At 40.5% G+C, this 576,716-nt stretch overlaps 13 protein-coding genes across 30 annotated transcripts in view; 6 read left to right on the top strand and 7 right to left on the bottom strand.

Moving 5' to 3' along the window:
* Window positions 1–2,895, top strand: part of ELOVL1 (ELOVL fatty acid elongase 1) — a 14,521-nt gene extending 11,626 nt beyond the window's left edge. The window contains exons 4-8 of the mRNA XM_054834121.1: window positions 1–36; window positions 245–301; window positions 636–741; window positions 901–1,037; window positions 1,429–2,895. The exon at window positions 1–36 is cut by the window's left edge and continues 45 nt beyond it. Of these exons, the coding sequence (XP_054690096.1) occupies window positions 1–36; window positions 245–301; window positions 636–741; window positions 901–1,037; window positions 1,429–1,683 (591 nt within the window). The 3' untranslated portion in view covers window positions 1,684–2,895. The remainder of the gene's footprint in view (window positions 37–244; window positions 302–635; window positions 742–900; window positions 1,038–1,428) is intronic.
* Window positions 2,896–6,042: 3,147 nt separating this feature from the next.
* CDC20 (cell division cycle 20) lies at window positions 6,043–11,550 on the bottom strand. Its single transcript, XM_054834410.1, has 11 exons — window positions 11,484–11,550; window positions 10,944–11,146; window positions 10,216–10,361; window positions 9,387–9,483; window positions 8,775–8,903; window positions 8,239–8,435; window positions 7,790–7,884; window positions 7,206–7,437; window positions 6,974–7,099; window positions 6,682–6,799; window positions 6,043–6,366 (listed from the first exon to the last, which is right to left on the bottom strand). Exons 1-11 carry the CDS (start codon window positions 11,528–11,530, stop codon window positions 6,188–6,190), a joined length of 1,569 nt encoding a protein of 522 aa, XP_054690385.1. The 5' UTR covers window positions 11,531–11,550; the 3' UTR covers window positions 6,043–6,187.
* Window positions 11,551–11,800: 250 nt separating this feature from the next.
* Window positions 11,801–18,502, bottom strand: MPL (MPL proto-oncogene, thrombopoietin receptor). 4 transcript variants are annotated; one of them, XM_054833959.1, is made up of 12 exons: window positions 17,415–18,502; window positions 15,146–15,278; window positions 14,630–14,805; window positions 14,178–14,443; window positions 13,945–14,101; window positions 13,649–13,778; window positions 13,157–13,329; window positions 12,922–13,064; window positions 12,608–12,767; window positions 12,342–12,429; window positions 12,131–12,218; window positions 11,801–12,039 (listed from the first exon to the last, which is right to left on the bottom strand). In XM_054833959.1, the coding sequence occupies exons 1-12, from the start codon at window positions 17,665–17,667 to the stop codon at window positions 11,845–11,847; spliced, it is 1,962 nt and encodes a 653-aa protein (XP_054689934.1). In that variant the 5' UTR covers window positions 17,668–18,502; the 3' UTR covers window positions 11,801–11,844. The 4 variants fall into 4 exon arrangements, with proteins under 4 accessions (XP_054689934.1, XP_054689936.1, XP_054689937.1 ...); XM_054833961.1 differs by having other exon boundaries at window positions 14,634–14,805; XM_054833962.1 differs by lacking the exon at window positions 17,415–18,502 and adding an exon at window positions 16,386–16,425 and having other exon boundaries at window positions 14,634–14,805.
* A 1,058-nt stretch (window positions 18,503–19,560) lies between these two features.
* On the bottom strand, window positions 19,561–33,032 carry TIE1 (tyrosine kinase with immunoglobulin like and EGF like domains 1). 2 transcript variants are annotated; one of them, XM_054833956.1, is made up of 23 exons: window positions 32,453–33,032; window positions 31,675–31,962; window positions 28,046–28,160; window positions 27,785–27,936; window positions 27,556–27,687; window positions 27,116–27,256; window positions 26,779–26,907; window positions 26,264–26,409; window positions 25,927–26,071; window positions 25,527–25,685; window positions 25,197–25,334; window positions 24,812–25,102; window positions 23,544–23,834; window positions 22,723–23,036; window positions 22,411–22,621; window positions 22,145–22,255; window positions 21,848–22,038; window positions 21,607–21,720; window positions 21,372–21,442; window positions 21,089–21,129; window positions 20,881–20,977; window positions 20,536–20,635; window positions 19,561–20,233 (listed from the first exon to the last, which is right to left on the bottom strand). In XM_054833956.1, exons 1-23 carry the CDS (start codon window positions 32,496–32,498, stop codon window positions 20,162–20,164), a joined length of 3,495 nt encoding a protein of 1,164 aa, XP_054689931.1. In that variant the 5' UTR covers window positions 32,499–33,032; the 3' UTR covers window positions 19,561–20,161. The 2 variants fall into 2 exon arrangements, with proteins under 2 accessions (XP_054689931.1, XP_054689933.1); XM_054833958.1 differs by having other exon boundaries at window positions 22,843–23,036; window positions 32,453–33,021.
* Window positions 33,033–36,478: 3,446 nt separating this feature from the next.
* C8H1orf210 (chromosome 8 C1orf210 homolog) lies at window positions 36,479–41,327 on the top strand. Of its 3 annotated transcripts, XM_054834438.1 has the most exons (5): window positions 36,479–36,522; window positions 36,669–36,768; window positions 38,728–39,235; window positions 39,874–40,020; window positions 40,514–41,327. In XM_054834438.1, exons 2-5 carry the CDS (start codon window positions 36,682–36,684, stop codon window positions 40,867–40,869), a joined length of 1,098 nt encoding a protein of 365 aa, XP_054690413.1. In that variant the 5' UTR covers window positions 36,479–36,522; window positions 36,669–36,681; the 3' UTR covers window positions 40,870–41,327. The 3 variants fall into 3 exon arrangements, with proteins under 3 accessions (XP_054690413.1, XP_054690414.1, XP_054690416.1); XM_054834439.1 differs by having other exon boundaries at window positions 36,485–36,768; window positions 38,672–39,235; XM_054834441.1 differs by having other exon boundaries at window positions 36,485–36,768; window positions 38,666–39,235.
* A 2,174-nt stretch (window positions 41,328–43,501) lies between these two features.
* Window positions 43,502–52,516, bottom strand: TMEM125 (transmembrane protein 125). Of its 3 annotated transcripts, XM_054833666.1 has the most exons (3): window positions 52,268–52,516; window positions 50,493–50,622; window positions 43,508–46,643 (listed from the first exon to the last, which is right to left on the bottom strand). In XM_054833666.1, exon 3 carries the CDS (start codon window positions 46,329–46,331, stop codon window positions 45,669–45,671), a length of 663 nt encoding a protein of 220 aa, XP_054689641.1. In that variant the 5' UTR covers window positions 46,332–46,643; window positions 50,493–50,622; window positions 52,268–52,516; the 3' UTR covers window positions 43,508–45,668. The 3 variants fall into 3 exon arrangements, with proteins under 3 accessions (XP_054689643.1, XP_054689641.1, XP_054689642.1); XM_054833668.1 differs by lacking the exons at window positions 50,493–50,622; window positions 52,268–52,516 and adding an exon at window positions 46,822–47,003 and having other exon boundaries at window positions 43,502–46,643; XM_054833667.1 differs by lacking the exons at window positions 50,493–50,622; window positions 52,268–52,516 and adding an exon at window positions 46,769–46,971.
* Window positions 52,517–54,340: 1,824 nt separating this feature from the next.
* CFAP57 (cilia and flagella associated protein 57) lies at window positions 54,341–77,935 on the bottom strand. 2 transcript variants are annotated; one of them, XM_054833088.1, is made up of 22 exons: window positions 77,745–77,935; window positions 77,344–77,660; window positions 75,570–75,856; window positions 75,200–75,383; window positions 74,111–74,263; window positions 72,886–73,025; window positions 72,025–72,190; window positions 71,518–71,631; window positions 70,813–71,025; window positions 70,024–70,197; window positions 68,755–68,916; window positions 68,133–68,288; window positions 65,957–66,050; window positions 64,889–65,079; window positions 63,703–63,876; window positions 62,526–62,684; window positions 61,965–62,108; window positions 60,674–60,790; window positions 59,576–59,710; window positions 59,348–59,491; window positions 56,185–56,311; window positions 54,341–55,896 (listed from the first exon to the last, which is right to left on the bottom strand). In XM_054833088.1, exons 1-22 carry the CDS (start codon window positions 77,899–77,901, stop codon window positions 55,685–55,687), a joined length of 3,720 nt encoding a protein of 1,239 aa, XP_054689063.1. In that variant the 5' UTR covers window positions 77,902–77,935; the 3' UTR covers window positions 54,341–55,684. The 2 variants fall into 2 exon arrangements, with proteins under 2 accessions (XP_054689063.1, XP_054689064.1); XM_054833089.1 differs by lacking the exons at window positions 59,348–59,491; window positions 59,576–59,710 and having other exon boundaries at window positions 77,745–77,912.
* Window positions 77,936–77,974: 39 nt separating this feature from the next.
* On the top strand, window positions 77,975–84,137 carry EBNA1BP2 (EBNA1 binding protein 2). The gene is made up of 9 exons (XM_054833101.1): window positions 77,975–78,091; window positions 78,213–78,296; window positions 78,601–78,758; window positions 79,371–79,494; window positions 80,806–80,895; window positions 81,133–81,208; window positions 81,479–81,569; window positions 81,889–82,060; window positions 82,408–84,137. The coding sequence occupies exons 1-9, from the start codon at window positions 78,017–78,019 to the stop codon at window positions 82,456–82,458; spliced, it is 921 nt and encodes a 306-aa protein (XP_054689076.1). The 5' UTR covers window positions 77,975–78,016; the 3' UTR covers window positions 82,459–84,137.
* CFAP144 (cilia and flagella associated protein 144) lies at window positions 83,082–86,275 on the bottom strand. Its single transcript, XM_054833104.1, has 4 exons — window positions 86,141–86,275; window positions 85,260–85,319; window positions 84,272–84,375; window positions 83,082–83,215 (listed from the first exon to the last, which is right to left on the bottom strand). Exons 1-4 carry the CDS (start codon window positions 86,271–86,273, stop codon window positions 83,150–83,152), a joined length of 363 nt encoding a protein of 120 aa, XP_054689079.1. The 5' UTR covers window positions 86,274–86,275; the 3' UTR covers window positions 83,082–83,149.
* Window positions 86,276–86,483: 208 nt separating this feature from the next.
* On the top strand, window positions 86,484–93,871 carry PIF1 (PIF1 5'-to-3' DNA helicase). Its single transcript, XM_054833090.1, has 12 exons — window positions 86,484–86,960; window positions 87,048–87,153; window positions 87,231–87,356; window positions 87,453–87,606; window positions 88,155–88,269; window positions 88,343–88,449; window positions 88,867–89,006; window positions 89,683–89,789; window positions 90,597–90,684; window positions 91,325–91,470; window positions 92,331–92,522; window positions 92,843–93,871. Exons 1-12 carry the CDS (start codon window positions 86,484–86,486, stop codon window positions 92,897–92,899), a joined length of 1,815 nt encoding a protein of 604 aa, XP_054689065.1. The 3' UTR covers window positions 92,900–93,871.
* A 37,774-nt stretch (window positions 93,872–131,645) lies between these two features.
* On the top strand, window positions 131,646–358,236 carry ST6GALNAC3 (ST6 N-acetylgalactosaminide alpha-2,6-sialyltransferase 3). 2 transcript variants are annotated; one of them, XR_008577999.1, is made up of 6 exons: window positions 131,646–131,827; window positions 233,089–233,283; window positions 277,966–278,375; window positions 348,885–348,992; window positions 350,591–355,149; window positions 355,646–358,236. XR_008577999.1 is itself a non-coding variant. In XM_054833102.1 (5 exons), the coding sequence occupies exons 1-5, from the start codon at window positions 131,810–131,812 to the stop codon at window positions 350,775–350,777; spliced, it is 918 nt and encodes a 305-aa protein (XP_054689077.1). In that variant the 5' UTR covers window positions 131,646–131,809; the 3' UTR covers window positions 350,778–358,236. The 2 variants fall into 2 exon arrangements, 1 of the variants encoding a protein (XP_054689077.1); XM_054833102.1 differs by having other exon boundaries at window positions 350,591–358,236.
* On the bottom strand, window positions 332,886–570,447 carry PIGK (phosphatidylinositol glycan anchor biosynthesis class K). Of its 7 annotated transcripts, XM_054833091.1 has the most exons (12): window positions 570,311–570,447; window positions 568,545–568,598; window positions 566,195–566,286; window positions 562,443–562,578; window positions 561,033–561,144; window positions 560,567–560,663; window positions 560,104–560,221; window positions 559,251–559,361; window positions 554,298–554,470; window positions 523,567–523,642; window positions 510,767–511,060; window positions 332,886–333,218 (listed from the first exon to the last, which is right to left on the bottom strand). In XM_054833091.1, exons 1-12 carry the CDS (start codon window positions 570,401–570,403, stop codon window positions 332,922–332,924), a joined length of 1,653 nt encoding a protein of 550 aa, XP_054689066.1. In that variant the 5' UTR covers window positions 570,404–570,447; the 3' UTR covers window positions 332,886–332,921. The 7 variants fall into 7 exon arrangements, with proteins under 7 accessions (XP_054689066.1, XP_054689068.1, XP_054689073.1 ...); XM_054833093.1 differs by lacking the exons at window positions 332,886–333,218; window positions 510,767–511,060 and adding an exon at window positions 475,089–476,977; XM_054833098.1 differs by lacking the exons at window positions 332,886–333,218; window positions 510,767–511,060 and adding an exon at window positions 491,359–491,388.
* ST6GALNAC5 (ST6 N-acetylgalactosaminide alpha-2,6-sialyltransferase 5) lies at window positions 419,207–489,063 on the top strand. 2 transcript variants are annotated; one of them, XM_054833099.1, is made up of 5 exons: window positions 419,207–419,706; window positions 420,369–420,590; window positions 474,477–474,886; window positions 480,013–480,120; window positions 487,549–489,063. In XM_054833099.1, exons 1-5 carry the CDS (start codon window positions 419,641–419,643, stop codon window positions 487,778–487,780), a joined length of 1,038 nt encoding a protein of 345 aa, XP_054689074.1. In that variant the 5' UTR covers window positions 419,207–419,640; the 3' UTR covers window positions 487,781–489,063. The 2 variants fall into 2 exon arrangements, with proteins under 2 accessions (XP_054689074.1, XP_054689075.1); XM_054833100.1 differs by lacking the exon at window positions 419,207–419,706 and adding an exon at window positions 419,946–419,985 and having other exon boundaries at window positions 420,416–420,590.
* Window positions 570,448–576,716: the final 6,269 nt, after the last annotated feature.

The raw sequence follows: 576,716 nt of genomic DNA, 5'->3' as shown, positions 1-576,716 counted from the left end.
CCTGTGGACTTCTCGCAGGACCCTAAGGCCCTCAGGGTGAGTTCTAGTCCCTCTCCTGATAAGCAGGCATGGCCTTTAGTGCTTCTGTTTAGACAGCAAGGTCACAGCTACCTACCTCTCCTGAGGCAGAGGACTTACAGTCCCTTGCTTTTGGTTTCACCTCAAGGTTACTGTATGAAGACCCTTGGTCACTGGCCATGCTCAGGCTGAGGTGGGTCTCTAATGTTAACCTGTTCTGTTACAGATGGTCAGTGTCGCTTGGCTTTTTGTCTTCTCCAAGTTCATCGAACTGACGGACACGGTAAGTGAGTTACTGAGGAGGCCTTGTCACTGCTTGCTGGGCAGAGAGTTGGGGCCCAGTGTACTTGGGGTAGATGCTTTCTTCAGCCTTTCCAGTCTGAGCTGGTAGTGCTTCTGTCTGGCCTCATTGCCAAGGAGGCTGCTCTGGGCTATTGCAGAGGCTGCTGTTGGTGTGTTACAGCTCTGGAAGCTGTGAGGTGACCTAATGTGTGGTGGCTGTGAGCTTGGAGGAAGGGGAAAGATCACAGAGATCAGACACTATGAATTAGTGGCCTAGCCTTCTCTAGCTGCTCCCAGGGCTGCAGATCCTTGATGCTGTTGGGCTCTCATTGCAGGTGATCTTTGTTCTGCGGAAGAAGAATGAACAGGTCACATTCTTGCATCTCTTCCACCACTCTGTTTTGCCTTGGAGCTGGTGGTGGGGAGCAAAGTTTGGTCCAGGTAAGCTGGAAACTGTCTGGGTGCACAGCTTGGGGAAAGGGTGGGGTTAGCCCCAGCATGCTGAGAAGGGTTTTTTCATCCTGCTGGGCTCCTAGGAGCTCACTGTAGCACTGATTGCTGTGGAGGATTGACTTATGCTATGAAAATCTCTCTTAACAGGGGGAATGGGCTCATTCCATGCCATGATCAATTCCATGGTGCATGTTGTTATGTACTTTTACTATGGGCTCTCAGCAGCGGGACCTGCCTTTCAGAAGTACCTGTGGTGGAAGAAGCACATCACAGCCATCCAGCTGGTGAGTCTGTGCTGTGGAGGAGAACATGTGTCCTCAGTCTCTGCTGTGAGGGGCAGGCCAGCCTTTGTACCTATGAAAGGTGCAGGCAGCAGCTGTAGTTGTCTTCTGTAGCTTTTTCACTCTGGGTTTCCAACAGCCCTGCCAGCCTAGTTGAGGTGTGGGTGCTGCTCAGCCTGCTGCCCCTGGGCTGCAGCTGCATTGGGAGGGTGAGAGGCATGTGCTGCCTTGAGACCTGTGCCTGCCTCTTCCAGCTGCTGCTGGCTGTGCCTCACCATAAGGCCTTCCACCTTTGGGAAAGGAGCCCATTGGTTTCATTTAGAAAGAAAGTCTCTAGTGGGATACCTGACCCTGCTCCCATGAATAACTTGTCCCTGCTCTGCCTTGCTCCCAGGCACAGTTCGTGATTGTCTCCGTCCACATCTCCCAGTATTACTTCATGCCCAGCTGCCAGTACCAGTTCCCCATCTTCATCCACCTCATCTGGATTTATGGGACCATCTTCTTCATCCTCTTCTCCAACTTTTGGTACCAGTCCTACACCAAGGGCAAACGGTTGCCCAGGGTGGCTCAGCAAGCAGCCCAGCACAATGGTAGCAGCATCCATGAGAATGGCACTGTCACCAATGGCAAGGTCAAAGCCAACTAGAGGGCAAGGCCCTCCCAGAGCCAATGAGAGCCCCGGGGCAGAGGCAGCTGGGACCTGTTCCCCTGCTCCTGGGTGCCACTAGTCAAGTCAAGTGCCTACAGACTGTTGTACCCCTGTGCCCAGCCCTGCTGTCCTCTGTCTGCATGCCTAGCCCCTCTGCTCTGAGCAGCCATGGGCAACTTCTCCTGCTCCTGGGAGGGCTTGTGCTGTTTCTTAGTGTTGCTGAGCAGAGAGGCAGCTGCCTGCATCACAGCTGTGGGGCTGTAGTCCCATTCCAGTGTTTCCAAAGGAACTTCCCCCAAGTGCCTACATCTGGCCCTTCTGCCTGGGGGCCATTTCCTTCTGAGTAGGACCAAAAGAAGAGACTGGTCCCTGTCCTGGTGCCCTCTCCTCTTCCCTGTCTCATCAGAGCCTGTGTGGATGAGCAGACTTGTCCCTGGCTGCTTGCTGCTGCCAGCTCAAGTGTGAGTGCTCCTGCTCTACCATGCCTTGTGCCACTTTGTTCCATGCCACAGCGCTGCATGTCCTTTCTGGTCCCTGTGTGCCCAGGTGGGGGATCCTGCCCTGGTGTATCTGTGCTCAGGTGTGGGTGTGGAGAATGTAGGGGCAGTGTGTGTGGGACTCGAGGGCCCAGACCTGCCCAGTACAGTACACATGCCCTGTGCCTAACACGTAGCAGGGGTTGTGACAGCCTGAAATGCTTCCCCCACACAGTAAGCCTGGGTTGCCTTGCCTTTTTGTGCCTGGACTGGGTGCTTGGTGTGTGCTTTAGCCACACTTACCTGATCCTGTATGGCAGCTGGTGGCTTGCTCCAGAGTGGGGGAGGCCAAGCTCAGCCTTGTCTTGGACCACTTCCATTCCTGCAAACTCAAGACTTGAGCAATAATTGCCCCTAGAGTCAGCTCCTGGGCTCTGCTGCTTGGGACCAGCCCTGCTCTGGCCCAGTGTGAGCACAGCAGAGGATAGTTGTAGTGTGCCCTGCTGTGGTGTAACAGCAAACACCTCTTGCCTTTGTGGATCTGTCTGGGCCTGGGTGAAGGTGTACTCTGCCCTACAGCAGGGCAGTGCAGCAGCTCTCCTGGGCCTGGTGCTCATCTCCTGCTCTGGCTGTAACCAAAACCATGCTGATGGCCATGAGGATGAGGTGAAGGAGCCAGGCCCTGTCAGATTGGGCTGCTCTTCTATCACAAATAAACAGACAGAAGGAGAAATGGCTCTGCCCTCTTGTTTTCCTGGCTTGCTGTGCTCAGAAGCTGTTCCAGGTGCTTTGTTCCTGACCAGTATGGTTGGAGGCAGAGCTGGGAGAAGCAGCTGGTGTAGCAGGTTTGTGTGTTGGGGGGAGAGGATGATAGCAGAGTGCTGATGGGGCAGATGGCAGATTGTTTCTAAGTGCTTTGGTAGAGCAGTGCTCAGGGCAGGAAATGTGTCAAGGCTCCTGTTGTGAAAGTGGTTCCACCCTGTGAAAGAATGGCTGGGGTGGAGTGTGGCTGCAGGCTCGGACCTGGGCCAGCAGCTCAGGAAGAGCTGCTGCTTTTCAGAAACCCAGAGGAGCTGAGGTGTGGCTGAGCAGGGAATAGAGACCCTGGAAACCCAGATGATGGGGAAACAGTAGCCTGCTTTCAGCATGTGCTGAAGTCAAAACTGCCCCTGCAGCATGTAGCTCAGGTTGGTCAGTGAGGTTTACGTTGCTGCTGCCTCACTCTTGCTACAGAAGTGCATCTTGCCTGGCTGGGCTCTATAGTGCCTGCCACCTGGGACACTAGCTTCCCTTCAGCACTGGCCAGCCTAGGTGCTCACTCAAGCCTGGGAAGAGGGGTGGGTAGCTGGCTGGGCTGCTTGTGGCTGGGATGAGTGCATTAGATTAGCAGGCCTCCAGAAGATGAGTTTCACTGTGGGTTTGGCTGGGGTGTGGGAGGCTTTAGTGGATGTCCAGCCAAAAGCTGTAGAGCAGGGCTTGGTGTGAGGAAAATCTCTGCTGACCCTGCCTGAGCTGCTGTACACCTCAAGGCCATGCTCTGAAATGTAGGAAAACCTTTTCAAGTGACCTGAATTGCTGCTTTTCTGTGGGCAAGGACTGGCAGAAGAGCTGCTTCCTGTTCCCTGCTGAAGGGGTGTGTAACATTAGTTCAGTGCTCAGAAATCACTGTCTCAGGAGCTGTAGGTGACAGTCCAGCTGAGGTGGAGCTTCTTCCCATCTAGCATCTTTCTTTCTCCCACCCCCCCTCCAGGCTGGCTCTTGGTAAAGACAGGACTGTCTTTGCTTTTGCCCAAAATAGTAACACTACTTATGCTTGGCATTTTAAAACAGGCTGTTCCCTATGTGTGCTCTGCTTTCCCTTCCTCCAATTGTTCCTGTTAGCTGTGATCTTTCCATGGGCTGGCCATGGCTCTTGGTAATTTATATGCTGTCAGGGTCAGTCTGGGCTGCTGCTCCAAACTGTATTCACACCTTATATGGCAGTGTTTCCTGGGCCTGCTGGATCAGTGCCTGGCTCCTTCCTTGCTCCAGGGCTGTAGGACCAGTATGGGGCTAAAGGAAGACACTGTAATACCATCACCTTCTAGTAATGCTGAGAGGATTTTCAAGGGGTGTGTAACACACAGGTTCTGGGGGTGGTGGGTATGTGCTAAGGAGAGAGGCAAGACAGGCTGGCTGAGAGAGAGATAAACTGCTATTACATGGGAGTGAAGAAATTACAGCAGCTTTCAGGCATATAAAGCCTTCCTTGCAGGGTCAGGAACCACTGGAAACCTTAATCTGCTCTGGAGCCACAGGGCAAGTCTGTGCTAACTTCCAGTGTCAAACTGCAGGTGTGTGGGGCAGGTACCTACACCAGAAGCACAGCTCTGGAGAAGAGTCAGCCTTCCATATGGGTTCCCACCTCCTTCCCCATTAGATCCAGCTGCTTCTTTCTAAAGAGGAAGGAAAACTGCCTCTTCTTCCCTTGGACTTCTGCTGTTCTTCCCCAGGTGGTCAAATGGGGATGTACCAACAGCTGCTGGGAAGGTGCTGGGCTCAGCTGCTGCAATTTTTTTTTTTTGAGACTGTGTGCCCCCCCAATCAGCAATAGGTATGGGGCTGCTCTGGTGGTTTGGGCTGCATGGTGGGTGGCCTTAGCACCAGCACAAGTTGGCTTAAAGCTCAGGAGGCAGAGCAGGAGCTTGGCACCAGGTACAGCGTGGTACTGCACTGAGGGGAAGGTGAAAACAGTTAATAATCCATGCTCAGGTATCACAGGCTGATGGGAAAGCTGCTTTGTACAGGCCAAGGTACTAATCAGCTGTGTGGTGTCCCTGGCAGTGCTGGTACAGCCCCACAACCTCAGACACTACAGAACAGCATGGCCACTGAGGCTGCACTGGCTCTTGCTTAGGTAAAGGCTCAAGTATGCTCCCTGCAACTTGCACCAGCATAACTAAGCCTGGAAAAAATGCATTTTTCCAAGTGCTGGGGAGTCAAGCTCTACCAAATGTCAGCTGATTACCTGTGTGCAACCTGCTTCCCCTCCACAGGAGCAAAGGACAGATCAGGGCTGCTGGAAAACTATATCCCTAAAGGCAATACACTGGCTAGACAGTGCTTTGGTAGTCTCTTGTGTGACATCCAAGCTGGCTGTGGCAACATAAACTAACCTTTTGTTTTGGATCAGGCTTCACACCCTTGCCAGCCCCTTTCTCACTTTTGGGGTGATTATAACTGTTGCTCTTTATTTTTAGCCCCTACTTCCTTTTTTTTTCCCAATAGTATTTGGCTCCTAAATTCAGCCCTAAACTCACTGCAAAAGTAGCTATTCTACCCTAGCACCATAAGAGCAGACAGCATGTAGCAGAACAAGACTAACTGCTGTGTGCAGGTGACATGAGAACAAGTTCCCCAGACTGCTCTGGCACAGGTGATCACTGCTGGTGGGTAGTTGCCTGTGGAGGCACAGCAAGGCCCCACCTGGCCAAGAGGCAGGACACAGCAGAAGCCAGGGACACAGACATACTAGGCTTTCAGTTAAGCCTTGCTCCTCCCCACCACAGCTGGCACTAAAGCAGGGCCCTCCTTGCTCTGCAGAAGCTGAGGCAAGTCAGGGGGTATTTCCTCCTCACCCTGCTGCAGGGCTGGAGCCCTGCAAAGTGTCAGTTTTCACAGGAGGGCTAGGAAGTCACCAAGGCTACAACTTCCCCCTGTGGTGGAACTGCTGCATCTGTGGTCAGCATGAAGATGCAGCAGATGACATACCTGCCTTAGCTGGGACATGCACAGCATCCTTCTCCTAGGACTTCAGGGCTGTGTGAGGCTCAGGCTACCAGCAACCTGGTCCTAAAGAGCAACAGCTCCATCACTTGCCCAGATCTCAAACTTCAGGGAAGAACAGCTTGGTTCTGTGAGCCATGGCCTTTTTTTCCAGTCACACTCAATTAAAAAAAGTCAAATTGAAGCAATTTATTAACATTTAAAATACTGTACAGTATATAAGCCAAATTCCCCCCCCTCCCCACAACAGCCCTGCACACTCATCGGATGCCCTGGTGAATGATGCTGCTTTTGGCACTGTTTGCCTTCTCTTTCTCCTTCTTCTTTATGGGGTCCATCTCAAAACAGCGCCAGAGCCGCAGTGTTTCATCAGCAGCTGCTGAGGCCACTGTTGCACCATCAGGGCTCATAGTCAGGTTTAAGACCCTGGCAGTGTGACCTGAGGAGGAAGAGGAGTACAGTCAGGGCTGGACATGTGCTGGTCCTACCACAATGATCACATTTACTCCCATATGCCCCATCAGCTTGCAGATCTGTCCTTACACCATGCTGCAGCAGCATGAATTCACACCCCAGGCATGCTTTTGGAGCAATAGTGTTTCTTCAGCAGCACCTCCCCCTAGCAGCATGCCCGTGGATACCATTCTGCATCAGTGATGCTCCAGGCTAGACCACCAATCTACTCAAACCAAGGATTACATCTGCCTTCAGCCTCTAGCAGCCCTCCCTTCCCCAGGGAGAGGGCCCAGCCTACCTCGCAGCTCAGTGACCTTGGCCATCGTTGGATACTTCCATATGACCAGCTGATTCTGTGCAAAGCCATGGCCTGAAATGAACTCTTTGTAGTTTGTTGACCATAGGATAGAACAGACCTGGGAAGAGGCAATAATACAGGTAAGACAAGCTGGTTTGTGCTGATGCTCACCACCCAGACATGAGCATGGTCCCCTCTCTGTTCCTGTGCCTCTGGGCCTCAGGAGCCAGCATCTCTGTATAGGTGTCCTGGTAGAAGGTGTCTAATCTCTGAGCTGATGTTCAGATCTCACCTGGGAATGGGCATCAACAGCACTGAGGCAAGTGCCAGAACACACATTCCAGATGCGGATATGTCTGTCACTAGTCCCACCTCCAGTGGCTAGAACATTTGACTGCCACGGACACCATGCCACAGCCTGAGAGAAAAGGGTTAAAATTAAGACATGCAAGAGGCAACCTGTGCACAGCCAGTGTTGCATGTCTGCCTTATACACAGACATGCCCACAGTAGCCCTGACTCACCTTGACAGCACCCTGGTGTTGAGTGAAGGTCTGTACAGGAGCAAAGTCTCCACTGTCCCCCTGGGTGCATGGCCAGATGTTCACCAGGTTGTCATTGCCACCACTGGCCAGGTAGCGGCCATCTAGAGACCACTTGAGTCCACACACTTCCTGTGTGTGGCCAGCAAGTGTGGCCACATGATGCTCAGCCACTCTGACATCGTGGTGGTGGATGTGGCCAGTCCGTGCCCCACTGCAGAGAGAAGGCTGACAGGGTCAGGCTGACACATTTTCACCAAAATCCATTTTTGTGCTGTTGCAAGACTGCTGTACCTGTCACTGGGTTTCAACCAGTGTTACCAGCATCACCAGCCTCTTGGCACGAGCAAAGCAGCCACAGCAGCTCTTCACAACTTCAGCACAAAGGTCAAGAGAGAAAAGAGGCCTTCTCCCCACAGTACCAACAGAACAGGCTGAGTAAGAATCCCAAGCCAGGACAGAAACTCCTTTCTGCCATCTGTAATGTGCACCACTCACAGACCTAGTATAGGAATCTGCAACAGCTGGACACTGCCCTTCACCCACCCCCACCCACTTTGCTTTACCTGGAGAGGATGTAGCTGTTCCAGCTGAGGGACCCCACACGGGAAGAATGGCTGGTCATATTTCGGAGACGTTTCTGCTGCTGTATGTCCCATAGCTAGAGAGGCAGAGCAGTAAGTTCTCCAGAGGATGAGGAAACCCAGCCCTGTTGCTTTGCCCCAGGAACCTCACTACACAGGCTCTGGCATTCAGCTTTGTCAGTAAGGGAGCAGAGATCAATTTGTATCTCATGCCTATAGAGCAGGAGGTAACTGCAGGTGTCAGAAAACCCCAAAACCAAACTCTGCCTTGCATGCTGCAGTTGGTCACTGACTGTGGATGTTCCCACCCACACCAATCAAGACAAGTCAGGGTGCATTGCATCCTTTTGTGCTAGCCAAGCCTTTGTCCCAAGGCCCCACAGCTCCAGCAATCCCTAGACAACACCTCTAAGTTTTACTCCTGCACTCACCTGGACCTCAGCATTACTTGTGCCAACAGCAAGGTAGTTTCCTTCTTTGATCCATGACACAGAGGAAACATAATCATCTGGATGCTCCATCTGCAGCAGCTGGATTATCTCCCCAGAGGTGTGATTCCATAGATAGACAGAGTTGTCCAGAGCCACTGCCAGGAAGTTCTGAGAGCTCCAGTCAATGAGATTCAAATCTACAATTTGGAAGAGCAATGCAGGTCACAGTGTGCTTACCTTGAGAGCCCTGCCCTTCACCAGCACTGATGCCAGATCTTCCACCTGCACCAGGTGTGCATGCATACACACACAGGTAAGGGGCAGGCTTCTGGGTGTCACCTTGTCCAGCTAGTGGGGTCAGGTAGCCCTGATCACCTACACAGCACTCTGGACCACTGTTCCTGTAAGGCTACACAGGGACATTCCAGAAGTGGTCTGTGCCAGCCTGGGTGGGTTAGATAGTGAAACAGCCCAGTTACACTGTCCTAGGAACTGCACTCCAGTGCAGAGTTATCTCCATGCCCAGCACTACTTACAATAGTCATTGCGGATTTCCGGTGCATCCAGGATCCGGTCTGGCATTGAGGGAATGTATCTGCCATTCTTCCTGCTGGATCCAGGTGTCATTTTCTGACTGTAGAGCACTTTCAGGTTATTCTGATAGCCTGTGCAGAGGAACAGATTTGTTAGCCTGAGTTACTGTTTCCTCCCAGCTGGACACTCTTCACCCAACTAGAAATCACTTCCAGTGAAAATGAAGTCACTGACAGTATGAGCTGCTGAACCAGGGTGAGCCAATTAATTCATAGGAATGAGTTTAACTGACAAGCACTTGGTTTTCTGTATCCCATTATGTTTAGTGATGTTAGCTAAGCTACAAGATGCACAGCAGAGAGTTTGAAGCTTTTGCAGACTTCAGGAAGGTTTGCCACCTGCAGTACAAGCAAGCAACTGGAAGTCATTTCAACTTTTGTAAATAAATTCACTTAGCTGTTACACAGCTCAACCTCCCTAAGAAGGGAGACTTCAGTGAGCAGAGGAGCTCTGAGAAGAAGCCAGTTGATCTCTCCCACACAGAGGGCCTCTGTGTTGCTGTTCCTCTGCCCAGATCTCCAGCTGAGTCAACTCACACAGACCCTGTATCATACCTTCTGGAGCATTCTGTGGCTTTCCACTGAGGCGGAGTATCTTTGCCTCTTCTATATCAAAGCCATTCAGATTCACTGCCCAGGCTTTCTGTTGCTCCTACAGAGACAAACAACCCTCAGTGAGATATGCATTTGAAACGCAAAGCCCATGCTGCACTTTAAACTGCAGCTGGCAGAACATATACCTCAGCCCCCTTCTCCTAGAATCAGGTGTACAGCTTGCTGTGGGAGTCAGCTACAGGCAGGCAGGTCTAAGTAGTTTTTCCTCAGATGTTGGCACACTGTCCTGCTCACATTCTCATCCAGAAGAGTGGCAAGTTCAGCATCTCATTGCCAGTGGGGAAAGCCACAGCCACAAGGGACCAAATGTTTTATAAACAGATTTCTGAACACAGCATACACATTCCAGAATAGCTCCCCATGTAGACATTGTCCTAGAATAGCTACCACCAGCAGTTTCAATGTGCACAGGCTCACAGCTTTGTGCATCTGTAGCCTGCTATATTTTAAAGCCTCACTAGCCTAAAGCTGAGTTTTGCTACCAGGAGTGGCACAGGCTAGAGTGAGTAGAAGCAGAGGTGTAAGGCTCTATGCTCTTCCCTGTGCCTAGGTAAACAGGCCTACAGAGCAGCTGTGTGCCATCTGCAGGCTCTGCAGCTTCCACCTCATTCCAGGCTCCTGAAGCCCAGAGCTGGAAGCAGTGATAGCTGGGGCTGTGAGCCCCATGTGTCCACTTGATAGACATAGTTTGCTTCTCTGTAAAAGACCAGGAAGGAGTAGGTGTTTGGTAATGATCATTATAGTAATCATAACTTAGCAACATGCTCACCTTCTTGGTAGGGGACTCCTCAGCAGGGTCATTCTCTTTGGTTAGGAGGAAATTTGCCACCTCCATCTGCATAGTGCTCCGGTTGGGAATGTAGCGATCCCCCCCAGCCTTTGTTGGAGTGCTCTGGATTTTGGATCCAGATTTACCTGCATTCACATGCATAAAAAGTGTCTTACAGCTATTGAACAGCCTGTATTAGAACTTTCAAGACACAGCAAACCCAGCACTCTTCCACATCACACCTACCAGACAAGTTCCAGACAAGATAGCTCATGCCATCCAGTCACAACTAACTCATATTTTTGCTCCCCCTGTATAATTGCACTAAGCTCTGCTTAAGGACTGCCAGGAGACAACTCCTTGGGTCTAGTGCAACAATTCCAGAGTTCACAGATAATGGGAGGATGCAAAAATACTGTTACAGCATGTGAAGCTGTCAGCAGACAGTTCCACCCCCACCTGTCCCCCAACACACGGCTGTGCCAGCAAGGCTCAACTGGGGAATCAGCAGTTCACCCAGCCCCAGCACGCAGACCTCTGCCCACCTCATGCTGGGGAGGAGAAGGCAGGTGACTCCCAGGAGTCAGGCGGTGTAGCCCACCTCCTCCTGCCTGACCAGCATGCCGGCTAAGGCAGCCTGGCATGGAACCCAGAGCCCCACGGCTACAGGCAAGCAGCCCAGGCGACGCTCCCCCACCCAACCTATGCCGCTGGTCGCCGCCGCTCACCAGGTGTCCTGGACGGCGTCTTGCTGGAGCTGTGGGAGCGATTGGCCGGCTTCATGGGTGACATGCCGGCGGCAGGGCTGGGCCCGGGTGCGCCACTCTCCTTGGCCTTGCGCTGCCACCGCGCGGGCGGCGCGTTAGGGATCGGCGTGTCCAGCTTCAGCAGCCCGTGCAGGTCCGCCTCAAACACGAACTGCGCCATGGCGCTGCGGGCGGACAGCGTCAGCGGGGCCCCGAGCAGGGATGCCGGCCGGGCTGCAGCTCCCCCATGACGCGTTCCCCCTCCGGCTGCGCCTCAGGGCCCTCCCCACTACAGCACGCCCTCCCCTCAGGGCCCTCTCCACCACAGAACAACCCCCCCGCCCCAGGCCTCTCCTCAGGGGCCGCTTCACAACAGTGACCACCGCCACTACCTCCTCCTCCTTCCCCCTCGCCGCCGCCCAAGACCGCGCCTCAAGACCCCCTTAGCCACCAGGCTCTCTCGCCAGCCGGTCGCCGCCGCTCAGGCCTCCCTCAGAGCCCCTGCCACCGACCGCCCCTCACCTCCACCCTGCAGTTGAAACTCGCGCAGCCCTACTCCGTGGCAGCATTTAAACCCCGCGCGGCCGCTCCTCCCATTGGCTGCTTCAAACCCAACCGCCGCGCGTTGCCATGGCGACCACCGCGCCGCGCCGCTATTGGCTGGGCCGCGCGGAGGGGCGGGGCTCTCCCCGCCGGGTGGCTGCGCGTGCCGTTAGCGGGTGATTAGGTGGGTGGATGGCGGGGAGCGGGGCTGGGACCGGGGCCGTAGTGTCGCGCCGCTTCCCTGCGGGCTCGGGGGGCCGGGGCCCGGGGCGCCGCGAAGGAGAGAGGAGGCTGGGTGATTGCGCGTGTCGTTTATGCTGGGCGGGGGCGCGGCCGCGGCTCAGGGCGGCCCGCGCGGCTCCCAGCCGCTCATGAGTAGGTAGGACTGGTTGGCGATGTCGGTGCTGGGCAGCCGGCCGGCAGCGTGCTCCGGCGGCGGGGGCGGCGCGCCCGCCTCCCCCCGGGGGCCGGGCAGCACCTCCAGCAGGCAGGGCAGGACGGCCTCCTCCGGCGGCTGCTTGTAGAAGGCGTTGGCCTGGGGGGAGAGAGGGGGCGCGGTGGGGACGGCCATTCGAGCTGCCCCCGCGGAGGCTCAGCTGCGGTGGGCTCTGCCCCGGTCCCCTCACCTGGCCGTGCTTGCTGCTGTCGTGGAGGAAGCTGCCCAGGGCGCGGTGCAGGTCGGGGACGGGGGGCCAGAGCTTCTGCTTCACGTTGCTGGGTGCAGGGAAGGGGGGGCGTTGAAGGCAAAGCCCAGTCCTGGGGTGCCGTGACACCCCCGGGCAGGATGCCCAGGCCTGGTGCTGGAACCCCCCCACCTGCCCCAGGCACAGCCCTTACCTGTAGAGGGAGGGGAAGGTGCACCGCAGCCCCAGGAGCACTCCTGTGAAGAGCAGCGGCACCACCGTAACACTCGGGATGATCCAGCCTGCGTTGGAGGAGGAATGCTGGGACTGTTGCCCTCCCCAGACCTGCCACCACTGAGCCCTTACGGCCCTGTCACCCTCTGCCTGGCGCTCCCCATCCCATTTCCAGCACTCTCTGTCTCCTGCCCTTGGCCATGTGGCTCCTCTGGCTGTAGCCACCGTTTCAGCCCTGTCCCTTACCCGCGTCGGCCATGGCGTCAACCATGACAGGTTTGGACCAGGCGCTCCAGCTGCCCTGGTACCATGGCCCGCTGGGCTGGGCCCGCACCTGGGCACGGTAGCGGACGCCTGTCCGTAGGTCCAGGACTTCTTTCCGGGCTGCCCGTGGGACCTGCAGGACCTGCAGGGCAGAGCTGAGCTGGAGATGACGGCTGCTATGAGGTGGCCGAGGGGCAGCGCTGGGGTGCAGGTCCATCCTACCTGACCCCACGCGGGCCATGTGCTGGCAGCAGAGGTGAGCAGGGCTGCTCGAGGGAGCCCCGGCCATGCCCTACCTTCCAGTCATGGCTGTTCTCCACAGCGTAGCGGACCTGGTAGTCCAGCTGCTCCGCAAGTGCCTCCAGGGGCGGCAGCCACTGCAGGCTCAGCCGGCCCTGCAGCACTGTCGCCTGCACGACCTGTGGGGCGTCTGTGAGCACTGTTGGGGATGGGGACACGTCACTGCCATGGGACATGGGATGCTGTGTCCCCCACCAGCTGGGCAGGGGCTGCTGTGGCGCTGGGACTCACCAGCCTGGTGCAGCCAGAAGGGCTCCTTGAAGTAGCTGAGCGTGGGTGGCATGTGGGGCCGGGTGACATTCACCAGGACAGAGATAGCGCTGCCAGCCCTGGGCTGGAAGGTGCAAGCGTAGGTGCCCTGCACCCCCACGTTCTCCTCCTCGCACTGCTGCCATGCATCTTCCCTGCGCAAGGAGCAGGGAGCCAGTCAGCCCCACCACAGCAGCCCTGCTCCCCTCGCCTGCTGCAGCCCTGCTCTGGGGCCACCCTGTCCCCACAGCTGGCCCTGCTTCACTCCTGCCCTTGCCCAGGAAAGCCAGTGCTGCCCATAGTCAGAGGGGCAGCGTGGCCAGGAGCGGTGGTGGGGAGGTGTGAGGTGGTAGGGTAGGGCAGGGCACAGAGCCAGGTGGCACAGTGTGGGATGTGGGACACCGAGCAGGGTTGGTGGTTCCTGGGAAGTGCTGCCCCTCCACCTGAGCGCCATGTCCCCACCATGCCCCTTACCTTGTGCCAGCCCTGCTTGGAGGTGCCCGGTAGAAGAGCTGGTGGGAGCTGCTGAGCTCTGTGGGGTCCCAGCTCCACTCACAGTGCACATGCCGCAGGTCAGGGGTGCTGCAGCACAGCCCAATGTCTCCTGGGCAGGTGAGAGCCAGGGCAGGGAGGGGGCTGCTTACCCCCAGCCCCCCAAAACCTGGGTGCTGCACCTTGTCTACCCCAGGACCCCCACCCCTCGCAGCCCCAGGGATGGGTGCCTCCCCACCATGCCACCCAGCGCCCTGGTGGTGGGGATGGCCGCTCACCGGAGGAGTGGGGTGTCTCCGCAGCCACTGCCTGTGACCAGGGCCCCCAGACGCCATCCATGGAGGTGCCGTCGGGCTTGCTGCGCACCTGGATGTGGTACCTCATCCCCGGCCGCAGGTCCCGCAGGACCACCCACGTGGTGGACTGGACCAGCCCCTGCAGGAGAGGGGCCAGGCTGGGGAGCGGCTGCGGCCCCCAGATCCCCCTGCCCAACCCTGGCCTCTCTATGTACCTGCCCTGTTCCTGGGGAAGCTGCGGCTGCCCCAGCCGTGGATGTGTGGGGGCTGCTGGCTGGCCGGATGGAGGGGTCCCCAGGGTGCTGCCCAGCAGGGTCCAACACGGTGCTGCAGGGTGTCTCTGGGGAGCTGGCAGGGCAGCACCGCACCTCGTAGAGGAAGAAGTTCACGTAGTCGGCGAGTGGTGGCTGCCATGACACACAGAGCTGCCCTGCAGCCCCGGCCCAGTGGGCTGTGATGTTCACTGGGGGGGCGATGAGACCTGTGGGGAACATGCCGAGGCATTTGCCCTCCTGCGGCAGCCCCTGTCTGGGAACCCAGTGGTGCCCCCAGGGCTGCATGTGTGCCCGGCATGCTGCCAACCCCCGCAACGGGCAGAAAGGCAGGGGACCCAGGTCTGGGGACTGTCCTGGTGTCATACGGGTATTGCCCAGTGGGAGGGACTCACCCACCGCATCCACACTGAGGTCCCGCTGGTACTTGGTCTGGTTGGTGGTGGCATCCAGGACGCGGAGGTGGAGCCGGATGAAGAGCCGCACGTCCTGGCTGGGGAAGACGCAGACGTGCCGCATCCTGCCGGCCCCGCAGTGCCACGTGGAGACCGTGCATGCCGTGGGCATGTCTCTGAGGAATGGAGAGCAGGGCCCTGCAGCACCTCATGCCTCCTGCCCAGAGCCAGGCTGGAGGACACCTGGGGCACTTCACCAAGACGTTGGTGTCACCAGCTCCTTCCCTGTGCCCCCATCCACTGCAGGGCACCATCCCCATGGGACTGAGGGACAACCACCATCCCATCCCTGCTGGAGGGTGTGTGGTGGCTGCTGTGTAGCTTCCATGGGCTCTCCACCATCTCTCCTTGCAGCTGGGAGCCACCAGGATGGCATGGAGAGCTGTGGCACCTGGACCCTGCTGCTCTCTGTGTGGGCAAAGGGGAGGCTGGGTTGTGTCCCCCACCATCTCCTACCTGCTGTACCAGTAGTAGAAGTGGCATGTCTCACTTGCCACATCCTCCTCCTCATCCCAGAAGCAGGTGAGGTCCTCAAAGGAGCGGGAGAAGCAGAGGATGTCCTCGGGCACCCCTGCCAGCAGCGCAGCGTCTGGGAGGAGCATGGGTGTGAAGGAGCCCCTGGGCACAAACCTGTCCCCATCCCACCTGTGTCCCCCCACCCCATGCCTGCTGACTGGCTTGTCTCTGAGGCCAGACAGGCACCTGGGGCAGCGTGGGCATGGCCATGGCCATGGCTGTGGTACAGATGCCCTCCACCAGCTTGGCATGGCAGGGAAGGACACGGCACATGTGCTGGCTGCTGGCTCGCACCAGGGTCCTGGCAGGTGGCAGTACTCCCCGCCAGTCGGCCCCACCGCTCCCCCCTCCTCAGCATGCGGGGTCCTTTGGGACAGACAAACATCCCGAAATAGCCCTGTGGTTGGAGCGAGGCTCCGGGCCCGGCAATCGGGGGGAAGCACCCCTGCCCTGCTCACGCCGGAAGGCGCGTGGAAGTGAGATAAGGAGGAGCAGCGTCCTGGGGAGAGGGAAAGGGCCTGGGGGCTGGTGTGGGGGTGTACGATCCTGAGCAGGGGGATGCTCAAACCCCGGCTCAGGCACTGCTTGGGGGGCTGTGAGTTTCTCTGCCCCACTCAGCAAGCTGCCTTCCCTGTCATTGCAGGGATGAACCGGAGCATCAAACCCTGCAGGATCTCTGTCCAAAGCACCGGTGAATTTGCTGGCACATGGGTGCCTGTCCCCTTTGTCAGGGAAAAGGGGACAGCACCAAGATGCAGATTTGTGAAGTGCAGGGGTGACCTCACTGCCCCAGCATTGCTCCTATCCCCTTCTCCCCTACTGCCTCTGCCCCAAGACCTGCCCCATCCCTCCTCCTCCTCCTGGGATGTGCCTCCTTTCCCTGGGGCTGCCCCAGCTGAAAGACCCCAAAACAAGCCCCCTTCCAGCACCCAGCCCTGCTTCATGTGCCGAGCGCATCGGTTTTCTGTTCAGCACCCCCTGCACTGCCAGCTGAGCCCACCCCAGGTGAAGAATAAGGGACAGTCCTCAAATGTCCTTGCCACCCTCCCAGTATCCCCCTGTTCTCTCCCTGTCCCTTCCCTTGACCTGACCCCCAGCCTTGTTCCTCCTTTTCCAGCCCCATGTAACCTTCCTCCCCCAGCTCACGTCCCCTCCCCACAGACCACAGTCTCCCTCCTACCTGCTTTTCCCTTTTTGCACCCACCCCAGGCTTTGTGCAGGTTCCGTGACCCCCCCAGCTCCCAGCACCAGGGGATGGGGTGGCCAGGTCCCAGCAGCTGGATGGCATGGGGGCCCACGGCAATGGTGGGAGGCCACGCTGGTCCTGTGGGTTACCAGAGCATCTTTGCTGGGTGCAGGCCGTTTCCTAGGAATAGCGGCTGCACAACTCTGCAGCTCACATCAGCTGCACTTGGTCAACGGCTCAGGGCACAGCGATGCCGCAGTGGCTGTGGGCAGAGGGAGGACAAGCCCAACCCCGTCCTTCCTCCCACTGCCCCTATGAGGGTGACTCAAAACGTGCTCCTGAGCCTGCCACGGCCAGAGACCTGGGGTGGGGCTGGATAGACAAGCAGGAGATCGACAGGGTTTTGTTCAGTTAATGCTTTTTATGGTGTTATAGAAAGTGTTAAAAGGGCTAAGGAGAGGCTCAAAGAAAGCATGGACAGGCCTGAAATGGGAGAAAGCTGGGAAGTGGCTCTGTGAGGCGCAGCCAGCCAGGCTGGGGCCAGCTACCGGCTGAGCCGAGGATGCTCGGTGGGGCAGTAAGATCGTGGCAAGGCCAGCACGGGAGCATTGAGATTAGCCCAGCAGTGCCACAGCATTATCCATGGTGCAGAGCCATGCCATCAGCTTTTAGCCTGAATTTTGCTCAGACCCTCGTCATTGTAACTCCAAGAGCTTTTGATGAGCAGGGAGACCCTCTGCCACCTGCATGGGGCTGGAGCCACAGGCTGCCATCCTGAAGGGACACCTGGGGCAGCCAGGTCTTGCCTGCAGACAGCAGGGACGTCCCCTTGCTCCAGGCACCCCACAGTGTCCCACGGGTGAGAAGGGGGCTCCATCACCCACCTTGACACCACCCCCCCAACGCACTCCTGGGGTGCCCCCTCCCCAACCCTGCAGGTTCTGGCTGCCATAGGGTGCTCGGTGCCTGCGCCCTGCATGCCAGCTCCTCTCTGGACATCCTTTAGGGGAGAAAAGGACCTACCTTGGGATGTCACTGGCTCGGGGGCTGACAGTGAGCTGCGGAGGCTGAGCAGGACGGCAGGGAGCAGCGAGAGCAGCCAGCCCTGGCACAGGCAGGCTGCCATCCTGCGCCCCGTGTGCCAGGGCCGTATGTACCGTGCTCGGCCCTTCCCAGCACCCTGGGAGTTGCTGCAGCTCCTCCGGGCGATATCTTTATCTGGGAAGTGGCGGCTCTGCAGCTCAGGAAGCCTGGCTGGAGGCTCCCCCCACCCCATCACCAGCACTTCCCCGTGCCCAAAACCACCGTGTTGCGGCCCCTCTGCCACCAGCCGCAGTGCCAAGAGAGACTGCTCCTATCAGATAGGCGGCACGTCCTGCCCTTGTGGCTACCAGCAGGCTGGGAGGCTGGAGTAGGAAGAAAAACAACCCCTGAGAAATCAGGGAGGCCCCGACATGGGGCAAGGCAGGGCAGGCAGGGCAGGCAGGGCAGGCTGTTGGGGGCTGCAGGCACATGGGAGCATGGGGCATGGGGCGGCTGCTCCGGCTCCATCCCACCCTGTGCCACCTGGCACTGGTGTGCGCTGGGGCTGCTCCGCACGGCCCAGCGGCACCATCCCTGTGGCTGTGCTGGCAGGAGGGCTGCAGCTGTGGGGGCACCAGCAGGGTCCGCACAGATGCTAGTGGTGCAGGAGCAGGGCCACTGTGGTGGGGTCCCATAGGCATGTTCAGCCTCGTGCCAATCCACCACCACCACTCTGCGTGGGCGGCAGGATGGGTGTCCCACCCTACCAGGGTGCAGCACCGTGGCACAGCCTGGGGAGCACCAGCCAGGGTGCGGGGAGCCACTCGCACACACGTCCCCACCATGCCAAGGGCAGGTTGGTGTCTCCTCATCCTGCAGCAGATGAGGACAGCACCGGGGGTGGGGGGCTTATGCGGGGGGGCACTGAGGGGAGACAGGAAAAGCCAACACCAATTTGTCACAGTCAAATTTTGTCAAACCAGTCCCACTTCCTTCTCCATCTGGCTACTGGGCTTTGCTGTCAGGCAGCAAAAAGCAGAAAGCTCTTGGTTTGAGCAGGGCTGATGACACTGCCTCAAGTGCCGTTCCCAGCTGGCAGCGGAGGAGGTGCAGAGGCAGTGGCATGGTCAGGCTGCCTGCGGGGGCCGGTCCCCTTCCCCGTTTTGCTGGGGACCTCAGTGATGGGGCAGAGGCTGCTTACTATGGGCTGCGGTTGACACCAAAGAGCACTGGAGGCCAGAGTGGGAAATCAAAATGGTATTGAGAAGGTTGAAACGGAAATCAAAATGGTATTGAGAGGGTTGAAACACCTGGGGAAAAAAGACTCTTGTCCAGAAGGGCAAATGCCAAACACATCTGCCTTGGGGTGGGATAACGGGCTCTGCAGGAGCAGCCCTTGCTTCTCATGGACCATAGCAGATGATTAGATGGGGAGCTGGATGGCAAAGCTAGGGCTTAGCAAGCTGAAGCCAACGGAGATGAAGCCCATCCGCTGTCAATACAACAAACCGCAGCAGCACAGGACAAGGGACCACAGCCTGGGGCAGGAGCTCCCACAGGAGGGTCAGCATAGAGCCCAAGTGAACCTTGAGGGAGCAGCATGTGCAAGAAATGCCCCAGCAGCACGCGTTCAAGCAGGCTGGTGGAACCCGATGGTCCCTTTGCAAGATGCGGGAAGTTACCCTGCGACTTGGCACAGTGCCGGGCGGGTGCCGGCTGGCTGGGGTGGGAAGGGTATGGAGCTGCACAACCTCACAGGGACCAGCTGGAGGAGCAGGGCCATGCCTGTGAAGAGCGACAGGCCGAGGGGAAGCTGCAGGAACAGTTTTCAAGCATGCGAGAGACGGCTGTACAGAGGAAGGACGTAGTCTGGTCTCCATATCCCTTGGGGATAGGACAAAGTCTAAAATTTCAGGGGGGGAGATCCCCATTGGATACTAAGAAAACCCATCCCCACAGCATGATGAGACCTGGGGCTTGTCTGGGGTGCTGGGGCATCCCTGGGGCTCATCAGAGGACGCCAATGGGGACAGGATCCTGAGGAGTGCCCATCACGGCAGCAGACCATCGAGGCCCCACATCCTGTTACCTGGTGCTGTGAGGGGGGGCAGATCTGGGACGCCACCTCCCCTCTTCTGGACCCGGCTGCCTGTTGCACTATGTTTATTGTCCGTAGGGCAGAGCTGGCACCTCCGAAGGGTTACAGCAGAGCTGGAGGCTGTGCACAGCAAATACTGTCCCTTGTTCCTTTGCACCCACCAGCGTGGCCCTGTCCCACGTCGGTAGCGATGCTCGCAGCCCCGCTGGCACCACTTCAGGCCCAGAGCACGCCGAGAGCTGTGGGGCAGGCAGCTGCTGGGTCGCTGCTTCCCCTCTCACCCCAAAACTTGGGCATTTTGTGTCCGTGGCCACAGGCAGCAGCACCCCAGCTCCTGGCAGAGCCGCTCTCCTGCCTGCTCTGCTGCAAACACCCTGTTGGCACTTGTCCTTGGGGGCCATCCCAGCATGTCCCCCAGAAGTGTGGGGCTATGTTGGTGGCTGGCGGTGTGCCAGCGTGGCCAGCACACACTGGGTGGGTAGCCAGGGTGGGGACGGCACAGTCCTGCTGCGGGGAAGGCGCTCTCAGGAAGGGGCACAGGCGTTTGGGTGCTCAGCGCCAGGGGAGGGATGGGCAGCCCCTCGTCCCCACAGCACTGTCCCAGCAGGCTGGGGCCAGCGTTGCCCCTCTGCGCTGGGCCAGCGCAGCCTCACGCCTCCTCGGCGGTGGCATCAATCCCCGCGTAGGTGAAGTTCTCGAACAGAGCCATGTTCACGTAGGCCTGTGGGGGAACCTCAGTCAGGAGCCAGTTTTGACAGCGTCCCCGCTCTACCTCCCGTCCCTGCTGGCATGCTCACGTGCACTGTGCCCTGGGGGGGCAATGGGGATCCCCATAGCCAAAAAGTGGTGCTAGGGTTAACCCCACATGTGGTGGGGCCACACAGGTTCTGCTGCTGGATTCCCCCCCCGAGCCCAAGGGATGCTCCAGCACTTGGATAAGCCCCACACAGGGTGGGCATCCCTCCTGCTGAGCTGGGGTGATGCGGGCGCCCTGCGCCCAGCTCTGACACCCCTGCCACTCACCTTCCTGGCCTCCAGCATGCGGATGAGCTGCATGGAGATCTGGGCGAAGGGTGGGCGCTCGTAGGGGCGGTCACGCCAGCACTGCCTCATCAGCTCGTACCTGGGGGCAGAAAGCCAGCAGTGGCTCAGTGTGCACGGGGGAAAAGGCAGCAGAAAAGCTGTTTGTGGGAGACGGGGGGAAGCAGACGGGAAACTGAAGCCCAGGGAGGGCGTCTGGGGTGGGACCCTCATCCCCCAGCCACAGTCCAGAGGGGAACCAGGCAGGAGCTACCACAAGTTCACGGGAGCTCTGTGGGGCAGTGGGGTCAGCAGGACACCATCAGCCGGGGTGCTCTGCCCACTTACACCTCGTCATCACAGTTGCGCGGCTTCTCCATGCGGTAGCCCTGGGGCAGCTTCTCGTAGAGCTCGGCACACGTCATCCCGCAGTACGGTGTGCCCCCTGCGGCCAGAAACACACAGCTGGCTGCAGCGGGGATGGTCCCCGGGTGTCCCCTCCGGAGCTGCAGGAGGACCAGACCAAGTGGAGGCAGGGGACAAAGAAGAGCCTTACCCAAGCTGACGATCTCCCAGAGCAGGACACCAAACGACCACCTAAAAGGGCAGGAGCCAAGGCTGTGACAGAGCCTCCAGCTGTGCTCTGCTGACGGGCACAGGGCCAAGCCCATGGTGGAGCGGCCAGCCAGGGCTCGGGCCAAGCCAGCAGCTCCCCAGGGAGATGCACCAGCATCATCTCCTGCCCTTGCAGCACCCAGAGCAAAACTGACCACCCTGGAAAGGGATGGAGGTGGCCATGGCCATGCCCAGGCCCCAGTGTCCCTGCCTGTGGGACTTACACATCACTCTTGGTGGTGTACACGCTGTAGTTCAGGGACTCGATGGCCATCCAGCGAACTGGCAAGCGGCCCTGGGGAAACAGAGAGTGACCGTCAGGGGAGGGGGGACACCCTGCAGATGGAGGGCAGCCATGACCCAGCTGGTCCTGGCAGGGTGTGTGGTTCTCGCTGGTGGCAGGGGTCCTGCCCACCACATCGGTGCAGGCCCTATGGAGATGCTTCTCTTCTGCCTCACCATTGTCTTCTTCACGTAAACCTCCTCCCCTCTTGAGAGGCCAAAGTCAGCAATCTTGGAGGCCAGGTTTTCTCCCACCAGGATATTCCTCGCTGCCAGGTCCCTGTGAATGAACTGAAAGTGGCCAGCAGTCAGCAGGAGCCACATGCTACGTCCTGCTGGCCCCAGGGGTCTTGTGCCCTGCTTGAGTCCCCAGGCCCCTGGGGAAAGGATGCTCTGGGGGGCTTTGCTGGGGATGTACCTGCTTCTCACTCAGGTACTGCATCCCCTTGGCCACATCTGAAGCAAACTGGAGCAGCTGCTGGGAGGTGAGTGTGGAGGCAGTACCGTGCTCCTTTGCAAAGGCTGGGTCTGTCTCCAGGACTCGACTTTTGCGGAGGAAGTCGAGGAGGTTTCCATAGGGAGCATACTCAATGGCGATGTACAGGTAGCCTGGGGGGCAGGAGGAGGTTTGGCTCATGGGGCTCTTGCCAGCAAAAAGGATACACAGCCAGGCAGGGGCCGTGGGACTGGGGAGAGGAAAGGGGACAGCTCTCACCCTTATTCTCGCAGGCTCCCAGCAAGTTGATGATGTTGGGGTGATGGCCCAGTTTGCACAGCACCTCCAGCTCCCCGGCAAAGTCCCGATGGTCATTCTCCGAAGCAAATTCTGGAAGCAAATCAGGGATGGACACCTAAGTCCTACAACAAGGGTCCTTCCTCTGCTCCTCCACTAATGGCTCCTGTCCCTCCTCAGCCCTGAGCATGGCCCAGGATGCAGCTGCAACCCCCAACCCACCCTGCCCGCCTCCCTGCACCACTCACCTTTCAGCATCTTGATGGCCGCGTTCATTTTCAGGCCGTCCTTTTTGATCATGGCCCTGATGACCTGCCCGAAGTTGCCCTCCCCAATCATGTCCTCAAACTTGATGTCTTCCCACTCCAGGATGGGGTAGCTGAGGGGCTCGGGCTGTGGCTTGGGCCGGCGTGTCAGGGTCAAGGTCCCTGAGTTGAACTGCAGGATGGTCTCTTCCCCCTGGCAGATGGGAGCGGGTGAGGTTAGAGGCACCGGGCACCCCTCTGCCCACACGGCAGTCCCGGCAGGGCAGGTGTCATGGGCAAGGGTGGGCTCCGCACCCTCTCCATGTGGAAGTGAGGTCTGGCTGTGTCCGGACTGGAGGCTACGGAGCGTGACCTGGATCGGGCTGGGATGTGGGGAGCTGGGGACACGGTCCTGGAGGGGCAGGCAGCACTCACCGAGCCAGACTGGTACGTAAAGGTGCGGCGCCGGTGGAAAAAATTCTTCTTGATGAGGAAAAGTGCCAGAAGGGCAAAGAGGATGGTGAGGCAGGTGACGGACACGGAGCCAACGATAGCCAGGAGCAGCTGCTGGTCTATTCCCGCCTGCTCGGTGCTCTGGCTGCCCAGGCTGGGTGGCACGCTCAGTGCTCCTGATGAAAGGAGGGATGGAGGGTCGTGGTCCATGGCCGAGCCCTGGCCAGGCTACACAGGTGGCCAAACACCAAGACAGCAGTCCTCTCCCAGCATCCCGTGATCCCATGAAGACACCACAGCTGCATCCCAAGCTCCCAGGGCCATGGTAGCACAGGCATGAGGGTGTCACTGCCCAGGCCCTGCCACGAACCCGCCAGTTTCTGGACCCTCCAACCAGCTCTGGGTACAGCCACCATCTCCTCCCATGCTGGCTGTGCCCTGCTCCTTTAGCCCCTTGCACACCCTCTGGCCAAGGCAGAGTCACTCTGCAGGTGCCATGCCACCCTTGCCCCATCAGGTCTAGGAGGAGCAGGATTTCTGAAGATGCTCACAAGTGTTCTGGGTTTGGGCTGCTGCTTCAGAGCTGTTCTCTGAGGTTACCACGAGCACCCTGGTCACTCTTTGCCAACCCAGATGCTGAGACCAAGCCATGAGCCTCCTGCCTGCTTGGACCCCCTACTCACCATCCCCCAGAGTCTTGGCTTTCACAGGCTGGCTCCACTCCCCCGGGACGTGAGAGTTGGCCCGGACACGAAACTGGTAGCTGGTGCTGGCATTGAGGCCCCCGACGATCTTGGTGGTCTCGGCGCCGCTGTCGGTGTCGATCCACTGGGGCTCGCTGGTGCCTCCCACCTGCTGCAGCTCCACGATGTACTTGGTGATGCCCCCATTGGGGTACTCAGGGACCTGCCAGGAGAGCCTGACCGCGGTGTCGGACACAGACTCTGCCAAGAGTGACCGTGGGGAGGAGGGCCCTGGAACAAGGAGAGGAGAGCATCAGCCCCAGGATGGGGCTCCCAGTGCTGCAGGAGCTGAGCCTGGTGTGAGGACCAGACCCTGTGGACAGCAACGGCAACCAAAGCTGTGCCAGATTTGAGGGACCTCCAGGGATCCCCGGCCTCTGCTTGGGTAGAGCTGCTCTCCAGCAGCAGTGCAGGACTGCACCTACAAACACTCCCAGCCTCAGGGACTGTCAAGCTAGATGTCTCTGTATTGACTGACTCCTGGGATATTTTCTTTCTTCAACCCTTCCTCACACATGGCAGGCTTTGAGCATCTTATCATTCCCACTGCCTCCTCTGAGCCTTCTCCAGCCTGCCCACATCCCTAACCCCAAATCACACAAAGCTCTTAAAATTACTGAGTGGAGAAAACCTCACATTTGTCAGGCCTGATGCCCACCAGCCCTCCCAACGTGTACTGGCTGGCAGCGAGCCTCACTGAAGGCCTCATGCACTGCTTCCCCCTTGCCTGCCAGAAAGTTTGGTCAGGCTGATGCTGCACTTCCCCATGGTCTCCCACCCACATGTGTGTACATGTGTCCCCAGAAGGGGCTGCAGATCTCAAGCCCTAGTGACCATCCAGCAAAATTACCAGGCTGCAGGATTAAAGTGAACCAAAGGGAAATAATTTTTCATGCAGCATGTAATTATATTGAGGAACTTGATGCTACAGGGTGTTGTAAAGGCTTCAAGTATAGACTGGTCCATCAGGGTTTGGGCAAGGGCACGGAGAACAGATCTGTTTGCGAGCATCACTCATGATGACCTGAATGTCATGTTCAGCTTAGGATCTTTCTCAGCTGCTTGGTGTTGGAGGCTGCAGGGTCTAGCAGGGAAAGGAGGAGCCACTTTCCTCCAGCAGCCGGACTTGGGGATGGTCATTGCTACATTTATAACTGATTTATCATTGTAGTTCCCTGTAATAATTCCCTGTGCGCTGCCAGACCCACCTTTGCTGTTGATCATGACCTTGTAGAGGTCAGATGGGGGCCCCAGGCTGGCACAGTGGTAGACCAGCACCTCCAGCCCGTACTCCTTGTTGAACTCCAGGTCCCCGATGCGGGCAGAGAGCACAGAGATGGACGTGATGTTTTTCTCACAGACCAGCCGCCTTGCAGAGTCGAAGAGGTGGACGATGAACCCATGTGCCGGCTCGTGGTTACTTGGCAATTTCCAGTTGACATGAAGTGTGTTTTTCTCCTCTATGGACCAGCCTTCGATCACAGGCTTGACTGTGGGCTCTGCAAACAAAAAGGCAGCAAAACCTCATGTACAAGTTTAGGGGTAGGGTCAGTGTTAGGGTCAGGGTGAGGGTGAGGGAGATGGGGGGCTCACCAAGGCATTCGGTCACCATGATGGCCTCGGGCCCCTTGCTGCCCTCCCCACCATCCCCTGGCCGGCTCAGCTGCACCTTGACGACGTAGGCGGTCACCGGACGGAGGTTCATGAGGGTGATGTTCTCGCTGTTGTCGACTGTTGGCCAAGAGGACATGTCAAAGCCATGCCCCTGACCCACACTCTGCCCCGCCACTGGCGTCCTCCCCAGCGTCGCTGCAGGGGTCCCAGGATGGAGACCTCTGCCCACCCCAGACCCCCACTGGCTGGGGCAGCTGTCCCCTCCTGCCTAGTCCTACCTGTGTCCCCCCTCCCCCAGCAAACACATACCCACAATGGATGACCATGCTGAGGTGTCATCCTTGGGCTTGTAGAGCAGCTTGGTGGATACAATGGGTCCATCACCAGAGAAGCAGTCCACGGGTGACACCACGAGCTGGCGGCTCTGCTTGGCCAGCAGCCGTGGGGGGCTCAGGGGTGCTGGCGGCTCTGGGGATGAAGGAGGGAATGACAGTAGTGGGACCGGGAGCAATGAGGAGCAGAGGGTGGGGACATCCACCACCTCTTGGCTTCTTCCAGCTTTGTCATCCAAACCTGTCTCCTGCAGCACTGCAGCACATGACAGGTGCCACCCAGTCCAGTTGCTGGGGGGTTGGCATTGCCACACCATACCGTCAGTGTCCCCCAGCAGCCTGGGCTTGTCCCACTCATGCTACTGCCCTTTCCTTACCTCGGATGTTGACCTTGACTTTCCGGATGTCCTGGCCCCCAGTCGTGGAGACCCGGCACTCCCAGAGCCCTGTGTCTTCCTTTGTCAGGTGCTGCACCTGAAACTCACAGGTGATCTGCCCCGGCTCGATGATGGCTTTGATGAGCTGCAAGCGCACAGGGTGCCGTCAGCCCTCCGGCTTAGCCCGTCTGGCTCCCTGTGCTGGCCTGGAGCTGCACAGCAAACTGGTGGGGAGACGGGTGCTTTTGGGGGAGCCAGCAATGCGGGTGGGGGCTGATGTGCGGGGATGGTGGTGGGACAAGGGCATGGGGCGGTGGGGCCAGGCAAGCAGCAGTACCTTGAGCACGGTGCCGTCAGCCTTGCGCAGCTCCATGCTGTCGCTAGCAGGCAGCGGGTTGCCGGTGGCCACACAGCTGACGATGGGCTCTGAGCCCAGGTTGAACTCCAGCTCTGAGGCCAGTTGGATGATCTGGGGGAACCGGTCTGGCATGGAGAAGTCAGTGTTAGGGCTGGCCCTGCACCTCCCCAGGCACGAGAGAGGCTGGCACCCAGCTGCAGCTGGGCCCTGGTGCTGGGTGGCCAGTGCCGGGTGCTGTGGTCCATCCCCGACCCCTACCCCACATGCTCGGCTCAGCAACGCTCTCAGCACAGCTAATCCCGGGGGGCCAGACTAGATGCTCCCCTTGCAGCGCCCTGCTTTCCTTAGGGTTAGGGGCTATTTCTACAGGCAAGGGGAGCTGCTGAGCCAGCTGGTGAGACAGTAGCTGGCCCCCCCAGTCACTGGTGAGGAAGGAGCTGGAGCCCACCCGATGGTGGGGACAGAAATCCGTTGTGGCCCCCCACCAGCCTCACCTGACTTCTCGCAGTGCTGCCCATGCCAGCCCGCAGGGCAGATGCAGCCGCTGAAGCGGTTACAGCTGCCTCCATTTCGGCAGGCACACCTCAGGGCACAGTCGGGGCCGTAGTATCCTGGGGGACAGGCTGTGGGAAGAGGAGAGCTCACTGCAACCCCTAGCCACAGCGTGGGGCTGGCACGGCGCAGGACCGTGAAGGCCGCGACTGCAGGCAGCTGGTGCAGGCAGCAGCACTGCTCAGCCCATGCCGAATCTCAGGCCAGAAGAGGTTTGCGTGGGACACAGAGGAAGCCCAGGTTGCATGGGTGATGCAATGGATGCCCACATTCCCATACCTTGGCTGCAGCGGGAGCCACTCCAGCCTGAGGCGCAGGAGCAGCCGTAGGGGTCCGGCAGGCAGAAGCTCAGTCCCCTGCAGCCCTGGGCTCTCTGGCACACCTCCTGGCAGTTGCGGCCAAACTGGCCTTCCCGGCAGGCTGGAAAAACAAGCGTGGTCTGCCCTCACCCACCATTCGCCCATGCACTATTTGTGCAGGGCATGGAACCGGCTTGGGCGCCCCAAGCCCCGTGTCACCACCCAGAGCAGGTACAGAAGCCGTGTCCTGCTGAGAAGGTGGATGGTGCAGCCCTGCTCCAGAAACAGGGGGCACTGTGGGTGGGGAGGCACTGGGGATGCATGTGGCATTTCTGGAACAGCACCCGGGTCTGGGGGTGCAGCAGGGCCCCCGTGCGTGTCCTGGGCACAGGTCCTGCTGTCAGGCAGCCCAGCACCTACCTCGTTCACAGCGGGTGCCCATGAACCCGGGAGGGCAGATACATTCGCCAACATGGTCATGGCAGATGCCGCCGTTCAGACAGTCGGGACAGTCCTTCTCACAGGATGGTCCCCATTTCTTTGCAGGGCAGGCTGCAGAGAGAGCGGAGGGGGCACAAGGTTGCACCAGACCAGGGGGCAGGGTATGGCTGCCTGGCCCTGCGTCCTGGGGAGCTGGGTCCCCGCTCACCTCTCACGATAAGGCGGTAGAAGGCACTCCAGAGAGGGCTGTCCCCCATGAATGTGGCACTGTAGACACCATTTTCGCTCACGCTGACATTGGGGAGCGTCAGGGTGACAAGGTCGTCCCTCACCTCGCCTCGGTCCGTGGTCTGGTAATAGCTGCCTGCAAGGGGGCAGAGGGTGACCCGGGGCCCCCCTGTGCCCCCTGGGGCTGGTGCCAGGCACCAGCTGGGTGCAGCTCCAGCCCCACGCCTGCTCTCAGGGCCACTTGCCATTTCTTTTCCACATAACGTCCATTTCCTTCTTCTTGAGGACCCTCGCAGAGAAGGTGGCTGGCTCAGCAATGTTCACGGACTGCGTGGCCTTCACCGGGAAGAGGTGGGCTGTGGAGGAGTAGGATGAGAAGCAGGCTGAGCAGCAGTCACCCCCCCAGGACACCAGCACCCCTAGACTACCAACCCCAAAACACAGCCCTGGTGCAGCCCAGCACCCACCACACATGTTTCTGCTGGGATGTCACAACGTGCCTTCCAGTGGCTGCCCGTGGAAGCCGGGACCCCTCGACCCTCCGCCGGGACAGGCGCTCCCTTCCTGGCCCACACCTTGGCAGACACCAAAGAATGGGATGGGGCACCCTGCCCCCCAGCCAGCCCACCAGCCCCAGCCCAGCACGGGATGCCAGTGGCAGCAGCCTGAAGAGGTGACAGCTGGGACAAATCTGCACGGTGCACCCTGCTTGCTGTCAGCCCGGGGAGGTGCAGAACAGCAGCAGCACGGGCAGGCGAGGAGCGGTGACGGGAAGCAGGCATGCGGAGGGCTGCACACCAACCCACAGGACCCGTGGTCCTGTCATGGCTGTTCTCCCAGGTGATGGGGTGTGCAGCAGCAATGAACTCTCAGAGTATTAGTGTGAGTCAGCCAGAGCCCAGCTTTGAGCATAAACGGGACTATAAATACATTAAGGCCTGGGAAACCAAGCCCTGGGTGTGCCAGGACAGAAACAAAAGAGGACGCGGGCAGGCAGTGGCTCTTGGAGCCTGCCTGCACACCAGCTTTGCATACACTCAAAGCAGCCATGCCAGGTCGGAGGCGTGCAGAGCCGGAGCTAAGGCACATCCAGCCCTGCGTCCTGCCCTGGTGAGGCCGGGTCCAGGAGGAAGTGGCACACGCTGCAGATGCCCAGGGAAGGGCACCGCAGGTCACGCGTCCCAGTAATTCCCCAGAATCGCCTCCCTGCCTTCAGCAGTTTGCAAGCCAGGAGCTTTCCAAGTCAGGTATCATCCCTCTAGTTGAGAGCTTTCTACCCTGGACTTTGCAGTCCCTTGTAAAGGGCACGTACATGTGGCCCCTGTCCTGTCTCATCTCACTCGCTGGAGTGAGAGCCCAACTCATCCCCTGGGGATCACACGCAGTGCTTTGCATTTACCTATGCTGAATTTTATCTGCTGCTCCACTGCTGGTCAGCAGTGCCTGCAGCCCCCCACAGAGTGCATCCATCCCCGGGCAGGTGAGGGAAAGCAGCTGGCACGGCCGCTTGTTCAGCTATTTATTACCACAACGGGTGGCACAGGTCCCTGCAGAGACCCCGTGCCACGCTGGTGGGGACTTCCCCACATGACAAGAACCACAAATTAACTCCTATTCTCGTTCTCTTCCTTTTAGTCAATTATTCACCCATGAAGAGATCTCCCCTGCCACCCCCTGGGTGCAGAGTTGCTCCCAAAGAGCCTTTGAAAGGGAATTTTCCTAACTCTCTCTGGAAATCCAAGCAGACGGCATCAGCCAGGTTGCCCACAGCATCCTCACTGCTTCTGCCCCAGAGACCTGCCCACTGCAAACTCACGCTGCCTCTTCCTCGGGTATCACATAACCACAAATTCTGCTCAGTAGTAGTTTCCACTAACTTGCCTGCTTACAATTTGGGTTTACAGGCCTGTAACTCCCAACGCAGAAAGCTTTTAGGAAAGGCTGGCATCCCACGAGCAGCCTTGCCGCCCACCCTCCGTTCACGCCCCACAGGCAATGGCACAGCCCTGCTCACAGCAAGCCTGGCCCGGCACTGCCGCACTGCTCCGTTCATGTGTTTATCACCTGTCTCCTGCTATCAGCACTGCCATTTTACACAGATCCCCCAAGAAGCTTCCCCAGCTTCTCTGTGGTGCACATGGATGCAAAAATAAAATAATTTTGTTTTCCTGCAATTGTTTTTCTGGGCATCTTTCTGGATATTTTGAAAAATAGGTTACCTTCAGTTTAAACCCTTCCGAAACTGCTCCTCAGGATCTCTTTGGTCTGCTTTACTTTGTTTTTACAGTAAAACTTCCAAAGCTTATCATCTTTCCTATGTTCTTCGTGCATGACCTTTTGGGAGGTACTTTCCTCTAACACCATTCCCCACCCGCTGGCTTCATCACCCTAGACTGCTTCGGTGCGCTCTTGGGCTTAACAGGATCCCTGACACACACCGAGCCTCCCCAGCAGGCTCTGTACACAGCCCTCCCTCCCCCTGCAAAGACGTAATTTTTTTGGTTACTTTTTCCTTTGATTTATCTTCCTCATTTATTTTTTTACTTCTCCTTCTCTAAACTAAACAAAGCAACAGCAGCTTGTTTGGTACTTGGAAAAAAGCCATTTTTGGGCATCCAGACACTGACTGGCTTGTTCACAGCACTATCTATGTCAACCCATAGGAGCTGGGGGCCGGCTGGGAGCTGCCCCTCTGTGGGACACCCTGTCACGCCAATGGAGCCCCAGAGCTGTCACCTCCCTCTGTGACTTATATACGGGACATCTCGGGGTGCAGAGCCCCTGCTGCACTCCTCGCCCCCCACGGCCCTGCTGCTGGCCATGCCCCCCCCATCATCTCCTGCTTTCCTTTCTCATTGCCCCTGTGCTACTCTCCTTCCCAGACTGGCTGGCTCCATTTCCGATAGGATCACTACCATTTTTGGGTCGAGCCTCTGGCCGAGGATGCAGGCTGGTCCCTGCTCCTTGGGGGATGCTTGGACCCCACCAGCAGCCTCTGTTCCCCAGCTTGGAGATACTAGAGCTGGTCAAAACAGCTTGCTGAAGCTGTATTTTAACACAGGCAGGGAAACTTGTATCCCCTCCATCTCATTCTTAGCAAAAGGTCAACTGTTTTAGCCAAAATTTTATAAAAAAGAGCTAGAAAGCATCCTGAAGCAAACAACTATCACAGAAAATTTCAGTTCTAATAGTTTGGCAAAGTCCCAATCATGGAGGCAAGCAGAGGGAGAGCATAGGCAGTGTGGGAGAGCACTGCCCTGGGTGGTATCCCTGCCACTGACCAGCCCGGGGAGGCCCTTTTGGATTTATGGCCCAGAACGGGAGCAGGAGATAAAAGCCCAGTGCTGCCCTTGGCTGCAGCATGCCTTGACAGTGCTTCTTAGCAAGACCCTGCCACCGGAGCAGTGACGTGCTGCTGCAGCATAGTGCTCACCAAGCAAGCACCCAGGGAGGCTGCTTGAGACGCGCCTCGGTGCTGCCCCACGCCCCCCTGCCCACAGCAGGGGCACAAGACTGGCACAGCTCCCATGGGCTGCCTCCCGCCCTGGTTAATGATTTCCAGACCCCACCGCCTCCTCCAAGGGCACCCAACTTCCTCTTGGACCTTGCCCTTCTGCCGGGCACCATTCCCAGGCCAGCAGCTGCCTGCACTGCTGCCCATCCCTGCACACCTCCATGGCGCTCAGCCACACTCCTCCAGCGAAACATCCCTCCCCTCTCCACCCCACCGGTGCCAGCGGATCCCAGACCTAGCCTGTGCATCACCGCCATCCTGCCGCCACGCTGGCTGGCGCCAGGATTGCAAAGCGCAGGGCAGGCAGCTCCCGGATGGCAGGCAAGGGGCCGCCCACTGCCCCCCCAGCTGCTCACCGTTGTGGCTGTTGTGCACATAGACCACCTGGGCCTGCTCGGTTGGGGTGCGCCCCAGGCAGTAGAGGATCCCCACCAGGTCGGCCATCGAGAAGCCCCTAGCCTGGACCTGGTTGCTGCGGTTGCGGTAGTTTTGGAAGCCCATCTTGGGGTGCGTCATCACGATCTTGTTCTCCCGCTCAATCTGCAGGTAGCTCACGTCGCGGTCCCCCATGACGCAGGAGAGGAAGAAGTCGGAGTGGGACAGGCTCTGCACGTTGGCGATCAGGGTGATGTCCAGGATGGCCCCTGGGGTGGGGGAGCACAAGGGCACATCACGACTGGACAAGGGCACAGCCATCTGCCTCAGGGCCAGACCCCATCATCCAGATGTCACCCCCTTTTCAGGACATTTTTGCCACCCCCAGCCCAGGAGGCACAACCAGGGCACAGCCAGATCGGGTGCAGACCCATCGGGATGACATGGTGGGCATTTCCACCGTCCTTTTGGAGATCCCCATGGGCTCAGCCCCCCAACATGAGCCAAGCGTGCAATAGGATGGGGGTCCCGGGCCCCTCTCCTGCGAGCTGCCGGCACCCCAGCCCCATGCCGGGGAGTGGCAGGCAGGGGAGGGCACTGCTGGCCTCTGAGGTCTCCAAATGGCCGATCACAAAGAGATGTTTCCTCCCTCCAAACCCTGCTCTGATGGCGCCACCGAGCTCCCACAGCCACCTCATCCCACCAAGCGTCTCTGGGGCCAGGGCTGCTCCCTGGAGCAGAGGGAAAGGGGCAATTTACCTGCCAGCTGCGGGAGGAGAAGCAGAAGATAAACCTGGAGTCCCATGTCCTTGGAGCGTGTCCCAAATCTGGCACAAGTCAGAAAATCCCCAGCATGTCCCAGCCACGGGGGTTGGAGCCGGAGGCCGTGGCTGCCTAGGGGCTCCACGTGAGCGGCGGCTCAGGACCCCTGCTCCCTGCCTGCGCCCCCCATCTTGCCTCTGCCCTGCTGCTCAGTGTCCGGGGCAGCTGGGACCACCTCCTCTGGCGCATAGCCTGGGCACGGTGAGGAAGATGCTCCTGTCTCCGCTTGCTTGGTGGCCACCCAGCTGCTTAGGAGCAGGGCTTGGTGGCAAAGAGGCCACTGAGGTCCCCAGCCCAGTGGCAGCTCTCCTGGGGAGCAGGCGCCCACCCCTTCAGGGCTAGGGCTGCGTGCTCAGGGCTCCCCAAGCCATGCTGAGCCCCCAGCCCGGCTGGAAGATGTCCTGACCCCCCTCGTCGCCCACCATGCAGAGGGTCTCATGCCCCAGCCTGCCCAGGCGGCAGCATCCTTGTCCCCTCAGCGCAGCCCCGTGGCCGACGGCTGTGGGAAGGGCTCTCTGGAGCAGGGAAAGGAAAGGGGCCAAGGGGCCGTGGCTGGCGGCGGTGGCGGAGCCAAATCCTGTTTCCCATGCGGCGTTTCCTGCTCTCCACCCATTGTTTGGAGACGGCCCTGACTCCAGGAGGTGGCGGGAGCTGCCCTGCACAGGCTCTCCCCCCGGCAAGCGGCGTGCGGCAATGCTGAGGCCGTACACGCCTCGTGACACCTCAGCCTCCCACTGCCACGAGCCGAGGTGCCGAGGCACGGCCCCACCTGGGCTCTGTGTTGCGCCGGGGCCCAACTCACTCCTGCAGCAGGACTGCTGTCTGGGTTGAAAGGGGCTGAGCAGGAGCACAGGCAGGGCGACGAAAAGCTGGCCAGCCCGCACTGGAGGGCGGCCGCTGCCAGGGAAGAAAACCTTCTGCGTTGCAGTAAACATGTCTGGGAGGAAGCGGAAAGCAGCAGAAAGCTCAGCTTTCCCTGAGCGTTTTTTCCCATGCACAGCGCTGGCACAGGCACTGGCACGGGTGCGACATGGCACGGCCCCGCTGCCCCCCAGCCCCAGGGGGTCCCCCATGTAGCCCTGCAAGGCTTTCTCGGGCTCCAGCGGGCTCTGGGCTCTTTGCCTGGCAAACAAAAGGCATTCCCCAGGAAATCACCGTAAGCTTCACCCACCAAACCTCATACTGCTTCACAAACCAAGCTGTTCCCACGTGAAAGCCAGGGCTGCTGGGGAGCGAGCCTCATGTTTTGGTGTGTCCTGAGTCCATGCTGTATCCGGCCAAAAATCTAAAGCACACATGGAGAGGAAGGGGAAATCCATTCATCGCTTCCGACTATTTACAGCGTGCTCCAGGGCTGCGTGGTGCCCGTGGCATGCTGAGGGAGGGATGGCAGCAGGCAGGGGCTCCCCCAGTGCAGCCACCCGGCCACCCCACGACAGGAGGGATGGAGAGGATCTGAAAAAGATGTGACACTGGATGCAGCTGCCCAGTTTGCCTGGAAAACTAAGCCCGGTGTTTTGCCATGGGCTGTGTGTAGGCAAGGGGATCTGGTTTTGGGAGACCACTGGGGCACTTGAGGCACAACCATAACATAAATGCCAAGCACGTGGCCGTCCCACTGCGCGACGCGCAGAGGCTGGGCAGCTGAGGCTGGTCCCTGCTGCCGACGGTGCCTTGCCAGGGTCCCCCGTGTCAACCCCAAGCTCATTTGCAAGAGAGTCAGGGACTCATCCGCACACTCCGTTCAGCTGCAGAACGAGGGAAGGTACATGACCAGATAAATAAAAGGCATCTAGTTCACTGGCTGTAGAGGTCAGTGTCACTCAGAACCGTAAATGTCATCGTGCCACCGTGTGCTTACACATTCTGCACCTGGGGCAGCAACAAGAGCACACAAATGCTGTGCTCCCCTGGCAGCATGCACACAGCTGTGAGTTATGATGCACTCTGTGAAATGTCCTCTGACACGAGGCATCACTTTGAGGACAGGATTATTTACAGACCAAACACACTTTACGGGAAGGCTTTGCACCCGCGGGCCCTGCAGCAAGTTCCTCCAGGGAGCACAGCATGGCTCGTCTTACTGCCCGAGAGGAACCGGTGCACTGCTTTGCTCCTTTGGGGAATGGGAACCATCTGGGGTCAGCTCTCCACACCAGGTGGTGTCCAGAAAATCTCAGGGATCCATCAAGGGATCTGACCTGAGATGATTTGTTCCCTTGCTTTTTTTCTAGGAACATCTGGATAAGAGGTTTCTATCTGTGCAGATCCCTTGGCTGGAAGGTGGGGTAGGAAACCTCTCTGGGAGGTTTTGTGGGGAGACCCAACCAGGACCCTGGAGCTCCAGTTTAACCTTACGCAGCTCCAGAGGAGGAAGCAGGGAGGTGGGTGCAGCCGAGCCCAGCCAAAGCAGCTTGCCACACTTGCTCTCCTGTAATACGGAAATCTCCAGCTGCCCAACCCACAGCACACTGAAAGCACCTGAATTTCTGCTGAATTCACAGACCTCAACTTTTTTGCTGAATCACGATGGACTAAAAAAAAAGTGACAAAAATACCCCTTTTTGTTATCATTTGCACAGTCTAATGCATGGCACCGCATGCCAGAAACCATAACGCACCGATACGTTTCCTGATAGGAAACGCAAACACCCTGAGAATGCACCGATGGGCTGGGCTGCCTCAGCAACAATTTTCTAGCCCTGCTTTTCTGGCCGTTTGCTTTGTTTTACGTGCACGGTAGGTCTCAGGGAGGCCCTGCAAGGCTGGATGAAGGGCTGCTGCTGCAAGGCTTAAGAGCAGCCCGGGAGTGAGGTGGCTGAGCATTCCCAGCCCAACCTGTGCATCAGAAGGGCAGCTTGGGGCGCAGGCAGCTGCCTGGCTGTGCTTGCATTCGCCGTACACTCACGGGATCAAGGATGGGCTGCTGGGAAACCCTTTCCCTGAGGAAAGGGTGGATCGTACAGCCGTGGAGGAGCCCCTTGGCAGCTGGGGGAAGTGGGGCCGCCCTGTCCTGGTCGCCGCCGGGGTGGAAACTGCAGAGCTGCAGCGTTCTTGTTGGCAGGCGGCTTCCTGCTGCTGAGCAGGAGTGGGAAAGGGGAACCGGGAACAGAGGGCAGGGAACGGGGAGCGAGGAAAAGAGCTGGGATCTCCCTCTGGCTGCAGAGGCAAAGCCGGGAGACGGCACTGCCAGCACCTCCCCTGCCCCGGCTGTGGCTCAGCCAGCCCTTGCTCGTTCACCCACCCCGGCACCCATGGGCATGAGAGCACATCCCATTTTGTGCCAGCAAACACCCACAAGATACTGCTTTGACAAGATTTCCCTGATTTCCTGTGACTCCACAGCAGGGCTGGCAGGGAGCTCTACTGATGAGCGGTGGGTCTGCGCAGGGGGTGCCAGAGGTGATGGGGCACCCACGTGCTCTGGGACCCTCACAGGAGATCTGGGTGCTGCTCAGGGAAGTCACATTTTTATTAGCGATTCCCTGATGCTGGAAAGCCAACACTGCTGAGCGACTGCCAGGCCCAGGGACCTGCCCATTTGCCGCACGTTTTAAACACCTTTCCGCTTTAATCCCGATGAGACTTTTATTTTCCTGTAGGAAACATTCTTGCTGCCTCAGCCCCAGCTTCTTCAGCTGAGGCTTGCTGCATATCCCTGTCCTGGGTGTGTGGAGCTGGGGCACAGCGGCTGGCACAGCACCGGGGCTGGGCACAGGCTGCTTTCCTCGAGCCCGGTGGTCTCAGGGCAGATGCCGCAGAGGTGCCCCCCTCCTCCACCGGTGCCCCAGCACCTCCCGGTGCTCCGCTCCCACCGAGGCAGCCCCCACGGCACCCCACGGTCCATCAGGCAGATGCTAGTGGTCCCCTGGTCTCCGGTCACAGGAGGCAGCGGGTGGGAGGTGACGGGGCGCGGCGGTTAATGTGTAACCGGTGCCGCCACCTTTCACCCGCACGCAGCCATCAGGAGGGAGCGGGGCCGCGGCGGCAGCCGGGCTGTCTCCCAGGTGCTGGTGGTCTGCGGAGCCGTGCGGCCAGGGCACGGGGGGTCGGTGGGGGCCCCGGGCCCTGCGGCCGTGGCCACACCTCGCCCGGCAGGGCCGGCTCTGCCGGCTTCCCAGCTTTCTCTGAGACTTGTTTTTCTGCCCGGCAGTTTCCTGGAGCCAATGGCTCCTGCCTGCTTGCTCAGGGTCTGCAGCCTCCTCTGCGCCTGGTCATTGGTGACGGGACATCCCTGCAGCCTTGACCACCAGGTAGGGGGGCCGAGGGGGCTCTGGCATGGGCAGCAGCTGGGGGTGGGCAGGGGCACCCCACTCGCTGTCGGGCCAGCACAGCTGGGGTGGCGGCACTGTGTGCCTGCGGGGCGGCAGGCCCTGGCAGGCAGCTACTGTTCTGCATGGCTCGAGACACGATGAGCAATGAAAACCCACGGTAGCAAGCGGAGTTAACTGGGAGACGTGCTGTGCCAGTGGCACCAGCCACAGGGGTGCTTCACCCACACCTGGAGCCGGGCTGTCCTGCTCCCAGCCCTGCAGCACCCCTGCTCCCAGCCTTGGGCTGAACATGTCACGTTGTCCAGCCCATTCACCGGAGCACAGTGGGGCTGGGAAAGGCTCCTCTGAGCCATGGCACTTCTGACTCTGTGGGTTTCTTGGCTGCTGCCATAGCACAGCTGCCCATAAGGGGTGCATGGCGAGCAGCAGCGAGGCACATCCCTGAGGGGCTCCCAGCCCCTCACTCCCTTCCCCAGCGCCCAGTGATGCAGTGACCGACGCCAGGGTCAGGGCAACCGTGGAGTCAGGATCCCTGAGCCCTGGCGAGGAGCAGGAAATATAACTAACTCATCCTGCCGGGGCAAGCACCACAGCCAGCAGCTCGGCTGCACTGGGTGGGAGGCAGGAGAAGGCAGGAAAAGCAGCTGTTGCGGGCCGATGGCACAGGGCAGCGCTGCCCACTGAGCTTTCACATCCTCCGTCAGAAGGCTTGCACTGTTTTCCCCAGCCTTCCCAAGCCCAGCTCGGTTTGAGCTTGAGACGGGACCTGTGCGATGCCCCCATGGCTCAGCTCGTTGTAACCCAGTCTTCGGCAGCCCAGACTTACAAGTGCACATCTGTTCCTCTGGCAAGCAGGGACAGCAGGGCCTGATAGGAGATTTAGGTGAACAGGAGGATGAAAGGAGGGGTGATCACGTGAGAGGCAAAGAAACAGAAAGGCCGGCTAGCTGGAAAGCAGATGGACCTGGAAACCTGGGACTATGGACTGCGGCAAACTTCCAGCATGGCATCTCTGCCTGCGGGCCCCAAACTCGGCATCGAGCAGGAGCCCCGTGCCTGTCCAACCAAACTTAAATTGCTGACCTGCTCCCTGGCAGCTTGAGTTTGGGCAGCTGGCCCTCTCCCACATAAAGCCCAGGCAGGAGTAACACATGCTGGGGAGTGCTCCCCAAAACCAGCTTGAATTTGGCCACCTTGTTTTTTGGGGGGGGGAAAAATCCATCCATGTGGGTTGATCTATCCCTCCAGCATGCACTGCTGGCTTTTTGGGAGAGCAAATGGTCCCTGCTCTGTTTTATTTACTAGTACAGACAGAGCCAGCCTGCACTAAGCTGCTGCCACTCGCAGTGTATCCTCAGAAACACGGGAGGGCTGGGGGTGGGGGTACAACAACCTGCACAGGCCCTGAGGAGCAGCTCTTGACGTGGGTGCTGGTGCAGGTGCCCTGGCCAGCTGCCGCTGCCTGCCCGCCCTCACAGTGGGCAGGGGTCTCGCCCGCCTCCCTGCCCCAGCTGGAGGATGCCCTTGTGTCACACAAGAGCTCCCTGGGGGCTGGAGGTGGGGATCTGGGGGAGGAAGAGGAAGGTGTCCTGCAGGCTGAATCCAGATGGCAACTGCCCTGGAAATGGGGACAGGAGGGTGACATCCCGGTCCCTCCACATCTACCCCCTCTGTCTGGGTTTCCTCCCAGCTCTCTGTGCTCTTCCTTTACTTCTTCAGTTAGCTGCTCTCAGTCCTGGGCTGTCCTGCTCATCTTTCTCCATTTATCTGGGCTCACACCAAACTGGCAGCTCATGGTTTTTTTATGCCTGTTTGTGTCTTTGCTTTTTTAAACTCTGCAAGGGTAATTAATTAAGACATTTGAACTTCTGGGGAGTCTCAGTCTAGGGATCCTCACCAGCATGGAGAACCCATTTCGGACAGCAGCTTTTTTCTCAGGGATGGGCAGACTGCAACGGGAAGAGCCTCCTGCACGCTCCAAGTTCCCTTCCAAGCAACATCACCGGTTTGGACCTCTCCTTCAACTCCTTGGTCATGCCCCGTCACGGGACTCTCTTGATGCCTTTCCCTTCCCTGCGCTCCCTCAACCTCTCTAGCAATGCCCTGCTGGCGCTGAGCCCAGCAGTCTTCTCCAACCTCGGGGCACTACGTCTGCTGGACCTGAGCAGCTGCAGCATTGCCTACCTCCACACAGACGCTTTCAAGGGCTTGGGAAACTTGCACACACTGCTCCTAAGAAATAACAATCTGCAAGAGCTTGAGGTCCCTTTCTTCCTGCCGCTGAAGGCTCTTTTCCACCTGGACCTGCAGCACAACGCACTGGTCTCTGTGAACGCTTTGAGCCTGGAGCTGATGGAGGCAGTCCCGCAGGTCCGGCTGGAAGGGAACCCCTGGGTCTGTGACTGCACCGCGCACCCTCTGCAGCAGTGGCTGCAGCGCAGGCAAGGTGAGCACATGGGGGCGGGTGGCAGGAGAGGTGTCGGCCAGGAGGAACCCTGGGTGCAGGGGTTCACTTGATCCTTTTGCTCCAACTCCGGGCAGGATCTGTGATGGCTCCCCAGGGACCTCTCCCACCCTATTGAGGGACACAGAACTGAAACTTGTCAGTTCCCCGTTTGCAGTTACACATGACACCAAAGATTTCTAGGAACAAGAGACAGGATAATTCAGTCACTCTTCTGGGAGAGGGGCTGCATGTACAGTTCAGCCCCTAAATCCACCTTTATGTATCTACATGGAGTGATCACATTTTCAAGAGCTGCTGAGCACTTAGCAGCTCCTCCTGTGGAGCAGGATCAGGCTCCAACCCTCTGAGCTCAGCTCCCAGGTGAAAGCAACCCTGCGATAGTGGGTTTTCCATCTGTATTCATGATTTTGGCATTATCCAGTTAGAAGGAGCCTCCTAATCATGGTCATACACTTGCACGGTTCCTTGGTCAGGGAACCGGCAAGGCTGGAGGGCAGAGCCAGGAGCACCTTGTGATGCATCCCATCAACCCAGGAGCAAGCAAGGAGCCCCTTCTCTAAACTGGGGAGGGGATGGGCGAAGACCCTCTGTCTCACCTTAGCCCGTGTCTCTCCCAGCTGTGCAGGTGACCTGTGCATCACCCCCGGAGCTGCAGGGCCGGGAGGTTGCAGCTCTGGATTCCCAGGACCTGGGCTGCCAGATGAAGCAGCGGTTTCCTCGGGAGGTCAGCACGGTGCAGCAGACCACAGTGGCCCACAGCAACAGTAAGTTGTGCAGCTATGGGGGCATCCATAAGGTCTAGCTCCCTCCTGCCTTCCGTCACCCCAGAGGAGACTACAGGCAGAGATCCCCTGCTCTGCCCCGCGGTCCCAGGGGCTCAGGCTGTGCAGCCACTGCTGGTGCAGTGCCTTGGTGGGGAGGGTGGCCTCCAGCGGTGCCTTGGTGGGGAGGGTGGCCACCACCTGGAGGTGTTTGCTGGCTTTGCAGCTGAGAAGTTAGCAGATGCCACAGAGCCACACAGAACACAGACTCCACGGTGATGGGCACCAGTATCAGACAGATGACCAGCAGTTTTCCCCGCAGTGTTCATGCACCCTTGGTGGCTAGCCCTTGGTGAAGAGCATTTATATCGCTCCTAATGAAAGCAATCCAGTGCTGGCTGCATGCTGCAGGCATGCACAGGGCTGACTGCTGAGGAGCACTGGGTATGCCGCAGGCTGACCTGCCATGCCCTGATGTGCCTTCCCTGCACTGCAGCCACCACACCGCCCTCCAGGAAGGGAGGAAGGAGCTGGCCGTACCTGGTGGGCTTCCTGGTGGCAGCAATCAGCATCTCCATCCTGATTGCGCTGGCTGCCAAGTGCAAGCTCTTCCACAAGAACTTCGCCAGCTACCGTCACCGGCCGCTGCCCGAGACCAGCTCCACTGGAGGCAGTCCCATGGAGGACGGCAGCAGCTGGGACAGGGGCTGGGGGGCCAGCAAGAACCATCCCATGCCCAGTGCTGCCAGTCTGCAAGCTGAGGATGATGATGGCTTCATTGAGGACAACTACATCCAGCCAAGTGAGCAGCAGCGGGAGGAAGAGGAGTGGGAGTCGCACCTCTCCATCTGAGCCCAGCCCAGCCACCAGCACTGTGGCCTCTCGCTGTCCCCCCACCTCCATCCCCTTCCTGCCCTTTCCCACCTGCCCTCGGCTTTTGGGCCCACGCGGCTGGGGGCAGGAGGAAAGGAGTGGAGAGGACGGGGTAGAAGGGGTGGACTGGGAATGGTGATGGAGGCTGAAGGCAGCCGGCCCCAAAGTGCCCCAGTGAGATGCCAGTGGGGCTGCACCGGCACAGGGGACACTGGACCCACTGCTGCTCTCCCGGCCCTGCTTGGATACTGAGGATGAAGGAGATGGTGCCTGTCGTGCCCAGGCAGCCTGGTCGGGTGGGAAGAGGAGCCTGCCCTGGTGCTCCCTGGGGAGTCTCGGGCACTGGCCCCGCTGCCCCCTGGGTGCCAGACCCTGCCCTGCTCTGTCCCTCAATGTGTTGGCATTCCAGGGTGTGATTAAAGCATGATTTTACGCTGCCTCTGCCTGCAGTGGTTTGTTGGGACTTTCCCAGTGGCAGTGCCGGGAGGAGACCCCCAGCCCCACAGCTGGGGTGTGGCTTTTTTTGCCTGTGCTTTCAAGGACCATAAATACATTCCTCGTTAACTGCACCGGTGAGGGAACAGCTCTGTGGCACAACAAGTGCTCTTGTGCAAACAAATCTGTTACCTGATCTGGCACGGGCAGCCCTGGTGCGTCGTCGCAGGGTTTCTGTGCACGTCTCTCCAGCGTTGCTACCCGCTGTGCTCCTTCCCACTTTTCTCTCTTCCCTCTCCAGCGAGACACCTACCTTTCCCATGCCAGCTCTGCAGAGCTGAGCAAACCTGTTGGCGGTGCCGGTTGCGGCATCAGGCAGGCACGTGCACCGGGGCGAGACAGCCCTGTCCCCCCCGCACACATTACAGAGTCCTGTCTGTATCTCTAACCATGGAGTTATACAAACATTATAATTTTTGCATTCCTGTCATCTTTGTGGGACAATAAACAGCACATGAGACATAAGTAACTCCACATTGTTTCTGCTGTAGCTGGTCGTGCCCGTGTGGGTCACGCTGGAGGTAGAAGCAGGGAGCAGGAGCAGCATTCACCTTTAGTAAATGATTCAGAAGGCTGGTACCATCCGGCTGGGAAGATCTCCCAGGGCACAGCCCAGTCGTTACCATCCCTGATAGCCCAGGAATCTCTCCATCACGCTCCGGAGCATGAAGCATCATCACAGGGATGGCATTTCCTGCAGCCCTGCCACACGGCTAACTCCCCCGTCTCCTTCAAACCTCCATTCGACTGTAAACTGCCTTTCTATTTCTCTACTTACTAAGATATTTACAGAGCACAGTGTATGCAAAAGTAAATAATACACGTCAGAGAATGTAATCCAAAGGGGATGACTGGCTCAGGCGTTGGATGTGTGATACAGGCCAGTGACTTAAAGCGCCTTCCAGAGAGGGAAAGTGCCATTTGAAGCCATGAGGAGCAGAAAACCTGCTGCCTTGTTTCAGTGCTCAGGCAGTTTTTGCTCTTAAACGACATATTCTAAACTGAGCTTTACTTTTGCAGTCGCTGCCTCATGTTTTGCCTCCTGGGCTCATCTTAACAGCTACTTGTGAAAATACAATATATGCTGTAATTTTTGGAAAATTCTAACATCTTTCAGGTAAGATAGGAGACTTAAATCTGAGGGCTGGGAAAATGCATTTCAGTTACCTTTCAGAGGGTATCTTCTGGGCTTGTCTATATGCTTTTCCATCACATGAACTCGTGCTAGATGCATTATTTTACTTTTGGTCTCAGCGATGTCTTAAAAGAGATTAAAAATACAACTTTCCAGGCTTATTTTTCCAGCATCTTGCTCACTCCCGTCCCTCAGTACCTAGTGGTGGGTTGCTTGCCTAATTTGACCCTGCTGGGAGGCCCACCCGTTTATTCTTTAATGAAGCAGATGTTTTTCGGGTGCGCAGGCGGCCCCGGTCCTGTGGCAGCCCCTCTCCCCCCTCTCCAAGCAGCTCCAGTGCAAGCGGGCAGCAGCCTGGCAGGTCGCGTGGGGAGTAAATGCATCTGGCAGGCAGAGCTGGGATTACAAGGGGGCCAGAGCAGGACAGGAGGAGCCTTCTCCAAAGAGGTCCCCCCAGGAAGCTGCCAGAGGGACCGAGGGAGGCTGGCGGATGGGAGCAGTAGCAGGTATGCAGGCAGACTGGTTCCAGGCTCCTCGCAGGCAGCAGCTGCTGCCGTGCGGCTCGAGGCTTGGCCGTACCGCAGGGGGAAACAGCTTCTCTGTAAACAAACCAGCCCTCACCGACACATTCAGGAGGCTTTGTGTGCTCCACGTGAGCATCTTTCAGGGGCACAGCAAGGTCTTAGGTTCACAGAGCGGTGGTAAGGGGGACCGGCTATGTCTCTGTCCTTAAGCAGAGGGAGATGCACATGGATCTGGAGGTGGGAGTCACATACCCGGCAGTAAGTACGTGCATTTGGGGGGCTGTGGTGGCATTGCCACGCTAGCTGATGAGCCAAAACCACAGCCGCAGGAGGGACCCTGAGCTGTCATGATTTCAGCCCTGGGCTCAGCCTGAGCAGAGGCCGGCTCTGCACAGCCCTGCCTCCTCCTGCTCCGCAGAGAGGCTGTCACTCAAGCATCAGCCTTCAACACAGCTGACTTCTACAACACTTTATTAATGTATTTCCACGCACAACACAGGAACCGAGAAAGGAACAAACCAGCACTGCTGCTGCAGGAGGTGAGTCAGTGACGGGGGCAGCGCAGGCTGTCCACCTGGGCAGCCAGACCCCAAACCGCCATCCTCAGAGACAGCTTGTTCTCAGCCATTACTCCTCAGGTTGCTGACGTGGCCCACGAGCATCCCTTTCTGGCACAATTCATGGGCACTTGGGGCACATTTTGAAGGGGCTATGGAGGGGAGGATTCACATTGATATGCAGGCAGCGTGAAACTGCGAGCTGGGCACAGTCACGCATCTTCACAGAAATGCCCAGATGTGCAAAACAGCTGGTGTGCAGGCAGCTGTGGCCTTTCTACATCTGCAGGTTGGGGGACCTTGGAGTAACTGCTGAAGCGCTGATGCAGGCAGAGACGGTGCATCTTGGCATAACTGCACATGCACCAACACACGTGCAGAGCAGCAGCAATGGTGATGGTGCAAAATTGTCCGTCTCTGGCCTGCCCCTCCCTGTGGATGCACAGGGGTCCCTGGTGGACCTGGGGTCAAACAGCCCGGAGGGGAAGGACGGCTCTTTGCATGACAGAGGATTTAGCACAGGAGGGCCTGAGCTCAGTAACACCCTCTGAATTCTTGGGCAGATTAAGAGAAGTGATGCAGAGAGAGGAGGAAACAGCCGTTTAATAAAATCTGTGGATGATCTGAAAGTGGCAGAGGAAAATGTAGAAATAACAGAGATCCAGAAAAGTCAGAATGATGTTCTCATACTTTGGGAAAATAATCCAAGGCTTTGGGGGAAGGAAAGCCAGCAGGAGCAGGGTAAGAGCAAATGAATACAGAAGTGCCCTCAGGCGATCTGAGTGCATTGGCGATAGTGTGGTCTGGAGCTGTGAAGGGATGAAGTCCTCATTGTCCAGTGTATACCTGGCGGGGTTCACTGATGCTGAACTCTACCTCCAGGTGTAACATGGACAGTGATTTGTGCTGTTACTAAGGGAATGAGCTACTGTCCTTTTCCAAATCAATTTGCTACCAGGCACCAAAACCCAATAGCTCAGTCTTGTTCCATTACAGAGGGAACCTGGGAAATAATGAGCAAAAATAATGACGGGGCAGAGCAGCTCAAGTGAGGGGGAGATAGGAGCAGACAGGAAGATGAGGAGAAGGTTGCGCAGGAGCAGCTTCACTAGGAGGTTAGGATCTGTGTCTATGGAAAGGGCAGTGAAATGTTTTACGGGACTGTGGGGGGAAATGAGAATTTTGGCGGGTAAATTAGCCTCAAGTCACAGGAAAAGCTCCCAGGGGGGTGAATTGTTAGTCTGCCTCTGGGAAAGACACCTCAGTGATAGACACCTTGTAGAGATAAACCAGAGCCGCAACACACAGTCCAGCACTGATAACCCTTCAGCGCCCTGACACCGACACCCTTTGATCACCCCTTTGATAAACCACGGAAGATGGTGGGCTGCAGAAAGGTCATATTGGAACAGATCCTGGCATTGCCAACACAAACGGCATTTCATGTGAGGTCTGGCCATACTGGGGCTCTGGCACACAGAATCCCATGCAAATCCCACTCTCACTCCCACAGACACACAGGTGCTTTCTCGGGAGCAGCCCCTGCAGCCGTACCTCCCACTGAGCTCCCTTCACTCGCACTGCATGCCTGCTGATGTGCGGAATATTTCCTGCCATTCATCAGCTGCTAGAGGCTCTACTTTGCTCAGGAGCTGGCGGCTCCGCACAGAGCACAGGGTGGCTTTATACCGCCTGCAATCACAGCCTCTCCTGCCAGGAGAGTACACGACACAGCTCCGGGAACCGCAGGAACCAAGCAAGTACTGGAGTCCCCAGGGGTACAGGACAGGCTCACCTTAACTCTGTGACGGGGTCAGCAGCTGTCGCAGGAGGCTTTGCAGAGATAAAACGCCAACCAGACTGGTGCTGCACTCCTAATGTGCCAGGTCACAGGGCCCGTCCAGGCACCCCAAGTCCCTGCTGTGCTGTCAGCCTGGGGCAAAGCAAATGCCAATCATCTCCGAAAGAAGCGCAAGGCACACCGCAATGCTTGCCCTTCCTTCGGGAAAGGCCGGCACAAGCCCTGCTGACGGGTCATATTGGAGGCTCACGCAGGGGTGTGCTGGGTCAGATCAGGTTGGCCATGCTGGAGGTGGGAGGAAGCCGCCTGTTAGCGGCGAGGCGGCCGGAGATGGTGAAGACACGGATCTCGCCGGTCTCCAGGCTCCGAGGAGCAGCCTGGTGGCAGGAGGTGCAGAGCAGGTAGAGCAGCAGGCAGAGGAGGATGGCACTGCCAGCAGTCAGGAGGACAACCCCGCTGGTGAACATGCTGGCCAGTGGCCGTGCAGGGCTGAGCTGCATGGTTGTGGTGGAGAGGATGGTGAGCACGACCCCGCAGACCACCAGCACCAGGGCACTGAGCAGCAGCACCAGGCAGTCTGAGAAGCCCCCACTCTTCAGGAGCTCAATCTGATCCCGGCTGCGGATGCAGTTCATGTCCTGGATTGCAGAGCTCAGCAGCTGCTTCAGCAGCACGAGCAGGGCCAGGAGGCAGAGTGTGGTGCCCACGGCCAGCCGCCACTCCCCAGACCGGCTGCTCGTGCTATACAGCAGGATGATGCCCCCGATCCCGCAGGCCAGGATCAGCACCACAGCCATCCCATAGCACAGGATGGACTTCTTGGGGTCCTGGAACCACCAGAGTTCCACGTGCTCCTCCAGGATGTTCCTCTGGATGTGGTCCGCGTCTGCAGGGGTGCGGGGGGTGCTCAGCTCTGCCAGCTCCGGCATGGTGGGCGGCTAGGTGGAGAGGGCACGGCAGGGCAGTTGCACAGATGAACCTAGATCCTTACAGCAAAGTGGAGGGTCAAGGCAGCAATGGTTGCGAAGGCAGGTGCATTTCTCAAGCGGGAGTGCCTCCGTCTCATTCTTTGGAGCCTGGTGGAGCTCCCTTCTGCAGCAGTGCCACCTGGAGAGTTACAGTCCGTGTGCTGGGGCTGAGCCCGCTCTCCAGGCAGGGCTGCAGGACATGGTGGAGCATCCCCAGAGCAGCATCGTAATGGAATGACCAAGGCTGTGTCCTTCCTTTCCCGTGTGTTTCATCTGAAAGAGTCAAGAAGAGAAGATAGCATTGAACAGAGACTAACCCTGCTTCCCTGTACCAAACAATCCCCTGCCAAACCCCGGGCCTCGGTTGCTCAGGGCTGGCCTGCAGACTTTCCCCTCACAAAAGCCCCGGGCGTTGGAGCACAGGTCAGCCACAAACATCTTCACCAGAGACCTCCATGCACTGCGGGGTATCTCAGCCTGCCCCAGGGGCAAGTATCCTGCCTCTCCAGCCCTGCATGCCCTGCTTAGAGGCTACCAGCACATCACTGCCCGCAGGACTCTGCCTGCAGCTGGTGCTGGCAGCAGGGCAGGGACGGAGCAGAGGCAGGTCCCTCCTGGGATAAAGCCCCATTCACAGCTCCGGCTTCACATGCTCCCTCATCAGCATCAGCCTCTTGTCACCAACTGGCTCTGCTGCCCAGAACTACAGCGGGAGGTGGGGGTCAGGACCGGGGCTTAACCCTTCCAGTCCAGTTGCTGAAGAGCGAGAGCTGCCCTCGCTGCATGTCCTCAGCCCTGTCCCTACCCCTGCACCACTGGTGGTCCCCCCTCGCAAGTCCCCTACACAAATGTGATGGTTATATCTCCAGTGGTCTCAGCACTTCCCTGGAAAGAGCCCCCAGACAGCTGTGACCTGGCACCCTGCAATTTTGCTCTGCTCTCTGCTGGTCCCTGAAGCACTTCACCACTGGAGGGGAGCAGGGGAAGGGTACTGACGGGTGTAGGGCAGAGGTGGGCTCCATGGTGCTGTGCTCAGCTGGGCTCCCCTTGGCACAGCGCCTTGTCTCAACCTGCTTCCTGGGCTCATCACCTCCCCGGCGTCCTGGCCCCCCTCAATGCTTTTCTGGGTACAGTTTCACACCAAGAGCAGAAGACACTTGCATTTCTCTCACATGCACGTCCCACTACAGCATGTGCATGCTCAGGCTGGTCCCACAGCACCAGAGGGACCCTGCAGCACAGCTAGTACCCAAAGCAAGGAGAGGTGCTGGGGAGGACAGTGCGGGAGCATCTCAGGTATGGCTGAGCCCTTGAGACATGAGGCAGACCCTGGAGACCCACGAAGTCCCTCCCTGCTCACCTGCCGACGCACCCTTGACAATCATGGGCACGCACACACAAACTGCTCTGAGTCCCACAGGAGCCCATGGCGGGGACAGGAACTGATGCAGATCCCCTGTGTCAGAGCTGTGTCACTTCTCCCGGGCTGGGGGGGCGGCCATGCAGCACACTGCCTGCTACAAACGGCTCTCCAGGAGCCCATCGGCCCACACCACACACACTGTTTGTCTTTGTGCCCTGCTCTGCACGGTGCTGGAACTCTGGGCTCATGATGGACGGGTGGGGACGATTTGTGACTTCCACGCATGGCAGCTCTGCACACACCAGAGATCTTTCCTCCCACAGCTCTCCCTGTCCTCAGACAGTCTCCACAGACCACATTCCCTTGTGGCAATGCCTTTGCTACCAGCAAATACCTCAAAATCTCCCTCCATTGGGGACAAGCCAACATGGGGTGGGGGGAGAGGGAGGACAATAGTGTGTGGGGGGGTGCTCGAACCAGACACCGCCTGACAGTGTCAGGCCAAGCTCCTCCTGAGTCACTCCCCGGCTGTGATGGAGCATGAGGTCACTTTGGACGTGGCTCAGGGCACGCTGCCAGCTGGGAGCACGTGTCCAGGAAGTCTCTAACCACCGCGGGTTTGCAGGCCTGGGACCCGTCGCGCCGTGGGAGCTCCCCTGCATGGCTGCTGGTGCTTGGATTGCCCGGGCAGGGAGTGTGCTGGGACACAGAAACCCAGGCTCCAGAGGGCACACGTGCCTGGAGGCCCGTGGGAGATCTGCAGCTCCTGGCTAGAGCCAGAACAGTCAGAAAGCACCAATTAGAGAGGAAAAAAAGCTGTGGTTGAGTATGCTGATTTGTGACTGCTGGGACCCACTTCGATTTTGCATGAGACAGCAGATACCTTGCGCTGCCCGCATGTGCTCAGGACACAGGTCCCTGAGAAGGTGAGGATGTCATGGGGCACTTTCAAAGTAGAGGGGTGAGAAGACATTGAGCCTGGAGACATTTCCCCAGCCCATGCAAACCAGCTTGGTGCTAATCACTACTTCCTCCTGCCTTTCCTTCTCCAAGCACAGAGGTGCCTTATCTCCTCCTTACCAGCAAACTGGTGAGTCTAGTAGATAGCAGGTTTGTAGATTAGATTGAGATTTTGGACTAAGAAAACATAAAGCTTGGAGAAGTGCAAAGTCTGTGACCTTCTGCTGCTTGACCAAAGTTACACACACAAGTTATGAGTCAAACAGTAAGCAAGAAAAACACAACAGCACAAACCACAGTGAGGGAAAATACGACCAAAAATCAAGCTATGGTACTGCATTCTCACGTTACTTTTTAAAATTTAACCATTTTAAATTTTATTTGCTCAGAAGAAGGTCAGGGAGCAAGATAAAACTCTTAGAGCATCTGACTGCAAAACAAAATAATGTGTGACTTCTACGAGCACGTGTTTCCTGGTGTTATATTAACCTCTATGAAATAAATGATTTGGAGAGGCAAAGGCTTCCACTGAAGTGTGCCTCCATGTTTCCTTGTGTCTGTTTGAAAATGTTCTCAGAATATAAACTTTTGCTCTGTAAGCATCCACACTTGCTTGGGCTTCTCTAGACTGTGAGGGTTTGTGCCACTAATAACAGTATTTTTACTTTTGGAAGCACAGGTGGGATGGGACCTTGCAAAGTCACCTGGTCCACCCACCTGCTTAAAGCAGAGTTAACCTCAAAGTCGGACTGAGTATTTCAGGGCTGGATACTGCCAAGGATGGAGGATCCACAGCCCTTCTGGGATCATTCCAGTGTTTAACCATCCTCACCAGGAATATTATTTTCCTTAAATCTAACTACAGTTTCCCATTCCTCAGCATGGGTACATTGCCTCCCATCCTTTTAAGAAAAATCTGACTGTCTTTATATGTTAAACCAGAGCAGCTTTATCCTGGGCTGTCACCCACCACTTCTTGGAGGAGGGATGAAACTAGATCTCACAGCAATTTTGCTGATCTGGTTTCTTGGCATTATGCAACGCATCAGTTTTCCCAGATCAGAATGAGAAGAAGGAAGGGATGTGGATCCCTGCTCTGCCATGAGGGAGGAGGACAACCTTTCCACAGCAGTTGTCCCTTCTGCAGCTGTTCTTTGGGCTACCTGGTCTCCCTGGTCTGTGATCGATCATAACACAGACCCTTAGAAGCTTAAGCCAGTTAGCCCATCAGATTAGCCAGTTTGATAACGTGTATCACAGGTCATTCATCTCTACCACTTACTTACTACTGAACCCCGGTACTTTCTGTGCTCCCAACATTGTGCCCAAGAGAAAAAGGAGGAGAGGACCAGCCTAGCCATGCAATGCTTTCTGCCTGAAGGTCGCATTTCAGGAAAAAATTGACAGGCTGTCCTTCCCCACTGCTGGCTGGCAGCTGGGGAGGAAGAACAGGAAAGCACTGGTAATGCAGGAAAACAAAAATGTTCATGTTTTTCTTTTTTTTTTCTTTTTTTTTTTTCTCCTTCCCTACTCTGACAGCATTTAACTGGGAATTGAGGGTCATCATCAACAGGCCACTCCTGGCTGCAGGTGTGGGAGATGCATGTCTGCAGACCACCTGGGAATGGTACATGTATTTATTTACTTATAGACTTTTTATGTCTGACTGTCTGATATCTGACATACACGCCATGTTAATTAACACTTTCATTTCAGAGCCACATACCACTCAGCTGTTGAAATACTCCTCACTTCCCTCCTCTCCCTAAACCCAAGGTACACCATGAGACATTCCTTACCCACAGCGTTCAGGAGGGGAAGCCTGGGGGTGGGACAGGCTCCTGCAGTGCTTCCAGCTTTGGAAGGGTTTTATGGAGCTATGTGGACCTTGTGAGCATCATGGAGACCAGGATAGTCCAGCAAAATTTGCTGTAAAATAACAATACATAAAGTGATTTGCATGAGAAATCTAGATGAGAGCCAACAAAGCCTCACAATCTCAAAGACATACAAGCCATCTCCTTCCCCTGCTTCTCCAGTCCATCACAGCTTATTTGCTTCTTGGCCAGGTCTGGCCATAACCTGTTTGGGATGGACTTGCCACCACTCACAGAAACCTCCAGCCCAGAATAAGCATAAATATTTTCCCATCCTTTCATGTAATTTTTCCAACTTCCCATGCTTTAGGAAGCATTTCTTTACTGAGAGGGTGGTCAAACACTGGAACAGGCTTCCTAGAATGGTGGTCAATGCCCCAAGCCTGTCGGTGTTTCAGAGGCATTTGGACAATGCCCTTAATGACATGCTTTAACTTGGTCAGCCCTGAATTGTTGTAGGTCCCTTCCAACTGAAATTATTCTATTCTATCCCATCCCATCCCATCCCATTTCAGTTGGAAGGGACCTACAACAATCATCTAGTCCAACTGCCTGACCACTGCAGGGCTGACCAAGTCACAGCATGTAATTAAGGGCATTGTCCAAATGCCTCTGAAACACTGATAGGCTTGTGGCATTGACCACCTCTCTAGGAAGCCTGTTCCAGTGTTTGACCACCCTCTCAGTAAAGAAATGCTTCCTAAGCATATTCTATTCCATTCTGTTCTAACTCCCTAGTAGGTTCAAAGAGAGTGAAGCTCATGTATCTTGTTTTGTGCCAATACACAATATATTTTATGCCTGAATACACAATATATCTTGTTTTATGCCAATACACAAATCAGAAGCTCTGAATGTTGCAGTGTTCAAGGCCCATCTGTGGCTCTGGAAGCATGGACACTGCTGCCCTGGGACGTGTGGGAAGGTCCCCCCTCTTCTGAGGACTCAGGAGTGGGGATAGAGGAACCCACAGGGAATAGGAGTAATGAGGTTTTTATGTGGCATCTGTCTGTCTCACCCAAAATCCTAGCAAGAGATCCACACTCCTTTGGTTGCTACATCAACCACCAATTCCCAACATTCCTTCTTCCCGGAGCTGCTCAAAATCCAGGCAAACCCATGCTGTCTAATCTGTATCTCTGTGGAGAGCCCACCCTCTCTACCCTGCCAGAGGGATAATGCTTTCCCAGAAGTGAGCATCTGTCCCAGTAGCGCTCCTGCCACCAGACATCATTTAGGAAGCCTCGGGGAAGCTCTGGGTGATGGTGGACCATCCCTTCCCTTCACCAAGCCTAGGGGCTCTGGGGGTAAGGATGGTGGAGGGCTTGTTGTAACAGGATCAGTGTGCAGCTACTTTTTACAGAAATCTAGATAGCTTTGGCATCATACATTATAAAGGTTTGCGTTCCCCTTCCTCTCTGTATGTGTAACAGGCATCCATCATCCTGACCCCAGAGAGCCTGAGCCTGTCCTGATGCACCTCTGCTGAAGGAAGCACGGGAGTCCCGAAAGAACAAGAAACTCCTGAGCTTTACGCGCCGAGAGGAAACATGATGGCACAAGGAAGAAATGATGTGGAGGCAAGAGGCATGATCCCTTAAGTATGTCTGAAGCAGCCCCCAAAGCTGCTGGCAGCTACTGATGAAGTAGGGCCCTTCCCGCACACGCACGGCTCCCGGGGAGGAGGGCTCACTCACCTGCAGCAGACGCTGCCCACACGCCACAGCCCTGCACTGTTCTCTGCTCCTGGCTGGCAGCAATGGTTTTTCCTGGCTTTCCTTCCACTGGATTGAGCTAACGAGGGAGCTCATGGGGAAAAATCTCTTCCCTTCCTGTGGCAAATGTCTGCCAAGAAACAGGTGCTCCTGATGGCTCCCCTTCCTGGTGCGGCGCAGGCAGCACCGACGATAGGCTGCAAGCCCTCACCTCTCGCCCGGGCAGGTGCATTCCCCAGCAGGGTGGCGTCTCAGCAAACCTGCTGCTGGCCTTGGAGAGGCTCCAGAGCCACGCCGGTGTGCAGGCATTGCCCCTCCCTCCCTCCCCAGGCAGGATCTGGCCGCACACCGATCCTGGAAGGTGGCTCATTTCCTCCCAGCTGGAGATGAAGGGGTGCCAGAGCCAGGGAGCAGCTCCCAGGCAGCAGGTGAGAGGAAGCCTGCAGCCATGTTGGCAGAGCTAGGGAAGATTTGACACATTCAGCAAGTATTTGCTATTATGTGGTATTAAATAAAATAGCTCCTGCAGTTCTGAAGAAGCTATGGTCATCTGGTCGCATCAGGACTGGATCTTTGTATGGCATTAGTCCAGGCAGGCACTTAAGTCAGCCAAGATGCCATTGCAGTGCCATCTCCCCATCCCCAGGCAGCCGCAGTACCCCCCTCCCTGGGAGACAGCGGCGTCAGCAGATCCCACCATACTGCAGAAGAGCTGACTTTCTGGTGATCTAGTGGAAAAAAAAGGGTGACCATTTTGAGAAGAATTAGGGAAACAGAAAAGGAGTCATTTGAGAGAGGAAGAGAAAAAACCAGGAGTACCAGGAATGTTGAAGCGAGCAGGGGAATGGGAGTCCTAGACTGAGTCTATGCCCCCTCCTTTGCGGCTGGGCTTAATGACAGCAGAAGGGATCACTACTGTGAGTCTGAGCAGCTGGATAATCTCCTGGGAGATGTAGGAAGAAGAGAATGGGGCTGAACAACAGCTCTTGCCTGACTAATGGAAAGGGAGGCTCAGTTACTAAGTCATGTGCTAGTTTTTTTAGCAGGCTATGAGAAGGGAAGCTTAGGATATGCTAATGCAACAAACACCAATTAGTGTGACACCTTCAGGAATCTGTCTGAGTAAAATCTGACAGATCTTTTAAGAGTTGTGAAATATCATCTGTCCAGTGGTTGTTGTCCTAAACATAAAACAACAAATGGAATGTGGTGGATTTCCCTATACAAACGCCCTTGAACAATGAGCTTCCCCCTACCTAGAAAAACCTTGTCCTTTAGTTGGGCCAGTTAACAAACATGTCATCCAAGGGGAAACCTTAGTCAGCTTTAAAGATAGCCATATATTCACTTTAAAAAGTGGGCTGCAACTTTATAAGAGCATGAGATGCTTACCAGCTCCTTTAGAGAGGTACCAAGAGGAGAAACAGACAATGCAGACCAAGAGGGGATGAAAGCGGAAAGTGTCTTTGCACCTTGACAGAATTCAGAAGACCATTAGCATACAAAACCATAATCCAGTTAGAACTTAATTCTGAAAACATTTCTAGAGCACATGCATGGGAGATTGACCTTGGTCTAGTTTTCCCAGTATAGAAGGGGCTTGTACATTTATTTTGCTTCCTACAGGTCTCTAATAGACCTCAGTTGTAACACTCTGCTGTGCCTGACTTTTAATGTTCTCCCTTACAAACAGGTTTTTTTGGCTGTCTCTTAGCCACGGAGATCAAGTTCAAAATCCTCTTGAATCTACTTAGCCTGCTGTCTACCTAGGCTTCATCCAACAGGCCTTCTATTGCTTTTAAAATCTTTCTAATGAGGGTGACACACAGGCATACTTTTAAGCATATTAATCACCATTTAGAAATCATTCTTCACCTGTATATGCTTCTTCCTTTTATTAGGACAAGGTTCTTCTTTTTCAGAAAGATTGATTCCATTTCTCTAAACCACATCTATTAAAGCAGTGGCTCCTACCCCTCAATTTATTCTGACAGAGAGAGGGGAAAATTATACCACATGGGAATCTAGCAAATTAAAATGGGTGTGTTCTGAAAATTTAAGAGGGAACTAGTTTCTAAAATATTTGCTAATTACATTAATTACATCCTCTTTCTGCCCAGGAAGTATCAAGATGATTAAATGGGGAGGGGGGAGGAAGAAAGGGTGTTAAGCTAGCACATTAACAGACCGATTCCATCGTAACTTCTTCCTTTTATTCCTGTGAAACCTATGCTTCATATAGGTTAAAGCTGCAAAATGAAAACAAAATCAGACTAAAGAAACTTAATTCCACGTTCATGGACAAAGCACTCAGCTGAAGTCTCCCAGGTCATAGCAGCTCGTGGAACCATCTGTTTTGCCATGGTGTTAGCCTGGAAATTAGTCTAGTTTCCCTAATGCTAATATAGCTTACATGTTATCCAGCCTTGGCACCACCATCTTCTGTATAATATTAGTAGTAGCAGTATGTAGAAAACACTTGTCAGCTCTATAATCAGGATAGGAAATGGAATCAGTAATGTACTGGCTGTTATAATACCATATAGTTCCATGCTCAATCAGTAGCTTAAACTTCTGATGTATGTGAAGTATTCCTCAGTGAGACAGTGTGTCATACACACAAAATTACTTTTTTCCTCCTCTTTATTAAAGAAATTACTCCCTGTCATTTTCTATACATGAGTACTTTGCAGAGTGACTTTTTAGGAGAATTTCACTGAAAAACTGAACTAAAGGGATTGCAGATGTTGGAAAAAAGACAAGCAAAGATTAATTTATCAAAGTAGAGCTGTGACATAAGCTTTGGACTTTATTCCAGATTTTGGAGTCTGAAACTGGGCTGCCTTTTTGTCCTGCTGAAATGATTGTAACAGATGAGACAACAGGGCAAGCTCAGGTGTGCTTGACCATTCGTCTTTAGTCTGTGACTTGATACCTGCTTGAAATAACACTAACATCTGTCTTAAGTGCGGGCAATCCTTTGTATGGACCTAGGCAATTCAATACTAGAAAATAAAAGGCTGATGTTGATTTTTTGCAGCACAATGACATCAAATTAAAATTCTAGCAGAAAAGGCTTACAGAGTTTGAGCAGCTCTTCTGAAGTGGGACACATTATTTTTCAAGAGAAAGGGGCGTACCTGCCCTAGCATGAAGGCACAAAGATCAGTCTTGCACTAACACAAATTTATTCTTTTTCTCTTGGCTCCTAGGCCTCATGGAAAGGGCAGATTCCAGGAAAGTAGAAGGAAGTGAAGGTTGGTGCCTTGTGTTCAGAGCGGTGAGTGCTGCACAAATGCTTCTATTGGAAGAGTATAGGATCATGGAAGTCTAATCTATGCTGTTACATTTCTGATCTTGCCAGGAGAATATAATAATGTAAGGCATCCTTGAACCAGGTCACTGTTGCTGTGTCTTGTGGCTCCTTTCCAAATTCAGCTTAGGAAGATTTCCACCTAAGAGAGGCTGAACTGCAAGGACTTGCCCCTTCTCCTGGATTTGGTCTCGCAGGTATTGAATTTCTAGCTGCTGCATTTCTATGATTTTCTCACTTTCCTTCTCTGCATTCAATCTCAGGACAGCTGGGCTGGATTGCACTTCACTGCAGGGAGCTAGAAGATAAAATCAGAGAGGATAGAGCAGAGTAACAAAGGTCCAGCTCACAGAGTTCTTCGGCATGAACAAGGAAAGGCATCTTTCAGGGCTGAAGGCGCAGATCTAAATAGTAAGATTCTGCAGTATTTAGCAGCTTCTACAACTAACATTACAAGATAACAGGTACCACCAGGCACACAAGCTGAAATGATATGGAGACAGTAACAGAATTGTTCACCAAGGACAAAAAGGACTTCTGGAATGAGTACTGACAATATAGAAAACACACAAGAAGCACTATTCACCTGTGTCTTGAATTGCTTGCTTTTTCTTGGTTAACCTTAGTGTTGACCGGAGATCATGTACCTGGGTGTGGGCCACCTTCAGTTCTTGCCGCAAGTCATTAATTTCCTTAATCAGACTCACATTTTCCTGCAAAAACAATATGGCCTATGAGGAAAAGCACAGGTACTATATGGCCCAGCAATATGTATCTTCATATCCTTGAGAAGGACACTGGACAGTACAGAATCAGTATCACAGGCAGAAGATACAGGGCAATCAGTACAGTACACAATATTTCAGATAAGGCCACAGTAGAGTCAAACCATGTTAGTTCAATAAGCTAATATTTGTTTCGCTTCTCTGACTGCAGCTGCACTCTGAGGTATCATCTTCCTTGCCAATTCCACAGGGAAGCTCAGGTCCCTTCCTGGATTGATCCAATTAATTCAGAATTAATGTGAAGAATTCCCATTTCTCCCTCCTTGTGTATTATTTTGCTTTTCACTGGCCACCATGTGTCTGTTCACTTAAATTATCTGTATCTCCTTGCAGATCTACAAAGCCCTCTTCAGTGGTTCTGACAGACATCACTTTCCAACACCCCTTCCAAATTACTAAGAAATGTATAAAGCATATGGACACTTGAGATACCTACTGCTAACATGCTGTTATGAGGAAAAGTTCTTTTTTAGTCAGTTTCCAACCCATAAAAGTTGAATCCACTGATTTTTTAATAGCCTACCACAAAGCATCTTGCTAAAGGAGTTGTGAAAGTACAAGTGAATGTACTATAGCCATTGTTTTGACAGATTCAAAGACTTCAGGAAAAACAGTATGGGTTTTTCTAGTGAAGTATAGTTCATTAGTTTCACTAGGTTTTCATTAGTCAACCAGTCAAGAAAATTTTCTTTTGACCAGCTTTCAGGGTTAGGTCACAGCATATCTGTTTAGGTGTACTTTAGTCATAAACATCTTCACAAGTTCACTCCAAATGGTTGAATGCTGCTATCAAATGAAGATCTTGCTTTTGGCCTGTTAGAGAATATAATGTATAGTATCTTGTATGAGGCAATCTGGGCTACATAGAAATATCTTGTTTGGTTTGCTGGGTGTTAAAAGGCTGCTGGTTGACACTGATAATATTTTTCTGAAGAGGCATGCTATCCAGAGAGATTAGCCTTTAATTCAATCTTTGCATTCTGACAGAAAGCTTGCACTGCAATGTGATGATTGTGCAATGGATTAAAATAAATGTTCATGGTAAAACTCATTGTCACGGGATGTTGTGGCAAAGTACCAATTGTTTCAGAAGAGGGATTGATCAAATGCATGGAGGATGAGGCCATCAGGTACAACTGCTCATGATGTCTGGATGTGATCTACAGCCTCAGAAGTCCCTACAGGGCTGACTATCAGAGACAGGTAGGACATATTATAGAAAAAGTCATCCTATACATGCTTCAGTTCAAGCAGCTTTACTTCAAGATTATTCAGTGTGTCTGTTCTTATGTATCCAAGTGACCAAACAAGCCTTACAAATACAGAAGGCTGGAGGTAAAACTAATAGTCTAACAACAAGCAACTTGCCAATTGGTAAGAAAATTAGAATTATCTTGACAGTTCCAATCATCTGTTGTAGCACTCACTGGAGGAATGTACCTATGAATAGTCACTCAAAGAGGAATGCACAGCTCTGAAAATGTAAGTACTACTGAGGAATAATAGAAATACAGAGACAGAAGGCTGTGAACATGTCATTTACTTTTTCAAAACAAGCCCTGACAGAAGTTTGTCTAAACTGGTCTTAAAAGCCCCCTGTGAAGGACTGGAAGACCATGATGATTCCTCCTGACTGAAGTCTCAATAATCTACTAGACTTCAGAGAGCTGCTTTTTCCTTTGAAGAAATCAGGCTGGTTAGAACCTTTGATATCTTCATCTTCCAGATGTTTTATTAATTCGGTTTTAATCATCATTTCATGTTAAGCTTACTGATCCAAGACATCAAGTATTATTATGAGCAACATCTGCCACCCCATTCCAGCCAGGAAATTCTTCAGGTTATTTTCATAAGCCATCTCCTTTTGTGGCAAAAGGAAATATCTAGCACACAGAAGGAGTAAAAAAGTTAAATCAGGGCCAGGGAAGGTGATCTCTGCTGCCTGGGCCTGAAGAAGCACTACGAATAAATAGCAAAGAATGGATGAGTTAGGAAGAGACTGAGGTGTAACAATCCTGAGGAAGCATAATGAAGTAACAATGAAGAAAGGGATAGTGAGGGGAAAAGGAAATGCTGACTGAGCAGAAGGAGATCATGATTAAGAAGAGACTGTAAAACAGCTGTCCTCCCAGGATGTTTGTTGTGGGGCTTTAGATCTTCTCACTCCAGAAGAAAACAAACTGGATCTCTGGCCCCAGCAGTCACAAGTTTACCTTGCCTTGTAAATAACATCTGAGCAAGAGATCTTGGTATGAATATATTCATCATGTGCTTCTGAACTTCCTCGAAAAACCTGGATGTGAAAAGCAGAAAGTTCTTCTGAATTCAGACCAGTAGGTGTTGGACTATGTGGCCAAAGAAAGAAATATTTTTTTCTTTTCTTTGAGGTTTTTCTTTGATGAGGCTTTGGGCAACATGGTCTAGTGGAGGGTGTCCCTGCCCGCAGCAGGGGGGTTGGAACTAGATGATCTTTGAGGTCCCTTCCAACCCAAACCATTCTATGATTCTATGATTCTATGATTCTTCCTCCAAAATGACTTCTTAAAGTCACACAGCAAGTACAGCTTGCCACTCAGACAGGCAAATTGACTATGATGGCAATTATAAATACTGTTTGAAATAAAAAATAAGTACATTAATTGCTTAAAAAAAATCCAGACAGCAGAGATTCCCTATATCCTTTTACATCAGGGAGCGGGAGATAAATGAAAGTAGCCACAAAACAGCGGCAATTTCTGACTTCAGAGATCTTGTACTTTTTGTCCAGAAAATTATAGAACTTCAGTAGCTCAATAGATATTATCCTTGAATGGAAGCACTTGAAAAACTTAGGAATTTCTGGCAAGGAAGCAAACCAAAACTGTTTCAAAGTCCTAAGAAATTATAGCAGTAAGGCTACTAAAGTCTCCTTTGTGCAGCTGTTTCCTTCTTCTCTCTCCGTACCACAAGGAAAACACTTATTACCTGCATGATGCGCATGTAAGCAGCTCGGTGGATTTCCTGATCCTTTACCACCTTCTTTTTTAAAGCTGCCAAATTCCTCTCAAGATACTCTCGCTGTCTCAGGTACTCCTGCTGCAAATCTGTGTCTACTGCTTCAGTTTCCACCTGAGGGGGGCACAGCATGCTGCCTCAGTAATTACATTACCAGAGAAATTGATCTGCAAGGAGAAGGCAAAGGCCCTGACTCACCATGTCTGATTGCTGCACGTACTTGGCATAGAGCTCATGGATCCCATCCTTCATTTTTTTTGAATCCTGAATGAAGCCCACACAATTATGAAGATCTGTTTTAAATCGTTTGATGACAGCTGCCATATTTTGCTTCTGCAAGAATGATGTGAGTACATTCTTATTTGGCTGATCAGAACACTCTATATGTGCAATTTTCTAGAAAGCCTAGCAGAACTGGTGAAAGCTCTCATATACTTTACTTCCACTGAACTTTTAAAAAATGTCATAAAAAACCCTACTGGGGATGTGAGCACTGTGCATGTCAAATAGCAGTGATAAGTATTTAGTAATATTAATCCAAGATACTTGCATTAGATAATGTGAATGCCAGCATCCAGAGGTTTCATCTGAAAACCAGTGGCCTATTATCATGAATGCTATCCCCCACTGTCCTTTCCCAAACAACCTACATTCTTATTTAGAAACAACACACAAACAGTTAATGAGACATGGCAAGGGACAAAACACATATCAGACACATGTACAACTTGATGATTTCACATCAAAATTGCCTTCTCATTCTCACTTGGTTTCTACTGGGCCCCTCTGCTCCCTCAGTCCTCCGCTGCCTGCTAAGCTCTTTCACCTTCACTTGCAGTCCCTTCTCCTCCCTCATGTCTGATGTGCTGCTTGTCTAACACAAGGGGTTCTTGTCTCCTCCATTAATAAGGCCACCCCTCATTTCATCCTACTAATGCCTACATATCATCATAGGCCTATGTGCCGTTCCTGTTTAGGCCAAGTGTCCCCAGATTTCAAGCTTGGGCAGGGAAGGTTAGTCAGTTAAGCATTTACCCCACTGCTCTGTTAAAGCCAGGAGAATATGTGTTGATTGAACAAACTGACACACAAATAACTGGATTTTTTTTAATATCAACTCTCTAACTTGGTTGCAGGCTTGGAAGTTTTCTGTCTTCATCCCCAGTGACCAGAGACTCTCCTGGTCCTTCAACACAGTATTCCTGAAGTACCCGTTTGCTCAGATTAATGCTTCTGCAGTGTTGTGTCCCCACAAACTTCAGTATGTAGGACCTGCACAGTGGTTGTACCCCATACCTTCTGCCTCTCTCTATGCATCTCGCAATCAGTTGCCTTTAGTTTCTGTTGCAGTTGTGTGATGTTCAGCTTCAACTGTGTGCTCTCCTTGTGGAATCGTTCCAGCTCTCCCTCCCTCTGAAAGGAAGCAGGAGGAGGAAATCAGGACTAAAAGGAGACATGAAAAAACAACACATAACAGGAAAACCAGAGACTGGAAATACAGACTTGAGGGAGTAGATCCCCCCTCAGGTTGAATTACAACACAAAAAAAGTCAATTTTGGAACAACACTGCCCTCTGTCAGAATATACAGAAAACGCAAAAATGGATATTCCAACTCCCTTTTGAGTTACAGGTATTTAAGTGATGTGATGCCCCTTCATTTCCTTAAGCTGCACTGGAGCTTTACCGTCCCATCTAAATAAAAATGGATATGGAAATTTACAGTCAGTACTGGAGGGAGTAAGTGCAACAATAAGAAGAACTTGATGCTGAAAAGAAACAAATGCATCGAAAAGCTGTGGGTACATATGTAGAACCCAGGTAAAAAAAAACCAATAAGGATACTACAGCATTTAGTGGCATAAGATGGTGACCAGAAGAGAGAACAGGGCTTTCATCATGCTAGTCTGACATACATACAAATTGTTCATTAGTTTGCATTTTATTTAGGAGGCTTTTGTTCTGAATAAACAGACTTAGGAAAACTCATAGGTGGCTGATTAGCTATGTCACCATAGTCCTAATTTGGCTGAGCTAAAGGCACATCTATGGAGAGATCACAGTAAGTTTCTATCATTAATAAGTTGCCTCAATGAATTTGCTGCAAGTTAAGTATGAATACATGGAAATTTTCCATGGATCAGCTGATGAATATTTGTCCGTGTACCTAACCCCTAAACAGAGTTAGGCTTGCATAAATCTGCAACTTTTCGGAGAGAAGTTTACTCTCTCTTCCTCCAGATCAGTAAAGGCAGTGTCTTGCAAACTCTGCAGGGTACATGGAGGGCAACCACAAAAGGACAAGATCTATTTTTAAGCAAAACTGGTATTACTCAGAGTCTAGAATTAAATACTGAAACAGGAGCTTAAATAACTGTGTCGATCACTGGTAGCATGTGATAGAAAATTAAATAGCAGCTATTGTGCACAAATATTTTTATTAGCTGTAAAGATGTTGAATCAGTGCTGTGTATCCTTGAAAGAAGTCAAGGAACAAACAGGGTGGAGTCTTCCATGGGACTTGCTGGGTCATCTTTGTATTCAGACAAAGGGCTTAATAGCAGAGGCCAAATAAGAGTGTTACTCACCTCATGGATCTGCTCCTTCATTGTTTTAATATCATTTTCACGTGACTCTATTTGCTTCCTCAACTCCTCTATTCTGTAATCCAGTACAAACTTGAACTTTTCCAGTTCCTGATTTTTCTTTTTTAGATCATATATATGCTTCTCCTGGGAGAATTAGGTACAGAGATCTGAATCAGACACAATACTCTCAAACAGATCCCTGGGACAAGGCACAAATATGGTAGAGGCAAAATCAGCAGTCACAGATCTAGTGGAAGACTGAACTTCAGTTGCACATCTACACAGATTGAATGGAAAGGGCGGGGGCAAATGGTGCAGAGAGCCATCTACAAATCCCAGAATAGGGGACAAGAAACTTAACATCCTGAACTTGAGCTCTCCAAGAAAAGATTAGAATGTCAACTAAAAACTAAAATCCCAAACTAAAGATCACAAATTCTTTAAGTTAAAACTGAGTTTCCAGTCATGTGATACTATCACAACACAATACTATTAAAATAAATATCTGTATTAAATTAAGTGAGAGTGACTTTGATCTCAGCCAATTGCCCAGCTTCTCACCTTGTCTTGGATAGTGTCAGCTCTCTCTTGAATCTCTGTCTTCAGTGCTAAGATGTCCTTCTCCAGTGACTTAATGATGCCATGCAGCTTCTGCTGTTCCAGTTTCATTTCCTCAATGTCCCTGTTTCGCTCCTTGAGCTCTTTCTGTAGGCTGTTCAACTAGAGAGGCAAACAAGTAAGAACTTAAGTCTCCAAAAGCTGTGCACAACATAGCCATCCTACTCAGTAAGGTACCTTGTAGACAGTGTGGATAAAGGATATCAAACTAAGATATGATGAAGGAGCATCACATCACTTAAAACTCAAAAGGGGGTTGAATATCCATTTTAGCATTTTCTGTATATTCTGACAGAATACTTACTGCACTACAAGGAATCAAGGAATTTCCATTCAGAAGCAAGTAGGGTATGGATATTATACCCAAGCATCAGCTTCAAATAACACTCAAGCCACGGAAAATTATTTTACGGTGATCACTTGTCGTACATCTTTAAAAATGTCAAAAGTAGACTCGAAGGGTGCATAGTTCATAACTCTTGGGTACCCTCAAAATCACTGCCTCAGCAGGGAACTGAAGACAATACCATGATAATAGAGGGTGTGAAGAAAGAGAATTTCTCTGTCTCCAGAGATACTGAAGAAACTGAGAAGAAAAAATGTCCATCTGACATCCTTAGGCAAATGTAATACCCAGCCAGTAAAAGAGCTAAAAGGTTTTATGCCTCCTTAAAAATCCTAGTAAAACCAATAAAAATGATGATGCATACAAAACACAAAGTGTTTATTGCATGGAATGAAGCAGTAGAAGTATTTTTCTAACAAAGCAACGCATTAGATCTTGGAAAAATGAAAAGGTTAATTTCTTTCCCATGATAGGATGAAGAATACTATTATTTATAATTTAAAACTACGTAAGATAAAAGAAAGTGTACTAATAAAAATACACCTCCTCTATCCCTTAATCATATCAGCGATACAATCAGCACACAGCTGCTTCTTTTGCCCAAATATTCTAAAACATTCAAACTGATATAAGAAGGGGCTATTGTTCTTATATGAAATGCCACATATTTACAGACTAAATTAACAGACTAAATTGACATGCCATTAATCACATTCAATTCTTGGCTATAGGTCTCCATGTGCAGGTCTGATCCTACCACAGAATAAAAGATACCCTTTTATTCATGACTCCTATTTCTCCTTTCAGTTGCAGGTTTGATTCCTTTTGTTCCACGAGCCGTCTCTCATACTTGATTTTCATTTCCAGGATTTCTCGGTCTTCATCTTCTTCAATCTGTTTCTTAATTTCTTCATGTGCTTGAAGCTGCTGCCTCATATCCTCCTGTGCCTGCAGTTAAGGAAAGCAAACCTTAGAGAAGACAACAGTAAGAGACCAATAAAGAAGACAAGAATTCTTTATTTGTAACTGTGTTTCTCCTGGGAGGATCTATATTTAGTGAACTCTTCAATTGCAGCAATATCATTTAAGGTAACTTAACTTCTTAGGGGATTAAAGTAACTTTAAAAACTGTTAAGACAAACATAAAAAATTCTTAAAAAAAATTCTTCTTAAAAACATTTCTTCTTAAGGCTTCAATGCTTCAAGTTAGGAACCTGGCCCAAATGCTAACATCAGCAAACTTCTCCTGGCTGCAGAAAACAGAGACATGAGTAACACTTCAGAAGTTATTTTGAAATTGCTGTTTCTGATGCATTAGGACCAATAACCGCTCAGGTTTGCATCAGTCTCTGTTTCTCACATTCATTCCTCACATTCTTTCCAAATTGGTATTGCAACAGAGGGCTGCAAACAGTAATGCTGATAGAATTTATTGACTTTAGATATATACGTATCAGTTATCTGGCTGCCCTTTGTTAAGCCAAGTCTTTGACCTCAATGTGCAGCAGTTTTTTAAGTACTCAGGGTACTTCTCTTTGTTCCCCAAATTACGCAGGCAGGAACCTCAGGGACTCAGGAATGGAATTCACCATTTTAGAAATGTTATCTCTTCACTAGAACAAGGTGATTGAATCTTTCTTTCTTCATTACAGTAAATGTATCATCTAACCCACATTAGTAAACAGGAATTCTTGGATCTAGGAGAAAGAGAGGCGAAGCTGAGAATGCCCAAGGATATTAATCTTAGTAGGTTACTTAGTCAAGGTATGAAGCCCAGAAAAATTGGTAACTCAGCTAGGTTTTCCTCATTACTATTCTACCTGTCAAAATATTTCCACAAGGTTACAGGAAGATTAGGATTTGCATGGAGGGAGCCAACCTCTCCTGTCCTAGGGAACACTTTATCACAGTTGGAGATAAACTTAAGTCAATAATTCAAACTGCAAATCAAGTTTCCTACCTCTTCCAGCAGAACAGATTTCTCATTAAGTTTTTCCTCATAATATTCTGTTAGCTCCTTCACAGCCTTGCTTTTGCTTTCCTCCAAATTGTGCAATTGTTTCTCGTATTCCTCCTGCATCCTCTGGGATTTCACTTGCAGCTCCTGGTATTTCTCATTTTCCATTAAGAGCTTCTGATTACTGTCAGATTCTGGTAACAGGAAACATATGGAGCGGATAAAACTAACAGAAAAGAGAGGTGTATCCTATCCTTCTACACTCATCAATGTCTTATTCTCTACTGTCTTTTTGGCAGCTGGTTGCACTAAATTACACTAGAAGCACTTCAACACTTTGTTCACCAGATATACAGGGGTTTTAGACTCTGTGGCCATACAAAATTTTATATCAGAAAATCATCTCTGGAGTTTCCTGCTCTTACTTTTACTTACCACTTCATTAATAATGCCTGTTCCAAAGCTGTCATTCACCTTTCTCAGTTGTGTCTCTGAATACTCTGCTATACCCCTGCTTGCTGCATCAGGACAGGATGTTGTTCTGTTTCAGCTTGAGTAAGTCTAAAACTTACACCAAAATCTCCTACTCTGCCATTACAACAAATTAATAACTGCTAATTTAGGCATTCCTTTGAGATGACAACCATGACAGAGCTGTATAAGCACAACTGTTACAAACTCTGAGTAGGCAATGGATTCATTTATAGGTGGACTTGCTTTTTGCTACTAATTTACAGTATTTCTGTTTAATCTTGATTACAAATCTGGGGTCCAGATACTTCCATGTTGTGTGCATTGTACATTTGTCTCCTTGCTGAACTGTATGACTTCACTATTCTTGTGCAGTGAGCTATAAGATAAATGAAGAAATTACAAATCTCAAAATCCAAACATCTAAGATACAGTGCCCATGTGTGTGTTCTCATCATGGTTGTGTGTGTGGTGCAGTTTAGACAAACATGCATTTCTCCTTGTCCTTGTACTCTACTAATCCCTCCCTGTCACATTACTGGTTATAAATCTAACGCACTTCCTCCAGATTCTAGTTAGAAACACTTGTTACAGTCTAACCTAGCTGTTGCACCTCCCTGGCCTGTTTATTCATCAGCTCAGACAGTTGAAACTGGTGTTGTAGCTCCTGTTTTTCTTTCTCTGCCTGTAAAATCTGGGGAAAAAAACAAGAAAAAACCATTTTAATGTGAAACTAGGCAAAGCAGTGTCCAAATTGTGCTCTTGCCCACAGTGGGGAACACATACACAACAGAATTTATGCTTGAAGTCTCTCACCAAAATTCAGATGCCATGTGTCACTGCCAAGTTTTCCCACAGATTAGTTTGTTATGACAAGTTACAAAACTATGGAAAGTTAAGGGAAAGTGGCAAATGGAGTTCATATGATACAGGGTACTGCATAATCCTAATCTAACAAGAAAAGTTTGTGAGCTACAAAAGCCTCCACTTCTTTGCGTGTGCCTGCTTGAGGAGAATTTGCAGTTCCACAAATTGTTGTCCAGATATTAAGGTTCAAGCTGCTTCCTGTCTTACTTGAAGCAACCGTGAGATCCTAAACCACTGACATTTGCACAGAATGACATAAACCTAACCTGAGTTTTGAATGTCATTTGCTTTACAAATCACTTAATCTTCTTAAAAAGCACAAAGAACTGGAACAAGAAAATGGGTGAGAAATTTCCCAGAAAAGTTGGGAATTGTACCATAGGTACATTTTTTCCCTTTCTTCTCATAACAACTGTATGGGTTACATACTCCATTTAAATACTCCATTTGCTTGCTGGAGATAACAACTAGAAAGGTTAGCCCCAAGCCTGTTCAAATCTGTCATTCAGTTTATCTTAACACATACTGATACTTGGACAGAAAGTACAACTTGCCTGCCTAGAAACCTTTTATTCACCTTCAAAGGCATTTGCTTGCTAGCCTATAATCAACAAGCCTAAAGAGGTTTCAGTGTAGCTGAAATTATTATAACTCTATAGCCAAGTGCTACCTATGAAAAGACCTGAAGAATTGCAGAAGAAAACCAGCACAGATAAAACACAGGTAGAGGAATCTGTAAGAAGTGAAGTGGCTTTCTTGTAAAAGGTCAAGCTGTACAAAAATGAGGAAAAATAGAAAGGTTAAAACTCAGGTTACTTAAATACAAAAAACCACAATAAGAAAAGCCAAAGAGCCTGAGGAACTACTTGAAGAAAACATTAAAATGAATAATTAAACTTCCTCAAAAAAAAAAAAAAAAATCAAAATCAGAAACCTGCCAGAACATTTATAGGGCCAAAAGACTAGAAAGGTATAAAAGGAGCACTTGAAAATGACAAGACTATAAAATAATAAAACTAGTAACTGGAATCCTTTATGTGGAGTCAAACTGAAATATTGCTCGAACAGACTATGTAAGATTCAACAAAATAAGCAGTAACAAATCACCAGGACAGCATAATATTCATCCAAAAGCTCGAAAAGAACATGAAGTTGACAGAATTGAAGCCTGTGATATGTAATCTCTCACTTCAAGCCATCTTACTGCCACAGAAATTGCTATTGGATCACTTGCCTTCTAAGTCTAACAAGGGTCCAGAAATATAGCAAATTACAGGTCAGAAATCCAGTGTGTGAACCAGACAGATGGACAGAATAGAATTAACAAACACAGATAAATAAGACACAGGCAAGAACTGTCACGGGTTTTGCCTTTCAGGGAAGTCCTGCTTCATGACCGTAGAGAAATCAATAAACATATGAACAGAAGAAATCCAGGGAACATATTTTACTTCTATTTTCAAAAAGCATATAAGACACCTCAGCAGACGTTCTTAAAAAAGCTAAGCAGCCAGGGCATAAAGAAGGCGGCATTAAGAAGAAAAATTGTTGGATCCTGCAGCAGCTGCAGCCTTGTATGTGACAGAGCTTTTAAGGCATGGTCCCATTTCTACTGAAGGGTGATATAGCTTACTGATCCTTGGTCCCAGGCAGCATTTATTGCTGGAACTGGTTTTTTATGTGAAGATACTTATAGGCTACCTAGGAGAACTCTTGCATCCCCTTGTACTTACTAAATACTTGACTCAAAAGTAGCTTCATACTTTACAAATATCAAGAACATCTTTATTGGAAAGGAATGCTTCATTTTTCAGATGCTTTATGGCATTCATACATATATAATGCAAGTTTGAATTCAACTCTTCAGTGAAAGATTTCTTGGTATTTGGTTCTGCAATATGAATCATACCTGGTGTTTGGTTTGAAGGGAGCCTATTTCCTGAGTGAAATTCTCTTCTAATTCCTTTATTTTTTCATTACAGTACATGTCCTTGAGACGTAGCTGATAATAATTTTCTGTCTGTAGCTCTTTCACACGAATCTGCAGGTCTAGCATTGCCTGACTCTGGTAGGACATGGATGAGAAGATAGTTTTAACAGAGAGACTATTTGCCATTACCAACAGCTTGTTAAGGATGTTTTATTTACATGCACATATTTATGAAAGACAGTCTTTGCAGAGAATTTTCAGACAGAAGTTCCAGAAGTAAGGTTCCTTTATTATCTTACAAGATGATTTATAGAAATGCAGCTGCTGACATCTCTGCTCCATTAAAACTGCTTTCAAGACATTGGGGAAAGTATTAGACAAAAGTCTAAGCTTTTTTCCACGCTCACTGTTCATACAATACAGTTTGCATATTAGCAAGCAGCTGCAGCTACTTGCTGTAACCTCTTTTTATGATGAAAGCCATGCAAGCCCTCTTAAGGAGGCCATATAGGAACAGCTAGTCACAAACATCATGTGAATGTAATTCATAAGTTGTACACAAGGAATCCTATGGTTCATGCTCACAAGTTGCTCCTCCTACCTTTTCTTCTATATCTGATCTCATGATCAGCACTTCTTCAGCGTACTCAACTTCCTTTTCCCATTTCAGTATCCGACCTCCTTTATCACACACTTTCCAGATAAATATAGAGCCATCCTCTGAGGCAGTCAGCAGAAATAGGTCATCAGTTGTTATGGACATCTTAGAAGGAAGAGACAACAAAATAATAGTAGAAACAAGGAAGAATGGAGACACAGTTTGATTTTTCTCCCCACCCACATACTCCCTGTCATTTCCACCACAGAAAGTCACAGTGGAAATATTAACATAGCCCCACTACCAACATTTTGATTATGTCCTCTACTCCTGCTCCACCCTGGTCCAGACAACAGGGGAAGGGAAAGAAAAGAACATGTGAGGACACTGGATCCACTTCTGCTCTCAAAGCTGTAGGAAGATTTTTAAAAACCTGGAACAGAAAAGACCTTCCAGACAGTTACAGCACAGACAGTCAATTTATACAACAATTCCAAAGGTCTCTAGCTTTTTTCTTTGAGAAGTTGTTTGAGCAACAGGTGACTAAACGCTTTCTTTTGAATCTGCAAATAAGCCCATCAAGAACTATCTAGTAATAACAGCTGTCACCTGTGACTGCGCGACCTGGCATAGAGTACCTGGGAGCTGACACGGCCTATGAGCGAGGTGAAGTTCATAGCCTGATATTGGACTGTGCAGCTCTAAGTCAATGTTCTGTATTTGACAGTGATACTTAAAATTGCAAAATTACGAACGGTTTTAACAAGATAGAACATGTGGCTTCCCGGAGAAAGCGCACTGAAATGTTCCATGGTCTCAGGCTCTACTCACAATATCCCCACCTTTCAGATGCTGTTCATTAGCCTTTCAGAAATACACTCTGGTTAGCAGACCTGCACTGCAATCTGTTCTGCTCTTTACCCTGGGAGCAAGTTGCTTAATACATTTGTCTCATTCCTCCTTCCATTCTCACAAGAGGTTTTCAAGCCTGCATAACTTTACCTTCCTCTTTCCAGAAAGAGCTATATCAAAGTTCTCCGTTAAAGATACGTCATGTTACGTACCATGGTGCAAGCCACTTTTTAGCCAACACAGCTTATCCAGTGGCATCTATTCCTAGAGACAGGACTTCTATGAATGCTGCAATATTCATTCTCCACGTGCCCGTTCAACCTTAGTTTTAACATATTATGCTATGAAATGGGAAGGAGAGTCAGCGCTAAAGGAGATGCGTGCAGCTGGTATCGCAGGGAAAAGAAAGTACTCTGTTACCTTTGTGACAGCACCTGCATGGGCCTGATACTCATTGAAATCCTTCGTCACAGGTAATGGGTATTTCATAGCTCGAATTGTCCCCAGAGATGTACCAACAAATACCATGTGCCCGGAATGAGAAACAGCTACTGCAGTATAAACAACACCAAAAGCAGGCATTTCATGCTGGATCTAAAAAAACAAACCAAACCAAAACAAAAACACCACAGAAAACCCTCACATTACATTGTTTCCCAATACTATTTGAGTACTTATTGCATGAGCAATTGTCATATTTCTGCCTGCAGCAAATAATGCAGTTAAAAGAATCTACATGCCTATAGGAGTAAAGCCATGAATCATAATTAGTATTAAGCTTTATAGATAAGCACTTTCAAAATTTCAAGCTGAGTTCCACAAGTTGAACACTTCTGAAAGATGTAATGGTTATCACATACAATTCACTACTTCTCTGGTTAAAAAAAATAATAAATGCATGTAGTCTACAATGGTAGATGCAATACACTTGTATTTCAGCAAAACTGTTGATACAATATTGCCAAGTTAGTTTGTTAACTGGATTAGAAGATTTCTAGGTAAATCCAAGTAAAGTTATAAAAATACAAAACTACAACAAAATCTTAGGTGTCATGCTAAATGACATAAGAACACAAGAAAAGCGTCAATAAATACTGCAGCTTTCAAAACCAGACTGATTCCTACCTTCCAAATAGATGATAAGGAAACCAAATCACTACTACCCTCCCCAGAGAACTTAGCAAAATCCCAGAGTGCTAGTTAGCTCACCGAAGACTCTGAAATTTCTTTGAGAGTTTGGTCAGATCCAACAGCAAAGATGATTTTGGCATCAGAAGACAGGGCAATGCTGCTGTAGATGCAGGACTTGAGCACACATTCTGACTCCCTTTTACCTGTCAACAAGTTCCACTCATACACAGCACCATGGGTGTCACAGGAGAAAAATTTAGCATCATCTGCGCTCCATTTAACTGCATGTATCTGACAAAAGCAAAACACACCAAGGAGCCCGATGTGTAAGTTATAGACATACAGCATGTAGTCATTTTACTGGTACATCCATGACAACTTTGGAATCATACTTCTAAGTCTTACTCAAAACCCCCTAGATGTTTCTCAACTAATTCCATTTTAGCATTAAAAAAAATTTAAATCAGTAAGAACTACTTTATGAACATGTCAGGAAAAAGCTCATTTCAACAATGAGTAGCATATTTTATTTTTATAATTTATTACTGAGATACTTTTCCTGGTTCAGCTACCTGACAATCATGGACCTTCAATTTAAGGACAGACTCTTTAGATGTATCTAGTGCATGCATATTCTGACCAAAGAAAACTGACTTTTGTATTTCTATTTTTAATTTTTGGGCCTATTTCTAATCCAAAATTGTACTTTACCTTTTTGAAGTGGGCATCTTACCAACTGTTCATACTTTCATGAATTGTATTGTATAGAATTTGTTTACTAACCTTCCCACTATGTCCTTTCAGATTATTAATACTCTCAAAGGTGATGCTGGAATAAATTTGAATCACATTTCCACTAACTGCAGCAAAAAGATGTCCTCTGTTACTGAATGAGCACTACAAAAAGAACATAACCACCCATTACTGTAGATGCAGTGGATAAAAAAAATTCATGCATTGAATTCCAATGACATCATCTCATATCGGAATGTTACAGAAAAAGAAAACTCCATGACATAATTAGCCTCTTACTACTTTCTTAATTGGTATTTTCCCCTGCAAAATTCAGTCTGTGACTATTTCTGAGAAAACTACCCCTTCTGCTGCTTCCCAGGTCCACAGTTATGCATCAGCCCTCAGGCTTATTTTCCAATAGTTGGAATCCTTTTCTCTGTGCTTTGATATCCTAAATCCTACTCGGATCTATTGGAGAGGTTTCTATCTTCTGTCATGTTCTTCACCACTCTGCTCCCTCTAACTCCCCAATTTCATTTTTGTATCACTCCTTACCTCTCTACACTTTCTCACAGCAAACTCCTTGAAAACATGCATGTCCTCATACAGTAGACTTATAAATCGTAGTTTGTCAGAAAACCCAACCAAACAGAAAAGGCCAGTGGGATGAAGTGATACTGTGTATGCTTCCTCCCGATATTCCTTACACAGCTCCAAAGTGCTGAAAGAGAAAATCATTGTGCAGGAACAGTACAAACTCCCTCTGCATGCCTGACAGGTCAGTATCTGCAGTCCCTGGCAGGGACACCTGCAGCTCCAGTCTGACTCTGCCTTGTCCTTGAGGAAATGTGTTGTTATTCAGTTAAGTAATGATCACACAGATGTTACAGGAAACAAAGGCAAATCTGAACTTTCTGGTTCACAGAGAAGGTGTGGAAGGTACAAGAACAAATCCTAGTTTGCTGTGATATAAAGAAGAAGGTAAATGAACCGCTGATTGCAAACCTACACAAACATCTCTTCAGAGGTTTGTTTTTCTCCCCCTATCCCTCCATAGAACCTTAAAAGCTGGAGTCATTTTGCTTAAGAACTACGGCTATGAAGCAGGAGATGGGACAACAGTATCTTAAGACAAAGCTGAATGAAACACTCCTCAAGGCTTTTTTTTTCCAAAACACATGAGAAGTCTGACACAAAAATGGCTTAACAGAAAAGGCTTTGGATTCTTTTGGCACTGGTTTTAAAGGCACTGCATATTCACACTCCCAAATCATGTCAGTAAGACCATTTACATCCCACACCACACAAGAATTTTACCAGAACAACAGTCTCATTCATATGAGATTGCTGCTGTTGCCTGCTAAATACAATATACAAAAAATCAAGAGGTAATAACAAACACAAACAACTCTTTACTTCGTCTTGTAATTCCAGATGCGGACAGATCTATCCAGGGAACAAGTAGCAAGAATGGGTTTCCAAATACAGACGTCTAGACCAGTGATTGAAGCAGAATGCAATGGGAAATTCAGATACGCAAAATAAGCTGCCTTCTCCTGAGGAGCAATGAGAACATAGAAAAATCACAAATATTTCATTGCAGACAGTAAGTCAGGTAAGAGATCTATCATAGCTCTTTGCATATAGTAATCAAATAGATTTGAGGAAACCACTTAATCCTTTCACTGCACCAGTCTGAACACAACAATGTTAAACACATAACAATGTTAGAATCAGTTTTAACTTTAAAATTAATAATAAAGTGATGCAAGGAAGTTGTAGGCTGCATAGTTCTCATACACTAGTGAGAGCAGAACATAATTGTAGGTGTCCAAAGAAATGCAAGTTAGATAAATAAATAAAACCGGACCAGCAAGAATTCAGGTAAGACCTTCTGGTCAGACAGATAATTTAAAAATATGCAAGTGCTGAGTGATAAGCAACTTAACCAGGATGTTTAGCTATAACATGCTGGAAGTGAAGCACCAATAAAATTTTAGGCTGCATGCGGAAAAAGGACCCGTAACTACAAACCCCCTTCCTGTAAAGATCTTTCCATATGCCTGTACACAGGTTAGGTATTTAACACCATGCAAGTCTATTTCATGATAATACATTTATCTCTTGCCTTTGTATTATTTAATTCCTTCAGAGTAGGGAATGTTTTTCATTGTTTGTCCTTCACAAAGAGGTTTCACTTCTAACTAGGACTTCCACAACTGTTATTTCAGAGTAACATGAGATTCCTGTGGCTGTTTCAGCTTTATCATTGCACTAAAGTTTCTGCATATTACAGTGGAGCATTAACTACTACAGTTATGTTAAAAATATCTCTGTTAAAGACTTAGTTAAGCGATTCAACAGTGACACACACCCTTAAGTGGTCTTAACACTGTCCTCTATCATTCTGCTGAATAACATCAGGTATTCATATGAAGAGATGCTTGAGCGAGGGGCTACTGAAATACAGCCCCCAGAGAAGCATGCAGAGCACTTCATATCGTCAGCTTTAAGGGTTCAGATGCTATTTGATGGATTTTATGAGAATGCATCATAGAAAGCGACACTGAATAGCCTGTGCCATTGCAATACACCCCTTTCTGGACAGGATGGCTGGGGAATGTGGTAAGGTTGCACTCACCTTCATAAGATCGGCGGTGAGCATGGTAAACATGTAAAGCTGATTTTTACTTGTGTTAATGACCATCGTTTCCTCGGAGGGGCTGAAGCATATACATATAATGTCCTGTCTGCCTGACTGTTTTGGCTCACTGCTGAACAGGTCCTGAGGAAGCTGCACAAGAAATTCATCCCATGGGATATTCCAGGTCTCCATGTCTTAGTAGTAGGCATGCACACACACACACAAACTTTTGCTGTAATGCTACTCTAATAAGCATATACATAATGTCAGTAAGACAACCTGGATATTCAGTAGTACATAACTACTGCAACGCAGGCAACAGGGGACAAGATAACCTAACCGTATCTATTACATTACAGCTGACAAAGCTATCGGAGGACATTTCAGCAGTATCTTAAGTACTGCATTAAACAAAAATGAACATGGTAGCAGAAAAACATTGAGAAAAAAACCCAGCAAGTGTCAGAGTGAAAACTGCCTGAAAATTGTGATCTCAGAATAACAGTTCTTTGCAGTGTATCAGTCAGGTTGAATGCTGATCTTATTATAGGGTGTCATGCATAGGGAAGATCTGACCTTTTAGGCCCAGGGTATGAAGGCTTGACCAGGTCATCAGAGTCAAATGTTCTTATCCAAAGATTGCAGTAAGTCAATGCATACAGCTTGCTATAGAACCGAAATCTTACTAGATTACTTAAGAGGGCATAAGTCTCATGACAGCTATAATAAATATCTGAGGGTAGAAAAGCTTTGCCTTGAAAAAAAAAAGCAGCCTGGTTCTTCAAAACTGATATAGACTACTTTTTAACACCAAAAGTCTCCATAAATACAAGTTTTTTACAGGTTTCCTGATGTTTAGCAGCCTCAAAGCACATTTTACATGTTGGAACGCACAGAGCTTCCAAAAGTACATCTGTCACTGACTTTCAGTGTGACCGCTGGCAACTCCCTTTCTTTCAACATCACCAGGCCAGTTAGCTAATGCTTACAGTGTAATTTAGAGATAATAACTGAATTGGAAGCACCCCTACCCCCTCAAACAGATCTCTGCTGCATAATTGCTTGCAAAAGCTTTTTCCTCCCTACCCAGATTTCTTGACTCTCCTTGTAGACTTCCTTTTCCTTGGTCTTCTCAAACAGAAGAACAACTCCTGGGCTAGATGAACATGCAAAGCCTTTGGAATAAGCTGCAACTGCAGATATTTGAGGCAAAGAATCCTGTTGTGAACCATTATCTTCATTGGCCAGTCCACAAGAGACATCAGAAGAGCTGCAAGCAGGAAATGCATAAAGACTTAAGAATAAAGAAGGACAAAACAAAAAATGCTCATCAGCAGCAATCAAAATATTATAACCCATTCATAAACTGGACAAGAAGTAAATAAGTGAATGGCCTGTAATTAATCTGCATGCACAAGCATGAAACTATTAGTAACAGTATTTAACAGAAATTTACCTGTCATGTTCTTTTGTTGTTGCATATTCTTCTAGTTCCCTGGGTGGTTTTTTGTACTCTACACTTGTCTCCCACTGCAGCTCTCCAGTTTCAAACAAGGTAAGTTTGCCTGTGTCAGTGCCACATATAACTTCCTCCTCGGACAGCCAGGCATGGCACAAGTAGTTTTGCGGCTCTCCCTTTTGCAAATTCATCTGCTTCAAAGTTCCTTCACTGTACTTAAAAAGTTTAAAAAAGCCATTTCCAGTGATACAAACCTGTGCATTGTCTTGAGGACTAAAGCTCACCTATGGAACAAAAGAGAGAGAAATTATTTTACACAACTATGTCCACAAATAAGCAAATATTATACCTGTTCGGAAGATTTTCAATACCAGATACAGGACAACAAACAAGGGAAGAAGGTTCATAGAAACATAAAGGAATACAGAAGAGACTAAGAAATAACCATCTTACCTACATACTGTAATTTTCCCCCTTTCAAAACTGTGTATATCAATTTTACACAATGCTACAAATACATTAACTCTATTAAGCTAAGACGCTATCTGAATCACAGTGCAATAGCGAAGAGAAAGTTGTTTCTGCCCTTCAGGATTAAATGAGAAAAGTAAGGCCAAAATACATCTTTACTGCTGATTAGCAAGTTTTTCAGGTAGCAAGCTTCCTGAAAAATGGGACCATTCATTCTTAAAGGCCAGGAATAAATTCTGTATTTCTGTATTTCAGGCAAACCTTGCCCATTATGCATATTAATTCACAGAATTAGGTGTTTATTTGTGAAAATAGTGGAATAGTAATCTCAATACCGAACATGAAGGATAGCAGGGGTAGTTAGACCTCACTTTTCATGCTCAGTGGGACTTTAGAGAGCAGTTGTCTTTACAGTCATCCTCCTCTCTTTAGGAATTGAGCTCATGAAGTCAGTAGTTCCCCAAACCTCTGCTTGTAGCTGTACTCCAGAGAAAATGGCAGCCAGGGTCCAGCCAGCCCATGTACTGAAAGCCTCCTACCTCCCTGCAAGGAAGATACTAAAAAAAGGCACCCAAAGCAGCATGCAGGAATTGAGTGCCCTCAGTCCGCTCCTAGCCATTCTTCCCACGCTACTCCTCTGATCTGCATATAGAACAGACTGCAGGAAGGAAAAGGTGCACGAGCGTGCCGAGAGCTTCCAAGGTGTGTTACGCCTGCCGAGCACAGCCAATATATTCAATGAGTGTTTCTGCGGGGACGCAAGGGACACGTTGCATATGCACTGGCCAACCAAATTGGCCACACACCACAAATCTCATATGATGTAATAGAATCTCATGTGATATGGACAGGAGAACGGACCCATAATAAGTCTGAGCAAAAATTCATTCAGTCCAGTGTCCTATTGCAGCTGATGCCAAGAAAGGCCACAGAAACTGTATATAATCTACAGTGTGGAGCCCTCTCCTCCCTCTCTTGCCCTGGATAGAAGCCATGTGGCCACAGGAAAACGTAATTGTCAACATATCCTGCAGATTGAACTTACATGCTACCTGGCACCCAGTACTTGGTGAACTATGTTTGGTCCTTTTATCGGTCTTTTTGAAATAGTGCAATAAGCTCCCAAAGACACGGTCAGTTGTGAATCAAAATGTTAAAAACGAGGCGCAGAGACGCTGGCCCAGCTCAGTTTTGGAGGCAGATGTGTGCAGCCCCGTACCCTGGCAAGGCCCGGGGGGGAGCCGAACGGGCCCGGGGCTGGCAGGGTAGACGCGGAGCCCCGGAGGCCCGCGGCCATTACCTGGCAGACGCCGCTGCCCGGGGACTCGACGCGAACCGCTGCCACCAGCCGCTGCTTCTCCCAGAGCCAGTAGGTGAGGTGCCCCTCGGGAGGGGCCGTGGCGGCCGCCAGGTACCGGCAGTCGGGGGAGAAGGCCAGGGACACCGCCTCCCGCGCCGGCAGCTCGGCGGCGGCCAGCGTCCTCCGCCGCCGCGCCGGCACCGATGACAGCTCGTAGACCGTCAGGACCGGCTGCTCCGCCACCCTCTCCGAGACCGCCAGGTACCGCCGGTCGGGGCTGACGGCCAGCGCCTGCACGCCCCGGCTCTTCTCGGTGCCTGCGGGGAGGAGAGGGGTCAGGGTCGGCCGGGGTTGGGGTCAGAGAGGGCCAGGGTCGGGGTCGGGGTCGGGGCCGGGGCCACCTGGGATGAACTTGTGCCATTTCTGCTCGAGGTGGAACCGGAGGCAGCCCGCTCCCGCTGCGTGCAGCACGACCTGGTCCTCCAAGAAGCAGACACCGCCGGCGACCCGCGGCCGGCAGCCGAAGACGGCCACGGGCTGTGCCACCACTGCCGACATGCTGCTGCTGCTGCTGCTGCCGCCGTCGCCGTGGCAACCGCGGCCCCGGCACCTCCGGAAGCGACGGCGGAGGCGCGCACACGCGGCCGGAAGCGGCGGTGGCAGCATCGGCAGCATGGCGTGGCGCGGGTCCCTCTCCGACTCCGGCTCGGACTCCGGCTCGGAGGACTCCTCTCTCTCGGACTCGGAGGTGAGCCCGCGGTGGCGGGGCCGAGGCACGGGCTCGGCGGTGAGGCCTTCCCCGACAGCCGCGGGGTAGGTCCGCCCGGTGCCCTCGCCGGCGGCGCGGCCTGACCGTGCCCTCTCCGCAGCTCCAGGAGGCCTTCTCGAGGGGCGCGCTGAAGCCGGGGCTCAACGTGGTGCTAGAGGAGCGGCCGAAGCGGCGCAACGACGTGGTGAGCGGGGTCTGCGGGGCCGGACGGCGCCTTCCTGGGGCAAGGGCGGAAACCCCGGGTCGGGGCCCGCGTCCCCCAGCGCCGGGTGCGGGGCAGAGGAGCCCCCCGCTGGGGTTAGGGCCCCGGGGGTCAGGGCAGGGCAGGGCAGGGCAGGCCTCCTGGGTTCCTGCGCTGCTGTGGTGATTTGGGGTATCACCCAGCGGCCTCGGAGGAGCAGCCCACGGGGTGACCTGGACGTTCAGCCGGGCCGGCCTGGGGGAGGTGGTTCTGTGCGGTGGTGTGCAGAGCTGTGCTTCCTTCGCAGGACGGCCTGAAGCAGTGCCTGTCCGAATTCAAGCAGCAGCTAGCTTGGGTGGAAAGGCTGGATATGACTTCTGGCCAGGTCGTGGACCCTGTCTTGCAGAGTGCTTCTGACAAAGATGCTGTTGATCCTGAGAATGATTTCCAGAGAGAGATGAGCTTGTAAGTGTCAAAGAGAGATTTCTTGCAGGGAGAGATTTCTGGCATCCTGCTGCATGCTTGGAGTCGTGTTTTGCAGGTGTGCTGCAGGCTGCCATGCTGGCTGTCACTCATGGGCCGTGTCTTTTACATTTGATGGCTCTGAATGTTTTCCACAACAACTACAAATTAATGCTAGTATATTTAACTTATCCTGTTTAATAATGGAAATAATTTCCCTCCTTGCAGCAGACTTCCATCCTTTGCTGAAAAGGTTATTTAAAAAGTTCCTTGGTTGCAGCACTATGGTTTTAACACAGGATATGGATTTTTCTTTGTGGATTTGTTTTGGTGTTATTACAGTTCTCTTGTTCTGCCTTGCCTTTTATAATCAAACATATGAAACTGTAACTGGAAACTAGATAAATGCATATGCACAATGTATAGGCATTAATATTGTATTGGTACCTAAATTGCTTTTAGTAGCACTGAATGCTGTAGGGTGCAGCATGTCGATATAACTCTAGATCAGTTGTTAAATCCCGGTATCAGCTAGCTTATGTGAGCAGAGTTTCTGTTGGTGCTGTGAGATGCCCCATACCCAGTGACAGAGCTGGTGCTGTGCTGTCTCCCTAGTTACCGGCAGGCTCAGGCAGCCGTCCTGGAAGCCCTACCTAGGTTGCGTAAACTCCAAGTTCCTACTAGAAGGCCAGATGATTACTTTGCAGAGATGGCCAAATCAGACCAACAGATGCAGAAGGTATGTGCAGTGAATAATGGCTTTCTTTTCTGTGTTATTTGTTGGTTTTAGCCTGTGTTAGGAATTAACTTTAAGGTGTGATGTGTGAATACTTACCTTCATCTCTCTGACAAATGCCTGTGACAATGTTTGTGTTTGAAACTTTGTTTGTGGCAGGAGATTTCTTCCTGTTTAGGTATTTCAGCAATGTGGGGATTTCTATAACAGGTTGGAACATAAAGTAGAAAAACACGGTTTATATGCTGTCCTGAATGTATTTAATATTAAAAATGGAGAGTTTTTCTCCATATATGTGACAGTGGTTGTAAAGTTGGCTGTGTTTATGCTCTCTGTCCTAAGACTTGCAGTCAACTGTGGCATTCATGTGATCCTTTTTCCCTATGTAAGTATACTTGTTTATACTTAGTGTGTTTTGGTTCTTTGTGATTTTAAACTGTGTGTTATTGAATTAATCTATCATGGGTAGTAAGTCAGATTTGTGTAGGAAATAAGAATTTCTCAAACTTGCTTCTTGATTGTGGTCTTTGTTCAAAACAGAACCTTGATTTTTGGTTTAGTTTCAGAAAAAAGAATACATTGTATAAGTTAAACAAATATGGGCTGGAGTCTAATTTGGAGGTTCATGTATGGCTTGATCACTGTTTTGATGGCTGATAGAATCTTCCTAGAGAAGATGAAGATTAATAATTAGCTTGTGATGAGGCTTAAGTCAATTCTGCACATTACTATTACCTTCTTTGCTGGCTTCTGTTTGAAGAACAGAGTTTTTATCTCCTAGTGGAGTCACAGACCAAATCCAGAAGATCTGTGTTGCAGTCTTTGTAATCCCTTGTAATATGGCATCCTTATAGAAATGTTTGTGAACAAGGAGAGAATGAAAAAGATACTTTCTGTGGCATGGAAGGATTGTTGACTCGTTTTTAGTGCTTTACTTTTAATAATGACAAGAAAGAAATGATCAAGTCTTCTGCATACACCTGAGTAGACTGACAAGATGTGACAAGATACTCTTGTTTAGCCGTTCCATTAGAGCCCATTACAAGGCTTTGTCTTGTTTCTGTATGAGTTTTGGGGTTTTTTAACAAGATTTTGGCTACAGATCAGTTCAGGAGTTTCTGTAATAACTGTTCCAGCCTTGAGTTGAAAGAACATTATGCCTTATAAAGCATTATCTGATTGAGACATATTTTCGTTTTTACACTCATTGATAGTTCACATAACTATTGCTTTCAGGACTGCACAACAATCATAAAATTCTCACATTTTCTTTTATGTTACTGATAAATTTTTTTTTTTCTATTCCCTAATAAGATTCGACAGAAGCTTAAGAGTAAACAGGAAGCAATGGAGAGGTCTGAGAAAGCGAAACAGCTTCGTGCAATGAGAAAATATGGCAAGAAGGTGAGGGGGAGCTACAAAGAGGACCTATCTATGACAAGAATCTAGAGCCTGAGTGAGGAGCTTAGAAAGTGGGAGCACAGGAGGCTGGCTAAAGCATATGGAATGTGTCTAGTCTTCTGTCTAGCTGCTTTGAAGGAAGCCAGAGCAAAAGATGGGATACCTTAAAAAAAAAAAAAAAATATATATATATATATGGGACATTACGAGGAACAACACTAATTCTGCTTCTAATCTCAGGTGCAAACTGAGATTCTGCAGAGGAGACAAAAGGAGAAAAAAAATATGTTGAATGCAGTCAAGAAATACCAGAAAGGTAAAGTTAACTTGTCTAAGAGAACAAATGTGTAATGGAATAGTGATGTGTGAGCAGTGTAGAGGAGTGTGATGTGTGGTGTCAATCTGTAGTGCTGGGCAGTGAGCTTGAAAGGCTGCTGCTGAGCAGAATCATATGCCAGTGGCAGTGAAAATCCTCCCAAGTAGCTGGTCTTCAGTGAGGGTGATGTGTTGCTGTTACTTGCTTAAACTGAAAATTTGTATTTTCTGTGGTGGTAGCTGAGCAACTGTTACGTCTTTGCTCTTGCAGGTCTCTCTGACAAGCTGGATTTTCTAGATGAAGAGCAGACGTCGTCTCAGGGGAATAAAAAAGGCAGTGCAAGTCAACGGATAAAGAAGGGGTGAGACCAGAAAAGAAAGATATTTAAATGCAGAGTCTCTGATTTTTTTTCAGTCTTTTAGGGAATAATTTTATGAAACAAGAAAGCTGTTCCGATTAATATTTGTTAAAATAAATCTGAGGTCGCTTTCTGTCCCTAGAGAGGAGGAAAACTGTGGCCAGAATGGAATGGAGACTGAAATGTGCTAATTTCTGTCTCTTCAATAAGAGGGAAAACTTTTATGAAGGCTGATGGGAGTCCATCAGCAGATACGTGTGCCTTCTTGAGAGCTTCGTGAGGACAGGAACATAGGCAACCAAGCTATTCGATTATTTTTCAGACCAAATGCCAAAAGACGATACAAGAATCAGAAGTTTGGTTTTGGTGGGAAGAAGAAGGGCTCAAAGTGGAACACAAAGGAGAGTTTTAATGATGTATCCAGCTTCCAGTCAAAAGTGGCTCACAACAAAGGCCCAGGAAAAGCAGGAAAAGGAGGGAAAAAAGCCCTCAATGTAAGTAAAATGTTGCATGCAAATGGCCCTTGTTGGCTAGGAAACCAGCCCTGGTCTGGGAGGGAGAGCTGAGTACATGAAGTGACAGTGTCTGTCTTTGGGAGCGGAGCATAATTCAGTTGCAGACAGAGTTGAGGATGGTGGTTCAGTGTCCGAGCAGGTACGTGAGTGGGGCAGTTAGCAAGTACTGTTTGTTGCTACCTGTGTCCCAAAACCTCCCTCTCCTGAGGTACTGACAAATATCCTCTTGGTATCCTCCCCAAGCTATAGAGCTAGAACAAAGATTGAGAACGTGAAAATAAAGGTCTGAATCTGTCTTATTTTTTTCTTTTTTTTTTTTTTTTCAGAAGAGACCTGGAAAGAGAGCAAGGCAGAAAATGAAGAGTCGTGCGCGATGAGAGGACTGTGCTCCCCAGCGGGGTTCCTGTGTGTGTTTGTTGCAAGATGTGTTTCTGCTGTTAGCAAGCAGCTAACCGTGGAGCAAGCTGGATGTTTCCAAATGGCAAGAACAAAAGTCAGTGGAAACTAGTGCCTTATCACTAATTTCTTCTTACTGTCTGTTTTGTTGAAGGATTGTTTTCTACTTAAAGCTTTGGCGTGTGAACGCATTAAATGGTTTGCACAGAACTATGTCTAATTCATGTTTACTTGTGTCATGAACGGTAGCTGAAGCCTGCCCTTTGTTCCCGTCATTCTGACAGTTTTTCCCACAGCTACTGTTGACGTGTACTTGGTGAACTTGAGTTCTGGGTCATGCTGCCGATGTCAAAATAAGAAGTTTGAAGCCTGTCAAGATGTTAAAGTGTTTTTTAGACTATTCATATAGATGAGTTTGGAAACAGCACTGAGTCAAATGCAGCAATCTTATAAATAGGTTTATTTCTGTAACTACTGTCAGGCTGCAAATCTGGACAGACTGAGGTTTTCTCTTCCTTTTTCTTGCTATCTTCTCTTGCCAGAAATCTACCAGACTCACCTAATAACAAGCAGGGCCTAACACATTAGATGTCATTAACTGCTTCTAAGTTATGTGGCTTTGCCACTCTACTGCTGCAGGTTCTCAGACTCCCCATGCCCCGTGGCAGCCATTTATTTAGTGATCTCAGTCCTCCGGCGCGGGAAGTAGAGTCTGCAATCAGTGCGGTCCACGTGAATCTAGGAAAGAAAAATTATGAATAGTCATGTGCTCTTACTAGAATTAGTAGTAGTAATCCCTCCTGAGAAGAGGGATGCATGGTGTTCTTGCTGCTGAGAAATGCCAAAATGACAAACGAGTAGGGTACCACTTATTTGAGAACATACTGTTCACTGCTTTGTTATGGTAGAACCTGGTGAAAAAGGAAAACTTAACATATGAAACAGCATCATGAGTCCTGACTGTATAAATTTAACTCACTTCCCTACACACGAATTTAGTTGCCTGTTCCTGCCAGCCTAATCCTTCCACCAGTATCTAACAGCGTAAAGCCCTGCTGGGATGTCTGTCTCTAGCTTTGTCATGAGGAACTAGTTTACCTGAAGTGTAATATGAAAAGTTGCAGAAGACTATCTTATTTATCTTAATTTTCTTTGTAACAAGCCAAAATTAATGAGGCCCTCATTTGCCTTTCTTGAAACACTAATCTACAAAGTCAGTCATCGTCACAGTTATTTGTTTGTCAGATGTGATTGATGTTTCAGCTTGTTAATAAGATTTCTTCTCCTCCTGTTTATTCACACTTCCCCAAATGAATCTTTGTTGGTGTATTCTGCCTCGGGTTTACTCAGCTGATTATTAATTTTATGGCTCTGCTTGCAATTTGTTTGAAAGATACTGTACAGCAGCACATTTCTTTTCACAGTACTTATGTATGTCACTTCACATTGCTCACTTTGCCATTTCTCATGGCTGAATGCTTTAATAAACAGCTGTGACTACATATGTGGCATTTGGCAATATGCTTGGGGTTGACTGTCACTGTAGGTATTTTGCATGCAAGTTTCTCAGGGGAAGTCTACTGTTTCTGTGTTCACAAGCCTATGCCAATGTAAAGAGTCCTCTTACCTGTAAATTTAAAAAAATTGCTGTTCATGAACAGCTCCGCTCATTTCTAGTCATTCCTGTTTTCCATATTTGTCACAAATTATTTTCTTGCATGAATATATTTCAGTGGGATGGGCTGAACCTCTCTGAATCCTGCAAAGAGCTGAGTCCTTAAGCACTCTACTCACCAAAGGTGTTGTGTTCCAGCCAATTTCTTGGCTTTCAGTTTGTGGCTCTGAATATTTCTTGGTTGGCTCCAGTGCTGCATGGTGAATAAGATTCAGAAACTTGGCTGTTGGTTTAAGAGACACAAATACAAATGAAAGAAAGTATGTTTAAAAAACAGTCATCCATGAATGTATGTTAGAATGAGGCATCCTAACACTGTCCAAGCAATAGCAAGAAAGCCAAGGTTGGAGGCAGCTTCTGCTTCTGTGAATGATCTTGTAAGAGAATGGAGGGTGACGTTTCTACTCAAATCTATCCTGATGAAGTTTCAAGATTTTCCTGTCTATACTGTCCTGTTAATTCTATCATCCTTGTCTACTGTATTGCAGCACCTTACTTTTTTTATACCATATCTAGTATCAACCAGCGCTCCACGTTAGCTGTCATCTTTCTCAGTTGCCTGAGACCTGTTGCCTTTCCCGCTTTTGGGTGTCCCATCCCACCCATCCCCTCTCCCCCCCAATCCTTGACTAGAGCAGGCCAACCTTAACTGACCATTAAGGCTTTTAGACAGAATTGGCGTGTTAGAAATACGGGAGTGGTTGCTCTAAGGGTTCCTGTTACTAGTGCTCTAAAGCAAGACTCAGCAGCCATTTCATCATTTACCATATGCAGTGACTAGGTAGAATTTGCAGTGAACAGACAATGTCTGTATAAAACATGTTTCTGGATTTTTTTTGGTTTTGCCTGAAAGAGGTTTAGATTCTTAAGCAGAATTTTATACTATAACTAAAAGCAAAAGTAAAAGCATAATTGCATGAATACAATCTTGTACTGATAATCAAAAGTAGTGGGAAAGGGCCTTAAAGAGAACCCCCCCCACCTTATGTTTAACAAAAATCACAAATGAGTTTAACTTTCTTATATTGTCACAGGGGTGTTTCTATGTATGTCCTCTTTTAGACTGATTGGAATTTTTTTAATCTTATTTATTAGTCATTTTCTTACCATCTGCTGGTTCTTCTATATTATCATGCCAAGACATAGGCTTCTTGGTGATGGTGTGAACTGGAAAGAAATAATGCAGGTGAATGACTTTAATGTGAATTTAGCATCACGGCCAGGTATAGGATATCCATCATTGCAAATGTTCCTTTTGGTTATCCCCCAGTCTGGGCCCAGGTATTTCACTGAAGTTGTAAAGGAAGAGCAGCATGTGAACGGAACAAAATGAGTTAGAGTGCTAAGGGAAAGGTGATACACATGCTAAAGGCCCTTCTCTGGGATGCTGCCTGCATTCACCACGGCAAAGTTCCACCCCACCCACGTGGCCTGCAGGGTGCCAGGTTTCAAACAATTTTCCTTTGGTTCATTTTTGTTTCACAGTGAAACCTACACCTGAGTGAATCTATTCATATCACCCATCCATGCCAGCATCGGCGATGACATTCTATGACTGTGAATTGGCAGGTAGAAACCGGCCCGGGGCTGAGGAAACATGGTGTAGTGTTTGGGCTCTGTACCCCATCTTAGCTCTGGGTTTTTTTTGCTCAAGGTCCTTGGATTCCAGATCCTAAATGGTTGCCTCACTTCTACGTATTTCCTAAGGCACCGTCTGTTTGGGCACATTGGTCGTGTCTCAATTCCGTCTTTTGAGTGTGCAGACTGGTTTCTCTGGCACAACAAAAAGCCCACCACTTGCTCCTTCCAGATCTACCCCTCTCACTGGCCGTTGCTGGCGTTCCTGGGTGCAGCTGCTGAGTGCTGCGGGTCTGCCCCTGCCTCCGGCAGGCCCCACGAGCCTTCCCTCTGCCCCGCAAGGTTTGTCTTGCGCTCGGCGGTTCACGCCGGTTCTCTGTGACCGCGGGGCCGCCCGCGCGCCGCCTCACCGCGGTGGAGGGGGTTCACGCCGTACTGCGTGTGCAGCCTCTGGTACTGCAGCTCCTTCCGCACCCGCTCGCACAGGAGCTGGTTCTGCCGCACCGGGTTCAGTGGCTCCTTCTCCCCGCTGCGGGCGGCCATGACTGCGCGGTGCTACGCGGCCTCCCGTGGCCTAGCAACGCCTCACGTGGTCCCTCGCGAGAGTGCTGATTGGCCCGGCTGGGGCTCCGCCCCCTCCTCGGGCCGACTCCCTTCCCGCCTTCTATTGGCTGCCGAGTTAAAGCTCCTGGCTCTAATTGGCGGCGGCTGCACGCGGCGGGTTTGAACGGCCGGTGGGGCTGCAGTGGCAGGATGGAGGATGCGGAGCTGCGTTGCACGGTGGCCGTGGAGCAGCCGCTGCCGGGGGGACAGGGCCCGCGGCGCCGCGTCATGCGGGGCGCGCTGGTGCTGCTGGGCCGTAACGAGCTGCGGCAGCCGGTGCTGCGGGTGGTCGGCAGCGGCGGGGCGGCGGCGATGAGCTTCGTGCTGGCCGGTGATGTCGTGCGACTCTTCATGCGGTTCGCGGGCGACGGGCGGGCGGCGGTGCGAGTGGGGCCGGGCGGCGCCCAGGTCCTGCTCTCCGACTGCCCCCCGGACGCGCTGCGCCGCTTCCTCCGTCTCCTGCGGCTCAAGATCGCCGCCGGGCCGCGGGGCGCGCAGCGCGGTCCCCGCCTGCTGGACCGGCCGCCGCCGGCCTTCGCCGTCATCAGCCCGCTGCAGGAGCGAGACCTGCTGCGCGTCCCCGGCCGCCTCCGCGGCGGCGAGGCGCGGGGGGAGCGCCCGGCCCAGGTGAGTCCTGAGGCGAGGGAGGCAGCCGCGGTTATCGGCCCCAGTTACCGGCCCTGCCCTCGCAATGCGCCGCCGCTCGTCCCGCAGGTACCCCACGCGGAGAGGCGGCCCCCGGCGAGGCTCTCGGCGGAGCAGGAGGCGGTGCTGAGCGCCGTGCGGAGCGGGAAGAGCATCTTCTTCACCGGCTGTGCAGGTGAAGGGCTGGGGCAGCTGTCACCGGGTAAGATCCTTGGATCTCGCTGCTGACCTGCTGCTTCTTCCTTCTCCAAGGGACCGGAAAGTCGTTCCTGCTGAAGAAGATCGTGGGCTCCCTCCCTCCAAAGAGCACCTACGCTACAGCCAGCACGGGAGTGGCCGCTTGCCACATCGGTGGCACCACCCTCCATGCCTTTGCAGGTAACGGTCTGCCCGACAGTGAGGGGCTGGGAGCTCTCACTCCCTTCCCAAAGAGTCAGGAGCTTCCCAAAGCTTTGCTTTCTTCTCCCCTGCCAGGGATCGGCTCTGGGAAGGCACCACTGGAACAGTGTATTCAGCTGGCAGAGAGGCCTGGGGTGCGCCAGCACTGGCTGGCCTGCCAGCACTTAATTATCGATGAGATCTCCATGGTGGATGGCAAGTTCTTTGACAAGCTGGAGGCAGTGGCGAGGTGAGTGATTGTCAGGTCAAACAACTAACAGAAACTAGTTTCCCTAAATCTCCAGAGTGTTTCCTTCCTCTGGTTATGTGAATGGATACAAGACAACTATTAGCATAGGGCTGGAAGGAAGCATGAAATCATAGCCAGCTTTTGGGCTGGCCTTTATCTTGAGATGGGTTTTGAACATGTCCCCAGCTGTGGCTGTTCTGGTTGCTGTTTCCATCTCTGGAGCCAAGTGTTGTCCATAGAGCTGAGCCCAGAATACATGCTGCGCCCAGCAGTTCTCTCCTGCAAAGAGACGTAGCTGTAGTATAACAGCCACCAAGGAACAAAGACTAGTAAAGACATCTGGGGTGGGTAGGCAAAGGAAAATGAATGTCTGGAAATAGTATTGTTTAATTGTTCGAGTTCTTCTGACACAGCTTAAGATAATCACCTTTTACTGCAGGCAGCGTATGTTTGAATATACTGACAGACTAAGAAGTAACTTCTGAGACCTGACTATGACCAGGTCCTGGAGGGCATTCAAAGCTTTGCTGCTTCTCTTTCCTCTTCAGGGCAGTCAGAAAACGGGATGAGCCTTTTGGAGGAATTCAGCTAGTCATCTGTGGGGACTTCTTGCAACTACCCCCAGTCTGCAACGCTAATGAAGAAACCAAGTTCTGCTTCCAGGTACAAAACTGCCCCTAAACTCATTCTTGTACTTCAAGTCTGCCTCTTTTTTAACAAGAGAATGATTTTCTAGGCAAAAAGCTGGAGGAAATGCATCCACATAAACATGGAGCTTACTGAAGTGCGAAGACAGACTGACAAGACCTTTGTCTCACTCCTGAGTGCAGTCCGTTTAGGCAGGTGAGGAGAAACTCTGCTTTTTGTAATCCCTGCTCCCTACTGATAGAGCAGAGGAAAGAGCAGTTTGTCAGTTCTTCCCTGTGCTCTATCAGTAATGTGTAGCTGGGGGCAATAGCTATAAATGCCTTAGTTAATGTAAGCAGGTTTCATGTATGCTGCTCTGGTAAGGAAGGACCCTTTCTAGGGTCCCTCTTTGCAATTTCTGCTAGGGAATGCAATGGATCCTGAGCTGGCAATGGCCAGGGCAGGGCTGGGGCAGACACTTGCACTGCTCTCCAACTTTGTGCAGTTATCTTTCTCTGTCCCTCTCTAGAGGCCTGGGGCTTGCACAGCCTGATCCAGCTGTGTAGAGGTTACTGCTGCTCAAGACCTGTTCCTGATCACTTTAAATAATAATCCCCTTTATCTGCTTACCAGGTGCACAGAGGAGGTTACCAGACTGCTGATGCAGACTGCTTCTAACAGGTCTGAGCATGATGGGATCCTGGCTACGCGGCTTTGCACCCATAAAGATGATGTAGAAGTAACTAATGAGAGACGCTTGCAACAGCTATCAGGTGAACACCTTGGAGAAAGCTTCTGGCTTCAGGGTTGAGTTCTGAGTGGATGCGATGGGGATACTGCGGTATCAGGAGGAACTGGTGTTCTGTCATGCACAGCAGCACCAGTCCAAGCTGTGTGTGTTGGAGTTGAGCTGCCTATGGAAAAACTTCACAGCTTTTTGCTTAAAAATCCACACTGTTACTTCTTGGTGTATAATAGACAGCAAGCTTATTGCTTGCTGCGAGGTAGGTCATTATTGCTTCCATACCACCACTTTTTATTTCTATAGTATCTCAGAAGGGCCATGCTCTATCCAGCCATGATTAAGAGCTATTTAATTTCTGCCTCCCTGTCTGGCCCTAGGACTCTTCCTTAGTCCTCTTTGGAGATCTGGTGTTGGCAGCAAGTGAAACTGGTCATATGCTCAAAATGATAACTGCTCAGTTCTTATTTACTGCTGCCCTTTGATTCCTGAGCCTTCTTGTGCTCTAGGAGTTATATTGGGAAGAGAGGCAATATTGAGCTTTCTGCTAATAGGTGCAACAAGGTTTGTGTGAAGATCTTCTGCCAGCAGAGCAGAATGGATATTGAAACAGGAATTGCTGTTGGAAATAAAGGCTGAGCCTCCTGCAATGCTACGTAGAATATGTTCAATGGTTGCAATATGTTATGTCTTTTTTTCCTTAATAGGAAAAGTGCACACCTTTGAGGCTTTGGACAGTGACCCAATGCTAGTGAAGTTAATTGATGCTCAGTGTCCTGTGGGTGGTAGAGTTGAGCTAAAGCTTGGAGCTCAGGTGAGTGTGTGTATACACATTTCTGAAAGACCAGTGGATCAAACTGCTTAAGAAAAATAAAGGAATAGCAGATAAATGTATGGAGTAAATTAATGTGTAGAATGCAGATTATGTGTAGAATAGCTATGCCAGGCCAACAGAAGACTCTATCCCACTATTTGTATCCTTTCTGCTTGGAATCTTATCCAGACAGAGAATTAGTTTCATTTGAGTGCAGGACCATGTCTTGTGGATGGTGGTGACTGCTATGACTTTGACACGCATTTCCAATCAGGTTTAGAAGCTTCCAGGTAGCAGAGAGCACAGGCAATCCTTGCCTACAGTCTCAGCTCCAGGTACAGCAGCCCTCCTGACCCGTAAAGGTAGGGCACAGCTTGCCACATTTGCAGGACTAGGCACCTTGCTGTGAGCTAGGGCTGTCAGAGTGTAAAGAATGCAGGATTGTGCTTAGCAGCAGCACTGTTTGCCTTGGGAAGTTGTTCCTTAGGTGTTTCCAGAATCTATATATGTCTAGGCTGGTTGGTGTTTGGGGAAGGGGAATCTGTTCCGTGGATCCGAACTCACAGCTGTGGGCAAAAGCAGCTCAAGTGAAGTGTTCAGTGCTGCAGAATGATGTAGTTGGGAATCCTGGGAAGGAAAGGCTGTGAAACAATTTCAATCAAATTGGAGATGATGCTCTATCCTGCAGTAGGATAATGTGGCCATATCAGCCTGCTGTGCTTATGCTTCCAGGCTTGAAGCTTACCTGCAGGTAGCTGAACAGGCTGTAAAGCCTGTGCACTAAGGGATTTTTCCCTTTCTCTGTAGGTGATGCTAGCTAAGAATCTGGATGTGTCTCAAGGGCTGGTGAATGGGGCACGAGGAGTTGTTGTAGGATTTGAAAGTGAACAGAAGGGTAAGTAAGCTTTTTGATCTTTTGTTGAAGGAAGTGGAAAGAACGAAAACAATTTATCAATGACAGCTGAGGGCTTGTTAATTTTGTTTGCTGCTTGGTAAGAATAATTTGAGGGAAAGCAGGGAGGAGGTTTTCTCTACAGAGGGAGGCTTGGGGCTCTCATGAGCTGTGATGTCATGCACTGCATCAGCTGTTGCTATCTGTAGGGCCTCTCATGTTTGCTTTTTTTTATTGTCTAGATGTGTATGCTCATTTGCATTTCCTGTCTGTTGTGTTGAAGCAAGTCTTGGTGGGTTTTTTGTCTTTCTCAGAGAATAAAGTTCTGTTACCTGTAATGTGTATTTTTCTCTGCATCTCAACTGATAAGCAGGAGAATTAAAGTCAGGTAATTTAAGCAGATCCCAAACATCACTTCAGGACATCCTATTTACTGACTGTGGGTTTAGGGTTTTGTGTTTTGTTTGGTAATTTGGGGGGTTTTATGTAGTATTTTCTCTTTTTAATGCAGCCCTAAAATTAATGAAAGACTGACATGAGGAAAAAGTGGGGAGTAAAAAAAAAGTGTTCTCAGGCTGCTGCCTTCCTGGCTGTTGAGTGCCAGGAATACATCTCTGTTTCTCTGCTGTTCCCACTCTTACAGGGCTGCCTAAGGTTAGGTTTCTCTGTGGGGTCACACAGGTCATCAAAATGGAGAAATGGATATTCAAAGGACCATCAGGAGTTCATCTGAGTCGTCAACAGTTGCCTTTAAAATTGGCATGGGCCATTTCCATTCACAAGAGTCAGGTGGGTGTTCTTATACAGCTATCTGTAGACTTTTACACCATTATAAGCCTTATTTCCTGGATGGGGGACCTCTGGAATATGTGTGGCTAGCTGCAGAGAAGGCAGTACCTCTTCTGCTTGTGGTACTCATCTATAGGGTTGATGGGCTAGCAATACTGCTAGAGTTTCTGTAGGGGCGCTGCCATCTGCATAGTTGTTCTTAGACTATAAAGCAGCATTAATTACCACTGTGGACTGATCAAGGTAGTGTTTCCCTGATAGTCATCAGCATTAGTGACCCTGAGGCTTGCAGTGTAGGAATCACAGCTGTACTCTTTGGGCTGGTTTCCCCCTTTCATGATGTGTTGAGTTCCTACCGTTCCAGAAGACTTCATACACATAGATAAATACTTGTCTTGGTGTTAGACCTGTGAGTTTGTTCCCATGCCATACTGTAAATTCTGCTGCCTCCTGGGACGTCTCTTGGTGCAGACAGGGCTGGCCAGGCCTAACCCAGATGGTCTGCCTGAGGACTGCTTGAGACTGATGGCTGCTCAAGTTAATTACTAGGAGTGAAAACAACAGGATTTCTTTCCCTGCTGTGTTGATTATATGGGATTTGGGGAGTTTCACACAAGAGGCTCACTGGAGTTAGTGGACTCTACTGTCTGCTAGCAATTTCCTGACAGTGGAAAACTGTCCTTTTCTTTCTACCAATTCCCATTTTTTTAATCAGTTACATAGTCAAACAGGAAACTTCCTTTTTTTATCAAGCCTGTACACCAAGGATGGTACCTTTGATAGACTCACAGGACAGGTTAGTGTTGATACAGCACAGTGTTCCTGTTTGTTTGTAACAAACTTCTCCCTCTCTTTGATAGGGCATGTCTTTAGATTGTGTGGAAATCTCCCTGTCTCGTGTCTTTGAAAGTGGGCAGGCTTATGTAGCCCTCTCCCGAGCCCGTAGCCTTGCAGGTCTCCGCGTTTTGGATTTTGATCCGAAAGTAGTGAGAGCTGATCCTTCTGTGCTGCAGTTCTACAGACAGCTGAGACGTCATCAGCTTCTAACCCAGGTAATGAAAAATCCCATGCTAGCAAAGCCTGCCTTGTGCAACCAGGGTGGAAGATGTTTGCACTGAGATACTACTTTTCTTCCGAAGCCAGATCATTCAAATTAACACTTGTACTGGCAGGAGAGATGAAACTGCAGAGAAGAAATGTGGTGGGGCAGCTCTTGGTGGCAAAGTTCTACTGTGGTGTGGGTCCTGTGGGTGAAAGCATGGGTTGGGATTCTTTGATCCCCTTCTTGCAGTAAGGACTGAAGGGGAAGTAGGGACACAAGAAATCTCTTCTATTTCTTTTTTTTCTCGCCTCCCCCCCCCCCCCCCCCCAGGATTCACTACACACCCATTCAGGTGCTGATGAGAAGGAGAACTGGAAATGCAGCTGAGAATGTGCTGATGCGTCAGAGAGGTCAGAAGAGCAGACTGAGTTGCAGCAATCTTGCTTTTGAGTATATTTGATAACATAAAGTCAAAGGAATTTTTGTAGATATTTGCTACTCTAGATGAGTAGCAGTATCCTGTCTTGTGCCTCTGAAATCTGGAAGGCTTCTGTAGCCCCCTTCTGGGCCCACAGCCTTGAGTCCTTCTGTCACAGATGCAACTCTAGCAAACAAAATGACTGAACAAGCACGTGCCTGAGGGACATCTATCCTGTCTGCCTGGTTGCATTTCATTCTCCACATATGTAGACTGACGCTTGTGTGCCTTTCTTCAAGTATACCATGGTTGAAAGATGGAAGGTGTGTGTCCTCTTTGCCTGGATGGATCGGACCTGTTCAGAAGAGCTGCTGACACAAAGAAAGCAGTGCTAAGTAGCTGGAATACCTGCTTGATTCTCCTGCAAGTGAGGAGCTGGGCTATCACTTTATAGCATGCTGGGGTGTTCTTGCCTTTCCCATGCTTAACACCAGGAGGCTTTGCATAACTTCCTCCACAAGCAGAACTGTAAGAGTTATACATTGCCTGTTATGCTGATGCATAGCCTTTTTATTAGTCTGTTGCATACAATAAGATGTGATTTTTATTTTTTTAACCTTCTGAGGTGAGCTGGTACTTCTTAAAATAGGAAGAAGTCCTACATCTTATACCCATAATTATGGAACTACAAGAATCATGAAGATCTGTTACCCCATTAGCAAGATGGATGCTGGTGGGAGCTCCTCTTATTTTAAACACATGAGGCTTGCTCAAGTGGGAGAGAGTTTCTGCTGGAAACAATGTGTCTGACTAAAAGGTGGAAGTTGAATGTGCAATAGGGAATAATGGCCAAGGACATGTGAAGTGACCTGTAACTTCACCTGTTTCAGCAAAAGCAGAGATGAGCAGAACTAATATACTGTCTTTTTGAAGTCTTAATAAAGGAGAAACTTTTGGTCTTTGTATTTTAGCACATTGCTTAAAGTTTAAGTAACTTGTACATTTTAAAACATTTCATATGCAGGAATAATGTGAAATATCAATATCCAGCTGGAACTTGTCTCTTGCAGGGGAGTGTCTCAGTAACAAAGCCTCTGCAGTCTGAGTGAGTTGAAGGCCAGTTCTTGGCAGCTGCTCTTCTTAAAGCCAGCGGAGGATGTTGACTAGCCAGTGGTTAACATAACAGAAAACAGATTTTGGTAGGATTTCAAAATGTTTCTTAAATGTTTTTTTTTTTTTTTTTTTCTGGGCTTGAGGGGTAGAGTTTTGGAGGAAGCAGTAGTAGAAAACAGAAGAGTGAGAATTATTCAAAGGTCTTTACTCTAAGAATGGGTTATTAATGTATCGGCACATCGCTTCTTCAAAGAAGTCTGGTGGGCAGTAGATGGAAGTACCTGAACCTGGGGCTGGAGTCCATGGAAGGTGAGACCCTGCCCCTTCCACTGCAGCTGTTCCTGGTACTACCCCATGTCTTTCAGACTCTCCGTATGTGTGAATTTAATATTTTTTTTTTAAACAACACCTTCCAATCATTTTGAGCTGGACTTAAGCTGTTTGTCCACCTTGGAGGAACTGGAAAAAATGATCTTCCTGTGCCCACACCCCTAGGAAGGAGGGTACTGGCATGCTAAACCATCCCTGCTGGGGCAGATGAGTATTGAGGTGTGATTCCTTGGCCTGCAGCTCCCAAAGCTCCCACCAGACCTGGGTGAGGGCCTGACTCCACTGCAGCCCTGCACCCACAGGGAGGCTGCTGCAGGTGTTCCTACCCAGCCCACAGGCTGCGTCCTCCAGCCAACTGGGTGGCAGTACCCAGTTGGGGTGACTGAGCATGGGGGTGCTCAAGTTCAGCCCTTTCCTCCTGTGGCACACATGGAGAGCAGGTGTGGCAGGCTGGCCCCAGCCTTTCCTTGGACACCTCTTTGCTTGGCTGCACATCAGCCTTACCCTGCTGTGCGTCCCCATCTTGCAGCACTGTTGTCCTTTCCTCACACTACTGTTCTACAGCAGGTGCCCTCGCTGAGCCTCTAGGCTGTGCCACTTGTGCTTCCCGCATTGTTCCAGATGTGCCTCAACACGCATCCTCCACTTTTTGTTGTGGGTTGAGTTTTTGCTTTCATTTACTTGTTCTACAGACCTTCTGTTCACATTGTATCTATCTTTCCCTCATGCCCTTTGTGCAGGTGGCCAGAAGCTGTGGGTGCCCTAATTGTCGGGGCAAGGCTGCCTGTGCAGGCAGGGAAGCACGGTGGGTAACCTAAAAGCCCATATGGTTGGCCAGTGGGCTGGGGCCAGTTTGCACTCTTGTGGGTTTTCAGAGATGGGATGCCGCAGCAGGAGGGCTTTGTGTTGCATTGGAGGCTGAGGTGTGGGATCTGAAATGCTCAGGGATGTTACAGTGAGTTCTACTGTTGGGGTAGACAGTTAGGAAGAATATGCCAGGCACTTCCAGTCATATGCAATACACTGATTTATTGACAGCCTGTGTAAGAGTAATGAGATAATGCAGGTTCAAATCCTTTAATATATCTTTAAAAGTTCCTGTAGCACTATAATGACATGATAATTTAGAGCATAAGAGGGTTGATTATGTACAATGCAAATAAACTTTTGTGATCTTGTGAAGCAACTCATTTAGCTGCAGCTTTCATGGATTTAGGGACTGAAATCTTCCAGTCGTACGGGGTTTTTTGGTGCAGTTTGAGGTAAAACACTAAACAGAACTTAAAGCTGGAAAGGGTAATAAATATTTCATGTTAGTATTAAATGTACATGAAATTTTGTGGTTGCCTTCTTGGAGGTGGAACAGCGGGAACAGGATAGCAGTGGCTTTTGAAGGGCTGGCAGCTGTCCTGAGGTCAAAAGGGGTGGGTTTGTGTAAATTTTGGATGTTCTCGCTCACTTCCAGCTAAAGCAGATGTAGGGATGCGGGCTGAGGCTGAAGGCTGACCTTTAAATCCTAAAAGGAGCAGTCAGGACAGATCTGAGCTGTCAGACTCTGTCATGGCTCCCCTGCAGTCAAGATTGTGACAAGGCTGCTTTTTTTTTTTTTTTAACAGAATAATGCTTCCAGATATATGAGGTAAACATCTTGTAATACAGTAGAAATCCCTTCTTCCAAATACTCCTTAAAATGTTAACTTTTCTTGCAGAGGTTTATTAATTAGTCTGTAGCTAGCACCCAGTACACCAACATGGATTTTTTTTTTAATGGAAGAACAGAACTGCTCATCCTCTCTTCATTAGTAAATAAAAAGAAGATTCTTTTTACAAGGGCACCACAAGGCATTTTCAAAATGTCCAGTGATGCTGTTGCTTGCACCTGCTGAGGCAAGGTGGTCTTAGCAGGTTGGATTTTTTCAAGGACAATTTACCTGGCTTGTGACAGAGCAAGTACACATGCTATTCTCGGCTTACACAACCTAGAGCACTGCCCCAGTGTGGGTCGTCTTCACAGGCTGCAGTTCTTCAGGAAAAAATCTGCTCCACCATGGTCTCTCTAGGAGCTGCAGGGAGTCTCTGCCCAGGCACCCAGATGTCCTCCCTCTGTGACCTGGGTGCTCACAGGGCTCATTTATCACACTCTTTACCTCACTCCTCACATCCATGTAGTGTTCTCCCCTTCTTAAATGTGTTACCACAGAGGTGCCACCAGCGTTGGTGGTGGTCTCTGCTGTGCTCTGTGGTGGGGCTGCTGTGGAACTGGCTGGAGCCGGTTGGGACCAGTTCTGTCAGGCAGGGGGCAGCCTTGACCTCACCTCACAGAGATTCCCGCCAACACCTGGGCACAGGCACCCGATACACCAGGTATCAAATGTGTTACCTTCCTTCAAACCTGTGCCTCTACCCTTTCCTGGAGATGCTTGTAACATTTGCATGGTTGCGTATCTTGGGATACAGAGGTAAAGCTGGAGGCACTGTGGTAGGTAAAAAGGGAAATGGCCAGTGAGGGAGGAACCGCCATTTCCGCGTGGTGGATGGCAGGAGGCAGAAGGAGGAGGTGGCCTGCAGAATGGCTGGAGTCCAGCTAAAACAAGAGGCATGCCAAGAGGGTGCATGGTACTGCAGCGAATGGCTCGGTTTCATTACTGTACTCCAATAAATATGAGGAACTGAGTATTGTCTTTCCACTTTCACAAACTGAAGAAAAAGTATTTAAACATGGCTTTTACCTTAACTGCAGCTATAATTAAGTGAATTAAACTATGAGTTTGATTCATAATTGGTATTTCTGTTACCACAAAGTACAGCCGTTCTCTTTTCAAATACATTAAGATGTAAGAAACTGCTTTATACCAGCTAAAGCTTCATAATACATTTATGTGTTATTGGAAGCATAATTCACATGCAGAGTGTTACTAAAACCTTACTAGCTTCCAGTTTAAATCTTTGTACAGTGATTTAACTCCCTTCTCATTCTTTATGTGACATTTTCATAACAATTAAACAAGAATGTGTCCTTACAGTCTGTACCCAGAAGTCCTGTGGTGCGCACCAAAGGCAGCAATAGTCCTGTTGATCTCAGATGCTGTAATAAGATTATGCCCATGAATTAGATCTTCCTATCCAGAATTACTCTGAATAGATCAAACAAATGCTAGTCTTAAGTAATGGAAATACAGTATGTTATAGGCTATGCTATGAATGCTAATAATGTCATTTTTTCTCATAGATATTAAAAGTTTCTCATTTTATATTATGCCATTCTGTGACATGCAATTGTCTTCTGCTGCTAAATCTAAGAAGTTCTATTATTAGCATGAGAAAAGACTTGAATTACTGGAGATCGTGTTTAAATGTGTAAAATCTCTATCTCACTATTTCCTGTATGATAATTTTATGCTTGTTTCTATGACAGATTATAAGGATGTTGGATGGAATATTTAGCTAAGCTACTGATGAGTATATAGTTTATGAAATCTGGTTATATACGCAAAATAAGTTGATAACTAAGAGTAAACTTCACTTATTGAATACTGTACTGTCTTTTTTTAAAATCTGTTATGTTGTTGATACAGGAGGCTGTCAGATGTGACACAGAACCTACGAAAGGCCTTCTGGGATGGCAGCTGGAGGCTAGGTAGGCACCAAGAGCATCTTAAGTGGTACCATGTGCCTCCTTGCGGGTAACAGAATTAAGCCTGTAATGTTCCAAATGTAACCGTAACATGTTTTTACTAAACTTGTTTATTACAATCTTTTTGCAAGAAGGTAGAGCTATGATAAAGATGCCTCTGACAGAAATTTGATTATGTTTTTATTATTTTTTTTAATCATATGAAATTTGGCATTTTAGGAATTTTTCTCTTATTTCTTACAATATATGGGGATTTTATCAACAGGTAGGTGAATATGTATATGAATCACACCTCTCATCTACTCTTAAGTCACTAGGCTGTATCAGTTTTCTGTAGGTACATAATATTAATTTTTTTGAAATTATTATTAACACCCTGAGAATTATAGGGGGGTTTGCCCAGACATTCAGCTGTGGGTTGGGAGTTAGTCCAGGTCTTCAAAGATTCTGCGTCCTGCTTTGCTTATTGAAAGATCTGTGATTCTCTATCATCAAATATAATCTTTGAGAAGATATGTATTTTCAGATGATGGTAGACATTAAAGTAAAAACATAAGTAAAGCTTCTTAAGATTGTTCCAGTAGCTAATAATTCACAAAAGTGAGGTGACACGTATCTTTTAATATCTTTGGCTGAAACTTGGACAGCCTTATTGAATATAATAAATCAAATATGAATGTGGATTAATATAAGAATGACTTGGTTTTTAAAAAATAGAGTTTAAAATTTGTAATTTATCTTGGAAGTCATATGTAATGACCATCTTGGTCTTTAAGCTGTTCTGTGAAAACATTCCAGGTAAGCTACCTTCATGTTTGTGTTGAATTAGTGGGACATGTTGTAATAAAATATTTGACCATAATAACACCAAGTACTTTCAACTGACACTTTGCAATACAAAGTAAACTTTAAAAACAGATCTTGAATCTTGAACAATGATCTAGTATTTAATTGCCAGAATTTCAATGCATAATATATTAGGCAGAGGGATGTTATCAGAATGAGTTTAATAATAAAGGAAATTTTGAAATAGTTTGGTTTTTACATGTCTTCTCTCCAGATGAAAGAGACCTTACAATAACCTTAACCATTTAACTTGTGATAGTAACAAGCTATGGCTATTTTAACATAAAATCCATGCTGAAAACAGAAAACATCAAATGATTCAGTCAGGTCAAAATGACAAACTTTCATAAAATGTTGTCCCTTTGTCTTCATTAGCCATAATTATTGCTGTCAGCTAAACTTTTGGACAAATATTCTACGTCTTCCTTTTGTTTTAAAAATAAAGGATGAAAATTACTCAGTGTACAAACAATTTCAAGTTCATGTTAGAGATAGAATATTACTTTTGACAGATTGCTGCATAGTCTTGTGTGCTCTTAGATCTCAAAGAAGTACAAGGTCAAAAATATTATTTCTGATTACCTATGTATTTTACTAGATATAGTCAAAAGAAATCATAATCAGACTTTGAAATTTGTCCTGAGAGTGTCATCAAGGACCTCCATAAAATATAACACATCAGAAACATCACGTAAGAAAGTCATAAGTGTAATACTCATTCAATACTTCCGTAAGGTATTGATCATCTTACAGCGCTGAATTTTGGGATCAGGACACTAATATGAAAAAGGAGTTTCAGCCCCTTGACAACCTTTGCTATGGGTTTCAGGAGATGTTCTTTAAAAAAATAAAAAAAGGCAAACAAAAACCTCAACTGAACAAAAATCCAAACAGAAGCATTTCTGGCTATCAGTGTGACTCAAGAGGCATTTCACTGTCAATGGAAACTAGGGTTAGAGGGAACCTCAAGCATGAAGACTACCTTTGATATTGCTTTTCCTGTAGCAGAAGGAGGCCTCAATGAAGAAAGAATTCAGCACTGTACCAAGTTGTAACAACTCCATGTAGGGTGCTGGGAGCAGGGTATCAAGTGAAGGTGACAGCTATGTCAAAAACTGAAGAGCATGTGACATCTGAAGGACTCTGGAACCAGAGAAACTGAATCATTTGGAATATGTCTAGCTCAAGGCATGCAGAGGAAATAGATTTAAAAGAATTACGAAGTATGTTTCCAGATTCGATATACCTAAGAGCCTTTGTGATAGTTAAGAGATCAGTATGGTTGAAAAGTATCTGAAAGAGCAGGGGAAGTCACAAGACCAGTACCATCCTTTATCACCTTCAGTCTTACTGTGAAATGGCTAGAAGTGTAACCATAGAGGTCATGATGCCTAGGAAGGAGGGCTAGGAGCAGCACTGAGGAAAGCCAGTTCAGTAGAGCCTGCAATGTTTTGACGGGCACAGAAGGGAGATAAGCTCAAATTAAAAAGGAGCTGCTGGCTGTGTTCTCTGCCGCAGAATGAGTTTGTCAGCTTACCTTGAGGCACCAGATGAATGTGAAGCCATTCTGTTCGGAAGCCATGAGGAAGCATTATGGTGAAGCTAGTGCTGAAGGCAGCCAAATGACTATAACCCTTGTTAGATGCATACCAGTCCAATGAGGTAATAAGGTACTCCCCAGAAAAGTCATCACTGGGGCGGATGCACTGCACATGTTGTCCAGACTACAGTGTAGACAACTTTTTGCAACAGAAGAAAACCTAGCAATGTGCTTCAGCATTCATGAAGTATGTTTTGCTATAATGAACTCTGAAAGGGGTGGTGGTGGTATTTCCAGGACATTTAATAAGTGACAAGAGATAGCATCTAGGTGTAGGTATATAGAATACATGATATGATGATGATGATATGTCCACAGGCTGGTTATGTATTAATAGATTTCAGCCCAAACAACTGGTAAAAGATACAAAACTTGATAAAACTTACCAAAAGGGAAAAGGTAACAATTAGTATGGAGCCTAAAAGGTAGAAAGGATATTGCAAAGGAAATGAGTTCAGATTCTGCAATGCTTCCTTTTCTTCAAAAGGATCTAGTTTACTTTTACAAGTATGGAGCCCTTACATTTTATTTCCAGAGCACAGTTGATGGAGTATATTTTGTCTTACCTCTCAGTTGATAAAGACCTCACCTTGCTCTTGCTGCAATATTTGCTGGAAATCAAGGGTGAATTCTTTGCTTAGCATGCTGACAGGGGAGATAACTGCCTTATATGTTTGATTTTTTTTTTTTTTTCCTTTCTCTGGGATTTGGCTGGGGCTTCCTTGTTTATTTTGGAATTCCAATCAGAGACATCTCCATATTTCAAAGAGTTTAGTTGTGCTAAAACTCCAAATCAGTATGGTCTCAATAATGAAAAAAGCCCTAAATTTTTTTCCAATATTTGTTTTGCATATTTTCCAACAACTGAGGGGGAAAAAAAAGCTACATAATAACTATTTTGATAGAAAATGCTGCTTGGGGAATAGACTTTAAAACCCAGCTCTTCTTTTGGAGGGAAGAAAAGTTGATCTGATGTTATTGAATACACTAAAGTAAACAGCTGCAGTTCTGTTCACTTTTTTAAAAGAGTAGGATTGTTTTCTGTCTCTAAAACATGCGGTTTCATTAAAGAGAGGATAATTGATGATAAAAGCAGGAGGAGAGTGCACATTTTGATCTTAAATGCTATGTAAGTGACATTCTGTCAGAAGAAAACTGCATTGCCTACTTTAGCTGCATAAGCCTTGATAGCAGGCTGGAAACTGCTGTTATTTTCTATCAAATAAGATTTTCAAAAATTAGTTCTACAGTTTATAAGCAGTAGGAAGGCTTAATTGCTTCCTTATGCTCCATTCTACAAATACATTAACAATCAATTAGCTACCAGCGTGCCAGACTGTTCCTTAATATGGAATGTCTGCTGTGTCTTAATTTTTGCCTTGAACAAGTATTTTCAGAGCTAACTTGTAATATCTCACAGTCTCAGTGCAATTCCAGCTAATCATATTGATACTTTAGTCCCTTGACTGCTTCTTGGAGCTCCTTTGCCAAGGGCTTCCTTCATAACCTCTCAGGGAATATGACATGCACCTGGACCTGTACAGATGCCAGTGTGAGACAAGTCACTGAAATGCCTGAAGGATGTAATAAATATTGCATGCAATGCAAATTCTGTTGACAGAGATATCTGAGGGAGAGTGGAATTCTTATCTAGCTGTTTGAAGGACTTTGTATGGAAATGAACTACTAGTAGTGCTGTAGGAATTGCCATATTGCATCAGACCATCAAGTTTGATTTCTTGCCCTTAGCAATGCCTGCTGTTTTATAATCTGGTTATTCAGAGAATGAAGGACTACCTTTCTATGAATATGCCCATCTAAGTCACTCAGAGAAGGGATACTTGTTCAGGGAAGAGAGGTAGATTTCTTGTTGAATTTTTTTTTTTTTCAAGCCATAACCTCCTTCCCTGAAAGATGAGATTATGGCATCCTTGAAACACATACATCAACACAGCTATAACAGGTCTAATTATTGTAGTTCTCTTTTATCCTAAAGCTGCTCATTCTAGTTATCTTTACTTCTGTTTGTTTTCTAATGATTACTTTTCCTTCAATATCTTACAAGGAACATTCAGGACATGTAGGACCTATAGTCCATTTCATCCAAATTTATGTCAAAGCATGTGAGAAGCTTTATATAAGAATTAGACTTTCAGAATATAGTTTAATCTTGCAATTGTCACTAACAGCTGTTTGAAAACAGTAAAAGCCAGTGAAAATACAGAAAGACATGTGGAACTTAAGGTCCACTAAATACGATGTTGATTAAATTCATAACAAGATCACCTCCTGTTCAGGAAAGCTTGCTCAGCCAGCCGCAGAAAAGAGGGAAAGACATAGATATCCACCCTGGCTTTATTTTCAGTACTCAAATCTTGTGCATTTCATCCTCAAGGTTCAGCAGTGTGTTTACACTAAAGCTTTATTGGGATCTGTATTATTGAAAGCCTGTCCTGGAGAGCAGCTCACAACACATTACTGCAGAAATCACCCCTGGCAGTGGAAACTTAAATGCAGCTTAATTGCATAAATATAGGCAAAACTCAAGGCATCGACATGCTGCTGCAGGGGTAGCTTAAAATAACATATTCACAAACTGCTCAGTTCTCGTAATAACTGATACCCGGCATTAATGCACAACACAGCAAAGCAATTATATACATTTATATACATCCCCTCTCTACAAGGAACCAAAATTGTTGTTCTTCCAAAATGTTCTACTGCAGTATGAGAGACTTGACTAGACATTGGCATGATGAGATAAACTATTTAATTGGGGCTTTACACACTAGCAACTTATCACAATTTAGGGATTTGGTGAACAGGGAGCCATTAAAGATTATCTTTCCTGAAGAATTTGAAAATGGCATGTCCTTTCCACTTGCTTTCCTCTGAGCCTCTTCTTCTGAATATCCTATTTACCTTTTGGAATCTCCTTGTTTTTCTCTGTGTCCAGTCTCCAAGGGGAAGCTTATCTTGGAGTTGTTCTCCCAGGTTAAATACATTGCCTCCATCTATTTCTCTAGCCAAATGAAAGCCTCTACTTATCTAAAGGGGTTTCAGGCTCTATTAACGTGTGCTTTTTCTCCCTCTACAATACACTGCTTGCATTCAGAAGGCAGCTACAATCAAGGAGGCATTGGCAGTTTACTGTTTGAAAGGTCTACAGTGTGGGTCATACTGCGAGAGAAAAAAAAAAGTTTCACATGGATGTCCAGTGATTCCCACAGGTTCTGGGCGCATCCCACTTTCCAGATGTGTACATTCCACCTTTTCACCATTAGGTGATAGGAAAGGTGGAGACACTCTTATCTTAAAATCAGAAGAGCTACAAACCAGTTTTCTCTCCCAATTTTAAGTTCCGCATCTGATAGAACAGGGCACTTTGTTACTGCTGCATACTGGTTATGGTCCAGTTCCCTCAGACTATCTCTGCATTTCCAGAAGCAGAAAAAAAAAAAGATTACAATAGAGGAACAGCAGCAGGATACAGCTGAGGGCAATGCCTGCTGTTATATTGTTTTGAGGATGAGGAGGGGTAAAGGAAAGGTTAAAAAAAGAGGCTAAGCACTGAATCTCTCCAGTCTGACAAAATAATCTGAAATACACTGCTTCATTCTCACATGTTTGTGGAGATTGTTGATCCAGTCCCGAGTCTGCTGTTTGACACAACTGGGAATGTGCTAATTTACAAACTGAAAGCACTTGTAATTTTTTGCTGGTGTTTGATATACATGTATTCAATTCCTTCTTCGTGGTTACCAAAAATTCCAAGCTTTATTCACATTTCCTTTTTGGTTGGTAAGGGGAGAGAGTAGAGGGTGACATGATTTTGGTATTTAGTAAGCATGTAGTATTTTAATACCGTATATGCTGCATGATGAATATCACTAGGATCATCTTAATAGAGCTGTAGCTGTCAGTGGCTGAGGCAATTACTAAGTGAATGCGTAGAAATACTCTTGAATCAAGACTCTGCAATAAGCTGTCATATTTATATGTATTACAGAGAATATATTTCATAGTAAAATATAATTTGTTATATTTATGCAGATTTGGAAATTGCTGAACAACTGGGCAGCCATATTACAGGGCTGTTTATGTGGGTATCTGCTTCTGCTTTATCTTCTGCAGGAGCAGAAAGATTCCTACACCATTCATTTGCAGAGATGGGTTCTACCAGTTGGAGAAAATAATAGTTTTCCCTTAGGTACTCCCATCAAGGATCTGTTCAGCAGTCACCCTAAAAACCCAGCTCTGACAGCCTACTGCACCACTTACCACTTTTTCCCTCTCCACAAATATTTCTCACCCCTATATTCTTAGAGTGCTGAGTTTTATGCCTTTCTGAGAAGTGGGACACAGAGGAGATTATTTTGTTGGCATCAATGTGTTTTCCCAGAACGTGCTTGACTTTTACTGACAGTCATTGTCTTCCATTCTTTCATCCCACTGGCAGGCTTTCTGTGCCTCAGGATAGTCTTTAAATCAAAGAGCCTGATCTTCTGATGTGCTGATCTCCTACCATTCCACCTGGCTTCAGCTGGCATTGTGAGTGCTCGGCACTACTGAAAATTAGCCTCCAAGTGTGTAACTGGCAGCGAGTGTTCTTTGTTAGCACTGGCTCTGGCTCTCTTGTGCTGATTTGCTGCTTTAGTAGCTTTGAAATTTCTTAGGTCACTGAGTCACAATTAATTTCCTATTGGAGTTCATGATTGTACGGGAAAAGCTTTGCCTTGTGAGAGGCAAAGGGAAAGGATTTGAGTTCCTATTTGTTTTATCCTTTCCTTCCTGTCACCCTCTAAGTTAGTGACCTGAAGGGTAAAAAAAAAAAAGCAGCTTTACACAAAAGCAGCAAAATATTTTCTTTTAAACTGTTTCCATGATGTGATGAGTTGCTCACCACTAATATTTGTACAGGCTGATTGAATTTGAATTCAGAAGACCAAGTGGGGTTGAAATTTTTGTCCTGTTTTTTTCCTAACATAATTTTCCTAACATGTGTCTAGTTAGTGAGATCACCACCACATATGACCTATAACCTAAGGCTGACCAGGACACTTTCTAAATCATATTGGCTTAAATGTGTAACTGCTTATATGAACAAAGACCAACGACATTCTACAGCGGATAGGCCTAGCATGTCAAGACCACCTCTGCAGTTCTGTGGTCACACAGTGAGGTTAAATAAGCTGAAAACTATGTCTAGGTCTAAGCTTCCTGAGCCAGATATGCAAGTTACCAGCTCGCTTTGAGAAATCTCTTCTTTGCCATTTAAGACACTGAAGTTCTGTCTCTAATTAGGCTGGCAACTGGAGGTAGCCGAGGGTGCTGGCTGCAGCTATCTGTGTTTGTTCCTAGAGGCCAGCATATCTCAGAAAGCGGGAAATTCAATGCAGTGACAAGTGCTAAGGGATAAAAGGGGATTCTACCAAATGTCCAAAGATGATGCTGATGAGAGCAGAAGGGCACTCAGGCATTATTTTACGAGGATTTTTGGAATGCTGTAAATTCATCACGAGGAGGAATGTTAATGTGTACAGCTTACCACAACATCCTTCTGAGACACATGAGAGACGCCCTTGAAATTGACCCAGGAGAGACCAACTTGATGGTCTCCGAATAGATGTTTTTAATACAGCACCAAGACAGTTGTCTAGCAGATTATTTCCATTGGAGAGCAACCTGTACACCCAATGGTAGAATTGGCATGGTAAAAATTCCCCCTCATCTGTGCTTTCAGGTAATCATTAAGTTGACAAGAACAGAAAAGGCAAGAATACAGCAGTGTGTTGCTAGCCTTCCTAAGGTTCTTGTGAGCAAAGGCTTCTCATGAGGTATGCCAGCTAAGTATGTTTGTCTGCTTGTCTCAGCTATATGCCCTTGTACTCCAGCACCATTGTTTCTGCCGGAGTTAGTTGTTTTGGCATGCTCTATAACTGCAGTATTTCAATCACATAGCATAAGGGATGTAAACTAGTGGGATTTTACATTCTTTCAATAATGTGTTACTGAAACTGAAAGACCACAGCAAAATGGCAGTGGGGCAACTGTCTGTAGCTATATAAGAGATGGTAGGATGCACAATATCTGTAATGATTGCCTGCTTAGTATACACCAACATAATTCATCCTCACAACAACTTTGTCCTATAATGAAGGCAGGTAAATGATGTTGCAAACATTGCTCAGAGAGAGAGATGGCACTGTAGTCCTCTAACTGACTGCCAGTAAGGACAAACCATATGTGTAGAAGCTGGGAAAAAAGCAACCTTTAATTGCTATCTTATCCTTTGTATTAACCTATTTCAACTGAGAGCAGTGCCTTCTAACTGAACCAAGATCATTTCAGAATGGAATAAAACCAGCATGAACTCAAGTGAATACATAAAAGGTGGGTTGAGGTTCCTACACCATAGAAACACATTAGAAAAAAAAAGCTCCATTTCTGCCCCCTCTTAATCCCCCCCCGAACATCTTTTATCTGCACCAGAAGGGCTTTCTGTTGTAGTATCATGTGGTCTGTGATTATCCATGGAAAGAAAAAGCTACAGAACACTCAAGTCACAATCTAAAACCAATGCATCCAGTACAGTGGTAAGACTATTTCTTGTCCTCCGTGACTGTTTGTGGTGGTAATGATAAAAAAACTTGGCACTTCCAAAGCAATTAATGCCATTAATATGCTATAAAAACAATTAATTAAGCTTCTCCAGGAAACACATCTTTTGCTTCCCACATCTTTGCCTTTTGCAGTCAAGTTTTCAGCCCTGCAGATCTGGGAGACAGTTTGTATGAAAGAAGTTGGGAAAGATTCTCTTATGTAATAGGTACAACTCGGCAAGGAGGGTGAAAAAAGTCTTTATGTTATTTTTTCCACTTATATTTTGGCTATTGAATGGACCAAAATAAAGTAAGTTAGGGGGTAGTTTGGTGTATGGCTGACTCCACAGTGATTTTCTGTGGGTGGCTTTGTGGTTAAGAGCAGCATTCGGCACTGCAAATACAGCCCCAGATGTGCCAATACCTGACCCTTCCTGTCTGTAGCAGGAACTGGGTAGGCTGGTTTAATCTGTCCTAAATGACTCATTTATACAGGACATTTTCCTCCTATGTGGTTGAAGCTCCTCCAGCATGCTGTTATCTTTCCAGAGCGGCATGTGAGGGAAGAAGATGGCCTTGCTACATACAGCAAAGTTGTCTTTGCTAAACTTGGGCAATTTCTGAGCTTGAATTTGAAATAAGAGTTTCTCACAGTATCTATAGGAAAGTGGTCAGCTAATGGCATTGTCAGCATAGTTTGGTTACCTAAATTAGATTCAAATTGTCCACCTTGGTTTTCTAGCATCTACTTTAAAATGAAATCAAAGGTGAAATGAGATATTGAATGGACTCCCAGCAGTAAGCAATAAACGGGGATGGATTTGAACTAAGTAAATCTAACATGAAGAAAAGAAGCAGCCAATACATACAGACAGCCAGGGAAGGAAAAGAGATCCTGGTCTGAGGAAGTGACACAAGTGAGCTGTTTGTGCCAAATTCTCAGATTAACCCTAAGTGGAACTGGGCAATGATTGATTGCACAGAATTAAGGCCTGGAGCCATAGAGATAGTTAGATGTCTAACTGGTTGTAGTAAAAGAGTTATATGTCTAAATACCTTTGAAAACCTGGTTCTTAAAAGGCTTAAATGTGTACAGCTGTTGTAGAATTTGTAAACCTCCCATAGCTACTCAAGAAGTGAACAGGTAAGACATAACAAATACATTGGCTTTGGCAAAATAGCTGCAGAACAAAAGCTTCTGGCCAAGTTAGTCACAGCTGCCTTCTGATGGCCCAGGAAAGGGTGGGGTAGTTTCTTTACTACTAAATGCTTAACGAGCAGGTTGACCTCCATGGCCAATATAGCTTCAACCCAGGTGAGGAGCTGCTTTCTAAATGGACAGCTTTTCAGGCAGAGCTCACACTAAGGAGAGCAAGTTGAGAGTTCATCTGATGTTGAGAAAGCATGGAAGGATTTGGATGTGTTCATTAAGGTTGGTTCACAAATGAAGCTGTATTGATGGGTGTTTCTGTTCTCAAAACATAGTGTGTGCAGTGCTGACTTTCTAACGCTAACACATTTCAAAATATCTTCACTTGTGTGGGCTTTGCTGTCTCTAAAGCGGGCTTAGTGCTTCATGATATCTGCATATTCAGGATAGTGAATGCATGCTGTATTTGTTTCCTTTTTTTGGAATGATTGTTTTTCTTCGTACTCAGTAGAAATCCTTTCTCTTTGTTTTAAATTATTGAACTAATGTGGACCTTGAAGTGTTATGAGGATTAGTTTAAATATTTGTACAGTGCTTGCTTTGAAGATGTAGAATACTATTTAAGTGGTAAGATTTTAATATGGGCTGTGAAGAAAGTGCTGCTGATTGAATTTTCAGAGGCAGCATGTTAGATAATACTGAGTTTTTTATTTAAAGGTAAAATGAAAGCAATGGAAAACTTTTCCAAAGTATGAACAGTAGAGAAAACTTGTTAATGTCTTTGTAGAAAATAATATGCCTCTGTTTGTTTTATGGATACTCAGAAAGCTTTAGGGCTCGATATGGATTAGTAGACTTATAAATAACATTTAACGGTTTGTGATGGGAATGGCAGTCAAAGCCCATCATTTGGCCTGAGACTCTCTCTTCTGTCACTACTGATGCCATGAATAATTGACGCTTCATAGTTTTTTTGTCATTTTTAATTTTGATCCACATATGCCAAACAAACAGAACAAAACCTTTACTATGTACACTACAGCCCAGAGGACAAGGAAATACAGATGGGCAGGCCTTAGATGGAAAGGTTATAATTTTTTCTCTGGATGAAATACTGTTTTGTAGAACTCTATAGCATAGATATGAATGGGTTAAGGTATTCTGCTAGATATATTGTCAAGGCTCCAGGAAAAACATCACAATTCAAATTTTCTTTAGGGAGGAATGCAAGTATGTGGATTTTGATATTGTATTCTATGCAGCAGGCATAAAACCTATCTTGCAAATTTCCTTTCATTAATAAATAATCATAATGGTAACTTAATAGTATATGCCCATAAGGATTGATGTGTTTCTAGTTTTTCCTCTTTAAACAGTGACCATTTCAAAGTCTGTCTGAAAAATAGCATTGGTTATTCTTTTGCAGAATGTGCAATAAACATTTAAAATGTTTCCTCTGTTAGCTTCTTATGCAGACACATTTCAGAATGTTAAAAACTTTAAGTACGAAATGCTTTCTTCTGACTTGAGTGGGTTGGGTATTTTTGTTTTCTCCTTCAAGAACTGAGAATACTTCAGACTAAACTGAAATGTGGATTTTGTGTTCCCCAAGAAAACTGCAAAATCAATTATTTGCATAGGCCTGGTCTTAATGTGTATCATCTGCTATTGCGTATTATCAGAAAGATAGTACTCCTCTGTTGTGCTGCCATGTTTTCAAACAGTGATAGCTTATATTAGTTTGATTCTGTGGTTTACTATTTCAACATAAAGATGGAAGCAAATCTGTTTCCCGTTTGTTTCAGCAAGAACCTTTGTTTCGTATAACAGTATTTTACTACACTTCATCTGACATAAAATAATCCTTGTAACACATTCTGAGTTGGATGCTGTAAGGATGTTTTAGAAGAAAGGAAAAAATATGTTCTCAAAGGGACCAGCACTTCTAAAGAGAATGAAAGGCCAATGAATAGTTGATTAGGATTTCTGTCTCCTTCTCCTTTACCTTTCCCAAGAGATTTTACAAACATATTTTGATGGAATATAGTTATCAGCACTTTGAAACACAGAATGCCTGTATATTGCTAAAAATGTGATGTTATAGTGCAGAAGCTGTCAATAACAAGATGTATTTTCTATTCTGGAGGACTCCTTAAATCATGAAATGGAATAACAATTTAAATTTTTGATTCCATGTAGGTCTAGGCATAATTTAAGCACTATTTTTGCTGATTAGCTAGAGAAACAGATGCATCATGTGAGAGTACTGGATTTGGAGAACTTGTAACTAAGAGTGTTGCTGCATGAAAACATCTAGGGATATCTAACACTTGGTAGAAAGCATTATATTGGCTAGCAAAGCCAGGTATCAAAATAAGGAGAACTACATACAATTTGTATATATTTTGTCCTTGGTAAGCTAATCTTTGATCCTTATGATATGACGGATGTTCTTCCTACAAATTTGGAATTCAGGCTTCCCCTTAGTTTCACTGCAAGGCTTCAGTTTGAAGTTACGAGTCAACATCAATGATCTAACTTGCTGTGCTCTGCACCTAGTAGGTAGGTGCGCCCTTTATACGGCTTTGGCATGGGGTATCTGGAAAAGGCGGTCAGTGTTAGAAGTCCATTTTATGGACTGCCAAGAAACTTATTTGGAAACTGGATGAAACAGGCTGCTCCATGGCCTGGAGTAGTGATAGGAGAGTACCATTGTGGTAGATGGGGAAACAGTGCAATTGTTTGGTTGTTTTTTTTTTCCCAGGGTCTTGCCTGGCACTGATTACCTTAGTATTTGAATGCTTCCCAAACATTGTGGCTTGTATGCAACATGCATTGCTTTGCCAGCTGGAGCTAACACTAAAAGCTCCTATTGGAAGCACTTGGAGAGGAGGAGGACAATGTTGTCCAAGCTTCACTGAAGCATGTGGGCGACTTTTAGAGATATCCTAGTTTAGCTTTTCAGAGTGAAGCAGGTAAGCTTTGAACTCACTTGGTAATTCAAAAAAGTCTGCAGAAACACCTAACTACCTTAAGATGGTACAAAGAAGCACAGTAGATGTGAAGAGGGTGTGAATTTTGATTTCTTCTGTTCATCTGCTTATTCCAATGCAAGCCATTGTTATTTACTTTCCAGCACCATGTTGCATGATGACCAGTAGGCAACACTGTACCATTAAATTGCTGCACATGAATCCTAGCTATCTGTATTCACATTAATATGTTTAGATAATTACTTAGCCCTGTATGCAGTCACATCAGAGTTTGTAGCCTCACTTGTACAAATATTTATGTTCTGGTACATATCAGAAAAATAATGCATCAAGATTTGTATAGTGAAGACCTTTGAGAGTTAAATGTGTGTAACAGAAGAGTTGTTGTTTAATGGCAAGACTGAGAAAGGAGGTAAGATGATTTATTGTGAAATCCTAGGCTATACAGGGAAGAGGGAACTGATAAATAGTGACAACCAGGAGCCAGCCTTGGTTTGATTTGAAACTGAGAGACTTTAGTATAAAGGAGAATGTTACAGGTGTACACCCATATGGAATACAATGCAATTGTTTGTAATCCTGAGTATGAAATACTCTATAAATTGCTTTAGTGATGGATGTCCCTAAGTTAAAAAGAAGGTATTAAGGTAAAAGTCAAATCAAGTTGGCAATATCTTGTATAGACTACAGAGATGATCAGCCTTCTACTCCAGAGGTTTGGCTGAAAGTGCTGGTACAGAGTCACGGGGAGCTTGAGGGTACTCTGAGTGGCTGTTAGTCCAGGCAGACAGACTGCTCAGGCTGTACACCAGGCAGTTCACATAACCGAATGGATTTTTATAGGAAAATTTGTAAGTATCTACTCTTGGTAGAGGGATGCTGGATTTGGAGTGGTGGAGAGATGTTCTGTGACTACACAAAATGCTTGTATGAGATCTTCAAAGACACGGCTAGTTTTGTAGCTAACTAAAGGCATTATTTTAGCTGGGAGGAGGGGACTCATTTAGGAAGTACAACGGAAGCACGTTGATTCAGTTATCACTGTCCCCTTCTGCCTTCATTCTGGAGACTAACATCAGTCAATTCAAGGCTGCTCGACCTCTCAAAATAGAAGGAAAACATGTAACTGATATAAAATATTACCACAAAATTCAGTAGTAGTAGAAGAGAAAGTACTAGGATTCAGTGTGAGGCTTTGCTTTCAAGCAAGGCTCCCTTGATTACTGAGGAGCATAAGAGCAATAATAGGTGAAGGCAGTCATCTTTCCAAAGAAATAAATTGTATCAAACACTTTCCTATGAGGTTATCAGTGTTAAGCTAGGGGAAAGGAATTCTGGAAGTAATTCAATTAGTTATAAAAGCTTATGTGACTATTCTTTTCCTACAGGGAGTATGCTGTAAATGGGGTCCATCCAGCATGGCTCAAAGGCTTGTTTGTTTGTTTTGCTTTCATTAGCTTGTAAGGGTCACTTGTGCTGGATGGGAAATCATAGCTTCCAAGACCAATCACATGGAGGGTCTCTGGCCAGCAATGGGAAAACACAGATCACAATCTGAAAATGCTCATTGACAACAGTCTATTTCTGATCTGTTTCTTAAGAGGACAGGAATTTCCAACTGATTGCAAGTTTCATTCACCAGAGTGTGCAAGGGACAGGAATGGGGGAAACAAAGACACAGTATTCTTCTCAAAAAGCATTCCCAGGAAAGATGACAAAAAGATGATTAGTTCCAAAGAACAATTCCAGTGAAGTAATTAACTCTTCTCCAAGGGATTACCTACATGTACATTATGACCTGCTGCCATACCAGAACTGTGGGTGATGGTATGTATATAGTCCACGTGACAATAGATCAACTTAAGGGAATTTCGAAAAATGACATGGAAAACATATGGAAATAATATGAACGTCTCTTTAGTGTGAGGAGCCAGACCATTACAAAGGGGTGGTATCTCCTTCCTGCTCATCTTCCATCATGTTGGCTCGTCACAGGCAATAGTATTGCCATGTTTTGTATCTCCCCCCCCGCCCCAACTTTGCAAAAAAAAGTTTGTATCCCAAACTCTGCAGTTTTCTACAGAAACTGAAGGATCCCATTTGAAGCATGAGTCTGACCATTGAAGATTTATTTATTTATTTATTTAAAGCACATCCATTTTTCTGTAGTTTATCTCCTAATAACTCTGAATAGTCTAGTGGATGACATCAGCTGCTTCCAACTGTTAGAACGTAAGTGGGAAATTCAGATAGGCACGTCCATTTCATTATTTCATTCCAACAAGAAATAGTAGACTGATTCTTGGTCCATGTTTAATGTGCTACTGGTATTTGCTCTGGGATGCCTGATATCTGTTTTTCCCTTTATTCCTTCTCCCCTTGAGACTGATTTCAAACTAAGACAACATCGGCCTAGGTGATCCTGCTCGCCTCAGTGTGTCCTAGACAGTTTTTGCTTTATGATCTTCTAGCTAGATAACATAACCTGGTCCATACCACTGAATGACTATAATTTTATTTTTTTTAATAAAAATAAATTGGTTGGGCCACAGGTAATATAGGAACACAAATGCAATGTCTGATTTAATTATAATTCTCTAGATTTGTGGAACTATTGGAAAATATATAGTGTTTGGATAAATCAGGCTGAGTTCACATCTTCTGTGCTATCAGAATGCTGCGCTTGAGACTAGTAGAAAGGAAAGGAGAGCAGCAAGGTTACAAAGGGCAAGTTAGAAAGCTCTGACTCAGAAAAGTAATTCAATCTTCTCACCTGGAGTGTCTCTGTTAAGTACAAGCTATGAATTGCACTGCTGTAGTTCTGAATAGTATTTAAGAACTGCAGTGAGCTGTTGTACCCAACCAAATACCATGAAGGGGAAGGGAGGTCAGCGTATGTGCTTGGGTGCCTCTTGAATTTGTCACTTGAAAAGTGTACATTCTCTGAGTACTGCTGCATGCGTGCTTCTAAGCAGAAGTCTTCAGTGGGAATTGGAGGGCTTGATGCTAACAAGTTTATTCTCCAATGTTATTTTATGTTTCATTGCCCTCTGCTGAAATATTGACCAAAATGTACTACTTTTTTTCCGTGGCAGTGGTTTGTCTTTGAACACACAAGAGGAAGGCCGTGGCTATAGGAATTTGGGTTAGAGCACTCTGTTTAAAAGCGCAGCATAACCCCATTGGAAACAATCTGCCTTGGAGGTCATTAATACCAGACTCTAGTATTGTTCTTGTGCTCTGTTATTGCTAGAGTGCTGGTTGGCTACAAATTCTGTTTATTCTACTTTCAGGAAGATTTCTTCTCTCATACTTCCCAAACCAAACAAATCTAAGTGTTCACTATTTAGGTTCTTACTTCATTAGATAACTAAATCACTAAAGTCCATGAGACAAATACTGTAAAATAATTTTGAAGGCTAATGTAAGCGTTGTGGTTTAACCTCAGATGGCAGCTAAGCACCACCCAGCTGCTTGCTCACTCCCCCCTGCGGTGGGATGTGGAAGAGAATTGCAAGTGTAAAAGTGAGAAAACTTGTGGATTGAGATAAAGATAGTTTAATAGGTAAAGCAAAAGCTGTGCATGCAAGCAAAGCAAGGAATTCATTCACCACTTCCCATTGGCAGGCAGGTGTTCAGCCATATCCAGGACAGCAGGGCTCCATCACGTGTAACGGTTACTTGGCAAGTCAAATGCCATCGCTCCAAACATCCCCCCCTACCTCTACCTTCCCCCAGTTTTATATGCTGAGCGTGACATCATATAGTATGGACTATCCCTTTGGTCAGTTGGGGTCAGCTGTCCTGTCTGTGTCCCCTCCCTACTCCTTGTGTACCCCCAGCCTACTTGCTGGTGGGGCAGTGTGTCCTGGCAGAAAGGGCCTTGACTCTGTGTAAGCACTGCTCAACAATAATGAAAACTCCTCTATATTATCAAGGCTGTTTTCAGCACAAATCCAAAACATAGCCTCATACTAGCTATTACGAAGAAAATTAACTCTATCCCAGCCAAAACCAGCATAATAAGGAAATTGTAACATGTTCACAGCCACAGAAAATAAGCTAATAATAGGAGGACTTTATATACGTACACCCACAGGTGCACATGTGTGCACACAGACACACATACATGTACCCACACTGCTGGCAAATTATGTTGTAGATCATTTAATAAGCTCAACACTTTTGGATTCTGCTCTACTTCTGGGTTGCAATATCCATATGAGAATATCTGATGTGAAATTTGCCAATCCAAGTTGAGGAAAGAAACCTTTTTAGCTTGTCATGACATGCACCTAGGAATATTTCTCTTATGTGATTGTCTGACCTGTATTTCAAGTTTCAAGATATTTTTCATTTAAAAAAAAATAATAAAAGGTTTATAGCATCTTTTCTCCCAGAATTCTCTTACTGTTTGCAGAACAACACTGGTTGCAGTGTTGTGTAAATGCAGATGTCAATCCTTCAGAGATTTGTTCAGTGTATCTGCCACGTACCGTGTTGCACCACATAGCCATGGCAGCCTGTTCAGCCTCTGGTAAGGAGCCCCTGCACTGTGCCCCAAGTATTTCATAGCAGATCAAAAACCTATTATAATGCTGCTTCATTTTTATTTTGCAATTATTTTCCTGGCTCTTTCCAGATGACAGATGGGATTTTAACTGTGATTGTGTTACGGTTTCTTTCTTGCTCTCTTAAACCCATACACCAAAATTTTATTTTGCATGGTACTGAGTCTCATGAGGCAGATCACCATCTTAGTCATGTTGCTGTGATCCCACTATAAGCTTAATAGTAAAATTTGTTCTGCTTATTTTTGAAAGTGGACGAGGAGACACCAATGTTATTCAGCAGTGTTGGCTGATAGCAGTCTACTAGAACCGAGAATAACTGACATTCAGGCCAGTATAATTTTTTTCTTTATAATTTACACTGTCCCAGTGGTTTAACAATTGTGCCAGTATTTATCTTGGTTGGATGACTTTTCTTCCTTCTTTTGCATGATGCTGGGAAAGTCTTTGTAGTAGTTATATTGCATTCCCTGATGCCTTCAGGTCTATTTTACATCCAGTTTTCTATCTGTCTGCCAAGGTCATGTCCCAGTCCTAATCTGAGCATTAAATATATTTTGCTCTTCTCTTACACACAGAATGTCATCTACTGAATTATTGTGCTACCCTTACGGCACTCTTGCTCCCCTTATCACACGTAGCTCAGATGACCCTGTATTTAGAACCCTTTCCATGTGCATACTCAGTCACTCTTACTTTTTCCTTAACTAGCAGTAGCGCTCATGCAACCAGTTGCCAGCTCCTGGAGTTGATCTTGCTGAAAATTAATCCTGAAGAGGAAAGAGCTTAGACTAGTTCAAGCTGTAACACAGCCACAGTTTGATACAGCCACAGTTCATGATACCAAATTGAGTGGTCAAGTAGACACTTTGGAAGGGAGAGCTGCCCTGCTGGAAGACCTGGATAGGCTGGAAGAGTGGGCTAACAAGAACTGTACGAAGTTCAAAAAGGACAAGTGTAAGGGCTTGCACCTGGGAAAACATAATCCAGGAGTGCAGCACAGACTGGGATCTGCTTGGCTGGGGAGCAGCTCTGTGGAGAGGGACCTGGAGGTCCTGGTGGACAACAAGCTCAGTATGAGTGAACAGTGTGCTGCTGCAGCAAAGCAAGCCAACAAGATGCTAGGTTGTGTCAACAAGGGCATCACCAGCAGAGATAAAGAAGTCATTATTGACTCAGTGCTTGTCAGGCCACACCTGGAATACTGTGCTCAGTTCTGGTCCCCACTATAAAAAGAGACATGGACAGGCTGGAGAGGGTCCAGAGAAGGGCCACCAGGATGATCCAAGGACTGGGAAGCCTGCCATATGAGGAAAGGCTGAGAGAACTGGGTTTGTTCAGCCTTAAGAAAAGAAGGCTTAGGGGAGACCTTATCACCATGTTCCGGTACTTAAAGGGTGGCTACAAAGAAGATGGAGACTCCCTTTTTACAAGGAGTCACATGGAAAAGATGAGGGGTAACGAGTGCAAGTTACCCCTGGGGAGATTCTGATTGGACTCTAGAGGACAATTTTTCACAATGGGAACAACCAGCCATTGGAATAATCTCCTTAGGGAAGTGGTGGATTCCCCAACATTGGACACACTTCAGATTTGGATGGATGGGGTGCTGGGCCATCTTGTCTAGACAGAGCTTTTGCCAAGTAAGGTTGAACCGGATGATCCTTGAGGTCCCTTCCAACCTGGTATTCTATGATTCTCTTATTGTCCCTATATAAAGCTGTAATGAAGTTGGTTCATCTTGGATGTATGGGAAGATAATTTCATGCGGTTTGCCAGTCTACCATCTCTGTGACTGAAGAGAGCTTTTTACAGTAAATACAACTTTTGGATAGAAAATGGATTTTTTTTTAAATTCTTTTTTTCCTCATAGATCTTCCTGCTCTACTGTTCAAATGTGCCAGACTTGGTACATGGTGCAGCTGCTCTTTCTTGTCTCTCGCCTTTCTTCAATTCTGTGTTCTTTAACCTCCAAAGGCTTTCCAGTACCTCTTTTGTGTCCGTAGGCCTGGAACAGGACTCTAATCTATACTTGTTCTTAATTAAAAAAAAAATATTCTCAGTTTCTGATTTGTATACATGCAGGAACAGTTTCCTTCTGACACCTCTTGAAAACAGAGGAGAGTTTGCACCTTCACTGCCTACCTTGCACTGTTGTTCCCCCCCAAGCACTGTCTAGCAACAGAGTTGCATACCTCACCACTGAGGTTACCAAACAGCACGGTACAGTGTGAATGCCTCTTAAAGAGCTGAGCAGACAGGAGCTGTTGCTGCTCTTACTGATGGCATTATCCGAGTTCAGGAGTCATCCCTGTCCTAGAAGTGTATTGAAACATCTCCTATTGCAAAGGTGTCTACCAGAACAGAAAGGACAATTCTTCTACTCTCTGGGAGACCGGGCAGCTATGCATTGGTCATCCCAGCCCAGGGCATCCCTGGATCCCAGAGCAGGCTACAACCAGCTCAAAGTTGCAGAGGAAGACAATGAACAATGCAGTTCTTTGCTTTCACTGTTCATCTCTGCAGCTCTTGGCATAATGACAAGCAGGGATGGCTTGAATCAGCAGCATGTTTTCCTAGGTGGTTTTTGTTTTTAAAAATACCCCTATCTTTCTTTAAAATTAAAGTTTCTATTTATAACTAATTGTTGGCAGTACCATGTGCAAGAAACAGGAAACAAGGATCCTGTTATTTCTGGGTATCTTCCCAAAGAAGAATATTGCATGGAAACTAGAGTACACTGAAGCTAAACCAGAATAATCTCTTAATGGGGATATTTGTTGAAGACAAGTGGCTCTCATTATACTATAATTAAGAGCTTTTCGTAGTAACCAACCCTGCCAGCTATATACTTAGTAAAACTACTGGCCCTTACACAAAGTATACTCTGACGTCTGTGAAAGTAGTTGCCACCATTGCTTGAATTGCCTCATGGTGCTGTGCAGTTAACTAGTTTGCACCACAAGCGATACTGCTCTTCAGCCATGCCTTGAATAGTCAGTCATGAGTAATAGGCAACAGCATGTTTGGCATAGAAGATGGTTAAATAACTTTTTCTTATGAGAGAATTCTGTTCTAGCAGTGCTAATAGATTAATTTGTCATTTACCTCACTAAAAATGCATGTGCCTATTGTGAAAGGGGTGGGTGACATGACCACCTGGTGGGGCTTATTTTTTCAATGTGTAGATAATTTGTCTTTGCTTTTGGAATAAAATGTTCCAACACTGACGCTGCAGCCTGAAACAAGAACTGAAAGAGCCAATATAAACCTGAGCTCTGAGAGATTTCTTTTTTTTGTGACTTCATCACATGCAGTATAATCAGCCACTAAATTTAGTGTCCTATGTTCCCAAACTGTTTGAGAACAGATCCTGAGTTCTGTGAGAAGTCATATCACTTCATAGCATATTTAGCAACTTCCTGAGCAGTTTTTGGTGTCTGCTTTCTCAGTGGAAATAATCATGATAGTGTTTACTTGCATTTCAGCCACAATTAGGAAACTTTCTGACTAATCTTGTCTTCTCTCTCAGGTTCTTCCTTTCAGACTTGCAGAGTTCTGATCTAGTTTCATTTTGCCTCCTGAAAGTTTCTTCACTATTTTTGTGAACTGTAGCATGCAGACAGTAATGTTGGCTTTTGGAGATTGCTTTCCAGTTGACATAATTTCTTCTGACAAGTCATCTCCCCTTGCTGTATCAAAATTACTGTTTTCCAGTATGTACTTATTTACCTGAGCACATTAATGTGATAACACGTGGGCAATCTCCGATGCTATTCTAGCTTGGTTGTGGTCAGTCATCCTTGCTACTGATTTGAGCTGGTTTGGAAAGAGGGAAGTGTGGGTGAAGGAGAGCAGGAGTGGGGGGAAGAATCCCACATTGCTCTTTGCAGCTATTTTCAAGGAGAGACAGAATAGAATCATGAAACTTCAAAAGCTTTGTTCAGAGCACAGCTACTGTCTGAAATGCATTCAAAGCTAAATTCTCCTGCCCCTCTGCTGAACTTATTTTGTATAAGAGTGTTTGTTCTGACTGTGCATAAGAAAAGCTTCAAGCAATGCAAATAATGGCTGCCTTCTGAAACCCAGATAGAAATAAACTGGACATGCTATAGAAATGTAAATGTCACTAAAATCTCAAGTGGGTTTAAGATACTGCTTAGAAAATTCATAAATTTGCTCTCACTTACCTAGGGCTTATGTTTGGGAGGCTATGTTAAAGGAAGAGAATTTTACTTTAGAAAAACAGTTTCCATTTCTGCTTGTGAAAATAGAATTAAACACAAATCTGTCAGCTCTTTACCCAGCCCTGATGCCAGTCTTTAACTATGCCAGTCAGTGGCCTCGTGCCTTTACTTTTCTAATACAGAGCTGCTGTCCCCTTGGAGGAATTGCCGATGCTTTGCTTTGTGGGATTTAAAAATAGTAACCGAAGGAAGGAAGGAAATGCTCTCAAAATTGCAATATGGGTAATTTCCCGTCTGACCTCTGTTTTTTTTCTGTATTTTCCCCTCACCTTCTGTCCCATATTATCCCACGACCTTCTAGTCCTGACTGAAACCTAATTAAGGTTACAGCCCTTAGACTACAGCAACAACAGCAACTGGGTGCTTCACAGAAGAGAAATGTGACTAAAAAGCCTGACATCCTTGATTTTTCCAGAAGGGCAACTCTTTACTGGTTGCTATTACATTAGGCTAAGGTTTTTACAGGAACACAGCAATGTGCAGTTCTCTTTATTCTTATCAGGAAAAGGTAGATAAATGTTGACTTGCAATGCAAATTGTCCAGGAATGCAAAGGATGTGACAGAGCCATGACTTAAAAAGCTATCTTTCCTGACACTTTAGAACCAGTTACCTCTCAGTTGTTCATGACCTCACCTAACAGTCAGGTTTATATGTTCCTTCTAAAGAAAACTAAGGGTTGTGATTTATACCAAGAAGGACATAAATATGGTCCTGGGCAAAGTCCAGTGGATCTGGCCATTTCTCCTTTGGCATCATCTTCTGGAGTGATACTTCAGTAAAGGAATTAAAGGATAGGATTAGTCCAATATAATTAAACCCCCACCTACCCCCAATTCCAAAATTATGCACTCCTACTTTAGGAGCCTTTAACAGCAAAAGATAATTTTATTTCAGATGAATAAAATGGAGGAACCCTGTGTTTGTGGATAGTTGCTGCATTTAGTCTCACATAAAAAAAGCCTAGGCTATCCATGTACTCTGACACTTTCCAGTGTGAGCAGCCATCCTGCTTGCATGTGGACTCCAGAATTTAAATTGAACCAGTCCTTAAAATCCTTAATTTACCTCATCCTGATAACTCCTTGCTTCCATGACAGCTATACAAAATGTCCAAATGGGCATAACATCAATCTTAGCTCCTAGTGTATAAATATTTTTCAGAGTCAATGAAATCCGTTGCTGCAGTTTCTCCAAATGCTGCTGTAAATTTTATTAAAATAGAAAGCCAGACACAGTAAGTTTATCTCCAACTATAAAGCATTTTCTTTATCATGTACTGCAGCATTTTAGAGACAAGTGAGCTATGGAAAGACTTCTGTCACATCTTGATAAGGAAAATCCTAGAAGGCTTTGAAAATAATAAAAATGTTATAAAACTGTGTTATGGCGTGCACAATAAATCATAGCCTATTTTTAACTTTGATACTTTCTGGCAATTAATAGAAATACTGTAGTTTTATTGAGTTTAACACTAATGTTAGTAATAAATCTCTGAGGGAAAATGAAATGAGGACCGTTATCCACCTTAGGATGATTAAAACCATTTTCTTTCCAAAATGTTTTCTATTTAAAATATGTCTCTTTATACTTAGTTTATTCCCTCCTTGGTGTTCACACACAATGTTACTTGCACTTTTGTTGCAATAGGATCAGGGTGTTACGTGATTTGCAAACACTAATGGCTACACTGTCAATAATAACAGACATAGAAAAATTATATGACAATAATCATCTTGAAAATATAGGGGCAGGAAAGCTCTTTACCTGTCTTGCACATTAATGCTAAAGATCTGCATTACAAACACGTTTCACTTAGATGTTCTCAAATGTTTTTGGCTCCAAGTTCTGATTCCTTTGCTATTGGGACATAGGCTGTGACTATAAGGCAATATTAATACATGAAACTGCTGAGAATATTTTTACAGAGGCCTTTAAGTTGTAGTGAGGGAGTAATGGTAGCTATGAAGGTTTGTAAATGATTGTGTGATTGAAGACATGGTAAATTTCTCCTGGAGATATACAACTTCCATGAAAACTTCGCAAATTGAATTATCTTTGCAAAACCTGGTATCTTACACCAAAGGCCACTGAGTCAATAAAGTCCTTGCTGACTCAGAGTGATGTATGGCAGGATTAAATTGCTCCAAAAATTGGCTTTTTAAATATAGTCAGACCACCAAGTCTTTGTGTTTTATCACTATAATGGATGTATGCATCTTCCACTTTCAGTCTGGGGAAACTGTTAACAGAAGACTTAATTCCTTTGAAAACTCTAAAATGACTTCTAACAAAACATCAGGATCACCTCAAGTCAGAAATCATCAAAATTAACAAACACACCTTTTCTAATTCTCCATGGACCATTGTATGGACTTACTCTGAGACTTCTTGTTTCTTAAGTTATTTAGAATCTTAAAATAATGTTGGGGGTTTGTTTCTTCCCAAAGTTAGCATAACAATGATATACGTTCTTTCTGTAGCTTCTAATTGAGAAAGAATACATTGATAGAGGTGACTTAATTTGTATCCTGTTAAATGGCAGAAGTGGTAGATCCAGCAGTCAGTATTAACTAGATTGGGGTTTGTCACAGGACAGGATTTTGCCTTTCTTTGCTGCTACTGCGTATCAGGGAAAGGTTGTGTCTTGTACTCTAGGTCTAGAAGTGACTGCTTTTGTGTGAGTTGTTGGCTTCTGAGGACTGGTGTCTCAGATGGTCCTGGAAGTCAGAAGACTTTACTGGCAACCCTGTTGAGTGCCACAGTAATGGCAAGACATGGAATCTGTGCCTCTGATTTCTGGGATGCTAAAATGAAAATAGTTTTAAATAACAAACTTGGGCATTAAAATGTTAAAATACCAAGCTGATTACCTCTGCAGTCTTAATTTGGTCAAATTATCTCCTAAACTTTATGCATAGTTTTAAACAATGTGATCAATAACATGGTTTTTGTTCTAATGCTCCTGACTTGTTTACATGCACGTTGGCCAGATGCAGGTGGAGAACAGCTATTTTATATTCTGTTTCCTCCTCCTTGCCCAAGTGTGGCCCTATGCCACATGTTACTTCATGACAGTGAAAGCATTTCCTGAAGACAGGATGCCTAATTTCCTAATGGACACTCTTATGCCATTCACTATAATATCTCAGATACACATTAAAAATTATTACTATTTTATAGGAGAGTGAGTCACAGGAAAAATAGTTAGTGTCCATTTATGTTGCTGTCCAATGTAGGGTGCCTAAGATTTTTTTTTTCAGAGTACTTAGCATTATATTATTATTTCAGCATATTAATACGCTCAAAATATAACTCCTATTGCCTTCAATTGCAGCTGCAAGTACCCAGTGCATCAGTGAATAAGCCATAATGGTTTCAAATTGGGAGTCCAGAAAATGAGGGAAAATAATACTAGTGCCTAGCTATTAATTCAGAGAGCGTTGCAGAGGATTTGTTAGAGACAAGTTCAGAATTCACCTCTTCACAGCTGCTTTCAATGATTTAAATCATCAGAATACTTCTGCAGTTTTTGCTTAAAGCCATTTCTCATTCACTGTATAATTTTTATTTTTTTTCCAGTAAGTGAAGCAGTGATCCTGTAGGAAACAGCATATTTGTGTAATGCTGATTGACTCTCATATTTTGCAAGTTCTATCTCTTGCAAGTTCCATCTTTTGAACTAGAAAAGGAAGGAAAAATGAAAAAACAAACACACCAACCAAAACCCCCCAAAACTTCCTTTGGGGAAAGAATTGTGTGATCATGTCATTTAAAAATTCTGAGATCTGTATACACAGGCTAAATTTAAGTTGCACAGACAAACAGAATTCCTTTATTTCTTTATTCTTGTGTTCAATTTTACAACTTTAATTGCAGGTTTTCAATAATATCATTTGCATGTAAATCAATTTTTGTGTTTGGAACCCTAAACCTTTAAAGTCAGGGCTGCTGATTGTTCCAATAAAGGCAATACCCAAAATTTCTCTAACTCGTTAAGTGCCTTAAATCCCCTGATAACTGTATCTTTTAATCTTCTTGTTCAGCGTTACAGAGTAGCATAGATAACTGTCAGAAGCAAGCTTGTCATCACTTATAAACTTGTAACATTGTCTCTGTCAATTTAAAGCATTGCATGGAATATATTTTTGTTAGAAGTCTGATACGATAGTTATCAGATGTTTTGGAAGACATAAAAGCCTTTTTCTTGAGCATATATGTTTATAGTTTGAGATGGACTCTTCAAAGTACAGCAAAGTTTTGCTACTGGCAATTTTCATGTGTGAAAGTAGCTTTAATAACAAGGTAGATATCTTCTCTTTAGAAGAAAAGTGGAACAAAGTCTGTTGACGCTAGGACACAGCATGGTGTCTGGCTAGTGTCTCCTAAAGGCTTCAAGAAGAGTGTGGATTTAATAGGGGACTATGGTATCAGTTTATTTGGATTCAGAGGAGTAAAGCTCATGATTCAAGGTCTGTAAGCAGCTTTCACTGTTTCTGTTTCTCAAGCTGTGGCTAGGTAAGACTTTAAATATGCCAAGAAGGGAATTTCGTTGAAAGAATTTTAATGGAAGGAGTAGAGTTGGATTTCAGTATGATAGCTTAATTGGTTTCATAACTTGGGGATCAAGTAAAGAATGAGGTTTAAAAATAGGAATATGTGGGTTCTGAGTTTCTGACCGTCTCTAAATCTCTCCATATGATACCTCTGTTAACAAGAAAATGTTGCTTAGTTTTCTGGTATATAAATTATATTTTTTTGCTGCATGTCTAAACATTGGGGCTATAACTGAGTAAAATACATCTAAGACAGAAAACGTGAAAAAATTTTTGGTTCCTAAAATTCCTGTCATCATGTTATAGATCCATTTATAGCATGCTAAAATAATGCTAATTCATAATTGTCAATGAAACAAGACCACAAGTTATTCTTGTTGCTACTTTATATGCTGTGCATGCTGCTAGCTCTGGTAGAGCTGGTGCAGGTGATAAATTGTTGCAGAATTGGACCATTTCTGATTACATTTGTCTGTTTTTCTGTTGAAAGCCTGTAACTACAAAGAACTCTAAAACCTGAGATTAAGATTTGAAAAAAAAATCCTTTGACTGCTTTTGTCTTGCTGTTGTGCTGGTTTTAATTAGAAATAGAAAGTTGTGGACCATAGGCCAAATCTGCCTTCAGGATCTGATTTTTCTGGACCCCAGTCATCTGCAGCCTCTGTCCTGGACTCTATCCTGGCTGTCATGCTGTTCTCTTTGTCTCTTAAGATGATGTTGGGCAGAGAATCTTTTGTCCCTGGTGGTATGGGACACCTCTGGGGGCATGGCACGTTCCTCCGGCTTTCTGTTCATGGCAGGGCAGAGCTTGTTGAGCAGTGGCTGCTGCTGTCCCCACTCAGAGCTCTGTTGCTGCCTGCCAGAGTGGGGAAGACCTCCAAGAACCCTCAGAGCATGCTGACACTGATGGGGTCTAGACAGTACCTGAAAGGGTAATGTATGGGACACTAGGCAGGCAAGGTGTCTTTCCCATATTTGCCTATTTTCCAGCCTGTGAAGTAGAGATGAGCTCCTGTTCTTCACAACCTCCCCCCTCCTGGGCAAAAATAGGACTCTCAATTTCCATAATACAGATGGATTGATTTATTTACTTATTTTCCCTGGAGGACAACTAATTGTTCAAGATCAAGATAGGGCTTTGGGATTCAGACTTTTTTGTGATGGTATGATGTGTAGCAGGTTGGTGTTGAGCAAGGTGGCTCAGATCTGACAGTGCTCGGGCTGAGCCCCTCTACGTACATTACATGACAGTGGTCAAAAAAACCCCACACTCTTCTTTTTTTCCTCCCTCATAGAACAAAATGAATTCACTCCTGCATTAAATAAATCTATCTTTACTGCTGTGCTTTTAAAGTTTTTCTTTCAAGTGCAAAGAAACATTAGATAAAGCCTCAGAAAGGGATGAGGACAGGTTTTTTCAAAAGATAGGGGGTTTGGATAATAACAGAGCTTAGCCCATAAAACCAGTGGCTGACTGGATCTTTGGAGGAAGCACGGCAGGGGATTGCCTCTGCTTCCACAGTTCAGAAGAAGGTATTCTCCTAAGTTGAAATGCTGGATTTAAATTTTCTGTTCTAATTTAGGGCCTTCAATACTGTGATTGAAGTCGTTGCTGGTTCCTTTTCCTAAGCTCCTTTTATGTGAACAGCTGTATTCTCCAAGATAAAATCTCGTTAGAAGGCAAATTGACATGGATGTATCTAAGTGTGAAACAACATTAAGGTTTTTGTGATGTTAGAATTATATGTTATAAAAATAGTGGGAGTGTAAGGCATTGATAATAGGAGCAAAGAATGTAAAAAGTTAATAGTGGAAAAACCAAGTATGTCCTTGGCTGAAGAATTTGCAAGAAATGCTCATCAACCAACCATATTCTCCAGTCAGCAACGTTACCTTTAAATGACAGTGCCTTTTCAAAAACATCATTTAGCTTTTGAATGCTCTTCAGAATATTATTAGTGGGTTTTCTTCTCCTGGAGATTGCACTAAGTTATACGTTTATCTTACTATTTTTATACAGGCAAAACAGCTGGTGACATGAGCGGACACAGCACTCTTCAGAGTTGCTTAGTCTGTTTTAATTAGAGGAAAGCTGCCTGGGAAATGGACATTGTTCTCTGAGAACGTTTTTTTTGCTGCATTTTAAATTCCATTTAAATTCCATTTGTTCTGTTAAAGCAAATTTACAAATAAGATATGACATACACTTTTTCATTAATACAAAATAGAACAGTCGGTAGTTCAGTGTAAAATGATTACTGTTTAATAAGCAACTTTGAAAGCAGAAACCTGAAGCTCTCAGATGAGTTTGGATTGAAAATAAAATGACAACATTCTGAAAAGATTACTAATTTGTAGGGTTTGCTTTGTTCTGCTTCCAGGAACTTCTACAGACCTTTGTGTTTTAACCTCTGAATATTCATGCATTTAAAAATATTGGGTTTTTTAAATTTTCTTTTAAATAATAAATATTTATTGACAGCATTGTGTACTATGTATAAAAGCCATATACTACAGATATAGGATACACTATTTCCTTTATATCCTATAGATATAAAATAGCGTGGTGTTTACCTTAATCAAAGATTTCTGTCGTGTTAGAGAATAAAGGGAAAATTTTTTTCCTAAAACTGTTAGGTCTGTCCAAGACTTGATTTTTTTTTTAAAAAGAATGTTTAGTTGTAAGAAAGTTGGGAGGCATGGATTTGAGTGTGTTTGTGTGTATTAGAAAGGGGGCGAGAGGGGGAACTCAAGAACATGCAAGGTCTGAAAGTGCTGTGTGGCTGTGCTAAATTGTTACCATGACACTGAATAATAGTGAGGTGATGAGCTGAATGTCTAATAGCTTTGATGGTGCTGAGCAATCCTTGTCTCCTGCCAGTAAAACATAGAGAAGTATTCTACAACTAAATCTTTTTTCTATTTTTCTTTTTTTTTTCTTTTTCTAAATGTGGCATCATTATCCTGCAGCTGAGTAGAGTACAGACGAATTGTGCTGAGAAGGAAGCTGGATAGGACAATATATACTTCCAATTAGGGCTGTTTCATTAATGTGTGTATGGCATGCCTGTTTTAAGATGTAAGGATTTTCTGAAAAGTAAAGGTAGAATTCAGGCTGTATCAAGCCCCACGCCTTTTCCTCAGCTTCTGGACTCCAGACAGAGTGCAGCAGGAGTTCACCTCTGCAATGAAGCACACTAGCTTGATTTAGCCTTTTTTCTTACCTGAAAAGTCAGGTTCATGAAAAGGTTTAAAGTGAAATTACATGTAACATTTGGATAACCTAGTAAGATTTCCTGTTCAAATTATAGCCTGCTGTCTGTCTGTCATCTCAGCTTCTACCTCTGTCCTGCCACTGGGCTTCTGAGTAGTCTATATGGCTTACCTCTAATGGTGAGTTACATGAGGTAAGGAAAAATTGATACAGAAGTTTGGGAAGATGAGTTGCCTGGATAACAGCAGAGCAGAACTGTTACTCCACCACTGACTCAGGTTGCACCTGAAGGGTGAGAAATGTCATCTTGTGTCATTGCTGCCTAATAAAACCTTGTAGTGGCAGCAAGTAGACAAATAGTTTCTTTCTTTTTGACACATTTTCACGAGATGAGACAGTGTCTGATCTCAACAGTTAGTGAGAAGGTGATAGTTTTCAGACTCCCTACAAGTAGGCACTTTTAAAATACAGAGTATGGGACTACCAAATTAACTTAATGTTTAAGTCTGTTACCTATTTGTAGGGTTTTGGCTTTGAAGTTCTTATAGGTGAAAGTACAGCTTCATTAGCTACGTGATGTCCGTTCACCTAACAAACCAATCAAGGAGTAATTATGGCACAGCCTAGCCTGGCATAGCTAGCCATATTGGCAGTACAGAGAAACTCTTACTTGAATGCTGGTATTGTGTAGCTGTATTAATCTTTGCAAATTAAGATTTAATCAGCCTTCTCCACAAAGGATCGATTTATTATGACAGAATTAGTTTTTAAGACCTAGAATTGAAAAGGCTTGCTGCCTAACCAACCATATTTTTCCCAAGATTGCATCTCCATAGGAATGTATTGGCAGGTTTTGAGCTAGATGGCAAATATGCAAGGTGTTAGTCCTCAGAACTAGAACTAGTGACTTTGTGTGGCCTGTCACAATGATTCAGACTTGAAAGGCAGTTTCATACCACCTTTAACATCCCTACCAGGCAACAACAACTGTGTTCATTTTGGATGGGAAGTTGCAGGCATGACTGAAATTTGAGTGAGCCATGTTTGACCTAAAGCTGATTTCAAGAGCACTCTAAGTTCAAGTAAAACACTTCATGAGGCTCATAGAAAAGACATGTTTATGATGTTTGTTTGCTTTTATTGTTTGGTGGATGCATTTCTTGATGTAGTTTCTCTGAGGTGAAATTAGCTCAGCCTAAGGCTGGGCTTTCTGCCGCTATTTACGGTGATCTCAGCTACAGTCACACCTTCAGTTCCTGTCCCCAGGAGCATATAAAGTGGAATCTTATATCCCTCCTTAAAAAAAAGTGCATGTTTGTCTGAAAGGCATGGGTTTAGGTTTTCTCCTCTCTAAATTAAGTTCTGGAAGAAAAAATTCAAACTTCGCCTGTATTTGCAGAGAACAAACACAGAGTTTCCCATGGCTTGCTCACAAGTACCAGCAGAGCATTGTCTAAAAAACCAGCCGCTGCTGCAGCAGGGATTCCTGTTGGCTGGGAATGGCAAACAGGAACTGTGGGACCCTCCACGCACTGCGAGTAGCTCATGGGCATTTAGAGCACCTTTAGTATTCCAGAAAATCTATTTGACTGTATTTCGCTAAACTAAGAAAATTTAGAGGGGTTGTAGCTGCCTGTTGGACAATCAAAGAAATTACTTTTGTTATGCCCCTAAAAAGGTGTCATACACACATCACAGCAGGTAGATGAATATGAGGTGGTTGGATTGTGGTGAGTCACAGAGGGAGGGAGGGATGGCTGTTGCTGGAGTGAAGTATCTGTAAAATAAATGTCCATGTACACAAAGCCCAAAAGTTAAAGGTCACCATATTTTGTCCGATATGGTGTTTAGAATCAAAGCATGTCAGAGAAATGCTTAAAACAAGACGCCTACCCACATCTTTGCCTTTCCTGAAGTAATGTATTTCACTGGAAATCTCTCAATGCTTTGGACAGATCTGAAATGGCTGACCTTTTCAGGACGGTTTCTCTCCAAGTCTCATTCCTTTTGTTCTTTACCGAGTTGGTAAGAGGGGGTGGGGTGGGAAGGGCATGGAATATTTTTCAGTTGTCTCAGATGGAAACTTTTCCCATGCCCACCTCACAGATGGAAGGAATAGTTTCAGTCCCAGAAAAACTAGATGCTTGACTGCTGGAGATAAAAATAGGCAATTATTTCTTTAATTGGAAAACAATGAATAATTTGTGTATCTTATTCATTAAAAAATAGAGCTTTGTTACAGAACTCCTTATGAATAACTAGTCCTTAGAGAGGCATACACTGCAATTCAGAATGATGTAACACTGATTAGTGGTAGCTTCTAATAAAAAAAGACCGCGGGTCCCACCCTTACAAGCTTCTTCCACTGATTTGTTGTTTAGGTATTTCCTTATATTAGACAACTCATAGTTAGAAAATTCATTAAGGTTTTTTTCATTAGTCTCCCCAACAGCACCGTAATTTTCAGCTCAAGAGCTTTGGCTTGTGGCTGTAGTTGAGCAAAGAGGTGGATTTCCAGTGGTGAGAGGGGCTGAGGAGTTTGCAGGACCTGGGTGACACTACGGTGCTCTGGAGGGATGGTGCAAAGGCCAGACACAAATTGGCAGCATCAGGAAGGCAGCCAAGGACTGTGAGCTGGAGAATGCCTCCCCAGTCCCTTTCTGTTCTGCTCTTGGGGATGATTTGCCCCTGCATAGAAATGAGGACAGCTAATTCTTTTAGCTTCAACCTACTTATTGTCTTGAGGGATTGCACTCGGATAGGAGAGGCTTGCCAGGCAGGGAACAGTTTTGGTTATTAAACGTGTGGCACGGTACTAACCCCTTCTGGGTTCCACATATTAAGGAGCTCTGTGGTAAGCAGTTTTATGACATTAACTGGACTGCATTGGCTGCATGTAAACAGGTACCCTGAATTGCTGCAGAGAGGATGAAGACATCCACTACAGGGAATTTATTAAGGGAGAGGGAGAGCTTTGGTGTGTATTAAAGCAGCAGGAGTGAAGCAATGTAGCACACAAGGAATACAGGGAAGGTGCCAAGTCCAGAAAATGCAAAGGGTTCCAAGATGTGGTAATGAGAAGTAATGCGAAAGTGTAAAAGGGGAAGAAAGAGACTGCAGGAGAAGCAAGAAATATGAAATGAAACCTTTATAATATATAGAGCATCATATGCTACAGAAGAATTTGAATTTAAAATGATGTAAAGTGAAAGATTTCTTCAACAGCCGAATGTATTAATCTGCAGTTAATCCCACTGCAGTGTAGGAAAGCCCAAAGAAAGTTCAGAGACCCTTTATCAGACTTGCACAAATAAAAAACCCCCACAAACACCCACACTTTCCATTCCCTGTGATATATGCCAGCCCTTTACACAAAAAAGCACACGCAGCACAATGCAAGCACCTCTGGTGGGATATTTGTGTTGGTTGCTGATAAAGATTAGCTCTCATGGGAAGCAGTTGCAGCCTTCAGACAAAGGGAAGCCTGCTGTACAATGAAAAGGGCTTAACATAAAACGATACTTCACACTAACAAGCAGTGTAAGGATTTTTAGAGCCCAAATAATAGAGAGAGTTTGGACTTTTCTGACTAACTGGCAGCAACTGTCTCCTGAGAACATTTAGAGAGTTGCACAGGGATTAATTATAAACACGCAGCTTGATTTCCAAACAGCACAAAACATCTGCAAGGTATAGATTGCCATTTGTACATATAGTATTGCATGAGAGCGTCCTGGAGCTCACAAAAATACACGCTGGAGCCATGAATCAAACTCGGTCATGTGATGGAGGGGAGGTACCGGGCTGGCTCCCAGCCAGTGGTAGGAGCTGATGGGTGGAACAGACGGGGCATAAAAAGACTAATATGACTAACGGATCCTGGATGCGTGGTACCCTTATTTGGATCTACAGGAATGTAGGCTCTAGCAGTTCTGCAGCTCTACCAGCCTTTTGCCTGACACTGGAACTGCTGCTCACAAAGTAGAATCCTGCTGCTCTATGGTAGGAAGGATAGAGAAAGAACATGGCCTGCATTTTGAAGGTAAATCTCTATCTGTTGCTTGAATGCATTGTTAGAGAGCCCCTCGCAGCTCAGAGGCATGGATTCGGTATGGTCCTATTGCATCTTCGTTGTCTTTTTGAATACTGGCTTTGTTTTGCAAATGAATACGGAGAGATTCTGCAACATACAGCTGTGCTCTGCTTCGCTCTGCCATTCTTTTCCTCTTTCCCTGCATTGTCAGAACTGCGAGCTATCGGCTAGCGGGAAGGGAACTGTGTACCGAATAATAGGAGGGGGGTGAGGGGCTCTGGTTTGTCTCAGCTGACTTGGAGCTGAATTCCTTCAGGAGCAATATCATTCGGGCAACAGACTTCCAGTACAAAGGACAAAAAGGGGGAAGTTATTTTCTTTTTTTTTGACCGTGCAGCATTTACTGCTTTTAAAGCAAAGGTTGCAGATATACACAGCTGTCCCAATTGCTCCTTAAGCACACACTCCCCTGCTGAATTTACTCAAGATCCAGATGCTCCACACAATTATACTTAGTATTTAATTGCATTTGACAATCCAGTTACCTATTTGATAGAGGGTTTTTCCCCTTCACACCAGCAAATATAAGCGTAAACTTACCGTGTGACCATATGCTTTCTCCAGCCTGCTTTCCTCACCAGCATAAAAGTATTTGCAGCCAGCATGTCATGGAGATGGAGGGAGCATCACTAGTACTAAGGATTGAATGAAAGGGGAGGAGGCGGAAGTGCAGTCAGTTGAGAACAAACAGCGTTTGTTTCCTTACAGTGTTGTCACTTGCAGGGAGTCACTCTGCTGTGCCTGGCTTGAAAGTGATTTGTTTCGTATTCATTTGCGATCTGCCTTGCTCCTTTCTGTGTATATTTTGAATACATTTGCACTCTGTTCCTTTTACTAAATAAAAGTGATCTGTGAATGCTTTGTTATTTTCAGTCTGATCTTCTAACAAAGGGTTGATTTATCCCAACCTTTGGGATGGCCTCTCATAGCAGTTGCCTTCAGCATATCAGCAAAATGGATAAATTGCAAAGCTTCAAAACAGTCCCCAAATAATAAACATTCCTTGAATTCAGTTCTTATAACTTTTTTTTTGGCATTCAACTTTAAAACCGACTTATTTTGCTGCAGTTTTCCCCTTTCATTCATTCATGAATTCTGTGGTACATGGATATTTTTTGAGTTTTCTTTCATGAGCATGTAGGTTGTGGCAGCTTCTATTAATAAATATGGCAAACTCTGCCTCAAGTGCAGAAACTTCCCTGAACTAGCAGGTTCTGTTTGGAGAGAGATGGTAACAAACTCTTTTAAGCCAACAGCACTGACGCAATCGAGAGTTAAATTGTGACTTGGGATGAGGATATATGAGCTCGGTGAATGGAGCCTGGCTTCACAAAGATAAGTACGTGCACTCCTTTTTAAACACTCCCCGGATGACTTAGCTAGGATCTGCAAGTGATCCAGAAGACAGAATTTCTTCACTTTTTTTTGACCATGTGGAGAATCACATGCAAAATCTTCCCTCTGGCCCTAACAATGAAATAAGAATATCATTTTACAAGAAAACTCCAGTGTCTCTTTCCCCCTCCCAACTGTTTCCTCAGCACAGCCTGGTGACACAGCCTGCCACAAGCATGACTTCTGCAGTGCCTTCCTTTTAGGGTTTGAATTATAACACAATAAACACCTTCCCTTTGCCCAGGCTTGGAGCTCCATTTGGTTGTAATTCTGATGATTAAATCAATAGATAAATTGGTATTCCTTGACAGACAACCCTCTGCCAGCTTAATTCTTAATCTTGTTAATACAGGCAGGTGCAAGGATAAAAAGTGAAAGAGATATGTGAAGATTAGCTTTGCCATAAGACAGACTGGGCTTTCTCAGGAGTAATTTAAATGTCTAGATCAAGATGCTTAACGGTGTATAAGTTTTTAATGTAATGCCTACACATACTCCTAAAGCTTTTACTGTAACAAGGAAGTTCAGAATAATACATATGTTTTGATGTGACACCAGGGCAATTACTTCCTGAAAATACAAACCTGTTAGCTACACCCTCCTCCTTTCTCTTGGGTTTGTCCTGACTCTCTTGTTTATTCAGTCAGTAGCCTGTGTGGAAGCATAAAAAAAAAAAAAAAACCGCATTAAAAAAACCCACATAAAAAAAAAAAATCTGTGCTATAGATATTAACTAGGTGGTGGCACAGTGGATGGGAAGCCAGAACAATGATGCATCCTTGCCACTTCAGCCCTGAGTGCCTCTGTGGCTCTGCTTTGTGGCTTGCCCTCCCTCCATTCCTAGGTTTTTAATTTCTCCCTGCACCTCTCACTCATTCCCCCACCAAAGATATTGAGACTTGTAGAATGTTGGAGTTCTGTATGTGTGAGAGTTTAATATAAATGAGATTGGATAGAGATGTCTGTAAAAGCACAAAGAACAGAGATGGCTATTAATAATTAACTGTGGTTAAGAGCATATTAGAAAAAGTGTATAACCTTTAGATACCAAGACCTACTTTTACTATGACTACTGCAAGAAGTGATCTGTGTGTGTAGCCCTTGTAGAAATGCTTGGGAAGATGATTCTTCCTAGGGTGGGGGCTGTCTGTGGTGTTTGTTGTGTACTCTCTCTAGGTAAGACTGACTGGGCTGTCGCTCATCATGGCTCCAGAAACTTTGTCTCCCCATCAGTAGTGGGACAGTCTCGTTAAAACCAGTGAAACTCTCTTTTTGTGAGGAATTCTCTCTTCTGTTGAGGAAATGCAGAGAAAGAGGCGAGTTCTAAGAAACAGGATGTGTTGTGTTTTTTTTATCATGTCTTTAAAAATCGTGGCAGAATAGCAGAGTGAAGCATAGGCATTTCCTGGAAACAAATAGTTGATCTTATGCTTGTTACTATGGTAGCTACATGCCACCTTGCTGATGACTAGATTAACAGAGTGATTACTATTTATGTAGTCGCTATTGTCCCCAAAGATGTTGAACTCCCTAACTTCCACTGTATGACCTCCTGACCCTTTAAAATGATGACAGACGTTATTTAATAAATTACTTCAAAGAAACGCTAGTTTTTGCATAATTGAAAAATGATACTTCAATATACTTGTTGTCTTACAATAAATACAACATGAATGATAACAATACTCTGTAAAATGTTGATATCCCCCACTGAGGACTGGACCATAATGTTTTAAAGGAAATAGAACAGGTAACTTAGTTCATGCATGCTGCACTTTACAGGGGATTATGCCTTCCCGTATTTACAAACTCTTCTTTTTAAATGGAGGTTTTGAAGAAGATGATGGAGGTGGATTATGTTGTCATCATAGTACAATTTTAACAGTGTAAGCTTAATGTGGTAGCATTTAATAAAAAGTCCATGTGTGATGGGCCCATACAGTGAGAACTAAGTGTGAAATCTAAAAAGAGATTTCCTTCTGTTTTGTGTGCTGTGTATTTACTGTGTGGTGAGCAAAAGAGATTTCATGTGCCTGTAGGCTGGACATGATCCTCTACTGGCAGAAATCACAAGTGAGTTGAAACCTTCAGTGAAATTCTGTGGTCTAAATAGTATTTGTATAATGTGAGGCAATGGTCTTGTTACCACAGCTGATTGCGAGTTCTTCTGTCAAAGCAAGCAGGTGGCCAACTAAAATCTGTAGTTTCTTTAATATTTTTTTTTTATCTAATCCAAAGATTGAAAGAACTGTCTTGCAAAATGTAACTTAAAAGTTTCAACCAAACAAAACCCTTCAGCACGTGCTTATAACAGTTTTCTGCAGGGTGCTGTCAAAGGTGACCATACCTTTGTGTTCACCTATGATTGTTTTGCGTGTTTCCTGTCCGTGGTTATCTCAGCTGGTTTAATTAAAACCATAGGTTGCATTTCCCCCTTAGTTCATAAGGTAAGCTGGTTTTGGCAGGAATTTTCTCTAAGAGTTTTCTCTGAGTGTTCAATGGTCTGCATCTGATTGGGGTCTTCAGACGCTGCAGTAACACAGATAATGTTACTATCTGCAGGCATATGCTCCATCTGCACTTTTGAGACTAAAATAGCAAAGCTGATCTCATTATATTAAATTTTCCACCCTGGCAAGTAGCTGTTCGGAGGGGAGAGGCAGAAGGTCTAAAAGGATCTGGTCCTGGTGTTTGGACACTTGTAATTTTTGATATTTAGTTATTAATTTGATTTTTTTAATCTCTATGTGCATGATGAAGATTGTAGGTATTTCCTCCCAAGTTTCAACATCATTAGGACCATGTTCCTTGTTTCATTTCTGCTCTGTTTTGCAGGGTAGGCTTTATGTCTTACCAGAATTCCATTTGCTGCTAGGGATTTGCAGGATGCAGGGCCTTCCATGGAGATGACCTCTATATCTTGCTTGAATCAGGTCCAAGATAATTCACATACCTCTTGACTTTGAAATTGACTGCAGTAATGTTTATGCATGGCATCCATCTGTTTTCCTATGCTGAGAATTGTACTTGGAGCCTGTTTGACTCTCATGCTGTGCTCTGTCCTGTGACATGATAAGAGATGGAGAGATCCTGGGGAAAGGAACAAAGGTGACCTCCCCTCCTCATGAGACGATGCCTGTCTGATGGGTCATTTCCCAGCAACATCTAAACTTGCTGCATGTTCACTGTAATGTGAGCTCTCTTCTCAGCCAGTCTTAACCTGATGATCAATAGTTTTGTGGGCTGCAGTATTTCTATTGTGACTGGAATCATTTCTAGGAATATGTGGTTATATCTTTAGGGATGGAAAGTGTTATGTCAATGTGAAGAGATCAGACTTCTGAGCTTCCAGTTCCTGTCCTTTTTCACACTTAATGGCTTCAGCAAGATTTCTTTTTCTTACACAATTATGGTGTAAATATGTAAAGGTGCCCCTTATGAGGTATGCACAAAGGAGTTGGAAAGTGACAAGGCAGATGCAACAAGGAGTTACAGAGAAGAATCAGGATTTTTGAGGCAGTAAACAGGTTTCTTGATGGATCAGCTATGGCTGATTTTCCCCCTGCTCCCCATCTCGCTAAACAAAACTAGCAAAACTCCAGAGTTAATTCTTTCTGATGCTCTTTTTACATTGAATATTTCTATTTTAAATACATTTCTTAAAATTATTCTGTTTCTAACTAAAAGACTTCTTTTTCAATACATTACATTGTTTACCTCTAAACTGCTCCAAAGTGAATGAAGCTGCATTAATGAATCTGGCAATGTGCAGGGCTAGGATTTGCTGTATCATGGTCCAGTGGTGCTTAATTACCATGTAAGATTTTATGGAGTGTAGTACATGGAATTTTGTAATATGTTTTTTATTATGTTGACTTCTTGAAAATTTAAGGAAAATTAAATTCTAAGAAGTATAAAACCACTTTTCATTCTCACTTGCAATGATCTTAAACTAATTATACTTTAAAGACAATGTATTAGCCTCCTCCCAAGCAGGAAGAGATGGCAGTCTAGTCCTACAAGTGAACTTGCTTTGGTTGAATAAATTTGGTCTTGATACCCATGTAGCTAAACCAAGACAATCTCCAGTGTAAGCATACTTCAGTTGGTTTAAAACTGGAGTTTCCTGTCTGAATTTATTAGAAGTGTAAAAACTAAACCCGCAAACCCAGCATGAAATTAGGAGCTGTCTCATACTTTAGAGCTTTACATTTAAGTAGTTATATGATAAAGCAGTAATGGGAGAAAGGTTTTTGTTTTGTAGTTCATCTTTAAGCAATGAAGCATGTGTCATCCAGATGTTTCAGGCTTCTCCCCCACCTGGGATACACAATTGTCATGCACATTCACAGGTATGGAATTGCATATTAAAGGTAGAGTAGTCTTTTCAAAATTCAGCCTCTTCATAGAGTTGCACATCAGCTTTAGTGGTTTATGTCTTGTCCTTTTTTTAAATTTTCATTTTGACATGTCATGAATGCCAGATAACTTGGCATGCCATAGTATGACATAAAACATCATAGGAAGCAGCAAATTCTTATACTTGTACGTAACATATCAAACCTTTTGAAATATAGGACAGATGTGCTCTTACTTATTTCTAGTGAGAAGGCAGCCAAAAGGAAAGTGGACCTTGTTTTGTGACTGTAGCTAAACATTTGTGATTAATTTAAGGGGGTCTGAAATGCAGCTTAAAAGATCCCAGGTTTTGTTTTAATTTTTAGGGTTTAGTCACAACTGTCACAGCATCTGCTCAGTTAATTTGAAAAGGCAGAGCTTTCAGCATTTTTTTCTGTTCCTTTGCCATGTTTCATTCCAGCAGTATCTGTGCACCTTCCAGAAGTGTAGTACTGGACACGGTGCTCTGTCCAGGCTTTGTTCTTTCATCTTTTCCCAAGGAAGCAATATCTACGCAGCAGGCTGACTTGTTTTAAGAGAGATTTTTTTTGTGTGTGGCTTGGGGGGGGGGGGGGAGGTTTCTGTGTATTTGTTAGGATAGGAAAGGTCAAATGCTCACACATGGAATGGAAGATGAATTTCTTTATCTTTCTGGTGGTTATTGGATGAATATAATTTTTGGACCAATCTCCTCCCCAGAGCAGCTTTTATCATAAAGAGCTATTTTGTGCAAGAAAAATGAAATTATTGATTGTAAATGTATTTAGATTTTTAGTTTAACTTTCAGATATTGTGGGCCACTTCGAAATAAATTGCTGACACTGTGAAGAGGATTGGAAATTCTGTGGGAAGCCCATGGGAAGAGTGGGAGCCCTTGGTTTGGCTACTGCTGTTTGGTCCCTTAATTGCTGCAGAAAGGTCCTGCTGAGTGGCAAGCTGGTTGCCCCCGAGAACAAAGCCAGCCTATGAACCAAACTGATAATTTATTTTGTGGTTATTATCCATGACACTTTCCCAATACTTTCTTCCGCCTATCAGTTGCTCTCCACCGTGGTCCAATATATAGCATATGAGATTAGAAGTGTGCGCATATATAACAAAGAAGAGGTAGAAGTTTATTTTATCTTGCCAGTATTTGAGACCTCTGAGACCTCTCTCCAGGAGCTAGGAAAAGTTGATCTTTCTTGGGATCTGTAAACAAGGTGGGTGATGCAGCTCTATTGGATGTATTCCCAAGAAACAAGGCAAAACTCTGCCTTAGACCCTGTCGTCTCTTAAAGCTGAGAGAGCAGTTACCTCACTGTTGTCAGCATTAAATACTCATGTGGGATGAATGTGCTATTCCTGTTGGAGGAAAAACTGCATCTACTGCATTTTGTGTGGTGGTTCTTGTGAATACCCCATGCACTGTTGAAATAAGAAAGACCAACACTTTTCCAGTGAGTTCATTGGTTTCTGCAGAATGGGCTTGGACTAAAAAAGGACAATGCATGATTGTAATGTATGTCGTGTTCCTGAGTCTGATGACAGAATAAAACGTGGCTGGATGAGGTGCGAATTGCTGTATGTCATCTCAGAAAATGTTAACTATCAAACTGAATATTGTCTGCGCTCCCCCCTTCGAGAACACCCAATGTTTCTGCAAATATTGCCTTTATATTGTTACAAATATGACTTAGATAGTAGTGTCACAAGTTTTATCGAGTAAGATATGCTGGTGCATTCATAAGCTTTTCAGGAGCTATACAGGTATACTATTTTTCTCTCTCTTTTTTAAAATCAGTCAACCAACTGAAATGATGTTATTACAAAATTTATATAAATAGGGTTTGTATTTAAAATAATGGCAGTTATTTTGCTTCTGATCATTTTAGTAGAAGCACTTGGAAAACATGATAATTCTCAGTTTATATATTTGAAATTGGATAAAATACCATGCTGGATATTCTTTTTCATCTTTACTATTGAGAAGAAGAAAGGTGAGACAGGAACTGAAATGGAAGGGTGTGGGAGATGAAATCTTCTAAGTGGTGCTGTTCAGGAGTAATGGTTTGTGTTGTCTAAAGACAGTCCTATTAAGCAGTTTTTGTATATCTGTATAGCATGTGTGACATTTTAAAATTAACATGGGAGCACCACACTTGCTAATAATTAAATGAAGTAGTAGCTTCTTATGAAAGGTACATTTTGCAGCAATTTGCATTAGCAATAGGCAGTGGAATGCTAGCCTAGGCAGGTAAGATGCAGGTGTGGAGCAGTTGGAAGTAATCAGAAAAGCATGTTTATTTCATGGGAATAGCAATTTGTACAGAAGAAATGCAGAACTAATTATAGATCCTGTCTCTTCTAATGATGCATTCTTTGAATGTTGGTTTGGTGTAGGATTAGGTATCTTCTGTCTCTTTCTAGAATTCTTTTCCTTAAAATTATATATAATCTCACTGCTAGCAAAAGTTTGCCAGGTGTTTGGCAAAGGGAATGCCCTCCTGAACATCTAACAACATGAGACATCATTCTGTGAGGTTTGGCATTTTAATTCTAAATGGGAAAAGCCAGAAACCAAATGCCACTTCTTTTCTTTCTTGCAAGTTTCACAACCTTTTGTTAATCATCAGTTTTTAGTTTCTTCCAAATCGATTGTTTCTTCAGATTTTAACATAATTTTCTTGGAATGATGGGATGATATTACATTTAAGAAATTACAATGTATATTTGTTAGTTCGTTAATATACATATTGGTATTATTACAAACCCTGAGGTCAGTAGAACACCACCTGGTGTACTTTGAATAATTATGATTACTTTACATTAGACTATGAAATTATGTGCTTGTGGTTTATGTATGTACTTCTCCAAATTCCTAAGATCTCTCCCTTCTTCATAAGTGGAAGTCACTTTATTTTTTTGATTAATCCAAAAAGGCTAGAAGGCTTTCATGTTTTAATGTGTTGTGTTCTGCTGTGAGATGCAGTTATCCTAGAATAAAGTTACTATATGATTTTGTTCTGATTTGGCAGAAGAATAAAGATTGTAATTCCAGTTTACATGTGTCCACACTGGTGCTTATGTGATTATTAAAATTCATCATACTTTTACTAAACTTTTCTAGCTTAGTCCTCTCAGCCATGTGAATAAGTTGTGAGTTACTGTGTGTCAGCTGATCTGTTGTAATTTTCCTGTGTTTGCATTTGTCTGTGGCAAGCTAGTCAGGTAATAATTAACCGTTAACAGAAGAGAGCTTTCTATTAGTGCTTCTTATGTGGAGATTAAAAAAACCCCTTTGCATTCTAAAAAACAGAATGGAGAATGAGACTGACTCATTCTCCTCTGGGATCCTTGGGAGCTGTGGAATGTGTAACATGAGGAAAAACCTTGTTGAAGATACATCTTTTGTAATTGGGATGTGGAAGTTTTGCTAAAAGAAAAACTTTTGTAACTTTTTTTCCATATGATTAATAAGAGAAATTCAGACAGCTGTCTCTGCATGGTTCTCTATCCCTCTTCTTTTTTTCCATTTCCTTCCATGGGGCATAAAAATATTTTTACAGAAAAATTAGTTTTACCCTACTAAATGTTTTTCTCAAATAGGGAAATGAGAAAAGAGCCACTGAACATTCCAAACAAGATAAAAGAAATGGCATCTTCAGGAACACATCTTGAACTGTTTCCTTACTTCAGTGTGCATGTTCACTCAGCCAGCACTAACAGCTCTGTGCCTGTTACCGAGACCTGGGAGTCTGTCTCTGCAGTTCACAACTCTTAATTATGAAATGCAATTCATACTATGTTTTTCCTTTGTGTTCACTGCCACTTGCCCACTCATCTTTCATTAAACCATTTAAGGTATGTTAGTGGTTTTACCAGGTCACTTCAGATGAAACTGGAGAAACGAGGACCTTGAAATGCCATAGAAGCTTCCCTCATCTAACCACACTTCCTCTTGAGAATACTAAATATAGAGACTTGGTCTCCTTGTCTGCAACTGCTGCCTTAACCAGGAGAACAGACCTGGATCCCAGAGTCAAATGTGTAATCCAAGAGCCAGATCATCAATGTGGGGTTGCTGTCCCAAGGAGCAGTGCCTCTCACCCTTGCCGCAGCATAGCTCTGGCTTCAGATTGGCACCTCTGATGAGCCACCTGCAGCTACTCACTTTCCCCTCTGATGTGCCGGCATGGCTGTACGTGGGTGTTATAGAAGAGTCCAAGAAGACCCTCCCACTGAGTCATGAGGTTAGACTGGACACCCTTGCTTTCTAAACCCTTTCTCAGAGAGGAGTCTAGATGCACTGGATCCAGTCTTAGCCTCCAACTCTGAAGAGGAGTTTGGACTCTACATTTGCCACAGAGTCAGTTTATTTCAGATCAAACTGGGTATCTCCAAAGAGAGATACCCTCAGTTATTTTCTTGTGCCCTTTGAGGCCTCACAATCTACTACACAAGGTGTTCTAGATGATCTTTAAGGTCCCTTCCAACTCAAACCATTCTATGATTCATGAGCTGTCCACACAACATGCATGGACTGTTTGTCCAATCAATTTGTTTAATAACTCCTTTTCCTCTATGATGATTGGAATAACATCTTCTGAATCTTATCTATGCAGTTTCACCATCCTCCTGTCTTATACACACCTGGGTCTCATCTGTCTTCTGTTGACTTGAGATAAAGCAGTTTCTCTCCCTCTTTGAAGGTATTTCCCTTGAATTATAGGCTTGGTCCAGTTTATCTCGCTGTGCATAACTCCCAGTACTTCCTCCCCCTTGACCAAGCAAAGGTCCAACTAAAATTCAGTTATGGTTTGTGGCCTAAGGCTTCTGCACTCCAATCACTCATGCCAAAGCAAGCCACTTAAGTTTCAGTTCAACCTAATTTTAAGCGATCACACAATTAATTCTAATATTCTATAAGTAAACTATTTCAATCCCCAACAGTGGGAGTGTCATACCATAAGCAGAAAATGGAACGGTATTAGAATAACTCTTTATGCTTTCCAGATAATTATTTTTATTAAGTTTCCTAAGTATTGCAGAGATTGCATTGGGCCCAGCTGAGGAGGTGGTGCAAGCATGAGAGAGCAGTCTACAAGGGGTCAGGAAATCTTTATGTGGGTACTACTACCAAAAAACTTCCTGCTTTAGTAGTAGCCATACTGTTAATTGTCTGCCCTTCAGTAGGAGACTGCTTGCCAATGCATAGACAAAATTTTCCTTTGTTGGATCCTACGAGAGCAAGAGAAAACAGTGACTGCACTGTAGTCAGCCTTTATTGAAAGAGTAATACTGAATGTCTGTCAAAGAAAGAAAGAATATTAAAATGGCTTGTGGTCTTGCATCTTGCTGGCCTTGGACAATGTTTTGTTTCCTGTTGTTCTACTAAATGCCATCGGTATTCCAAGTTTGACCACGTGTTTAGAAGAAGGCAGTGTGTTAGTTCATCTGCTGTTTTCCAGCAGTGCTTGTGCTTTTGAGGTGTGTGAGGTGAAGCTCAGCTGGAATTTTGTTAAAGCTTTGTTTGCATAGCTTGCTTTGCCTCTTGGTGTGTCTGGTATTTCAGGTGAGGGTTGGAAAATAAATGTTTCTGAAAATTCAGCTTTCAGTATTTGGTAAAACTAATGTTACGCTTGATGGCACTTCGGAATTAACCAGGAGATTGAATGTGCTTTTTTCCCCACTGAGATCTCGCATGAGACCTTATTACTACTTGCCATTCATTGATTCCAGTGGGAGAAGCTGACTTTGGTGTACTTGTTCTGAATGCAAACTGCAAGAGCTGTTAGAGCTACAGACTACTATTTTACCTTTTAGTTCTGATCATCAGTCTCAAATCTGCCTGAGGCCATTGCAATGAGGAACAATTGTACAGTGAAAAGTGCATCCCCCAAAAGGCAGATATCATGCAGGTCACAGACATGTGGAAATAGATTGTAGCTGCTTTTTAGTTTCAAAATCTCCAGGAAAACATTATTAGTGACACAGAAAAGAAAATTGAATTTGACAGACTTGCTCCTTTTTAGTTTTTTCTGTCTATTTGCAAATCTTGATCTTAAAGGGAAGTCCTCAGTCCCTTGTGAATAAAACCACAGAGTTGAATTTCCTTCCGGGCCTCAAGGCAAGGTACCATGGCTCGTCATCATTTGCTAATGGTACCATTATGCTGCTGTTCTTGTATTTGTAAAGTGTCTTGTGAAGCATTGCATGAAAGTGCTTTAAAGCAATTTATGGGAAAATGTAATCCATTTATGGAAATAAACATCCTTGTAAGAAGGAAAATGGAAAACTCATCAGTAGTTTAGATAAAACTGCAGGAAGTCTGCTTGGGGGGTGTGTGTGTGGAACTAAAATATAATAAAAACCTGAACATTCAATTGATTTAAACATTATTTACTGTGAGGAAACATATTTATTTTCTTGTACCAAATTAAAATGAGTTTTGAAATTGTTGTTCAGTCTTCAGGGTCTATGGCTTTAGCAGCCTGAGATGTGTGACGACTAGTCATATGTTTCTTCACTCAGTAGAGTTCCCTAAACTGCTGTGCACTTTATTAATTGTTATTTATATTGTTTATCAGTATTTTATTACTAACAACAAAAAATTTGCTGTTTTCATAGAATCATAGAGTGGTTTAGGTTGGAAGGGACCTTTAAAGGTTATCTCATTGCTTGGACCAAAAATGGTATGATAACATTGGTCTAGTATTTCCCTTTAGTGGACATAGGATTGTTTTAACGTTAGTTCAAAATAGTCATTAACAATTTTATATAAATGAGTTATGCTTTGTTTTTCAAGTTAAAACTTCAGAACTTCTCATCCAAACAAAATGGGAAGAATTGCTTTACTTACATAGCACCACCATTGCATTACCTCATCTTTCCTACCATCTGTGTTTGGAAAAGAAGTGAGATTATGGGATTCATATTGAATCATGGGTATGGTATTCCAGACGACTGGAAAGGATAGAGCTATTTTGCACGCTTCTGTAACTACTAGACAAGCAGAGTACAGAGGAATGTAATTGGTAACCAACTTGCTGCCTAGATGCTGCTCTTTAATATACTCTTGAGTAAAAAGTATAAACTATTTTTGTGCTTTAATAGGCTTGTTTCCTTTCAGGAATTTAAAACTGTTTATAAATTAGGTAAGAAGGGTATTAAAAACTTCAGAGAATGAGCCAGGTTTTGCTGATCGTGTGTGAAAAGTTCCTTCCTAATACTCCATTTATGTGATTGCAGACTATGATAATAAGTTAATTAGCGTGATACATGTACAGTATTGTTATGTATAGGTAATGTACTTGCTTAATAGTTTCTTTGTTTTTGTACTTTTATTAGTCATCTATTTGCCATGCAGTCCATGAGGAAAGGTAATGAAATATAATAAGGGCTGTATCCAAAGCTGGGGAAGGAAGTAATTAAACTTAATTGAAGTCATTTCTTTGAAGTATAATAGCATATGCAAAGGGCTAATTCAAAGCAGATTTAGGCAATGCATACTTTGAAATGCTAGCCTGCAAATAGATAAGTATTGCCGTTATATTTAAATAAAGTTATATGAAACTGTCTTCTGAAACCTGAGTCTGGGGATCAGGTCTAATAATAGACACTTAAGTTAAGTTTTGATAAGGGATGTTGTTTCTGTTTCCTAATTTATTACACTCTGCCAGTCAGAAATGAAATCCCAGAAGTGCTGTCTACATCTTATCAAACAACCGCAATGGACCTGGGAATTAGTTAGGGCTATCCCTGAAGGTATTCTATGATGGCAATTTCATCATCAGCTGTGATAAGCCCTCAGTTGGAAATTATAGGAAAAACTACATTAATAATTCTGAAATCAAATTACATTGTGTTTAGAAATGTTACTTGAGAAGGTGTAAGATTTCTTGATTCTTTGTACTGTAATATTCCTATGGATTTTAAAGGTTCAGTCGGTTTTACATCAGGAGCTTAAATCAGGCTTATTTCTGCAACAAACAGAAAAACATATGGGTTGCTGTTGTGTAGGGGACTGAATATGAAATTTGCATAAAGAAACAGGTAAGATAAAGTTAGTTTTTTTACAGCACACATGCTTTATTGCTTTGCAGAACTGAGGCAAACAGGAGAACCTTAAATATAAATCTTAAATTTTCTTACTCTTAAGTTTTCTTACTCTTTAGAGCTTCAGAATTGTTAATTTCTTTCCACCTGCACAATGATTCTCAATAAAAAAAGATGTCAAATATTTCAACTGACTAACTGCTCTGTCAGACTCCAAACTAGCTACGTATGAGTACATCCTTTCCTTCCCAGACCTCCAACAGGGGAAAAAATGTAGGAGTAAGAGCTGTGAAAGGCAACTGTCCCTCTCTGAATTTGGCTGATGGTTCAAGTGCTGATGGGATGAATGTGGTGGTAGGAACCAAGAAGAAAGCAGGGGCTGTCCTGGGCTGCATGCAAATGGGGAGATAGAATTTTCTAGCACTGAAGTTGTAAAATGTGGTTAGCCATATACAGACTAGAAGATGTCTGTCATTAGGAAAAAATAACAGAATGATAGTCTGGGCTTTTTTCTGTTTTAATTTCATTGTTGCTACTGAAGCCCTAAACAAGTGTGGGTAAGTACAGTAAGATTTTACTGCAGAACTGCAAGAGGGTCTGAACTTTGAATGTTTTCTTGGGGTTAATCACTGTTTTAGACTGTTGGCAATTCATGCCACAGGTGGGGATTTTATAGCAATATATGCATAATGCAATAGGCTGCATCACCGGGTGTTCTTGATCTCTTTTCCTTGTGAGAGGAGGGAAGAGTTGGCTGCTTCTTTATTCTGTGTTATAACATTAGATCGATTGTTTGTTTGTTTTATGTGCGTTGATTGAAAAAAAAAAAAAGTTACCAAACGATTGTTTTTGTTTGTTTCTTTCTTGTTCTGCTGAGAGAAACATTGTTCCATGAAAGCCAGCTGTGGGAGGGCTGGTTGTGTGACATCAAGTAATTGCGTCCCAAGCTATGCAAATACTAAGGGATCTGCTCTCCTTTGCCATGGGAGCAGGACCATGGGGGTATCACTGCCCCTCTGAAAGCCAACAGTGGATTGTACTTGGGCCGGCTGAATAAGTGAGGCACCTGAAGGCATATCTCGTAATGACAGCCTGTCATCTGGTTTAATTAAGGTGTCTCTTCAAAAGCAAGGTCTTTAACTACTGTATGGATTTTTAAAGCTTCTCTCTTCCATGGAAAATACAGGCACCCAGTGCAGACCGGGGCTTGTTCCTGTTCTTTTCCTGCCAGATGCCAAGAGTAATTCTGCAGTGTGACAAAGCAGATGGAAAGGATTTGTTGGATAAACTTCTAGGCAAGTTTGTCCCTGTCCTCATCCCCTAGAAGAAATAGCGAGTATGTTTGTGTGTGTATGGGAAGTTGATGTGTGTGTGCTTGCTTTCTGTAGGAACTAAAAAGTGAAAAATCCCAAAGTCTGAGGTTTCTCCTTTGCAAAGAATAGTGGGAGGCAGATAACCACCCACTAATGTCCTAGTTGTTAGAAAAGAAAAATCTTATAAGGAGAGTCTGAGGGAGCTGGGTTTGCTTAGCCTGGAAAAGCAAAGACCTAGGGAGTAGCTTCTAGCAGTCTTCTAGCTCCAGAAGGGTTAGAGAGGATGGAGACCGGCTTTTCTCAGAGGACCACAGTGGAAAGAGTCAGCAGCCACAAGTAGCACCAAGGAAAATTCCAACTAAATTTAAGGAGAAAAAATTTACACTAAGACTGGAATAATATTGGCACAGGGGCCTGGCATAAACAGCCTTGGAAATATTCAAAACTCAACAAGACAAGGCCCTGAGCAACCTGATGTGACTTTGAAATCAGGCCTACTTTAGGCAGAAGGTTTGACTAGGTGATCTCTAGAGGTCTCCCAGTCTTAATTATTCTGTGATTTTATGATTTCTCCAATGCTGCTGCTGCTATTCATAATGTTAATTGTATTACACCATATGCAGCAGGTTTATTGAAACATGTCTAATAGCTGTGTTAACAGAATCATCCTCACCTATGCAGGTCAAGCATTTTTGGTTCTCTCTTTAATCTTGCTGAGGTGGCATAGTGTTACCTCCAGAAGGTAAAAACATTGGAAGTTTAATTTACCCCTCTACATGTAAAATAACTAAAGAGCTGGAAATGGTAGCCCTTCAGTTATGAACTAGAGGAACAGTTTACCAATTGGCTTAGGGCATGAATAAATTACTGACTGGTTATCCTGAATGTAGCATTCTTGATCCTTTGTTAAGGTTTCTGCAATTAAGTGCAGGTTTCTCTTGAAAGGAATTACAGTTTGCAATACTCTGTTAAGAAAGCTTAAAGGATTGTATTTGGCAGCAAACTTTAATGTGGCAGGGTTTTTTTGTCCTAGAGCCTAAATTTAATTTGTTCATACATAATACATTAAGCTGAGAACTTTCTGAAGTGGCGGAGTGTAACTCTTCTTTTTCTGCCTGTGTTCAACTAGCCATGAAAATCTAGCTAAACCAGTAAGCTTCTAGTAATTTGATGGTTTGTGAGAGAGCAAGTGCAAATTTGGTCCATCTCTTTTCAGCTCTTCTTTCTGCAGTTCACTAGGTCTTCTTGCTCTGTTTTTCCCAGAGGCCCTATTTCAAACCTATATTCAGGGTTATTAACTTTTTCACCAGGAAAGTAAGCTTTATGTAATTATACAAGAGAGACTACCTGGAATGAGCTTTATAGCTTACTACTGGTATGAAAATTCCATGGGGTTTTTTTGGTGTTAAGGGTAAGTGAGGGAATGTTTGATATGTACGCCTTTAATCGAACTAAGTATGTTGAACAGGAGTGATTTATTCCAGCTGTCTGTTTCTGCTGAAATCCACACCTTTCCTTGTTTCTCAAGGGTTATAGTGCAGACGCAGTAAACTTTTGAGTTCTGTTCACTGAAACTGAGCATGGTAAGACTGTGCTATTTGCATTTCACGTTATTTTTACTGGAGTGGTAGAATGTACAATATTGTTCATGGACAATGTCTGCTACATATGCCCAAACCTAGTCTTACAGGTTTCAGAGGAGTTAGAGAAATGCTTTGCTTTATTCTCATCTTACATTTTTCTTGAGGTTATGATGCAAATGTATTTTCAAACTGTTTTTGTTCTTTTTTTTCCATTTGACACTTGTTCACCATAGCTTAAAATCAACTCTCTGCTAATACGCTTACTGGTAAAGTTATTCTAGAATGCTTGTAGGAAACAAAGGTCAATCCACTGGTGCCTGTAAAGTGAATTCATTCTAACATTAAGGTCACAATTTTTTACTTCAATGTGGTTTTGGCCTTCCTGCTAGCAGTACTTATTTGTCGTCTGGAAAGGTTCAAATGACCATCCTATGTCTAGTATGCTGCCATGTTTCATCTTTTTGGGTTCAAGGCTAAACTTAGTCCAGGTTCTCAGCCAAACTGTGCAAATGGTGGATGTCATAAGCTTTAGATCCTCTGACTCCTGAAATAAATTACATATTTTTGCTTTGGTACAAAGGCAAAAAACAAACACACTAGTCCTAGAGTTTATTGCAAGCATCCCACAGCCCTAGAATAGATTTTATTACAGGGAATATTATTGCAGGCCCACTATTGGTGGCAAATATACAAGATTTTAAATAGATTGCTGTTTGCAAGACTGGTCTAGAATGCGTGTGCTTGCGTGCAAGTCCGCATTCTGGTGGATACGGGGTAAGGGCAAATCTAACTACTGACTTTGTATCTCATATCCTCTGTCTTTCTGGGATGTAGTATCTGGCTTTTCAATACTTTCCCCAGTTCCTAAATTTTCTTTCTTAGACATTGTCTGATATAGACACAATATTTTTCATATTTTCTGAGTTTGATAGACTGGAGGCCATAAATGGATTACTATGCATGACTAGAATAAAGCTTCATTTTCAGCAGTTCAGACCTCCATATTCAAAAGCAGCAGAATATTCCAGCTTTTTCAACTGAAAGGTTGCATTCTCCCTTACAGAGGCTGTAAATAAACAGTTCTTTCTGTCCATTTGTTGGTTTAGTCGCTGTTACTGTGCTTAGCGGATCAGAATTTCTTCTGCTCTAGCTTGAGGCAAAACTCCCTGTTGGGTTCTCTCCTCTGGAAATATAGGCAGAGATTTTGATACTCTTTTTCCTCTCTCCGGAATCTTTTAATATCTCCTTTTATTAAAGAATATAAACTAGAAGACAACTGAGACAGCTCTGTTGACTTTATTAACTTACACCTGGATTGAACAATGCTGTTGTCTCCTTCAGCACCCTCTGGTATTTTAAGGAATAATTACTAAAAAAATCTAACAAAATAGTAAGCAGAGACTGGACATAAGTGAGAACAGTGTCCTGTCTTAAATCCAGCTTATTGTCTCTTGTTTGGTTTTTGTCTAAGCAAAATGACAGTTTGGTGTAATTTGCCAAGTGGGTGTATTAAGTGCAAGTCTAACTTGACTCTCAAGGACACTATCTCAGAAAGGTCTTTTTGAATAATCTGCTGCTTTCTGAGCCTTCTAGTTAAATTTAAAATCTAGGAAAATAGGAGGCTGCAGATATTTTATTTACTTTTTTTTTTCTAATGGAACAAGTTATTTTTTCAATGCAAATGATGTAACAACAGAAACTTATCAGCTGCAAGAATTTGAAGTCTTAGTCTCTTCTATTAATTTTGATTTTTTTTATTCTTGTTCAGGCTTTTGCATATTTCTATGACACTTGTGCAAAGTCAGTTCTGATGCCACTCAAATGGGATTAATTAGTCTGCTTTCTGTGAGGCTTGACCTATACTGCCCAGAAGAAAGGATCTTACTTCTTTCTTAAGCACTGCTTTTTACAAGAGTATCATAACAGAGCAGTGTTTAAAAAGAAAAAAGAAGTTTAAAAAATCGCTGCTCTGACTCTTATTCTAAATTGTTGAATCATCAGGATTGTCTTACTGTAGCAATGACTTTCCAGGGCAGGTATATGAAGGCACATATATTCTTTAGTTTCAGTAATGAGACTACTGGTGGTCCTGGTGTAAGGGAATTTGGTTTGTCTTAAGCATTTTACTAGTAATAGAGGAGGTTTTTTGTGGGTGGGTTTTGTGTGGTGTGTTGTTGGTTTTTTGGTTTGTGGTTGTTGGGGGTTTTTTTGTGTGGGTGTGAGGGTGTTTTTGTTTTGTTTCGTGGTTGGTGTTTTTCTTTTTTCTTGGTAATAGGAAAATCATAGAGAGTGAATGGTGCTGGGACAGAGAAATAAAACTGGCAGGTATTTTGAGCAGTACTGAGTCACCCTGCAGAGGTGTTGAAAACAGGCTTGGGTGCTTCTATAAGCCAGAACACATTTCCATGGTATAAATGATGCAGCACAGACCTCCTTAAAAATGTAAAGATAAACTTTGCTTTACATATTTTATCTGCTACCAACAACCAGATTTCTGGGTAAAGTGGCACAACTTCATTAACATCAGCAAAGGTTCACTGGTCTAAGAAAGAACAGAATTTAATTCTGCAGAGCTTCTACCATTATTGAAGCTGCAAAGTAAAAAGTTAATGCTCTGCACAGCACTTCCAAGAAAAAAAAAAAAAGCTTAATTGAAATAGATGTAGTGACAAGGCTGTGTCCCAAGGCCAAGGTGGGTGGTGGTCTGTAGTTGGGAAATGTAGCAGTGGTTGCACCTGTGTCTTTTATTTGGGGACATGAATGACATTTGAATAAAGAATCAAATTATTACATGCAAATAGTAGTTTTACAAAACAGAAAAAAGGTGTTTAATTCTGCCTTACTTGATGGAGAAAAATGGTTTTACTGATTAGCTTTTTAAGCCGCTTGAAAGTGCTGGGATCTTGACCTTTTAACTGTAATGTAAGTGTCCTATTTAAAGGTAGTGCACCAACTCCCATTCTCACACTGAGTCCAAAACACTGCTCACTGCTAAGGCATAAATACATTGTAGAAACAGAAGGTAAGCTTTGAAAATCTGGAAGTGAAACTAGCAAGTCTTAAGGTAGTTGCAAAAGTTCAAAGGCATGTAAGAACCAGCCCCATGTTTTAGAGGATCCTTCCAGGACCAAAGCAAGCAGGGATTTTACTCTGGAAGTCCCTAAAGGCATGGTGCTGAGGTGGTGATTCTCTGCCCTTGCTGTTCAGTTCTGGTAGATATCCAAACGCATGTCCTCTCTAATGTTTTCTGTCTTAACTCAGGATAGCCTGTAAATTGTTAATACATTCATCATAAGCTATGAAGTAGTTACTGCATAGAAGACTGGTGTTATTTCAACAGCTGTGAAAATGTGTTTGTTTTGAGGGCTGCATAACTCAGAATAAATGTTTCATTAAATGTGTTATGAATCGTGTGTTTAACAACTGGAGCAGGTCAATAATCTTTAGAATTAAATTTAGTGTTTTTTTATTTAAGGTTGCCTATTTCAGTGGTGAATAGATTAGTAAGCATGTGGTGCTATAGACAGATGCTTCATATGGTCTGTTATGAGTGCTTTATTAAATAGCTAGTCAATAGCTGCATTTACCAAATGAACTTAATTTATCGTATTTATTTTTTCTAAGGGTTTCACAGTTCATTATAAATGATTTATTGAACATATGTAAACCAGTTTAGTAAGCTATGTTCTGTCTCTTAAAATGAATGCATTGCTAGGAGGGCTTGGTATTGATAACACTTTGTGAATTGTTTGAGCGGTGTTTATAAGTTACTGAAACATCAAAAACCACTTATTTATGCACAGCTCCTTAGAATTCCTCATAGATAACTTTTAAAACATTGCATTCAATCTGTAGAGTATGGTGCTTTCTGCAGTTCACACTTACTGGTAAAAGCAGTTTGTGGGGATGTCCCACGTATTATAGTGTTTTCTTAGGCAGCAACAATAAATTCAACATTGCATGTGGAAAAGGTGACTGTAAAACCTACTTCACAGGAACCATTCATCTAGGAAAATGACACATGTGGCACTATGACATTTTGAAAGTTATCCTGCCTTATATTCCAGCCTAAGATGGGTGCCTGATATTTTTTTAAGACTGTGATTTGGAGGTGGGTTGTTACCTTTCTCTGAGGATCATTTCCTTTTCTTTTTTTGTATAGCATGCCTGTCAGCAAAGAAAACAGTTTTTCTGCTTTAGTGGCTGGAGCAATCTTTAGTTAGAGAAAGAATAAATCGGGCATATTCCTACATTAAAGTTGATCTTTATGGTTGTTGCTAATATTATCAGTAGCGGGGCTGTGAATATCTGAAAGAGCTAGTTTGTCTGGCAGAGTTACACTTGTGAAGGATGCAAGAACCTGGAGCAGAGAAACTACCTATAGACAATCAGAAACACAAGGAAAAAATGGGACTGGGAGCTGCCTGGTGATTGCTTTGGGCCCAGGTCCTTACTCCTTTTCTAGCACGCATGGCTTTTTGTTTCCTTTCCCAGCAGTGTCATGAATTAACATGTTCAATTTTTACTTTCCTTGGCTGACCCTCAAACTGTTTCGGTTCTCAGCCAATTGGTCTCATCACTGTGCCAGTGTGCCCTTATCTCACTGTGGCGGCTAACTGGGTGTGATTAAAGCTCCGTGAATGGGATTTTGTATGTGGGGCTGGCAACTGAAATAGAGCTTTTAAGCATACTGTGGATGCAAAAAGCATCTTTGTGGATATCGTAAAACCCACTGAAAGGCTTTGACTGAGGCAAGGATAAGGGTCTACAGAGCCAAGCATGGATATTTTTAGGCAGCCTATAAAATAAGAAAAAAAAAAAATCACATTTCTATTTTAATTTTTGTTCTGCAAAATGGTGGTACATCACAGATATTAATAATTAATATAATTGGAAAGCTTAGCTGAAAGTACCTTCAGAGTGGATTGTCCCTCGGTTGTTGGTGTTTGGGCTTTTTTTGTGTGAGGTTTTTTAGTTGGTTTTGGTGGTTTTTTTTAAAAAAATAAAATATGATGAAAATTCATTCAGAGTTGTAGTATGGAAACAAACAAATGTCAAAATATTTTCTCAAGAACTATATCTGGAGAGAACATACAAAATTGGAAGTGTAAGATGCTATACTGTGTGCATGACAGAAGAAATAAGAGTAAACATGAAAAACATTTTCTTTTTAACTGTGCCTTGGAAGAAGAGGGAGGCAGCAGACAGTGATACTGTTGGAAGCATCACGTGTTGCAATGTTACCATTACTGAGAAAGAGTATGGAAGAGTAGGCTCACTCCTTCACAGTTGACCAGATAAAAGTATAGATGCTTGTATTGGCAGGTTATGTTAGGATAACAAAGCACAGGTGGGCAAGATGAATCCATTTCTGAATACCATTGAGTGCTCAAAAAGTGATTTATGATCCATAAATTTAAGCTGAATAATGAGGTATTAGAGATTTTTTTTTTGCCTCCATCCTGTGGTTTCTTAAAAAGCCCCCAAAACAAACAAACCGACTGCCTCATAATTGCATCAACCAATCACTGTGTGTTCGTAGGAGCTTCTTTAGTAGCTTTTGTTCCCCTTTTAATTTCCTTCTTTTTTTGCATTTCCCACAAGTAAGCAGTTGCTGTACAGTGTTGCTAGTACAATTTTTCTGCACCCTTTGTTAAACTAATAGCTCTAGACTGTGATGTCCTGAAATCTACATACAGAAAAGTACTTTAAGTACAGTAACATTGTAAAAGACTGGATTCCTCTTCATGAGTTAGCTCAAGCATGGAGGATAAATATGGGCAGACCTCTGAATTCTTGCACTATGGTGCTTGCTCTCTTTGCAGCTCTGTAAGCACATGGGAAATGATTAGACCTGTTGTTGTTTCTATTAGTCATAATTTGAATTGGCATCCTGATCCACTCCTGGTACACTAAAACAAAATGTCCAGATTTAAAGAGAATCTGATCCCAAGTCTGGTTATGCATATACAAGACTGGCTTGTTCTGATCTGAATTCCTTCCCCCTGCCCCTCCCACTGGAACGTAAAGGCTGTGTAGGTGACTTGGGTGCATTCACAGTCTTTAGGACCCCTTATTATATTCCAACATGTCAATTACTGACTGAATAGCTCAGTAATTTGGCTTGTTCAGGTCCAAAATTAATTCTGTCTCTTCTCCTCCCAGCTATTTTCTACTGCTGTTAGCAAAATCTGCTTTCTCTCTGATTCAGCAAATGGATATACAAAACACTGAAATAATTTTCTCTTTGGACAGTGACAAGACAAATACTATAAACCGTGCGTTGGCCATGACAAGTATGGGCTTGAGCCAGAGCTCACAAAAGTCAATGGAAAGAAGCTCATTGACTGGACTGGATCTTAATCCTCTTGCTAGCAGGAAAGAGAATGAAATCAATGGGATAAGAAGTCATGCATGTTTGATATTGCATGAAAAAATATTTGTGCCTAATATATTAGGAGATTTGTTAGCTTGTGTTAGCAGCATCAACACTACTGTGTGTGCGCCATTCTTCTCAATGCATTGATGTTATTCGGGTTAGATTTAGCCTTATGTCTTTTATTCATTTCTTTGCATCCATCTCGGAAACCTCTGATCCTTATGTTATGCTCCTCCTTGCTTTCTCCCTTTTTAAGACTTTATGGTATTGACAGACGTTACAATACGATTCCTACTTGCTTACAGACCTATCTCTCTTGCAGCTATCTTCATTTTCAATTTGATTTTTCAGCCACCCTGCTTTTTTCCTTGGATCTGGTTTGTCCATTACTCCCATGTTTCTATCAAGAACAGACAAGCAAAAACCCCTGCACCCCAACTACCCCCACCTCCTGTGAATCCTGCTTTTTTACAATGTGGGAATTAACCAGGTTGGCGATGACTTGGAGAAAAGGCTATTTGATTCCTGATGGCAGAGACCACACAGGAGCATGGTCGCATCCATCGTGTGAAAGCTTTTGGGTCTCATTCCGTACAGTATAATGGTAAAATCTGCGTTGTTCCTGTCTGTCCGGTTTCTCACGGATGTGTGTCTATGTCACAACAACTTCCCTTCTGCTATGGAATGGCCCAGAAAATGGCTGGCAGTGGTGTCAGTATTTTGGGGTTACATAGGACACATCTCATAGCAACCGCAATCTCTGTTTTTGTGGCCTTTTTTTTTTTCTCCAGTAATCTGTCAGCCATTTTTGCCAGAGAATCTTGATACCAGATAATGGATGGAAGGAGTTGTGGGAAGAGCGGAGGGAACAGGTTTGGGTTTTTTCCTTCCTTGTGAACCTGCTTCTGCCAGTCATGTATCCATTGCTGTCAGAGGAAGTGGAATCCAGGCCCTGAATCTTACAAATGAAGAATATTGACCAAAAAGACTAATCAGTTCCAGAGACTGCTCTATGGATATGTTTTTTGTGGTTTGCTACTGTCCTCCCCCAGAGAGTCTGGTTAGAGGCATAAGGAGGTATCTGAGATAGTGGCTATCCAAACCCAGCAGGCGCTGTTAATCAGGCAGCTGAAGAGGAGCCACATCCAGATTGTTGCCAGATGTTTGTCTCTGCACAGATTTTCAAGCTGTGAAGCCAAGTCTCTGCCAGGACTGATAAGACTAGGCATAAAATATTGGAGATGGCATCATGTTGCCCCAAAGGGTAACATTTCAAAACCTTGTCATGCTAAGGATTTAAAAAATTCTTGCAGGATTGCTGAGACTTAGTCTTATTTTTGAAAAGCAGTTTAAGCATTTTGACACGCAATAAAAAATACGCTTGGTGCTTGATTTCTGTTTCTTTGATACCAGTGAGAACTTAGGTTGTAGGAGTCCATGTGTTATAAGGATCCCAAGGCCTCTGAGTTGCTTTTCAAGTATCTTACCTGAAGTGTGGTTTATTTTGAAGGAGATAGTTTACACGGGTACTTGTAGATATGACAAAGCATTTTACAGCTGCTGTGTGGGGTGCTCTGAGCAGTGAGATGTGGAGATCTGAGCCCTCCCATTCCCACTTCTGTGCAGGTGCTGTAGGGCTACCAGCAAAGTATTGATCCCTTTCATGTCGTAAGCAGTTCAAGTCCAGTGCTCATCCAGCAAGATGCTCCGATCCTCATGAGGACTTTTGAATGTCATTGTAATAAGAGTGTAAATTATACTAATACATATATAAGACTGGCTGTGAAAGGTGAGACCAAAGGCCTACTTGGCAGAAGTAAAAGACCAGAGCAAGTGTCAGACCATGCTCCCCTTGCTCCCACCAACTTGAGAGGGGAGGCCTCCTGAGCCAACGTTGTTTACTCCATAACCCTTAACAAACTTTCATCAACTTGTGCAGTCTTCTCATGAACCCACATAGTTTTATCATGTACTGTGGCAAGGAATGCTACAGCTTAAATAAGCTACATGCACAGAAAACATCTCTAACTTCACTTGATGCCCCCTATTTCTGTTCTTGAAAGGCACAATGAAAAATTATCCCTCCTTAGTTTCTCCATACCACTCCAAATTTTTCCCTGGCTACCTGGGGAAGGAAGATACTCAGTATAGTCTCTCAGCGCAGTCTAGTGAAGCCTGCCATTACATGAAGTGAAGCTCCTCTTTTGGTAAAAGGCATAGTTGTTTGGAAACTGTGCAAAACAGTACTGTAGCATTCTATATGATTAAATATGGCACTTAACATCTAGAGATGCTGTCCAGATATGTAGATCTGTTATGTTTAAAGAGGTTGTTGCTCTTTAAAGCCAGGTACATGGCCATTAGAGATGTGAAGCTCATGTGTTGCTGTGTTAGTAACCCATATTCTGATTACCTGAGCATTAGAGTGGGAGATGGGAATTCCTGCATTTTAATCCTTATTCAGGTTGTTTTCCCAAATGTGAGGCAATGTTCATGTACTTACTTTTCTTGCGTTTTAAAAAATTAAAATACTGTTTAAAGAATAATATTGTCTTTCACTGTGAGAATCAACCAGCCAGCATTTTGTAAACATGTAAGAGCATTCCTTAAGCAATTTTGCTATTGCTATTATTTTTGTTTATTTTTAGATGTTAGTATTTTTGATAATGCTGATGATAAACTATTAGCACATGTGTCTGCATTAAGATGACCTTGTAGTAAATAGTAAAGCACTGCAAAGGCAGTATATTACCTTTTACAGTATTCACTAACATTGAAATGTACTATTCTGTTGAATGCTTTTGCAAGTAGTGTCTGCAACCTTCAAGCTGTCTCTTCAAGTCTTGTTTTGGTTGGGAAGATAAAATTGTGATGTCTAATGGTTTAGATGCTTCAGTGCTGGACATAATAAATAGAGATAAACAGCAATATCTGTTGATTGTGAGCAGTAGTTCGTAGCCTCCTGCTGTCTAGAAAATATATTTATATTTTCTTACTCCTTAAAGTCTGACTTTCTGATCTTTTTCTAAGAATTCCAAAACCTTAGGCTTTCCAGACAGCAGACAGACATTATTGGGCATGTAAGGCAAATTAAACTCTTCTGCTGTGAAGTCAATCTTTAGTACTATACCCACTAGTATTGGATCATGCCCCTGGCAGAAGAGTTTTGTTCATGAGGAATACAGTCCAAAACCAAGGATGATGTGTGTCTCTGAAATAATGCAGAAGGGCTGTAGTTAACTGACCAGATCTATCTATACACTTCTTGAAGCTCCCTTGTCTACAACAAGTGTTCTCCATTCCAGTTCCATTACACTGTATAGCTGTGCATTTATATTAATGCCATGGCAAGTTTAGATTTATTAAAATACAGCTCTGGGCCAAGGAGAGGCATCCTCCATTCCCATCTCTGTGGATGGGGTCAAGTGACTAGACTTTTCTTGGTCTCAAAATTTTTATCTTCTATCCTCACCAGAGTACAATGCTGAGCTGAAAAAAACCAAACAACCCCCAAAAAACCCAAACTACAAAACCAGCATAAAAAACCCAAACAAAGGTCTGAGAAGTTTTGACAAAATAGCACAAAATCAGTGCAAAGTAATAGCTGCTTTCCATCTTGCCTGTGAACAGGCTGAAGATGTTTTTCACAGGAGTCCATACAGAACAGCATGGTTTAAAATAGTGTGGAGCACATGAAAGTCTATCATTTAAATGTCTGAACTTTTCATTGCAGAGTGTGACCTAGATTTCTCACTTCCTGCTTACTCCAAAGCTTTTCTCTGTGCCACATAAAATGAGGGTTCAAGAAAAGCTGCCCCTTAACCTGTTTTTGCAATGCAAGATCCCTTTTGGAGGAATTCTGGAGGTGTCACAGGTCTTCTGATGAGGAATGGTCAGCAGGATTCTGTCTTGTACTGTAAAGGAACACAAGGAGCACAACAGGCTTTATTGTCTGTGTGTCTGTTCATGTGATAAGCAGAACAAACTCCATGCTGACAATCCAGGAACCTTTGTACATCCTGTGCTTGGAGTTCAGAGCTTTTCTTTGGTCCGGTTGCAGGGAGTGCTTTTTGAGGTATCATTTTTCCACAAGAAAAATTTAAACTGTGGGTGGGTGACCCCCCTCAAAAGCACACATAAGCAATTAACTGTAATTTGTAGGTTTAACTGGGGGCTGGTGGAGTGGTGGCTGTGGCGTTGTTTCCTTGTTGTGCTTAAGAATAGTTAAAGGGCTGTAGGGACCAGTTAGGACATTTCTAAATAACAGGGATTGTCAGCTACCTCATTCAGTTCACCTTCCTGGACAGGGAATCCTTAAAGGTACTCAGAGGACTAACAAAATTCCAGTAGCTGATGTTCTGTCAAGAGTCCTATTAGCAGCTCTGTTTTCTGAAGTTGTGATCAGTGTGAGATATGCAATATCCATGTGGATTTGTAGGGCAGCTGGAGCTTTGTGTTCAGACAAGTTGAGCAGAGACTGTTCGGAGCAGTTCCACAGAGCGGTCTGTAATCCTTTATGTGAAACAGAATTGGAAGATTTTACATTCCTGCTGCAGCAGGAAGGAAAATGAAGTAATGCATGTTACTTTCATTCACTGTAATGTGTCTTAACTTGTAAGTCTTATATTGCTTGTAGCCATTTGTGAGGCCAGGGGAGACCTGTCTGTAACAGCAGCTATTTTCTGTCCTAGTAGAAATTTCATAACTCTCTAAAATACTGGATCTAATTCTATTAATCTTGAGTTGATGTCAGAGAAGGTGTTGGTGAAGCCTGTGATCACTGCAATAAATATTTACTTATAGCTCTGAGATGGCCGCATTTTTTTTCCCCTGCAAAGTCTCATTTTTGTTGTTTCAAGACAAACTAAGTAGTTTGTTGCATGTGGGATTTGGGAGGAGGTAATTTTCCAGATAACTTTTGTATTTCCACTTAGCAGTTTTAATACGACCTTTGTCCTAACCAGATCTTAAGCTTTTTCCGTAATTCTTAATAATTGAACGTTTCATTCTTTGGAGCCTTCTGACTTCCATTCAGTTTCACTGACCTAGATTTTGCTGGTTGGGATTGATTGCTGGGGTGATCTAAGCTGCTGTCTACTGAAGCCTTAAATTCCCTCCTTTTTATAAAGGGAAAATTATTTCTTAACTCCTTGTTTAGAATATTGTCAGGAGAGAGAAATTCAGGTGGTTTTTTACATCAATTTTCCTTGCTGGGGAAGTGATCCAGCTTGGATTTTGCTTAGAAAATAAACAAATAAAAGTGTAAATTGAATTTGCTGAGGCAGCAGACCTACAAGAGATGTGACAGCTCTGTGCCTTGTGCTGCAGGAGACCTGAGGCCGGGGAAATTGTTCTTCAGGCAATTGGGATGTTAACAGGTGACAGTGGTGCTGCTGGGTTTTAAAAACGTTTGACAAAAAAGCTGTGGGTGCTGCTTGCAGTGTGCTGTCTGTCAGTCCCCAAAGTCCTGGAGGAATGTTATCATGGATTTGGAGACATTCCAGAAGTGCTGTGTGTCGAAGAGGTTTTCTTTTCTTTTTTTCTTTCTCCTTTTTGTACTGCTGAAACTGCTAGGGGAATGGGAACACTCAGCAGCTGGAACTAAGTGTCACAACCTACCATATGTGGGAAACCATTGCATTTCTTTTTTTTGCCTTTTTTTTAGTGTGGTGGGGTTTTTTTGTTGTTGTCTTTTGTCTCAAGCTGTAAGCAAAAGCAGGAAGCCATTTTCAGAGGTATATTAAAATATTGGTATGGCTCTCAGGTGACGAAATACCTCTGCAAATAAAATGAGAGTTCTGAGGATGTGATTTACAGTTTGGTAAATGGATCAAATTTCTGGCTTGTGGAAAAAAGCAAGATGATAAATTAACTAATAAAAAAAATGAAGTTTCACTGTCAGAAATAATTTACCTATGCTATTATCTGTTTCTCAGTGTTCACATAGGGAACACTAAATGTAAATATTACCATGGTCTGGAGAAGCATGTAGTAAAGGAGGAATGATATGTGTATGAGAAAAAGGTAGGTAAATCCTTCAACCAATCCCAGCCCAGTTCTGGCTTACAACACTGAGGATGTGGGTACAGAGAAAAGACTGTTGATGGGTTAACAACCGCACACATGCTCCATTAGGGTTCACTCCTTTGCAGGATGAAATTAATGTCTTGGTGCCTTGGCTTATGGCCACCTTGGTGTTTACATATAGTATTTTCTCTCTGGGAATCCCAGTGGTGACAGACACACCCATATCACAACATATTCTGGGGAAGTTGTGCATTATTTTTCATTAGATCCAGTCCATGTACACTGTTGGCTATAGGTGGTCATTATTTACATGTTCATTCTGATGTAGAAAAGCCCCTATTCAGTTGCAGTTGTTTTCTGTTTAATTTTCATGGTTAGCCTTTTGCATGAAAGGGTGTCTATGCAGTAGTTTTGTTTCTTAGTCTGGTTTCACTGCTTTTTGACAAAGGTTAGTGTTGACAATCACAGAATTTACATTTTCTTTTAGCTTTTTTTAACACTTTACCAGTGTTCTGCAGCACGGCAGCCCATTTAACTCTGTTGAAGATAATTAAAGCAGAGTTAGAAGTACTGATGTTTCATATTTGGTTTTATGTACAGTTTTGCCTTCTTTAAAACTTTCTGCTGTAGAAGCCCCTTGAAGCACAAGGCAGAAGTAAAGGTAGTTGCCATTCAGTGGGACAGCTTAGCATTCTAGTTTGTGTCTTAAGAATTTTCTTTAAGATACAGGGAATGATTGTCACTCCTCTTTCACTTTTAATGGATGGTAATGTTTCTAATGACAGTAGATTCTCAATCACATCAAGGGTTTTTTTAGTTGTTTTATCAACATATATGCAGAACTAATCCCATGATTTACTTTCTGATATCCGAGAAGAGACAAAAAAGAAAGCTAGCTAAGAGACAAAAAGCATATATTTTTATAAATAATAATAAATAAGTCTGCTGGAAACATACTAACCTGACTTCAGGTCCCCTTATTATGTCTCTACATAGGGAAAGAGGTCATCAATACTGTGACGTATCTTCATTCAAACCTGAAGTCTTGTAGTGCAATTTAGTGCCTACTCTTAATAGTAGTTAATGTAATAGTGTGATGGCAGGTAAACTTTTGAATTATATCTGTTGCCAAAAATTCTATAATTTTGAAGACTTAGATGTTTGCTGGGTCCTAATTCTGCTGTGTTTTCAATTGTTTCTCTATTCATATGATAATCAGGCTGCTCACAGTTGCTAATTATTACCACTGTTGTTTAAAGAATACAGAGAGCAAAAGCATGTCTGTGGCCAGACGCTTTTAGAGATATAAGCAGTAAGATGGTAAAGCTCATAAAATTCACAGCCCATCATGTGCAGGATAATGACTAGAAAGCAGCTAAGCCTTTCTTGTCAACCTTCTAGCTAAAAGGAGAAAAAAGTCTGTGTTTGTAAGCAACATGCTAGCATTTTAACCAAGAGATGAATGTCAGCATTTCCATAAATCTCCAATTTAGAAAATTAAAATACTATGGGGACCATAAAGGGCTGAAGCTGATGTCTAGTTTCAGTTCTGTGCTGCTACAGAAGACAGACTGTCAAGGACGTTCAGTTTAATTGCTAGGGGAAGGCAAGCACAAAATTAAAAGAATGAGTAATGCAAGTGATGAGGGTTTCATGTTCTATGTGGATTCAACTTGTAAACTCCTTTCCTCTCCCTTTCTTCTTTCATCTTTCTACCTTTGCTTTAGCTCTTTCCATCTGCCTCTCTCCCTGTTTGCTTTTACCCATTCTTCCTCAGTAGCTCTGATTCTGCTCTACTTTTGGTAATTATGGCAGCTTTAACAGGCAACATGTGCATTTTCTGGCTTCACTCTGGCTGCTTGCATTTGTGGCTTTTAATGAGCACCTGTCAATATGAAATCTGTGGTGTTAGTCAATATGTTACCTTTGGGCACGTGTCTGTGATGCCTTTCAGTTTTCTTCTTCCTCTGTGCCAAACGATGCTTTTCTACTGACATTCTGGTGTAAATAGGCCATTATTTTCTGGAAATTTCCCATTGCAAACTGTGTGATTTGAAAATGGACAATGAAATGCAAGCTGAGTCCCCTGCTCACTCACCTCTTGCAGTTCTAGTTACGTTTTTTCAGTTTTCCTGTCAGCTTGGAAGTGTTAGCTGATATTTTCTTATTATTTTTATTAGGGTCTGGTATGTGTCAGTGTTGCAGCCTGGAGGAAGTATCACTCCCGCAGAGCTGAGTAGGGAAACACTAGAGGAAACTGTATTTATGAGACAAGATAAGGGATAGATTATTTTGCACTGATTTGGCTTTGACTTTGCCTGCTCAGGTGTCCATGAGAATAAAAATCCAGTGAAACAGGTTGGAAGAGAAAAAAATTACATGTCAGAAATAGGCAAAGTTACGAGGTGATAAGAGGGAATGTAATTATGTTGTTGCAGACTTTAAAACGCCGTCCTACGTGCTTCACCACCGCGTACAGCCTAACGCCTGTCAGTTCTCACACAAGAGGGCGCTCTTGGAATTTTAAAGCACAGAAGATCTATTCGGGCCCTTTTTACATGCCTGGATATTTTAATGTGCCATTTTCAAAGCTACCATGATTTACTAAGGTTCCGTCTCGGAACCCTAGAAAGTGGTATCTCCTTTCCATATTTACCTTCACAATGATTAATACAAATAACTATTCGTATTACAACTTTTAACCACTAAATCCACTCAGTGAGAAGGGCTGATTGGCAACAAATCTCAACAGCATAACCATGCAGATTTTGATAACAGCTATGAGACTCGTGGGTGATCACTCTTGTGTAAGATGTAATATTTGTATAGTGTCAGTCAGAAGTAGGACCTAGTTCTAGGTTACTGACAAAGCAAATCCCTGTATTGGGAAAGTATTATTACACTTCTAGTATCTGGAAAACAGCATCTGCTTTTAGGGTAATGTAGAAAAAAAAATATGATGAGAAACCAGAATCTCCACAGAAAATCACAGTGAGAGGGTTTTTCTGTAAGGTATTTTTTTGTTTCTTTGTTTTGTTTTTTTGTTACACACTAAAGAAGTGTGTTCAGCCGAGATGACATCTTGTGTACACTCAAAATGGGGTAGGAGATCTGGCCTGTAGTTGAAGAACTTGCAATGCACTAATAAAGTATGGTGATACATTCGTGAAAGGTGGAAATTCCAATTCCTACTGAGTTAATCTCATCTGTTGTCACTTTGGTATGATGATTTTTTGAATGCTAACCAGCCTGGTTAAGATTCAAACTGGATGACTTGAAACTGAAAGCCAGTGTAGGTCATTAGCATCACCCTCTGATATCTTGTTTCCATGGCAAGAAATGTTAAATGTGAGTGAGAGAACGCCAGCTTTCTGGGAAAACAAATGTGTTAAATCTGGTTCTGGCTTTTTGGAGCTTATGGGAGCAGGTTCTTCCACTCCTCCAGAAATGCAAACACTTTCCCATGAGTTTCTTGCCTCCTACCTATGCTATTTTTAAAGGGAGAACACTTGCTAAGCAGAGTGCAAACCATAGTAAAACAGATGTTAATGCATTCATTTTGGAAAGCAGTATTATTCTGGGCCTCTTGTGAGTATTGAGACAGGCAATTTTTTTTTTCTCTTAATCTGGGCATGCAGATTGGTGCCCTGTCTTTTAGGACAGGAAATTGTGGAGGGAATCAGTCTCATCCTCACTTACCTTCTGCGTGAACTATTCTTTGTATTGCAAAATTACCATGTAAACAGCCATAAATAATCACATTACTATTGCTATAGCTGCACAGTCCTGGTAAGTTTGAGGATATTTTTCATTGTCTATAAAAATGAATGATTGCTCTTAGTAAGGTGTTTAACATTCAACCTCTATTTTTTCCTGGTAATGAGTTCTGTGGCCTAGTAAGCTAATGCGTTAAAGAGTATTTTCTGTTAATTCACTTGTTTTGCTTCTTATCTTCTGTCTTTCAGATTCAGTGACTGCTCTTGTTCTTCTCCTGTTCATAGACTTACAGGTCTGGAAAGGACCTCCATGATCACCTCTGTGATCTTGCCTTAGGGCTGTACTGGTCCTTTTGGATGGATAATTGTCTAACTAGTTCTGAACACCTTCAGTAAGGCAGACTTCGCAGGCTAAACTACTGTATCCGTTACTGTTTGAAAATGAGGCCCTTATCGGTCTTGCTGAAACTTAATCCCTTTACTACTTGTACTGTCCAACAGGCACGAACAGTAGCCTTTTTATGTATTCGAAGCATATTGCCTTGTCATCTCTCCTTTGAATTAATCAAAGTATTTACCCCAGCCTTTCCTCATATTTTTTTAAAATCTCTGGTCTGATCATCCTCATTGCTGATCATTCTCTGGATTGTCCATTTCATTTCCATTTTTTTGATGTGTGAGGTTCAGAAGTGAGAATGATATTTTAACTGATGTTTTACAGTCTTGCAGGAGAACAAAAGTATTTTGCAGATACTTCTATAAAGAGATGCTATATGATGGTTACACACCCCCCCCCCCCCCCCCCCCCGGCAAAGAGAGGCATTTTAAATTCTAAAATAATCTCTGGATTTTTAATAGAAGTATATTTCAGTTTTGCTATTTTCATGCTCTTAATCAAACTGCTAGTCTGATGAGTCCAGTTTTAGGTTTCTTTTATAAACCAGCTGATCCCAAATTTCTGAATCGGTTATATGTGGTCCAGTCATAGAAATCCAATTCTTCTATTTGTTCTAAAATGGGGATATCAGAACTGACTTTGTACCATTTGCTGTCAGTTTAATAGCATCTTAATACTTTCAATATTTGCCACCCCTTGCACAATGTAAATTGATCATTTTATTTATCCTTAATCTTTAGTCCACTGTGAACAGGAACTGTAAAAGCCAGGATTTTGTTTTGGTTTGGTTTTTTTTTCCCTCAGTGCTTGTAAGTAAACCTGGAAGCTAACAATAATAGTTTGAATTACTCTTTTTCTACATATATTACACACCTCAAAATTTCCCCTCATCTTGATGGGGAGGGTTGAGTTTGGGATTGAAATTTCTTTAGTACCCAGCCACCTCCTTTGCTTAACCTAAATAATTAGATGCTATATTCACATATTGCTGCTCTACTCTTTACTTAGACTAGTGTTCTTCCCTTTTCAATGGAGTTGTAAACATAGCAATAAGCTAGATTTTTTTTTTTTTGAGGAGGAGACAGAAGGTTTCCCAACTTCTTGATGTGTCAGATCACTGTATCTTGTTAAAAAGCAACTCACCTTTTCCTATTTGTTTTACATTACCTGCTTTTCACCATGAATGGCACCAATTCTCTCTTATTTCACGTTTCCCAAATCTTTATTTTATATTTTCTGATCAAAGGCCCAGGCAAGCACAACACATGAGAAACAATCAAAATGTTAATGTAATTTTAAATTACTTTAAGTCCAGCCTTAGTGCTCTCTCTTCCTAGAGAATGACCTTCATTTTTGTCCCTGCTGGGAAGAAATCTTCCTGAGGCAACTATATGCCATGATATGCCACTGGTTTTTAAACAGAATTCCCCATTGATTTCTTCAGGGAGTTCCACTTAAAATGCGACATCACGGCAGAGCTCAGTCTAGTTACATTTATCAAATGAAAGGATGCAGTTCACATACGTTCTTGAATCCGGTGTCTAAGCTCCAGTGGCCACTAGAGGGAATGAGAGATCCCAGACTGTTTCCATTTAAAAAAAAAAAAAATTATTTTTCCTCATTAGTTTTAGATTTATCTCTAAGAAATATCATAAAAAGATAAGATAATATAGATTAACAGTTAAGAACATTAAGCATGTGCATAAATGTTTGTAATTTTTAACTCCACTGTGTGTTTTCTAACTCTTCAACAGAAATCAGGTTGGTCCCACAAGACTTGCAAATGGTCAGTACAAGAATAAAAAAAAGTAATTCTGATTAGAGAGGTGCAGTGGTTTTTCCCCTCTCTCACAGAGCTCTAAAGCTACTGGCAAAATATTGGATTAGTGTTGCAAACTGTCGGGGCCTTCATTTATAATACTGTCAGACTGTTTATGCCAGCCACTAATGACTACAGAACAGTAGGCATTTTATGTTACTGAAAAATCTAAATTACATTCCAGACAGGTTGACGCTGATGCTTCAAAGTGCAGGTTTGCAAGATGATAATTCCTAATCTCAATAGAAAAGAGGTGTCAAATTCAATTTTACTGAGGGACTGATTGTAATTTGCCTTTTAACTCTAGGATGCTACAGAAACAATCCACTTGACTTGGCTCTTAAAGTGTTTTCTCTTCATTTTTTTGTTCTGCCTGTACATAAGCATAGTGTACATAAGCTCATGTGTTCCTTTGAGTTTCTAGTTACCCATTCTCTGTAAGCATGACTTAATCTTACACAAGCTCAGTATTTTCTGTCTTTTAGCTGTTATTAATCCTGAAGATGCACAAGGAATTGAGCATGGAGAGGTTTGAAATAGATTGGTGCTCCAAGAAATGGGGACTTCCTTTGGGGGGCGGGGGTGGTGGAAAGAAGTATAATTTAGGCTTGCGAAAGAGTTAACAGGACAGGAAAAATAACACACTTTCTGGATTGAAATATATATTATAAGACTCAGTAAAGTATCTATGTTTCTTTGTTTGCAGAAACTGGGGGAAAAACTAGTTTTTGAAGGTTAGAGTAACTCTGGGTCCTATGTGTATTTCCATAGAAGCTAAATGAAGCACATGTGTGTGAGAGAGGCCATTCATTAGTGTGAGGTTTGTTTTCACATATCCAGAATGATATTATGCTAAGCAGTTTAGGATGCTAAAAAAAAAAAAAAAATTTAAAAAGTCTGATATTATGTTCTACAACATGTGTTGAGGTTCATACAAATTCCAGTCCCAAAGTGCTTCAAAGAATAGACGTCCCGAGTATATAATAGAGCTAACACAACAAACCAAAAGCTTGTTGTAATGCCCCTTTTGAAGAGGGAGGAGGAGTGATATTGGGGAGAAAGTCCCAACAAGAAAGCCCAATAATGAAAGTGTTTTGGGGTGTTTTGATAGCAGCTAGTGTAATCATGAAAAGTGGTGAGCATGCTGTTAAGCCTTTTCAAGATGAATAATGTTATACTTAAGAAGAGGCTTAGAATGAATTTACTGGTAAAACAAGCTTTTATATGGTTTTCAGTATATACAGTACTTACGGGTGCTGGACCAAATTATCTAAAAGAAATATGTGCATGCCCTAAAATAAATAACTTGGGGCTTATGTCTTATGACTTAAAAAATACATACTAATTTAAGAAGAATAGATCTAGATATCTTTTGTCCTGAAATAACCTAACCTCAGTATTTTTACAGTGTATATTTGGATCACTTTTGAATATTAACATGATCCAAATTGTTACCCTGTGCAAACATTTACTAAGGCTGTGTGAGGTATATTCTGTAGTTTGATGGAACTTAAAATGCCAATTAAAATGATGACTTATTTAATGCCAACGGGCTATACCCTGCAGTGCTTACTCAAGCAAAATTCTAATTGACTCCAGTGGGAGGTTTGCTGGAAGTAAGAATAGTGAAGAAAGGAAGAGGCATAAGCAGAAGCATGACCTCAAATATTACTCCAGGCATCATAAGGGGAAGCATTTTGTATTCCCTGGCACCAATGAGAAGCCTGCCTTGCTTACAGACAAAGATTGAAAGAGCAGGGATTTCTCTGCATATCCAGAACTCACTGCAATTGTAGCTCCCTTTTAGGGAATGTTTTTGTCAAAAGCTGACTTTTCATTGAAAACTACAGATTTAATGATAGTAAAATAACTCATGAGCTTGTATGTGCTTTCCTAAATGGACGTGGGATGGTGAAATGGGGATAGAAGGAGAGATGACATTTAAAAAGTACCCGCTAAAAGTCAAATTTTACAAGAATCTTTTTATTTTTGAGATGCCATAATTTTGAAATTTTATTCCAATTCTATAAAGTGAAAGCCTATAAATCTATGAGATAGAGACAAGGTATCTAAAGAAAACATGAAGTCGCAAACAAACAAAATAAAATTTCCATCTCTATTAGGCTTTATTTAGGGGCCTTCTGGTTGTCCATGTCCTGTTCCTTGCAGCCAGAAGAACCTGATCTTTTCATTGCGAGCTAGTAAGGTATAAGGAACATCATCTGAGTGACTGTTCTGTTTATTGTCCTTCCCTGTCCATTAGTTGACTACTACTTTATGTGCTTTTTTGAATTCAAAATAAACTGTGCAAGTTTTTGGTTGCTACTACTTGAGATGTATTCACTAGACAGACAAGTTGGAAGGATTTCCTCTGGCTTCATCACTGGATTTATTCCTAAATGCGTTTGACAGTACCAAAAACCCTAGAGAGCAAACCTGATTGATTACTATTGACTAATAGATTAGTTGGTTTGTTTGGTTTTTTGTAGGTAGTAAGTTACTCGGTATTCAGTGTGTACCTATAAATTACAGTGGGTTAGTTACCTTTCTTCTTAATAATTGCTTTAATTTAGTAGACTTCTTGAACAATTTTACTACTACATTTGAATCATCAGAACAACTTTATTACAGACTGATACACAGTGAGAGGCATGGTAAGATGCTAAATGAAACTAGTAGGAAATACTTCTAGAATTTTTGAAACCTAAGACAGAAATATTTAATAGACTTGACTTTTTGTATCTGCATATATGTAAATGACAAAAGCTTAAACGTGGCTGACAAATCCATTTGCAATGAGTTATATACCTCCCTAGTAACTTCTGTTCTACCTTCTCCACCTTGTTCTCAGAAAACAGAAGTGTTTTAAGAATGAGGAGAAAATGAAAGCTGAGCTTATATGGTCCTTTCAAAGAGCTTTTCCATTTATTGCCAGAAATACTCTTTCTACTAAATTATTATATCGTTGTAAGCAAGTGATGTCTTCCTCAGATTTATCATCTTTGTGACTTTATTTTTAAAAATGCCTCTTGAATTTTGCTAATTATCCTAGGAACAATTATATGATCTCTATATGGAATAAATAAAGTGCTGTTTAAGTGCAGCTATTGTTACAGCAGCAGAGATGTCAGCTGTTGTTTTGGTGGTAGAGGATTTAACCAGTGAGCACGGGCATGTCAAAGGAACAGGATTGTTAAAGGCGCACGTTCCGGGCAGGTTCATTTTTTTTTATCCTTTCTGGTCTCCATACAAGAGGAAAAATGCCAAGTCTGCATTGGAAGGCTGAGCATTAAATTTAGAGAAGGAGCAACTATAAATAACAACTCTGTTTTTATATATGACATCTCCAACTTGGTGGTATCTTTCTAGCACGAAGAGTACTGAAGCTATCTGAAGCCCATTTACCTTTGATAAATCTTGCGTCTTTTCCTCCTCTTTGTGATCTGGTTCTTTAAATGATAGATATTTAAGAGGAGTGTTCAGTTGATTTAAAGCTCTTTACTCAATAGCATCTGAGACTAAGTTTAAATCACTGCAATTTTTTGCATTAGATTTTTGACATCAACAGTGCTGTATTTTGCAAGAATTATACTCTAGTAAGACTTTATCCTCGATCACTGCTAAAAATGAGAAATGTGTAGTTACCATAAACTATGTTTTTTTTAGTGGTATGACACAACTCCATTGTGACTAGGACAATCGTCATGCTGCTGTATATCATGGTAACAGTAATAAACAAACTGGACAATAACCCTATATAGATTGTGTTTAAAATGTACTTTTCATACTGATGTGCCCCTGTGCCCAGACAGCTGCTTTCAATGATACCAAAGATTTTCTTAACATTATGCAAGTCTGTAACCTGGCTACATTTAGATTTTAGTATTTAATGTGCTTAAAAGCTAGCAATTTTTAAAAGTACCTCTAAATATTTACTGATGAATCCTGTGATTATAGAGAACTAATTTTAAATTAGTAATTTATTTTTCTGTCAGCACACTTCTTTAATAAAGGTCGTAGTTTAATTTTTTTCTTTTTTAACTTGTGATAGGAAACTTCAAGTTTTTGTGAACTATTTAGAATATTTTCCAAATCATGAAGTATACTGTTTCTGTTCTTTCATGGAGTCTCTTGCATAAGGAGAGGTGGGTTTTGAATTTCACAGTCTAATGAAATTTGGCACCGTTAATATAATGCACTAAAATGCAGTATTTTGGTGATCAGTGAAAACAAAAAAACCCACCCCACATTGAAATTTAAATTCACTTTAAAGTGTGAACAAGCTCTCACCAACAACTTGTTTGAAGTACTTATTCAGTATTTCCTTATCAAACACCTTCTACTAAATAACTGTGTGTCTTAAAAAAGCAAGAATGGCAAGGCACTAATTGCATACAGGCCTATAACTTGGATTTAATTTGGTGGTGGTGGTTTTCTTCTGTCATGAGCGTGTGTCTTTTACCATGGAGCTGTTAGAAGAGTTGACAGCTAAGTAGGTGCCTAGTAATCAGGGAATGTTTCATGTAACAGATCTGTTTTTGTAGATCAAATTTTCTATTGGATTTTTGCATTCTGTATCTGAAAATTTAATTTATTGTATTAAGAACTGATTTAAATAGACTTTCAATCCAGGGCTGACTTTGATCTGTCTCTGACTTAAAACCTAAACAGCTTTATCTTTCTATCATTTTTTTTTTCACGGATATGTAATAGTTTTAAGTGCTTATAAAAACACAGTAATTTAAATATTATCTTTCTCCTAATCTTTTTGTTGGTTCCTGTAATTCAACAATGCAGGTGAAATGATGAAAACTGTGCAGACTTTTTTTTTTTAATGTTTGACTTCAGTGTAAACTGTATGAGATATTTTTGCCTTTAGCTATAGCCTTTAGTTTCAGCTGATTTCCACTAGTCATCTTTGTGGAGATTGTGTTTGAGTGCATATTCAAAGACTGAACTATGTGCATGGATGTCTGCAGGCCAAGTGACTGCTGCAGTACTTCTGCTGACATTAGAGACCCCTATTGTTCATAAAATCAAGGCCATTCATAAGTGTGTTCCAGGTCAGGAGCAGATGTTTCTGGCGGCTAAAATATATCCAGTTAAAACATACACCTTCTGTAGGTGTATCTTATGGAAGGTCTTATGGCCTCTTGGTTAGGAAATTCTGTGTAAAAACCACTTGAAAGTTATCACGTGAGCAGTCCTGCCTAGCTCATCACTCAAGTGCAGACGGCTTTGGGCTTCCAGAATACGCTTAAAATATTAGCTAAGCTAAAACCAAAGATGGCTGGCCAATATTTTATACATACTTTTTTTCCCTGAAAGTTTGCTTTTTGGTAAATATCTTGTGTGTGGCCCTTATAAAAGATGTATTTGTTAACAAAACTGCCTTTAAATGAGTTTGCTTTCCTGAAATGCCACCTGTTTCCAAGACCTATGCCAAGTGAAACGTGTTCTACTGGTAATGACTATAGGGAGAACAAACAAATAAAAGATTGAACTGTGCTTGTGGCAGTCATTCATCACAAAGGAGGGCACACATGGAATTTATTCTCATTATTACTTTTACAGCCTGGACACTAGTGACTGTTCTCTTCCGCTCTAGTTGTGCACTCTTGCTGTTTGATCTTTCCTATTGAGCATCCTTTTATGTTTCTTAGACATTGGAAATTTTTGTATTCTAGATTTGCTCAGTTTAAAGAATAATAATTATATTTGCTTTGTAGTAACTATGCCATCTAATCCATATTAAATACTGAAACTATACATGTACACTAGTTTCCAAGGAAACAGCATCCTCTCCCCTGCCCCTGATCCCCTCCTGGAAATTTTGAAAGTGAAGTGTCTCACTTTAATCGCACCCTGTTGTTGCCACCCTAATCCTGAACTCGGATTCCCAACAAAATTATAGCTTTTTAAATGTTCGCAATGCCGTTGTGAAGTTTACCATGCATTCCAAATTATTTAAGATACTTAAATGGTATTGGAACAAATTACTGCCTTCATTATGACAGACAACAGATGAGTACATTATACTACTTAGGCTCAGCTTCTTTAACTAAAATACTGTGATTGTTTTCCATCCAGTAGTTCTGTAATTACTCTTTTTTTATGTTCACTGTAAGAACTAAGATGGCTTTTTTGGTCTCTTTAAATGGCACAGTCATTATTCTTGGGCATTGTTAGGAAGATGATCGATTATTTAATTCACTTATATATCGATGTGAGTAGAATGGTGGTTTAAGCTGGGTAAAATCTGGCAAACATACTTTGCTACCTTTATAACTACCTTCTTGGTGCCCCTCCCTCTTTTTTTTTTTTATTCTATTGAAAGATTTCTTGTAGTAAATTTCAAGAAGTTGCTGGTAGGATCTAAGCTTGTAATTCTGAGGAGTATCAAATACCTAACACTTTCATCACTAGATACCTGCTTTGGCTTACTGGGTAAGGAAATGCAAATTTGATGCCTCTATTAAAGAAAGGATCAGCTAAGGTTTTAATTAATATGCATTGGTACAAGATTCTCCCTCCAGGATTTACAAAGATCAGAAACTGTGTTGCTGCAGTTTCAAACCACCCAGAAGGGTGTCTGCATGAATCCGTCGCATTGTGTGATGTTCAACTTGCTTCCTGACTGCAGTCTTTCCAACATTGCTATTTTGCTGTATGTGCTGGGTGGATGTTCCAGTGATCAGATCTGAAGTGTGGGAGGTGGTCTGCTCCAAGCAGTTCTGCTTTCATTGGTATGTTAACCAAATTCACATTAATTTCAGATCAACTGCAAATAAACCAGAAAATGTCTTCTGTACTGTCTTTGTGAGAGCCAGCAAAGACATACATGTAGGACTAGATACCTTTGTGAAGACAGGTATTTAATGGCATACAACTGGTATTTTATCAGTGCTCTGCTTCTGAAGGAGCTCTCAATGAGGTGATGCATTCTGCATAGAGATGCAGGCACCGTGGCTGTCTGAAGCGGTTGAATCTGCCTTAAATCTGACTGAATCTGGGACTGATTGTTCCTGCCACTCGATGCATGGGCTGCGCTGGGGCTGTTTCTGCTGGAGCCAGCTTCTGAGGACATAAGCAAGGGGGAGGATGTGGGGGAGAAGGGGATGCTGTTCTCCTGGGATGCTGAAATGATCCCGTGTCATCAAAAGAGAAGTGTTATAGAAGAATTGCAAAGAAAAGAAACTGGTACTTAGTGTAAGCATGTGCTATACAGACTGCAGAAAACGTTGATAAATACCAGATCTTAGCTTACAGAAGTCTCCAGAAGTCTGATAAAGTTAAATTCACTTTCCCAAGGACTCTTTGCCATTGCTTTGAATTATTCCTACGGAAATTACTTAAAGGGCTTGGAGAACTGAGATGGTAAAGAATGTAGTGGAGAAATAATTGATCCTTCTGGTTTATTAGGTTGTGTCCCTGTTGTGGAAGCTTTGTCAATAACGCTGTAGAGATGTCTGTCTGCAGTTAGTCTGTAGCTAGATCAAACATTTCATGGAGTTCTAGCTACATGATTTCTCCTTGAAGAAGGTGATGTATTATTTAATTTGTAACTAAGTCTTGGGACATCTTGAAGCACAGCATTGTTATTTATCTTTGCTATTCCAAGCAAAAGTCCACTGGTCATGTACAGCACTAGCCTGAGTTTGTGAAAATCTGGCTTGCATATGATTGATAATGATTTTGGAATATTTTCAGGGCAGAATTAAACATGTAACTTTTTAATTTGATTTGAAAGTGTAGGGTGTTTGAGGGAAACCTTTCAACATAGTGTTTTAGAGCTCATGCTTGTAGTTCTTATATAGTAATTTCATTTGTATTTTATATTTTTTTGGTTTTAAATGCCAGTCTAGCACAAGGAAAATACTTCCTCAGTAGGTACCAAGATTACAACACTCCCTCTTGTTTCTCTAGTGATAATAAAGGTTTGTTTGCCTGGATCCAGTGCTGAGGTCCTGTGTTAGCTCACAATTAGCAAGCAGTCTTGCTCAGGGTTGGTCTTTATAATTGTTTGGGTGGTGGACAGTTAAATTGATCCTGTGTTGACATTCTGAATGTTTCAGCAACCCTATATAAAAATCTGTTGCTGCAATTGGTATGCAAGCCTTACTGCATTAGTAACATCGTGCAAAGTAGTCTCTGATGGTTTCCGTTACTAACCTTCATATGGTGAATTAAACCTTGAGTCCTAAGTATCTGATCGTGCTGACCTTGATTTCAAGGAGGCTTTTTATTGAAGCTTTTAGCCTTCTGTCGGACAGAAACATCATCAATAAAAATAAAATAAACACCTAGTCTTGCATTATCTGCTTACTTGAACAGAAGTATTCATAAATGTATAGTTTGGCAAATATAGGCATTCTGTCAACTACACTTACATTTAAAAATTTACTGCAGTCAGGGTCATTCAAATTCAAAAGAAAGTAATTGGTAGATGAGTTGGCAAGCAGAATGACTTTGTAGTGTTTAAAGGAGCTGTGCCAAGAATTGGCTGGAAAATGCTTGTTGTCTGTTTGTACCTTTTGAAATGAGAAGGTAGAGAAGAGATTTGACTTGTAGAATAAAATATATGAGACCACCTTAGTCAATGAAGGAACGGACATTTTCTGGGATGTAATTCCTTGTGGCCTCTGCCTTGAAAATGTGAATAAAGGAGGAAGAAATTTGATGATCAATGGCAATCAGTGCTAAATTGTCTAATGAAGGATGCAGCCATAAAATAAAGTTACTTTTATGAGTTTATGGAAGTTTCAAAACTCTTGTCCTGAAATACCAGTATAGTGTAGGTCACATAGCGTATTCAAAATAGACTATGAGTAGTCCAGGACAATACTAAGGAGAAAGTCATCCTGGAAGTTAGGAGATCCAAATATGGGGACAGACCTGTAAGTTTATTTCTCTCACTATTAATCATGCAATCACGGCCTGCCAGTATTTTTACCAAAGTGCTACTCTCTTCATCTTGGGTTCTTGCAAGTGGGCTCCAGCAAGCTGTGCTCAGTGCATCATATTCTCAATATAGTTGATGCTTCATTAGTGTGGTGGAGGGATGGGGCCTCTGGCCCAATATTTGTATGATACTAGTAACAGTAAAGCAAAGAAACCCTTTGAACTCTTTGCAATTTAGACCTTACTTGTAGGAACTGGAGACCAGAGGTAATTATTCATATTTGTTTCAGATTAACTGTTTCCTGTCCTTCTTAAAGGGAACAATTTTTCCCTACTCTTTCCTTTGCACAGGAATTTCCCTGCCAAAGTCCTCTGCCACTTACAGTAAAGGAAATTTGGTTCTAATTTGCCACTGTGTGAGGTTTGTTTTGGTTTTGCTCTTAATGAGATTGTAGCCTCATGTTTGAGTGTGGTTCAGAGATATTTCTGTGGTTACACTGGCAAAATACTTAGGGTAGGATTAAATTCTTAGTTGATAGGATTGCTTTTTTATTAATTAAAACAAAGTAGGACATCTCCATGAAAAGAGTTGATTAAAAAACCATGTTTACTTAGCTGTATTGTCCAGTCCTGATGATTTTTTGCTTGAAACAGTTGAGAATTAATACCTGGCAGTAAATACTAAATCTGAGTGTGGTGTCTGACAGATTAAGCACTAGGGATTCCAACGGAGATTAGACCACACATTCTGAAAGCGTAGATGTCAGTACTATTTTACGTTACTGTGCTGAGTTTAGCTGCCTTATGTTTCACATAAAAACAGGGGCTGTTTATAGCATCCTTTTTTAATTTTTTCTGGGTTTGGGGGTGGGTTTTTTTAGACCCATTTTCTCATTTTAGTTGCTTCACACTGGTGCTTTTGGCACTGTTCATCCTTGCGGAGGTCGAGTGATAACTGATGCAGCAGAAACATGAAAGACAATATAAGGCTGTGAGCCCGCTACATGAGTTAGGTAGGTGGCCTTTTGGTTGAGTCTGAGAGAGGAGAAAGAGCTGGAGGATTTGAGAGGGGGAGCTGAAGAAGGGCAATTTAGTGGCAGAATAAAAGTAGGAAAGCAGAGATGGAAAACTAAATTTAGAGACATGACTTTGGGAAAATTGTGTCATATGTATCTGATACTTGTCAGAGCTGCCACCTTTCAGTTGGGTTGTTCGTAGTTTGCTAGCGCTCACGTAGTTTACTAGATAATGCATTTATATATTCATCTCAGATGCACTCTACAAGTATGCATGTGAATTCACGTAGAACAAGTAAAAGTCATAAAAGAAATACGTCCTGCCCTGAGGCCTTAAAATCAATGTGGGGAGAAGTGAGCTACGTGCATAAACGCAGCAAAGTGAGAGAATGAATTCACTTTCACCAACTAAAAGCAAGACTGCAGCCAATTCTGAACAGAACTATCTGTACGTAACTGATCACCGCTAGTCATCAATGCAGCAGGATCTACTGAACAGTAACAAATGCTGCTAATAAGTCTAGTAATATTATCAAGAACAGACCTAGGCTTTGTAGCGAACATGTCATTAGTGACTCTTGTTAGTTTTAACTGCACTCAAGGGATGGAGTGTTGGAACAGTGCCCTAGGGAGACAGTGAACTTGCATCACCATGAGTATTTGAGGAGAAACTGGCTGCTTTTCTTGAAATCTGCTTTGCTCCAGTTTTGGGAGATGCTCTTTAATCTGTATGTACTGGAGATGTGGAATTAAAGGTTCCTTGGCCTGTTTCTTTCCTTCAGTGAACCCTGAAAGAAATTAGGGGTAGCTTTTATTACATAGAACTCTGCATTAGTATGATGATTACATTATATTTCATGCATCAGGGTTTCTGCTAATTGCCTGCCAGGAATGAATTCCTCTTCTGCACTCTGCCCGTTCCCCTTACGTATTTTGACTTTGGTGAAAGCAGGGTTCCTTGTGAACATCAAAACCAGGTCGTAGCTGGCATCTGGATAATAAGTAGGTCAGGTCAGTGTAATCTCCAGGAAGGTGGTGCAGAGAATTCCCTTGCGTGTCTCAGTAGTGATTTGCTTGCAGGCCTGTGATCATTCGGGTTTTTCCTCTGGCTTAGCCTGGCAGGAGCTCTGGGAGTGTTTCAACTTTGTGCTGCAGAGGTGTGGTTTGGCTTTTGGAATTATCCAGGCTTCCTTCTGCTCATTAGTTCCTGGCCATTGCAAAGGCTTTGTGTAACATCAGTGCTTTGGCTTTTTCTTTTCTGTAGTTACAGTAGGCTAGGTATTTCACTCCTAAATTAAAATGTGTAACTCAAGTCTTTCAGCTTGATATAAGTTATTTGGGTTGCGTATGATATGGAGGTCAGAAGGAATCTGCTGTGCCCTGGCCAACTAAGATGTGTGCTTTGCTATGCGAAAAGAATGTAACATTTTACAAGTCTGACTCTCAGTGTTCAGGTAGCTGAGATTAGAATTAGTCTCTCTCAAGTAGCCCCCTATGTCAAATTCTTATCATGATTCAAAGGACAAAGTTAATGTTTTGCCTTTCTCCAGACTGAGATGTTGTCAAAGAATTACTGTTTTCCACCTGACTGTAAAGCAGAACAACTCTTCCAGCAACTTAACAAAAATATCTGCAAACAGGGGGATTAAATTAGCAACCTAAGAGGCTAAGAAAACTAACTTTTTCAAATAGAAACCCATGTCTTACTCATTCTACCTTTCTTCGGAAGTTGGATGTTTCTGCCAGCACTGCAGAAGCAATCTTGAATGAATCAGAACCAACTTGCTTCAAAAGGAGGAGGATCCTCTAACACTGTAATAATATTTAAACGATAGGAAACATGATAGTTGCAGCTTCTGCTCTGTTAAAACTCTCAAATCTAGTCCTCTCTTGCAGTTGTGCTACTCTAGCAGAAGCTGGAGGACTTACTGGAAGCTACTTCTGCTTCAATTCATGTTTCTGCCTAAACTGTTTTATTTGGGTATGTTTGGGAAGTATGGCAAGGTGATTTTTTTTTTCTTTACTTGGCCTTCCACAGACTCAAGGTTTCTTGCATAACAAATAACATTTTAATATTATAAAAGAGCTTTGGAAAATACTTTAACTTTCTCCACTTGTGGGCTGCAGTATTTATTTAATCTAGTACTTAGAAAATGAGATTTTAAACTAGATAGCTCTAGTGCTATAAGCACATTCTTGGGACACAGCCAGACTTGGTTTCCCCACAATGTATACAAATGCACAGAGCAGATCTTTGCATGATTAATACAGTTTTTATGCAAGGCAATGAAGTCCATTTTTTTGCAGATCTTCCATATTAGTGTGCTTTAATAGTTAGAGATGTGAAGAACCCTGTAGACTGATGAGTAGCGAACCATAGCTGCTTGAAGGAAGGACACGATACGAATCAGCAGGGACTGAAGTGGGACCTCTGGCACCCAAAGCGCCATCTATGTAATTCAAACAAAAGAGGAGTTTCTCTAGCAGTCGTGAGCTGTTATCACTAACTCCTGCCAACAGCAGGGGATGGAACTGCACTTAAGACCCACACTGCAAAGACAGGTGTGGTGGCACCTGTGGTCCACAACCGACAGTGGCGATACACCAATTGGCAAAACTATATACTGGTCAGGTTCTGTGCTTTCCCATCATTGAGCCCTGTCTGGAGATGGATCCCTGTACCCTACCATGGATGTAGTCATACTATCCTACTACAATGCCCTCTCTCGGGAAACTGTCCTACCCTTCCATTTCATCTGAAATGGCAGTGCTGGAAAAAATGCGTCATTCATTTTGTCTTAATTACACTTTTAAAATTTGTACATATATTGATATCATAAATGCAAGTCAAGGAAAGGCAAAACAAATTGGTGCTTTAATGGCTGGAAACCTATCTGATTTTGAATGTGTTAATCTTTCACAGTTTAATTTGTGTTTGGAACTGCTAGTGACTCAAATGTTTATTTTTTTAACTTTTTTTTAAGCAAATCTGAATCCTTTCAGACAAGAAGAATAGGGTTTTAGGTTGATAGAATAGGATTTTAGAAAACATTGCCATTTTCTTTTGTGGTCTGCTAATCAAGTGTCAAGAGTGTATTTTATCCTCTTCAGCTTTCCTAGTTATGACTCAGTTTGTCATCAATGCATTTACTTGCCTTTTTGTGAAATATATCCCAGCCCTCTGCAATTTGTTCATGAATAAGTTAATGTCTGTTAAAAAGGTGTAGCTTTGCTGCTGTGCAGTTCGCCTTGAATGACTGACTCTGTCTTCAAAGGTAGTTGAAGTTAGGCCTCCTTTAAGGTCTGATATTCAACATGATGACTTTAAACAAAGCAGTGTAAAAAAATATGTATTTTTGTTCTAATTTTCAATTTCTAGTTTTGATTTGCTGCTTGCCCAGTATGGAGTGCTAATGTCTTTCCTTCTGCTTAGACTGAACACCATTATGAGTTATTGCTGTTCACTGGGCTCAGGTATCTTTTGTCATGCCTGAGATCAGTGTAGCATCCATTGTTCATATTACAAAATGTGTGAATTAATATTTAGAGAATTTCTTTTATCAGTTATAATTTTTCACTAAGATTCAGCTACCACCACACCTAACTGTGCCTTGTACCATTGTGCCTCAGCTCTGGTAGGCAGGGGAAGAAGATTTTCTGTTCTTGGGAACTTGTCTTACTGGAAAGGAGCATCATCCTGAAAAGATGCTGGATGTAAGACTGAGTAAACTTTTTTGTTCTTCATTATTTCTTTGATTCATTCCAGCATCTCCCTTGATATGGGCACAGAACTGTTTTAGCTGAGTCTGTCAAACCGAAGAGTTAATATTACTGTTGAGCTGCCTTATTTTGATGCTGCAAGGTTGTACTGGATAGGAAGTCAGTTATGTATATCTCAGTCTTTTTTTCTTGTCATTACTTTTTTAAAAAAAAAAAAAAAGCAGCTCTGTGGTGATTTATGATCTCTTTCCACTAGAATGGTTTCCTGTCCTTGAACCAAACTTCTCACATGCAAACACTACTGCAAGACACTTCTTTTCAATCGGGTGTATATTTTTCCTCTGATGATAGTGACCTTCACACACAAGGTACTGACTGTCCCTTTTATAGGAATGATCCTTCAAGCCCCATCTCACTGGCATCATGTTGTGTGATTGCCTTTTCATTCACGTAGTGCTTCAAGGTGGGATGATTGGTAATAAGCTTCATGCTACTTCTGATGGCTGTATCAAGTTGAGACAGACATATTCAGGCTACGTCTTTATTTTGCATCTGCTGCATCTCTCATAGAAATATTTTACTTCTTTCAGCATCGCCAGGAGCACCCATTCACTTGTTTTAACTGAAGGCAATGATTGTGTTGTCTGTACTTCCTGAAACTTCAGTGTGTATATTTATTCTTTGGTGTTTTTGTATATAAATTATAACCTGTGTACTTCCTTTGGTTTCATGATTATTTCATTTGGTTTGTCTGACAGTAGCTTTGCATTATTTTCTTGCATAATTCTGAGGAAATCTGAGTGGCGTAGGACATGAATTAATGTTCATATTGCATTTAATTGTTTGGACTTTGTGTACGTGTGTCTCTTTCCCTATATGCGGTGCTGTCTTTGCTTTGCAAACAGGGCACTGCATTAATGTTACACATGCAAAATGTTATCTTCCAAGCCACTGATCCCTGTTGCTACCTACTTCAATATGGTGCATTATTTTCTTGTCTGGAAGCTGTGGCATAATTATTCCCTTTACTGCAGTTAATGCATGTGACCACCCGTTATACAAAACATTGCTTTAGTGGCTTGGGTATTTTTTTTCCTGATTCCCACGCATCTTTGTATTAAGCTCATCTGTGTTTTGTACTTGCTTGCTTTTTGATTGCTTTCTTACCTTCCGAGGTACTGGATGAATGGACCCTAAGCCTGTACCACGCATCATCTCTATTTGGATGAGGCGTTGCTCACTAGCTTTGCATGTATCTGTAGGTCTTAATAGAGTTCCTGAGTATTCTTATGTGCTTCCTGTATTTTTATTTCCCCTTATTAATCTATTGCACATTAGTTCATCTTTTTAAGATTTCATAACAGCATGACTTGGCTGTTTCACGCAGATTGGCAACCTACCAATCTGTTTTTTCTCCAAATTAATTATTACGCTTTGTTAGCATATGACAGACATTGTGGATTGAAAATGCTTCTAAAATTTTATATAGATCCTCCCGGTTTGTGCTGAAAAATCCAAATGCTGTTTGTAGCCTGTGGCAGCCGTTGCCCATTACAGATGATAATGTGGCTGCTCTTATTCCAGTTTTCTCTGTCTAGCTTCACTGCAATTTTTCATTGTGATCAGAAGGATTTCCAATTTCTAACTAAATTCTTTTCATGTCTGTCCAGGGACAGGTCTCTGGTACATTGCCATGATCATTGTTTGCTCTTTGTGCGTGTGTGCAGGAAGGAGATTCAGTATTCTTAGCTTCTGATATCAGGTAACTGAAGGAGCTAATTCCTTTCTGTCACCAAGTTCACTGCAGAAGAATAAGAGGAAATGGAACCAAGGAGTCTTAACACTTGAGCTTTTTTCCTTTCTGTTTTTGTATTATCCCATCTCATCAAGCACTTTTTAAATGCAGAGCTCTTCTAGATGTTGCCTTACATGTGAATATGCCATAAAATCTCCTATTGGGTAGCAGTATAATTGTAAAACAGCAAGCTTGGGAAACTAGCTTTTTTTTTTTTTTTTAGTTAACTCATCTGAAAATGAGTTGGAAAGAGATTGGTTACCTCATTAATGAACATTTGTATAATCCTTGGAGACTTGTGAATGAAAAACTTGATTGAACTGCAAAATTGGTGGTAGCGATAGCTGTCTTTGTTCACACTCAGCTTTATTATTGCAGCTGCACACTGAGCCATTTCCCCTCCTCGCCTGTACTTGAGTACTTTCTTCTCTGCACACAACAGTCTCAACAGCTTGCATTTTTTTTTTTTTTAAAGAACATAAATATGTTGCTTCGTTAGGCCAATATTCCATGTAGCCCATCACTCTGTTCCAATAGCAGGAGCGCTCCCTTGTAATCCCCAGCATCCACCATTGCTGACTTAAGGATGTCAGAGGTACGTTCCTGCCTCTTTCCTTTATCATCTGTTTATGGACAGATTTCTTCTCCTTTTCCTGTAAGATATATTGGTTGAAGCTTATCAGTATTGAACTGCTTTACTATCTGTTAGCCTGTGCACTTGCTCTTAAATGATCTGCCTTCATTTGTGTTTGATATAATTTGCAATGCTCACTTATTTATGACCACTGAGTATTTTAAAAGTCAAATCTTCTTCTACTCCTACCTGTTATCTATCTAACACTGATATCCTACTTGACAGTATTGATCCTAATTCCACAGAACTGCTGGATGATGTTGTTTGTAGGTTAATCTCCAGAAAGATCTAAGGTTTCCCCAGCAATTTAACTGAGTGTACAGCTGGAGTCTGTTCCAGTGTCTGTGTCCACTTCTCTTGACTGGGCCCTAGGATCCCTAGCAGGGTCCTGCCTGTAGGCTGTCCCCTGTCCTGTCCCTTTAGCTTTTGGACACTGTGCCCTCTCTGTGCTCCACCCAGAGCTCTCACTGATTTCAGCTTTAGCTCTTCCTTGGATTGAAGGTTGAGGTGACCCTGCAGATTACAGAAGCCGTTCTCTAAGGGTCCTCGTGCCCTGCTGAATGAGGGCAAGACATCTTCCATAACAATTACAACATACAATGGAAGATAGACAGCTTTTGCTGGAGGATGTGTTCCATGTGCAGAGGCCCTGATCATAGTGCAGCAGGTGGGGAGAGGACACTGTATCTTCCTATACTAAACCTTACTTGGCTGCCTGATCCCTGTTGTTTCCCACTGAGCAGGGCTGAGTCTGTATAGGTCCTCTTCCAGTCACAGACAGAAATGGGAAAGGAAGAGATGCTGTTTTTACTGAAGGTTTGTTTACTTTGTAAGCTTTAGTTGTTCTGCAAATTTTAAAGTGAGTTAGTCCTACACATAATTCCCTATCCTTGGAATTAAGCTTTCACCTTAGAGCTCACCTCAGAAATGTGTTTCCTTTTCATTTTTTTGTTAAAAGTGAATAGGTTAAGTTATGCTGTGATTTTCATCTTGGCAATATCCTCAAAGAATCTCAACTGATCAGATACAAGGGGGTTTTTTTTCATTCTGGAAATAGATAAAATTTGTTTTAATCAAGCAAATTCAGTTTTGTTGTTCCTCTTTTTGATCTTAAGAGAGCACTTTTCCTTAATTCAAGTTTGTCTAAACTCTGCGGTTCCCTAGGGCATATACGTAAGCTTGTGTGATAGAAATACATTTGTCATTTATTCTAGGAGTGTTCCTTGGCCTGAGCCAAGGAATTCTCTTCTGAATTGTATGAGTGATCTGGGTATCATGACTTAGTGCCCTTCTAGACAGGTATCCCCCTAACTTTAAATAATACTTTCAATAGTGTGTTAGAAATAAACTGGGATTGTCTTCTTTCTCGTGGAAGACATTTGCTTTAACCTTACCTTGTTAAGTAAGTACCTGTGTTTTGTAAAGATGTCTTAGTTAAAAAAAACTAGTTGATTGCGGCCACAAAATTTGTACATAGTCACAAGCATGTAAATGTCATCCATAATTTTATGGATTTCTCCCACTACATGTACTACGTGAAGTATTATATTTAAAGATATTATCTTTATATTCTGGATTGTAGGGTGAAGGTCTTGACTAATTTAATTATGCTAAGGCTTTATCCATCTAAACTGAGGTGGTGGTAAAAATTATGTTTTACTCTAGAATCTTAAAAGCTTAATTAAGAGCAAGAACCTCTTGTTCAAGTTGGTCTTCAAATAAAGAGCAAGCAGTGCTTGTTCCAGGGAGCTTAACAGCGAACTTTATATACATATGTCCATTAAAAAATGGATGTAAACTGTAAAGTCACAATATAAATTTCTTAGCAAAGTTTTCTTCACAGGTATACAAATATTGGGCTTCTATGAAAAATATTTTCTGAAGAGGAGAAACTCTGTAATATATTTACTCTGGGTTTCTTTTGGTTGGTTGTTGATTTGGTTTTTTTTTTTTTGGCTTGATAGAGAAAAAAATCAGTTCATGCCTACTAAAGAATATTCCCTGGACTGGATCACTTATTTCTGTGCAAGAATTTAATATTGAAGACATTATTTTCAGGTTTGATTTGCAGTTTTGATCTATAACTCTTGCTTGTCAGGAGAGTTACATGCTGTCACTTTCATTCTCTGTCCGTATCATAATTTGAACATTCCAGTGTATGCATGCAAAGGCAGACTTTGGTTTGAACAAATGCCATTGTATGCAACCTTGAAAACTGCAGTTTTGGGTAATTTTTTGTTAAAATTTCTGTGAGTGGAGATAATCTCTGTAATTCTGACAGAAAGCAGAAGAGCGAAATGGAGGTCAAGTGTGGCTGAAATGATCTTACTAAAATTGAAAGCTGTGAAGATCTGGCCCAACTTAATTCCATGGGGAGGGGGAAGTTTAGAGAGGGATTTTTTCAGTATTTGACCTCTGTGTAAAGGCAGAGCAAGGAATGGCAGATTGGAAGGGAGTATTGGAAAGAGAAGGAAGATGTTTTACTTCATTTCTGTCAGGCAAAGCTTCTCAAAGCTGCATGGAGTCCTCAGGAGAATGAAGCAGTGGTCAGATGAAGTGAAAGTGGTGACAGAGTTAGCTCCCAGTGGGATTTCTGAAAGAAAAGCGGGGATGAACATTGCAAGGAGAGGATGAAGTTGAGTTCTGCAGGGTGTAACAATAGCTCCTTTTTTTTATTTGGATGGAAGGGGATCCAATGGAAATAATCAAAGTAATACAAGCTTTGGGGAAACTGGAAGGTAAATCTGGCAGCAGCTTTTTGGGGGCATTCGAAACAAGTTTTTAGCAGCTGTGGGAAGGAAAAATTGTCAAAACTGAAATAACAGGGACCCGTATTAATTTGTACTGATGTGCACACGACACAAGAACGTGCTTTGGAAATGTTGTATGGGAAGTAGCTTTGAGGCACTGAAAAGTTTTCTTGAGAGGGAAGAGCCAAAGATGACCATCTGACTATGGGCCCAAGTATTACTACTGCAGTGATTATTTGCAGAAATATTCTGCAGTATTAACCCAGATCTGTTGATTATTTCTCACACATGTACTGTGGATTCAGAGAGCGAGATGAGCAAATCCTTGTTTTTCATCTCAGCAGAAATGTCAGGGAACAAACATTGGCTACCTTTACCAGGATTTCTGCTAGCTAAAATAAAAAGCAGTGCTTTAAGGAAAGTGGAAATCTCTGTAAACTAACTCAAAGGAAATTGTTGGTTTGTGGTGGTGGTGGTGGTTTGGGTTTTGTTTTGTTTTTTTTAAATAAGGCTTGGTTTATATTTATTTTATATGCCTGTGTAGCAGTGTCATTTTTTTCTGAAATTACAAATAACAAAGTCTCAAAGTTGGAAAATGTGTTCAAACCCACATTATTCTGGTTGTACATTGTATTACCCTTCTATTTTCCTCCAGTAATATTCACATTGCAAAGAAAGATTATCTTAATTGGTTGATGGTATATAATAGAGGTATTCAGAGTATGGAAGTTAAAGGTAATCTGGAACTGGTTTGTAGTTGATCATAATAGCATTTCAAGCAAGTTGTGTACAATAAAAGTCAAAAATGCACTAGAAAATGTTTAATTTTTCTCTAAAGTTTAAAAAAAAGTATGTAGTGTTTTGTCATCAATTAGCAGCAGGAGGCCAAATTATAGTTACATTAAACTGTACTTGCTATATAAATCACAAATCTTGTTAGCAAAAAATTAACATCATAACCGGCAATTTAAAAACTGCCTTTAGCTCTGAATAAGGATTGGCTGTAGACCTATTTTAATGGTATTAAGAAGTAAAAATAGATCTCTTTCTAGAAAGAACATTTCTGGTGGTAGTGAAATTAATTATTTGCTCTTTTATGAAGTGGTAGTGTCTGTCTTAGCCTTAGTTGTGAAATGGTAATGTGCTATAGAAAAGACCCATTTTCTTTTCCTTTATCCATGGCCCTGACTCTGGATTTAAAAAAAAAAAAAAATTATTTTTTTCTAATAATGGAAAGACTCGGCTGTATCACGAAAGGACATAGTCATCTAGTTTTCTCGCCTTCATTGGCTGCTCGGGTACAGATGCATGAAAACTGCATGACTTCTCAGACGCAGATTAATAATAAGGAAGTCACGGAGAGAGGGGGTTTTTGTTGTTGTTGTGGGTTTTTTTCCTCCAGCATATCAAATATGTTTGGTATGTTTCTGAGACAACAGACAAATTGCTCAGTTGCACGCTCCAAGACTTTACTCCTGCTGGCTAATGAAGTAGAACAAGACATAGAAGAAAAATACACCTTTCTCATTGGTTTGCCGTATCACATTAATTTTCTTGTGAATTCTTTCAGTGTATTGACAACCTCAAAATGGAGCTTATGCAAACAGTAAAATGTGGTTTGCAATGTATGTTGGGTTTTGGTGTTGCGTTTTTTCTTGGGTTTTTGTGTGGGTTTTTTGTTTGTTTGGTTGGTTTTTTTTGTTGTTTTTTTTTTTTTTTTCCCCTGGGGGTGGAGGTGGGCAGGAGAGTAGTGTTATATATGTCATTACTGCAAATCAAAGGCAGCCCACTCATGCTGAAGATATTCCCCTCCTCCTATATTCCCTTTGTGGTTACGCTCATTCAGTCTCCTTTTCTTGCTGACCTCATGCCTGTCCTTCTCTTCTCGTCACAACAGATTGGGAAATGCTACATGAAGAACATCTTAATCTTCAAAAATGGTTTATTTTAGTGTGAGTTTTAGCATGTTGTATTTTCTCTTATCCTGGTACTTACCTAGGTCAATTCATGCTCTTATATACTTTGAGGTCTTCAAAAAGCAGTTAAGATTATCCTCCCTTACTACTGCTGGTAGCTTTGGTTTGAGAGAAATATGTTATGCAAGTATTTTGTTGCTCTTTTGTAATAATTCTGCTAATAAGTACTTAAAAACGCTTCTTAATTTGTTGCATTTAGGCTTGATCAAAGACTGATTTGTGGCTGGACACTTGTGTTTATGTAAACTCATAGCTTAGAGGACTCAATTAGAAGAGAAGAACACATAATGATTGTGTGCAATGCAAAAGAATAAGACAAATAATGTCCACAACCTCTTTAATTTTTTAGATACTTTCCATTTGGTTAACAGATGTGTGGCTCTGTGGTTCTTCAAGCTATTTCAAATTCTGTTTATACATTTTTAATGTTTCTGTAAGCCACAACGTGTAGGCATTAGATACAAAATTCAAATTCATATTCTTGATGTTTTAAAGGAAGAACCCATATTTTTCATGTGGTGGGGTTTTTTTTGCTTTTTTTGCTTTACCTGTTCGGTTTTTTTCATTTGGAAGGTGTTTAATGCAGCCTCTGTAAGGATGAGAGATAGCTGTGAAGAAAGATTAACCTTACAGTGACTTGGACCTGTTTTCTTTGTCAGCAATGAATAGGTGCCTAACACAGACTATTCCTGCTAGGATTTGTTGGGTTTAGTTAGAGACAATGAAAGGAAAAAAAGTCTCCTAATATTGTATCAATCCCAGACAGTCATAATGCATTGCACTGGATGTATGGTATTCCAGAGTAGAAAACTATATTCTGAGTAGATCCTTTGAGGAAAAACCCCAATACTTAAAATACTTTGTTATGTTAGGATTTGCATTTTCTTGTATATATGGCTGTGATGTATCAATTCAGCTTTTTGGTATGATCTTGGGGGATGTAATAGAGCTTTCCTGAAGCTGCATACCAGAAAGAACTGGTAGCACTGAAAAAAACCACTAGTTCTTAAATGGCTACAGTAACTGGATTTTGAATACTAGATTTGATTGGAACAGGATAACAGGATTAGCCTAAGTGAACTTTGACATATGTGGTAAAACTGTTTAAAAATCTATTTTCAGTTGTGGAAGATGTGTTTAAACTTACCCTTTTCTTATACTGAGTGTCCCAGATGGGGTAGGTTTTACCTTGGAGTTAGTGGGGTCCAAAACTTTACAAAAGTGGCAAAAATACTTCTGGAGTTTTCTGCATCAACAGTAAGATGCCATGGTGGCATAATGAAAATTAACAAGAACAGTAGCATAGCATTGAGTAAATTCCATGTAACAACTTGTTGCAATATTTAATATTCATACTGCAGATATCTCTGATGCCTTTGTGCTCCTTCTCCCTAGTCTGCAGTAGGATTTTTACATTCTGTCCCCAGGTTCCCTGGGCTGGATGTGCAGCCTTTTGGTCTGAGTATTTGAGCACCAAGAGTGGATGTGTAGGAGAAAGTTGCAACATCTTGTGCAAAATAATGGATTTTTTTGGTTTTGTTTTGCAGCATATAAATTTTTTTCTTTTCGGAGACACAAAAACCTTGAGCAGAGACTTCTTTGTGTGGCGCTTTGTGGGTTTTTTTTGTTGATTATTTTAATCTAGTCAAACTAGCTAATGGGAAAAATGAATTGGAGATGGTTGAACAAGTTGAATAAAGTGATTTGGGAGGTAGAAAACATGGAGGAAGTAGCGACTTGTGCTTCTTTGTGGATTGTTTGTTCTCCCAGGATACGTGTGTTTCTCCACATATAATACCTTTTAAACTACTTTATAGCTAAATTTACTGACAGTATTATCCACGGGAATAAGTTGACCTCATAGATCATCAGCATTATGACATTGTTATTTATGATTCCATGTTAAGAAACTGAGGCAAGGAAGTTTAAACGATACTGCCGAGGCCAGAAAAGGCATTGTGAGTTTCTGGTTACTGGTCTGCAGCTTAGGCTCATTGTCCCCTCTGAAGGACCCAGTGATCTTTTGTTTTAAAAATCCATCTTTAATTCTAGTGAAGGTTAATAAAGCCTTTTTCTATTTGTTGGGTTAAAAAAAAAGAAAAAGAGAAAAGGAAAGCATAACAGATGACTTTATTGGTGCACATATATTATGGCTGCTTTGACATTTATGTTTTCTGTGCTCATAGATGAATGATTTCTGTGAAAGTAAATCAATTGCACCAAAACTAGTAGTACAAAGCACCAGGGTCTCCCTCGTCTAAGAGAACAGAGGTTTTGAAATCCTTTGAAATATGATTTACCACATTTCTAGTAGAATTTTCTGGAGTTTTTTGGTCCTAAAACACACATGACAAATTGCGACTTGGTGTTTAGTGTAAACATACATGCAAATTTGAAGTAGCTCCTGAACTTACTTCTGAACAGGACATTAAGAAACTCTCTGACTGCTTCTTCCCAGATATTTAGTGTTCCCTTCTTTTCTAATTCACCCAGGTTTCTTCTGCCTAACTGTGAATATTGTCATCCAAACTTCGCTTAAACTTTCAGTCAGACTATTGCAACTTGTTGCAGTGTTTTCCTGCTAGCAGAAAGCAATCATTTGTTGTTCTTATTGAAGTGATTTTCTTAAGTAATGCATATTTTAAAATATTTCCTCACAATCACTTGCTTCTAAAACACAAAGGCAAATCAGGTGTAGGAAGATGGTGCTAAGCAACATACAGATTTCTGAGAAATCATTAGGTAATCCAGTGATTAATTTAATGATTGGGAGCCAGGAGAAAACATTATTATGTATTATGACAGGGTTTGTAGAAAAGGTATTTAAAGAGATTTTGAAAAATCTATATTAGCACTTTCGATGAAAAATTTTGCTTTCATGCCACAATTTGAATAGCAAAACATTTATTTGGTTTCACTGGCCCCCTGTGGATTCCCAAATGATTATTCTATCTTCCCTAACTGTGAAACAACATGAAATACTATTATTATAACCATCTACTGTTACAAAGTAGCAGTGACTAATATGCAAACCCAAGTGTACAGTGAATTTATAGGATACACCACTCTTAAATCTATGAGCTCGATATGGTCTTTGGAGAATCTGTCCTTTAAGACAACAGTGGAATTAAACTGCATACAAAATTACCTCGAGCTCTGAGGTTCCTCTTCATCTGTCCTGACCCAGGTGCTGAATTTGGAATAGGTCTTATCAGACTGATAGGATTATTTCCTGCTTTGGGAAGATCTGTACTGAACAATGGGATTCAGTTGCTTCAATGCAGGGTCTAAAGCCATTTCATGTGTTCTGGCACAACAAAAGCATGCACATTCAGCTGGTAGGTGTGTTGGGTTTGCATGGCAAGGTTTTGGTAGCAGGCGGGGGGGGGCAGGTGGCTTCTGTGAGAAGCTGCTAGAAGCTTCCCGTGTGTCTGATAGAGCCAATGCCAGCCGGCTCCAAGACGGGCCCGCCGCTGGCCAAGGCCAGGCCAATCAGCGCCTCTGTGATAACATATTTAAGAAGGAAAAAAAAAAAAAAGAGAGCTTTTGCAGCTGGAGAGAGGAGTGAGAAGATGTAAGAAACTCTGCAGACACCAAGGTCAGTGCAGAAGGAGGGGGAGGAGGTGCTCCAGGCGCCAGAGCAGAGATCCCCCTGCAGCCCGTGGTGAAGGCCATGGTGAAGCAGGCTGTCCCCCTGCAGCCCATGGAGGAAGGATGAGGGGGTGTAGAGATTCCACCTGCAGCCCGTGGAGGACCCCACGCCGGAGCAGGTGGAGGCACCTGAAGGAGGCTGCGGCCCGTGGGAAGCCCACACTGGAGCAAGCTCCTGGCAGGACCTGTGGACCCGTGGAGAGAGGAGCCCATGCCAGGGCAGGTTTGCTGGCAGGACTTGTGACCCCGTGGGGGACACACGCTGGAGCAGTTTGCTCCTGAAGGTCTGCACCCCATGGAGGAGACCACGCTTGGAGCAGTTTGTGAAGGACTGTAGCCCATGAGAGGGACTCCATATTGGAGCAGGGGAATGATTAAGAGGAGTCCTCCCCCTGAGGATGAAGAAGCGGCAGAGACAATGTGTGCTGAACTGACCGCAACCCCCATTCCCCGTCCCCCTGTGCTGCTGGGGTCGGGGGTTGAAGACAGGAGTGAAGTTGAGCCTGGGAAGATGGGAGGGGTGGGGGGAGGTGTTTTAAGATTTGATTTTATTTCTCATTCCTCTACTCTGTTTTGCTTAGTAATAAATGAGATGTATTTCTTCTCTCAGTTCAGTCTGTTTTGCTCATGACAACAATTAGTGAGTGATCTCTCCCTGTCCTTATCTCGACCCATAAGATTTTTGCTATACTTTTTCTCCCATGTCTAGTGAATGAGGGGAGTGAGAGAGCAGCTCTGGTGGGCACCTGGCCCCTAGCCAGGGTCAACCCACCACAGTAGGTATGGTGCAGCCTTCCTGGAAAGTCAGCTTGTAAAATGGTGGTAGACACGTGTGTTTAGGTAGCTGATGTCCAGCTAATTTGCCTATTTGTCAGAACAAAGATCGTAGACTTTTAATGGGAAATAGCTGACTGAAAAATCAAAGCTAATCAGTCAGCTTTGGTACAGTTGTAACAACAGGCAATGTTGATCTAAGATGAAAAACAGACTTTAATTTCTTCTGTAAAAGGGGAAAGAAAAGGGTATAAGGACAAAGAAGGGCCTTTAATAATTGTTTTCAAAAGAGACATTTTCCTCTTAGAAGCAGTTTTTTCATTCACCCTTTCTTAAGGTCTCCCCTGTTGAAACACAGCTGGGGAAGGAAAACACAGTCCCCATGGAAATCAACAGTTCACCTGCTGATTTCAAGGAAGAAAGCTTTGATCACTATATAAACTACCTACCTAGAATTAAGAAGCCTGTCCCTTGCTCTAACATGTGTGCCCTCATGGCATATTTTCATTGCATCTGTACCCATAAACATGGAGGCTTTCAGATGAGACCTTTATAAGTATATCTTTCTCTTTATAGAAATGACATCCCTATGACACCTTTTTTCAGATAATATTTGTTCTGGCACCTTTTCTGTCTGCTTTCTCCCAAAGAGTGCTGGGTTTGGGCGCTGGATGGCTAGTTTCTCTGTTACAGAGTTAGCTGGATTTCAACACGCTATAAGAATATAGTCTGTAAAGCAGTTGGGGTAAAGATAAATCATAAATTCACGTATAATATTTATGTTCTCTTGGAAGACTGCTTAATGATGCAAAATTCTACTAGTAAGAATCTTCAGTGTTGACGATTATGAAAATATCTTACACGTTTAAGTATGGGTTTTTAAATAGCTATTTTTCACACTAGCTAAATGTTACCAATCAGAGAAGTGACATAAAAGAATGATTCTTAAGGTAATGCTCTTTGCAGTTTCCCTGTGTGTTGTGTCTCACATAGATTTCTTCAAAATAAGTGCTGCAGCTTTCAGAAAATCTTGTTTACAGCCACATTATTTTCAGAATTAACTTTCTGCAAAATCTATTGTCTCCTTAGAAGTGATGGCAATGCAGCTTTCTTCTGTAGCCCTTTTGTTGTGAGCGTGGCCTCATTGGTAGCAATAAGGTAGTTTCTGAAGGGAGCTGACACCAAAAGCAATGAGCTGCCTTGTGTCGTTACTGTTATTCACAACCTTTAATTCAAAGGTGTTGCAATAAGAAAGTGATACCATCAGCTCAAACAGCATTTTGCTTATTCCGTCCTTAGAAGTGTTGTTGACCTGTGGGGAAACTATGGGATGACCAGGCAGTTGCAATACAACGTACTTAAAGGCCAGAGTAGTAAAACATATTGCTAAATGTCAATGAATACATTTAGGCATTGGGATTCAGAAAAGGTACCTTGTTTTCAAGACTCAGATTGAAGAGAACAGAAAGCAGCACACAAATCTATGGCACAGACATAGATCAATGGAGGACGCTTTTTAAAAATGTATAGGTCTAAAAATCTTTTCAAATGTCTTTTGTAGGACTAGGAGAGTTAGTAATTAATTTTGCATTGACTGGTTGTAAAATATACACAATTAAGGGAGTGTCTTCAGCCTCTAGGCGATTAAGATTCAGGAACTGGAACAGGTAGGAATACAAGGCCATTATCCCATCACTGATGGTGTGAGCAGAACAGCTATTCCTGTGCACGGTGTTCTTGTGTCAGCACAGAGCTCGTGGAAGGCAATTACCAGTTACAGAACTGGAGCACAGTTGCATTTTTACTGAAACCTCCCAGGGGATTGTATTCTGCCTCCTAAGGGATGAGCCAGGGATTATGGATATGAGACAGTTTTATTTGTTAAACAATAGCAAAAAACCCAGTCTTCCGTTCTTTTGCATTCAATAAAAGGGCTTATTTTGTGTATTATGTGATGCCCAAAACATGCTAAGTGCAACGGTAAAAATAAGTAGCAAAGAGTTTAATATGATGATAGATCTTGACACAGTTGGTAAGAATATCTCCAGCAGGAGAAGAGAGAATAAGGTTTTCAAACTATTCATTCTTGTATTTTTTTTTATTTTAGGGTAGTAGGATGAACAGTTGGTTTGTTAGGTGGTGAACTAAGCTTCAGTATTTAAATGAGGTCCAGACTTTCTCAAAATGTGACAGAAGAAGAGCAAAAGTTCTGGTTTTGGTGTTATTTCTGGATCATATATCAATGGTGCAACATCCTAGTTAAAGGTGAGACTAACTTTCAACAATGCTGCTGCTTCATTAGTAAGAGAGAGTTTGCATTTTCACAGAAGTGTATGACAGCCAAGTTTTGTTGGTCAAGGTCTTAAATGTTATCTTCTCAACTTCTAACCGTACTTCTTTCTGAGATTCGCAAATGTCATGCCAGCTTCTTTCTTAAACTCAAAAATTTTCTTCAAGGAGCACACCTGAATAGGAACAGATGGCACCTGATACTCTCAAACACAAGGGCCTTTTCCATAAGTGACTTTTAGCTGTGGCTCTTTCTGTGTTTTGGGCATATAGCTTTGCAATTTAGATATTATATAGATTATGTCTGTTACCTCACGATCCGCTGCATGACCGCACTGTCCTAACCACTGTGTGAGTTTGTGCAAAGATATGGTTGCTCTTTTGAAGTTATAAAGTTTATTGCTATGCATTGCTATCTATTTCAGCAGAATGGAAAAATCATATCATATAACACATAGCATAAATCAAAACAAATTAAATATTCACCTATTTTCTCAGCTTTTGTAATATTTTCCCAATTTAATTTTACCTTCGCTGTCTAAAGTCATGCAGCTCAGTAACAGTTGTGCCTGTACTAAATGGCTGAGTTAAAAGGCAGTATTAATGCTTGGGCAACTCACAGGGGTACATGCACATGTTCTTCTATTTGGATTGCATTAAATGAGTTTTCAGAACCATATGGCAACGTACCTTAACTGTTCTTCCTGAAATAGTCTAACTGTTGCAGCCTTCTGTTCTAATTAGTTACATCTTCTGAGCTTTACCAATTCACTGGAAAAACTGCACACTTAATATTGCTTAAATTTTACACAAATGCCTTTTGTTCTTGTGGGTGTATTTTAATACTGTGCGTGTGAAATGCAGATAGCTTCTTAGTTACTTACTTTACTTTTAATATCTCCCCAGACAATACATCACTATTTTGAACCGGTTTTCATTGTTTATTACAGTCAAAAATATTTCTGCTAAATTGTTGGGATTTGATAAGTTGCAGAAGTCATACAAATATGCTTCCTTTGAAACTGGAAGGAAATTTCATTGCAGAACTATAGTGAAGGATATTTGCTATGGCCATTCCACCCCCTTGGGGGCAAGGGGAAGTGGAACACTGTGTTTCAGATGGAAGTGTGCTAGCCCATCATTTTCAAATGTTTGAATATTCTCCTGGAATACATTCTTCTTAAAGGACTTGGTGTTACATAAAGGAATTGGCCATTTATTTAACTACTTTTTAAAGGTAGTCAAATCATTCTCACAACACAAGTAAGCAAGCATAGGGTTTTGCAAACTTTTCTCTTGCTCTTATACCTTTTCTCTTGTGATGACAAACACAGCAGCATGCTAGACCACTTAGCTGTACTACTTTATGCACTTTTCATTAGCAATTGTGATAAGAATGGTATGGTTTGTACTATTCAGTATATTAAAGGTGGAGCTGTGTCTACATCATGTGTAAATTTTAACTTGCTTCTTAAATGGGAGTATCAAATGTAGTGTTTCTATTATCCAGAAATGTTCAGAAAATGGAAGAGGCACTAAAAGTTGATTGGCATGAGCACATGAACACTGCTAACTTTTTTTAGAAATTAGTAGGCTCTTCGTGTTTGTATGTAGAAGAGAGGAAAATACCTACCATAGGACCTTTTCATCAGTAAAAAGAGAAACTCCATTCTCTTGTTCCCAAAGGCACTGTGCAAGTAGAATAATATAAGCTGTAATATCAAATCAATCACATTTACATTTCAAAAGCATCCTTCATAAAAGTGCCCCAGAGGGCTGTATCCAGCTAATAAAACCACAAATAAAATAAAATATTTAACAAACTGTATCAAGCACAGGTAGGGTGTGCATGTTTTGTAAGCCTGACCTTAAAAATGGACAGCAAATCAGAATTTTTCAAAGAAAATTTTAAAAAGAAAAAATCCAATGTCTATAGCTAGGGACCAAAGAACATAAACACACAGTGCAAGGAATCCATAATATCTGCTCATATATCAGAAAGGAAAGCCACTGAGGCTAAACAGAGATATCTGTCTGAACAACACAGAAAAATGGCTATATGGGCATGAAACACCACAACACTGCACTGAAGAGCAGTTGTTTTGCAGGAAGAACCCCCAGGACCTTCTTAATTGATTGTTTGATATAGGACTAAAGTTGTAGGATTGGACACTCAAAATTGAAACACTTTCTTAAAATTCATTTTTTTTCCCAGATTACCACAACTGTGTTGGACTTCCAGTTATGCTTTGAAAAGAAATGAACAAAGTGTGAAAATTTATTTTTAAAAAAGGCAAAGACAGGTGGCCTTGGATGGCCTTTGAGCCAAGGACATTTTAAGCTGGCCTTTTACCATAAACACATTCATGCCATCGCTTTTCTTTAGCATCAAAAAGGTTCCATTTAAAGGGTTTAAAACAGGGCAGACCCACACACTTGAGTGTAATGTTACTGTCTCTCCTTAGCTTCTTCAGAGTCCTTTGAATTGCTCTCCAGGCAATTTTATTTAAACATTTTTCTTTTTTTTTTTTTTTAGGTTGTAATGCAGTATTTTTGCCCTGTATTTTTTGCTACTAGATATTGTTCTGAATTGGACTAGAACTATTGCTACCAATGGGGAAACAATAGTTGCCCTTCATCTGGGAAAACCGTTATGAAACAGAGATGCTCTTTTACAGAACAGATGGCAGAGTGATAGCAGCTTCCACTTCAAACATGAGCAAGCACAGGGTGCATGTGGGCAGAAGGTTTCATTGCATATGATTTTATGAAGGCTTGGCTATATGGACGAGAGAAGGTAGAAAGAGTACTAGAGCAGTGAGAGAGGGCAGTATTTAAAGCATCGGATGGAGTCACAAAATCCTTGGCAGTCTAGTCCAGAGGAAAAGCCAAAAAATCCTTCTGGATTGAATGTCAGCTAGAAAGAAGTTTGGCACTGTGTGAGTAAAGAAAATACCTCTTTTAACCTTAATTTCTGTTGCATTCAAGGCAAGTCTGTTTGGGGTTTTTTGTTTGTTGTTTTTTTTCTTTTTTTTTTGTTAGCAGACAGAATTGCATGAGTTACTGGATTCTGTCATGAATTTCTCATCCAAATCAAAATAAACTGCAGGACTCCTGAGTTGGCTAATGAATTCTGTCAAAAAGGATTATCAGAAATATGAGTTCTGTGAATTTGCTCTCATGTCTTAGGGTTGCTGTAAGCAAAAATCTTACACTTTCTCCATGGAAACATTTTGTTTCCTGATAATAGGTAATGTATTTATGTAAAAGCCCTAGTAGCCTTGTCTGACTTGTGCTGGGCCGTGATAAGCGCTGAACTTGGTTGCTGGGTGCACATGATGCCACTGGAGCTTGCTTTATGGTGGCCAATGTTGAACAGCTATTGCACTGCTAATAGAAGTCCGGGTGCTTTACTTGTGACCTTATGCAGACATTGAAACACCTTTACATTGACTTATTTGTCTTATGGAGATATTGTTATCTAACCCTCTTAACAAATCTCTCTGTCCTGGAAACAATCAGAACAGACACCAACAGATTATCTAAAGCGAGTTTCTTAATGAGTAAAAAGTCACTCCATCAGTAGTGGAATTCATACAACCTGGTTGCCTTCAGATGGGGATCTTATGTCATTGTGTGCTTCCCTCCCTCCTTCCACCTCACAGTATCTGTTGTTTTTCTTGCTGCTTCCCGTCAGCCTTTATGAAATGGCATCTCCTTGCAGTACCTCTGGGTTTTTTTTGTCCTCTATGCTGTCCAACTCTTTTCCTTAGTAGCAAGGCTCTCTCAAATCAGTGCTATGATGGATCCTGAGCTACAGGAGCCCCGGGTAGCCAGCTAGTCTGTGTGTATTGGTATGGACCAGAAGTGCAGTGAGTGTGGATAACTTTTGAGTATACCCGGTGAAGCAGATTTTCACAAAACTTGTAAAGAAATACGATTATTGAATGTGGTGAATGGACAGGTACGATATAGTCATCTGTGACTTCTTTTCTTAGAACAGCAAGCTAAAAATAACAAATGAGAGTGAAGATGCTGGATAAATGATGGGATGCTGCTCACCACATCTAATAATCAGTTTCTATTTGCTTCATGCAAGTATGAAGTGCCTTCTGTATTAGTCAAGGTTGTAGTGACAGACCTGGTTTTGTAGCCGATAGTTTCATAGAAAGGGCAGGGCCGGGTAGGACTCATGAGTTTCCTTTATATTTAGGCAACCAGGTCAAGTATGAATATAATGACGCATCCACCAGTTGGCCAAGTAACGGCTGTCCTTCTCTCTGGGCATCCCGTCCTTCTCCCCTCTGCATGCATGGATTTCCTTTGCTGTTTTCTGATGGCATGCTAAATTCATACTTCAGCTTCTTTATTCCTAAAGCAAACTTCCTAGTTTGCTTTTTAACCTTTTTTTATTTGTATGCATGTGTGCAAATTCAAAATAGACATTACCAGCGAATCTGTGCCCCTCCCACTTCTGAAGATAGTGCTTCGTTTGTATCATGACTTTGCCCTCAGGAATGCTCACCCTGTATATGTATGTCACTGCTGTCAGCTCAAACACAGACCATTAGCATCAGGGAGCTTTTTACCCTGGAGTGTTCTTTTGGTGTCCTACAGTATTCTAAATAACATCAACCTGTAGTTTGTCTGTCCGTGTTTGGCTCTGTGGTATATGAAATGTTAAGGCCCATTAAGTTTTTGCAGCAATTGAAATTTTTGCTAGAAGTGGTCTTGGGTTTTTTAAGCAATGTAAGGATGGGTATAAATAGAGTGGCATTTTTAAGTTTTGATTCACTTCAACTCTCATCTCAATTGAATTACAGTGAAATTGTAGCAAAACATTTAATCTAATTGTTAAATAGTTCAGAGGCAGAGCTCAGTTTTAGATGAGATTTGCAGAATATGACAGCTCGTAAAACAGCCTTACTAGAGGAGAGGCATAGACTTCACTGGCAATCTTCCTGTGGTTTGTACAAAATTCAATCATTAGGTTTGAAACGATTGATTAAAATCAATGGATCAGAAATTATCTTCCACAAAAGACAGAGGGTTTTGTTTGAAAATAGTAAGAATATGAAAAACAGTCAGAGCATAGTATTTTCTTCGATTTATCTTGCCTTAGAGCAATAGAATAGCTTTTCTCACTTCCTTTGCAATTTCTGTCTCTTAGTATGTGTTTTCAAACTAGTGAAGTTTTGGAACATCTTTTAAAACAACAGTGATGAAAAGCAGTGTTGTGAAGTTGGAAGGGATGCCTACTGGAGTCAACTTATTTAAGGGTGATGTCTTCAGAATCAGCCTTCTGTGCTCCCCTCGTGTTTGTATAGATAAAGTGCTTCTATAGTAGAAGAATACTCAGTATCAATTAACAAAGTATTTCAGTCATGAGAGTTCCTGGTTGGGAATTAGAAGGCTACAAAATTGGCAGCAAGTTGGCCTTTGCCTTCTGAAATAGCTGAGTTTGCTTACTTGCTGGATGCCTTTTTTGCTGACAAACTCAAGCCTTTATGAGGGAGAGCTTTCCTGAAGTACGGTCTGAAATATGTAGACATTTTAATACTGTGTTTGACCCACAGGTTGCTTTCCGTTTTGCTTCCGTTCGTGGGCATTAACTTGACACTTGCATCTAAATACTTCTGAACTCTGGGGAAACTATGATCAAGTGGATGGTGAAAAATCAAGATACATAGATTTGGCCCAAACCTTTTCTTTGTTTGACACTTGCTCTCTGTATGCCATAGGCTTTTCTTGAGGACAGAATACAGGAGGGAAAATACTGGTACTATGTACATCTTTGACAAAAGTTGAAGGGAAAAAATGTAAACTGAAAATATAAATGTTTTAAAGGTATGGAAATATATCCTTGTTTTTTCGATAAGGGATGCATTTGAGGTAATTTACTCTTATCTCAAGTAATGTGAAGGAAATGAAAGGATATTCATTTCACAACTTGTTATCTTTTATCTGCTAACGATATCCAAGGATTTCTCTGAGCAGTTGAAGTGTTAAGTGGTTCAGAAGCCTTGGTAGCTCTCTACTTGCTAGGTAGATTTAATTTGAGTATTTGAGATGGGTATTATCCCGCATGATAGATTTTTGCTCTCCTTTTTACTGTTTATTTATAAGTCAATAGTGTTACTATAAAGCCAGCAATTCCTGGCCTTGGAAAATATAAACTGTATTTTAGATTTTTGTCTTTCTGCTGATAAACAACCAGGGAATAGTTCCCAGCAAATTTATAACAAGATGCTGTTTGAATTAAGTAATTTCAGACTCTGGGCCAAATTAAGTTCCACTGAAGGGGATAGAGTTTTGGCAGAAGTGTGCAGGGTCCGTGATGGCTCTGGCATGTGCAGTTACTCTGAACATGGTATAGATGGGCTCCATGCAGAAACTTAGGAGCAGTTCGTGACTCCAGATCAGCATTCAGATTCAAAACAGTCACTGCTTTGGCCTGAATTCAAGCCAGCAAAGGTTGAGAAATTGAGGACCCAGGATCCCTTATGCATCTTCCATTTAGATCATCTGGATTCTACTTGATAGAATATATAATATAATAATAATAATTGCAGTGCAGAGGCAATTTTTCATGTTTCTCGCCAGTCTCAGTTTGGAGTACAAGACTAACAGGTACAGTACAGTTTTATGGGCTGGCCTACAGAGGTCTCTAATTTCTGTGGGGTGCGGATTTGACTTTAGGAAATTTATTATTTGTCTTTTGACTGCTCCATTTCTTGACATGCTTGAAAAATGGAAGCTCTGCCATATAGTTTTAGTTTAAAAGCAGCATGTGTCTACAAATACCTGATTCTGGCTGTCCTGGGAAGGGTGCATAGGGTGCTTATTGTGACTAAATCCAGCATAGACAGTGGAGAATGCTGAAACAGGGCTTATGGTAGCTATAACTAGGCTGCAGGAGAGCCTGCGGGAATTGGACTACGTTGCTAACACGCTAGCTTTTACTAGGAGGGCAGATCATTCCCAAAGGCAGATTACGACATTGCATCTTTAAGGCATCTAAATGGCTTTGAAATTTCTAATCCCAGTCTGCTTGCCGCAGGTTAGCGCTATGTCAGGTTCAGCAGCACTCAAAGACCACTAATAGGAGATTTTACGTGTAGTGGTGAACAGTTATTGAAATGTTAGTGGGACTTCTGTATCAAGGGTGTGCAATCTAGTCCCAATTCTATTTAAATCACAAGATAGGAAACGAAGTGATGTGCAGAAGAGTAGGGTTTGCAGGAATGGAGATGGCCTTCCTTATCAGCAGATCAGATGAATCATCTTTGCTGTGGGACTTACTGTGGTAATGTGATTAATACCACTTAGTCTAAGAAATTGGTGCAGATGTGTCTGTTTAAAAAAAAAAAAAAAAAACCAAACTGCCCTACCAACACTATGTTTCTGAGCATTTTTTCATTTTTTTTCTTAAGTCTTCAGAAGCTCAAGCAGAAATCTTTCTCTTAGTAGTCTGCACTGCTGTTTGTATAGTATATTTTGATTTTTAAGTATGCAGAACTGGAAACTGTGAGAAAGTCCTGTGATCTGTCAACAAAAAAATGACCTGAAAATGTCTTTGTCAATAGAGAGGCTGTGTTCTGAAAATAACTGAGTGGAAGTATGCTCCTTGCACTTGGGCAGTAATGACCTTTAAAGGAATGCTGAGTCACTTTATAGAAATCCTCTTTATGGGCTATGAAAGTGACACAGCACTTCATCCTCCCATTGATACACCAAATTTTAATTTACCAAGGACAATTTACTATTTTGTTCACTCCCAGTGTAAACATGTATAGGAGGCACTACGCAGGAACTAGTCCCCCATTGAGGAACAAACAGCCCCAGCAAGTAACGTCACACCTGACATCACACCTTCCTTCCAAATATAAGATGCTGTGCTTTCTCTAACATAAGCGCTGTGGCATTAAAAGAGACTCTAATGCTTGTATCTTGTCTTGCAGACAGCTGATGACAGCAAAAAGCCCAAGTTTATTTAATGTGTCTCTTGACAAATAATACATCAGTTTGAGCTCTCACCCAGAAATCTAGTAAAACTCCTTTCCTTTGTGCCTTTGGAAGCAGAAATTCTCCATCCATAAGCATGGCAGTGAGGCAATATTCTCCTCCTCTGTGCAGTCAATGGCAGCAAGTTCACCCACCTGTTTTCTATTCCTATAAAAATAAATATCCCATTGATAGGTGGATTCCCAAGTATCAGTATAGGCCAAGCATCTCCTTTCAGATCAGTCTTCTGTCCCAGTAGTTCTTTCTTGGTCTTGCCTCAAATTCTGGCACCTGAAGAAAAATAGTGATGCAGATGGGAAGTGAGGTCTCCCTGGCTTTTACTGAGGGCACTGACCGCTTGGAAAGGGTCGCTCTGCTCCAGTGGGTGCTTGCTAGCCCCTAGGACGTGTCCAGTCCTGGTGGTACAGTGAGTTCTTTGAAGGATTAGGAGACCAGTTGGATGAAGCTCACCAATAGCAGCATTTCCACCTTTTCCCCAATGATGGCACACAAAAGCTCTCATTTTCCCTCTGAAATGTCTTACAGCAAGACTGCATGATGTGCACACAGAACTGTTTCCCTGGGAAGGAGCTGAGACACAAGGAGCTGCAAGTTACGTTGGTTGCGCCTTTAATGCACTTCAGGAGAGTGTTCATTTACTGCAGCGATCATGTTGGGAGAACCTGTGAGGAGCATGGTGAAGGCATGGCGTGTGTGTCACCTTTTCGCTGTACTAACTGGAGGGAACCTAGTGGCTTATGGAGAATACTGGGAGAAAGTAAGGAATTTAAAAGCAGTGTCCTTGCTCTTAACCCTGTCAGATCTAGGACATGTTGTAGCAGCTGAGAAGCAGAGCTAATGGCTATATAAATAGGATGATCCTTGTATTAGTGATTGTGCTTTTAGACCAAACAGCTGAAGGAACTAAGATTTAAACCTGGTTCCTTCTGCATGGCAATATCTAATGATAGACCAACTCCACAACATGCTGAAATCCAGTAACCTTAAACAAAAGCTAAGTATATACCTTTTGAGAGAACAGGCAGAAAGGAAAGGAGGCCTTGACAGGAGAAAAATGAGTAAAAAAGCAAAAATAAAGACACAAGAGAATAAAACCAGAAAGCATGAAACAAAAGCAAAACCAAATCCACTAATAAGAGAATTGTCAAACAGGAAAAGAAAAAGAGAACAAACAGAGAGCAAGACAGAAGTAATGAGACGGGGGGGAAATCGGATTCAAAATGAAATCTGGTAATAAAAGAACTGTCAGACATAAAACGAGCCGATGTATGACAGAGAAAAAAGGGCCAAGGAGACAGAGCAAGGCAATCTTTGAAGAATTAAACTAACCAGATGTGGCTTCCAAAGGTAATTTGAAGAAAAGTTGATACTACTCCTGATTTCTAATGAAAAGCAAACTCTAAGAAGCACATTTCTTTTATGCTGCAAGGAAAAAGGTGTGGCTTTTTTTTTTTTTTAAATAAGAAAGTATACAAGAGAAATCAGTGGTGTTGTAAAAGTAACGTAAACAAGACAGTTTTGTAGCTAAGGCCATGCTGAAAGCACTTCAACTAATAAACTGTAATGGACCTTCTGGTTTGTGTGCTGAATCTAGTGTGCTCAGACGTCCACCCTTACCTGGATTACTTAACCTATCTGCACTAATTTCCTTCATTTGAAAATATAGATTGCAATATATATATCTCACTAAGACTGGAATGGAATAGAATTAAAAATATTCATAAAGGCTTTGTGGAAGGCATTTTTTTACCTTGACAGATCTTATAAATACTTTTAAATGTAGTAAAGATCTTGACAGTGGAAACTACTGAGAGAATCTGAGCTTTCCTCTGAAGAAAAAGGTGAAAAGAAATCAGTGGAGGAAATGGACCATTTTACTCAGAATAAACTCATTGACTTCAAGGAATCTAGGATTTGAAAGAAAGACTACTGTTTGAATAGGCTAGCTCGAGACCCAGAAGTCCACTTAAAATGCTTGTAATGTTGGGATTCTCAAAACTCCTTATGTCCAAACTTTTTTATTGTATTTTTATACAATAAAAAATTAAATGCACATATTGGCAATGCAGTGTCTGGGTATGTACCACCTGCTTCACAACCACTCCTTGCGTGCTCACAGCAATGTTATTGGTGATTGCCTATGGAAACGACAGCTCAATGCCCTCTGGAAACTCACCATGTCTTTACGGGGTTTTGGATCAGATCCTAAAATGGGTTCTGCTGAGATGTTATCAGCATTTTCATTCTCAAATCTTAGAATGCTTTCTCTCTCTTTCCCCTTAAGAGATCTGAGGATATTTACAGAAGATAGTTATCCATTGCAGTTGCTTTCTTTCACTTGTTCAAAATACAAAGCTTTTTCTTCCCATTTTGGGCAAAGTGAATGCTGGTCTGTGCTGGTTTATCAGTGATACTTACCAGCAGTTTAGCCAGTCTCTGGCTTGATGTATAGCATTCCACTTGACAACTGCTTAGTTACCTTGTTTCTTTTTCTTAGCTAGATGGCTAAAACTTCTCGAGTAGAAATAAAAACTAGCATTAACAAAGAATATACATATAGATGTTTGCACAAAGTGTTACCATTTCTCAGATACAAATTTCTCACTTTACAAATCAGTAATACAGGCAAACTGAGCAGACAGTTAAGAACCGAATGCAAGGTCAGCACCACTGCAGAAAGAAATCAACCCATGGCTTCCTGTGTGCTTCAGTGACCCTTGGAGGAAGCTCTTTAGAGTTCTAGTGATGTTAAAAATAACTTTATTCATTCTATGTACTTTTAGCTTTGAGGATAACATAGAATGATGTACTGGCTCTGTGGACACAACTTGTTTTATATTTTTTTTTTCTTCTTTCCTTTTTTTTTTTTTCTTTAGAAGAAACTAATGCATTTTCTGTGTACGTGGAAACTGAACGTTTACACTGGGATATACTTGAAACAGTATTTCCAGCCCTGTGTAAGTAGCTATGTGAAAGTTAGTGGGAAGGTGACATTTGGAGAACTCTTCTGAGAACACTCAGGGTGACAGTAGGGAATGAATAATAGAACTGGTGCTTGCAGAGAGTTTTCTCTTGTGCGATTTGTCATGTCCGAAGTTATCACGTTTGCACTCAGAGTAGTAAGTTACCTCAAGGTACCTTACAATTAGCCACAATTGTTGGTTAATCTTCCTGGAGTTTCTAGTGGGGTGGAGGGGGTAGTGTTCAGAATGTTTGTCTCATCAGCTGGAGAGAACAAGTCAGAAATGTAGGTTGCAAATATGATTCTGTTAGGTAAGTGTTTGGGATTAGAGATATTTTCTTGGTCCTGCTTGCAGTGTACAAAATTGCACTTGTCTACAATATAGTCTTCAAGTGAAAGATCATTTAACAGAGCTCTTGAAAATTAGGTTGAATATAAGAAATTTGGTCTCCACACTTAAAGTTCTGGATCTCAGACAATTCCTCAGATGAAATGCACATCATATTTGGAGATGTGGTTAATAATTTATATAACTGTATTGGAATTAAGATACCTAGGGTTTCATGTGCTTATAAGGCAACTGCATGCAGAATGATGCCTTAAGGATTAAACTTTTGATGGTGGCAATAAATAATGTAGAAAATTCAAATGTTGAATGCAGAAGAGACTTCAATGAGGCACAGCCTTGCTGAGACTTCTTTTCACACTGCTCTGTTCCTATTCTTTCCACTGTTGTTCCTAAAACTAGTGGGTCTCCTCTTGAGAATTTTATCGTGAGCCATATGTACGCTTTGGCGCAGTTTAAAAACGAATGCTGAACTTGAAAGCAAAATGAAAATGCAGAACCCTACCAGGGTCATGTCCCAAGGTGAAGCTCAGTGCATGTCACTGAACAATTTCTAGCCTGAGTTATCATGTAAATGATAGTACAATAGTGAAACTCCTGTGGGATTTGAAATCAATAGGACCAGAGTAGAACTACACATTTGTTGCATTTATTTTTATTTGTTTTAAAGAGGGAGCTCGTCTATTAGATTTTTATCCAACAAATAATATAGCTGCTTTATTAGATAGTCCAGCTAGAAAGTCCTATAAAAATGTTAAAAGGAAGATGCAAAGACAAGGATTCAAAAGCCAAAGCATCAAGCAGTGACAGAGTTGGTGAGCTGTGAAACCTTTAACTCTGTATCCTTTTGGGTTTCCTTAATAACGGAGCCATTATAACCTCCATCTACCTGTCAGCCATTATTGTTAGCAACAAGAACTGGGCTCAAAGTCAGGAGCTTCTATGTAGAAATATGAAATAGAATTATTTTGTGCTCCTAATGAGTAACCTGGGAAAAACTTGAGCTTGCATGATGGGTGATGTTTCTCCACGCACACACACACAGACTTTGGTAGCACAGTTTCTGACTTTTTAATAAGTACATTTCTTAAGGACCCCTTTATATCTGCAGAGATAAAACTGTTGGCTAGGATTTATAAAACGCTATAATAAACTGGATCGTTGTATAGGTAGAATTAGGAGATAGGCACTCATAGGAAAGTAGAAGCCAGATATCCCTTTCCTAGTGTCCAGGTCTAGTCAGTGCCCTTCTCAGGGGATATAGGTTGGGTTTGTTTTTTTTTTTTTTTTCCTTTCACCATGTGGACAAGCCTCTGGAGAAACCCTGTGCTTCTCTGTAGGACTTAAGCAGGCATGCTGCAAGTGTACCCAAACCGTTTAGTTTGGGATGGGGAATGCTTGAACACGTAGTCAATTGACTACCTCCTCAGCACAGTTGCATGTGCGGTTGCTGACTTTTATGAGAAATATTTTTGTCTTGGAAGCAAAAACTCTCAACTGTAATGAGAGAAAACTTTATTAGCCAGATTGACGTTGCTGAATGGTGTCTCTTGCCTTCCCAGACTGATGACTACAACCAGGAAAGAGACCTGGTATGTGTGAGTGGTGCTCTAGTGTGGTTCTCTCTGAAAGGTCCCCAAGATACCCCATAAGACGCACTGTGGCTGTACTTGCACAGGCTTTGAGCAAGGGTCTGCCTGCTCCACAGAATGGGCAAAGTGCTTGCTAAAATCTGCAATTCACTCATTTCATGTGTACATTGCTGGCAAAGTCTGTTCTTTGAGTCTGCCTTTAATGGATGCTCTATAAGAAGGAGACAATTCTGCCATACCAGGGACCTGAGGCAGATGGATCCCTCTGGTCCTTCAGGAGTGTGCGTTTCTGTGGTTGGGTAACACACAAATGGGCAGAGAGGCAAGCCTGCGGGTCGCTTGTGTTGCTGCTCCAGTCAGGCTATACTTTTGTTGTTCACATAGAGCTACATCTAATGCAGTGAATACAATTATGGATAGATGCTGATGATGATCCAGTTAACAATTAACGTTACTTGCGTGTATATTTTATCGCATACTTTTTGATGTCAAGAAGTCAAAGTTCAACTCTTTGCTCGTGACTTTCTAAAAGTGCTCTGTATGTTTTCTGAACGGGTTCGAAGCACAGCTGGCCAATTTTCTATCAGTGTTAATCAAAATTTTTCTGTCATTGAAATTCATTGTAACTGAAACAACAGAAATGTGGGGAGTAGCCCACTGCGTGTTGCTCATTTAGATAATGTCAAGTTGGTAAGTGTCATTTCTGTTGAAATACAAAGTCATTTACCTCTGCACATTCCTTTGCAAACAGTTGTTATTGCTGTTTGGTTATTTTGGGTACTAACTTTAATATATTTCTTTTTTTGTATGGGAGTGTAACCCTTGTAACACAGTGTACCGCAGAAAAGGCTAAATGCGAAGATCTGACCTTTCCAAAAATCCACCTATAGGCTATAGTTGACTGCAACTGCCATGGAACATTCAATTTTGCAAATGCTATGGCTAGGAAAGGAGTAATGGCTTTGTTTTGGTGCGAGAAGGATTTCTGTTCTTTCTAAAGAGTGATAATGGCAGAAGAGCTGAGGGACAAATCCTAGGTACTTCACAGCAAAACAGTATTTGACTATGAAAAGAAAATAAAAAATAGAGTATTTTTCAGTGGTAGAAACTGAGGAGACTGGGTACTGTTGGAGTTTAAAACATGTATTTTGCACAAGAGTGCTAAAGTAACAAGAGTAGATTCACTTCACACAAGTAAAAACCAGACAATTCAGAAACAGTATTATGAAAAAGGTGTCTGAAATACAACTGCAGGAGAACAGAAAGGAAATTAAAAGCCAGGGTTCTGTAAAAGATTGGATATTCCGATTCCTGGGAACAGAACCTTTAAGGATTTTAAAATTATAGATTGACAATTCCTTATCCAAATAACATATTTTTAATTTGATTCATAAAATTGGAAATGAGATTTGCATAAGAAATAGTCAAGAAAGCTAGTCACTTTAGTTTGAATAGGATTCTACGCAGGAGTTAGTCATAGCAGAAACTATTTTGAACTTGCCAAAGTAGAAGCAAATTCCTAGACTGTATTACTGGGGAAAATACGTAGCTGGCATTTTATCAGCTACAATCAAAAGCAGAGAGGGCTAAAAAGATCCCTTGGTGGTTTAGTTGGTGCTCTGTATTTGAGTTGAAGCATTGTTTGTTTTTCAAGACCCAAATAGGATCTAGACTTGCAAGAAGGATGCTCTTCCATTCGGTGCAGGTGGGTTTATTGAATGACAGCACTCAGAGCAGTGCAGCCTTTTAAACAGATAATCGTGTTGCTGATGAGACCATTTTGAGAGCCTTAGAGCTGTTGCAAAACAATGGAAATTGTGCCACAGAGTTCAAGCAATATAGTCTACTCCTGTGAAATTGCTATGTATAGAGCATGAGCCGATCAATGAAGCTGCAGCATTTCTTCCCGAGGGAAAGAACTCTCCAGAGGCACACCATTGAGAACGGAACTAACTGCCAGTAAATGAAAGGTATGAGAGCTGGAATTAAAGCAGGCTTTTCAGACAGATTGCTGACTCAATGACAGAGGAAGGAGGCTTGCAGACAAGCAGCCAGTTTTCTGCATATTCCAAGAATGCTGCCAGTGGAAACGCTTTTAGGGTTCTGCGTGAAGAGAGCATGTGGGAAACCTGAAGAGTCAGTGGGGACAAACACTCCAGTGCTCCCAGGTTTTGTGCTATCCAGGGAAACTAAGATTCAAGGAAGAAAGGTTACTACAGTGTTTGAGTTATAAGGACTGAGTTACATTTATTATTTACCTCCCAGGTAACAAACCCAGACTAGCTATGCATGTTGGTATAATGTTCCCTCACCACAGTAAGTACCCAAGTCCAGTGAGATGTTAGAATCCAGGTGTGCTGTTTCTTGAGCCAGTGGCTAGATGGTGATTTCACCTGTTGATTGTTTAGAAAATGTGGAGTCCCTGGAAATAGATTGGCTTGATATAACCTTACCTTATGTGGATATTATTGATGAAACAGGAAGGGTTGCTTATTAGAGAACTATGAATAAAATTTTAAAACAGAAGGCTTATTTCTTCAGTTTGCAGAAGGCTGTCTGTGTCCAGAGTGGTACATATTTTGAAGGCCCATAATACTCAATGTTTCTAGTTAGATGTTATGGGACACTCCTGAACAAACTTACAGGCCACCATGCACCTGCAAACTGTCTTCTCTGTGCTTGTTCATTCTGTGGTCAGTGTAAAACATTAAAGGATAGCTGCAGTTGAGTAGCTTGGATCATAGAAATGCTACGCTTGATTTTTTTTTTTTTCAATTTATCTAATCCTTTGGTATAGTGAAATGACTGGTTTATTTGTAGATTGAGATGCCTCACCCCACGAATCCATTCCAAATACAATTGAGTCCAGTTATTCTAGTTAAACTTGGAGTAGCAGGATACAATGACACTGCATTACCTAGCTAGTACAGTATAATGTAAAGATACTACAAAAAGATTACTAGATTTGACCCTCAGTTCTGTAGTCTTCCAGACATCGCAGTTAAGTCACTTGTAGTTCAGTATTATTTATGCCTGTCTTTTCTCCTTTTGCTTTCCCATATTTTCACTTCTTTATCACTGTCAAAATCTGACATTAGCCTACATGTGCACTCGGAATCACCAGGGCAGAAATATTCAACATGCTGAGTGTAGAACACATTCCAACAACACAGAAGAGACATGAATGCTGAGATAATCTAAATCTGAGAAGTGCAAGTACAAAATTGTTTCTCTACCTCAAAAAAAAAAAAATCTCCTTTAGTGAATTTTATTGGAAATTATTGACTGCTATGTAGGCTGAAAGACTGATTCAGTGTTCTTTGGTGAGCAAATTACAGCAAGTTATCTCACCATCTGTGATACTCATGTGGACTCTTCAGAGGAATGGCACAATTCTTATCAATCAAATTGTGTTATCAAACAGAGCTCTGCACTACAAGGAGGGTGTTCACGGGATGAAATAGAGAAAAATTATATAATGTATTACTCTCCACTTTTCCTTCCTAAGATGCTTGGGTCCTTGATTTACTGCTGTCCAGGAAGGCAAGTTTGCTGAATTCATGTGTGTAAAACTCTTGAGATGCACATTCTGTACGATACCCTCACAAAATGCTTTCACTCAGCAATGCCCTCCAGCTGTTGTACAAATCAGAAATGTAAGTCTGCAGGTTGTAATCCTTTAAGACAGCTTTCTCAGTCTTCTGGGCTGAGGTATAATCAGACAGCATTTCTGGAACATGCCAAACCAATCAGGAGCAGACATTTTCCTACATGTTAAATGGGCTTTTTCAAGATGCTATTGTTCAGATCTTAAACCAAAGTGTTAATTTAACAATATCAGGATCTATCTCTTTTCCTTTCTTTAAATTGAGTTTAACATGGAAATGTTTCTCAAGCCAGCTAGCCAAAGCCTGGGAATTAAGAACAGTTGTCTCTAGTGAATCTTCTCTGTTTTTCTTTCGTTAATTAAATATTCAACATTGTAGCATCCTCATTTCTCACTTGTTTGAACTGGATCAGCTTCCATTCTCAGAACATTTCAATGCAACAATTCATTGTAATCACATTGCTGCCTTGAGGATGTGTTTAAGCGCATCCCTGGGAATAGAAGCTGTGTGGTTCTATCCACATGCATTGTATATCCCCAGATTTCAGGATTTTTTGTTTGTTCACCTCTACGTCATCCCTGCCTTTTTGCATGAGCCTCCCATGCACCCAAACCTCAAGCAATGTATTTTGCCCTTCATTTCTACTGAGATGCCAGAATAGCATGAGTATCTAACAATGTATTTTTGACTTTTGTTACTTTTACCATTGATAGAAAAGCTAACACAGGCCAACAAAGATCAGTGACTGACTTACAGCTCTAGTATATGCATCTTTCAGTCTCTCATTTAGACCATGGGATTTAAAAAACTTAATTGTTGCTTAATCTTGAACTGAATTCTTTTCACACTGATGAAAATCAGGAATAGTTCAATTGACATGAATTGTAATATGTCATATCAGCTGGTGTGTATGAAGAGAAAATCGGGCTCTGTCAGTGCAGTGTGATTGTGAACTATGTCTTGCATGATTTAACAAATATTTGCATTTTCCAGCTTCATTGCATTAAATCATCTTCTGATGTAAATTTGAGGTACACATGTATAATCGCATGTCGGGTTCTTCTAACTTCAGCTAGTTGTGTCTGATGAGATACTGAGAGACTTTTAGAGTTTCTTTACAAGATTGGTGATATTTGAGTAAGCAGTTTTTTCTCCATGAGCGATGATCTAACATGCCCTTTATTCTGCTTGTACACTCCTGCTCACCCGCTTCCTCTTGCTGTACTTTCGGCATGCAAGATGGCAAACGATCTGTCAAGTCTAGAGCTGTGTGCATACACTGGTCAGCCAGCAAAATGTCAAGCAAAATGTTGAATAACTGTGGTGTGCCTATCTGACCTGAAGTGTTGGTGCTGATCTGATCAGCGACTGGTTTTTGTCTTGGGAATTTAGTTACCCCGATATAAGAAACCAGCCTAGCGCTTTTTCTGATTTTGTCGAAATTTGCAAATGGGGCAGAAATGAGGGATAGCAGATGAGTCACGTTCAAGTTATTAACACAAAAAAAACCCCAAACCAAACAACCCACCTCACACAAACCCCCAATGTTAGCATGTTTTCAGCAGTGAATTCTTATATTGGAGACGTTTGCTTCCTGTAGATCTTACTTTTCCTGTAACAGTGGACTAGTTAATGCTTACATACTTCCAGCAAATGGAATTAAAATTGTGTAACGTGCACTCTTTTCTGGCGACAATTCAAGAAAAATCCTTTTTGGCTTGGAAGGATTAAATTCCATCTCAGTTGTTTGAAGGTGTTTTTCTGGCCATGCTGTTCAACTGTGAATTCCTGCATGGCTGTGGATTTGTTATAGAATTTACTAAAGCCAGCATGGATCCAGATTTAGAGTATTCCGGCCGACTTTAGTAAATAAGTCTCTAAGGGTCTTTACTGTTACATTTTACTTAAGTACTTCAAAAAAATTATTCAACACCCAGGAAGTTTGATCCTGTCTTACTGTTCCTAAGAAATGAAGACTGTCAGGGAATGCTCATGAATCCTTGTGAAGAACAGGTAGATGCTCTTTCTTGTCCTCAAGTTTGTAAATAAATGAGAAAAATCCATACTTTACAAGTTGTTCAGTCTGTCTTGTTATTTATTTTAAAATTGTGATGTGCAAGAACCAGTAAGGAAATAACTAGAAGAACAATCACCGTTTAAGTTTTATTGGAAATAAAGCTTGTATAACCATGGTGCTTATATGCCTACTCACGTGCCTGTCCAGTCCTCCAAATAACTTATACATTTCCTGATCATCTCAGAGCTGCTTGCATTCCTAAAAGTTTTCTAAACATTAGTGACCATTTAGAAGAGGAGGATCGAAAGTAAGGTCGAGGGTGAAGGAAAGGCAGGCAAAGCTGAGCTGTAACACATGCTGCTTGGCTGCAGCTGCCACATAATCAATCCATATATAATTCGTTAATAACTACAGTGTATGCTATGTTTGGGCAGGGGAGAGTGTCTTAGAGGACATAGTTTCATTATTTCCATTATTCATGGAACATCTTGTAATGCTAAATGATATACAAGCAGTGGGAAGATGGAAAACTCATCTCTGTTTGATTGTAAACTGCAGAAACCTCCAGGGACTAATGAGTAGAATATTGCTTCATGCTATTGCCTGGGTCCGATGACCAACATTAGACTAGATGCATCACAGTCAGATGCAGATTAGAAATCATACCTCTGTACTCTATCTTTGATCTGACATTACAATTAAGTAATTGGAAAGGGTGAGTGGTGTATGTGTGCATGCATGTGCACATGCATACATGGGTATTTTAGCTCCGGCACTTGTTTCTCTAATTTACAATCCACATGAAAATTGAGAGGATGTCTTACTTCCATTAGTAATGTTATCATTGCCATTATATTCTGAACAAGTGCACTGTTTGTAGTGGTACGAAATCTTTCCCATGAGATTCGCCTGTTTAAATATCCTTCTTTTGTTTGAAATAAAAGACACTTTAAGTTTCATTTTTCTTTTACTTCTGCCTCCTTCAGATGTTAAAGAATAAGGTATCCTATTAATTCTGCTTGTAGGAATTCATTCTGCTCTCATAGGACCATAACTGCATCTTAAACTGTGTGTGTGTTGGGGGGGTATCCTCCTTTGTTCTCTTTTGTCACTGTGTGCCAAACTGCTCTACTACCAGAAAATGAAACATTATGCGTACAATATTTTATCGCACTGTCTAAAAGACCAGCCAGGAAGCCAGTGCATCAGGAAGAAACAAGAGCAGAATAAGGGCCCGTTGTTTTACAACAGCAATGTGCTGCTATCCGACACCTTTTAGATCTGGTTTCCAGCTCTCCTACCACTTCTGCTTCTGTTGAAAGATGATTTAGGGAACAAATCCGTATGGTCAGGTCTGGATTATCAAAGCAGGAGAAAATCAATGGAAAAAAAATGAGGACATGAGTTTAAGAGAAAAGGATGGAAGGGGGGAGGTATGGATAATGAGTTTCTTAACCTCATCTGCAAGCCCCAGTTTCAAATTTCTTTTATATGGAACAGTCAAAATGGGCTATCAGCAATATGTGGCCTTTACTGAAACAGTCTCTAGTGAGCTAGGATGTCTCTCAGAAGTTAGGAGAAATGTTCTTTTGACAAATTTAGGGTCAGGTTTCTGTAGTGGCCACTTACTGCACCTGCAGATTTCTGGATGCACGCAGACTCCTAGAGTCACTGTGTGTGTTGCCAGTGGAGTCTGGACAAAGATTAATCTTCTGCCCATGCGGGTATGTCTTCTCAAAAAACAACCGTCCAACAAATAGAAGGCATTTTCAGATGCTTCTATCTCTTTACGTGGCTTGTTCTTCCTTCATCTCTCGGTGCCTCTTGCTTAATAGCCTCGCTAATAAAAAAAAATAAAATCAATTTCACTTCACTAGATTTCCCAGAGAGATAGCAGAAGTACAGGTGGTGTTTTTGGTGAAGCTCATTCTTGAAGCTTTGCTATAAAAGAATTCTAGGCCTTACTGAATGCCACAGCAGATACATCTGACTTTGGATCAAGGGTGACACTGAGAGGTCCTTTTTCCACTGACCCTCTGGTGCACACATTTCATTTGAATTCAGCACATTTAGCATGCTAAATAGTCTGTCAGAAAAAAGTGTTCTTGCTTGGTGCTATAAGCTGTCATAAAATTATAGCTATAGCAATTGTGTTTATCATGTTCTGTAACTCAATACATTGCACTACATAGGAGTTAAGCTAACTGGGGATTCAAGCAATGGGAAGAAGGTTCTTTGTCTTCCATACACCTTTTCCTTGTTTAGTCACAATATTGTAAATATACATCCATTCACTTTCATCTTTACTGAAGTCTTGGGATGCATGATTCTAGGCTTTTCAGTTCAGTGATCTGCTTTTGCTCTGCACAGTGTCTCTGTTAAAAGCCTGGATGTTATAAAACAGTACAGGAATCATCACGTGGGGGAATGCCATAGTAGAGTGGAACAGCGCTTTCCATCCATCCGTGCTTACAGGGTGTTCCTGGGAGTCTGCGTGTGCATAAAACCAATTCTATCCTCTCTAAAGCTCTTGAAATAGAATGTTTTGATAGTACCTCAGTATATTATAAAGAGGTTTTACAGATAAGAACTCTATCCATCACAACTGAAAACTTTTTACGATTTTTTAGATAATGCAATCTGTCAGAGCTCATCAGAAAACACAGTAACTAATTACCATTGAAAATTTACATGTGAGTACAAGATTCTAGTCTTGATTACTTCCCATTCATTGTTTAGTGGATGCTATTGCTGACATATAGACCTTACAATTAGATTTTTAAACCTAGAATCAGATACATGTTTGGGACAGGTCTAACCAGAATCTCTAGAAATTGATTTCACGTGCTGGAAAGGCTCAGAAAAATTGCAAACCTATGCTTAAGTGTTTTATTTGTCATCCTTACTGTATGTATTTACTGCCAGCTACCGCTTAGGGTTAAATACTTGCCCAAGGCCATACAGTTTGCCAGCAGAATATGTTACAAATGAAATCACTTATAAGACGTGTTCTTTTTATGGGGCTCTATTATTTGACTGGCACAGTCCTTCTCATCTTGAAGTTCTAAAATTCATTTTTATTTATATCCATTTTTTTTAATTCATGGTCGTGTTAGGCAATAATACGGACTAATATATATATATAAACAACAATCCACTTAGTGTTTTTCTTCTCCCTCTTGCAGCACTCCAGGATGTTGGAGTTTCCATAAGACGATGTATTCTTAGCTAGAATTTAAGTCTAGTGACTGGAAGTTCAAGGTTCGCATCTGCTCAGAATAATATTCCTGGACTATTGCCTATTAATTATTCTCTCACAATAGCTGTGCAAGCAAGTATCGTGGGTCAGGATGATTTACACTTCCTTGAAATTAATCTAATTAATAGATAATTTTACTATTGTACTTTCTAAAAAGATGATAAAGTTCAACAATAATGGACTCTATTATGGATTTTTCTATCTATTGATATCATTATAGATCAAATTTGGTGATCAAATTAAATCATAGATGGGTATTAAAAACCTTTGATGAAATGGTAATTTTTTTTTAATCTCATTCCAGTGCTGTTGTAATTGTGCTGCATAGGAGGAGAGAATAAAATGAATCAAACCTAATTTATTCATTACTAGACAATAGCATAATTAAAAAAATCAAATTTTGCTTTCTTGATGTGATTACCTTACCTGGTTTGAATCTTAGATAGTATGAGTAACTGACAAATTTTGAACTGCTTTGCAATTTGATCAGATTGTTTTTGAATTTGTGCCTTAGTGGACTACTATTGTATCATTTCTTTCCCTCTGATGCAATTTCTAATGGGCTTTTAGTCCAGCTTATTGACCTTGTTGATTCTTAAGAGCAGCTTTGTTTGCGCTTGTAATGGGTTTACAATGTGGTTAAAACAAGAGCAAACCATTTACCCCTATATAATAGAATAACAACATTTCACCCTAGCGTAGCCTGCTGCGGCGTGCTTTTGCTGCAGGTGGCGACGGGTGTCTTTTAAGGTCTCTATTTCTTCCGTGGTGCGGAGGAGATACTCTAACTGAGCTTGTGTACCAGGACTAGTTGTTTAATTGCCATATGGGTTTTTTGCTGCATAGCTGATTTGTCAAAACCTCTCCAATTCTCCTTTCTCCCAGGTCTCTGTGCAGTAAAATAGTCTAGTAATATACCCATGATTTTTCTATGGATAAATATCATGGAGACAATCTATCCTGTGGTCAGGGAAGACAGAAAACTCTGAGATTCTTAACCAATACAGAGCTTTGCTATAGATTTCAGTAGCCTTTGGATCACCAAAGGGAAATACTTAGGGTGTAAGAGAGGAAACTGCATTACTTCTCTATTTCTGTGAATATCCAATAACAAGAAGAAGAGACAAAAGCGAAAGATGAGTAGCAAATGTCTTTCTGCACCTCTTATTTAAACTGATTTTTATCATCCCTAGTTTTATGATGTCACAAAATGTTTTTTTTTTTTCCTTTCACTTTAAAGGGACGTGTCAGCTGCTGTCTCTTTGAGGTGACAGTATGAGGCTTTTAGGAGATGACAGCTCTGATGCTCAATAAAAAAAAAAGCAGAAGGATGAAATAAAATGTGCGTAACCATAGTAGTTTACTTCATCCTCTAATGCATTGTACACTTTTACCCTTCAGTGGACAACACATGACATTCCTTGGTACAATCTTGGTCAAAACTTGAGAGGCTAAATCATTTAGTGTGCAAAGTCCTCTTAACTGTTTAAAAGCATAGCGAATATTCTTATGTAAAGTGATGTGACTGTGGTAGGTTTTCTGTCATGGTACAGCCTGTGCACAATGTGTTTCTCTGAGATACTTCCTAAGTAACGTGAGTTAATGCTGGTCGTTGCAAACTGGTTTTGAGGTAGTGTCTAAAGACTTAAAAATAGATTGAGATGCTATTATCAAGACCCATTTCTGTAGCTTCTCTGACAGAAAGGGAAGAGCGCCTTCCAAAAACTGACCCTAAACCCAACAGCTCCTATTATTCTAGCTGCTGCAGCCTCTTCTGTCCTGCCTGGCGTTACTGAGACCTGAGCTTTTCTGAAAGTCTTTTTGTAAAAGCTTTCTGGAGGTCATTTGGCTCCTACAGTTAATACCAAATTAAACAAATGACATTAAACAAATTACATAGAATTCATTATGTGTGTGTTCCTCACAAGATGATCAGGAATCCAAGTAAAATTGAACCATGAAATACCTTAGAACAGAATATAGAAATACCTTAGATGAGGGAAGTTTTATAGCTGATACATGCACACTAGTGAGATCCCTTTTGAAAGACTAAGTGCAATATCTATAGTCAAGGAAGATGATCTGAAGGCAGAAGAATAGGGGTTGAGAAGCTGGTGTATCAGGAGAATGGAGGACCTGCTTATTGGAAGATACAAAAAGAATGTGGTTCAGTTAGCTTGCTAAAACTGGTTGAGAGGAGACACATCAAAGGTAAGTTTCTGAGAATGGATAGGACTGATTAGATATGTTAAATGCAGTCTGTTGTTTAGAAAACTACTTCTAGTCTACTGGCCTTTCATTTAGATGAATACTTTCTAGGTAAATACATTACAAAAAGGTGGTGCCCCCAGTAATCCCCCAAAGCATGTTCTTTCCCTATAGCGTTAGATACTTCCAACTGCGTACTTCTTGTTGTAGACAGCACTTTGTGGGGCGCAAGTGGAGCTGTACTTTCTTTTTTTCTTAATACAGAATCTTTTTTCTTAATACAGCACCAATTAAACATCTGGATCTCAGTAACAAATGCTTAAAAATATTAACAGGGCTGAAGTACAGCAGCAGCCCATGAGCATTACAGCAACCACATCGTAACAAAATCAAGTTAAACAACTACAGGAAAAAGGGTCACGTGTATGGGTCTGCAGAGGGAAAGTGACTCTCCTTCCAGAAAGAGAAAGGATATTTAATATGATAAAACCAAGAATTAATATGAGATGAAAGATGATGTTCTGAGAGGGAATTTAGGATTGAATTAGTCAGAGGAATATATATAAATGAAGAATAGTTAGGTTTAAGACTTAGACAGGAAGCTGGGGCATAACTGTGGAAAAAATACATGATGAAAGAATTGAAGATGTCAATTTCTTAAGGTCAATAAAAAAGGAGAATTTGAAAACAGTATCATTGGGTAGCAATAAGTTGCTGAAGCAGAGGCACTATCCAGCACAGCAAAATGGGGAGTGCTGCATGATTTTTTTGATTAGAGTATCCAAGAATGATCAGAGGGTATAAAAATAGATGTTGTGGCACTCGATGAGGTAATAAACTTTCAGGCAAGAGGAAATGGAGTAAGACCAGCTGAAACTTGACTGGCAACATTTGTGCTGAATGCTGAATAACTAAGAATGAGAAATTGAAAATATCAGGATTTAATGTCTTGGAACATTAACATCTGAAGTTGGATCTTCTAGCCAAAAAAGTTGTTGGAGTCCCAACAGACTTAGGGTTTAAACCGATTAAATCTATTTTCTAGCACTGTGGGCTTAGTTACACGTGCAGAAGCAAGGAAATTGCAGAGAAATACTCTGATTGCTCACATTCTCCATTTCTGATTTAATGAAACAAAGTATAAAAAAAGAGATCTAATGAAAAAGGAAGGGCATCGTTAATTTTGGCATCTGAAATCAAATGAAAAATGATCAGCTGATTAGTGATGTGCATTTTGTTCTTTTAACTTATTCAGTAATGTGTGAATGTCACATTTTATAACACTTACAATGAATAAACCTGGAAATGAAATAAGTTAGGATGGATCTTTGTGTTCCTCCTCTGACTAGTGGACAACTTGTCTCATTAATCTGTATAGCAGTGTTAAATTAAAAAGCATTATTTGTTGAGATTTATGGCTAAAAGACTTAGCGGTTCACTGAGAAAATCTTGTGCTGCTTTTTTCAGAGCACTGGGATAATTTTTATGACTTGTAGTCATTGGAACCAGATCATAAACTCTCATAACTTGTAATGACTGTACAAACCCAAATATTCTGAGAACGTGGGCACCATGAAAGGTGGTCGGTCACCTGTGGCCATGGGACAGTGGGGTACTCTGTCCTGTCCAGATTCATTCTTTTATTGCTAACTGCTGTTTAAGCAGCACTGGGGTAGAGCTAGAGGTAAAACCTGATAACCTAAAAATTAAGACCTTTGGGAAAAATAATGGAAAATATTGGACACAGACAAAACAATAAATGTAAGAATAACATTACTGCATTCATTATACATACTTTTTGAATATCATAGATCCTAGACACTCCAACATTAAAAATAATGCTTCTTTTATAGAAATAACCGAGTATGATTCTGGTTCTAAATAAACTTTAGGAAAACTCAGCTTTGCCTAGTACTTGCGAAGGGTCTTGGGACACATTATTTCATCTCACTGGTGTCTCTGGCAGCTTCCCTGACAGAAACAAAAACACTCTTTTGTAATCTCTGGGACATTGCAATGAGTTCATTAGGGTCTGAGTGGCCTTATTCTACTGTTTTAGACCAGAGTGGTGGTAAAGAGAATTGAAAATAAATGGCCTCTGGGCTGTTAGTGTGTGGGAGATGTATATCTTACAGAAAGCTTGTGGGCAGAACCTGCTTCCTGCATTGACAGCAAAACTGAAGACGAGAACTTGTTTTTCGTCTCTGGGTCAAGGCTCGCACAGTTGGCAATTAAGGAAGTTTCCTTATGGCTGTAAGCTACAAGGATGCAGTATTCGGTCCCACAGACCTCAACACGAGCATTCAGGGGCTGGGTTTGGTGATGCCAGACTTGACTCAAGTGGGAGTTGAGGGATCCTGAGATTGAGTAACTGACTAACTGATATGCAAACGTACTGGGAAGGAATAAAAATAAAATTTTATAATGATATTTTTCTTACTGTTTCTTTTTCAAATTTAATTGTGCTTCTGGCTTTCTCTTGTTCTCCTTTAAATCAATTAGATATGTCTTTAAATGAAGAAGGAATAGGATTCAATAGTTGGTTTGGTTCAACGCAAGTAGCTAGATACCATGGCATAGAACCGAGTACACAGGTAGTAGATTATGTCTTTTACTAAAATACTCTGTGAAAATACTTGTTTCTAACTGGGTCAAGCTTTGCTGTTGCTTGAAAACTATATGGCATGGTGGATGTTAGGGTACTTTTACAGACAGTGAAAATGAGGAACAGAGTAGCAGTGACTTGCCCAAGGGCAGGCAGCACAACAGGAGCCATCTGTGTCCATCCCATAGTAGAGGTGCATCCTTTGTATCGTGAGCCCATCTTGTCTTCTAGAGAACAGTTCGTAGACTGTACCAGGCAGCGTTGCCACTGTAATTTTCATTTACAACCATATAAAAATTAAGTTCAATTTGAATATTTTGGGATTTTCTACTACTTTTTTTTTTTGTTTCTTGCATGCAATTAAGTAAAACGTGCATGAAGGGAACAAGGGTTTGGAATAATTTCTGGTACCTGACAGTCCCCCTATATTTTATGGACTAAATGATGGAAAATTGTGCTAGGTGCACATTTGTGTCACATTTCTTCCATCAAAATTTTCTGGATCAGCTCTGGTAGAGTGGCTAGGAGTGGTTTCTTTTAAGTTTAAGCAAGCCATGAATAGGATACATTTGCCTTTTTGCATCTAGCACTTTTAGTTTTTAATATAGATTCATGTCCAAATGTATTTTTATCTGAGCTTTATTAGACAGAGACTGATAATCTTCTGTATGAATTTTCCATAGGGTTTTCTTTGTGCATGTGCTAGTTCAGTGACACATTTTCACATGAAACTTATAAAGCCTTTTTAAGCAAAATAAAAGCACAGAAAATCCAAATCAGTTCAATTACACTTGCAGATTAAAATAAAACTGTAATATATATCTATTGTATCGAAATGCTAACTCTATGAATTTTTTATCTGCTTTAAAAATGTAAATCTTGGATTTGATTAGATTAGCTCTGGAGTAATCTACACTGAATAAATCTGTCTTCCTTTCGTGCGATTTGTCAGTGTTTATAGTAGGTTTGTACACACAGCTTTCACCATTATTTTCTAGGCAATAAAAGTAGCCATGCAGAAAAGCCACCCATAAATGTCAGAAAACAGAGATATTTTGTTGCATTCCAAGGGCTTTGAAGGTCAAGTTCAATTCAGTTAGCTCACCCAGCGTGAGAGGAGTGTGATATGATGATAGAATGTGTGTTTGGGTAGGATATATACGTTACTGTCCCTGTACTATTCTATCAGGATAACAGATCAGTGAGAGATTAAACTTTACTGCTTGGAAGAATTTCTTTCGGAAAACTATCAATTTTTATGATTTCCTCTAGCTCCTATTGAGATGCTCTGCAGAAATAATGAATCCAAAGAATTTATAGCTTTTAGCACAATAGAGTTTGGCACCTGATTGTGGCTTTTGGGTGCTATTCCACTGCAGGTATGCCATTCAACTGTGTGTATTCACAAAATAGGTCTCAGATCATGGATTTTATTGTAAAAGTGAAATTGTATTTTGCTTCCTTCTGATGAAAACTAGTTCACATAAAATTATTTTCCTAATTCCTAGAAATGAGAGGTCAGCACAAAAGGCAAAGAATGTCCACTGTGGATTTGTCAGAACAGCCAAAGAGTCTGTTCTGCAGTGTCCCACTAGGCCTTGCCACAAGCTCAGTGCTTTGTGAACAATTTTTTTTTTCCTCCCTTTTTTTTTTTTTAATAATGAGAAGACATGATCAATAAAGCTTGTAATTAAATTGAGGCCACTGCCTTGATCAGTGCTTTTGAGTTTCAGTGCCCTGATTTAAAGAGCATCCTAGTCAACTGAGGGTTATATCATCAACTACTTCTGTAAATATAATGCTGGGTATTCTTTGCTATCTGGAGAGTCTCCCTTGTGGTAACTTCTGATAACCTCTTGCTCATGTTTTCCAAGGATGAATAAAGAACAGAATCCTACATGTAGAAGGAATACAATTGTACTCAACGGGCAAGAAATTTTGTTTAAGTTCCTGCTGGTTTGCAACATTTTCCTGTGATTGTATCAGCTGAAGTGAGTAAAGCAGGGTCAGATCATGCCAGTACTTGAAAGGAAAGTCTCTGCCAAATATGTTCAGGCTGTTTGTCCCTCCATGTCAGTACAGACACTGCATTGCTCAGTGCAGCCCCTCCTACAAATGAGATTTAAAATGTGGGCCTGCCTCCTGTTTTCCACTTTGGGTCATAAAATTGTTGGGTCCGCTGTTATGAGTGTACAGTGTTTAACACAGTTGATCTGCATCCTAGATGGAAAGGTCTATGCTGTAGTGCTGTGATAATAACGTGATTGTTAACGTATACTAGAAAAAGTGCCTTGCTGAGTTCTGCATAACTTTGTCCCAAAATAACACCCTGGAAATCCCACCCTAAAAATGAATTCAATGTATATTCTACAGATGGCATTTTGCTCTTGCACTGGAAAATGAACTCATCGTATAGAATGAACCCTAATGTGACCATCCCAGCAAATACCACATCCTTCACATGCTTCCATTTGCTCAAAAGTTTGCTGCCTTGAAGGTTTGTATGCCACAGAAATAATTCAATATTGACATCTTAATCTTGGCTTTGAAGATCTCTTCCACCATGCTGGTGTCTAGCTTCTTTATCAATCCTTTTTAATATGTTTTTTTCCCCAAACCCCCTTTTTCTGAGCTTCCAATAGAGAAAACAGCACAAAGAACAAGAATTAAGCAGGGAAAGTGCATTTTCCTCACTGAACGTAGTATGTTCCCAGCTATATGGCAGAAAATTTAAAATTCCCATTACAAAATAGCTGGTCTAAGCCTAGACTTCTCTGTAATTAGGTCTTGCTTTTTATCGGCTATAAATGATTATGCCTATTGAAATGTTACTCTGTGTGCCAGAAGCAGACAATGCTTGGAGGCATTGAATAATACATTTTACTTTTCTGATGACATACGTGGCATCTATGTATGGATGAGGTAGGCTAGAGCAAGTTTATCCAGACAACAGGGAGATTTCTGTGTTTGATGAAGGGAAAGGGCCTTGCCAAAACAATTTAGAACCCAGGTTTACTTGGTTTATGTACAAGGCTGTCCATGGAGATTGCTCTTGCCTTCTGCCAGCCTGGGACAACATGGCTACAGCTATGCTGGAGAGTCTCTTGGTCAAATGAAAAAAAAAAAAAAAAAGGTTGTTTCTAATTCACAGTGGTCCTCCATTTTTGGGGGGAAGACCAGTTTGACATAACTTGTCATTCTGCTTTCTGAATTTGGACCTTTGCCTGGTGGCTGTGAAGGAAGTCTCTAACCCTTATATTCGGTACTTGTATCTTCTTATATTTCAGAGCAGAGCCAACCATTCAGACAGACCTTGAAAGAGCCCATATGCCTCCTCAGACTAAACGGTGTTTGTGTCCCTGCCGCTGGAACAAGACATTAATCTGCATTGTGTTAGGGTGCACTGGCTGTCTGAGGGTGCCTAACACAAGACTAAAATGAATAATGACCACCTGCTTCTGTTTTCATGCTTCTGAATAGCAGGTGCTCTGCATACACTGTGGCAGAGAGAGCATCCAGAGCAACTTTCCAAAAGTGCTGACCTCCCAAAGAGCAGTATAGGATGAAGCTGGTGTGAAGGGCCAGAGCAAAAGTCCTGCCAAGTGACAGACTGGGCAAGATCTCTTTCGTCTTCCAGCGTTATCTGGCCTTTACAAGGAAACTGAGTCACGGGGCCAACTTTTGTTAGCTTCAAGTCCAGCATGGCTGTCAGGGATCTTTAGAGGAGAATTCAATGGAGGAAGTTTGGGCTTGTCCAGATGGTGGTAGGCAATTACATTTCACTTGTGTGAAATTGTGGTTATGCAGTTTTTGCTCTGTAGCATCAACTTTCCTCCACAGGTAGAAGTGAGCCACAGGCAAGTGAAGGTTTCCAGCAAAAGGCATTTTCTTTGCAGATGTGCAGCTTGAGAATACTGAGAATATGAGATTGTTATAACATTTTATTTACTTTCATTTCTTCTGCCCCTGGGCTGCTGTCATATGTTTAATTTTATTTGTTTGATTTTTTTTTTCTTATCTAGAAGTTAGTACTTCCGGAGGTTACATCCCAGTGTAGCGTTTGCTAAACATATAGGTATGTGATTAACATTCATTCCTCCTGCTGCGTACCAAATGCACTGAAGATTTTACTGCTAGGAGCAGAAATTGAATTTATCCCACTTCCACTGTAGAAGCCATCACATTCCCTTTCCTGTGAGTTTTTGAAACAAGAAATTGAGTATTCCTGATATTTCATATAAAATAACAAAGAAATGTAATAGGCTTTTAATAACTACACCTTTTTTCATAAATAGAGATCTGCAGACCAGAGGTCTGCTCATATTTTATTGTTTTCTAAGAATCTTTCATGATGCATCTGTGGGGCTTTTTGTTGTTGCTTTTCTTCTGGTTTATGCATTTTTTAGTCTATTTGTGGTTTAAAGAATCAACTTTTTGAAAGGGATTTTTCATTAAAATGTTGGCAGCTATAGGGTTTCTGGCAGGATGCTTGTGAAAACCGCTCAATTAGGGATTCATTCTTACGATGTTGCCTATCATGAATCTTTGTATATCTCTGTAGAGGAGAGAGAGGGGTCATCTATGTGAGGTATGTTTGGCGGAGTAAGAGTCAATACTCACATATGGATGTTTTTTTCTTTGAACTTTTTCTCAGCAGGTGAAAAATAGCTACAATCAGGTGGTCCTTCAATAAGTAGTAACAACCAACTGCCAGGTTGAAAGATCACAAATTCTTGTACCAGCAGTTCTATTATAGGGAAGTGTATGTCAGCCTGTGTGTATGTCTGAAAGCTTGCCAAGCTATTGATAAGAAGAGCTGGGCAATAATCCGGGGGGGGGGGGGGGGGTGTGGGGTAAGGCACCATTTGAGGGCTGTACTGCAGAGGGTTTTTTTTTTTTCCTTTTAATACTGTTTTATCATGCAGAGCCTACATTAGTATTTATATAATATGCATCTACAGCTACTGATGTTCACCCTAGTTATGAAGGACATCGATGAATCAGTAACAGTAGTTTTAGATTGAGTATTCTTAACAGATCTTATAGAATGAAAAATCAACAACCTTATTTAAAGTTTGCTTCTCTGCCATGGGCATTTTAATGGGCTAGATCTTTTAAGCTACTGGACAGTTGCAGTATAAAATGAAGGAGCAGACTGGCAGAAGACATGCCTTGCTCAGAAGTTCAGGTTGCCTTGGTGGTGCTGTGACTTTGTGGTTTGTGAAAATTGGAGCTGTGCTAATGATGTGTTTGCACCTTGTTGGGAGTAGAGGCTGTTTGCAAAGGGAACCCTAGGCCAGTAGTAGACTGCTGAAGGAAATACAAATTCAGCTTTGAGTAAGCAAGAAACATACACACATACAATCACTACAGGATATGGAGAAGTAAAAATGCTGGAAAGCCTGCAATTGCTTTAAGGGATAAGAATATCTCCAGACAAAAAAATGCTCCTTCTTGTCAGGCTTTGAGTTTAGGGCAAGAGGGAATAGTGATGCAGATTAATTGCTGAAATCTGGCAATGCTTTGCAATTTGAAGGGCTCAGAATCACTGAGTAGTGAGTAGTAACTTCTTATGCATGATAGCATATGGGGGACCTTCAAAATACTTCAACAGTTACTCCTTGAAACTTTGAAGTTCTTCACCTTACATAATTTCATAATATCACCCAAATACGTGTGCTATTTCTAACGGGAATGCTGTATGTAATAAAGTTATGCAGTTATCTGAGACTAAATGTCAGTAGCGATAATCCTTGTATGTGTAAGCAGTGAATGCTTTTAACGTACACCGCTGCTGCTACATCAGTTGTTTGGACAATACTGTGCTGAATCCTGCTTTTGTTCATTGCTCAGGTCTTACCCCAGTGAGCCTGAGCACTCCCTTCAGGTTTTTGGCTTTAGTGAAGGAGATGTTTGAATATGTTTTGGTTTTGCTGTGAAAAACACTGTGTTGAGCTATTATGAACTTAGATACACCACCATTGGTATGGCACTACATTGTGAATCACAGTGAAAACTGAATTATGTAACAAGTTTTGAACAAATGACAACAATAACAGAGATACAATGAGCTGTGTTCTTGAGAGCTCTTCAGCTGCCTTAGCTATAAAAAAGGCCAGGGCTCCTACACAGGAGGCATGCAAGAAGTAATGTCTTCTATTCGTGCCTTCTCAAACTTCATAAGCCCTGAACACAGTTCTGATTCAGAGTATGTTCTTAGAAGAAATGCGTTCTAGGCCGTACAGAAGGCTAAAAGTCATATGTTTCTTTCGTCGTATCTCTTCTATCTATTTTTATGTATGCTGCATTTCTTGCCTTGCTTCTCCATCACTGAACTTTATTTCTGCTTTTACTCCTCAGCTTCCTCGCTGCTTACCTTCCAGTTTAGCAAAGGTGCCCTTTTCCAGAAAAAAAAAAAAAATTGCTTTAATCTTACTTTTACTGGTTTTTGAACACAAACCAGATTTTACTTGTGATATAACCCCTTACCTGCTTTGTTCTCTTCTCCTGAGAGAGAAACATTGACAGCCATCTCCTGTGGAGCCTTTGAACTTCTTCAGGTTAACTTTCACTTCTGGAGGAGAAGAAAGTAAATCTTTAGCTACCGATTTTATGCAAATGTTGTTTGACACATGTCTGTTTCTAAAAGGATCTTTGCTATATCGTCTTGCTCCCTCTTTGAAACTTCTAGGACCCCTGCCTGAGTATCCCTCCAGCAGCCCTGTTAAAGGGAGGACAAAAGAAATAGCTGGAAGGCATATTTATTTCCAATAACAGTGAAATCAGTAAGGTATACTGAACTAGTGTGCTGAAAGAATTTCGTTTTATGCTCTGTTGTAACAGAAAGCAGCATTGGAAGAGGATGCTCAAGACTATAAAAGAGAAAATTAAATAAAACTATTTTTACATATAGTGGTCTACAAAATGAAACAAATTCAGTAAGTGTAGCCATTATTGTTTTCAACTGGTATTATACTTGAGTAAAAAACCTGAAACCCTGCACCAGTTCTATAATAAAAGTAGTATAATGTGCAGAGATATTAAAAAAATGATTGAGTTATTCAGTATGCTCATAAAGGTAGGTATTGTGAAACTAATACAATATTACTGCATATTGTGTCATCTAACAGACTCAAAGCCCTCATGTAAGTCTTTACCTTTGATTTGTCCTTCCAAGCACAGTGTTATCATGTATCCATGAAAATAACAGAAAAAATGAATACTGTAAAAAACCAATTTCTGAAAAAAAGATTTATTTTCAATTACTGTTTGGGGCATGGAACTTTACTGCTTCCAAGGGTTCTTTACTGGAGTCTCCGTAGTATCGTATTCAACTTTGGCACTTAAAAAATTCAGGCAGTTAGTTATAATAGAAACAATAAACCTGAGAAACAACATACTTCTAGAATAAAAGCTTAGGAGTAGCTTCTGTTGATTTCTTTGTGATCTTAGGCAAGCTGCTTTCAGCCTCAGTTTATGCATCTGTGAAATGGAGTTTTACTGTTAATCGCACTAGGATGGGGCTTTATTACTGCTCATAAAGTGGTTTGATAGTCTCTGCCATATAATACATTCCAAGTGGCAGGGTGTTGCTCTTGGGCTAGAAAGTAGAATAAAGATATTTAGTACATACCTCAGTAAAATTTAGAACTTATGAAATTCTCTTCTTATGCTGAAAATGTTTCCTTTCTTCCTCCCTGCCAGACAACTGTATAGAACACAAAAAATGTTTGTGTCTTATTATTCTATCAGGCATTATTGAACTATAAAAAATGGTCTTGTCATCTCACACTTAACAGATTATGAAAGAAAAATGACTAAAACTTCTTCAGACTGTCAAGTTCTTGCCAAACTGAAGCTAATGAATCACCCTGGCACTGGTAAATAGCCAAAACCAGATGATATGAAGGTTATAAATAGCGTTAGGGACCATGTTGCCAAATATATATATCTACACTCATAAAAGTACTGTTTTTATTGTTTTATTTCCATGAAGTTTTTCGTGAAATCCTAACCAGCATAGTAGTATGACAATATGACGCTCCTGTTTTTATTTCAATTCTTATTTTAACAAAGTAAATATAAATTGAAGCCTTAGAAGTGTGAATCACGCCTGCTGCTTATTGATTTTGATATACACGCTAGACAGAATGAGCCCTGATGTCTGAGAAATAACTGAAACCGAAACTGGGATTATGTTATTGTGGGGATTGAGTAAAAAGAGTTGAGAAGAAAATGCTTAGTTTTATAGTGTGTGCTTTCTGCCCAGCGGGGTCCCACGTATTGCACTACATATACTCTAGTCTGAAGTGTGTCCACTTTTATCTCTCTCTTTCTTTTTGTTTCTTCTTTCCCAAAACTGTGAATGCCAGCTACTTAGACTTAGTGTCATTAACAAATAGTAAACACCATCACTCTTCTGCTGTAAGATCCTGTATTCATAAGTATGGTAATTTTCTTCTTGCAGCTGTCATCTAGACTAGTCATGTACTATACTGAATGAAATAAAATGTTACAAAAGCTAATACACCGTGCAAGTCGTCCAGCTAAGAAACTGTTTAAAATATGTCTTATTGTTTACTCCTCACTGAATATTTATAAAAAAATGTTTATAACTGAATATGCATTTTTTAATTTAAATATCAGCAACCTCAAAATATCTACATGAAATTAGCTAGAAAAATATAAAGATTGATTGAGATTTATACAGGGGATGTTTCCATGTTAGAGAAACGTTTCTTTTGTTAAGAGACTATTTGCATTCATGAGACCTAACATTAAGAAGGAATAAGATTTGTTTCTGTGCAGACTTGCTAATTAATGTTGGTTTAGCTCTCCCAAATGGTAGGATGTGTAAGTATTTAAAATGTTGATGCAGACAAATTTTGAGACAAATGAGAGTCTGGTTTTCGTCCCTGTATATAGCTTCATACTTCTCTGCATATCCTAATGTCATGTAGAGCACCTGGAGCCTCCAATGCTAAATTTTATCAGAGGAAAGATAAGAAAAATCCATTTATCTGTAGAAAGGGAGATTTTACAAGAAGCATTTACTGACAAATAGTGCCTGTATTTTTTTTTTTTTCTTGAGTAGGTAAAGGAAGGAGGAACTTAAGGGGAACAAATTACTTTTAGGGGTGCCCTCTAGAATACTCTTGGCCACTGAGCAGACTGCCTTACTTGATGCTTAAGAAGGCTAAAATTATGATGAATAGATGCGTTGTTGTTTTTTCAATATTTTTTACAGTGAAAATGTATAGAGACACTGAAATTCCAATTTGTAATAGTCTTTCTCTCAGAAAATGCATATTGTTGGATCTCATGCCTTTAACAAAAATTACAGGAGAACTGAATCCTTAACGCAAGCTTCCTTTGTACAAGTTGATAAGTAGACATTGTGTTTGTATATGGCTAGATTTTTTTTCCAAAACAGATGCCTTAAATCCTTTCTGTTGTAAAAATTCCTTTCTCTCATTGCACTGTTCTAGTTAGTGCAGGTTCTTTCTGGCTAAGCAACACACCCAGAAAAATCTTTGCTATTTTCTTTTTCAAATGATATTTGCTTAAATAAGAAAACAAAAGGCGACTATACTTTTTTTTTTCCTCCTGTAGTACAGTGTATTTAAAAAGAATGAATATAAAAATCAGATGACATCCTAATGAAGGCCAAGAAATCTAGCTACACAATCTGAATTCTTCTTGGGGCAGAGGGTCTTTAGAACAGCTTCCTGTGAGAAGCACACAAAGTGATTGCAATGTTTTCAAGTTCAGAACATCTCTGCATAAAATAAAGGAAGTAAAAATGGTATTCAACAAACCAGGAAGATAGAATATGTGGAAATCAGGTAGTGACATCATGCAGGGCAATATTGCTGCTTCCTGCTGTGGATGTTTTGATTGAAGTATGCTCATGTAGTGGAGTGAGGCTCTAGATTCCTCTTTAAATATTTGCAATATTTTAATTCTGATTTGCAATAAATAGTATGACTAATCCACGCTCCGTCTCATTGCTTTATGATTATCACTTGCACTGCACATCTTGGCTGCTCTTAACACTTACAAGGTCCTGATATATAGCTAAACATTTCTGACTCCATCTGGTACAAAGAGAAGTGACACAGAAGTGCTCCCCAGCCAGTTTATTGCAATTTAATGTAAATCTGCTATAATGCAGCTGATGAAAAGTGCAGCGGCTTCCATGAATTCTGAAAGCTGTGATTGGGTTGCGGCTGCTGTGATTGGGTTGCGGCTGCTGCGCTGCCCTCTGAAGATTTGCTGAGTTTAATTTTACATTGCACAGCCATTAGCTGACTAAGATTCCTCACTGAATTGCATTGCCACAATACTTCATCATCATCATCTTCCCTTTCTCCTCACAGTGACCTCATTCATCCAAATTTTCCATCTCAGTATTTTGTTGCTTTTGTCTTATAAATTGCAGCCTCCTAATAAATCAAACCAGAAATAGCTGTGCAATTGATCCCCATAATGTACGATTTTGTTAACTCTGTGTGGGAATACAGTAATATCCCTTCAAATTTGCTGTGTGCTCTTTGTGATTCTCACTGTTTTCTCTGTCCAGAAACTGAACCGAAGCATGGCAGCAGTGCCTGCAGGCCTTGTGCACGGGCGCATAGCCCTTGCGTGCTTATGTTCAGTAAAACTTTGTCTGGTTCTTTCCCAGTATGTTTACTGTGTAAATATCATTGTTTCTTCTGCTCAGCATTTTGAATTTTAGTTTCTTCATTCTGTCAAATGAACCTCCAGGCAAAGAAGAGATTCGTCTTATATTGTTGCAATAAGAGCTCACCTTTCACTCCTCCATCGTCATTGCAGCATGTGCGATCTTATTGCCATCATGTACGAAACCTGTCTTAAATGTGTACTCTGCTGGTTCCTGATAACTGGTGGTATTTGTAGACCAGAATTGGGGTTGATTGGATTCTGCCATCCAGCTTTAAGTGTTACTATATACTTATGAAGGCCCATAGGCAAATAATTCCCCCCCTCCTTTTCTGTATATCTTACTGTTTAGAGAGGCAGAATTACATTCAGTAGGGTGATTAAACTGTGGCAAATTAGGTAAAGCTAGAATGTAATTAAAGTACAGTAAAAACACCTATATATGATCATTGTTCCATTCCCTCAGAGAAAATTTAAAAATAACCTTTATGATAGAATATCATACCTAAAATCTTTACATATGCCAACTAATATGTTTTGTCCTTAACTAATTTGTCTAGAAGTAGTTGACCGCAGTATTTAAAAAATAGCTAAAAATGAGGGGAACATCATATTTCTTACAATTTTTTTTCTCCTGCAGACCAGGTAGTTACCCAGGGAAAAAGTTGATATTGTTCTGTGGTTCCATTAACCAGTCCAACCAACTGGATAGGTTAGAGGTGGAAAGCAAAGGTTAATTAGATACAGGCTTCAGGTCTGTTACATTATTAACGATGGAGGTCATATTGTCCAAGATAATAATGCCTCACTTCATAAATTTGTGAACCTGGAATGAGGCAGAACATTGTGCTGACTTCACAATTATTCTAAAATATTTAAGGTTAGAGTATGAATTCTGTTGCACAGGAATGATTTAAAATTAACGCACAATAAATACAATCTGTAGAGAGCATCTTCTTTACAGTAAACTTTGTATGGTATGGCTGCAAATGGCATTTTCAGTTTGTGTATTTGCCATGTGTCTGGAGCACTCATGATTTTGAATGGAGACTTTGATGTGGATGCTTTTATAAAAATCTTCATTCCAAATACAAATAAAATTTAAATCACTTCTAAAAGACACTCTCGAAACCTCTGAAATGGAAATCTATTTGAACAAAATGATCCAGTCACCTGTCTCCTGGTGCTCCTGCAGTGAGGTGACTACCATAAAAATAATTTCACATGAAGCTTTCTAAAGTGTTTTTCCCTCATCCTACAATAGAAGAGATGTATTCTTTATTAAAACCAATTCTTAATTTTAATAATTTATTTTCTTTCTTCTTTTCATTACAGAGAAAGTCCATTGTTGCTGTGAGTTTCATTGCAGCATTCCTCTGTCTGATCATCGTTCGTCTCACAAATGAAGTAACTTTCCCTTTGATCCTAAACTGCTTTGGACGAACCAGTGTCAAATGGATACCATTTTCTAATGGCCAAAGGCAGCCTCTGAGAACTCATTATGGATATATAAATGTGAAAACACAAGAGGTAAGACCTGGTATCAAGAGCACAGCAAAATGGACCAGTAGACTTCTCTTTCTCTGATCCCACATAACTGGTTTTCTACCAACCTGTCCAGTGTAAAAACTAAAGCAAGCAATGTTTCTGAGCAAAGTGTCTTTTAGATCTGTGCTACCATTTAAATGACCATTGAATTTTTTTAATTTCTGTCATGTCTGCAGTGGAGAGAGCAGTGAGATGGCCTCAAAATTACGCTTGGTTGCAGTGAAAACTGATATTTATACAAGCAAGAGAATTTTTCATATTAATTTCAAGCCTTCAGTCCCTTTAACTCAAAAGAAAATTTCTTGTGTGGGTTTGTGATAAACTTCTAAAAATGTTTAATTTTGCCTGGGATACCCAAGGAAGTAGTAGTTGTAGTAGTAGTGCATGGAAGAGGAAAAGGCAATCATTTGTGAACTGAACATATGTGAGCGTTGAAAAGTTATAGAGCTAGATGTTGACTGGATTTTTCTGAAACTATTACATTAACACGTGGTAGCTATTTGAAATCCGGGTATGTATTTCCACTCTGTATTGTAAAATGATTTGGCCTGTACCTGCTTTGCAAAATACTTGCTGTGTGATAAAAATACTTGTGTGATAAAATTATATTTTACAGGGACTCCTGTTTTAAACTGTCTTGGCAAAATATCTAGTGACATTGTTGGGTTTTGGTGGTAGAGGTGCTTTTTCTCCAGACTCTGACGTCCCCTTCACTACCCCCCCCCGCCCTGCCCCTATTTACAGCAGATGCAAACTTGCAAAATAAGCTAACTGAAAAAAATCAACTCTTTCTAAAAGTTGTTTCTGATCAGTTATAGCACTGTCAGTCATGAGAAATACTATCAGACTTCCACTTAATGCTACTTATTTTTCTTTATAAAGTTGCAATTATTATTACTCATGAATGAAATTCATTCACATAACAGCTTTTATAGAGAATGAAAATATTTTACCACTTCATGATATTCAGTCTTATAAGTGTATTGGACAAGTTAGTTATGATTTTACCTTTAGAATGTTAAAATGAAAATCAGAATGAGAGAGGGTTATAATTTTTTAGGAGGCATTTTCTTTTAAACTTCTGTATCTTTTAATCGTTGTCCATGTAAGATGCAGCACTGAGTATGTTGGAAGCCAAAGTATATTATCTACAGAGCAGAAAAAGGACAAGCACCCAAAAGGAAATCGGTTTGAGTGAGGTTGTGAATCCTAGTCCCAGTGAAATGAATGGGAGCTGCTGTTGAGTTCAAAAGGGCTAAGGCTTCATCCAGCATATCTCAAATATAGGAGGACCAGGAACCCACTAAAAATGAGGGACAGTGTGTTCTGCATGTCCCTGGGTTATTTCCACAGCAGCAGGTGTGGAATCTGAATGAGGTAGAGCTGCCACGGTCACTTGATCACTATCAGTCTGAACTGATAACTGGAGAGGAGAGGAGCATGCTAATCCATTTTTATTCACCATTGCCTTCATCAGAGGTTAGATGTAGCTTGTGGGAGCCTTAATTGATTCTTAAATTTGATAACATGCTTGGAAGTTCTCACAGTAAATGGAAATGAATGTCCTGAAAGTAGGTGACCAGTATCGATTAGTAAGAAATTTGTCTCAATTTAGCTTAGGTCATGAAGGATTCCTTAAACTCAGTAATTTTGTTTTCCCCCTTGTATTTGCAGATTACATTAATATTTGCTAATTAAAATTATAATGAAGAAACTGAACATGCCTTGCTAATTGTGAATGCACTGTCTTCTGACTTAATTATTCCCTGTGTGAGGGAAGTTTTATTGTGCTGCCCATGTAAAAAGCTTTTACATGGCTCATGTTCCTAACTCACACTCATAGCTTTCTCATACTACAGTTTTTATAACAAAGATTGCTTTATAAAATATACATTTGTATGCTATTTGTATTAAAATGGCCAGCAATTATCAATTGTTCATAGAGATTAAAACCACAGATCTCTCACTTCTATAAGTGCCAAATACATTGAATTTCTGCTCATTTCATAGAATCAAGATATTCTTTTCTAGTTTTTTATGCTGCTATGGTATGTAAAATAAGCAGACGGTCCAGTCTGTGAGTGCAGCTAATGCCTTAAACAAATGGGGCCAAGGTTTTTGCAAAATGGGACGCATGCCATCTCATCAATGGGCAAGGACCAGGAGGTGAGGAAACTGTACCATAATGAATTGTCAGAACATTATGTGATGGAAGAGAAGATATAAAAGGCTTTTAAAGACATGATTTTGGCTTTCTCTTTTCTCTTTTGTTGAGAGAATATATGCACACCTGATGAATGTGTTCATAGGCTTGTAAGGTGACCTTTGAAGCCTGTCACCCCACTGGGTCCTACGTGTCTCCTGCTGTCCGATAGCACTCCCTTCTGTTCCTCAGCCACTTCCAACATCCTTCTCCCTCTTTTTTTCATGTTTGTTCTCTGTTCTCCTTTACCTGTTCCTCTCAGGCTCCATTCTGAGGCCTGGCTGTATGCAGTGTGCCAGGGCTCTCTAATCCCACCTTTTCAGTGTACTTAAATAGTACGCATACAAGGTCAACAAAACAGAGTAATTAGAGTAATTTGCCACCAACCCAGTCAGTCATCTGATGTGACAGGGAAGCTAGAAAATCTAGCCTTTCCTGTCCCTCCCTTGCATAGTTACTTTCTGAGGAAAAAGGGGGGGGGGGGAACCAAACCCAAGACTAATCCATTGGGAAAAAAGTTAAAGTTAGGAGGGGCTGATTTCTTTTGGGGCAAAGCTGAGTGGGATGAGACTTGAAAACCTTGTAGGATGATGGAAAATCAATTACTTGGTAATTAAGGCTGAAGTGATCAATGATTTGTGTTAAAGATGATCAGGAAATATGGTGATATGAACATCTGTGTTTATCTCAGGTAAAAAACAGTGATGTGTATATTATTAGGCATGATCAGAATAATGTAGTAAAGACATATTTCAGGGGTGATGTGTATTTGACTTACTATAATACTATGGAATTTTTATTATTAAAAAGTCTGAAAAAAATTAAGATTACTATAACTAGATTATATGTGAATATTTAGTATAAAATGCAGAGACACACATAACTTAATCCCTAATTAAGGCTGTACATAATACAGGCTTGTTGCTATAGTTTCCTTGATTTGTAGCTATAGCAACATCTTTGGAAAAACTGACTTTATGTACAGTAAACATACTATATTTGAAATATAAATAGATATGAAGCATTATACTATACTGGTCCATTATGTCTAGACACATATTAGTTTGACTTTTGAGACAGTTCTGAAGTAGATGATTCTTCACCTAGAAAATTTGTATCCAGTGCCCACACTCCCTCCCCTCAAGAGAACGGGATCCCTCTGTATTCCTCCACAGGGTGATCTCTTTTCCCTTTGCAATGTCCACATCTGAGGGGACTCCCTGAGATTTGCGAGAGACTATGGCTGCCTGTTTTGCAGTATTGCTGTCTGGCTCATGTATATGAATTTTGACCTTTCGGTGAAAAGGTGTATGGGCAAGATGACCTTTCTGTCCCTTATTTCTTCTACTTTGTACCTATGGATTTTTGGTAATAGGTCCCATGAAATCCATCTTTAAGAAATGTTAGTTACTTTTATCCTATTCCTGGTATTCTTTCATAGAAAATATTGCTTTGATACAAGTCCACAGTGGTTACCTAATTGAAACCTATTGTCATTTGAGTAAACTTCACTCCCGCCCCAAGCTGATGTAATGATTCTTCTTGTGTGTCAAAAATGGGCAAGCAGATAAAAAGAAGCAGGTACAGAAAATATAACCTTCCTCCTTCTTTCGTACCGCTGCTACTCTACAAAGAGTTCTGGCAAAATTAATGAACATCATGTATTTAAATTGCAGCATTATGACATCAATTTAAAACCCATTAGCAGATTGAAACTTTATGCTAGGCAAGTCTAATAGTGTTCTTGGATATTTGATTGTGCTTCCTGAAAGGTGAATATTGAATAGATTTTTACTACACCGTCAGTATTAAAATAATATAGCATTTTCTTACATACGTAAAATCTGAAATATAGCTGCAATAACACTTGAAACATGAATATATTTCTTATAATTAACTACTATACAAAGATTAAAACTGTTCTTGGAAAAGGGTAAGTTCTGAGATGACCTAAAATCCCTACATTAAACTGCAACTGTGAGATCTAATGGCTTTGTCTAAAATGAATTCTGAGGGAGAGAAGAGCCTTTGTGTCATGAACATTGAAGAATCTCACAGTATAGTGATGAGCACTAGATAAAAGGAACATGCGTTGTAGCAGTTAAGATTTAAAAAAAAAATCCTATCGTAACTGAAAAAGTCATCAATACTATGTTGATATTGAAGAAATAAATTTTGATCATATTATCACATACAATTTTGTCCTACAACCTGAACAAACTATACAAGCATTAATTGCTTACCAGTTGTGGCACATACAGCCACGCGTTTGTGTGAACATGCAGCCTAAGCCTAGTTTCTTTTCTTTTTGCCAGAAGTTCTGTGGTAGAACTCAACTGAAATGAGTGGAGGTTTCCTCAAATGCAATATCCTAGATATGAATAAAAATAGAAGGAGGCTACAGAGCTTATACATGTTTGTGTAGTCCTTTTTTTTTTTTTTTAACAGAATTAATTGCATTAAAAAACAATAGAACCTGAAGCATAGAGGAAAATTAACATACCTTGCAAAAATACAGGCTATGTAATGTGCTATCTGACTGTAAGGTAAGGCACATACCATTTCAACAACAGCAAAAGCATAGTTGTCAAACATGTTAGGAGTAATTATAGGAAGGACCCGTACCAATCACGAGAGACCATATTCTTATTAAACTTGAATTAAATTCAAAAATGCACAAAGAAAGCAAAAAATGTGATGGATGTTTTAATATTAGTTTCTTTCCAGATATGGGAGTAAGAAAAAATTATAAAAGGACTGAAATTTTTATATGAAATACTAAAAATAAGTAAAACTAGTGATCAACCTGGGAAGGTTTGTTTTGCCTCTGTTAGTGATGGAAGCAAAGTGACACTTACTATGAAGAGAAACTTGGACAATAGTGCTAGGCTTCATGTCAGAACAGAAGGTACCAGACTGTGAACTTGCATGATGTATTCAGCCAGCTTCAGAGATGTTTGTTTCATACTCTTGCTGGGAAGAACTGGGTCCTAAAGAGACTAAAAAGCTACATCAGCTGGAACTCACTGTGACAGAAAGTTGCTTTAGTATTTAATTTCTGACACATTCATAGCTTCTATCCTGTGTTTTCCTTTGGGATCTTATTCATTGTTACAGCTTAAGAATTCATAGGATATTTTGTTAAGAAAAGGTCATCTGTTTCATTGTCATTTATCATTTATATCCCTTCTAAGACACAATTTTATATCAGTTGCTCAGTTACATCATTTCAGCCTTAGTAATCACGTAATAATAATAGTAATCATATGGAAGTAAAATGAAACATGCCATTTATTCTTCAGGATATTTTTCTACTTCTGCCATATAAATTTTCAGGAACAACTTTTCTTGGAAATATTATGGAAGAATTGGCTACATAACATTTTTAATGATGATCATATTGCTTATTACACTTCCGAGACAGATTTGTATGGTGGGTTCTTGGATCCCATCCCCCCACCCCTTTGTGTTTGCTAACTATAGCAGAGCTCCTATTCCTGGCTCTGGGAGCCTTAGGCACACACTGGAAAATAAAATTCCTGCAGACTTTAAGCACCAAATGAGCAACTCCAGGAGCACATCTTATATTACAGAAATAGACCTCACTAAACAAATTATCACCGGAGTCCCCACTGCTTTCTTCCACTTTCCAGCCCCCTTTTTGCCTGGGAGAAGAGAGAACCATCAGAATAAGCTGCAAGGTCCACTTGAAACCACTCAGGCTGTTATGAACCTACAGGAGAGAAGGGAGCACAGATGATGTGTGTCCTCAGTAGAATAAATCCTGCCAGCTCAGCCTTTTTCCTTCTGTATGTATGGAATTAGCTTAGGTTTTTAATGCTGCCACAACTCTGATAGTGTCTCAGGAGGAAAAAGTCAAGTGCCAGGATAAATATATCGAGTATTCTATACAAAGGAATTAAATCTGCTCCACACAGAGCCTGAATGTGATGAGTCAAGCAGTGCTGCCTGTGTGGCAGCTCTGCTATTTTCTAAAAAAAAAAAAAAAAAAAAAAAAAAAAAAAAAAAAAAAAAGACTCAGGGACTTGAGAAGAGATTACTATCAGCCAGTGAGCTCTGCCAGCAAAAGTCAATCCCTAAGAATCTGTGCTGGTAGAAATAAATGTCTACGATGCACAGTCATTGGCTGGATTGATCTGTTGAGCGGAGCTTACAGGTTATACCGGAAGAGATGCCTGGTGTCATAGATTTGCCATCCACCTTGGTTATATGTAATTTCCAGAGATATCTCCCACCTTCTTGAGGATTTTTTACTGTTAGCAAAGGGGAGGCTTATATTAGATAATGTTAGACTCCCTGCGAGAAAGTGCCAGTTGTGTTTTCCACGTAAGAAGTGTGAGCAAAGCCTCTTCAAGTGAGAGACACAACGCCATGAAAATTGGCTTGGGGCTATTTGGAAAACAGAGACAAACCTAAGTTTTGCAGTTAGCCAGCTTGATAGACAAACTCCTATCAGTAAAGTTTTGGTTTAGTTAAATAGCAAACAGGACCAGACAAAGTAAATGGAGTATTCTTTGGACTGGTGAAGAAAAGAGCAGAGAGGTTTGGTGTAATAGCTTCTTGAATGAGACCACACCACTGGGGAAGATAGGAAAGGTTGGGCTCGCTAGTGTAATGAGCAGATGAGGATGAGGCTTGTGGTCAAGGAGAGGAAGGAGGAACTTATTGCTCTTACTTTGGATGAGAACTGAATTCTGTTACCATGATGTGATTTCAGCTTTTGTCAATAATAGTTGCTAAATGAAGGATGGGCTGGATTGCATTAATAGGAAACAAGGTGTCATCTTAGTGTTCCATTTCATCAGCCGGGAGAGCAGTGCCCTATCATTTACTCACTGAATATCCTCCTACTACTGCTGTTTAAAAATTAAGATGGCTCTATCATAGGAGCTTCAGTGTCACCCTCCTGAGTTTATACCTGGAGTCTATTTCAAGGTATCTTTTGCAGCAAAGTGTTCCTAGTTTTGGATGCAGTGAATGATGGCTAAGGTACACTTTGTACTGGTGTATAAAATACACCACTGAGCAAAAAGAGCCAGTGAAAATGGAATTTTACTCATATAATTGTTTCTACACAAGGGGTTTCTGCTGGCTATGACAATCAGCAATTTTAGCTCTTTGAGCTCTTGCCCAGCATAGCTATTCTGCCAGAGATGCGCAGCACTGAGCTGACCTGAAGCTATTAATACTTCCCTGCAGGGAAGCAGTGTGCCAGCCACACACACACATACGTGCATGGGCGTGCACATAAGCACAGCAGCTAGAACTTGCTCAAGAGACAGGCTCCTAACACTGACAATCATGCCAATTACTGGCTAGTTTTAAAGCCACAGCCATCTTCCTTGAAAGCCGTTGCTTTCCAAGTTTGCTCCCATGGCCATCTGTCATAGCCTGCATTTGGCAGCTTCAGGTTTTGCTGCAAGGCTCTGTGGATTGAATACATAGTTTTGTCTTTTTTATTGTTCTCTGAGTTGGTGGAAAGTTTCTACCACGTGAGCCTTTTCTCTTAGGTTTTTTGTTAGATTAAAATGTGAACCTTAAATGCGTTTTTGAGCTGTTAATCTGTGCTATCTGCTCACAGATCGGGCTGGAACAGGTGGACTGGTTTAAGTGTTGCATAGAGAGAAATGAGCTCAGAGACCCTCTTAGAGCAGATGCAGATTGCACTAGCAATAATTGCTTTTCTTGGGATAGTGTCTCTTGTCTGGCTGAATACATTAATCTGTGCGACCAAATATGTGTTATTTGGTCTGTAAGAGGTCCTATATGACTGTCGTATCAAAAACGTCATGCCCCTTACTGGCATTACTATGCTGGCAGGGTGTGCATCTTAGAGCTCTACTTGATAGAATTACACTATCTATAACAATGAGCTACATTTTCTGTGGGTGTAGCTGTAAATTTTATCTACTCATCATAAATAATTTTTGAACTAGCTCTAAACCAATGAGTGATATTACCACTAACATTGAAAAGTTCATGGTAAATTGTGTCCATGAGGCTGCACCCTAAAATGAAAATCAATTCAGTCTGGGGAGGGGTGGGGAGAAAATGAAGTTCTGTGTTATTTGCAGTATTTCCTTCCTCCATCTTTATTTTTCCTCCTCCCCATTTGATATATTTTTCATATTCAGCTAGTCAGAGATTACAGTAATCTGTTGTTTCCTGTCACTCAAGAAAAGCAGTTGGCATGCCCATTAGATGAATAAATACAGCGTTAAGTGAAATTCCCAAAATGAGTGCAGAGAAATTACTAGAGTGATTTTGGGATTGTCCACTTAATAACAACAATTCACCCTCCATTTTTATCCCCAACCCCAGGGGTGCACATTACTGCCTTTACCTTGTTCATACCAGTCAAGTCCTCTTTTCCACAAGTAATAGCATCATTTTTCGAAGTACAGCTTCTTGAATTTGTCTTTAAGAATCTCTTGTAGTTAGGACCCAGAGTTTTGGATTTGAAATTGATGGAAATGCCACAGGTCTTGGATCAATACTTCTCCAGGGGGGCAGAACCTGCTTGCTTCAGTTACAGGCTGCTAAGAATGCTCAAGGGCCTTGTATTAAAATTACACCAGCCAAAGTGCAAGTTGGTTTGGGTTGATTTCCCTGGTTCTAGTTCAGTGATGCTACCACCCTCCCTTCCTTCTGCCTTTTTGAGTCCCAGTGCCTAGGATTCCTGTTTGTAAAGAGAAAATATAATTTCTGGAGTGCATCAAGTTGAAAAAGTATTTTTCTAAGCTTTTCTTCAGATGCCTTCAGACTCCTATGAAATGCCTGACTGCATGCACAGGAGTCACCCCAAAGTAGTTCCAGGGCAGTACACTGAAAGCATAGATCAGCACTGGCAAATATTCTACAACAGAAATTAAACACCAAGGTGAAGGGTAAAGTTTGCCCTTTAGGTAAAAACAATAACCCTGTATTTGATGACATACAGTATATTATGGAATTGATCAATGACTGACAATTTTGTTCTCAGGTGTTTTTTGTGTAATTAATTTTATTGATTTATTAACATTTTCTAGCTTACAATACAGTTTCTCATGCTGTTTGATTTCTAGCATGTAAAAGATTTGTAATGTCTATCCTATTTCCTGTTAGCTTTTCCTTTTTAGATCTAGTGCATGTTGTCCAAAACTGCTGATTTCTTTCTTCAGCCCTCTGTCCTCTCTGATTTGGCTTGCCCTTTGCTGCCCAAAAGTTCTTTCACTAGATCATCAGATTACCTCTTCTCCAAAGATATACTACCATTTAGGAAAGAAGATAAGGGGTTGTTCTTAAGCCAGCTACTGCTGCATTCTGCACAAGGTTTGGTTCCTGAGTGGATCCAAGATGTAGCCCCAAGATGAAGGCATTATATTGATCCAGTCTTCAAGTGACAGGCTTTGGAAAAGCACCTGGGAATAGACTGCAAACCAGAAGAACCTATGGCAAAATTGTGTCTCAGGTCAGAGCTCACATACATTTTTAAGTTTCTTTCCGATGTCTTTACAAGCATAACTTCTTTCTCAAATGGAGTGAGTCCCTAAAAAGTTTATTTGCAGCCATGCCAGTGCCTCCCAAAGGCTGGGTACAGGCACTTTTCAGTGTTTTTGAGGCTAAACAGGCTCCCCAGTTAGAAGCCAGAGAAATTTAATTTTCTCAAACACATAGTAGATGGTGTTTCTTCATTAATTCTCTCAATGGCAGGCCTTCAGGGAGTCCCACAGGCAAGTAGTTCGGAGGCAGAGGGATTATCCTGTGGGATTCCCATTCAGGTGAGTCCACTCTGGAGCTGTCCTATTCATTTCTGTTCCAGTTAGTCCTTGGTGTTGGATGCACCTTGTCATCACCAGTATCAGTGACAACTGATGGAGCTGATAACATGACTGTAAGGCAAGTTATGATGATTGGTGTTGATCTTTTATTCAGAAGAGAATGAGCAGAGGAATAAGCTGGAACTCTTACAAACTAGCCTCAATTTCTGTCCTGCATGGACCAAAGTTCTCTTCAGTGCTTCAGGTTCATCATATTTGCAAAGGATTCATGCTTATAAAGAGCAAATAACGTTTTTGGATCAAGTCACTTCTGGTCATGTTCAAAAAGTAAAATGGGGGCAGTCAGATTGACTGTCATAAAATGATTTGGGATCTACTATCCCTGATAGATTATCACATATTAGCGTTGTATTACAACCAGAACTTCATTGTCAGAACAAAACCAAAAATAATCTTTGTACTATACTAATGCTTTATTCTGACTGACAAAGGATGAGGCAATCCAGGTACTGTGACAGGAGTGTTGGCACGTGTTATATAATGATATATAGCAACTTCTGTAGACTGCCATTCATTTTTGCATGAATTCTGTCTGTCTTTAATAAGTATGTGTAACTCCTAATAAATTTTTTTGGAGCTGAGCACAAGAATCAAGGAGAAATGGATTTTTGTAGGTATGGAGGCTGGTGATAGCCAAAAATGAGAAGGCAAAACTGACAGATAATTGTAGATGAAAAGTAATTTTCAAGCAATGGATGGCAGTGATATTGTTTCCTGTTTAAAATGAGTTGCCACCTCTGCTGGCCACATCGCGAGGTAAATTCTGTCATGAAATCTAAAACATTTGTTATGTTCAGGCTTTTGATCATCACATAGGAACCAGCATTGTGGAGGTCCCTCGACTTGCTCTTAAATGGCTTGCTGCCATTCTGGTGGGGGTTATCCACTCTTCATTTCCCGGGGAAGAAATGGCCTTTTGTGAGGTCGTTTATCTAAATAGCGCAGAAGTCATTTTCTGCAGACCTAACTATTATCATAACTGAATCCTTAAAAAAAAATTACAGTGACACTCTGAGGTTTCTGAGATTAGTGTCTTCCTTTAAGGCCTCTATTTCCTCTGGTATTACTTCCAGTCTTGTTCACTGAAACTGCAGTGCATGTCTACCATGAAGAGCATAAATAATGCATATATTTTTCTGTTAGTTTCAGTGTGCGCTAAATAGTTCATATACAAAAAAAAAAAATCTCGAGCTGAAAAAAACCCAAAACAATTGGCTGCTCATCTCCCTGCTAGTACGTGATTGAGCCATATTCCACATTAACTTAGGTTTTAACCTGTCTGCTTTTATATTTACAATTCTTGGGCCTTTGCCCACATCCCTTGGAAGATCATGTGGTGGATTAATAGTTCACCACTTCAGTTTTTCCTCAGACTGAGATATGGAAAATATTACAGCTGTTTATACCTCTTTATTTCCTGCTTCTTTAAGATCTTAAATATTTCCACTTCTCCTTCTCTTCTTTGTTCCAGTGTATGCAAACACTTGCAGTTGCACCTTTGTCACCAGGTTATCAAGCAAAACTCTTCCTTATTTTTCCTAATTCATCCATAACAAAAACCCACCCCTTCCTCACTGTCTCAGTTTCCCAGAACTCAGCATGGGATTCAGCTGTGATGTGAAAGAGGAGATGACATAACATGTTACCTCTGCTTATAGATATCTAGTTACCTGGAATTTATTTTTCCTAAGATGTCTTGGATGTTTTTTCATGAGATGAATCACTTCATGGTTTCCCAAGGTGATGCCCAGCTTGTTACTTTCCTCATGCTTTTCCACTCTTTCTGCAAATATGATTTATTTTGTCCTGAAGATTGTTTGTAAAGATAAGGCAGATTTAACGAGGAAAAGATCACAAAGATGTGTACTGTATGAGGCCAATTAAAAAAGGTTTAGAACTAAAAGGCAAAGTGATTTATTTTTTTGTTGTTGGTTTGGTTTGGGTTTTTTGTTTGTTTCAGACCAAGTGAGAAATCTTACAGTGGTTTGAGTTATTCTTGGCAATAGGATTTTTGGCCATCATTTTTTCCATTCAGTCTGCAGTAGCATTCTTGCAGTTTAAATGTGTTTGTTCATTAGAGGAACAGCTTTCATAATGGAATGTGCCAGATCTGTTAAGAAATTAGCAGTTCATTTTATGTTCAAAACACCTGATTTGTATATACATTTGTAGTTCTTGTATATTCAGATTAATTGTCCAATTATCTAGGAAGTTGTATTCTGAATTCCTGAAAATCAGTCTTTTTATCAGTCCACTAAATGCAAAAATGCTTCTAGTAATTTCCCTTCACTCACTAAGCATGTCATTTTTCTTTGAAAAATCTAGTTTGTCTGGCAAGATCTTTATAAACATAAATATAATTTTAGCAATTACATATCACTAACAGGCATTTCTATGTTAGATGTGAGTGAGTAGATATTATTGCATAATACATCTTAAAATCTGTTTGAATTTTTAAATTGCCAGAGGATTCATGAATGTAGCATTTTTGTTTCTTTCCAATATGAGAATCTCTCTATATAACCATTAGTTATTTCTGGATGCAATGAAGTATTTTTCTACCTAAGGATGTCCCAGATTTCTACTACTGTTTTGTATTTGAGATAGGATAATCTTTAAAAAGTGTTCTGCACAGAGGTAGTGTCTATTATTAAATATCTAGAGGATTTGGGAGGGCAAATGTGTTTCTAGATTGTTTGTGTTTAGGTTTGCTCCCAGTATCACTTTAAATGAAACCTCAGGTTCTTGCGCTTTGTGGAACCTCTGTGTGTGTCTGGAGCGCTGCCTTCCTGTGAAATAGATGTGGTGGGTTGACCCTGGCTGGATGCCAGTTGCTCACCAGGCCGCTCTGTCACTCCCCTCCTCAGCAGGACAGTGGGGTAGAAAATAAGAAGGGGAAAAAAACCAACACCTTGTCAGTCAAGATAAAGGCAGTTTAATAAAGCAAAAGCAAAAGGCCACGCATGGAAGCAACGGAAAATGAAAGATTTATTCTCTACTTCCCATCAGCAGGGCCACTTCCCAGGAACCAGGGCTTCAGTACGCATAGCAGTTGCTCTGGAAGACAAACATCGTAAATAATGATACGTCCCCTCTTCCTCCTCCTTTCTCTCAGCTTTTATTGCTGAGCAGACATCATATGGTATGGAATATCCCTTTGGTCAGTTTAGGTCAGCTGTCCTGGCTATGTCCCCTCCCAAGATCTTGCCCACCCCCAGCTTACTGCTGAGGGGGAATGTTGGAGAGACAGCCTTGATGCTGTGCCAGCACTGCTCAGCAGCAGCCAAAACTGTGTGTTATCAACACCTTTCTACAAAGCACAGCACTATGAGGGCTGCTATGGGGAAAATAAACCCCATCTCAGCCTGACCTAATACAATAGATTTGGTGTTTTATCAGGTTCAGCCCAAATTCTGTTGCCCTTTGCAAAGCGCAGGTCACAGCTTCTGGCATTAGTTTAAGAGCAAATGAGGCTGAATCAAGGTGAGGAAACATCCATGTATCAACAGCTGTTATACCCAGCCCTATCATCAGTGACATTTTAAAAACCCGTGTTTTGCCCCATCATAACTAAACTTTTTATGGTAATCGGTAGTATTTGTGGCTGTAATATAAATTCTACTGTGAAAGGATGCCTGGTTTCATTCTGCAGCAGAAAATGGACTTGACGTGAGCTTTGGTCCATAGGTAATAGATTCCTGAAGGCTCAGAGTGTTACTTTCAGCAAAATGCTAATCTGGCAAATTGGTACATTTAACAGTCATCCACAAATGCACCCTTTTGTGTAATATGCAGTTGATTGTAACAATTATGGATGCTATTTAATGGTGCCATCCTTAAACCTTCCAGTGTGATACTACCTAGAGAATTTGTTACTGATGAAATCATTATAGTGTTATAGAAATGAAATAGGTTGCTACTGAAATTACTCTCAAAATCTAATTGTAACTTTACTGGAATTTTTCCCATGATGGATGTTAAGTATATGCATTTTTCTTATTTTTATAGAAGCAGTGTTTTTATTTGTATGCTTAATCTTATTTCACTATCTACTATGTATGTATTAGGTTTTGCTTCTCATTTTCAGTTGTGGTCAAAGATAACTTTAGTCCAGTTCGCCTTTTATCTGATATTTTTCCATTCTTATTTCCCCTGTCACATGAATGAATAAAGCAACATATTTCCTTCCTTGAGACCTGCCTAGGATTGCTCAAATTAACACAATGAAGAGCCCTATTTTATCAATACCTGAAATGATGCAAGTCCTCTCAATTTCCTTTTGAGGGCTTCCTTGGAAAGAAAAACATGCTTTATAATTTCTTGCCTGCAAATCAATTCAGATTCCTATTATTTTATTTCATCAAATCTCTTGCTGTACCTAAAGGTTTCTTTATAGGCTTGTGATTCCCCCTCATCTTTGGTTCAGACTGTGTCTGATTAAAAAAAAAAGAGAGAAGAAATCTTCTTGATTATAGTCCATGAAGAATAGATGAAATCCTTGATCAGAATGGGAGATTCTGCGAGTGCCCGAGTTCCCTGAGCGCAGTACAGCATGCTTTCATGCCATCCTGTTACGTTCTCTCTGTATTGTTCTAGCTCTTATTAAAAGATGTGATATTTCATCACTTTCAGAGCGACAGCCTGACATCCATTGGTAGTTGTACCATTCTTTCTTTCTGGTCTTGATCTTACAATATAGATTGATCCTATGAAAGCTAAAAAACCCCCATGTCTGTTCAATGGATTCTCTCTCTGTAGTCACAAAGTCAGGGCTCAGAGGGGGTAGGTGACCACGAGCCACCACTTTTGTTACCAGCCATAGAATAAACTTGACTGCTGGGTTCAGAGGAAAAGATGCAGAAATAGCTTTTATTTCCTGTACTCTTAGATTTCTTGCATTTTTTCCCTCTTCCTAAAGCAGCAGACTGACTGAGGGATACTGACTGAATTTGATAATTATTGTTGCAAATTTGCCTTCAGGAAACTGGAAATCCATGAATCTGTGTTTCTAAAAACTTACAGGTATATACTACATCTATACAAAAATGTATTAATGTGTTCTTGGACTCAGTAGTCTCACTGTGTTTAGAAGTGGGCTACCCTTCCTCCTAAACAGAGAAAGCTTTGCAAAGTTAGGAGGGCAATATTGTTGGCGTGGTTTGGATAGTCCCGTGGATTTCTATTGTTTTGCTTAACAATTGCTTCCAGAGAATCTCAGATACCAGAAGCTATTTGTTAGGAGCAAATATTGTTAAGACCATTGTGTTTACTGTTGTGAAAATTGCCATGGGATTGTTACCTTTCACCCAGGTGGGCCCCACTGATGGGCAGAAATGACCTTGATTTAATGTCTCATCTGAAGGCAGGCAGTTCTAACTGTGCAATGACATCCCCCAAACGCTCTGTTGCAGCGTCAGCATTGGAAACAAGCCCATGTCTCAGTCAGAGATGTGCATCTCTGACCTTCTAGTGTAGAGGCAATAGTGCTGCCAGCTGTGTTATGCTGACAGGCAAAGGACTTGTTTTTGAAATCCAGGAGTAAAGAAATTGAGCTAAACACAACACAGACTTCTATTGTTGAAAAAAACGTGGCAATAAACCTCGGACAATCTTACCTTCAGTTTCCAAATTATTTTGTTTTCCAGGTTGCTGGGAATAATTCGATTCATTAATGCAGTTCTGCAGCATGATCTATTTAAATTTTATCCCAGAAAGAGTTCTTTTAGCTGAATAAAAGCCTTTTGAAAAAAACTGATTTATGTCACAGCCACAGCATTAAATATAGCAATTCTGGTTCAGTGGCAAAGTGGTGGGGGTCAGGGTCTGTGGTCTGCGTTTTCTAAGTGCTGTGAATGGATTTGCATGCACACAGCTCACATTAGCACTAACACAATTTGTACGTGTGGCCCCTGTGCAGTACTTTGGGAATGTAGCCCTCAATAGAGAAGATATTTACAGCACTGAAGCTCATGTTGGGAAATATGAACAGCTGTGCTCCAAACAGAAAACACACATCTGAAGTAAGACAAGCATACTGAAAATTATGTCCTGGCAGTTAACGTTTTTATTTGTACAGAGTGCTATGCAAAACTGAAAGGAAATATCATTCTTTCAGGATTAATATGTTTTGCAGAGCTAATAGGAGAAAAAACCTGTCATCAGAAAAGCTTTTTGCTGATTATAATTCTTTTTTTTTTGCTGCAGTTCCTGAAGTGTTGTTACAAAAGAAATATAATTAATAAGTAAAAGCTATCTCAGTCTGCTAATTATGTTTTACTAGCAGTGAGATGACCTTTTTATACTTTTGAATAGTCAGTTGAAATTGTTCCTCTAGAATGTACATCTACATAGATTTTTAGATTTTACTGTTTTAATTTTTCACTTCTAATATCTGCGCACCTGCTGTGCACAGGAAGCAAGACCTGAGAAAGGCTTTATCCACCATTCCATTGTAGGATCCTTGCATTTGCTTGCATCACGTTGAGTTGACCAGTAGCTAAATCCACATCAAGTTAAGAGGACTTTGCAAAAAGAAATTTGCAAAAAGAAATTTTAGCTAGTTTTAAATTTGATGGAACGCATGCTTTCCCCCACTGTGCTTCCCTGGAACTGATCTGTCCGTCTGTTCCCCAGTCCCTGCAGGGCGATGCCTGGGCAGTCAGAGGCGTAACTCCACTGATCTCCATGCGCAGGGAGCAAATGGGGCTTTTGCAGGATACGTGATAATTCTCTGACTAAATGGACCATGCTAAATACTTCGCCTTCACACACAGTTTTACCGGTTTGAGGTAGGGAAGCTTTTTTTCAATCATGGGAATATAACAAGTCCACACAGTTCTTTCTGAGATCAAGTATCAATGCCATTTTGCAGACTGGGAAAGTGAGACCATGAGGTTGTCATTTACCTGAGACCACAAAGCAGGGCAGTAACAGGCCAGACCACAGCTCAGGCTTCCTGAGTCCAAGGCCACTGTTCTGACCTCTAGACTTCTATTTCAATGTGCTTGTGGGATGGTGGGCTTGTATGTCCAGTGAATAATTTCTGAAAGGAGATCTTGTAGGTAAAAGACACAAAAAGCAGTTTAGAACGTAGTTTTGTTAAATACCTCTTAATTAGTTTACATAATGATTTTTGTATTACAGCTGCCTGTTAGACTCAAAATTTTGGATGCTTCTTTAATATGAATATTTTATTTCTTAATGACATATTTATTGGTCGGGGGAAAATATATTATTTTCACTAGAGCTGGTTGAAAAAATATTTTCCCAATAGGAATCATGAAGTTATAATTAAAAAAGAAAAATAGCGTCGCTACTGAAGTAGAGGGTGGTATTCTGCTGCCGCCACCGTTACTATGTTAGTTCAACTGACTGAAATCTGTGTGGTGGATAGGAAGGTTCTGGCCCTGCTGTGGGCAACATAGATGTACCTTTGAAGCTGACATAATACTAGTAGGGTTGCAAAGTCAAGGTTCGTGGACTGGGAAATGTCATAATTGAAATCACCTATCTACTTTTGATTCAGACTTTTTTGATGTATTCATGGCTCTGCATAGTGGGACAACTTCAGCCTCATTCATTGCCCAGATGTTACCATTTCTGGTGCCAGCTGGAAATGTATAAAGAAGGTTGCTAGGACTGCTGCCTCATTTTCTGAAGAAATGGGAAGGTGTGAAGGAGTCGGGACGTTATAGGAATGGAAGGCAAGGCCATCACAGTTAAGCATTAATGCTAGCTGTCAAATTCTATCCTTGCCTCTGTTACAGAATTTCTGTGTGATTCCAATCTAATCAAGCCATGTTTTCACTAATTGTGTGTTGTTTACTTTCTGAATGCTTAGTTTGAGACCCTGGGGTCTGATTTATGAAGCACTGATCTTTCACAGAGATAGCTCAAGTCAATGAAAAGTATTTGAATATACAAATTACCAAAGAATTCTACTTGCTTCAGGTTCTGTGTGTCAGCGACTGTGTACTTCTTAATTTAATTTATGACTTTTGCCTTAGTTTCTCAGACCCTTTCTGCTTAAGAGAGCTAATACAATCCTCTCCCGTCTCTCTTTAGAATGGTATTTGAGAAGTGAGGAGTTACTAGAATCTAAGTACTGTATGACAGCCCAGGCAGAAATTAATAAGTCTCAGAGCAGGGTGTGAATAGTGCTCAATAAATGAGGCATGGGGACACATTGACTAATAACAAGAAAACAAAGGCATCGAGTAGCTGCTCATTATGTCAGTCAGTGCAGGCAGGGGTCCAGTGGAAAAAATAGTAGGTGGTCGGGTAATTAAAGACAGTATCATAATGTGTGCGCACAAGGTTGCCCAATTAGGGCTGCACAGCAACCTTCATTCTGACACTTCCCTAAATTTTCAATGCTTGATTTTACACATTTAATGTTCCCTAGCATATTTTTGGTGTATTTACATATATATGCTCCCCATTGCCTCCTTCATTGCCAAACTGTTAATTAGGTAGAACTACTGAGAAATGCAGTTAGTTGGATAAACAGCGGTTTGCAACGAACCTTGGATATCAGGCTGCCGAGCAGGAAACTTCAGGCTGTCAGAGCTTTGAAGGGTTTACATCAGTGGTGATGAATTTGTTGGCTTAATTATTTTTAAGAAATTAGTTATGTTTTCAGTGCAGTCTCTTTTCTTGCACACTATGTTAAATTATTTCTAGTTCTGCTTCTACATTTATTCTTCATGGCTTATTGATGATGGTGTGGATGAAACATCTTTTTAATGAGAATTGTGTTCCTAAGACTCTTCTCCCTTGAGTGTGAACAGGCTTTAGCTATGCCCCTCATTTTAGAAGATAATTTTATTTCATCCATTTCTCCTTTTGGAAAAATATTATCTGGAGCCAGATATTTTGGTTCTAAAGTGCAGCTTTCTAATTGGCATTAACTGCTTGTGTGATTTGGAACTTTTCAGAATGTGAGTGAAGAACAATAAACATAAAATTGGAAAAATGGAGAGACTGGGACAGGAGAATGATGGACAGGAAAGTAAAGAAGGTTTATCCAGACTTTTTGTCTTGTGCATACAAATAAATTGTTTCAGTGCTTCAGTGATGCTGCTCTCCTGAGCTGTGCCTCTGCAATTGCACTGTTAGCGGTCTACTTGAAGTAGGGTGCCGTTATTCTGAAATATGCCCTCACTTGAGTACAGACATGGCTGAGGGTTGAGCAAGGGCTTTGTTCCCTGTGCTTCCTGGTTGAGGTGAGATGCCTGGATGTCTAAATTGCTGTTGTCAGAGGCCAGGTCTCCTTTACCTACCTGTCAGAGCAAAGGGGTTAAAGGGGTGATACAGGAATGTAAGGATGTCTGAGTTAGAGCCACGTTTGCTGGCTAAAGTTCCTCAAGGCACCTGCTTTGCTCCAGTACATGTCCACCTTCACAGTCTGTCCCTAGGAGCTTGCAGAGTTAAAGCAGTCTTGTTTCCTTGTAAAACTACGTTCTTATATTCTTGCTCATGCTAAATCTATCTTCATACCAAAGGGATAGCTGGTGTTGTTAGGTAATCTTCAGCATTAGTAATAGTATCAAAATACAAACCCAGGTGATAGGTTCAGGATTAGAAAGCCTGGAAAAACTCAGCCTTTATTCATCTTGCTCTCTCCACAAACTCAGAACTCAATTATTTTCCTTCCCTTTTCTAAGACTTTACCTGAAATAAAAAGCTGTTATCATGGGGACAAGACTTCATGAATGGAGGTGTCTACATTATGCATCAAGCCATGCAGACATCATCTTTAAAGCACTCTTTAAATTTTTTTTCCAGAACCAGTAGTTCTTGGACTGAGTCAAATGTGCTATAATTAAACATTGATGCACAGGAATGAAGGGATTTTTTTTTTCTCCTTTAAGGAAATTAATTTTAGTAGAGTAATGGAACAAAAGAAGCCTAGTATAACTCTTTTCTATGACAGAAAATAAGCTGCAAGTGACCTTTTACTTGCACTTAGTACTTTATTTTAGTTTTCCATTGGAATTGTCTTTAGTTGCATCTTTTGATTGTTTAGCATTCAGGAATGGTGCATTAAAAAATCTCTAAGACCATGAAAGCCTTTCACAAAATACCTAAAGTAGTAGTGAAAATAGATGGCTAACTCTGAAATTATATTGACTCTTTTATTGCAGTTTTTATATCAATTTTACCAGACTTTTAGAAAGCTTTCTCTTCTTATAATGCTCTCTCTTGTAGAAACTGTATGGAAATCATTTGGCAATGAATTACATTATAGCATAGCCTAAAATTATTGTTTTATCTCATATTATGAAGTCCTTTGGAATCTATTTTTAAGGCTTAGGTTGGCACAAGCTCTGACAGTCTTGGAATATATGTAAATTACAGAAGCTTTTCAGATCGTTTGTTATTTTGAGCTCCATGTCTGAATTTTGTGACACATGTTTCACTTTTCTAGTTAAGGATTTGTAGAGTCATGTTTTCTTGTAACACCCTGTTCATGTGAATTAAAATCAGAAACATGGAGAACATAGATGATCAAATGATAATAAATAAGGATGACCGGTCAAGCCAAAGGACATGCAAAGATCAGTACTTATTCAGAACTTAAAATATCTTCCGCTGCTACATTTAGGCTTCTTCAAGAAGCTGTTCTTGAAGTGTCCAAATGCTTTTACCAACCATTGTTTAAAATTTGGTATCTTAGATAGGCTAGTAGCATTTAAATGCTTCTATACAGACAGAAATAACCTCTGTGAGATCTTTCTTTCTGATACTTGTTTAGCAAAACATCTCAGCTCATACGTAGCACCAGATATATTTAACAGGAGCCTCATCCAAAACCAGGTAAAGACATGGACTTTTTATGTGTTTTGGAATGGATCCCAAAGATTTAAGCACATGCTAAATTCTGTAGTGGCTGAATTACCTCCAATTTGTAAAAGATGAAATTTTGAAGGGAGATAGTCAATGGGTGTACAGTGAAGGCAGTGAAGCTAAGAGACATTTATACTACATGAGGATATTCCCTCAATTCTCTTTCTTTTCCTTTTTTTTTTTTTGTTAACAACTTGCTTCTACCACAGAAACCCATGATTTTGGTTGATTACCTGCTGTATTTTTCAACCACAGTGAAGTTTCTTGTTGCAAATAACAGAGCTCAGGCTGCTTACTAAAGTATTTGTAATGTCGTCCTACTCTGACTGTTTCAGAAAGTGACATCAATTGAAAATATACTGCACAGGTGGCTTAGCGTATAATTTATCATCACCTCCAAATCCTTTCCTTGTTCTGGGTGTTGTACTGTTCATTCCTTCCTTTCATGATTTCGTCTATATGATTTTTACTACCATTCCATCTCGGGAGCTCACACTTCCCTATACTGTTCTTTCTGAACCCCTTTGTCAAACATGGGTTTAGTCTATCAAAATGAACCCTGATATGTGGGGTCTTTACATATTTTGATTCCTGGGATAGTTTCCCAGAACATGGGCTGATACCTATATGTAATTGCAAATTAAAAAAAAAAACAACAACCAACAGCTGACCAAAATGATAGAAGTCAATCTGTATAAACTGTTGCCCCTCATTCCTCATTGTTTTGGTGTAATTATATACACTGTGGATGCAGAGAAGACATTACTATTTGGGTTTTGGCACTATAGTACTTTACCAGTGTTGCCTAGTGATTGCATAGAGCTTTCTGACATTTTGTCCCAAAAATATGATTTCAGCTCTCCATAGCCTCGCATTTAAAAGCAGCCAACTCAGATCAGCTCCTGTGGACCTGAATCTTCCTCTCCAACTTTCTGCACAGACACAGCTTACTGCTGGTTCTATGCAAACAATAAAAAGCAATAAAATACATTTAGCAGAAACTGTAATATGTAGTGAAGGCTTTTTCTTCTATCTATGTGCTATTTGCATATCTAAGATATATATTGCTGATCATTGACAGAAGCTGTGTGTTAGACTGGAAATTACCTTACTATGACTAAGAAAGGCGCACTGGCTAGCATAGCACATTGGAGGTCATTTGTTTCTCCTTAGCAGAAAAATTTTACTATCCTTTTCTATTTTTATGTTTTACTTACATTAGATGCCCTGATTTATTTTCTTTGTAATGGCGACAAATGGTATAGAAAAGCATAAGTGATTCTAGTAGGTACCCGTATGGCACTACACATTCTCTACACTAAAACCTTGAAATGTTCCTTTTATAGACATTCTTGTTTTCTTCTCTGTGGAAGGATTTATAACCTGCTCTGTTTTCTGTCTTTCTCAATGCCATGCTTTCCCACTTTAGAAATCAATCTGTTGGATGAAGCAGTATCAAATAATTTTTTGAGATCCAGAAAAAATATGTCCAACCTTACACCTTTTTCTTTGCTAACAGTGAGAGGATTTCAAGCAGGTTTTTTACACGCAGCTGCTGCCTTTTTTTTTTTTTTTAAAAAAGCAGCTCTTGTGACTGATCTTTCCTGTAAACAGAGCTCAGTTGGGGTTGATAAAGATGTTTGCTTCTGGGTTTGGAAACTCTGGAGATCATCTAGTCCAACCTCCCTCCTCAAAGCAGAGTCAGCCAGAGCAGGTTGGTCAAGGCTTGGTCCTCTTGTGTTTGGATAACTCTGTGGACGGTGACTCCACAGCATCTCTGTGCAACCTGTTCCAGTGTTCAACCACCCTCACAATAGAAATGGATTTTGTATATTTGAACAGAATTTCCTGTATTTCTGTTCATGCACACCGTATCTTGTCCTGTCACTGGGCACTACTGAGAAGAGTCTGGTTCCACATTCTTAACTCTCAAGCACCCCAGTCAGTATACCAGATCCTTGAAGAGGCCAAAGTCTTCATCTTCCCATTAAAAGCTGTCAATTCAGATTTGCTCCCCTGGGCCAGGATCTACAAGGTATGTATTTTTAACTAGCTTTTAGATTTTGGCTCCAGATGGGCTCTGCTGTCCCTGCCTACCTTCTGCCTTGTTAAACTTCTGTTCCCATTTCTTCCTCCTTGCATCTGTCTGTGGAGTCTCCCCATAGGAGAGATAAAATGTTACACAGCACAAACAAAACTGCATAAAAATGAATGTTGCCTCAAACTGCAATATTCTGGGGTCTGGTGAACATAAGCAATAGCTCGCTCCAGGAATAATGCTATTGATTGTAGAAGGCCTATTCAGAAGGAAGTGCTACTTAAGGTGACATTATCGGGCTTAGAGTCCGAGGGAGGTGTGAGCTATACACCATTTGTTATGCATTTGCTCCAAGACCAGAAAAATCTATATTTCTTTGAGAAATAACTTGATATCAGAAGTAGCCCTGATGGCCACTCTACCAATTTCAAAGTTCAGAAATGGATATGGCTGCCAAAGTTCAGACTCCTAAATTTGAAAATGCATCTACAGACAGACTAACCTTTTCCACTCTGTGCTGTTTATTGCTTCTTCACGGGGGTTGTTTCATTACCCTCCTAATTACCCTTCATCTGTACTCTTACCCCTTTAACTATAGTACCTATTTATAACCAAGGTCTTTTAAACATGTTGATCTTGGTTTAAAGGATATCTGCATTCATTGTTATCTCTCATGTATCATGCTTTTGAGGAACAGAATTGGTATTTTTTGTGCTCATCAGCAAGGACAAAAGTAAAAAGTACAACTATAAACCAGAAGCAATATCTTCCGTCAGCACAGCAGTTTTCCAGCAATCTCTTTACCTTCCTTTGTTTAGATCTCTCTATAGCAGTTTACAATTCACAGGGTGGGTTTCTTATGTCCACCACTGGCATAAATGGCTTACCCAGGATTTCAGGTTTGTGTCAGTGTGAAAGGAGAATGAGGTCCTCTGTTCTTTTTCCCTGCAATGAAATTGTGTGCATTAGCAGACTTGTACAAAGTTGAGATTTATAATTTTTTTTTAATTACCAGTGGTATAAATCTAGCTCTTTCTGGCCATGTGAGTAATCCTGCTGAAGCAATAAGTAAATAAATAGAATAGTGGTCCAAAGGTTGAGTCTTAGAGAAAATCTCAGCATCGTTGTGCTGAATAGAGTGACCTTGTTGTACTAGTACATTTAATATTTACAAGTGTAAAGTCAAAGACAGCACAAAAAAATCTTAGGAATCTGGCTCTCACTTCCCAGTGCCAATAATTAAAGCACATCAGCTTTTAGTCTGTCTTTCCCAAGCTTGTAGTATTTATTTTGCCTTATGACCTTTTCTTCCTATTGTAGCAGAGCCCCTCTGCTGTGTAGCTGTGTGTAAGTGGTTCTGTTTCCAGTGAGCTCTGTGTGACTCCGGTATTTGCTTGTCATATGGGAAATGGAGTGGGTAGACTGATCTCTGCCAGAGAGCATTGTTCAGTACTTAAACTGATTTGCATGTATCGAGGCCAGTCTGAAGTTCACTGGACAAGTTCAGCTGTAGTGATGCATGTGGAAATCTACTGCAACAGAATCTCTACACATGCATTTCCACACATCTTTATATGTGCGTTTTCTTTGATGGTAAACTGAATGTCACAGATTCACAATAGTTCTCTGATGCAGGGGGCATCAGAGATTACACACAATACTCTCATGTTTATCAGGGGTTATTGCTATTGGAACCCTGCTATCTGGGGTTTTTTTGTTTGTTTGTTTTTTCAAGTGAAACAGGTACTTGGTTAGCATGTAAGCTTGGCAAAAGCTTGGAACCAAGCAACATATGAAATGCAGATTAAATCTGAATTTTGTAGGTCAGTAAGCTCTGTCACTTAGCAATGGTTTTAAAGCATTCATAGCTGTATTTTTCTTGAATAAATTATTGAATGTAGTAGCCACAAACTGGCATTTCTTTACCATAGGACATTTATGTTGCCTCTGCAGTAAACAAACATATGTTTGCCTTCACAGGAGAATCCCACCAAGGAAATTTAGAGCACAGCAGGCTTAGGCTCTGTGTTCAGAAACTTTCTGTAGAAGGTTCCTTCAAGTCTTCATTGCCCTTGAGCAATTTGTAGCGTCTGATCCATTTTCCACTGGCAGCTATATATGATGCTGACAATATGGCAAAGATTTTGGAAAAGCAGCTGTGAAGAGCTGATCAGAAACATGTGAAAATGCACATCTTCAAATTGACTTTAAAAACAACATTTTTTTTGCAGAGATAGGCATTCTTATGCTTGAAATATGCATTTAAAACCACAGTCAGTGTAGGCATATCACTATTCCAGACTGTGGTATGTACATTAGGCAGTTTTTGAAAAGTAACTCATACAAAATATTATTTATTTAAGCAACCTTGAAAGCAGGGTCTAATTGCTTATCATTTGGCAGAGCTTACAATAGAACAGAATTTGACATCCTTACTCACGATGAGTGGTACTTTATTCCACAATTACTCCCATTCTTTCGGGGGGGGGAGGAGAAGAAGATAGAAAGTCTACAGCTATCATAAACTAAGAAGAAATACAGCTTTTACTCAAAGACAGCTTTATACCTACTGTTGTCAAGAAGCAGGGGTTTGCTATGAATACTTAGGTAACGTTTGAATAGATTTAGAGGAAAGAAAGGTTGACTGCATCTCTTCTGTTGCATTTAAGCAGGATTTCAGAGAAATCTTAAAAGGTGATGGGCTAGTGAATACCTCCATTTCAGCTTCATTTTACTGTAGCTTAAACTTGAAAGTCAGAAGCACATGACAATGTTTTAAAACAATCATTAATATTTAGCAAAATATTCTTGACTTTCTAAGAAGTTGAAAGTTATTACTGCTGCTACTACGTTATGGAGAATTTGTTCTCATTTTACTGATTTCTGTATCTGGGGATTAGGGTTTGTCAAATTGCGGGTTGCTTTACTGGTACATGAGTTACACTCATACACATACGCATCTGCCCCGCTACCTTTTTGCTAAAGGGTACCAGCATAGCTACTGTTCCGTGTAGTGCAGAGCACAGTGCTGAGCTAGAGACTGTTACCATACAGCACAGAGTATCACCTTCTTTCTTTAGTGTCACCCAAGAAGGCTAAGTTGTGAAGTGTTGTATGTATATCAACCTACTAAATCTCAATGGATCACAGAAAATAGAATAAGAAAAGACCTCAGGAGTTATCTAGTTCGTACCTGTGCTCCGGCAAGATTGTTTATAACTATGTTGTAGTGTATCAATTGCTAGAAAGCTCCTTAAAGTCTAACCCAAATCTCTCTTGCTACCACTCTGCTCGTGTAGAACAGACATGGAGAATCCTTTGCAGCATGTTTTACATGTTTGGAAACATTTATCATATATCCTCCATTTTCTCTTCTCTTCTCTGCACTAACCCAGTTCTTCCATTGCTGGTTAAGTTTTCTAGGGCATGGATTATTCTTTTTGCTTTTTTTGTCCTTTCAGCAGCTGATCCAAATCTATGCTGAAGTCAAATGCCCAGACTGAATTTACTATCATTGCTGCTGAATAGAGTGACAAGATCATTTCAAAACCCTTTATGTATATCTCAGGATTGTGTTTGCTTTTTTAGTTATTAAAAACTGTATTGATGATTTTGCTGCCACTGAGCACACATTTGTGACTTGCAGCTCAGGAGATGACTGCCATTGTCAGTGAAGGTTCCCCCACTTTAGAAAGTTAATGCATCAATTAAATTAGCTAAATGTTTATATTGCTGTCATCTGGCCAGCAGAACGGATGTAACTCTTTTTGGAATAGAAATCCATAGAAATCAAAGGTCACGCTCAGAATAAGCTTATAGCATGATAATCTCATTATTTGGATTGGGGGTGGGGGGATGTTGATATTAAAAAGAGAGAGAAGCAGAATTAAGTATACACCAAACCTGATATTTGTTACAGAGCAAATGCAAAAGGAAGAAATTAGAGGAGACATGCCTGATTTGAACATCAAAACAGTGAAAATAGCATTTCATTTCTATTTTTATTTCAAAACACATCTGAGAAAAGGAATAATGTAGATGGAGACAAAAAGAGACTTCTAAGTGCTTTTCTTTTCAAAATTTATCGCAGTGAGAGATGAATGGCAGGGGATTTTATGCCCTAAACAGCACTTATAAGTGCTTTTACTTTTTCAATACCATCCTTAGACAGAGAAAGGGAGAGGAAGAAACAGACAAGGTGCCCTGACACATCACTTTTACGTGATTTCTGTCCCAAAAGTATTCAAAAGACTGATAGAAGATTTTTTTTTTGTTGGATATTTATTTTGTTCTGTGACTTGGTAGAAATGAAGTGGGAAGATGAAGGGAAGCTCTAGTGAATTTTGATTTCCCAAGGTCAGGAGAACAAAAGTCATTTTTTTTTCTCCTCTTTTTTTGTTGTTTTGTTTTTTCTTCTGATTTTATAGAGATGCAGTAAGGCTTCGTTTGAGGAGCTAAGGTAAAAGTAAAATGGAGTTATTTTCCTCATGTTTTGTAATGGTAGTGGCAGTGAAAAAGATACAAGGGTGGGCTCTTATTTTCAGCATAGAACAAAACTCTGTGAGCTTGTTATTGAAGCAAAAATAATCCGATAGTACAAGAAAAAGAACAGCTGACCTTAAGTATTTTGCAGCATCAGAACCTTAAACTAACGTGACTTGCTGTGGGATCTCTCAAAAGTATTGTATAGAGACAGAGTATCCTCAGAGCTGAACTTAAACCTGAAGGTAACTGCATATAAAAAAAATCTTCCCAACCCTGATGAACATGTTCCTTCATCTACATCTTTAAAAAGGATTGTTTACGCTGTTTTAGAAGGTGACCTAATCTCCTACCTCCTCCAAGGTGCAGGGACTGTCATTGTACAATGCAATTACACTGTAGCCATGCCTTTTAAAAAACACAAATCATTCCTTCGTGAATCTGGAAAAAAATTACTTACTATTACCAGCCTTCTCACTTCATGTTCAGGCAATAAAATTTTGGCATCCCTGTGGAATAAATGCATTACACATATATTCCTGGGCCAAGCACTCCAGACAGCCCTCATTAATTGGTTTCCCTACAAGAAATCTTCAGAAATTAAGCTTCTGTTGAGCTGTTCTGATTTCCAGATGAAGCTGGGCCATTCTTTAGCTGTAGCCAGGATTATTAGTTGGCTTCCCCTCTTTGCTTCTCCCTTCAAGGTAGCTGAAGATTTAGCTCTGTGTTCCTGACTTCTTTGTGAGAATACAAAGTTGCAGCATTTGGGCTCTGGATTCCCCTGTACCATAGCCAGTGAGCTGCCACTGGAGAAACCACAGAATACTTCATGGTAAGAAAAACATGCAGTCTGTAGTAAGGTGGGAATAGTAAAAATAAAGAAATAAAGAAGTATATCATATCCTAAAGGTGCAAGTGTACATAAATTTCTGTGTTGAGCAGTGAAGTTCCAGTGTCCACGTTAAAAATGCAACAAGACTTAAATTCAGGTTGATGTATTTACAGATATCAACATGTTTTCCCTTGACACCAGGGTCAAACTAATGTCTCATTCATCAGGTGATTTGGCAAGGAGTCCACTTTGCATCTTGAATGATTCTGTAAGACTTGGAAATGCCTGTGGAACTGTGTTCCTGAACTCCAATATCAGCAGGTCTCCTGTGTTCGCATATGTCAGCTGCTACTGTTCAGACAGTGCTGTAAATATGAATCAGTATCCACATCAGAGGCTCAGAACAGTTACAGTCTATTCTACCAGTAAAGCCCAAAAAGCCCCAACCCTCTAAAGAAAGTAGTAACAGAAGACATTTAAAACATACTGATGACTTAAAAATAAATATTCGCCACAATCATAAGATTTTTCATTTCAGAATTCTAAAGAATCTAAAGAAAACGAAATGTCTCAACATCACAGGGAATTTTATCCTGCAAGTTGGCTGGTAATGCAGTAGGAAATAAAAATTAAAGGCAAATGGTCGGTTTTTACTTGGTGGCAGGAAGGCAGAAATAAGATCCAAACGGATCTCTGACAGCCCTTCTCTGATCTCATCTGCTGGATTCAATTTTTTTACAACACAGTCTTGTTCCTGGATGTCAGTGGGATGGAGGTTTCAGATTGGTGCCACAGGAAGATCCTAGTCTGGGCGTCATGTGGAACTTCAGCTACTGAAGAAATGTTTCAGTCTAAAAAAGGAAGACACCTTGTAAGTCTAAGGCTGAATGTCTATTAAGTAGTGAGGATGGTAAGGGTTTGCAATTTTGGATTTGTCACCTAAAGATCACCTGAATTTCTTTTCGGATTTGGCATTAGATATATCAACATTTGTGAGATGATCAAGCAATGCTTATGAGATCACAGAGGCATCTACAAAGCTCATCTTGGCACACAGGGCAAACCAAAATGTTATCCAGCTCTTGCCTGACATCTGGTATTCCCTGTTCTTTGAAAAAAACACCACCAAACCCAGAAAGAATTGGCTGGTAACTAAGACCCTGAAATTTTTAGCCAGCAGTCTCGTGTTTGCGTGCTGAATACAAGCCAAAGAGTTCTTGTTTGTGGAATAGTATTAAATACCTGACTGTAGCTTTAGTTGTGAAGGTGATAGGAAGGATAACCGTCTCTATTTGGAATGGCATGCTACAGAAAATTGTTGTGTTTTATGTATTTCTCATTGTGGGGCTCCTGTTCCAAAGTATGTAGCTAATCCTAGTCAGGTAGCAAATCCCAAGTCAAATTGTCTCATGCATAAAGAAAGACAGTTTAGAAGGCAGGAGTCATTAGAGGGAAAGGATTTTTCATTTTAGTTATGAAACTTAATTTCTTTTCACCAACTTCCCTCCTTTGCCTCTGTGAAATATTGATATAGATTATAATTTCTGACTGTGATGTTGATTGTAACATGTAAGTAGTATCCAACAGCTGAAACAGATGGTATAATATTGTGATGGAGCCTATCACATAGTGACAAGGTTGGAAGGTGCAGCTGAAAGAATGTATAATTTGGTATAAATGAGAATCTTGAATCTGAACACTCCTGAAATTAGAGAAAGTTCAGATCTGAACACAAACTTCTTGATTTTTCAAGTGAGGGACACTGAGCAGCAGTGTGTGATCGTGAAGATATGGATAAGAAGGAAACCTTTCCTCAGCAATATAGCAGAGTACCAAGCAAGCACATGGATTTTAATCCTGCCAGGAGATGGTTTTGTGTCATGTTGCTTCATGGCAGATCCTGCCTTTCCTATTTTGGATTGCTTTCCATCTCTGCCACTACTGATGACTGCCATCAGACACCTGTGGTCTCACTGCAATGGCTGATTGATCATGCATGCAAGACACGAGCAGCCTTGCAAACCTTTGATCGTTGTCCTTAAGTACAGTATGTTTTAGACATTAAATTTGACTCTTGTCAAGGTTTTTAGAATCATGGATTGGGGAATTGCTTTCTCTTTAACAGAACTTTCAGAGTATTTGAACACTGAGGAAACTTTTTGTGCATGCCTATGCTTTGTTAGTTTGGTTTTTTCATAAACCTTTTTTCTAAAACAGTTGGGTTTTTTTGTTGAAGTTTTTCCAGCTGATGATGATGTTCAAAATAGCTTTGTGCTACTCCAGATCAAAACATTTTTGGCAGCAAAATAAAGCACAGCATTAACTGTTTTGTTTCACCAATAAAATGGGAAATAAATGAATAATTTTGAAAAATATGTAAATTATTGGATAGGTAGGACTCTGGAATTAATTTGTGAGGTGTATTAGTTATCTCCAAAGTTAATTACATTTTGATTTGAAATGTGTGTATGTGGAAGTAAACAGCGATGTATTTAATAGTTACTGTATCTGGGTTGCCCAAATAGCATTTAATCCACCCGACGTCAAATGGTTTGTGGGTAAAAGGATGTCCCGGGAATATCAAGGCCCAGCAAGATAACAGCCGTGCTCTTTACATTTAACTTATTAATCAACAGGTAAGAAGAAGAAATGGTTTGTGTCTGGTCAGCTATCCATGAGCAGCAGCCAGATGCTTTGCCCTTTCCAAATGTACTCTGAATAAGAATGAAACCGTGCTACTTGTTTTGCCCATTAGATAGCATTATCTCTGTGGAATGCCAATTCATATCTCCTTGTGCTGTGTGTGGTTCTCACATATGGGATTTTAATAACCTTCATGCTGTGCTATGAATTCATAAACAGGGCTGATAGAGGAAAAGCACCACAGGACTTTATTTTTTCATTATTGCTCTCTTAAAAAACAGGGTCTGCAGGATTTTTGCAAGGAACTTGTCACAGAACTAGCAATGGTTTTGCTGCTACAGTGGGGTTATTTCAATGGGAGGGAATAAATATAGTATTTACTTGTGATATACTTTTTCAGAATTGATTTTCACCCTCCTACATTTTGTAGCCACTATAATTCTGCTGTATTATAGTTGGAGCTTTGCACGGGAGTTTTCCCCATTTTTCTGGAATACAATGTGTATTTGATTTCTTGCAACATACGTGTTCTCCTCCTCACCTCTGTCCCAGCCTGGACTTTACAATCTCCACAGCCCTCTGGCTGTGAAGCTGCAGCTTACTGCTCAGTAGTCACTAGCATGTGACAGCAATCTTCTGTTTTGGAAAAGATTTATTCATTCTGGATCAGTGGGGTTTTTTTCTTTCTTTTTACCCTGCTCCTAACCCCAGATTCCATTAGACCTACCACTTCTGCATCTTGGCCACATTCCAGTACTGGTGGAGGCACCACGGTTAGTAGAACTAAAAGCAGTAACAGGAACTCACAGCATCGTTCTCTGGGTGTGATGTGATACATATCACCTTGTGTTCATTGCTAACAGGCCTTAGAAAGAAGACCTATGAGGAGGACTCAACTAAAATTTACAGTCTCTACAAATATCCTATGAAGTAATGAACGTAAACTGTTTGCAACAGCCAGTTTAGCAGTCATGGAGGTAGCTCACGTATGCCAGGAACGAAATTGTACTTTGTTGCCTGCCCGTACCCTGTGCTACACTGGCTGGAGTGCACTTGTGGTTATGATCTTAGGTCAATCTGGATTCCAGTCTTGTTACTGTGCCTAATAATGTTTTATCAGGAGTAAGATTTAGTCAGTGTAGGTTCTGTGCAGGATTGTGATACGACATGCAGATCAAATCTGATCATCCCATTTTCATTTTAGGAATATTTCTCTCTCCTGCTGTATTTTATATGTGTTTGTGTGTGACAGGCAGTAGAAAAAACCAAGAACAGAGAAGGAAAAAGAGAATAATTTTTCACTAATTATTCAACTTTCAATCTTTTGTTGTGTTTTTGTTTTGATTTGGTTTTGGGGGGTTTTTCCCAGTGATGAATAATCCTCACTACTAAAAATATGTGTCATCTTTTTCATTAAAATTCATACAGCTTCTCTTTGGCTCTTAAAGTGAAAGAATTATAGAATTATTGAAAAAAATAGGTTGGAAAGAACCTCTGGAGGCCATCTTGTCCAACATCATTTAGGATTAACATCAAGGTTAGGTCAGGTCTGTGCCTTGTCAAGCTTTGGAAATCTCTAGGGATGGAGACTCCAGAATCTTCTGTGCACCTGTTCCAAAGCTTAACTGCCCTCTGTTACAAAGGTGCACTCCCTAAAAAAAGGGATCTTTTTTTAATGGAATATATGTAGCCCATCAGTATTCCTTCCTCAGCTCATCTCCCTTGACCCTTTTTAGCCAAAAACCACTCTGCATGTCTGAGGCCATTTTTGATGGGGTAGCTGACATGCATGCGCACACATTTTTCTTCATACTGCATCTATAATTCTGCAGTAGTATGACTCAGAGAGAGGAGATGCCAAAGCTTTCACATTTGCTTTGTAAATATTTTCTTATAATGAAATTAATACATCATCTAAACTATATATACATATATACCTCTCTTGCTGCTTTTAGTTTTGTTAATATATATATGCTTTTTTTAACTCACTAAGCAGACAAGAGAACATAGAACTAACGTGACTGTAGAGAAGTTTTCCAGTATACACTGTTCATTGAAATGAAGAAACGCTATTTCTATGCAAGCCAAGGTTCATTGCTGTCCTCTGGACTTTTCCCACAACTTCAGCGGTAACATGGGTGGGCATTTCTTTTGGATGATTATTTTACAATTAGTTGATGATTTCAGTGGATTTTTTTTTTAACTTAGCTGCATATTACAGTCCCTCAGACCTTCTTTGTGGCAGTGAGGTGGAACTTAGCCTCTCCAGTTCCCACTGTGCGGTTGTGAGCTGTTGGGAGCTAGAGGTGCAACAGTACCTGTGGCTTGGAGCAAAATTGTTCTGGGAGGAGGAAAGGAGAGGCGCAGCCCATTTGCTGTAGAAGGCGGTTGTCAGTCTTCCATTATCTCTTGCCTTGCTAGGTCATCAGTTGACATGTATTTCAGCATATTCATAGTGCCAGCAAGCCAAAGCAGTCAGCAGGTGGATGCTATCAGAGGCACCAAGTTTCCCTCCTCATTGCTGTCCCAAAGAACCTGTTTTCTCAGAACCATGGTAGTCACTGCTGTATCAGTTGGAGTTACAGAGCAGCTGATGAGCTTCAATGTTGACCTTTAAGACTGCTTTTCAAGTTGTCAAACAATAAAGATCCTGCTGTCATTACAGTCCTTGGAAACATAAGGAATCACAAGCTTCATTAAAGTCAACAGGTTTTAAAAAACAAAACAAAACCCAAACCAAACAAAAAACCCCAAACAAAACCCACAAACCTACACAAACCCTGTGCTCTCACAGGCAGGGTTGAAATGTAGAATCTGGCTTAACCCATTTGATGCCAGCAAGAGCAGGAAGCTAATGTGCCCTCCTGGGTCTTCATCCCAGGAATAGACTCGGGGGGAAATAGTTTCAGTAGTCACTAGGTAAGTCCCTATAGCACAGAACATCTGTATGCATGCTTACATACGAAGAAGGAGGGCTGTCATCTGGCTTTTTGAGTGAACAGCTTACATCAAGAAAATACCCTGCATCCTTTTCACATGTTGAAGCAGAATCATAGCCAAGAGGCCTCTGCTGCTGCCCAGGCAGAGAGGCAGCACCATGATCTTTGTAATTGCATGGAACATTTTTTTTCTGAGCTATCTCACTTCACGGTCCCATGTCTAAATTTATTCTCCAGAGCAGAGTATGTCTTCTTGAGCACAGTCCTGCACAGATTCTCACCCCAAGCTGGACACATCACACGAGAAGATTCCTTGCCATTTCTCTTGCTGCTTAGCTGAGTCTGTTTACAGACAGAAAACTTTTCCATCTATGAACTGAGAATCCAAATTTCAGAAATTAAGTGAAGCCATGGCCTCAGTGATGTCAGTGAGAGTTTTGCTTTTGACTGTAATGGAGGCTATGAATATGCCATAGATTTTCCTAGAAAGTCAACTTATAGGTACATTATAGTGGCATTTTTCTCCTCAAGATGTGAAGGACTAAAAATTAATTTCTCTCTTAAAAATTTAAATTATAGGTAGAAAAGCTATATGATTATAACTACCCGTTATAGAGGTAGTATTCTTTATATCTTGCAACTATATCATTGTCAGGCCAGACTGTATAGTGGAGAAAAGATTGATAGGGTTTATTATTTTCATTTTTTAATAAGATTTTGTTTTGCAGTTGCTTCTAGCATGCTTCACCTCATAACTTACCACCTCATTTGTGTGCGTGTGTTACTTGGCACCTCCTCAGGCCTTGTTCTGAGCTCCGTAGTGATGATGCGGTGACCTGCACAAGGCTCTGTTGACTTCAGTAAGATTTGGCAGAGGCCACTCTGCTCAGAGACTTTTCTTTAGCAAAGGCTTTTAAGTGAGGGGGAAATTGGGCTGGTGTGGGATGTGGTAGTAGCAGAAGCTACACCATCAAGCTCCATGAAGAAGGAGAACCAATACAGAATGATCTGCGAGTTATTTACAAATCATTTAACCCAGTAGTTCCCACTTACAAAATTATTGCAGGTAATGTTAGTCCATGATACAAACTAGTGCCTGCAGTGAAATCTGCACTGATGAAAATTTAGTTAGTGGACATACGCACTGAGGCAACGATGTCAAAGCAATCAGAAGAGAGTATATGTAAAATGATTTTTTCATCTGAAACAGACCTTTAGCTTTAGAGTTTTTAAATATGCAGCTATGCTTCACCAGCTTCCACTAATGACTTAAAAGACCTTAAAATAAATCTTCCTAAATATTTAAGCAGAACTCTCCAATCCAGTTTAAATTTCTGTCCTAGTGCCCAGTACCATAGTGTTTGAAAGTTCAGACATCTGAAAAATGGTGATTTAACCTCGTATCTTTCTGCAACTGACGTTATTTAAATGTCTTAAAATAAAAGATATTTAAAACAATTTAATTTTTGGACGAGGACCTTGTAAGTGATGTTTTAACCTGAAATGACATTTTTACAGAAGATTTTAAACATTTGTAAAGCTGACAGTCATACAGTGGTACAGCAAATATTCCCAAAATACCAATGAGGGGAAAAGAAATGAATGTGGCCAGAAGCAAGTATATATTCTCTTTTAGATAAGGCATCCTGCAATTAAAAACACTGGACTTGGAAAGCTTCTTAAGGCTTATTTTGTCAAATGAAAAATGCTACTGGTGTTAATGCTATTGTAATAAAACTTATTGTTATTCCTGGCATGGATTTTTTTTTTTATTTCAGAAAAATGGATAATTAGCATTTTAGCTTATCACTTTCCTTCCATGCATACAAATAATTTGATAGAGAGACCACCAAGAGAGACAAAATTAAATAATAGGTCTAGACAGCATGGAACTGAAATAAATTAGAGGTTAGACTTCCAGCCTGTTAGGTGGATTTTCGGAGGGGGGGAGAGGGGAAAGAAGGGAATACGAGGTAGTTTTCCTGACAGTTTTTGCTGCTTTCCCCAATATAATTTCTCCATATCAGATCCCAAATAAATTGACCTGAAATAAGATGTGAACTTCATGTTAGAAGTCCCATAATTTATTTGTAAGTGTAATTTTTTTCAAATGTATTTAGATTAGAGGCCTAACAGGCATTCCTGCATCTGTGATTCAGCCAAGTAAGTTCCTAGATAATGGCCCATGATTAATGGTGAGTGCTGATAATAGGAGGTTATTAGAGAAAGCAGACTTGGAACATTATATACTTTACCGCCATCTGTGGGTATTTATAATAAATACAAATTAAAGTCAGCAGTTACAGAGTAACCAATGTTTTGCATATGTGACAGTTCCTTAGAAATAATCTTATAGTAGGCAACTTCATAGAGAATTCTCCTCATTAATTTTTTTTTGCACAGATTCTTATTATTATTTGTAAAGGAAAACCAGCTTTTGTGGAGAGAGTCCTTTTGGCCTTGGTTGCTTTGAAGGACATCATTCTACAGTCCACTCTGTAAGGAAGGATTTTATGTTATATGTTACCTGTGCTCTACTGCTATACATGGTATTGGATGAAAGAAATTGTTTTTGTCCTTGCGTACTGTGATTCATTCACTATTCAGTCCACGTGCTAACAGTATGTTCCCCCCTTTTATGTCTCCTTGAGTTGTAAGTGACATTTTACCTTGTGTTTTGTGTTGTTTGCCAAGCAAATATGCCTGTATAGAGAAGAAATAAATTTTATCTGCCTTATTGCTACATACAAAAACCAGAAAAGAAATGCAATATAAACAGAGAATTGCAGAAGATAAAGTAAACCTAAATATTATGATATCAATAACTTACTGGATCAAGCGATGATGTTTTTTGCTGGTAACATACTGTTGCATATACGGTTTTGCAATAACGTGACAAAAGGTGTGCCTTAGTTAAGATCGGCTGATTGTGTTGTGTTTAGACATGTCTATGAACTTTGACGCACAGTGTCTGGTTTAAATTGTGTTTCTCCAGTAACTTTTGTGCACAAAATTCAAGAGTCATCTCATGCTAACAAGGGCAAGTGAGCAATGTGGCGGATGTGAAGATAAATGACTTACTGGATTCAGCATTCAGCAAGCAGCATTTGGTTGGAAGAATTCCCGGCTTTTGAACTATTACAAAGCTACGATATTTCACAGGCTGTATGTTTGCAAATGAGTGATAGATGGAGTGTCACAAACATTCTGGTTATTTATGGTCATCAGCTAAACCACTGGGATGAAGTTAGGGGTACTCTAGAACTAATGTATTTTGTTTGGTTTTCCTTTTTGAGCAACTGGGAAAATATTTTTTTCATAGACTGTTTTTCAGAGTGAATGTTATTTCAGTGCCTACCTTGTGAATTTGTTGTATAGGGTATGCATGATGGAGTTCAGCTCCCTCCCATAACAATTAGGCATTCAATCCTCAACTATGTTTGACATGAATATTTCCACATATGTGCTTGGGCATATTTGTATTTTTATCTTGATATTTTATATGCCAAAGAAGATTTTGCTTTTCTTCCCCACTCCCCACCCCCCCAATTCAGAGGTGTTAATTAGGTGGATCTGGAACTGTAGACATCTGTATGTCTACAGATGTCAGGGTTTCTGGTCACCTACAAGCTGTAGTACTATGTGCTGGAGTGAATGTATCTGTTTCCATCCGTTTTCTGCTTGGGCAGTTGGAGTTCAAAGGATAAAAGCTATTCTCTCTGCCTAATGCTGAGTTATTTGATTGACGTGTCTGATAAAGCTTTCTTCGCAATGGTTAGTTTATACCTTAACAAATATCTTCAGGTGTTTTGGTTCTTCTCTTTTGCTAGATTTCATCCCCAAACATCATGGTTTATCTTACTGGCTATATATATATTTATATCAATATTTTACTTTTTCTCAAATTCTTTCCCCTTACATGTGTCTCTCTTAAACACTAAACTATATTCTACCTTTTCATAGCCTGCTTCAGTTCTTCTCTGAATTTTTTCCTGTCCTCTCTTCTCCTTTGATATCCAGCTTCCATTTATTTCCTTCCCCTTTTGTGACCTATTCATTCATGTTAATAGGGGCACGTCCCTTCTGCAATCATACATTGGGAGAGGAGAACTTATCAACCACCTGAGATGCAAACTAAAACGTGACTTCAACTGACCGACTGTGCACATGCAAGACAGGTCCTCACACATCCTTCAGGCAATGCCTTAGAGCAAAACTTTCTTCACCTGCCACTGCCTTGGTGCTCAAAGCCCTGCAGGGCTGTTGACCATCAGTCTTCCAGTGCTCTGCCTCTGCTGGCTCTTTCTGGTGTACCTGAAACACTGAATCTGGCAGCTTCCTTCCTTCGTTAAGCCTCTGTGTAGACACAGAACAACTTCTCCTGTTCTTTATTTACTCTCTACCACCTTTCTCTTTTTGAGTCTTTTTTTTTTACCAATAGAGCTATCAGGAATCTTTCAATAGTTTATTATTCCAGAAGAAAATACTAGTGTAGGCTTATTTAAAAGGTGTCAGTTTCAATGAAGTTTCAGCTGAAAATCAGGAAGAAAGGAAACAATGAAAGGGACTGCTCTGTTAATGTGAGCTACCATGCTTTAACCTTTTCATAATACAGACATATGTTTAATTGAAGGAGTATTTTAATTCCATTTTACAAAACTATTTAAATATTATTTTTTAAAAATTGAAAGTTAAAACATTTGCATCAAGCAGGACCTGGTTTGATCAAATTTTATTTTATGGGATTATCAAGAGGGGTATTATCTGTGACTTTTCAATTTTTGCTTTCTATTATAATAGAGGAAAATACATAAAAGACCTGTTTTTCTGTTTTCTTCTGTATAGGCTGTATACTTGACTCCATTGCTACTTAGAGTTTTCTCACATATATTTGAGGCATTTATTTTTCAGCTCTCAGTATCATGAGATGCATTTGATTCTTGCCTTTTTTCAAAGCTGCCTATATTGTTCCCAATAGCAGCAGCAAAGTCAACAACATTCTGGTGAGCATTTGCTCTGCTATATCTTGAAAGAGGTATGAGCTGGCATGGAGTAACTACAGCTGTCTTGAAAGTGAGAAAGATGACACTGCATCACTTTGCACTGTGGTTCATGTTCGGAAGGTTTGGCTTTGTGGTGTGGGTTGTTTTTTTTTTTTTTTTTTCTCCTTTCCATGAGAAAGCAAGCTAAAATGTTTCAAAAATACACTTGCCAAATAAAAGTTTAGATGGTGCTGGAGACTGGCATGCAAGTTTCAACCTCTGCCCAAAGTTCGAACTTTTTTCCCTTTCCTGTTTCTTTCCCACTGATACCAGGAATCCACAAGATACCTGTTCAAGCAAATGAGCTGCAAATCAAAGAACAGCAGTTCTGTAACAACTGGGTCAGCGTATATAGAAAGAGTTTCAGTGATGGTTATTTATTCAGTCTCTTACTGCAAGATTAGTCCCATTATGTGGCTCCTATGCATTCCCTACCAATTCATTCAATTTAAATAAAAACTTCCTGCTAGCAGTTATGTACATATCAGTGACAGTCATCTAAATAAAATATCCCAGGCACTTCAGTCTCAGGAACAGTCTTATGAAGAGGCAGATCATATTCTATTTATTTGGAAATGGGATGCATGTTGACATAGGGCTTATTTCAAAATAATGGCAAAATGTTAAAATCTTTATGAAATCTTAACATTAAATTTTATGAAGACAGAGATGTTTGCTGGGATGTGATGCCGGGGGCTAGGACCAAAATCAACTGCTGAAGATTAAAAAAACACAGCACTACCATAGGAGGGAAGGGGAAACAACCACAAACTCAGGGTAATCAGACCTGTGGTTTTTTAACATTTTTATTTTTATTGCTAGATGTTAGTTATATAATGTGATTTATATACAGTGCTTCTGAACGCTGTATTAAATTGATAGCTCTTGCTGGGTGAACACACAAGTACTATCTTTCTTTTCTTTAAATGTGCTGAATTTTGTTTTAGAGAAGCCTGTCAAGTCTTTCCTCCCAGTCAGAGGTCTGAAGAAAGTGAGTAAGTGTAGATAAAACCAGCTTGGTTAATCATCACTGAAACACAGGAAAAATTAAAATACATTTTTTGCTTGTGAAGTAGAGAAAAGCAATAAAAACAATGCCAGACGGTTAATGCCTCTCTTGTACCTTCATTTCAAAGACCTCAAAAGAACATCAAGAAGAATAAAGGCAAAATCTATTCCCTATTGGCATCATTATAAATGTTGTATCCTCTAAAACTCTAAAGACATCCAAGAAGACTAGAAGAATAAATGGCATTGAAATAAAGTAAGTCTCTCTGGAGCTTTTTTCAGTCGGCTTTGTTAGAATTCACTCAAATAGGATGATTATAAGAAAAGATCTCATTTGTTTCAACATTAAAGGAGCAAATTAATATGTGGCGAGCTGCTAATAATTGCCTCATTATGTAGTGAATGGGCATTGCGTCCAATTTACAAAATTACAATCATATTGTTAAAGTAACAATTGGGAAAGTTTAATCTGAATTTCCTAACTATCTGTGTGATTAGTTGTGGGATTCACAGAGTGAGGCAGAGTTGGTGGTTGGAGTGAGCTCTCCAGCGCACCACCAACCAGCCGATAGCGCTAAGAAGTCGCAAGAGAAGTTCAGCTTTTCATTAGTGTAAATTACATCTGCATAAGTCCTGAGCTGGATTTGGTCCAACTGAAGGTGAATCTCGCAGTCTCTGCTAAGACGGGAGCTTGGCGTGGGACTGGTCTGTCAAGACATTGCTTTGTTGGACTCCGCTGACTTGTGCTAAGTTTTGGCCAAGAGGCTGAGGCCTGGCCTGAGATTGTCTCTGCCTGGGACTTCAGCAGACCTACAGGTCCACATCTGGGAAACTTGGTGATCCAGGATCTCTGCTACTGGGAAACCCACCCATACAGACAGTTCTGTAGCTGGAATTTCAGTCTCTTGGTGGAGACATTTGAAATGATGAGGGAGTTGTTTCAAACTGGAAAGTAACCACTTTTCCAAATATCGAAATCCTCTGTGGAAGAGAATCATGTTTTGTGACCTACTTCTAGTTAGATTTGCTTGTGACCTTTTCTAATTCTGGCTGGTTTTGTTATTTAATGATTTGACCTTTGATTCTGTGAAGCCACTTCAGTGCTAAATGCAAAGATTTAATAACTAGAACTGTTTGATAAGTGACCTTTATTACACAGCTATTTCTCTTTGCTAGAGAAACGGCACTGTTTTGCAAGTTCTAATTCACAGTTTTAATTATCTTTTCTATTGTCTGTAAGCTTGCACAGGAAATGGAAAGGTCAGACATTTCATTTTCTTTACTGATTAAAATATAAGTGCTCCTCAACAGTTACAATGTATCATTCGGGGAAACGATGGGACAATTTGTCAGAATCATGCCCAGCTGCTCTGCTGAGGACTTCTACGTCCTTCTGGTCGGTGACAAAATGAATAATTTTCTAGAAGCAATAACAGCTGAGCTCCCATGGTGTGTAGAGGTGAAATATGTGTCTAAATACATGAAAAGAGAAGAAAAGATAAATGATTCTCTATGGTTTTTTTTTCTTTAGCTAGTTTATTTACAATGCAAGTGAATTAAGATCTTGTGAAAGGTACAGGTAAACCCTTAATTAACGTTCTCGGTCCAGAGAGAATAAACAGTAACAGCATAGGTTTCTATATGGTCCTGCCGATCTGTATCAACCCCACTGCTGCTGGACCCTCTCTGCAGATGAGAGGGCAGCCCAGACTGCCTGCCAGAACCATTTTTTGTTTCTCTGATAAGGCTGCTGATGAGTTAGTGCTTAATTGCTGTCTTGGTGTTTGTGATGTGGACATCTGTAAATAGTCGCTGTTACTTGCAAAACAGATCACCAAGGCAGCACATTCTCTCTAATTCTCCAGTTTTCCTCCCTCTGTATTCTGGTTTCTGTGTATGATAACTATCTCTCTGCTTCTGTCTGTCCTTAATACAAACAATACAGCAAGTTAAATGGAAAAGCGATAATTTCTCATACAGGTTAGGGCTATCACAGGCAACCTTGCAGCCAAAAATCTGCATATGGGAAAAGGGAGTGAAGAATGTAGGACCTCAGAGTATGGGGTGATGGGGGACAACAGCAGATCACTCCAACTCTTCAAGGGTCAAAGGGAGCTGTCAGCTGTGTCCTAGTTCAGTAGCAGAAGCAGCAGCCACAACTACCCAGATGCTTTCTAATTCCAGCCCCTCTGGGCACCCGCATCCCTGTGCCTGAATAGCTCCTGTGGGAGCCACCTGGCAGAGGAGCTACATCTGAGCAGCTTTTGAGTCTTAAAGTGATGGGACAGCCATACCTGAGCTAGGCTGTAATAACAAATAGGAATGCCATGTTAAAGAAGGAAAACGACAAAGCTGTTGTATGTGGATTACTGAAACTGCCCCTTTTGTCTGTGACAATTACAAACCAACACCGCAAGCTGCTGGCCTGTCTCCATTTGGAGGTTCAATGAATGAATATTGATGTGTGTTTTATCATACGTTGTGGAAGATATGATGCAAAAAGACTTAAGTCAGTAGATGATGCTGGAGTCAGTGGAATGTCTGTCGTGGGTGTCCATCAGTCTCCTAACTCTCTCTGGGATCTCTGTTGGGAAATATGCATATTATGCATATTTGTGAAATTTCTCTACATTGTAAAAATATTTGTTCTGAGATAGGGCTGGGAGGGGTTAAGCCTCTGCCTCTATTGAAGAAGAGCGGATTATATGTTGACCTAGTGCAAGCATTCAATATTATGAAAGCGCTTTATAAATTGGAACAAGATAAATGAATCACAACAAAAGAGCCAGAAAACCGGGGGACACAATTGCAGGAGTGAGTGTACTCAGTTTATTCGAGCAGAACAGTTACACTCAGTGAATAGAAAATGCGCAATGCATTTCTAACTAAGGTCAGAAAATCAAACAATTCCAAATTTAAGAGAGCAGCTCCATTTTAATGGAGAAGGAAGAATATTGTAAAAAAAAGCCCAGCGCTAAGGTGGAGACAAATTTAAATGGGACCAGATTCTTGACCAAATTGGCTTTTCCTATCTAGCAGTTTCATATTCAGCATTTGTTAGTTTGAAAGTTCACCCTGAAAGCTATAAATTAATCTATTGGGACTTTAACAATTCACTTCATGTTAGGATGTGAGTTATGCTTATGGATTTGTTTAGGTCACCCAGCCATGTCCTCATAATGTATCTTAGAGAGGATTTCTGTAACTAAGCGGTAAACAGAAAGACTGTTGTGTTCAGCTGCATCTCCTGGGATTTCATCCCTGCTGTCAGAGAGCTATACAGGACAGCTCTCTAAAACTGCAACAGCTATAAAAAAATACGTGGTGTTCTGTAAAGGAAACATTGCCAATGCTTTTGCATGCAGTCAGGGATCTTTAACTCCTGATGAAATGAGGAGTCATGAACCACTCACACAGAGAAATCACACCAATCACAATAGAGAAACCAAACCTTTGCAACTGCAAGATTTATTGCAGAAAGTCTTAGTTCAGTACAATATTTGTCACCCAAAGATGAGATATTTTAGCTGTTATAATTTGGCTCTTTTCAAATGTTTATCTTTTGTCTTTGTATTACGCACCACTGTCAAAGAAATTCGATGTTTTGTCAGCCACCATGTCCTAAGGTTATAGTGGTCAAATGTAGCCAGGATATTCATCCATAGCAGCTAAATGAGGTGTGATTTTGAAGGGAAATAACCACAAGTCTGATCAGAAAAGCACCTAGCATTCTGTCAGACTAAATGTCTGAAGAACGTGAGCGGAATTATTCCTAACAAACGTTAAACTGAAGTTACTGGCTCCCGGTTGGGAGCATGACAGAAGATCAAGTCTGTGACCATGCAAAAAATTGTAGATTATCTCTGGCCTGGACTGTCTTCTGCGGGGTTTTTTGATGATCTGAATTTCATTTGATTTAGATTTCCAACTTAAATCCAGCTTAAATACAGGGTGTGTCCTTTTACTCTGTTGGTACAAAAGAACCATAAGGCATTTACTATTTCTGCTGTGACAAATGGAACATCAGATGGGTCCCTATATCTCTGTTAGACAGATAACTGTTCCTGTTTTCAATTCATACTGGAGAAATAGTACTTAGAATGCGCTCAGGAAATACTGTCTTTGACTTCAGTTTGGCCAGGATTAAGTTCCTAGTTCACATGTCACCAGTCCCTCTGCCTCTCGTTTTTCATGGGTCATAACTGTTCTCTGGAGAGAACACCATATTCCTTTGTCTACATCTCCTTTCCAACTGCAGGATTTTCATGCTACTGGATTGCTTTATAGAGTTGCATCTCTTGTTTGACTTCTGTCACAAATTTGGGAACAATTCATTCAGACACATAAACACAGTCAGTATATAGTTAAAGTTCCCGCATTACGTTTTCTTTACTTTTTTCCTGTTGCTGACAACACCTTGTTAAAAGAGAAAAAGACATTGATCCTAAATATTGTTTGCTGCTGCTTCTTTCTTTCATTGTTTTCTAGTGGAAAGAGTAATGTTTAGAGGAAAAAAAGAAATTATTACTTTTCTAGTTGACTTTGCAAGGTGGAGAACAAAGGAAAAGATTGGAACTACCACTTATTTCACTAAAAAGGATTGCATTCAGAGCTTTGTAGTGGTAGGGTTTTCTACCAGCTCTACCACATGGGGATTGTTATTTTTTAAAAAAGAGAAGCATTGCTATCAATTTGTTGGACTGTGCCTGTCTTTCTTTTAACTGAGTTCTCAGTCTTCATGTTTTACAGAGAAAGACTTGCCATATATTTTTGTTTTCTTTTTTCCAGCCTCTACAACTTGACTGTGACCTCTGTGCCATTGTTTCAAACTCGGGACAGATGGCTGGCCAGAAGGTGGGAGCTGAGATAGACAAGTCCTCCTGCATATGGAGGATGAACAATGCTCCCACAAAGGGCTACGAGGAGGATGTTGGGAAGAGGACAACCGTAAGAGTGGTCTCTCACACGAGCGTGCCTCTCCTACTCAAGAATCCCGAGTACTTTTTCAAAGAAACCAACAACACTGTTTACGTGATCTGGGGACCTTTTAGAAACATGAGAAAGGATGGAAATGGCATTGTGTACAACATGCTGAAGAAAACTGTTGACAGCTACCCAACTGCCAAAATCTATGTGACAACAGAAAAGCGCATGAGTTACTGTGATGCGGTATTTAAGAAGGAGACAGGAAAAGACCGGTAAGTCCTACTTGTGAAGAACAATTATAATGTTTGACAAAAGATACATGAGAGAAGCCCATGCTGGATGCCAGCTACTAAATGAGTCCCCAGGTATGTTTTTAATGGATTGTTATATGGTTTTGACTGTTATAAGCACTTGATGAGGCAGCAGCTAGGCCCCGTTTACCCCACCTACGCTACCTTCTGTTCTTTCCATTTCTGTTGGCTTGAGTCCCAAAAATATTGGATGTCTTCCTGAAACGTTTTCAAAACTGTGTGTTGTTTTCAGCTCAATTTACTATTGATTAAATTGACGTTTTATTTGAAGAGGATAATCCTACACAAATATTTCCAAATGCACAACCTCAGGATAACTCTGGATATTGTATTTTATTCTCTGTTGAGATTCTCTGTATCTTTTCTTCAAACACAAACCTCAGGGTTACACATTACTTCTATTTCTTGGTGAAAATGGATTATCAATGATACTGTAATAGATTTAGTTTTTTACCAGAATTATGCTGAAATTCTGTTTTCCATGCCTGAGAATGTGTGTTTATGCTGCTCAAGTGGGGGCTGTAAGGAGATGAAAATGTCAGGGCCACTGTTTTGGCTAGCATGTTCAGAGCAGAAATTGGATTTGTGAAATTAAGACCACAAATTGCAGGATTTTGTAATGGAGCTGCAAAAATTCTGATCGTCTGTGTTTTGGCATGGAAGAGCACCTGTCACGTATACTTAATGGAGCTAACTAGGAAGGAGTTTCTAGATCACTGCTGTGCATCCTGAATTTGAAGTTGTGAAGCTATTCTGACCAAATTAAAAATACAGATATTCACAGTTTAACTTAGTCTGAACTTTTGACTTAGCTTTTGAAGTAGAAGAGCTTGTTCTCTCAAACTTCCTTGATTCACTTTGTTATTAAATTATCAAAACTTAGAGTTGATTTTTCCTTTTTTTTTTTTTTTTTTAAACTATTGAAACATAGGGAAGAAGTTGCCCCTCAGCTTGTTCACCATGTGCACGTGTTGCTGCTGCAATTCTGGAGTTGGAAGGAGCTTCTATATGTCATAAAGGTGTCAAGGTTATCATGGCTTCTTTAGTTTATCTGAACAAGGTGATGAACAGTGTCTAATAGAGAAAATACACAAGACCTGTGTGTTCATCCCTCTAATAATCTAAGTCATCTGGTTTACCTATTAATTGAGCTAAATATGATCATGGATACATTATTACATTGCTAAACATGAAATTGTTTATGACTCTTCCATATTAACAATCAGTCAGGTCACAGTGACTTGACTTTATCAAAATCCTTACTGTGAGATCAGACCTTAGTATATCCTATCAAAAAATCTCATCATCCAGTGTCAAAGTGTCCTCATGTCCAGCCTACTCCATTCTTCTTCAACAAATTAACACATCTCAAGGTTTTATTATTACACAATTAACACAATACAAATGCTTCTTTCCATGGTAAGGCAGATTGAACTTCTGTTCTCCCAGTGCTTATCAACAAAGTTCTTTAGCAGCCTAATGTCCAAGTGGCCAAATTTCTTTCTCCTTAATCCATTACAACAACTGAAAGTTTCACATTGTGAACAGAGGCAAATTGTAAAGACCCTGCCTCATGACCCACATCACATTGCGTTTGCACGTGCCTCCCTTTTACACTGTGAAAAAAACTCTACCACTTCTCACAGTGGCAATTGGACAACATCCTTGTTTATACTGCAACTTTCATTTTTAGTCCTACTTTTCACATCAAACACTAAGTGGTGTTTTTAACATCAATTTATTGCACTTGTCGGCCAGAAACAAGGGAAACAATGGACGTGTCACCAGCCAACACCTTCTGTATCACAAGAAAACATCCTGCAGTTCCCTACTAATCAGGGGACCTCAGCTTGGAAACTGTTTCATTTTCTGTAACATCTTCAATTCACAGGACCTGTCTGCTGTTTCTAGGGAGGGTCATGAGGCTGTTAGAGACATGTGACATTTGTGGAAGCAGTAAAGGGAGAGCACAAGAGATTTGTGGGTGATGAAAATAGTTTTGCACATTGTGCCAGACTATTATGATGCTGAGACAGACTCAGGTTCTCAGCCAAATATTCCTTCAGTTCCTCAGAGAAACATCAACTCTTGCTTGCAATATTAGATTGAACAGAGGTCTGTTTCAACATGTTCCCAGCAAAAATTCTGGAAGGAAACCAAGTTCAACTCATATTTTAAAATGTACTGAGTGGATTGTAACCACATCTATTTTAGTTTAATCCTAAAATACTATCCTTATGTACAGTGTATGTTACTAATGCATAGTAAGATTGCAACAGATTTCTAGTCTGTCAAGCCTTTAATGAGCTTTCTATTTCTACTCTTTGATGTACCATCTTTTTAGGTAATTAGTGGGACTTTTCAGTAGTTTAATCCTAGTGGTGCTTCAGTTTTAAAGGATGTTATGAGAAGCAGCTAACAGGTATGTGCTGCAGTCGGTTCTGTACCACAGAAAAGCTCTGGTCCTGCACCACTGATGTGGGAGCTTCATCGCTGACTTCACTGAGTGTGGGTTCAAAACCCACAGCTTTGGTATTGACAAATGGTTTATTATTGGTTCATGGAAGAAACAAGAATTGCCTTTAAATAATGTCCAACAAACAAGCTTGTTTATTTCACAATGAAGCATTTTTTAATTCTACAGCAGTACAAAATACCCTCTGCTATGGGCTATACACACTGGAGAATTAACTTCACATGCAGTGTTATGAATCTGGGGGACATATGTTCTTTCTGAGAGTCTTCATTAGTGAAGCATTTGAGTTCAAGGTGGTGAATGCTCATCCACTTTGAATAAGTGTTGTACATAAATAATATTAATTACCACACATTCACAATTTTTCATTAATGCATTTTACTTGGTACTTCCCTAGAGGGAACATAAAGCTGGCAGCTTCTTCCAGTACTTCACTAATGTTTTGGTATATTATATGTATAGAGTCAAGTGAAAGGATTTAAAGAAACATTAGGTAATTACTAAATATGACATCTTTGTAGGTACCTCAATCCAGGTAAGTGGTTCTAAAACCATCTGTATCTTTGCCATGCATTAGAAATATAATGCAACATGATATAACAACATTTAATTGGTAATAACAGAGAAAACTGTAGTCTTCATTAAAGCAGCAGAGCTAATTCTGGTCTGATAAAGTGCACTGAACAGCCCTAAATAGGTTTTAATTAGCTGGCACCAAAGCTGCACCACCCTTAGGGAGGGTAAAATTAATGAAAACTAGCAGCGAATAGATCAATGCTACTGGATGTTATTGCCTTAGGTGAAGGTGATGAGGAAAAAAGGAGTGTCTTTTAAGGATCATTTAGAACACAGTCTGCATTAAAAGTCACTTTCAAAAAGCAACGATAAAATATATCTGTGCTAATATCAGTGAAACGGTCTAATGCCATCCAGACTGCAGACTCCATTTGTGTTTATACTACAAACATCTCAGCCTAACCACTCAGCACAGTTCATCTGAGTAGTGCCTCTGATGGCACAGTGCCACGTCCCCTCTCGAGGTGGACGATGTGATCAGACTGCTCCGGCCCCACTGCATGTGGAGGACGTTGAGCCCCAGCAAACAGCCAGTAATGCATGTGCTGATACCGTCCAAAGCACAGCTTAACTTGGTGTTTCTAGTTACACTTCTTATAAATAACTACCAAAAAGAGCCTGCTGAGCTTTGCTGAAGAGATGTATTCTGAGCTCCTAAAATTCCTCTTAAGAAACATGAGATATTGTTCTGAAACCCAGCCAGTTTGGTAGACAATTGACTTTCCACACACTCCATCTTAACTCTGACAACACCCATCCCATACTCAAACATTTCAGTTCAATTCAACAACATTTTATTGAGATTATTAGCTATACAAGCATGTCTACAGGAGACAGGTTCACTGAGCCATGTTTGCAGTCAGATGGCTATTTCTGAAGGATCTTTGTTAATATCTTGGACAATTCCAAAGAAACTAAATTGCTTTTGTGCTTCTCTTCCAGAAGTTCTTAGTTTCCTCTGTTCATGCCAGATGGTGCTATGTGTTAGGTTGTGAGAAAGCTGTTTTATCATTCAAGGGAGAAAGATGGATCATTCTGATCACTGACTTCTGCAACAAGATTCAAAATTTGGGGGCGTGCTCAACCTGCTATTGTACTCAGTTCTGCTCACTAATTATTTATTACTTTGGCGATATACAAAATCTATATTATATCTCTGTCATTTAGAGCTAACAAATTATATTCATCTAAAGTTCGGATTGACACTGTTAGACAACTGCAGTCATCACAGCTTCACCTCAGCTAATATGTGGTTTTTGATGTGTCTGACTAATCTACATGAAGCTGTAGTCTAGTAAAAATGTCATTGCAGCGAATAAATGAAATTACATTCTTTGAGGTTCAGGTAGCTGCAACTTCTAGCTTTTGGCGATATTCTCTATGACTTGAGATAGTAGAGCTGTCAGTGGCCAGAATGCCAGAGTTTTATGCCATATTTCTGTTTGTTGGCTTGAATGAAATATTATAGTAATACTATTTCCACTTATGCAATTACTTACATATACATATTAGTTTCCCTATCAAGACCATTCAGAGAAAATATAAAATCTTAGCTAGTGTTAGGTAATATTTGCAGAAAGCAGTTTTTCATTTGGGAAGTTGTGGACATTGACACTGAATCTGGCTCAGAGAGTTAGATTTTGGGACTTGGGAAGTACTTCCCATCTGTGTTTTGTATTAACATGCTTTTTCTAAAAGAAATTAATTCTGGAAGATGAGTAAAAGTTCACTTCATTTTGAAAGGAAAATGAGCAGAGTTAGGGAACATCAGCATCTTTAAATTACAGAACTCTTGGAAGACAATGATGGAAAAACTGATTCAGACTAACAGAGGAAATGTGCAATGCTTGTTGAAACATTTTTAAGGACAAAAATCAATTGTAGTTTACATTTTGATATAGTCTTTATCATGATGATACCATGATGATGTTGCTGCACTGATAAAGTCAGCAAAAAGTTCTCAACTGCCTGTGAGTATCACAGCAAACCCCCAAATACGTGTTTGATATAGTGACTTTTTTCAAGGGCTTGATTGCGGATCTTTCTTGAACCATTGTTTGGCGCTCCATTTTTTCTTTTTGTAAAGTAATTCCTTCAAAAAATGCTAATGAACTTGTCCATTTTAATTCAAAGAGGTTTTAAATAGTTTCATTGTCAGTGGAGACTGCTTTATTACCTGAAAAAACAAGGGTCTAAAGCATGAAACCTTAATGAAATGAATAGATTTTTCATTATAAAACACTTAAAACCTCAACATCTATTGCTATTTGTGGTCAATCACTGGACAGCTAACAACTGTTTTGGGGTTTATATTCACTCTTCCATTTCCTGGTAAAACACCAGTTGTTCCTGAGTGTCCTAGATTTATTCCCTGCAGCCCATTAGTAACTGCATTTATATTTCTTTATGAAGATTTTCCTAATTAAGATGAACATTTTTCTCTATTAGGCAGATGGAACTCAATAGAAGTAGTCCGTTTTTTATTAACATGCCAGTAAATGCTGTAGAAAGCACCGGCACTTTTGTTAAGAAACACAGCTCCTACTACATTACACTAATTACACAGTAAAGCAAAACTTTATTAAAAAATATCAATACTAGCTAATATTTTGTGATAAAACTGTAGCTGTGTATAGACTGGTGTGGGCTCAGAGACCTATTGATTCTGTGGTGGTTGCTGACTTCAGCCATGGAGTTATTTCTTTTTCCCTAATAATTTAAGTCAAGAAATATATAATCAGGATGTACTTTATCTTTGTGTGTTTTCACATCTTCTTTGAATTAATCCAACATCTATTGCTTTTAATTTATCACATCTTCTTTAAGTGCCACTGAATCTGTTTTCTGCTCCTGACAAGCTGGATGTTAAATCTTTATAGTGTTTGGTATTCTCCTAATTACATGCACACCTTTTCCATCCTGTCCTTTAAATATTCTGCAGCTTTTATGGTCAAGAGAGTATTGCTGATATTTCTCATGAGCAACACTGGGATTGTGCACGTAGATGAGATTCTGCCTCAACTTTTCCCATGAACATACACCTTTTCAAAGGATTAGGGAAGTCAGCGATTCATGTGCTAGCAATCCTGGTTGCACTGTGGATCACAATGCTTCCAATTTTGCTGCTGGCGGTGGAGGTATTTTATGGTTGCAAAGGCAGAAGACTTGGAGGGAAAAATTAGCAGAGGCATAGATTTTGAGTGAAGCCTTTGATTTTCATAGAAGCTTCACTGGATCATCTTCCATAGTGCAATGTTTTTGATTTTTCAGATCACAATGTTTAAAGTAGACCTTGATTTTCCTAAAGGAGCTTAAAATTTTAAAGGAACAGAATTAATTTTTTAAAAATCAAGAAATTAATCTATTTTTTAACTCAACCTTGCTGCCAGCTGCAGTAGTTGTCTTTAAAAACACAGAGTGATTACCAATGAAATCTATGCTTATCACCAGTTGTCACACAGCAATATTTTTCTAAGATATATTAAATAGATTAGAAAATAAATGCAATGTGGCTATTACTTTAGTGTGTGATACCTGTTGGTTACTGATAACTGTGGGTTTTCTAATGGAAGCTCTCTAAAGTGCACTGAGCTGTATTTACAGTGTTTAGCAAAAGACAACATACTGCAGTCAAACTGCAGGAGATGCACTGGGAGGTTTTGCATTATAGAGTTCCTGCTCAAGTGAGGATAGCAACTTTAGGATGTGGGGAATAAAACACTACAGTGATTTGTTGCTTCAGACAGAGAAGAGTTTCTGTGCATCTGTCCACCCACTAGATAGTAAAACTTACTAGAAAAGACTTTTATAAGAAAAGGTGTATGAGAACTAATTTCAAATATCTCACTGAATGATGTCTAGAAAAGATTATCTTCTCAAAGCTTTGAACAAGTAGACCACATAGCAACAGAAAAACTGTTTAAAAGTAGAAGCAGTTTAGCCTGAACTGCTCTTGGAATATTTTACCTTAAAATGTAGAAAGATTAGTAAACAAATACTGCACTAAAAATTTAATTGGTGAGAAATCAACCCTGTGTGAGACCTCACACACATAGGTGGGAGGAAAACTGGGGGAAAATGGTGAAATTTTGTGTCTCATTAAATTAATTTAGAACTCAGTGTTAACTAGGTGCTTGCTTATGCACATCTTCAATGTGTATTTTTACCCAGATAAAAAAACAGATGTCCTACACTGTTTTATTCATATGTCTGTTATCATGTATCTCATATAAAGAATTCAGACTGCAATTTCAGAACAGTGAAACTGTACAGATATATATGCGCGCAACATGGATTTATAGCACACGTCTTTGAAGGTAACTCAGGATTCACAGCCATGCTTCTCAGAGAACTTGATGTGCTATTGGGATATGCTACAACCTGCGTTTAGAAAACAATCACTGACTGCATTCTATAAAGCTCCTGTGATACTCAAATTCTCTGAGCTTTTAACAGTGAGGCAGCTATGCATTTAAAGAGTAACATGCACAAGAGCAGCATATACAATTTTTCTCAGGTATTCGTATCTTCAGCAGGTTTTGGAAGCTATAACAGTTTGGAAAAACATCGCTACAACTGTGGGGATTTATTATGCATCTTGAGGAGTGTCTTCAAATAGTTTGTCTGTTGCCTTGGATATTGATCAGCATCTAGCTTAGTTTGGGTGTGAAGGGAAATACTTTTTGATGCAGATGTTCAAAGATGGAGCCATTCTATTTTCTAGGTTTTATAAGCAATTCTCGTTTATAGTAGCATTCAGTACAGTTGGAACTGCATACCAGAGACATCACTCATCTCAGAACCTGAACAACCCTATCCAGTACATTAGTATTCAGTAAACATGCAACTGCAATAAAATAAAAGGTTCCTAAATGCCCATATTTGTTCTTTGCAAGTTTGCTGTTACTGTCCCATCCTGATCTTTGGAGACTTCTTTTTCTTCATTTTTATTTTTAAAAGTCAGTCATCCCAGCAAGCGTATCCTCTCTGCTATAGTCATACTGGTTACAGAAAGGAGGCATGAACTTTCTGTCTAACAACATTCTCTACATGACTCATTAAAACTTTCAAAGCACAGGATTTGCTGCAAAACTTTAAAAATTGCTGCAGATGATGTCACTAGTGTAGAATAAGACACAAAGGAAAGAAAGCGATAGCAGATGAAATCCTAAGAAACAAACAGCATGCTTTTATCTTAACAATAAAAACAAAGATAAATGTCAGAAATATGTGCTCTGTGTTCAGTTTGCTCTCCATATGTTGATTTCTCATGAGCAACATGAAACTCATTGTTTCAGAGTTTTCCTTGAAGTACATTCATTAGAGATGCTAGTGCTCCTGTCTCCAAAGAGCATCCCAAACATTTTCCATGAGAGCATTTCCAAAAATATTGCACATATCACTTAAGCCTCAAAATGCCTTTGTGAGGCAAGGAGTATTTATCCCATTTTTACAACTTGACTTCCCTGAGAAAAGGACACTGGGGGAAAGTAGGAGCTATTGCTGTGCAGAAATTCATGCCCATAGGGCTTTTTGAATGTTGTATGCTTACTATGAAGGCATTTCAATCTCTTATGGTGCTAATTTTGGGTTGGAATGGTCTGAAACTGCAAAATAGAACCAATTTCTGCTGCTCTATAACTTGTTTTCAGCCAAACATGGTAATCATAGAATCATAGAACACCAGGTTGGAAGGGACCTCAAGGATCATCCGGTTCAACCTTACTTGGCAAAAGCTCTGTCTAGACAAGATGGCCCAGCACCCCATCCATCCAAATCTGAAGTGTGTCCAATGTTGGGGAATCCACCACTTCCCTAAGGAGATTATTCCAATGGCTGGTTGTTCCCATTGTGAAAAATTGTCCTCTAGAGTCCAATCGGAATCTCCCCAGGGGTAACTTGCACTCGTTACCCCTCGTCTTTTCCATGTGACTCCTTGTAAAAAGGGAGTCTCCATCTTCTTTGTAGCCACCCTTTAAGTACCGGAACATGGTGATAAGGTCTCCCCTAAGCCTTCTTTTCTTAAGGCTGAACAAACCCAGTTCTCTCAGCCTTTCCTCATATGGCAGGCTTCCCAGTCCTTGGATCATCCTGGTGGCCCTTCTCTGGACCCTCTCCAGCCTGTCCATGTCTCTTTTTATAGTGGGGACCAGAACTGAGCACAGTATTCCAGGTGTGGCCTGACAAGCACTGAGTCAATAATGACTTCTTTATCTCTGCTGGTGATGCCCTTGTTGACACAACCTAGCATCTTGTTGGCTTGCTTTGCTGCAGCAGCACACTGTTCACTCATACTGAGCTTGTTGTCCACCAGGACCTCCAGGTCCCTCTCCACAGAGCTGCTCCCCAGCCAAGCAGATCCCAGTCTGTGCTGCACTCCTGGATTATGTTTTCCCAGGTGCAAGCCCTTACATTTGTCCTTTTTGAACTTCGTACAGTTCTTGTTAGCCCACTCTTCCAGCCTATCCAGGTCTTCCAGCAGGGCGGCTCTCCCTTCCAAAGTGTCTACTTTCCCACTCAGTTTGGCATCATCTGCAAACTTAATCAGGGTGCACTTGATCCCATTGATCCCTGGGGGACCCCACTTGTGACAGGTTGCCAGTTTGAAAAGGAGCTGTTGACCACCACCTTCTAGGTGCAGACTGTCAGCCAGTTCTCACCCAGTGCATGGACCACTCATCTAGGCTGTAACACATCAGTTTCTTTAGGAGGAGGCTATGGGGAACCGTATTGAAAGCCTTGGAGGAATCCAGGTAGATGATGTCCACAGTTCATCCCACATCAACTGAGCAGGTTCCTTTGTCATAGAAGGCGATCAGGTTTGTCAAGCATGATTTGCCCGTGGTGAATCCGTGCTGGCTTTTCCCAATCACATGCTTCAATGTTCTGGCACTTCCTTCCATGAAATTAGCAGTAGTCTCTTGACATTTTGCAATCAATCAAAATATTAGGGAAAGAAAATAATCTGGACAGTATTTGCAAAGCAGTATGCCTCTAAAAGAAGATTTTTAGTTTCAATTTGTTTAAATATTACTTGTTTTTCTATCCTGTGTCCATCCATCTTAGTATTATCTCCACAGCTTCCTCCAGTCCATTAAGAAATGTGACTAGTGTTTGTCATGTGTAGCTTTTTCTTTTATCAAGGGAAAATTGTGTCTTGGATGGAGCTTAGTGTTGCTTTTTGGGTTGGGTTTTTTTCCTCTCTGTGCTGCTCTGATTTTATATTAGTGATGACACTGTTGAAATATGTTTTGTATTTGGAGTAGAAGAAAGCAGTGGTCCTTAACTCCTCCAGGCTTATTTCATGGTCTTAAATTGCCTTTACCTCCTCTTCCAAGATAGCACAGTGTTCAACAGAGTTGGATTTCAGCTCTGCTGCACAGATCCTGCCAAGGACTTTCAGCTGCAGTGGCATCCTAGAGGTATTTTGGGTCTCGCTCATGGATTGCCTTGCAGATACGAAACTTCATTTAACTTTATATAGATATCCTCAAACTTTATGTACTGCTTAGACATGTCTAAGAACCAGTGGCTTCTTGCCAAGCTACACTGCTTTCCTTGATTAGGAGAAGGACAATGGGTGAGTAACTGAGGCCAGTTCATTGTATATCAGTGGGAAATAGAGTATTTCAGGCAATATTTCTGGATATGGTTTAGGATGGTACTCAGGGATGATATATTCAGGGTAGGCTTATTCCAGTTTCACTTCCAAGCTTTTAATTCTGGATCACTTAAAATTTTTCCTTTGTTTTTGAAATAATAGCCACTGGTTTCGTATGTCTTTGACCAGTTTTAGGATAGCAACAACTTCTGTCTGTGTACCAAGACTGAGAATGGCATATAATATAAATATTTTCTTTGCTATTATTTTATATTTTTCCCTGAGGCTATCATATTGATTTCAAAACCATGGTCATCATTATACTAAAATGGTGGCATAAATACACTGGTCTCTGTGGGTAGATTATAATAGAAAGTTTCAAAATAATTGCCCACTAATATGAGAGGTGGAAGTATGTGTAGTATTATATTACTTGTAATGTAACCATTAAAATAACAATTATGTGATAATGAAAAGACTCATTATGCTTTAGTTTATCTTTACATAATGTTAATAGCTAATGAAAACAGGGAAGATTATATCTAATTGCATTTTACAATACCATTGCACTTCCTGTAAAGAGAACATTTTGCACAGAATTGTAGCTTTGCATGCTTCAGTATTGTCCACTCTCTATGTACGTCAAAACGTGACTCTTTTAAAACCAATGGTTACAAGTTCTTTTTTATCAAATGGTACATACAGTCTTCACAAAGAACATTTTTGAAATTAAGTTATCAGAGGTAGTGAAATCTTGCAACATGGCTGCATTGAACAAAAATTTAAAAATAATTTTAGGTCCTTCAGGTTTGATGTGTGAGAAAAATGAAGGTAGATTGACACTGAGTCAGTCAGTGTCATCTGTCTTCAGGTGAATGAGTCAGTCAGTGTCATCTGTCTTCAGGTGAATGAGAGGTGGTAAATGTATGCATTATCATCCATGGCAATTTTGTTTCAGTATTGTCTACTACTGAGTAGTATTGTCAGGCATGTGAGCACGTTCCTTTTCTATTGTATCCAGAGGTAGAACATGGAAGAACAAATAGAAGAACAGTGCTTTGACATGGATAGAAAAGCCTCTCATTTTGTGTGTTGGGATACTGAACTCAAAGTTAAAAGTGCTTAGTTCAGGAATGCATAGGGAGAGCTCCCAAATTATCTTAATGGCAAGAACATTAATTAGAGTTAAGACTACACTGTTTTTTAAAGATGCAGTAAGATTGTCTTCCAGTTTTCAATACTTTGCATATTTTCTAAACATAATGGCATGGTCGAATGTTATCTTTAAATGCCAAACTCATGGAAGTGGGAATTATATAATCTAATTCATTTCACTCCAAAACAGAATTAAGAGATATGAATTAAGCAGTTATGAAGTAGGCATTAAAAATATAATTGCATTGATTTTTCTAGGTATTGTATCAAATGACATCAATAGAAAATGTCTTTGGTCTAACAATGTGGTATTTAATTAGTTTGTTAATTGCCTATATTTCAGAAACAAATGGCTTGATTTCTTTTTTCGATGAATGACTTGGCCTTCTGCCATTCCTCCACTGCCCAGTGCCCTTTTTCCTATACACCCAGGGAGTGCTTTAGACCTGTCTGGGAGGTAAAGATGGTGATAGAAGGGGGCAAGGAGAGCCACAGATACAGCTGGCAGCCTCGCTGCTGCCAGAAGTCCATGGCATCCTGGCCAAGGTTGTAGAAAGCCTCTACCAAGGAGGTGGAGAAGCCTTTCCCGTTGAGAGGAGGGGATTGTGGACTTCTACCTTTCTACCACATTCCCTGCTGCTCTTGCCCATAGCTAATGGGAAGGCTAAGGTGTCTCCAGGGTCCTGGGCTGGGAGTGCTACAGAAGAGAGTGAGGCTGGAGGCCAGCTGAGTTATTCGGTGCATCCACCTACAGGATTGTCTCCTTGGAGGTGACAACTCTTGTGTCTCTGCAAAGGTAGGGTTTAATTTTCTGTTCCAGTGAGCTAAATGGGTGGGTTGAATTTAGAAGCACCAGCGTACATAGTTGTATGGTGGTGTTCAGATCCTGATTACTGTCTGAGTCTTTGGATGCCAGGAGAGCTTGGTACATACTAAGGCATATGTTGTCTATGAGGCCCGAGACCTGGCCCCAAGCAATACGTGAAGCATTTCAACTTTTGTGCCTTCTCCTTACGCTCATCTCAGACTTTTCCACTTGGATTAGCTATCTCAAATCACAGGCGGTAATGTTGTCACTGTACTTTGGTCACAACCTCTTCCTTGTTCATGTTTCTCTTTAATGGGATACTTGTTTCCATTTGGTGTGTTTCTTGCTTTCCTTCAAATATTTTTTCCTTCTCTATCATTACTTTACTGATATTTTCCACATTTTTTTCTCTTTGATTTCCTGCCTCATATTTTGTAACTATGTCAACTACATAGCTTTCTTCTTTCAGCCTTTTGTCCTTTTATTGTGAAACACATTGTCTCGAACACACCTCCTGTTTTCAGCACAATCTCTTTTAAAACAGCTCACAGACCTGCAAGGTATCTGATGAAGATCAGCTCTCCCCTCTGTGCCCTTGCCCTTGTGCTTGGTCTTTTACTTGAATCCTGGAGCAGAACACTGAAAGTCTGATCTGGAATCGCAGATCCCAACTCAGTACATCTAGTACTTAAAAACAAAATACCACAGTGGGATGTAGAAGCTGTGCATGATTATTTATTGATGATTGTTGGTTACAGGAATTAAAACAGCAGGGAGCTCAGATTTTGATCAGAAACCAAGTGATTTTTCTGTACACTTTTTATTGTAAAATGTGAACATAATATAAACCCATTGTGCTCGTGCTGTTAAGTGCTTAGCTCTGGCATGACCTGCTGTATGAAGAGTGCATGTTCCCTGTTACATGAGTATGTAGCTCTGTATATGCAAGCACTGATAAAGGCTTGGAGCTGTTAGACAGCAATGTATACATATGTATATATGCGAACTATCACAAATGCTTCATGTCCGTGTTCAGGTGTACCAAACACCCAGCACAAGGATTTCAGTGTGAAAAGCAAACTCCTGAGCCAGGACAGCCTTTCTGTGAGCTTCCAGCATGAGAGGTGTTCACACAGAGGCTCACTTCACATGTTCCCGTAGTGTTAGCAGTGAGCAAGGTCCGTGTGGTTTGTTTTGGCTTTTTGTAAGTACTTTTCAATTATGACAGTACAAGATCGCCAGACTGGCAGTGACTTTTAGGTCTTTATGTGCTACAGATATAATTTATTTGCTTTTAGTTTTTGTAACATCACCAACTGCTAAGGGAATTGATGTTTAATATGTTTCTAAATAAGTAAAACTAAAGTATAAATAAATAATGCCTGATTTATTAGTCCAGGTGTTTTCAGCGTTGCTGAAAGTGGTTTGATGACAGCCACCAGTACTAGCAGTGGAAAAAACTCTGATTTCTCAGTGATTATTATCATTACAATAAACCATAATTGAAAGATTACAAAATTGATTCTTTTAAAAATTAATGTTGCATGAGTGAGCAGGCTCTGTGGCATTCAGTTTTTTTCAGTGTTACTTGGAAGGAAAATGGCTTGTTTTATTTCCTGGCAGAAAACTGCTGATTTTCAAACAATCACATTAGAAAAACAGTCCCAGAGGGTTACAGGAGACAACAGACCTATGTCATTATGCTTTACCCTTTCCTGATGGGTTCGGAGAAGAGCCAGAAACAAAAGAAAGTTACATTCATTATTAAGAGAGCCTTGGGAAAATCTGTTTGGCCAAGCAATTTTGCATGAAACGAGTGAGGAAATATTTGACTGCAAAGAACATAAACTCCTTCCATCAATATGCAATTTTCTGGATCCATTTGTCCAAATGATTATTAAGAACAGTTTATAAATTTGCAGTACTTTACAACTTCAAAGGACTGTGAAAGCATTAACTAGTTAAATGGATGAAAGTGTTTTTAAATAAATAAAAAAATAGACCAAAGTCAGTTGTAAGACAGTTTAAAGTGCAAAGTATTGAAAACAGCAGGAAACCTGAGGGCCTGGAATAGCAATCATACAGTACCATCCGCCCCAATCAGGAAAGTGGAAACCACAAATTTATCTTTGATGATTTCCTGTAAATATGCCCTTTGAGGACAGACTGCCATGCCCAGTCTTGTGGAAAAAGCTCAGAGTTACATCTCTTCTCACCACAACATATGGATCTCAGCAAGCCTTGCTTCTCCATTTCCTGAGTCATTCCTCAGGTGGAAAAGTCTGAGCAAAAAAGTAGTGAAATATTGTTGCAAAAATCCTGGTTAGCATTCTTTCAAACCTGGTCAGTTTGACTGGAAAACAACTTTCCGAGGTTTTTTTTACCTGGCCGTTTTCTTCAGTAAGGTCTGCCCAGTTTTCCAGACCTTCTGCTCTCCTAGTGGAAGTGGTTTTATTGATGTTTTCATTCACTTCAGAATACCATGTCTCACTTGTCGCTGGGATGCAGCAGTATAAATAGCTTTGCTCCCCCTAAGTGTGCAGCAGTGTGTGCTAAGGGCTGGGGAAGGTACATTTGAGTCTCTCTGGGTGCCCCCAGCCACAGACTTTGAAGCACTATGTCTGCTGTGTGATATTGTTAGCAGGATGGCTGTTCTGGGTTTTGGGGGTGGCTAGTGCAGACATGGGGGTCTGGTCTTTCTTCCTCGCTACCTCTTTCTAACGCTTTGCCTCTTCTGATGTTGTGTTATTGGGTCTGAAGGTCTGGGATCTGGGCTGCAGCCAGCAGTGTTGCATCTTGGTAGCTTGCGGTTTCCAGTCAGTGCCATGTCTCACATTCATAAGACATAAACACCAAAGAAGCCCAAGAAATTGAGGTTAGCTGTGGCTTATTCTTTTCCCATGTATATCCTGAAGAGAGCCCGTGCTATTCCATTGTAAAGGTGATGTTTACGCATCATTTCACATTGTTTTCGCATAGTTTGCAGTCTCTGAAGAAGTTTTCTGTCCTTGAATTTACAGTAGACATATAATCTTCCACATTTTTATATATGCTCTTACTTGATGACAATCTCCTACTGCCCTTATGCAATGTTTAATAAAACAGAGGGACAGTTCCCAAGCCCATCTTTCCTCCCAAGATTGAAGTCGGTGTTCTTCCTCCAGTTAGATTTCATTAATAATATTTAGCATATCATAATGCATATCATCCACAGACCTTAAAGCACTGCAGGATGTTAAATCAGCTTTAATTTCCCCATTTTCCTGATTGTAAAATTCATGCAGGGAGTCATTTGTCAAGTTGTGCAAGGTATCATCCCGCAAGTCTATGGCAGAGCTAGGAAGGTACCCTTCAGTCAGGGTTCCCAAATGGCCCCTGAGGCACTAGCCTGCCATTCAGAAAGCACAAGAGTGTATGCTTGCCCGTGTAAGTTCATGCTTACCTGGGTGTGAGTCCTGGATGACCAAGTGATGATCAAATCCATATCAAGTGCATTTGTATAAAGAGGCAGCAGTGGAACTTCTAAGTGAATTCACTAGAAATTGCACGTTTCCTAAAATTCTGTATGACTAGACCCAGCTCTTGTGTCTTGGTCTCTGTGCAAAGATCGGCTTGTATTGCTCAGCTGAGCCTTGTTTAGAGAGAACACTTTGCAGGTGGGAGGGGTGATCATTAGATTTGGGAAGGAATCTTACCAGACATGTTGGAGCTCTCCACATCTGAGCAGTTGCATTCCTGCTACTTTCCAGCAGTCAGCACTGCCCATCAAAGAAAATTGCTAAATAGCTCTGCTACATCATTCTTCATTAGCATTAGAAATGGCTCTAAGCAATAACAGGATTACAGCCAAAAAGTGCCAGCACTTTATCATTCATTTATTTGATTTAATATATAGAGGTACCTATTTGAAACAGCATTTACTTTTCTTGAGCTCGTCATAAAACCCACTCTGAATGGAAGTGTTTAAGGTAATGATGACTCCAACTAATTCCCTTAGAACAGCATGACTGGAGTCAGATACACCATTTCTCTTTTCATTAGGCATTTCTGAGCAGCTATGAGTGATCTTATAGCATGAGAGGAATGAAATTAGCTGAAGAAAACCTGATAAAAATAGTCCACAATATGCTGCTATTCTTCTTACTCAGTGTGGTAAACTGTGAGCTCAGATGCCTTTACAGTGGCATCCAGATAGCGATAATCGAACCTGATGCAAACTTTCATTTCAGGAAAGGTGGAAGAGCCGTGCTTGCTACATGCTGCAGCTTTCCCTTCACCTGCACTGTGAATTGAACAGTGTTACAGCTTTCTCAGCCAGCCATTACCACCTTTTTCCCCTCTTCTCACTGCCACCAAATCCCTGTAAATCCAAGCATGGTCTGAACAGCAGATCTTTAATCTGATTTCCAACATGCACATCTCCCACCAAAGGCTGGAGATCAGATGTTGTGTTGTTCTTTTGTCACAGACAGGATTGCTACATGGGATGCTGCATCAGGAGCTGGTTTCTCTCTTCAAAGTGAGGAAGATGTTTCTATTTCTAGGAAATTTGAGAGCTGTCAGCTAAGTTTTGCTGGTGTTTTATTCCTGTTTACATTTCTTGATCATTAGTAACTACTGTTTATAACCAGTGGACATGGCACAAATATAGGCAAAAACATTTTCCAAAGCACGTCTTTGACCAAACAGCCTGTATTACATCTGAAAATGAAACAGTTCCCTGAGTAATTTAGGCATCTTTAATTTTTTTTTTTTTTTTTACTGAAGTATATGGAATTCCCATGAAATATCTAGAAAGCAGAATTGGGCACACTACTGTACAATGTTTTCATTAGTGGAAGAAGAGGAGATTTTCTGGTAACATTTGTCTAAATCTCTTGTGCTGTTTTTCCTAAACATGATTATGAAGTTCTGCATGAAGATACCTGCTGGTGTTGCAGGTATCTAAGTATTATAAAATGCTAGTAGTAGTAAATAAAAGATGGATATGCTGGGAATATACTGAAGATTGAGGTTTTTCAGTGTATCTTGTCCATGTCTAAAAGTAATACATTCCAATATTACAGCAGAATGATGCATTTAAATATCTAGATACTATATTTGAAGCAGAAAATATTGTTTCTAATGTCTTGGTCTCTCTGCCCGTACATTCCTTCTCAGGCTATCACAAATTGTACTTTGAGAGGCATGATAATTTTGTGATACGAACATTCCTGCTTTCTGCACCTACAGACAACAATTCATCTTGCATGCAATCGGCCATCTAGTAATAATGACTTTCTGTCCCTGCAAACTGGGATTAGATTCCTGATCTGCTTTAGCAAATTGTATTCTTCTTACTCTCTGAAAATCTTAGCTTGTGGGTAAATAGCTTGAATAATTTGAGTGCCCATAAAAGTGATGGACTAATATCATACACCAGAACCTGGTTAAAACCTTTCTGGTTCTGTGAATTTGCATCAGACCCAGTTCACTCTAACACTGCTGTCCCAGGCTTTGGCTTCTCTCCTGAGCAAAGATTGCTGGCCCAACTAACGTAAACTGGTCTTTTACTACGTATGTGAAGCGCTGCCACAGACTGGTGAAACTATGAGGTTACACCAGTTTGTCTAATCTAGATTTGTCCTTAAGTCTCTGGGGTAAAAAAGTGGTATAGTAAACCAACGTAGAGGTTTATTGTTTAGAAATATTTTTAAACATTTTGAAGAAATCTGCAGTAGCAATATATACACTTCAGTCATTGCTTTAAAAGTGAAAGACTCCAAATTGTAACTCAGTCTCTGATGTGCAAAAGCAATGAATTGACAGGAGTGGGTAGGAAAGCAGTGTAATACACAGAATCTCAGTTGAAAAACTTCTGAGAAAATACTGTTTAAAGTCAAAATTGCAAAGCGCATGCTTTTCTACTGAGGACCAAATCTACTGGTTTCAAATTAAAGGCTCAGACAAAAGTTATATCTGTTGTGTCTAATAGGCAGTAATTGATTCTTCTAATTCCTAGAGGAGCCTTCTTTATTTAAAGTACAATTGAACTCCAAATTACCTTACAATGTTACAGTTTAAGAAGTTGTAGCAGCCTAGCACGGAGCAGTACCGAGTGGGCTGCAGATGCATGCAGAAAGTTTAGACCCTTTTCACTTCTTTGTTTTGTGCCCTTTAGATGCTGAGTAGTCTGTGCTTAATAGATGCTTTCATTTCTTACGTTCCTGTGCACGGCAGCAGAACAGGAGAATTCAAAATGGTATGGTTTGCTTTCATTCAGACTGGCTTATGGGTTGGTTTTTCTTTTCTGCTTTCTTGTCCAGTTCCTAAAAAATCACCTGTAATTACCCCTGTAATATCAAGGCTAATACAGTACCCTGATTTTGACTGTTGTTTGAATAATTTTCAGGAAAAAGTTAGAATTCTGCTGGACCATTACCTTATCTATCAGAGGAAAATGGATTTATAAGCCTCTGTATGGAAGGATTATATGAAGATAAGTTGTATCTCGTCATGTGATCCGCACCATTATGGATTATAGAAATACTGGCCTTACAGAATCAGTTTTTAGCATTATTAGTGGCCATAACTTTAGTCGTCAGCTTTACAAAAGAGTCTGGCTGTAACTAACAAACTGTGTGTATCTCTGTTTGTAACAACTGTCTTGATAGTTTCACGTATCAGTTCAATAAAACATCTTCCACTCAGGGGACACATTTGGGCAGGAATATCTCAGTGACATCTTTGCCATTCCCATTACCATCACTACACACTCAGAGCAATATATGTTTTAAAAATTGATTGAGTGTGTATTTACAACATAGATCATGAGACATGTTTTTTTAATGGTGAGAAACTCCCAATGATGCATCCTGTGATCTGTAGCATTGATTTGGATTCTTTGATTTTAGTGCTACAGAATACAGTCATAAAACTTTTAGACCCTTAATGTCATAGGGTGCAGCTTCTTGACACAGAATGCTAATGTAAAAGGAGATAGCTACTGCAGGGAAGAGCTCCCAACCAAGTGAAAACCAAAGGCTTGCATTAAACAGAGTTAACTGACTGAATTTGTATTCTTAACATACTAAATATAAAATATAGAGTAGTTCATTGAAATGACATAAGGTTGAGATTTAATCCCTAATGCAGGTAGACTTTCAGTGGGTTGCTGTGGCAGTGTGGAGGATAGGTATTTGGTTTAGGTAGCTCTCTCACCTCCCTTCCAGCAGATTTCAGTTAGCCTCTCTGAAAAGTATTTTTCTGAAAGAGTTGTCTAAAGATTGGTAAAGCAAATTTTCTGCCCCTTCTCTGTTGACTAAAGAGAGTCTAAATACCTGACCTAGACACGTAACTCTTCATTAGCAAAGGAAGGTGAGGTAAACAGCAAAGTGTCTTCTGGTTATGTGTTATATCTTCTAATAGGTATGTGCAGTTATTTAGCATGCTGTTGTACTTAGTTCAAGGTTTTGTTAAAGGCATGACAGAGGTGGTATCTTTTCTGATCTTAATACAGCAGAAAGTTAGTCTGCTATATTATACTCTTTTCAGTCTGGTTGCCATCCTGGTTCTTAAGAATTACTTATTTCTGGCAGCATAAAACTGGGTCTGAAAATGAATTCCACCCTGGGACAGAGGAAGAAATTACATGGAAAAGTGAGTGAGGTACCAAAAAAAGAGGTAGAAGATGGCCAGATAGCCTTTTCTAAGTGTAGGAATAATAAATAAATAAATGAATAAATAAATTCATTCCTCCCATTGGCACAATAACATTTGGCACAATAACATTTGGTCTTCTCAGTTCTTAGAGCATTGGTTGGACACAGACTATTTTTCACTAAATTTGCATTTTCTTTTTTAAGAGAAGGAGGAAAAGCTAATTGTGTATGTTTGTGGGAATGCCTTTTCTTTGTAACAGGTAGACTGGAGTATATGCACTGAGAGGTGCATGTTTGTTTAGGAACTCACATTGTAAGCCTTTAGTACACCAGTAGGTTGTTAATTTGGCAACAAGTGTGGACAGAGCTTGCTTTCTCTGTAGCACATTCTCTCCTGACCTTGTAATCTTACCCCCTGGGACCTATAGAGCTGTAGCTGGGTCAGACATGTCTGTAGACTGTCGTGTGACTCTACCTCACACTTGTTGTTACCTGTTCCCCCGTGGGATGTGGGACCAAGGGCAGAGCAGTGAACCCACTGGAGGGAATGATAGAAAAGAAACTCGCTTTGCAAAGGAGTAAGATGGTTTAGGCTGATGCCTGACTGTATTTACAGTGCCTGTTCAGACCTATGTCTCTGTGACTAACCTTTTGTGGCATCTGCTGTCCAGGAGTGAATTAACTTTCCCATCTGTCATGAGCAGGTTTCAGCTCCAAATGTTACTATTCCAAATGTTTCCTGCTGCTCACCAGCACTAAAGCTGTTAACAGGAGTATGCCCACTGGCCAGGCTGGGGCCTCAGGAAAGGCTTGCAGTAAATCCTCATGACATTGCTGCCTTCTCTGTGCGTGGGCCCAGGTCCCACTACAGCCCACCCCTCACAACATAGAGCCATTGCTGGGCTGTAGCAGCCCAGCTGATGGCAGCTGCCCCACAGTAGTTGGGGATACTTGAATCTCTGTCACCTTCCCAAAGCTTTTTGGAGCATCAAGTGTTGCTTTAGTGGTAGAATAGTTGAATGGAAGGGATCCAGCTCTAGCAGGCTGTCTTTCATTGTTCCAGCTGTTCACAGCAGCTCTACAGCTGATTGAAAAGGCATTTACTCCCCTCGTGAGTAACCTTGAGGGATCAGAAAGTCAATCGTGCAAATCACATACAGTCAGAGCGAGATGTGTGTCCAGGAGCCACTGCAAGGATGCTGACATTGAAAAGAGCTTCTTGGAGGTGTTTTAAGGATTGGCAGGTAGCTGCAGCAACTCAGGAGAAGGTAGAGCTGGTGAGAGGGGTGTACAGGTTACCCAGCACACAGCTATTAGGATTTTAAAAGCTCTATTTGCACCTCCTTCCCAGAGCAATACTGAGCATACACCCCTCCCCCTAGTTTTTAGTCTGTCAGTTCATCTGTGAATGGAGCAAACATTGTTTTAATTGTAGTTCATTAGTTCCATCTGGTGCCAGGGTGCGGAATGGAGACCCTTTCTTACCTTACAAAACATTATATACCTTCCCTGCCAAGCTGCTCTACTGAATGGCAGTTAAAGCCTGAGGCTAACTCTAAATGTAAAGATCTGGAATTGGTTCTCCATTGGTCTTCCCACAGATGCATACTTGACTCCCTAGATCTGGCCACTGTCTAAAGAAATTAAGACCAACAGTATTTTATTTAAAGCAGTAGTACACCATATGCAAGGCCAGAGATGCTCTGTGTGATACCCACAAAATTGGGTATCTCTCTGCTTTTTTTCGTTCCCTTTAATCGATAAAAATATGATTTCCCCCTAGTTCAAAGGAAATTGAATTTTCACATAGCAGGGGAAAACAAATGCCTTTCAGCATTGCTATCAGTGAATTGGGGCACCAGATGTCTTTTAAACAGGTCCAGCATATTGTCTCTCCATTTCCAAGTCACTCTTTTATGCTTCTATTTATTGTAGGCAATTATGCTTTGACCCAAAGACATAATCCTAGTGGAATTAAAAATCATGTGCCCTCTTTGTATAAAAAAGCTGAGTCTGATTTTATGGAAAAAAGTGTAGTGAATGAATCTAATGGGAAATTAGGCAGTAGTATTTGACTGTAAATGTATTTATTTATAACAGCTAATCTTGGTGGAAATGAAGAAATAGGATGAAATAATTAACTTTACTATTTATAAAGGAGTCTCTTTTATCCACTGTGAAATGCAGCCACCTCTGGGATGAAATGCAATGGCTGCTAAACAGCATATAGACATTTAAGAATGAAAGGAAAGAACAAACATGCATTTGACACAGTGGGGACAATGCAGCATGGAAGGAAAACATTTTCATGAAAATGTTGCCCCTTTTTGTTGAAAACGTGTTTTTAACTGGCTCTTGTAATTATTCAAACTGGAATTTGGTCATAAAAGTAAAATGTCTCTGGCCTTGCAAGATTCACTCTGACATTTTTAATAGCTTCAATACAAAAAAAGCACGCAGTTTACGGTAAGAAAGAACACTTACTCTCTGAAAGATAAAGGGCTTCATTTTCCTCTCACAAAGACCAGTTTTACTGATGATTGCACTGGAGTTATTGCAGACTTAGTGGAAGCACAGGAGGAATCGGGGCCACTGCTCCAGCGGCACCAGGACAGAGGTAAGAGCGCTGCCTCCTGAATTAACAGCCCTTTTCATAAACCCAGGGAATGAAGGAGTAATAAAGAGGTTGGCTGGCTGTTGATGAATTCTCTGACCGTGTGCAGTGTATCCTGGAGCTCCAGTTAAACCTTTATATATCGAGAGAGAGAGAGAGAGTGAATGATATTGTAAAGAGCACTTTGCCAAATAAAATAGAAAGATCCGTGGGATTGTTGCACTATTACAAATGTCAGCACACAATTAGGAGTCAGTTTATATATATAAAATGTTTTACTGAGCTTGTTGAGTGAAGTTTACAGTTTATAACAGGAGACCTTTTGAAAGATAAACTACCCCGCCATCTGTGATACACGTAGTCAAAAATTCCTCTGCTTAAATTAGATCACTAAATTTAAATACAATATATGCTATTTCACATATAACTATTACCCTCAAATCAATCCACGTTCAACCAGTATTATTTAACTTACGTGCTAACTGAAAGTTGGAGTGAGATTGAGTCTTGATAAATTGAAAAAAGGCAGCAGAACGATTTTAGTATCTTAGCATCGTTGATTAAATGTGTGAAGCTAACTATGAAAATAATCTGCAAGGAGAGGTGTTGTGATAGCGGTCACATTGTGTCATCGATTTGTATTAAATGCTAGGGGGGGAGAGAGAGAGAACTTTGAAGATTTGCTTTTCATTATGGTACGAATTGATGTTCAGCTACTAAAATGAAATAGGTTTGCATAAGAGTTATGACTGTCAAAACTCATTTGGAATTTCATTCCGTGCAGAGAAATTAAAATTTTGAGTGATTATGTGAAAGACTTTCTCTTCTGAAGTAAGATTATAAAACCAGAGCTTTCCCTTGTCACTGGATCTTTAGATTAGGTGAAATTCTTACTGTTTTATCTCATCTCGAATGCTTTTTAAGTGACTTGCTGAATTAATACCATATTACATTCAAGAAACTATGGTGATGGAACAGTATGCTTGAGATTTTAACTGCATATAAAGATATTCAAAGTTATAGGTCATACAGCTAATGTAAGTCAACCATCTGGGTGTATACATACAAGAGATACTTAGTTTATAAAAGCAGTGTACACTGGGGAGATACACCATTAATTACATATTGCAATACAGTCTGATCTGATAGCAGCAGCAGAAGACTTGAAATTAGAGTCACAGAATCATAGAATAGTTTGGGTTGGAAGGGACCTCAAAGATCACCTAGTTCCAACCCTCCTGCCATGGGCAGGGACACCCTCCACTAGATCAGGTTGCCCAAACCCCCATCCAACCTGGCCTTGAACACTTCAGGGATGGGGCATCCACAGCTTCTCTGGACAACCTGTTCCAGTGCCTCACCACCCTCATCATAGCAAATTTCTTCCTTAGCAGAATCTCTTGACATTTTTCATTCATTTCCAGAACAATCAACCACTCAAACCACTCAGTTTTGCAGGAAATAATGAGACTGGGAAAGGACTGAGTTTTACAGCATGCTTTCAACATCCTGAATTCAATTAAAATGGAAGAATATATTCTGAAATCATAAGACTTGTCCTTTGAACTGGCATCTGCAGATGAACATGTATGATTTCCATTGACATAAATTTCCCAGATAAGCTTAACTAAATCTTGGAAAGCAGAGCAATTTTGAGGGGTCTCGAAGTTATGACTCTTAGATTTCACAGCTACAGTATTTTACAGCATTTGAATATTGCTAAGTGGTTGCTGTAGGAGTTATGGGCCTATTACTATATCTGCATTCTAGAAATAGAGAATTCGGCCATACTGCTTTATCCTCTTAGAACTGTTAGAACAATCAGACAGTTGAATTCACTGTAGGATCCTAATGAACGCTGTAACTGTGGATCTGAATGACCTGATCAGTGAAGAGCTGTCAGATAGCAATGCACCATAGAAAATGCGTAGGTAAGCTTTTGTGCATTTAAAGCTTTTAGTCTGATCTTGCACTGTTTGCAGCTATCATCTGTTTTAAAAGAAAGACTAAAACAACAAAATTACCCACTTGATGACAGAATCAAATATTGTTTTGCATGTATATAATCAGATGTTGAGATAAAAGCACAAAATGTGTGTACTCTTTTGAATGAATGCCCACTGAAATAAATGCACTTGTGTTTTCTTTTCAGAAAGGGTTTCTAGACATGTAGTAACAAGCCTTACATTTTTTCACCGGCATGCAAGGTCACAGCTTTGGTCAGCTGACTTACCTTCAAGTCCCAAAGTGTGTTGGTTTTCTTGTTTTTTTCACTTGGTGCAGTGAAACAGTACTGTTGGAAAAAAATACCAGATGCTGCAAGGTGTCTCTTTGAAAATGGCACATGTGCTCATCATCACATCTGCATTGACACATACTGTGGAGCTTCTCTGAGTCCCTGTGTAGATTCTGGGCCAGGAGCAGGAGCTTGTTTGAGGTGTCAGTAAGTGTCGTAATGCCACCATCTCCAGATGTTCAAGGCTGGACCTGAGCCTCCCAAGATGATGATATTTCAGAAGGATAAACATGGAATACTATTAATTTGTGTTCTTGTTCTTGGGCTTCCAGAACATCCTGGAAAATGGTCTCACTACATTTTTAATATAACAACCCATATTTGATTAACTTTCCTTTTTTCTCTGTAGAGTCATTTGAGTTAAGGTTACTGCTGGCTTTTCCCCTGGACTCTCAGCAAAAGCAACAAGTGAGGCAGGCACAGGCCTATTGAGAGATCCTCGAGCTGTGCCAAAGGCTCAACTCCCCACGCTCTTCAGGCATGACTATACTAATAAATTTGCATTTCCTCCCCCACGCTCACATCCCTTATATTTTAACTGTAGCCTCTTGTACGATCTGCTTTATTGACTCGCGGGCAATGTCACGTCCTGTGAGGCTGAGGAAGGTGTCGCAAAGACAATACGGCAAAGCAGAACACTTCAATCTGAACGGTGCAAACTTCCTTGGAAAAAATGGGCTTTTAATAGCTCCAACAACACGGTGCCCTCTCCACTCTGCCACATCAGTTACTAGTGATAATACATTATAGAAGGACTGATAAATTTGTTACAGAGCTCAGCCATCAATACAATTCACTAGTAGCAGCTTTTTTCCTTTTATCAGCTCAACTGTGTTTAATAGCTTAATATTCAGATGACAATTTAAGTGATAGTAGACCATTACTTTTGGATTATGATCCAGGGACCTGATGAAGGAGAAGCTAAAGTGTTAAACCTTAGGAGGGGCAAATGCATACAGGTATGCAGTCAAAAATACATTACTGCGTCACATCCTGATGACAAAAGCAACCATAAACAAACACGAAAGAGACCATATTATTTTTCGCAGACTTTGCCAAGCAAAATATAGAAGCATGTATAAGAGGTTTTTTAAAAAAATCCTATTATTTTCTGGAAATCTTCAAATGGTCACTCTGGGACTGTACTGCTGAGGTACTGAATTGGCAGCGTCACTTTGGTGTTACTGGGGAAGCTTAGGGTAATTTTCCTTTCATACTTACCTTCCAGGATGAATTGGTCCTTTCTGATGACACTGGAGACCAGCTATAGCAGAAAACCAGCCTCACATACTTTGAAAGCAGAGCCTTAGATAGACTACATCTCAGTGGCTTATGGTGCTCATATTGTCATTATGACACTTACTTGAATTTCAGCTAAGACAACCTACTGTAATTTTTATGTGTCTGTTTACAGCAAGATACCTAAAAAAGGCTGTCTGAAGTTAGCATCTTAAGTATCCATAGAGAAACCTAAAATATACCCCAGTTTTTCAAAGTACACACAGAGCAGTTCCTGTATTTTAAAAACAAGATTTTTTTTTCCTTTTAGTGTAGCTGAAAAATAAGATGAAAATTAGGATTATAATTATACAGTAGAATGCATTGATTACCAGTGCCTGGTGCTGGGTACTGAGCAGAAATACACTTTTAAACATCCAAGCAATTAATTTAGAGATAACATTTATTGATTGTGTAAAAAGTTCCTGCAAGTTGATCTAAAATGTGTCATTCAAAGATGTATTCTTATATATACAATAGTGAGCTTTGCACTGGATGTGCAGCGAATGTAATGTTTTTTGCGTGATCCCCGTTGCATTATTTATGTATCAAGTCACCTTAGATTTCACAAAGACATTTTCGCTGGCAAATAAAAGCCTGGCAAAGCTAGCCTTTGATAAGGTGACACGATGGGGAGATCGCTAGAAGTTTCTTTCCTCTCCTGTGTACCTCTTTCATCTCCAGCTACAGGTTATCTGGAGCCCTCTCCCTATGCAGGTTGGCACCATTCTCCCCTGGCTGTCCCCTCTCTAGAGTAATCTTTGCTTTCAAGCCTGTCAGACGTGCTTTAGAGAAGAGTGACTGCAACTGTGGCACAAAGAGATGGTGTGCAAATACCAGTTGAAGTCTTGAGGCACTGATTGACAATGTTGGAGAGTTGCCATTCTAAGTGTGCATTCAGTGCACCTAAAACTGAAGATTTTCTGTTATCCCCCCCGAGGCGAGGACTGTTCTGCAGCAGGCATTGCCACAGCAGAATTGTGGTTCAGGAGTTCTTCAGGAAGGTCAGGTTTAGATTTCAACCCTTTCCTCCCAAAAGTGTTCCTGAGAGTTTGAATGTGGATGTTTATTTCCCTTCCTTCTGTTATAGCTAGCTGCAGTCCTATACTGAAGAATTTCTAGTTTTGGGGAAATCCATGTTTAGTGCAGCTCTTCTTGTTAGACTCTAGATGCACAGCCGAGAGCAAAGTAACAGCATTAATCTCTGCAATGAAAATGTATTTTAGGACATTAGTGCACATATGGTGAGGATTTTTTTAACCTACATTACTGTATGTAACTTTGCGGCTTAATTAATCAATTAGGCTAGTGCAGTTTGTAATCAAGTCCAAGAGTGATTGATGCATGCCGTATTAATTGCAACATTCACATGAAGCATGTCATCTACACAGTCATTTTACAGCTGAATTTCACATTGGGTTGCTCATAAGCACTTAATGGCAGGAATATTTTAGACTTGCAATCAGGGAAATTGTATATGCTTTATATGTTGTACACCCTGCTTAGATAATAACTTCTCTATCACTGATGTATCCTCTTGCTCCTCCCTCCTGGTTCGGTAGTTGGCAAAGTAGTCCATTTTCAAAGGCTTTCCTTTGCAGTGGAACAAGAGGTATAATTAAATTGTATCCCAGTAGTGAAGGTTTCTAATGATGATGAGTCAAAACTAATTGTATTGATTTGTTTATTACTGGCTTAGGAAGCTCATCAAACAAATGGACTGAAACTATTTCCATATTCTTATCTGTTTGGTAAATGAGAAACAAATAACACTTCCATATGTTTGTTGCATGGAGTCATGGCATTAATACTAATTCTGAAGACAGACTCAAACACGGGAAGGGAGGTTGTCCCCAGTACAATGTTTCTACAGCTAAGAAATGCCACTTTTCTTTTTTGTTTTTTCCCACATTTTTGTCTTGGGATAAGCAAAATGAAGTTATTTTCTTCTTATTTTTGATATAAATGTTATTACTAATGAAGGTTTGCTGACTGCCAGCTCTGGAGAGTAGCAGGCTATGCCCAGAAAGTGTAAAAGACTGGGGCAAAAGAAAGAAAGAAGACTGGTATTATGTTCTTGCCTCCATTCACATTTGTTCCTTGGCCTATCTATTAAACAAAGCTGGATGAATAATGTGAACTAAAAACTTCTATGAATATTCATTTTAATTTTTAAATTAATTTACTTCACACTCTCGCATTAACTCTGCAAACAGTCAAGCAATCACATCTGGTATAAACGTTTGCAGAAAGTAAATTTTGATATTTCATGTATGAGTTTTTGTAGGAACAGGGTTTTAGTTTTGAATGCGCAGAAATTCATGTCAATGCTTGTCCAGTTGTGGGCCAGACACAAGTTTCTCTGACCTATATGAAAAATCACTTTTGTTACATAACAACTTAAAAATGCTGGGCTTTCTATTACTAGATATTTGTGATCAATTCTTAGAGCAAAATGCCATCCAAGATAATTTAAACGTGCTGATCTAAAACTGTTGAAGCCAGTGGTGATCATTCGTTGGTTTGGATGTGTTTTAGATCAGTCTCCTCATGGATACAGTTGAGAAAATCCAGAACTACTTAAAAAGACCAAGTTAATTGAATGAATTTTTATTTTAATTAGATTTGGGGGACTGATTGTGTTGATGCTGTGAGCGTGTGGATTCCTCCACAGTGACATGTTGACTTGGGCCATGTTTTGGTCTTACAGTAATCCAAGAAAAGTGGCTGCCCTAATCAATTTACAAGCTGAATCTGCTTCCAGTGGAAGCAAGACCAAGTCTTTTATTCTTAGGAGCTGGATAACGCTAGTGAAAACTGCTATTTATACATGTGGAACCATTGCATTCATTTTCTGAAATACATCTAGTTTCCTCTGCACTCAGCTGTGTGTTTTCAATTACAAATGTTCACCACATCTCACGTCTCTTATATGCTGTAGCACATGACACGTTGTGGCAACTTTTGTTCAACTAGCAGGTTTTGGTCCAAAGAGGATTCGATAAAGTTGGAGGGTGAATTACCCTTACATCCCTTGAGAAGCTGATCCTGTCAGCTTGGCAGAGCATTGCACGAACTGCTGCACTGCATATGATGTCTAGACTGAGGATAAGTTAATAACGCTAGAAGTAGAGCTAAAGGTAGAGGGAATTATACACCACAGTTATTAAACTTTGACCTTTACGATGCTTTAAAATCATAAAACATTTTAAAATCGCTACATTACATCCAGGATAGCACTACTGTATGGAAAACTACCTCTCAATACAATACACAGCATTTATATCAGCACGTCTCTTCATATTCCAGTTTCTGTATGTAGCAGTTAAGGACTGGTAGCGCCGCCTTCCTTCTAATTAGGTTATCTGTGGAGACCTGCTGTTAGAGATGGAATCCGGTATGCTGCAGTGTGAAGCATCACATCCTGTCTGTTCTGCCTCTTGTACTCCCATTGCACAGCCGCAGTGCTTTACAGGCTTCAACATTAGCCTCATAGCCCTGGAGCCAGTGGATGGAAGGGGCACCAGCTCTCCCATTTTGCAGATGAGAAAATTGAGGCACCTGCTTCTTATCAAGCACAGAGTCTCATGGAATAAGCAAAAACAGAACTGAAGAGATTTAAACTCCTACTCAGAAACCTACATTAGGAGATTTGGCTTTCTTGCTCCTTCTGTATTCATTGGAGAGAAAGCCTCTTTTCACAGCTATCCCAGTCCTTTCAAGAGTCATCGGAGAGAGGTGATTAAAAATAGAGGCCTACTTAGGGGCCCTGAGTTGCCTTGTGAAGTTCTCTCTCTTCAATGGCTGTAGAAAGCCTGGGGAAAAGGATCTCAATTAAGCTGTGTGAATATCGTCTTTCCCCATGCTGTGTCTTGTGCTCTAATTATAAGGCAGCCTTTCTTCCCGATTTGTTGCATTGTTATGCATAGGGAGGAAACACAGGTATCGGGGAACAAAAAAATTCAAACTCTAGACCTCTGATCTGAGCCTACCTGTTAACAAATATCTCAAAGGTAAATGTTTTCCAGGGTCAGGATTTAGATTTGGCTCATTTTAAAGATCCAAGACCCTTTGCAAAATGTGAATGTTTCCTGGTTTAGATCTCATATGTTGCTGTCTTTCCTCGTCCACACAGGGCTGAATAAGTACGTATCAGTGGCTGGTTGTCAGAATTTGCCACTGCACGTAACAAGTCGACATTCACAGAGGAAAAAAGGTGGGTTTTTTGTGGCAACAAACACAGAGTGCTTTTTTGCCCAAGCTGTCTGAAAACCTGCCCGTACATTTGCGTGCCCACAATTATTTTGTTTAATATTTACCAACGTTGTGGAAGGTTTTGCGTTTAAAATGGTAGGTGAATCAGAGGTCTTAAGAGCACTAATGAGCCAATCCTGAAGGAGCCATTTCCATATGTCATGTCATTTGACTGAAGTTTGAGTTCAAGGAAAAACAAGCTTTCAGGCACTTAGTATGCAGACATTGGCACGTGCCCTCCAGTTGCTAATCTGTGCTCCAAAAGTCAGCTCCATGGCTACTCTACGCATTAACAATACAAACTCTGAGCATTCCATTTTTTCTTTCACCTTGCAATAATAAAAGTATAAATTATAAGATTGGTCCCACAGATATGAAGCACGTGCAATGAGCTCTGAAGTTCTAAAGCAAGAGAAGCACTCAGCACCAGGAGGGATGCAGCCAGCCCTTGCAGGATCAGATTTTCTGCACACAGTTAAAAAGATCGAGTATCATTTTATTTCAGAGCTATTAGAAGAACATAAAGTAAAATCTTCAAATCTTTGAATAACACATTTGAATTTTTTGCTTTCACTATTTTTATCTCTTTGCATTGCTTTCATGTCGCACAGATGTGAGCGTTAGAGTGCAAGGCAGTTCTCAGAAGCCTGTGTGGCTATTCACTTTGCCCACTGTGCCTCAGAACAGAAGGCTGCTCCTGGCAGTGTCTCCTTGTAATACTGAGGAGCAAGAGAGAGAGAAGTTTGTCACCTGCCAAAGCTGTGTAGCAGAAACGACCCTCTCTGTGGTTCACTGGAGAGCAGCAGATATTCCAGGGAGAATCTACCCTGTAGAGCAGCCATCCCTGTAGCTAGGACATGAGCTTCTTATGGTGCTTATTCCACAAACATTCTTGGGAAGAAAAATCTTGAAGATGGGATTTACTATCAGCAAAGGCTTATCAGGGCTCCCATTAGGTAAGGGACAATTTTACCTCCTATTGCACTTGCAGCAAAGTAAACAATCACTTGAATGCTTTTGAAAATCCTATCTTTTGATGCTGGGATGTTTGTAAATATGCAAACAAAGAGGGATGAGAGTAGGAGCAGAAGTGACAAGGGATTTTATTTATGAAGCTATTGACAAATACCTTTTGCTCTGTTTACTCACCTCTTCCCTTAAGGAGAAGATAGATAATGCCAAGGATCTTTATGAAACCAACTGAAATTCTTATACAGCACCAAAGCCCGGAATTTTGTCTCTTAAAGTTCACTAAGATTAATATACTGATCATGGGATAGTGGAGGAGACATGAGAAAACAACAGAAAAAATCCTGAACAAGAGGCCAATTAGAGATGGCAGACAGTGTTTTAAAGATTAGATTGGCCTGAAAAGTAAACCACTTCGAGTTCATGGAAACCTGTGAAATGAGAGAATCAAAAGCTAATATTTTTTTCCATTCTTATTATCATAAAAATGAATCCTCAACTGCCTATATTATAGCTGTCAGTGGGAACAATTCAAATTCCTGTACCCTGCAGATGAAGAACCCAAATTTGCCTCTTCCTAAATATATCCTCATGGATAGCTCAGAAGCTGGATAGCCTCCGCAAGGCTTGCAGGTGCAGTGCACAGAGTCACAGTGACTGTACCAAGACCAGCAATGTTTCAGCATGCTAGAGCGCCCATTCCTGGGCGGATCACAGTTACCGAGTCTTCACACAAACTGGGTAGTGAGGTGCACGAGGACAAGCCTGGTTTGGAGGTGACCTGTCCTCTTGCAAACCCAGGAGGATTCACTTGCTTTCAAGACAACCTATGCAAAGTTGAAAACTTAACTTTCCTAGTGAATCAGCCAGTGATAATTCTTTCCCCACCTAGCTTTCACTGACTTTTTCTGCGAAAGATTGAACACTAATGCTCCCTTTACCTTCCTGTCACAGGGCAGAAATCTTGGCCTCAAGTCACAGCCACCTGGCTCTTTTCCTCTTTATTTTTGTTCTTAGCCTTCTCCTGACAATTATCCAGCTTTGCTGTTGTAGGTCGAATGATTCAGGTGGAATGAATTGTGAGTTGAAACAAGTAGACAGTGTTCCACCACTTGTCCACTTAAGTTACTCACAAATTGTCTTGAAATAGGACCTTTGCTCTGAGTCTTAAATCATTACAGTGTTTCAGGTAGTGTTATCACTATATAGTAAGCAGCTGTGTTCAGTTTCAAATACTTGGGCATGAAATACATTAACATTTTTTCCTTACCGTATAACTGAACGTGTGTTCTTTAAGTGCTATTTTGGCCTGACACTAATGACTCATGTCATTGCACTAGATTCTCTTAAGCTTTTCTTTTAATATTTCTTCAGCGCACTTCATATTATTAGCTGCTCCCATTAGTTCCACCTGCAGTTCCAGTCACCAAGTTCATGTTAAGCCAAGTTACGCATTTGAGTGTCATAGAGTCAATGTCTCATTTTCTAAAAATCTTAATTTCCCCCAAACTTCCATCAATAACATCTTTAAAATCCATTTGCAATGTAAATGACTCAAAGTATAATCCATCCTGCTGTGTTCCAGAACACTTCCTTCTTATTTAATTGCCATAGACACTTTAGTTACTAATTAAACTTTATTGTTTATGATGTTGCATTTCATTAATAGTTGTGATAAAAATTGCATGTTCCAGCAGATTTTTTTGCATGTTAATGCCACTAGTGGGGTAGAATTCAGAATTGATGGGAAAGAGTTCATCTCAGAGGTTTCAAGATTGCACTCTTATAACCATATAGAGAAGCTGCCCCACAAGCGTGATCTTGAAAAAAGAGGGTGCATGTTTGGAGTGTAGAGTCTTTCCCTTCTTGTGTGATGGAATAAATTAAAGCTTCTTTAATTGTAATGAAGATACTGGAAATGTCACCACAGTCATTTGCAGAAGAAATGTTTCAGATTACATACACATATATGTGTTTATATGTATTTGAATGACAAAGTGAATGATAAGAAAAGTTTGGGACATAGTTGGAACTAAGAATTTTTTGGTTCAGGAGCTACTAAGCCCATTCACCCCAAAACTGTAAAGATCAAGGAAAACATAAGCGTGAAGCTTGAGCACTACGTACAGGAAGGGAATGGGAGTTATCTTTGATGGAAGGCAGCTGAGAAGTCACGGAATAGATAATGTATAACTCAGTTCTGTGAGGAGGAATGTACCTTAATTTCTGAATAGCTGAGTTTTGCACCTCCTAGTCCCAGGGAAAGGATCATTTAGGTCCAGAAGCTCTGAAGCCACTCATTATGGGACCTCCCTGTTCCTGCTGTTTCACCTCCCTCCACAATACCAGTATGGCCCATTAGCTTTAGTTCTACCTCTAGTAGAACTGAAATAGCATCTGGCCTGTGCTGGATCACCCAGAGAAAATGGTGCAATGCAGTACTGCTGGTATTTGACAGTACAGAAAGCCACATTGATCCAAGTTATTTTTTACAGCAGAGCATGTTTATACCAGGATTTTGTCCTAGTGGAGCTAAGTTTGCTTCTCTGTACAGAACAGAGACCCTATCCCTTCTCAGACTCCTGCACGAAAATCCTCAGGGGTGAGAATCACTGGCTGTAATCTCTGCTGCTTCCCACCCTGGAAAGAGGAGCACAGGCAGAGGTTTCCCTGGAAGACCCTCCCTCAGTGTTGGATGCAACGCGTTCACTCATTTCCAGATTTCAGCTGCACTTGCACTTGAGTAAACAGGCTTGCTAATGTCAGACATTATTTCTTAATAGAAACTGATCCTTTCTTGCAAATACAACAGGTAGACTCCTCCTGTAACCTGCCAAGTAAAGGTAAAGAATACAGTCGAGTGAGACAACTAATTTTGTATCCTCGTTCATACGCTGTTGCTCCAGACCTCAAGTGCTCACTAGTGGCATATTCACCATCATTGGCAAGATGCTAAACAATTGGCACAGTCTTAACAAGTTTCTTTTTCTGGCTCCAGAGTAATTCTTTCAGATTGAAGCTGTATTGAACTGATCGTGTGAGCAGAGCAGCCCAGGGCCGGGCACTTGGCCCATCTGCAAGGTGTAGAGTCCTGCAGCTAAACAATAGCTCTCCTTCAACTCCACGTCTCTCATGATGCAGCCCTTTCAGCTGGGAATAAACTTTGGTCTCCTAATGACTTGCAAGTCTAAGTTGGCTGTGTGATTAAGAATTATTTTTCTTGTGCTGTAGCAGAAAAAGAATTGAAATAGATGTGATAATGACATTGCATTCAGCACATAAAGATCATTGAATGTAAACGTGGAATAGAATGTACTTCTGTCTCACAGAAAATTGCATTTAGAACTTGTTGCTACTTTGCAGCTTTTGTAGTAATGCTTCAACCTCAGACTCTGGATCTCAATGTAAATATGTTGGCGTTTCACACAAAGGAGTCAGAGAACATCTATTATCTCCCAAAAGCTGAGAAATTCTGGAAGGTGCATTAAGACATGATGGGATTCTTCCCCTTGTGTCTCGCAGAAAGTCGCAGAAGAGATTGTTTTGGAAGAACTTATTTTTAAAGAACACTTTATGTAACAGGATTATGTCATGATGTTTTTTGCACATACTAGCAGGGCCACAGATCTCCTACAAGAGGAAAAGAGGGAGAACTGGGGAGAGAATGAATGCTGGATTAGGAGTTCTGACTTCAGCATTGCCCAAAAGAGTTACTAAGTGTCACCACAAATTAATAATTACTTTACATTTGTCAGCCATTGTGTATAAAACACAGTGAAAATATAACTAAGATTTGCACACTTAGGTACCAAAAGTTAGATGTTCACTCCAGAGTTTGACAGTGACGAGATTTTCCAAGGTACACCTGGCATTTCTGTTCCCATAACTGCACGTTTTCCTTGTGAAAATCTTCCCTCTAATAAATAGCTTTAGTTGAAATGAATGCTGAGGTACAGCAACTTCACTGGTAGCTGCTGGGTATTCATTACTTTAGAAGGTCAGGCCACTTGGATAGACATTTCTTGCACTGTTTTATTACTATGCAGACATGAGACAGCGAACTTGTTTGCACTTCATTCCTCTAGCTAAAGTTGAATATCTATATTTTGCATTGTACTGCTTTGTGCTATGCAGGTGTATCCTTCATTCAGAAAAGTGGAGGAACACTCAGTATTAATCAGCCGTATCCGCTTTCTGAATATAGCATGATTCTTATAGGTCATATTTGCAGTACACTCAAAATAGCGCATTACAGAGATTACTGCTGGTTTACTGGAAAAATAATAAATGAAAATTCAAAGCTCATTTTGAAATGGAAATGTAAGGATCAAAAATGGCTGATGACACAGCTTGTAGAGTTCTGCTTTGGAATCTTTATTAGTTTGCAGTGAAATAGAATTCTGGACTGTCAAAAATTTCAGTAAAATGGAAATCAAGTTCTGGCGCTGTCTTTTTGTTCCAGCACATCCTCATCACTCCCAGAAAGACACCTCATGGGATATGAGCTGGCCTGATCATAGCTCTGCTCTTTCTTCTGGGAACTAAGTGTTCTACGTCACTGTTGATATTCCACAAAATTAGGGTGCTGGGCAGTTTGCCTTGTCCAGACTGCAATGTCACTCTGAAGTAGAGTTACAATCTTTGCTTGGCTTTGTAGATTTCAGCAGATTTTTAATGCACATTTAGGGGGAAAAAAACCCCAAACCTATTTTTGTCTTAATCCAGTTACAGAGTAAGATGTGTTTTAAACACACCGGGACCATATGTTATACACATATTTTATAAAGTTATTCTTTTAGGTACAAAAAGATCCAAGAAAATAGTGAGCTGAAACAGAGAGTTTAAGCTGAGATACCAGCATGGCAATGTCCTTACCCGTGTATGTACCAAATATGGTCTTTTGTCCTCGAAGATGTATGCTGGATCAGCTTAAGCTAAGGCAATTTCCTAATCTGAAATCCTGTTCTCATCAATTCAAACCTATTTCCTATGCACAAGCTAGTTCCAGCTGCCCACACGAGCCATCCTCTGCCACCTCTCCTTGCTTGTAGTCACACTTTCAGCCTATTCCAATAACTCCCAGAAGAAAATCCTGTGAGATACGGGCTGTCCTGACAGTAGCATTTCTCTTTCTTTAGGGAACAAAGTGCCTCCTCTTTTTCATGCCTCAAGCTACCAGTATCCAGAGTCCCCCGATGCCTCCCAGAGGCAGTTCAGATTGGGTTAGCAGCTGAGCCATTAGATTGACAGCGGAAAACAGACTTTTGTTTAGACAGCATGAGAAGTGTGCAGTGATACACGGTAACCTCCTGAATGCAAATATGTGTGACATTTTCATTTTTGCAGTTTTCCGAGGAAGTAGCAAGCCAGGTCATTGTAATGAATTGGTAAACATCACACTGTATTATATATGAAATTCATCTCCTAGAGCTCAGAAGCAGGGTGTTAATGCAATACTCCCCCTATGATGTTTGCTTTGTGATATTGGTATGATGCTGTGTTCTAAATATGCGTATCCCAGTCATACCATACCACTGTGTTATTAGCCTAAACCTATGAAGATAAAAAAGACCAGGAAGAAAGTTAATTTCACTTTTGGTTTTCAATTCTTATGCACTGTAACAGAATGTGAATAACCTCATTACTATACAATTTTTGTGTGTCGCATAATGACCTCTATACTAAAGACCAAAGTTTGCATAATTGAGGAGAGACTCACCTACAACAGTGTTGAAATTCATTAGCATAAGGCTGAAATAATGCTAAGAAAATAGCATTTGGTGTCACCTATTTAAACTGAAACACTAGGTGTTTTCTTTCCTTTGCACTTCTTAAAGGTATATGCTCAGGATGGGGAACATAACTTGTCTTACTGAATCTGGCAAATAGTGAGAGATGGTCCTGTATCTGTTTTTGCATAATGAATGGTGGAAAAGGCTTATTCTTATGTAGCTTTGCAGTTTCTCGTAAATATCGGTGAAGTACGTGTTAGTTAATGTATTTATTTTATAGGCGATGTATTCATACATTTATCTTGACTTTTAAGTGTTCATCCTTCATGCTAGGCTCTCTGTGGTAATTAAAATATACCATAAATCATATCCACTGTAATTACCAAAATACACTGTAATTATCTGTTTATCTTTTGCGCCTATTAAATAACTACTGAGATGTTTCAAAGTTGAGTTATTTTTGTATTCCTTGAGACAAACCTACTGCAGAATGTTGGTAATTCACTTAATTTTGCAGCACAGATCAGTTCTGGAGTGTTTCATATCTTCTCCCTCTCCCCACTGTAATGTTATGGCAATTCTTTTGACTACCGTTTTGTTCAAAATCACGTTTATGAATGACGCCTGAATCCTGAATGCTCTTCCAGCTGGCGACAACATCCTGTGGTATGCAGTTATTGAGGATCACTCCGCAGGCAACTATTCCTTTCATCCTGCACTTTGTCTTTACCATGACTGCAAACAGAAATTTTACATGAATTAAGGGAATTCAAACCTGAGTTGGAAAAAGGAACAACTCTTATCTGAAACCTGCAGGTAGTTAAACCTACTTCAGTGCATCTGCTCAGAATGAGAGAGAATTGTGAGCCCAATGGTAATAAGCACAAGTATACAGAAACAATTTGAAAAATGGCAAAATAGTTCTGCTTACTTTCATTGAAGTTACAAGTATCCATGTATGAATGTGTGTAATGTAGTTTTCATGAGCTTTGGGTCAAATTCACCTGCCATTGCTTACTGCAACATTTCCCAAGCTTTTCCCTTTTCACAAGTGTTAATTCTAACTAAAACACAGGCACCTTGCTAGATTTTTTTAATATTACCAACTCCATGGTTGTATGAGAAGTATGAGGATGCAATTTGCTGTAGTGTTATACAGAAATGGAGGTGAGCCCAAGTGGAATTATACAGGTTGCAGGGGTAATTTTCTTATTCTTCATGGAAAAACCTCACATCAGTTTCCTGCAAACTTGAATTTCCATTGGCAGTAATATCTTGTAGCCATGGTTGTATGTTATATAGCAGTAGTAAATTCTTGTTGGAGATTTATGCAAGTCACTATTTAAAAATAGAGATCTAGGAGTCACAGCTGGCTAATTAATCTGTACCAAGGAAAGCTGAGTGCCTGGCCTTTCAGGCATCCCAGTGATGGCTGAGTAAGCTTACAATCCCATCAAATTGTCACTTCTGTGTTGTTTCTTTTTTTCACCCTTTTTTTTGCTGTATAAGAAATAAGTGCGGAAACAATCAGCTTATTGCAGGCACAGTTTTCAAATAATTGCATGGATCTAGTTCAGAATTAGAAATTAATTAGAAATAACCAGTGTACCTCTCTCCAACATGGACTGAAGATTTTTTTATACATAAGCCTGTCAGGAGTGTAACCAACCAGGTATCACTTTCAGATTGTATATGATACAAATTTACCACTACAATAATTCAGCCTTATTACCCGATATTACTGTGTTTTGCTTTTGGTCTTGTCATGCCATTCCATGACATCTATCGTCATATTGCAGTTAATTTTAACAGCCCTATGGCCAAACCTGAAAGCTGCCTAATTGTTAAAATAAGACACACAAAAAAAGATACATTCTATTTATGTCAATATGATAGTAATTCATACTGTCAGGAAATAGAAAAGGTAAAATCATGTAACCATAATAGCTTGACTGGAAAAAGTCATTTTCTCATAATGACTGATAGGGTGATTAGTGGTAGTCCCCAGTTCCCTTTAAACAGAAATGGTAAGTAATCAAATGGCTCAAGTCCAACTAGCAGAATCTTACTGGTTCCAGATAATCCTTTGTAGGTTAATAAGCAATTAATTATTTTTACAGTCATAACAGCATGCACGGGAATATTACAATTTTCATTTGGTTGTAACCTGAATGACACATACTTCCTGCCATGCCAAATTGGGGATATGCAGTTCACAGGAATGGATGAATTTCGTGATATCCCTCACAGCCTGGAATACAGCCTCTTTACTCCACGTGCACTATTACCCATTATTTTTTTAGTTATCAGTAACTCTAGTGAAGAATTAAATGAATTATGTTCTTTAAAATGTATATATCTATAAATCGAGGTTATAAATCTATATGTAGGCAGGAAATACAGTCTTTAGCAAAAGATTATGTATGAGTTTTGAACATCTATGCTAAAGGTTTGAATTTCTAAAACAGCTGCAGAGAGGTTTAGATCTAATTGTAATCACATAAAGAAAATAGGTATGAAAAGGAGTTTCGTGTCAGATCATGATTCCCTTCAGTGAAAACAAGTGCCAGAACAGTAATCTTGCTGAATCCCACACAGGGCAGTGGAGCTTGCTACCCAGGCGATAGGAGCTGAACTGAAACATAGGCAGCAAAACACGGGTTTTGTGTACAACAGTAAATCTGTGTCTAAACTTAGCAAATATTTTGTTAATTTTTGAGCCTATTTCTTCCATATGTTTACACAAAGAAAGTCTCTTCTTTCCTATAACCTCTTCCTCCTCCCAGCAGAACTGCATAACCTCTGTAACAGTCTTTCATGTTTAACATATTCCAGTACATTCACCTTCCAGATGAAGGCAAATGTATTTGCTGGCCTCTATTCCCACAACTGTTTGGAAATACAATATCCTGGATCAGTAGACAAGAAACAACAGAGATCTTACACCAATCAGCTTCTATGATGCAGAAAAGAAAGATGGTGATGCTCTTAAATCAGTTCTGTGTCTAGCAAACTCAAATGACAACCCCTCAATAATTGCTAGTTTTTATTCTTTATCTGAACAGCATGTCTGTTTTATCTCACTCATTGCCAGTCTTTCCAGTATGAGACTGAGACGCTGTTATCATAGTCAATTCAAATGATTCAAATTATACAAATGGCTTGTTCTGACACAGATCCGTGTGAAGACTGCTGTCTTATACCTATGCTATATCACTGAGCAGTGCCAAGTGCAAACCATACCCAACTACCCCATGTAAAGATAATTTTGGCCATGTAATTAGATGCAATTGTTCATATGGGGTTTTTTATGCACAGTCTTAGCAATTTTTAAAGTGAAGTGTAGTGCATAGGGCTTTCCTATATTTGAAATCAAAATTATTGAGGTCTGTCTTCAGTTCTATCAGCAGGAGTTGTTATTTGATCCAGAGCAGGTTTTTTAACTTACTATTCCTTAATGTCAGATGAAAGGAAGAAAATACTTCTGTAAAGAGATTTATGGATCTATAAGGTAGAAGTGAGAATAATGCTTGCTCTTGCAGAGTCCTTTCAGGAGTATTGATAGACAGTGGGCTAATTACAGTGTGACCATAACTATCTGTAGGGAGGAAAGAACTGATGGGCAACGCTAAGAGGTGTGAATGGTTTCCTTCTCTGTCTACTTATGGTGGATTTAGTCCTATGTGTCAAAGTTGATTGAAGGAGATTCCTTAACTCATATGGGAATTGAATTAGACTGTCCTTGCAATCCAAGGCAAACTTGCCTCAAACTGTGCTTCTAGTGTCCTACATTAGTATTTGTGAAGATTTCATTCCTTCACCCTTCCATGTACTTTAATGACATTTTAGCAATGTTCTTTTCATCTAGTCTCCTGTGGGAAATTGTCTGTAGATATTGGCTAACGTTGATATCTAGGTTTATTTAATAAATTCAACTGTAATAACACATTTTCTAAAAAAACCTGTGGAGCAAACTGGGCTGCTTGTCTTTTCTAAAGTGCTAGAGGAATACTGATATGCTGCTGGCTGTCCAACATAGGCAGATATGTTGCCTTTTTTAATAGTAAATCAGATTTCTACCTTTTTATGAAATTTAGCGTTTATTTGACATAGCTGATCCTTCTGGTGGCAACCCAGTCCAGAGTTGTCTTATAGGAAGAAATGCTTAGCTCAGTAATTATGACTAAGACTGACCTACAATATATACATTCCTTCCATTCTTCTCTTTTACTTCACTCTTTGCTCTGGACCACTTGTGACAAGTCTTATGTAGCCCAATGTAAATGATTCTGAGCCCAAGAGAGCAAGAAACGCTTACAAATGGTAACCGGAAAATCTTTTACCAGAAGTAAATGTGTGTATAAATATTATTCAAATTCATAAAATAAATCATGACATGTCTTGAAATGTTAGTTTCAAATCATCTTGTGAAATTAAAACATGTAAATTCATTTTCATGGAGAGGTATGCTGCAACTCCCAGAACTTCTTCCTGCCAGTGTACAGAATGAGCTTAGAATGACCTCTGGTTACATTTGTTTACTTTTTATTTGTGAAAAATGCAGGGAGGAATGATACAAAACTCTCAGGAGTTCACTCCATGATTAACCATGATGTAATTGACAGAGGAAAACAGCAACAATTCATACAGCCAGTAATTAATCTCTACCTTTATGGCCTACATTTGCCAACTGTCTCCATATTTGACAGAGAGAGTGACTTGCTGAATGTTTAATTTCCTCAGTGACAGCTAAGGTAAGAAATCAGATTTGAAGATAAACATCTTCTGTGGCTTCTGCTTACCAAAAGAGTAGCCAATTAAGTATGCTTGCTTAGTCCTTGCAAATATTTGCCGTGGGATTGACATAGGAAATAGAACGTTTTTTCCCTTTGTAGGTAGGAGCTCCACTTCACTAGCTGCTCACCCTCTGCAATATGTGTTCAGGAGGATTCCTCATTTCATGCACATGAACCATGCAAGTATTTTATTTTAGTTTTCTTCTTCTTTTTTTGCCTCTGTGTGTGTTAAGGGCCAAATCACGTGAGATGCTGAATATCTCCCACAAGGAGCGGCATATCCTAGCAGGACGTGAGCAGTTCGACATATCCCAGGAGATGATTTGCACCTCCTGAGATTGGTATAACAAGTAACTCAGAGATCAGGCAGTGAGTGGTTGCAGAAAACCTTCCAGAGAGATTTTCTCTGTGCAGTGAGGGGAAAGATTTTTATTTCCATAGTTTTCATGAACAGGCAAACTTGCCTATCTGACCCACACTACATACTGCTGATCTGCAGGAGAAAACTTCTCCCCTCTGCACTCCCCTGAAAATTCGAGATTCTGTTCGCATTCTGCATCCTCTGGACAAGTCAAACAATCTGCAAACAAACAGAGAGCTGCAGCCCGGAAATGAGAGAGGAATTTTACTATAAAAAAGTTAAACTAGTGTCCTGCTCACCTGCATTTGATTTTTATAGTAAATACACTTGAGAAGTTTCCCATTTAGTACTATTGAAAGGATAGTTTCTTGACACTGTTTCATATAAAACAATCAGGAACATGGACTCATTCTGTGCTTGTCAGAATCTTCTTTATTAAGTTGGAGTTGGTAAAGGAAATAGATCTATTTTTTTTCTTTAAGCTTTAATGTGCTTTTGTTTTGAACTTGTCATTTTGATTTGCCTGTGAGCTTTGTTTTGATTTTCCTTGAAGATTTCTGGTAACAATAATTGTTTGCAACAGGAAGATTCATGTGAACTGACTTCCATTTTAGACTTCAATTCCTATAAAATGAAAGGGGATTGCAATGTGGATGCGAGCAGAGAGGACTGATGCTTCTGTACAATGCACTTCTGCTCCAACTGTAAATATATTTTCATGATTAATAAAAGGAGAGTAGAAGTCGTTGTACTCTGTTAGGGTTTTATTGATGGCTGCTCCCCAGAATACTGAAAAGATGCTATCAATACTCTTGACACTCTGCTTAATCAAGATGTGACCCTCCAATGCAACCAGACAGTGTGCTTGCTTCAGAGATAGAACGATGCTACTGGTTAGGGGAGAGGTGGTTCTTGTTATTTTTGGTTGAGGGTTTTTTGGTAATTTCATTAAAACGTAATCAGTGCCATTAAATAATATTTAATGCCACTAACGTGCTTTTGGACACAAATAGGAAATCAATCAGCTTGTTCTCTAGTTCAGTGGCCTTCAGCTGTGTGAACTGCATAGGTATCTCGGGGAGAAAGGCTGCACCTTGCACAGCAGACAAAACCAGATCAATAATAGTATGTTAGGTTTAGTTTTTAAAATTGCTCTTGCTTGGAATGTGCCAACAGGCACGTTCAATATCAGATATCTGAGCTTGGAACAAGAAGTTTTCAAGTGCACCCTTAATGTTTGCAGCTTGCTAAGTATTTTTGTTCTGTAGGTGCTGCACATGAAAAGCCAAAATGCTAAGAGTGGAGGTTCCCCTGGGCAAGCTGGAAAGACTGTGCTTACTGTCAAATATACAGCATGATCTTAGCCCAGTGGTGGAATTAGTTAGGCACGCTCCTTGATGTGCTTTAAAGTTTGAACAGTAGGTAATCTTCATTGGTTCAGTGCATTCGGCCTCATTTGTGTGCAAAGATGCCGCCCTAAGAAATACTGTGGCAATTGAGATAGGTTAGGAATTGAACCGCACTCTAGCCTCTGTTACAACCAGTCCCTGGTGGGTTAATGGAGTAGGACAGTTGCCTCTGAAGGATTTAAGATGATCCCATTAACTGCAGTGGATATTTGTTCACATACCCTACCTGTGGGGGCACGGAAAAAGGATTACAATCAGTAGCCACTAGCAAAGGAGAGCTCTGCTGACTGTTAGTAATGTCTTCATAGGACTGGGGAAAACTGAGCAATTCTGTTAAAATTCAAAAAATCCTCACCAGACATTTGTATCTTCCTTCAAAAAGTCCATGTGAGCTGAGTTTTCACATAAACTCAAACTATTTCAAACACTCCCGCTAGGTCTAGCCAGAATGCATTTGACGATTCCTTGCAGCTGTTTAATTCCAACATAATTGCCTTTGAGATTTCCTTCCTGATTTTTCTGTGTAAGATATACTAAGCTATGTAGATAAGAAGCAATCTATACATTCTGTGTATAGGAGTAAATCAAACATTATAACGCAGATGGACAACAGCAAGCAAAAGACTCAGCTCTTGTAATTTAAAACACATTGCAATGTGAATCCCACTGAGTTGAAATATCTAATTTCCAAGAATTTCCTGGGGCAGGAAGCATGAGGTCACTTTATTCTGCACCAGTCACATCAGTCTACAAATTAAAATCTAATGAAACATGTTTGAAACAATTACACACACCTTTTCTGAGTTCTTCACAAAATAAATTTATATAAGCCATCCAGCAACTAGCAATTCTTGCTGACAAATATGATAATAGTTAAACATGATGCTACATAATTGTGCTGAAAATGTGTTTTTCCCTTCTGATCACACAAAGATGGCTTAATCAACTTTCTGTCATCTATAGGTGACAGATGGAAGGAATTACTAAGTCTGTCCCTTTTGGATGTCATTCCTCTTGATATTGAATCCTCCCCTACTCTATGTGCACTTTAAAACCTTGCCTTTACCAACAGTAGTGATTCCAATTGTCTTTTTTCACATAGATCCTAAATCCTAAATGACACATTAAAATATTCTTGCCAGGGCCTTTGAGCAGTCACCCTGTTGGAACAGAGCCATGGTTTATACAAACCATTGCATTAGACATTTGGTCCCTGACAGGCGGATGTCAGAACTGTTGAATATGATTTAAAAGAAAGAAGAGGGAAGGAAGGAATGGTGGAAGCTCGGATCAGAAGGAGAAGGATCGTGTTAGTGATCTTCTTAGGGGAAGAACTGAATACCTCGCATCCCCAGCTCAGCCATATCTAATCTCTGCACTCCTCTGAAGAAAAGCAAGATGTGCACTGCATGCAGCTGGAAGAGCTATTCAGACCATGCAGTATGAGCACATTGCTCTGTTTTGTGAATTTAGTTCCTCACACCGTCTCCATCCCAGCATGAGAGAAGTCTGTAAGCTCAGTGCAATCGTATCATAATTTGGATCTCTACAGGAGACTGAACTCGCATCACCAGAATGCATCAAGCCAATGCATGTGTCAATGCACAGTTACATATACGCACAACAGTTCCAGGCCCATGGTGACATTTTTCAAACTAATATATTGACAGGAGTGCCAGGATATTTTTTAAGCATATCCAGGAAGAAAAAAGAGCATTACAATGAGGAAGAAAACCCAGCAGAACACTGACACCCAAGTATATTACTTAGTGTGCAGTTGCATTAATGAACCATTACTTCAAATCCCAGGTTTGCCAATAGTGTCACTGTTCGTTTATCAAGGCAGAATCATCCTGGATGTGAACAGAATGCCTGTATAATAGATAACTTCTCAATCCTCCCATACCATACATTTCCTTGAGCCCATTACAAAAGATTTATTTTTAAATTGGAATTTTTTCTTTTACAGCTGGACAGAATGAGACTGTTTGTTGAACAAATGGTGTTAAAATCCCCAAGGGTCTGACTTACTTCAATAACAACCAAGACTACTGCTTGAGCCAGCTGATGCTCTTTTAATGAGCACTGCTTGTCAGAGGATCATATCTGCAAGTTGCTGTATAAAATAACCGTTTTCCATGAGTTCATAAAGCAGTCTGTCTTTTGAAATGGATGAGGTGTTGCACCAATCTCTGCAGCACAAAACAGACACTTGTTTGAACTGAAAGGGGGGAAGAAAAACAACCCAAAGCATATGACAGGGTGGGTTTTTTCCTTCTTTTATTTTAGTTGTTTTCCCTTTCTATGACAGACAGCTTTGTGTTTGTACACAACAAGCTCAATAGAGTCAAGAAGAAAAATGCTGAAATACAAGCTTCAAAATGAATTTCAGCTTTGGCTTGAGTGAATTAATGCAAGCGTGACAGGTCGCTTATTTAGCAAACTGGGTGGACAGTAAGATAAAGCCTTTTCATGTGACAAGACATCCCCAAAAGGTCTCTCTTTGTCCCTCATAAGGTTTTTCAAGGCAAATGAAGAAGAGTCTCCCAGACAAATCAAAATGACAAGTTCAAAACAAAACATGTGAGTCCATTTTTAAAGGAAGATCATCCCCATACCAAGCCCAAGCTTATTAATGTCGCTTCCTGACAAGCACAACCATTTATGATTTTGCTGAGTCTGTGGACCTGATTGCTTTTAAATAAAACTGTACCATGTAATACTGCTACCAATGGATTCAAAGCTAAGATCACACAGTAAAAGGACAGCATTTAGTAGCCCTGTCATCAACCTGTTCTTTTTAATATATATGTTATTTATGGCTGTAGGTTAGGTTATACCCTTGAATATTACATTTCTCACCAGAAACAGCAATGAGTAATTGGGTACTGCAGGGTTTAATGTTCAATACTGAGTCATTTTGATTAGACTCATATTTTATCAGTTGTGCTATTAACATCAAAGATTTCTTAAGCTACAATACTCTATACATTTGGTTTTAATGTGAATTAAGGAAATCAGGATCTAACATACTCAAGTACCTTAGGCTTTTTGTGTGTGCATGTCAAACCAGCCTAAGTCTGATAAAATTCAGATTGCACTTGTGTACAAACTAACTCTGTCCTATGAAAATGGACCACTGAAGTTAATTCAGATTTGTTCAGAGCCTTGAACTATGTATGTAATGAATCTTTCAGACAGTTAATTCAAGCAGAACAGAAATAGAATCCACTTAAATGTTACTACTGCTTGGATTGAATCTTACCAGCCTGGATAGGTCTGAAGATCCAAGTCTCGATGGATGAGATCTGCAAATCCTGTCTTTGACCAGAGCAAAGAGAGAGGTGATGACTTGGTCTTTGTTTATTCAATGAAATGACTGCCCTAGCTTACTTTCTGACCAGAAACATAAACATACAATTCTATTTTGCTCTAAAGTAATTTTTACATTTTGTAAACCTTTCTCCATTTTGCAGATCTTACAGGCAGGCTGATAAAATCATGAAGCAGGAATAATAACGATTTCTCGCACAGAAAAGTGTGTATGTTAGAGATGTTGGTTGACAGTTTCACCTCTATTAACCTCTCGTCCAAACCAGCGGAGAAGTGGGAATATTTACTTATCATACAAATTCAAACTAAGATGCTTTTCCTGTGAGCAAAAATGCTCCCAAACTTTGTTTGCAAGGCTAAAGTCTTGTGTGGTTTGCTGCATATATTACCCTCACCGTAGTTTTTAAAATTGTTTAGTGTTCTTAATATTGGGCAGATAGAAACATTCTCCCTGGTATTTAACTTTTTACTTCAAAACTGGTTAAACTTTTATTCCTGTCTGTCTGTCTCAAGTCGTCACAGATTTTCCTATAGTATCTAAGCTGCTGTGCTATGATGCAGGTTCTATATATGATATTTAGCATGCTGCTTCTCTTTAGTGTTCGAGGCTACACAGGAAACAGCCTCTAGCATATTAACTGCCTGTTTCACCTGAAGTAAAACAGGAAAGCATTTGAAAAGATAAGTTTTCCCTTGTCACCTTTCCTGCTTGTACGGTAGATTATCAGAGCCTTTTCCCCCTCACGTGTAAGGAGAGGCAGATATAGAGAAAAATGTGTTCTTTAAACCATGGGAACATTTTTCTTTGCTGTTCTATTAATATCTGACTGAAATAAAAAGGAAAAATTCTGAATAAATGACTGCAGGCTTCTTAAAACCTGTAAAATGATTTTTTAAACAGGGCTTTGGCTAACAAAAATGGGATGTGAATGTGTGTGTAATGGAGCCAGACTCACAGAGGAAAATGATAATTTCTTATGTCTGGCACCTGTCAGGTTTCTTTAAGAGTCTAAATGCATGTGTTATCACTGATAACCAGCCTTACTCCCAAATAGACCAATCAAAGCCTAATTTTCAGAGGTAAATCTTAGAGTCCTTTCGAAGTCCAATTTCAAAACATGATCCTGTGTTATCCGACTGAGGCCATTATCAACTAGATTTGTTTGCACCAAATGTAGCTTTGAAGGATAGTAGTGGTAAGAAATCAGAGAGAGTATCTCTTCCAACACTGAACAAGGAGTGATAACAGTGTAAGAAGTAGTACTAGTTCTAAAACTTGCCTCTGTGCTCCAGTGATTTTACACCAGGGGTTTAGAGACGATACACATAGCCTCACCATTGTGATTCTGCTGAAACCTACGGTAAGATACTAGGAGCAGTGTTCAGAGCAGGTAGCAATCACATTGCTCTATATATCATGATTAGTCCAGGACAAAGAACAGATGGCATGAGAAGGAGATGGATTCCATGAATATGGAGTGGGTGGCAATTGTAGCTGGTCCAGGCTCTGAGACCTGAGAGAGAGGTATTGGTAAATAGTGATAAATGTGAAAGGGTTGTTTCCTGGGTATTACAAGCTACAGGAAGACAGAATGGAGTTGTCAGCTGACAACTAATTTTTATACATGAGGGTTTTTTTATGGCTGCTTTTATTCTGCGATGTGTTGTTTCATTTGTTTGTTGGCTGCCAGGCATTCACTGTGAGATTTTAGGATTCCCAGTTTGTGAAGAGATGGCTTTGTGTGGGAAAAGCCTGTGAGATCAACCAAGGAAGCTGTGGTTTCAAAGTTAGAGAAGATGAATTCACAACTAGTAGTGAATGTTTAAGCCCTGGTTTTCAGGTAAATGAACATAAGCAAATACATTTGACTTTCCTTTGAGTTTTATCCCACAAAGTTAATTGTTTGATGTTGAATTTTTATTGATGGTTCATTTTCCACTCTGTAGTTACTGTATCGGCAAAAGTAGTGCTCTGAAAGCCAGAAAGAAGAGGAAAATACTCCAAAGGAAGTTGAACTATTAGTCTCCTGAGACACCCAGTGTATAGATTTCTTTGGCTTATGAAAGACACATCAGTCACACCTCCTTTCACGATCAAGTCTAGCCTGTTTCCAAGACTTAGTGTCATAGGCAGCAAGTAATAACTCTACAGTGGAGAGATGACATGTTTCAATGGAGATGCCAAGGTGTAAGCACGGATTAGTTCAACTGACCTTTTCTTGGCAGATGCCTCAGAAGGTGTAAAATGGCTCAACAAAACCCATGGGAATACATCTGGGATTTTAAGGATTTTATTCCTCTGCCCTTACAAATTAATTAATGAATTGCTGGTTTTCATCCTTTTAATCACTTTGATACTAATTTTTATTCCAGAAGAAACCAGAAGGGCAATGTTGTACAGTTTCATGATTAGAAACTTTTGACTAGATTTTTTCTTACTGTTTTCTTAGGAGAGTTTATCTCTGTGCCTAATACATATTTTAGAGTGTAATAGTTACAGACTTTCAGAAGTTTTTTACTTATCTTTGCAGGAAAAGAAAACGGGTTTCACAGTTCCTCACAAGAAAGCTGTATAATTATTTCTGCTTCATACCGAAGAAATATTTGCAATATTTACAATACTTTCACTGCTTTTCTTCTAAATAATTCCTGTCTTTTGTTAGAACTTGGAAAAGAGCTACCAGTACATATTTCTTTCAGCAAGATTTTGTTTATTTCAAATGAGGCTCAAGCTCATGTGTGGACGCCATATAGGTTAAAATTAAGATTCTGTTTCTGAATGATATATGAATTCTGTAAAGAAAAATGGTTATTTTCCTTTGGCTTCGAAGCTGATTGCGTGCCCTTTCCAGAGCAGTTCATTTAAATTTTTGAAGATTTATTCGAACGTTATTGAAAAGGACATTCTGGAAAAGATGGAGAACAGGAAATACAAAACCACCAGGAACATCAGGTCAATTTATTGCAGGGAATTCTGCGTAATTTTGGGAGACTGGGTTGAAAAATATCTGTCTTTTTTCTATTTCTTGTTTGCAGGAGCCTGGATTCTGCATCATGGCAGTCATTTGGATGTTTGTTTTGTAGTATAGTTGCACTCGTTAGTGGGAGGAATGTGCAGGGTTGGCTGAGAAAACAAACCTGTGAAAATTTGAGCCATTGAAGGACAGCAGTCTGGGAAATCAGCTGCACCATATTTCAAGCCTGTGTTCAGTGAAAGGACAGTCTGCACAGCAAGGCACAATGAAAGAGGATTTACTGGGGTTGAAATTCCGTACTTTCAAAAGTTCTCCATGCACTTCAAGCCAGGATGAATCTTCTTCTGTTGCAAAAACTAGGCATACATCCCACTTAGTTATTTATGATAATCTGTGGAATATGTTTTTCCTAATAGGGAGTCATCACATTTTACAGGTCTGCTTGAGATTCGGGGGCAGAAGCAGACAGGGATTTTCACCTTTTAAATGGGACTGCAATTACTTTTCTGTCACAATTGCATGATTACTCGCACACTGGCCACCTGTAAGGGAGATATTCAGGAACTGCTGGGACAAATCGTATACAGGTAGTCATGTTGCAAATGCCTGCATACCCCTTGTGGGATGTGCCGTATTAGCTGCTGCTTTGTGCAACTTGTGTTTGCCAAGCACATTGCCTTCCTGCTGTCCTATGGTCTGCTATGCATTGTTAATGCAATTGATTGAGAATTAGATTTATCTCTTGTCGATTTGCTGCTTACTCTGGGCTTGATACTATGACTCGGAAGACAATAAGAGTACTGCTGGTGGTTTCATTGGGAGCAAGAACAAGTTGTTTGGATATCTTGGCTTCTGTTAGTAAGTCAGAATGCCTACTTAATTTACAGGTGTGCTAATAGTTTAATTCATTTTGCTTTCAGGAAGTACTTTGAATGGAAAGCAAAAGATTGCTATTTATTTTGGAGCACTCTAAAATGTGAAGGCAACTTAATAATTAAGTACAACTTTGTGCAAATGCTAATTCTTAGCACTTGGGCAGCTGAGGCCCTCTATCCACAAAGTCTTTTAGGTATGAGCACAGTACAGTATGTCAGACCAAAAACCAAAAGAGATCACAAAGGACATAAATAATTTTATACCTTCATTTTTATGGCATTTTGGAAAAAATTAATTGGAATTGAAACTTTTCTTTTTTTTAACAAATAGGAGGAAAGAAAAGGATAGATCATTTTCTATAAGGTGCATTGAACTCATCTTCTACCTGCTGCTCCTGAATTAAAATCCACAGTAAAGTAAGCCTCCACCTAATCAGTCTGTCAAATATCTTTTCTGCCTCTCCTCATGATTATTTTTGAACAAAGTTAAGCACCTAAGGCAAAGTACTGAAAAGCTCTCACCATTATTTGCTTAGGAAGGAGTGCTTCACTAGTTGTCTTGTCTCAAGTTGGCAATATTCCGTTGCATTGTATAATATTTGAATTGTGGGGGTTTATAACTACTGGTCAGGTAAATAACAATGTGATGCCAGGTAAAAGATACCAAGAGATGAATTGAATGATATTTAATTATAGCTGTGTCTGCTACTCAGGCTCCTGGAGTGGATACCTGGAGTGGCAAAGGAATTACCATTACAATGATGATCTTTATATGTGGATACTAGGCATCCTTCAATCCAGGCTTGAAAAAGAGGTGGTTCCAATAATTGTCTTTATAGGCACAAAGTCTTTTTGAAGCTATTTACTTGTTTGTAATCAAAATATCAGATATTTTGCTCTCCTCAGATGTGTTTATTTTCCCAGTTTCCTATTAATAGAAAATTCTAGGAAGCTGCTCTGTCAAGGCTCATGAATGCACATTCCCAGAGGGTCAAGATACATATTGCTGGCTGGAATGCTTTAAGACACAGTCACTTCCTAACTGTCCAGTGCAAAGTCAGCTATCTGCTGTTGTGCTTCCAATGTACATTGGTCTAGTTGGTCTAGTCTGGTTATTTTGCTTGAGGCAGGTTAGAGACCTGCATCATGTGCTGCCAGAACTGTGGGAATGTCATGGTTTAACCCAGCAGGCAGCTAAACAACCACACGGCCGTTCGCTCACTCTCCCCTCCCAGTGGAATGGAGAGAAGATCAGAAAAGAAAAAAGGTAAAACTCATGGGTTGAGATAAAGACAGCTTAATAGTACAGAAGAGGAAGATGATGATGATGATAATAATAATAATAGAAGAATATACAAAACAAGTGATGCACAGCACAATTGCTCACCACTCGAAGCAAATGCTCAGCTAGTTCCTGAGCCATGCCACCTCCTGGCAACACCCGGTTATATATTGAGCATGATGTCATGTGGTATGGAATATCCCTTTGGTCAGTTTGGGTCAGCTGTCCTGGCTGTGTCCCCTCCCAGCTTCTTGGGTGCCCCCTGCCTCCCCATTGGCAAACCAGTATGAGAAGCTGAAAAGCCCTTGACTGCTTGGCAGCAACTAAAAATATCACTGCGTTATCAACATTATTCTCATCCTAGATCCAAAACACAGCACTACACCAGCTGCTGGAAAGAAAATTAACTCTATCCCAGCCAAAAGCAGAGCAGGGATCAGTAACCTCCAGTTGTTTGGTGGTGATAAACAGTTGGAGCAGTAACATCACCTACCACACAGCTCGATTCAGGCAGTGTCTGACAGGCTGCTGAGCATGAGTGAGGATGATACATAAACTCAGCATAGATTTAACTGAGCTGTATAGACCTAGCTTTGTCCACCCGAGTCTTAGCTTTTCAGCTTCTTGGTAATATTTGTCCTTGCATGCCTTGCAGAACACTCTGAGGTCTCATTTATTTGCAGTAGTAAACTGCTTAGGAAGGAGCATGTTGGCAATGTATATTTCAGTTCTGGATTGCAGCGTAAAATGCATTTTTCCCATGGTTAATTTTCACACATTCATGCAATACAGAATTGCATTTCATGCAACTCATGCATTAGTGTAATGTTATCAAGAGGAGATAATTTTATATTTGTTACGCCTTCATCCCAGACTCTCTTCTTAAAAGGAAACTCCAGAAATCTCTAGGAAAGTAAGTTAAAAAACTCCTTCCTGGGAGAAATGAGGTTTTCTTATGTATTCATTTACTGTGGTATTTGAGGGCTGAGAGAGATAATAGCTCACATCTTTTCAAACGCTGCTCTATACAAAACACTTCAACTCCAGCTGCTTCTTACAGCCTCTATAAACTCTGTTTAAATGTTATGGAGGCTGTCTAGTCTACATTGTAGTTTGCAAGTTAGAAATGGGCAACTCATTCCAAGGTGTGTGAAAACAAGCATCATCTCGAACTAATCCTTTGCATGCACTTAAAGAAACCAAATAAAAATACAAAGGTAAAACAAGAGCAAAGCATCACTTAAGGCCCAGAAGAGAAGCAACAGTTCCCTCTTTGAAGAGCAGCTCTCTGGTTGTGCAAGTAAATGGCAAACTTGAATGATCTCAGTTGAAGATGTTCTCTCTTCCTTCACCTGTATTGTTGTTCTCAGGTACTTAGAAAAGCTTTTGCTCTTGAACAATTGCTGAAATTTATTGTCTAAGTCATTTTAAGGAACGGCCTTCATAAAATAATTTAATTTATATTCCTTCCCCCTACCAGTAAATTTTTATTTCTTACATCCTCTTAGGAAGAAATTGAAGGAAAACAAAGGTATAATATCACCACTAAAATCATTCAACATTTACAAAGAGTGATCTGCTAGTATATAAAAGATAACTCATTTGCTTCATCTTGTAAGCATAAGGAATCCCTGTGCTAGATCTAAGTGCAATGTACATCTATGGTATCAGTAAATCGGTTAGCTTAATCTGTGCATACTATATACATCTGCAGAGGTAGTGCATAACAAAGTGTGTAATAATGAATACTGCACAATGGAGGTGTGGTGGGTTGACCCTGGCTGGAGGCCAGGTGCCCACCAGAGCCGCTCTCTCACTCCCCTCATTCACTAGACAGGGGAGAAAAGGTATAACGAAACGTTTGTGGGTCGAGATAAGGACAGGGAGAGATCACTCACTAATTGTCACGAGCAAATCTAATTTATTACTAGGCAAAACAGAGTAGAGGAATGAGAAATAAAATCAAATCTTAAAACAGCTCCCCCCTACCCCTCCCATCTTCCCGGGCTCAACTTCACTCCCGGCTTCAACCTTCCCCCCCCTCAGCAGCACAGGGGGACGGGGAGTGGGGGTTATGGTCAGTTCATCACACGTTGTTTCTGCCGCTTCTTCATCCTCAGGGGGAGGACTCCTCTCATCATTCCCCTGCTCCAGCATGGAGTCCCTCTCACGGGGTGCAGACCTTCAGGAGCAAACTGCTCCAGCGTGGGATCCCCCACGGGGTCACAAGTCCTGCCAGCAAACCTGCCCTGGCGTGGGCTCCCCTCTCCACGGGTCCACAGGTCCGGCCAGGAGCTTGCTCCAGCGTGGGCTTCCCACGGGCCACAGCCTCCTTCAGGTGCCTCCACCTGCTCCGGTGTGGGGTCCTCCACGGGCTGCAGGTGGAATCTCTACACCCCCTCATCCTTCCTCCATGGGCTGCAGGGGGACAGCCTGCTTCACCATGGCCTTCACCACGGGCTGCAGGGGGATCTCTGCTCTGGCGCCTGGAGCACCTCCTCCCCCTCCTTCTGCACTGACCTTGGTGTCTGCAGAGTTTCTTACATCTTCTCACTCCTCTCTCCAGCTGCAAAAGCTCTCTCTCTCTCTGTTTTTTCTCCTTCTTAAATATGTTATCACAGAGGCGCTGATTGGCTTGGCCTTGGCCAGCGGCGGGTCCGTCTTGGAGCCGGCTGGCATTGGCTCTATCAGACACAGGGGGAGCTTCTAACAGCTTCTCACAGAAGCCACCCCTGTAGCCCCCCCGCTACCAAAACCTTGCCACACAAACCTAACACAGGAGGACAATACTACACAGCATAAAGGATAATGACATTACTCTAAAATAGCAAAGCCCTGAGCAATGCTAGTAAACCTATGAGGAGATGTAAGATGTCTGTATTGTTTCATATGGTAATAATCTGTGTATCCATGTAGTTTTCATAATGATAGATGGATATAGACTATTATATAAGCAGTTCAAAAAGAAATTACCTGTTTATATTGAATAATTTCCATATGAATGGTTTAGGGATGTGGGTTTTCTTGCTTTGCTTTTCTGAGATCTGTGGTTTATTTCTACCACTGGCTTCTTATCACAAACTGCAGCCATACAACTTGATCTCATCAGATCAAACAAGTTAAACATAGTCAGATCCAGTCAATACTTAGATGAGCGATTTCTAAGGTAATTCAAGAATGCATTAAGAAACTGCTCCATATCAGTATTCCTCTCTTGCCAGCATTGAACAAGCATCTCCCATGCTGTTGGGGAGTCCAGTTGCTTCATGGTTCTTCATCCTCAGCCTAAATTGTCCGTTATCATTGTCATGCTGTTAAACACCTTCCACATTCCCCCACAAGTGGCTGCATTTGTTGGTGTATATGTTGTCTACTGAGAACCTTTGGGGATGAAAGGTCCTACATAAGCAATGGAGCCAGCCGGCTCAGATGCTATATTTTATATTAGCTTTCTTCAGCCCTTATTTTAGTATATCTAAACACAGTGTTCATTTTGAAGCACCATTTAGGTCAGCCTTTGACTGGAGAGTACAGAGCATTATTTCCTTGTCTAAAGTTCTTATGCAGAATCAGGAGAAGCACTGGCATATACCTGTCAGAAGGGCAAGATAAACCAGTATTTCTATTATAATCTTCTGTGAGACAAACCTGAATGATCATGGCTATTTTTTATTCCTTTGAAAGCTGTGATTTAATTGGCTTATTGGACTTAACTGAGAGCTGGACTTGGACATTGCATCTTGAGGTTTCCATTTGCTTTTACTCAAAGCCAGTTGATGTAACATTTCTTGATCCAACTGAACACGTAAGGTGAAATCTCACACTGTCTAGACTTCTGTTTCTTCTCAGTTTTGTATAACAGCTACAATTCTACCCCTCATGGAGAAAATGTATGGGAAATCCATACATGGGGACTGAATATTGTAATAGCTAAGAACTATGATAAAGAATACCAACTCACTGGTAATCATCAAGCTATAAGATAGCATCAGTGCAAAATGAAATGAGAGGGTATCAAACATATTGCCAGAGGAAAATACAGATTAAATACAAATAAACACAAAATACAAGTTAAAGATATGAGTAGGCTTGTATAATGAGAAAGAGGGAGCCCAACAAGCTGAGTAGCTTCTTTACTGTTTAATGCCATACTCCAAAGACAAATATTACACTAATTTTTCAAAGAAGGAAAAGTAATGTTTTTCTACTGTATTTGTTCCTGAACAAATAGCAAAATCATGGAACAATTTCTTTAACTGAATGCACAGAACAAGACACGCGGCAAAAAAACACTATTAGTGTGATCATAATTGTGATTAGGTAATCACAATGGATTTTCTTGCTCTAAGACAATCATTTTCTCCTGTTTTGAAGGAAGACAATGTGTGGCATAGTTATACAGGAACTGTGTATATAATAAAGAAATCTGTAAGCCACAAGGCCAGAATCTACCTGTGTTCTTTCCACAGGTTTAGGGTGGGCCTCATATTAGAGCGCCTTATCTCCAAAAGGTACTCTGCCTGTATACCAGGCAATATATCACTCTTACAGAGAAATTCAGCTCTGGCAGAAGTCATTCCAGTGACTTCAGTGAAGTTCTGCCTGACCACACCAGAAGTGAGTTATATTCATGGCCATTAATTTGGGGATTCAGTCTGTATACTGTGTCAAAATGCTGACGCATGTGCTCTGAGAACTTCCAGTGAACATATCTCTTTAGAGCACATGGTAAAACGAAGTCAGGTGTCAGTCATTCATAAATCTCTTGTATTTATATATAAAGTTGGGTAGGAAATCTGATTAAATATCAAAAGTATGTACAGTTATAGAAGGAATAAAGGAGTGAAATCTCTCTTTGTTCATATGTTTTCTTTCAGTTTGGAAAAAAAATATTTTCGTAAACATTCTGGATACATTGTAATGTGTATTTTTGCACTATTTCCTTCCTCTGGTGCTAAATGAGGATGCTCATTTCCAAAACCCCTAAAGCATAGACAAGTTTGCCTATGACTTTTAAATTTGGATTTAGGTAAGGAAGTCCAATTTATACAAGCTTGGAGAGGTTTTCTTAATACCAAGCATATCTGAATATGCCTGTCTTTATACCTTTGCAGGATTTCACATTGCCTAATATAATGTTCGTCATGGTTTTAATTTTTCCTCAAAATGGATCTCTTTTATGTCTGCTATTTACCATCCTTGCCAGAGTCATTGAGCACAAGAAATGCAGTATCTACAAGATGCAGAAACTGCTTTCTTCCTCGCACTCATGTAATAGGTAATGGATGGCTTTAAGAAAGGATCCTTACTCCGTGCTTTACCTATTCATGTGTAGGTTTTTGATTTCATTTGAAATGAAAGGCGTAAACCTCAGGTCTGAAAACTAATAGAATTTCTGCATTTACCTGCTGATCCATAGCCTTTAGGTTAGATTGCGTGTCAGCCAGCAGTCGGCTTGTTGAATGAAGCAATACTTTAAAACTAAAATGAAAAGATTTCTGTTATATGTGGCCTGACACCAGATATGAAGGCAGATTTCTGGTGGCTTATTATTGGAAATATTTTCCAGTGTGTCTGATAAGCGAGACTGAACAAGCCGTAGGAAGTAGACCTAATCAGATAATGCTGACTTGTAGACCAGAAAAAAGAGAAGAAATGTATTTTGCCTAAGTGCTATTCCTTCTCTTGTCAAGACTGAGGACAAAATGGCTAGTGTAGTGGCAAAAGGCACTGTAGAGATCAGGGAGTAAACCTGCTGGTTTGTGTGTGCGGCTGTTGCATCTAAGCCTATTTACTTGTATATATTCATTGTCTGTATTACAGAAGGTTTATATCTAAGTGCTTGAGTGAATTGGAGCTCTGGAGGTGGGGCATATGAAAAGGACTGGGAGAACATCAAACTGGATCAGCTATTCATTTTTCAGTAAGTCTAGGTATTTTTTTGGAACTTCAAAGGAATTTAAGATACAGACTTGTAAGGAGGGTCCCTATGAAGGATCAAGCACTGTATTCTGCTCAGACTCTCAGTCCATGCACATGGAAATACATTTGAATGCTGGGGATATTCACAGGATGAGCAAATTCTCAGTATGATTTGTGGAGCATTCATGATGTTGCAGGATGGAGGACAAAGGAAGGTCTTGTAGAAATGCTTGGAATGAGTTCCCAAAGAACTGAAGCAAGAAGATTCCATTGTTATTTCCATGTCTAGATGTAAAGTGGTAGTTACTGCAGATTTATATTTAGCACAGAAAGATATTTAACAGAGCTTCATATTCTTTCATCTCTTCAGATTGCATGTAGATAATAGATTATATCAAATGCAAACATAGTGCTGCATTAATATTGCATGACAAACGTACATACTTTTATTTGTTGGGATGGACACTTTTTTTTAAAACTACTGTTGCAAGATCCTTTTAATTCTAAGTTTTTTTGGAAACAGCTCAGCTCTTGGCTTTGTACCTTAAATGTCTCTGCTCAGGGGACAAGGAATTTAATTGCATAAAACCTACTCTGCACAGACTTTTCCAAACAACTACTGTAAGACTAAAGTTTTAAATGGATTGAGTGTCTCTACAAGTATATTCACATTCATACATGTCTGGAGTAAACATGCCATCTGGGGCTTCTGGTTTATTTTTCTTACTGTATATTTGGAATTTAAAATCAGTTTATTTTGTGAGGAAAAATCAATAAATCATTTCAGTTGTCCCACACTTTGTATAACTAATTGTAATTAGGATAATGTCTTTGTTGGCAAGGGCTTATCAGGCAAATAGCATGAAGAGGCAAAGAAAAAGCCTCATAAAGAATGATGTTGTTTTGTAAAGCTAATTGTGACGTTATCTCTGGTATTGTGTGTGATTGAACTCTTAATTTTTAATCTAGTATTACTTCCAGCAATGTAGCTAGTTGTGTTACCTGAGGTTCTCTGTAATGTAACTATAGAACTGATTTTTGGCAGTTTTAAATTTTATGATTTGACGCCAAAGATCTAGTCTTGAGTCATCTACATTGTAACAAGTGGGCTGTAGTTTTCTAGTTGTAATGAATTAGCTCCTCTGATGTATGCTGTTGGATGTGTGGCCTTCTAAAGAGCTGCTTGCCTGCAGAGCTTCATTGGCAACACATCCAAGTCTTAACTAGCTGATACTGGGAATCATTGAAAAGATGATGTCACTAATAGCAATATAATATGGGGAGGAGAAATCAGAGTGTGTATTTATAAAGTAAAGCACAACTGTCCTGCTTCATGAATGTGTTCTAATAACTTTGGTTCACTGGAAATATCAAATCCCTGAAGCTAACTGAATTCTTTACCATACTTGGTAAATAGGCATTAGCTTACACTGACAGTGGGCTGGCTAGATGACTAGTCTGATAATTCTTGAGTTTACTATTCTCAAAAAGCTGGATTGTTAAAGATTCGGAAAAGTAACTATATGCTACTTCAGTTGATAGCAGGGAAGCCATAAATTTCTCTTTTAGAGCATTTCACTGCCATTCTAATAAGAATGGAAATTTTTCTCCCAGCTTCCATTTGTATGATCGCCCTCCTGCAGTCTGTTCAATGAATATGGGAAGAAAATAGTCTGAAATTGTCCAGTGTTGAAGGAACTATGCAGTGGGCTAGAAGGGAATCTACGCTGATCCATAGCTCCTCTTCCTATGAGCTTCTCTGTGGCAGTCTTCTGCTTTTCCAGATTGTTTGCTGCATCATGCTTTTTTCTAAAGGCTGCCATCTGAGAGAAAAAAATGCACCATTCTTTGTCTGTTCTGCCAAATATGTCTGTCTGCAATCAAGGTGCTGCCTTCAGTGTAAAAATTTGTGTCAGTAGCTGCAGATGTCTGGCCTTCAGAAGACCCTGCTGCATAAATGTAGTGACTTTTGGTGAACAGAAAGGGAAAGAGAAAAGCTAATCTTGCATGTCCTGAGGGTTTGGGACCCTATATTTCAAGTGGGGCTTTAATTAGACCTCAACCTCTTCTGTCCACAATATACATCAGCAAGAGGTGTCCATCAGAAAGCCAGCTACTGTGTAAACAGAGCAATGGAGAAGGTAGGAGAAGTTTCAGTAGCTTAGAAGCTAGGATTATTTCCTTCTTTCTAGATAGCTGGACAGAGATGAGTTAATTAAGAAAGCAGGGAAAGACTAGAGACATTTGGATGGAATATAGAGAGTAAGCAAGACCTTAATATTGATACTAAACAGTAATATGATACCTATATATGTGTGTGTGTGTTTCATTAAATTGTATGTCAAAAAAAGAAAAGGAAAGAGAAATATTTTGTTCCTTTTTTACTTGAAGGAGAAGTTAACCTGGAGAAAGTTACAGTAGTAAAAGGGAAGGCAACATCTGTGTTAATTAGCAGTTCATCTTCAAAGCTTGACTGATGGGTTACATTATGGCCTCTTGCAGTTGAATTAAAATTCAGACTCACGCAAGTTCTATTTTTACCTCCTTTTTTCCACATCAGAATAATTTGTCTGGATTTAAGATTTCATTTTTGCTAAAAATATTGATGTTCCATAATCTAAAATGAACTTTTGGTTTGCGCAAATAGGCAGTGTAGAGAAGAGCACTGTGGCTCTGGATTCAATTTCAGAGAATGTGGCTTTATAACACAATGCAGTATTATAGGAAGTTTCTATGGAGCAGTCCTAGAAGGTCTTGCATTTATTTTATTCCATTCTACCTGCTATACTTGGTGCAGAGACTTTCACGTACATGTTAAATTACTACCTCTATACATGCCCCAAGTTCAAGGGAGAAAATCTCAGTATGCATAAGTTCCCTGTGAGAACTACGGATAAGGATATGTACGTTCTTCAGAGAATCTATTTCTCTTGATTATTTGACAGTTAAGCTCTTTGGGTCAAGGACTGTTACATGTGGGTGTATAGTGCCTTGCACAGCGAGGATTCCCAGTGCTACTGTAATGTAAATAATCAGTGAGAAATTTAGCAACAAATTAGGAATTAATTTTAGAATACCTGGAAACGCTCTGATGAATACCACAGTTGGGGGGAGAGAAGCTGTGAATAGAGGGATATGCACTGATGAAGGCCTTATCTGTGGAATTTGAGTTCTCTTTTTTCAGTGAATATTTTCCTTTCAGAAATGAAACTTCCCATTAATATTATGGCTGGCCCTCCATAAGCTTTTTTTGGATGAGCATCCATCCTGGTGAAAAGCAAAGTTCTCAGATAAATGTGAAATGTAGGGAGAAAAATATAACACTGCCTTTCCTTCAGTGTTAACACCAAAGAGGTAATGACTGGACCAACACAATGACTGTAAATTGTAGAAAATTTAAAAGGATATCAGCTGAGGTACACCAGTGTGGTTTCTATCTGCTGAGTATCTGGTCCAGTGTTCTCCCCACTCAAATGAATAGACTTAGGGTACAGTCTCGTGCTAGCTGTTCTTTCATTTTCACCAGAGCAGTAAGACAAAATACCTTTATAAGAGCCTCTGCTCACATCCCAACATCACAGACATACAATGTGCACCTTTAGAAAGTTGCTTTAAACATCATAAAAAAAGCCTAATAGAAAATGTTTTTATGAAAAATTCAAGCTGCTTTCAGCCAAGGTTAGATGAACTCCCTTCAGTATCTTGTCTTGACAAGGTAAGAGCTAATCAAGAAATTTCTTCTGTATTCACCTACAATAGATTTCACTAAAGTATGCAGGCTAGGAGTAGTAAGTGCCCTTTCATACTGAAAGAAAAGGCTGGGAAAGCCTGCTTAATGAATTCTCTTCGGGATCCTGGATTAACTGCAGCTCTGTTTAGTTTACAACCTCCCTGGAGAAAAATGTGCAGACCCAAGACAGCAAGTATTGATTTAAATGTAGATGCAGGAAAAAGTCACTGTTGTCTTTTTTTCTTCCACTTGGCACACTTTTGAGTTTTGATTCATTTTTGGTTACAAAGGATGAAAATCTAAATCCTTCTCTGCTCCCTTTCACGCTATGGGAAAATGTTGAACCAGCACTCAGCAACTGGATACAGCTACTGGTGAAGAGAAGAGCACATAAAGCTGCCCTACAGAGGCCCGTGGTACAAATCATGAAACCTGTATCAAGGTTTCAGCCGTCATTCCCTTTGTCACAGACATCAAGAATTGCAGTAAATCTTTGACCTAACATAGACCAATGGAAAGTGGAGAACAGTGGGATAGGAGCACACCATGGTGCCACAACTAACTTGCAGGCTTGAGTACTGTCCAGGGAAAGCAGATTTGGCATTACCTCCCATTTGCTTCAACCACTGCAAGCATAAGTACTTGTACTGTGGAGCAAGTGCTATGCTGGCATAGACCAGAAGAGTTGCATTTCCTGATAAGCTCAGTCTTCCTAAGGGTGGAGTGAATTTTACTCAGGTGATTTTTGAAGAGAAAAATGGCTGTGTAAAGATGCCAACGGCTTAGCCCTCAAGTCTGCTTATGTCAATTTAGTTTCCCTTTGTTCCAAAAACAATTGCATGGTTGCAATGGTCCACACTTTTGTGGATCCTCTTCTGATTTAAACACCCATTTGCTCACCAATGAAATCCAAACGCAAATGGAGATGTGTGGTGCCATACACTTCTCTTTCTGCACAATACACCTCCAGTGGGTCGAGGTTATTGGTAGTCATGCATAAACTGCTTGACTTCAGATCTCAGGTGGCAACTGCAACCAGGGCACTTACAAAAGGCATCTTTTACTAATAACTTGAGTGCATGCAATAGCATGGGGTGTGCCTCAGACTTCAGTTGGTACTTAAATAAAGAATTCTTGATTCAAGAGAAATCAAGAGAATATATATTCCTGGAAACAGAAGGATTAGGGAAGAGAGTGGGGAAGAAAAAAGATTGGGATTGGGATTTACTGTTCTGTAAACAGTTTGCACCAAGAGCACAATTTGTATCTGAAGAGTCAGTGTGAGCTGCAGAAGCCCAACAGCCGTAAGAAATTTAGCTAGCAACTCTTGTTCTCTGCAGGGCATGCCATTCAACTTGAAAAGATTAGCACAGGTTTTCCTGCACGAGAATCACCTCAAAATAATACATATATATGTCGGCTGGAAGGTAGAGTTTACAATTATAATTCTTTAGTCTTGTTTCTTTTCTGTGTGCTTTGGAGCAAGCTGGGCCTCGATGATTACACTTGATAAACAGGAATTGTCCTTTTCTTCTGTGTGCTCAGCAGCGCAGGCATCTGAAGGAACCCTCTCTGCCTGGATGAAATAAATTCCTTCTCTTGTTGCCTGAGTTCACGAGAGAGCTGAGATGCATCAAAGTCAGGTCAAGGAACCAGAAATAAGGAAACTACAGAAGCCTGGGCAGCAGAAGTCAATTTCTTTAAGCTGCTTCCCCTCCTCTCCCCCGCATTGTTTCAGGTTTCCATGTGTATATTGAATAGAGCAGAGAAAGAGAGGAAAGAAATAAAAAATATGTACACAACACAAAGACTGGAACTATATGCATAAATTACATACCCAAGCAGATGCCGCATGGATTTCAGTAATTGCAGTAACAGATTCTTCCTTATTTCTAATATTGTTTTTGCCTGCCTTGCCAAAAAATGTAAATCGTAAGCCAAACAGTTGTATTTTTTTCTTAAATTAGATGCAGTTAAATACAAAGCCATCATGTCTCTGTTGTGATCATTCAAAAGTGTCCTTCCTTTCTTTTTTTCAAGGCCATTTTGACACAGGATTTATTAATTGTTATATCTCTTTTTAAATCAGATTGTGAGGGGAGATTCTCATGGGCTAGTTTGTGACCTAGGAGTAACCTTTACTGCAGGTTTGTAGCAAATTCAGCTGAAATGGGCTCTTGTTCTCTGTGTTCCATGGGTGCAATATCAACATAGATAGAAAAACCTATATTTCTGGAGAACTGGAAATTCTCCAGAATACATAATTGGACAGTATGCCACCTGACTGCAGTTTATTTTCAGGATTCACAGTAAGGATGATCTACCAAGAGTTTGGGCTGGCAGGAGTGCCTCACTTCTCCATTTCCAGGTACATCTTGTTGGGCACAGCTGCTGTCTGAATTGGGAATGTGGTCTGTGCTGTTCATAATGCATTCCACTTGTTCAAGCTTTGCATAACACCATACATGATGGATAATAAAACATCTGTCCATATATAAATGTTTCACTTTTCAGAATGACCTGAAGCACCGTGTGGGCTTTTGACTGTGTGAGAGACAGTCTGCTCACTGCTAGAGGGGCATGGGTGTTTATTATTAGATGTCCTGCATCGTTATTGAATGCAAAGCAAGCACATGTGTGCACAAACACGTACAAAAGAATGAATAATTATGATAAACAACTGCCTAACAGGTATCTTTATAATGCAGAAACAGCAACCATTTTACCAGGTGAAATCAATTCTCTGTGCTTGCATCTTCATTGCTCTTCTTGTGTTATTTTTTTCTGTAGAAAATATATAATGAAATATTAGCAACAAAGCACCAAGTCTTACAGAAAACAGAATTAAATCTAGACTAGTGCTAATATTCTTCAGCATTTAGAGTCTTACCCTTCTCCTGTACCAAATGTACTTCCTTTTTTCCTCTCAAGAAAACAGCTTTCTGGCATGAGAAGTGTATCTGTTCCTCAAAGGAGAGGTGCTAGGGAAATGAGCCTTGCCGTTCTCTCAGAGGTGGGGGCATTTTTCTGTCAGGTCATTCTGATCTGTCATTCACAAATCTACTTTTGATATGAAGAGGAAGGCATAGACCAAACCTGTGACTTGGAGAATGTGGGTGTTTAATTTGGCAAAGAAGAAGAGTTGTTCAGCAGCTATATTCAGAGATGCTTCCTCAGAAAAAAAGAGAAATCACAGCCAACATAAGTACAATGGTAGCCTTAATTTGGTTAGTATAGAATTAAGTAATGGTTCACCAGTTTGTTCTGGTAGACAAATTTTCCATATTTTCAGTCGTAAGGAAACAGCATTATTCAGCAATGCGAAAATCTGTAGTAAGCCAGGGAGAAAAAGAGCTGGTTGTCTTTAACAAGGGAGTGCAGAGGGGACACGTACCTTCTACCCTCATTCTCAAGGGTCAGTCACAGATGAGGCTAACACAGGGCAAGTGGCAGAGAGCCAGGCAAAACCAGACTATAGTGACCCCCTCCCAGACGATTAACAGGATCCTAACGCACTGCGGATACACATTCATAAGTGCCAGAGACATGTCTACCTGAAGACAGTCTAAGCTAATCTTGACACAGTTCTTGGAAATATTTCCATTTATTTGGAATCATTTTTACAAATCTTTTATCATGTTGGAAGGACATCTGACATTATGAAGCCTCCACTCTGTGGATTACAGGTCTCAGTTTGTTTAGACCAGTATCCTTATTTACACTTATTTATTAATCAAGGGGCCAGACAAGCTGCTGCGAATAAAGCTGCTGATGATTCAGTAGTTTGGAAGGAGGGTCATCTGAGGATTAGAGTCTATAAACAGCCTTTATGAAAAGATAAATTTTTTGTCAATAAATTGGCCTGGAGAATCTTGTCATTTCAATCTGTCATTGTTGAATTTTATTTTACTGCAATATTTTGAAATGAAGCAAAAAAGGAAAAGTGTCTAGTTAATGCTTTTGGCAAGCTCTCTGTTTCTTAATAACTTCTTGAAATCCTACATTTCTTTGTTTTTCATCTTAATTAACACTTTTAATTGACCTTCTGTGCTCTCTAATTTCTCCCAGTAAAGAATTAAAAAATAGGCTTCAAAATTCTTTTCTGCAATTAGATTGACATGAAATTGTTTGTCTACAGAACATCTCTGCCTTAACAAACTTTTTTTTCCCCCATTTTTATTTTTTTTGCCACTGAAGTCCCCACTGGAAATTACAGTTCATTGAACCACAGAGCTAGAATTGATTGTGTACATAAAAAATCCTGGAACAACTGAACAAAGAAAAGAACTTCCTGGAATTCTATGGTAAAATCAGAAGTCAAGTGACAACAAAACTTTTACCTGATTTGAACCCACTTGCCCTTGATCATTAAGAAAATATTTTATGTTCCTCCATTTTCCCCTGAAGAGAAAAGGAACCGGGTTTTCCTTCATTTAGCCTACATCAAAGCATGGTTATAGATGTCAAAGAAGATGAATTTCAGTTGCCAACAGTTTTTACAGGGCACTCTATTGCATCTTCTTTATATCAATTTCTTATGCTTTTTGTAGAATATTGGAAAGCTAAGGCTAAAGAACCCTGTCTAATTGCTTTTATTTTTAATTAATTTTTAATTAAAGCTTTATGTAGCACACATTACAATTCTAGCAATCCTAAACGTGTTTTTTACCATTTCCGTATAAAATATAGAAGGCAAGTCTCCTTTTTAAGGTGCTGTGAGAAACTGTAGTCAGTTCTTTCTACTGGAGTTTATGGAAAGCATTACTAAAAATGCAAATTCTATGTTTTGAGACTTGAAACTTGCAATTAACTATTAATCTTGGATCTTACTTTTATATTCTGAGATGAAATAATGACATTTTAACCACTTAAACCTTCACTAAGAGCAAGATAGGCAAGCATATACTTTATTTCAAGCATCTTAATTAAGTTGATTCCATTGGTCTTTTCGTGTGTTTATTGTTAGGCATGTGCCTATGTACTTTTCTGAAATGCTGGATGGTATTTAGCAGAATGAATTACATCCCAATAAGTAACATTTCTTTAAGAATCCTAATAATGTAGGAAGTATGCAAAATAAGTTTTCATTTTCAAGATAAACAAAGTAACTTTTTGTGAGCATTGCTTTTTTATTGCTGCATCCAGCTGTAAATCATGTCTTGAAAGCAAAACCATCTTCTTTTTAAAAGCATTTTTTCAGAAATAGTGCATTATTTTCTCCTGAGCTGTCAAGACAATTTCCTGCCTAGATCTGGTGCCCCATTAATTTTAGAGTATTAGAAAAAGTCACTGTGAGCCATAGAGAACAATTTTGGATTTGCTGCACACACATATATCACGATAGATTTGCCTATAGTAGTTCTATGGATGATGTTTAACAAACTCCTGTTCTCCCTGTTTTGGGATTAATGTCCTCCTTCCCTCAGATTTGTGCAGTAACGTAGCCTTATGCTACCCATAAATGGAGGATTCTTTTCTTTTCATTGTGTCAAATTTGAAATTTGAATGCAATTACAGTAACAAGAGGAACTCTTTCTAATGAGTCTCAAAAAGTCCTGGCCAAAAAACATGTAAAAGTCTCCTGTAGAGAAAGAAATTGAGTGCACGGTGTTAGCATAATAGCAAGGGCTGAGACATTGCTTTGCATTACAGTTTTATGGGATGATATTTTAAAAGGTATTCAGAGATTTATCACTTTTTGGGGACAGCTAAAATTGTTTTCACATTTCTAATATTGCTTTCATTAGAATGTTGAAAGTATGTTTATGGTATCAGATTGAATTCTAAGGTGTTACCAAATCATCCAGAATCCCCACTACTTAAGTATATTCCCTTGTATCCCTATGTATCTTCAGAGGAAAAAATGGGAGGAATGTAAGTGCTTTGTTTTAAAGTATATAATCTGTATTCTGTCATGTACTTCATCTCCCAGGGAAGGTATCTGGGAACTCACTCTGCTGTTTTTATTTATCCTGCCAGTGTAGTATATAGATGAGAGGACTAAAGTCCAATGGTGTTAAAACAAGACATGAAATATTGATTAATTCTTTTTTAAAATTCCCTTTTCCTCCTGAGTATAGCAAATTTCAGACGCTACTGTCAATATAGTACCCTCCAATAAACCTCCATTATTGGAAGGGTCCTGATCTTCATAGTGTTCTTACAAATGGTTATTATGATTCTAAATGGCTTTAAAGGCTCAAGGCTAGTATTCTTCTGGTGCAAGAGCAGAAAGCAAGTTAGAAGCAATGCAGCTTTTTATCATGGCAGAATGTTACTCTCAAATAACATGAATTGGATTGGGAATTCTCTTTGCTAGGCAGTAGCAGAACATTCTGTTTGAAGAAATGAAGATCCTAACGGGACAGATAAACAGATGTACAGTTTCGTGGCTATAAAGGTGTCAAGTAAAGAAGCACAATCATAGTTGGTGTCCACCTAATGAAAGGCAGGTATTTGACACCCTGCCTTTTGTTCCCACTTGCCATTCTTTGGTGCTAAGTTAACCCTTTATTTATTGTTTCCAGAATGGTCCTTTACAAAAGCAGCTAAACAAATCCTTAGGAGTTTCCCCAAGGAAAAGGATGTTTCAGGAAAGTTAGGGATAGAAGTTCACACCAGCTAACCCATGAAGGATGATAGACATGGGCAAGGAAGAGAAGATGTAGCCCAAACTACTTTGAGTGTTCTTGAGAACAATAAAACTCTCTGGGAGTTGAGGTAATTGTTTTTCACTTTAAAAAAAAAAAAAAAAAGACCAGAAAGAAAGAAAAAAGATTTGTTTAAGCTGGAGTGTACTGGAGGGTTTTTTTAGGAATGTAAAGCTCTTGGAGCTTTTCTACTATCCATAATGAAAGGTATTTATCAGAGAAGGAACGCGAATCTCAGTCCTGTATGTATCAGGTAAATGTCATTATAAAGGTTGTACAACTACTTTTTCACCCATCATCTCACTTAGTATTTAGTCAAACTTCAACACGAAAGAGCAAGGAAGTAACACAGAATGAGAGCCAAAAGCCACTGATTGGCAGATTTACCTGGGAGGCAGGAGACCGTAGTACGTTCCTGCTCTGAACCAGGAAGAGACACCTGGGGTTGGTTTTTCAGTCTCACAGGGAAGTTGGGGTTTATAGGCTGGGTAAGTTGCTATATGATTTTTTTTTTCCACGTGAAAGCTTTATTCCTACCCCAGGATGAAAATGTTTTCAGAAGATTTTGTTGATGGGGATAACTGATTTGCACATGGTCCTACTTGGGAGTTCTTTTGCAGCAAAACTTAATTGTGTGCACACCCTAGCCTACTTTAACTTATGATGGAGAACACACTGCTCCCTGCTGTACCCAAAAGCTAAGAGCTAAAAGATGTGGCATAAAGCTAAATTATCCCCTCCTCGCACTCAGACCCAACTCTCTCAAACTGAGCCAATGTTAGCGCTCTATTAAGGTGGCTTTATGACTTTGTGATATCATTCTTTGGAAACTGGACACATTGTTTATCATTTTTAGATAAATATTTTCATTAATTTCAGTCAAACTGAAAGCAGTACATGCACAAAGCTGGACTTCAACCAGTTTGTAAGCAATGAGGACTAAATGTGTTCTTATTACTTATGATGGTTTAAAGCAGTGTCTTGCTTGCCCAGGTTATATGGGTAGCTCTGTTGACTCCCAGTCCCCCATTGGTAACACTTGTGTGAGTAGACTGAACGTGATTTGGTCTGCAATTAACAATGCATACATTTGCTCACATAGCCAATGTGTGAGCCAAATCCTTACACGTCATTTGTTCTCATGCAGGTTATATTTTTGGACTGATTTAATGCAACTAGTTATTTGAGCAAAGGTTATCAATCTGGCACTGTCTTGTGTTTTTCTCTCTGCTATGTTATCTTAAAGGGATATGCACAGAATTTTGTTTTTCAAAGTCTTGTATTAGATGGTTTTATACCAAAATGTCCTTAAAAGTTTCATCACTGTGTGAATTTTCAAGCTGAGGACAGCCCACTGCAAATTACGAGGGTGGTACGTACTCACATGTACACAGCAAAAACTCTGCCAGTAGTTTGCTTTTTGGTGAACTTTATCTCATTTTACACATTCTACTAATTGCAATCTTTCAGATGTAAAAATAAATTATTTTCTGTATTACAGGAGATGCATTGTTTGACTTCAGATATTTAACATGGTATTTTTTCTGTGGACAATAGCTTGAGGCTCCAAGCTGGCAAGAATGAGAGCATATCTATAAATAATTCAAAATAATTGTATGGTTTTGACAGATTGTCAAGTTGCTTAATGCCTTTTGTCCCAGGTAATAGATTATATTTCTTTGATAAAGTGTTGATAATTTCTCATTGCAATTTGTTTTGTGTATGTTGTATTTTTACAGAGTCCAGTCAGGTTCATATCTCAGTACGGGTTGGTTTACCTTAATTTTGGCTATGGATGCCTGCTATGGAATTCACGTCTATGGGATGATAAATGACACCTACTGCAAGTAAGATCACAGGAAATTATTTTCATGCATCTACAATTCTGATGTCTTGTCAAAATTTCACAATTTATTTTAATATCATAAATCCAAAAAATGGATTGGGCAGTCATTTCCCAGTGTTTTGCATTGATGTGACACTATTGTCAGCATATTTAGTCCTGATATGGCATTTGCTGTTGATAAAAACATTTACAAAATCTAACATCATATGTCATACGGAACTATTTTTAATCAAATTCTTTTGCAGTTTCTGAATTAGCTGGAAACAAAGTATGTTCATAGTCTTCTGACAAAATGTGCTTGCTTCTACTGCTAAAACAAATCTATAGAGGAAATACTAATATATTAGTTCTCTGAATACCAAATATACCTGGAAGTGAAAGGAATTGATTAGCCCAGGATAGTTACCTTAAATTAGTTTTCACCACCATTGAGCAACCTACTTGAACTTTCTAGGTTATATATGGCTTGTTTTGAGTAGTAGGGGGTTTCTAATTAGATAATAAAACAAGTCCTGTTAGCTTTATCACAGTAAACGGACATAAATTCCCACCAACTACTGTTAGTGGCCTTACAGTGACAATGGATTAATCCTATTGTTAGAAGTATAACTCTAAACACAATTTTTAAAAGTTCAAGTTAAATGCTTTTATCTACAGTATATGGTAACAAAATATAAAATGAAGCTATTCCTCATTCAGAAAAGCAGGAAATGTCATAAACAATGTATGATACTAGTAGAAATCTATTCTGTACCTAGACTGGTTCAAGTCTTGCACGTAACCAGTCCAGTAGGTCCTCAGCTCCTACAGTAAAGTCTTTGTGCAGACCCTCACTCCACATTCTGCTATTCCAGTGTGGGACTCATTCCTGGCAGATTCTAAAAAAAACAGAAAAAAAAGGAATTTGAGTCACAGCTGTTTAATTAGGGTATCTTAACATTAGAGTCTGACTTTTTAGAACTTGCAGATCTCACTGATTGAGTGAGTCATCCAGATGGAATGAACATATGTTTTTCTTTGTTTATGAAAACACAGTAGACGCCCTGAGATGAGGGGTGACAGGACTAAAGTTGTCCTTACAGAGTTCAGCCAAGCTGGCATTGCATAGTCCTGATGTAAAACCAGTTAACAGCATGATAGCACTTCAGTCTGTTGGCAACAGAGAAGGATGGGTTTCCTTAAAGCTACAATTCTGACTACATTACCTATTTATAATGTATATTATTCTTATAACTGCCTTATTCAGACAGTTCGAGAACCAGTTTCAAGAGCTGGCACTATCCAAAGAGAATATTTTGCTTAGGGATGGAGCCTTGTGGACTGAGTTCTCCTAGGTTAAACAAAATGTGCAATACCCATAAGAACCAGCCCATCAGCTTCTTACTGACTGATAAGATCACTTTATTTTGAGAGATACACATAGCTTTGTTTGCTATAGGAAAATTCATACAAATCATGCTGTAATGAAAGCCCTTATGCAATTTAGCAAAGGAGCTCAGGTGCTGACACATAGAAAGAATTTCAGTGAATTTAGGTGCAGTATATATTAAGGTTTTTCTTGGAAATAGTACTTAAGTGTATCTTTTTTTTTTCCCCTAGGTCAGAAGGCTTTCATAAAGTTCCCTACCACTATTACGAGCCAGGAAGAGATGAGTGTGAGGAATACTTTCTGCATGAAAATGCTCCATATGGAGGCCATAGGTTTATCACGGAAAAGAAAGTATTTGCTAAGTGGGCCAAGAAGCACACAATAATATTTACACACCCCAACTGGACAGTGTCTTGATACTGGTTCTCTTAACTCTCCCTTAAACAGCATATTACAAAAATGTCTCAGTTTACAATAATTTTGCTTACATCTGGCTGGCCTTTCTCAGCCTAGGTAACACTAAACTAAAAACTAGAAGACAAAGAGGGTGATGGTTCAGCTGTTAAGCAAAATTAATCAATCTGTGGAAGGCAGACACATTGTTTGTTATTTCTTAGGGTTTTACTCCACACAATGCACTTTATACTTTAACTGGATTTTACTTCAAGGCAGTAGCGGTTAAAGTCAGATGAGATTTCCTGTATATACAGGTGCACACAGAGAACATTGTGGTCCTTTAAAACTTGTCAATCACCTTTGTTAATTAAAATTCATATTTGTAGCTCATTTGCAGTACTGCAGCACTAGTTCCATTTGTGGTATTAGTAGAAATTTTCCACAAAAGAAATATGAGGAAAAATATAGACCTCCAAGGTCTATGAGTGAATAAATTTACAAAACACCTGAATACATTGATATATGTGAGCACTTGTATATGTGGTAAAATTAGAGATGAGCTAAACATGGTTCTTGAACTGCATACAACACTCACATGAGAAAGTATTATTTACTCAAGGCTCCTGATATTAATTAATAACTTCTGATATGCAGCTTCCTCCCACCCTGGTCAGGCAGCACCATCTTGGATGATGTGGTTTGCACTTTTTGAGGCTGTAGTCCCAGAGTTTAGCTCCAGCAGCATGGCACTTAGAAAGGACTGTGTCATGCAGCCTGTGATGAACCTTAGGCTATTGTACCAAGGCCTGCTGTCAGTACCCAAGCTGGTTAGTGTAAAGTTGTCTCATGAATATCTCCATTTACTCCAGTTGTGCCTTTGAGTTGCTCCAACATCCAAATACCGGTATTTTGACAGCATTTCCCATGCAGTCATCATAATTTATTTTAAATCTCCAGTTTCTCCATCTTTAAAATCAGGGATAGTATCTATCTACTTCACAAGGGAGTTGTGAGGATTAATTTAAGTCCATAAAGCACTTTCCTGATGAAGAATGCTAGAGAGCATTTATTCTTAACACAAAAACAATGGTACCTGTCATTTATTCTTGTCTGTTGGGTATTTGAAGAAAGTGACAGCATGTCTGAATCTGATGGCGAATTGTTCTGTGCATCCATTTTCCTGCTGAGGATAATTTGTAATACTGAGTGCTCTCAGCTTGTGTTGCTTCAGATGGAGTTTAAAGAACTCACCACCTCGCAGTATTATCTGCACATCAAGAGGCAGTTCAAGAATTTTAAAACACACTCATCTCTAGTTTCCAAGCTTACTCTCATGGAAAGTTTTCAACTGCAGCAGACTCATTTGTAATATGACCATAATTCAACTACACGTGAGTTTTATTTAAACTGTATTTAAATTAATGCTTTAAGTTTAGAATGTGTCCTACAAATATTTTAACATCTGGAACGTCAGATTCAACACTGTAATAGCCAATACTGTGAACACTTGAAAGAATTATGTGTGGAACATGACACACAGGGTTTACTCACACTACTTAAACATTAACCAACAGGAAACTTTGTATGCTTTTGTAAATCATGAAAAGGGGAAAGTAAACAGCTATTTTTACATGTAAGTATTTGTATACTGACTCTTTCCTATTGTACATTTGTATATATAAATCTATATTTTATATGTTCATTGCATATATATTCTCTCATCAGCAGCTGCAACTCTTAGGATGGGGAGGAAATCTCTTCACCAGTGTTCCTCCTCCTGATGATTGGTTTCTTGTTCCTGTTGGTAGGTGATGCCAGGGTATCATCTCTCTTTCTCCTTCCATTTTCTACTGTAAATGCAGCTTTCTGATTTTATTTTTAATATAGCTCAGCTTTCACTGCTTATTTTAGTGCTATAAGTGTTCATGCTGGTTGTCAAAGGCTGGGGCCATGCTTATGGTCCTGGATAAACATCTATATTCAAATACAGGCTCTGTCCAAGATTTCTTGCATGACTTGATGTCTCACCTTCCTATTTGGAAGAGGAGAAAAATAATATTTTCCTACTCCCTGTCTTGACTGACTTTCTTGTAAGCTCTTGAGACGGATATTCTCATTTGCAATGTATTTGTATAATGCCTTGCAGAAGAGGTGCCCAGTGTCTGAAGGCTACAGGCAATGCTATAATATAAAAATAATTTAAAGTGGCTGCTTCTTGTCCCTGGAGTTTAAAATCAATTGTAGGCTAATATAGCATGGGATGAAATCAAGAGGGGAAGGGTCACAGATGGATGGATGAAGAGCTGTAGTAGCAAAAGACAGTGAGCTAGATTTATCGCCATATGCATATGCATCTTTTCAGTTCAGATGGATGGCTGTATAGATTCAAAGCTAATAAAAAAATTGTAATGCAGGATTTGAAGAATGCAGGACATGCAGAACCAGGGAGAATGTTCCACGTGTATTGTACAGGGCAGCCTGGGAAAACCTATAGCTCCCTTGTGGGAAGAGGAGCTGAAAAGGAAAACATCAGTCAAATTGCACTCGTATTTAGAAGGTCTTGGGGTTAATAGAAAGTTACTTTGAAAGTGCTGCACATGGAAGTGCAGTTGGGCCGGACAGACTTACATGAGAAGTGTCCTCATGAAGCATAGTCTTTCTCCCCAGTGAACACAGCATAAGGATTCTGCCTGAGTTGTGTTCACATGCAAGGCAGTTTTTAAGCCTGAGAAAGTTTTTAAGATAGTTAAGACTTGCCAAATAGCCATAAATCTGTCGTAAAATATGTGCTTCATACTGACGCTCTTTGTAGAGTGCTTGCATGCTGTATGAAACAATATCTCATGCAAAGGCTAGCTAAGAAAAATACAGGTCTAAGAACAGCTAAATGTACAGCAAAATTGAGAACATCATTAGAGTGCAGTTGTCACACAGCAAAGTGTTGCTCTCTGCTTGGATTTGCAGTAAGAGCAGATCCACTTTTAGAAACATTGCAGCAGGCTTCATTCACACTAGAGTAAATGAACATCAGTTCCCTTATTTAAATAAGCCTGTCTTTAGCATAAACTAAACACATATTTGCATGATTTTTATTATATGAATAAGGAACTGTGACCGCTGTGTTAAAGATGATTCTACAAAGAAATTACTTCATCAAAATCTGTTAAAAATCAGCACTGTAGTACTGAAGAAAGAATCTCAGTACTTGCCTGTGTAGTAAGAGACCTTGATGATTCACCTTCTGAGAGCAGTTAAGATATCAGCTGAGAATCATTTATTAATTCTTTAAAATAAAGCCTACTATAGTTTACCTGAATGTAATCAGATCCTAATTGCTTATTCATTCAAGCAGTCCTATTTTAATCAGCCACTCGTGTATAAAACAAGCAGGGAGTTTACCTGAGGTTTTCAAAATAGATCTTCACATTGCTGCTAATAGAGGAATACTCACAAATAATTTGGCAAATTTTTTTGCCATCAGTCAGCTAAGTAGTTGCTAAATGTTTTCTTTCATAATTTAGTTAGCTTTCTAAAATACACTTTTTGAAGGAAAAAGAAAAGGCATTTATTGTTTGGCTTGCTTGTAGCCTTGGTTTTAATGAATGTTTAAATTTTAATACACTTTATGTTTTATGTTGCATTATCTTCTAATTTAATTTTTTTTTTTCAAGGGAAAAAAAGTTTTAAATAGGAGCAGAAATTTTCCTAGGGAAAAAAAATATTTTTGAAAGATTTGGCTAATTACTAATTCACAGTTAATTAACTAAATAACATAAAAAAACTGGGGTTTGTTTTTCCAAACAGACGTGATTCCAACCTTCTCATTCTCACTAGATGTCCAGATCACATTCTTCTGCCACCAAGGCCTCTTCATAGAAAGAAAAAAGTAGTCTCTGTATCCAGCCAAATTCCCTTTCCATCTGGGCTGGGAGGCTCCATCTGCAGACTGCTTGTATCAGTTATATTAGTAAGCAGGAAGGACTGAGGAAAAGTTCTACTTAGGAGCAGATGGTGTTCCAACTTCTGAAAAATGCCCCTAAAGTGCTTTAGGAGAGGAGTACCCATTTATCTCTCCTGGAAATACTTTTCCAAAGTATTTTGTTTCTTCAAATGCTTTTAGCTCCTGTGCAGAACTATTGTCCTGCTCTCAGCAGGAATTACCAGCAATGGGAAAACATGCCCTTTACAGGAAAAAGTAGAGGTAAATTCTGTGTTGTTAAAGATTTCTGTATAAACAACACCAGGGATGAAGAAGTCAGCCTGACACAAATTATCTGAAGACTTGCTGATTTAGGAGTCTCTGAGAACTCAATTCAAAACTAATGGAAATCACTGGCAAGTTTATGAATGCAGCACCCATCCCAGTGACATCTTTGCACTCCAGGGTGCTAAGGTAAGCAGTGTTTTGTTTGAGAAATACCGTGTGCAGATAATGCATTGCATAGCTAATAAAGAGGGGCCCATCCAGCGCTTGGAGGGCTGATGCAGACAGTCTTTATTTACCTGCTCGTGGGCTGGACAAAAGTAGGACCCCACACAACAATGCTCAACCAGAGGACATGTCCAGGTAAGTAAGACTTAAATAAGTGATCACTCATGAATTATAACTGGATGGTGCCCTTATTAAGTAGAAAATCAGAAGCACTTTATATACTGATGTTTATATTTTGCTGACTTTTTTTTCCTGCATGTATCTCAGAAATAGCATATGTCTTTAGTTGGGCTCAAGCAAGTCTGGGGTTTGTTTATGATGAACCCTAGAGTACCCACAAGAGTGAAACTCCATGTTAGTGCCAAAGGATCACACAGGAGCTGTCTGTGGGCATTGTGATGTACTGTGTACAACAGTCTTATGTATTTACTAAAAAAGGCCTGTTTTTCTTGACTAGGCGTAGTTCTTTTGAGGAGAAAGTGTTTCATTTTCAGCAGATGTGTCTCATTCTGTTCCTTCTTTCCTGAGAGGATGCATAAGAATGTGACTTAGTCATGAGGGAGTGAAGAATGATATGGTAAATAGCCAACCACCAGATTCATATATATTTTTCTGGCTGTTGCTGTGATGTATAGCTAATGACACAGACAAAAGCAATCTTGTAAAAGTAAACTTTGTATTGCACCATCTACAGAAGTCTCATGTGTCTGCTCTGGATTGGAGTCTCCTAGGCAAACCCTCCAGAAAGGGGCTGAAGGAGAAAGAGAGGGTCTCTCCCCATTGAAAGACAGGGCTTCTGTGGAAGCCATAGCAGTCTGTGTGGCATCCCTGGGCTCCTCCTCCAGCTTTCGTAGGCTCCCCAGCCAGTCGCAGCTTTGGGCCCTTTCCAGCCCCATTGGATGAAGTGTGTTCTCCAGCTGACTTACACAGCCTGTGAGCTGCACAAAGTCTGCCCTGTCCTCCCCTTCTGTGGGGCCAGGGAAGTGGTGATGCTAACTTGGGGATGAGTGACGGGCGTCAGAGCAGCAACGGTCCCTCAAGTCAGCCGCACGATCTGGCTTGAGGCAAAGTCTCACCTCAGGTGCTGAACTCAGTTTCTTTGAATGTGGTGGGAAAGTTATCACTGGGTTTTGTTATTGTTTGTAAGATTAAGTCAGAAAGAGTCACCATAGTATGGGTGTCTTAAACAGCTGATTTCACGTCGTCTTTGCATTGCTTGCTGCTCTTTCTGGAAATTCCTCAAGATATGCAGCTGTCAGCACCTGCCACTGCTGTTCTGATTTATAGGCCATAAAGAGACTGTAAACTTGAACTAATGCATGTTCTTACCATGTATTATGCATGATAGCATGTTACACATTTTATTCTCACACTATAATAAATAATGTAAGTTGTGTGTAAACTTAGTTTAAGCAGCAGCAGTAGTGCTTTTTCTTTCTCTCATATCATGTGTTGCCCAGAGCACTTTGCTGGAGCTCTGTACGTGCCATTAGCAGGTGGCAGTAAATAAATTGTTGAAACCAGTCAGGAAATATTTACTAAATTCGACATTTTTCACTGGAATATCAGAAACAGTTAAACTTGCTTTTGTGAACCTACTCTACTGCTCACAGTCACGATTCTGTGTTCTGTTCTAAAAAAATCTCACATCTGAGCGTAACATTGGGAATGACTTTATTGACTATTGACATGGATAGTGTCAAGATGTTGGCAGGGCAGCGATCACAAATTTTTGACACTTATGAGAGTATCTTTTTAACAGGAATTGCACATGTAGAAGATTGGCTAAGATGCCTGTAGTTTCTTCATATTGTTGCTGCTGAAAATAGTATTTCTGAGGATGACTGAAGAACAAAAAATTGTATGCTCACTACTCTTTTGGCTGTTCATCTGTCCCCTCCTCATACACAGACACAAGCGCACACATCTGTAATCAGAGTGTCCGTAGGGAAAGTCTTTTTTTCCAGATAGTGGCAAGTAAGAACAAGTAAGAGTAATCTCTTAAGTGGTAAATATAGGTTATAGTACTTGTTGATTCATGTTTATTCTGTATATTTCCAAAGCCTGTGTCTACTTTAGAGGAATTAGCTCATCTGGATCAGATCTGTAGCCTGAAACTGTTGGTGCTAAGGACCTGATCTCACCACGCAGAGTCTCTAGTTTGGTCCCATGGGCTGAATGCCACTAGTGATTGGAGCTCATGTTTTAGTTTCATCTAAAAGGAATCTAGTTCATATCCTCAGGACCACTCCATCATGCAAACAAAAGCTTTTGAAGTGAGGCCACTATACTGGACTGCCACACAGGAAAGTGAAATTCCTGTTAGCCCATCTTTTGGCTAAATAGAAGCCCTTTGTTTTTCCCCGCCCCTCCAGACTTTGCATGGTGGTTTGTGGGGGGTTTTTTTGCATGTATATTTTTCTTTCAAATCTGAAATCTGATTCCTCCTGTTAGATCATGGGAATCAAGGGCTCCTAACTCCTCCGAAGATTAGCATCCAAATGTGCTCCATAAGTCAGGAATGTGGTATAGGACAGAGTAATCCAGCATAGGTACAGCACAGAAAGTGTTTAGTTTGATGAAGAGTTAACTGTGATTCAACTTGTGGATGTGACTTTATCATGAACATGCTGGATGCTTGTTAATTAATGCATGCATTGTTTTTATATACTGCACCAGACATAACAATTCCCTTCTTCATCTTCCCAGGGTATTTTTGTTCTTGTGGCCTTCCAGTTGTATCTGTATATGTGTGCGTATGTGCATGTATATACAGTGTACAAGCATTCTTCTGTTCTTAGACAGTTGCTACTATATGCTGCTAACATAAACTTATTCAGAAAGTTCATGTTATGCTATTTATTACATGTATTCTTTGGTTATCTTTTTGTAATGTTGATAAGTGTATTCCTAGTAAATATCACTGTAGGCTTAGAAAACTTTCACACTATTTATACTTATTTTAGATGTTCTGCCATGTGTTTTCTTGCTATGTGCTACTTAGGTTTTGCTCCCATTTGGAGACTGTGCTTCTATGTACTTGCAAAATTGTGCCTGGATTATTTTAAAATATGAATAAATGTATATGATTTTCCAATTGTCTGACATAATTTATACATGATTTTGTGCTAAACACTTTTATTCTTGTTTATGTATATGCCACTATAATAATACCTGACAGTTTGCTTAAAGAAACAAAGATCTCCGTTCTGGAAAGTATTATAATCTGCTGCACACAAACATGAACCATGCCTAAATTATTTCTTAATTGACTTTAAAGACATTTTAAGGCATCTAACCTAAACATATCCAGTCACGTTGGGTAAACTCAGCCACAAAACCTACACTTACAAGAATTCATGTGTTTATTTCTCTGTGTTAAAACAAACGTTGCGCACACATGCACACAGAAATGGAGAGCTGTAGGAAAGGTATGTTGGGCCCTATCCATAAACGGTACATCCTTCAAGGATTCTCAGAAGTCACTCGGAAGTCAAGTCATTGAAACCCCTAGGAGTGGACATTCAGCACATACTTGAGACTTGCATAAGACTGAGGGGCTGTGGGAGAGATCACATCTCATGAAAAGGTGTGAACCTCTACTTGCAGCTACAATGTTGACAAGGCTAGGAGGAGGGCCTACCTAACTTTTCTTCCATAGTGCAGTGCACCCCATGGTGCCAAGAGAGGAAAGGAACTAGAACTCCTCGAGCCTCTAACTAGCCTCTAATTTTCCCGTTTTATTGCCCAGCTAACAACACGATTAAAAAGTAGCAGGCTTCAATGTGTAAATTTTAACTTGGTCTGTATGTGCTGAATTAAACACATATAGACTAACTGGGTTTGTGAAAGGACCGGAGATTCCAGGTGTTTTTGTCAGCACTGGCATATATAACGTAGCAGCTGTTACCATCTAATTTGGGGCCACATTCTGGTACTCAGGTACTCGTGGCACAGAAATTTGTTTCCTTTGCAAACTGGGCTATTTTGTCAGCCAGCACAATGAGGGGAAGGAAAAGAGAATTTCTGTGGTAAGACTAAAACTAAATAAAGGGAAGAAATGCCATTCACATGCTCAGCTTTGAGGGTCCTTCAAATTTTATATGCTGCCAAGGGGCTTGTTAAGAATTTGTGTGTTATTTTTCAGATATATTCTCTGAATATACTGTAATGTTCCCTTCAGAACCATTACAGCGTGAGCTGTGAATGCATATTAATAGCAGGATATAATATGGATTAATTTCATCCTTTTTCCATGCAGGACAGTTGGGTTTGTATATTACTCCTGATGTACATTCATACTTAATAGTAGTGGCATGGGATGTGAATGTGAATTTATTCAATTATTTGTCATAGGACCAGATATTCAGGTAAAAAAAAGTAGTTTAATTATATCCTACTTAATTAATAATTAATATCCCACTTAGACCTTTTCAAACCCTTATAGAATAGCCAGCCTATCCCCCTGAAGTTTTTGTTCCTTTGGATCTTATTTTAGTTTGCACCAGATTACCCAGTAATCCTTGTCAACTAGTCTCAATGATCTATTTATTACCGACTTCTCCCTTAATGACTGAGTCTTCTGCAAACCTTTGAGTTTTCTTCCAAATTGCTGATAAAAATGTTAACTAGAGTATGCCCAGGAAGCTATCCCAGCAGAATACCTATTCTGTGATCATTGCCCATTTAAATTTACGTTTTGAAATGTCAGTTAACCAGTTTTTGAGTCATTTAATGTGCGACATGTCAATTTTGTATTATCATGGTTTCTTAACTCAAATGTCATGAATACCACGTCAAATGTCATATAGAATCAAAATATATCAACAGTGTTGTGTTTTGCTTGTAGTCACAATTGGAAAAAAAGCCAGCAAATGTGTTTGACAGTATCTATTTTCCATATTGCACTTAGATTGGCATTTACCATATTTCTCCTCTTTAATTAGTTAGTAATTGAGTCCCCTGTCAGCCGTTCCATTACTTTGCTCCAGATCAATTTCAGACTGACAGGAGTGTAATTATCTAGGTCATTAAGTTTATCCTTCTTAAATATTAACACAACATAAGTTTTCTTCCAGCTTTCTGGAACTTTCCCAATTGTTCTAAGACTTAGCAAAAAGCTGTAATAACAATAGAGATTCCTCTGTCAGCTCTTTAACAACTCTTGGCTACAAGCTATATGACATTTCCTATGCAAATATTTCTTACCTAAGTAGCTTCCACTTAATGTTTCTCTTTGGGGTTTTTTGCTGCCTGGTAGTTCATCATCGTCATAGAGCATCACCAATTGTCTGTCTTTTCCTTAAATACTGAACACAAATACTTATTGAACACTTCTTTCTTGTCTTCATTACTCTTAACAAATCTTCCACTTCAATCTGATAAAGAAATGGTACCATTGTCAGGATTCCTAATGTATTTGAAAAATATTGTCCTTAATTCTCTGGCCATAAATTTCCCCTTACAAGTTGGCTACACTTATTGGAGGAATTATTTATGTAATTCCTTAGTTCTACTCTATATTTATCGTTATCAATATTTGTTCTTCATTTCATTGATTTACAATTATGTAGAGGCTTTCATTAACCGTTTGAGCTAGATATTTTTTTAAACACATACAGCTTTCTGAATTTTGCAGCTATTAAATAAAATATTTGTATTTTCCAATTATGGATCGCTTCTGTCTCCTAGCTGATTGTCCTTTACAATAATTTTCAGTTTGGTAAAGAGACTGCACCATCCATATTGCTGTTTGGGCTTCATTCTCTTTACGCCTTTAAAGAGCAATCAGGCTATCGTCATAGCCACTAATATTTAGTTCTCTTATCAAGTTCTCTGATCTCTTTTCATTATTTGTGAGATGAGATCTCACATAAAATTCTAATTTTTTGAGAGTTTCCCTTTTTGGTTTAAGAAATGTTCATATATAATGTTCAGAAATTCTGCAGAGCTTCTAGTACTAGCATCATGAAACTTTAAGCATATGTCAGGGAGACTGAAATCTCAGATGATAGTGCAGCTTTTTTGCTCCTACACATTACAGAAGGTGCAAAGGCATCCAGTCATCCTGCTCTCTTCTATGATTTGGTGATTTGCAGACAGCAGCTACTATCCCATCTAGTGTTTTATCTCTTAGAGTATTGATCCACTGCATTCAAGATCATTTGCTTCTGAGCTGCCAGTGTCCTGAAAACAGACTATGTCTTTTTTTACCATAGAGTTCCACTCTTCTTCCCCTTGCCTCTACTTGATCTTTTCAAAATAGGTTATAACCATTGAATTTAATGTTTCAGTTATGCAGTTCTTCCCATCTAGTGTCAGTAATACCAGCTACACTGAATTTATAAATAGGTAACTCTGATTCCTTTCCCTTTTTTACCCAGACTCTTTAGTATTAGTTTATAGAAAATCTACTACTTTTACATCCTTGATTAATTTAATTTTGCCATCTTGGTTTCATGCTGAATGAAGACTTCTTTTTGTTTGGTTGGGTTTGGGGTTTTTTCATCAATTTCGCTTTTAGCACTCATTTTCAGTCTCTTCCCTAGCAGGCTGTTTGCCTTTCTACTGAACAGGAGACCACCCAAACTGTGCCATCCTTTCACCTGGATCGAAAGACAGATGTTCCATGTTCAGAATCATTTTCTCCTGTCTTCCTTCATTTGCCAGCCAAAGGTGGCATCCTATAGGATCATGCAAGCATTCTTTTCCTTCAGCAACATTCAGGGTTCCCTGAACTTGTCCAAGACCTGTGAGACAACTCCCTATGAAGCAGAGTCACTGATGTTTAATGTGTAATCACTGATGATCCTTGCTGTCTGACACTGGATGTCTGTTCATCTTAAAGACACATCTTGAGTCCAGGCTGTGCAGGAACACTGTACTATTATCTACTTTTCCTTTGCAAAACAGTCTTTCCGGTCATCTTTGTATCTCCAGCCTTTTCCCAGATTGGTTTGGCTACATATGATCCCTAACTGTCCTTTTTTGAAATACACTTCTGCCTCTGGAGGATTCTGAAATTTGGGTGGGGTCAGTGGGAGATGGGGGAAAGCAGTCTGTTTTCATATTAAAATGTAGGCTGTTCTAACACACCTACTTGGGCACTTCTTTTTATTGTTGCACAGAGAAACCAGAGCTCTGTGGGCAGCCCAGTCCCTGGATGAGCAGCTCCTATCTCTCCTCTGGACTGGCAGAATTTGGGAACTAAAGAGTCTAGGTACTGAGACAGTACGTAAAGTGAGCAGAGGAACTGTCAAAAAATGAAACAGATTAAGAACTGGCTTGTTTTGTCAGAAGATTAATCAAAATCTGCATCTTTCTATGGGAGATTTAAATGACAACCAGCTAGCATTCTTCACTGGAAAAAGCAAAACATTCTACCAGAGAATTTCTGATTAACTCTTCTCCTGTCCAGAGGAGAGCTATCTAAATTAATTGTCTTTGACAGGTGAGGTCTGTCCTCATCTTGGCACAGGAGATAAGGTTCTGGTTTTAACACATCTGGGTAGACTTGCACAGCTTTTTAATTACAATGAAAGCACTTATCAGAAATGTCTTGTAAACTGAGTGTCAACAGTGTTTGGATTGCAGCTGCCTGGCCATGGGGTTTGATGACTTACCTGTTTAATAGATCCAATGAAACATTATCCTGCTGTCTGTGACTAACTTTGCCTTCAACCTATTCTTATAGTGCCTATAGTTCATCAAGTACTACTGCTCAGGCCTTGAAATAAGGCTAATCAAATCCATTTTGTCTCACATTGCCTTTTTTTGTCAGCACTTCGGAAAAGATGTTTTGTTCGTTGTTCTGATGCACTACAAGTTGCATTGCTTCATCATCTCAGTGACCTGATTGATGAAAGACACGTGATGTCACCTGGCAAAAAATCTGATTTCTCCCTTGTCCTATGTATTCTGCAGAACTAGGAAGAGACTTATGCAAATGTGTCCCCTGAAGATACTGTATAGAAACTGAAAATCCTCCAGCACCTAACTTTGCAGGATATGTCCACACAGTACAGTACAAGGCCATGCAGAGATACTCTTGCTGGCTCTGAATGAACGAAACCTGTCTGCACACAAATGACATACCATTTGTTACATTTTTGCAAGGAAAAAACATGAAAAAAATTTGACAGAGCACAGCCTCACAGCTCTTCTAAAATACCTAGTTTCTATGGCCTGTGCTGTGAACAACAGGTTGTTACTTGGAATTGTGAATCACTTTTCGTATTGTGTTGATCAATTCACACACACGCGCGCACACAAAATGATGTGGTAAAAATCTCGTAAGATAAAACATCATAGATCAAGTCACTGCCACGTACCTTTTTTCTGAAAGCATTGTGGAAGGAAGGGGAGACTGCAGAATTTATACTTGCACAACTAGCTGAAAGCTGTATACAGTAAGCAACTTGAGATCATCAAGTGATTGTGGAGGGAATTACTGTGAACACTATAATGATTTTATTTTTTTGTTATTTCTTCATGCTATCTTGAAAAAATCAGTTCTTTTCATCAGTACCTCAAAGATTCTTCCCCAAAAAAAGCATGAAGCAGACTAACAAAGAGTTTCTGAAAGCAGTTTCGATTACATAAAAGGAAGCAGTGGGAATTTAAGGAAGGCAGAGAAAAGAGTGAATATTTAAGCTAAGGACATTTAGCCATAACATCTCAGCGCTTTATGTGCTGTACTTCTCATTGGCATCAATGGGAGCACCTACTTAAAACTTAGTACAGGACTTGGAGTTTGTGTTTCATATCTGCAAATGGCTATAAAGCATAGAAAATAAGAGGCTGGTCTTTTTCTGGTGCTGAAGCCTTTGTTTTATCTTTGATGATAGTTGAAATGGCAACCAGCCTTAGTGACAGTTCATGTAAGTGTCAAAATGCACTTTTTTCAGAAAAAGGAGGCGCCAGGGAGTTAAACTGCATCATTTTTCGAGAGCAGCTTTGCAATCTTTGGGAATTTTAAAATGTGGAAAGTACCATATTAATTTGAGTGCATCGGTAGTGAATGGGATAATTTAATAGCACCTTCCGCTCTCAAGTATTTCTTTCCTTGAATAGATTATTAGACAGCAAGGGTTGAGGATACAAACCTTGAATCATGAAAGCATGTGTACATGCTAAAGAGGTATTACAATGAATTATAAGCACTGGTAATAGTTTAGGATCCAAAGGGCTGGCGACCTTTGCTTTTAAAAACATGCTTTAAATGTTATCATTCTACAGCAGCGTTTTCTCAACTCTTTATCTTCTAAATGCTTTTGGACACACAGACCATGGGATTAATTATATACTGCAAGCAACAATTCATGAATATTTAACACACTCATTTATACTTAATGAATAAATTTGCATTTTGACGGTGTTATTTAATGTGGTTTAAGGAAATACTGCTCATTACCTTTCAATTTTGTAGATTAGGAGAATGTAATTGGAATGATAAGGTAGGAGAAAGACTGCACGATTTCCATGCAATTGTTCACATGGTTTGTTTCCACAGGTTTTTGATCAAAACAGCTCTGTTTGTTTTGTTTGGGGGAAGCTTCTGTCTGACTCAGTTACTCCGTCCCAGTCTTAGAGGTGAAGTTCGAAGCAGGGAGACGCATTCCCGCCAAAAGTCTGAGGTGTGAGGCAGCCACCTCAGCTCCACCCAGCCAGCGGGCCTTGGGGCAGGACAGCGCCTGCTTGACAGAGAGGTGGGCTTCCATTGGAGAAGATGAGTGTCACTCTCCAAGAAAGGCAAAGGATTGGCTGTCTGTCACCAGCCTCTCATTGGAGCAAGCGATTCTGAAGAGGGAGACAGGTCCCTTAGTGGAGGTCAGACAAGATGGAGGCTGTGGTGGTCAAGGGAAGTGCAGCTCTGATCTAGCTGTGGCAGCTGACGTGGGCCAGGTGGTGCCCAGCACCAGCAGGTGCCGTTTTGACCCCAAAGCTCCATGTGGAAATGGCTGCAGGCAAAGGGCAGCCCTGTTGCCCTTGGAGAGCTTTCCTGGGCTGGGCACAGTTGGGAAGGATGGTGCTGGGGAAATGGCAGCCTTGTAAAACTCGTTCTTCACACTTGAGTGCCAAAGTACTGCCATCTCTGCTCTCTGCTCCACATCTCCCAGCAGTAGGATCCTGCTCAAAGTTTCCAGGCCTGCCCAAGGGCCACCATTGCACACCACTCTCAGCTCTTGAAGACGTAATTATTTCACAAGATTTTCTGATTTATCTAAAGACCTTGTTCATATGAGAATGTTCTTTGAAAAGAAAAAAAAAAAGAAAGTAGTTCATCTTGCAGAAAAACCTCAGAACTGACCTGTGGACATTTCAGCGGTTTGAAAGCTAGAAAGAGGTAAAAAAAAAAACCCAAACCTTTTTTTTCTTATCGTATTCTTAATTTTTAAGCCTGTTTCCTGATTTGCAGAAAGGGGAAGCAGTGGGGAAGAGGAACAATTTTGGGGTTTTTTTCTGTCAGCAGTACTGATATGAAAACTCTCTCCCATTTAAATTAATATGATTTTTTTTTCTGTTGATTTTAATAGGACTAAGTACTCAACCTTTGTACTTGGCTGTCTTTGCTTTGCCTTTTAAGCATGTATTTAAGCAACTCAAGTGTTTCCTTAAGGCTAGAGATACCTTACAGATTTCTTCAATAGTACAAATGAAAAAATCTAAAATAATTAGAAGTAAAAAAAGAGTTGCCCAGGACTTGATGGTCTCAGATATTTCTGTACCTGAACAGCAATGCGCACAACAGAATATCCCACAGGTTTCCCGTATTTAATACCAAAGGTTGATTTTATAAAACAGTTTTTAAAACTGCTTACAAATTGCTTCTTTAACAAAGTATATGCATTCTTTCTATTTGTCATTTTGAAGTGCCATATGGTGGCAGATATTAAGCCACAATATGTTGCCATAGTTCTCTCTGATCACTCTTGAAAACAACATAATTACCCAAATGGAGACTTGACCTTTCATTCAGTTTTAATGGACTGTTTTCTGAGCACATTTCTAATCAAAAAGAATTGCATGAAATGTTACTGCCAAAGTTGGCTACATATATCTTGTCTGGGAAGGGAAAAATCTTCAGGCCAGAATCAGGCTATATACCAACTGTCTCTTCAGCACCAAGAGTAATGATGTCTTGATTCTCACAGGGGCTCTGGAAATAACTTTGATGTTAAGCAAAACAAAGATTTGAAATGTAAAAACTGTGTTGATATCCTTCTCTTCTGGGCAATGTTGCATAAGCAAAGCTGGCCTGTCTTTGACATTCTCCTCATCCTGTGGGAATATTCCCAAACAGTATTAATAGAGGTGGATGTACCAGACAAAGCTTGGATCTGTATTTCAGTATTCTTCTCCCTTAAATTTTGTGAGGCTTGAAATCTTAGATGCTGTTTTGACTGCATCTAGCAAGCTAAGAGTCCTGTGCTTTGCACTTGCATTTCAAAACTCTCTGGGTCTCAGTGATGTTACATCGCTGTACATCTCCATGTCAAGAATTATCTTTCAGTCAGTCAATGACAATGTATTTCTGGTTTTAATATATCAAAAGAATCTAAGCTGGTGGTGGAATGCATGGAGCAAATCTAGGTGGATTTTATGCACATGGTCTCCTTTTTACTTCACATAAAATGCAAAAGATTTGTCACAGGCAAAAGAAGGTCAGTTGTTTCCCAGAGAAGGCGTGTAACCATTTTGTGTGTCTGCAGTTAGTGCTGATGGACTGTGTCACAGACTTGGAGATGCTGCAAAGGACAGCTGCAAAACTGTCCGTTCCTCCTGATTGGGAAGAGGTTCTTCTAGTGCTTGGGAAGAGAGTTTTTAGCACTGGTTACAGGGTTTTGTTCCTGTTTAGTCACAAAAATGATAATTTTTGTGTAAAGAAGCTAACATTCATTCTTTTGAGTAAATTTTTTGACACATGTATTACCCTTTTGGTCTGGAATTTGATAGCCTCCCTGTTTTTCCCTCAAAACAGTTTTCTGTCTGGAACGCAGAAAAGATCTGGGCTTAGTATACTTCCTTAACCATTCTACTGGTAGCAGTAAATCCTAAAATTTCTGAGAATGGCCAGATTGAGCCCTTAGTATATTTCCCTAGATATTTGTTGCTCAAAACATATGTTGCTTGCCTCTATTTTGATAAGGCATGAAAGCAATAGAAGTCCTATCTTTAAAACTTTTCCCACTGGGAAATCTTGAATTTGTAAATATGGTGACTGATTATATGCATCACAAAACAAAAATACATAATTGAACAGCAGCAACTGTCTGAAAATAATCTACTATTTCAAACAGTAGAACGCCCCGGTGTGACAAGTCACCATGTATTTGAACTCTCTTCCTCTGATCAGTCTACATAATATCTAGATAAAAGGTATTCTCTATGAAGACATGAAAGAAGCAGTTTAATTCCTCTCATGACACACCTGTGAGTATGCCTAGAGTCACATTTCATAGCAGCATTACCAGTATGGGTGCAACAGACACTAGGATAGATGGCATCAGGCCCCAGTATGAATTGCTGAATATTCTTTTTTTCCCAATATTAAAGGTTTAAAACTCCGAGAAACAAAAAGATGTTTCAGGGTAGATTAAACTTGTCTTCTTACTTTGGTGATCTAAATTTACTTGTGTAATTTAACTCAATAATATTTTGCCTGAAAATGCATGTGAACTGGGAGATGAACAAGTAAGCAGTCTATAACTTTTCCTGAATTTTATTCCAGATTTATCTGTTTCTATTGAACAAGTTTGCAAATTGTATTCAGATACTGGAGAAGTCCACGCAACATGTTTGCTTTGGATTTTCCAAAGCAGTGGTACCCACATCCAAGTTATACAAAACCAATACATTAGTAACTTGTAATGTATAAAGAATAGTTAACATCAAACTTGTTGGCTATGGGAATCAAGCCTGGGGGCACTATTTAACTGAACTCGGAGTCAGCTGTGTTTCTTCTGTGGGCAAAGCAAGGTAACTTTTCTGAGACACAGAAGTCACTCTCATATGTATCCTGTGCCAAGGATCTTTAAGCCCCATGGAAATCTTCCCCTCTGGAGCATTCTTCCTTCCGCTACTGTATTTCCTCTTAACAAGATATTGCTCTCATGCTATTAATGTTAATGAGAGTACTAAAATCTTATAATAAGAAAATGTTTGAACTAATAAGGACATTGCCATTGCTGTCCAGGATCAGCCTGATTCCATATGCAGAGATTTCTATGGACAGTTTTACAAATGCCTTCATTAGGCCTGGGCAAGGGTCCCCTGGAAGCACTATACTTTGAGAGAACAGCACAAATACTGTAGTCAGGCTATTTGTAAAGATAACACAGTAAAAATTTTACCAGTAAGTTCTGTGTATTATCTCAACCTAAAAATGTTGACACCTGAACAGAGTAAGTGCTGATACACTCATTTATAATGAATTAACTAGACTTGCCTGAGCTTTGAAGGTTATGTGACTGCATTTATTGATCTCATTTCACTGATACCAATAAAAGCTGAAGTTTCTTGTTACCCCATAAGGGCATTCACGCCATTGTCTTCCAGATTCATTTGAAGCTGTTGACTTTGATCTAGAAAGCTAAATAATCTGAGTGAATCCTTAGAAAAAGCTCTGTTTGATGTGGTTTCTGTACTTATTGCCAGTGAAAGAACATAAGCTATAGCCCCATTTCTAGTTCTGGGAGTAATGAAGTCTGGTTAGCAATGGATTTGTCCTTAACAGTCTGCATTTCTCCATTGATTTAGCTCCAGATTCCCCAATGTCCCTTAAAAATCCTCATACTCTGATATCTCTATGTCCTCTGTCTTTTCCCACACTACCCCTGTCCCTTTCTTGTGTCCTCAAATGTGCTTTCTACAGCAGTAACTTCTGAAGCTAAGGTGCTTTCAGAGCTCCTTCCCATGTTCTCTACCAACCTCTGCCCTGTCTGGTGGTCGAAAGAAGACATACTTTTGCTGGTTTAAAATTGTGTAGACTTCTGGTCCAGTTAACACATGTACTGACTTGTTTGCTACTTCCTCCCAGTTTCTGGGCAAACTGAACAAGAGACAATTTAGACCACTCCTGCCTTTCCTTCGTTCAAAGTGCTAGCAGGGGCTCTCATTAGCTGGCTGCTGAGCTTCATGAAACTCATGCCTGTATCTGAGACTTTCATTTTTCTGTAAAATGAGTTTTAAATTATCCAGTGAAATCCAAAGTTACCAGGCAGAGGCAGACAGACTTGAAAACAAGTAGAGTGTCTGTGACCACATAAGCTGTAATTAGACTGGGACATTAGGGTTAAACAAAAATAAGTGGGAAGGCGGAGGCAGTGACTCACCATTCCTATAGACATCTTTGTTAATTTTCAGGACCAGTTGAGGCAGATTGCTTGTTTCACCTTTGGTCACAAAAGGAGGCAGCAAGAGGATTTTGGTGAAGCTGTTGGAGGCTTGCATCACATTTTGCTTTGGGCGTCTTTCTTGCTCCTCTCTGATGATATGGCAAATATTAGTCATTTGTTTTTTAAGAGGTTACCTAGGTGCCTGGAGAGCTGGAGGTGCCTAATTTTTTATATACTAATATTAGAACAATAAATCACAGGTGAGAAGTAAGGTGTGCAGGGAGACGTTGTGTAATATAAAACTATGAAAGGAGATTTGGAGAGGTCTGGACTGCCAGCTGATCTGAAGGAGAGGAACGAAAAGAGCAGCCTGACCTTTCTGTGCTGCCCTTATAAGAGGTCAAAGGAATGAAACAATAATGGCAGCCTTCAGTCTCCAAAAGGGCAGCAGGAAGAGAAGGGCAGCAGCAGAACTCAGCTACTGCTGTATATTCAATTAACATTTGCTGCCCACAGTCCCATAATTTTTCACTGAGTAGGAGCCAGGATAAAAGCCATCCTATTTAGTGTCCATTTCACAAAGTGAAATCTAATTAGTAAAATGTTTAAAAGTTAATGAAGAATACACGATGTCAGAAAATATGTTCTGATGAAGTGCAGTCCTCTCATACAAGCACTTGTGCTGTCATAAACCCTTACTACGTAAGTAATATCTCAGCGTCGATGCTAATAAAATACTGTAAGTAAAGCGCCAGGAGGAGTGCCATGCAAAATGTCTAACCATCTCTTTAGAGGTTCAACTTTAACATTAATGAAGGCTCCCTGTAGACACATGCATGAGAGGATCTTATTAATTTCTAGGGTTTGCCTGCCATTCATATCTGTTACTGCAGAATGTTGGATGATAAACCTGTGAAGATGTTTTATCTAGGCATGTGGGATGCAAGCACTGTTCTACTTTTGGACTGCTGCTTTTACATAGGCGCAGTCTGGCTTGAGATACTTCCCCAAGAAATTCTTGGAAAAAAATCAGAAGATATCGCTGAAGTTCCTGAGGGGTCCAGCTGACAGAGCATTTATTTGGCAGTTAAATACTTGACACTTGAATACAGAAGTTAGGATATTATATTTTGGGTGCTGTAATATCTCCAGATGAAAATCTCTGATTCAAGACTAAAATTCAATATTATGTAATATAATATTTTACCCTACACAGTGAAATTTCAGCACATTCATATCTGGAAGAGTTTCCAGGGAATATTATGCATCTGTGGGAGATGCATCAGAATGGAGATGGGTATTGAAGGTCTTTGAGTTTGCACATGGAAAGTCAATCAAAAATTATCAAGCCAAGAGGCCCACACAGAGTTCGCTGGCTGCATTTTTGAGCTTTTAACCGCAGAAGATTTTTTTTTAAATAAAGTTGCTTGAATATAAAAAAAAAAATCTTTGAATCACACAAAGGCAAGCCGGTTGAAAAAAAGTACTGGGTGCAATAGCACTGCAGAGAACAAGGCCAGATTGTGTGTGGGAGTACATCAGCATTGTTCCATTGAAGCCAAACGGAGGATCTGGCCCTGAATGTTGAGTCCTACAGGGATCTTAGGTAATTTCTTCCTGAGCCTCTGTTCTGCCGTCTGCAAGCTGGTCGATTGCACCTTAATAGAATCTAAATATTATAATTTCGAATGTGTCCTCTTTTTACAACAAATATTAATGAAAATTAATTTCAAGCTTTTGTTATGTCAAGACCTAAATAGAAGTAATATCCAACTAGGACACAAGAGAGGTATAGTGCAAAGCCTTTTCTTATTATATAGTTATCAGAAACACTCTAAAAAAACTACATTAGAAAAGACATTCTCTGCTATTTTGATCTATGAGTAGTTATATAAAATAGAAGGGTTTTTTAGAGGGAGCTCCAGAATGATAGTTGTGTGACTTGAAGAGGAAGGAAGAAAAGGTTGCAGTTGGAAAAATGATATTTCTCTTGAAGAAAAAAATGTGAAAGAAAAATCAACCTTCAGTAAAGGAGCTAGATGTGATTAGAAGAAAAGATCTAAAAGTAATCCCTAAAGAGTGGAAAGTAGAAGCAGCTCTTCTAACAGGTGGCTGAAAGGTAGGGAAAGAATCAGCTACCAGGCTTCTGTAGAGGAGTTATTCATAGCAAAGTACTGAAGAAAAATGAATATAGTAGAGACTTGCTGTGTAGTATGTATTCAGGCTCAGATAAATATTCACATTTCACAGCCTTTCTGAGAGCAGGTCCTATGAAGATTTTTAACCCTAACCTGGTGTTCACCTGTATCAGCTATTACTGTTATCTTATTTCATACTCCCTGAATTAGGTTGTTTGGGTTTGTTTTTTTTTTTTTTTTAAATTGGCAGCTGTGATTAGGCTGAAAACCCTGGTGGATGAATTAGGAATGCCTCCTACTTCAAATACAGTTCAGTGGATTCGCCACTGGGAGAAAATCTTATGACTGGTTTTGATTTAAATTTCATACCCTTTTACACTAAGTAGTGCATCAGAATCAGGCCATTTGCTGTGAGGTGGAGCCCAAGACGGGATCAGTGAGAATACTACATTGAGGTGTTTGCATTCCCACCAGTCCTTCACCGCAATGCAAGTTCCTGTATCTTAGCAAGGATTTCCATAGCAGCATTTTGCCAAAACAACTGTCAGTAGTGCTGGGCTAGCAGTGAGCAGGGGGTTAGGGCGTGTTGTGGAAACTTAAACCAGCACTGAACTACCCTTTACTGCTCTCAACTGAGTTAAATAGGAGAGCAGAATTCAGCCATTCAGTGTTGTATTGCTGTAGATGCTCCTTCGTATTTGAACACCTAGCAATTTTTATGCTGTCTTTACATGCCTATGTAGCAGTAATGGTAGATCTGTGATATTAGACTGAAAACCATTTTGAAAGCTTTCAGAAATCATTAAACAGTTAAAAGTTGAGACACCATTTTTTGAGGGGGTAGGATCTGGAGAAGTATGTGGTATATGAGTAATGCAATGGTCTGTGTCCCCTGCCTATGGTTAGACTGGATTTGATAAAGAACAAAATTTCAGAACCCTTTTTTAGTTTTAAAGATTATGTCAGGTTGTTGGGTTGGGTTTTTTTGAGGTTGGTTTGTTGGGGAGTTTTTTGAGTCTTAGTGGTACAGTTTACAAAGACTGATAGAACACTACTTATAAATATTTGATGTTTACAGCATTTTTAATGCTGTACCAAGAAACTCAGTGGAGTTCATGTGGGTTTTTCCCATTGGATGGTCAAATAACACTTTTATCATTTGGATGGGATATGAAATTAGGAAAGGAGAAACTGAGTGGCTGAATGTGCCTCCTTTTAATTGTTGAAACCAGCTCCCTTCCACAAATCAGGTAAGTATCTTTTGTTAGTACTTTTGTAGTTAATATATTAACACATTTTCCTGTGGCTTCCTCATGGACTTTTTACTGTGAATAATTAACATTTGAATGGTGTGAGTGGATGCCTAAATCACATGATATTGTCCCTGTTCCTTGAGTGGATGCCCACAATGCTTTTAATGAGAAAGTGAGCCTTGCTAGGGCCTGTTAGGGGGGTTATTGCCTTAAAAAGAGAGAGCTGTATAAAAGGGAAGGGCAGCTGGAGATACACGGGCAAAAGCTACAAACAAGAGCTTTCAGAGGAGCACAATATTCTGTTTGTATCCCTGAATATTAGATATGAAATAGTAAACACTGCCTACCTACCCTCATTGTTAGCAATATAATAGTTGTATTTAATTTACGCATATTTATCTTTAATTGTTCTGTCTTCAGTGCCACTCAAAGCTCCTCTTAGCCTTGCTTCTTACAGAGAACGTCATAGGTGGATATATAAGCTTTTCTAACATAATATGTATTTCTGTGTAAATACACTTAGGGAGGGTCCATGAATGTGTGAATGAGACTACATTTGTACATACACAGAAATTCTCATCAGAAGAGGAAAGCAAAAAGCCATTTTACCTTATCTCTGGCCTCTGAGGCAGGACAAGCACACTAAGAACAGCCATGACAAGTGTATTTCTAAAGACTTTTAACAACGGACAACTTGTTCATAAGGGCAGATTCTCATTTGGTGTAAACTATGTACTTCATTTATTAATCTTGCTATGCTGATTTTTCACTGAGTTTCATCTCCATAATTTTCAGAGTATCATCCTATATGTTTCTTGCCCAGAGTGCCATCTCACAGGACAGTCAGATATTATGACAATGGAAATGGTATAAAGAGACAGAGACAGATCTCTGTAGGGATCATTTTGAAAGAGCCAGATGGCAACAACCACATTTATTTTTTTCCCAGCTTCACAAATATGCTTTGCAGTAGAGCCATGCCTTTTCATTCCAAATGAACCCAAACAAAAACCCATGTATCTTTTCTACGTACATTTCAGTTCCTCCGGGAGATATCTGTGGGCCCAATTATACAAAGTCCAAGCATCATTTTACGGACTTACCATCCGGGAAATGCAATGACATAACCAGATTGCTTATAATTATGGTTTTCTAATTGGCTTCCTGAAACATTAGAAAAAAGCTGGTGAGAAGCAGAGTTACTGATACTAGGCTCCACGCATACAACTGCTTTGCATGAATAAGCCTCTGATTAATTCTGAGATCCCTTAAAACCCACCTTAGTCACCCTAAAAATGTAAACATTTCTGTATTCAAATTAACATCACTCATTTGGTAGTACTTTGCCTCCTACTTTCCTCTTTATATTCCTTCAACTTCTCTGCCAATTTTTCCATTCTATCTTGATGTCACTCATAAGTTCACACCTTCTCCTTGATATTTCTTGTGCACAGGAGACAGTAGCTTCCAAATAAATAATGTCAGTTTCTTTTCCCTTACTATGTCTATAATCAACTGAAAACATTTCTGTCTGTAGTGGAGTTAACACAATGCTATCCAGAGTATGTGTACTTTTGGCACTGAGGAGCATACGTGCATCAGTTGAGTCAAGAGACTCATTAACTGAGATGTAACTACCCTCTATAAAATTCTGGATGCCTAAACTTCATACCATACACAGGACCATACGTGTGCCTTTTCTGCTTTTGCCAAGTTTTTACTAATTATCTTTAAGAATAGCAGTACAGTTGGATCCAGCATTTTTAGGATAAGTCTTTACTGGTTTGTTTACCATTTTTTACATAACAAAATTTGCTATTTATGGTGCTACAACACAGCAGGGAGGAACTTCCCTATCCCAGATTCCCACTGAAGCACAGCTTAGTGTTTAGCTCAGAAGATGGAGGAGATAAACCCAGATTCCTCTCACCTCTCCTGCCCTGGTGGTTATTTACATAGACACTAAGGTGGGCCTATACAGCTAACTTTCAGAGTGGAGCTTAAAGGTTACTCTTATCCAGTCTCCGCTGTGGGAGCTGCCTTTCCCCTATCTGTACAGTATTTTGAAAGCTGTCATCCCATTTGGGATGTTTGTTTCTTCCTCCTCTTTGCTGTGAGTTCACTTTCCCCTTTAATGAGAAGCCGTGCAGGCAGGCAGAGAGATGCTAAATGTAGCAAGATGATAGAGAAACCTACATTTTGCCATGAAGGCTTAACACTGGCAGGTTCAATCTCAGACCCTCCCTTTCTCAGGCTCAGATTGAACATAGCTAAAGGGGGACAACCTGATCTGGGTAGCAAGTACAGGCTTTGGAGTTATCTTTGAGCCAACTCTGTCAGGTGATAATGCTGTCAGCTATCTAATCTTTCTCAATATGTGATACTGGCCTGAATATGGTATGCAGTACACTGGAAAACAAAGGAAAATCCATTTCTTTTTATTTTCAAAATTTTGTCTGAATGGGGAGGCAAGTGATTCGGGGATTTTTTTGTGTATTTTTATTTCTGCTTGCGGAAAGGTGAGAGCCATTTTTGATCCAAGTCTGTCTTATATTTGGTGACAGTAAAATAAAGGAAGCAATAAACCTCTGTAAATACAATTTTCTGGAGTACAGTGGCAATGGTACTGATTAGTGATAAGTGCACTGTTGTTCCTCAATATATCTATGAAGTGGAGGCAAAAGCATTTTATTCCCTGGTGATCACTCACTTGAGGATAACTTTTGGTAGGAATTTATGCCTAGCTGTGTTCTGCCCTATTTCCTGGTATTTCTGGTAAATCAAACTGGCACCTTCAGCACGTTTGCCTTTGTACTTTGAATGGATTGTCATTTCAGAGATGACAAATCCTTTATACAAATTTGAAGAAACTCTGTGTGGCTTTTATATTCAAATTTGTTTACAGAATGATATTTGCAAATAACTATTTAAGTCACCCTCTTTTTTTTTTTTTAATCTGATGATGCAGTCAGTAGTTTGTTCTGTGCTTGGAGGTATATTTCTTTCATTACGTTCATTATTCATGATGGTTCTGTAGTTATTCCTATGCTATGGGAATCTGCTGCATTCATTAAATATCATTTCGTAAAATTGATGGACTGTGGCTGGCACAAGTTTATCTATAACATTTTCAAAGAGAATATATCATGTAACCAGCTTGTAAGATAAGCTTATGAGTTTTACAAAGTATGCAGATTTATTATGCATTTCCTGTTTGTATTGCTCTGTCACCTCTATTACTGGAGGGAGCACATGCCTTGAAATCAACCCTAGGTGCCTAAAGACTCTTGGAGCTAATACTTGATCCTGCTACACTACTGAACAAGCCACTGACACGCAGCAAGCCCTCTTTAGGATTTCCTCTCCTATGTGACCTCATGCATAGTTTTGGAAAAATATGAAGTTTTCAATTCTTGTAATCATTGCATTCTAACCTGATTCCTTCTGCTAGTTCTAACAAGGGAAACCTCTTCATTTCCTGTATCAAATATTTGTGATGGAATTCCAGTGTTGCACACCCATGTGTCTGTTTATGGCTTAAAGGTGCATAAACACTACAGCATGCAGAAAAAATACAAATAACTTTGAGATCGCTAGGGTTTCAGTTTTGTATACGCGTATAGCAAAAAATTGTTGTTGCTAAGATGGTCTAAGAATTCAGATAAGGCAAGGTTTTAAAGAAAAAGTCACAGGCATTATTACAACAGCTATTATAATTGTTGAGGGGGAAAAACTCTCACCTGAAGAAGGCCTTGTGCATCCAAATCTAGTCTGTTTGTCCTTACTGTATTTGCTTGTATAATAAAAGATATCACCTCTCCCTAATGTGTCAAATTTACATTTTTCATAAATGCTGACTTTCCTTTTGTGTTCAGCAAGTTAAATATTCTCGTAGCCACCAGCTTTATTTGTGGAAAGTGTGACTACACTTTAATAATGAACTAAAAACTACATAGCAAGGAGATTGTTATTATAGTGGACAATACAACTGAAACATGATGGCTTCTGCACTGATCACTGTAAAAGTAAATCACACATGGTGGGAAGTGCTTATGATCATCTGATTACATGAATGTGGGAGTACGTTAGCTTAATGTATTGAAGGTCAGGAAGTTTACATGTCAGTGGGACAAACCTCGAAATCTGCAAAATGTAATATACACCAGCAACAAGTATCATAATTGATTGTCATTAAGAAAGTAATTTAGCTAAAGAGAACTATTTCTAAGCAGTAGTGAAAAGCAGAAAACTATAGACCTGTATGCAATTTTACAACCACCTTGTCTCAAGGAATGTTTTATTTGCCAAGTGCTGCTCTTCCTGCAAGACACGGTTACAATAGCTTTTACTTATGCGTGTTGGTCACAGAAGTCTATCTGTGAAGAAATCAGAAATAAAGGATCAGAGCAGATGATTGAACATTGGTGGTTAGTAATTTGGTTTTTTGTATGAATTGTCATTCCATCCAGATTATTTTGTAGGTCAGGCTTATATTTCTTATATTAATATATGCATAAATTGAGCAAACGGTGGCAGAAGAATGCTACTTAAGTTGTCAGGTATAGTACTGGAGATTTACAACTACCACGGGAGTGTGGGTTTTTTGTCTGTTTGCCTAAAGCCTATTGCTGTTGTGATCCTCCTTATTTTCCAAGCCTGGAGGAATTACGGTGTCTAGAAATACACTCTGGATTCTGTGAGCACACAAATTTACTTGACATTTCACAAATGCTAGAATTTGTTAGGCTGTTCTTTGTCGGATATGAATTGGCTTTGTTAACCTGTTCACTAACAGACATAAGAACATATAAAGCAAGGAACAGGATTTAATTTGCTTTGCACTGATCTACCAATGCTCTGGAAGACGTGACAGAACCAGAGAGCCTGGCAGCTTCAGTATGGTCATGGGTTGGTACTGAGGCAAAAATGACAAAAAAATGCTTGGCACAGCATTTCTTAATCCTTGGGTCATTTTCTCTCAAAAAGCATAGAGCACTGAAAAATCTGAAAACAAGAAAATTCTCGTTGATAGATGTTGTTTCACCTTTGATTCTCATTCTGCTTAGCACCCTTGGGCCAAGTAGATACCTCCTACCTTTTCTTCTTCCTGATAGTTCTGCTTACTAGTGGCTTTCACTTTTCAGACAGCTCCTCAAACTAAGTGTTCAGGTAGACAAACTGCCGCTTTGAGAGCAAACTACTGGGGAATTTCATTTTTACCATGCAGGTTTCTTTCCAGAGACCATTCAAAGGCCTTACTACTAGGAAACTGTGTTTCAGTGAGGAGGAGACGTATACAGTTGAGATCCCACAATGACTCTCAAGTTTGCAGTGGTTTACATGGTTCCTATCTCCTGGCACAGTACAGGTGGTTTAGTCCTAAATGGAGCTTGTAATGCAACAAGCCAACGACAAAACATTCGCCTTTTACTTTCAGTACAGAGCTATCATCCTTCAAAATGGACAAGTCAGAAATGCTGATCTCAATGTCAGAGTACTTCTGAATGTTTTTTGCAGTTAGCAGTGCTTCTACTAAATTTCATTAGTCTGCATTAGGGACCCAGCAATTAAGAGAACTTTAATTCTGTCCACTGTAATCTGAAATGTGGTTTGGCTGTCAAGAAGCCTACAGGATCGCTTAATTTATGACAGGTGGAGAATTTTACACTGTAAATACTGTGCAGTGCTTTCCCAGGATTTACAACTACATCATATGTGTATCCACATCCAGTTATCATTCTGCTGTTAATTTCTGAACCAATCCTGAGCTGAACTGAAGAAGTTGAACTTCCACCTCATTGGTCTCGGATTTTTTGTTCTTTTAGCAACCAAAATAGCAGCATGTAAAAACTAGTGGTTAGAAACATTCCAGAAGTATAACGTATTTCTGTCGTCTTAACAGTTTCCAAAACAATATTTTGGATCAATATATACCTGTTTTTCTTTCTCTTTCTTGTCTTTAGTCCAAAGAATGCTGTATTACTGGATGTTTAGTACATTACTTTTTGTGGTGTAATGCTGATTAGAAAGATCTGTAAGCAGTATAAATTCAATGGGAATATGCAAATGTCATGCAATATGACAGCCTGTGCTAGAGTAGAGGACCACAGACAGTGGATGTCAATTTTATAACATCGTGGTTTATTTTGGGTTTTTTTAATGATGCCATTGAGCAGAATAAAAAGGGTGTGCCTTTTTTTTCCTCAATGCAAATGTATCCCTCTGATCTTCCTCATTCTCTTATTTTTGGATGAGCTAGTTATAATAGGAGCCCTGAGTGCTCTGTATTTTCTCAGTCTGCGATATTTTCACATCTGTCATCCAAGAAATCATCTTTCTGTTCTTATAACAGGCCTTCTAACATAGAGCATTTATCTTCCTAGCCTGTTAAACTGCTTTTTCAGATCTACTCTCTTTGTCCACTAACCAAAAGAACTCGGTCTATCACATTTCCCAGTAACTCTCCTACAGACTGAAACGCATCCTGCTTCAGAACACTCCACTCATAACCCAGTGTGCAGACATTACCACCTGCTTCCCTATTTCTATCTTAATGAGTAGTTAATGGCAAGAGCACTGTTGATATTCCACTTAGTCCATTTAAAGCATTTCTTCACTATACACAGTTGTCTTCACAGATACACCTTTGGATGCATTTTTAGCCATGTTGACAGATGTATCTTACATTGTAGTGTTCCTATCTTACAACTTAGAAACACCTACACAGGTGTATACAAAGCAGCGTGTATCCAAAATACCTCATCCCCTCCGTATCACAGCAGGGGTTCTTAGCTTGGTCACAACACTATTCTGCTTCCAGGTCCAAGCTACTACATCTATATGGTACTGCCACCAGCTTTGGATTGCCACTAATATGGAGACCTGTCCTGTATTTCACTGCACAGATTTGACATGCCCCACTATGGTAAGCACAATTTCTGCAATTTTTTTGTGAAAAGAGGGGTTTTTTTGAGAGGAACCTCTTGGGAAAACAGGGTAAATCCTCAGCTGGCAAGCTCTCATACTCTGCTAACATATTTAATTTAAAAGGTTACTGTAGAAAGAAGACATTTGCAGACAGTCTACCGCATAATAAAACCATATTTGAAGCAGACAGATGGAGCTAAATGAACCAGGACAACCTACAGCTCATTTAAAAAGGTCTGATGTATGAGAATAAAACAAAAAAACAAACAAACAAACAAAAAACCCCCACAACAAAAAAAAAAAAAAAAGGGAGCTTTATAGAATAATCATTATCCTGAATGTCTGTCCCTAATGTATTGACTATCTGAATGGCAATTCTTAGAATTCAGGAAATCAATATCGCCACATTCAGGAAGACTCAAAATTAACCAGTCTGGCTTTATCCTTCTATATAGTACCTATATTTTTAATAGTGACTTTCTGTAATATTTGAAAGATAACCATGCTGCAAAAAAGCACATGCATTGTAAGAACTTTCAGAAAGTATAAGAGCAAGGGCTTTCTCTCTGAAGAAGACTGAGCACAGGGGTCAGTCTCCCAGATGAATATGTACAGCTTGTAGAGAAAAAGCACAAACTCCTCTCAGCAATTTCTGAGGAACAAGGAAGTTAACAAGAAAGAGAAATTTGATATAAACAGACTGTCTTACTCATACAAATGCTGAATACCAGCAATTAAAACGTTTAAAAGATGGCACTGCATGTTAATGCTTCTTCAAAGACAGTCTCTATTCTTCTCTAGTCTCATGTAATATGCTTCATCTCTGGGGAGCAGAGAAGATTGAAGGGAGGTCTTCGAAATACTGCTCCTCCCTTCTGCAATGAATCATTTCTCCCAGACATAGTTAACTAACACCATCTATTTGCCATAAACCAAATGATAGCCTAAACTTGATTATAGTAGCAATGTGCCTTTCTGTAGCATCATTTCAAAGCAGAGAACCTGAGGATGTGTTTATTTATTACATGGTGAACAAATATATTCTCAGCAGATGACAACCGGGGATAACACCCTGCTTTAATGGCAGTTTTTCATGGCGTGTTTTTTTTCGCTTCCCTTCATACTCACCTCCTTGGATTTTCTGTTTGGTACTAGTTTCTGATGCATGCATCAACACTAATCAAACAGGCTATGCCTTTAAAGCTACATTCTCTAGTCATGCTTGAGTTGAATGTGTGAAAGCACTACCTTTCCAGCCAGAGATGCCAATGATACATTGCAGTCTGAAGAGAAGTCTAATAGTTTAGACACTGATAAAACAGCCACTTGCATGTCGTTAGATGTAAGTGTAATTTGCACACTGACACAATACACTGCTAGTGTAAGTATAGTCTAAAACCACTACAGCAGTGTCTTTGGCAAAGATGAGGGAAACTAGAAGTATATGTGGGAAAAGAGACATCATTTATAGTATCATGACATTTTGTGTGGCAGGAATGCTTAAGGAGTGATGGTATAAGTGTCACTAACTTCAGGGTATACTTTAAAGTAAAAAGAGTATATTTTTCAGGGGAATTATTATACTGTATTTTCACACTATAACACCCACAAGTAATCTGTAAAAAAAAATATATATATATGTATATATAAAGAATAAATAAACAGCCTGCCTTTTGGAAGCAATGGAGTTCTGACTCTGGACAAGTAATACAAGGTTACCTCAGAACTCCTTAGCGGTCTTCTCTGCTTCTCCATAGCCTATATTGTCCCCACTCCTAAGCTTCAAGAGCCTGTTTGTTCTAGACTGATAGCCCTCCTGCTCTCACAGTGATCTGGGGACTTATTTGCAGGAACTGACACTTTCAGAGGAAAGTATGCAGAGAATATTTATACTAATGAGTTAGTTCCATAGTGTAGCCGAAGTATGTAACAAAAAGTACCACAGTGCAAGGTGGATATTTGATACACATAATTAATAGCTTGATTTTCATTTCATGTTGCTCTTAAACAGAAACCTTTTTAAGTTAGTAGGTCAAATTTCAACATCATCCCTTTCATTCTCAAAATTAATTCCCATACTAGGAAACTGATAGCCATAGCTCAAAGCCACTTTTCCATACCCATGTTCACATACTGGCCTTGGGCCTAAATGACCTATTGAATAATTTAGAGCAAACTGGAACATTTTTATGGCCCCTTATAGCAGTTTTCCAGCTGCATAAAGCAGCCAAAGCCAGTCCCAGATCCTGAACCAAATACACACAGATTGCTAGTCATGCTGTTTAAGCCAAGAGTAAACCCATTTTTGTACATATTCATTTCTGTGATGTAAGCAAGCTTAGGGTAAAGCCCTTGATGAGAATTTTGCTAGTGCATAACTTTTTGATTACGTTGGTTCCTGGCCTTATGAGGCCATACATAAGGCACTGTGTTTTGTATCTTCTAAGACTCTATTTCTCAATTAGTTGATCCTATTTTCATTTCCTTTTAAGGACAAGTCTTCATTTCTTTCTAACTGTCTGCACCAAATGATAAGCTATGGGGCCTGAGGCCTTTTCTTTAGTTGCACTCACTGCCAGACAATTTGGATCCATATTTAAGTTTTGAGCTCTTTCATGGGCACCTATAGCTGAGAGCTGCAGTATATTTAATAAATCCCTTATGAAATACTGAATGAAGTAGAAAGCTGATGAACACACATTGATTATTAGTCGGGCTTGAGACATATGTTTTAGGAACACTGCCATGAATTGGTGTGGAATATTTAACTTTCTACAATGCTTAACGTAGAGTCACCAGTTAAATCATTGACTTGGGCAAGGTTGACACAGCTATCTTCTGAATTTCTCAGATTGCTAATTATGTGGACAAGCAACATATCCTGTATCATTTACTAACACTTTCATGGACTTTCTACCCTTAGTTGTTGACTCTGGCTATCTAAAGGAAACTGAAATTTTAAAAATTATATACTGCTTTAATCAAATATTACACTTCCATACAAGATAATTGAAGCTTTCTTCTACAGTCTTCCTTGTTTCATCTGTACCATGCTTCACTTCTTTCCATTTGCTTATACCCTCACTGGGATGTGTACAGCTGGAAATTAAGCAAGCCAAATAAATCCTATCTGAATCCCACCGTGGGAATTTTGTAAGCTGCCTAATGGGTCTGGTACCTAATCTGTCTTGATAGGAGACAACTAACATTTAGCGTTTCCATTCATGAAGAGTAGCTACTTAGACTGCTTAGTGGGTACCTTAAACTTTTGCATGCTATTTCTTTTTCATTTTTGTGTGTTCTTAAACATCTTCCTCTGTCTGTTTGTTGGCTGATAAATCTAGCTGTTATAGTCTTGGTGTAGACATCATTTATACCTAGAAAAGCATATCTGAAAATACATTACCTTTAAATAGCAGGATCCATCACATCTGAGCTCCCATGTCTGATAGCCAAAAAGCTCCATTTCATTTCAGAAGAAAAATTGCTTCTGTCAAGGTAAACAGAATGCATTATCCCTCTTTAATAACCATTTTTAAGCATGCTTCTGTATTACTTTTTTCACAGCTGTATTGCAATAAGCCTTAGAGTAATTGCCAGTTCTTCTGTCTAATAGGTTCATTATTCTTTTGCCATAATTGCAGCCATTAAACGTCCAATTGTTAAATTTCCACTCCTACATTTACTTAGTGTTACATTTTATAATGGGGTATGTCATTACAGCACCCCAGTGGCTACAGCTGTTGTTCAAAGTGTTTCTAAAAGTCAATGAGATCTATTTGAGATACGTCTGTATTCTTGATTTTTCACAGATTCTCTCCACTGCACTATGCATGTCATCTTTTTTTAGCTTTTTCAAAGATAGCTGCATTTAGGTACCCTTTACTGAAAGTTTAAGAACCTGACCTATTCAGGAAGACATAAAGCTGTGACTTTAATATTTCTAAAGCACCTTTTTTCACTTTTATGAAATGATTCATATATAACAAGGTGATGGAGCAAAGATTTAACTAAGGGAAATTAACACTTATGGCTTAATAGCTTTTTGAGAGCACTGATTTATCTTTTGTCATGTTAAATTTGTTGGGCTTTTTCTTTGTTGTAAAAGAAGCCTAGCTCCAGTTAGCTACAGTTATGGTAATAAAACGATCTATTGAATGCCCCTTGCTTCATTACTTGACATTTCTAGATAAGTTAGTAAGTATGCTAGGGTTTACTTCTTATTTGTGTGAGAGGTACTTGTTGATTGGAAGTGTTACATTTGGACCTGATATGTAAGGTTTATTAAAAATAATTAAAAGCCCTTATAATTATCACTCTCTATAAACATTAGTAATCCTCTTTCTTTCATAGGACACTCATGATCTGTATAGTTTGTGTGTGCTATCTGGTCTCCATTAGTCTTTTTATAATGACACTAAAACATTATTTTGAGGCACCTATACTAACACTTGCATTAGTTTATGTTGCTGACAAGCATGGAGGTGCTGTTTTGGAAATTGGTGGTACCAACAACTGTCAACCCCAATCAATTTCCTGGGAAAGCTGACACTCTGTGCCCAATAACCCTATTTGTGAGGTTATCCAGTCTCTTTTTAAGATATAACTTCATGTCTCTTTAAAACTCTCATAGGCAGTATGTCACTTTTATTACTTAGATGTCATACTCCTCCATAAGGGGTTGATTAAAATTGCATTTGAAATGTATATCACACAAGGTTTTTTATATACCACATTTTCATTCTTAACCTCATTATCAAGCTATAATTTTTTTCAGTGATTAACCTAAAATTGCAGCATTTCACATCAGTATATGCAGTACTTCATATCTTCTACCTCATACATTATAACAAAAATAATATGGTATAGTGATAAAGATATTTGATTTAGAGAAAATAGAGATTTTTATTTAAGTACTTTTAAAGAGAAACATTTTTCTCATCCAAATTCCTTCCTGTATTGTAGAACATATACTGATGATAGAAACAGAAAGAAAAGAGGTCACAAAAAACCAAAAACCCTCAAAACCTAAGTTGTTTTTTTCTGTATGGAGGTAGACACTCTACAGAGGATGGCAAAGAAAAACCCTCATGATCTCTACTTACAGATTGTGGTTCAAATCCACATCATTATCCAAGTAGAAAGTTGTAACCACATCATGTCTGTGTACATGACATTTATCTGCTTGTTATAATCATGTTTTCAGTACTGAGGTACTGGGTAATTAATTCTTTCAGTGTCTGGCACTAGATTACAGTTATACCAGATATGCCAAGATGTTGAAGATGCAATTCAGATGTTCTGTTCTCTTGTGGGGGAGTTCTTTTTAAGCAAAGTAGATGTAGCAAATTTCTACTGTAAATGTCAGTTTTACAGCTATAGAACAGGCTTTGCTTTCCAGGATCCCTGAATTGCAAAACTCAAGGAGATACAAAAGCAGAGAGAAAATAAACCACCAGCTAGTAAAGTGGAAGAAAAAAATTATTTTACAATGTGATTAGTGTTAACATAAGCAAATAGGTAGGAGGAATTTTATTTAATTAATTTTATCCTGTTTTAAGCTCTTTGGGCATTGGGTGGAAGAAAAATGAAACTTATTCTTTATTCACAATCCAAGCCAAAACAGAGTTTCACAGTCAGCAGATTATCAGATTGTGAATTTCAGATATTTCAACCAGATGTACGATCACTCTGCAAGCCATATAACTTAGTTAATAAATATAGTTTGTCTTTCTCACAAGCTAGAAATAATTCGCATTTACATCCTTCATTACAGTAGTGTGGTGGGTTGACCCTGGCTTGATGCCAGGTGCCCACCAAAGCCACTCTCTTACTCCCCTCCTCAGCTGGACAGGGGAGAGAAAATACAAGGGAAGGCTCATGGGCTGAGGTAAGGACAGGGAGAGATCACTCACTACCATCATGGGCTAAACAGATTTGACTTGGGGAGATACGCTTAATTTATGACTAATCAAATCTGAATAGGATAATGAGAACTAAAACCAAATCTTAAAAACACCTTCCCCCCATCCCTCCCTTCTTCCTGGGCTTAACTTTACTCCCAATTTTCTCTGCCTCCTTCCCCTGAGCAGCAGAGGCGGGTGGGGAATGGGGCTTGTGGTCAGTTCACACTGTTGTCTCTGCTGCTCATTCCTCCTCAGGAGGAGGACTCCTCATACTCTTCCCCTGCTCCAGCATGGTCTCTCCCACAGGAGACAGTCCTCCACAAACTTCTCTAATGTGAGTCCTTCCCACGGGCTGCAGTTCTTCACAAACTGCTCCAGCGTGGGTCCCCCATGGGGTCACAAGTCCTGCCAGCAAACCTGCTCTGGCATGGGCTCCTTTCCCCATGGGCCACAGGTCCTGCCAGGAGCCTGCTCCAGTCTGGCCTTCCCACAGGGTCACAGCCTCCTTTGGGTATCTCCACCTGCTCCAGTGTGAGGTCCTCTTATACCCACAAACCATCATGGCTACAACAGCACTGTTGTGCAGAATTCATCTGTTCAGAGTTTGGCTGATTCTTTCAGTGATCTTTCAATGTTTGAGTGAATGCCAATCAACATTAACTGAGAAACTTATCTCTATGACTAGTTGGAGAATTACGTAGTTTCAAAGGTACCGTGAAGGTATAAAATGACTATACTTTATTTGGCAGTATGAATGAGTAAACCAAATTGCTAAAATTTTAGCACATTTTTCCCTTAACACGGGTAGTGTTGTTACTTCATAGAATCATAGAATTGGCTGGACAGTCACACTCAAGAGTTGTCATCAACTGCTCAGTGTTAGTTAATGCTTAATAAGAAGATTATTAAGGTGGAAAGATGTTGGGAACACAATAGCTGACAAAGTTGTTTGATAGGGATAGATGGCAAGGAAGCATTTTGAGTTTGGAGCAATGGAAATTCACCAAACAGAAAATTTTGATAAATTACTAATTTGGAGACTCATCTAAAAAGAAGATCCAGGAAATGGTGTCTGGAGAGATGAAGAACAGTGGTTCCACAGTAGGATCTGTTTTAGCTGCAAGACCAGCCAAGGCTGCCAAGTAAGATAGGCTGAAAAGGCTCCATGATCATAGAAAGACCATGAATTACTCCATTGGGCATTATCCCAGCCAGTGGTGAGAAAACAAAGACACCGAAGTGCATACAACATTATTTTTAAGCACAAATCTGAACATTTCTTATGCTGTTAAATTAAAGAGACAATGGTTTCAGAAGTGTTTTACAAATCTTTGTGAGTTATATTCACCATGTAAATATCCTGTAAACTGGATGAGGACATCTTGCAGTGGAAATTTCTAGAAAAGGCTGATTAAATCACAAATACTCTTGAAGGGTCATTACCAAGTCCAGTGGACAAGGAGTTCAGCTATGTATTCTGGCTGTCTGGAAAGGTTTCTTGAAATAGTAACTACCTCACCAGGGCATATCTGGGAACTCTTGAGTGCAATGCCTTCACTCTGCTTGGACTCCAGAGGTTGATGAAGTGACTAAATAAAGCCCATGAGATTGTTTTAAGTTGTATTAATGACGAAAGCTAGCTAAGGAAAAGGAGATATTTTTTCCCCTGTGAACATAAGGTTGCATAAAATGGATATAGATTAAATAACTTGGTACAGAAGGCCTACATTATTGTGTTCATTAATTGTGTAATATTAACTGCAGTCACCTGATCAATGTCTGGATTTTTTACAAGTGTAATCCATTCTGGAAAACCCAGCCTTTAAATATTGGCTTTTCTTTTGCTACGTTTCACCGTCAGACATCCTCACAAGTGCCAAGGAATGAAACTGAAATCAAGAGCTGGAGCAAAGCAGAAAAACAAACAAGCTGAGAATATGGTTCCTGATCAAGAAAGCTGGGTGCAGCCATATCTGACTCTACCTAAAGGTCAAAATTTGAGGCTTCTTTCCTCCAAATATCCACCCCAGAATGGTGCCTCCTCTTTGCTGAAAGCCCAGAAAGCTGTCTAGCTGTTAAAAGTTTAACTCTTGTTGATGTCCTTTGAGAATAGCAAACTTCCCATGTTATCCATCAGATAATGGCTATGAATACTCAAAAAAAGGGATAGCACTTTCCCAATAAAGTGTGGCATTATCTACTTTGGTTTTTTAACTCTCAACAGATTCAGATGAATGCTGAACTCAGGAGTCCTATCAAGAAGAGGCTGCACACCCTGAAACTCTTCCTGGCTGGCTGCACAGCCCATAAATCTGCCCATGCTCTTTAGGCTTTTCCTAACACCTATAAAATGTGTTAGAAAAAATGTCTAGGGTAGGCTCTATTCTGGCCAAGATCTGAGAAAGTATGAAGACTTCTGTCTGTGGAAAAGGCTTCTCCTTGACTTTGTGGAAGAGGTAAACAATGCCTATTTTCCTACCACATAGTCCTAAAGTCAGTATTGAAAGGCAGAAATAAGCTTACTTTCATGGGGGCAAATGAAGATACAGCAGTGGTCTGGGAACATGCTTCTATTACACTGATGGTTGCCCAACACCATTTTTAAGGCTTTAAGAGCCAAAGAACCCTGCAAAGGCTGTGCTTTAGCATGCTGCTGGGAAGTGGGAGAGGGGTGCGTGTGTACATAAGCATTATGTTAGTTGAATGGTAAAGTTATATAACAAGTTGTACTTGTTAATACAACTGACTTATGTATCTGTGGACTTAATAGGACCTTCCTGCTTTCTGTTCTGCATGAGCACCATCAACTACATTCCAGCTGTAAAATCATAAGTAATGGAGACAGAAAAGACAGAAGAAATGTAGTTTAACTTTCAGTTCCTGAATTATGGCTCTTGTTCATATTGTATTTATTGCAAATGTGGCCAATCCTTGCATCTTCTAGACTGTTAGTTGAAAAAAAAATCTCCTGTGACTTGGGAGTTGAATGACTTTGATATGGTATCATTGGCGTAGTCTGTGTAACCCACAGTGGATCTGCTCTTGCTTGTATTGAAGTCATCCCAAAGTCATTATTACAGCAACTTTTTCTGACTGTGACTGTGCTTTCACTCCTGCTATTGTATCCTTTACTTTTCTCCCAACATACCAGCTTGAGCTTGAAATAATAATAACATTTTAGATAGTTTATGACACAGCCTTAACCTTCTTTAATAGCGTTTTTATGTATTCAATATTCTGCTGCTCTAGTTGGCTTGCAGTCTTTCAGAAACACTGGTCACTAAATAAAATAAAGTTCATATTTATTGCTATGTGTCATCTAAAAGCAATCACTCAAAACAAGAATTATAAGATCTTCTACAGATGAAAATGTTTTTGTGATGGAAGTTGGCAAGGCCAATCTGTTATCATGAGGCATGGAGAACAAAGGCCAGTGTTCTTGACTGTTTGGTGAATGCACTTATTTTCTTTTCGCAATTTTCATTATGGCAAATTGTTTGACCTAGCAGAGAAACATCTTCTCAAGGCTGGGATCATATTGTTTTGCTAGTATAATTCCATCACAGTCAACAATGGATATAAATGGAAAAAAGAGGCAGAAAGGTACAACAGTATAGGATGGTACGTTTTCAGATCTGTAATCAGTGTCTATTTAAAATAAAATAGAAATATATTAAATGAGGTGCTTTGACTCCATTTTATTAAGGTGAAGTGAAGTTTTATTACTAGTGTTATGATCAAATGAAAGAAAATAGGGGTAGTGAGAGCTATACACAGGAGGACAAAAGCAAGCAGCTAAAAATCTGTTATATTAACCTAACAGTTCTTGAACATTCTGTAAAGTCATTGACATGTGATTTTTCATCCAAAGCTAAAAATTTTCTGTGATAGAATTAGTTAAATAAAAAGGCAAAATTGAAGTCCTATATATTGTGTATGTCTCCATTGCAGGAGACACATATGACTGATTTTCTTTAAGACAGTGTAAAAGAATAAAAATGCAAATTTTCTAATCTAAATACTAGAGAATAGATAGCAAAATAATAGCAAAAATAGCAAAATAATAGCAAAAATAGCAAAAATTACTTGCAGAATAGTAACTTCTACAAACAGAAGCACTGCTTTTTCCATTACATTGCCAAATCACTATGGTGGCATTTAACTGAGTGCACATATTCTTACTTTCTTTTTAAAATGAATTTGTTTCTTTTTTGTTAGATTTTTAATGTAATGAAAATATCATGCCTGGGGTCATTCTTTCTTGAATTTTTATAAGTTAGGAAAGATTATTTTACAGTATAAACCAGTATGTGAAGGAGCATCAGCCCTTCATTTATACTTATGCAGCCCACTACTCACATGTGGTTACACTGGGCCAAATTTAACAATACTGAAGGACGAAACCAGACACAGGTCGACCTTAGAGACTTCTAAAGATATGAGCCGCTTGTTCATGTCTGTAGTTCCACAGAAATTAAATTGAGTTATTATGCAAATAAGATCACATGTGTACAAGCTGTCATGTTCCAGTAAATAAATGGCCTTACTCCTGTGTTATTTTCATGAACTATAAAAAAGATGCTTATATAGACGCTTCTTCAAAAAATATAAATAAGGTTTTCTATGAGATTTGAAAAATAACACTCTTCTGTGAATCAAACTGCAAATACAGTGTTTCACCTTCTGAATTTCTGAACTGTTTTAATTACATTATGAATTTATTTCCATATGGATGTTGACACGCATTGAAACCATGGTTATTAGTCATCTGAATATGTACTGTCCTGTTTTTTGGTGGGGCCTGATTGTAGTTTACATGAAGTCTTGGACACCTGTTGAGCAATGAAAAGGAATCCTTAAAAAGATCTGCTTAGCTGAGATTTACCCCCCATTTACAGCCCCATAACATGGTCAAAAGCAGGAACAGTTACCTTAGTGCAAATTAGAATCAGACCCAGTACTTTCACATATCTTTATTTTAGATCCTGGTATTGCAGGTGTAAATGCATATGCATGTTATAAGAGAAAGGACAATTTATATAAATTTGTATTTTATATGCTAGTGATCTCTGGAATGAATCTCTACATATGTACACACATACGTACATACGTATAGGACTGAGCCTTCTGCAAACATGAGCGCCTTTCAGAATTTAATCAGCATAGATGCACAAGGGTTATGATAATCCTCAGCAGCTTTGCCAGCTCACTTTTGCAATGCTCCTCAAGCACATGACTCAAACACGCTCACAAACAGCCTAGATACAGTGCTTTGCCTCACATGGCCTTTTTATCATCAGTGGTTTGGCGTCTTGAGAGATGCTGAGGGAAGTTGGACTACTCTAGAAGTGAATCGAGTCTTTGGTCTTAGTTTCACCTGGATGTGCAAGGAGAGTAAGGAGATAAGATAAAAAGAGATCTGCCTTGCCATGTGTTAGGTCACATTCAGACCTAATAGTAGTTCAGACTACTGCAAGCCAGCTCAGAGAAACTGGAGGAAATACTGCCTGTACTCATTTTGTGAAATCCCTGGATTGATTTGTTTTTGACTAGTCCTGCAGTCAGAGGTGGCTGAACATAGAGTGGAAATTACTGCCTTGAAATAGCGAAGACTTAGTAAAATACATTTATTTTATTCAGTCACTGCTTGCTAAGATACTCCTTTAAAATATGAAATTTTTCTTTTTATTTTACTTATGCTTTTTAGAATGAGGTGAAGGCTTTTTGGTTTGAGACTATGACAAATTCTACTGTTTCACAATCTGTTTTTAAAAAAGTTATTTCTGACTGACTTATGAATTACAAATCAACTCAATCTTTTTTATTCTCTGTTTCATTTTTGAGATATATTGATAGTGATGAGTCATATGAAAAAGAACTCGCATATGTAAGTGGTTACTGGAATTGTTAATACATTCAGCAATGATTTGCCAGAGCATTGGATAAAAATGTATTTATGGAAAAGATTTGTAAGTTCTCTGAGTGGGAGCTCAGTTTGAATAGACAGTAAAGAGTCTCTTGCTGTGTTTATCCCATCTTTTCTTCCAAAGTTTTGGGAAGTCTGCTATAACTAATTTGTAGAACATTTAAAATGGTTGTAAAAATTACATTTAAAAAAAGGTTGGAGGGTTTTTTTTCCATTTTCTGCACACTCTGAATTTAACACACTGGCATCTGAGATTTACTAAAGAAACCCATTTAAGCTACAAGAAAATACCAGTTTGCATTTTTACTTTGGTTGCTTCAACTCTATTGACTTCAATGGAGTTAACCAATAGAAAGATGCTAATCCTGAAAACATACATACCCATGCTCTCATATCATTAGTTTATTACTGATCAGACTATCTGAAGTTCAGTTGTGTGTATGATTCCTACAGCTGTTTCCTACATCTTTTTGCTATAAGTCTGATGTAAGCAGATAACAAACTGCAGGCATTCAAATGAAGCCCTTAATTCAAAGACATTGGTTGCTTACCTGTTTAAACTATGTACTATCTAAGTACAGTGCTCAATTGACGTAAAAGTGAGAACAGAATCAAGCTTACTGGAGTGTTTTTTCAGTGCTTATTAGGCTGTAAGGACATGAATATCCTTTTCCCAAATGGTAATGAGGATTCCTTGTCATGTGCAATGGGCATAATCCAGATGAGTGTGCTGTCTGCTAATTTGCCATTATACATTCCCATCTGAAAGCAGTCAGGGGAGTGAACATTTGGCCTAGGCTCAAAGCAATGTAAACAATTAGTTATTGACAACATTTATCACATATTTTAGGAGTAAATATAGTATTAAATGGAGTAATTAAGTGTGGCTCCTCCATATCTTACAACTTGTACTTTTGCAGAAAGGTATTTATTTTAAGAATCGAAAATAAACTGAAATTACTACATACCCCTGACAATCCCAAATCCTAAGCTTTCCAAAATGGGATTCAATTTTATATTCTTTTTAGACTTTAAGCATGATATTATAGAAGCTGTTTATTTTATCTTCATGTTTGAGAGGCTTTTTTGAATCAGTGCAAATTCTTCAAGAATGCAGAGAAATAATTTTCACAACAATTCTGGTTTGAGTATATTGATAATTGTGACAGTGAGCACTTGTGATTATATAGCAGTGGATGACAAAAGAGTAGTCTGTGCTTTCTATTTAGGTTACCATTGAGAACAGCTGAACTGTCATAGCTTTAAGCGACAAAAGTCACGTCCACACTACTGAGATTCCAATTAGCCAACTTTGAACACAGTCCATTTGTCAGATTTTAGGTAGCGAGCATTGCTGTTAGCTGGAAACAAGAGACACTTCTCTACAGGGAAAGCTATTACTGGCATAACACATGGAAATATTCAATTGTTCTCTACAAGCTATAGCTTTTGTTTCATCAGCAAGTATGGCAGAAAACCTGGCCAGGCTTCCTGCCTAACAATTGTAGCACAGCTTGCTTTCATCTGATTTTCATAACTTCGTCAGAGACAGGTAGCATTCTCTGGATTTTGACATTGCCAATTTAATATAACTCAATGAAATCTCTTAAACAGATTAAAAGAGTCTGATAAGTTACGCCTTTTAACTTTTTCTTGATGCATTATGTGACTAAACCAGGGCAAAATACGAATATTAATAATAATGTGTAAGATAATACAGATCTGTCTGCCAAAACACAGCATTTCCATTCTTTATCTCTGTTTGTTTCCACTTCTTTTCTATATCAACAGTGGTTGTTGCAGTCCAGAAAGAGACCTGTACCTAATCTTTCTCTGTGTATAGATTTTTCAGGAAAAAATCCACCAGTAAGTTGTGTGAGGTTCTACAGAACTAAGATCGATGCTGGTTATTAAAAAAAAATTCACAGGATAGTTTTTAAAACATCAATAAATATATATTCAGCAAAGTACTTAAACATATACATTTTCAGCAAAGTACTTAAACATATACATTTTCATAGTCTGATTTAGGTTTTAAAAACAGTATTTTTGGAATAACACGTTGTGGTAAAAACAGTGGAAATACTGGGAAGTGATTTCTTTCATAGAAAAAAGGATTAATTTGCATTCATTGAGAGAGTAGTACTTTTCTCTTGTTTAACCATTTTAAATACATTCTCTGAGCCTCTGTTAAGTATTACATTGGTTACTTAAGTCATTGCTTCTTTTACAAAAGGCCAAATCTTGAAGGCAAGGAATACTTGCAAATGTTAATCTCAGTGAGAGTGGTCCAACAGACTGCACCCTGTTACCCAGACTAAAATGACAGTGATACCAAATATTCACATACTCATGTAGAGTCTATTCTTTCTCTTCTGAAAATCACTGTAGCAGAAACTAGGCTCTGTTGTGTTCTATCAGCTGTCGCTCTCTACTTAGCACCTCAGGCTGCTTTGCTAGGGATCATGTTAACACTTGTAACATTTTCAGATTGTCAGTTCCTCAGGCCTTGTCCCCTTGTTTGCTAACAAAGCACTTGACACTCTTAGGGGGCAATAATTAAAGATACAATGGATATCAAAATACATGGCATGCACCAGTTGATCTCCATCTCACAAGGCAGGATCACTTAGGAAGGAAGGAAGGGAGTATGATGCATAGATTTGAAAATTCCATTTCTCATTTATTTGGTAGGATATTCTTTATTTCAAGTTGAAGCAGGTGAGCTCAACTTGAGTTGAGTGAGTATGAACTTGGTTCTCTTCCAGGAAAAAGTACCATTTGCAGCTTTTGCCTCAAATGAGTGGAATATTTGACAAGCTATACATGTAATTCTGTATGTAGAAATTCCAGTAGGTTTTAGTTCCACTGACACAGGATGCTTGTTAACAGTATGAATTGTAGATCCAGATAAATAAGATATTTTGAAAATAGGAACTCTCCTGAAGAAGGATGGAGTTCAGAGAAATTCTCAGTGAAGTCTAAAAAGCAGGATCATTACTATGAATGCAGTTGTGGGAGTCATTTAAGAGAGGCGCCCTGATCTTTCTATGATTCCCAGTAATCTAACTGAAACTGATCTAATCTTGTCATCTATGTGACCAGGACACTCCTTTTTTCCTTTACTAACTTCCTCCCCTTTGTGTTCAGCTGCTCAAACAAGAATAGAACTAAACATTCCATTTGTCCTTTAACAGTAGCAAGCAAGGATTATTCATTAAGTGTGAGAGACATCTTTAATAGCAGTTTTGCCTGACTTGATCATCTTTCATGGCCTTCTAGAAAGGTTTACTAAAAGATCCTATATTTCAAACTCCATACTCCAAGTTGAATCTGGAGTCTAGTTTCTGATATGGTTATGTGAGATAGAAAGTTAAATGGAAGTTAGATAACACTCTGTCATATGGTCAAAAAGTTCATTAAGTTGACATCCATTTCCTGGCTTTCGTCGAATTTCTCAGGCAAGTTCTGCTACTGCTGACAAAGCGAGATTTAATAATTCCTGGTAGACATGTACCTTGGTCATGGAGTCAGGAAGCTTCTCCTAGTATTCTAGTTATATTTGCTTTTTGGCCTTCATTTTGTAATTCATTATTATGATCCATTGTATACCTCTGAAAAATTTCACCTCTTCCTTGTCAAATATTTGTAGATATTATAATATTCCCTATAGTCATTCCTTAGCAAATCTTAATTTAGTTATTTTAATTCTCCTTCAAAAACATCCTAATCTACACATAATTTCTTGGGGTTTTTTGGGAATTATGTTTAGTTCACTGACACCTTTCCAGTATTAGAGTGCCAAAAGCTATGTACAAAATTGTATGTGCAGTCTTACCAAAGCCGCAAGGAGAACAATAATCACCTCCTTGGGCTGTGATACAATATTCCTACAACCCAGAGTCAGTTGCTGTTTTGGCTGCTTCAGCCCTTCACTGTAAGCTTTAATTTGCCATGCTTGGCTGTCTCTTTGGACTTTCCAATATCTCCTTTCTATAGAATTGCAGTGCTTCAAAGCATAACAAAGCATGACTTTGATTTTTGGAGGAAGAAGTTAATTCTTATTATTTTTAGTCTTATTTCTAACATTTAAGAGTTTTTTGTGTGATTTCTCTGTCTTTGACTAGAATATAAAAGCACCAAATTTATTATGAAATGATATGCTGATATATGAAATACATGAAATGTGTGTTTTCTACTTCCTTTAAGTTGTCAGTGTTGTAGATAAAGCATGCTAGCCTCCTGTTCATAGCAATTTTTGCTTACATCCTGTTGCTAAGACAGTGATCATATCCAAGATAATTTCAATATATTTTAATAAGATTTTGTGAGAGGTGTTTTTCTAAGTCTGTTGGTACATCAAATCTGAAGACATAACAAGTAGAATGCCACAAGGATCTTTCCTATGTCTGGTTGTATAAGCAATTTCATTGTTGATTGAATTTGTGAAAGAGGGTTAAAAAAAAAAAAGTAAGTGAGACCAAAAGGTTGGGAGGGTCTGCAAGGGGAAGATTAGAACTGAAAATGGTGATGGTAAATTGGAAAAACATTCTGAAATCAGTAAGGCCAAGTAGTGACAGGACAAGGCGTAATGGCTTTAAAGTAAAAGAGTAGATATGAGGAAGAAGTTCTTTACTGTGAGGGTGGTGAGGCACTGGCACAGGTTGCCCAGAGAAGCTGTGGATGCCCCATCCCTCGAAGTGTTCGAGGCCAGGCTAGATGGGGCTTTGGGCAACCTGGTCTAGTGGGGGGTGTCCCTGCCCACAGCAGGGGGGTTGGAACTAGATGATCTTTAAGATCCCTTCCAACCCAAACCATTCTATGATTCTGTAAGGTGACATCCAATACAGACAGATCTCTAGATGGAAACACCAACACACTGTTCATTAGCTATGCAAAATCACTGCAAATAATTATCTGGCCATAAACTGAATAGGAGTCACTGCACAAATGTGATGCTGCATGAAAAAAGTAAATGCCATTCTGAAGTGTGGAACAGGAGTGTGATACAAATTATGCCATGATTTTTAGTGCTGCTGGGGCTCTCCATTTGCAGCCTCACAAATGTATGGACAATTCTGAGAAAGCTGAGAGAATGCCAGCAAGAACAATACAAGGTTCAGAAATGAAAGGTTGATAGAATTGATTGCTAAAGGCGGCAGCTGAATATAATAATCACCTACGAGAAATGTTGTAATGAAGAGGACAGTAATACAGGGGTTTTATTTCCCTGTGTCTACTTACAAGAAGAAGGAAAAAATGTGTCTGAAACACATAGTGTTGTTCTGATGTTAGGAAACCCTTTCAATTTATAGGATGAAAGGTTGGGAGCAGGCTACCTCTGGAAGTTTTGCAAGCTTTTCCCAGAGGATTTTGGGAAAAGGAAAATATGCTAACTATTCCTGATTCTGTTTCAGAGCAAGGAGAACTCCTCCTAAGGCCTTGTCTCGCCTCATACCTTCATATTTCTCTATGCAGAGTACTGTTTCCACCTCCCAGAATTAAAGCAATACAAACTGTCAGAGAGGTCTGACTTGATACAAAGGGGCTCAGGACCCCTCTTGCAAATGTTAGTGTAGCTTGCTGTAGAAATACAATAAGTCAAATTTCATTGCTAACAACAGTTCATTGAAACTTTTAGGGTTGAGCAAACTTTCCCTAAAGTGAAGGTAGACATCTGGGAAAAACATGCCTGCCTCCAGGTGAGTCTGCCCTAGGGAAGGGTAGCAAAAGCTTTGGGCCATATGGAGATAACAGTTTTCTTTGCTACTTAACTGTTCATACCACCTTTTCTTATTTCTCTTTTTTACAGACCAAACTTTAAAAAAACCCAAACCAAAACAAACACACAGTGTAGGCTGCTCATTTCTTGAATCATTAGTAAGGTAATCCTCCTGATCATTTATTACCTGGTCTAATTTCTCATTAGTGTATTTTTTCTTCTTGATGTCTTCAAATATTCTTTTGTTCACTGTTTCTTCTTTAACTAAAATTACGTCAGTGCACATTCAGTTGCTCTTACCTTTGTCCAGCTCTGCTCATTTATATATAATTCTTTCCATTTCCAGAACGTTCTCTCTGCCCTCCATTCTTTGAGTAGACATTTGGGAAGCTGTACTGGCTGCTTGGCATTTTCCTTTCTTTATCAGCAAGATTCTATTGTATTCTGATGCCTTTCAGGAGTCCGAGAGCTTCTTGCATTTTTGTGTCAGAAAGCATCCTTGAACTTCAATATCTACCGCTCTGTGAATCCATTCTTTAGCATGCACCAAAGGACTAATGGGCACTACCAGGGAGCATCCCTAGTATTTAGAATCAGTTCTTAGTATGAAAAATTGTATTAATGAAAGTTAGATCCATGATGAACATTCTTTGTCTACAACCTTTACTTTTATGACTCATGAAATTGTCTTTTGTATAATTTAATTTTCAGATTCAGAGTTAAACTCCATGCGGTCAGTTTTTTAATTATTTTTGCCACCCTGCAAATACAAAGGAGCCTATATAGCCTTCTATATATAGTCAGGAACTATAACCAAGCCCTAGAAAATATTAGCTGTATATCGAGAAGGTCAGGAGAGAGATATTCCAAAACCACACTGCAGCTCATTTTAGCTGCCACTATTTTGTTGACATGGGGAATAGAATTCAAGATGAAGAAATAGTCCACAGCCAGCTACCAAACAGGGAAACTGTGAACCCCTCTTTGCATTTTTCACACTCTGTTTCTCAAATGAACAGAAATCAGAGAACTAAATGGAGAACCAATGCTGGTCATTAATTTGCATTAGACATCCAGAAGTGTTTGGCCAGCTTGAAGTGTTTATGTAGTATTGTTACTATAATATAACGCTTGCTAGATCACTCCATTAATATTACAGATTTTACCTGAATTCTTCTGTGGCCACCTCTCAACAGTACTGGAGTGTCTCACAGCCACTAAATTTGTCTATCCACACACTATTCCCATGCAGCCACTGTTACTGCTTTCTAAATACGCAAATTGAGTGCCAGGTAAATGTCATGCTTAAAGTCATAAAGGTTTGTGGCAAATCCCAGGTCTATTGGAACCCTGACAGTCACAAAGCAATGACATATCCAGTATGTCTTATGTTACTTCAGATTATTGGGGGCTGAAATACCTGAAGATGGAATTAAATTAAATAACTTTTAAATACAACAAAAAGTTTTAATTGGATGTGGCCACTGTGGGTCCTAGTTCTGTCCCCACAAGAAGCAGCAGGTGGCTTCTATTGATAACTGTAATGAAACTGAAAAATGAAGGTTGATGTCCTGGTTTTGGCAGGGATAGAGTTAATTTTCATCCTAGCAGCTGGTATAGTGCTGTGTTTTAGATTTAGGATAAGAATCATGTTGATAACACACTGATGTTTTTAGTTGTTGCCGAGCACTCAAGGACTTTTCAGCTTCTCATACTTAAGGTGGGGGGCGCCCAAGGAGCTGGGATGGGACACAGGCAGGGCAGCTGACCCAAACTGACCAAAGGGATATTCCACACCATGTGACATCATGTTCTGTATATAACTGGAATATAATTTTGTTGTTGTAGTTATTATTATTATTATTTTCCTTTTCTGTCCTATTAAACCGTTTTTATCTCAACTCACAAAGGGTTTTTGAGGGGTTTTTTTGCAGGGGTTTTTTTTTTTCATTTTTTTCCATTTTCAATTTTCTTCCCATCCCACTGGGAGGGGGGAAGTGAGTGAACAGCTGTGTGGTTGTTTTAGCTGCCTGCTCAGTTAAACCACGACAGTTGAGAAAACCAACAGATTCTGAATGTCCTCCTCAATTTTATTTTGAAACACCACCTTTTTAGCACCTGCAGTCCCTTTAATGAAACAACGTTAGCCAGTTCTGCAGAAAACAGGACATAGCAGTCCCAGCTAATAAAACCTGGAATTTGTTGGGACTGTAGATACAGAAGTTCATGACTGAGTGGTTTAGAGAGTAAAGTTTTTATTTGCCATGGTCCATGAAAAGAAAGGCAGCAAAAAAGGTGAAACAGTAAGATGCAGAGGTATGTATCATCAGGTCATGGGTAAATGAAGCTTCTCTGCTTCTAATTTAGAATAATTTAACAATAGAGCTTTTTAAACACTTCTCAACAACATTTGCATTTACCATTACACCATTGTCTGCAAGCTTAACAAACACAGTACTTCTGGAAACTGGGATTTTACAGCTGTTGCAGCCTTCACTTGTAGGACAGGAGCCACATTTGGAACTTGTCAGCCTTGAAAATGCCCCTTGAACCTTTTGATGGGTTGAAAGGTAAAGGAGAGCCACTTTCCATAGAGTCTCTTAGATGCTCAAACTGCTACACAGGAATGATGGAACGTGGAGTCACATAACGTGATTGTTTCAGTGTGGTCACAGGAAGTCCTATATATCTGGGTTTAAGGAGTTCCCTTTTTCCTATTCCTGTCTTAACACTCCCCAAGCCGTAGGCTTCTGATTCTATTATAGCACTCTGTCTTGGCCATTCACTTTAGCTATTATCTTTTTTTGTGTTCTCAACCCTGATGTTGTTCAGCACACTGGACGGAGATCCCAGGCAGAAAAAAATTATTTGTGAAACCATTAACTTACATTTAGCTGGGTCATGAAATTGGGTGAAGGAGCTGACTTGGGAGGGACAATTTTCTGTCCATCCTCACAGCTATCTTTCACCTGTTTTTTCCAGATCTACAGTTTGTGAACTCTGTAGATCACCCAGCGACTTGCTTCTAAGGAGCCGGGGTAGATGTCATATTTCACAGCTGGATTTTCCTCCTGGGGCCTGATGGGAGCTCCAGATTGGGCCTCAAATTGCAGAATTGCCAAGGAAGTGGGCTAATGTAAAAGACACTGCAGTTGACTGCTTGGTCACTAGGTGAAGTTGGGACTGTGATTTATAGGAAAGTTGAAATGTGTCCTACTACAGGAATGAGCAAAGTAGAGGACTCATTTGTGTATTAAAGCAAGATAAAAACTGTGAAGATACTTTTATTTTCCAAATCTCTTGAGTAGACCCTAAATCAATCCTGCTAAGTAGACAGTAAATATTGTAAGATCTGATTAGTATGTAAGTTGATGGCTTTATAACCCTAAAAATCTTTAGGACCCATCTCTACAGGCAGGGAGGATATGTTTTGACTTTGTCCTGGATTACAGTCTGCACTTGGTAGAGAATGACTGACAGCTTAGAAAATGAAAACAGCAATTTTTTGTACACACATATGTGTTTCTGTGTATGTATTTCAATCCATAAAACTTAAGAAAATTCAAAAGCAACTTGAGCACCACGTTGATCAGCTCGTATACAGATTTTATGCCAGCAAAATTCCTATTTCATTCAGAAAAATTGGGAAAGTATGGCAAAGTCCTGCCTTAATCATCAGAATAGCATACATTGCACTGTAGCAATTTATGCCCCTGGCTGGTCCATGTGCAAAACTCTTACATATACCCTTTATCTTTCTGCCAGGATCTGAGTCCTGGGAAAACCAAGGTTAGCAAAGGAGTAAAACTAAAAGTAATTTTCAAGTGCTTTGTTTTAAAGTAATTTATCAATATTTAGGGGCCAAAAGTAGCTTCAGCTGTTACTGCAGATCTAGGTCTGCTGAAGACTTTCACCAAGCTTGACTCTAAGCACATCAGTCATCCTTTAGATACAAACATGTCTGCTGAATTACGGAAAGTAAAATATGTGTATTTGTCCTTGCAGGATGAGGGCTTTGAACCATGGGTGAAACTTCACAACTTGTTTTGTCGCTTAATTGTTTTGCAAGAGTTTATGAAACACCTTAACGTACCAAAATGAATTAATTTACAGCATATGTTAATTGCAGAAAACTTTGCTCTTTACACAGGACTATAAGGCCATCTTAAACCAACTAGATAAACAGTGTAAAAAGGATCAAAAAAAAATTGCAGCTGCATTCCATTCTGCAGTCATTTTTAACCTTATTATTATTGCTTATTTATAAATCCCTAGAAATAGGTGTTTCTAATAGATCTGCTGATAGATCCTGAACCAGAATGACACAAATGGCACACTGCAATTAGACAGGGGGAGGGGGAATGAATCTGATGTTCTGCCAAAGCTCATTAAAACAGGTTGTGCACTCCAGTGCACAGAATATCGCTCATGACTGGTAACAGAGGAGCATACTACTAGCTTGATAGGGAGGAGAACATGAAATTATTTTTCTAAAAACTGAGGGGCATCTTGGAGAAAAATGGAGAAGTAAAAAGAAGAGTGAGTCTTCTTTTCAAGGACTGAAACATTGCTGTTCCTGACAATATGTTGGTAAACCAAAATGCCATTGTGATTTCCCATTTATTAGCAGGGCAAAAGCTTACTGCTTAGAGGTGCCAAGGCCAGAGTCAGTGTCTGTACTGCCTAACCTGACTGGCGTTTATTTGGCAAGATGCACAAATTTCTTGACAGATCTGGTGGTTCCACTTGCTAATCATGTACTATACATTCCTGTGCATTTATGTTTGACAGTATAAAAAGATGTATGTGGTGCCTGGAGCTGCCATTTCTTATTAAAGCTGATGCAGTTTTAGAAAGCATTTGACTTTGAGATAGCTTGTGCATTCTTACTCACCCTTGCTTTCTAATGGCCAGTTTTTCACCCCAAAGGATGCTCTTAATATGTAGATAACACACATACTGCATACCACATCACTACTTGCTCCAACAATGCCCAATGAAACACAAATTGCTTGGCAGCCTTAGCTTTGCTGTGTTTAGTCTGGCCAGACAGAATGGCCACCCTGCATGTGGTAGAAGAAGAGAAGGGAAAAATATTGTTGAATGCAGCAACTCACCCATGAAGCTTATCCTGCAAGCAAATGTTCTGTAGTTCACAGAAAGGTAAAAAACAATGAAGCAGGGCTGTGTACAGCAAAATAGCCTTAGGTGCATTGGATACCCGCTGAAAAAACAAACAAACCAGAAAGTAAATACTGTATAAAATACTAAGAAATGGTGATAAATGAGAGCAGATGTAAACTTGAAAGGAAGGGTTAGAGTAAGCTATTTAGTAACCAATTAACAAAATTAGCATAATGAAGCTTTCTGTTAAAAAGACAAGAATATTTCCCTTCTGCTGAGCCCCACATAAGAGGAACTTTTGAAGAGTTTGAAGGTTACTTCAGTCAAAGCATGTCAGGGCAGGAGGCCAAATTTCAGCACCTCTTCTGCACAGGTCTTGAGGGAGAACATAGATCTTTAAAAGTCTAACATTATCTATAAAATACTTCTTTGGCTTTCATAAACTTTGTCTTAGCCAGTATAAGGTATTACTATTCTGTAAACCCTGTACCGAGCAAAATATCATTCCCATTTATATAGGGCAGGTGAGATGATTTGTCCCCACTCAGATACTAAATGTTTGGTTGACCTGAAGAACTGAACAGAAATCTCTTGAGTCTTAGCTTGGTTTTCCCTTAGTAAATGATACTTTCCAGCAAACTAGGTTTGGCACTCCTTGTTTGAATGCTACTCCCATATCATATGGACATATTGTGCCCATATTACATTAACAATATTAGCTCTGTTCATTAGTTATTGATCAGAGACAATAAAACTCCCTGGATCCAGGTCTGATTTCAGCTGTAATTGTATAAATCTAGTGGAACAACAAAGCTGATAACTTTTTCTCAGTAGGAATGGGGGAATCCAGACTGAACACCTGCCAGCCACTCCTAATCCAAATCATGAACAAATGACCACATACTAACATATCAGTGTAAGACTATATATGGTGAGACAAGGTGCTGACAGAAATGCTGATGTAAAACAAGCCTTCTCTATTCTGGGGAAAGCAAAGATCAGAATCCTCTCTAAGGTTCACTTTAGTAGCTGCTCTGGAGTTGATGGCCTTATATGGACTGACATTTGCTGAAAATGTGGGATACGGGTTCTCTTGTACTCAGTAATTTAGGACTGGAGGTTACAAACCAAGACCACCATGGAAATCATGGCTATTAGGAAATGAAAGTTTTCAGCATCTCTGTTTCTACTGCTGTGTTATGTTCTCAGCAACAATCATATCTGCTTTCGATCTATGCCAGTGGTTGGACGAGCCTTGAAAATGCATGAAAAAGTTTTCATTACAAGCTGGGGAATGGCAGAAGAAGGTCCTGGGAAAGCTGAATTTTCAGGTTCTGTGGCACGTATACCTGGTGAAATGAAGTAGTTAGCTGTGCTATCAGCAACTCTGAACTAAAAGATTGTGGAGCTTTCATGATGTGCAGCATCAAGAACAAGTTGTATAACTTGTTTAAGGCATTGCACAAATTACCAACTTAGAATGACTGAAACCGACAATTGTTCCTAATATTAAACATGCAAATTAATGGTAAAGCCTGGGAATATGTCCAGGCCTCTACAATAGTTCCTATATTTACATTCTTCCTCCTGCACAGATGAGAGTTTTTCTTTGTAAATGGATGCACAGGTGTTAAGATGGACCAATAAAGAGGTTACAGAACAGTAGTTGCTGCTTTGAAGTGTTATCTTTAGGGAAAGTAAATTAAAACATAAAGAAAGCAAGTAGTAAGTCTGCTCCTGAGGCAACAGATAAGACTAATTTGGAGAAGTTTCAACACCAAGTGACCCATCATTTTACTGCTGCTGAAGGAGGCAGAAAGTAAAGTACACATCCAAAGCCTGGCCTCTATCACGAGTGGCCATTCCTGAAGTCAGGGAGGTATTTAGAGTGGATACCATTTTCTTACCAGGTTTGTCTGAAGTGGGTAGTTCAGAGCTGTTACACCAGATCTTTTCCAGAGGACTGTTCTTTAATTTGCAGAATCTGCAGCTGTCTAGCTAAACAGGTGCAATAGCTATTTTGTACAGTGTATCTGGAGGACTGGCACACTCTTTGTGTGGTAAACTTTTGTCCATCTGGGTATTTGAGAGTTGCTTACCTATATAAACTCCTAGGATGCTTGGTTGCACCTCTGCCCCACCTAGGATTGCAGTTGCAACGTTGAAGTTTACATGGCAGGTGAGTGAAGTCTGGATAAAGGCAAGGAAATAAATCTTTCTCTCTGCTGAAGTCAGGAATAATTTTGCCATCAAATTCAATGGTACTGGAAAAAGATTTTATCCAGTGTGTGTAACTGATTCTTTTCTTTTGATTACAGGGCTCTCTTGAGCTTAGTTGTATGGCATGACCCATTCAGAATCAAAATGCTACTGTTATGGGCATCAGTTACTGTGATGAATTCCCAAGGTATATTCCAAGCTCTTGGATTCCCTTGTTAGCTCTTGGTCCTATTCAGTGACTTTTGTTCCAGTTCTGGGATTTGACATTTCATATTAATAAATGGTGTTTGCGAGACAGTGGGCATTAATATCAGAGTGGGTAGGAGCTTTACTGACTCTGACATTTTATGAAGACCTCATCTACCTCCATGAATCAACTTGGTTACTGGAAGGCTTTGTGATGTGTTTATTTCTGAACAATAACACAAGCCAAACAGATACATCAGTAAAGTGAAAGAAAGAAAACATATCAACAGGAGTCTGAACGGAAACCAAATACTGATGAGAATGAAACCTTATCTCAGGATGCAGGAGTTGGCATTCCCTGCTGCCAATAGCTTTCACAAACCAAAGAAGAGAGAAAAATGTTTTATAAAAATTATAAAGAAGTTGGGAGACCCCCTTAGATAACTATCCACCTACATGTAGCTGTCACTGAAAAACCAAGCAGCAGGAGTAAAAAAACAATAAATGCCTGTTCTTCGGTATGGCCAAGTGTCAGCCATGGGGCTCCAGTTAAATGAATGTGCTCTGTCTTGTGTAAATATATGTATTAATCGCTTGGAGCTGCACGATCAAAGAAAACCAGCTGAACACCAAAACAACAAAACAAAGAAGCTCTGAGGCCTTCCACTGCCTACAGCAATACGCAGTTGAAGATGAATACTCTGCTCATTTCCATTCTGAACTAAACTCCATCTTCAATGCCATCAATATCATCAGTGTCATTACTGCAACTGCTGCATGAGTTTGATGCAATAACTATTAATTAGACCATTTTGCCCTCCTTCAACAACAGCCCTAGTGCTTCGGTTTCTAATGGAGTTTATCTTATTGTATTTTGATTTCACTCAGAGCAGCCTTTCTGAATTCTAAGTTACTGTAAGGTAACTGAAAGTACAGCAAAGGTTATAGAACACCCTTCATACTTTACCAGCTCATCTGCTTCACAACATTACACATCAGCAGCATAAACAGCCAACTCAATAATGAAGAATGCTGACATAAAAAATAGCACCATACAATCACACACTCTAAGTCTTTTCACTCCTCTCTCAGTGGTCAGCAAGCTGAACAAAATTGGCAGTGTCAGATCAAAGGGAGAGAGTGCAAACCAGTTAAAACTCTTCACTTTCAGAGGCAAGAACTATTTATCCTTAAAACATCATTAGCTGTTCTATTTGTCTTACACAATGATGGTTGTTCTGTATACCTCTGACACTTTTGGATTAGTCCTAATCTAATAGTTTCTTTTCTCAGCCTATAGGTATATTTAGCATGTTAGCTAACTTGCTGGTTTAAATCTTTCCATTGGTACATGAAAGAGCAGTAAGTCAATTTGCATTGTAGGAGCGCAGGTTGCTGCATCATCACTCTGAGCCCGGAGTAATGCACATCTGCCTCTACTGACATTGCTGTGGCCTCTGCCTCCTTTAGTTATTGAGTAGAGATAGGACAAGGAATACACTTCTGTCTTTTCTTATCTAGCTCTGTCTCATCTGCTCCTTTCTGTTTTCACAGTCCCCATCACAAACAGAGCTGAGCTGCTCTGCTTCAGCAAAATGAAAAAAGAAAAACTCAGGGTATCTTCTGAAAACCCAGCTCCTTCAGTCTGTTGCAGGAACTAGCCACAAAAAAGTTGCAAAGATTTCCTGATATTCCCAACAATGTTCAGCTCCCTTTTCCTAATCTGTGGAGATGACACTTGTTCTCCAGAAATTCATGTATGTGTAAACTGATGTTTCCCTATAACCTTGGAAGGACACAATGGGTTTTATTGATCATTGCTATTGTAATCCTTGCTGCTACAGTGGGTGAGTCTCTGTTTCCTCATTCAAACAAATTATCTAAAGTTTAAGAGCTAACTTATCAACCAAGGATGTGTATACTTACGTATGTATACATATGTATATATACACACACATTAGTGTGTATGTTAGAACCAGCTATGAAATTGCTCTGTTTCCTGCCTCTGGTTTGGGGTATATTTTGAAGGAAAACACAGTCTGGTCAAATTTAATTTCAGAAATTAGTGAGGTATGTGAGGTTTGGGGTTTTTTTTTTAATGGAAAAGAAAGTTAAATGGAATCTAAGTTTTTGAAACTGCAAAATGCTATGCCTCATATTTGGTTCTAGTTTCTGCTTTTCAGTTTTATCATAATCAGTAAGCCAACATATAACTAGAGTATGAGTTCCTACAATGTGAAGCTTTAGGTCCAAATGTGCTGAGAGGCTTAAAAATATCCATGAACAAAACTACTGATAATCAGTGTTGCTGAAATGTCAGAGAAGTAACTAACTCAAAAGTGTCATGGTGCAGCTTCCTTATCACTGAAGTTATCCTTGAAATGGAAAAGAACTACAGGGGCTTTCATAATCTTTTTATAACATCATTATGGCCTCATCCCTTTAGAACACTTGATACTCTTGGCTCCCAGGAGTGGAACATGAATGAAGTGAGCACGTAGGATACTTAGCAGTATCACACACTTGCAGTCCTGAAATCTTTGATTTTGAGGTTCAGTGCAAGTTTTGCCTGAGTGATTTGTGAGGTAGATGCTAGGAAGGAGGCTTGAGGATTTAGCCCTATATGTCTCTCTGGTTTGGACTCATAGGTACTTAAAAGTCCATTATTACTTTAGTAAAGCTGTGGAAGAATTGGCTGAAAACTCTGTCTCCCTTGATTCTTAATGTCTACAGGATATTCCTTATGATAAATATTAATAATTTGCAAGGACATGGATGAATGCATTTTTATAATTATCAAAAAACAGACATACTGGTTTAGTGTTTAAAATTAATTATAGTAGGGAAACTAGCATTCCATAAGGGAATTACATTAACTCATCAGAGTGAGTTCATTTTGCCTTTCGATTTACCTTTGTTAAACTTTATTTACTGATTTTGTATTTAACTTCTAAGCATTTAGTGAAATCTCAATTTTTGTAACTAGAGGGCTTTATTCCTAGATGTTTGAATTGATGTGTACATAATTTACATCACCATATATTTAAACCTGTTACAAGTCCATAAATACAAATAATTTAAGGAGAGAATAAGAGTAATGAATTTTCAAAAAGTTCCTTAAGTTGCAACATTCTTTCTGGTGTGAGAATGTAAAATTAGTATTTAAAGATTTTAAATTGGTTCTGTAGATACCTCAGTTTATCATGTTACTGAACATGGGTGGGGGATGCCAAGAACTAGTGGTAGTTAGACATCGCTGATTTCAGAGCCAACTAAATGTCCCATCATCTTCTCTGGTTCTCCTGTGTCCTGCCATAAGGATCACATTCTACCAAAGAAATGTATTCTCTTGGCCATGCAGTGTTATCTGCAATCCTTTTCGTAGTGGGAGTGATGATCTGATTACACTGAATTGCAGAAGCCTGTGATAAATTGGAACCAGCTGTTTAGTTAGTTTCATCAGGTACCTCTCCACATTTCACCTGTACTTTGCTGATTTCTCTGTTGCCATAGGGACTAATTCTAGCTTCCTAAATCTGTAGCATTGAGACTGGTGTGGAGGTTATGGGTTAGAGCTCTGAGTGAGCTGGCAGTGGAAGGATCTTTGCCAAGACCTATCTGCAAGAAGCTCCAAGCTCATGTGGTGCATGAGAGAACAGGAACAGAAACTAGGGATGGAAGAGACTCAAGTAAGGGTTGATGTGTACTGGAGAGTACCAGTGTGGGAGGATGTTCTCTCAGCATTATTAATGTGAACATAACACAGAAAAGCAGTACAAGAAAAGTCTAAAATACCATAGAAGATGGTTCTGACATTTAATGTGAGGGAAGCAGGAAGCCAGGAAATGGAGGAAGAGCTTGTACCACAGTTGCTTACGTGATGCCTGGTTTGAGAGTATTTACTTTCTGTTTGTAGAGGCTTATTCATTCTAATACTGCTGGCATACTTCAGTCTGACTCTTTCAGAACACTGAGGAAAAGTAATAAAGAAATTGTATAGCCTTTTGAGAATTCGTAAGGGTTTTCCCTTTTTATTCATGGTGATATGCTTTACTGCAAGGGGAGGAGAAGCTTGTTCCTTACATCCCAGTGATCACGGCATGGGAGAACAGTCCATAATACTCCTAAAGAGTTCTTCCTTCATAAAATCATGTGAAAATACTTCAGGTTTGGAAAGTATTTTTTCATTTGAAGCCCCAATGTACCCCATGTAGGCCACTGTGAAGGTCCTCAGACTTGTGAGTTTTCAGTTTAATGAGTAGCAAGGGACTCACAGCAGTTCCACAGCTCTCATCACTTCAGCTCCATAATCTTTGACTGAATCCTAATCCATTGCATATCTGGGAGTTGTTTAGGAACTGTAGCTCCCTGCAGAATCTGTTTTAGACTCTCCAAAGGGTTACTAATGTATAACAAAATGGGGCACCATTTTAAGGGCAGTTCTGCAAATACAAGCTCTCAGCTCTAATGCATTCTATTTTAGAGTCTCCACCCAATCTCCCTAGTCTTTTAGTCTGCTTCCATTAGCAAAAATAGCACTGAAAGTGGGCACCCTTGACTAGTCTCCCTCGAAAGTCAAAATTGAGATAGTATTGTGACATTAGCATGCATCCTTGCTCAGAACAGTGTAACTGATGCAATACATTTACAGCAAATTTTAAAATTTCCATCACAGTAAAGAGAAACTGCCATTCAGTCCAGTGAAATGCTTTCTCAGCGTCAAAAGATGCTATTACCACAGGACTGGCATCATTTTTCATCTTAAAGAGGATATTAAATAAGCACAGCAAATTCATGCAGGTGAGCCTACGGTACTAAACATAAAATAAAACCACGCATTGTTCAGGATGAATTATTTTAATGCTTATACTTTGAGTCAATTGGCCAATAACTTTGCCAATTTGTTAATACCTGCATTTAGCAATAAAAGGGATCTATGCAACCTGTATTCCTATATGTTTTAGTCTGTTTCAATGTTGCCACAATCAGCACCTTGCAGTCTGCAAAGTATCTGCTGGTCAGCACCTGGTTTGCATAATCTAGTATTACAAAGATGCAAAACCAGCCAACATCAGCTTGCAAAAAAAAAGTAGTTCCTTTTTTGAAATGTGAAGGCTAAACTTGTCTAATGATTACAAGATTTATGAACAATTCAATAGCAATAGACTAGAAAAGTGAAAGGTCAACCCACATGTACACAAAGACTAAGCAGCTTTGAGTGAGATGAAAGATAAGACAAAGATCCAGCTTAGATCTAGAGCTGTATTTTCAAGACAGCATAGCATGCTGAGAAGTAACATCCTTATACAGAAATATTTAGGTTTGGGTTTAGGAATATAATCACCCAGATTTGAATACATAGTCTCCCTCTTCATGGATCTTGAGCTCCAAGCGGGGTGAAGCAGAGATGTTATTTCCCTTCACACCACCTCTTTATTAAGATTTAGAAATTATATTTCCCTTATATTTGCTATGGTCAGAGAGCAGCCATTGCATACCATGCTTTGTCTGTGTACCATCTTCTACTTCCTTTGCTAAATCCTAATTACTTGGCTTGAAATGTCAGCACCCTGGGGCAGCCTTTAGGCCCCAAAGCTTTCTTTTGTTTGTGTGAGTAAAACTGTACAGATCAGACTTAATGCTTTTCTTAATATCTCTTTTGACTTATTAACTGTCTGTGATGATGTCTAAGACCTTGTTTATCCCTCGCATACCCTTCAAAGTGCTTCCCACCCTGTACTGTATCCACATTTGCTGCATGTACTCTTTCTGCCCCACTCTAATCCCTTCCCCTTCTTCACACCTTCAAATATATAAAGCTGTGAATAGGGCGCTCTTTGTTCTGCATGTTAGTTAATAATACCCAGACTGTGAAACTAAAACTTACAGTGCTGCGTTTCTAATTAATCAAAAAGACATGGTGTAATAATATAGCTTGAGATAAGTAGCTGTGCTAGCAATCACCCAGCACTCTGTTGAAAAGTGACTTGCCAAACAGACCCATCATTAGCCAGTTATGTGCTAGAGCTCTGCATGGATTGGGTACATTGTGGAGTAGGTGGTAGGAAATAGCAGCCAGAGAGGACCCAGTCCAGCTACACAATGACTGGACAAGGGACAGTAAGGAGAAGGAAAAAAAGAAAAAAAAAAAAAAAAAAGAAAATGAGTGCAGGTGGTTCTAGTTGAAGATGAGGGTGGGGAATTTGAGAAAGATTTGTGTTGGGTGTTAGTTGCAGGTGTAATGTGTTGGGAGAATCAGTATAGGCTAATTTGAAAGTATTGCAGTGATGATGGGCTCCTGGACATTTCTAGTTCAGCTCTGCATAATTTCTTGTAGGTCCTTGTGCATTGCTGGCTGCAGAGGTGATGCAAAGCAAAAAGGGCTGAGCAAAACCCCTGCAGAAGCTGAGAAAAGGAAACCGAAAACCAAGCTGGACCATATGTCTAGCACATATGCTAATAGAGGCTGGTCCAGTTTCTCATGAAATGAGCTTGTGCATAGTCCATCTTTGCCTTTTGGGGAAGAGTGAAGAAAACACATTTTTTTTTTCCAATGACCCATAAGTCTCCAATGTGTCTTAGCAGCTTTTGATAAATGCTGATGGTAATTCAGGAGATACTGTGAGGTTTCATAACTTACAGTAGCTAGAAATGTGCAGAATCAGGGACTCAAGTAATGTTCCAAGCCAGCATTTGTATGACATCACTTTCTACCCAATTCTATTTGAAACTTTTTTAACTGAGATGGGAGATGTTGCTATCACAGCAATCTTCAAGTGATGCTGAGAAATAAGAACTCTTGGTTTTGAGAAGTCAAGAATGTTCAGATTTCCAAAGAGGCTTCTAATTCCCAATGCCCAACTTTAGGCTTTGTGGGCTTCAATGCCCAAGGTACTAACTATTCATAGCTGTAAGGTTACAGGTGGAGATGAGCGAGCAGCATTCCTTACCTTCACTACAAACTATCTTCTGTAAATAGGAATGAAGCCACATGGATTTTGTGAGGATTAGTTAGTGTATAGACAATGCTTGAAGATGAATAGTGCTTAGGATAAAATTTTTTGAGGATCCTAAAGAAATTGACAAGTCGGTAGATTCTTCAATTAAAATTATAAAGCCAGCTACACAAACAAGACTGGCAGAGAATTCCTTCTCTCCTCACTTAGGAAGAAAGTCCAACACTGTCCACATTTGCTCACCAGCAGGATATCAAATTATACAAATTATACAAAATACAAAAAAACTCTCTAAAATCAGTGACTGAGCAAACATTGAGAGACTATAATATTATTTTATACTAATGCATCATGCCCATTGTTTTCACTTCTCTGGTAAGCTTTTGTTCTTCTTTACTATTTGCAAGTTCTTGAACTACAGCCCACAGTGCTTCAACCTAGCAGACTGCTAGTGAGTCGGAGCTGATGTGCAGATGGACCTGAGCTCCTCTGCACAGGCTCCAAGCTGGGTGATGTGAGCCAGCTTTATGCCAGAAGGCTTTAGTCACAGTAATGCGGTTCTGTGCCTGAGTTAATGTGCCAGTATAGACATGCTTTCAGATTCCAAGCTCCACATTAGAAGCAGAGAAGTTCTCATTTATCAATGGACAGAAACTGAACTCGCCAAAATGGAGTAACCATTGTTGGAGAGTGATTCGGGATTGTGACAGAGATGAAGCAGTAGGAGACTGAGCAGAGGAAACTGATACAATGAGCAAGAACAGCTTGTGTCACGTTACCACCTGTTCCTTTGACACCTGAATTTATGGTCTAAACTATAAATGGCCTAAGGCCTCATTTATTTGAACTTGGGACAGAAAAAGCACATGCCCTACAGAGCTTAGCTTCACATTTCAGGTATTGATCACACGAAAAACTGAACAAACCTTACAGAATTTGAGGGCTTTTTGTAACAAATAAAATTAGATACCATACAAACAAAAACTATTGTAGAGAAAGAAGGCATCAAAATAATCCCTTCTAAACTGAAATAAATCATAAGCAAAAAGGAAAAATAAAGCAATTAGATAAATATGAGTGCTTGATCAGAAAGCTTTGGTCTCTGGAGAAATTCAGCAAAACAAAAGGCCGAATGCAATTCCCACCAAGGAAATCATCAGAAGGCAGTAAAAGTACTGCGGCAAAACTCGAGTCAGTATGTTCCTGGCACTGTAGTTTATGAGAGAGAATAGACATATAATCATCACCTTGAATAAAATATTTACCTTGATTGCAAAAAGTACAGGATTTTTTTAAAGTTCTGTCACTTGAATCAAAAGCATAAGGCAGGTGGTGGTGACAAAGGCTAGGGAATGTGATAATAAGTATTAATAGCAGTTCAAAGAAAGGAGGGTACAGCTGCTGCAGGAAATGTTGGATCCAGCTCTGCAGCTGAGCTGAACTTGGTCCTCTGCCCTGAAGTGTAAGAAAGAAAAATGAGTGTATATAGCCATGGATTTGCTCTAATCCAAGATTTGAGGATGCCAGTAGACACCCAAAATACTGTATGAAACAGAGAAGACTTGTTTTCTCTATTTGTTTAAGAGTGACAAATATCAATAATATGGCAGAAATGTTTAAACAAGGACACAGCACATCGTAAAAGAAGACAATCAATCTGTTTTAGCAGCTGGTTTGGAGCATTCAGTTATGTATCTATTGCAGTGAAGAAACTCTCCCACTGTTTCAGGCTAGTTCCTACAATGTTTATTCATCCTTGCTCAGAAGAGTTGTTTAGGGTGTTTTGCAGTACCAGATTTGGACATAGGAAATTATTTTTGAGCCATTCTGTACTCTCTTGTAGGTCCAGATTCCATGTTCAATTGCAATTAACTAAGCAAGCTACATAAAAGTCACTATCTCCATACCTTTAAAATGACTGCACCCTGGGCCCATGGTCTCTGGTATCTCCTAGTAGAAATCTATCCCCATCTGAATCTGCAAATGGCTAGAAGCAACACTATCTTTAACAGGCAGCTCAATTGCATGCAGAGACCCTCCTTCAATTCCAGTCAACTTCCCTGGGAAATGAGAGTACTCAGGACCTCTCAGCAGTAAGCTCAAATCCCCAAGACTTCTTTGAGGTAACTGTGTCTGGAGTATGCTGGGTAAAAGGAAGAAATTTGTACATAGCAAAGGCAGCCACTACATAATTTCAGAAGCACATGGGACACGAGCATGAAATTGCTGAGCTATGACAGGAGTCACTGGCAGCTATTCTCACACTGTACATTAACTGATTTATTGCTCTGAATTTGCATATATGCTTATGTAGTCATATACTATGTGAATAGCAAAGATGGTTTCTATAAACCTGTAGATAAGAACAGTACCTATTACCAAAACAGGATGTATATATAGCTTGGCCACTGAAGGATTTTACTTCATTCTGTGACTGTGCCTTTTCAGTTTGATGGTAATGGATCCCCTTGTTGCTATAGTTGTTGTTCAGCCTGTCATCATAAGTGATGTTTGTGTTTGTGTTAATAATAGCAGGAGAATTTTCTATCGACTCTCTAACAATACATAAAGAACTGCAAACCAATCCATAATGAGCACTTATCCTTCTTTGCTTCCTTTTTTTGCTCTAATGCTTAATGTCTGATATTTGCTGGGTAATTTTTTTTAAAGTTTAGAAATTCTGTCCCATTTAACACTTTGACTTCCTGTTGGTGTAGTTTTTCTCTGCAAAGGAACAGACATATGTACACTGAAAGCTGAGCCATTCAGGATCCTGTTGAGATCTCTTATATTACAGCAAAGGTACCCCCAGAATATTCAAGTTGTTCCAATCTCTTACCAAATTATAGTATTTATGTTCTCAATTGCTTTAGTCCATATGTTAAATCTGTGCTCTGTTTATAGAGATTATGTATGTCCTTCTTTTGTTTTGGTGATGGACAGTAAAACAAAAGGCCATGAACAGTTTCTGGTCATGTCTGTTGGCTTCCACAAGTGGTGCTGAATACCCTCCATCTGCAGCCTCCTGTGCTAGTTTCTTAACCTTCAAAGTTTCTGACTTTAGACGTGGAATTTTGAGTACGCTGTATATTCCAGGATGTGCCTTGTTTAACTTTCCCCCCTAAAAACGTGATTAGAATGAAGCACAGTGTTTCACATGTGGTCTTAAAGCAGATGAGTCCATTCAGTTGAGCTAGACAGATTGTTTCTGAAACATTCAATACCTTTATTTATACTTCCTAGATTGGGGAGAAAACTAAGAAATAGAAAAGAAAAAAACAGCAGATTCAGCAGATCTTATCTCACTATTTTCCCCCTTCTGTTTTCATTTGCACTTTTATTTCCCTGCAATATTTCATTTTTTTATGCATCTATCACTGTTTGCTTCTGTCAGAAGTTCAAAGGCAGCCTGCTTTCATAAAGAAGAGACAGTATTGACTGATCTATAATATTGTTTCTACTTTTTTTGACCAATCCTCAATGCATATTTCCAGTTTCGAAAAGCATTTCATGAATCACTGGGCAGTTTGAAAAAATCTATAGCGTAAGCTCATTACTTTGCTGGCTGCTGAATGTTTTCCATTGGTTGTGTTCGTGATGCAAAAATGCAGCCCTTTCTCTCAGGAAAAGAGGTTAAAATTTCATATATACATAAATAATAAAACAACACATGGAGGTGATATCAGTGTGATGTATTTCATTTCCTATATACCTATGACTGCCCCTCTGTCCATTAATCCACACAAACTCATATCCCAACCTCCTTAGCACCTTCAGTCTCATTTTTCTAGCTAGTCAGTCAAAAAATGCTTACTTCTTTCCCCTGAAATGTGGCACTCCCAGCCATCCTCCCAAATGTCACTGGCTAGAGGCCCAGGACAAGCAATACTCTGTTCTACGGTAGTGATCATGGTTTAAGCTCATACCTCATGAGGCTGCAGAGCTTGAAGTGGGAGCTTTATACTTGCTAGTGAGCATCTTGCCCCAGCAAGCAAAGAGGGATAAAAGATGTATAGGAGTTCATTTCAGTGGGGCCAGGATTTTACTCTTGAGGAGATAGATCCAAGGCTTCACAGACCACAGAATGTAATAGAAATGACAAAATGATGCAACTTTAACAGGAATCACTTTTAGATTATATTTTTAACAAGTATTTTCTCATGCTTAGCCATGTATAGAATCTTAGTAACTCAGATTCTTCATTTCAAAGGCATAAGGATATCAAAGTGGTCCTGATACAATTAACCTCCCCCCCTCCAATCTATTTTAAGCGTTTCTATCACCAATATTTTTCTGAAAAACTTCTTCATACACATAGTGTGATGGAAATGTATTTAAGTGTTTTCAGCACTCCTGCAGAGTAACATGCAGAACTCACCTAGAGTTTAACTACTTGTATCACACCAGATCCCTTTTCTTCTCACTTGTTTGTGAAGGATAGTAGATAAACAAAAACTTCATTTTCTTACTCTCTTTAAAACTGGGCACAGATCTAAATCAGTTCTCTAAAATGTTCTCTTTTTTGCAGCAAAGGAGCTACACTGCCATCAATGAGTCACAAAATAATTAAACATTTAAGACTGTCTGGGCTTTCATTCTGTTGATGTGACAGGGCTGAAGAGTAGCTACAGCTTCCAGTTTGGAGGCATTCCGTGTAGTAACTGCACACACAAACACCCTACCTCTGGCTATGCCAGAAAGGAGAGAGGGACAGCAAGGTTTAGAGCATGGTTTGCTGGAGTCACACAGGTAGTAGCCAGTGCATTCAGGGAAAACATCCTGGCAAACAACATCTTGGTCATCAGTAGAAATAACCAGCCATTGCCCTCATCCTAACTTGCACTGAATATTTTGGCTACCAGTTGCTGAGATGCACTGGCATAGATGAAGAGTAGGAGGCTCCTCCACTTGAGTACTCATTCCAGACCAACCATAATGTGGAAAGTATATTTATAATTCTTCATTATATTAAGATGTATGTTATGCTATGTTGTCTCTATATGAACTTCATGAGAAATCAACCATAGTTTGAAGGGTGCTTTATATCTATACAAGGAAATGTCTGGAAGACAACCTGGGTTAAAATGCATTATAAAAGACAGTTATTTCATTCATCCAGACAGCTCAGGGAAAATTGCTGTTTGAGCTGTTTTATTTAGGAATCGGTGAAAGAGCTCTGTCACTCCAAGTCCATTGTCAGTTCTGAAAATTTTGTCTCTATCTGCGTCACTACTTCTTACATGGATTTCTCACTCTACATGGACTTTTATTTTGTCATTTGCGTCTTAAGTCTACCTGAAGCTGCCACAAGCAGATTTTTATTTCATGTGACTGTTTTGTCAGCCTGTAGCTACTGGAAAGGTGAAAGTGAGAAGGGTGAATTGGAAGAGGGGACAACCCAGTCCCTTCCATGCAGATGAAAAGTTCTCAGTCAGACTTTGTTGAAAAACCAAACCACGGCTCTGCACTTTTTCTCCTGGACTAGGGAAAGCAGCTGTTTATGTTTTAATAGGTCTTTACCCCCCAGTTCTAAGGAGGAATAGAAATGCATGGACAGTTCAGTATTCCTTGCATATTGAAAATAAATTGGTTGAAGCAGGAAGTCAGATGGACTTTAAGACGTTCTCTGTATTGTTTCCAAGTTGCTTAAATGCTTATGAGTTTAGCCTATGCTATTCTTGTCTAACTGTTGGGTATACAGATGTATATCTACAAGTTTGTAGATTCCAATAGTGTTAAAAACAAACCTCCAGATAGCTAGAACTATTAATTCATAGGAATTTAAAATTAAATTAAATAGCTGGGCTGTTTTCCAGATGATTTCTAAAGTTCCCATGCTTACACATAAAAACCTCAGTAGGATTTACATTACACTACTGTATTTGTTTCAGTGAGCATTTGACTGCCAAGAATACTGTCTATGACCATCATGGCAATCTAATTAAATATTTGACGAGCAGAAAGCTGGACATTATTCAAGGCAAGCTCAGCATTAAATTAGAAAATTTAATTTGTCTTCTTTATCAGTAGTTTTTTAAATCAGCCTATTCTACCAAACCCCTTAAATTTAATGAATTTGGTCAGACATACTGTGTAACAGATATCTAACATACAGCCATGAGCCTAAATCATAAAAATGATGCTTCGGTTTGGCATAGCAAAATATATTAGAAAGGCTTAGAAAGGTCAGTCACCAGCAACCTGCTTGCTGATAGTTGAGAAACAGCACTGTAAAATGCATGAGCTGCCTTTTGTAGTCTCTTGCAGGAAGCCTTGGAGAGCCACAGATAATTTGCTTTCAATGATTCATCAAGTTGGCCCTTTGTTTCACTAATTTGAGTGTCAAGTGCAACCACGTAATAAAGAATTACCAAGACCTGATAAGATTCTTCTTATATTGCTTCGTTTGTCTTAACAACTGGTACTATTGAAACCAAACCCACAAGCTGAATAAATAGCAAGCATGCATGCAATATGGCATTCTTCTTTGAAATGATAAAGCATGTTTACTGCGTTATCCGCTGATGTACCATACATTCTTGTTTCTTTTTACTTTCTTAAAAGGCACTAAATGCTGCATGCTATGCCAATGCTAGAGAGGGCATTTCTTTCACTGTTAGTCCTCCAATGAATTAGTAAAGATAAAAAATGGATTTCAATGACAATTCCAGCCTTGAGAAAGCTGCTATTGTGACCACGGTTGAGTTAGCCTGCTGATCGTTTTCTCCTTAATGTAATATTTAGCGTTATATATAACGTTATAGGTTTGATGTAAGCCCATATATTAGAACTATTATTTCCATGAGTAACTTCAAGAGAAATATCTTCATGATTAGGAGATAATTTTTTTTTTTAAATGTTATGCTGTCAGTTTAATAACTTCATAAGAAATCAACCTTAAAATGGCTTGTTTTGAAGGGGCACATTTATAAACATGGCATTCCCAGAGCAAGAAATCTATGTAATCTGAGGTCTGTTAATAAGGTTTTCACAACTGAACTGTTCGCCATTAACACACACACAAAAAAGAAATTAAAAAAATAAATAAAAACAACTTTAGAAGGCTGCTTATGAAAGAAGAGTGGGAAAATGTTCGTGTTCAGAACCCAAGAAGATAGCATGGGGAGCAAGCTTGTGAGATTTACTTTAAAAAAATGAGGAAAGCTTCTGTCGACAGGTTTTGAAACTGGTTTGGGAAAGAGAGGGTGTTGTTAGTGCCGCACAAGGAGTTGAGGGCGTCAATTTTTTTACTAACGTGAATTTAAAGTATTGCCTGAACACTGCCAGCTTCAGGAAACCCAGCTAGCGGTGGGAGAATGACGAATTTTCCGCTAGGGAAAAAGACAAATAATGTAACGTGAGGGTAGTGCCCCGGTGCTACAAGCAGGACAGAAGCCTGGGCCGAGGGAGGGAGCCCCTGCCCGCTCGCCCGGTGCCCGCCGCGGGCCGGAGAGGCGGTGCCCGCCCGGGGCACGGTGCCCGCCGAAGCGATCCCCGCCGCTCGCCGCCCCCTCGCGCCGCCGAGGCGCTGGCTCGTCGGCGGAGCAGCACGACCGAGGGGGAGGCAGAAGTTAACTTCCACCTGCCCTGAAGCCGCCGCTGCGCCGGCAGGAGGAGGCGGAGGCGGAGGCGGAGGCAGGCGGGGCAGCCGAGGACCCGGCTCTGGCAGGCTCCGAGGGTCCGGCCGGGTGTAATTCCCCCCTAATCCCCGTCACGGCGGCGCCTGCCTGGCCGAGCCATGTCTGCGGCTTCCCCGCCATGCCGAGCGTAGCGGGGAGCGGGAGGACTGGCGGCCGGGAGGCGCACAAAATGAAGACCCTGATGGTAAGTGCATTGTTGGCACTGCTCATCCCGGCTCCGGCGGCGGGGAGGAGAGGAGCGGCGCGGAGCGGGGCTGCCCCGGGCACCCTGCACACGCTCCATCCTTCCCCGGGCTGCATCCCCGCAGCTCTTCGGGATTGCATGAAGGCGAACAAAACCCCGGCAGCGGCAGCGAAGAACTTTCCGCCTGCTTTCTTTTATTCGTGTTGCTCGTGGTTTGGGAGGTTGTGTGTGTGTGCGCTTTAAGGAGCGTATAGAAAGCCGATCTGCTTAAAGGACGAGGTTAGAGGTAGCTGCGCGGGGGGGAGTGCTACAATCCCCAACACTCGTTAAAATGCAGGAATGAGGTGCCTAAAGGGGGACCGCTGCATGGGAATGAGAGGCGGGGGGGAACCGTGCACGCAGAGGGGAGAAGAGGGAAGGAAGCAGGGCTGGGGGAAAGGGAGGGAGGGAGGGAGGCAGGGGAGCGGGCCGGCAGGGGGCCAGGGGGAGGAAGGAGGGGGTTCCCCACTTCTCTCCTCGCACTTTTGCCGGGTCTCTGGCGGCGTGAAACTTGCGGGCGCCGCGAGTGCGCCGGAGGGGAGCGGTGCGCCCCGCTGGGCCCCGCGGCGGGGGGAGCCCGCAGCCCCGCGGCGCTGAGCCGCTTCTCTCTCTGCCCCCCGCAGCGCCACGGGCTGGCCGTCTGCTTGGCGCTCACCACCATGTGCACCAGCTTGTTGCTCATGTACGGCGGCATCGGCGGCGGCGGGGGCCACCCGGAGCCGCGGCGGCGGCAGCAGCAGGTGGCGGCGGTGCCCAGCCGCCCGCCGGGACGCGGCCAGCACCGCCCGGCGCTCCCCGTCGGGGCCGGCCTCCTGGAGGGCTACATCAGCGTCCTGGAGCACAAGGTGAGCCTCCGGCCGCGGGGCTGCCCCTCTCACCCGGCCCTCGGGGCAGCCGGGGACCCTGCGCTGCCCCGTCCTCCCAAGGGGGCATCCGACCCCGTACCTGCAAAGCTTTCCTTGCAGCCCTCCCTGCGGCGGCGGGTCCACCCCTGGCGGGATGGGGTGCCCTGGCTGCCTCGATGTCTGGGATGGCTTCACTGCTATAGTGACTGGCCCTGAGTGTATGGATTAACGGGACCCGGGTGTCCAGCCTGCGGTTAGGCCTTTGTGGAGTGTTGGTTTTCTCTTCCCTTGCCCAGTGGAAGATGGAGGGTGAAGTGTTTTGTTTCTGATATTAGATGCTAAAGGTTTACTATAAAATATCGTCTATGACGATATTAGGAAGGGTTAAAGAACGAAGTTTAGTTACTGGAAGGGAAAGTCAATAGGTAGGTTTTTATTCTTTGCTCTTTTCATTTTGGGAAACTGAAGAGAACTCTATCTCCTGCACAAATGACCTTTTCATCCTCCTCCTGGGAACCAGAAGTTGTCAACCACAGTCTCCGTTCTTGAAATTGGGGGCACCTCTTGAATGGTGAACAAAATGATGTCCCTCCCCTTGACACAGGAATTACCAGACTGGATTGTCAGACTGTAATACCCGTTTACCAGAGATAGGCAGACTAAGCTTTGATATCTCACAGGACAGACGTAATGACATAAAGTGAGCAAGGTGGCACATCCATGCTGAAGAGATACTTGAGCTTCAGTAATTTTCTCAGAAGGCAGATTCCTCTACTTCTTGTGCAGTGTTCAGTTTGTTGCATTTACCTGGACCACTCTCTGCCAAAACCCCAGATAATGTTTAGTACATGCAATTCTTGCAGTAAAAATGCACTGTAAGAAATAAGCAAGGGAAGTGAGGATTCTTAACTTTCTCATGTTTTCACATCCAGACTGACATCTTTCTGAAAGATATGTTGTTGAACAAGTTACTGAGCTCGGTATAGAGGTACTGTGTGAAGATTAGTGACTTTGATATACAGAGATTTTTATTGTTCCTTCTGGCTTCGCTTTCTATGCAAGAGTTATCTGTAGGGCTCTTAACACAGAAAAATAGCTCATGATGGTCCCTTGTAGGCTTTATTTGCTTTCTTACATGGTTCTCCAGGAAATTCTCAAACGTAATGTCTGTATTGAAAAAGCAAGTTTGGCCGTGGGGCTCCCTACTGTTTTCTTGTAATTCTTTTGTTCTTCTTGAACATGACTGTAGTGATGAGATGTAGATATATATGCACAAGGTTTTTGTAAGCAGTAATAATTGAAAAGGTATTAACAGGTTTTTAGGGTGTATATGTGAATAATCTTTTGACACTGGTAACCCCTTACACTGATTTCTCCTGACTTCCAAACACCCCTCATTAATGGAATGTACTTAAAATCACTATTTTGTGTTTATTATTTTCCAGGGTAATTTTAATGTTTCCCTGTGTTTTGGAGAAAGCTGATCCTCTGTCTTTTTAATATATTGTAGTATGGCCCAAACCCCACAGATGTTCCATTTCTGAATTTCATTTCACATAGCTCATGCCTCACAGTAATAATCTGCTGAAGGTTTAATAACTTTTTAGCAGAACTTCTGGGGGTCAAAAAGAAGATTGTGCAGTCCCTGCTGTGTTCCCAGCTTGCTTTGTCTTATTTTAATGCACATGAGATCGTGCAGAGAGCTGTGCCACTGTGGTATACAGAGCAGTGAGGACACTGTATTACCATAAGGAGATGATGAGGGAGAGAAGGTCTCAGGTTTGACTCTTAATAGTGGTTTTGGTTTTAGTATTTTAACAGACCCATATAATTAACATGGATTTAAAATGTCAGAATACATAGGTCTTCTGCAGAATAAAAAATGGAGAATACAAAAGATCACAGACATTAATAGTTTGGAAAAAGAAGGATGCAGGATTGGTGATGATGAGAATAGGAAGAGAGATTGCAAGAATTGAGAAATGGTGAAAAATTTTCAGAGAACATTTTTTTTTTTGAGTGGGACACTGGAGACTGCAGAGAAAACAGCTTGAATAGCAAGCAGCATAAAAGTCCAGCCCAAAGTGAGAGAAAATGAGGGAATCAGGGAGGTTTAAGGAATATTCGGAGAGCTGCAAGAAGAGAGCAAGATAAAATTCTGTAGCTGTGAGAAGGACATGATATTTGAAGAGTCAGGGAGGTCTGGAAGTAAATGAAAGGTACCTGTTGTATGAGGACAACAAGCTTGGAAAGGTAAGGAGGGAATGATTTCAGCAATGGTACATGTTATTTTGATGGCACTGAGGTGGCAGTGTGAAATGACAATGGATGATAGATTTTTCACAATACAGCTTCCTTAATTTCCCATATAGAATCTTGGGGTTATCTGTCAGGTTGAATGACCTGAAGCTGAGTGACCATTATACAAAATTCATCCTTGGTGTGTGTTCATGCATGAATGACAGTTAACAGCAGACTAAATGTCTGGATCATTCACATCTAGGAGCTGAAACCGTTCATAACTTTAGAAAGACTTTGTTCCTGGATCCCATATTTTATTTTAATAGGAAAACCTAGTTTCATGTCTGTGGTATTGTACCCATTCTGATACATTTAATGAGAGTAAGTATGCACATATATGTAGAAGCTATATGATAAGTCCTGAAGTTATTATTAATCCCCAATTACAGTATGAGTATTGACACATACAGAAGCTGTATTATATGGTAGTATAGACATTTCTTTCCAGGGATAAGATTTAACAATTGTCCACATTGTGAAATATGATGTATTACAAATGTCTATCAGGACTAGCAATACAGCTCCTTTAGTAGTGCTGGGTGAGCATGTATGGAGACTTATTTGCCAGAAAGTAAAGTACCAATGATTTTAAAATATAGCTTGCAATATTGTAATTAGCAATTATTTTCCTCCTTTTATTTTATATTCGGTAAGAATTGTGGTTCCTCATCCATCCTGTCAAGATAAGCAGGCAGTCTTTGAGAATACAGCTGAAATATGTGATATTCTTTTTACTGGGCTGAAGAGCCTTTTTGCTGGAGTCTCTCGTCACTTGGTCAGACTTGTGACGTTTTGTTTCTTAGTGCTTTTTTTCCCTGAATCAAGCAGCAGATCAGAACTCATGTTCTTAGCTTTAGCAGCCTTTTGCAGTTTAGCAGTGCAAACTTTGTTTTTGTTTAAATGAACTCTTAAAGCAAGAAAATTCAGAAATGCAGTGGATTGAGAGGTTGGTTCTTGGTGTTTTGCCTCTGCATGTCCCAAACCCACAGCAGTTGACAGTCATTGATGATGGATGTTTGAAATAAATGAATGTTATCTTTTTTTGTTCCTAATAGCCAGATGTTTATATCCTAAACCCTCTCACATTTGGAACAGAAAACATGGTTTGCTGATAGTTGCTATTGAGAAGTCAAGGACCAAAATGAAGTGGAAAAGTAGCAGCTACCCTCCTACTTTGAGGAGCTGTTGCTTCCTACAGAGGCACATTGGCAGAGTGTAGCACCGCTTAGCTATTGCATCTGTTCTGCAATGAGAAAGGACAAGAGTGCCAGACAGTCAAACTAACATCTTTCATGAATTCTTTGAGTGTAATCCTGAAATTAAAGAGGCTTTGTTACTGGCGTCGAGGGAAGCAGAATTATGCTCTTCCATGGGGAGGCATGGGGATAAGACTTTCTGTTGATTTATCATAGTGCTAGCAAGAAATTACAATGCTAATATTTTTAAAGCAATTACTGCATACAAATAAGAGACTGTTAATGAAAGTAGGAAACCTAGCACTATTCCAGAACTTCCAAGAAATAAATATTTAACCATTATATTACTATTCCGAAATGAATGTGAGAACATGTCTCTGGATGGTTAAAAAGCTTTCTACCCAGTATTGACTCAACAGTTGGTACTGCAAATAAAATATGAGTTTGTCACGTATGTAATTGAATAATATTTCAAGCCATCAAGGATTTTGTGTCCTAGAAAATAAATAAAAAAGAAAATCAAAATCAATCTTGCATACAAAATGTATGATCTATTAGAACCATGTTTAAATACCTTGAGAGCATTGAGATCAACGTGATAATTTAAGCGATCACAACGATTACTTAATTTATGATAATGTAAATTATCATATGCAGAGAAATCTTTGTGATCCCTTTAAATTAATGCAGATCAGAGAATATTGTAGTTAATGAAGTGTTTGAGGAAGAGTCATTCTGCAAATAGTGCTATAGCTCCTTAATCTCTGAGACGCAGTAAGTTGTTCTGGGATGAAACTATTTTTCCCAGGATAGTGAACTTTGTGCCCTTAAAATAGGAGGGAATCTTGCCATGTTTTATATTACTTTTAATGAGTATTAGATAGAAAGAGTTTGGAATTTGCATTTTTACCTAAAAAATTAAACTATTAATGATTTGGGGCTGAGTAGTTTGGGGGAAGGGGTGTCACTAAACCAACCTTCATAACTGACTTACGTGGAGATGGGAAGGAATTAAATTATTTTGAGGGTTTTAGTGTCTTTCAAATGAATTTATCACAGAATCATAAGGTATCTTACAACAAAACAGCTTGTCTTGCCTGAGATGGGATTGAGTCCACTGAGTTGGAGTAAACCATGTACATTCACGTAAACCATGTACATTTCATTACATGTTCCTATTTGCCTCTGAAATTCTTACCCGCAAAGGAAGGAGCGCAGACTTTATTATGCAATTAAGTACTTGATGGAGCTTTTATTATGTGAGAGATCCACAAGGGGGAGACTTTATTCTAGAATAACCTTGTTGGGGACACTTCTGCCTGTTGGAGATCTAGGCAGGGTACGAGTCCAAAAAGCCCCTTGTTCAGTGTTTTGTTGGTTTTTTGGCTTGTTTTGTATTTTGAGGTGCTGTAGTTACTTTTTATGCTGATAAGCTGTAGGTTCATTAAACTTCTCAGTCAGTTGACAGAGTAAAAATAAAAATAAAAATTAGGACCACGGCAATTGGTAAATGTAACTGAATATCCACACGCACAGCGCAGAGACAATTATTTTTCTAGATTTACCCAACATTTGAATCATGACTATCTTGTGCTTTATATTTTTTTGCTTTTGAGCTACTACAATAGTGTGCTTTTTCAACCTAATGCATCCTAGTAATGGATTCATTCATTTTGATGACCCTTGTCTAAAATTTTTAGCAGCTTCTGTGTGTGCTAGATGATAATACCTGGTGTGCAATACAGAGTGCACAATGATGATAGGAAATGATGATACATTTTCCTGTTTTCCAGGTTGCCTGGCACCTCTGCAAAGAACCAGTAGTCCTAGCTTGGCACTGTCCCTACTTAGAATATCGTGAAATATTTTCAAATGTTTATATACAGGTATCAGTTAACTGTGCAGCTTATGCATTTATTTTATGAAGAAGGCCATATTCTGTAGTTGGACAATTTTTTTTACACAGACTCCAGGCTCTGCTTGAGAGAGAACACAAGTGTTAGTTATCAGGATAACAAAAACAAGTAATATTTTACAGTTATCACTGTTGCCTAATTCTTTCTCAAATAAGTGCCGTTAAAGATGAAACCTAACTAGTAGAGGTAGCGACTCCAGGCAGAGGTCAGGACCTTTTGCTTAAAAGAATTGTCTAAAAACAGTACAGGTACCATTAAATATTTAGATGTCCCTGAAAATTGAAAGATGTTTGGTATGCATCTAATACATGGTGTTATTACATTCATTCATGTAACATGATGCATAAAAACCTACCCAAACATAAACTAGCTGTGTTCTGATCATTGCCTGGTTATTGAGATGATAAAGGAGAGTAAATCATTGCTGTTATACTGAATATAGAGAAACTACTAGAGTTTATATACCAGATGAGGATCTTGCCCCATATAATTTGTGACATTTTGTGATGGAGCTTTATTCTTTCATAGAAACAGAAGCAAAAAGATTATTTCAGAGACTGTATCACAAAATCTTGATTGATTTCAGTACAAAGATAAATAGTAGGTAGATGGTCAGGTCAAGACAGTTAATGCAGAATTGGGTTTTAATTTTCTCACATTTTAAAAAAGTCACATCTCACAGCATATCTGATACCATGAAATTGGTCATAATATATTATCTTGTTTTTACAACTGACTAAGACAAAGTTTGGTTTTTCTGGGGGTTTTTTGGTAGAAGAAAAATTGCAGAAACATGAAGATGTTTTTATTTATTTTGCACTTCTGTTTTTTGATTGATTCCTTTATCCTGAATAAGTAAATATGCTCTTTCCTCTTTTCTGAATATCCTATGCATCATATTTTAATAAGTGGGTGCTGTCTGTTTCCCTTGCCTGCTTCCCTGTCTTCTTTTGTGAACATGAAAATTTTTCATTCGATGGATATGCAAAATACTTCCAGGCAGGGAATTGGTGACACTTTGTCTGCTAGTGAGATTTGCCTGTCTCTCATGCAAAACCCCTTAATTTTTTTTCTTTTCATTTTCATCATTAGTTTCAATGGCCACATTTATATTTCTAGTATGTGCTGAACTATATTATATTTGATAACCATTTAGTGTTACCATATTATGCACTTTTTGCACACAGTCTTTCACTGTGAGCATTTTAGGCTATTTTCATCTTCCTGTGAAGACAAAGTGTTCTTTTGAAGGGTTTTAATCCTTAGTGGAAGCAAGTCTGAACTAAATGAGATTTTCAATGACAGGAAATGTAATTTTTGTTCACAGCTGATGGATATCTCTCAATAGAGTTCCTTAAGTTCTCCCTTTCTGCTTGTCCTGGGGCATAAGTGGATATTGAGTGTCATCCTAACTATGTGATATCCTCAGAACAATAGACTGCAGGTAGTTTCCTTTTCCCGGTGACCTTCCTTATCAGTTTAACCTGTATTGCTCAGTAACACTCCGTATGCACATCCTTGATGCTGAGGTGGCATTGATAGGAAGAACTTGGTGTAGTAATTGAACTTCTAATTAGGGCAATTACGATCAAATCAGCGGTCGTTTGGTGCTGATATAAGCAGATGTGACAGCACAAAAGCTACTTTGAAGGTGAGATGAAGCATCATGTTTTATCTCACTGTTTCTCCTCATCCCTAAGCAATCTCCGTTACTCTCTTGCTGTAATAGTTAAAGCTTAAAGTGTTAAGACTAGGTTAATTACTGAAGTTTGCTATCAGCTGGAAAAGCAAATATTTTCGGTTCAGAAACTGCTATTAATTGTTCTCCATTGTCATTCTGAAAATACCCAAATACAGTTAAGAATAAGAGTCACATAGGAAGTGAGGGGACAAGTCAAAGCTGAAACCTTCTGCCTTCAGAGAGTCTGTTTGCAACAGAAGTGCAAAATACAAATGGAGAAGTGGAGCTCTGAGGTGCCTCTTGATGGTGTTATATGAAAGACAGAGTTGGGCACTGAGAAACACGTGCATATTCCTATAGAGAATATACCAGAAAGGCAAATCTGGTAATACTGTTAGTGCTGTATTCAGAGAGACATACAATGTAAAAGAAGCACAATGTGTCTATTAAGTGCAATAATAAATACTAGATTCTTACCAGAACACTGTAAGAAAACTGCAGAATAAGATTGGGTTATTTTAAAATACGGAGGGGGCACACTGATATTACTAGAGTATTTTTTCACAATGACTAGTGAACTAGTGCAAAATGTTCATTCTCCAAGAAAAGGGAACAGTAATGGGTATATATGGTATACAGGCAGCATAGATCAGGTCTTTTTAATTCAGATTTAATAATCTAGACTGTTGTAAGTAATGTAGAACAAGAATATATAATGTGTGCTTTGTCATTGAATACAACACGTTAAGAATTCATTGCAGCTGTAGAAAAATTTCCATTATGGAATGGATGACTTAGTCAGAAAAAACCTGGAAAAGAGGAGAATGCTTCTCAGTAAATAATCAATACATTTGGAATATGCATTTTTGTTTAGCAAATATTATATTTTGATTTTAGTATGTTATTAGCATCCTCAGGTATTGGCATGATGTAAGTATTGCAGAAGCAAAATATTCTGTAAATTTTGAACTGTTGGACAGTATTAAATTAGAATATATCTTGCCCTCAGCTATAGCAGGTCATAAAAGTAGATGTAATACTCAGCAGAGCATCAGTCTAAGAGTTATCTCTAAGGAAAAGAAAAATTCAACAGTGCAAGTTTGTGCAAATGTACATCTATATCAAGCTTTGTGCACAGGAAGGTTAAAGGAATATTGTTTTGCTTAAGAAATGGCTTGCTGAGAAATGGGCTTCTAGACACTGCTTTCATCACCAACTACATGCTGCTTACTAGTCTGCCTGCAAGAGGTTAAAACCTTTTCTCCTAGTTTGAGGCACCAGGCTGTGTTTTGTAGATAGTGATGTGAGTTACAGTCAGGCTCATTACCTTTTAAACTTTCTTGCCTGCACTGCGTTCTCTGTGGATAGACATTTTTATTCTGTTTCAATGAAATTCACCCTTGTGCCTTGTATGAAACATAAACATCTGAGGAAGCACATAATCGAGGCAACTGACAGGAAGGTAGTGAATGGTTCCGGGCTAATAAAGTGGGATGCAGAGATCCCAAAGCTAGCGGAGGCTGGGTCAGTAAGTCTACGTAGTGTAGTTTGAGACAGGCTTGTTAACTTGAATTTGAAAGCAGAATAGTCAAACTATATCTGAACTAGGAAATCCTGACCTTTGGCAGGTGTATTTCTTCTGGAGCTGGGCTGGCCCTGCACTGTGCTTTCTGTGGCATTCAGGGTCAGAATAGGCTGAAGCTGCTTGCGGTGCCTAGGGAATGGTGGTATGGACATGGCCAAAACATTTCTGGACAATTCTCAAGTGCAGTGCCAGGAACTGAAACTGCATTTGAAATACTACCTGTTCTTTAACTTTAGCCATCCAAACTATATATACCTTGTATTTGCAGAGATTGAACATTTGGCCACAGCAAAGATAGGTTTATGATTTCCAAGACATGTCCATAGTCCTTATGAGAAAGCTTTTTGGCCAAATGCACGGAAGCAGTGCTCCCCCAACCTTATCCTTGGTATTTATGCAGAGCGCAGAGGCTCACAGGGAGTATGTGCTACTGCGCAACCTGTGCTGTGCCTTCCCTGCTCCGCTCTAGCTTTCAAGTGTCCTTCAGACACTTGGCTAACTTTCATCATTGGAGATTAGAATAATGACAAATATGCTCCTAAATTTTGTTGCTGACCATTTTATTCCTAATGCTACTGTAAAAGGGTTAGTTTTACACATCTCAGCATATTGGTTGACTCTAAAATAGGTACATAAAACCTCAAAATACAGCCAGTGGTCTGACTGCAGCTGCCAGAGTGATGCAGAGTTAATACTGCCTGTCCTTCCTCAGCTCATCTGTCTGTACCTGCACAGTTGTAGGTGAACTCTTTTTTAAAAACAAAGCATAACAAGGCGCTCTGGTTTTTATTTAGATAATTCCTTTCTTAACACTTATATTCCATAAAATGGTCATTATCGTTGATATTATTGATGACTGTTCAAAATACATTTTACAAATTAAAAACCAATGGCAAAGTCACCGCTATTTCTATTTGTTCATCTAATTATGTATTCTCTTTGTAACACTGCTCCGGATTTCTTTCTGTTTTTAATAGTGATTCACGAGCCTTATGAAGAGTGAGACAGTTTGTTTTAATACTGCTCACATTATCCATGAGAACTACCTCGGACATGAATGGGACTATACATAATAACCAGCACTTCAGTAAGGGTTTCCCCCTCTTGCAGAGTGCCAGCTGACATGATGTCTAAGCATATGTCTGTATGGGATTTTGCCAGCAGATGAGAGCATGCTCTGCCCTCCCTTGAGCTGGTTGGAGATGCACCGGCTCTGCTCTGGCAGCTGAGTAGCTGCAGTTAGCATGTTGCTAAGCCAGAACTAATAAGCTTGACTGAGAGGCAGGTTTTATTATCTTGGGCTTAGCAGCATATTTAGTGTGGTTATGTAGCTTACACCATAGAGCTTCTGTGTGTCTTACTATCTCAACGCACAGGCAGAGCTTGCTTGTGGTTGGTTGTACGGAGCGTTGTCAGTATTTGCTTGCATCTCCCTGCAAAAACCTGCTGGTCCATATCCTAATGGCTTTCTAACCCTGCTCCAGAGGAGTGTTTTCAGTCCTCTGCCACACCACTGGGAATTTTCTTACCTAATAAGATTGGAAAATACTATTACAACCAACAGATTTATTGTACAATTGCACACTTCTCAGTGTTCAGTCAGAAGTCTTACATACCTCATGGTACTTTTGTTACGTAAATATTGGCCATTAGATTGCCACATGTTTAGTACACTTAACAAAAAAGACTATTTTTCAGCATCTCTTTTTTGTACAGCAGCCTGATATGATAGATGATGTTGTGGAACAGGTTTTCAAAGTTTGAAATGAGACCCTAAATTAAGTTCACAGAGCATGATTTAGTCATCTAAGTCACCATTTATGACAAAATCTGCTGTTTTCACTGGACGCATACTTACCAAAGAAAGGATTTTAATTGCTTGGCTTTAGAAAGTCATGTTTGAGGATGAAGCTAAGGAGTTTTGTGCTTGTAACATGTATATTTCTATATACATAGTTTATTTCATTTGTAATGTTTGTGTTCTCGTTTGTGTTTTCTGACCATGTATATTTCTTCGGAAATGTTGATGACTGTATCTTAATTTCGGTCAATGAAGAATTTTTGCTGATAGGATGTTTAGTAATATCTTCACTATCTAACATAAGACTGCTGAGCCTTAACGTTACTCTTTCCATATGTAATTATCATATCAATAGATTTAATTTTGATTCATCTTTTAATTTTTACGAATAGCCAAAAGCTCTGTTTTTTTAGAAGTAGAATCAAAACTAGAGCTAAATTCTTCACTTTTGCAGTATCTGCTTTATGTCTCGGTAGCAGTGCAAAGAAGCAATGCACCTAGTTATAGATATGCTGAATATTCTTTCTCAGGAGTAGTGCTGGTGTATCCCTGATGGTTTAAGGGCATAAATGAGGTACTTTGTGCAGCTGGTAGATGTGCAGGAGGGATATCAGGGCCAGGAGGGTATCTCTGGTATTAATGTGTCTGATTTCTTCCAGCACAGTGATCCCTTTTGATCTGCAGCAATTTGTGCAATACAGAACAGCTTTCAGGGTATCTTTAATTATGCCTGTGGACATTTTGGCCTGGAAAGTGAAATGAAGCTTTAGAATCACCTTTCACTCCCAGCTGTGCTGATTTGAAACATCGAACAGCTTGTTACCCACTTGTAAGTGTAGGGATCACGTTTCTGCTTTCATGAAAGACACTGAGTGTGCAGCATCCTGGGCTTCAGTAGAAGGTGCGGCTGGCTCTCAGTCTTTCCGTCAGAGCTCTCACTGCTGTCAAGATGGAAAAGCAACATAACCTATATAGATACCTATAACCTATAATAGCACGTATCTTCAAATCAAATCTAGATTTGAGACAATTCACAGGACCTGCAAACCTGTCTTTGAGGTTTCATGTTGATGTGGAATACAGTGAAACCGCTGCGTTAGGAGTACCTTAGAAATAGAGTTTATGCTAAAAACGGACAAAGCCGTTATGCTTATATCAGTGCTTTCAGACACATATAGAATGAATTGATTGATGATAAGATGCATCAGCTTTATTAAAGTTTCTCAGAAATGATTTTTTATAATTATGCCACTTCCTGAAGATATTTTTTAGTGTGTTATGATGATGACATATCCTATTTGTAGTGCATAATATGAAAAAAATTGTTTTAACATGATGATTAGTGTCCTAACATTTGAACTTTCAGGTATAATGGTTAATTTTCACAGTCTATAGCAAATAAAAAAAAAGGTTAATGCCACTTGAAGCTGCAAGATGTGACCTCAGCCATGTCATGCTAAGTCCAAGGACTAACAGTTTTTTAAGTTCTCAAGACTTTTTAAAATTGAGTGTAGTGCTCATAGGAAGTGCATGAAAACCTTGTGACTGAGATCAAAGGTAAAAAAAGCTATAACAGAGCAGTGTGTAAGCCAGTTTAGCTGAAATTGTAGTCCCATCGCCTCTTGATTGTGGATGATGAGCATGTGCTTGTCTTGGTTTTTTTATTGGAATTGCTTTTTTGTGTACCAGTCTGTGCAAAGCACCAAGACTTTGAAATTCAAAATAAAAGTAATCTTAAAAAAAAAGGTAAGTTTTCTAGTTCCATTTTGTTTCCTTTGGAAAACAAATAGATCTGTCAATTTTTTTTCTTTCATATCCCACACTTTACATCAGTAAAACTACTGAAAATTACATTACACTGTGTTTATTAAAGTTGTGCTCCTATGCAGTAATGCACATAAGACATCTTATACTGCCTTAAGGATTAAGTTAAGCTCCTTTGTCAAGCCCGTTGGTATGGCAGGACTGTTAATCTTTAACTGTCAGAGTCTGGTTAGATCCTTCTTTAGACTGAGGCCATGTCTAAGTGCGAAGAAATTAAAATGAATCAACTCTCCTAGTATTTATGCCTTCATATTTTTGCACAGAGCGATCAATAAAAAGAGAAGCTGTGTTAGACATACATATTTCTATAAGAAGATTGCATTTCAAGCTCTTATTTAGCAGCATCATAATTTGCTTTATGTTTATGCTTGTGAAATATGAAGACAAAGCTGACAGAAAGTGTTCAAAGTATTAAATTCATGAAAATAAGATGTGCAGTGGGTGACAGCTCATTGAAAGGAGGACGGGAAATTTTGTGAACCTACATTTCCTAATTAAAATTCCATAGAGTTGTCTATATTATGTTCATGTTTTATTACATCTGTAATTACTCTTACTTTTTCCTTTCAAATTACAACATTAAGTCACAAAAGAAGAAATGTGCTGTAGTTGCAGCATATTTAGACAAAACCATATGAGAAGAATGGTGGAGCTGGGAGGCAAAGTTAAATTAATTGTGAAAGATTAAAGCTAATATTTTAGTCCCAACAGGGTATAAAACTTGTAGTAAGGAGCCACAGTATTGTGCTATAGGTACCAAAGGTTTACATTTCACTGTGGTTGTCTATACTGTTTAATTAATGTTATCCTAGCTAAAACTTGTGAAGATGAATTTTTTAATAATCCTACAATAGCCAACTAGTGCAATTTGTGCAAATCTTCATTAAAAGTGGTAGCATAATCATCCAATGAAGTGACACAGGTTGTATGTTGAAGCAGTAGGTAAAATATACTACAAAGAAGCTTTTAAATGTGGTAGAAGACTAAATTGTACTTTTCTAATCAGGCTATATTTTTTGAACTAATAGGAAAAGAAACCCTCAACAAGTAACAATTTTCTTTCTTGTTTTCCTTGAAATATAGTTTCAGGTGACTGTTTTTATATTTTAAACACATATAACCTTCCCATTTTCTGAAACGAGGTTCTTTCCCTCAAGTCATTAAATAATAATATTTGTACTTACCTATCACCTTGCTTCTGTGGATCTCCAAGTGCCGTAGAAGCATTAAATGGAGATTCCTGCCTTAAAGTACAGGAGTATTAATTCCTTATGACATAGGGGGATAGTGAAACAAAAAAGTTCAAACCATAGTTTTGACCTTGAGTGTCCAGCAAGGAATTTCAGGTAGGAGTTTGAGAAGTGCAGAAGTATTGAAAACTGAAGGGACTCAACCTCGGTATAGGTGCACAAGCAATCACTTGAGATACCTGACTTTCAGGTATGGTTTGGAAGTGAAATTTCAGCCCTTGTTTTATATGACACTGAAGTTACCTACAATGGATTGGGAGAGTTATGCACCTGAAATGAATTTGAGATACCTATTCTACTGTGTAGAGCTGCCCAACAGAAAAATACTTAAGTGCACTTTCAGACCAGCCCTTCTGCTTGGACAGGATCATGGTGGAGGATGGTTTAGCACAGGTGAAAGATAGCAAGAGAATGCAGTTTGTGGTCTTGAGTTAGGGATCTTACATGGAAACAGTAGGTAAAGCATTTGAGTTCTTGCTCCAGAAGCTGTCAAAGCACATACTTTGAGAAGCACGTAAGTTACCTTGTAACTTTCCAAAGAGCTTTCTAATCTGTTTTACCAAACTGTGTAACTCCCTCAACTTCATCATATGTGGCAATGTTAGATGTCCTATGAGGCTGCCAGATTTAGCCCCTGTCAGATCACAGACACACAGAAAGAGCAGTCTTTAAGCACAGATTTAGATGGTGGCTGAACAAGGCTTTCAAGACCATGCTTCTGGTTTTGGCTTTCAGGTTCTGTCAAAGTGTCATCGACTATGTCTGAGACACTGAGATCTCACTCTAAATTAGTACACAGGAACTTAAATGAATGACCCGATTTTCAGAGCATGTTGAACCACATGCATTTTGCAACAACTCTGGTGACTTAGAGTAGGTTAACTCTTTAAGCATGGTATTTGATGTGCGCAGCAGGGCTGCATAGTATTTTGGGCTCTAATAAACTTTGTGCTAGTACACGCTCTGAACAGTGTTAAATAGGCACCCTCAGGTCCTTAGGGAAACAGTGTATCCATCATATTGGCACCAATTACTTAAACAAAGTTCATTCATTTATTATGTCTAAAAAATATTTGGTATATATTTTAAATTGTATTGTATTATATCGTGCATTTGGTATCTATTATATGACATTATATCAAAAATACATTCTGTTTAAAATACATGAATTTCTGCAATGGGGAGAAGAATCATGATAGTGCATCTCAGATTTCTCTTTGCATGTTCAAGTAATCCCATCATATTTTAGTGTAAAGAAAAATAAAATACTTGCCTGACTGCAGAAGACCACCAACAAATAGGATGATTTAAAACATATTTGAATATAAATGTTGTGCTTGTTTAAAGTACCTGACTGATATTTTGGAGTATGAAGTCTATAACAATCCTGAGAAACAAGAACAGTTTGGGAAGAGCAAGAAAAATCTTACCATATATCAGGAAACACCATCTTTAAGAGCAAAGGTAGAAGTAGTCTTTAGACTGCCAGCTCAGTGTTAACCTCACTATGAATGCTGATCCAGAGTTTTGTTGGACATTGAGTTGTGGCAAAATGACTTGTGGTGTCACTGTATTTGATCCAGTAGATGAAGATGGTAGGTGCTCTGAAATTCTGTAGACCGTAAGGACATCCACTGTATGCGTAGTATTTAGATGCCCCCCGGCTTTCTTTGCCTAAAATTTGCAAAGTCTAAAGTGCAAGTACAAAAATTATAAATACGAGAATACAGATACAAAAAGTTTCAATTAGTTTCTGTATAGCAGTAGTGATAGACGAGCAACTGGGTACAGAAATATAGGATTTATGGAGTATCATCTTTGAAAAAAAAATGAAGGTCTTCTTTCAGGATTAACATTGCACAGCTGAAGTCTAAATTACCTCAGTTTGCTTTGCTTTCTGTGGATCAGGAGTAAATATTTTTCTTTTCCCTTTCAAAGGGTAAAAATAAAGATAAGACAATTGTGTTCTCATTTAAATTAGGAAAGTTGGAGAAAAGAACTGCAAGTAGTGCATCCTGTTATAATGGATAATAAAACTGCAATAAAAGCTGCACTGCACAGCTTTCAGAGAGAAGGTGTACAAACCAGACCTTTCTGATTAGCCACCAAAATACACATATTCCTGCCACAATGTTGCACCTTAAGCTAGATACATGACTCTCAAATCCTGAACCCTGACAAATAATCCATCAAGTGATATTGAGACTCTGTCAGGGAAGACAGCCTCAAACTACTTTTTTTTTTTTTCCTTTATTTTAATCCATCACTTCTTGTTGTGCATCTCCTAACAGTCTTATATTGGCAGATACTCTTGTAACTTTCTCTCTCTTTGTATTTCTTGGGAGAACAAAAGCATAGCATTGGGTGACTAGGGCCATTCCCACATGCTGCTTTGCAGAGCTAGGAAGAGGCACACGAGGTCAGAAAAGGCTACGAATGAGATATTGTTATTCAAAGAGTCCAATCTTGCTTCTGCTAAAACTCTGTGGAGTTCTCCCCTGGAAATCAGCGGAAGCAGGATTAGTACCCAGGTCTGCAGCCCAATCAATTGCTATTAGCAGAGACTGGCAGTGCTGTGGGCACAGGCCTGCCTGCGAGACGTTAAGCATCAGCTGCTGATCACCTAATAGAGCGCCTCTCTTATGTTGGTGCATAGACTATTTCCTGCTTCTGCTTTGAAGTCTTGAAATCTATAGATCAATAAAATTTGAAGACAGAAGGGCAAATAGCATGCAGGGTCAGGCCCTCTCTGTCGAATTCATACAGATGAGGGAAAAGAGTGGGAGGCTGCAGTCTAGGGCTAATAATTGTTAGGTCCCAAATACTACACTGAATGTTTCTAAAAATCTTTGTATATGGGTCTCATTGTTAAAGGAGCACGAGAACTTAAAATACCGCAGGAGAAATTGGAGCCATAATGCTAACACAGAATTGGGATTGGGGAAATAATTATATTATTTTAAAACATTTTTTAGGATTCTCTGTGTTAAAGGGTGACAGCAATAGAAAGTGGTGCTTGTTTTTCTATCAACAGATCTAGGTTTTAATAAAGTAAAGACTTTGGCAATGCTTATTGTCACATGTTATTCTGATAGTGTCTGTGCAATGACCATTTGTAAGGAATTCCCATTTGAGGATTGATGTTTCCGTGGTCATCCTCAGATCTGAGGAAATCTGTATGGTTTTATGAGTGGTGCCAGGATTATATGCTATTGTATATCTGTCTTTTCATTCTTGAAACTAGCACTGAGCTGAAGTCCCAGTGGTGCCCTAACAGCCCAGAACTTCCTTTCATAAACCACTGACCTTTCTTCTTGATTATCTTTGTGAACTGGTGCTGTCTTTCAGTTAATAGAACTTCGTAATCGGGGAGCTAAGAGGGATAAAATAGAAGTGACAGTTTTTGCTGCTGGTTAGATGTTAATGTGAGTCCTGAATGTCTTTTAAATATGTTATTCTAAATCTGAGGAAATGGAGAAGAGTACTTGTATATATTAAAAAGGCTAGGAAAACAAACAAATAATAAAAACCATTTGTCTGATGAGATTGAAGGATGTGTCACTCAACTTGAAACTGGAGATACAGGTACAGAAGCCCTTTATGAATGCAAAATGCAATGCCTTATACTTTTGTATGCTTTTTTTGAGAGATTTACTATTTTAAATGTAAATCCTGTTTTTAAATATTACTACACTGCAACTGGCTTCTGGTTTAGACCTGTAATTGAGACTGAAAGAGAAATTTAAAGAGAAAAATATTTCTGGAACCGGACTGTATCACTCCTGGCTGCTGGTGAAAGAGCAGCTCCATGCTGTCTCTAAATTTATTCTCTCCTTTTGGTATTATCCTTTGTTATGGTAAACAGAATAGTTCAGTTCTGTACCGTTTGTTGCATCCTATACTAATGGCGAAGGGAAAGGTTGTTGTGAAGCCATTCTTGGACACTTCACAATGTCTGCCCACTTGAACACTCCTATATAATATGTTGAAAGTATGAAATGGGCTTACTGTAAAATAGAAGCAGACTAACTAGTCTTACTTTGAAATCTTTGGATATTAAACCCTCAGCATTTTAAAATTAATCTGTCTGTGCCCCAGGTTTCAGAGAGGGTGCCTCTTCCCAAGAAAATTAAGGCTCCACATCCTGAGATGTTACAGGCTTTCCCATAAGGCATATGGTTGATAACTTTGTAGAAGGCATTAGCAGTATATTTTTGGTGAGGGCCGAAACAGTGGTGGTGAAAGCTCCATGTCTCCTAGCATTTGCTCTAGCTCTCATTTTTAAACACTCAACTCTCATTCCTACAGAGGCTGTTGAGAAACAGTGAAGATATAAAACAAATGCTATCGGCACCGTCATCTGACCACAAATTCAAGGACCCCAAGGAGTGCATTTTCCTGTGTTAAGCAAATTGTTCAAATTGAGCAAATTTCTCTGAATACTCACTGTGGACACATTCTTCTAGGAGTGATGTTTTCTACAGGACGCACCTCCCATGAAATGGTGCTTACCTAATGCTTTGTATTGAAAGGAGCATTTAAAGAAGGTAAATTATAATTTGGCTTTAGCGAGTGATGTTTGGCAGTTCATTTGCTTTCTTAATACAGAAATGAAAATAGTATGACAGTGTGTGAGAAATTGTTTATTCAAGGCCGTACAAGAAGTAGACTGCTGCGAACAGACCTTGCTGTTGTTCCTGACAATGGACTAATTGGCTCCAAGGGCAATGCAAACACGACACAGTTACAGAGTAAGGTGTTTATTTACATTAACATTATCCCTTTTAAACCTTTTTGCAGAGCAGGCTGTGAGGTACCAGGTGCTTTCAAACAGGACAAGGAGACAGTCCCATTCTATTTTGATTGTTCTTTTAACATAATGTACCTAATATACCTAGCACTTGCATAGCTCTTCCTAAAGTGCTTTGAGCTCTCAGGGTAAAGAATGGATCAATGTTATGACTCTCATTTTAAAGATGAAGGATGAAATTCAAAGCGATAATTTCACTATAAACTAGGCAGAATATGGGTTTGAAGTAATCCACAGGGTTGCTTCTTAGCCTGAAAGGCAGCCTGTGGTGATTGCTTGGGGATTCTCTATTTCTTGGCCAATGGCTCACTAGGAGGATCCTGACAGCCGATCAAGAGGTACAGCCTGGCTAGCTAGAAAAAGACTTACTCAGTTCACATCGTACCTCCGCTTTCTGGATTTGCTGCAAGTCTGCTGTGGTTGTTTGATGAAAGGCAGCAAATTCTTATTTGTTTAAGGAGGCTGACTTGCAGCCATGAAATGGGGTAGAGAGTGAAATTAGATGTTTTTACTTTTGTGTTAAGCATTTGTCCTGCAGAGTTGTGTAAACTCAGGTGTTGAATCCAGGTGAAACATCCTCATTCTTGGAGCAGATGCAGAGAGCATCACAACCAAGTGTCTGTATTTTGCATGCAATTGTCATATTCTTTTATTGTGGAATGATTCAATGGTGTTAATTTTTATTTTACCCTGTGTAGCATATCTGACTGCAAAAGTAGCAGGCATTCTTTGCTGCCTTTGCCATTTAATCTAGTGGTGTATGTGAAATCACCAGTTTTGAAGATATGAGGGAGGGGACACCAGAATCAGTGTTTTCTTACTTATAAAGCTTTTGGAAAGATTCTTCCAGCTTTTGAAATGGCTTAGTGCCATTCAAGATTTGTGCCAGTTCAGATTTGCGTTTCAGAATGGTTCCTCTTCTTATTTGCAGTAAAAGTGGGATATGTAGCGTTGGGATATGGGATGGGATACAGATGGGATATGTAATTCACTGGCAACGAATTTGTGATACATGGTGGATTTGGTTTAAAAAAAAGGGTCTGTGCTTTGAAGCCCAATGATGGCAATATAAATCAGGTTTTAGTTACATCGTAGCTGTGTTTACCTCAAATTATTTTGAGACACCAGTGTTAAGGTGGAACATAGTGAAACATTTATTCTGAAGTCAGAAACTAGCTCCTTGGTCTTCTTTCAGCAAAAGTTAAATCCTGTATTGGAAGAACAGTAGTCTCAAAAATGCCAATTGTACTTTATATATCATCTCAGTGTGACATTTTTATAAAAAAGTTCTTTTTCCTGTGTGTTATTTCCTCATCTCATTGCGCCTCAGTGCAGTCTGTTGCTGTGCATTCAAATGAAATATACCATTAAGATATGTAGTACTGAAAGCCTCTGCTCTAAAGTCCAGTGAGACACATTTTCCCTTTTACTAGTAGATAGTGATAATGTAAGTCTCTAATCTCATTAGTTTGAAAGAACCACCCCATAGCACTTGGGTGCTTTAAAAAAGCAAGACGTAGAAGAGACATGATTAAGTTTGTAGAAATTGGAAGGAAAATGTTTCTTTGGAGGTAACAATACACTTACGTGTTCAGTATTAATGTTCTGGAAGACAATGGAAGAGTTTTTGATTTTGAAGTTAGTTTGCCTGTGTCCTGCATGAGAAAACTTAGTATTTTGCATTAGTTTGTTTGTGATACAACTACAAAATGGCATGCAGATATTTTTACTATTTGTAATTTGCCTTTCTGTCAATATTCTTTATGCTGTTTACCTTCCCACCCTCTATGAGAGAGTTGGCAACTCCATTTTTGTTTTTAGCTACAGTGTTTATGATTATCCTCAGGTGTGTGTTGCTACACTTGGCAACTACAGGATCCACCAGCTCTTCATAGACATGTTTAGTAAGTAGCATTATTGTTTTATTCAAGCATTTAAATTTGACTGATGAGTTCATCTATATGGTTTTTGCAAAAGTCTGTTAAATCCATTTATTTGATATTCTGATATAATTGCCTGTGCTTGTGTTAATGCTGTTTTCCAGAAGATTAAGCATATGCTATAGAATCTAAATTCCAGTTTTTGAAAGAGAAGTGCTGATGATTTCAGTGTTTGATTTAAATAGAAAATTAAGCTTGATAGGGGACAGACAAAAAGCAAGTGGTAAGAAAATAAATATCAGATCAACTCTTCATGGATTTGTTATTCACCTGAGTAATTTTACTGTCTGGTTTGTAGGTCCGTTCCATGGTTCTGAGTGTCACAAGTATCTTATTCCTTTGTGCTACTCTTAAATGTAAATGTCATCTTAAATTTGTTTCTCAGCCTGTTTTGTTGAAAACATGGAAGAAGGCTAAAAGGTCAATCATATTTATCTTAATCCAAATTATTTTCAGTAATTGTATTTTCACTCCTCATTGATTCTAATGGGACACGATGCATTATATGTGCCCTAAAATCAATATAAAGTACAAAGTACTATTTATACAATTATGAGTTAAAAAAAAGAGAAATACCCATTATTATTCATGTAATGCTGTATATGTTTTATCAGCTGCACAGTATAATTTATCAGATATGGTACATTGAATGCCATTGAAATCAATGAGAAATGGATATGTGACTATTCACCATGCTCATTTATTGTAATGTTTTGGTTATTTAGAGCTGCTAAGGGTTTATTACCAGAAGTGTATTTTTGCGTGTACTGCAGTTAGCCTTAAAACTTACCAGGTAAATTAGCACTCGGAATGATTTGCTGTAGTGGCATTTCTGATAGGTACATTGTGTCATGTCATGTCATGTTACGTCTTGTCTTTCTTCCCCTTCCTGTTCCTTGTTTTGTCACATATATATATATGTAGCATACATATGCATTTGGAGAGCGGTGGTGATGATGAGGGGTTGCACATGTGTATTAATGTAAGTTTGATTTACTCACTCTGAGTTTTGCTGTGAAGAAGAACTCAATTGTGCTGTAGGTAGTGAAGCAACAATCTTTAGAGGTCCATGGCAGCCATTGTGAAGACTTACTATATATATGTCATCTAAGGGATTTATGCTAGAAGATGAGCCATATTAAGAAACGAGAGGAATGACAATCAGTAATCCTAGGTTTATAGTACCATCACCTTGAATTTAAGTAGTTATTGACTGTACACTCCTTTCTAGAAGGACAGATGTTTATTTAACATGTCTATCAGCTTATAGAGAACTGTATCGTTACCTGGAGAGTTACAGTCTTAAACCTGCTCTTTCTCCGTGCCCTTTTTCAAAGCTTTATCTTGTGACTCTCTGAAAAACTTTTGGCCTGTAGGTACCCGAGTTATTCACCTGTTTTGATAGGAATGCATTTGGCGCCATATTCTGGCCCCTTGCTTCACCTCCTGTGAGACAGTTCTCTAAAACTCAGTGCTTTTCCAAACTGTCTACTCAAACACATACTTCAGCAGTGCATCCTTCAGTGGTGGTGGTGTCTTCTGGAATGTTAATGACTAGTTCTTGCTTAGGGTTATCTTTTTCATCTTGAATGTCAGGTAGCCCATTGTGGTGAACACAACATTAAGCATTTCAGGAATGTAGACAGCACTTTCATCTTGTACTTGGTTAGAATTTATTAAATGAAAATGTCTTGCATTAGATTCTGATGTCCTGGAGTCAATACCAAATTCATCAGTGATTTCTATGGGGCATCTTAAGGGATAGTAATAAATACTTAAATATATTCTGTGATGGTTTTCTATTCTTATTATTGAAGAAAAAAATCATTCTTCACTTTGGAACAGGCAATCTCTTGTGTCAAGGAAGCTAGGAGATACATTTCCTTTTTCTTCATTTCCCAAGAACTTCCAGTTATGTAGAACTGAAATCCACAGTCCTACCAGCTATATGCATAAGTTCAGATGTTGAGCTGTTCTAACAGTTGTATCTATTTTATTTAGTAATGTGTGTAAGAGACATCAGAGCTTGTACTGTAGACCCGCAGATTTAAAACCAGAGGATACTGTAGTAGGAGATAAAGGACTGAGTTGCTCTAGCTTGAGTTGTAACGGACTGGTATCTATGGTAGAATGTATTTTCACTGGAGACCTCTATGGGGATATACATATTATATGTGATCATATAATGCATTATTGTAATTTGCACACTGAAAACTATTTTGGTTCCTGGAATATGAGAAAACCGGTAATGAGGAGGATCTTAATGCTGCAGCATATGGGTTATTGCATGAGAAACTTGACTTGTTCATATACCATCTACTCATAGCTTTTTTCTTTTTTTACAATTGCGAGATGTGTTTGAAGGACCATGAGTTGCATTCCCACTCAGTGAAGAAATTTTCTTTAAAAATTGTCCCATGTCATTATCCATTATATTTTCTAGTACTCTCTTTGAGACTTTTGACTTTTGCCTGCTCTGTAAGTGCAGATTTCTTCTTTCATATTACAGTGTAATGCTCTTTATGAAATGTCACATTTTCTTGCCTTTAGCCCTTTCTTCTTCTTTGCTTTCTACTGTCTACTTCTTGCTTTCTTAGTTAATCCTATTTCATGTTTTGTTTTACTTCTGCCTTTCAGTTTTCCCAGACTTCAGTTGTATCTTCGTGCTAAGTACATCTTGGAGGCTTATGGTACTAATCAGGGCTTACATTGCTTGTTTTGCCTATTACATATAATAAGGATCAATACCTCAGCTTGATTCCACCTCAGACTTCCATGTCTTTAAAGAAGAATTGGGTTTGAGCCCCATAATTCTAGCTGATGCTAGACATCGTGTCCATAGTCAAACTATTGCCGGCAGCTTACCTGTTCAGAAATAGATGGGAATTTGAAGGACAGTAGCTCCTCCACGACCACTGTCAAATTTCCTCATAACTCAGAGCTCAAAAAATTCTTGCCTCTTTGGACTAAATCCAGTCAGGCATCCAGCCTAGAGCTGTGCAGAATTTCTCAGTCATATTTAATTACGCAGGTCTATCTTTAAATTGTGTTTCTGCAGGTGTATTTCTTTTGTCATGGAAAGCCTTAATCCTAAAAAAAGGTGGTTTGAATTTAAGCATTGAACAAATTTATGGTTAATTACCTCCTCAAACTACAGTGTAATAAAAGCGAAGTTAAATTTGATGCTAGGCACCCAAATCTTTATATTAGTTACTAAATAAAAGCTATCCTATACTGTCAGTTATTTGCAGCTGTAAATATTCTTTGTTATTATGTATCAGGTGTTTTTATTGATAGCTTGTTTGTTTGAATACAGTTGTAGATATGTTCTGACAGCTGTGAACATTTGTTTTTCCTATGTAGGTGATTTCATGGAGAACAAAACTTGCTTTCTAAAAACCTAATGGTACTGAGTGTCAGGAATGTAACAGGATATAACAAATGTTATTTTAGCTGTTTATTAGATAAATTAATAGCTTGCACCTCTGCACTTTTTAATGGGCATTCATAAATAACCTATGGGAGAGAGGTAATCCTTCTGAGCATTGCAAGATGCTGTCCTGAAATGAGGCTGTAGTTTGGTGACTGTAGTTTGTGGAAGAATTAATGATACTGAGTACACAAAATTACTTTAATATGCACTATATTTCTCTGTGTTTTGAAGAGCAAAGAAAGCATAAACATGAAAACAAATAGGATCTATTTACTTATTTAGCTCTAAGATAAAAAGGAATCCCAAGTGAAATTAAATTTATTTTAATTACTGATTTAATGTAAAATAATTTGCATGGTAAGAGTGCTTCTATAGTTGTTTTTAAGTGATTGGAATGGATCTGAAAGTGTTGCATTTAGTTTGTATACTTTATATGTTTACCAGTGAGCCATATTATAATAATAATGAGAGGGTAAGTTTCTTTCACCATTCTCCCATGCTATGCTGTATATAAAAGGACCAGCGTTAAAGAAAACATACTTTGATATTAGTATATCTGTCTTCTTTCTTAGGGAGAACCTACTAGAAAATGAAAGCATTTTAAAAAATTCCAAAAGTTGTGTTTATCATGAATTATTTACTAGGATGAAGATTTTATTCAATTTTTTGTTCAGTGTAGAAGATGTTAGGAAGGGGGACTTAAGAATTGGTTTTAATGCCTATTTAATGCCTAACTCACTTTGGCTTTCTATTGCTTCAGAGGCCCTTGGGGAGGCATAGAGTTTTGTCAAATATGCATGCTACTGTATTTTAGACCCATCACTGCATTGGCTATCTGAATACTTAGGGATATCTCACGTGTGGGATAGAGCCTCATGCGAGTACTAACTCAGATGATGTTGAGTAACTATTCAGTGACTCCACTATTGAGGCCCCCTCCTCTAAGCTGCTGTTTTAAGTCTTACTCCAGAAATGTCCACACATTTTGGAGAATCTTTATTTAGTGATATTGAAAGATACTGGCAGGAAAAATAGACCATAATTACAGCTATATTTCAGTAAGGTACTTAAGTATGTGAGTTCGTCTGTTACTTCAGTGAGAATAATTAAACATTTAAGTACATGCTTAACTAGTAACCATTGCTGAACTCCTGCTTATCCTAGTCTGATTCCAAAATGGCACCAGCTTCGCCCGGTGCGTGCAAATGTCATCAGTGGGTTCTGGAAGTGGCAGCCTCTCATGGAGTGATCCAGTATCTTTAGGAATATGTGGCTGTTTAAGTCTGCACATGGGTAGCTTTGATTAGTTACTATTGACATGATGTAGTCCATAAAGCATTAGTGCTTTTGTATCCAGAAGCCCTTGGCACAAAAAGGGCTCCTTCTCCCCCACTTTCAGCTTAATGTTGTACCTTAACGATGGGAAAATGCATGGATTTTTGTTCATTTTTCATCAGTCTCTTTGAAAAAGATCAGAATAAAGGACAGTATCTGTTGCTTCTACCAGAGATACCAATTGTTTCTCTGTAAATCAGCATACACTCCACACATCCTACAAAGTATAGATTATAGAGTGGGGTTTTTTAAGGATGGTTAAATTCTACTTATTACATTTGGCTGTATGGGTCAAGCTGTGCTGAACTGCCCTTTCTTAGATGCAGTAGTTTGCTGTGAGTGGAATGTATGAATTTGCATTGCTTTGGCCAGAGAACTAGAAAGAAATGAGCACTGAGGCGTTGTTGGTGAGTAGCGTCTCTAGGGAATTGCAGTAGAGAACCTTTTCTATTACTGTGTGTTCGTTTTAAGGCACAGGTAGGGTACCAAGCCTAAATGTGCCAGGAACTCTACAAACGTGTAATAAATAGATCAATTCCCAGACCTAAAGAATTGGAGGACTAAGTAAGATGAAAGACAGTAGGTAAGGCAAGAAGTTGCAAGGTGAGGCATAAAGTAACAGTCAGGTAACTGTTACAGTACATTGGCATCTGAACTATGAGAAGTTTTTTAAGTGCTAGAATGTTATAGGTACTGTTTATCTTGTATTGGTACAGTTATGTAGAAATTTAAATAAATAATGTAACTGTATCAAATACCAGGAAAAAGTCAAGAAGAAAGTTGAAGTATCACAGGATAAAATAAGTAACCGAATTACCTACAAATTTCTGTGCTTCGTCTAAGTGCTACTGCAGTGGAAGGTTCCTGTAGTACTGCAAAATGTTTTGAAGGCTCTAAACTCCTGTGATCCGAAGTGACCTGTCTGTTAGTAGAAATGAGGTTCTCAATACAAGTGTGAGGATATATACCTCTGTGTGTCACTCCTGATTAGGCTGAATGTGTGTGGTATATCAAACAGAACAAAAATGTTTTACAGTGTTTAAAAATATGCTAGATGAGATTAAGATTATTAACTACTTACCAGGCTGCAGAGGAAGGTTAAAATATTTCTTTAGAGCACTGATATCAAAGCAACATATCTGATGCATGTGAATCATCCACTGTGGGGATTACCTCATTTGTCAGGTACACTGTTCAGTTAATGTCTGTATGCCTGCTGCTTTCTCAGATCAACCATCTTGTGTCCTTGTGTTGGTTCTGATCCATTAAGAACACAAAAGGCCGCATTTTTCATATTACTCCAACGTGTGTAGAAGCATCACAACAGACACAGTGAAAGTAGGATATTTTGCAGTATGCAGTTAAGTAGTAGCATATGAATATTAAAGAAGTTTGGCATGAAACAGTTAATTTTTGAAGTATATTCTGAAGGAGAAAGCTTAATATTTAGTAGAATATATTTTGAAAGAAAGATTCTGCCTCATTTCGGTTTGCTGTTGTGACACTGTGCTCATCAGCTGTGTAACACTGTAAGGTACTTCAGCATCTGTCAGACTTGTAATCTGATGAGCTATACTTGGAATAAACCTGAGTTGATGAAACAATCAGTGAGCCTTTGGCACTCTCAGAACTGATTAGTGAAAATCTAGCCAGTCTTTGCTCATGTGACACATAACACTGCACTTATATACTAAAGCTGAATCATTGAGATTTTCCACCGTGACTGACCATTACTTAATGCTAATAGCTGCTAAGGGCATGATCGCCTCATTTAGAGAGATCATATATCCTTTCAAACATGGTAGAATTGTGATTATGTAGATACTTCAGTATTTGTTGACAGGTAGCCACCTACTGTGGGGTTTCTTATTGATATTCCGGACAGCTGTGGTCATTTTTCCATAGATATCAGTAATGCAGTGACTGCTAAATGCACGGGAATGATTGATTCAAATTTATGCATGTTAATTTTCAGACTTTCCGTCTAGACTCCATAAAATTAACCAGTCATCCACTGAGATATAACTGAATTTCAAGGTATTGCTTGACAAACTCTATTGACAGCTCATGTGACACCCCCACAAAAAGCAGCGACTACTTGCTACATAACTGATGTATGACATGTACGATACCCTATTTGGAATATAATATTCCATGCATTATGCCTGTAATAAATGCACTTAATATGGTTCAGGGAAACAAGTATGCAGTTTTCTATTTGAGAAGGATTTGTACAAACCAATTGATGTGATTACTCACATGTATCAGATTATGGGATTGGTCCGGAGATCTGTGGATTTACTTGAAAGTACAGTCAAGGTTTGTGACCTTCGTCTGCAAGCAAGCAAGAATACTACATAATAAACTGATATATATAGCTATGCAGTGTTATACTGAGGGATTTGAACCAAGATCTGTCTAATAATAATTCAGTGAAATTCAGGAATGTCTTTGGCACTCTACATTAGTATCAAGTAATTATCTCCAGCTAAGATAAAATGAGGGTCAAGACTGATTCTGGCTATTAGAGCTGGAGTGTTGCTTGCTTTATTGAACATGTTAATTTAAAGCTGCATTACGAAGAGATGGGAAAAAAAAGATTCTCCAAAGTGAATTTCATAGTGGCTTTTTTGAAAGGCTGGTCACAAGTTGTTTTTAGAAGTTAAAGGAGGGCTGTTTCCAATTAACGATATGTTGGTTGGATGGACACAAGCTGCCCTGAATTGATACTAGTTGATTACTTCTGGTGTTGAACTAGGTATCTCACATTTAGGGCTCTTAAATGGAAAGATCCTATCTCATTATAAAATAATGACACCAGGTTTATAATTTGGCATTTTGTAAAACTCATCAGAATGATACATGTGGGAGAAAGATCATAGACTGGTGTCTTATCCTGACGTGCTGTAAGACTGGTAAAATTATAAATTGCATCACTTGGTTAGTGTGGCTTGGTCTAGCCATGCTGTCATGGAATCATTGTACCTGGGAGTGATGGGCAACACCAACTAAATGTTTTGCCTGGTACCCATAAATGTTATAACTACTATAAATACTGTTTGACCTATCTATCCTTTTTCTGATGCCTAGTTTCAGATCCTTAGACCTGAAACTGATGTTACTGTGGACTGGATACTGCAGCACAAATGGCTGCTGGGACTTTTCTGCCCAACCTTTCCTTTGTGACAGGACACTTTCCCTGCATAGCTGTTGTCTTCATCTGTGTTCTCCTCAAAACCAACAGATACTTTTTGCATGAGTTGCATAGCAGCTCTGCTTTTGGTTTGGAGAAGGATGTGAACAGCTCTACCCATCACTCCAGAGGGCCCAGGAGCCCCATTTCAGCCCAGCCTGAGGCCATCAGTCCCTGCCCCAGTGACACCAACACCACCACTGTAGGAGCGCCAGCCTCCAACTCTGCCCCAGCCCAGCCCTGCCAAGCCTGGCCCAACCTGCAGGCTGACATCCTGGTCTGGCCTCAGAACATCCCTGTCCCCACGGAGCTGCCTGATGGCCAGGGCTGGTGAGTCTCTGCCCTGCTGGCTCCCTGGGGAGCACCCTCTGCTTCTGCACCCCAGGGAGCTGCTGAACCTCACTGGCACGCAGGTGCCGCAATGGCATGGTAGAATCAGTGCCTACTGGTTTTAGTATAATTCAGTACTTCATGGATTTAGAACCCTATCTTACAGTAATATCAGCATAATAACCATCACGGTAGGAAGGACCCAGGCTGCACAGAACAATATTAGTGTTTGAAACAGTTTGAAAATGTTCAAAATTTTAATATGAGATTCTTTTCTTCAGTGAGGAGGGTGCTGCAAACCTCAGTTGATGGATTGTGTGACTAAGCCAATTTCTTTCCTATGTGAATACATTAACTGTGATGATAATACCCTGAGAAATCCAGAGGGCCAGTTCTTCAAAAGTAGTTTGATGAAAATTCTCATTCATTTCAAACAGATTTAAGTGTCTATGTGTTTTAAAGATCTAGGCAAAAATATTTTAAAATCCACAACATTAAATAGGAATAATGGAAATTAACATCTTATGACTGTGACTCAGTCTTAGGTGAATATATTGGTTAGCTGTTCATCACTGATGTGGTTCTCACCTAACTCTTTAAATTAGTATTTGTTTGAGGGTTTGTTACAGTTAATCAATTTTTCATAATGGCCCCTGTAAATCCAAATATAAAAATATATTTTCAGTTGTTCATATTCCTTTCTTCTAGCACAAGAGGAATGTTTTAGAGTATGAATTTGCATCAGAATAATTCATAAAGCAGAGTTTGTTTCAGGGCTATTTATTTCCTCCCAAGCCTTCTCACAAAGTAGCCGTAGTAGAATTATGGATATTGTGATTGTCTTGCAAATTACTTGTACAATTGCCCCAGGAGGGCAACTTGATACTGGACAGTGGTTTAAGTAGATAATGGGTGCAAGTTGGGATTGCAGGAAGCATAGCCTAAGAATGCAGCTGGAGATAACAGTTTGCAATGCTAGGGACAACACAAAGGTTAACATAATTTTCCACACTTTGCAGAGTTGTTGAAGAAATCCAAGCAGAGTAAGACGGTATCTATGTTTGTGCTAGCACATTGCAGACTGTTCGGAAGCATACTGTTTCAGCTAGGAGGAAAAAACCTACATGTATGTTGGTGTCACAGCAAAATGTTTCAAATATGTTGGTGTCCGGAATATATCCGGCCACAGTGGGGAAAGATGTAGTATTTTTACATTAAAAATAGTTTTGGTTGTACTTATGAGTTACTTTGGTATTTCAGAGGAACATTTCTCGATAGCAGATAGGATGGTTCTGTCAGCGTGAATTGTTTCAGATTTACTAGTAGATATTCCTGTCTGAGTGCCTGTCCTGTAGAGGTCTGTTGCTTTGCTTCTCAGACAGTTTTACGCTGTAAACATTTTGGTTCTTATCAGCCCTGTCAGGAAGCAGACAGTCTGCTGCTCTGTCTATACATTAAATTGTATTCTGAAAATGGAAATACTTGGAACACAAATGCTCTGAATAAATATTCCAAACAGCACAGTGATACAAAGCAGCACAAATAATAAAAATGCTAGGCTCAGACTTGCAAAGTGATAACTCCATTGAAAGCACCTCATAACTGTGGGTCTATTTCCATCTTCTATAATTACACAATGCGGAGAACTATTAGTGGAAAGTCTGTATATGCAAACCCTGAGGAGGGCATCAATGAGAAGAAAACTTTCCTTTGTGTTGATAATGGTGTGCCTTTGATGTACAAACAAAAGATAACTGCTTTTTTATGCTTTTTTTATCAAGAACCCTGTTTTCCCCATTTCTGTTGAAATGTGCCCTCTTTTGTTGGGAGTGGTCTACATGCAGTTTTTATTCTGTTATGTTCACATCCCTAATGGAAATAGTCATCTTCTGCCATGGGCATAGATGTATAGTGTCAAGATGCCTTATCCCATAAATGCCTTTTATTCTCATTTTCCAAGACTAGCTTATCACGGAACAAACACCTTTATACCTCTAAGTCTGCATCCACATTAAGGCAATTGTACCGCTTTAATTATACTTTTATAATTAAAATGATATGACTTCTACAGGTGCACTATATTTCAGTGAACACATTGCTTTTGAAATATTTTTTAAGATACCCATCTTATTCCTGGCATGTTTGTGTATAATCCTACCTCTCACTACCAGTAGTCTATTACATGTATCTAAGTCCCTGATGGTGCATTGTATTCTCGAGTCATTTAGCCCTTACTCTGTTCATAATGATACCACTGACCCCTCTGAGGCAATTCCTTGAAAGGAGATAACAGTTCTTCCCCTGCCCTTGACCAGTAGGCTGACTGTTGTGTTCAGCTCTCCTGAGGAACTGTTCTGTTTCCCTCAGGAATGCGAAAAAGTAATTTCCCCAGATAACAGCCAAAAACCCAATTAAGCTTAGATTAAAGAAAAGGAGGATTTATTGGCGTTTTATGGAATAGAGAGAAAAGGAAAATAAAAGATAGGAGATATTAAATTGCCCGAAGTGGAGACACAGACTGTCCAGTTGCTAGCATTACTCTTTGGTTTACAGAATAATTGGTGGATTTTTAGCAGCTTTTAACCGTATAACAGTAAAACATTGGCTCTCCCACAGCCCAAAGCCATGTCTGTCTTTTTCTTGTCAGAGCTGGAAAGGCTGTGACATGCTGTGTGTGGCTGGAAAACCCCCTCAGTGACTTGGTCTCTGAATTTGATGTGAAGGTGTCAGTAGTTACAAAACATGTTTATTTTCCCAGTGGGATGCTAAAATACATGCAAATTGGGCCAACTATACAAGACTAATTTCCGTTTTCCTAGTACATTGTATTTTAGCACATGATTTTTAACACCTTTCGTACAATGTATTTCACATCTCATTGTGATCTTCCAGAGGATCCATTGTCTTCTCATCACCTATTTAAATGGGACACTAGGTACTTCCTAGCTTGAAACACAAGAAAACAAATTATTTGCATATCTTTAATTAACCCTCTCTTTGTGTAGATTAAGATTCCCTTTAGTAACTGTCAGGTTTCTTGGCCAGTTGAATAAACAGCTTCTTGCATGCATTTCAATTACTGCACTTTTGTATTGCTAATGAGGCTAAGCAACAGTTTCTTGGAGGCAATCTTAATTTAGCAATTTCATTCACATTTTTATACAGGTACAGTGTTCCAGCTATGTAATTAATGGTGCCATCTCAGCTTTAGAGGTGGATAGAGAATTAAAAATCAGCATGACAAATACATCAGGTATAATTCAAATTGTGAAGCCATGTTATAACTTATCTTAAATTATTTTCATACCGCAGAGTCCTAAACTGCTTTACAGAGTATATGCAGAATATACATAGTATAGACCATTCTGTCCTCAGAAGGCAGCATCCAAGTGGACAGTGTCTGACTTGGGAAGGTTTAGTCATTGCCAGAATATGACTCTTGTGAATAAGACCTGCCATCTTCATTACTGGGAGCAGGCAGGATTAAATTAGTGCTTTTATGGCCTCATTAGGAGGGTTTCCTCATGGCGAACTGAGTGAACCTCACAAGGTGAAGGGTTGAGCTCACTGGTCTCATTAATATAGCCAAATTCCTACTAATATCAATGTTTACATGCACAATTGCATATTTTGAAGTTTCAGCAGCATTCAGAATGCTCTACAGGCAAAGCTGTGCTCTGATGGACAGCTGCAAAAGCAGTGGGATAAACTGTAGTAGAATGATTTGTAAATGAGCCTTAGGTCTTTTGTAGTTAGGCAGAGAATTATAAGTAATTCTCACTATACTGTTAAAACTAGCATTCAGCTTTTTGGCCAAATTACTTCAAAGAGGACTTTGGAGCTATTGCACCAGGAAAGCAACCAGAGGTAGTCCAGGGTCAAATGGTAAACAGCATCAGGGAAGGTTAGAGGGATGCATTTGCAAGTCAAGAAGACATTGAAGGGGATCTAATTATAGGTTTAATTGCTGTAGGTAATGACAATTCAAGCTACTATATTTAACATAGCCTGGATAGTATAACTGAGGTCATCCAACAAACAAAACAAATCTAAAGCAGATTTTCAATAAATGTTTAGAAAGGAACGGCTGAAGCCAAGAGGACTTCTATCAGTGAGTCAAGTTTTCCAGCAGAGTCCAGATTTCATCCTATGCATAGGACTGTGGCTTTGTTTCAGAAAACATCTTCAATGTGATTATTCATAAATTTCTAGTAATGGATATGCTCAACATTTTGCTGGAGCAGTGCCCATGATATGCTGTGGATTTTAGAGCTGGAAGTTGAGCCAGGGTATGTACTGTGGTCCTATTACCAAATCCATCACTGGCTTCTGTGGTGACTTTGTCTGAGGCATGTGTGAATGTTTATGATTATTTGCTCCTGAGTCTCTCCACATCTAAACTACCTATCTGTCTTCATAAAAAGCTTAAGCATCTATGATGAATAGTGCTATATAAGTGCAGTAACTTGATGTTTTCAAGGAGGAGACAAACAAGGGCCAGTGAAAGAGTTGAGTAGGTGGGTGAATGTAGCTGTATTCTCTTCATTCCTACTTGTCCACATTTGTAGTTCACAAAAGCGGAAACAATGTGGTATTAATTCATGGTCTATAAAACAAAATCACATTTTTAGTCTTGCATTTCAATCGGTCTCATTTTTATGAACTTTGCAGCGTGTTTCACTTGGGATGTATTTGGCTGCTTGACAAAGTGACTGGAGATTTATAATTCCTTATTAGTAACTCAGGGCTCTATAGGGAATAACAGAGTACTTATTTACTTTTCTAGGTCAGACTCATGATGTAGGAGTTTAATGAACTTCTGCTAAACAGGAATTGAAGCAGAATTAAAATCTCAGAGTGCATCTGTCCAATAAGGTTATTAATCTTATTTTCTATAGGTTAAATATTTTTTCCTTGTGCAGGGCTGTTTAGGCTGCACTTTCGAAGTAGTCAGCCAAGAATATGAGACTCTCATATAGAACCTGGTATTAAGTCAATGCACTGATGTGATTTTGCTCTGAAATTACATTATGTCAGATAACTGTATTTATGTATCAGTGTTCAGGGCAGTAAGATCCCAGTTCGAATGTGCTGAAAAAGAGTTTGTGATTCATGTTAGCAGCTAAACTATTGCTGCAGTTTTGATGCCTCTCAGATACTGTTTGAATCAATAAGGTGGGCACTTCTCTGTCAAGAACACATTCAAATCTATGTTCAAGAAAAACAGTGTATTATCTCTGCTTCCCTGTAAATATGAGGGGAATACAATGTTTCATATTCTCACAGGAGATAGACATTGGGGTTTACTTGAAATTACAGAATTAGTGGTGGAGATAAAGATGCATGGAAGAAACACAAAAACATGTTACATAACCCCAGCCATGCTTTTCTCTGGACTTGTATGGCAGGGAATAACATCTCTTTATTGAAAAGAAGAGTTTGTATTACATGCAGAAATGTTTGTGAATTGAATGTGTAAAACAATAATATATTTGAAGATCCTAAGTATTTCAATAGATGCTGTTAAAGCCTTGGAGGTATAACTGTGTATGCACATAAAATGCCTAATCTCCTTGGTTTATGCAGTATTTAGTAAATATATAGCCATTAGCATATGTTTAAGATAGTATACAATAACCGGGGGGGCGGGGGGGGGGGGCAAACAAAAATACAAACCAAGAGATGATAGAAAACAATGAGTGAGGGGTTATGTCTTAAATATACTATCTTCATGTTTATTCCTGGGTCTGAAGAAACAGCTTCCTTTACGCTGTCCTAAATACTGATCCTGAAATAAGTTCCTCTGCCCTTTTCTCAAAAATCAGAGATCAAGATCACCTTTGCAAAACACCATCTAACCCTCAATTAAACAAGGTCCTCTGCTTTGCCTTGAAGAGTAGCCTGGTGGTTAGAATGCTTATCTAGAATGCAGAAGGCAAACCGTTCATGTCTTCCCTGGTCAGAGGTGATTTACAATTCTTTCTCTAAGGATACAACCCTAATCTGTAAACTACAAACTAATAAACACAGCTTCTTGTTGAAGCTGTGCCTCCAGGCACAACAAACTGAGCAAGCAGGAGTGTGAGCCAAAAGCTGGGAAGAGCTTGGTTCAACCCCTGCTCCTTTTTCTGCGTATTATCCAGTGACCATTTTACATAGAACTCATGAAACTCCTTGGAGCATCAGCTAGCTTCTTTAGCCTTCAGGCAAGCATGTTGTACAGTCTCTGTTCACCATTTCTTCTCATTATTCACATTAGATTTTCTTTTTCTTTGGCTGATTTCTGCGCTAAATGGTGGAAAGGAGTATTGAACTTCGAATTCTTTTTCTGCCTTACTCCTCATTCACCAAGTTGCCAACTGGCAGAGAGTGCAGAATCCTGAATTCTCGCTATGATAAAAGAAAGAGAAAGAACCTAGCTCAACATTGGGATCCCAGGTGCTAAGAAGTACATGGGAGAAAAACAAAAAGGCCTTTCAGTCAAACAAATCTGATATGGAAGAGAGGGAGGAGGAATTTTATATTTGCTTTTCTGGTTTTGACCAGAGAATATTTGGCTTGAGAGCAATAAACTACCATTTTTCTTGCTTATAAAAAGCACTTAAGAAGCAGTACTGCAAATAGTAAGATGAAATTTGTATTTAATAGTAAGCAAGCAAGGCTGTGCCTGTGTGATAACTAAGCAGAGAAGTGAGCAAAGGAAGCTTTCAAAGCACTACTGGTCGGTCTGATTTTGTAGTTGGTCAGTGGGAGGACCAGATGTAGTTGTTTGTTTGCCAAAAAGAAAGGCTAAAGAAATGGGAATTTCTAGAGCTTTTTTAGGGTATGCCTTATTGAAATGGCAGTGGGGGTTGTTGGCTTCTTTAGGATGTGTGTAATGGGAATAACTTTGTGTTACTGTTGAGAGTCAAGGGAGGAAATCAGATGCTAGACCTATGCTAAGGAACTCTGTAGGTGTTGAGAAGGGAGAAAGGTGTGATCATGGACTGGCACAGTTGTTTTGGTAGAGACTAACGTAGAAGCATTTGTACCCGTAAGTCTGGTAGAAGTTGGCTTGATCGTGAGGGGGTGATGCAGCTTGCCTAGTACAAAGCACTTCTTTACCATATAGCTGTATCTCCGATAGGACTGCTTTTTTGGCATAATATACTTGTTTTGCTATAACATTATCATGCCTCTGGAATAAAAGTGACCTAAGAATGAGAAGGACTGGATACAGAGGAAGAGTGTCTCTGTCTCTTTGGGAGGGGTCAGTAGAGACAATAATGTAATGATAACATTCCTATCCTATTCATTGATATGGATTTTTTTTTGTTTCCACTAAGATGAACTACCTTGAAAACTGGGTCAACTTAAATGCTGTCACAAATGCTCATCACCAAGCATATATTGCTGCATACCTGTCACACTTGGCAGCTGGAACGAATTTCATGAAGAGACTGGGGTAAAAGGTGAAGCTCAGCAGGATTATTGACTGTGAAGGAATCACACTTTTGCAGTTTGTCTGGTACAGAATGAAGGAAATGGGGCAAAATTGTGCTTAATACTGATAAATACGAATAGTATTTGTTCTTTTGTTTTTAAACTGATATTTTTTGTTAGTCATTTATTTGCATACATTTGGTAAATGCAGTATTATTCCCATGGTGGAGTATTCTTGCTGCTTAAGAAACTGAATTTATTGACATATCTAGACATGGAAATTTACTGGGCATTGCTTGAAACCCTTTAGGGATTGAACGTTCTTTAAATGGAGTTAGTTTCAGTGTAATAATGGGATTGTTGGTGATAAATTACAGTATTACATTTTTACTGCTAACCAAGGAAGAGCCTTTTAGAACATGGTCTTTCTTTTGTGCCAAAATGAAGTTACATGGATGAAAGCCATGGTGTCCTCTCATGGCATATCTTTGCTCCAGCCACTCTTGATGATCATAGTTCACTGTAGAAAATTTAGGATTTGTGCTGGAGTACAACAGCACCTCATCCTAGTTGAGCTGTCCAGTAACACTTGGGAAATAAGAGCATGTATGATTGACGTGCCCCTGTGTTGCACATCAGTAGGTAGCTTGCCAGCCTGAAGAGAGCTGACGTCAGGGCTCAAGCCTGTACTTTCCTCACTGTGTGAACACAAGCCGAAAGCGTCCTCTGAGACAGATCATAAGCTTTCTAGTGTGGGTAGGAAAGTGGTAGGGAGCAGTAGTTAAAGTTCAGGCTAGCTCTGCAGCTGAAGCCTGCCCTAGGAGTAAATGATTCTCATCTGCATCTATATCCAATCAGGCCTTGGCTTTTTCACTGACAGTGCCTTCAGGATGCCAGAAGGCAGTGGTGGCTTTGTGATGCAAATCAGTCCTGCCAAGTCGTACTTACTAAGAAGGTGACTCATTCATTCGGGATCAATTTTTAAGTCAGCTAGTAACATCTCTGTCATTTGGCATGAAAGATTTTGCCAAGTGTTTCAGTGAGACAGTTACTCGTTCACTCTGAGAGAGTTGTATGTGAGTGCCAAGAACTGGACAGAGAGACTGAAAAGCAATAAATTCACTCTCCTGGGGTGAGCAGAAATTTTGCCTGCAAAAATGAGTTGAAGAGTCGCTAGGTTTTTCTCTGGAGGAAGGCAAGAGCAAAGAGGACAAGAGTGGTCCAAATGACCTTACTGTTTTTACCAGCACAGGCACGTTACCCTGCAGAAGCTTTGTGTATACAGGAAATTCTTAGGCTTTGCTGCAGAACTCATTTTGGGGAGGAGGATGTATTAAACTGAGGCAGAGAAAATGCTGGGCATAGTTAGTTGAAGGCAGAGCACCTGAAGCACTGTTCTCCAAACCCCTGGTGGGAATTTTGACGCTAACAAGAGTTAAAGAGAACATGATGCAACACTTCCCACTTAAGACTACTCAAAACTTCTGAGTAGGGTAGATACAGATTGAGCAGCAATATCTCAGTTGTGATAACTACAGAAGTCTGAAGTAAGCATATTATGACCATTCTTCACACATTCCCTAGGTATCATAGCTCTGGACAATCTAAGTCAAACAATCAGAAATTGCGTCCAACTAATATATGGGTTTAAAAATCATAAGCTATAAATACTAATATTATATTTGGAGTTTATTTTTTCCTTTGCTTAAGACTACTGTATGCAGTAATTCATCCTTCTCTGTTGGTGATGCCTGAGTCAAGAAAAGCCTTATGTGGGTGCTAGAAGGAAAGTTGTCTACTAAGGTCCAGAAATGCTGTTAATTTGCAGGTTTAAGTCATAAGCAACCATCACTGTATTCCCGAGAGAAAAAAAAAAATCAAACACACCAGAACATAGGCCATGAACTTGTAAATATATTGAAGTTACCAAGATATGCTTTCATTAAAGTAACAGCTATATGTTTTTAACAAGTGGTGAATACATACAGAAAACACATTTTATAAACTGTCCACAGGCTGCATTTGTCCATATGAAGTCTTTGGTAACCCTATGCTGATAGCAAATACAGAAGAAATAGAAAAAAGATTGGAATCTATAGTGTGCCCAACTGATGTCTATAACATCCTAAAATTCACATTCATATCCTCAATTTTTGAGGTGCTCCCTTCATCCTTCAAAATTAATTTCAGGGATGTTTCAAATGCGTTCTTAACTTACCGTGTGTGCTTCATTTATGTTGTGTCACTGCGATGGCATGTATGTGGCATAGAGATTTTAGCCTAGAAAATAAAAATACACTGGGGAGTGAGCAACCATGAAAGAAAGGAAAAAACACTGAAAAAATAGCGAGTGGAGAAGCTTGGTGCAAAGGAAGCAGCCTGGATTTGAGAGAGAATTCAATGATGCCAGCCTGCCTTTGAAAGCTTGCTGGTGTGTTAGACAGTTGGAAACAGAGTTGTAAAGGGGAAATTTAATCTCCTTAGAAGACAGTGAAATTTAACTGATGCTGGATAAAGGGGAACCTCCTGTGATGTTGTATGGCTAATTTTCACAGAGAATGTTTAATTCTTTCAGATATTGCAAGTCTGCATTTACTACTTTAGTAAATAGAAGTTGCTGCTTCTGAAAATCCATTTAGTAAATGTTATTTTGGAGGGTGTTGGCATCTTACACAGTACTGAGGCTTCTTTATCCACTTTTTACCTGACCTGCTAAACAACTGCAAGCTTTCCTTCATTCAGTAAGCTTTAGCTGAATAAAACCCCCTACCAATTCTTAATAAAATAATCAGGTAAGAAAAGGCATAGTATTAAGATGAATGGTTAATATGTGGAAAATTATTCAAGACAAATATTCTGCCTGCAGTTCTATTAATTTTATCAATGCATATATAGTGCACAATTATGGTATATAAGAATTGCATACACCCATGTGCACTAGACTGCATGGTATCTACCAAATCTGTACACTGTAAATAATTTACATTTATTGCCAAGCAGAATCAGAATTTTCCAATCTCAGAGGAAAATAAAGTCTTGTCAGCCCATCATGTTGTCATTATTACTGAATGCCTAGTAACCATTTCCACAAATGTAAGTCTAGACATCTTCATGGATGAGATAAGTTGATTGATTCCTGGAGCCAATTTGCAACTGTCTTTTTCTCATACTTGATGTAGCATTTGCTCTGGGTAAGAAGAACAAAGAGAATGCTAGTACTTGTTTGTGCTTTGGGCTAATCTGGAAAGCATAGAATATTTTATTTTATATTTTATATACCCCCTGCTACTAGTCTTGCTAGCAGGGAGAAAAGAGGCAGTTTTCTACCATGATACTCACAGTGCTTAATTAATACTCACCAGAGCTAAGCCCTGTAGAAAACCACAGATACAATTTTTTGTTCTTGAAAAGGAGAAGCTGACAACTACTAAGACCCAAAGTGCCATGGGTAACACAGGAAATATGTGGTTATTTCTGACAAAGATGGTGTGTTAACGTTTTGTCTTGTGGCCTTGAGTTGGTCATTCCAGTCTTTTACTCAGGAGGGACAAACACATTGTAAAATATTGCAAGATAATGTTGGATATCTGGTCTTCAAATAGGATTAAAAGGCGTCATTCGGAACATCTGAGTGAAAGCTGTTTCAACATGCAAAATGCACAGAACCGAATTGCTGCAGACTATATTCAACTGCAGATAGTAAATATATGTGTAATTCACATCTCCATAGTAAGAGTTGGCACACTGCACGGAGCTTGCACATATACTTTGTAGGCAAATACTGTTGAAGCAATTCAGGATGGCAATTGGTCCAACTTGTGTCACTTCCCTAATTTGAAAATCCCGTTGATAGTTGCACAGGAAAGGTGATTTGACATAAAAAGATATGCATTGAACTTGAATATATAGTTTGTCTGTGATACGAGTACTGTCTCTGTAATGCAGATTTCCTCTCTTAAGAAACATTCACTTCAAAGTGTTATGCAAACTACTGCACTACAGCAGCAGCCATAGAAATAAACTGCAGCATGTCCCAGCTATTACACACACCTGTCGAGCGCAGGGTTGGAAAAAACAATCAGCCAGAGAGAGTGCTGGGATTGCACTGGTATGATATTTTCTGCAAATTTAAAAATAAAGACCTGGGATAGGGTTAGAGTAATGTCCAAAGGAAGTCTTTTGTGGATACCAAGCTACAGCATTATGCTTTTAACCTGCTGTCAGCCCAGAAGGAAAGATGAATCTGTTTTCTTTGGATTATCTGAGGTGCCACTACCTGGCAAACCAGAAGTGTGTTCCATTTATGCACACTAAAGTGAGCACTAAGCAGGGCATGTCTTTATTAGCTCTGGGTAAGAGCTTTCCTATTCTTGTGTTAGCAAAGGCTAGGATTTATTACAACATAGTGTGGGAAGAAATTAGTCATCCATGATGTGGAGTAGGATATTTTCTCTTTCACATGGTTTCTCTGTGTCTGCCTTGTAAGCCACTAGCACTTTCCTGTGCTTTAGATGGTGCATTTGCATTTTCAGTTTGTACGTTTCCCTTTCTGGTTTTGCTCTTCATTGGCAAATAAGAGGGGAATAGATACGACAATTAAGGGGAAAGGTGGTGAGCACACCCAAAGCCACAGCAGAATGGTTTGGGGAGAAGTGATATCTTTAGATACTGCTATGGCATCTGGATACTTGGGAGCTACATCCATGTGTGTGAACTAAACATAGAAATGCCAAGGTACTTAGAAGGGGCCCAATTTACAAGTCATGTGTCACTTTTTGCACTGAATAACTGATTTGTATTTGCAGTTAACACCATTTGTGTCTGAGACAGAAAAGTACATGTAGTGTCCCTGTTTGCTAGCAGTCAGACTTGGGACTGTAATGTGAAGTATAACGTCGAGCAGTGCTCGCCTAGTCTGATTTATGGCTTTGGAACAGCTTGTTACACACCCGGTGTGGGACTGGGTGATGGGAGTAAAGAAACCCGCACCTTTTCACATGCCCTAACAGCAGATTGCCTGGTCTGCAGAGCTTTGCTGCATCAAAAGTAGATTAAATCTTTATTTAAGAATCACAGGATGGTGATAGTGCTCTTAAACAGTAGCTGCTATTAAAATGTCAGCATTGCTGTCAGTCACCACCAAGTACCTGAGTTAGCACTGTTTCCCTGATACTGAGAATGGAAAATAGACAGGTTGCTATTTAAAGTGAACTAATGTAAATGAGGAGCACAGATTTAATCCTTTCTGATATGGCTTATTATCCATCTGTAAGATTAAAAATGTATGTTGTATTACTTCAGGGGTTACACTGACCTCTAGATTTCATGCTTCTAGATTTTACTACTTCTTATGTACCATTATGTTTTTATTCCGTATTTTGGCAATATCGAGACTTAGTCATATATTTGAAAGAAAATTTAAAGTTACAGGTAACATGGTAATTGTCCATTTTATGAAAACTTTAGGGCTTTGTCTTGTGAGCATTGTGCAAAATGGCAGATATTGATATCTTAACTAATTATTCAATCAAGGATTTGGCAGGTCAGTCAATGGGAGCGATGTACAGTGGACTAGAATTGATCACACTTCATTTCCCATCAACTGGCAGAGCAAATGGTAGCTCAGATGATAAGTTAGGATCATTGCCAGTCATTTTTGGGCTCATGCCTTCCGTTTTTTCTTTTTTTTCTTCCAAACAAGAACCCCCAGACTATTTGATGAAAGTGAATGTCCTCTGATGTTGGTGAATAAAGCAATGCAGAGTTTTTGTAGCCGCTGAGGGACGTGAGACTATTTCTGGCTCCATAATTGATGCTGCTGCATAGTCCTATAATCACCTAACCTTATTGAATTGTCCCCATGTGAAGATTTGATTTCAAATTTAGTAATCATTATACATCATTTATTTTCACATAGATTACAGGTTCATCTGTAAAGTGACAGAATTTCACCCCAGAGCTCTTTGAATGTTAGGCTCTTCACTTTTACTCTTTTTGGATATGCTTGTGACACTTCCAACTTTGGTGATTTACTAGCAATTAGTAGGCTTCTGTGACAGATTTATTGTAGCCTTCCAAAGAGTGATGAATCAGGTATGTGGCTATGAAGAAGTGATTCCCTAGGACTTTTATTTAATACAGGAACACAGTTAGATCCCGTGAAGAGCTTTGGTGTCTAAAGCAGGACTTAACCCAATTAAAGCTCCACTCCTAAACCTAAATGTAAAATTGCAGTTTAAAAAAATCTTTGCTTAGCTGCTGTCTAACCCTGAAAGCATGTAAACCAACTCACTGTTTCTTCATTTGAATTTCAAGTGAACTGGATGCCTACACTTCTTTTTCTGCATCTGCCAAAATGCCTGATTCCTGTATAAGGCTGCTCAGGAGCTGGAAATTAGACTTTCTTTCTCCCAAATGCTCTGCCTGGTTCGGCAGACCCATCCTACGTTCATACAGCCAGCCATGCCCCTAGAAACGTAGCTGGAAGGGATGGTACTGTCTACTCATAGAAGTTGTTTCTTCCTGTCACTGTTGGCTAGAGGGTAGTTCATGCTTGGTGTGAGGTTTTTGCATGCAGACCAGTTTCTGAGGTTGTGTTATTTCATTCCTGTCAAAAAAGGTAACTTACTATTTACCTTTTGGGATAGGGATTGATTCCTTTGGAAACAGTGAATATTCGAAAATAATCTAGTTGTGACAGGACTAAATGTTTTTGCATTAACAAGCTTTCTTTTCAAAATATATTGATCTGTTCTTTTTATTTGCTCTCCCAGATGTCTATTGCTCAATACTGATTGAAAAAAAAATCTCATTTTTTATGTGAAACCATCCACATGCTAAACAAATACACATTGAACCAAAATAAACTATTTTAATAACTTTTTTTTAATTAAATGCAAATGGAGCATCCATTGCAGTCTGTTAAAGCAAACAAAACCCCCAGTGCGTTTAGCATGTTAAAAAGAAGATTTTTGCTGTGTTCACAATGTTATACAATAATTAAAAAGGAAACCAGCTAAGCCTTCAGAACCTGTCCCCTTCTATAGAATGTAATTAATTTCTGTTTAATTATAATAGTAGGGCTGTAGTATGATTATTATTTTCAGCAGTAGAAATCCTGCACTGTTGCAGTTTTTTGTGTTTTGGGAAGCAGAACACATGACAGAAAGGGAAAGATCTGAACCACACTCCAGCTGTAATTAAACGCTGACACCTCAGTGGAGTTTGGCTGCTCATTTCTTTAAATGTGGATTTCCAGGACGGAGGCTCCTCCCGGCTCTACTACGCTAACAGGAGCAACAGTTTCTCCTGGGAGGATGTGTTGATTTCTCCTTGGATGTGCAAATCTGGGAAGTAGGCAGGCCTGACACAGTGCAGACGCTCTGCCATGCTCAAGGTGAAATTCCCACTTCGTTCACACTGGGTTTTAGGATGTCAGGGTGCCAGCTGTCCTCAAGGGCTCTCCCTTGAGAGCGGTGTGGACCCTTGTGGTCTCACTGAGCCTGTGACCTGGCAGGCTGAGTCAGGATTATGCTCTCATGCCATCTCCTGGCAGATTGTCACCGTGTTTGCCTCTCCACACTGTGTCCCTTCTGCCATGCCCTGTCTTCTGCAGATGTATTTGTCACAGCATGCCAGCTCTGTGAGATCAGCCTGAAAGCCAGTGGGGCTGCACGGCGGGGGATTGGAGAGGACGGTGCAGGTGCGGGGACACTGCGCAGAGCCCTGCTGGGGATGCTGCATGCTGTGGGGCTCAGGTGTTACACCTGCACAGGGTGCGTGCAATAAGGTGGACACGACTGCTGGGCTTGAAGGGTGTGCCAAGAGTGTGAAACATCAGGCAGCTCCCAAGTACCACAGATACATGTGGGCACGTGGGCAGTAGAAAGGCTGGTACTGCATCGCCCTGCCAAGCAGGCAGTGGGGTTTGGGCAGCTGCAGGCAGTCTCCTGGCCCATTCTGCTGCAGGGTGAAGCAGCCCCTGAGGGCAACCCAAGAACCATGCAGTGAAGACAGGACGAACCACCCGGTCACATCTTTGATCAGTAGAGTGAAGCAGTTACACCTGATGAGTAGCTGGTCTTCCTTGTTTTTAATTCTCTGCTGAAAGATTCCCATACAAAAAACTATCAACACTTTGGTGTTTCTCCCCTACAAGAAGAAAATACCCTGCTGTCTCTCTTGAGAGTTGAAATTGTGGCTCTAGAGAGGTCTAGGTTTGTCACAAATGGTGTTTAGGTGGGTGGGCATTATTTGGGGCAGTAAAGCTGGAAAGATGGCCTACATGTCCAGTGCAGAAAAACTATTTTAGAGTATGCCTATTGCTCTAAAGAAAATGTTTGACAGAAGTTCATTCACATGAAAAAAAAAAATCCTGGGCTGCAGCCAGGCGTGGTACAGAGACCTGAAAGCAAGTGTTGGTTACAGAATTTAAAATTTCCTGCTGGCCAGTATCAGTTAGATGTCAAGGCATTCAGTAGTGGTGATTTGAAACAATGAAAGATTAAGAGATACTTTGAAAAACCTCTGTAACCTAGTACTTCTTGGTCATGCTGCCATATTCTCCTTTTCATTCTTCCATGACCACCACCACCATCACCCATCTTCTCGTAGCATTTTGGCATGAATTTTAGGTACATTCAGTGTCACTAAAGAAAACAATGCCATCTACCCATCTTTTTCTTTTTTCTGCCTTGTTTTTACTTTTCTTTGCCTCCTATTCCCATTGTGAAATGCGTCCAAGGAATGATCCAGTGAAATATACTCCCCCTGCAACCCAGGAAGAAGTGAGCAGGAATTGTTTAATGTCACTACCAGGTAAAATGCACTTCAAATGACACACACATCACATGCAAGGAGTACAATTTAGGACTAGTAATGTAAAATAAAAAGCAGATAAAGTGTGTAAAGCACCCACAAATCTCCTGGGACTCTGGTACTCTGAATTTCACCTCTCTGCAGGAAGGTTTCATTTCTGCTGCTGCTCACTAAAAGATGATTTTCTTTTTTCCTGATTTCTGTGGTATCTGTTCTTAAAGAAATCTCTTGCATCCTCTCTGTGGCATACCCTTCTACACTTCAAATTCCTTGACCAAATGCATTGAGTAACTGTGGATTTCAGTTACATCATTTCCCCTGTTACAGATAAGCTACCTCTTTAAGCAAAGAATATTACTGAAGAGTGTTAACCAAGTGCCTGGGAATCATACTTCACTCAAATCAGTTGACAGTAAAACATAAATAAAAGCATTTATGTGCCCCAGCCACGAGAGATGGCGCAGTTATGAATGTCTGTGAAATAGATACGGAAATAGACTTAACTCACTTCTAGCAAGGTCAGCCTCTCTCCCCCTGTAATTAGCTGACTTGCTATCAGCTCTTTCTTGGCTCAGTTTTTCAAGGACTCCCTCTTCTCATTTGCCCTGCAGCTCAGGGTACCTTCCTCTGAGAGAGACCTTTCTCTCCAGCCAGCTTTTGTCTCTGGTTCCTCCAGAGATTCCAGGTAACACCACCCTTTTCACCCAAACTTATTTACCCCTAACTTATATAGAAGACAGTTTTTGGTGTTCTGCTATAAATTCAAGAGCATCTCTTTGGAGAAACAATGCCATGTTGGCAGACAGAGTGCCATCTCTTGAACTTGATTGTCTAATTAACCCTCGGTAGTAGGTGCATTTCAGTGCTAAATGTTTCCATCCACTGAGTGTTTAATTTCATATTAACCTGCGCACTGACAAATAGACTCGATACAAACATCCTGATTGGATAAATGTGTTCATTTGTTTATTTTTTTTCTTCTGATCCTGTGATAATAGTAAACAATTGGAGAGATAAGTTTGGAATGCTTGAGACCCTTTAAACCCCCCTCCCCTGAAATCAAAGGATTATTTTTCAAATTTAGTTGTAGTCCAAAAACTAGTTAAAATTATAGTGATGCATAGTTGCAGATATAGATACAGATTTTTAAACATCTGTCTTCAAAATGTTTTCTTTTCATCTGGTTTTAGTCCAAAACTGAACATACTAATATTTTAGCCCAAAACACACTCCCTTTTTCTTCTGTACCTATGTGCATGGGCGGAATTCCCAGTGACTTTCTACATCTTGTACCTATTGAATGAAATGAATGTTTTGACCAATTTTGCTGCCAGTACCTGATTCCCGCATCTATCTGTCTTTAGTATCAGTATGCCAGTGATTATGGAGGCTACCTTGGGATCCTGCTGTAGAGGTGGTACAACTTTGTGTATTTTTGAACCTGGTGCATCCTCAGAAAAACATTTTAAACTCATTTTTTTTAATCTGCTTTCATTCCCTAATTTCTGATGTGCTTTTAACTCAGAGGGACAGAAGTAAGAGTGTACAGAGCAGTCTGGGTTAATATAAAATAAGCTGATGAAGATTACATGGAGCTAGCCACATGAAAATCAAAAGGCCTTAGAGAACACCGTGAGGCTGAACATTTTTGACAGTTTTTGAAACACAGACCTTTTTGAACAAAGATCTTTGAAAGGAATGAGGAGCCTTATTTTTTATTTCAGTCTACTTCAACTTGATAGAGAAACTCAAGACAAAATATATTTTAGAGAAAATTCTCCATGGGGTCAGTAACTTTCTATTCATACATTTGGTCTTAAATTTCATCTGGCCTGTTCTAGGGACTCCGCATGCTGTGTTGACGTTATGTTAAAACCAGATGCCATTGGAAATGCTTGCCTGTGTCCTTGCAATTGCTATCGCATCATTGCCTTGTAGCGATAATAGTCATAGTGAGAGTTTAGATGCATTTGGATAAGCCAAATAAATAGTGTCATAGAAAGAAACAAGTGCTTAAATTTGAAAACTTGGGCACAGACTTTAAGGATCAGTGATGCTTAGCTTTAAAGCTAGGTTAGATTAAAAAAGTGACCCTGTAAAACTGGAAGCTCAAAAAAATCTTGCATGGCCATGACAGGTGCAGAGAGAGCAGCTGAGGGCATATGTCCATGAAGCATTTAAACTGGAAAGAATTGCCAAAATGTAACCAAAGCAGATGAGAGAAGTTGATGTGAAAACTTTCTGAAGCAAAAATACAAACTGTCCAATACCTTTTCAGTAGACTGTTGAAATAATTCCTGTTTTTCTGACACTTCACTGATAACAATTTGCATAGTTAAGACACCACGCTTGTGGCTTTATTGCATTTTAGTGCAAGTACTTTAGCTGCAGAACAAAAGTAAAGCAGTTTGATGTAATATGGATGTCTATTTGCACTTCTTTTAAGATAAACATTAGGCAATAACCATTTCTTTAGAGCCTGTATATTGTTCGTATGATTCTCTCTCTTGTATAACAGCTCATGTTCATCAACATGATACATTCCTGCCTGATTTTCCAGTTCTGTCTTTCATTGAGGATATTCTTTTCTTTCTCTGATTGCTTTTTCTTCTTAGACCATTACTCTAGTTGATAGCTTCAGGTTATCATTGTATCCTATCTCCCTCTCCAATAAGCCTATGATTGATACTAATCTTCCTCATGGGACACATTTATAGGATGCAGGATAGAAACTACTCTCTAAATCTTAGCTTTATATGTGCTGACAATTTGCAAGGTTGCACCTTATATTCACTTCAGGCGGCTTAGGGGAAAACATCAGCACCTGGTAATCATGCTTCCAAATAAGAAGAGAAATGCACTCCAGATACTAAAAGTTATCTTGTTGTTCAGTCTCCTGTGCTGTTTCTGCGTGTATTTTATGTAACTAGAAAGGGCTCGGTTTCTGTAGGTGGTCAATGTCCTGTAACCAAACTCGCCTTTTCTTTCCAGTGAGAGGAGCCATATTTTAATTAATCTAATGGAAGCTTTGACTAGCAGGCAGCCCCCTGAAAAAGAGTTAATGTGCCGGAAAACACTTCACACAAGCAGAAGACTCTTCATTGACTAATGTGCTTAACGGTACTTTTTCTAAGAAAATTATCCCAGTGAAAGCTTTATGGAGTGCATTTGTTTTTCTATTTTTCTTTTCATAATATAGCCTCATGTCCAAGGACCTTTTGAAAATAGAATTATGTATTTTTACTACAGGTTTTGCAGATCCCCATCAGTATAGTATCATGGAAAACAAAAACGTTCTATTCCTTGGAGGAATAAAACCTAGGGTTCTGTGATCTGCCATCACTAGTGTGATGAATGCATTTGCTGAAGTTTGGCTATTTCACTGTTTCTACTTATGAAATATCTGAAGGCACAGTCCAGTTATATAATTAACTCCAAAGAATCAATGGGAAATGAAGATGCTAATGTTTCCACAACATTTGCATATTCAAGCTCCACAGCCCAAGAAACAAAGAGAAGTAATAAGAAAATAATTTGTTTTATCTTTTATCTTTTTAAACAGACATGCATTTATCTTTATAAACAGACTTGCCAGACCTTTTTTGAATTGCAAAGTTTTGCTGCAAAGGCTTGTTATTTGGATTTGCATAAGGATTAACAATGTTGGGCAAGTGGTATCTCCTAACCCTTTCTGTTTACTTGTGCGATATCAGTTACCGGGTTACAGTTTTCGAGGCAATCAGTGCTTTTAGTTCAGTGGATAATGCAGTTTGTTTTCATGGCAGATTCTCTAATGTTCCAAAAGTCTAGTTCAACAAAAATTATAAATGTATTTGTTCAGAGGATTTCCCCCCCCTCTTTAAGAGCTCTGTACCTGCTAGCATAAGGGTTAAAGAATGTAAATTGATGGAACTTGAGGGGAAAGTCTGAGCTGGCATGCAGAGTGTAGAAATTAAGCTACACTCCCTATCCAAACATATGTGTGAAAATGTCATGGTCAAAGCAAAATCATCTCTTAGATCAGAACTTGGCACCACAAAAATCAAAACTCCCAGAGACTTGACAAGGGCGTGTACCATAGCAAGTTGACGTTGGTTGAAGTTCAAAACTCTCTTCATGCTTTAAGTGTGCTTTTTTGTTCCAGCTTTTTATACACAGAAGTGTTCCCTAAAATATCCCAATATGCATCTGAATGATTTTTACTGTCCAGAGAAGACTAGTTTGACAGCGTGATTTCATAGCGTGTCAGGTAGATTGGACTTGAAAAATACCAAGGCGATACTCTTTGTGCTTGTATGTTTTTTTCATTTTTGGTTCTTTTCATATTATTATGAAAGCACTGTTCCAACATGAATATATTACAAAGCAAAAATTATCAGGGCACTTACATTATTTTCACAGGATCACGCCTCCCAGAGTACTTGCATTGTGGAAATCACTTCTGAAGTGCACAGCTGTACTTCACTAACGAGACAGCTTGAGCCCCACAGCTTGCTGCATTGCCTTACGCTTCGCAAATGTGAAGCTTCAGGGTTTCTATTCTACTTTAAGGTGATTGCTGGGAATTTCTCAAAGAAAAGCAGATTTGGCCTTACAGTCGTCAGTCTTCTAGGGAAAATATTAAGGAAAGAGGCACACCGATAGAAACAATATGTATAGCTTGTTCATGAGGGACAGATGCAGTGGCAAGAGAAGCTTTGTATGTGGAACAGTGCTGAGTGACAGGGGCTCACAGGAGCTGGAGCAGCCATTTGTGACATGCCAGCAATGGGCTGGGGATGCCTGGAGCTCCTGCGGAGCTAGGGATGCCCGTCGTGACAGCGGGATTGTCCTTAAAGCCTCTGGGACAGGAGAACTGGGAAGGCGCAGCCAGCCTAGTGGACCAGTGGTCCCAAGCCAGCAGCTTGTGAGAAACCTCAAAGCTACAAGAAAGTAAAAAGTTAGAACTGAAGCTGCCAGGACAAAATATGGTATTGCTGGCAATGCATTAATTAGTATTGTTGCCAGTGGCTGATGACCCACCAATCAAGAACAAGCCATAAGAAATAAATTACATTGAACATGGGGTAAACATGGGGTTCATTAACATCAGCATATGAAATGCTGGTTAAATTCTGTGCACAAAGCAAGGAACATAAAATGCAAATACTGAGGTAACATACAGTGAGTGTCACAAGCTAGCTGTTGTGCTTAGGCTGGGCACAATGGGCACTAGGTAGGGGAAACATGAAACTCCTACCAATTAAATTATCTGCATTATAACAAAAAAGAGAAAGCTAGACTACTCTGGAATAAGCTTACTTTCTCCTGAACCAGTAAGACTGTCTCTTGCACTGTTTATGTGTGCTTTTTCAACCATCAATATAGCCCTATACTGAATTAATTCAATTGAAAATGGAAGCAGTTTTGCTTTCCTGTACATCAGTCTTATTTCTACCACTGCTTTTACTTTAGCGGTCAGTTTGGGAGTTCTTGCAGAGGAGGTTGTTGGTTCAGTAACACACTTCAGGTAGTTAATATAGAGTGAAGAAGCCCTATAGCTTTTCATTCCAGATCAGACAGAAGACAAGCATGCTGCTGCTAGCTAACAAAATGCCGTAAAGGTGCTGCAGTGCAAGAGAAAAACTTCGCTGTCAAGTACCTTACTGATATTTTGCACTTTCAGTCTCAAATGCTTAGTTAAAGGTCATTCAGCCAAAAGGAATTTGGATATTCTTTAACCTTTCTTGGTCTCTCTTGCTCTCTCCCAATACACTTTGAAGTCATCTGTAATATTTCTAGATGTATCTGTGAGGAATGCTGGTGTTCATGAACTGACAGGTGGTCTTTTTCTGCTCATCTCAGTAATGAGCTGCTCTTCACTCCAGAAGATTTTTTTTTTTCTTTTTTTTTTTTTTTCTGGCCAGGTCATTGTGGCCCAGATAAAAATACTCTGGTTTTTTTTATTTATGAAAGGGAAACTTTTGTACTACTGATAATGGAGTGATCTGAACCTAGTACTCTTGAAAGTAGGTCATTAAGTATTCAGTATAGGATAAAGTGTGTTTTCCACTGTTCCTGATTTTACTGGAGGGAATTGTCTTGTTTATTAAATCTTGGCTTTAAAGTCAAGACTTCTATGAGAAAAAAAAAATTGATTTCATCACAAAGAAAATAATTATATCTATGAGTAACATATTTTGAATCAGGAATAACATTTTTCCATTGATTTTTTTTTTTTGAGCAATAAAGTATCTGAAAATAACATTTTTCTATCATTGGACAACATAGATTTTAAAGTCAATAACAGAGCAAATTGCCTCAAATTGGAAAATACAGAAACAACCATGGTATTGTTTTTTGTTTCTGTTTGTCTCTCAGTTGGTATTAAACAAATCAGATGTACAGGATATAGCAACAGTACTTACTGGGCTATAATGGATGTAAGTGAAAGTTACCAGGAGTCAGTTTGGCCCATGACACTTCCAGCGAAGCAAGGTTCACTCACTTGGTATGGCCACTAAGGTGCTGTTATGGGATTTACCACAATGCAGCAGGGTTCACCTGCTCCTTCATTCCCTTGGGACAGCCCATCTATCCTGGCAAAGCACCAGTTGATTTTGCTGCCTTCTGGGGCTCTAGTACTCTGAGCTTGTTGTCTTGTAACCTCTTTTCTCCCTCTCCCCATATGTATTTTTAGGTGACTGGAACTGAGCTGTAATTCAGGAGATTTATTTGGTTGATACGTGATTCCTTCACTAAGTGCCCTGAGTGTTGATATGACTGATTTGTGTTGTAGAAGTAGCCGCATGCTCTGCCATGTTGTGCAAGGTGCTATACATGTAGCTCAGGCACACATGAAATGGTGGCTGCTTATTGACAATGGGTACCATCAAATGTCAGCAGCTTTTACATGTATGGTATGTTGCATTACAAGGTAACTAATACAGATGTCATAAAACTCACCTACCTCTCACCCTACCCCATTTCTGGGCATTTTGAAGCAGGGCTCATGAAGTGAGGGTTGCATTGCCTACCTGAAGTATAACTCATATGTCATGGGTTTGCTTTTTTTTTGTTTGCTTTTTTTTTTTTTTTTTTAAACAAATATCACTGTAGTAATTACTGTAACAGAGAGCTTTGCGTGGAGTTAATGTTCTTCTGGCTTAATGGCCCCTGGTTATTCTCAGGCCATCAACTTTTCCCAGCTGGTCATCAATCCCAAAGAACTGCCTTGTGCCTCCATTGTTACTGCTGAAGTAGATGACATTTGTGGTACAACCACTGCCTCCCAGTGAGATGATATTGCAGCCAATAGCTCTCCTCACCCCATCCCTGCTTTCAATATTGTCAAAGCATTATAAACAGCTGCTATGAGAACGTTGTGGCTGTTGGCTGTGACTTCCTCCGACAATTTTCAGGTGCCGAGTTCTGTAGATTTCAACTGAAAGAATCTGAGATGAGTGAAAATTACTTGCCCGGAGCAGCTATGCAGGCTCAGCCTCCATGCATCATTCAAGAGGTAGCTGGGCAATACCTGAATATTTCAGTCTAAAGAGTTTTTCCCAGAAGGAACAGTTTTCAAACAAGGTCTGGGACAGATATTCTGAGGGGTGTTAATGTTTATCATCTAGCAAATGTTGATGTCCCCTCCCTTACACACACACCCCCCACCCCCCCCAAGTTTCCACAGCTCTACTGATGGTTGCCCTTGTTTCCTAACAATTTCTCTGGCAGACTTTTAAAAGAAACAAGTAAGTTGTAGCTCAGTAGGCCAGAAACCAGCAGAGATGGTTTAGGTGAAAATGTCTTGCTATGTGGATATTCAAACCCATGTGAGTTAACATTGGTGCTGACTACATTTCCTTTAACCTCATTAGCACTTCATCTTGCTTTCCCAAGCATGATGATGGAGCAGCTAGTTCACCTTAGAGCCTTTTGCTAGGTAATTCATCAAAGTGGCAGATGAAAGCTTAAAGGAAAATGCATGTAAATACTGCATTAGGAACCTTGGCTCACAAAGGCATGAACAGTTCTACCCATATCATTAGCTCTGGATTACAATCCATGTATGTGACAGAAAAAGGACTTTGTCGTTTGGGGAAGATGGTGATACAAAACTTACCAGTTGTATCATTACACAAATTGTATAGTGTAGTTATTTTGTCTTTAATTAAAAAGCATTTCATCATTCATTAGCTATGCTCATAGAAAACAAGCTCAGACTGCAAACACTTACTACCTTCAGAATTAAAAACAAGTTACTTAAATAAAACACCCCCTTTCAAACGCGAGGGGCCAAAGCATCTTCAAACAATGGGATTATCTCAAACTTGGGTTATGTCTTATTTTCAGCTTTAGAGTTTTAAGCTGTGCCTCACAGCACACTGATTTAGTCATTTGATTCCTATATACATGTGGTTGATGCTAAGTGTAATTATATGTCACCATAACATTTCATAATTGCTAATAAACCCACCAAGCTTACACCTGGAGAAACACTAGCTATGGTTCCAATGGCGTGAACAATGAGCTGCCATGGAAAGCCACAGGGTTTGATCTTGAGGTGCTGAGGCCCTTGTCAAAGATAGGTTTAGGTTGCTTCCCTTAGCAAAATGTCCTGACCCCAGGGGTCGACAAGCTAGCCACAGTTGTGCTTATGAGGATTTATGATTGATTATTTCCTGCAAAAGATTGGAAGAGGATGCATCAAAAATACTCCAATTATAGTTCATTTATGGCAAGTGGAAGAAGTACAGTCCTAAGCAGCTGGGAACAGTATAGAAGCTGTGGTGATTACTGCATATGAAGCAGCAGTGGACAGGAGGATTTAAACAGTAGACTTAGCTCCACAGAGGAACTTTAAGGGCTCTACACCTATCCCACATTTCCCTCATCTACAAAAAGGACAGGTAATGTGTCCCCAGTTACTTAGGAAGACTGCTGGGAGAGATTTATGTAAAGTCCTCTGAGATTTTTTGCTGTCAAAAATGTCATGTACATGTAAAATAGTTATTGTATGGTGAATGGGAAGATGTTTACAGCTAATTTTGAAGTATGTATGTCTTTGCAGCCTTTAAAAATGCACTGCAAGAGTTGTGCATTGGTAACCAGCTCTGGACACCTTCTGGGAAGTAAACAAGGTGACAGAATCGACGAGACGGAATGCGTAATACGAATGAATGATGCACCTACTCGAGGTTATGGAAAAGATGTTGGAAACAAAACGAGCCTTCGAGTCATTGCACACTCCAGTATTCAGAGGATTTTGCGAAATCGTAATGAACTCTTAAATATGAGCCACGGTGCTGTGTTTATTTTCTGGGGTCCTAGCAGCTACATGAGGAGAGATGGTAAAGGCTTGGTGTATAACAACCTGCAGCTGATGAATCAGATACTGCCTCAATTAAAAGCATATATGATTTCTCGCCACAAGATGCTTCAATTTGATGACCTTTTTAAACGGGAAACTGGGAAAGACAGGTGAGAACTTATGTGGATACATTTGGGGGATGTCATACAGTAGTAAAATAGTGTAGTTTATATATACCAATTTCAGATCTGCTCAGAGGGACTATCACATGCATTAAATCCTCTGCCTCACGAGTTGTAATATTGCATGACATGCCAAATAACATCAATGGTAACATAAGTAAAAATACGCATCAAAATAATTTGTATGGAGTATTGCCTCATCAACTTAGAATACCAGAATCTGGATGTACAGTTTGTACAACCAGGGAGGCAGGACCTGTTTAAATCTCACTTTGGGGTAACATACCTGAAAGTTTTTTTACTGACTCTGAAAAATCAGAATGGATAGGTTATGTTTTCTTATAGAGGAAATGTCACCATTCAGTGAATTATAATAGCTGTTTATTGAATTTAAGCATTCTTGGAACATTGCAGCTGTAAAGCTTCTTGTAAAACAAATAAACATTAGTCATACATTAGGTGCTTCAGAACAGTTCATCTTGTATTTTCAACTGGGAAAAGGGAAGTTATTATGATAGTTACATCTTTATGAGACTGTTTATGACTTGTAGGCTGATCTTCAAATCAAAGATTTAATAAGTGACCCATTGCAGGACTCGAGCATTTTCACATACACTGTTTGAAAATGGGCGTTTAAGCCAAAGACTTCCTAGCAAGAAATACATTTCTTTTTAATGAACTCCTATTTTTTACATATTAAATATGTTGCTGTAAAAGTGGAACAGGGTCTCCCCTCAGGTACAAATGAAGAGGTAGGTTTATTGTGCAGTAACTCATGGTGAAATTTTCTAACTTCACCAATACTGTATACATACACTCCAAAGTGTGGTGTTGTGCTCCATCCTCTTCTGGACAGGGAGGACTCAAAGAGCACAGACTTTGTCTTCTGGGCTGCACAACAAAGGCAGAAGCGGTGTTAGAGGAAACTGTTGTATCCTCTTAGCCAGTGGCAACTGTATCTTTGCTTGGCATTTGCTGCCTTTTTCTGTCACACCCGACAAGGTTCACTTGCAGAGCTCCGTTCAGTTAGATGTGTAGTTTGATTCACTGTAAGTTCTTGATTGACTCACACCAACACTAGAGCACGCAGTAACTTGGTCAGTTTCTTACCATTAAAGGTGCTTTTCTTTTCAACCTCTAATCCGTGGTTGTGAGTCTCTGCCAGAACGAGAAGGAATGATACAAGGGGAGATACCCTGCCAGTTCTGCTGTGTTACGGTCATTTCCAGGTTTGTTCACCGAGAGTACAGCGAAGTGAGAAGGTTATAATCTATGGGAATTAGGCATTTGAATCCTTCAAGAAAAATGCAAAGGATTATCTGTAGTCCCAGTATTTACAAAAGCATTAAAGTTAACAAAGCTGTACTAAGGGTCCAACCCTGCACATAAGGAATGCACACTGCCACCTCCTTTCCTGGATTAGTCTCAGTGTAAAACCACTCGCAGTCCCCAGTTTTGAGGAACAGTTTATCCGCTCTGCTTCAGTGTGGCCAGTTCTGCCATGGGGAGCCAGAGTCCCATTCCTTTCCTGAAATTGCTGTGCAATTTCAGGCAAGCTGGTCTTTCTGGTTCTACATCACCTGTCCAGAGCAGGAGGCCTATAGCTGTGCATGTGATGGAAGCATTTCTTTTTCTGCAGAGGCACCAGGCTCAGTCTTGGCTCCTGAAATATTCTCAAGGCGTTTGAGACATTAATGACATTGTAACATGTTTATAGCGGACTCAGTCATGGGCACCCTGAACTCCCAGTGTGAATCAAGGGCACTTGGATGCTTGAAAAATTCAGCCTCGTGAACAGGTCCTGTTGCGTTTAAGAAATTGCAGGCTCTGCTGTGTCTGAACCGCTCCTTTAGAGGGCACATACAGCATACTTGAAGGACTGAGAAGATTAAAACAGGAGATGAAAATAAATGAATAGGCAGCACAGAAAAAGAGAGGGAAGATGAAAAGAAACATGGGTAGGAAGGAATTTCTAAGGGAAGAAAATTTATGTAGCTGTGGGGGCAGGAGCAGAACACCGTATAGCCCAGAATGTTGCTGTTCCCTGGGAGGTTTCTGCTGAGATCTTGACATTAGTGCCTGCAAAAAACAAAGGAGGGAGAGAGAAGCTTGATTGCAAGGTTGCAATAATCAAACCATTCATTTCTTGAAATGATGAGGAAAAAAAGGTAATTGAATGTATTGTACTTTTTGAAAAAAAAGCTGATTTTGAAATGAAGGGAAACCTTCAGAAAACATTGCCAGTTAAATAGTATGGTGAATGACAAAGGCTGAAGAGCAATATACTTGGTATTATAAAGTAACTGTACTTGAAAATAACTTTATAATTGAATAAGGGTACATTAAGAAAATATGATTCAGAACCAATATTATAGTAATTAGATAAAGGAAGCATAAATGAAATAACTGCAGGAAGAGTATTTCCATAGAGATTATAAATGAGATTTTGGTGGAGCAGAAAGGCCTTTAATTGTAATTTAGTGTGCACTACAGAATTATCAGCACAGTGTGTTAGTTCATCGTATAAAAGAATATCTGATAATTTCCCCTAATAAGCACATGACAGTTCTTCATATTCTTTCATTACAGCTGATTAGGTATAAAAACAGTATTCTTTTGTTGGACTCTTGTTCAGATCTTTTATGAAAAGGCAAGACACTGTAACCCTGTTTCTCTACTGCTGTCCTACAGACGTGGTATTTAAAGAGGCCAAAGTGGTACTTGAATAAGTTTTTAAATCTTTATTTCATTGTTTAGCTTTTAAGCTAGTTTAAATTCAGTTATTCTATTTATTGAAAACATTAAATTACAGCATAAGTGCGTGTAAGCAAAAAGAAAACTAACCCAGCAGACAGCCTAGCTAGGTTGCCTGACCTTTGCAAAGCCCAGCCACTTTGTTAGGCTTTTCCCTACCTTTCCCTTTCCTAATAATTTTCAGCCAAAAATTATTATTTATGGTTTTGCATTGTTGCAGTGCCTGAAGGCCTCTGCTGAGCTTCTGACCCAGCTATGACATTGTGACAAATTGCACCACCACCCCCCAAGCTTAAGTGCAAATTCAGAAAATAAATAAGGCCCCATAATTGGAACTAATGAGATGCTTAAATCATGTTATTCTCCAAATGCTAGCTTAGCCTCAAAGTCTCTGTGTCAAGAGCAGTGAAAATGTACATTTCAGGAGTTCATACGTTACCAGGTGACCCACAAAGGACAGGAGAAATTACCTGGGCTCGCCAGCATCCTTCAGACATCTTTGGTTAAAGAATCCCCTTATGTTTAGAAGTGTGGGAAACCTTGGTACAAGGCATTCCTCAATCTGCAAGTGCTCAGTACATCTTCCTCCTACTGCCTTGTAGGTGACCAACTTGGAACCAACTTGTTCAGCATCAGCTTGGGAAGCTGCATGGTGAGCTGTTGCCTGCTGAATTACGTATTAGTGATTGCTGGCACTTGTGTGCAGCGGCTGTTGTGACTTCAGGTCCCTGCTTCCAGGACTGTTGTGCATTCCACTATCACTGGGTAAAGTGTAAAAGATGGCCTTGGAGCTGGGGTCAGGACCTGGGATTCCCAGGTGACTGCTCTAATGAGAACCTCATGTTCTCTGCAGTGCTTTTTTTGGGGTCACAAAATTTCACAGCTGTCAGGCAGATAAAAGGTATGGTCACCTCTTATCACATTAACCTCACAGGGTTAATGTAGGTTCCATATTAGCACAATCTGACACAGTGCACAAGCCATCCAAGAGCCTACGCTTGCTCTCATGGTTTAGTAAGAGATGAAAGGAGAGCCAGTCACTGTGACAGGCTGTCATCAGGAATCTGAGGCCTTTCTGGGATGCAGATGACGCAAGCTTGATCTTCTTCCTGCAGGATTTTTCTACCTGAGCAAGGAGCCATTAGGGAGACCTGCTGCCTCCTTCTTTAACAGTATTTAAAAAGAGACACTTGAGTGAACTTGTTTTCTCTAGAGCAAATGCTCAACTTTATGTGCCTCCATGTCTAATAGAGGTGCTTAATTTGGTCCTGTAGGGCTGCACCTAAATACGTCTTTACGACACCTTTAAGATGTGTTCCTCACTGGCATTTCATTGACCCTCCTGTTCCAAGACCGCCAGCTCTTCCCACGGTGTAGGGACAGTGCAGGAACTTAACACAGGACTAGGCCTTCCAGTACACGTGCCAGGCAACCAGTAACCATTACAGCACCCAGCTCTTGCACACTAAACAGCAATGACAAGCAAAGGAAGAGAAAGCGTTACTGTTGCCATTTTGGAGACAAGAACCTGTGATACAACAAAATTTAAGCGTGGCTTGTATATCTCTTAGATCTGTGAGCAGTCACATGGACGTATCTCCTATTTTGCATAAATAATGCTAGGATCGGTTTTGCTTCTTTTAAAGATTTCTCCCAGCCTGCAGAGAAGGCCAGGAAAGAGGCTGCCTTAGAGGGCTCCCTTGCAGCACTGTCACTCATATTCAGAGGTCCCACCAGGCAGGGATGGGGCTTAGGGAGGCAGAGGGGCAGGCACCTAGGATGAAGGTTTCCTAGGCTGGCTAAGGGACAGGTATAGCTGCAGCTGAGTCTCCTGCCAGCAATCACAGTGAGTGGCTGGGAGCTTCTAGAAACCAAATCATGGACAGGGTGGGAGGAAGGATGGTTAGACCAAGCACTTGGGGCCAGATCTCGCTCCAGCGGACAGGCTCCTCTCTGTGCTGTGAGAGGCAGCATTTTAAGTAGCTCTCTTCATCCCTTGTGATGCGTCTTCTTAAGCTGTGTAAGCTTCATTAGGTGATTATAGATGTGTATAGATTACTAGCAGAAGAATATAAATACAGGACATGAAGTTTCAGTCACTTAAGGTAAACCTACCAAAAGGTCAGCTAAATATTAACACTGCTGTGCCCAAAATTAATTACAGCAAGGGCAGTTTCTGCATAGATTAGTCCACTGACAGAAGACACTAGCAAAATCACTAAAAGATGAATGAGCAAAGTAATCTTGGTTGCCCAATTTTCATAACCTTTCACAAGAAAGAAAAGAATGCCCAGAAATTGCTTCAGATATCTCAAGAATTATTTGTCAGTCTAGAAACTTAATTATGTTTTTGCTTTCAGGAAGATATCCAACACTTGGCTTAGCACGGGCTGGTTCACAATGACTATCGCATTAGAGCTCTGTGACAGGATAAATGTTTATGGCATGGTGCCACCGGATTTCTGCAGGTAGGATTTATTTTGGAACCATTATTAGCCAACAAGGTTGAACATTACAGATAAATATGTGAATCTTTTAATTTTTTTCTCTCTGCAACATGTCTTCAGTCCTCTTAAAGCAATTAATTAACATGTCCCAAGATCTGATTCTGAAAACAACAAACAGCATTTAATTATGTTATATAAAATATTTAAAAAATGTTTGTAGTGTGGGAGAATTAATCCATCTTGTTGGTTTCTTTTAGTCTCTGAATATTTATCAGCTAAAAGTAATGCAATAATTGGCATGAAATTAATCTGAAAAAAAGGAATACTAGAAAACATTACTTTTAATTTGTTTTTAAAGTTTCCCCCCAGTTAATAGAGCAACAGAGTTCTCACAGTGACTAGTTTCTAAATTGAACTTACTACACAACTCAAATTAAGGTGGTTGTATCTCTGTCACATGAATCCCAATCTTCCAGTAAACTAGCTTCCTAAATAATCCCCGCCAAAAAAAACCAAACAGAATTTGGACCCACAGAATAGATGATCAGTCCTGTAATCACCCATTTTGGGCATCTGGGGTGTGGGCCACATGTGGTAGAAGCAGCACACAAATTCTGTCAGTGGAAGCTACGTGACCCCTTCACGCTGTTTTATGAAGTAACAGCATGTGTACATTTTTTAGCTATGTTGTGCCTCTAGCCATATGCAGGACTCAGGCCCAAGGTGCTGGTTAATGTTTCCTACTGCGGATGAGTGATAGAGGGAAATAGTCTTCAGGACTTCTGGTACTGGACCAAAATTATGTTAGCCACATGATGCATAGCACTGATTCACACAAACTGGTTTTACATCAGCAATCTTTACGCTGACTTCAGTATCACCTGTTCATCCGTTACTAGGCCTAGCACTCTGGCCCTTCAGAAAAGCGTGGTTATGTGCCCACACACAGTCCTGATCCCATTTGCACTGTTAGGTCACCCAGCAACGCACAGAGCTGGCATGGGCAGCCTGGACTGATGGCATCAGCGTAATGTTTCATCACCTGCTCACGAATCCCTTTCACTGAGAATTACTTGCTTGAATTTTCTGTTGCAAATTTAGTGATCTCACTGAAGTCTGGTTCATTGACTAATTCAAGATGCCTTTTGGGGGCAAGGGGAGCAAGGTTGCAGTGACGGGTTAGCTCATCTATCAAAGAACAGGACTGCTTTGACTTTCTTCTGAGCACTGGAAAAGATCATTTGGGAATCTGAGTTTGTCCTGGGCACATAGTAGAAATCCCTGAAGAAATTACAATATAAAATGTCAACATTAAATTTCACTTTGTAAGAATATCTACAAATTACAACAAAACATTGATGATAAATGCTGTGATGTACTGCAGATTTCATCATGAATTCTCCAAGGAAAACCACAAACTAGATCAGATATTCCACAGAACATAAATACCTTCCACAGCACAGCATTTCAGTTCCCCTGTCATTTCAGTTGGTCAAGACACACTTCAGTTTCTGTAAGTGCTGGTCTGTCTTACTGCAGAAGTGGCTGTGTTCCAGTGGAGTTACATGGAAGTAATTCTTAAATAAACTAATGATCTAAAAATGCAGAAGACAGCAATTCACTGTAAACCAATGCTCAATCCTAACTTTTCAGGCAAAGTCAGATTACTTTACATACATATACTTAATTTAAAAAACCACCACCACGACTGTTTTTAAGGGAGGTTAAAATTGTCACTGAGACCATATGAAAAGCTTTCATAGAATTGATACACTGAAATCAAAAGGCTATAATATTAAAATATAACACAAGAAAGGCTGTAATCAATCCTACCATTGATAGATGTAATAATGCTTACAGCCTCCATAAAAAAAAGTCTTAACATAATGGTACATGGTTGTAAAAAGGGAAAAGGTCATTTCTTAATCAAAAGAATATAAAGTGTCTTTACTTCAGGTTCATTCCCCGGATGATGAAGGGGAAAACTGTAGTTGCCATGCCTGGAAGAAGCTATCCATGAAGATCTATGAAAGGAATCTCTTGCCATAAATACAGTTAACCTTCTTAGTTTGCTCTTCAGCCACTCCTTAAGAAGTTAAACAGTGCTTCCTTTCAAAGACAACAAAATAGAATAGCAGAAATAAAGAAATATTCTGTAATGTTAAGCCACAGGTCCTAGTTTTCAGTTAGACAAAATACAAATTACCATTTAAAAAAGAAAAACCAAAAACCAAAACAACAAAAAACCCCTACCCTACCTCTCTCCTGTGTGTGAGGTGAGATGGTATAGGTACTTCAGTTGCTGTGCAACTAAAGAATCATTAAGATTAAAAAAAAACCCAAAACCCTCTTATTTCTATTCAGAGTTAATATTACTGAATTTACAACTTTAGCAGATATCCATTATTTTTTAAGTGTTAATTTGTGGAGTAAGTAATGAGTGTGGGTGATCACTGTCATGGAACTAAATTAGTATCACATCTGTAACGTGAAGGACATCTCAAAGGTATTGTGAATATCATACTGTTGATTCTGCTACAAATTATTATCTGAAGATCATTAACCAAATTGCTTCTCACCCGTGCAGGAAAAATAGTCTAGTGAAGGAGTCTGGAGTACAGACTAAAAGATTTGTCACTATTAATTGCAACAACGTGTTTTAGATTCATTTCTAGTTATTTTCACTGGACATTGATTTTTACAGCTGAACTGGAATTGGTGACCCGATTATTATAAATTTCTAGTACTTTACAGCAAAGCTATATGTAATATCAAATCCCTTTGCTTTGCTACAGATTTATGCTGTAGTAAAGGGTTAATGGCTTTGATTTTGCTCTCATGCTGTTAAATACATCTGACTCACATTCTAGAATAAGATGAAAGCTTGTGCTTCCATGCACCTTGAAAAGATTTTGGAGTGTGTGCACCTCTCATTCTTTTCTCACAAGAAAGACAAGCCATCTTGCTGTATTTTTTCCAGTGCCCAGGGATCCAATGCTAGCCTTTGCTAGAGCAAACTAGCACCCCAGATGGGAAGCATTTCCCTCTCTGAGCTCCCTTTGGCAGCCTGTTGTATGCACAGGACTGACTCCTGAGCTGGGACATCAATGATTTTTCTCTTGCCTCCCTGCATCAGCAGCCAGATTGTGGTGCACAGACAGAACCGCAATTCCTGAAGACACCACAGTGCTGCTGCTTTTCTTTGTGGCTGCTCAGCAGCATCAGTGGGAAGGACACAGACAAGCCTTAACACAGTTTGCAGTAACCCCAATCCCTGTCCACTGGAGTTATCGGCAGCAGTGAGAGGTTGGTTAATTGCAGGTGTCTCTGGGTACTCATGTACACAAGGAAAACTGAGGGTGTTAGTGAGAAGAGCCCTTTTTAACCCCCCTCCTCTTCATGGGCCTTCTGGAACTCTCAGAAACTTAAAGCTTAATTCTGAGCCTTATTTTAACTAATATGAATAATTTTTGCTTCAATTATGAAGCTAGATCATTTTCCTATAAGAATCCTCACTTGACTGCCAGGCCATTTCCCATCTGTGATAATTTGCCTGAAAATTGGCATTTGAAATCCTTTAATTTATTCCTTTGGGTACAGCTTTTAAATCTAGTGTTTTCTTACCTCCCTCTCTCCACTTTCAATTGCTTTAAATCAAGTGCAGAGAAGCAGTTGATGCTAGCTACATTTCCTGGGGCTTATGCAGGGCTTGATGGAAGAAGATGTGCTCACAGGATTGTAAACTGTATACGAGATAGTCATGCCCTTTGGTCCACACGCCTGGGTCTCACCTCGTTATCTTAACAGCTTAATAACAGAAATGCATAAATGGTTTGGAAAACAGGGGTAGTCTGGAGGTCAAGTAAGTGGAATCCTGGGAACAGAAGGCAAAAAATTATCCAGAAGTCTTCATAGTCCTGGCACAGCACCTTGCCCGTCACTCAACATGTTAATGACACTTTATTCACCTTTCAAAATATGAGTTATTTTACAAAGCATGTGAGTATATGTAGTTTTAGTGGGTTGATTTATAACAACTCTTCATTGGTAAAGGAAGATGTTGACCAGAATGTGATATGGGATGGCCTTGTTTTTTCTGCCTTGTTTCTTCTGAGGCAAACACTGTGTGCTGTATTTTCAGCTTTCACTGTGGGTAGATACCATCTGTGGGAAAATGTGCACCGAAGTGGCAAACAGTAGATGACTAACACTGGGTACAAGCACTTACACGGTTGCTGTGCTGGCAGGCTATTAGGCAGGAAGTACAGTGTCTATTTTACAGGGGAGCTTTCCTAGATTCCTCCCAGCTGTGATATTAATATGCGTGCAAAGTCTGACAAAATACTGATTAATGTCCAGTATCAGTCGGTGATAAAACAGCATCTGTTTTAATGTTAATAAATGAGGTGGCAAGCAATTTCCGCATAGAAATTACTCATGCATTTCATTTGCTGGTGACATGAGCTAATTGCAGAGTTAGAAGATAACACAGTACAGTTAATTTGGGTTATGGTGTAGTTACTCAAGTCAGAGTTCAAATCCATACCTCACTGGCATGCAATCTAGGGGAATCCAGAACTCCTGCAAAAGGACAAAGACTTCAGATAAAACGTCCTAGGTACCTAACTGCCTTTCAGAGTTCCTAAATCCAAAATATAACATTTGGAGTTCAGCCTGAAAGCCTTAGTCAGCAGAGTAGTCTTGGAGAGATCCTAAGCCACCAGCCTTTTCATTTTTGCATTGAATTCACCTCCAGCTCAGCTAGTAGACCTACATACAAGCCTTAACAGCACCCATAAGAGGATGCCTGAACCCAACAGGGTGCCCAGACTGTGTTCCTCTGCCTCTCTCGCCTGCCAGGCCCTGGGCAGGAGGTGTTTCTGGACTGTTTCTGACAGGATGTTGCACAAAATACAGTGACCCGTTAGGGCGTCCACTTAGGATACTCTGGTTTTAGCTTCAGAGCCTTTGATGCAATGTGGAATCCCCATCTTCAAAAGGGAGATCCATTGCTAAAATATCCACTGGTAGAATACTGGTAATATAAGAGAAAGCACTTACTGGGAGGTACAGGCTTTAAAATGTTGCTTCAAAGAGGCAACAGAAGAGCGTAACCCTCGAGAAATACTAATTTATCAGAGTGAGGGAGAAGAAAGAGGACCACTATCAAGCCTCCTCTCCTTCCCCTCTCCGTCTGATCCACCTACCCCCTCTACCTCTATGCTTTGGGGGTTGTGTGGAGAGGGGGAAAAAAAAAAGGAAAAAAAAAAAAGACCAGCATTCCTGTAGATCCTCTGTGAGAAATCTGATTCTAGTTATCACTATCATCCATCGCCAACTTTGGCGTACAGCAAAGGCACAGTGATTAATTTCCTGCTTTTCGCTCTTCCAGTTCATGTTCTGCAAACCCAACTCAGCCTTCATAAAAAAGGGGTGGCGTGGGCTGGGGCAGCAGAGGGGGGATCTCAACCAAATCCCTCAGAGGATTTGGGGCCAGCAGCCTTGCAGGCTCACATTGCAGTGCTGGGCCCTGAGCAGTTAACTTAGTTCCACTGTGACTGCATTTGTTCAAAGTCTGTTGGAGATACAATTTCAACTTTACTAATCCTACCTTTAAAGCAGTAAATACCCACCAAGCAATATAGGTTTACCCTCAAGAACACAAGAGCAAAATCCAGCTTCAGTGCAGAAAGGAAGAGCAGTCTAAATGAGGCAGAGGCCTACTTGTTTAGTAGTTCGTAAGAAAAAATAAATCACATTAAAATGTACCCTGTTAGATTTACAGTAACCATACAAATGATTCACTTAAGAGATTATCATAAGAGGTCCCATGTATCAAAAAAGTATGTGAAAAATTAATTGAAGGTTGAGATCTAATAGTTGTAGCTAAAAAAAAAGTATTAAATTTCTATGTGAAGGGTATTTTTTTACATTACAGATATGTTTTCTGTAGGTGAGGTATTGAAGGATTTCTTTTCACTCTCTCATGTATTCCGTTGAGAATATATACAGTAAATTTAGAATCCATCTTACTCTAAAAATGTAATTTTATTGTTATTCTGGTCTTGTAAGATTGATCACCGTGTTGTGTTACCAGGAAGCTAGATTGATTGAATTAAAACGTTAATCTAAGGTACAAATGGAAAGCAGCAGCAATATCATACATTACCACTGCACATACAATATGGATAATGGTAAAACAAGAAAAATTAGAGAATTGCGTAGGTGACAGAATTACACAGTAAAAATAATGACCAGGACAGAATACTGACAGATTGTGGATGCATTCACTTGAAAGTGAGCTTAAATATTAGCTCTTCAAAATGAAAATAATAAACTCTATATTAGCTGACAGCCCTGAATCTGTGTGAGATTTCTTGCTCTGTACCAGGGTCCTGTTCAGCTCAGGCTTTAACACAGAGCAGCCCCGAGGCTTCACTACCAGGTAGTATTGGGATTAACTTTTCTACCAGTGCAAAATAGTTTGTTGGTAGCAACTGTGGAGACAATTGGGCCATTCTGCCTGGGACAGCTATCTCTCTCTTTGAATTCAAGACACAGACGGTTGTATGAGTTCTTGTCAGCCCAAAATGCCTGTGCCCAAAGTAAAAACAGGTACAGTTTAATGTAGAGAATAAAACAAAAGGAGAATGTATCACTCTGGCTTATTATAATACAAATGTGCCTTTTACAGAATGTAACATCAAAACATTGAGGTTAGAACTGCTAAAATGAACTTTATCCTAAATACTTAATTGGTCTTTGGCATATCCTGTGTGTCACCACACGAGTACTGCATCTCCTGCTGGTTAGTGCCGATGGGCTCACAAGGTCAGAAGGAGACTTATGGGTGAACGGTTTTAATTTTTAGCTTAGATACATGAAAGTTGCCATTGTAAAATCAAAAAGAACTCATTTGTGCATCTGATGTTAGATTATAAACCCAGCAACAGCAGACTATCGCTGACCTGGCATGCAGATAGGCTCACTGAAGCTGTGCACTCAGAACCTCACGCACCATGCTGGGAATGTTCAGCTAAGCTGATGTGACACAGATAACCACCTCCCTCCCCTCTATCTTCCCCTTCTCTTTCTTCCCCTGGTTCAGTAAATACCTCTGCAAGGCTTTTTACAAATCACAATCTAAATACAAATCTCTTTTAAGCAGTTTGCTGCAAATTTCATAGTAGTAACACAGCCCTGCAGCACTCTCCCTTGTTTTCAATTTAACTGGGAGGAGGGGATTAAAGGAGAGGAATAGAAAGAGCAAAGAAAACACCTTTGCCTCATTCTCATGTATTTAATATGCAAGAAAAATACAGCTACCTAGAAATTTGGTTTAACTGGGAGAAAAAGTGGATTTGAGCCCATCAGCTTATTAAAGATAGCATCTTTTCAATCAGTAAAAAAGAACATCTCGGGCTTCCATCTATTTTCTTTCTTCCACAGGGATCCTAATCATCTTTCCGTACCTTATCATTATTATGAACCTTTGGGACCCGATGAATGCACAATGTACATTTCACACGAGCGGGGACGAAAGGGCAGTCATCATCGTTTCATCACAGAGAAACGAGTGTTTGAGAACTGGGCACGGACATTCAATATTCACTTTTTCCAACCAGACTGGAAACCAGAACCACTCACTGTAAGTCACCCTGAGATTAAACCGGTTGTCTGAGGGATGAAGGCTCAAGACCGCAGTCACAGTCACCCTCTGTGTCAGCCTTCAGGGCGTTGGACCTTCTGGCAAGGCAACCTAGAGGAGAAGGGTAACAGGACCTGCAGCTGGTAACTGCAACAACAGTTGGGAAGTTACAATGACGGAGCAGAGTGTATCAAGAGTGCTTTCTGTCAAGCTGTGTGTTAATCCAGTATATAGCCTTTTTTGGCGATCTGACTTCCTGTATATGTATGTGATTTGTGAAAAACAACTTGAGTATCATTAACGGGACGGTTAATTCATTATGGTTTTTTAAAGTACAATGCCAATGAATTTTCATAGTGAAAACTTACGGTATTTATTTAATGGAGGTTTTTATGCAACCTAGGCCAGTATTTTTCTAATTCACAGTTATGTGGTTGTTTATCTTTCATAATCTTTCAAATCCAAAATTAATATTGCTGATGGTTTGAAAGGCCTAGCTTTTTATTTATACAATTTGTTTGAAAAATATGATTCTATGTAGCATGTAATTAATATTTGATCTGGAAATGTTGCATTTCTTTTAAAAATTTTGGGCTCTGTTCCAGCCTAAAGCCTTTAAACAGCAAGAACAGTCCCATGTGCAGATCTAGCTAACTTTACATTCTGACATCTCATGTTAATATGAAAATGGTAGTGAAAATTCTGTTTGATATTAATGTGCGTTTGCTGCTGTGCTATCAAGCTGCTGGTTTTTAATTAGGGGTGGGAGGAAGGAGGGCAAAGTTTATCCAAAAAAATCACTGGCTATAGCAGCGTGGCTTTTCGATGAAGAGACCAGGCTAAGGCTGGAGGGGTTGTGTTCTGTTTCACCTCTTGTAGTCCTGCAAGAGGCTGAGGGAATGACTCTCCTGAGGCCACAGACTACACACCAGGCAACAATGGCTTGAAACATCATGACCAAATTTCTGAAATCAAGAAGTTACACTACCAGGTACTGCAACACCAGCCATACTAGCCAAAAAAACCGATTACAACACTACACCTGCTAAAATCTCTGCCTTCCACTGTTCCAAGATCGTCGCTGGTCTCAGAGCTCCTGGGTCGCACTGAAGTTGGGATGTGAACAGAGTTCCACGAGTACAAAATTGTCCCCTTGAAAAAAGCAAAGTTACACTTGGCAGTTTTTCATGAAGTACGCGTGCATGGCAAGTCCCTGCAAATCAAGGGGACGGACAATGCTAGTGCTGTATATGGAACCTCATAGTGTGAATTACCGGGTTACATTTGGCTTGTGAATAAAGAAGATTTCAGTTACAGTTTTATTTTTCCTTTTGCCTCACAAATATTAAATGTGTAATTTCTTCAAAGTAATCAGTAGGTGTTACTATTGCATGAAACTTTATACCTCAGGTGACGAAAGGTGTCTCTCATTAGACAAATTCTAAAGCTAGAACAGAGATATTACCTTAAAACATCTAAATCCAAGAAGCTGAACGTCAGAGGCGATATGTAGAACTGGGACCAAACTCACTATCATTTAAACTCACTTATGACTCATAGTCTTCCTCTTTCCAAAACTGGACAGCAATAGCTGCAGCAGCCCTACAGATACCCTGATTCTCTGGGGACAAAGTGAGCTGCCCTGTCAGGGACAAAACAGCATTGCCCCTGCATAATGCTGCACAGACCTGAACCGCAGGCCAAGAGCTGCTCCTCGCTGCAGCCCTCCCCACTATCAAAGAGCAAGAAACTACAACCTGTTTTGCCTTAAAAGTTTTCTTTTGGTGTTCTTCCTGGTACGCACCACTCGACATACAAACTGAATGCAAAGCTCTGCTATTGCCAATTGCTTGTAACCTGTCCCTTGTCAGCTGGTGTTTAACTCTGCCTCTTTCACTGACTGTGTATTATTCCTTCCACTTGATTGCACCACATTCTACAAAAAACAGAATGGATTTTGAACTAATGGTAATTTTAACATCCCTTTCAGCGTGTGTACTGGGGCGTGTATCCAGCATATATTGCTCAAATTGATGAACTCTGTCAAACTGATTTACAGATCATTTCTAATGGGACTGCAGAAATGATACAGATCACAGTAGGTCCTCTGATGCCATCATCCTTTTGTTATTTTATTAGATACAATAATAAAAATATCTTGCCATTGTAAAACAGAGCTCTTAGTTTTTCCATTAATCGAGGGCTGCAGGATATGTATGCTAAATGTTTAGTTATGTTATTGTTAGAACCAAATCACTTTAAAATAGATTACACTGATCTACTTTCAGTATTCAGTAGAAACATGGGGACTTGCCAGACTCCATTGTGCTCCACATGCTTGTTCCCATCTGCAAGACTGGCTAATACCAATTAGATCAGATGAAGCATTCAGAATGTGTAGAAGAAACATGGGAAAAACTGATATTAGATCTCCTAACTTATAATAGAGCGAAGCTAAGGATTGTAAATATTCCTTCTTCAGTTTCTGTTAGTAACAACTATGCATTCTTGTTACCCTTACACACATCCACTCTTTTAAAGAAAACAAACCCAAAACTCACTTTGGTCTCATCTTCCTGTGGAGTTTCAGCAAGTTCCCCCATCTAATTACGAGAAGTATGAAGCCGTGTTTTCTAAGAGGAAGTCACACCTGTAAATATAAAACTCACTGCAAAAGGAATTTGATGATGCCAAGGAGACAGCAAGTTTTAAATAGGATTGATCACACAGATTTATATGGAATATAAATCCAGTCCAAAAAGCACAAGAGTGCAAAAAAAATGTAAATAATTTTTAAAGTGCTGCAATTTTAATTCACAAATTACTGATGTATTTTTCTATAAAAGCACAATTTTTGAACTACAGCATATCCTGCTGTAGTTCAGCCTGAAGTAAGGTTTTATGGCCTAGTTATAAAGCAAACAGATTTACGATAGAAAATGCTGTCAGACCAGAGATAAGTAGTACAAACTAGGCACCGTTGCCATTTTTTGGTTTATGCTGTCATCTTACACTCTTCACTGTAATTTGATCGATTCACGATCTTCAGTGCGCATCATTTCACATATTAAAAACTGTTGCAAAACAGTGTTTACAGACATCAGCAGTTTTAAGATCTATGTTACTTTAGTTCTGAACTCCTTGCGTACCTTATGCTCTTTTTATGCTTGGCTTCATCAGAGGAGCTATTTTTCATCTCGAAGAACCATAGCTCTTATGCCACGATATGTGCAACTGGAATTGAGGATTATAAAGAAAATATCTCTGCAACTAAGAACACAAAGCATGGCGATACAAAGCACAAGAACTTTGAGAAAGCCTTCCATCCAGAGTGTTAAAGCATCTCAGAAAGACAAGTTGATACTGAATATTCCTGGGTAAGGAAGTGGAGGAAAGGGAAGGTTAAGAAACTAAGACCAAGTTACAGCCTTGGCGCTAGATGTTAGAAGAGATTCAGGTCTGCTGACAGCCACTCCTGGCTCTAGCCAGTAGAACACACAATGGCAATCTCACATATACGTATGCACAAACAGGAGCATAAATTGATAAAACTCTGCAGGAGGTGCTTACCTGGGTCTTGTCATGCAGTATTTCTCAGGCAAACTTCTTAGCAAACCAAGTGATTTTTACCCAAAATAGCTCTAAGGAGGCAAGGACACAATAATCTAAACATAGCTGGAAGAACACTGGGGGATGGGGTGAGGGGAACTGAAAGAGTAAGGAATAAAACGTGGTTTGAGCTATCCAGCTGTATTCCCCTTGAATATGAAGATCAAAGTCAGGCTGGAGCTGACAGTGGCTCAACAGCAATGGCTGTCCTGCAGAAGTTTCTTTTCAATATTCTGCAAATCTATCACATGTGCCATAAAAACTCTTTGAAAAATTCTGATAATCCTGGTGTTGTCTGTCATTGAACACCAGACCGAGCTACAGAAACCACTCAGCCGATGACCAACGTACAGTGTCCTTGTTCACTGTGGAGTACTTTGACAAGGAGTTGTCTTCAGAAATCAAGATGACAGGAAGACAGGAAACTACAGACAAGCAATCCTAGCATGCTGCAGACAAATGGATGGAAAACTGTGACAAGGAACAGAATTAGCAGTCATAAAGAAGACACATCGGCTAAGATGTAATGCAGCTTTTGTAAGAAAAGCCACGTCTTGCAAATCTATTTAGAGCTCTTCAAAGTTCTCTGAAGCAACTGGACAAGAAGATCCAGGTGATGAGTCCACTTGGAGTTCCACAACTAGTTTTGCAAAGTCTCTCAAAAGACTTCCAAAGCAGCTGCGGTCCCACAGGATGAGAGAGAAGGTCCTCACCTACGGAACCCACCTGGACATAGGAAATAAAGTCTAAGAGGATACATCGTCAGCTTAATGTTACAAGCAAAATTACACAGGAAAGCATCTCAATATATTTTCCCTGCTTTTCTGTACTCTTCCCTTGGCATCTACCATGGGTCATTCCTAGACACAGGATACTCTAAATAAATAGATAAATAAAAAAATATATAAAAAAAATACTGTCTCCAATGAACATCAACTTGTACACTAAAGCCCAGTTACAGTCTTGCCATACTTGCAGTGTGCCAGGCAGCCACAAGCTCTAACACCCGTAACTGCATTCTCATTTTACTGAAAGCAATGTCGAAGCATCTAGCTCAGGTGGAGAGCAAGACTGGGCTCTTTTCAACATCCAGAGAAAGTTATTTTAATAATTTGGTTTCTCAGAAGAGGTTTATGGCTTTAGGAGATGCCTAGTGATATTTAAATCTGTCAGCTTCTTTACACAACCCAGACAACACTTAAGATAACATCAGACGCTTTTAGGACACCAGATACTTCCTGAAGTACAGGGCAGACAAAGGGAATAATGCATATTTAGCAAGGTATAAAGTTTCAGGACTTTGCTGACTTCACTTTGGCTATCAAATCAGTTGGAGCCCATTAGTCAGGATCCAAACATACAACATTATGCGAGTCTGTTAATAGCAAAATGAAGGAAATTCTGAAGGGAACTATTTGGTGTGGCTGAGTTTAAGGCAAAAGCTTAGGTTAGTTTTATGTTTTAGCAAAAAAGGCAAAAGAAGTGAAGAGATTTATAACCTATGAGGATATGCTTCCCCCCATTGCATCCTTGCTGTAAGCAAGCTGCACACAAAGCCAAAATTGAAAGAGGTTACAGGTATTCAGTGGGACTGGTCATTTGTGTTGGACAAAATTGGAACATTTCCCACTATGGCATTATTTTTTTTAATATGGCTATACGTCTGTAAACAAGCATTACGTGAAACACTAAAATGCTATTCCTCAACACTCCATTGCAAATTATATTGCAGAGAAAGAGCAGCTATACAGAAACGAGCAACAAAAGCAAGTGCACAAAACCTTCTATCCACACCAAAAAATGCAAAGATGGGACTACTGCAGAGAAGGGTATATAAAAGAACTGTACAAGAGACAAACATACATTGCAATGACCTACTGATGGCCCTCTTTGCCATTCCACTTGCATTATAAAGACCAAGTGAGGTAAGGGAATCCTAAAATCATCACAGTTTGAGCCATAATATTTTGAGCTACAAACAACCTGGACAGAAAACCAGTACAGAAGAAGTAACTTAACAAAATCCAAACAGCAGTATCTAATGCTTAGTGATGCTCTTCACTGGTAAATATCGAAGCATTTGACAAAGGAAATAAGTACCATTATACTGGAAATGGATATAAAGAAAGGACAGAGTTTAAGCTTAAAATGACCACTACACACAAAACCAGCAGACCTAATGAAACATTTAATAAATGACAGCATTAGTCCAGTATGTCCTGTTGCAGGCAAGAAAGGAAATATATTTGCTATCTGAAATTAGTCAACTTTGACACAGGGACTAGTATGACAGGCCACAAATCTCCCAAATAAACCACACCCCATTGGCCTGGTCCCTAGAGAGCTGTGTCACCAAAGCTATGTAGCAGTCAGCCGTGTGAAAAAAATCACCTCCTAAGAAATAGCATCTATGCTAGAGCTGTGCCAGCATCACTGTTATACTATCGACACAGTCTTGTTTCTGGTATAGTTTGTTTTGTTCAATGGACTGCTCTAAACAATGCCATCCAAAATAATTTCTTCTGATACAGTTCGCATCTCTATTAAGCCTATTGGCCAGAGCAGCAAAACCGGCTCAGTTTTGGACACGGCTTCAGTATTCTTTGTGCATATACGTTAAAAGACAGAAAAGAAAAAAAAATTAAATCTAAGATCTGCATGGGGAAGAAGACATGATGTTAATAGATGTACATCTTCATAAACTTTGAACTGAAACCTTAAACACTATCCATTTAATCACTAAATCAGGCAGAAATCCTCATTAAGGGAGAAAAAGTAACTCATTTTAAAGAACTTGCAAGTGAAATTAGTGCTATGAAATGCAGATTTCAGAGTATGTTATGCAGCATATACAAGTTTTCATCATAAAACACCAACGCTTTCAAGATGCATTTCCCCACAGCATATTATTTTTAAAAGTTCACAGAAAGAGGGAAAGAAGAAATAATAGTAGATGCACCCAGCAGAGGATATTATGTTCCATGAGAAGCACGTTTCTCTGGTGTTTTTTTTTAAATTTGCCTTTCACCACTTAAAAAAATGCAAAAACTATTATGCCTATTATTGTACAGAAGTGTTGAAGTGATGGTTGAGAAGACACTTTCATTATAGACACTGCTATTTTCTGTAGTTCTTAACTTTACGGATAGATTAGTCTCTTGGGTGACATATTTTATGCTGGTCCTCAGCCCAAAGCATGATAAAATTCTACCAGGTCATACACAGCTCTGTGACACAGGGACACTGAGTCTTCTGCCACCCCCAATCTTTGTCCCCACATTGTACTATACACAAAGGTTGTCTTCTCTCCAAACGTCACAGACTCTGTGTAATACACCATTCCCACTTCATGAACTGCCTTCTGCTTCATCTATTTTGATCAAGTCCAAATAATCCTGAACTTGTAGAAGCTTTTCAGTTCACAACACAACAAAGTACTGGATCAAACCTAACTATTTACCAGCAAAGCATCTCATTTCCCCATCTATATTGAAGGGATAAGTAGCTCAGGTTTTGGAAATCTTCAGAAACTTTGTTTTACTCCTTCCCTCTAAGCATCCATCAGAGAAGAGAAAGAAGAGGCTCTCAAGCTTCAAAAAAACCTTGAATGACATACTACTGGTATCAGGATTGCCAGGGCTGCAGATTTCGCTTGTCTGTCTCGGTGGGAAAGTGGGAAGGTTAGTCCTTCAAATCTCTCTTGCAGGAATACAGTACACCACTTCCCTGTCCTCATCACTTTGCAATTCCTCTCCACCCATGACAAATTCACAGCTGAATCTGGTCTTTGCTCCTTCACAAATCACTGATTTAGTACTATGTGCAACTCAGACCTGCTTTAGCACGCAACGATGCCCATCTGAAGGCACACTAGACCTGAGATTCATTCACTTCTAGTACATTTCCTGGATGTGGTACCAGAGGATGGAAATCCCTGACTGCTGATAGAGAGATGGAAATGGGCTCAATTTGCAGACGCTCACCAACAGAATTAGAACCAGATGACATTTGGTTTTCTGTAATCAATATTGGAGACCAACTTTTAGGGGGAAAAAGCCACCGACAAAAACAAAAAAAGTCTACTCTCTAGAAGAGATATGCTATCGCTAATGACAATTGTAAAAGATTCTTTTGAAGAGTCTATGATCTTTGCTTATGCTAAGACGACAGCATTTCATGGTGACAGTCAAAAAAAAGATTTAGCTTGCATAACTATGAAACACTGATTGTCTCATCACTGCTCAGGCTTCTTTCTCCACTGATTTTTGTGGGAATCTCACTTTTCAGTCTTACAGAAATGTAGCTTAGAGTCATACATTTGTGTCAACGCTTGGGCATGGTCATACAAAACAGTGTTCTCAAATGTATACAGCATTTCATAGTTCAGAAATCAAATGAAGTGCAGAGACATGAGAGAACCTGTATGTAAGTATAAACCTACTGTTAACTTACTGTTTCTTCAGTTCAATAATAGTAATGCATTTCAGTATGTGATCCTGAAAGACAGCTGAAAAACTGAAACAAAACACCTTACTGATATTCTTGTCATCCACACGTATTCTAAACAACGTCTATGAAACCCATGGTGAGACCTGTCAATGCAGTTACATAGTACGAGGTGCAGACATGAAGGTACAACATTTTGCAAGCATGGGCATGCCTGGTTCACAGACTTGTCTATGGAGACTCACAAAATGCTGAAATTTAATTTTGCTCTAGAAGTGTCTATGCAAAGAAACATGAAGAAACAGGCCATCTGGCCTGTTTTCTGGATTCCATTAAAAAGATCATCTGTGCACAACAGAGGAAGCATCTACACCGCACAAGCACGTTGTTTGGCCTGCAAAACACAAATGGCTTGTGAGTGAGAATGACCTGTCTGGTTCCCAGAGCCCAGATCCCAAACTGAGTTGGAAGAACTCTCAGGGAAAATGAAAGCATTAGTAACTTTAAATAAAGAAATAAACAAAACACATTTGCAGACAATTCTGTGACATTTCTATCCTTGGCTTTCAGACTACAACTATTCAATGAATAAAAGTTAGAAAATACTGTCTCATAAGTGTAGCACAGGCAATTTTATGGTGACTCTGAGAACGATCTATTTCAACTCCTCACTTTGTGCATATAAAAATGTTAGAAATGCCCGAAGCATAGTTTGCTGCATTCCAGTCAAATTGTTGTTCTCACTTCAATTTAATCACCTTCACAGGCACACTTACTGAGTGCTTCTATTCATAAACTGCATTTTAATAACCCACCTAATTGCCTCCTTTTCCCCAAGCAGATAAGCTTTTAAAAAGACAGCATCTTTGGTATCTTCTGCTACTTGCAAAATTCAGCTGAGTTCTGTAGATGTTTCTATCTGTCACTTCCTGCAAAAGGTGGCTGAAAGAGGGAAAGAGAAAAATTGAATAAGGCCTGAGGAGTCTGAGTAAGTATAATTGCAGCTGAAGCAAGGCACAAAGCTCTATCAACTTCACAAAGCTCTATCAACTTCACTTTAGCTGCTTTTTAAAGTGTGACAAAACTTGCCTATAAAATAAATATTTGATTAAAAATATTCATTACAATCAAAAAAGTATCAAAGGCTGGATTAAAAAAATGAAAGCTAAGCAAATCCTCTAAGAAATTCTGTAGGATTCATTTCTATACCACGTCTACACGTTTTTATAGTGTCTCTCTGCATTTCTATACAGTCTGTGTACAACAGATCTTAGTTGAATGTTGCATTAGAAATAGCTGACGGTAAAAAAAAAAAAAACTTTTGTGATGATTTTAAGAAAAGTCACCACTGTATCAGATTTTGGATACAAAGTCATTGCTTATGAAGGGCACTAGCGAAAAAAAAACCAACCCCAAAGCCCAACACATTGGGAAGATATCTAGAGATCCAGCACTAGGAATGCTGCTCAGAGCCGCTCAACTCTTCCCCCTCCGAGGGAGGCACTTCCAGCAAACAGAGCTTTCACCTTTCACATTAAGTTGCATCGTAGTTGGCAGGGGATACCTGTGCATCAGTTACACAAAAACTGCTCATCGGCAATCTGGGAAGAAATCTTTAATATTATTTATCACAGAATATCAGTTTACAGAACGGTAAGGACAGGGTGTAGGAATGCTTTTGTTTTAAATACAGATTAATTCCTATTCCTGGTGCTTAGCACATGCTACTGAAAACAATTCCTGCTGTTCACCAAAAAGCACAACACAGTTCTCAGGACCATAACTTTACATGAGGTAGAGGTGAGGCAGGCAAGTGTTTACCTCCTGATAAGGGATCATTTTGTACCTTTATCCTCTCCAAGCCTAGAAGGTGTACGGAGAAAAAAAAATAAGGTTTTAATACTCAAGAGATGTACTACTCTGCTGGTTTTATTGTTCTCTGGCATCAACCCTTAGAAACAGCTGGAAGCCTCAATGGCTGCCTTCTCTGTAGGCATTCGCTACCCCTAACCCAAGGCTATGATGCCACAATCAATCTGAAACAGAAGAAAAATGGACAACAAAAATGTTTAAGCACTCAGATTTGTATGTTCCCCGCAATATGAAAATGCCCAATACCATATTCTAAGAAAAATATATTGACTATGTGTAATTACAAATAATTCCTAATAACTTTTAGAGATACGTATCTAGCATTTACACCATGTAGGCACAAGTATGCTTTATTAGGATTAAGCTAGAGAACAGGTTCCAAAAGCATACTGCAAAAGCTTCTCCTTGCTGACAGACTTGTTTCTATACCTGCACAAATTTGCTCTTCTCTTCACTAATATCAGTATATTATACAAACAAAACCCTTTAGCATACATTCATCAGTAAATGACCAAGAAGAACAAATCAATACGCCAAAACAGAATTTACAAAACCTAGGTGATAAAGCTCATTTTCCAAGCGCTCGGAAACTACAGAATACAATAGTACAATCTATAACATTTTTATCCTGATGCCAGAGTCGATTTTCTTCTGTGCAAAAATCCTAAAAGCATCCAACTCCACATTGTATGGAGTGAAAATACAATACTTTCACTTTTTTTGGCATTTTTGGAAATAGATTCAATGATGTCATCATGTATTTTTGTTTCACTTTCACAAACACATTAAATCCTTTCACCTTAGGCAGTTTTGAGTCTAGGACTGATCTAAGGGTTGTATTTAGCAGGGAAGAAAAAAGAATAAGAACAAAGAATCAATATATTCTAGAGTATTTTTAGTTTTGTGAAGAAAGCTTTCAATACGTTATGCCAAAGTCTGCAAAGTGGCTTAAGTTTTTATTGATAAAATGACATCTTAAATAACATTCTGCACAACATCTAGTTCTTTAGTGATAGGTTGACTATTTCCAAGATTGACTTTGAAGTACAGGGGGAAAAAAATTTGCCCATTTACAATTCACAATCAACCTCAGAAATTCCGTTACTTTAAGTCCCTCCTCTTTAACCAGAAAGAAAAATTGCTCAGAAAAGCATTAAAATACGTTTAAAACAAGACAAAGTTTAAAGCAAAAAGTCTAACATTAAAACCATTTGTTAGACTTTTCAGAAAAAGAGACAGAAGAGATGACTTCAAGCGAGATCTCAACACTGTTTTTCACTATGACCGTAATACACATACAGAGAACTCAGATGACACCAATGAATCCAAAGTAGCAGTCAGTGCAATCATCAAATTCAGAAGATGTGTTTCATGTGCTTGATTCCATATGTTTTGAAGAAAACCATGATGATCAATGCCCAGAGTCCTAAAATAAATCCTCCAGGAGGATGCCAGTCCTTCTGTTTTGGTTTCTGAAAAAAAAAAAAGAAAAAAAAAAAGAAAAAAAAAAAACCAAACAAAAAGAGAAAAACAAAGAATTCATACATAGTTTTCACATTAAACAGGCACTGTATTTATCAAGTGCAAAAAAAAATAAATACCCTTGCAGTACAGAAAAATACCAATAAGCTGTACTTCTTCATAAAGTAGAAGCATCTTTATTCTTGATGTGGTAGAAAGGCTGATGGGAGGCGAGCTGCCACTCAAGCAGGAAGTTAAGTACCACAAAAAGGCCACTAGAACTGTGCCTGAGACACCACTTTTGACAGTGCACATCAGCACTGTGGGACATGTTCAAACTCATTTGTTTGGACAGAATTTCTCATATCTGGTCTCATGTTGATACAAGAGAAAAATGCTGCAAGTATAAAAAACAGTTCCTATAAGTGAAAATGTGAAAGAGAAAAGACAGTGTTGTTTTTGCACTACCTAGAATGTTTTCTACAGCTCCTTTTGTACTCAGAATTATGTGAATAAACAGATATCTAACCACATAAGAAGCTAAGATTCATTATTATAGGAATATCATAAAACAAAGTAGGATTGTTTTTAATGTCAATCACATTTCCCAGGGGCCTCATTGAGTCTTACCTGCCTTTCCTTAATGTAGAAATATATTCTGCAATTCAAATATCTGTCCCTTCAACAATTTTTTCATCTTCAGTAAAAAGCAATACACTGCAAATTGTTAAGGCCTTTTCTATCTCACACTTAGCAGTAAGACAAGATAAAACTTGTCTGTCCTCTTCCTCCTCTTATTTAAAAAAATTTCAGATACTCCGTATTAAGTAAGAAGTGTATTGTAGAAGATAAGAGCTGCTATGTGCCCCAAAATCTGTCTCTGGGGCTAAGAATAAGGTGACGCTGTATGAATGCAAAATTTTAGTTAAGACTATCATGACAAAAATATCAGAATTCCACTATTTAGAAGTATAAATCAGTCCCTCATGCCTGTGCCTACTCTTGCTCTCAGCAGGTTTTACAGATCTTCTAGGCAGACAGAGATGATTTACTATTACAATAATAAATACTGAAGTACTCGCCGGGCTTTTTATTCCTGCCTTGCTGAAAGATTTGCACTATTTTGTCTTTGTATAGAACGAGACACAAGGGGCACAGAGAGTATTTTGGTTTTGGTGCAATTAAGTCAAATTTAAAATTCTCCTTCTGCCATGTGAATAACTATTACAAGAGATGGTACTGTTTCAATTTCTGCATGAATCTGCGTACGGAAGCTTGTCATTCTCCAATAAATGTACCAGGTGGCTGGTGAACTTTAATGCAATAAGGAACAGTTTGCAGCGTCTGTTCTTCCAAAACAGCTTTCCTATCAACAAGAAAACAATGTTTGTTGATTGCTCAGCTCCCATTTTCTAAGCTGCATAGTTTTAGCTTTAGGATTTTTCTTTAACTACCATGCTTGTAATTAAAAAGTATAACAAATAGCCATGTCACCGGAGACACCCGAAGAACTTAGCACTCTGAAATATTAATGATTTTACTCTGATACAGGAATCACAGAACCAGCATTATAATTTACATCAGCAACAACAAAACCAAAGATACGAGCAGAGATGGTGCCTGTATATGCAAACCACTCACTTTCCTAAGAAGCACTCATCAGCTGCAGTGTATGTGCTGTTGGTAACCTGCCACCCCACTGATATTCGCAACCACACATCTCCACGTAAATATCTGAGAAAATCAACTCTGCATGTTCAAAAAGGCTGCCAGCACACCTCGCTTCTGAAAGTAACAGCACGCGACACTTCTCCACACAAAGGACCTTTCTTGTTTAAATCCTGCTAATTAACCCGTAACTTCGTATGCATATTGCAGTGCCTGTTTCATCAATCTCTTTGTACTATCAATCTTCCCTTTCTTGGATCTCAGACAAATTCCTTACCACAAAGTGGCACCTGACCCTTCTAGACAAATGACTTCAATTTGCAGTCAGTGACACTAAAAGCCTCTCTCTCCTATTTTGTATAGAACACGTAATTTAATTTCTTTAAAGAATTTATATGAATAAATATTTATAAGGTGATCTATGAGTATGGTTTTACATTTTGTCATGCCGTGTATCGAAGCCTCCATGGAATTCTGCAAGCAAATGGAGGCCAGTGCAGCAGCAGCTCTGCACTGGGAAATCCAAGGACATACGTATAGTCGGTTTAAAGCAATGGGATGCAATGTTAAAATGTGAAGGATTAAAAACATAAAGGCGTGACAAAAAAACACATATGAGACTATACAAGAGCTACACACTTAGTCATCTTAAAAATAAATTATCTTAATGAGAAAGATTTACAGACCCAGAAACCAAAATCTACAAATAAATATTAAACCACAATAAAAGGGCAAAAAGATGCAACTCTATTGTACATCTGTAAGTCAATAGCGAGGTTAATTGAGCACAAAATTATATTGAAATATGCCAGTATTTTCCACTAGGGGCGTACAAATATCAAAACCTTAAGAATACCTAAAAAGAGATTACACAGATTCACACTTAAACCTACAAAGTATACCTGTAAGAGCTGAGATACGTAATTTTCTTTAACTTGAGCATAGATTCCCAAGACAGTTCATCACTGAATTAAAAATGTAATTAGCTTTCAAATTGACAAGTTCGTCCTTCTAAAATCATAACAAATGCAACATAGAAAGCTTCAATAACAAATCTTTGTCCAGATGGGCACATCAGCCAAGCAGCAAACAGCACTCAAGTTCCTTTACAAAAAGCTGCATTTTGCGCCAGTGAATCAAACCCATCTACATGTTAGATGGAGTCGTCGCTTCCATAAATTATGTCAGCAAATTGTACTTGTCACATCTCTTGGCAGAGAGCTTTCAGCCAGCACTGCTGTAACAGCAGACCCAACAATTCTTTCCTCTTGGCACAGTTGCATCACTACCACAAGCAGTGCCGACGTACCTATGTCCACGAGGAAGCGCAGCATCACTCTGAGCTGTCACAGCTACACCAGCAGTCTTGCATAACGAAGTCAGAGGCCAAGGCGGAATGCTCATCTATAAACATATGTGAGCCTCAACTGCACTACTGCAGAAGCTGCTTTTGACTATTTTGTGCTGGCAGGTGGGCAAGAGTCACAGAGATCTCTCCTAATGGGAAAAACTATTAAAGTAAGAAAGAATCACTTTAATAGCAAATTAAAAAAAATCCTTTTTAGATCCACACACTGGAAAAAGGTTTAGAAAATATAGAACTTCTCACTATGTTTACACCAGTTCTTTGGCCATAAGCAATCCCTAGATAAACTGTCCCTTTCAGTCAATTTTAGGACTGATGAGAAAGCATTAGCGAATATAAAGTTTTTCCAGATTCCTAAAAAATATTTCAGTATTTATCCTATGAACATTGCCTAGTTCAGAGTCTTATTCCAGCAGATTTCTGTTAAAGTCAGGCAATTTTTGAAAGTCAGGCATTTTCTCACTTGCAAGAAAATGCTAAATGGACAAAAATGTTAAATGCTGCAGTATTTTAATTTGCAATTAATTATGTATCTCTATTGTGCCTAAATTGATGTGAGAATGTGTACTATTAAAAGACTACAGATTGGTTGCAGTATGTACAAATTATGCATAACTTTCTCATAGTCAGGACTGATCTGGAGGAGCAGAGGCAATAGCTCTTTGGGCTCAACTTCTGAATTTCATTGCTGTAGTACCCACATAAGAACTTGGTATACCAAGCACTGTTTATGTAACTGAGGTATTTAGGTTTTGTGATTTATGCCACAATACAACCCTATTATAAACGCCCTCTTTATCCCTACAATAATAGCAGTAACACACAGGTGAAATGCACATATAAAATGGTACAATGTGTCATGAACAAATACATTTAGAAGCTTAAGGGCTAGTCATTATAGAATTGCTGGAGATTCCAAATTAAAAAGATAGGTAGCTAAGCAACAGCAAGCTTCCTCCTGTGAACAGTTTTCTGTTGTACGCTCTCTAGTTCTGGTAGACTCATTATCTGGTGGAACTTAAAAACAGTTAACAGGGAGTTGTTCCAAGTACTGTAATTAAGGAGAGGATAAAAAGGTGTATTTTCAAACTGGATGGGTCTGTAGGGACCCGAATGGAAAGTATCCAAGACTTTCAATGAAGGTGTTTCATAAAACATGCAATGCTTGTTACTCCAATTAAAATGAATTTTATGCAAAAAATAATAGAAAAGTATTAAGGCTGAAATGGCAATTAGATTAAGAATGATTTAATTTTAAAATGTTACATCAGAACAGAAATAAGATTTAAAACATCGTGTATTAACATTTCACATGGAAAACACTGTGTTAAATATCATTATAATCCAACCCTACAGTCCTCTTCCAACAGAGCTCCCTTTGCATCATGTCCTCAATAAGGAAAAAATATTGGTACGGAACGCTTTGGGTTAAACTCAGAATCCACACTGGGATGGGCAGCAGTAGAGAAACAGCACACACAGTATTATAGTCAGAAATGTAGTAAATCTTGAATGGAAAAGGGATACACAAATTCTTCAGTCTCTTCCAGTATCTTATTCCAAAAAGAGCTTTAAGAAAGTGGGCAAAACCTTAAAAATTAATGTGCACGTGACCCTTGCCATGGGGGACGTTCTCCCAACCTGAGGCAGATGGTGTGTGTTTGTACCACAAGTGCAAAATACCCATACCTAACTGCACAAAAATAAAACATTAGAAGTGCTGCGTTCCAACAAGTCCACTAAAGTGGCAGCTATCACATTTCAAATTAATCCCTGCTTAATACTCTCTGGAGTTTCAGTGCAGAGTGTCCTGTGCACACCCCTCTGTGGGTGCTGGGGGGCCAGCAAGCACTTGCGGGGAAGTGAAGCACACTTGCTGCTTGTCTGTGCAGTGCTCACCATCATTATTAGATCACTGTGGTCAATTTCATATATTTTGGGATGTAAATTTCCAAGTTTTCCTCTTGGTCATTCTCTATTTAAATGAACATTTTTATTTCTTCCATTGTTATACTAAAAGTTTTCTTTCTTGTTTCTCAAGATACCTAATTGTATGTGTCTGTGTTAAAGACCAGTGTTGAAATCTGGAAAAACAGAGATCCACATTTCAAAACAGGTCTTTGAAATTCAAGGCCGACTTCAGATCCAAAGCTGAAACAACCCGCCTGCTTCTCATCTCAGGGAAAAAAACCCAGTGATCTCAAACTGAAGGACAAGGAAACTCCTTGGAAAAGCCAAATTCTACTATGCAGTGCACCGTGCCAACACCACATTAAATATTTCCTAGCGGCACTCCATAACAATTCCGTTACTTGGAATTTAAAATTTCGAACTGGGTAATCCTCTCAATTGTTATGACAAAGCATACCACAAAGTTTAATTTCAGAATGAATTTATATGTATCCCAAGCAAACCACAGCATTAAGTATGTCCTCAAAGCTGTTAGTGGAAGTATGCACTTCTAATTTGTCAGTTAGAGTTTTGATTTGGGGTCCTCGCAGGGGAGTGGGGGAAATCAAATAATTCCAGCCATCTAGTAATAGTTTAATCCTCTTTTGTGCTCACAGCAAGATTAAAGTCATAAGAGAACTCCAACATAAACAGTGCCTGTTAATCTGCAAAACAATTTAAAGCACTTTTGTCTAATCTCCCAGTTTCTATTTATTAACCACAGTGCCATGATTACTGATATCTCCAATATTAATAAAATAATGAAGAAAGTTGACTCATCAACAACAAAAACTCACAAAGGATACAGGAAAGAACAGTAGTTAAACTAAATTAACATATCTATGCCAACAACTGCATTTTAAATATTTACTTTGAAAACTGTGTAATCACGGTGATATAAGCTACAATGCTGCTATGATAGCTTTAGTTTTTCATTTCCAGCTAAAGTATGTAATCTATAAGGGCTTTTTAGACATTAACTTCTACTTCAAAAATGGCTGCTCACTTACTATTCTCTACTTTGTGTTATCTCTCAGCATTACGTAGCTCTTTAAACTGCTTTTAGTGGTTTAACAATTACTCATTAATCTTCCAACCTGCGACACAATACATAATATACAACTTCTAATCAAAGGGAGCCTTCCCAGCACCTGGGACCCAGTGCAGTTTAATTCCCAGACAAGCCAGCGCTCAGATGAACAATGCCCGCTTGGCAAACTCAACAGGGATTATACTAGGAGGCCTCCAAACCAAGGTGTGTGATTTGCTACATTCAAAGCTAACAAACACGGCTCCGTACCAGCAGCACTAACCATCTGTACCTATCTTCGACAGACTGGCACAGCAGAGACCTTACCTCTGCTGAGGTGCAAGGGCTGAGCTCTTACCTGCTCAGCCTCCAGTGAGTTCCATTACGGCACTCAGGAGCATGCGTATGCTTAAGGGTGGGGATGAAAAAAGTCCCAAGATTAAGCTGTATTTAGAAAAAAACCCCAACCACATCTATTTAAGGTATACTAAGCAAACTGTATCATGAATATGCATATTAATCAAATGCATACTCTTAAATGAAGCCATGATCACGATTTTTCACAAAAGGACACTCAGGTTCACAGCAAACATATGAATTACATTTGCAAACACAAAGCTTCATGCCAACTGAAACATGCAAAAACAGATGAGCAGCTTAATTAAGTAGCCTCTGTATTCAAAACGTGGCCAACGCTACTTTGAGAAGCATCCCTCTTTTTTAATATGTTTATATTTAGTTGATTTAAACAAGAGGAGCCAAATCTTAAAAGTGTCCAAGGTTGGGGAATCCACCACTTCCCTGGGGTGATTATTCCAATGGCTGGTTGTTCTTATTGTGAAAAATGAGCAGGTTACTTTGTCGTAGAAGGCAATCAGGTTTGTCAAGCATGATTTGCCCTTGGTGAATCCATGCTGGCTTTTCCCACTCAAATGCTTCATTTGACTTGTGATAGCCCCCAGGAGGATTCATTCCATAACTTTCCCAGGGACTGACGTAAGACTGATGGGCCTATAATTTCCTGGATCCTCCTTTAAGCCCTTCTTGTAGATGGGGGTGACATTATCCTTCTTCCAGTATTCTGGGGGACGTCCCCCAATCTCCACAACTTCTCAAAGATTATGGAGAGTGGCCTCACATCAACATCAGCCAGCTATCTTAACACCCTGGGGTGGATACTGTTGGGACCCATCAATTTGTAAGGGTCAGGCTCCTGTAACAGTGCACATACCAACTCTTCCTTCACTGATGGTGGGTCTGTGTTTGCATTGACCTGGATTTTTGTTCCCAAGGCCTGGGGCCCTACGGTGCTGGTAAATCGGATGTGAAGAAGTGTGGAGCACCTCTGCCTTTTCAGCATTGTTGGTGACTAACTCACCTCTTCTGTTTAACAGTGGGCCAATATTATCCTTCTGCTTCTGTTTGTTGTTTATGTACCTGAAGAACCCTTTGTTGCAGTTTTTGACATGTCTGGCCATATTCAATTTGAGCTGAGCTTTTCCTTTTATAACCATCCCTGCATGCCCTGGCAACACCCCTGTAGTCCTCAACGGGTTTTTGTCTGCTTTTCAATCTCTGGTATGCTTCCCTTTTGGTTTTGAGCAGACTCAGAAGCTCACAGTTAAGCCAAGGGGGTCTCTTGGTCCGCCTACTTCCCTTACCTTTAAAGGGGGTGAAACTGTTTTTGTGCTTCCAGGAGAGCGTTCTTTAAACTCTCAGCACGCACTAGCTCCTTTATCCTCCATGGAAGCTTCCCACAGAATCCCTCCCAAGTGAGCTCTGAGCGAGCTGAAGTTTGCTCTTCTAAAATCTAAAACCTTACTCAAATATAAAAGCAACCCACTTGCTGCTACCCAAACTTTAGGTTAAGCAGGCAGAAACAGCAGCTGCAAAGAACAAAGGGGGTGAAAAGGCTGTGTAGAGGCTGCCAGAGGGACAAAGATATTTTGTATTCACAAAAATACAGTTGTGTAAATAGGGTCAAGCTATTCTTAGAGCATTATTTTTCCAAGCAGCATGCTTTCCTGTAGGAAAGATCATCTCAAAGTCTTCTATGGTGCAGATCTTGCTCATACAAATACAATGTCATGTTGCCAGTGGGAGCAGAACCAGGACCAACCTCTCAGCTCTGCAGAGACAAGGCAGTGTATGCATGCATGGCTCCTACCTATTTCAGTCTGGGATGATCACTCCAAGTACCAGCCTCACCCAGCCCAACCTTTCTAAAGAGCACAGCACTCCCGCTTCCTCTCCAGAAATCTAACTTGGATTTCCCATAGCGTCTTTCTGGATCACAAGGTGAGCCCATTCAAATGCTTTTGAATCAATATGCTCTGAGGCAGGTTTTTTTCTTAATCTTGTAAGATTAATTGTATGCCCTGGAACTTCCATTATGAAGTATAATTTTGATAATTCAAATTCAAATGAAGTTCTTTCTGTTAATATGGAGAAATATGTTCATAAATTATTATGCTATTCCTTTCAAAGTAGTAGTGACGCTTCTAACCACACAGTTTTTTCTGGATATCCCATGAGTATCTATTAATTTATTTCCAGGTGGCGGGCTGTATTAACAACAGATGTTAGACAACGTTAGATCTTATACTCAATATGTCATATTGAGTACAAAATCTAATCAAATATCTCAACAGCAACATTTAAAAAAACTGGAATCCAAATAAATATTCCTTATTGATGTACTTTTTATTGCTCATTTTTTTTAAACCTCTACAACTATAATTTTAAAAGTTCTCCTTTGCCCTAAGTTGTGTGCTACATTTTACGTGTGTGCAGTAGAGCTCCATATTTTCTAGTTCCAGCTTGCACAACTCAAAACAGCGTTACATTTAAGAGGTAGGCATGAAAAAATGGATGGAGGGAGAAGCAGGGCTGAGGCAAAAGGTGCCTGCACATTTATACGAGGAAGATCAAATATGGCTGTGTTTTTATTGCAAAACATTTTCATTTTCAGTGAGAAACCAGTGTATTGCAGGTGGTGATAGACTGTTTTGTTCCCCACCTCCACACAGCTTTTAAAGGCGATTGTTGTATTCAGTAGTTTTGGACTCATATGCCAGACAAGTATTCTCACCCAAGTTTATGTTGTATGTGCTTTCTATAGGAACAGAATAAAAGGAGAAGGAACTATTCTGAAATATCAACCTAATACTTTTGGCTACTCTAGTTGCTATACAACCTTGAAAACAAGTCGTAAAACACGGACACAGCAGCAATACAGACACTTATTTAGTGGTTGCGCATAATTACACCTACACCAGAAAGCAACTTCTGTTACGCTTGGCATGTCAAAGAACAAGGAGTCCCAGAGAGCAGATCCATTCCTGCAAAGAGTTTTTGTAGGCAGCTGCCATTACGAAAGAATGGCAGATTTATGGTATCACAAATATTCACTGTTCCCACATGACATTTGCATGACACTAGGTTCATCAGTCGATGAATGCTACGTGAGGCTCAACAAAGACCATCTTTCTGGAAGAATGAATCAGTGCAGCTGAGTATACACCCCCTCAGACTATCCCATGTAGTACGTAGTCTCAACATCTTTCTGAAAGTCTTTAAAAAAGATACCACCACAGATGGTCTTATCTAGTGGCAAACCAGTTGCACCTTTCCTGCCTACCATCTAAACTAACCACAGGTTACTGCCCTACTGATGCCATGTTGTCACTCAGTTCCATGTAAGTGCTACTCATCATCTGTTTGTCAGCCCTGTATTTGTAGATGGTGTTTCGTGTTAAGCACCCCCTCCTGGAAACGTGCGATCACTGGCTAATTCACAGGCCCCACCACTGGAGCCGTGCTTCTCCAGGAACACCAAGCCCCAGGAGGCAGCTGTCAATATGTGGAGTCTCTCGCCCTGGGGAAGGGAGCCTGAGAGGAGAGAGCTGGCTATGGCAGGGTGCCACACACCAAGCAAGAAAGCCAGTCACTACAGAAGTGATCACTTGCACAAAGTGGAATCACAACCTCATGCAAAGAATTTGTGTAGGAACGATGATGCGGGATGCTGTCTTTTCTGTCCAACAGCATGAACACAACCGCTCCATTACTGGGGTCTTCATTCATTTACCCCTTCCATTCATTCTTCAAATGGAAATTATTTCATCAAATTTCAACCCTCTGAATTATTTAGGAAAACAATTCTAGACAGAGCACTAGAGAGCAGCCTGCCAATATCTCTACCTCTGGCCATCCATCAGTTGTGTCAAGAGCTTGAGAGTTACACTGCCGTGCTCCTCACAGCATGCTATTGAAGGGTAAACAAAATATAATTAACTTAACACAAAAAAGTCACCAATAACACCTCACTAAGTTTACATGGTTAACTGGGATAAATGTGTGAATATATTTGGAGCTAAGAGTACCTTCAACTGAGGAAAAGTGTTCAGAAACGTATCTGCCATCACAGCACTGCAAAATATGTCAAGCTAAGATTGGTAACATTTATATTTTTTTCCTTATCAATGTGAGCTTGTTGGTAACAGCTATTTTTTATGCTGCATAAGTTCAGAAGAAATATAGTAGATAGAAGAAAAAACCTAGCAAAACTGCTAATTTTACTATCACTGAAATACCATTTAAATAAACATTGTCTATCAGAGAAGATTTCATGTGTAAACAACAAAAAAGTTATGATTAATAAAAATTATACAAGGTTATGTGAGAAATGAAAATGCTACAGAACACTGAACTGACACCAGAAAATGGAATTAAATCTTGCATCTTGGACAACCTACTATAACGTACTTCAGTAATCTGCTTTATAAAGGAAGGTCCTGATCCTACATATATTAAGTGACAGGTAACACAAACTAAGTCAAGAATTTAGTCTTACACACAAATTACACATGCGCTTACACACACACAAACTTGTTTCAATGCCCAAAGCAATCAGTATTAATAATATAAGGAATAAAGACTATGAAACACTTTGCCCCGTGCCTGAGGATCTAACAGCATCCCCTCCTTTCCCTCCACTCCACACACACATCCATGCACGCACTTGGCTTTCTTATTCCCGGCATTATTATTCCAGGGACACAAATACAAAACACCATGTAGTGGGTTGACCCTGGCTAGAGGCCAGGTGCCCACCAGAGCTGCTCTCTCACTCCCCTCATTCACTAAACAGGGGAGAAAAGGCATAACGAAATGCTTGTAGGTCGAGATAAGGACAGGGAGAGATCACTCACTAATTATCGTCACGAGCAAAACAGACCAAACTTAGAGAGGGAATTCATCTAATTTATTACTAGGCAAAACAGAGTAGAGGAATGAGAAAATAAAATCAAATCTTAAAACACTTCCCCCCACCCCTCCCATCTTCCCAGGCTCAACTTCACTCCCGGCTTCAACCTTCCCCCCCCTCAGCGGCACAGGGGGACGGGGAGTGGGGGTTATGGTCAGTTCATCTCACGGTGTTTCTGCCGCTTCTTCATCCTCAGGGGGAGGACTCCTCTCATCGTTCCCCTGCTCCAGCATGGAGTCCCTCTCACGGGGTGCAGACCTTCAGGAGCAAACTGCTCCAGCGTGGGATCCCCCACGGGGTCACAAGTCCTGCCAGCAAACCTGCCCTGGCGTGGGCTCCCCTCTCCACGGGTCCACCGGTCCGGCCTGGAACTTGCTCCAGCGTGGGCTTCCCACAGGCCACAGCCTCCTTCAGGTGCCTCCACCTGCTCCGGCGTGGGGTCCTCCACGGGCTGCAGGTGGAATCTCTACACCCCCTCATCCTTCCTCCATGGGCTGCAGGGGGACAGCCTGCTTCACCATGGCCTTCACCACGGGCTGCAGGGGGATCTCTGCTCCGGCGCCTGGAGCTCCTCCTCCCCTTCCTTCTGCACTGACCTTGGTGTCTGCAGAGTTTCTTACATCTTCTCACTCCTCTCTCCGGCTGCAAAAGCTCTCTCTCTCTAAGTGTTTTTTCTACTTCTTAAATATGTTATCACAGAGGCGCTGATTGGCCTGGCCTTGGCCAGCGGCGGGCCCGTCTTGGAGCCGGCTGGCATTGGCTCTATCAGACACAGGGGGAGCTTCTAGCAGCTTCTCACAAAAGCCACCTCTGTAGCCCCCCCGCTACCAAAACCCTGCCACACAAACCCAACACACACCAGAAACCTGTAAACTGGAGAACTAACTGAACAGCCGGAATGGATGCTGACCCTCCTATCTAGGCCTCATCTCACAAAAACTGCGTGATCATATTCTACTTTTCGTGGGGTAGTTCCTGTTCGCAGCTTTTGGGGAGAGAAGGACCAAGGAAAAGTCAGACCACTCTACGGTACAAGTCAGGAGAAACTGAAAGTGGGTCTTGACAGAAGCCATTCAGCAGCATCAGGAAAAGTGATAAAGCAGAATATGCTTTATCCCTAAAATAGCAGATCTCTTGTCTTTTCACCAGTTTCTACTGCAAACAAAGCCAGAAAAATTCTGAACAAGCTGGGCATAATTTGGGGATGCCAAAGGCAGCTCTTTCATAGCCCAAAGAGGCTTCTGTAGAAAACTTAGCTGAAAGGTGGGAAAGATGCCCTTTCTCTGCATATAAAAACAAAAGTCTTACTAATCAATGACCACTTAGGAGTACTGTTTACTTTCACATTTGCCAGCAAGTCTCATTCCAAATGCAAAGCTTGTTCCACCAAAGACTCCTCCTATGGAATAGCAAAACTGATCCCCAAAATGAAAGCAAATCTGGAGCAGTATTTCTTCTGTTAAATACTATATTTACTAAAAAAAAAAAAAGTGATTTAAATTACCATTAAAAGTTTTCCTAAATCAGCTTTCCTTTAATTAGGTAAGTCCTAAAATTTGTTTAGATCACACATAATTTTTAAACTACTACCCTAGCGCTTTATAGGCTGTTATGATATAGACAAGATGTATAATTTTTTAATTCAGTAAGAATTAACAAAATGAATGTAAGCAGTAGCTCTTCATTCCATGATATTTTCAGCTTTTAATTTACATTAAAAGACAATGAATAAAGTTATTAAGTAACATTTCTTTTAATGTAGACTTTTACTGCTACTGTTTACTATAATAATAATGAAGATTATAGTCTCTACAACCCCCAAATTCTACTGCTAGGAATTATGCTTTCTAACTAAGGTTTTCGTGGTTTAATTGTCTTCATCTAATATTGATATTTGGTACTTGGATGTAACTAAGAATAGGGGAACCATTCTTAGAATACTATTCCAATCCATTAGGTAAATTTTCTCACTATGATACGAAAATTTTCATCTACTTAATTAGCACACCTATTTCTTCTGAGCCTAAGTGCACCTAAGCTATGTTTTATGATGGCCCAAGGAAAAAAAAAGAAACCACAACACATCAATTATGTCTCCACTCAATTGTACAACTATTTTAAAATGTGTGAACAGTTAAGACAAAATTGAAAAATTACCATAATAGGCTTTTGACACTTCCCTGCTTAAGCAAAAATTAATTCTAACTCCCTGTTTTTATGCAAAGCCTTTATAATTTCTCTAATCTCAAGTTCCCATGAGAGAGAACACAATACTTTCAAGTACAAGAGTGTGAAGCTTGGCATCTTCTCTCTTTAGTTATGCAGTTATTTGATGGAAGTCTAAAGCACTAAGCCTCCCTTTGTGCTTAATATAAGCCATCCTCAGTGGAAATACAAGTTAATTTAAGTAAAATGAAGTTTTAGAAGGAATGCATTCTCTTGCACAGAAAGCTTCACTACAGCAAAGCTTTTTTAAATGCAGCATCTGTTTCCTGAATTGCTCTAGAACCTGTAATAAACTAAAAAGAAGCGAAATTTTTAAAAGGTACTTTCACACATGAAACTTCATAAGAACAGTCTAATGGAGTAACTTATGTATCATTTTACTGGATTTTTTCAGTTTCATCTTGCATTGTGCATGAAGATGCTCTACCAATGTAATTAATTAGCATGTTATAAGCATAAGACATTAAGCATCTTCTGTTTTATTAATGGTGATCGTTATTAAAACCTACTGCTTATGTTACAAAAGTAAACCAGTTATATCGCTGGTATCCACTTCCATACACAGTAAGGTGTGTGGATCACATACTAAATTCAGTTATTTCATACATTTCTTTGCTCTGAATCACAGTTGAAGTATTTGTACATCAGATGCTATGCTTCAGCAGCACGTGGTATGTTATGTTGCCTACAAACCTATTAAGGTCACAGAAAGCTTGTGCATATATTTAGTCTATTCCCATGTGAGGCAGAGGTATATTATTTGCATACCATTATGCACTGAAAACCTATTCAGTTATCCCCACTGGAGACAACTCACCACAGTGACCTAAATAGTATTCCCTTTTCCAATATTTGAAGGAACAGCAAATAAATGGGACCCAGTGCAGATGAATCCAAAAAGAATCAGAACATCTAAGAATCCAGGTTTATAAATGACAAATGGAAATGAATGCAGACCAGTGTATCACAAAAAATCTCATGGAAGCAAAGAATGATGAAAAAAGTGAATTATATGCTTAATAGAGGACTGCAATGTTGAGAGTGAAAATGACTGGAGAGGTAATTTTAGCAAAAAAGCTCTGACATTAGCCGAGCTTATTATGACCACAAAGGACAACAGAGTCTCAAATCACAGAACTCACTTAAAAATAACCTCCTTACATTTGCAGCGACAGCAGCAGTTCTAGTATCAGCTGCCCAAAACAAAGTGAGATGGCTATTGATATTTTATCTATAGCATTGTACCACAATTCACATGACGTTAGCAGTTAAGACCCCTGCGACACGTACATATTGCTTCTTCAATAACAACTATAATATTGTGCATGCTTTCTGTAATCACATGCAAGTACTAGCATGCCATAATTGTCCTCCTCATTTATATTCCCCCCCATAATTACAATATTTTGATTAAACATCTACCAGCCTCTACTCACTCCCTTTTTCTAGTTATCCTTCCTGATTTCAATATAGCCACAAAGGGAGAATATAAATAAAGTATCTACATACTTTGTGCAGGAAGCCAGAAGAGGTTAACATAACAGTCCTTTATGGCCTTAGTCTACAAATCAGAACCTCTCGCTGTTAACCTTGCTTTGCTTTTTGCCAACATGCTATGTGAAGTTTACTTTAAGCTGTAAGCATTTTTGAACCTGTCTCTTCCTGTAAAGCTCTGAGCATAGCTACAGCACAGCAGAAACAGTAACCACAGTCTTAAAATCACAGTTGTGAGCAGGTTGTAAAGCACAAAAGGGGATCATGGCACAATCAGTCCAAAGACAGAACAGAGACATAGAAAGATCAATAGAGTATATCGAAAGGTTTGTGTGTACAGGATCTCCAAACACATAGCTGATTCAGCTGAAAAAAGCAAAAATAATTTTTTCTGAATAAGAAATATAACCATCTTTAGAGTTCATGGTCATACTGCTACTACCAACCCTTCAAATGCAGTTATTTGAAGTTCAGATGAGTAAACCACAACAATACAACATTCTATAAAGCCTGACATGTTACAGTCACTTCCTGAACCTCTTCCTTCATTTTACATCTTAGATAGTGCTTATTAAAGAGAAACGATTACAGGAATTACCTCTTAAAGAAGCTGCAAATTCAACGTGGCACCTCTAACAGTTATAGCTACTACAGAGCCAGGGTATCTTTTCATGTGTTTTTTAATAGTACATCTGACAATTCTATATGCTGGTGGGTATGAAACTGATGTCTCATAATCCATGAAATGGATGACGCTACGTTCACATATAATGCCTCCTATTACCAGTATTCTCAAGGGCAAAATGAGCACTCCCATGATATGCAGAAAGGCCTTAAATTTATTTCCATTTCAACTTCCCAGAGTAACTATTATTTTCACTCAGTCTCACTTGCTCATGAGAAATATAAACAAAAATTTTCAGGGAATATACATACCCTTTATCAATTTTGGCTTATACGACCTATCCTAGTTGGCCTTAGAAAATCTGTAGTCACTTACCCAGCCAGGTTGAAAAATGCATTTTTGGTTTGGTGGTTTGTTTTTTTTTTTTTTTTTTAGCAGTAGCTTTCAGCTCACTGCTGTGCTTAATGAGCACAGGACTAACAGGAATGGGGAAGAGGGGAGTGTGGCCACTTGAGGGGCAGCCCCTAGTTAAATTACTCCAAGCTGCCTGTTAAACTGATCTCCCATGCTGCGCCAAAGGAGAATGAAGATACAATGCCAATCTTTAAATGTAAGGGTTTTCATAGGTCAGGGAAAGAGAAAGAGAGACATGATCTCAGAAAACTGAACAGTTCAGTGCTATACTATTTTGCTTAAACTGCAGGATCTGTACAGCCTAAAGTGGTCATTTTGAAAACACTGCATCCATTTCTGCTATTGCATCACCCTGAAGAGGTGACTATTTTTGAGGGAGAACATGGTCTAGGGGTCACCTTGCTGGGTGCCACTTCTGTGAAGAAGTGATAAATTCACTTTCCAAGATATGACAGCAGAGACTGGATCCTACCGATGTCCAGACAAACGATGTACATGCACATCAAACAGAACATTTTGATAACTGTGCAACTAACTGTTCTTAACAGAGCTGTGTAAAAGGAAAAGTTATAATTCTTTTATTCTTTTAAAAATATACTTTGGTTTTGTTAAAAAAAAATGCAAAGAAGGAAGTAAAGTTACATGTTTTCATGCATAAACAGGGAAGAAAGGACGGACCGTGCATGCAACATTTCTGGCAAGAAAAAGCCGCCATCCTCCATCTCCAGTGTCTGTGGGCAGCTGGAACAGGCCAAAGTTTCCCCTTCTTGCCTTACAGAAAATGTTCGGTGTGGTATTTCTAGTAGGAAATGGTTAAAAACAAGAACCCCACAACTGACTGTTCAGGTTCCTCATGTAAGATACTTTTCAATGCATTTAGTTATTCAATCCACTGTATTCAGATATAATCAAAAGAATTTAATACTACATTCAGTTCCTCTGTAATGCTTGGTCAGCAACAAAACCCACTCAGTCTTCTTTTCTGGCTCTGCCAAGCAGTGTGGCATGTAGACAAAAGAAGAGTTCCCCGTGCATGAATATTTTGGTAGACTATCCTTACAGAAACAAAGTTCCTCATAATTACTGCTAAATTTTTAAGATTTGGGAGACAGCATTTGAAAGAAAAATAATTCTAAGATACTTATCTTTATTGTGTCTTGAAGACTAAGAGAAGAGCTTCCATCTAATACTTCAATTTAACAAAGAGATAAAGAAACAGAACTTTCCCTGTGGTTGAGGAACAGTAAAAATAATGATCTTGGATAGGCAGAGAGTGATCACCCACAACAGCCCTTTAATGGCAAGATGGAAGAAAAGAGACTGCTTTACTGGGTCTCAGCTTCCAGACGGTTTCCCTCACACTCAGATGAAAAACATGACAAAAGCAGCTGCGCTTTGTCTGTAAAAACTGATCATCAGGAATTTACACTAACTCCACATTATTGTATTCTGTGATTGGAAAGAACTGATGAGAAAAACAACAGCAAATTAAAAAAAAATACAGTTTAAATCTTTTACAAAAATACTTGATGCTACACTCAAATATACTCTATTTCAGGAATGTTACGGCTTTGCTTATGAGATTTCATTAGGCTAACGTGCTACTTAATTTCTGAAAAAGAAAAAAAAAAAAGAGAGAACCTTATTGTTTGCATGGACTACCAACTTGCATATGAAGGTCCTGACTATCATCACTGACTCTGCAGTAGATCACTAGATGAAAAAATGCCTGAAAATGTTTTTGGTTTAATGTTTTGGCAGTAAGAGATATGTACCATCTACAACCATATCAAGAATGTGTTTAGTGATTTCTTGAAGTGAGTCAGAAAAACAGGGGAATATTCCATTGTTGATTCATTATTATAGAAAACAGTACTATCAAAATAATTAAGTACTCATTCTCTAGATACAAAGGTACACATTGCATGACTCTCACACAGCAAGCCCCTGCTACTCAATTTTTTAATACTTCTTCTAATGTTAAGGTTGATTAAGAGAGTGAACTTCAAAGCACCTATATGCACCAAGTAGCACACAGTGTTGGCGGGAATATGGCTGCTCTATGACATATCTGGTTTGGTGGTTGTCAAAACCGTGCAGTAATAGCTTTTCACAGAAAGTTTGTTTTGCTCCTTTTGAGTGCCGAGTTTTCTACTAGGTAGCATTCAATTTAAAGGAAGCCAAAAAATTTAAATAATCTCTAACTTATGCAACAGTGGGAGAAATTAAATCCACATATTGAATATAATTTAGAGAAAGAAGCAAGTTCATATTTACTGGATAACATCCAGTCATGATTCCACTTGAGACCACTTCCATTAATTATAAAATACAGGCAAACCACCTCTACCTTACTCAACTCGCAAACATATGTTTAATACAGAAAAGGATTAAAAAAAATCTTAGTAAAGCACATTAATTTCTAACTCCTATACATCCCAAGTGCCGTAGATGAAGAAAGGCTGGTTCAACAAAAGGTGTACAACGCACCTGGGTTTAGTTCTGCGCATGAATAGTCAGAATGCCTGAGCCCCAAAAAAGACTTGACGTCAGCTGGTGAGGAAGAGGATGTTAACAGATTTCCATGACATGCATCAGAAACAGCTTTTCTCACCTCTTGTCTGGAACAGACAGACACGAACACTGCCAGAACAGTCTGCTGTTCTCCATGTACTCCCAACTGGCCGAAACAAGTAGCAGTGGTAAGGGGACAATGCTTTCTTTAGTATGTTGCTCAGAACTGCAAAAGTAAAGCCTGACCAGGCAGGTGTTCTAGTGCAAGGGGACATGATACAAGGCTTTTTGTTGGGGAGCCATGTAAGTATTTTGTTAAAATAAAACTGAGTTCTGAAGTGAGAGTACTTTCTAATCTTTGATCTGAAAAATTCAATTTTCAATCATCCTGAAAAAATTTAGTTCTGACAAAGAAAAGCATTCCTGAAAAGACCTGTACCCATGCTAACAGGTGCAGCAAAATTTGGACCTTTTGGTGAAAGGTCATATATTATCTCTGACATCATCTAGCTGAATACTATGACCAAAGTTTTAAAAAGTAAGCTATGCTTTAAAGTTATTTTCAAACAGCTACAGGAATTGATTTTCAGAGAACGTATAAATAGCTGTGTCTAAAACTTTACACATCCAACCTGACACATGTAAGTACCACAAGTTGCTTTTGAACCTCTTAGCCTGTAAAGACACAATAAAATGCAAGTATCACTTGAAGTGCTTTAAAATGTTTACTAAATTATTATCCGTAAACCAAAATTACTGTCTGCATCAAAAAATCAAAATCTGGACTACTGCTGTGTTATTAAGCTTACTTGACCAAAGTTCTAAACACCATTAATGGTTTTTATAAAACATAAATAGGAACCAAGACTCCACCATCAGGACAGAGGCAGACTGAGTGCGAGAGGACCTCTTGATACAAGTGCCACAGGGCAGCTGTGAGGCAACAGGCAAGGCACCAGTGTGATCCCTGAGAAGTTATGGTTTCAAGATTGTATCAGCATATGATGGGTTAATTTTCATATTGAGCATTTCACGAAGATTGTAAGCCACATAAAACCACTTTAATGTTTGTGAAAACATTTAAGTCAGAGCTAAAATTGTTGTGTTATAGATAATCAAAAAATACTTCAAAAAATCTATACAACATAGTGTGTTCTATTTTCTTAATACTGTTTCAACAATTTCTGCCAAATGCTGCTAAAGAAAACCTCTCTCAATTAAATCAGCGTGAAACAGGAATAACATCAACAAATGCAATAAACTAACACCCCTCTACCATGTGAGAATGAGGTCCTGAGAAAGAATAAAAAAAATAAATCTTCAAAGCAAAAGGATCTGGGGGGGTGTGGGGGGGAAGGCAAACTCATTACAGAAGCACAGAAATTATGGAAACAAAGACCTTCTTGCAAGACTTAACATAGAACTGCAGCTCTACAGTCATATTTGATGGCCATCATCTTGTGCATTTGTAACTCTGGAGATCCCCCTCCCATCTTCTTTCTTAAGTTTCTTATTTAATTTCCCTTATTGTGGACTGCACTCAATACCCTCAAACTAGACTGGATCTGGCAACTCCCTAACATCCTCTGAGACTAAACTCAGCAAAGCTAATGGTGCTCATGTGGGTTACTCAACTGGAATCTGGAATAGAGACACATAATTACTTGACAGGGTTAGCATGATTTCCAAGTAAGCTCCTGAGATGACAGAAGGCATCTTCCACTGAGGCTTCTACAGTTAGGCTACAGAAATGCACTGGTTAAAAACTCTACAAAACAAACTTAACACATCTCTAAAAAGAAACTCAATCTAATTTAATTAGAAATGGTATCTAACATTCCCCCATGCATTCCCCTACATGAGAAAATACCTAGGAACTCTTTGTTTTTAAATAAACATGCAACTGTAAGCCGTGTCAATTTTTAAGTAAATTATGCAATCAGCACTATGGGCTGGAAGTTAGTTCCCTGAAACACCATCCTGTTTTAACAACACATTATCTGCTTAATATTTTACAATGGACTAAAATAAATATGCAAGTTGATTGTGGTCTGAATTTGCTGTTTCGTTTTGTTTTCAATTATAACATCAGGAGATCTGGCATTTATCCACTGAAACGTGCCTTTCATCAATAAAAGATTCTTCCATCAGTAAGACACCTGTAACAACTTGTGTCTCTTCAATATCCTAAATCCCAGTTAGGCAAAATATATTAACACGTAGTGACATTCAGAGCATGAGCACTGGCACGGAAGTTAGGTACTTTTATTAAAATACCTTGCTGAATTGGAAGGCCAGCAATGACTATCCTTTATGATAAATGAAAACAATCTTCTCAAACACAGTTTCCCCTGTTCTTTCACCAGATCTGTTTCAACTAAAAACAAGTGCAGAATTAAAGTAGTCTCTCCTCCTTCTTCCCCCTTTTTATTTTGGCCTTACTATTCATAAACTTAATTCTAAGTAGCAGCATTGTCTGCATGGCTGTACAGAGACTCATTAAAAAGGCTGTCTTCTGTGGGTATTCCTCTGAAAGCTTAACTTTTGCCATTTTAGAAGTTTATATTAATGACTGCATTCCTTTACCAAGCACTAGCAGTTTTTTATTTCAGTTAAAAGCACATGTTTTTCCTCTTTCTTTTTGAAAAATGGAGAAAGCTGCTTTATTTACAAATGTCTGATTTGGGTTCATGTCTAAAAATTGGTGGCTTAAATGTTAGTATTTGTTTTCATTCTGCTATTTATTTTCATGTCTTCACATTTGTCTTTTTAATTAACCATGGTCTAATGCATTAAATATAACACATTTCTGAGAATTGGAACTGTGAACTTTATAGGGTTGTTATTCTTTTGTATTTATACTGCTATAATAATAAATAATTACCAGTGCCACAAAGTTTAAGATCACTCCCAAAACCAGATTCTGGGTCTCCTTTCATTGAATAGTTTAGGATGTACCAAGTCTGAAGTTTTCTTGTGGAATAATCAGATTAGAAAGCAAAAGGTAATTTCGATTCATTAGTATAATATTTTCTGAAACACCAGAGATGAAGCACCTAAGAGAATGTTAGAGATCACATGTAAATGCCTAAGGAAAACATGCAAACTTTTAATAGTGTTCAAGAGAATAAATTTACACTGAAATTTGGATAGAATTAGCAGCCATGTTGGCTACTAATGATCATTAAAATGTACTTTGGCACGATACTGATTTAGGATACCCATCTACCATCATGAAATGTTTATGTTTATAGCATAAATATACATTAGTGATGCCTTTATTTCTGCCTAGAGGCAAACAAAATATGGGCTAACATGAGAGAAATCTTACATGCAATACAGAACCAACAAAGGCCCATATTAAAACACAGTGATTATCCATTTAGATAAAGCATCATACCACAAACACTATTCATCACTCTTTTTACTCATTTTTAATTTCTTGTAAGTTCTTTTTTCTTAAAATAAAAAATATTTAATCATATAAACTTAACATGGACCTTGCTGTACGTGTCCCAATTGTCACAGGTCCCTCAGAAACAATACATTATAATCTTTGCAGTGCTAATTCACCAGGACACTGGTGCAGAGTATGCTCAGCTCATTACAGCTCCTAGAGGCACAAAAAGGGCATCACCATCATACAAAACCAGGGCATGATGCCAGACTCCTGACACAATAGCTAAATAACAGTCCCTTTGTTCTGATTCTCTATGTCAAAAGACATCTGCAGTTCTGTTGGGTTTGTTTTGCTGCCTTGTGCGGACCACAGCTCTATACTATTGGTAAATTTGCTACAGCAAACAGATAAGAGTACATGAAAAACAGATTTTTGCCTTTCCACAGTGCAATATTCTATTGCAGTGTAACACACAGTTGCCAAATGAACCCTTCGTGGTTATTACCCACCTAATGTTGTAAAAATACTACTATGACATTTCGTTTGGTCAACCATCTTAAAGGTTAATTCTGTTTCGTATTTGAGATTTTCCTCTAGGTGAGCCATTCTGTGCACTTTCTATTTACTGATTCCAAACAACCCCCAAACTGTTTCATTGCTCACTCTCACTGTTAAGAACATATTGACTGGCTGCCTGCTCTGCTGTTTAATTCATTTATGCTGAGAGTCAGGCATGAAGACAGAATTTTAAATGTGACATTTGCAGGCTGTTGGGTCATTTGAAGCTCTGACAACACCAGGGAGTTCCTGACATACAAACTGGTTCTGATTTCCAATCTTCCATGTTCTGAACACATCAGAGATTCTTCCCGGAGGTGCAGATTTCAGCCAAAAGTTTTAAAATCCCTTGTGTTTACATCTCACAGAAAAGACCTGTACACTTTAGAGTTTTAAAATAAAGCTTATGTTTCCTTTAAGAGAAAAGCAGCATTGTCTGCAGCATGCGACTCAACTGCTTAAAAACACTGTTTGACAAAGGTATTCGGGAAGATTTACAATAATAATTAATACTAATGGGATTTTGTAAGCAACTTTGACATTTAGCGGACTTTTATTTGTTCCTGTTGATCTTTAAGCATTCAAAACCAGCTCAGTCTGAAACCACAGCTTTATCTAACACTGTCTATCTGGCTTATTGCTACCCTGACCAGCACCAAGTCCCAGTTTTCAGGCTGGAAGTTTTCCTTATCTCAAAGCAGTGAATGGACTGTACCATTTTGCCTCCATGATGAACTGTCATTATCTTCCCCAACTTTCAGGTCAATTTTTCAGAGTGTACCTGATTACCTGAAAGATTCCATACTGCCACAGTACCATTAGGAAAACAGTAATCTGACCTATTCAGTCCTGACTTAGGAAAATTATAATTACCTGTCCCTGAAGCAGGACTCACTTCTACAAGGTTAAATTTTTTTTTACTTTTTGAGAAAATTCCAAATGACTGCAACAGAATAGGTCTTTTTGCTTTCTTTAAAGCATCACCAATGAGGGAGATCAATACTCATGTTTTACAGTATATCACAAGTTTCATGTATGTTATTCAGCCATGAGTGTTTCCACAAAACAGGCAGAGCCCACTGTTGCTAACAGCAAAGAATGAGAAGACATGTGAATGCAGGCTGGGCATCTAATCTACCAGCAGGACAGATTGAGAGACCTTGAACTTTGAGAAAAGAGCAAGAAGGGAGCATAGAATCTTCTGCACAGAAAAGATCTCTTTCTCCTCCATGCCATAAATTGGGAAAAAAAAAAAAAAAAAAAGAGAGACATGCTATAATAAAAACTTTAGCCTTCTAGTCAAGCCCAGCTCAGATGTCCACATCATCCCTCATTTATTTACCTAAATCAATGGAAGATTATCAATTTTAAATAAAGACACAGTTAGAAGGCACAATCTAGGCAAAATCTCAATCTCTGGTTTTTTATGTGAAAAACAAAAAGCAAACAAAAAACCCTGTGCAAAGCAGAAAGTATGACGACACTGCTATAGTTAGAAATAGTGCTAATTCAAAACTGTATTAGGAGGGGGTATTGTTTTCCCTACTCAACTCATCATGACAATTATTTGACAATAATGATTCTATACTTTGGCTGCTTTTTCAGGAAGGGAATATGATTTAGGTCAAGATGCAAATTCAGAGAAATTAATGGAATTTTCTTCTTTTATATCAGGAGACACACAACAATTTTAACAGCAACCTCTGAAGTGTCAACTGTGTCATACAGCAAGCATCTTTTCATCACAATGTTCAGAATAAGACTTTTATAATTTAATAGTTGTCATTTGAACAAGATTATGTTGGTTTTACATACATCCAGCATGAGGACATTGATTCTGTGTGACCTAGAAAAGCAGTTTAACTATTACAGATGTTGTTTATTCTCAAAGAAATTATTTAAAATGGAAAGACATACCTGGTGTATTATCTGAGCTACAGGAAGTTGTTCAGCATATTTTAGTGGTTCTGTTGCCAACTCATCCTTTGGAAGCCTGAGAAGAAGTTAACATTTATCAAAGTTACTACAATGTTTACCAGGTTAAATTACTGAAATTTAAGAGTTTCAAGCACATTACTTTTAGAAGTGTGGTATTTGGGAGATTATTTTGCTTACAATGATGAAAAAGGGTATTTTAAGACCTTAACTGAATATGTCTTACAAAGTTGAGTAAAAGAATAAATTTATAGTACACAGAAATGTGTGTAACATTGTGGATTTCTTCCCTGACCAAAGCACATAAACCACAAATTTCGCAGCAGAAACCTAAGAAAAACTTTAAATGTAGTTTTAGGCGAACAAAGTGCTGGTGAAAGCTGGATTGAAATCCTCTCAGAAAAAGTCTTATGTGCTTACAGAGCAGATTCAGCACTGTTAACAATACAAGCTTCTTCACTCAATCCTGCCAACATAATTCAAATATGACCATCTCAAAAGGCAAGAGGCATTATTCGCTGTTTCCCATTTTTGCTGCAAGTGCACAGCAGTGTTCAGCTGTGGTTGAAGTTCAACACCATGCAGTTGTGCATTTGCCAGCACAGCAGTGTGTACTACTAGTTTCAAAAAAGCCGAAGAACTAGTGTGAACAAAAAGAGTAGAATACTTCACAAAGAAAATGCATCATATCCCTTTAAACTTCGAAAAAACTGTAGTTGCAAGTGAAAATTCAGAATCCATAAGCAGTTTCTTAAAAGAATATTTAAATGATAGTAAATTAATATAAAAACATGTTTTAAACCCTTCAACCATACTGCTTTCATCTATTGGAACTTCACAGCATGTGCTACATTTTCAAAGTATCATTCAAGGTTTTCATCAGTCATTCCTCAATCTTTCTCAAGACTTCTGGATATAGGAATTTGAATAACATGACAAGAAATGAAGGGAGAAAAAAAAAATCCCTACAAAAACAAGGTCTTTCTCTAAAGTTAAAGCAGAATTACTTTCAGACAAAAACTGTGGCCAAGACATTATTTTCCAGGTTCAAATTACTACCTTATACTCATTCTAGTTAAAAATGATACCTGCTTGCTGGGTTAATTTACCTGCAGACCAGCTGCCAGGTAAGAGACATAAACTGCAGGTTTAGCGTCTGCACTGGGAGTCAACAGGCTGTGATAAAAGAGGGGACAATAAACGCACATCTCTTCCCTTTTCCATTTCTGAATTTCTGTTGTAGTTTGAAATGCCTTTAAGCTCCAAATAAAGAGTCTGAATACCCAGAAATTTGTAATGAACGGAGGATAAGGAAAATCTTACTGTATAAGACATTTAAAAGCAGAGAATGAAGGAAACATGGTAATATTTCAAAGATCACAGTGACAGCCCATCTAGAACCATTTAATGCGCTTAAGAAAAATTAAAATAAGCAAGCCCTGAACTACTGAAGCTGGACTACTGAAACAGCTCATTTACTTATTTGGTTTTTAGAGTTTTTGGACTATTATGGCAATGATGAATTTACTCACAATGTGAAATATACTGCTGTTATGTCCAACACAACCATCAGAGCTTAGACTGGGCTCAGCAACTCCACTGCAGTGTGCAGAAGGAACTTTTCCACTCAGTTCCTTTCCACTCTTGCTATCGTTTGCCAAGTCCTGACTGGCAAACATACCACTATTTAGCTACCCACGGTCAGTATGAATTTGAGATGACTTCTGTTCTACTGGGAGTCTGTTAGCTGACACATCACCTTGATTTATGGATACAAGCTACATAAACCTATTTCTCAGCCATAGTTCTAGATATTAAACCACTGTACACAGAACAAAATATTCATCAATATCTTGAATATTTATCTCTACAGTCTTTACAGGGACACTGCAATCTGGAACAAAAAACCAGAACAAACCAATGGTATCTCAAATCCCAAAATTAAATACTTGAAGCTGCAACAGCTAAAATTACTATAAACTGAATGTTAGCAGGGGAAAAAAAAGTTTGTCTGTGCCAAATGTACAAAGTCCCTGATAAAAATGTTTTGTGTCTAGACAGAGTCAGCATTCCCTTGCACAGTCAAACACCCTCCTTGTCAACTGCAGAAAGAAAAGACCTTTCTTCAAATGTCAAAGGATTAAAAAAGATAGAGAAAAATTATCAAGACAATTTTGAGCCTTAGGAATTTTTACTAAAAAAAATAGGGAGAGGAGAATAGTATAAACATGTATTTTAAAGTAATTAGATTTAAATTGACATTAGGCTGATCGGAATCTTTTAACATCAAGGCAGACTATTTTTTAGTTTTTTCTAATTAACTTTCTGAAAAAAATCAAGTCACTTGAACTATACTACATTTTATATATAAAAATTATAAGATATAGATTAGATAGGTGTACATGATAATATACATATGTACACGCATCTACATACATACATTATAATATGTATACATGCACACAGGTATTTTGGAAGAAAAGTTCAGTACCATTCTCTCAAAATTTTTGCTTACATGCTATGAACTTCTTGTATATGTATTCGGTGATGTACTAGCTTGTAAGTCTACAAAAGAGTTTTGATTCTTCTCTCCGCAGCCTCCTCAACTGCATGAGCACGTATTACAATCTTTTATATGAAACTGCATAATTAAAGCACGGAAGCTCAAAACTCTTGACAAAAAAACTGTATGAAATATTGCCCAACTATATCCTCTACCTGGAGCACATCATTAACTTGAGCTAGCAAGTATGATAAAGCAGTGTATCAATAAACTTTGGGCATTTGAGGTTACTAAATAAAGTGCAAGAATAGCTCATAGTAAATGAGCTTTGCAAATTTGACAATAATAGTGTAATCTTTGTTATTATGATACTGCAGTGCTATCATCTAATGCCATTGCATGGCATTTTGTCAAGTGAAAGAACATGCTACTTCCTAGTACCATACACTCGGATCCATCTAACAAAAACTAACTATGAGAAGGATACGTAGATAATTGAGCCAACCTAAAACATCAACAAGTTCTTACTCACCATGACTGATATTTTTTTCTGTGCCTGAATTCATAAGCATATACATGGCTTCACAAAGGTTTTCCTGAATGCTTCATTCCCAGCTCTTTTCTCTGATCAACTATCAGAATATTTCAACACATATTTTTCTAGGGTTATTCTCATCCGCTTCTACTCATGGTTCTGACCAAGAATCAGATTTGAACTGTTGTTATATTCACTGTTTATAGCTATTTACACAGTGGAAAATTAAAAGCATCTAATACTAGTCACATTCTTTTAGCTAAAAAAGGGAATTACCCCTAAAAGTTATGTTGTATTTTAAGCAAATAAAAGTAAAAATTTTGTGAGAAAACCACATTTTTTGCTGATTTATCTTTCTAATTTTCCTATCAAGTGATGATACCTGTGACAGAAATTAAACTATGACAGAGGTATCTTCCAGGCCTCAGTTTTGAAGTACTTATATACAGTCAGTTCGGAAAATGCTTCAAAATGTCCAGCATGCTAAGTTCTACCAGTGTAACTATGTCAGTTAGCCATACCACTTTCAGTACTCATTTTAACAGATATAAGCAATATAAACTCTTTTGAAGAGAATTATACTACTATGAAGGCTCCATAGATCTCAGTTTCATTTCTCTGAGCAAGCACCAGTTTACTGGTCTAAACATTTGTATAACAGGTATAAGGCAACTTCCTCTAAACTTCTTTTTGCTTCTTTTATCTTACAGACAAAATCAGTTATGCAGTCATTCCTTCTAATGAAGGTGAAAACTGGATGATGCAACAATAAATTGCTATCTTATAAGCTGCACAGAGGATGAAATACTGCATATGAAAGGCTTCCATGAAACAGCATCTATCCTGAAAGCTCCAGGAACAGGAGTAAAGTCAAGACTTGTCTGTCCTAAGAAAAGGCCAGAAAACGGCTACTGGAGCCTAAAATCCCCTGCAAGTTGGCACAGAGGCTATATTTTAAACAGTCTTTTAAATAAGAACAGAGACAGCTCACTGCCAGTACGATCAAGCAACATGACTTAGCTCACAACTACATGGCTGAATTCTCCCCCCCAAAGCATGGGCTGCATCCAAAACTGGCTACTCTTAGGCACGTGTTATGCCCTGAACCATGTGCAAACATTGTCCAGGAGAGCACTAGCTGGCACGAGCCAAAAGAGTATCAGGAACCATGCTAACAATTAAACATCACGTATGACTGCAAGAGAGTACATCAGTCTGTCCAATTGACAAGCACCGAAGCAGCCTCATATCTCTCTAAAAAAATTACATTGATTATCTTGGTCAGTTTTGCAAGCAGATCAAAGAAAAGCAACAATCAAAGCAGTTACTGAGCTATAAGAAACTTGCTGCAAAACTGCTACTTCATTTTACACTAGCCCTGAGATTAGTGGCCTACTAACATTGGGCCTCCTAGACTGGCAGAATTACCTGTAAAAGGCAATCCTCTTCTAAAAAGCGTAAAGGATTGGAAGGCCATGACTAGAGAGAAGGTCAACACAGAACAGGATGTTGTTCTTCCTCCTCTTTTGCAGGGTGGAGGAAGAGAACAGGTCAGGAGAAAGATCATCTCCACTACAATCATCCTGACCTTGTTCTCCCCTTCACAGAGACACGCAAGTAAATTGGTTACTACTTTCCTTCCAGAGATAATTTCCAGATGCCTAGGGTGGCATTCGCTTTTGCTCAAAAACAGCTATGTCAGGGGAAAAAAAAATAATAATAAAAAAATCTCAGTTGATGGAATTTGCACTCAAATGACATGTGGCAATTTGAGGGTGTAATTTCACAGAATTACTTGGCCTCACTGTTTAGTTCATTTATATTTGACACTTAAACCTTTATAAAATTAAAGACTAATTTGTTATAATACAAATTTCTTTGTATGTTTCTTTCACAACAATTCTATTTCAAAAACAAAAGTCATTTTTCATGAATTAATATTCCAGTAAGAAATGGTCCTTTCTGTCTCAATTGAGCATGACAGCAGAGTGCTACCAACAGTGCCAAAGCAGACTAACACAGTGGCATACCAGCATAGACAGCATCACACCTGACAGCTGGTAATGCAAAGCATAAGGAGATCTTGATTTTCAGGGAGAAGACTAGAAAGAAACGTAAAATCAGAAGAGAAGTGGGAAGCAGCAAGAGATAGCAGAAGAGGAGGATCTCGAAAAATTCAATTTAAAAGTTATTTTTATACTGCCACTGTGACTGCTCTTAGATGAAGGAAAGTAAGCATGAAACAGAAACTGTGGAAAGTGAATCTAAATCCAGTAAAATGTGTCAAGATATTTAGTGAAAAATCTTATTTGTTACTTATATTTGCATGCTCGCTCTTATGGCAAAAATCCTGAGAGAGTTAATGTGTGCTAAAGAAAAATAAATCCCTAGCATCAAGAGGTGGCACATTTTGCCACAAGTGCTAATCCAGCCTACGGTCTGCTACACAGAATAGCTGCTGTGGTTTTAGGGCAGAGATATATTTTATCTCATGCAAGTATTACAAAAATACAGGGAAAAAAAGAGCAACATGTGATCACTAACTGGTTTGCTCATGGCAAAAATGGGCTGTTAAGACACTTCAGGAGAGAGAAAAGTCCAGATAATAGGAGAAGCCATAAAACCTGGCCCTCTGGGCAATTATAAACATTCACTAATTATATGAGGGAATAGGACTAAGGCCAGTATTTCTTCCTTCCTGTACAGTCTCTAGATTTGAGGGTTTGGACAGCTCACACATTCTTCCGTGCATAGGACCCATGCATAGGTAATACTGCATCTCTTTGAAACTATCGTTCCTTGATGGTAAGTCCTAATATATAACCACCTCTCTTGGAAACTACACAGAAGTCAGAGTGTGAACAGGGTAAAGAGGAGGATATCAGGGACAAAGATGTATTATGGAAAAAGGGGTTTGGGGATCACCTTTATTTGTTGTAGATGCACACAACTCACGCTGCTCCTAAAGTGCAGCCTGGTTTGACACACCACTTCTGAATAGTAGGAATGAAAACACTGGAACAGTTTGTCCCACTTCTAGAAGTGGCCTGAGAGCAGAAATACTGCAACTGATCGAACAGTCAGTGTGTGACCAAAGGATGCAAATAACATAGCAGTGGCCTAAATCAGACACTCCAGACCAAAAGGTTGAAATTAATAATCTAAACCTGTGTATAGCACTGATAGCTTTATTGACTGTAAATACATGAACACGGTTGCATCTGGCAATAAAAAGAAAACAAAATACCAGAGCTTTATGCACCACATCAGAAAAAGTTATTAGGTTTCCTATTAAAGAGAGGCTGAAATGGGCTATGTCGGGTTTGAGTGAATAGTTTTTAAAATTGGCCATTGAGAAATTTATCTACCATATCCACACTACAGAAGATTAAGAATTAGACCTTGGATTAACGCCAGGTATTTGATCTATCTGCTAAATCCTAGCTTCACACATATTTAAGGATAGGGTATGTTTAAACAACAGAAGCACTAATGTACATGGAAGATGCCAGTGCTTGAAAAGATGAGATCACCATTAACTCTGCTCTTCCCAAAAAGTGTGCTAATTAATCCTTTTCTTATCTTTTCAAGGGAATGCAAGATTTGTCTATAAACACGTTTACCACATCGATAGCCACAAAGAAAAGAAACAAACACTCGAGAGCATAAACATTCCAGGGAACTCCCTCACAATGTCTCCTTCATGGCATCAGTTTCTGCAGTTAAAGGGTCAAAACCAGTCTTTTGGCTACTTAAGAAAGCATTCAGTGTACACTTTGTTGCTGCAACCTTTGCTCAGGTGAGTGTGGATGTCCCCCTCTAAAAACCTGATACATGTAATACTGCAAACAACTTCATTCACTACCATAGTACTGAGCTTTGGTAAGCTGGACAGCTGGCAGCTTACCTTGGGCGACCTTGCAAGACTCTCTAGCAGAATGCTAATGTATATCTTTTGCAGTTCATTGCTGTGGAGTCTGAAAGTCACGTCTCTGAATGGGTAAGCAATTAGTGCATATTCAAAGAGGAGGAAAGGAGGGAGCTACGTCTACAGTGGAAATATGCAGGCGTTTCACAACTACAGCCAAGCACACCAAGATTCTTTGGTCCATGAATGCTGTGACCTCCACTTCATGATGCTTGCAGAACCTAGTGCAGCAGGTGGCATATTATCAAAGATGCCTTAAAAAGAGGATTGCACAAAAATGAACAATACAATATGGAGATAAAGGAAAAAATAAATTGAAGGCAAAAATTATCTTTGATGCAATGAAAAACTAAATCAATGTTAGACACAATAGGATTTATAATTATCTGAAGAAGGAAGCCACTGACTTGCATTGAAAAGAAAAAATATTTTACTTCAGCATGCTGGCCTTGCATGTTATGGTTTAGAAATGCAAAATACTTTCTGTAATCTGTTCACTTATTTTCAAATAAATGTGAAAGATTTTGACCCAAACTAGTTGTACAGACTTACTCCTGGAGTTTAAAAAAAATACCTGTCTCTGAATGCACAGCGATTTTTGTTGGACTTAATCATAAACAAGTCTGCTGGTGTTCCCAAAGTCTGCCTGACACATTGAGTTATAATCTGTTGCTTCATAAACTGGATAAAACCAGACAGTAACAAATGTTTCCTCTGTCTTTCTGTGATCTACACATAATTTCTTATCTAAAGAATTTCAGGTGATTAACATTTGTCAAGCCACACATTCTTAAACATCCCTAGATCCTAAAAAGAGGTAACAAGTTTACAGTATGTTTTTACACAGGTTGACCGATATTGTTTCTCTGCTTTTTTCTAGCCAATGAACTTTGTCAAAATATGTTTAGTCGCTGAAGGGACTCTCTGTTCTTCCTGCTCCTATTTTTATACTTAGGCAAGACACAAGAAAGGAATTAAAAAGAATATTAGCTTAAGTAAGCAGAATTGACTTTACTGCTACTGGAAAACAGATGACCTGTAAGGCCTCATTTTGTTATCTCAAATATTCCACATTTTAGGTAAATTAGAAAATCTCTTCTGAATTAATTTAAACTTCAACATGATGCTGCTGCTGAAGCACAAAATGCTAATCAAAAATTGGAGATAAAAAGACCAGCTTAGTGTCTCCTCTGTCACTGAAAAATCACTATTTGAGATCACAGCTAAAAGCAGATACTCACTTCTTAATGTTAATTCATTCTCACAGCAGGCAGGGTTGGGGTGGGGGGAAGAACAAGTGTCTCCCAAACTCAGGGCATGTTTATACAGACAAGTCCAGCAATATCAGAGGAGCTTCTACTGATGGTCCAAACCAGTCAGAAAAGAACACTGCCCACCCAGCTGAGCAAAACGTTCAATCTAGTCTGAAGTGTGTATGTCCTGTATCTGGTAACTGAGGCTGCAAATTTCCCCCTTGGACCAGGTCCTTCCTAATTGCATGGGAAAATGTTTAAACAAGTAGTTAAAAAACCAAACAAACCCCACAGCTTATTACCACTCTATGACTAGTAGTTTAGAAACCCGTGACTGAATTTCACAGAAATCTTGAAGAAAAAAAGACCAAACCCTCCCCTGCCACCAAATCACACGTGCAGTTTAAATTCTACTACCAGTTCATGTTAGAATTATACATTTTGATGGATAAAGCAAGCTTGTTCATTTTTCATAACTGAAAGTTCATCAGCAGTGCCTAATCTTTACATAGACCAATTCAATACCACCTGCCAGTGCACAGAAAGTCAGAAAAATCAGCAGGAAGATATTTTTAAAACAAAGAATTAACATGGGAATGTGCCAGGATAGCAATTCCATTATTTAGCGGCCACAATTAGTCTTTGTAGCAAAGTTCATATTTTGTTTAACACCACTGTTCCTTCCTGTATATGTTCAAATGAAACAATGTATCTGCATTTGTTTACATTGTTACACTTTTCAACAAGCATCCTTAAAAACCCTGTAGCAGACACATTTTAAGTCCCAGTATTTCTACATCTATGGTACAGATTCCTATTTTTTCAGTTCATGAGTCACGTTAATGTACCATCCAGCTATAATTTTCTCATGAGACTGCTTAGTTCACTACAAGAATCTGTCAAAATAGCAGTGGCAACATCTGTTCTCTGCCCAACACCATCCTCAGACCTTCTACCTTACCCCCTCCATGTCAAGCTTCCTACTTAACTTTTGTGCCCCTTTACTCCAATTAATCAATGTAGATAACTACACAGAACTACAGAAATGTTTCTAAGTGACTTTCAGAGATCATCCAGTTCAACCTCCCAACATCAGATCAGGTCAGCCATGACTTTGTCTAGCTGAGTCTTCAAAGCCTCCGCAACCTCTCTGTGTAACATGCTCTAGTGCTACTTTACCCTCTTTGCAAAAACATTTCTCCTAATATACAACCTGAACCTCCCAAGCCACAACCTACAACCAATGCCCCTTGTTAGCAAAAGAAGTTTACCTTAACCATCTCTGTAACTGCATTTCAAACAGTTACAGCCTGCTATTATATTTCCCATCTTTTCAAGGCTAAGCAAGCCCAGATCTCTCAACCACCTCTCACAGGTTGTGTTCTCTAGGCCCTGACCATCTTGGCAACCCCTCTCCACTGCCTCAGCATCTTTCTTGAAGGGGAAGGCCAGAAGCCAGACGCAGTATTTCAATGGGGCTTCACCAGCAAAGAGAGATAACAACAATATTGCTCAGTCTGCTAATCATATTCCTCCTCCTGTAGCACAGTAGGCAGCTTGCCTTATTGAAGCTGACGGCACTCTGTTGGTTCATACTCAACCTGGTGTCCACCACCGCCCCCAGATCCTTTACAGCAGGGCTGCTAATCAGCCTGTCAGCTTCCAGCCCCTACTGATAGGAAATAACAGGAAAAGACACCAATTGAACTTCTTTCTACCAGTGTATAAAGGAGTATATACTGGTACTGAGAACAGACCCAGGTTTTCTTGAAAGAAACATGCTATACGCTAGGCACTCAGAAAATTAATCATAAAAATTACAGTTCAGGGCTTTTGAGAAATGTTTTACTGTGTAATCAAGTCTCCCCTGAATGCTAGATATTGCATTTGATCTTTCTGGATCAAGATGCTCAGTAATACGTCTTCGTAAAGCAGACAACCAAGATACACCAAGAACTGCAAAACACTATACCACAAAACTTAACCAGCTGCTTTCCTTTCTTTCACCAGTACTGTTCCTTTCTGTAGCGAACTGTAAGAGTGGCCATGGCAGACAGAACTGAGTAGCATTCCAATCAGCTAGCAGTAAATGCTTTAGGTCTCCTGTCAACACGTGTACCTAGGTACCATTATATTGCTAAGCACATTAGGAGGGCTTTGCTTCACAGAAAGCTGCACAGAATGTACGGAGCTCTTAAGCTTTTTATCAGTCTTATCTTCTGGACCGTGATTTTCTGTTATTTATAGATGACTTGTGCACTTTTTTGTCTCAATTCTGCTTTTGTTTGTTCTTGTTAATGGCAGATGAAACCTCAAGTTCAGATACAAACACTTAGCTAGATTATATTCTCTGAGGCCAAGGTACTGCAGGTTACTGAGTCTGCTGATGTTGAACAATGAATCTATTAATGTTTGACCCTGTAAAGTAGTCATTCTTTTCCTTCATATTGGTATTTTAAGGCCTGCCTTTCTGTCCCCACTTATTTCATAGTATTAGGACTAAAAAGGACTCGTGTCTACCACAGACCACTGCATATTAACCAGACTACCCTATATTAAGTTCAGTGACTTTACAAACTTTATAGTCTTTAAGCCCGAACGATTTTAGTAGTCCACTCCCAGAACAAAAGCAGCAGCAAGTCATATTTTCCTTGGGTCAAGTACACAGCAAACCACTTACCAACCTCCCAACAGGCATGCAGCCTTCGGAATTCCCCTGCCTATGCAGGCAGGCCACTAGGTCTGAGGTCTGCAGGACTGAGAGGGGGACGCTATCTCCTTCTACTCAATTAAATGCTGTAGTAGTTCCAGCATCTGCCAGTTATACCTGTACAAGACATATGCCTGGATTTGCAACTTATTCCTGCTTGCAAACAGTAGTCTGGACAAGTCAGATTTCTAATGTTCCAAGGTGATTTCTAATCCAAATACTTGACACAAAATCCGGCATCTCAGACTCCTGCCAAGTCCAGACTTCCGATTACCTCACCCTCTTCTTGCTGGGAAGGGACAGATGCAGTAGCTCAGAGCATGCCACAAGCTATCAGCTCCCTTTCTCTCTGCAGTCTCCAAGGGACAAGGCTAAAGCAGGAACAGAAGCAGCTCTAAGAGCTACAGGCATGTCCCTCCCCATCTTTTCTTCTCAGTTACCTTAAGTTCTGTGCAGTGTTTTATTTGTCTTACTGCAAGAGTAAAGAGATAAAACCATTTAATACAAAAAAAAAAAAGCTTTTTTACAGAAGTTTCAGTTTATTTCCATACCAATGTTGATATGAACTCTGCAACATCTTAATCTTCAACATGGTAAATGCTAAACAATGTTTAAGCAAAAATCATCTTTAATAAGCACTAAAGCAAAAGCTACTTCAATTTTTTAGGAACTTAACATTTCATAGTAGTAGTACATTTTTCAAGAACACCTATATGGGTTGGACCTTGCCCACAATAAAAATAATTTATGAGTTAGTAGAATTATTATGCTAACAAAAATGTCTAACAAAGACTAATATTATGGAGTTATTTTTGAAAATGGGACTTATACTTCTAAAATTAAACTTTCAGTATTCAGTCAGAACATGCCCAAACTTAAGCTGACCATGACTTTCTAAGACTGTCTTATGGCAGTATATACATTAAATGGGTTGATCTGGTTTTACTCTCCAAAACAAAAACAAAACACAGAAAAAAAAATCCACTTCACACTTTTGTCAGAGGATTGTTCACATTTTGTTTTTAAACAAAATGTAAGGGTTTACATAAAAATGATTTGCAATTTTAACTAACATTTAAATAACTTAGTATTATTAATCTAATCTCAGTCTTTATGTCATTCCAGTGGTAGGTTCTGCCATTATTTAAAAGTCATTTCCTGCAAATGTTTACAATTTACAGAACATTGTATCAGTAAATCTGAATCTTAAGTATACATTATCAGTAGATATTACCAGCAAGAGACGGTGTAAAGCAGAAAACATCACAATGCCAATCTGTCATTCAGCTTTTAGAACTCCAGGCTCTCAATACACTTTATATAAAAGAACAAAATCTCCAATGCTGCTAAGGTCCTTCACAATCCTATATATAAATATATATGTGTGTGTCTCTGTGTATACACATACACATAAAATACAACTATGAAACTAAGGCAAGAATTAAAAGTTCTTTGGTTCATTTAGTACAGATAACGAGGCCAGATTTCTCTTTCGCCACCTGCATATGGAATAACTAACAGTTATACAAACAATGAAACAACTCCAAATGCACAATAATAAGCTCAAGGAAAAAAAAATCTAAAGTGACGGAAGCACAAGACATGCAATAGCTGGAAGATTTCTTTCTACGGAATTCTGTATGCTACATATTATCAAAGAAGTCTAGTAGAGTTTACATTCTGTCCTGTGACTTTTAACTTCGCTATTTTAAATATTTTGTGGAAAACAAACTTGATTTCTAAATAATCAGGTTTCTCTTATGTTTTCATGAACATTCAACATATCTGTCACCAAAATTGTTAGAGTACTTTGAATGTAAGCACCATGGTGGCATGTCTATATCTTGTATATGTTCATTGCTCAGTGGATCCTCACTCATGAGTGGGACTCCCATACACTATTGCAATATAAGTAACCAAAACAATAGGCAATGATATTTTTCAGTAGGAATATAAAAGTATTTTAATATACATACTATGAAGCCCTTCTACTTGAATAATCATAAAATTCTACTCTAGTTTTGGAGTTAATGAAAACCAGAAATGTATGATGGCAATCAAGTATGCTGGTCCTCTACCCGAGGAAACTAAGAAAAATTTTCTTTCTGCATTTTAAGTCTAATCTCTGCAGCAGTTTTTCTATGTCTATCCTATAGAGGCTATACATTCTAACAAAGTCTTACTGTAAAACTCAGAGTATGCATTGACTGCTTGTGGCTAGTATATGTATTCTTTATGGCTGCTGGTCAATTGAGATTTCATGGGCACAGGCTTTTTGTACTTTAATGTCTCCCTGCCTTCTTTCCTAAAATAAAACACCAAAACAAACAAACAAAAACAAAAACACCCCTGCTTTTGCTGCATTTATCAAGACTAGGATGAATGCAGCAAACACACCCATCCCTACTGATGACTATATAAGTCACTTTGAAATGAAAAATTTCCATTTCAGTAAATATACCGCACTGTAAAGTACTGAACTTTCACCAGAGAGCTGCTTAGTGACTGCAGTTATTGTCTTATTACAGAGTCCTGGACTGAAACATGATTATGTAGTATTTACTGATGCACTATATTCATTGAGAGATAAAGGCCTGAAAGACAGATACGGGGAAAAAACCAGTAAGAAGAACACCTGCTATCTCAAGCTGACTGCTAAGCAGCCAACAACATTTTCACTGAAGCACTCGCCCTTTAGCAGAGGCTGAAGTTTCTTCAGTATCACAGCAGAACCACGGTGCCATCGCCTTCTCAGAAGAGTTGGCAGCAGCCTGAAGTCTACTGGGAAGCCATACAAACTCTGGTAAAATAGGATTTATGATGAGAAGATGACAGTGCTGATGGCTCTCAATGTGTGGAAGACCCCAGGAATTTCTGCTTCTCAACAATGTGGGGTTTTTGTTACTCAAATACTTTTGCTACCAATCTTATGGCTATAAAAAGATGCTGACCAACTATCAGCCAGTGCATCTGTAGTAAAATCACCATCACGCAAGAGGTCTTTTCAATGGGGAGGAGAAGGAAGAAAAGAAAAAAAGTTAAAAAAAAAAAGAGCCATTGAGAGATTATATACCCAGAATTCAAGAACATGGTATGGCAGTGCGATACAAACTGATAATGTTATATTATAATCACCTCCAGAGTACAATGAAGGAGTATTTTCAGGTTTGGGGGTTTGTTTCATGGTTTTCTGGTTTGGATGTTTTTAAACAAAACATACTAGAACCACTGATCTATTAGACATACTACCCTAACCCTTACAGGCCAACTGCATACATCATATTTCAAAAATTATTTTCGTCTTAAACCTTATTTACTCCACTTCCATCAGGACAGTAAATTGACAGTACACTGCTGTAACTTACTGTTTGAAATCTGGTTTTCTCATAAACAAATAGTTTTAATTGTATGTACACAATACTGCTGTAAAGGTAAGCAAATCCAAAGTGAAACTGGCAGAGTATAAATTGCAAAAGAGAGATCCTAAGAGAGAATTCTCCAAGCAGATAAACCTGAAAATGCCTCAGTAAGCCCCGAGGAAGGATATTATTTCACAGCAGCCACTTCTGATAGCACAGTGAAACACAGTGGAAGTGCTCTGCTACTTCATCTGTGAGCTACCACCCCAGCTATGACTACAGCATCCTGACACCAGCCTACACTATAAGAAAGGCAGATAAGCAAGTCTAAGCCAAAAGCAGAATGCACTAATTTTTCTTCTATGTGGAAAGAGCAGTTTAAGACAGAGTTAAATGTTAAATTTTAATACCTATTGTACATAATCACAAATGAAAAAACAAAGACTATATTTTAATTTGGGGAAAGATATCCTTTCCCCAAATTCATTCATCTGGAGAGAAGTATTTTGCAAGGTGATTTATTTGCTTGCACCACCTAGTGGGTTTAGTTTAATCTACCAAAATAGTCAGAGCTCAGTCATGTTCCTACCTTGTGACATTAGTAACCAACTGCATTTTCTCACAACATGCTTCACATTTCAACCTTGCATGACCCACTAACAGCACTACACTTCAAAGTTTCCACACATCTGTAAAAGCATAGCACACAAAAAATGCTAGAAAACAATAGCTATTTTTACTCATATTAAGTTTGCACGAATTTAACAGAGATGTCATAAAAAACTGTTTCACAATGTAATGTTTATGAGTTTCTGATTTGAAGTACATGTCAACAGTACCCTGTCAGAGTGAACCATACATAATCTTGACAGTCTTAACAGATTGCGTGATGTGATAACAAGGCCACACACTGAGATTTGGAAGATTTCTACAGGACTTTTGAATCAAACCTCTGGCAGAGGCAGGTACACAGTGCGAAGGGCTCTGCCTGCAGGAAAGGGGGCTCAGCAGGGAGCAGCAACCAACTGCAGCAGGACCGAGCACCTACGCTGCCTGTGTTGTAACTGTTTCTGGTTGTTCCACCCCAGTTTGTGCTTAGAATGCACTGCCCCCGCACAAAACTTTACTACATGAAGTCCAGCCACACTGGAAAAGTTCTTTTCTCAGGTCAAATCCCAACCCGATAATAGACAAGAATTCCTTAAATATGCCACTTAGGACTTGTATTTAAACACTGAACTGATCCAGAATATGTTTTTCTCATAATTATTCCTAGGAAAAATTCACATACTACAGTAAGTAGTCTGTTGCATTTGATCTGGAGCAGAAATCACACTACAGAGGCACTACAGAATGTTTTTCAGATGGGGCAATTAAATAAACAAGACATCAGTGCCAAAGTGCTTCTAAATCTCCCACCTAAAGTTTCCAAAGTAGGGACCTTAAGCATTTACAGAAGTTCATACCACCTTTCTTCTTTTTTACAACATTCAGTATTTCACTATTTCAGCTTGATCAGTTTCAGTTCTCACTTCAAAACAGACATATATTTGTAACTCATACAATATCAGAGAAGAGAAAAACCCACTATGCCCACAATAAGGAACTCATCACAAACGTTTCATTTGGACTCACAGGAAGACTTTGGGGAATAATGCAAAACTTTTTACCCTTCTATAAACTTCCGTATGAGAGGAGAGGAAAACATTTTCATTTTATAGTGGTTTATAAAATAACCAAAATCTGTTTATTCAGAAACAATGCCTTTTTTTCCCAGAAGAAACAGCCACTAGTAACAACTGCACTGACACGTATGCAAAGTCCCAGGCTATGGTACTGTCTAGGACAGTTAAGTACTATCTACTACTATACGATAGACTCGTATTCTAACAATATCAGAGGATAACTGCCACAACCAAGCAGACACCAACACAGACCTTGAAGAGACAGCAAGAAGTGAGTCAGACTGTATTTTAAAGAAAGGATAAAGTGGTTTTTGTTTCCCTTTTTGTACTCAACCTTTTAGATTGTTTCAACACTCATACAAAGCACTGTTTCAGGATAGAACATTAAAGTGTATTTTTCATAGTTTCCCTATTTGCTTAAGGTTACAACATGGGCCATTTTGCTCTATGAGGGCTAAGATCAAATTTAAGACTTAATAGCTGCATAGGAAGTAGAAAAGAAATTATGTTTGCTATTTTATCCCATGTATGTTTTGATGTTCACTCACATAAAATATAATTCTGCGCAACTATGCAGCAACATATAAGCAAAACACTCGACTTCATACCCAATGTCAAATCACTGCAGAATGCTGACTCCATTCAAACAGACCAAAAGAAGAATCAAAGCTCAGTCTCTAAATCAATCACCGATATCAGAACATAGGTTCAGAAACAAAGGCACAGCCAACTGACTGTACATGTTATTTTATGTAAACTTGTTATGCACGGGCAACTCACAGCCCTAAACTTACTGACACTGCTTGCTCTTGAAATTTTGATGTCCAAGAATTTTAAAGATGCCTCTGCCACTCCTGTACCAAAGGCAATGCTACGCAGTCACTTGACCCAACATACCATCCCATGAAAAACTTGTGGTATCCCCACAGTGGGACCATGTTTATTAGGAAGACTTTTGGTCATGTTTATACCATGAAAAGCATTTTCAGAGCCTATGCTACCACACAGGTTAAGATTGCAGTGATTTAGAAAACCATCTGCAGAGAAGAAAATAAGAAAAAAAACTTCATAAAACTTTTACCTATTTTTCACCAAATTCACAAAAGTATCTCCTTAATAGGGTCTAAACGGACTCCAACACTAAAACTTCTTTATTAACAGTGGCCCTCATTTTTATTTTAAAGACAATTTGCTGCTTATCAGCAGTTTTTAAGTGATAAAAGCTGAGTATTAATGATATTTGCCTTAATTTCATTTTTATTTTTTAATGCTTTATGAAATGGCCCTCATATTTTCTGTTACATTTCTTTTTACTTAGCTTCTGTCTAAAGCACTGATGGTTGCTATGGTAACTTTGGCTTTTTCCCCCACTGTTCATGCAGGTTTTCATCAAACCCAATGACTTTTTTTAATCTTATCTGCTCTATAACAATAGTTCCTTGACTAAGGTGCTATATACTGTACCAGATGAGAATCCTGGTATTTCATAGTAGTAACTGGAAAAATGATAAGTTTTGCTAAATTCTGAAAACTAGCAATTAAAGTGGGTTTTTTTTAGGGGGTTGATTGTTTCTTAAATGTATGACTACATTTCTTTCTTTCTTTTAATCTGAATATTATTCAGGTAAAATATACTAATTAACACACCAGTAAATATAAGATAAAGCAATTTTTAAAAACAGTAACACTTAAGGAACAGAAGACTGTGTGGTAACTTTTTTGAAAGAAAATTAATCACTGTTGTTTCACGTAGACTAAGCAGGACACAACTAAACAAAATGAGAACGGAGTTATTTTCTGCACTACCACTGCAAATTAACCGCGGTTCAAATCTTCCTGTCACAGAAAAAAATACTTTAATAAAATATTTCTTAAGATAAGCACATAGTCCATTATCAAGTTGCTCTATAACCTACAGGAAAAACTGCAAATGCCAACAAACAGATGAAGCACCTGCAAAGGCTTGCACCATTTCCAAACACTCTTCACTCAGATTCTATTTTAAATCTATTTTTCCAAGAATATTTAAGTTTAGGGTTAAATTCTTCAATGCAGATTTGTTCCAGAAGTTTTACTTTTCCTTGAATTAATGCATAGGAGATGCTCTCTAGATATCTTCTACAGGACAATGTAATCTTTTTCTGCTCCAGATAGGAAGCACCTCTCATGAATACTTACCACCTTACTCACAAAAAGTAACTCAGGGTTCAGTCACATTGAGCTGATTCAATAATTACACAAAATTCATCCAATATACAGGACAGAGCATTAAATACATAAATCCATACCAAGCTATTAGCAAACATTAACTATTTCACTCACTAAATAAGGCCCAAAAGTAGCATTACGGGACTAAAGTTTTACTTGAATATTGTCACCTGCATCTGGCCCCTAACTTTACGCTGTAATGTACACAGGCAGGGTCGTGCTGGAGACAGTTTGGTCCAGCTCAGTAGAGTAGGCTATTGAAACAACCTCTGGTAAAATTAATTCACCTTTAACACTGTTGTCCTCTTAAGCAATATCAATAATACGAGCAAAAAATAGAAAGGCTTCACAAACGAAGAAAATTACTATTTCATAGAATTCAACCCTGACAATGATTTTGCATTAGTTTGTTTGGGGATGAATTGTATTCAGTATCCATTTGCCTCAACAATAACAATTCGCCTTTTTGTCATATATTATGGATATGGAATTTTTTTCTTAATTTCATGTTTTATAACCAGAAACACATTCAGTTTTTTGACTTGGGTAGATGACTAACATGTATATTGCTGTTTATTTCCAATTATATTGATTTTCTGATTCCCTCCTCTCCTATTAAGTTTTTTTTTCAATTCAGTTTGAAAAGAAGCATACCTAAAAATTACTCTTTTACTTTACAAGGATAATTACCAGTGAGAATAATTTACACTTCATTTCAGCAATTTTGTTTCTTTTCAAATTTCTGGTGAAGTTAGTTTTATTATATAATTATTCTTTTGTACAATTCTGATTACATTTAGCAAAATAATCTGATTACTAGATGAGCACAGTAGGCACAAAATGCATTAATACATTAATTATTCCCTGCTTCAATTTATAGTACACTAGCTTTACTGAGACCTCAGTTTGTTACCATGTGCAGGTTGCATATTCATTTGGCACATTAAAAGACGGTGGGATTTCCTCAGTAGGTGGGATTTCCTTTCTAATGATATCTATATCAGCCATAGTTTCTACAGCTTCCTCTTACGCTCACAGCCAGATATAGGCAGCAGTCGCATAGCAATTAGGTCTGTCCCATAGCTGCATTCTATGATATAATCACTGACATGTAAAACGAGCTTCCCTCCTCTCCCCCGTCCTTTTTTTTCTAGTCTTGTAAAGGACTTTATTTTACATCCAGAGAAAGTGGAAAGAAGTGATTAGAAACCAGTAAGAAACAATTATCTCAGATATCTAAAAACTCAACTAAGTACCTCTTGGGTGATGTACTACCACAAATAAATTCCATGTCACACTACTAATCACTATTATTCTAAGGCATCTCTTGCATCTATTATTTCCAGCCATAAAACTTACATATGCGTACAGAAAATTCAGTACAGTGATAATGATAATCTTTTAAGAACGGAACTGTAATTTTAAATGCTTTATATTTAGTATTAGCTGAATTTAAAAACAGTCATAATTTGGCACATAATTACCAAATGACTCATGTATACTTGCTCATGGTGTTAAAGAAATAATTATGTTTGCATAAAACCCTGATAGTGCAATATAATAGTGCAACATAATAAGAATTTTGTGAGCAGTAATGGAAGTCCTCTGTTTGCAGAATATCTGCACCACCAGTACATTACTTTTTTTCACGCTCCATCACCAAAACAGGAAGCATGTCCCTCTCCATAATCTTTCAACAGCCACCAGTGCTGCTGCAAGCATCTCCAAGAATGGCGACTGGAGAAGCTGTTTTCATGGTGCTGCTTAGAAGTTTGCTCATTAGTAACTGAGCAGACAAACACACATCACTTAAAATACAACAATTATTACTATAAAACATTTAGCGTGACCCCTGATGTAAACCACCTTTGAATCTATGGCATGGAAAGTCTTCCTGCCACAGCTAGCATAATACTTTCTCCTGTCCTTCCTAAATTACTTTATAAACCCACAGATTAATATGCAGTCTATTATTTTTCAATAGTGCCATTAGAGTCAAAAACCACACAGAAATATTCTGTTTTAAGGACAATTTTCCATCTCACCACATTTTTTGTGCACATACACAGTTTCCAGTTTTAAAACATTACAGCAAAGTGCAGATTTATCCATTTTACATATACACCCTATGTTTTTATGGAGACATTTGTAAAAGTTCCTATACATCTAATAAGACAGAAATCAGCTCAGAATATTTTGCAATAAAGTACCTATTAGTAAAAACTGTATCAGAGGGAAACCATACACAAAGGAAAAAGGAACTAGGGCACTCTATTTGACAGCTAAGGAAGAAACAGAGGTTACGTCCTCTATGGCTGAGATTTAGAGCAGTTTCACTTAGTGCCTGTTCTGCTCCAATTCCCCAGATAAAATTTAGACCTACAGCAAGCAGTCTTCATTCCTATTTTATTCTAGCGGGAAGTCATGGTTCAGACTCTGAAGTAACCAATAGAAAAAAAAATACTAGTCAGTGGGGAACTATGAAGCTTAAATATTATGTTACAGTTAAATTGAGATAAACTTTACAGTAACTACAGGGTTCATTATATTCTCACAAACTAAAATGAGTCATAAATTGCTAAATATGTGGAGATATAACTTTTGTCCTGCTATTTCAAACAGAAAAATATTACTGAAATTTTAGAGCAGCTGAGACATACCTATGGAAGCATGTCTCATTCGCAGGTAACACAGGACCAGAAATCATCCAGGAATACAAGTAGCCCTTTCTGACTTTTTATCTCATTCGAATTATTTAATACAAATATGATATTATATGCACTACCCCACTGTGAAATTTAAATAGCTACTGAGGAACTACAGGAAAAACATACTCTTATCGGCCTCTCTCTCAGAGTTTACACTTAAGTAATCTTTCCAATTGCACAGAAAATCTAACCATTCCTATCCTTTAGGGCACCATGCTGCTCCGGAGGAAATTCAGATGTATAATCTGCAAACCAGATTTGTCCCTAGTTTAGGAAAGCCTCTGCCAGCAGAACCATCACCCTGGACTGCAGTTCCAGGAAGGCAGCCATGGGGAAAACATATTGGCACCAAGCAGCCGCAGCCCTCCTGTCCTTCTAAGAGCCCATATGGGGTCTGCACAAACTGAAAAGCAAGTCGTGCTGTCCAGCAGGATGCCTTCAGCCACTCTGGCTAGCACATCCTAGCCACAGATTAACTCTGCCCCCTCCGTGATGCAGTGCCCTCAGTGAGGAGCAGAAAGACCATCTGTTCTCTCCTTGCAGTTAATCTCCCTCCCAGCGAGGGCAGCAGGCTCTGCTATGCCAGCAGAGCACAAGTTAAACAGACTTACAAACTACCTGGGACCAGCTACAGTACGGGTACAGAATGTGGGATATGCACTTTAGTGGCTTACTCTGATAGCTAATTGGGCTTTTCTAAGCAGAATAAATGAGCCCAGCTTTGGCTTAAGAACATGCAATGTCCCAGGCTGGCAAAACCACTTTCAGTAAAGGTTAGCTTGATGGGCATACTCAGATTCCTAATGTTAAATGTTAGAATTTTTTGCCGAGTAAGTACAAGAGGTAGCCCACTTCTACAAAGTAGCCTTCCACACATCTTCTGAAGCTGTATGAATCCAAATGTCTGTCATTTATCATTCATCACTGAAAACCCAATAATCTAATAAACATTTTTAAAATATTGAGATAAGAAACATACAAAGAGTGAAAATATACCAACAATTTAAAGATTATAATCTGAAGATTATTCTGAAAGATGAGCAGAGTTTTTCCTTGCCCTTCAGAGTGTCTAAAAATGGCCAATATTATTCACTCTTTGTATCTGGTCCCTGCAGAACTGATTTTTTTGTATTTTTTACATAGCAATTACACAGAGAATTACACAGAAAATACGACTGTAAAATTAAAAGCCCAGCAACAGGAGGCAGGAGGAAGGTACAACATTGTTAATTGTTTCAGTTTCTGATCAACCATTCTCTTCGTACTGGAACAAATTTGTACATCAGCTAGACTTCAGCAACGATTTTTTTAACTAATAGGAATAGAAGTTTAAAATAGCTATCACAGAACTCAAGGAACTTTTGCTAAAGCAACTGTGAATACCAATACTCAACATTTATTCTTCCCTTCCCCACAGGAAAGGAAATCCTCGCCTCCACTGTGGTCTTGCCTTCTCTTGGGATCTACTGGATTGAACTATTCATGCCTGAACACTTGGCAGGAGTGGGAGGGAGACACACTCTCCCTCTCCAAATTTGCTTCTAAATCCTCATTCCTGCAAGTCACCAGAATGCTATGCAAGTAATGCTGTACTCTCATTAATTCCATATAGGATGTACAAAGTGAAAGTGGAATTCCCTAAACAATACTCGTGGTTTCAATTTATTTTTTGGAAATCCAATGATTTGAACCATTCCCACATCCATAAGAACCATAAATATTGTTTGGTTATACAAAAACCTAGTAATTTCAGTTTGCAATGAAAATATGTTTGTTCCATTTATGATATGAGAATATACCGCTTTCAGTGGTAATAAATTCTGGTGCTATATTACAAAATATGAACACGCCTCTACACATATACACACAGTAGGAATTCCCAGTTCATTTTGTGAAAGAGAAATCCTGCCTGTCTTTATGTTCCAAGTTAGATCTGACCTCTGGGCAGATGACTAAAGGGTTTTCATGCTTTTTAGATCTTTTTCAGTATTATGTAGTTGTGGCCAATTTAGTCTTGCTTTTTAAACAGTAACTGGCACAACAGAGATGAGCTGTCACTGTTCTATGAAAGCTGAACATCCACAATGGCCACTATATTCCCTTGCAGCTCCAGAACCTCTAAATAGTAACTGAAGCCAACTGAATTAAGTTTCCTAGGATTCAAAAGACACTGCACCACATCCAACCCCTGAATAGTTATTCCTCCAACTCCCTTTGAATCCAACTTTCCTCTTTTTTCTTTTTCCACTTCAGGGGATGCAAAACACTCTATTGTGTTTCATTGCTTTTTGTTTGTTTCTCCTGGTATTTACCAATACCAACCTTTTGTGCAATCATGGTCTCCTGCCTGCAAAAATGCTGAATAAATTTCATTTTGCAGCAAGTTCTTTGTTTATAGAATTACTTTCTTTTTCTGAAAGATCAATCTCACCACACAGATAATATTCTGCTGTCCTAGAAAATGTCATACAATAATCTCAGTAGCTTGGGCACTCTGGTAGATGTATTCAGCATCTGTTATTTCCCCTCCCACAGTTTCTATAGATTTCTGATACCCTTGACCAAGCACATGAAACAATCTCATTTTGTAAAGTAATATTAAACAGTGTTCAGCAAGCCACCTGCAAATCCACGCCTTTATGTGATCAGAATCACCTTTTGTAATCACCTCTAGTTTTCTTTCCATCCTTTGATGCAATTGTGATTACCTTGCTCTCCCATTGCCAGAAATTCACACTAGTCTATTCAAACTGCTAACTGGATAGAAGAGAGATGCCTAACAATGCCTTTTTTGAGTTCTGTTGTTTTCCTCTCACAACTCACATTTCACTTTTTTGCTAAAAAACTATGGCCCTTAGTATGCTCACTATGAAGCTTAACTTCTCAGATGTAGTAGAGCTTTCAGAATTAAGAAGTGCAGGGAAGCATCTTACTGTCTTCCAGATCGTCATGCAACTCACCATAATCAATAATAGGGCTTCAAGGACATGAATTTCAGTAATAAATTTAATAGTTCTAGGATAAGAGCTTTGGTCCACCAAACACCTGACTTGAGAAAAGCTTCTCCTATTGGGAGGGCTGGGAGATGCAGATAGAGATCATTTTACGGTCTTTTAGCCATCAGTTATATAAGTGTGTTGTGAAGGCATAATGTCCCTTTCTCCCCCACAGCTTTGGACAAGACATGAATTTTCAGCGGCAGAAATCTCTGACCATCTGGAAGGTAATCCCTCAGGCACTCAAAAAACAAGTGTAAGCTTTTTCACAATATCGAAAACAGGGAAAGACTAAGAGCATTTGCATATGCCTTAATACCATATTAAAAAAAAAAAGCCAGCAAACAGTAATGTTGCTTGAGCCCTGGAGATTTAATAGTTATGTGTCCAGATTAATTTCTGGGGCATAAGGAATGCTAATGTATGCTTGGCCACTAAATTCCAAAGACCTAAGTCCCATAATCACTGCTTCAAGCTGCCTGTTTGCTTTTTGCTCCATTTCTCTACTGCCTAGAAATCTTTTTCTTAAATCACACGAAAAGCGTATTGTGATGAAACATCAACAGCAGCAACTCTCGTACTTTTGACAAGAAGTAAATAATATTAGAATTTTACTGAAATTACATGCTATCTCAAAGTGCTGAAAACCTGCTAAAATACATGAAAATATTTCCTGGGCAGACTTATGCCAAATACTACAGCTGTTTGCATGGTCTTCTTGAGCAGCAACAAACAGTACACAACTACAGAAGTACCTCTAAGAACAGACATTAATTTGTATTTAGCACCTGGACAGCAAAGCAAGAAGATCAAGCCAGGACCTCCATATAAAGAGCACTAGAAAGACTAACGAGCACTTCAGGAGACTAGTATTATAGAGCAGCCCATTCAACTGCAAAAATAAAAGCAGGTAAAGATCACACAAGGGAGAAGAGATGAAGAAGAAATGACAAGACAAAATGAGAATGCTACATAGGAAAGGTGTAAAAAGGAGTGGGTAAAGCAAAACAAAACAAAAAAAACCCTAGACTGAATCGATTTCTGGAAATTCTCAGCTATCTAGATGATGTTAAAATCTACTAGATTTGCTTAAGACTTCTCTCTAAAACTGCCATGCAACAATTTTAGACATTACCTGTCACCTAACACTATGATGTGTACAAGTCGATTGGCATATGCAAGTCACTTAAGAACATGTAGCTTGATTCAAAAGCTGAAGCTAATAAAAATACTGCCATTGACTTGCATGTGCTTCACAGCACCTCTGCAAACCAGTAAGTTTGTTTTGCTGTCAATGCCTCTTAAAATTATATGTAGGAATAACTATAGGTAGGTTCAGCAAAGTAGCGGTCTATTGAAAACATGAAATTACAGAGGCACAACCTGGTACTACAAGTTAAAAGCTTCTCATAGAAGAAATGCCAGATGCCACACAAAACCCCACCAGACGTTGGAGGAAGAGGGGAGAAAAAAAATCATCCAAGACCAAAGAAAATCTGACTGAAGAGCTATAGTTTTGCAACAAAACATTTTTTTTTTACCAAAAAAATCCCAAATCTGTCAAAAAGTATTGTCCAAAAAAAATCATTGCAAATGAACAAATATTAAAAAGCAGCTTTGAACAATATATTATATCTTGCTAAACAGGGACTATAATTACCAAGCATAACACTTCAGTGTATTTAGCCTTCCCAACACAATTTATACCTGCAGTTCCTTTTGATATTGTCAGTCATCCTTATTTATTTCATACTGATGTTATACTAGTGAAATTATACCCTCCTATATAATTTTTCCTACCATAGCCTTCATATTAATTTTAGTTGCATTACCTTGAAAAGTTTTTATGCTAACAGATATAGGAGCATGTGTATATATGTGCATATGTATATATTGATCTATCTTTAGGTAGATATATTTACAAAATACTCTAAGAAATATAGCAATTATATTTAAGAACAAGTACTAGTTGACCCATCTTTTTTAATTACTTGTAGGCTATTAAAACACACATGGATTAAAAAAATCCACGCTTACAAATTTATTCTGCTATAATGGTAAGACATCAGAGGAAAATATACTACATGTGTAATGGATTAGTGTGTTTCATAAAAAAAAGATGAAATCCACCTGAAGATTTTTCCAGAAAAAAAAAAAGCTACCTGGAATTATCAGTGTCATAATCCCACTGTCAATTCAATACAGATTAGTAGAGGCCTGCTAATTTATACGTACTTTTTCTATTTATACATGATACTGAAACGCATTACATCTCCACAAGGTTGCTGTCCAATGGGAAAACTGGAAAATAAAACAATCTTCCATTATCCCCTCAAGCAACAAACAAGTTCAGCTCCTCCTTTCCATCCCTTCCCCATCTAAAGTAATTTCAAACTGATGATATAAAGGGGGGCGAGGGGGTGGGAGCCACGAAAACCCCCCTTCAGGTCACTAAAGCCCCCGACCCGCTGCGCTGCCCAGAGCCCCGCTCCGGGGGCTGGAGCCGGTGGCGGGAGCTCGCCCGTTCCAATGCTGCCCCCTGCCGGCCCCGACCGGGCACCGCCGCCGCCTCCCGCGGCAGCCCCGAGATCCACCACGGCTGGTGCTGAGGGGAACTGACCCCCTGCGCTGGGTGGGGGCCGGCCCAAACCTACGGCTGCAACGTACAGCTCGTCCTGTCACCAGAACACGCAGAGCAACCTTAGTCTTTCAAAGCCTTCGCATGAAGAGGAGGTGGAAAATACAAAGAGGGGAGAACAAAAAAACTGATGTGAATTTATCACTGACGTAACACCAAATCAGGATGCAAATGAGAACTGGGAATTTCTCAGAGAACAAGAGCTTTCAGAATTAGTCCTCAAAATGATTAATAAAACTTAAAAGAATTGCAAATCTGAGGCATCTGATAAAAAGTGAGCAGTGATTTCAGAACAAATCCCATCTTTTTATTTTAAGAAAAGCCCACTGAGCTGAACAGCATCTACTAGCCAAAAAAATTACCTATTGCTTCACAAACTGGATCCCCATGGATTCAGGAACATACAACAGCAGCTTTACTTATTAAGCACATCAAACTGAAAATAACTGGTGGAAAAGAAGAAAGGACAGGAAAGAGACAGAAAAGAGACTATCACAAAAAAATAGATTGAGAGAACATTAGCTATTAACATACTGCAAATGAACCAATTACAATTATTCTCTGTTACACAAGCATCCTTCCTAACACAAGTGGCCAATTTATTTATTTTTAGGAAAATAGTCACTGCCAGTAGTGCCACAATTCTTCTTAACAGAAGTATTAAATATGAAGCCCAATTCTCAAAAGCAATGAAACTAGGATGGTTTTATATGACGCTGTCTTTAATTCATTTCTTACTACCCTCAAGAGAAATATTCATCCCAATTTTTACCAACGTTTTCCGCTGATACACATCTTTTCCTCATGATAGGAGCTGAAAAGGAGAAAGTGTTCCAACTGGCTGTAGAGTTACAATCCAAGTTTAAGAGACACACTAAACTCTGCAAGGCTGCTTCTCTGAAGATGCAGGATTTCTTCTACTTCTTACTGTTTACTTTTTCTCTTTCACGGGGATTTAGACAAAATATAATCAGCTGAAGCCTCAGAACCCCTAGACTGTCAGGTTTTCCGCTAAAATTGGCAGCTACAAACCCAGTCAGGACTGCAGTAGCTGCAGAACAAGCCCTTTGAAGTGAACATAGCTTAGATTCAAACTGCTGTGAAGAAAGGAAACAGCAGAGGATTCTTCTTTTATTTTTTAAAGCTTTTACTCACAATATTCAGCTACTACTATGTGGACAGAAAGAAAGCCTCCTTTGGTTAATTAGTAGTTGTTCTTTGTAGGAGTCTCAGCCAAAGCCAAAGGAAACTTCAAAGGCCTCGCTCATCAAATGTCACAGCTTGTGCTCAACATGAAACTGCCAGTTGTGATCTGCTTGCACAGCTATAGCTCACGCTGAACTTGGGAGTAGATCTGTATTACGAAGTAATTGCTAAGCAATTGTGCAACAAAAGAACAAACTTCTATTGAAAAGATTTGGCAAAGTCACAGCAGTGGGTTAGATGAAAACTGGAACAGTCTGCCAGCAGTATGATCCCAATACACATTCATGCCTCACATGATGGCATCTTCTTTACCATTATCTTTGTAATTGGTGGTTTATCTCTTGTTTGTTTGGTTTTTAATGCCCTTATCTGCACATGTGACACTTGCAACTTTAAAACAAATCTAATCTAATGCGGACCACTTAAGACTTCATCAGAGTTGAGGTCTGTATTTCATTTTGTGGTTATGCTCTTAACACGAACACTCTGTAGCATTCTACTGCCACCAGTGTGTAAAAGGAAAAAGGTACCAAGCTAACATTGAGGGAATAATAAAACAAAGATGAAATGATTCATAAAGGAATGAAGCCAAGAGACTACATCAAATATTAAACCAATAAAACCTCTGCAAATTATCTTTTCGGGGAAAAAAAAAGTAACTGGAATGCAATACAGAAAAAAAGGAAGAGACTTTTAAAACAGTATTAGGCATGAACAAGGTGCACCAGAGCAGCTCCCCTCGGTGACTCTATTCAAAGATCACATAATTTGTGAAGTATTCTGACTTCTTAACATCCTCAGAAATAGACGTGTGTAATGTTTATAATATCCTTTAAGTAAAACCAGAGTAACTAGTTCTTACAGAGTAGATTCTCCAAAATTGGATTTTTAAAAAGCATTAATAATTTCACTTCAAGCTATAATTCTTAAATTTGTGGTAGCGAAACAGATCTCTGTCATATCAAGAGGTACTGACCTCAGAATTCGGTTTAAGGAATTGATTAAGCACTCTACATCACTACCTATACAGCTATACTACAATTTTCCAGCACTTTTCTATCAAGTCCATACTTTCTTCTCCATTAAAAAACACTCTCTATAAACTCTTCCAAAGTGGTAACGAGAAACTGAGAACTGAAGTACTTTTCTGGAAAAACTTATCTCAATATAGTCAATGAATAACTGTTTTACATGAGACCACTTAAAAATGGTCATACACGTTATACACGAGGCAGTATTCGATAAGCTGCTGCTGCGTGCTTCCATTCCTAGGCGCATATGTTCTCAAAGACTCTCTTCAAGCTAAAGGAGAACTATTTAGCTATTAAACCAGCATGTTCCCATCCCTTCCAATTTCACAGATTTAAGTTAACCAGAATTGCCATGATAATGTAATACAGCTTTCAATAAATATCAGAGCCTGTCACAAGGATAACATTCCTCTCTGTGCATGTGCCCATTTCTCGACATTGCTTCCATGTGTCCAATTCAGTAGTGTGTCAGATACCTATGTGGGTTTATAATTTGTGGACAATTAAAAGGAGAAATAGGTTTTGGACAACTTTACTGTTCTGAAGCAGGAAACGACTGGTTGGGATTTTCAGCTTTTCTTTTTGAGTTAGTTTGGTGCCAACAGATGAGGTTTTTTAGATAAGTTTTCATCATGGTTTTTGACTGGTGAAGTGTCTATTATTTGCCAAAAGCTTTTTTATTCTTCAGAGAAAAAACAAATTTAGTGCTACTAAATACTATTCTAAACTAAGGAGCCACAAAATTATTTTAAAATATATATTGTTAGTACTAACGCGCACGATACGGATAAAGATATAGCAAGAAAATAAAATACGAAATACACTAAACCATGTAGGATATTTTTAATTATGAGGACCAGAGTTACTGTTATCCTTAGAATAGAATAGACTATTTCAGTTAGAAGAGACCTACAACAAGCTAGTCCAGCTGCCTGACCACTTCAGGGCTGTCCAAGTCAAAGCATGTAATTAAGGGCATTGTAACACTGACAGACTTGGGGCATCAACCACCTCTCTAGGAAGCCTGTTCCAGACCACCCTCTTGGTAAAGAAACATTTCCTAATATCTAGTCTAAACCTCCCCTGACTACTGTAAAGTTAATAAAAATGCTATCCACTTAGTTCTTTGATTTCAGCAACAGTAAACAACAAGGTAGACAGTAATTTACATAAATTTATGGGTTGAAAAATATTTCATCCCTGGTATAGCAAATTATTTCAATCCTTTTTTTTCCTCCTCTCCCAGAGGATAGTATCATGAAACATAAAAGATGCAACAGAAATGGAAGTACAATGCTAAATAAACTCTACAGTACAACCACATCTTCCTTTACAAGTTCCCAATAGGTGGCAACAGAATACCAAAAATACTAAGTAATTTATAATTCTTTCTTTGTCCGCAAAGTAATGGAAGCTCCATTACAACTTCTGTCAATGAACACGCACCAGTAATTTTATGCAAATGAACTGCTGCATCTCAGAAACAGAAATTCTCAGGACAGTTAATATCAAAAGCCAGAGAATTCACAGAACAGAAACAAAGCATTTATTAAAAAGCTAGGTGTTATGAAACGACTAACTGATGGCTTATACTCAGAGCTTATCTGAAGGAGTAAACTATTACAAGCAGGAATTTACAGTAACAAAATGTTCTGCACATTAAAGAAGAAATGTTAAGGAAGAAAGAAAATCTTAGACTAATTTTTTTTCTTGTTGACATCCACACCTTGGTCTTCAGCAATATTCACTTACGAGACTGAATATAAGAGTGAGCATTTTTAAAGTTTTCAGCTGACAAACCCCAACTTTATCAGTAGTAGCAGGTCCATACTAACTCCCTGATTCTCTGTAGGAAATGACAGAAAATCAGAGTTCTTTCCTTGACAGTTATACAACTATTTTGTTTCTGTGGCACAGAGCTATACAAATCAAGCCTAAATAATGACTACTTACTTGCTCTCAAAACCAGCTAAGTCACTGTCCAAAGAAACTGTCTCTGTCGTAATCTCCACCTTTCTCACACTGCCAAAGAAGTCTGTAATCAGAACATTTTGCGGGTCTCGCTGAAAGAGATCAGTTCGGTGCCCAGGCGTGGAAACACACAGACTTTTTGGACAGACCTGAAACTGGAAAACAAGATGGACAATCATATCCTGTCCCTCATTCATCAATAGTCTCTGTACATACCTTCCAAAATGAAATTGCTATAAGAAGAAAGATAACTTGCATTAATTTCAGTACGAGCCCCACAGCTGGAAAAAAAATGAACAAAAACATTAAAAGGCATAGACATGATGCATTTGAGAAAACCTTTATCCTCACAATTGTGCTGTTTGAGTTTAGACATGCTTCTGTGAAAGCCAACCATCAATTATATCTAACTGATTAAATGCACAAATGTATTTCTGAATATAGATGCAGCAATAACCTTCCAAAAAGCACAAGTGGGTATAAATTCTTCATATTTACCAAAGGGAGGCAGGCAAGATTAAACAAGCCTTGATAAGTAGCTAATAGTGAAGGCTTCATAAAGAAGCAAGAATTTCCATTTTGATTGAAAAGAAAAAAATCTCTTAGTCTTATTTCTAGTTTATAGTCTGCAAATTACACAAAATTAGGATTTTCAAATATCAAAGGTGGTTTATGCACATTAAGTTCACAGAGACTTCCTACAAAACCTACAAATTAGTTATATAACTTATTTATTTTACCTATGTATTTTGTCTACATATCAGATCCACTATATCCAGCACACATTGCAACACCTAGAAGACAAGAGCAGCACTAACAAACTGTTTTCAATTGACTCAATTCTGTATAGAGGTACATTTGCAGAAAATAAATAGACATAACAGCAGCAGATTTGTTGTAGCATGTCAAATATCTGTCAAGACAGCATGCCTATTAAATAACAAGATTATTATGTACGCAGCAGGTAGTCAAGGCAAAACCAATGCATTTTGGACACAATGCCTTTTTGTACAAAAGTCCTACCACACTCACCACAAGAGTCTCTAGTGTTTCTCATTATAATAATTGGTTTGTATTTTTGTTAATAACAATACATAGCTTAAAGTGCCATGAAATGCAGCCCAAGGCCTTGCTCTCCCTAGCCTCCTTGATGAGTTTGGAAAGCTGAGTTCACGTCTCAATCATCAGAAGGCACTTCACAACCCAACTAGACACAGGATCTAGACACACATCCCTGCTAGACAGGGGCACTAACTCTACAGTGCTCTGGACAGTTTCATGAGCAAATGTTGCTGTTCATTCAACTGTCTCGCAAGCAACCAACAGACCACTTGGTAACAGCGTAGGTTATGTGAGTCTTCGCATGTTCCAGCAACAAAGAACATTTAACAAAACAGATTAACATACAGGACTATGAAGGACACTTTCCACATGGGTGCTCATCTTCCTTAAGTTCTCCAAGTGATTTTCACACCTGGGTTCATCAGTCACTGAATCTAGAGCTTAATATACCTAATTACATCATGGATCAGTTCTTAGAAGGTTGCACTCTTAGGACAAAATCACAAGTCCTAATAAGCTGAATGCAGATGCAGCCTCAATTATCCCAAATCATGGCTGACAAAACCTGTGAGTTTCAGTCCATACTTCCTAGCAGAAATCCTGTACCTAGCCTGACAGAAAATGCACAGGCTAGTGTGTCTAGTTCTCTTTGGATAACAGAGCCCTAAATTTAAATAGTTTCCCAGAGAGGAAACAATGTACTTGGCTTTTCTTCATAGAGGACAGATGCTATCTCCCCATTCCTCCCTTCTGCTCATTACAGTTGCTCTTTCATAACTTGTCTTTTTTGTCTAAGCCTGTAAGCATACAGCATTAAGCTGCTGGTCCAGGGAGACTTCAACTCACTTTCACCTTTACCTTCACAGAAGCATACAAGCACACATATCCACTGAACTCTTTTTTCATGATTCCCAACTCTCTCATTGGCAGAGTATCACACAGCTGCTAAAGAAAAGATAGGGGCAGATCAAATCTTTCTGTTATCCTCCTTGTTAAGTGAAAATGAACTAGACTCATCAGCATCACGCTTCCCATACAAAGCCACTTGTCAATGCACACAAACCCTCTTAAGTTTCACCAAAATGCAACCAATTTTCTTCAACTCTGCTCTAACTAAGGGCACAAACATAAAATCTAAATCTCTGAAGCTATAAAAGCTAAGTATTTGTTTTAATCCCGCTATTTGATGCATAAATCTATGCTGCAGTTATACCATTAAGTCTCTCTTCCAGGCTCTCAAGAGAGTGTAAATGTCCCAAAACAACTGCATCAGCACTGAAAGTGGGAAATTGATACTACATCTAACTATTTCTAACCCATCCCACAACAATTTACTACCATAAGATAGTGAGATGAATCCTGAACAAAAATGTGCAATGGGACTGAGAAGATGACTTCAGTATTAAAAATCTACTTAATCTAGTACCAGTGTGAAAGAAGACGACTGCAAAGCAATTACACCATGGCAGACTAATAACTGAGGTCTTCCAACAAAAAAAAAAAAGCAAACACTGGTTATATGAAACACATTTGTTCATGTGTCGATTTTTCCACATATTTTTTTTAAATAAGATACTATTCAGATAAAGCTAAACAACTCCACAAAATGGGAACTTTATCTTGACTTTTCTTAACAACATTTTTAGCTATTTTATGACAAACGATATCTCATTTAGAAATTTATTTGAATCTTATTTTAAAAGTTCAAATGTATGCCGTTTCAATTTAGTTTTTACTTTTTTAGAATTATGATCAAACCAAAAGTCAGTCATTTGCACAGCTTTATGCTATCCCTTAGCAACACAGATGGAGCAGGTGGGGAGTAGGTGGAGTGGATTATGAAAAAAGATGTCTCATTCTTTGCAGGAATGCAATATCCAAATCTTAGGTAGATGTGAAGAGAAGCTGTTTTAAGAGTGGCTGGAAAAAAGTAAAGAGGTGATGGGACATAAGTGGTAACAAATACACAGTACTTCTAAAAGAGCAGACATTTGACATACCAGAAGATCAAACAACTAAACATTAGCTAATAATTTTAAAGTTAGTTGGTGAGCCATCTAATATATTATCCCAAGTTTGGAAAGAATTAAAAAAAACCGCAGACTTGGATAAGCAGTAGGTCTTTGTTCTTAAGCCAGAACAACACTAACAGTGCATTCCAGTGCCAAAGTACCCCCTATAACTGTTGGCAAATAAATGGGCATATATCCTTACCATGTACTAACGATATGTCTTTTTAGAACTCTTAGATGAAGGCCTGAAAAGCACTGACTTGAAATCAAGAGGTCACACTTGCTGAAATACATGCATATTATGACTCAGTACATGATCATCACAATTCATGATATATTTGGGTCCATTCTCTTCCCTTCCAAGAGCAACAATAAGCAGATTAATGTATGATAAGATTACTTACATGATGAAAGAAATTTACCAGTATGGGATAACTTCCCACAACTCTGAGCATTTGGCATATAAGCAAAAATAAAAAAAAACAAGGGAGAATGTTTAGATATCTTCTCCCAAGAGGCAAACTACTTGGCCAGCGAACAAGTTTTCTACACTTTTCACAACAACTGGATTAATATCTAGCTGGCTAGACCAGTTATACCACTTCCCAGATGGTGTCTTATACAGTAGAAACTACTGTTCATTTTTTATGACTTTTTTTTTAAACACCAATTCATTTTCTGGTTTACAGAACAGAGTTCTAAAGTGCTGTTTGAATGAACTGGCTAGAAGATGATACTTAATCAATAAAGAACTTGCATATTCTTCTTTAACAAGATTTATTGTAAAGTTATCTGTATCCCATGATCAGAAGGTATCAGATTACAGGATAGAATTTCATTCCCATAGTAGTAAAAGAATCTTGAATCTTAGTCGCTGAATCAATTCTGTATCAACATAAAATCTGTCAAGTGTGGGCTGTTTAGAGTGAATTCTACTACACAACTAGGAGCCAGGCGAACACCATCCTCTGTAGACAGAGGGTGGCATAAAACTTTTGAGCAGCTGCTCCTTTTACAGAAATGAATCAAAGACAATGTGTTCTCTAAGTGTGGCTCTTAGATCACTGACACAGCATGTCAAGATTTACAGCTACAAGGTATCGAAGTACGATGAAACTAGTATTGGAACAGGTATAAAGTGTTAATAGAGTAAATAAAATATGGTTACTTTTTATGTCATCTCACCAGTGTATACATCTAACTGTTATAGAGGTATTTTTATAAATTTTGTAATAGGTTATTTGGTTGGTTGTTTTTTTCTCTCCTGCCTCATACGTGAAAGTTACAATTAATATTTACCCAAGATATAATTAACTCCACACACTGATTGATTTGGACATATCTTGCTCTTGAATCTAAGCAGATATACAGAGTCTCTCTGCAGGCATTTGTGAGTACACAATTAGAATTTTAACTTTTTAATCACCTTTGCAAAACAATTTCAATGTCTGCCTTTCCACATCTGCAAAGTGCCTGCTATCCATTAAGCTGATTTTAGAAGCTGCCTACTATCATTTTTCACATGCAAATACTTCATTCTATTGAAATTAATATTTAATGAATACTTTATTCATTATTTAATGAATACTTTATTCATTTTTCAATGAATAAAAAAATGTGGCTAATTTTAGTTAATTTGTTCTGTAGCCAGCAAACCACTTTCACACTGAGGAGAATCCTTAAAGTGTTATGCTATGACTACATTTAATAATGGCAAAAAACCCCCTCCCCCCCAAAGCTGCTTCCGAAAGAAACAGCAGGAGAAGAAAAAGCATTTGGAGAACCCTATGGACAAAATAAATTAGTTTTGGAAACTGTTAAAGTCATTAGCATATTCATGAATGTTGAGTATTCTACTTACTAGGTCATTCATATTTGTCTGACTGGCTGGATGAATTTCTTCCAAGAACTCTAGCACATAGAACGTGTATCTGTCCATAAGATGAACGCCAATCCCAAGATCAGGTTGATGCTTAAAAATAACACACAGCAGTTACTGGGCATTTGCAGGAAAGAACTCAGTATTCAGAAGAGGGAACAGAATGTAAGAGCACGTTACAAAAGCAAAGCACTTTTTTTTTGTTCTTAGGCAAATTATGCCAAGAAAATGATTAGTCATGAAGAAACATATTGTTGACAAGTTGAATAATATAGTTTATCTTCTTTTTTCTAAACTATATCCTGGTAGTTTCCATGTTTGCCAAAAAGCAGGGAATCCCTTCTTCCTAATGGTCCAGTACAGATTCGTTGGCTGCCCCAAGCTTCTTAGGACTTGGAAAACAGGGCTGGGAGAGACAGCTTCTCTTACAGCACTGTGTGGGTTCAGGTAGGTAGTCCTGACCTGCTGGTTTTGGTCTGGCTAGGATCTCTCTCCTATCACTCCTTCTGTAATTCAGATGGGATATAATTACAGCAGGTGAAAGGTAGTGGCTTTGGGTTTGTTTGGTTGTGGGGTTTTTTTGTATATCAAGTGTAAGAAGTCCTAGATTGAATATTCCACACACATATCTCTCAGGAGTCTTCCCATAAAATTTCTTCCTATCCTAGGCAATGCATAAATTGGCCAACAAGCACAGAAATCCATTGTTAGCCTGGTTCTTCGGGACAGCACACAAAAACAAACAGGAAAAGTACACTTACAAGTTTTGTCAAAACCTGTGCTTTTAACTCAGGCATTCTGAAAATTGTCTTCACGATCACAAAAATCTACTTACTGATAAAGAATCTTCTCCAACTTGGCTGCTAGCTAAGGCCATTATATTAGGTGAATAAAATCGTTCATACATGGATGCTCCTTGACAAGTATCAATAATAAACAACAATTCGTTGTACCTGAAAGAAATAAAATGACCTCCTTATGCATCTCTAAATTGAAACAACATATACATACTTTGCTTTTTAGTTACCAGGACAGCTGCTAGGAACCTAAGCAACAGAAGAGTTCACACTGATTGATTATAAGATGCGAGTTTAGTCAAAGCAAAACATTTGAGCAGCTGTAACTGCAGGAAGCCAAAAAAAAATAAAGAACCGTCTTCTTTTTGAATGCAAACTTTCATGAAATTTTATGGACAACAGAGAGTATTCACTGCTGAAGGTAAGCAAGGCCTACCGGTAAGACTTCAGGCATGTTCATGAAATATAGTATTGAACCTCTAAATAATGCTTTTTCCTTACCTTCTTTTCTGCCACATTTGTTCAAAGGCATCAGCAAGTTCTACATTTGTGATTTCTTCAGAATCTTGAAATTTTAGAAAACCATTTCCACCGTGGCCTGACAGAAAAATCAGAAATTAGGCAAGTATGTAAGTTAAAGTAAGACATTCAGACTGGTTGACCACTTTTCTAAGAAAAAAAATAAAAAATATAAAAAAAAAATCACAAACACAATTGTCTTTCTCCAAACAGACCTAAACAAAAGAAAATACTATCACAGTAAGAACAGTACACATACACCACTTAAAGTGTGGAAACTATACTTGCTAAGTACTGCCTTACAAGTTTTTTCTTAATTAGCACGACATCCTAAAAAAAGAAAAAAAACCTTTTGTTGATTCTTTTTTTGTTTGGACTCCTGATGGGACTTCATGCTTTCACAAAGGCCCGTCCAACTGAACAACAAACATCAATGAATTGTAATTACCTGTCATATATATTAGAATATTGCTTCTGTCATCAGAAAGAAGACGTTTAGATCGTGGTGTGCTTGGTGGGATTCTTCCTGTTAATACACGCAAGAAGTTTTCAACAGTAACCTAGGAATAGAAGCATAAAGTCATTTTCTAAAGAGAAAAAATATTGATTAACAACTCAGGGCTGTGTTACATAAATTAAATAACGGAACACTAAAATATGCAGTGTATCTAACCAGACATAATATTGCTTGGTATAATCTGCATAAACAGACATTTTCTGTTTAAGGTTTTACTGCAGGTTCAATCATATGGTACTTTTTACTAACCTTTTACTTTACTGTGTCCCACTAACATCAGCCTGTTGCTTTTTTATATTCAATAAGTCTACTACCATTATAATTTCTAAATACATTTTCACTAATATGAAAACCCATCAGCATATAGCTCTATTCTGTCAAAACTGCTCGTGTACTAACAAAATGCTCTGACCTTAGTGTGTGTTACCATGGAAAAAGAAAAGTTTAAATTCCCTCTGCAACTCAGGAAAGGAAAAACAAGATCAATTTTGGTTACGCAAGTATGAATGATCCGGTAAGACCCATCTGGTGACTGTAAAACATCCCATAAAACACCACTTCCTCTTCATGCAGACGTACACAGCTCAAATGCTAGCAACAAGTCCATACTCAGGAAAAACCATGATAAAAAGAACATATCTCTATTTCAGTGTTTTATCTTCACTTCTTTACACAAAGCTTCAGAGAAATAAAACATCTACTATATACTTAAGTACCCTCCTGTAAACCTTTAGTAATGATTATATAGCACTATTAAACTATGCAATCAATGTCCAATTTAAGACCAACTGGTAAAGACACTGTTTGAAGGAATATTATACAAAAACAAAAAGGTGACAGAATGCAGACTTCTATATAGTAATTACTTTACAGTAATGATTAGGTTATGTATTTTGGTTTATTCTGATAAAAGCATATGCTTAAGATCAGAAATTTAAGTAGGTCCCCCATTAAACATTTCACTTGCACGCCAAGAGTTTCACAGTGGTGTGAGGTATTTGCGAGATGAGACACTGACCATCCATTTCCAAAGAGAAATTTCAGTAATATGTGTGTATTCCTAATACATACAAGAAGTTCCATATATTCTTTTAATTGTGGAGATTCCATTATTTAAAACGGCCAATATACAACATGTTTCTAGAATAACAAACTTCAAAGACAAAATTGAGTATCAAAGGAAAGAGAGGAGTGTGTGTTTTAAACCTGTCAGTTGATAATAAGAGCCCAGCCCAAAACCAGTGATGTGAATACGAAGACTTCTTCAGGCTTCACAGATGTATAAATCTTTAAACCAACACTAAAAACACAGACATGGCGATTTAGTTAAAGTGCAGTCACCTCGTAGCTTCGGTAATCCACTTCCACATCATCTCCATACACATTTAGCTCCATGTTTTTATGGCTAAACACAGTAGCTGGTTTGGGATTTCTAGGATTACATGCCATATCATCTGCCAGCATCAGGACAATGTGACTATGGAAAATAAGACAAAAACATTTCAGCCATTCTACTTTCACGTAACAGTCAAATGGAAATTACAACAACACTGTCCCATGATTACAACAATAGCCTATAACATTAAGAAGATTCCTGGAACTGTAAATGAAACTTTGCTTAGTTATACTCTATTTCCTTTTGTACATCCTCACTATTGTAAAGATACCACACACAGAAATGCAGCTAGCTGTTATTTATCAACAGGATTAAGTTAGGCCAAAGATGAGCATGAGAGTAGTTGACATTAGCAACTTTGTGATACAGACTTGCCTGGACCTAGGCTGGCAGAACTCTTTAAAAAAAAAAAATTGGAGATTTTTATGGGGCACTGAATTTCATGCAGCTCCACAAAAGAAATCCCAACCTGTATGCACCTTCTCAGACAGGTAAATTAAAATTATTGTGACGATTTTTAATTATACTTGAGGAACCCCTGAAATTACATTTGAGGAACTCGTGAACATTTCTCAAACCATTATACTCCATCTGATATGCTACTGTATGACTATCTCTGTTAATCGAATTTTCCTGAAGAACACAAGTGGGCTGACACCAAACATTTTGTCTTCTTTCATAGTACCAAGAAAAAAAAAAAAACCCAGCACATTATAAAGTTGTTCCGATTTGTATGCAGCCAAAAATCTATATTTCACCTGGCTGTGTCAGGTTTGGGTCAAAATATGAAATAACTAGAGACTGTTAGCACTAGGAAGAATGTGCCAGAGATGTCTAGAACAAGGTGAAGTCAGTCCTTTCCTCAGATAACCCTGTCTTGGATATAGTTTCTCATGGACTGTGATCTTTGTGTTCTCCCAAACAATACTTACAAAAGGAAAGCTCTGTATCCTGCAAAGAATGCTGCTAATTCAGACTCTCAGGCACACAGTGATAAATTAAACCGTGTCCTGCTATTTAAACACCCTTCCTGTGTTTGTCATCGTCCACCTGTATGTCTGCACGAACACTTTAAGAGTAAAGTTATTCTTTATTAAGTGCTGGTAAACTCCACACTGCACCAAAAAAAAAAAAAAGGGAAAAAAGAAGGAAAGAGAGGGACAAAAAGGGGAGGGGACAATGATGACAAAAGGGGGGGTGGGGAAGAGGAGACAAATACTATCCAGAATAACATGAGCATAAATCCTCAAAAATAATCAAAGTAAATTATTTCAATGGGAATAAAATGCTGGCATAAATATGAAGCTGTAATGACAGAAGCCAGAGGAGGACAACTACAGAAGAAAAATATTTTTGTTTTCTCCACACATGAATATATGCCTTGCAGATTTACTGAGATAGTCAGGTGTACACCCATTTTTTAATTACACTCAGAAGAGAACATTCCAGACTAAGCCATCACTAGCACTGTATTTTTGCTAGGACTATGTCTATTAAAAACAAGAATTAATAATCATGCATCACTCAGTAAAAGGTTCTGCATAGTAGTAATACAGACAGGTGAGCACAAACATGCAAAGTCTGTATACTGTACGGCATTCTTAAAAGCATATGAAATATCCCACAGTTAGACAGAACCACTGTGAACAAGTGGTTCATACAAGCAGCAAAACAATCTAGGTGTTAACTTGCAGCTTAACTGTTAAACCAAAGTAATCTAACCATATATTATATTAATGCTATTTTCATGATGTAAAACTTATCTTGCATACTGATTCCAGGAATCAAGAATTATTTCTGGATTCATTTTGGCTTTGTTTTATTTTAGCAAAACCTTTTACTTACAAATTGCAGCATTGTGCCCACATGCCAACAAACCAGAGCAACTTAGTTATAAAACCACAAATCATTTTCCTAATGAGTTCTGTTGTTGGATGACGAATCTATTTAAATGACTAAATTGACACAGTTGCGTTCAAGATGAGGCTATACACCTCTCCAAAAAAAACCAACCCCAAGAATCATTAAAAATGTTTATTGTTAAGATGTGATTTAGGGGTGGGTTTGGGTTTTTTTTAGTCATCATTATTTTGAACGAAGTTTTGCTGCAAAGAAAAACAGGTAGAGGAAGAAGTTTGTCTAAGGGAGAAACCCACTCAAATCCATGTAAAAATTGCTGCAAAAGGGATAAAATAGGCTCGCTCTCTTTCTAGCTCTTCTCCAATGTCTTACTCTTGACCTTAGTCTAAAACTTTGCTGGTTTTTTGAGATTCATTTCCAGATCCTTGGGTATGGATAAGAAACAGATCAGGTTACTGAACAACAGAAATCCCCAGCCATGCTGTAGGTTTTGCAGCGTTTCTAAAACTGCCACTTATTTTGATCTTAATAGTGAAGATGGATGGATGGATGGATGGAGAGAAGATGAAAGTTCTCAGGTAAGGGTAGAACAAATGGAAGAATTTCTAAGGTAGTGCCTAGGGCGCCTATGCTTCAAAGGCTATACAGGAAAAGACAGATGCTTCTGAATGTGATGTGCAAAAAAATGCCATATTTCTGTGCTTTCAGGCCACAATGCTTAGGCAGCATGTTCCCTTGGATTTATAGCCTCCAAATGCTTCCAAAAATTAGGTTTCGACATCCTCTCTGTCAAAACCCAAGAAGTCACTTTTTAAAAATAAACATAGGAAACAGGATGATATTGCCATTGCATTCACAGTTGAGTGGAAGCTAAGTGGGGACTCCAGGTACTACAGTTTTGGACTTGGACAAAAAAATGCCATGCAAACTTAATCCAGCAGAATATGCATTTTGCAATGATGGAGTGGGCCATACCTCTTTAGGCAGACATGCTGGACAAACTACCAGTCCTCTAAACTAACATTAAAAACCAGGACCACCAGGATTTCCATAGGAGCCTATGGATACATATAGCCTATTATTCAATGGATGTTAGTGCGTAAAATTCGCTTCCACAGTTCTGGTAAAAGTAAATTGCGCTCCAAAACAGCTGGATGGAATTGTGCCAATACCCCTAGAACTTTCACTAGGAACACAATTAAAAGACACTTCAGAAGAGTTCATTCACACTCCTAATCCTGTTATCAAAGAAGGGATACTATTTTAACCATTGTGCTATCGCTAGAGAAGCACAATTTGATGGACAAAGCTTCTGGTTTCTTTAAAAACATCATGCAAAATGGGTTTTTCAAGGCTACTTTCAATGCGTAGAAGCTCCTTTGTTTAGGCCCTTTAGTTTAGACTCTCAGTGTAGTTGCAGATGTGGAAATCTTACATTTTAGTACAGTTAGGGTTGCTAACATCTCCCCACTGAAAGAAAATTAAAGTACAGCAAAAGCCATATCTCAGAGTAGTATTGTCATTGCTGAATGCATTTATCAATTTTCCACATTATGCTTTCACCAATTTACTAGGTGGTACATTTTAATGCCTAGATAGCACCTTATGTTTTTAATCTAATTAGCCTATTCCAACTGGAAGTCTTATTACATAACTTGTTGCTTCTCCTTTTGAACAATATTGCCACACTTTTCAATACACTGATGTGATCACATCCTTCCTTTTTACTTTCATCCAGTTAAACTGGGAAGAGAAATGTATTTTTATATTGCGTCAAACAACAAAAGAACTTTAATAGCACATTTGCAAGGAATTGTATTCACCCAGATTCCCTTACCTATCAGGAATGCCCAGTCTCTTGACACTCCTGTATACTGAAAGAGTATTTGCCACATGACGATAATTAAACCAGAATCGAGATGTACACACCTTGAATTTTTAAGGGGGGAAAAAAAGCATATTAAATAGTGTAAAAGATACAAATTGGCCTGGCACATTTAATCAGATGACTATGATTACAGGAGTATCAACAAACTAGTAACAAATCAGAACGAACACAGCAACACCAAGAAACTCATGATATAAGCTATATAAATCTTTGTTGTTGATACAAGCTATATAAATCTTTGTTGTACCAAAGCAACAAATGCTGAAAATGAAAGTTTAAAAAAAAAAAAAAACATTCTTAACATACTGACTCATGAAAAAATTGTCATAAAACCCAACTAAGTATAGAAAGTGGCACTTTGGGGAATAATTCAGCAATAGTAAGTGGATAAGCTAAACTTTTTCATTTGCTTTCTCCATATCAAATGGAAGAAAAATCAAAGGAAGAGTTCTCATCTCAATAGCAAACCCATTCTGGGATTTATTGTGCACAAAAGCATAAATGAATTCATGCAGAAGCCACACACAGGGGAAAATACACTGAGGATGTTTGTATTTAAGGAGTCAAACATAATATAGTAAGACCTAAGTGAGTTCTAACCAAAATCTGAATACAAACTCTCAAAAATCCCAAAGGAGTTCAGGTTCTACTGTTCTAACAGTAGAAGGGTTGAGGATCTGCCATTCCTGTACTTAAACTATTCCCTTGGTCAGATTATTTAATCTGTCCTCAAAAACCTCAAACCAATGTGATTTCAAAAACCCTCAGAGGCAATCTGTTGCAGTTTCTTACTAGCCTTACCGTGGTCCTTGTGTTTAACTTCACTACTTTTTGTTTGGTCCACACCAGTGACTGCAATTCTCCTTTGGAGACAAACTTCCTTCCCTTTTACAAGTCTTTCAAACAAAGGATGAAGCATTTTAGAAGAGGTGACTTTAAAGCCACAAAAATAGAGAAGCAGGAACAAGCATTTAAGACTGTGTTTTATTTTTTCAGCTTTAAATAGAAACATCTTTAAGATACACTATGTAACATCTTTTTCTCTAGCCTTTTTATAAATGAAATGAGTACTGGCTCAAATAACAAAAAATTCAGCCTGAAAGGATCCCCTTGTGTCTCGATCATCCTGTCAGTAGGAATTTCAAAAAAGCCCACAGGAATCAGTCCCTGAGAATATTTGCCTTTTGGCAAGATTTAAAGCTCTGAAAACTAACTGTGGCCAATCTAGCTGTGACATTTCAAGACATTATCATCTGCCCCTTATCTCCATTACCTCCCTTACAACACAGTGGAAGATGTGTCAATGCTTTAAATATAGCTGTTCACACTGCAGCATATTCATTCAAACGACTGATGAGGTGGGATTGCAGTTCGATCTCAGGCTTGAAGTGCCTGATAGCTGTAAAACTCTCCCTATTTTACTGCTTAAAAAATTAGTATCAATTGTTATAAAGCTTAATCACAAAATACTGAAAAAACATAACCAGCAGAGAATCTGTTGAGGACAGAAAGTATAACTCCTTGGACATAATGTTCTACTTCCTTTGTGTGTTTTTACAGGTACTAATAAAAGCACCTATTTCTTAATAGTAGTAAAGTCGTACTTGATGTTTTAATAGTTTCAAGTTCGTACATTGTAGAATATAGAAAATATTCCTTCTAATTCAATTAATTATTGTTAATTCATTTTATATTGCTCAATTTTAGTATCTGGAAAACAAACAGCTGCTACTGAGTAATTACAACAGTGTTCTGAAACAAATAAGTCATTAAGACCTGAATTGTGATTAAGAACCAATTGTGTAACATGATTCAAACCTAATAAAAGATTCATGGCAAAGGAAAAAAAAATCTACGATAAGAACAGTTGATCTAAACATTTTATTGCCTGAATTTCTTTTATTCTAAGCCTGTTATCACAAGTTAACAGATTGAGTAAGAACAAAAATCAGAAATAGTATCTTTCTGGTCAAAGAGATATACTTTTCTGATACTAGGATTACATTTTTGTTCATATGAAGTATGGTAATTTAACTGTTTTACCACTGTCAGAACTTTTGTTTTACAAATCCTGCCATGTAACTAGATGTTTTGAGTGCCTGAAATGCAGTTATATTGAAAAGATAATTTTATTATAGTGTAATAAATTTGCAGGTACAATTTCAAATTTATTCATTTCCAAGTCTTTATCTTTACATTTTTTTCAAATGAGCAGAATTCTTCAGTGACTGTTGCAATTATGGCTCCTGATGAAAAATTGTCAGCTTCATTGCAAGAAAACAACCTGGACCACACTTACCAAAACTGCCCAGTTATTTGTATGTCCACTTCTAAAGAACTGTTCTGCTTGATCCTGAAAAAGAAAATATGAGATTTTTTTCAGCAATAAGAAAGAAATTACTGCTCATATTTTTGTTGTTTCCACAAAGCAGCGTTCAATGCATATATTTAACACACCTTAACACTGAGTAAACCTTACAAGAGCTTCAAAAGAGGTATTTTTCTTATTCTATTTTGCACATTTCACGCAAACTAATTGCTCCAAATCTTTCCCTGAAACTTGCTAAATAACAAAGGAGAAAGAACTATTAGTCACCTTCAGCTTAGTTAAAACAAAAAGCCCACACATCTCTATTCCAAAGAACACTCCAAGAACAAAATAAAATTATTTATTGACCTACAGTTTTTTCCTTAATGGAATAGGGGCTTGGATTAATTTCTATTTTCATTGTTCCTCTCATCTTTTCAAAAGCAGGTAAGTGAATCTGCAGTTTAACCCATTTTAAATCCACAGTGGTTACATTTATTCTTCCAAAATCAGGAGCTATGACAACAACCTTCTCTACCATCTGTGCTATCCAGAGTTCCCACCAGGCTTTGCAGAGGAGAGGGCTCTTTTTCTTTAACAGATAGCATAAATCAGGACACAGAAAAGAGATAAGACTTCCCAGAGCTAAGGGAGCAAGTCTGACACAGGACAAGAATCCAGACTTGCTGATTCTTAATCAGACTCTGTTAACTCTCTGAGGAGTACCAGGCTGATACTGGTGGTCTCACAGAAAACACAGCAACAGTAAAAGTGTTATGTTAAAACACACGTAAAACATACTGTACTTCAAGTAGCAAACAATCTGCAGTGTAATGAGTAATCCAAAGACTCAAAAAATAGTTATATTGGCTATTTTTTTGTCCTATTTGTAATTAATTTCAAGTATAACAATTTGTTAATAAAGCAGAACTCAAATGCAAACACCACCCCAGATGTAGCGTGGGCAGTGTGCAAAAAGCATAATTACTGAAATATGAAATTACTCCCACTTGAAAACAAAAAAATAAATTAGCTCCTGCTGTGTGTGAGTCTCTCACCTGCGGGGAAAGGCACACGCCATCAGGCCCAGGTGAGCCCGGGCAGCTCGACCGCCTCTGAAACCGCCCCACACCCCACCCAGTTTTTAACCGAACAACTCTGTTCACACCTAACCTAGCCAGCAAACATCCGCGAAAGGACCATAAAACACCAACTACTGAAAGTTACATTGCACAGCCTAAGAGAAACTGCGTTTCAGAAACCTGCAAACATATTAAGAGACAGTTGTTTGGGGTTTTTTTAACTTTAAACAGTTTAAACAAGTTACACGCGCATGATGAGCCCCGTGGTTTCTGGGACGTACGGCACTAGGGGTTACGGGACACCAAACCCCCGAGGCCGGGCACGCACCCGCCAGCAGCCCCGCGCGTTCTGCTCACGGGGCAGAGCGAGGCGGGCCGGTGGCGGGGCCGCCCACCCGGGGCAGACGTCGCGGCGCAGGGCACCGTCCGCCCCTCCGCTCGGGAGAGCCGCTCATGGGCAGCCAACCCGACCCCTCTCAGAGCACCACAAGCGCCTCGGAGCAGCTCCACCGGCGCGACCCCAGAGCGGCGGCGGGGCGGGCAGCCGAGCGGCGGCAGGTGTGGCTCTGCCTGCGGAAGGGAGGAGATGGGGGGAACCAGCAGCATAGAGCCTGCGGCGCGGCTCAGCGTCACCCGCCCTCTCTCGCCGCCGGTCGCTCCCACCAGCCTTCGTACCTGGACGCCGCTAGCGACCGCTGCACCGCAGCACCCCAGGAGCAGGGCTGCGGCGGCACAGACCCAGCAGGCAGTGGGCACCGGGGCCGCCATTTTACCCCGCCTCCTCCACAGGTCTCCGGCCGCCGCAACTGCCGGAAGGGCGGGAGCGGCCTCTGCGCGTGCTCTGCGCCGCCTCCTCAGGGCCGAGAGCGCTGCCGCCGCCTGTCTCTCTCCGCGGTCCTGCAGCGTTTCGGTCTCTGCTGGCTCTTGGGCGCAGGATGTTAGCAGGAATAGTGTCCCTGCTCTCAGCCACGCCAGGTGCTTAGCCACGTGTCAACGCTCCCTCGGCCTTGCCAGCCCCTGGAGAGCTTGCTTTAAACTCGATTTTTACAGAGCTGAGGCAGTAATGGTAGCAGATCTCACCACTGCCTTGAGCTACGCACTCGTTGTGGCTCTGCCGTGAGGTGTAATGCAGCCCTGCCCTGCCCTTGTCCCTCCCTGACCTGTTGGTTAGACAGACCCGGCTGGCCACAGATAACGCTGTGGTGTCGCATCTCGCCTTCAGTTTGGGCGGCTCCTGGGGCTGTAACAACAGCCATTTCTCTCAGTCTTCCACCAAAAATATGCTCAAATCACCGGGCTTTGTTGAAGTCACCACAGGAGCAGGGTGGGGGACGTGCGGAGCCAAGGTGGCTGCAGGACAGAGCTGCCCTGGGAGTGACGGGGAGAGCTGGGAAGAGGGACCACCTTTGGTGGGGAGGAGAGGGCGATCTGAGAGTAGATCTTCTGTCAAGATGCCTTGCTATAGACTTGCCTTTGGCACATACATCCCTCAGAGCCGATGAATCATCAGATTTTTATTTCAATCTATTGAACCACTTGGTATGATTCTTTCATTTCCACTAACTCATCCTGTCGCCACCTTTGTTCAATTGCCTGATGCCTTCCATTAGTGAAGATTCAGAATCTGCCCTGAACCATGGAAGCTATTTCCTGCTCTGTGTACTTGTCATCAGTAATGACTTTCTCAGACAGGAGCATATTTCCATGTATTGATGTTGGAATTTCAATAACATCACATTTGCCGTTTGAAAGCATCACTGGTTTCCTTGATAAAAATAATACCCTGTGATTAGATCACCTTTTCTTTTTGTGCCTAAAGCTAATGAACTTACTCCCTTTCGAAGACTATAGCCACCAGCTCCTGTTGTGCCTGAACACATCTCCTGTGGGAGCCTTTTATGAACCCACTGAGAAGTGCTATGGGCGTCTGTGTCCCTTGGTTCCTGCTTGTAAGCTGCACTGTTGATCTTCTTTAAGGTGACCTTAATTGTGTCATTCTCTGGAATACTTGACTTTGTAGTTTTAATAACATTCTTTTAAGGTCACCGTGTGTTATTTCCTACATTAAAAAAAAAAAAAAAGAAACGGGGAAAAAAAAAACCCCGACAAAATTTCTGTCAAGTGGCATTGGAATGATGTAAACATAGGTTACCAGCTATGGACTCTACAAGCAGATATCTGCTACTTGTGCTGAGCAATTAAGAACTGTAGCAAATTTTCCTTACATGAAAAATCTCTTATAGGGGATGAGACATTTAAAATACTAGGTTTCACCAGTAGTCAGAACAGTTTAAGCACACTTGTCCCGTCAATATTGCTGCTATTTCTCATGTGTTATAGGTAGTTGCTTCTGCAGTCTACAGAAAGGTTTAGCTGGCTCTTGATGTAAAAGCATAGCTGCAAACTCATCAGTCTTGTGTCACATGCTGTCTGCTGCAGTGTGAGCAATGTTTGGATCAACTACAGTCACACTGCAGGTGTTAATGTGATTGTAGGTGTTCAGGTCATATTGCTGCCTTTCCATCCCAGGGCAGAGACAGCACTGAGTTAGGGCAAGCTCAGTTTCACAGGCTCATTGGGATATTCCAAAAGAATGGCCATTATTCCCTCTGATTTACATGCTGCATCAGCAGCAGCATGTAAAGAGCGAGTGCATAGCTCACTTTTTTAGATCTGTCTCTGGTTTGCCTTCTGGATTCTCTTAGCTTGCTTGAGTGTGTTTTGTAATGGATCTATTTCTTCTTCTACTTCTGGTTTTTATTTCTGTACAGTCTCGGTCTTTCATGGGCTTTAGTATTCATCAGACATGCATGAGTGTGCCAGTGCTTCAGGCATTATTCTTGAAGGTGGTATCACTTCTTTTGTTTCTTTTCTTTTCTTTTTTTCTTTTCTTTTTTTTCCCCCCAGAAAGATAGTACCAAAAGCTTTGCCTTCATTTTTTTCATCTTTATACCCTTAGGCAGTTCTCAGTACAGACTTGGTGCTTGCTTCCATGCCTGTACAGGATTTTCTTGTCTAGAAATTAAACTCAATGCTGTCTGCTTCAGCTTCTTCATTCTGCTTTGTTTTTATGCTAGTCACAGTATTTTTCATGCTCTGAGTCTCCTTAGCTTGACCTTTGCCACAATGTTTCTTGTACCTCATGTTCAGTAATTAGAAAGGACACCAAATATGTATCCCAAAATGATCTGTAATTAAAACAACTGTTTACAAAGCTGCCGTAACTGCAGCTGGTATTCACATTGGTGCACTTCTTGGTGCCCTTCCAGATTCTTTCCTCCTCTAGTAGGTTGCTCAGGCCCTAATCCTCTAATCTATACCATCTAGAAATTGCCCTTTAAGAGCCATCGCTCAGCTTCCTCCTGTCCAACATGGAGCAAACGAACCTAGCTATCCTCTGAAGAGGGGCAGCAATCCCAAGTGTAACGCCATAAGCTCCTAAGATGAGGATTTGTGCCTACTAGAGTTTACATGACACTTTTTCACCACAAACTTCTTTTTTTCTATACCAAAAATACTAATTATGTATCTTTAATTTTGTTGGTATTAACTTTGATTATATTACCTATATGTATCATAGAGTATCTCTTCCTTCTATACTCTTGATCCTTGTTCTGTGTTTCTTTTCCCATTTTTATCAGACTTGCATGTACTGCCCGATAGTTTTCTACTGTAGAAGATAAAGAAATATATCTTTGGCTGTATTTATTATACTTCCAAAAGAAAAATGAAAAGGAACTCTTACAATGAAGTAAGTCAACAAGACTGATTCTTAAGGAATCATCAATAATAGCTCAACTGTATTATCTCACTAAAAAAAAAAATGCAGATTTATTACTTTCTTCATTTTGACTATCAATACAATAGATTAAAAAATTTGTACTGACCAAACAAGTCTACTACAGTTTGGTATCTGAGCTGATAAAATGGCTGTCTTCAAATATGCAACCTGAATGAAACAACAGTAATCAAATTAATGATTGATCTTACTCATTTGGGTTTTTTTCCATTTCTGTTAGACTGGAAGACTGGCTTGACTACAGAATGTTTGTACTTTGAAAAGATTTACAATAGCAAAGTAATACTGATAAAAAACATGCAAAAAGAATATGGGGAGAGTAATAGATACAGAAATTCCAAAGGAAAATAACTTGAAAGAAGTCTCGCTTCTAATATTATTGAGCTGAAACAATTGTACTGAACTGTTTATCAATAGATTCTTTTTGAACTCTAGTTAAACACATTAGAACCTAGACTTTTGTTCATCCATAGCATTAAGTTGCTTACCTCTACATCAGAATCAAACTAGAAAATATTTTTGACTGTTATTTGTAAAGTGAGATTATAGACATCATTTTTTACAGTGCTTTCTGAGGTCAGAATAGAACACAGGCAAAAAACCTTGAAACCTACAATGATATTCAGTTGACATTTGTTCTTAATGAATTAACCATCTACCTTGTCATCAGTTCTGTTCTGTCATTAATGACGCAAATGTCACCAGGCATGGAGTTTCCATAACATTGAATTGTGTAATAATCCAGTATTTTATCTTCAGAAGACACGAGATTACAAACCATTCCAAGAGCTTATCCTGTTGGTAAAATAAGTAAAACAAGAGAAAACAAAATATGAAAAAACAGTGGCAGCTTGTTTACATAGTTTGTTAGGTATAATGGCAGTCATGAAATAAGAATGCACATCACATTTGGTCTCAGTGCATCAATATTTCTCTCAATATAAAAAATGCTGAAAACTTTTGTCAAAACTTTCTCACTCATTAAAATAGCAAAATATGTGAAAAATATAGCAGTAAAAAAAAATATATCTTTTTAAAATTACCCTCTCCATTGTATTTTTCCACTAATATTTCAAAAGGGTTCATTCTCAAATAGAAAATTCATGGGCTTCTTAATTATGAACAAAATAAAAATTTTAATTAAATTGCTCTAAATAAAGTTAAGTTTATAGGCATAGTTTTACTCTTGATTTCAAGCAGTGGATATAACACATTTTTATTGTACTACTAGTTCTGACATCTCTGTGATATATCTGTCATGTCCCAAACACACCAAGTATCTGAATGTCTTGGGAGAGTTCTCCCTGTAGCAATTGAGCTGAAGTAGTCTCAGCTCTGCTGGTTAAACTAATTCAAGTAAAGGGCCGTGTTGCTGATGGACTCATTTTAGCTCCCAAACCATTACTTAAAGCAATTGTGTGTATTCTTAGACTACTCTACAGCCTGCAATCTAAATATATCCTTTTGTCTTCCAAGTAATTTTCTTCATTCGCAAGGAAGGGTTTTTTTACTCCCCTGAGGACTACTCATCAGCTATATAAGAAAACAAACACAAAAGTTTTGAAAATTAAAGGCTGAATGCACAGCTGCTTTACCTGAAAAAAAAAATTAGATTTAATATTATGAAAAATGTATTAGAAATAAGATATACAGTGAGCACTGAGTCAACTTTAAAAAAGGTTATTCATACACCAAGTACAATAACATTGATTAACATTAAATATTTGAACAGTGACTAAAACTGAATCCAGTAAATTGCCAGGAAAGGTTATGTAGATCACTGTGTGATGAGTACTGTAATGTTATTAGAACTGATTAGTAGAAGAGAAGCAAAATTTAAGACAAACCCAAAAATAGGCCATTAGGAAATTTAAAGAAATATTCTCAACAGAAGGAATAATTTAATTTTTAAAAATGTAAATATGCATAATTGGTTTTGTTTTTCCAGGAGTTATGGGGTAGAGCAGATCAAAACAGCCCAAAAATATTTTAGACAAAAGCCCACTTGTACATTTAGAATAGCTGCTAGGCTGTGAACAAAAGTGTCAGTGGATCAGCAAACCTTAATAATTTCCCTGACTACTCAAACTGTCTAAGGCAGAACTTTTGGTTCCCTCTTTAGCTTCATTTAGCAGGATGCTGTAAAAGCTGCTATGGATCAGCTGTAAAGTACTCATGCTGAACTAACTACATGGAGTATCCTTCAACATTCTATGAATTCTAACTCCATGCTCTTTGAAATTAAAAGTACTTATTAATTTGAGCATATTTACTGGAAGCTGTTCCCAAGTAGAACTGCTAGAATGACTTCATAAATTGAAATCATAATGCTTGGGAGCCAGATTTTGCTATGATTTATAAAAATGCAGTCTTGTTGAAATTTCCTTCTGTGCGGAAGGTCTGTAAAAGGCCTTTTCACCATTCCAGTGCTGGCACTCAGTGCAAGGTGGAATTTTGCTTAAAAAATTAAATGGGCTATTACTAAGCAGAAAGTCTGGATGAAACCAAATAACACATTCAGCAAGAAAGTAAACCAGTGACTAGGCAATCCCCCAAATACTTTCCTTCTTAAAAGCCAAATTGTGTGGCCTAATTTGATCAGGATATTGTGCAAACTGAAGAGAACTGTCCACACAAGAATGCATTCAGTTACGAAATCTATGGAAGTTTTTCTATATTGTGCTGCAACTCTCTCATGAATAAAAAAATCCAAATGCTTTCTTTTTACCGATATTTATCTTTGTGTTAAGGAGTGTATCCTGATGAGAATTTTTTCTAACTGAAAGAGACCATCGAGAAAAAGTCCTAGTGATAACAGGAATTATCAATACATGAATTGATGTGCCTGTTGTTTCTATGTATCTGTCCTGTTCTATGACCTGAACTAACTGTTCTAGCTACAAAAAACATATTACATGAAAATCTAAAAGCTGCATTTACTGCAGTTAATGACCTTTTACATTTTAAGATAGGCATTCAAATTTACATGTTCATTCAAGGTGATTGATTTTTACATTGAGAAAAGACACCCATCAGTCAATCAGTTTCAACTAATCAGTGCCTTAATGGATGCATTTGCAAAAGTATTATCTCAGCGAAAACTATCTTCCTGCACTTTAACTCTCTGATAGTTATCAAGGATTTCCTTAAACAAAATTTCTTTCATTATAACTTTATGTAAATGCTGGGAAAAAAGAATCTTGCACTTGGAAAAAAAGGTTACTAACAATACTTTATTAAAGAATAACCATTATGTGTGTATATATTAAAGATTTAGAGCAT

Source organism: Grus americana, chromosome 8, assembly GCF_028858705.1.
Source record: "Grus americana isolate bGruAme1 chromosome 8, bGruAme1.mat, whole genome shotgun sequence".
NCBI lineage: Eukaryota > Metazoa > Chordata > Aves > Gruiformes > Gruidae > Grus > Grus americana.
Note: the sequence above shows the minus strand (reverse complement) of the source record. Positions and strands in the feature narration are given on the sequence as shown.

Coding starts and splice junctions, on each gene's coding strand:
- EBNA1BP2 (XM_054833101.1), top strand. CDS start 78,017: ATGGCGTGGCGCGGGTCCCTCTCCGACTCCGGCTCGGACTCCGGCTCG. Junction 78,092..78,212: donor CCTCTCTCTCGGACTCGGAG/GTGAGCCCGCGG, acceptor CCCTCTCCGCAG/CTCCAGGAGGCCTTCTCGAG. Junction 81,209..81,478: donor AGTCAAGAAATACCAGAAAG/GTAAAGTTAACT, acceptor TTGCTCTTGCAG/GTCTCTCTGACAAGCTGGAT.
- CDC20 (XM_054834410.1), bottom strand. CDS start 11,530: ATGCTGCCACGGAGTAGGGCTGCGCGAGTTTCAACTGCAGGGTGGAG. Junction 11,147..11,483: donor GTTTCAACTGCAGGGTGGAG/GTGAGGGGCGGT, acceptor GTCCGCCCGCAG/CGCCATGGCGCAGTTCGTGT. Junction 10,362..10,943: donor GACGCCGTCCAGGACACCTG/GTGAGCGGCGGC, acceptor ATGTGAATGCAG/GTAAATCTGGATCCAAAATC.
- CFAP144 (XM_054833104.1), bottom strand. CDS start 86,273: ATGGCCGCCCGCAGCGGGGAGAAGGAGCCACTGAACCCGGTGCGGCAG. Junction 85,320..86,140: donor CGTGAACCCCCTCCACCGCG/GTGAGGCGGCGC, acceptor ATTTCTTTCCAG/TTCACACCATCACCAAGAAG. Junction 84,376..85,259: donor TATAGAAGAACCAGCAGATG/GTAAGAAAATGA, acceptor TTAAACCAACAG/CCAAGTTTCTGAATCTTATT.
- PIGK (XM_054833091.1), bottom strand. CDS start 570,403: ATGGCGGCCCCGGTGCCCACTGCCTGCTGGGTCTGTGCCGCCGCAGCC. Junction 562,579..566,194: donor AGACTGGGCATTCCTGATAG/GTAAGGGAATCT, acceptor TATTTTCCATAG/TCACATTGTCCTGATGCTGG. Junction 561,145..562,442: donor TGGATTACCGAAGCTACGAG/GTGACTGCACTT, acceptor TTCTATTCCTAG/GTTACTGTTGAAAACTTCTT.
- TMEM125 (XM_054833666.1), bottom strand. CDS start 46,331: ATGCCGGAGCTGGCAGAGCTGAGCACCCCCCGCACCCCTGCAGACGCG.
- C8H1orf210 (XM_054834438.1), top strand. CDS start 36,682: ATGGCTCCTGCCTGCTTGCTCAGGGTCTGCAGCCTCCTCTGCGCCTGG. Junction 39,236..39,873: donor GTGGCTGCAGCGCAGGCAAG/GTGAGCACATGG, acceptor TGTCTCTCCCAG/CTGTGCAGGTGACCTGTGCA. Junction 40,021..40,513: donor CACAGTGGCCCACAGCAACA/GTAAGTTGTGCA, acceptor CCTGCACTGCAG/CCACCACACCGCCCTCCAGG.
- TIE1 (XM_054833956.1), bottom strand. CDS start 32,498: ATGGGACTCCAGGTTTATCTTCTGCTTCTCCTCCCGCAGCTGGCAG. Junction 27,688..27,784: donor CTACCGCCTTATCGTGAGAG/GTGAGCGGGGAC, acceptor CTCTCTCTGCAG/CCTGCCCTGCAAAGAAATGG. Junction 26,072..26,263: donor CTGACGGCACCGTGCTCAAG/GTACTGCTGCTT, acceptor GTGCGCTTGCAG/CTCATCAAAGCCATCATCGA.
- MPL (XM_054833959.1), bottom strand. CDS start 17,667: ATGGGGTGGGGGGAGCCTCCAGCCAGGCTTCCTGAGCTGCAGAGCCGC. Junction 14,444..14,629: donor CCTCAGTGTGGATGCGGTGG/GTGAGTCCCTCC, acceptor TGTTCCCCACAG/GTCTCATCGCCCCCCCAGTG. Junction 12,430..12,607: donor TGACGCCATGGCCGACGCGG/GTAAGGGACAGG, acceptor CCTCCAACGCAG/GCTGGATCATCCCGAGTGTT.
- PIF1 (XM_054833090.1), top strand. CDS start 86,484: ATGGAGGATGCGGAGCTGCGTTGCACGGTGGCCGTGGAGCAGCCGCTG. Junction 87,357..87,452: donor CACCCTCCATGCCTTTGCAG/GTAACGGTCTGC, acceptor CTCCCCTGCCAG/GGATCGGCTCTGGGAAGGCA. Junction 88,270..88,342: donor AAACCAAGTTCTGCTTCCAG/GTACAAAACTGC, acceptor ATGATTTTCTAG/GCAAAAAGCTGGAGGAAATG.
- ST6GALNAC5 (XM_054833099.1), top strand. CDS start 419,641: ATGCCGAGCGTAGCGGGGAGCGGGAGGACTGGCGGCCGGGAGGCGCAC. Junction 419,707..420,368: donor ACAAAATGAAGACCCTGATG/GTAAGTGCATTG, acceptor TGCCCCCCGCAG/CGCCACGGGCTGGCCGTCTG. Junction 480,121..487,548: donor GTGCCACCGGATTTCTGCAG/GTAGGATTTATT, acceptor TTTCTTCCACAG/GGATCCTAATCATCTTTCCG.
- CFAP57 (XM_054833088.1), bottom strand. CDS start 77,901: ATGTCGGCAGTGGTGGCACAGCCCGTGGCCGTCTTCGGCTGCCGGCCG. Junction 77,661..77,744: donor ATGGCACAAGTTCATCCCAG/GTGGCCCCGGCC, acceptor TCCTCCCCGCAG/GCACCGAGAAGAGCCGGGGC. Junction 70,198..70,812: donor AAGAAATTTCAGAGTCTTCG/GTGAGCTAACTA, acceptor TTGTTTTTTTAG/ATCCAGCATGAAATGCCTGC.
- ST6GALNAC3 (XM_054833102.1), top strand. Junction 278,376..348,884: donor AAGGAGACAGGAAAAGACCG/GTAAGTCCTACT, acceptor GTATTTTTACAG/AGTCCAGTCAGGTTCATATC. Junction 348,993..350,590: donor ATAAATGACACCTACTGCAA/GTAAGATCACAG, acceptor TTTTTCCCCTAG/GTCAGAAGGCTTTCATAAAG.